The following is a 493,939-nucleotide window of genomic DNA, read 5'->3' on the forward strand; positions in this document are numbered from 1 at the left end:
TCAGCATAAACCTTTTTCTCATTTTTGTCATAGCTTTTGTCCTAAGACTGCAGCGTTGAGTTGTAATGCCTGTAATAACATACATATTACTGTTTTACATACTGGAAAGTTTTAACCTTGAAATATTATGATACATCACTATCTAGCAATGTTACTGTTCTCTTCCTGTAGGATGCTAAAGATGTAAAGCAAGAAAAATTAAAAGCCAACAAACCTGAACTGACATTTAGTATTGCTTTTATCCAGAGAAACAATTTTCAACCTTTTTTTTTTGTTAGTGGACACTTTAAAAGATTGGGGGCAGAATTTACATAGTGAATATAAAATTACTATAATTCTGAAAATTGTTCTGTTGTTCTTAATTTACCTTTCACAGCATACTCAGAACTAGCCTGTAGACACTCAAGGCTATGTGAGCTGCAGACCGAAAACAACTGTTGAATACAGCGCACTAAGAAAATAATTTCATGTCATCACTCTAACTAGCTTAAGAAGAAAAAAAAGCTGCATAAATAGGTCTTCAAATCCACAAGTATTAAGCAAAATAAAGGATTTTTTTCAGTCAATAAAATGTTCATTCTTACTCACAAATGACATTACATCAAGTCCAGCTGCCCCTTTGCCTCAGGAACTAAATCCAGTTCAGCAATACGTGTGTCAGGAGAGGCTTCCAAATTCCTCAGTAACATTTCTGGTCAAGAAAAAAGAGATACCGGTACCTTCCCCAACCTGAATTATGTCAAGGCATCAAGCATGACATTTTTACTTGCCTTGAATCTGTGCCTCCATTACTGAAGGCCAGGACTGTGATCCCTGAGTTTTTCCAGATGGAGTAACCTTCCCATGGGACACAAATTCCCACATCTGTGTGCACATCTGTGTCCTAAACATGGACTGGAACGGGATCCTGTCACATGTGGACACCCACGTACCAGCTCTTTGGCAGAGCAGGACTAGGGGACATGTTTTAGGGAATTCCCACTTTGTGGATACTGTTCACTTTCAGATTCTTTGAAGAGGCTTTGTTCCTCTAATAGGCATTGTTTGAAATGTTACAAAGGCCTTAGGCATAGAGAAACCACTGATTATCTCACAATGCATTTTACCTCCAAAATTTTTTATTCCTTCTTTTTGTGTTTCTTTCTGGCACAGAAGTTTTAGGAGGTCTTTTTCCTTTTTAATAACCTACTGAAATAAACCTTACTACTATGACACCAGTAGAGAAAACAAGGCCAGGGACTGAGACTCATTACCAAAAAATTACAATATGCTTCCTTCTCTTGAGGTCTCAATCAAAAGCAAATAAGAGGTATTAAGAGGGAAAAAAAGCAACTGAAAAAGTATCAGTGGAAATACTTAAAGCTGAACTTTATCTTTGGTCTTACTATCCTATTCCCAGGTTTGTCATAGATTGCAGAGAAATTCTGCCAGCTAATATTGCTGAAAAATGTTTTATAAACATTTATATTTATCTAATTCCCTCCCTATTCTTACCTCCTGCAACACAGCTGGAATAGTATGTTTCTTGTTCATAATTCATTTCTTCTTGTTTAACAAAATATGCTTAAAACATATCTGGGGAAAAAATACAATGGAGTACATAGATAAAATATTTACAAATCCATTATACACAGTGGCTTCAACCTCACAGGCTGACTTTGTTCACTGGCCAGCCATGCTGAAATTAGGAGGATGAATTGGCAGAAAGCATAAAGATTTCTTGCCTGGAGCTTACAGGGAAGTACTGGCGACCTGGCTGTGTTCTAGAGCAAGTTCTACAAAGATGGACTCTTCTCCTGAGACAATGAGTTGTCAAGTTCTCATGCAATTTTCTTTACGTATTTTTTTTCCTCACCAACTAAACCCTCAATTTTTCTCTTGCCCTGGTTTGCTTGTTTGTTTTTATTTTTTGTTTTTCTTTTTTTTCTGGTTATTGACAACAACTTCACCTTCCTACTCAGTCTTTCAGGCCTGTAGCATAGACATCACCTTCAGGTCAGATTTTTTCCTAGGTTTTCACATCCAGAAGGATATCTTTCTGCCAAACATCTCCAAGGTACTGGGGTTTTTTGTCTTTCTTTCCATATAAGATCTTATCTCGTAGCTGAAACATCTGCTTCTGTTCAACCTTACTCTGGCCATACTTGTTCAAAATGATGCCTGAAACATCAGTTTCCTGCTCTTATAGGCCTTGAAATTCTTGTTGAGTACTCTGACCATAGAGGATATTTTTAATTGGAAGAATCTCATGAACTATACTGATTTTGTAGGATACAGGAGATCCAAAGTCTAACTGCATGCCCTACATATGTTTTGACTGAATGGCAAGAGACAATTTTGGATGTATACAAATTGTGATTGGATTATGTCATTCTCCCTCTGCATTTCTCTGTGGGACTGGACTTGAAAGAATCAGACAGGATGGCAAGCACTGCTTCACTGTTGTTGTTAGAAGGGGACGTGCTGGAACTTGTAGGCCATAAACCTTGGGAAGCCTGATAAGGGGAATAGAGAAGTGCTGATGTGGGGGAGAATTACTGACCCGTGAGTCATACGGTGCAGGAGGCTCTGCAAAACAGCTTAGTTGTAAATAGTCCAATTGCTAAAGTTTAGTTAGCTACCAATCAACAAGCACTGATAAGAATTTGAAGCATAGCAACCAATCAATGTAAAACACGCATCTTCTGATTTCTTATATAAATGAATGTTTTCTGCAATAAACTGACTGACACTCTGCTTGCATCAAGCTGTGTCCCGTCTCTCAATTGTGGCATTTCTCCTCGTGGCTCTCTTCCGTTCCACCAAATCTCATGTCTGTTGTGTTCCACTAACCATGAAATATTAAGTTCTGTTCCCACTCCTTTATAGATGCAACAATTCTGCTTAACACATTTCCACAGTAGCACCTTTGTCCTACTCCCAGATTTCCACTTAGCTTCAGGAGGAGCTATCTATATGCACTTCTGAAAATTTCTCCTTCCAGTGTTTAAAAATATCCCCCCCTTACAACATTTACACAAATATTGGTGACTGTTAAATCTAGCAATTAGTAGCCCGAGCCACTGCCTATCACAACACGCAAAACCTGATGCTTTTGTTCCTTTTAACATCTATATACTAGAGCTACGTCTAGCTGATCTGTAAGTTCACTGTGAACAAAGCAGTGACTGTTTTATTTGATGTTTACAAAGAATTTTCTACAGAAGATTTCTGTCTCTGTGGCTTGGGGCTAAACTTAATATCGTCTCTTAGCTTTTAAAAATATCTATTTATTTATGCCAGACTTTAAAGATGGTATCTGGAGACAGAATATCATCTAAAGATAGATATTTTTTGAATCACTGATGATGGTTAGAATTAAGGAATTACAGTAAAATCTATCTTTAAATGATGTGAAACTTGTTCTACAATATCTGGTCTGAAAAGGAGAACCACCATGAAACATATGGTAAGTATTCAGCTAGAAGCTAGGCCCAAACCTAACTTCAATTGCCCAACAAGGTGGCAATGGCTTTTTCTGTCCTTGCAGATTCTGAGTTCTGATCATGTGAACAACCTCTTTTCATGTGTAAAATTAACTGAAAGTATGACTGAAGGGTCATTTTGGACTCAAGCCTATGTTATTTCTCATGTGTTCAAGGGGAACTTTGCTTGCCTGACATTTAGGAAAACAGGTGGATTTTTTTTTATTTATTTGTTTTTACTTTTAATTTAGATTTATCAATGCCTCCTTCCCATCTGGAGAAGAAAATCTTCTTTTCTCAGTAGTTACTACTCACTGTTAATAGATATTTTTAATAATCATGGTTTGCATTTGGTAACAAGTTCACCATTCACAACATACAGTAATACTATGTTTCCATGAAAATGCTAGAGATCCCAATATGTCATCTAAAATTCTAATTCCCAATAGGTTAATACACACATATCGATCACATATCTAAATAGAATCTCTGCCCTCCAATCTCCTGTGGATAGATCTTAATCCTAAAGAAAGCCAGTGGTCTTTGCAGACCACTGTATCTTTTGTAGTTTACTATGTTAATTCTGCTCCAAATAGCCTTTCACTATTGTTGAGCAACAAGATAGGTTGTCTTTTTAAAAGAACCACAGCAGTAACAATAATATTTGCCAATTTCTAAATTTTCAAGTTACATGAATTCCTTGCCCCACATTGCATAGTCTTTACCGAAAGTAATGACAGGAACAAAGATCTTCAAAAGACAGTACAAATTCAGCAACCATTTATCAAAAAAGATTTTTCAAACTACCTGAAAGAGCAACATTAGAAGTAAGGAGAATTCATTAGTTGTGTCTCTAGTCAATCATCTAGCTGAATATGAATGATCCACCTTATCAGAAAATTTGAAGATCTTATTTCTACTATTCCAGTCTAACAAGATCAGGACACGCTGCAGATCTTCTCCCTGTGTTTCAGCTTTTCAAACATTGAAAAGTCTGCTTCTTTTACTTGTGAGAACATCTGTTTCATCATCCAGTCATTATGCCAACACTGCTTCTAATCTAGTTTTAACTTTTTGTGCTCTGTGTGTGGGTCCAAATATTTGCTGACATCACTGTTAGTGCTTCTGTCACTTTGATTTTCAACATCATCACTGAATGCAATTAATAAAACCCACCAACAACCAATGTCATTTTTACAAAAAATTCTTTATGACTTTTGGGTTTATCTAAGTTTCCCTCCTAATTTGTTTCCAAGTTCCAGTGACCACTAGCAGTTTGCTTTATTATAGAATTCCTTCTTGAGAAACCTTTAATGGCAGTTTGTACTGAAATAATCTACTGGATTTTCCCATTCATCCAACTTTGTTTTGCAATGATTTGTGAAGACATTAACAAAGGTTGCTTCAGGGATACTACCTTTTTTATTCTTCAGCTGGTGTGCATCTGTGAGAATAAAGCCCAAGTGAAAAACAGCTCACATACCACAGGCTGTCACATGTCCGTGTAATCAGTCTCTGCTGCAGAGTGCAATGTAACTTTCTCTGTTTCTTCCATAAACTGTGCCAGAGAATGTAAATTTTTGTTCATCTTTTTGTATATATACCTAAGATAATTTCTTCTGCACTCCATCCTCAGCACGTGTTCCCTTCAGCATCACTGTTTTCTGCCTTTTCAGCATGGACCTAATTCTGAAGTGTCAGGTCCTTTCTCACTTTCCAGACTGCCACACCATGTCTTTCCTCTCTTCCCACTCTTATGGCAACATGTAGACTAAAGAAACTCTTGATATCAAAACTCATAATTTTTCTGCATTTTAGTTAGCTCTCTGTAGACTGCTGAAGCTCCTTCTTGCAACACTCCAGTTAGCTACAGCTAGGGAGGAAATAACTGATGCTTGTAGTGCTCCAACTGAGACGTCACAGAACTGAAGCTCCACATGAGATAGGTAAAACTAACAGGTCTGTCTCCTAACATAGTTTTCAGTTACACTGATCTCATCAGCTCAGCTCAACATGCAAAGGTCAGAGCAAGAATTCAGACTAATTTCCTATGATATAAATTCAAATATATAACAGATTCATTGCTATGAACATAACTTCTGTTATTCAGTACATATATGCAATACACACACCAAAGTCAATATCCATTAAAAAAAAAAAAAATAAATCCATAAGAATCCATTAGCAAATCCATGTATTAGACTCAGTTGTGTTTTGCTCTATAGTGCTCCCCAAGGTCCTTCCCATGACATGGTCAAAGGGATGGATGATTTTCCATTATCCTTCACTCAGCTGACACATTTCACTACAAGTCTTCATAATTCAATTTTTGGGGATTCTCAAACATTTGATCAGATGCACAATTTTTCACTAGCTTTTCTTGACTTCTCTTGAATGGAATGAATATGAGCAGTGCTCCACATTTGTTATTAATGGAGTTCAGCGAAACGCAAAAGAACAGGATATCTTCCACCACATTATCAATTTAAGGAATCTATTTATCTGACAGAAGATAACAAATTCCTGTCAAAAAAAAAGCATGAAGTTTTGGAAAAGAATGAATTTCACAATGATTCAGGTGCATATCTGGAGACAGAAGTAAACCAGGCAATGTGTGACACAATATCATACAGTTTAGGGTTCTTAAAGCCTTCCTTTTCCAGTAAAAGATGTTCAGAGCTCTAGGATGCAGTTAGAGAAGTTTTGGTTTCTTGATTGGGTTGCTGCTTTGCAATCACTGACATATCTTTTGCATAGGTTTCCTCTAAATTCTGTGAAGTTTTTGTCTGTCTTTTTAATACAATCTTACAGTTTCAGAGAAAGGCACAGTCTGATCTCATTTGCAGTTTAGATGAAGGAGAAATGGGGAAAAAGGCACTGTATCATTCATCATTATACTTGCTCTAAAGAGCCAGAAAATTCCCCTCTGGATGCCTGAGACTTCAAAAGTGCAGTTTTCCTCAGTGGGGAAGCAGGAAACTTGGCAAGTCCTTGCATTCTGTTCTCCTTAGTTTCTGGCTCCAATCTGTGCTCACTGCTCGGCTCCTCACCTTTTTCTACAATTGTCCTGATAGAATAAAAGCATACTAAATGACGCAAAAATAAGAAAAAAAAGAGAAAAAAATAATTTTGCAACATCTGGTATTATGCAAAAAAAAACCCAGGAGGGTTTTTTTTTTTAATCCTGGAGGATTATTTTTAATATTTCTATGCTTAATTTCTCCTTGTAAAACAGCAGGAAACATAAAAGCAACAAAACATTAAGGGAATATCTACAGAGTCAGGTTTGCTATATCTTCAGACAATCTTTTCTATTTTTAATTTTTTTAATGAACAAAAATGTGCCTGATTTTTAGCTTCCCAAGTTAACCAGTAAGTAAACAGACGACAAACCATACTTTAGACTAGAATATAGAAAGGCCAGCAGTTTCAACTGAAATGCTGAAGAATGCTCAAAGATCATAGCCTGGGGATGTACAGCCTTGCTAGGACTTTTTACACAACTCTCAAAGCCATTTTCTCGCAGGCTAGATGTACGAATGCAGGAATTGCTAGGTGAAGCCCAGAACAAAGTCCATGGGCAGGACTCAGCAGAACAAGTGATTACAAACAAATACAGTGCATAGCTAGAAACATGCTAATGGCAAGTATCTGAGTAGTGACCAGTTTGGTTCCTGATGTACTTGGTTCACCAGTACTCAATATGCTCAGATTTTATTTTTTTTTTTTAATTAAGGCACCATGACATGCCTTGGATTAACACGCTTGTGTGTCTTTAATGAGTTCTAGCCATGCTAGGGATTTTAATGCATACACAGCATGTGAAAGGCCTTCCTGTTATAGAAAATTTATTTAAGCCCCACTAGGAACTACTTGGAACATATGAGATAAGTAAATCCCTTTCGCCTCCCCTTGTTTTATTTCCATAACTTTCTAGGGTAGATTAGCTGTTAAAATTTTGAGATTTGGGGAAAATCCCAAAGAAAGGATTACTATGATATATACATTATCAAGGAAGTAATTTGCAGAAAAGAGAGACATTTACACACTCCTTTGCCAGCACCTGCGTTATTCAGTCACTCAGAGCATCTGACAGAGGTCTGCTTCAGTGTCTGGGTTTTATCTGCCTTAAAGCTCTGAGTAAAACACAGGCTGGTCCTAACTGATGCAAACCAGAGCCTCTTCAACATAGACTTCTGTAACACTCAGATGCTCAGTCTAATTCCCCCAGCGTACAACACAGCAACACTCAGACGCGACAAGCAACAGTATTCAGGACCACATTTAGACCATTGTAGAATCCCTCTCTCACATGATTGTCACACTCTTTGTTCAGTAATCAGGATTCTTTTCAAACTCCATAAAAACAGTCTTTCTTGCTCATATACTGAAGACTTTCAACCTAAGCTGTAATTTAACCATTTTTTTCCCATTTTTGAGTTGAGTACTTCCATGTGACTGATTTAAGCAGAATTCTCCTGTCCTCCCTATTTAATGAAAGTACATAAACTGTTATACCCCATCAGTCATACAGATTTCTCCTCTTCTTTTTTCATTTTTATCCCTGCTGTGGGAATGACACCTGCTCTTCTTCCAACAGCTGTTTCTTTTTCCAGACCCGCTCACCAGGATACAGTACATGAGGGTGCAGTATACGTGCTGTAGGGATGGTTGGAATTACATGACGGAAGTCTCATGAGAGAATAATTTGTTAGAAAAAAACCTTGTCAGGACTGTCTCAAAACTAAATCTGCACATTCTCTTGCTGACTGTCAAGAGGACCACAAATCTCTACAACGTGAAGAAGTCTATTAGTACAAAGATAGCTCCAGTTCTGTTGAACAATGGCAGTACCTCATTCATCTCTGAATTTATACCACTTAACAAACCAAAAGGGGAAAAAAAGAATTTACAAAAGCTTCTCTGTAATTATGCGACAGCTCAGCACATGTATCTAAATCTATTCCAGTCATGCCTGTCCCATTACAAGCTAGCCAAATTCTTGAATAAAAATGTTCATCTCAGACACCCTATCAGGTTTACTGACACTGAATGATTTCATCTAATCATATTGGATTTCACTGCAGTTACTACTTAAATGTATACAGTGTTTTCTCAAGAAAACTCCAAAACCCACATTAATGTACAGAGCCCAACAAGAACCAAAAGGTGGCCCTGCAGGGCTGCACCAGTGAGCCACCCTCCTTAGCTGTACCCACCTTGAGCACCCTGAGCCTGGGGCATAACAGATGGGACTGGCAGAGCTCATGGTGTCCATATAGCAACCAGCGCTCATACATAACTGGGTGGGTCTGGCCATTTAGCACTTGGCAGGCCCTTTGAAAGCTCTGAAGTCAGCTGTTCCTGGTCTAACCTACCTGTTTATTTGCAGTATAACTCTCCAGCCATCTAATCTGTCCTGCATGTGCAATCAAACCTGCTAAAATTGTATTTCCTCCTGAAGTACTAATTGTGCTCAATAGCAGCAGAAAAGGCATATTTGTCACCCTACCAAAAAAAATTAAAAAAAAAAAAAAGGAAAAGAAAACCCAACAAGTTATGCTTCTCAAGTTTGCAAAGAGCTGTGGGGCAGAGGTCTTCCCTCAATGTGAATAGAGTGCTTGGGCAGGAACATCTCAACTGCTTTGGCTGCAGTGGGGAGGTGAGCAGGACACCAGTCATCCCCACACCCAGGGCTTCAGCTGCCTGGGCTTGGGACCAGTGTTCAAACTGCACAGCTGGAGGGGTTAAAGAAAGCTGTAATAATGAAAGTTAGAGGCAGCTCCATCACAGGATGCCCCCCCTACAACTTTCTTGGGGGCCACTTGTAAGCAAAGGCTCTTACCCTCAGTTCCTGCCCAAGCTATGGTTCAGCAGCGTCTTGGCTGCATCTTGGCTGCAACAAGGTGGTCTAGGTCTGGACGTTGGCCTATGGACCAGATTCCCAGTCTAGCCTCAGACTTGCCTTGTCGCTACAATGTGGGCTCTCAACTGAGCCTGGCAGCCACCCCTAGGTCTGCAGGGTCAGGCCCCTGCCCTGATGGCTTCATGATTGCTCTTGGCTCCCCACTCCCCTCCTCTGGCAGAGCAGTCTGCTGTGCTACTTCTGGACAGCTGTCCTCAGATGCAAAAGAGTGCAGGAGAAAAGATAAGGGAAATTACAGGAGCTTTATATATTATTACTCATTTAAAACAAACAAAACAACAGCCAAATGCTTTTCTGCTGGCCAAAAATAAGGGAGACAACTTCTCTCTCTATTAGTCCGCTAATAAATGCTGCATACTGTTATTTATGGGGCCAGTGAGAACACATTTTATATACATTTACTTTTGGTGATAAAATCACCCATCAATATGCATGAATAATTCTCATGAACGTCATTGTAACCCCATATGTTCTCAGGTCTTAAAGGCGCCATGTGAATAGAGCCACTGGAAGCTCTTGACTGCTCATAAACAATTATGACCAAGAAGGTAATAATTCGGCACATAGACCAAGGTCTATTAAAAGAACTATTAGATCATCTACATCAGTGATTCAGCTGTGCTGAAACTGGACTTGGGCAAAATTCATACATGTGCGGTCCAACATGAGTGCTGTAATCCCTAAACAGTTGGCATTTAGCTGTCCTTTTCCTGCGGAGGCACCTTGACCTTGTCTAGAGGCTCTCCCAGAGCCAGAGCTCCATTTCTGGCTATGTGCAGCCTCTCTCCAAGCCCTTCGCACTTGATCACCCTTCACAAGCTTAATTAGGATCCAGAGCCTGGTTGCTCTTCTGCTTAGTACCCCAGGGGCTTGGTTCAGGCAACATTTGCAGATGACACTTGATGCATGCTGTCATAATCCAACATAATCCTAGTGAAAACAGAGATAGCGATAATCTGATAAAACATACCACTGAGCTCTTTATTAGTTTACCCTTTGAACACTAGGCAGAAGAGGGAAGGCAGATCAGCAGGTTATGAGGTGCAAACCTGTCAGTTAAATACTTAACAGGCCAGAGGCCCTCCTTGCTCCCTTGGTGCAAGATGAGGTGGGACAGAGGAAGGCATCATCGGTGTCACAAGCAGAGCAGCAAGCTTGGAGGGATGATGCCCGGTTTTACTCATGCTGCCAGCACTGCAGTCACAACCTGGAAGTCCAAATGCTGGATTTGTGCTGCTCTGTATTGGAAGCGCCTTATTAAATGCTGTTTTGAACTCTGCCGTCCTTTCTGCTGCAGGTCCTTTGGGGAGGATTTAGTTCGGTTCTCAATCATATTGACAGGGTTAAAGTGCCTTCCATTCTCTATAAATTTCAGTATGTACTGGGTGACTTCCTCTGCTTTTCATATTTTAATTGCTTTGCCAAAAAGAGTAATTCAGGGTCTTTCAGAAAACTCCCAGGGTGGTTTGACTGAAGTCCCAAACATGACCTCTTCTCCTCTCAGAGAATTGCAAGACTGACTTTTATCCTTACATCACTGAAACACTTGTACACTTCACCTTTTTTTTCATGTCTCTGGATGACTGCATGGATATTGCTTATGTTCTATTTCACCTAAGGAGGAAAAGGAAAGGTCAGTGTCTCAATCTGTATATCTCAACCTTTTATAAGCATTGAAATTCAAACCAAAGTATATTTTAAAAATAATATATTTCTGAAAGGGTGAATGAGAGCCAGCTAGTGCACTGATCCTTTTCCTTCAGTTTCAGGGATTTGAATTCAAATTATTCATTCTGTCACTGCTGTATCTAGACCTTGTCTAGATTAATGAAGCTGAATATAGAAAACTTTAAGCGAGATTATTAACTTTGTACTGAGTGTGAATCAAGTGCATGGTCCCACGTTGGACCTTGCCATCAGCACTAATGATAGTGCTTTATCTCCAGTCTTTCATTATTTAAAAATAGTTTGCCATCCAAATACATGTCAATGAATTTGACTGCAACACTTGACTCTATAAGACAGTGTGTATACCTAGCACTGCTTTAAGGAAATAAGGGTAAATTTATGACAGGATAATATTTCTTAAGAGATTTTGCTCTAGTCATTTGTACTACAGAGCAGCAATTGATGCTGTGTAGGATCATTGTTTCAATACATGTTCTTAATTGAGCAAGTGTTTCTTGCTTGATAGAAGTATCAGGCTATTAGGAAAGATTATTAAAAATCTGGTTTGGGCTACCCTTATAGAGCCTACTGAAGTGCTTTACAACTTTTTTCAACTTTTTCAACTTTCCTTCCAAGTCAGAGTATTATACTATAGCCATTGCCTAGTATTTCTTGAAAGTAGCTTTCGGATTTATTCTTTGCTTCCTGTACCATCCAACTTTCTTTTTTTTCTCTCTTCTTATTTAGTTCACTTGTAATGGCACATGTGTTTGTACTACTAAGCCTTTTAAATCTGCCTTAACAGGAGTTGAGGAGGTGGGGAATGAAATCCTGACCTCTGTGTACAGTGTGATTTTGCCATTCCCAGATTAGAATGCAAAACTCCACTTCGCATACTATTTTTCATTAACCAAGCTTAGAGGCTCATGGTATGCTCCTTCCCTTGAAAGCAAATGCAAAATGGATCATCAAGACTCCTTTGTGGCTCCTTATTACATGTTCCAAAACTAGACGGTGCCCAGCACGGTTTATTATTCAAAGGGCTAAAGCCACAGAGACAGTTTGTGTGTCTAGGCAAGTTAGTGACTGCTCAACAGCATGACAGGAAAGACGTTCTGTCTCTGACAAATATCCCATATCTATACCAAATTACAGCATAGAAACTGCCTCAGTGCATTTGTCTAATGCAGAATCACAGAGCAGAGCATCCGTCCTTATCTTGCCTAAACAAACAACCTTAACATTTCACTGTGGTTTAACAAACATTTTCACAGGTCTCTCTCTTGCACGTTCAGAGAAATAATAGCAAGTATATGCAACAACCCTGTGCCTAGAGCAGGGGATAAAGACTTTACCTCCTTGGCTTTAGAGGGTTTTTGGTCTTGACTCTTGCACCTCTCAGACAGATGCAAAGCTGCGTGCAGGATGGGTCTTGTCTCGGGAGCCTGGAGTATTTCATGTGAGACTCAACTCAAAGGTGCCTCTGCAAGACCACCAGGGCATTTTCCAGTTCAGTGTAGCTGCACCTTTTAGAGGTTTAGCCCTAAGTGTCTAAAGTAATACTTATTTTCCTGAATGTTATTGTTTTCTATGAGTAGTTACTCCTACTTCATGAATGAGAAGCAGACTGCCTTTCTGCCATTTCTTTTTCATTGTCCTTTAACATCTCTAACTGTATCATCTTCCAGTACCACACCAGCAATTGCTAAAATCCCCTCAGACCTTCCCCTAGACAAGAAATTTTCAAATTTTAGAATCTCTTTTGATCCTGTGCTCCAGTCTGGGATAAGTAAACATCCATTCGTGAGTAAACATGGTCTGCTGCTGGTAGCTAGTCTGCTTCCCTGCCATTTCCCACAGGCTCCTGCCAGTCTCTGATATCACCTTATCATCACCATTGTGTTATTCCCCGTGGCTTTCCCACCTGTGATTTAATTTCAAGTAGCCTGGACAGAATAATATAAAACAGAAAATAGAGGGACACTTGATGCTCATTAGGAAAACATGAATATTTAATTTATTCTCCTCAGTGCACCCTTATCACTTTTCTGAAAGTACAGCAGAAACTCGTGAAAGCTCATACCAGTTCTGTTCCAAGTACTGCCCAATCCATTTAACGTAAGATCTTAATGATTATCATTCCCTTTCTTTTTGCATACTGAAGAGTTTCATGTCTCTGATTCAATTTTCATTTAGTTGCCCCTGTATTTTATTTTTTTTTTTTCCTCTCCTCTGTTTAATTGACTGGCCTGTGTTTTTGACAGCTAGAGAACCGTTCATCTCCACCAGGGCAGACCTCTCCCCATACCCAACCCCCTTGACCCTTAAGGCATTTCTGTGGAAGCATCTGCCATGAAAGCAATTTGTTGTTGATCTGAGTCCAAGAAATAAACACTGTGTTCCATATATGCATATTCTGATCTATACTTTAAATGTCACATAATTTTAACTTTGTATATAACTGGAATGTTTCTCCCTGCAGCTTATATTTTTGCATTATGCATTTATGTAAAATGCATTTAACCAGGAGAAATCCTTTGAAATTCTCATATTTATTCCACAGGGGAAAATTATGGACTGGCTTCTACTTATAAAAATCCAGAAATAGTTGTCTGAGTTACTATATAATTTAATTCCTTAATTTGAATCTAAACTTAACACTACTTTCTTCCTTTGTCTGAAGTTTGATTGACTGGCATAAAATCATCCTGTAACTACTGTCTTTGATTAATACTTTTAGAGAATGTATTTCCATTTTGTCTTTTCATAATTGTTTTGTGAATACACTGTGATAATTTTAATCCTGGTTACTTCTTACAAGATGCTACAGAATTATTTTTTTTGTTCACAGTCTCATTCACTTCATTTCTAATTCCTTAAACACTCAACAGTTGTATTTGTTGCCACAGTTTCTCATTTATGGTGACACGTTTTCCTCTGCAGGAAATACTGTCCTGAACTTAACACTTATTCCATCTTTGTAAATCATGCAGCGTGCACTTTCACATAACTAGTTTGTTTGCATACTTCATTAACTAGCACACCAAACTGATAAGTGTGGCTGTAATCTACCTTTCAGATTTATAGAATATTTGATAAATAATTTCATGATATATTTAAATTTTCAGTCTTTGCAAATGTAGCAAAGCAAAATGGAGGTTTCATGGTTGTATATACCAGTAAAATATTTATTGTTGTATCTGATACTCATTTCACAAAGTGATTTTCTAATTTTTCTGTGCAGACAGTTTTTAGCAGGTTTATGTCTTTTGGTGGAAATATGTTAGAAAAAGTACTCATGAAACTTTGAGGACTTTTGCAAAACCAGCCCCAGGTATTCAAGTCAAGCCTGTGGGAAATAAAGACTGTAGACAGGATCAATGAAAACATTACTTTCATCATATGGTGTGGTAGAACTGGAGTTCAGAAAACCAAGAAAGAATTGGATTATTCTGGTTTTCAGCATAACATTCCTACCTTTTTCTTTCTACCTATCCATTCTTATCCACTTCATCCGCTGCTTATCCAGGTATCCCCTGCTATTCATGCACACTGCTTCATTTATACCAGCACAAGACATTTGCAGTATAGTAGCAATTTTTCCATAAACATATATATATATATATTTGAACCTGTTTATGTATGCTTTTACATATTTATATATAAAACCAAATATTGTCAAAGCATTTTTTCTAACATTCTTGATCCAAAGGTAATATTTCAATGTTACACTGACTTTCAATTACTGCTTTGGCTTCCAAAACTACAGTGGCTTCATGGCTCCCTAAGTCCATGTTCTGGCTCACAGTTTGGGTCCCTTGACTGGACAGGGGCTTACAGGATGCACTTGTTTGTGCAATTGTTATTGTTCTGCTCACAGTATGATCACCAGGAGCTCACATCAACACAGCACCAGGAAGATGGGCAGGAGAGAGGGGAACCCCACACCATTAACTGAAAACAATATTCTGAATTACCATGGTGTATTTCTATCAACAGTTATTACACTGAAAATTCAATAGCTTCTTATAAGAGGTGGATAACTCATGGTTTCCACCAGCAGTTTATACATCTAGTTGATCTAATTTTGCCACAGGAAATTATTGGATTTAATTATAGAACTGGTCAATCCCCCTACCCTCACTACCAAAAATACTTTTGGAGAAGTGCTATCCAGAGAAAGAAGATAAAAAAGCTTTCAGTAGACCCCCTTACACCTCCGATGGTTTCAGGGAATTTAAAGCTAAAGGGACAGTCAGACCATCTTGTCTGACCTTCCTATCTCAGGTATTAAGATATGTTACCCAGCCAATATGATGTATTTGAAGGTTATCGGTATCGTCACCCTCATGTTTACTTTCATTTCAGCCTTACTGATATGAGGAATTAAGAATAGCCTTTTATGGCATACACGATGTGGGATGGTCTGGTCTTAGTTATAGCACACATGTTCTGCATAAGCTGTAATGAGCAAGTGTTATAGTGAAAGCAGTTCTGCTATCCTGAGAGCAAATACAAGTGAGAAAAAAATCCATCTAACAAATCATCATGGTATCTATGACCCACAACATTATCTCTTCAAATCCCTGGCCTTTTTTCCTCCTTCCATTCCGTCAGCTGTTGTCACATCCTGCTCAGCTCCCTGTCTCACCCAGGACTCAGCTAAGCCTGCCCTCCCAGCCTACCATGCCCACTGACAGTCAATTTAAGCAGTGTGTAGGTGGCGGCAGCATTTGCTTTATTCTCCAGCTGCCTTGCAGATATTTTGGTGGACTTATGAAGGGGTAAAAGCTTACAAACAGGGGAAAGGTTGGGAGATGCAGTACAGCTCAATAAACCTAACCATCCAGAATATGTCAGGCTCAGGATAACAGGACAGAAAAGAGTAACAAAAAATATTCAACATTACTTTAAAAATTAATGGTCTTTTGCCCAAAGGTCAGTCCTCTGAACAAATGCTCTCTAGGGCTGCAGACAGCCCCTAATTTTTCCCTCCAAAGTAAATATCCACAACAGTTCCTAGCAACAGCTATTATGGCTTCAAGAGGTACAATCCCCTAAGGATATCCTCTTGCTTTCAGAAAAAATTAAACTACTTATTTTCACTCATGGCATTGTGCAGCTCATCAGTGTAACCTGCTCAGGAGGTAGGGTTGGTGACCTGTTTTATCCAAGTCTCCAGCCTAAATTTCAATTTCAATCCCACTGATCTGCTTTACCCTAAACTTCTCTTTCCATAGAACAGCACAACAGCAGTTGTGAATGACAGTTTTTATATCAAACTGTGCAGGCAATTCAAAGTAAGAAAACAACTTTAAATATTCCAGTTTCAAAAACTCCTCAGATGCTAAGGTCTGTGGTTATGTAGTCTTGTGGACTTAGTGGAACAGAAAGTTTTCTACAAACTCATCAGATACAGCACTCCATATACAAAATACACAAAACCTTCAACAAATTACATCCTTCTATATCTTCCATCTGTATAAGCTACAAAACAATGCTCACTTCCATTTACTAAATGAATATGGCTATGAAAATTCTTTTTGAAATGGTACATAGTTTGTTTTTATGTTATCAACGTGAGAAGTAGGTGTAATTTAATTGAAATTAAAACAGCAGTGACTTGCTATCTAGCAAAACGAATTGTGCAGCCCATTCCTTGCATACTGCTTATTAGTTTCCTTGGTAACTTGTAATCATTTGCCTTCCTAAAACAGATGAGATGTCAACAAATATGTACTGTAGTAGTGGTTTGATACATCAAAAAGAAAAGTGCTGTAATGACAGCATAATAAATCTTACCATGAAAACTTAATGGCCACATTAGTGACATACTAACTATAGTCTCAGATTCATGCTGCTCACCATTGCGTATTTTTATTTTGTAGCGTGGTTGTGACATGCAGTAAGTAGTATGTGAAGTACCTTCCAGCACACATTCTGAAATTAACTCCAGACTAAACATTTTAAAGCAATCATTTTATATACTAATAAAATCTCACAATTAAACGATGGCAGTTCTTCCTAGAGTGGTGCTACTAATTAGAGAAATCTTACTTCGATTCATTTTAGTTGTATACATTATGTCGACAACGACGAAATCTTTATATGCTGAAATATGTGTATTACCAAAGTCTGGCAACAAGTTCATTAATTTCTCTATACATTTCTGATATGGTTTCTTTTCAAGGACATTAGTAAAAAAACGAAACCAAAGCAAACAAAAAAACCCACCAGAGTTTCCAAATCAGGAATAATGAGGACAAAGGGAGTGTCATGTCAATTTGGGAGGAGATACTGGTCAGTGATTTCCAGATTTTGAAAACAGATTTCAACCAGCTGTCTGCATGAGGTACAATAACTTACGTTCAGCAGGTATTAAAAAAAAAAAAAAAAAAAAAAAAAAAGGGATAAAAAGGAAAAAGAGCTGTGAAGGAGCTGAAAGTAAGGGTGGATTTCTCTGGATTACAAATTTATTGCCTGAGCATGAGAGGGCGAAATCTGGCCAAGGTTGGAGCTGAAACTGGAAAGAGGTGTGAAGGACAACATGAGATGTTTCTGTAAGTATATCAGGAAAAAAAACAAAAAAACCAAAAAAAGACCAGGGAAAATGATCCACTGCTGAAAGTGACAAGAGACATGGAAAAGCTTGAGGTACTTTATGACTGCTTTGTATGATCTGTCTTCATGCCTTGCAGATCGCCTAAACCCAGTAGTAGAGTTTGGAGGCAGACTACCAGGTTGGTGAAGAACTGTCTGGACAGCCATGCCCTAAGACACTACTTCAAAAATCTAACCACCAGCTTGTTAGCAGTGGTGTTCCTTAGTTGTCAAATCTGAGACCAATACAGTTCAGCATCACCTTCATCACTGGTGTAGCTAACTGCACTTAAAGCAATCTCCTGAACCTTGATGGGTGGAAGAAGTGGCAATGACTAATAAGATGGAGGGCAAGGCTGTCCCACAGAAGGATTTTGAGAGATGAGAGAAATGGGTTGACAGGTACCCTGTGAAGTTCAGCAAAACCAAATGCAAAGTCATGCATATAGGAAGATGTAATAACCCCTGTACCAACTTGGGTTGGGGACAAATTGACTAGAAAGGAGCTTTGTGGAAGTACTTGGGATCTCAGTGGATGTCAAACTAAACATGAGTCAGCAGTACAAGCACAGCAACAAGGGCCAGCCATTGAAAAGACAATAGCCAGTAGATCAAGGGAAGTGATTTTTCTCCTTTATTTGGCACTTGTGTGACCATACCTAGAATACTGCATCCAGTTTGGGACCCCACTATGAAGGAAATATGGACACACCATAAGGAGTTCAGTGTAGGGCCATCTGGTTAGGGGTATAGAGTACACAACACACAAGGGAGTGAGTCTGCCTGGAGAAAAGAACAAGGAGAGGTCTAACTGCTGACCAGTTATATATGAGACAAGGTAGAGCAGGACTATTCCCAGAGGTGCATAATATAAGGTGAAGAGACAATATATTCTTGCAATAAGAGATTTTAATTAGACATAATTAAAAAAAAAAAAAATATCTCACAATATTTAATATCTGAACCGGGCTGCCTGGAGATGCTGTGGACTTTCCAACTCTGGAGATTTTGAAAACTCAGCTGGACAAAGCCCTGAACAACCTGAACTGACTTTGAGGGTAGCCTTGCTTTGAGTTTGGACCTGATGACCTCCAGTGGTCCAACCTAAATTATTCTATGATTTGATGACTGAATATTGGCAGCTGCAGCATAAATAGACTTTTGGCATCTTTAGGGTTAATTGGCAATTGAAGAGGGCTTTAAGATTTCAGTGGTTATGTTTATGGGGAAAAAGTATAACTACATTCTGCCTGAAGTCACAGTTTAGAGCTATGTTTCAGTTTCCAAATCGTTATGGGATAACTGCCGTTGTGCTGCCTTTTAAGTCTGCTCTGAAAACAGCTGCAGTAGACGGAGGTACCTGTAACTATGATGAGGACCATAGCAGGCTCTAACCTCTCTAAGTAAATATTTACTACATATTTATATCAAAAGTATCCTTAGAACTTGAAAAATCACACCCCACCATTTGAAAGCAGAAAAACATGAGGGGCTCTACAGACTAAATGCCTGACCAAATATCCAAATAGATTTCTCTTCCATGGTATTTCACTAAGTAAGGCAGTGCTAACCTAATGTTAGCAATGGACCAACTGTATTTTGCAGAAACATGTGGAACTAGGCAAGCTTCTGGCAACACAGCTAAACCAGTGAACAAAAATTGAACAGTGAAAAATAAATAATGAGGAAAGGAAACTAAGGAAATATATTAATTCCAGGGAGACCACCACCAATGTCTGATGTGGGTAAGAGAGGTCAGTATTGGGCAGAAACACATTCTTTTAAATAAATGGGGAAATAACAAGGCTAACTTTCCACAGCTACTATACATGTACTTTCTTGAGTTTGTTTCATCTGTATTAGATCATTTGCTATCTTGCTTATCTTGGCCTTAAATCTGGATTTTGCTAACAGTTAAATGATTTGTGAACCAAGCGGGATAAAAGCAAGAGTTCTCCAATTTTTCCTCTGCCCCTGCACACACTTGCAGTGGCAGAGATGAAGTACACATCCACGCTTGTCGATTCCTCTAGGCTCCTTTTTGAACACCCTTGCGAAGATCTGTGATCTCTCACACTGTGGTCACTCTCTCTGCTCTCGAATAGCACACGAAGAGCACAATGTGTACCACTGTCAAAGCCTCTGGAGATTTTAGCAGCTAGGCTGTAAGAGTGGGTTCCAAAAAAGGAGATACATTTTTAATGTGAGATTTGAGCAGAATTTTGGCAACCCTTAATTGAACATTTTGATGCACAGAATTTCTTCTCTGTAGCTCAGGAAATGCTTGAATCATACAAGTGCCTGCATTTCCCTCCTGTAAAGCATCATGCCCCATATACAACGTAAGTATTGACAATATTGATGCCTAATACTAATGTTAATCTATGTCTAATGTTTTTCCAGGTTTCAGAATGCCAATTTAAATCACTATAGGCTCAGTATGGTATAAAATACTTAAGTCAGAGCAGGAAGAAATTGTATCCATTCACTCTGTTAACTAACACCCATGAGACCTCCTAATAATTCACATATATGTTAGGGGCTTCTTGTTCATCAGCCTGGTCAGCTGCTGACCTTTCTACTGAATGACAAGAAAGGTGTTTTGCACAGGGAATTGACCTCCAATCCAAGCCACATGTCTACAAAATGCCTGTTATAATATCTAAATTTGAAAGCCTGGTGTGTGTCCTGGGAATCAGCAAGTGTATCCCAAATGACATCTCTCTGCAGAGAGGCTGCGTTTTTAGCCATTTTTCTCCAGGCAGGCTCTTAATTCCTACAGAGAAACATTTTCCCAGACCAAGGACAATACTGGCAAAGAAATTTATCCCAAGCAGTGTCTTCACCAGCACAGGTTCTTTAGCTCTGTGATTTTGGGAGAGGATAGATAAAGGCGGGAATACAAAGCTAGGAAATCTATCTTAGGAAGCTGGTGAGCAGTTGCAGGCACGGTCAGAAGACTGGGATAAATTCTTCAGTGGACAGGGAGATGTGTGATTATGAGTGTAAACATGTTCTTCCCATGTAATTTGTATGGGAAATAGTATTTTGGCAATACTACCATTTATATTGGACTGAGCATACTGCTCAGTGTATTATTTAATGCCAGTAACTGGTGGTCACTCATGATCCATGACAGTTCAATCACTAGATAGGATCTTAGACAGATCTTATCCTCTTGTAACCAAACATAGCACTTTAATAGCAGATGCCTCTCTTGAATAATTGCCCAAAACCAGGAATGGTCAGCATACAAAGCAATCTCCCAGCTGCCTTGACTAGACTGCAAGAAAACACCAAATAATCCAAAACCCAATATTTTTGCAAGAATTTTCTTCGATTTCTGCTCTGTTTCTTCAATACTGATTTCTCTGCCAGACCCTGTTGTCTGCATTAACCCACACCATAGCATGAAGTATAATAGAAATTGGAGCAAGGTGAAGGTAAGAGCACACAGATATAGCTCTTCAGCTCTTTGATAGCTATGAAAGGATGTTTATGCTACCAGAATAGTTTCTTGCTCAGCAGTCCTGGGACACACAAGTCTGTGCGTTGGCCACATGAAAATATTTAGGCTGTTAGTGTCCAGGTGGCTCTGGATGGGGAAGCTTTGATCCACCACACCTCAGCCAAGCAAAACCTGAGACAATCAGTACATTTTTTTTCCTATAAAATAGTAGTAAGCTATTTATAATTTCTGTGAAAATATCATGAAACTGCCAATAGTTTAATTGTTTAGGAAATAAGAGGATTTTGCCTGACTGAAGTATTTAATCTATAGTAGCTTAACATTAAAAAGAGAACAAATGGAAATAGCAGTTCTCATGGAAAATTTTTAGAGCTGTGATCTCTTTGGTAAAACAGATGATATTTACTGTGGAATATACCCATTTTTAACAGGCGTCATCTCCTGGATTATGGTTAGACAATAACACTTGTGTTCCAAACTATGTGCCAGATCTCAGACACAAAAAATTGCTATAGGCCTAGAAAAACGATGAGGCTATGCTGATTCAGATCAGTTAAGAAGCTAGCTTTAAACTTTCAAATCAAACAACCTCAGGCTTTATAGAAGGAAACCCCCTGTATAAAACAAAAACTTCATCTTTTCATCTAACAAACAGCTCTGTGCAGTGAAAACAAACACCTGATAAAGTGCTAAACAGTTGCGGTTTCTCAACTCGGGAATCTTTTTAAGAAGCTAACCAATAGGGTGAACTACATTTCCTAGAGTGGATTGAGTCATGTTGGAAGTAAGCAAGGCATACCACTGTTCTCAGGAAATTTTGTATTTTTTACACTTAAAAATAATTATTCCCTCTGTCCTCAATGAGCTTCTGCATTTGCTGCAGAATACAGCTTCTTTGACTTGGTATGATGAACCCACACTGTGAATACTGGTGTTTCACTGAAATGCTGGTTAGGGGTAGAAGGGCTCAACTGCCTTTGCTCCATCCTTCTTTCTGGTCATGCGTAAATCTCATTCCTTCCATTCCCTCTCCTCTTTGACAGAAATTTCTAGAGTCAAAATCATCTCTTCTACTCTTTATAGAGTATGTGGTAATATTGCCAGGGCTCTGTGCACACCCACAGGCGCTGCAGCCTCCTCCTTCCCCTCCCAGGGGTCCAGCTGCCTGGGCTGAAGGTCAGCTGTGACATGGCATGGCTGCGTAACCTGGGATCAGACTGCTGGAGAACAGATAATGTGAGAGAAGGAATTGAGAGACACCTTGTCTGGGGCCTCTGCCCCATGGCTTGGGAGCTGCACTTTATCTCTACTTGTGCCTGGCATTGCACCTTGCTTGTCCTGACTCAGTCTTGATGTCCCTGGCCTGGTACCTGCCTCATCACTACAGACTGGTCTGGATAGTCCCCGACACTCATTTTACATGGTCACTGCCATCAAACCTGCTCAACTCACAGGACCAACCCCTTGTTGTTGAGGCCCCTGCCCAGCCACCTTGCTGTCACCCTTGGCTTAGAGCTCCCCTGGCCCTGTGGAGAAGCCGTCTTGCTGCTATCTGAAAAGCATAGTGTTATAGTGTTTTCCTGAAGAGCTTCCAACATGTTAGTTTTTGCTTAAAAACAACCTCAAACACCCACCCCCACCACCCAACCAAACCAAACAACTCAAAACACCACCAAAAGAACCCTAATTCAAAACTGTTAAATTAACGTGCTTGATGATTTTCACTTGAAAAAAAATCTTCATTTCTAAGAATGAAACCAAAACTGCTAACAAGGATTTCTTAAACTTTTTTTTAAACACTCATCTTACACATGGAGACTCAGTTTTTTGAGTGTGTTCCACCACATGTTTGACTTCACCTTGGTTGTCCCACATCCTGAACTAAAGTGTAACTTGCTTGAATTGGATTTTTTTTTTGAACATCTAATATTTGCCAAATTTATCCATCAATTTTGAACACATACAGCACAGATGTCTACCTCTCATCCATCATCCAATGCTTCCTTTGCAGTCTGTGGAGAAAGTAAGAACTTTCAGGAGACGAGTCATGTCATTCTACAGTGGACTTTTAATTGAGAGCAGCAGTATCAGGTCCCTAAATCTGTGTTTAATGAAAGATATGTGTTGAGATGTAGGTACCTACACTACTGTGGATAGTAACAAAGGAATCGATCAACTCAGCTGATAAGCAGGAGATGGGGGAACTGCTTTAGTGTCTAGGAGCCTTACCTAGGTCCTGACACAAGTTCAGGTCTCCAGACAGAATAAGAACAAACAGAAGAACTTGAATCTCATATCCCAGATTCCCACTCTTCTCTCATGAAAAACTGCATAACAAAAACAACTTTTAGGACCTCTATTTTGTCAGAAAAATAAATTCTTATTTTGTGATCACAATCGGAGTCTTTAGGCACCAATATAGCAAAGATAAATAAAAAATGGCTAAAATATAGCAAAATGTCAAAATTATCAACTATGCTTTGCATAGCTCTGAAATTCAGATTTCCATTAAAAGATGGCATAATCTTTGACGACTTCGAATTTAACTGCTCTCATACTCAGGATGCTCAAATTAAAGATAAAACAATGGACTAAATAACTGCAAATCTACAAATGTTGCAATATTTATTTGATGAGAAACTCAGTCTAAACTGTATTTAACATTAATTAAGAAGCCAGAAATTAAAATTGTTTTGGCCTCAGTTGTAAGGAAAACAGAAGGCTTCCTTTTTAGCCAAAACATTTTGGATTATGTTTTTGTGCTGTAGTCATACAAAGCTTTTAATTCTGTAAAATGTTTTGGAACATACTTCGTATGGAAGACTACTCCAAATCAACTAATAACATACTGAGCTTTGACTCATAGGTTTGGGGTATTGGTGTTTTCTTTGGGGGGGGGGGGGCAGGTTGTTTAGTTGTTATGTTGGCTTTTTTTTTCCCCTTTTGCTTAATAGCAAAATATGGCATTGAATAGAGAGTAGGAATGTAGATGCATTGTGCCAGAACATGAAGTTTATATCCAGTCTCCCCTGAATGGGGTAAATCAGCGACTTCTGGAAGGAGAAAATTTAAAAACGTAAAGAGAAGCAGATGTCAAACGGCAATTTATTTACCTAATTATCCCTTAAAGCCTGAACTGAATGCTAAGTGCTAAGACTCAGACATCACATAACTAGTCCAGTAACTGCAAAAAGACCTATATTTTATTGCTGAACTTTAGGAACTCCACAGCTTAGCTGAATGGCTCCTTAACCAACTGTCACTGTCATAAAACATATAGGCACTCGTATAATGAAGAACTCGATTCACAGGATTCAGCAACCTCAGTGAGGAGTCTGAAATGAGAGAAGAACTAAGAAGCCTTGCACTTTGACTTCAGCCTCTTATTTTGTTGCAAGAATTCTGTCCCAGGTCTCTGTGTCCCTTTGGGATACTCAGCCATAAAGTCCCAAGTCAGTCCTCGTCCAAGATAAAAGACAAGCAACACTTAAGAGGTTTAGCTGTATTAAGTGTGGTTGCTGAACTCTACATATTTTCATTAATTTAGTGAACTAGAGACATCATTTTTGCTTTCAGTACTACTAAAATATTTTCACTCATCTGTCTGAATTCTTAAAAGCATGAACTATGCTTAGCAACTGATCATAATAGATATATTTTGACATGAGATTGTCTAGGAAAACTATATTGAATCCTACTTCAGCAAGAATGTGACAGGCTGTTCCAGCTGACATACAGTGTCCAAAAAACCACAACCAAACATATCTACCTACACGGAGATTTGGAACACTTAATTTTCTGACTGATTACTGTTGCATGAATAGATAGGCGAAACAGACCCAGGGCAAGAATCAGAAATCTTTTTTTTTTTTATGAAATGCTAACCCCTGTATTTCTTATATCTCTCTCCTTTACTCATCAAGTCATGAATTCAAGTCACTAACATCTTTTGGAATGACACACTAGATATGCATACAGAGAGAAAACAGCAGAGACCTGCAGACTGGCTCACCGTGCCCTGTTATGTGCTGCCACAGCAAATGCATCACAGAATTCCATTCATAACCAGGACAGAACCCACCTGAGGAGCAGTTTTTGCCTGCTCAGAACCTTTTTGACACTTTTTCTGTGTTTTCACACTTACAAATATCTAATTTCCAGCCAATTTTCACTGGTGAGTTTATAGACAAGTATTCATGTGCTTATGTTTGAACACTTTCTTAACTGGAATAGGTGCCTTCCTGACGACTACCACTGTTTCCATCCCAGGATGCATAGTGAGGGAAGATGCCTCTTTCCCTCAGCCTTCTGCTCCTTATTCTAAGCATATAAATGTTAGTTTCTCATCTACTAGGTTCTCTACTTTCCCTCAACTCTTCTCTAAAAAGACTTAATTGTTCTTGACTCACTGAAGTTATCAAAATATAGTTTTGATTCTGTGGTGGAATCATGTAGAATATACCTCAATGAACATTTTCACTGTGGGGTTTTTTTTTTTTTTAAACACCTGTATCAAATTTGTAACTCATTGTCACCAATGGTAATACCTGTGGCTTGTGCTCTTCAGTTATTTCCAGCATCTGAGTTCTTTGTTATTAGATTCTAAATACATGATTGTCCTTTTCTTTCCTATTGAGTTTCAGATCCTTTCTATTATATCAGTTCTCAAGGTCATTCTATTCATTCTGGAAAATATCATGTTCCTCTCTATGTTGATGATAGCTCCTAATATATGTTATCAAAGAATTTCAAGAGTGTGCTTTTTTCTGTGTGCAAAATCACTAGTGAAACCAGATATAATCTAAAATTGTTCCCTATGAACAGCCTTCTACCTTCTCTCCCCACCCTTGTATTTCTCCTTACACTATAATCCATGCAGCCTTCACTTCAATTAGTTTCTTTCAAAACTTTTGTATGAATCCTCATAGTACCAATTTAATAATTTTTATGGGTCATCATCTCAAATACTTAATCTAATCTGGAAAAATCTACCCTTACCTAATGAAGAAATTACAAAAATATTGATAATTTTGTCCCACCTAACTTACCTCTGGGAAGACACAGTTGTTTTCTAGCTCCCTGCCTTTTCCATGTGGTTAACTCTGACCTTTAAAAGGCATGTATCAGGGGGTTTAAATAACAAGGTATAATTGCCCCAGTCATCTCCCTCCACCCCTTTTAAATTCAAGATATTATATTGACTATTTATCAGTCAAAACTACTATTACAAACTACCAGACCATGAAATTTTACTCTTAGACTTATAAAAATGTCATCGAAATTTACAGTGCTTCTGAAGAATGAACAGATCAGGGCCAGTTTTTTGAAGCCTACAGTACTCCTGGTACCCACTAATTTAAATGTGCATCGTATCACTAAATGAAGACCTTATGCTGGTTATCAATAAAGCCTAGGAAGAATATTACATTATCCTGATAAATAACTTGGTTTCAGATTTGCGGTCTTTTACTACAATATTGGAGATTGTCCGTAGCTAGAAATATATTGTTCAGTGATACCAACAAACTTCTCCAGTTCTAATTGTTGCAGTGCACTCATTGGGGTTCAAATCATTCTCAGATTTGGGTTCAGAAGAAACTTCCCTACATTGAATTGCCTGAACCATTACCCTCTCTTGCGCTAATGTAATGCAGCTGTTGAACTCATCTGGATGTCCTCCTGCAGATCTTTGACACCACATCATGTAACATGTGCTCTTCATCTCCAGTGCTTTCAGTGGGCCCTAGCAGGTTTTGAGGCTTTTTTACTGAAGTTTAAGGTTTTTAGTGAGTTGGTGGCATAAATGATTTGCACACTGTTCTGGATTAAACGTCTGTTGCATGAAATAGTCATCCATTGCATCCTGTCTCATGGAGCAGAACTGAAGAGCTTCTAAAGTATTTACTGCAGCTGCAAAGTTCCTGACAGCTGAAATGTAGATACCAATAAAACATGAAAGGCCAGTTTATTTATTTTTTTTTCCTACTGCCTTTCATAGCTTTGTAAAGGAGTTGAAAACAGCTTTAGCTTTTCTTCCCAGGATTCACTTGCCATGCAAACCACCCCAGAGGAGAACAGAGTATTTTACACAGATAGGGAGAAGGCTTAACTGTAGCACAGCTGACAAGATTGGTTTCAGTGGTCACCATTTAAAGCAGCCAATACTGTAATGAGGGGCTCAGTGCAAAATTTCAGCCACATGCTTGGTTAGATTATACCACTGAAGGGAAAAAAGGGGTACTGTATTACATAACCACATTATACACCCATATACCATATTATACACCCTATAGGTGGGTGGGTTTTTTCCATTTTTAATGCTCCTTGCAGTATCCCATCCTGCTGGCAGCCACAAAATATGATTCAGGACAGGGATGGGAGGGAAATATGAGCCATGAGCCATTTACATAAGAGCCATTACAGAGTGGCAATTATCTGTGCAGATATTTGTCTTGCAGATACATGGAGGTTAGTGTGTGAACCATTGGATAAAGAGCTACAGCTGTTTCCATCCCCTTTCTAAAACTATAAAACCAGTAGAATAAACAGGCCTTTTCTCTTTGATTGACACCTACATTTTGGTAGGGTTTAGGAAACTGCAGGAAGTAAAAAACCACGTGACCCAACTTGAGATTCATTGCATTTTTATTTTTTGTCCTCAGGTGCTCCTTCTGGGTCCCAAAACTTACCTTCATGGTTTTATTCTGATGGACTAAACAGATTCAGGCAGCAGTTTGACTGGCAATAATGTCATGGACAAGACTACGCTGAAAATATGTCAGAAATAAAGACTACTTGGGGGGGGGGGCAATCATCTCCCAGACTGAAGCACTTGTAAAAAATCCTCCAATCAGAATTGTTTTCAGATTGACATCCTCTATGTTATAAATATGTCAGAATGACCACATTAAGAACCTGTGCAGGTGCTGCCTCTCCCCATCAAACCACCAGGCAGTTTTGAGGAGTTATAACAGGCTGTTATAAAGGCACAGCTTTGCCCATATGCTATCATCTCCCACATTGTTGTGCCCCAAAAGAATGTCTGCACTTGGCAGACTGTGTTTTGAGCAGACAATTTTCACCTGATACATATGTCAATGAAAACTGTTCCCATGGCAAATGTCAGCCACCAGCTGCAAGAGAAAAAGGGCTGAAGTTGTTAACAAATGCTGCAGGCATTTGTAGTGAGAACATGGTTTATGTTTTTTATCCTTTTTTCTATTGCCTTTGCACTCAGAAATACATAGCTATTATTACTGAACATAAGAAATAACATTTACATTTAATTAAACCTTTGAAGAATCCCAAAAGATAGACAGTTCAGGAAATTGAAAGACTAAAGAGCTATCTGTGTCATAAAACTCTGACTAGATTAGGTAAGAAAGAGCACTGTAGTGTACATGTGCTCTCTATTCATGATATATTACTATTACTATGGCACTGCTGCTTTAAAGTTTTTATTCACTTTATTGACTGATCAAATGATCCAAAAGGGGGCTTGATGAACACCAACTTCTTAAGTGCAAATTTAAACTTTAAAATTCTGTTAATTCATATGAGAGTTGGAACTATGAATAAAGAAACATAGAAGAAAAATCAAATAGTAATAAAAAACAAATAAAAAATAAGAACATCCTTTTTGGACACTCAGGTGTTGATGAGCTGCAGTGATATCTTGGTTGGTGTGAACAGACACGAATGCATGGATTTCCAAGGAGAATTCTTGTGTCCTGTAATGAAGTGTCCAATACCTATGCAATGAATACTAATATTTATACTTGTTTCTAATTATGGGTGTCAAATATTCAATTTCCGTTGTAAACAGCACAAATGTGTGTGCTGACTAGTGTGACTAATATGAAGACCATTGTTACAAAGTCACTGAAGTACCTAAGCCAGAGGAAGTCTTCTGGGTTCTTTCTCATCATCTTCCTCATCAAAATTATTTTTAAAGTTAAGATCTTATGAACTTCATGGTCCCTGTGTTTTATCCAGGAACTCTTGAATGTCCCAGCTTGTTAATGCCTCACAAGTTCCATATAAGAATATTGCACAAGGAAAAGGGATCAAATTAGTTTACCAGTTTCTTCACATTGACTTATTTGAATCTTTTTACTGCACCACCAAAGTATCATCCCAGGATGAAGATGATCACAGGAACTAGGCAGCCACTAATCATGTTTCAGGCTCAGCCAAGTTTCTTTATCAATATATCAATACTGAATCAGAGTTGAATAACACCTAATTGCAGTACACAGCATGACTGCAAAAGGCCTCAGGCACTGAGGGCAAAAAAAATGCCTCTACTGAAGTCCAAGATCCTTGCAACTGCTTTCAAAAGTCCCAGGGTTAACAGTATTTTCATAGTATTATTAATTTCAGTCTAGAGCACAGACTCTCAGCCCCTGACATTTTGGATCAGGCTATGTAATAATCATCCTCCAGATAGTTACATATACTTCTAAATGGTCCTGAATTTTAATAAACCTGTAGGTGTGAAGGGGCATAAAGCTCTTGTCCTTGGCTAAACCCTTAACTGTGTGTTTGAGATTTCAACTAGTTTCAGACAGGATTTATCAGTATTACTATTTCTTGCAGTCACGCACTGAATACCGGCACAGAAGTAATGGCGCTTTCAGATAAACAGTGAGAACAGGGGAAGATGTGATGTAAAAAAAATATGTAGTGTCTTACATAGCATAGGCTCACATTTTCACATGCATCTAGGTAAATAGGAACCCCAGTTATTTTCTTGAGAGGTTTAGGTGCCTAGAGCCCTGAAGCCTGAACTGCTGAAGTCAATTTTTAAAATGGAAATCCAGACACCAACGTTAATTAAACCACAGATTCGTTATAAAGTGGTTTAGGCTTCCAACTTCACATGTTTTCAAAGAAATTTGTGCAGCCAAACAATTTGGGTATCTGTGTTTTCATATTTAGCCACAAGAATGTTGTAATCATGAAACCTTTTCAGGTCTTGCTCCTCAGTTTTGGTCTGTGCTCATAAAATGACATTTATTTTCACCAAAATGAGAGATATTAAGATAGAAATTCTCCAAGAAGCTTTGAAGAGAGTCTGAAAACTATGTGTTTACTGGGAGCAGAAGGTGGAAGCAGGGGCTCCTAAGAAGCATGATTCAGCTTTCAGGGAATATCAAGCCAATACTCTACTGTATTTTGGGGGATTAGAAGTGACTAAGGACGGGTCTATTCAGTTATGGAATTCTTGGTATAACTGGAAGATAATGAGTGTGAGACATTAAATTTACCCACAGCATCCTTGCAATGATTTAGCACCTAAAGAGACTTCTCAACTTTTAAAATACAGAGCCAATTGTAACATTCCAGTACTAAAATGACAGATGTAACTCTTCTAGTTATATTAACTTTATTTAGCTATTCTTAATTTTATATAGCTTTCTCTTAAAATAAAGATGTATACTTTTCAAATACAACATTCCTTGACATGGCCAGTTCATTTTTTTTTCTTCCAGTTCATTTTAAATCATCATCCATTTGCTTACCAATCTCTCACATCAGCTTTTACAGCAGCTCTCAAGAAGGTAACTGATTTTATGGTTTAGAGCAATGATGATCCTTCAGAACAAAGGTTTGAAGCCAGAGATAGTTGGAAAAATGCAGATAGCATAAAAATATAAATATATATCCCTCCCACAAAATTACCATCTCTTCTGGTCAGAACAGAATAATAATTCTTTAACACTTTGTATAGAATTTAAGAAAACATCCCTGAACCTTTTTTTTTTTTTTTTTTTTTCCCCAAGTTCATACCCAGCCATTTCCCTGCAGGCTGATTTCACCCTGTTATTCCAGTGAGTGACAGTGTCTTCGATGAAATGAAAGGTGCTTTAAGCTTCCTTTTGGCTCTGGACTGTTACTGTAACATAAAATATGATGACACATTTTTCTTTTATAGGACTCTCCATAGTGGATATATTGACAAGTAGGTGTAAAGTGTCTTCTCTTTGCCAGCTCCTTTGTCAGCTGCTGTGGACATACCCTTGACTGGAAGCTCCCCTTGCCCAATCAGGTTGCTGTGCCAGTATTTTCCTTGACATATATATAAAACTGCTGTGCCGACATCCTGAGTACGTTGACTTGCTACTGACCAAGAGGGGGTGGAACAGCAAGGCACAGAAAATCCACTATACATTCTAACATTTAGGCTTTATCCTTTATTAGGTAGTGAGTAAGAGACATAAAAAGAATTGAGTTTGTTGTTTACAGCTGAAATTTAAGAGACTTGTGTGAACAAAACTTGTTCCATAGAGCACTGTGACAAAAGAGGTCCAAGAAAACTGAAGGTGTCATTGCAAATTAGCTGATGTAAGTAGTTGGACTGACACTCTTTTTATTTCTAGCAAAACTTGTATTAACTCTGCTCTTAGTACTGTGCCTCCATACATGCCACAGGACACATTTTGGCAAGGCTCAGCCTGTTGATTTTGATGGCACCACAACAACATGGCAGGATGTACAGCAGGTGTCCATGCACCAGAAAGCCGTGCATAAGAGCCTCCAGGATATTTGTGGGTCTCCCCTGTTTCCATCTGGGTGCTTTTTCATGGGGAAAAGATTGCCTTCCCAGACCTTCTTCCTTCCCAAAATGCTAGTCCTCCTCTGCTCGTTTAGCAAGCTCTTACTTAACACAGGCTATTACAAAAGGCTCTGGAGATAAATGGTGGTTCATGGAGCACAGCTTGAAAACCAGTGCCCTATTCAAGAAGGAATCTGAACACAGCTGGCAATGGCACTACAATTTCTGCACAAAGATGAAAGGTTGAAAGCAGGCTTAAAAGACCAAGGCCAAGTTTTTGCAAAGAGGAGTTGAACCTTACTACACTATATTTATGTACCCAAATAAAAGGAAACATTTTCTAAATTGAGTGTTAGGCGCAGGTTTTGAAGGCTGGACTGTTTACTGCCTCTTTACTGGGAGCTGTAGAGTAGGAAGCCCTTTTAAATGTCAGCCCCTAGTTATTTAGGTGCCTAAACTTGGCTTCGGGAACTTAATCATACTCTTCTTGCTTTGAAAATTGGGCCAAAGCAACCCAGCTAGTAACCAGCCCTGAAATCACTATCTGATCTTTTTCACAGCTACACAGGAATGAATTAAATATAAACAAAAGCCCATTTCATTTCAAGGCACAAACGTTTGCAAATAAACTGGATGAAATACAATTACATAATATAGAACTTATTTTAATACTTCTAGATAAATAAATGCATCTCTTTGGAATTCTTTGGACACAGACATCCATGGAACCTCTTCTTTCTCTCTTTTTATATAATTTTTTTATAAAATCTAAATGCAGAGAGGTTTAAAAAATGGCAAATACCAATGTATATGGAAGGCTCAATGATGAACTGCAAGTCAAAAGTGCTGTATATTCCCATCCTCTGTATCTCCCAATTGTCCATATTAACCACAGGCAGTATTATACAGCAACCACATGGTCAATATTTTGCATTACTACCTTTTAATAAAATCTTTCAAATCATTTCTCCATCTAAACTTAAATTATGTTTTTAAATTTTATTCCTCCTAAATGTATGGTAGGCATTTCACTTAGCTACACATCAGAGTGGTCGCATGTGACTCAGCAGCGCACTCCATAATATTAATACATACTTTTCGGCTCCCTATGGGAAAAAGCAGGCAGCAAGAATCAGATTCAAGAAGTCTATTTTTTCTCTGCTGTTTGTTACTTACCACTTAATGACCCACATGTGAAACTCAATGGTTATATAATTACTTTATATAGTAGATTTTCTGTTTATAAGTTATTTTTCTTACTCTAACATATATACAATATATCTATATATACCCCTGATAAATCTTACTTTAAAGGGACACAGTCAACCCCTTTAAGCCTCACAGTAAATACATAAGGCTTTAAGCTGTCCATATATAAAGGTCAGCCACAGAATTCAAGGGTCCCTTCAGATCCTAAAGGTTGTATTTGTTCCAAACCCATGATGTGCAGTTATCTCGTAATATGTATCTCATGTGTTGCTGTTTACATTTTATAGGTATATTAAGATATTTTATATCACATCAGTAGGAAATAAAACAAGAGAATAAATCTGTTTCTAAGACTAAGCCTATTGCAAAAGATGTTACCTGTACCTACAGACACTCCCACTGGTGTGATATAAAAGGAATATGTGCCATTCTTGGAATGAAATTCTGGCTACACTGCAGTCAGGAGGAACTTTATACTGACTTAAATGAGGCCAGGATTTCTGCCTGTTTTCATTTGCTAATTATGACTATGTGTAACCCATTTGTGTCTTCCCTCTGCTCAACACTAAGGTGTCAGACCTTTTTAATGACAAGAGTGTATTTTTTGCTGTCCACTGGCATGCCTTAGACATTGATCTACCCTGTATGTATTACACCTTTTCAATATACACACACTGTACACATGTTAAATAAATGTGTGACATATTCTGTGTACAGCATCTGGAATTTTTTCCCCCCACTAAAACTTCTTATTATTTACTTTGCCCTAACCATAGATTATATTCAGGCTCATTCTTCTATGGGTGAGGAAAACAACTTTTTGCTCACCAGGAACAGCTCCACATTGTCATCATTTTTGACTACTTACCAAAGTGACATAATTTATTCATTTTATCTTTTGCAACTCAGTTAGAAACCTAGTGGCATAGATAGAGACACAATACTACTGTTTTACAAGACATCTATTGTATCTACTTTTGTTCAGATAAATACCCAGTAACTGCTGAGTTGGCAGGAGGATTGTTAAGGGTACTACTATTCACAGTGTTTCTTTTTTTTTCCTTCTTTAATCTACAGAATAAAGTATTTTATGTACATTGGAACCAGTTAATGCCCTTTAGACAAATTTGTAAGTTGTTTCATAAAGCAGGAAAGACATTGCAGGGAAATATGTGCCAAAAAGCACAGTCAAAAGGCTTCATAAGTTTTATATGTCACTACAAGTCAATGCTGGAGATCAGTTCTAAAACGATCAATACTCAAGAGGAATGTTCTCATCTGGAGAAAATACTGCCCATTCCCCCTTTTAGAATTTGTTCAGTTCTCTATCAAAAGTCCTGGCTCTTCATATATACTTTAAACTATAAATAAACACTGCATAGTTCAATGTTCTTGATTTTCTTTTTTTTTTTTTTTTTTTTTGTTTTGATTTGATTTGAAAAATTATTGCAGTACAATTAATTCCTGTTTGGAGTTCAGTAAGGAGCAAACAGCACGGGAGTATGGGTGGTCCGTATAGGCCCTGGAGCTGGTCGTAGGAGTGCTGGAGGAAGTGCTGAAGTCTGGAAAAGGGTGGCTGCTGGGGCTGTGCGAAGACTGAAGGGGGAATTCACAGCCACAGCAGCAGCTGCTGCTGCAGCTGCTAGTGGATTTGGTAAGATTCGAGGAGCCATCGGCTTTGAAGGTTCCTTTGAAAATACTAATTTTACCTGTGGGGAAGAGAGAAAACAAACAAACAGAGAGACATCATTTGTTCATATGAGCTACACAACAGGGAGCTTGACTTAACATTATAAGTGCAAAATCAAGCAAGAGTGTCCTCGTAGTGGCTACTGACTCTGAGCTGCAGGCTTGTGACAGGAGAAATGATCTCACGCATTGGACGAGGGTGAGCAGGATTTGGTTGTGGACAAAGCCTTATTACTCAGATTTATCATTTGAGATTAGAAATCAAAGCAAACCCCAAACTGGGCTGGGCAATCTGCACCAAACTAAAGCTGCATGTACCCTGCAAGAATTAAATAAGAATTAGCCATCAATTAAAAGACCTCCACCTAGACAGCTTTATGATAGAGACCAGAGCAGAATGAAAGCATATCTTGTTCTCCAGTTTGACTAAGAAGGTACTTTTTTTTAATCATTAGGATGCAAGTTCTACTTCAAATTAAGATCTTCAGCTAGCCTTTTTTTATGAGATGCTGATTCTAAGAACGAGCAAATAAACAAACCTTATCTTGCACCAGTTATGAAAATCTCCTATGTTTCACGTATTCAGATAGATGATGACTTCTGTGGGTGCTGCCCTATGTAATTTTTCTGTGTCTTCAAATTTTCGCTAAGACACTGTTCATTCTTACAAGGACTGTGAAAAACTGGCAGATATTTTATAATGTTGTCATCATGAAAAAATGTTACCTGTTACCTTAGTATGGTGCCAAACCATGGTATTTTTGTTACTGTCACTGAGGCTTCTGCTTTAAAAATGTTTAAATCATTAGTCTTGTGCACAACCAAATACAATTTAGAAAACTCCTCATTTAGAGTTTCCAAATGAAAAAAAAAAAAACAAAACAAAACAAACCTGAAGATTTTCCCAGACTGATTGAAAGTACTCACAGAGGTCCATTATTATTTAAGAGAATTTACATTTGGTATGCATACAAATGAACATCAGAGTAGTCTATATAGATTTCTGCAGATTTCAGTGGGATTTCAAGTTTCTAATGAGATGCCAGAAGCCTGAATACTGTTGTTCTGGTTTTATAACGCTGAGATAAGAATAGAAACCTCATCCACTGACAAAGAAAAGTTCCCATTGGCTCTGATGGACTTTTGGTGGGTCTCTATCCTGGCATGACCTGAGGATCTTTGCAAAGAACATAAACCTGAATATGTGGTACTGAATATACAGAATATGAATATATATACCATGCTGTGGTACGTCTCCATGTATGGACATTTCTCACTCACAGGGAAACACATTTTCTAATCCTTGAATTGAAAGGGCCTTTCACGTAACTAACTTGCAGTATATCAGTCATTTATTTTCAATTCAATAGTACCTTGGTGAGTGAATAGTCAGAAGGTAAGGACAGGAGTACTCTGGCATGAACCGCTAGCGAGTTTCATAGTTACACTACCACCATATTCCAAAAAATCTGCTGGTTCTTTACCAACCAGCTGGACACAGGATATTTACTTATCCTAATACCCAGTGGCAACACTGCTGGCCTTAAGGTCCTTTAAAGCTCTGGGAGAGATACTCAGAGGGACCAGATTCTGTAATTCTCTTAATGGAGGACATAACAGATGCTAGACACAAGATTCCTCATGGTGCCTATGAAAAGCAATGATCTGATCTTTTCCTTGATCAGTGTTACACCCACTGATCCAGGCTTTCTTCCCTTCCTGAGCATTTGACGCTTTCCTCCTTCCTTACATTTTTTAGTAATGCTTTTTTCAGCCTTGTTTAGAACAAACAAGGAAAATAAGTCTCTAAAAAAAAAAAAAATCCTGAGTACGAAGTACAAAAAACCTCCAGCCAAAACCACGGTTCTGATTGTGGTCTAGAATTCTCAGTGAAGGATGTTTTTCATAAGAGCTATTTTGTTGCAGAAAGTTTGGACTATCAAACAACTGATAGCCTCTTTCTCTCTCTCTTTTATACAGGCTGGACATCTGTGGCTTAAAGAAATATCAAGTAAGACCCAACAGTGCAAGATTTCTTAAACTCTGAAATAGTACTGTGGGAATTCATAAAGCTTCTTTCTCTGAAGCACGCAAAACTAGACTAAACAAAGCCATACAAACGATATTGAAAACTTGCAGAGTTTTTGGTCTAGAAAAGCCATGAAAATGTAGTAAGTCCTTTTTTTAACTTCTGTAGAAAAAAAAATATATGGTAATGCTTGTATATTTTTTGTCATAAAGATCAACAGTCTTATGAGACTGTTTATATTAAAAGGCTAGGACTGTCTTGTCATTCTTGGAGGAAACAGGAATTTCTAATGAAGTCAGTTTTTCAGTTAATTTATCAACATGGTTCTGATTTCAAGATAGCTTCAAAACTAGTAATATTTAGCATATACAGTATCTGGCACCTTCATTTCAAACCTGTCTGCAAGTACTAATTGGCACACAGGTCAACATTAAGAGTAAGCTAGCCATTATTTGTTTCATTTCCAATAAAGTAAACTAAGGGACAGTAAATGACTTGAAAAATTAATGAGGAGTAAAGAAAAAGTCTAGAGCTCATAAAAACCATTCACATTCAAAATAAAATTAGCACGTCTTTGGCTTGTTGCTGTGCCATTCTGCATTTCAAGTGACAGCAATTTCGGTATTTTTTCTATTCAAAACCAAAAAGATTAAATGGGGAACTGCTCTCATCCTTTCTCAGCACAGCCTCCATTGTAGTACACATATCTGTTAATTTATTGCTGACTCATTCTCTCCTTATTAAATCCCCTTTGACTCTTTGCTCACCTCTGGCTTGACTTTATACTGCGAGCAATTGGGAGTGAGGGAGCAGGAAAAGGACACATTGCCTTTATTTGTCTATGCAGCAACCAAATGGCATTAATCTTTGGCTAGAGTTCTCAGAAATCACCATTACATAAATTGGGAAATAGAGAACTGTGCACAACAGCAACAGTAATGTAATAGTTATTTTCATCCCTTGGGAAACAACGAATTTCCTAAAGTAATAATAATCCTGTCAGAAAGGCTTTAGTGATTCCATACACTTCTTACCTCATTACATATTTTCTATTCCTTTCAGTATAGCTTATATGTATTGGAGACCTTGGTCTTCCTGGTGGATTACTGAAAAACCCTATGGGGCTATTTCCCTGCTAGTGGATCTACCAGAATAGTGCACTGCATTATGCTACAACATCCATGAAAGCTCCTACCCAGCTGAATCATGCATGAATATAGCACTCATGAGGGCTGCCCCAAGAAGGACATGCTTTCTGTTGCCAGGAAAAGAGCTTTAACTCAACTTAAAGAGAACTGGGTTTTCACAGAAAAAAAGCTCCATATTCTGCCTGCATTAGAGAAGATGGTCAAGGCGTAAGGGGTGAATCTCTATGAGGTCAATGAATCAACATCCTCCCTCTGCCAAAACCCTTACAAAACACCACAGCACATAAAACAATCATGCAGTTTAACTGATGGATGGAGATAAATATCAGATGTTTCACTATCCCATCCACAATATAAGCAGTTTCTTAACTAATGGCAAGATCCTAGAGGGATTTTTATTAAAAAGTACTTTTATTAAAAAGTAAACCTTTTTCTGAGCTTATGAAGCTACTAAGTACTGTGTTTCAGATAGTTTAGCCTGGCAGTAGAAAATGTAGCCAGACCATCCTGAAACTGAGTGGAATGAAATGAGAGATGGATTTTTTTGTTTCAATTGTTATCTGAATAAGTTTCTAAATAAGAATAGAATAAAGGTTTTGTGGTTTATGAAGTTTTATTTAGTCATTTCATCACTATTGTTCTTGGTGAAAACTGGAAAAATCCCATCTGAGACCTGGAATTTTCTTTAGGGTCTTGCTCTGTAATGACTCTTGAAACAAGCTTCTTTTCTGAGGTTATTCAGAGTAGCTACAAAAATGAGGACCCACAAGTTGTAGTCAAAACCTATCAGAGTATATAAAATGTACCTTGTGGGCTTCCATGGGCTCATTCGGACACTTGTATACTCCCATTGTTTACACTATTCCTCTCATTTTAATTTTTTTTTCCCACTTTTTCTTAAACACCACTCAGCAGGGTTAAAATGAAAGTAAAGCATAAAGGTGATTGGCTTACCCCTAGAGGATGCGTTCCCTTCTGGAGTTTGTTGTAAGGGCTGTATTTAGGTTTAGGTGGCTTCCCAGCAGCTCTGTCTTTGTGCCTTCTACTGCTTATGTGCTGTTAACATACATTTCGGTAGGAAAAAAAAAAAAAAAAAAAAAAGAAGAAGAGTGATAGTTCCTTAATAGATCATTTCAGGTTCTACTTTACACAAGGGTGCTCCGATATTAAAGGCTACTGCTCTTCACAACAGCATTACTTTGACTAAATTAACAACAAATGGCAATAGGATTTGTTCCAATCTGAATGATCCTTTGTGCATCATGCATTGGGACACTGACTTTTAGCAGTGCTCAGTTCAACTCTGCTTCCACTGTAGTCAATGATTTTATCACCTTTGTTAACTTCAGCAGACCTGAATCAGGTCAAAGACAGAAGCCTTTGAAAAATTCCTCCCTATCTGTATAAAGCACCCATCAAATTCAATCTACTGCTGATAGAAAGTTTTGAAAGAATATTAGATAGTAGAGCATCCTCTAGTTGGGGAAAGAAAAAAAAAAAGTCACAAAATTGTTTAAATTCCTAAGAAGCCTGGAGATACTTTGAAGATTTCAGCTGAAAGATAGTTACATATCAAACTAAGTGACAGTGAAAAAAAAGCCCAAAAAATCCATTATCTTATTCATAAAATCTATGGGATTTTACAAGAATCCTTCTACACAGACTTTATTGCAGTATTAGATGTAAGGATCTTTTTCAGAACTATATTTTTACTTTGATTTTCATTTTCAAGAGAGAGATCTCAAAAAAAGACAAAGAACTGGACTTTTTTTTTTTTTTCCTGAAAGCAGAAGACAAGTATTGCTATTGTCCATTACTGAATTTATCTTCATTCTTGTAAAGTTCCTTAACAAGTATTTAATTCCAAAAGGCATATGGAATTAAACTAAGTGTTTTTCAGAACAAAGGCTTTGTTCATTTGAAGAATGACTGAACATAACTTAGTGTAATTGCAATTTAGAGGTCATGCTTCTCAGCTACAGAATAACACTGATAAAAATATATTACAAATCCTCTCCATCCCGCATTTCTAAGCAGGTTATTCAATGTTCTGTGAAAGTACTGGCTGCACCCACCTCCAACATCTTTGTCAAGGCAAATATGCAGTACATAAAATGTCAGGGTTTACTAGCTAATGACAATTATAGTCATCTAAAGACAGTTGTAACATGTTGCAGCTTACAGCTTCTATAACTCTTTAAAAAAATATATATAAACAAGAGCTTTTGAGACAACATATTCTGTGCAAGGGAAAATTATATCCAAAACAAAACATACAGCATGACAGCCAAGTACAAAGGGCAAAATCTGTAAGTTCCATTTGGATGCAAACTGTAGACTGACTCATGCTGATTGTGTTGGTACTTTATCACCATGAAAACAAAGAATAAACAAGGATTCACACTCTGCAATCTAGCTGAGTACCTGTTTCAGTTGTGTCTCAGAGTTTACGTGCACATCACATATTTCACAGTGAAATGTTTTGTTCTGAAGGCCTGTGTTTCCTTTATTCACAGGTCCTTTGCCTTTTACGCCTGCCCGGGGAAAGGCTTTTATGGTTCCACTTCCATTCCGAGCTTCCAGCATAGTTTTGTGCTTAGTCCCTGGAGATATCAGAAATGGGAAACAGAAACAACTTTGGCAATCTGGTTACATTCATTGTTCTATTTTCTTTTTAGAAGAAAATCATATGAACCTCAGCTTGGTGCCATGTGCTATCCTTGGAATATGCCCATGTTTGTCTGTATCAGATTCATACCAATATAACAGTATTTCACATCTTATATTTAATGATTAAATTACTTATCTGTAGGTAATACACTAGAACAAAACAGCCCCACCAGTAAGTAGTGGCACAATCAGGTGTCCTGATGTGAAGTTAAATGGGTGTGACTTTTCTCATTAACTCCTGCTGCTAATAAGACCTGAATTGTAGTTGCAAAGGAAGAGTAATTTAGCTATTAAGATGTAGTTGGCTTTGATCTGTAGTCCTCCTGAATGGATTGATCAGCAATATGTATTAGGTAGTTTACACTTAAAGCTGTAATTAAGTAATTAGTCTCCAAATCAAAAAGGGGGAGTAATTCCTGGCAGCAACCTATGGATCCTTAAGGGCCTGGACAGAAACCAAAATGTGTGAGAAACATACATGTGAGAAAAATGTGCTTGCATTTTTTTATTAAAATAAAGATTGGATAGAAAACAATAGTGTCCTGTTGCTTTACTTTTATTCACACTAAACGATTTGACACACTGTTGACTTCCACACAGGTAGTCTGTGATGATAATGGACTACTACCATGTATGGAACTAGATTTCCACTGATAATTGCTATATGCATCCACATGTACACTTATACAGTCATGAATGTGTGTGAGCACACACATTTTATCAGCAGAGACAGCAAAAACCTGGAGGGTTGTGTTTAAATATTCAGAATAATGTTTTGGCTTTCATCTTTATCAGAAAAATATTTAGAGTCTAACCCTCATATGAAGTTAAATAGGTTAAATGGGTACGGCTTTATGAAGTCAAATTTTCACCGGTTGAATATCTTGCATACAGCAAACACAGCATTCAAAACTGATTAGGCCTTGTTTCTCACGAATACCAACAAATTATAATTTATTTTTTCATGTAAGTGGATTCTATAGACATGCCAGAGGGTTTGGGTTGTTTTTTGTTTTTGGTTTTTTTTTTATTACATCATAAAACCATTGATCATTTTGCTGCAGGTATAACGTCATTGTCTTCATGTTTCAAACTTAAGGTTCTTTGTCTGTCTCAACTCTGTTTATCCTGGTGGCAGGTAACTGTTGACATCCAAAATCAGGAGGTTTTCTGTAGGATGTTTATAGGTGGCCATTGCCACCACATTAAATCCGAAGATCTTTTAACCCCACTCAACACACTTCCAATCAATAAGATGCTTAAAGTAGTGACTGTGAATGATGGCTGGCTGCTACTGGAACTTATTGATGCTACTAGCTGTAATAACAAGAAAAGGTTTAAAAATTAAGAAAGATGGAGGTAAGCAATTACCCATTCAACTCTCATGCAGCAGTTGCTATCAGTTGATGAAAACAAAGGGAAAATATACATAATTTTAACAAGTTATTAACAGACAATATGGAGCTAAGAATTCTAACTCTCATCATTGAACTCTGACTGACTGACGCTCCCTCTTTCAGCCTTAATTTGTTAGATTTCAAACAAAACTAATGGCATTCATACTCAGTTTGCTAGCTGACACAAACAAAACTATGCAAACTCTGAACACCAAAGGTAATGAAGCATGAGCTGTCATTTAGCTCTGTAAGGTTTGGAGGCTGCAAAAGACAAAATGTAAGAAAATGGGCAACTTGCATGCAATAAAATTTCTTTCTTCCCCTGTTATGAAAGCCTTTTTGCCTGTCATTTTTATTCTTTAATACCTAATGAATTCCATGTAATTGCCACTTTTCTGCCACCTCTTTGTCCCCTGCTGCAAGAGATCTAATCTATTCAGGGGAAGATAATTGCAGAGCTCTTGAGACAGAAGGAAAAAAAGGAAGAAAGCAAGCACTGCTCCATCTCACCACTGTTGTGCGCCTCCAGCTGCGAGGCAGAGTTGACAGCGACTTTGCATAGTGAACAGTACAGCAGTCTTTTTGCCTTTTCTTCCTCAGTCTCAACAGAAGGGCATGTGGTGCTGCTAGTGGCTGTTGTGGGGATTTTCTCCACTTTAGAGGTGATCTCAGTTGTCATAACACTGCTCTTCCGGATTTCCACCGTTGTCGTCGTTGATATTGCTGGTGTCCCTGTGGTAACGTCTGCGGGCAAAGAGAGGAGATGGAAGGAAACAAAAAAAGAGGTTGTGATCTTTGGCATTTGCTTGTTGGCAGCCTAATGCTGTAACCGTACAGAGAGCCTGATAGTGCTGATGATGATTTGACTAATGGTAATGAACTAAATCTGACCTTATTGTTTGTATTTTGTGTGGTTACAAAATACAGTATTCCCATGTATGGAAATGCCATGTATTCTGTCTCCTGCATTCTGTTAACACCCAATAAATACAGAATTTCATAAACTGAAAAGACAGGTCATTAGGTCATTAGGACTGTACTGTACAGTTGTACAACTGAAAGATAATCCACTAAAAGAGGTCGTGTAAATTACCAGTACAATAGGCTGTTAAGGTTTATATGCAGCACTTCAGATGCATAAAGTGCCATAGTACAACATAACACTTGTTCTAATTGAGTAGCCAAGCCAAAGTTTTAACATTCTGTACTAATAAAACTAAAATGAAAATAATTGTATGTTCTTGATATCTGATAAAATAAAACATTGCATTGATACTTCACTTGATATTAAGCAAAACTAATATTAAATGAAGGTAATTATTAATACACAGTATACATTTATCGATGCATTGTTATTATCCATTATTCCACACTAACAATACATACTAATAATAGTAACAAAATAGACAACATCCTATATCTGAGACCTACACAGACACTAACAAGATTTCTGTGCTGTGTATCAGTGGTATGTTTGAAAAAACGGTAAGAATGTTATATAGCTAAATCTATTTGGAAACCTAGTGCTTGCATCTAAGAACTTGTGCTTTTTCTGTAGTTTTCAACTCCAAGAGAGAGAAAATATGCCATGATACTGTGGTTTGAATAATATATACATGACATTTGGATATGGCAGTATCATTTGGTAGTTAAGTACTTAACAGGGTAGAGGACAGTAATATCGAGCACTGAGCCAGTGAAGGAGACGGCAAGTAAGGGACAGGAGAAGGACAGAAGGAACAGGAGCTGTTCTGCTTTTGCAGTGTTGTATTTTGTCATATTAAGCCTACCGAGTAGCAGCTTTCCCCATAAGAAATCTTAGTTACTTTAACTGAGATATCCCTAGAATTGAGTACTTTCCAATGTAGACAGTTCATTTTATTTTCATACATCCCTTGGTGTTAGTGGTGCTCTTCATGTACTATGCTTTATTCGTTTCCATCTATTAGAACAGGCAAAATAGCAATTTTCACTTACAGACCTTAGTATGTGCTGTGATGCAGGGGGGAGACAAGTAACTGATGCCGCAGAGGTGTGTTTTAGACTAATACTGTTCAACAACTTAATTAATGAAGAACATGCTTAACAACATAGCAGATGATAGCAAACTGGAAACAAGTGCAAACACACTGAGAGACATGATTCAAAATAATTTTAATGTGTTGGAGAGACAGTCTAGAAAATTAGATGCTTTTCAGTAAAGACAATTGCAGGAATTCACACTCAGTGGGATTAATCTGATCTATTAAAACACGACGAAGAACAGCTCCAGTACTGCTTTTTGGGGATGTTTATTTGTTTGATTGATTCTGGGTTGTTTTGTTTGCTTGTTTTTCAGAAAAAGCTTGCAGTACAAGATAGCAAGATGAACACAGATGTCTCATCATCGTGTTATGGAATAGGTCCACACCACATGGAAAGAGCAAAGTGAAAGATTTATGAAGGAATTTTTCCTCCTCTAATCAGCACTGGAGGCCCTGTGTCCAGTCTTAAAAAATTAACAATTACTTGCTTTGTTGTTACTCCAGCAGCAATACAAACAAACAAGACAGGGGTTGTGAGGGAGGAAGTCAAAACAAATCAGAGGTTTGGAAAACATGGATGATGAAGCTTAAACGCTGACAACATTTTTCATATCTGTAGAAGGTAGCTAAAAATACGAGAATAAACTCATCTCCCTGATCCCTCTTAATAGGACGAGGACTATTGGATTACATCAAGAGAAATTTAGATTAGACATCAGGAAATTCTTTCTAATATTAAAGCTTGTAAAGCCTGAGAATAGCCTACCTACAGAGATCCAGAAATATTGCCTCCTGGAGGACTTAGAACTGGCCGAACAAGTATCTGCGGGAGCAACCCAGGTATGATCCCCTTTCAGTCAGGGGGAATAGGACTCTTCAAGCCCTATTAATTTCTATGTATTGTGTATTCTGTAACGTTTCTCCATATTCTCCCAGAGTGTTTTTAGAATTATTATTCATAAAACCATGAAAGCAGAGTTCGTCATGTGAATATTCTTACATATTGCCAGGCATTAAGCATATAGCAAAAATAATGTCCCACTCAAGGTCTAATCAAAGTATTTCTTGTTCCTGAGAGTGAGTCTGGAGGTGGTTATATCCTGAATGTACTGTGGATGTCAAATACTTGTCCAGAAGGAATGGTATTACCTTGCTGAACAGTCTGTTCTTATTTTTAATTTTTTACAGACCAAAAATAATGTATCAAAAGAAAAATACTTTTTTTAAGCTTTCTGTTGGGCAACCTATGAATAAATGAAGCTTTTATACATCTGTCCACAAAATGATACATTTAACTAGTCACTGCTTTCCTGTCGTAGAGAATTCATGTCAATGTTGTCTTTCCTTCAGTTGAAAGTTGCTGCAGTGAAATTATTTTCCTCAAAAGCGCACTCCCAGCAGTATATAACACTGCTTTTAAACCTTCAGTTTCTCCATCCTGGTACTACTTACTGTACAGTAGTAGGTCTAGCCAATGTACTTTCCTGGTGAAAAGGAAGGCAGAGGGCAGATGGCACCAGGGAGAGGGAAGGAAAAAGAAGACATTAACAATCTCTCAGGATTGATGGCAAGGTTGGTGCTTATTCTAATCTTGCAGGAAATTAGATATGTGCATCAATCACCATTACCAGCTTTGCAGTGCAAGGGTCAGTATTTTGCCCAAAGCAAAATATAGATCATAATTTATTTATTTTCCAAAGGATATTTCTTTATTTTCCAAAGGATAAAGAAAATATTTATTTCTTTTCCATAGGCAATGGATAAAAAATAAAAGCTTAAATAACTGCAGATTTTGTTCTGCTTCAGGTATCTGACCTCCTATAGATATGTTGATCTAATATTTCAGTATGTAATTATTTTAAAGTGAAAGAAAATACAATCCATTACATTAGTCCTTTTGAGGGTATTTGATATGCATGCGTGAAAGTAGCATTGCATATAAAAACTAAACTAAAGATGGTAAATCTCACCAACATATTGTTCCAATTAAAAAAATATCAAAGTTCAGTGCACATACTCTGCACTTTCAAAAGGTGCCCTATAGTAATACTTTGTATATTCCACTAATGAAAATGCATTAATGACATCAAAACATATACAAGAAAACCACACAAATTCAACACATTTAAAGATGTAAAGCTGTTCCTCCTCATCTAAAGTTTAGAATTATCTGTGGGAATTAAGGAGAAAACATTCTAAAAGCTGTCAAGTAAGCTTACAAAGAGGGAATTCAAATCCTCTTCTCACCAGAACTTCTAACCTAACCAGTATGTGCCTCTGAATATATTACAGTGTTGCTGCCTGTACACAGCTCAGTGCCCTAAATACACGGTACAGCATTAAAGGTATAAAGGGATTAATAAAAATACCCCACCAAAAAGAAGTAGGAAGGCATTTGAACTGATGCCTTGAAGACTGAATCAGCATTTCTTAACTTTATATTATGACAGTGCTTTAAGAACTATTTCAATAATAAATGATCTATCTAAAATTGAGCTAGAAACTCAGTCACAGTCAACTGGAAGATTTGTTTCTAGTGACGCAGGCTTGCAGCACTGTGCTATTTTCATACCAGTGGCCTGCAGCAAATATTCATTATTGCAACTGTCACTGCTTGGCTTTGGCATAGAAGCTGATTGCTAATATTGTATGGAACTGGACTCTAGCAGCAAAAAAAGCAAACAATTCAGGATTCACAACAATCCATCTGTGTTCCTGGTCTTAATAGAGCAACAGAATAAAAATTAAAAATACAAAAAAATTGCATTAAAATCTAATCTTCGTCACTGGCAAAATTAAAGATTTATTTTAACAAGAAGACAAAGCCAGATGAAAAACATTCTGTGATAACTGACTTTGGGTTCTACAGATACCATAGTTCAAGTGGAAACTGCAAGTGTGTGATTAAGGTCTTCCTAAGTAAGCAGGATTAATTTTATATCCCAGCTTCAATACTCATGAATTTCCTTTAGGCTGAAGAGACAGAAAATTACAACTCAGGTTTTTCTTCTGAGTATGTAAAAGTCTCACTCATCAGTTCCTGCTACTAAGCAGAAGAATTTCTTATCCTAAAACTATAAATAGACCCACAGAGAGAAAAGTCCTCTGACTTCAAACAAATCACAACTATTTATGAGCACGTTTTTTCTTCTGCAATCTCAAGTGGCATGCATTTAAAAATATCTGATTTAGCACATACCCAAGCATTCTGGTCTCATTTAAATCAAACTTTGCCTTTGACATAAAAGGATTGAGCATGTGGCCCATAACGCTGTCCAGGAAAAAAAATCAAAACAACAAACAACACCCCCCTGCCAAACTAGAAAGCACATTCTTTCTCATGACAAACAGAACTTGATATGAAATATTTCACTATACTGTAAAACCTCTTAGTATTTCAAAAAATATTGTCAGCTGGCTCACTTTATAGCAAGCCTGCATCAAGGAACAGAATGATCATGTATGGGCGCTTGATATTGGCATGCTCAAGAGAGTCTTGGCATATTATTTTCCTGTCTACTAAGAACCGTGTCCTCAGTTTCCTTGGGCTGCTTTGAACATCCTATGTTCTGTGTCCTCTGTAGTAATTACATTTGAAGATAAGACATAATTTCTTTTGAATCTATAAATATAACAGTGGAGTATATAAAAAACAAAGTACCATCCCAAAAATAACTGTGACTGACTTTTTCTCATGCTTGGCTGACTTTCTGTTCTCACATGCTAAAACATAAGCATGTGTGCTAGCACATTGGCTGGCTCTCGCACTTAAACAAAACACTTTGAGGAACGTTGACTCAAATGTATCGACTTCTCTATATGTGCAGAATACAGACCTCCGTATTTTGTGGTTGGTGGATATTTGGCCCATTACAAGATATTGTACAGAAAATTCTTTTAGTATAATATGAAAATTCCAGTCATTAGACTTAGTTTTATATTCAAAACCTGTATTCAATCTATTTTTTTATAGATATATCTTTCCTAGAAAGGATATCTTTTTCTTGGAGAGTCAGAAGTATATTTTTAGAACTTAGGAGGACCCATGTAATTTTTTGTAAGAAAAAACAAATTACAGCAGCATGTTTTAGATAGTTAAGTACTGTACATCACAGTTTTTTTGGTATAAAAGATCAAAATATCTGAATGACAGTTGTGTAATTAATTACTTTATGATAAAACCCCCTTCAGTGAAGCAACATGAAATACTGGAAATCATATTTACCTGATCTTTTACAGGACAGATACTAATTAATATGCTATAAGGAAAAACCCAAGAGCTCTGAAGTAATAAACAAAGCTGTGTATGACCAAACAGGAACAGAACTGGAAAATTTTTGATGAGCTGCCTTTTCTGAATTCACCCATTTTCTCTCCCTTCCCCTGTCACTGCCCTGTCTTGTCAGTCTCCTTCAAAATTCCTTGTTACTTTGCTTTGTCTACACGTCCATTGTGATTACTTCTGATATCCAGAAAGTGAAAGGCTGAACGTATCTAAGGTATTGATTAAGCCTTTGCTCAAATGTACAGAACAAGCACTACAGAGGAACTGAAGGGCTGCAGACTTTCCCAGGACCAGCATGGAAAAAAAAATACCAGGAATTTTCTTGGTTCGTAACTGGAGAAGCCATGAGCTCAGTATTTTGACAAGTGCCTGCTTTTTAACACTCAAATAAATCACATTATACACAGTGTTCATCACTCAGAAACAAATGATGAAGAAACAAGTGGCTCCACAACAAGTGGCTTCATTTTACTGCTGCCTCTATTCCATGCTTCCCTGTGACATACTTTGGTGGTGACTTGAGAATGAGACAGAAAACAGGACGTTTGGTGACAAAAGGTGTCCACAGAGAGAGAGTGAAGAGAAAGTAGCAAACTTCACATATTTGCTCTATGAATTTTTTTCTCCAGTTAAACCCAATTCTGCCAAGTCCTAAAATGACCTTCTTCATTAATTAGCAGTACACAATTTTCTAATGAAATTATATCTCATTTTTACTAGCAGTTCCCTTGGTTTAAAGCACAGTTCATTAATCCTGAACAGGATTAACCGCAGAGGGATGACTGCATTCCTGTTGAGGTTAATTGAACAGAGCTGGCAGCAACAGCAACAGCTGGGGGTAAAAGGCCAGTGGAAAGGGAAGGAGGAAGGTAGGGAAATGTCACGCTGCATCTGAGTTTTGGGTTCTTGGGCAAATGTAGCTCACAAAAAAGTGACTGGAAGGAAAGGAGGTGATGAGGAGAAATAATTTATTTTTCAAGTTATTTTAAGCAATTCTTGGTGATGACTGGGTTTGGGCACTGAGCTGTCCTTTCTATTGTATAGATTTCTCCTCAGCCAGGCAGAAGAAAAACAGCTTTCACCAGCTATGAGTGAAAGGCTCCCCATGCAAGGAGCTGCAGGGGGAAGAACAGGTCGCTGGCTGAAGCTACTCTTGCTGTTTAATTAATGAGACTTGTGTAGTGAAAAATTCAATTTGAAACCAGGACAAAGAGTTTGCTTAAAGGGTGGAGCTCACAGTCAAGTGCAAAGAGGATTTTTGCAGATCATGATCCCAGCAGCCCTGCTAAAATAACACATTTTCTATTTCAACTGTGATTTGAAGGTTACACATAAAGGAGGGTGTTAGATTTCATTTCAATAGTTACATTTTCATTTTGGAGGCTGCAATGTAAAACATTGCTTTTAATATAAGGAATAAAACATACACATGGTGGTTTGATTGCATATATAGAAGAAAAGCTGTATTATCCTATACATAGGCCTCCCATGCTTGGCAACATCAAAGACTTCACTGGCAAACTGCCACCAATTTTATACCTGCACATGCTTCACTATGCATCTCCAAACTTTTAAGTAAAAGCAAACATAATCAGAGTATATTTGTAGCTAGAAACTGATCATCAGTTGAGTTTACCACCAGTAAAACCCAAGAAATTGAAAACAATTCCTTAAAAGCTAAAAGCCCACTAAAGAAAAGGTTTTGTAAGATATACTACAGTAAAAAGAATTTGCCTTGAAGGTATCTTTCTGCAGCATGGAAGCCAATACTTACACAGCATTCCCCATCCTTATTATTAAACTCTCTTACCCTTCAAAACAGGTCAGCTGCACATGAACTATTTGTTGCTCTTTGGCTCGTATTGAACTCCACTCTGCCTAGGGATACCTGGGAGATTCAGCTTTGGACAGAAGTCATCCAGAGACAGCTACAGTAGTGGAAATGAATGGATGGTGGTATTCCCATGTCCAGGAACATCCTTGGCACTGTGTGAATCACAAGTGTAGACAGTAGTCCAAAACACTATTTAAAAATAGGCCCTGACTCACCACCAAGGTCTAGGTGATATGAATTATACCTAGTCAGTACTGCAGGCAGTACTTCCCCAAGGATGATGCAGGGAGCAACTTTTGTCTGTGTCACTAACAGCTTCAAAATATAACCTCCCTACCCAAACACCCATTACGGCTTTTATTCAAGCCACATACTTAGAAGAACAAACTGCTGTTACGGAGGCCAGTAAATAACCATGATTCTGTCTCTGCCTGCTACTCCTGCTGCCCCCACATGCCTACCCTGCAGACAGGGGAAAGGAAGTAGCAGCCAAGCTGTTCTGTTTCACCTTGCACTATCAGCTGTAGTGATGGAAGTGAGCTTTGAAAGGAGCTCTTCTAAACTCCCCTTCTCTTTAACAGAGACACAGAGCAGACACAGTCCAGGCAATACACTACCGGAGATGGAGAAGTGTTTTTCACAAAACAAGTAGGCTGGCAAAGCTTATTTAAAACTTGATATCAAAAACAATTTACGGTGGAATCTCTCCCCTAGCAATCTGCCACCAAAAACAAAGAAGTGCAGAGAAGTATTAATCATTGGCAGAAGGAAAGAAAATACATTGCTTTCATTAATCAAATGGAACAAGGAAAGAATGAGTGAACTGCACTGCAGATTGCATAGGATTGCTCTCCATTTTAAGCAGGGAATTGATTTTTTTTTTTTTCATTTTAAGCAAGTTGAATGTCCTCTTTAAAACCTCCATCTAAACTTTAAGTTTCAAAACAGATTTATAGTCCTAGAACCTCGAAGTAAATTAAAATAACTGGAATTGAACTCAGAATTTTTGAGAACTCTGACTTCTGACCGCCCTCGTAACTGTAATACCTCATGGCATTATCCTGTCTTGAATCCAGGAATAATTAAAGCTATTCCCTTTACAGCAGCTTACTTTCTTTACTGGAGAGCATTGAGCTAGGAAAACTGGTTTTGGCAATAAACTAATGTTATGTCTAATATAGGAATTGTCAGAAGCTGTACAAGCATCTGCTGTAACTGTAACTTTTTTCACTGGAGTGAAGGCAGGGAGAAGACACATATTCTTTCAGACATCTGTCTTGGAGTGCACTCTAAGTAGAGCCTGTACCAGATGCGTTCTGTAGACTGACCAGCAATGGCTCTCTTACAACCACCTGCTCTTCCATAAGCAGCTGAGATACCAACTGCCAAAATTTTGGAGGAACAAATTTCACTAGGAACTGATGAGACAACAGAACAGGATTTGGTAGTGTTATTATGCTTAATCTTTAGAGTAAAATAAGTGTTCTGACTTTTCTGATATCCCATTTAGATTTTTAGTAGACCTCTTCAGTCCAATGCTTTTTTTTAACATGGAATTTTTCTTTCGGCTGATCACATACTGTTGGTAACTTGTTTTATGAATTGACAGTCACATCCCAAGGGTAGCACCCAAGTAAGTGCCAGGGAAAGGAAATCTCTTGCGACTTCCAGAGTCTGTGAAAGGATCTTTTACTACTCACAGCTACTTACTATGACCATCTATTTAACTTGCTCTTACATCTCCAGCAGGTTCCATCATCTAAAATAAATGTTCCTACTATTGCCTGCAGCTCCTCTACTTCCCCTCTACAATCCATCACACATTTCACTTCTGGGCTAGGACGGAAACAAAGGGCTTATGAAACACCGTGTCATCTTTACAGTTAAAGATACTGAATGATGTTACAAAGAGTTGCACAGACAATCCAGACCAAACATTTCTAAATAACTTGCTGTCATCATAGTTTTGGCATGATTTGCAGGTTTTGTTTTGTTTTTTCTTAGTTTTTTTTTTTTTTTTAAATATTTTGCACAGCACTAGCAGTCTCCACTGGCTATCATGTGCCAGTCTTCCCTCTACCTTCAGGCAGCCTGCTACCAACTGAAATAGTAGTCTAATTATATTAACTGGCAGAAGAAACATGTTAAGTAAACCACAGTGAGGTTGAATGGATGGTCCTGGAATTAGGCAAAGAGCAAAAGAAACCTGTCTACTTCAGTAATTTAATGAGTTCCCTCTCATCAAATTTTGTCTTTGTTAGGAGCCTGAAAGAACTCTTTTCGTTTCTTATAGTGGTGCTCCGTGGCACCATCCACACACACCCAGCAGGAGGTTATCAGTGCTTTGCTATTTGGGATGTTTATTTAGCCAATACCATAATTTTATCAGGCAAGCTCTCCACAGAAGCAAAAAGGAGGAAGTGATGCTTTCCTAGCCCAAAGCTGTTCTGGTGAATTATAGAAAGCCTTCTACACACAAGGGAACAGTGAAAATCACAAATGTATTTCATAATGGCACTATTCATAGATATCACTCCTAGTTTCAAAGCTTATAGAATCAATTATGTGATTTAACCAGTTACACATAAAACAATGATGGGGTTTTATTTTAGGACACAAAGCTAGCAGAATAGACCTTAATAAGGAAATGACTGTTCTTAGTTTGCAGTGACAGAAGAGAGCAGCTGCATATTAATGAAAATTAACATCAAAATGGCAGTGCAAGACTAGCTTTACTGAACATTTGCAGGATCTCAGATGAGGAATTTAATTCTTGCTATGCTTTGGCCTTTTCTTACACATTCTCTTGTAAGGCTGATATTAAAGGCCTATGTTATCTGGAAAACTAAAAGTGACATACATTAATAGTCATAGCAACATGGTTAATTTTTTGGATGGTTTTGTCCAATACCTGCAAAGACAAAAATTCTGTCATGTTGAGTGAAGGTAGCTATGTTGTAAGTGGTGTGATTCTTAGGCAATTAGTCATAGGCAAAGTGAGAGCTACACTCTGTTCAGAAGAAATGTCATGGAGGGACATTTGAAGAAAACAGCCCTATGCAACAGGAGCAGTGCTGCTAATAATTGCAAACTGTTATGCTAGTCCTGTAATGGTTGATCATTTCGCATTTTGTTTTTCAGTAGGGGAGGATATTAATGAGCATAATCACAGTTTTTTATTAATTTCTTTGCCAAACTCAAATTGTCATTCTCTACATGTGCCACATTTTCGTTTGTATGCAGTTCTTTCCCTAACAACAACACAGTAGCAACAAAAGTGGTTTCAGCTTCCCTTCTAAATGTGGCTGCAAATACTACACCGCTTACAAGATCACACTAGCTCCCTCTTTTAAATTTTTTTCCTTTCTTGTACATGACAGTTATTCAGACATCACTAGATCTGACATCATTCAGACCCAGATTAGCTCTTAGAAAAGAGAGAAAAAAAGTTCTCTTTAGGAGCATAATATACTATACTACTGGTTCCTTAGTTTTCATTCTGTCATCTCTCTCTCTCATGTACAGAAAAATATATGAATAAGAGTTTATAAAAGCACCAATGCAAACCCAGATATTTGAAATTTGTCATTTGCAGCTCTTTCATTAATAACTGAATGTATTTTTCATATTCATGTTTACAGTGTCTAGGTGAATACGTGCAATTTGCCTGCCTCAAGAACCTTTCAGCCGTATAATTCTTTGTTAATGAACATGCAGGCTCGAAGTATCACACATCTGCACAATTAGATCACCATTGCATGGCCACACCTTCACTCAGCTTAGCATCAGTGGTTTGTCTTTAAAATCCATTTTTCCTTCATAAAAAGTAATATTTTTAGCAATTCTATAACGCCATCAGATCTTATCCCAACAATTCGAGTGCAAAGACCTACTCAGGAGCAGAATACACAGAGAACAGAGAAAAATAGTAGCAAATGGAGCATACCATTAAAACTAATAATTAATAAGTCTGTGTAAGGTCTGGGGGTTTGCTGGTGGACTGTTTTTTTTATGACGCAGAGTGTATTTTACCTCCTCTTATTCCTCCTTAATATCTAGCAAACACTAAAACCCATTACGATTAAGTTTTTCAATTTTTTGAGGGGAAATCTGCTGCACTTAAAAAAAAAATTATTTGGATGAAAAATATGGATTTAAGAGCTTAATTCTTGGTATTAGCTTTCAAAAATCTTTGAAAGCTGTTGCAGTATGACTGTATTAGTAGAATAACAGCAGCTGCAACAAGAAACTTCTGAACACCCTTCAGGTTCTGCAGCATCCAGTACAAGAACATTTAAACACCTCTTTAGCACCAATATATTATATTAGATGTGTTCTCAGGATCCTAAGGTTGCTACCATTCTATACAAACAAAATTACAAATGGATCACTTAGGATCACTTTGCATCAGACTGCACTTTAGAAAACTCAACTCAGGTTGTGAAAGATGACCAGCAGTACTCTTTCTGAAACAAAACTTCAAATACTCCAGTTCCTGAAATCGCAATACACGTTATGAAATGCAGGCTTTCACCTTTTAGATATTCTCAGTGTATTCATTTATGAAAACTAGAAATAATTAATTCATAATGTGAAGAATTTGGCCAACACTTGCACAAATAGTTTCCTTACACAACGCTTATGCATTAGCCATTGGGCAGGCATGTAGAGAGTTTGCTTAGCTCTCCTTCAGAAAATCTGCATCACAGAATCACAGAATCATCTGGGTTGGAAAAGACCTTGAAGATCATCCAGTCCAACCATTAACCTCACACTGACAGTTCCCAACTACACCATATCCCTCCGCGCTATGTCGACCCGACTCTTAAACACCTCCAGGGATGGGGACTCCACCACCTCCCTGGGCAGCCCATTCCAACGCCTAACAACCCCTTCTGGAAAGAAATGCTTCATAATATCTAGTCTAAACCTTCCCTGGTGCAACTTGAGGCCATTACCTCTTGTCCTATCGCTTGTTACTTGGTTCAAGAGACTCATCCCCAGCTCTCTGCAACCTCCTTTCAGGTAGCTGTAGAGGGTGATGAGGTCTCCCCTCAGCCTCCTCTTCTCCAGACTAAACCCCCCCAGTTCCCTCAGCCGCTCCCCATACGACCTGTGCTCCAGACCCTGCACCAGCTCCGTTGCCCTTCTCTGGACACACTTGAGTCATTCAATGTCCTTTTTGTAGTGAGGGGCCCAAAACTGAACACAGGAATCGAGGGGCGACCTCACCAGTGCCGAGTACAGGGGTAAGATCCCTTCCCTGTCCCTGCTGGCCACGCTATTGCTGACACAAGCCAGGATGCCATTGGCCTTCTTGGTCACCTGGGCACACTGCTGGCTCCTGTTCAGCCGGCTGTCAATCAACCCCCCCAGGTCCCTCTCTGACTGGCAGCTCTCCAGCCACTCCTCCCCAAGCCTGTAGCACTGCTGGGGGTTGTTGTGGCCCAAGGGCAGCCCCCGGCATTTGGCCCTATTGAAACTTCTACAGTTGGCCTTAGCCCAGTGATCCAGCCTGTCCATCAGTTGTGACCTTATAAGCCAACTGATTATAGTGGTATTTTAGCTACAGTTTTAGGAGATATATCTATATAGATGAATTTTTTTTTTAGTGAGTGGAAGATAAAGACTGTAAATTGACCAGAAACGGTAATACTGGTTCCTCTCTCTCAAAGCCTCTGAACTGTAGATCAAATGAACCTATAGGTCAGCAGATGTCTTGATCCATGACATGAGAAAAATGCATACACTTGTACAACTGTAAAATATTTTCACAGAACCACAGAATCATCTAGGTTGGAAAAGACCTTGAAGATCACCTAGTCCAACCATAAATTTTGGTGAAATGGAAAACAAGAAGGTGGGAAAAATGCCTGACGCAACAAAACCAGGCTTCCACTACCTTGAAACCATTAGCAAAAACCTTGCTGCTTCCTTCTTCTTCAAGGGGTTACACATTGTCTCTCCTCCCTCACAAATTAAAAAATGTGAAATTAGCATGAAAATAATTATACTAGTGCAACCCAAATATATCATATTTATAATATACAACACTAAAACAAATGTTTTACTAGCAATTTGGAAAATTGAAGGGGTTTTGAAGCATTTGGCTTCAAAATAACCCTTCCACCAGTTTTCCCAGAAGCTACTATACTGTGCTTCCCAAGTATATTTACTATATAGCACACAGATATCTTATCTCTTGCATGTCCATGTAAGAGTGAAAGTAAGATTTGTAACAGCTGTGCATTGTCCAAACATATATAGAGCAGAAAGCACTTCCATCTTTCATTTTTATGGCAGGAAGTCAAACTGGATAAACACTTGAATATCTACTTCTCATAAAATAATTGTGGTAACAAAAAATAGCTGAAGATCAGGGTAGACATGACCGAAGTTGTTCAATCTGGAAAGTGTGCTTTGTATTATCAGTAAAATTCTGCAGGAATTGAGAGTCCATAAGTCCATCATAAACATCACAACTCAGAGATCACAAGCTGTGCTCCAAAACTATGTTTTTATAAACCTGTTCTTAAAGCTTTGAGACATTTTTAATAAGAAACTAAGGTGAAGTTCCAGCAGGTAAGCAGTGTAATAATCTAAACACAATTTCCTTAGTCTACACTTGTTAGCAAACTATAGTAGAGATGATATACCAACACTTTAAATGCTACAGCTTGCAGTAGGAGAGGCAGCTTTGAGATGATGAAAGAACTCTTAGAAATACAGTAAAAAGAAGAATAGACTTCCCAGTTTTACATGACCAGGCTTAAAATTTATTGTGGTACAGTGGAGCCACCATTAGCCATGAGAGCAAAGCATTGGGTGTTTTTTTTAATATAAGCAGACCTCAAAGATATAACTGCTTCTTAAGCCCTTCACCTTTTAGGACTATATTTTAAATATTGTTTTAAGTTGCTAACCATCTATAGCACTTAAAAAGGCATCTTGAAATCAAGTAAGGGTAGAAAAGTCAAAAGAGAACTTTGAAAGCAAGCAACCAGCATGGCTTCCTATTTACTTTTCCTTCTTTCTAACTGGAATTACAAATTCTAGTGGTTGGGTTTTGGTTTTCCCCATAACATTTGTTATACATTTTTGTGTGCCCTTTTATGTCTTGTCTGTCTACTTTTCTTCTTATGGGAAAAGCCATTAAAAAGCTGCATATAATAAGCAAGCAACCAACCACTTAAAATCCACTTACTGTCCATTTCTATATGTAATCATCATCATCATCTTCATCAGGCTGTAACCTCTTATACTTCATTGACAATACAATTTAGTGGTGTCAGAAAAGATGGTCTGGATTAAAATGCCTTCTAGTCTTTGCTCCTTCGGGATCTAAAGACATAGCTCACAATAACTAACATTCCAGCCCCATATTAGGTAAGATTGTGACTGCAAATAGGATTTCTTCAAACACATTGTCTTAGGCAGAATCTCAGAGAATTTATGCAGCTTTGGAAAAACTGTGTATGCTGATTTCAACATTACAATTTCTTCTACAGCATAGTTTGCACCACAGTTTACATCTCTAGGTTGATGGCAAGCACATAAGCAAGGCTTTGTGAATGGATCTTTTCCCTCTGAAGAAACAGTCATAGCTTTAAGACATTCAGTGCATGAATTTGAGAGCTAGGAAGCAGGTTTTTCTAGTATGTTAATCACAACTTATTCAACTGATCAATGTATCTCTCTGCAGACTTAAGTTTTTCACTAATTCTACCAAAAAAAAAAAAAAAAAAAAAAAAAGTTTGAAAAAGATTGCACTGGAAAGCTTCCATGCTTGGTAACATCTTTCTTTTTGTGACTTCAGGCTGTAACAGCTGTTTCAAATGTCAGCAGATAGGGCAGAATTAAAAAAGACAGACAATGTGGGTAGGGGAATTGCAGATCTAACCTATCTTTGCCTAATGCCAAGAAAACTGCAGATGGATAGCTGATTATCAATTCTTTTATCTAAATTTATTAATACTTTTAATCAGTCCAAATGTGCAGCGGCCACAGTGCCAAATGAGATAAGTCCGATAAAGATCTCTGCTCTACGGGGATAGTGGAAAAATGCCACATAACAATTGACATCCCAGGAAAAGCAAGTTTTAGCAAAATATTAGGATAAACAGTGTTTTTTAAAAAATCTTTGAAATTAATCCTGCTGGGTTTTATAGAGCACATCCATTTAGAATTTTTCTCTCAAAGACATAGCTTATAAATAAAAAAGAGGCTTCTCATTCCATTGCACATAGGTGAAAGTCTCCTGCAAGCTGATTATACCATATCTCTGACTGCTAAGTTATCCTCTGAATGACTTCCATGACCTAAAACATTCCTTAATTCTTATCATCTGTAATCACTAAAACCAGAGAAGTACTTTGTATAATCTCACTTTTGCTGATTTAGAATGATAGGTTGCTGCTGGGATTCTGTTAAGTTTGCCACTGGTAATACTGGTCTAAGACATGACATAATCAAGTCCTCCCCAGAGCAATCACTAGGAGTGATTGCACTCCCCAATCACTATGGGTTGAATTTGCATTACCAGATTCCTGGTTACTCTGCTCACTTGTTCAAATGCAGGTTGAGACCACAAATCAAAATCTTTCTATATGTAGCGCCAAAAATGGAACAAGAGAAATTGTTCCTGAAACAGCAAAGTCTATGAAAAAGTCTCAAAAATGGGATATTGCAACAGATCCCTTCCACAAAAATAGTGTGGTTTTATCTTTCCATATATTTTTGTACGTCAGATTATAATTACTGGAAGTAACCAGTTGAATTTAAGGGAGGATGACAATACCTTCAGGCCTAAATTGTGACCTACCTTTTCTTAAATATAATTTCCCATACCTGTTAGCAAAGTCCATGTAGTTCTTTATATGTGTTTTTTCCAAAACAAATGCTTCAATGATGTTTTTTCTAAAAAAAGAAAATAAATAATGCCAGCATCCATACAATAACAAACCAATCTGCATGCATGATGGAGGGGAACAAATGGTAAATATTTTTTTTCTGTTTCAAGCTTCCAAGAGGTAATGTTTGCATCAGCAACAATAAATCAAATGATTTTGAAAATTATGAAAAAATATCTCAGCAATGTTCTTATAAACTGCAAATATATATTTAGCCCAAAAGTTTATCCACTAAGTCTTGGAAAAATTTCCATTAATCTTGTCCATATATACTGCTTTTTTTCCTTTGAACTTTAAGGTCTTTAATGCTTTTTCCTTTCAGATTCTCTTCTTTTTCCCCAGCCTAACAGCTCAGTAATTCACAGGCTGCTGCTTTATGACCAAAGTCTTAAACTGCACTGGCTTGTATCACCAGTATGAGCAGCTGCTGTTAAATCACCTGTCAAATTTGCAAAATTCTCACTCAATTTACCCTGAATGTTAGACTTGCACTTTTTTGTCCACGTTTCTGTTCATGTTGTTTACACAGAGTTCTGCTGGGACCAATGGGCAACTAGCTTCAGCTTCATGCACAGATGATCCTTTAATACCAACTGCTTCTCCACTAGGAAATGGGGAACAGAGCAAAATTCAAACGTAGGTTGATGTTTTATGTACCGGGTTGCATGAACCATTGATTCATGTATGAAGTAGACAGCTTTGCATCTGGAATATCTAACTGGAAAGCCAACAGTCCAACTTCGTGTGCAGATATCTCACAAATACATTAATTACTGTGCAATATACTTAATCTGTTTTGGAAACAATTTTATCACTTTGCATATGTGGAACATAAATCATCTTGAATGTGCAATATGCCAATTTCTATGAAAACACATTCATCAGTGTAGATCAGATAATGAGATAATAAAATCTTATAAACTGTGCTTACAAAATTTCAGCCCAAAATGATGGTCTTTAATGCAACATCTTCTACTCCAGACCAAAATGTCTAGAGGGTCAATAAGATCTTATTAAAAATATTCTCATCAGTTATGGTAGTTACATTAGGTCTCTTATCATTTTGGAACAGACCTCTACAATAATACAGGTATATGAACAGAAGGGATGCCTTGGGTCAGGGTTTTTTTAATCTGGATTATAAAAAGAGAATTATATAATCACTCATATCACGTAAACAAGAATGTTCCTCTTGGATGCCATGGCATTAACGAGGGACTGAAAACCCTTCAGCAGTTCATCAGTTCTTTCTCCCCCTCCCTGCAAACATGACTGGATTGAAATCTGAATCTGCCAGACTAAATCAATTCTAAGAAATCTGAGTTGAAAAGCCCCAGGTTTGGTCTCCAATTACTACTATGAGCTCTGAACATAAATCTGACAGAGAAGTTCACAGAAAAATTGATTAGCTACAATTTCACTTGAGTAAATCTCCATCACCAAGAGCTCTATATGTCCTTAGCACTGAGTCATTTCTTTTAAGAATGCCCACTCCAGTTGCACAGTCCGGGATGCTGCATTATTTGATACACAAACACATGTGCACACCCCCTCTTCCGATGTTTTAATATTATGAAAGTATCTTTACTGCCTCCTCAGTGCAGTTTGTTGTGTAAGGAAGACAGTTCTCAGCACTAACAGTGGTTTTCACCTCCTGTTAAGGTGCACTTTCAGCATTTTGAGCATGTACTGTTTTGATGGTACAACCTCTGTAATAAACTGTGATAGTGAGTAGTATGCAGCAGCTCCATTTGTGAATCTGTCTATCAAGGACACACCTCACTGCTTCCTCTGTAAAATATTAAATTGTTTGCCTGCATGAAGGAAATAACATTTGTTGTTGTTTTAAATAACTGCATTTTGGTCTGGTTTTATATTAATGGATCAGCTTGCCTGTTTTCCCCTCTAAATCACTGTCCTACTTTGAGCACTCCTGTCCACATACACACAGTAAGAGTTAACACTTATATATTTTAATACCTCTGACCTTTTGATCAAGTTTAGGACAAAGTTTCAAACTGCTCTAATAGCAGTAATAGTAATACCTACAATATTTATTTCCTGATTTTTCAGACTGAAGTATTGACCATGATATTGTAAACCACTCTTTTGACAAAAATAGCGCACAGGTATGGTGCAGTTTGGAACATCAGCCTCCTTCTGTACCAGACATTGAACAAAGTGGTTTGATTTTTTTTTTTTTTTTTTTTTTTTTTTTGTCCTAGTGTTCCAGAGGTAGTGAGCCATTTCAGCTCTTGGTGACAGAGGGATGTTCTTGCTCATTTTAAAGGACATACCGACTGAACTCTAAGCTTCTTGACAGAAATGTGTCAAGCCTACTTTCTGTAAGGTTTTCTTTTTTTGGTTTCATTGTTGAGAGTTGGTGGGCAATAGGAGGGTTTTTCACGGATGAACTACAAAGTCTGGGTTCTGCTTCTGTACCTATACCCAAATAATACAAAGTCTAAGGTTAAGAAAAGACAGCTTTTTTAACTCATAGACTTTCCTAGTATGTATACACGATCCAATCAGAATGACTAAAATACTAACAATTCACATCCCTGTACGTCTGCAGCATTGCGGAAAAAAACCCCAAACCATTGTTCTAACAAATTTAGATCTTAATTGGCACAACCTAGTTTATACTACCAAGCTTGTGTACAAGTCTTTGTTGGAAATATTAAGAAAATGTGGAAGTAGGTGTGCTGTGTGAGTATAGAGGAAAAAATCTGGAAGGCTATTTAATAGAAGCAGGCTTTATGGAGAGATTTTAAGAAGCAGAGAATATGGGGGTTATCTAGTACATATGAAGAGACAGCTGTTCCAAGAATAGAAGTTAAATAAAAAAGCAGACACCAAAATGGCACGGAACGAGACAAAGGAATCTCCTAGAAAGCAATCTGCAGAAAGCCCAGGGCTGCGAGTGTGCAACAGGGAAAGAAATGAAGACTAAAGAATAATTTTTTTTATTTTTGAGAGAATGCTTTTGATCACAGACTTGGAAAATACATACATTTGTATGACAGAAGATATTTGTGTCACATGTTTATCTTCATGGTTCAGGAAAGGAATATCACAAATGTCAGAGCCAAAAATGCTGCTCACTGTTGTGTACACTGACAAATGTAAAATACAAGAACTCCATTTTGAAAAAACATTAACATTAACCCCCACCAATCCTTTCCTCTACATTCATAAGTTTCAAACACAGAAGATATCATAAGTAACATTTTCACTTCCTTTTTGAGCAGTACTCAGATACAGTACTGACTATATTCTTGGATGATTCTATATTGACATGTATTTCATGTAGTGTAAGAATGATTTGTCTGACCAAGAAGATATCAATATCATTAAAAACCTTCACTTATGAATACACAGACATTTTTCTATAAAGAATTTTCATGGATAACATAAAGAAGTTGGTAAGTACTTGGTACTGAATATCAGGTACAGCATGATACTTTGCTTTCACAGTCAAAAGACCAGGTACATATTTCCTTACAAATTCACACAAAAATATGCCTACCATTTTGCAAAACCTGTTTTGGGTTTTTTTAATTAAGCTCTCAGATGATAATTTAAATCACTTATAAAGACAAAATAACAGGTGTTTCAAGCAATAACTGAACAAACCATCTTCTGTGAGATAAAAAATGCTGTAAAGACATTTTCAAATTAATCTATCACAGTTTTAGAAACTTCTGTCCTGCATCAGTACCAAAAAAAAAAAAAAAATCCAGAAGTGGTGTAATGGTCTATAAATATATTTCTCAGGTGTCTGAATGTAGAATAAAAAACAGTAATTAATGGATGATTAGAAAAAGAGAAGTTCTTTGACAGTAGCTACTGCCTGAAACAATTTTCCTTGAGATTACACTTCTTCCTCACTGAATAGATCAATTATCTATCTAGACAGCAAATTTGGCTTAATTACCGGTTCTCATCTCGAGCACTGATTTTCCTGTTTAGAATAGGGGAAAACTTTCTCCTTTGTTACCCAAGAAGCAACCTAGTGGACATGTTGACACAAACTTAATGCGCTGAAACAGAAAATTTTATACTCTGATTAGCCAAAAAGAAAATTTAAGACATTTTGGAATGAGATTCAAAAGATTTAAACAGTATCTTAATTGCAGAAAACTGCAAAGATAAAAATATTCACATAATTGTAATTCACAACAAGTGAAAACTGCTGACAGATTAATTTAGTCGCTCAAATAGAATTTGGCAATCCAGAGAAATGGGCTATCCTTTTATTTAAGCTATTCAATTTTGAAATTAGGTGAAAATCAAATCTACTTCAGTACAACGAGTATAGGGAATTCACCTAAGCAAGTATTATAAAAATACTGCAATAGTATTTCAGTAAATGAAAAGGACATACATTTGAGTAAGACTCAAAGTATATTTCTGACAAGGCAATTCAGCAGGTCTTTTAATTTAGCAAATAAGTTATGTTTATCCTGGGAAAGTAAAGATTAAGAGTTATTCTAGGATAATTAGAAACCCCCAAAATAAAATTCCAATTAAAATTGACAAATACAAAACTGTATATTGCATATGATTTTTTTTCTTGTCTCATAGGGTGATTTTTGTCACACTCATGAGGTAGATGTCACTAAACCTTTAAAAAGGAAGTAGAAATCAAGAAAAAAATGCACAAGAAGTTTTTAAACAGATCTCTCAATGCAAAGTTGGTTTTGGCTTTGTTTTGTTTTGTTTTGTTTTGTTTTGTTTTTTCCCAGTTTGCTTTAATCTGTCAAAAGGTTACTGTCTCTCACAATAGGGAACTTAATAACTTGGTTCCTTATTTACCTGGATGGCTCAAAAATGTCATGTTTTGGTTTTGGATTTGGTTTCAGAAGGATGGCCAATTAATATATCACTAATATCGCCAAAACTCCAGTCCCTTTGAGGCAGATATTCCAGTATCTTTTGGTAAAAGTGCTGTCCAACAGAAATCTTTACCTCATATCGTGCATGCAGCCCCAGATGCCCTCTCCATTTCCAGCTTAATGGATAACAGATGTCAAGCTCTTTTATACAAGTGCAACTCTTAAGATAGTGACTGTGCTTCTCCTCCAGGCCCAGTGAAGGCATTTCATGGATCATTCAAGAACACTATAAATAACAACTCACACATGCTGACTCACTTCTTATTGAATATATTCAAAAGGCCCATGAACAGTAGCCTCTTCAATCCAATACACTTACATAAATCATACTTTGACATTCATTATGGCCTTACAAACATCTGGACAAGAGAACATAAACTAATCGGTGGTCAAAGAGATTTAGAGCATGCTAATAATAATGAACATGTCTAATACATATTTGGAGCACATGCTTTTACTGAAGGCAATATGGGTTAACAAGGATAGCATCTCTTTTTTTATACCAGAAGGATTTACCAGTCACTTTCATCTCCTGGCAAAATGATTTTAACTTCAGAAGCAATAACAATATTTCATTAGTTTCAACCTATCTGCATTACTGATTGCCTGAAGTTACCAAGCCAACTCTAACGTTAAAAACCCGCTCTCTTCTAATCTCAACATTGTGTGTGATGTTACTTGGCCTACATTACCCACACATGGGTATTTCAATCACTCGCAGAGAGGTAAAGACATTGATTAAGTCTGTGCACTTTTGCAAGAGAGTGGTTGGATATTACACCGAGCCACAATAATTGCCAGTGGGTCTAAAATCAAATTGGCCCAATTTAAAATAAAAAATGCATTTAACTCCTGCATGTGTGTTAAAATATGGCTTGCTGGGCACAGGCTTTTGATGGTGGATGTAAAAATCCAAATGTTAATCTAGCACACATAATGAGGCAATGTTCTAGCCAGGAAGTGTTTGATTGAACGTTGTTGCACTTTCCAGCAGTCATGAATTACTGACTGGGAGAGAACTGAAGCCTTCCTTCATAAGGCTGTACTTTTTTTTCAGGGATTGCAATTGGACAATCATGGCTAAGGAGACTGAAACCGAGAAGCTAGGACAGTTTATATATACTTCTGTTATGTTAATACAAGTGATACAAAACAATATAAACTGATATAAAAATTAAAATGTCCATGAATCAAGAGAATTTCTTATTAAAAATACCTTTCTGAAAAATCTGGCAGTTTCCTACAAAAGTCTGTGAAATATCTGCTTTTATTACCTGTCCATACTATAACTGTTCCTATAATAAAACATATAGTATTGCAGAACTGTCTCTTCTATGCTAAAATGAGACTGTCTCAATAAGCATATCAAATCCAAACTATGTTTAAACCTTCTGAGATAACCTGTGTTGCCTGAAAGATTTATACAGTTCTGATACTGGTTATCTCATATTCCCAGCCGGATGTGTCTCACAGCTTGAGAATCAGCCGGGAATTTCGGCTCCATGATTTTTTTCATGTGGTTCTTAAACATTTGGGGTCTGAGGTGAGAAATAGGCCCTAACATAAATAAATAAGAAGGTTAAAGAGTATACTTTCTAAAATTAAAATGAAATTATTTAAATATTTACTTTATTTTGCTGCAAAGAAGGGTTACACTAAGCAAGTACACATTTAAATGAAAATGAAATAAATTTTGAGATATAATAAAATTTTTTCTCTGTGTATGTGTATATAGATAATTAATTCTCATCTCAGCAGTTTCGGAGTCCAAAATAATAGAAGCACAATGAACAGTCTTGGAAGACTTGGCATTATTTCCCATGAATTTTTCACTGCAAAGTCACCTATCATTTTGTCAAAATCACTTATATCATATTCTTTCTTTCCCACAATCAAAAAACCTGTTTTCAGACATCTCTGGAGGAGACATTTTTATTTATTCTAATTTGCTGGATGCACACACCACAGTTATGCTAGCAAACAGTCCTATTGCCTACAAAATTAAAACTGAGATATACCCTGTTTCTTCACTCCACCCAAACTGTGCAAATAAAAGATAATGTCAATATTGATAAAGAGCAAAGAGTAAGAGGGGCAAAGAGGTCAGTAGATAAATCTTTTCTTGACAAACTCTTCCAAAACTTCCTTTTGTATGGTGTCTATTTAGCAGTCAGCTTGCTATGACACACCAGTCCTTTCACTGTTTAAACAATTTGGTAACGAATGTAAAAGTTTGATCCTTTCTTGGAATGTTGTCCATAACCAACATACAAATGCTTCCAGCAGGTAGCAGGTCTACCATAAAGCAGTAATTTCATCGTGCCTTTTTGTTAAATAACAATGGAGCCCCCCTAAAGATATTAAGGATTCAAATGGTGGAGCCCTCTGGAAGGAAGGGAACACACACAAGGCAGTTGCTGCACCGCAAAGCAGCCAGCGCTGCTCAACACCAGCGCTCTGCTAATGTCACACAGTTGAGCTTCATTACGTCACTGAAATGCACAAGGGAGAATTTCACCATAAATGTTTTCAGCTGAGAGAAAAAGCACTCCCCAACATGTCCATTTTGACAGGGAAGAGGTTTAATGAACACCTCTTAAATAATTTTCATTTTCCTTTTGTTTTCGATACCAACAGCTTAACATTCATAATTCTTCACAGACACTCCTTATTTTCTAAGTGTCATGTTGGTATGGCATAATGGTGTTTTAAGCATTTTGAACTGCTAAATCACTGGATCTTTGGAGATACTAATACAATTAGTTCACTACCACAAACTTCTTATTGTTATGCTTATTGGTGCATTGTGGTTAAAAATTACTGTATAACTGAAACATGTTTACACACACACACCCCGTAGTATAATTTAATTGTTTTGAACGTACTGAACAACTGTAGGGAACTTTTTTCCCGGATTATTGTGCCTTCGCCTGTGTCCTGTTATTGCGCAGGTTTTTAATTTTGGATTAAAACTTCAGTAAAAATATATACTTAGCAAAATTGTACACTGAGCATCATCAGATGCATCACAGATAGGTAATGATTTTTTAAAATGTAGGCATTTATCTGAAGTGTTCAGAAAACACTCAGAAAATGTCTGTATAAAATAAGACGAAATGGCAAGTTACATTTGCCGAATAGATATTAAAAGCTGTAAATTCGGGTATGTAAATGTGCAAGGATATGAAGTAGATGAAAAAAGTCTTGCAATAGAGAAGTGAAATAAAAATAGACTTTTTAATACTTTGACATTGTTTCAAGTTTTAATACTTTAATACAGTTGTGATGGATACATTTGACCCTCAGCCATACTTCGCTTCAGGCTGACTAAGGAGCAACAGGCCTCATGACCTGTGGTGAAACTGTGAACTGGAAAGCTCTTTGTCTCACGTACAAGGGAGTGAAGGCACGTTGGAAAAATACTTTGAAAGGTGGTTTCAAAGGCCAAAAATGCAAGATAACCAAAGTACAGAACAAGATATCATAGCTAAACCAACCCCTTCTATCTTGTATATACTATTGACTAGCAGCCAATTACTTATCTCTATAAATATTACCATCAGGATGAGCCCAGTTTGCGCTCTCCCTCAATTGCAGATGGACTGCACAGCAGGTGACTCTCCCCTTGAGCATGGATACCTCTCAAGATTTGAGATCCTTTACCTGAGACTAAGAGATCCTCCCTTGCCCAAGGCAGAGAGATCCCTTACTTGTGACAGATCGACAAGTGGCTGAGAGCATGCTGAATTAATACTAATGAAACATTACTAATCCGTGTAGCTACTCAATATTATTATAAACTTTTTATAGATAATTCCATTCGACATAAACCACTGTCTGAGACTAAGATTGGACCTAGCTGCATCTAGGCTCCATAAGGAGTTTGGAAAGCAAGGGGGTCCACTCTGAACCTTGTGAATCAACAGGAGGGTCTTCCTTACCCTTTGCATCTCCAATCTCTGTGTGAATCATTCTAACTTCATTCTATCTCTATCTTCCTTTCTATGTTTCTTCCATGCAGTAATTAATAAGGTGAATCTTGCCATCAAACTTATTGAACCTTGATAAACGACTGTTAAACTTTGTTAAATTCCATCAAATTTATCAAACATTGTCAATTATTATTTTCCCTCAGTAAAACAAATTATTGCTTTTCTCTTCTGAGCGAGGTGCATTCTACTCATGTGCGTCAAATTGGCGTAGTCAGCAGCAGGATGGCAAGTATTATCACCGATTATTTATGGAGGCATGGAATAAACCTGAGTCCCAACTTTGCAGAAGAATGGGCTCATGATAACTGGCATGATTGGAAAGCTGTGGAAGAACAGCTAAAGGTGGCCAGGAGGCATATAAACGATGGAAAAGCAAACAGATTATTTGAAAAAATTGCTGGGTACCTGTTTAGAAGCTGCTTATCAAGATAGGAATAATAACAATAAAAGGGAACAGGATTTAAAAGAAGAAATAGAAGGCAGAAAGGCAGCTGAATTAATACTGTTTGAAAACTGAGTTGCAGCTGCAGAAACAGTTACAGGAAGAAAAGGAGAAAAAACAAAAGTTGGAAGAAAAGGTCAAGATGATGCTTATGCAGGCTCCCCTTGACATTGTACAGATTAGGAAATTAAGAGTATCCCCGGATGAATGGGATGGGAAAATATCGGGTGACCCTGATGATAGCAAACCCGTGGAAGATGGTTCTTTGTTTCCCTCAAACCCCCCTGAATATGAAGCCAGATCCATCATCAAAACAGTCTGAAGAACCTCAGGGTGGTGCTCTGCAATATGCTGTGTGAATCATTCTTTGGGATCTGTTACAATTGGCAAATTTACAAGAAAAATATGGCAGAAAGCCCCACAAAACTGAGAGTGGCGTCTGCCTAAATGGTGCTGATTGAATAATGCTGAGTGGAGATGAAGCAAATGGCTTCTGGGCTTAACCAGTTGTCTTAAATTTAGGACCCAACCTGGCAAATGGATCCCACCCATTCTATCATCAGCAGGGTAGCTTATTGGGCTGGGGGAATATATGCCATGGAGCAAGGTGAAGCTTTCATAATCCCCATAAAATCTCTTAATGAACTCTCTACAGCCATCACAAAAGCTGTCTGCATACAAGCCATACATAAAGAACAATCCAATGATATCCCAATATGTGCCATGATTGATTATGCGATACTAAACCCACTACTTAGAGAAGCTCCAGGAGTTCTTAAACCCTACTTAATTGCAAAATGGAATGAAATTAAGAGACACAGAACACATAGAACACAATGAGGAATTAGGAGATAACGATCCCCACAACCAACTCCCCACCTGGGCAGAATTAATGCATGACAATGTAAACCATGACCATGAAATGGGGTGGGATGATCCATTAGCCAAATCAGATAAGATCCAAGACCCCAAGCAGGAGATCATCAAGTGCGACCAGTAAAACAAACATGCCCACAGGGAACAGGAACTAGACCAAGGGAAAATATGCCTAAAGACCCGTGACCAGAGTCTCAGGAGTGATGAACTTTGAAGGAAAGCATTGGTACTAGTGTTTCCCAGAACCAGGACAGTGCACTGGCATTTTCCTGACTAATCCATGCACTTCAGAAACACGATGATGATGAAAGGAGAAAGCATACTCCAAATACTCCGGCACCATCGCCAGCTCCAAGAGAGAGTGATAACCCTTTCCTCCTCCTTAGGGATGGATTGCAAGTCATGAGGCCAAAAAATGAATAATGCCAGAACGGCAACTGGGCCTACCTGTCTGGCAACTGGAATTCTATCAATGGATATATAGTAAAGGCCCAGACATTGTGATTCTAGTCGATCCTCAACAACAATTGGTAAAATTCCGAATAGATATGGGAGTAGAGATTTCAATATTAACACAACAGGATGCCAGGATGCTGGGTGTATGACCTGAGTAGCAAAGAGTTAAAATCACCAGAATGAACAGAGCAAGTGCTATTTGCCAAATTGTGAAAGTTAATTTATGGGTTCTGGATGAGAAGTACATGTCATCTACTCTAGTCACTTTGCAGTTAAATAACACAGTGAAAATATTTTGAGTTTCAATGTTTTGAACAGCCAAACCTGGTGCCTGCCAGACGGCAGTGTGCGGGTCTTTGGCTCAAATGTTGACCCTAACCCTGGCAGATATTGGGAGGCTACAGGGAGTGTATCCCATGCAGTCCCTGCACTCCCTGATTCAAAGGCTACTGATTTACTGCAATACCTGATTCCTGCTGTGGCATGAAACAGTTTCTGAGGTAACAGCACACTTGGAAAGATGACACATTATTTCCAGAACCCACTGGATTATTATTACTGGAATATTACTACCAGAACCCCATACAATTCACTGGTCTGGGCCAGTCTGAAAACTGAATGGGAGATGGCATCTAACAATTGATTATTGGCACTTAAATGCCAACACAGCCCTGCTAATGGCTCAATATTGCAACTTTAACAGCCATGCTACAAGCAGTCGCACACCCATGGATGGCAGCACTAGATGTGAAAGATATGTCCTTTATGGTCCCTTTACAGGAAGAAGATAGAGACAAATTTGCTTTTACTTGGGAGAGGATACACCTTTAACAGACTCCCACAGGGATACCCAGGATTGCCCATGATGCACTTGCTGAACTTTTGCAGTCTCACTCCCTTAAGATGTGAAACTGTACAAATATATACATGATATTCTAATTGGAGGAACTTCCCCTGAAAAGGTGGGGAAATGGCAGCAACAGTGTGGCAAGCACAGCATAAATTAGATGTTGAGATCCCACCCAAGAAACGTCAGGGACCAAGATAGTGGGCAGTGAAGTGATTTCTTCAGATACCTTAAGAAAAATTACACAGCTACAAATGCCCCAATCTAGGAAAGAGTTACAACTGTTAATGGGAACTTTAGGATATTGGAGAAAGCATGTACCTGGATTCTCTGTCATTGCTCATCCAATATATTTACTTTTATGGAAGGGCAAACCCTGGGAGTGGAAATTAGAACATAAGGAGGTGATAAAAACTCTGATTGAAGAATTAAAAACGTATCAGTCATTAGGACCAGCACACGCTTATGACCCTATTACAGCTGAATGGCACTTAGTTGAACATGGTACTTGCAGTAACCTGTTCCAAACTGGCCCTGATGAACCAAAGAGACCTTTATTATTCAGCTCAACTGCATTTAAAGAGACAGAACAGAGATGCTCCGAATGGGAAATGGGCTTTTGACTTTAGTCTGAGCAGTGAAACAAGTTGAGAAAATACACCAGGGACAGCCTGTACAAACAAGAGGGCCATTTAATTTGCTAGAAGCAATCCTTAAGGGGACTCGTCCCCCAGAAGGAGTGGCACAAAAACCTATGGTCAGAAATTGGTATGCCTACTTGACAGGAATTGCAGAGGAAATCAAATTAACCAAAGGACATACTAAAGTTTCCAAATTATAGATGCCTGTAAATGCAGATTCATTAGTGTTACAACAATCTTTTAAACTCTCACCTATTTAAAATGTATGACTGAGTTTCCAAATACCTTTCCTGGAAGTTAGAAACTAGGAACTGAGAACTGGGCTGTTCTACATGTTCTCAATTAGATCAATACTGAAATGAAAAATCCCACAACTCATAAGAACCTTATTGTAAGAAATAAATACACTCACTCTGAAATAAACAGGAAATGGGTTATGAGAAAACTTTTAAGCTAATTACAATGGAGTTTACAGAGGAAGGCTAGTCCTGTAATTTGATCATTATGTGGGTTTTCCAGACAAGATAAAGAACACTACATGACTGGGGCCCATGTAATAAATGTCAAAACCAGGCATTTATCATGGACTTTTGATCATCTCATCCCTTTCTCTGTCTGCTTATCTCTCTCACCCAGATCTGTGTATACTATTCAAACCTCTTCAGATCTTCAAAGAGCAATGATTTGCTAAAGAATTCCCCAAAGAACCACAGCCAGAGATACCTACTTCCATTCTCTCAAATGCGAAATACCAAAATTTCTCCAAAAAAATACCCAGTCTAAAATACAGGACAATCAAGCCATAATGCATTTAATATCCTTGCGTCACTGCTGTGATATAAACACGAATTTTGTAACTCAAAAGGAACCTAGGTCAATATTCTGTCAGTAGCTGACACTATCAGCTTGAAAGGAAAACCAAACAAAAAAAACCTAAATCAAATCAAAACAAAGCAAACAACAAAGTAACCCCACACAAATCCCAAACTACCACCATTTCAGGAGGGAGTATCCCTAGGGAAGATCATGATATTCTGCCTAGAAGCTGGCTTATGTCCAAAGTTGTACGAAAAAAAGATACAGTTTTTGCTTTGAAACTAGCTAAATTTTTAGACAAACAGTTCTTAAAACATCAAACCTGTACTGTTTATAGCTCTTTCAAACAAGTCTGAGGTCTAGACACACCTTTACATTTTACTGTGGTTCCCTAAGGTTCAGCCAGTTCTATAAAGAAAAAGATTCTGCAGAAATATTTAAAAATGTTCAGATAAAAAAATTCCAATCACACAAACTCAATACTGTAGCTTTAAGCTAGTCAGAGCAGGTCAGAACTTGTTTTACATTCTTTAACACAGGGTTTTCATTTAGGACCACAGGCAGAAAATAGAGCAAGTAACCCTATCTGACATCACTAGCAAGATAAGAAAAGGCCATTAAACAGGGCAGCGTCCCGAAGTGTGGTTTTAAACCTGTCCTATACCAATGAAGAGTTGGCAGAATGCTATAATTTCAGGATGCGTAGGGAGGGTTGGAGTACTTGCAAGGAGCAAGGAGGGATGAGTATTGTAAATGAACAGAAACAAGAATGACCCTGTCTGGAATGGGAAAATCTCTTTGTACATCAAAATACTAAACAAATATTGACCAATGATCAAAGAATTCTTGCCTACATTTACTGCTTATTCCCCTTGCCTCCATTTACTGCTTATTCCTTTACATCTTATTTCAGATATTGCTGTTATGTTCCATTGCATCCTAATGTAAGGGCATTTTCCATCAGCTCAGTAAAAACTGTTGGATTGTAAAGACTGAGCAATAATAGTGTCACTGGATGTTCATCTCCTCTAATCCCAGAATGGATGAATTCCTGGGTCTGTGCGCATGACCTGATTTTACACCGAGGATGATCATGGTGAGATGGTGAAACTACTGGCTATAGAATTACACAGCAATGGGGCTGGCCACTGAAATTATAATTCAGCTGCAGTTTGGGCATCAAAGCAAGAAAACTACAAAAATCCTAACTCTTCCTGATAGACTTAAATTTGACTGCTAAAACTGTTTACAATAAGGAAGTTCTGGTATTACACATGCCAAGCAGGGTTGTCTTCTATGGTGGTGAGTCCATTCTTCTCTTACAGCCTTATGAAATGCTTGAATTTGGCATTTACGTCTCCAAATACAAATTCTGAGAGTCTTTTCAGAGATATGTGCTCAGAGCAGGCCTCGCTACACACCAAGAGCTCAGCCAAAAAGTCCTTTCAGCACTCCAGCTAGTATGAGAGGCTCCCACCTCAGAGTCCCATTGGGGATATCAGCATAGATCCCAAGTCCTGATACATGTTTCCTGAATGAAATTAGCTACTTCAACTCAGCACTGTCTCACGCACACATACCTGCTAAATATACTGCCGTAGTGGCATAAATTAGCAAATGCAGACTGGCATTTTCTATAAACTTTTCATGATGGTGACTCTTTCTGACTATGTGACTAGCCAGTGCTTAACTCACTGAATAATGATGGTCACCTCAACCAGTTTTCAGCTTTTTATGGAAAAAATAAATAATGAGATTTTTAGATGTATATACACATATACAAAAATTTGCACAATTTCTGAGAGCTTTTATATTTTTGGACCATTTTTCTCACCCAAAGCAAAAAGGAAAATAATTCATGCAGCTTTATAGTTGAAGTATTCTGCATGAAATAACTTGGAAACCAAGCCAAGCCATATTTACCACTATTTATAAAATTCTCATGGTTCAAGCTGACCAGGCATTACATTTTAACATTCATCATCTCTTCGTTACCGCTTTTACCATAACCCTATCACAAGCTTTAATGTGCATTGGTCCTCACTATCTGTAGCATCTTGGAAACCTGAAAAAAACCCCAACTTTGCCTAAGTTAAGTCTCAGTTTTGCCAGGCTTTCTGCATATGTGAGCCCTCTGAACATGACTCATTCTAGTTTGGCTTGCTGTGAACCTTTTAAATCTCTCTTTTTAAGGTCTCAGATTATACATGTGCTCAAAATTGCATACAGCTGTCCAAACACAATCTTAAAAGCCCCTCAGAGCATTAAAATAATTTTCCCTGCATTGCACTCTATCCTTCTCTTTAACACTAACAGTGTTCTGTTTGCTTTTTTATATTCACTTATGTGTAATACTGAGTTTGATTCCTTGATTGTCTACTGTCACAAGCAGATATTACTCCTCATCTGTGTTTAACAGGATGTGTCTCTTAGTGTATATCCTGACTATTCTAAATCTACTGCTCGAGATTCACAATGATCTGCTTGAAGACACACATTAAATTTGCCCACTACAGTTTCACAATCAAATGATTCTTCAAAATTAAATGTCATTCTTCTATATTAAAGGCCTGACATAAATTATTTTTAAATAAAAGGGGGTCTTTCTTTGATGTTATAGGGTTGTCCATAGCTACCTGGTATGTTTTATTTGCATGTTATGTGATGGCCCAAATTAAAGAGTTATTATTTCAGTACGCAACTAATCTAACAATCATCTTCCTAGAGCAGGTAACTGACTCATTCCCTCATGCTGCTAAAAATTATTTTGGGCTATGTAAGTGACCTAAGATTTGAGCAAACAAATGCAATGAGATCAATCAATGAAGGTTCAGAGAAAAAGTATTATTTTTTCCCTAAGTATAACTATGTAATTTTGCACTTAAAAAGGCAGAGGATGGACATAGATATGACTGGAGATTAGTTTTCAAAGCTGCTATGGGTTTAATTTTGGTGACAATGACATGTGGAACATAAACACGCCTATTTCATTTGAGGAATGAAAATTCTGGTACTTAAAAGGCTATTGTGCAAGACACTATCTATGCTCATCAGAATAAACACATTCTGTTATACAAAGCTTCATTTTAATTATCTGTTTAGTTTAAACAGAAGAGCTGAAAAAAGTATCAATGACAAATATTGCCTCATGTCAGACTGAAAAATGTACCTGCTTTTTCATGAAAGCACAGAGTAAATCACAGAACCATAGAACTTATTTATTGAAAAAGAATATTATATTAAGTAATACATTCCTCTTGCATGAGTACAATGACTTCCTTCTTCATAACTGTAAATGTGGATAATTTAATTCTTACTTTGATTTTCTTCGAAACATAAGTATGCAACCAGTAGAAGTCAAAACTTGTTACACACATAATATACATAGAATAAAAGACAGTTTATGAAAAGATATAACTGCAATTTTCTGTCTGGATACAGGTTTCTAAAGGCTTATGAAAGACTGTAGTGGATTTTGATTTGTGTCTTAAAAATAATTTCCCATATTTTCTATACTTAGCTTCTTAAAATTTCATTTGTAACTATACAGAGTTAAGATTGTGTTGCAGTTGAAGAGATCTGTCTCTGACTGACAGATTGAGGACAAGAAGAGGGCATGGCAGCAGGAAGAGCTGCAGCAGAGAATGCAAAATGGGGATAGGATGTAACACAGATGCTTTAGAGCACAATGAACAAAAGGTCTGATAGAAATGTTTCCTGTAGACCTTCTTTGACATCTCTGGCCAAAACCACCTTTAAAAGTAGGAGAGCGAAGCAGTGCTCACTGCCCTTTTGTTAAGTGGGACAGCTGAGATCAATGAATCCACAGTCAGCTATCATGATTAATATCCTTCTCCAGAAAGGATTTTCAATACTCCAGTGATAGCTAATGAAGTTACCATGATGCATATGAGACCCTAAGACATACTACCTATCCAGATAAAAGGGAGAACAGAAAGTAGAAGAGCAGGAAGATCCAAGCATCCTTTGAGTTGTCTCTGTACTGCAGACCCAATTCTAGTCAGTCAAGGGACTGAAATATGGTCCTGAATGAATGTTTCTCTTCTGTTTCTGGATTACTTCCTTCAGTGATGATAAATTCTAGGAATCCACACTACCCCTTTTTAACCATTTGCTCTCTTTCAAAACTGATTACTAGGACCTGTTGACTTGCCCTTGGGCTGTACATCATGTGTGGTATGTAGACACATTAAGACGACTTCATTCCTTCTATTCAAATTACTTGATTGAAAACTGCAAAAGACATCAGATTTTACTTTCTAGGACCTTTGCTCTCCAGTGCCTTGCCATTTTAAGAGATGTCGTGCTGTCAATGACTTCTAAGACTGCAGCTTTCACTAAAAAATAACTAACAAGGCTTGGTGTCCCTTGTGTTTCAGTGAAATAAATATTCATTTTTGCATCAGCTACCATAGGAGACAAGAGTTAATAAAATATTAAGAAATACAGTGTAAAATATGGTCCAGTTTTCCAACTTCTAGAACAAAATATTTACTTCAACAAAAGAGGCAAAGTCTAGCATTCAGTTTTACTAGGTGCACCTCTGTCAACGGGTCTTTTATGTGTAGATTCAGCTTCAGAAGGAAGTGATTTATTTTTGGGGGGTTCTTATGAGAAAAGCAGGAATCATAGGTCACCTTTATGAATATTTAATTAAAGAGAATGGACTTTTTTATAAAGGAATCTCATTCTAACCTTAGGCAGAGAGTATACAAGTGAGATGCTCAAATATGTGAAACAGCAAAGTGCAACTGGAAGAAAAATATCTTTTACTGTGCCCCTGGTAATAATTCAGAGACAAAAGACTATGCTAAATCTTATTTCTAGTACAACTGCTTTGGGTTTGTTTGGTTTGTGGGTTTGCTTCTTGATTTCCTCTCCAGGTGGTGGGTCATTAGAACTTCCTGGATAACCTCTATAAAAAAAATATGTATTTTCCTAATCTCTTTTGACCTTTAATGAATAATCTTCTAAATGGCTAGAGACCTCCCAAGAACTGTTGTTAGTTTTTGTTTCTTCTTTTTTCAGCATACAAGTTTAAACATCAAGAGCTTTAATTAACATTAGAAGAATTTTCCTCTTGTGGCCTAAAATCTACATGGTTAAATTTCCCCTCAGATTCCTTAGTCCTGGTGGAATTAACGAAATAACTTATCCTTGGCAATATTTACATGGTCTGCCAGGAAACTTTCAGCATGAAAATCATAGAGACAGAAGAATAATCAATTAGTACTTGCTAGGAATGCTCTTTCCCCCTTGGCTAGGAGATCAAAGCTGAATCGTTATTTGACCATATCCTAAATGCTATATTTACCAAATGCAAATGCACAGAGAGAATGTATTCAATTTGTCAAGTGATTTTTGTCCATTTTAGGAAAAAATCATTATGAATGTCATAACTACCCATTACTGATGACATTTTGAATTGTACTGTTCTTTGAATGAGCACTAAGAGTTTAGAATGTTAAAGCCAATATACACAGTTAAATGAAATAAATTCAAATGGAATGGAAAAGATAGCGCGTTAATGCATCTTGAGGAGAAAAACAAACCAAAAAAAGCTACAGGTCAACGGTACATGTTTTTCTTTCATTTAGAGGACTCTGGAACAAGAATATTGGTGTAAGAAGTGTATCTGTTCAAATGTCAACATTTCTATTTCTCTGTGTCTTTAGACAGGTAAGATCTGAAATGGATAAATTCACATTTCTATCTTTGTTTCATTTTCTTCATTCCTTTATACTGACTGTGTATATAAATTATACATCTGAATGAATATTAATGGAAGCCTCCATGGATTTGAGCAAACAAACACAGGATGACTTCTGAATTTAAGTGAAGAAGAGATACACAGAAGGTGGGTATTTTTAGCTGAGGAAATCACCGCCAAAACACTCTTCTGCAAAAGGAACAACATAGAGAGCAATGTGGGAGAAAACAGTGTTAATTTCACATATATGTTAGCAAACAATGGCTTGTTGTTGTTCTTAAGCAAGACTTAAGCCTGTTGAACATCTTAAATAAAACTTTGATAATTTCTGTTAGTAATCTATAGCAAAGTCAACACTTGATGGGAGCTGGCATGCAGGACTGTGAGATACTGTGGTCTCGCTCTGTTTTTACGATAAAACATAAATATGGCATCTCATTTACTACCCCATGGAAAACAGTTTTATGTCAATACAGTGAAAATTAAACACTGCATCGATATTTTCATTTTCAAGGAACTTTCACAACTTTCTATTTATTCTTTGATTTCTCTTGATGTTTTCTAAAATATTTTTGATTGCTGTATTGGATTACAGAATACTTAAATGGTGCACGCTGATTTCTGGAATGACTTTGGTGAAACATGCAACAGTTTATGGTCTTGAAAACTTATGCACAGGAAAATAAACATGCTCATTAAGAATACATTGGTAATACTCAGAAACAACAATAAACTGTTTCAGTTAATATCAACCCTGTAAGCAGTAATTAGGATAGTGCTGATGAATACACTTGTAGCAACAAAAGTCCTAAATCTTGGACCTGAGTGAACCAACTTATTTTACAAAGACAGGAAGACAGAAGTCAACATGTTTAGAGGTTTCTCATTTCATTGCAGTTTGCAAGGAAGCAACACTCATCTGAATTAAATATTACTCCCATTCCCCTGAGAGCATTTTGTTCAGAATCACTGAAGTAAATTAATCATTTCCTGATGGAAAAAAAAAAAAAAAAACAACCACAAAACAAACAAACACCAACACCCCCAAAAAAAGACTTAAACTCTCTGTGTCAGATGGATCATTTTAATATGTTTTTTTTTTCTTGAAATGTGCAATCAAAAGCAGTCAAAGAACATAAGAATACAGGATTCATTGTTAAAATAAGTTAAGGATACTCATAACGAAGAAAATGAAAATCAATACCAACAATAACTAGGAAATAAGAGTATATAAAAATGATTAAGAACTGAAGGGAATATCTTTAACATGGAAGAGTTAAAACAGTCATAGTTCCCATGGAACGACTCCAAGAGAAAAAAGGAAGGGGAGGAAAAAGAAAAGGAAAAAAGGTCCAGGAGTTTATTATTCATATATCTCACAGTAAAAGATTACTTTCTATTGTTGAACAACATATTAAAGTAACCTCTTTTCTCTGTAATCAACAGCATCCGTAATCACTTCCATAGCATATGAATAAGTCCAACTAATGCACAGATAAATTTTCAGTAAGACAATGAAGTTAATATGAGTTCTCAAGAAACAGCCACCTCCACTTGTATGTCCACACTCAAAGACACATACAAGATACAGAGACTTAAACCAAAGCTGTACATTCTGCCTATATGTTTATCTCTCATTCTTCTGTGATCTTTTTTCCCATAAAAAGTTATATAGTGAAAATCATAAACACCTTGTTGGCCCTGAGCGTGTTCCTCAAATTACTTACCTAATATGAAAACAATTATGGATTTCCACTTTTAACATTTTAAGCCGCCAAATGGTAAACAGGAACAGTATGAATAAGATTAAGAGCCTGAAAGTTCCTGCAGCTATTCAAAGATTACTCTTCTACAGACTCTGGAAGAAAAAAATGTTGCTTTTGGCTTAGCTGAGAGTTCCCCGTGTTTCTTATGTCAAGCTAAAGATAATAGACGAAACTGTTGCACATGTATATGAGTAACTTGGGAGGGAAACAGATGCTTTAAATTGGCCTCTGTGAAGCACTGAGAGCACAGATGGAATACGCTATTAAAACATGGCCATTATATTACTTTTACTATCTCTAGTCTGAAGGAAACAGAGGATGGTTGAGGACTACCTTGTTTGGAGGTTCACTTTGGGCAAACATTTGCACACCCTGTGTTAATAAAACATGTTTAGAAAGCATATTACAGTAATTTGTACTATGTAGCAAGCTGGAAATAGCCTATAACAGCTGTGAAGCATGAGAGACATAGCAGAGCCAGAACCCGGTGTCTTGACTGGCACTTCTATTCTAAACAGCGTGTTCTCTTCCCGAAAGCTACTGACAGGTAGAGAGTGTAGACATGTCGAATGCATTATGTATTTCAGGAATCAAAAAGAGGTGGGAATCATACAGACAGAGCTCAAATCTGGTTCTCATTCCTACCTGAGGGTAAAGTAACCTGGTTACTAAAGCCACAGTAACAGTGTAAGGTTGATTTAAACTAACAGATCGAAGAGTGTTTCAATGTCAATAATGTTCCTTCAAGTTAAAAAACAAAACAAACCCACAACTGGGAGATACATCTAGTCCATCTTCAGATATCTACACCTGAGCAATCCCCCCCTAGGCTCTGAAAACAGACAGAAGACTGACACAATCTCTTTTGGAGAATTGTATTAGAATGAGATCAAATGCTCTCTAGAAGAGCTGATTTCATTCCATTGACACTAAAAAGATATCTTTCCATAAAGGAGACTCTAATCACCTAATGCTAGGTGAGATGAATTCAAGACCAAGTATGAGACTCAATTGATTTATTTGTTTATTCTTTTTTTATTTTTCTCCTTCATTTGTTTTGGAAAAGTAGATCACTGAATTGCTACATAGATTGAAGAACTTTAAAAAGTAAGTTTCAACTTAGATGGACCTTAGCTGACCAGGACATCAACCATTGGCACTTGACCATTGTTTACCCTTCACTCCTTCTCCCACCTCCAGCCATAAAATTCAAATCATGTAGTTACTATTTAGGAAGCTTATCTCTCTCTCCAGTTATAAACTCTGCTCAGACACAAACAGCATTATCAACTTCTTTGATTCAAAGGACTAGTAAACTCACTTTCAGTGGAATCATTGAGTACTTGATGACATGTTGGGCAAAGAGCAGTTTAACGGAAATTATTTGCTTCACAGAACAGATATGGTTAATGCAATATACTGTAGTCCAAAAACATCCAAAAGATGTGACAATGCTTTCCTAAATTGCTAGTGAAACTCATGGATTTGCTGTTAATAATAGTTAGGTTTGTTCTTAAATAGAGTTAGATATTTAAAAGTTGAGAGAGTGGAATCTTACCTAGGAAATTCTGAACTACTTTTTCAAAATTTTTAGCTTGGCATTCCTCAGAGAAGTAAGAAAACAGCAGATGCACACCTACAGTTTTAAAATCTTGACACATCTATTCTCCCTCTTTTACTTTCTATTCTATAAAAACCTTTGAAAATTATTCAGAAGCAACATTTCCAACAACCATAACTACATAGAAGACCAAATTGTTATCCTTCTATTAACTTCCCTTTAAAATTTAAAAATATGTGGAAAACACAGTAAAAAACATTAAATCCTGACTTCACTGGAATCAGTAAAAATTTCTACAGGAATAAGCTTATGGCTTCTTCACTTCACTTACAGCTTTTTTTGTAAAAAAAAATAATCCAATTTGTGTCCCTGATTATGCTGAAGATCTATCTGCTGATGAAGGATTGAAAAATGCAAACAGCTCATTGTAAAAATATCCTATTTTTCAGATCTGTTCAGCTTTCAAATATATGTTCATATTTGAAAGGTAATAAATAGTACATGGACCAAGGTAATCTTGAAAAGTGAGTGACCTTTATTTGGGATTATAATGTGTAGATAAATTGAAACATTTGCACAGTCTGAAGCGGTTGTTAATTTATTTCCAAGCTGGCTATTTGACTGTTACACACTGATCATTATGTAAACGAAATACCAGATGCAATATAAAAGCATATATCAACATTAATTATAAGAGGTCTGAAGAATCCTTAATTACTTAATTCTGTGAAACAAGAGAAAGAGTGATTCTGGATATGTCAATGTGCTGAACTTAAATGCTAAATTCAGAGATGTGTCTGAAATGTAGATAAAAGAGCAAAAGCTTTAGGAGTGGTTAAATTCAGACTTAGCTGCTTAAATTCCACACTTCAAACATCTAAGATCTAAAATCCATTACATTATCAAATTCCATGGTACCTTTGCTCCACACTTGCTCATTTGGAAAACAGTTTACAGATTTGTTTCTATTCTGTGCTCCTCAAACATAGCACTATACAGAAACAAAATAGCACTACCCTTTCAAATCAATTAATAACATTTATCTTAAACAGAGATTTGTCAATTATTCTTTTTACTATAGAAGATGAATCAATAGCCATCAAAGCACAATAATGATGGCAAACAACAAAAATAACATGTGGCAACTGTTCTCAAAACTTAAAGAGTGTGATTTGGATCACCTATCAAAAGTAAATTAAAAAAACCCCTTTGTTTTTCAACTTAAAACGCTACAAAGAAGGAATGAGATTTTAGCTTCATTACACCTTACTTGAAACAGTCTTTGTAGTGATCATGTACTAATTAAAGTTCTGAACCAGTTTTTGGCATTAAGGAAAGAAGTTCCAGATAATAACTGCACATAACAATCACAATTTCACTGCAAAAGAATTTTCCTGTAAGGGTAACTAATGTTACTAGCTAGTTAATGCTAACAACAGCAAAAAAACACACCTCCAAAATAACAAAACCCAATATATTGGTAAAACTACGAAGCCTAACTTCATGCACATAATCCTTAATGTGCCAAACTCCTACTTTCATTTCCTAATCCAAAACAGCACATATCAAAATTGAGATCAATGCAAAAATCTTAACACAAATCCAGATGCGTACTTTTACAATGAAAGGCAAAAACAAAGGACTTAGAATAAAAACAAAACAAAACAAAAAACACCCCAAAAACCACAACACAAACAAATAACAAATAAAACGACCCAAATGGCGTTTTCAAATACTGTAACAAAATGGACAGCAAAAATTTGAATTAATGCATTTTATGTCTGGTGTAGGGGCTAATTCTTGTACTTATTCCTTAACCAGCCTAAAGTGTCATAGATGGCTGAATGGAAGATAAGTGTTCTGATGTGTGAGCAAGAATTTGAGAACTGTGCAGAAACTATAGCATAGTCGATAATTTGAGTGCATAGACTGTAAACTCATTTTCATGAATATGACTTTTAATTTAGAGCTAGATACATGAGCAAAGTACTTGAAAACCCGTATCAATGCTCAGCAGCTTGCAGACAACTACAAAGTGGCCTACCTTTTTATTAACATTATAGGAAGAAATTGATTTACAGTGAAAGACTACTTTGCTGTAGCAGTAAATATTACATTTACATGCCTCTATAAGTTACGTCACTTACAACTGTTTCTTATATTAATATTCATTATAAAAGTCCTCTTCTAATATTGTTTGATTTGACAGGAATGCATTAGCTATGACAAATGCTTTATAATGTGCTCAGACAATATTAATACAAGCAGAACCTTTGATAATTGCTGCTACTTAAATAAAAAGATTTTAATTTTTATTTGCATTTTCCCTTTCCTCTCTTCTTCCAGCCCTTCACTAATATAAGTTTTGATAATTATACATGTCAGAATCATTCCTAAGCTCAGCTTGGCTTGCTAGACCACATGAAAAAGTGAACCAATGCAGTCGTTTCAGAAATTTTAAGATATAAATTTTGTTCTGAAGTTTTCATTTGGGGTGGGATGTTTTAAGTAGAACTAAATCACTTTCCTTAGCTGTGATCCCTGTTTTATGCTACAGTAAACAAATTCTTCCTCCTTAGGAGATGACTCGTTAATGAAAGTTCCTTATCCATAAGTAATCTGAGATCAGTCAGAGTTTTTACAAGCATAGTACAGAATAAGCCTGACTGTCAGGTTTACTACAGCTCCACACAGTTGTAGTAAGACTCACCTGAAGCAACAGGGTCTGGAGTTTCAGAGGATACATAAGTAAGGTACTACCACAAATTATGTTCAAATTTTGCAACATAAATAGGCAATAAAATCAGTCTATGCAGAGTCATAATGCAAAAAGTCCCATAGACAAGGAGCCATTATAAAAAAATATGCACAGAACCCCAATGTACACAGGGTAGAATCCATGACTCAGCATTTAGTAGCCATAATATCATAACCATAGCTCAGCTTCACAAATATGTTAATTAATTCACTTGGAACAAAACACTGAAAAACAAGTTCCTGTAAAATGGGTGCTACCAATGTTTTTTGCTATATCTATGAGTCTATCTTGTCCTCAGGCAAACAGTTCCCCAAAATTGAACACCATGCATGCTATTATCATCTCTCTCAATTTCTTGTGTTTTCTAAGACATTATGAGATGCTAGAGTTCTCCAGAGAAATGTTTATCATGCTCATACTTAAAAAACAAGGCACAGTCTAGACTCTACTTTCTAGAAAGCCAGGCCCAAAGTCATCATTGCAACAAACATTCAGAGAAAGCATTTCTCATTCCTGATACCAATGGCAAGCAGGTAGTTAATTCAAACAATAAATCTATTTATAACTGCCTAGAGTTCAATATTTGAAATGCAGAAGATACAACTATGGTAGAAATAACATGTTCACGGTGCACAGGAAAGCATGTTCATAGCCTTATGCAAACTTACACATATAGACTGAATAGAGGGAAATAAGCATATTTTGTTAGCATCATTTTAAAGTAGATAATTCACTTTGTTATACTGTGCTACATCAGTTATATTTTTCTTGTAACACAGTTGCTGCTGTCAGGATCTGTGAGGGCTGGTGAGCTCACTTCCTCTATGGAGAGAGAAACACCCATGGCTTAGCAGAGGGTATGGCACAAAACAAGTGCCTCAGGTCCATTTTGAAATAGAACTTGTTGAGGAATATGCAAACCAGAGAAATATAAATACCAGATGGACAGGAAGTTACAATACTCTAGCTGAACCCTGAAGCTCTTTGTATGTTTTGTTTGATGGCTTCCAGGGCTCTGGGCAACACAGTTAACAGATATGCAACGCTGCATCTAACATGGACCTCTAACACATATCTGGAGCTTCAGGAATTCCTCCCTCAATTCCACTGGGTTTTATTCCCATTTTTTTATACTTAAAACTGTCCCAGCTTTATGGGATTTTTTCCTCCTTTGAGAATTCCAGTGCCAATGAATATAATAGTAACATAATTCATTGAGCTGAAATTGAATAATTCTTTCCTTAAGCCTGTAACCTACTTACTCCGTTCATAACACTATATCAACCAACAGTATATGGTAAATATAAATTTATAAAATATGCACTGAGGAAAAATATCTTCAAACCTCTCCCTGGTCATGTGCAAAATTCTATCAATGATAATCCAGACCTTTAGATGCGCTTAAACACATATGAACCATTCAGAAGATCTAGGTGAAATAAATTTAAGTAATAAGTCTTTAAGGAGTCTTTTTCAGGTTACATGATCTGTACATTTACAAAATTTTACAGACTATAAATAATGGTACTATGATATGATGAGTTTAAGCACTTTTTTAACGCTTGAAAATATGTGTCTGACAGCCATAAGAATGTCTGATCTGGAAAGCAGGCAAGTTTTTGCCATAATTAAAGTGGGAAAGCAATAAAAGAAGCTGTACATGACTGTACTGTTAATGAAGTCCTGTGCTTCTCTATCAGAATCATTCATTTCTTTAGACACCCAAAGGAGGAATCTTGTATAGATTGCACTGTTGCTTCATTAGCCTGTAGCCAAAGTTGGTTAAAGAAATGTTCCAAATAATAAATGTTATTTGAATGTTATTTCTTACGTGAAAATTTCCTTCTAAGTAAAAAAGACAATAGGTTGCCAAAGCACAGCTCTTTTACAAGAGCACATTTGTTCACACATGAAAGAACAATTTGGGATATCAGTTTCATTATTCTGACATAAGTCAACCGTTTGGTACCTTCCACATCTACTCTGTACACCTTCAAACCAAATTCAATTTCTAGAAGCATGGCCTCTTGGGTGATGATCACACTTGAAGTTAAATTAAGAACTGTCTTAAACAGGTTGTGAAATTAATAAAATATTTAAGTCTCCTAAGGCTTCTTCTAGTCAATTTATGAACTTTATTGCCAATACTTCAAATATTATCCTTCAGTACTTAAAATATTTAGGTCAGATGGCCAAAAAAAATCCATTAAAATAAATAATATTGAATTCTTCAAACCAGGACTTGAATTAACTATGAATACTGAAAATAAATATATGTCTTTGCTCAGTTTACATAATCAGAGATGTGTTTTAAAAAAGAAAACAACAACAACAATAACCAAACAAACAAAACCACAAAAAAAACAACCCACCACACCAAAAGTACCACAGAACCTCCTTACTTGGTAAAATATCAAATCTTGTCTCTTGATTCAGAGACTGCTCAAGTATGCAGTCTTGGCCTTGAAAAAGATAAGCATGTTATTCAAACTGGTACTAAAAGAGTCACTAAGATGGGCTCAGCCACTGGAAAGCACTCCCTGCCAACCGTAAAGCAAGTGTGCACACATGATGACACACTACCAAAGGAAGATAAATGCACTCCCAAATATGTAAGGCTGGAAATGTCAGCAATATATCTCATGAGTTCCATAATGACAGCCATCTTGATTAGATAGAGTGTCGACAGTATCTAAGGAAGAGAAAAACACTAAATTTAAAGTAGCACAGCTCTGTGAGAAAGCAGAAAAGAGAGAAACTGTTTTTCCAACTTTCTGGTTTTTGTGTTTGATTTTTGGGTTTGTTTGTTGTGGGTTGTTTTAGTTGGGTTTTTTCATAAACAGCAGCTGGTAACAAACTGAATAAAAGTAATACAGGTAGAGGTCCAAGATAATACAAAATATAACAACCTGTCCTGGATGAACCAGATTAGTATGCACAAGACATGGATTTTTAATTTTTTTTCCTCTCAGTGTTCTCATTTCAAGGATTTACTTTGAAGTGTCCTGGAAAGTAAAGTTTTTGATTTTTAAAAATCTCTTTAAAGTATTAGAAAGACTATTACCTGAAGGAAACAATGAGACAGATTTCCAGTCACAGATGGTTCTTCTGGAGTGATCGACAAAAATGTGGCACAAAGTGCGACAGTGTTGACAACCATTCTGTTAATGCTAATTAGTAGGAGTGGGCTAATTCAAAATTCCATTCATTTCCTTCCTTTGTTTAAAGTTAGGAATTGTTAAAAGCTTAAAACAAAATGCCAGCAGGAGATAGTCATGAAGCAAGCTTCACAGCTTTGATAGAAGAAAAACCAGCGACCTTGACTTGGAGCTAGACAAACCGTTGGATAATTGAAAGGCAGCCCAGTAACAACTCAGCATTTGTGAACAGCCATCACCGCGGACAGTTTGAAGAATCCCCCGGTGTAGGAAAAACAGAACTATAAATGAGAATCTAAAATTTTTGTGCAGTGAAACACGTGAAAAATTCCCAACAAAAAAAAGTGACCATTAATGGCTTAAATTTGCAGTAGCAGGCTGGGTAATATTCCTTTAAGTTTATCCAAACATTCTAGTTAAGTACCATTATGTACTGCGAATATTCAGAAGATTGTTATTTGCCTCTTAAACAATTCAGTGAGCCTTAGATGAGTGCCCTGACTTTGACTCAAGAAGGCATTCAGGTATTTGCTAAAAATGTGAAAAGAAGATGCAGCTGCTGTGCAAGTGGAGGTTGGCCCCCCAAATCTGGCAAGGCAGTGGTTTTGTCAGTATGAACTTTACATCTACTCCATTAGTTTCCATGATGCTCTTCCATTCATCATGGGCATAATTCACCTTCTCCTCTCAGTAATGCAGTTACTATGCTCACTGTTGATACCTGGAACAGGAGCTGCAGGACCCATGACACATGTCACACTACAGTGAGAAAACAGCAGGAGAAATGAAAGCCCTTTTAGTTCTCCTCTTCATCTTGGTTAATCCGTATCTGACCATCCGCTTATCCTGGTAAGGTGCATGAATTTATCTACATTTAAACAAAAACAGCAACCTGACTTGTAGTTCCAGAAAAAAAAATTATTGTAGATGGATTAGCGTGTGTAGATTTTCATGAGGGAAGTGTCAGTCATAAGTTTATTGCCACAAAGACAATTGTTATTGGGTTAAAAGATCCCAAATCTTAGCAGTTTCAATAAAAGAGCTGATTCACATTATGAGATGCTTCAATCCATGCTACTGATTCTGTACAGAAGCCTTCCCCAAGTAGCACATTCCCATGGGCTGTGAGCATTGCCAGTCCTGTGCACACACTAGACGTGTCCCCACTAATGATCTATTAAACTCTTCTGTTGAAGCTCACTTACACTAGTCACACTGTGAGAGAAGTAACACACTAACCCTTCCCCAAACGATTGCTCTTGCCCTGAGTCTGGTGATGTAACAAGGAACTCACAACTAGGAAGCATGTGCACAAAAAGCATGACAAGGCTGTTTGGCCAGATCTGCCAAAAAAAGTCAGGTTCCCTATGGATTGCCATCAACAGCTGCTGATACTTCTTTATACTTGAAAGCATGAAAAAAAATATGCATCTTTCCTTACCGGGAAATGTTGGTTTATTAAGGGTAACTATTGCAAGCAAATTCGACTACATGGCTGAAGTGGGTAATCTGTTGGTGCAACTTTCAGATGGAGCTGCTAAGATGATGCTCAAAACTTGCAGCTATTAAACCAGCAGAGCGGAAAATGAACCAGAAATAGTAAAAAGTAAAATGTAGCAAAGGAAGAGATTAAAATTGCATGGCAGCTGTCTCAGGACTCCTCTGATAAGGTGAATGAACTAAAGAGCTCATTTGAGTGTTCTAATGTAAGAAATGGCTATTTGGAAACAGAAATGAGATAATTTGAAAAGTGTGATAAAAAAATCTGATTTTTAAAATTTTCATTCTCTGTAATACCTAGCTGGAAACATGCCTTACTAAAAGTAATGCTACTACCTATGCTATAATCCATGCAGATATACTGGATTAAGTAAATTGATCTGAATCTCCTAAAATGTTTATTATAGGGCTTAAAACGAATCAAAGATGGAACAAGGAAGTGGAAACAGTACTAAATTCTGATTGAAAGAAGTAGGAAGAATGCTTGAAAGTATACAACTTGGGAATTAAAACATAAATTTTAATTCTCACTTATGTCAAATTCTAGTAATGACGGAAAAAGAAAATACTAAAAGTAGGTATAATAATAGAAAGAAATTAGTCTTCCAGAGAAATAAAACATCTTTAATTATCTTGAGTCAATTTTGTGACATAATTAGGACACTCAGACAGGGTACAGGCAGTTCTGTACAATAAAGCCTTTGTCTATCCAGACAAATCTATACCAGCAATTATAGTTTTCTAGTGTTTTCTTTAATCAAGGACTATTCACTTGTCTAGTCCTGTAAAAAACATAGAAAGAAAAAATATTATGACCTAGGTAGGACATACTTCAAGAATCAGTTCTTGAGCTTTGAAAATGCATGTTGTTTGACTGAGGTCAAATAAATTGGTCACATAAGTACTATTAAATCTGACACATAAAGAACTTCATTACAGAACACTTGATCTGCAGTCTCCAGGCATCAAAGATTTTTTTAATGGGAGGAGTCAGGAAGATAAATTTTATATTGAAAGCCAGAAAAAAATACGTATGTCCAGTTTTCTCTGGCATGCAACAGAACATTGTCCAAAGGACTTCCATTATTATTTCCTGAGTCAAACATATTAGCTTTGGTCAAATGATTATGAGAATCCCACATGAGATTCTGTATATGTTATAATCGTTCTTATTGTTAAAAATGTTTTGTCTCAGTTGTGAAATGAAGATATTTTTCACTTGCAGTCTTTGGATACTGCCACACCTCCCAACTGCTAGGAGCAATTTTATTATTATATTGTTGGGTTTATGCAAATTTTTATAGACTGCCATCTAAATACTGATTACATTCTCTTTGATGAAGTAAATACTGAAGTTGAATGCATCTATCTCTTCCACTATTAAACCATTCTTAAATAATTATATTAGATCTTCCCTAAGTTTTGACTCAATTCGATGATATTCTGTGGAAAAAAAAAATAGATAATATAGTTAATTTACAGGAATAAAAGGAAAAAAATCTTTATATTCCTACATTGTCCCCAGAAAAATGCTTTTTCACAAGGCTTTCCGGAACCATCTCTACACCAGTTCCAGTGTAGCCGATATTTAACCATGTACTCCCAAGTCATTTTCATCATCACATGAAGTCCCCCAACTTTTCAATAAATTCTTTATTATTCTTTCCTGAGAACAATACTTTTTGTTGTATTAAAAGCATTTGATTCACTGGATCTCCAGCTCATCTTTATTACTTGTCTAGAACTCTGATTTTTGTGACATTTGCAATTTGTAAAGGCTTTATAATTCCTTGTAGGTAACTGATGATGTAAGATTAGACTGGAGTTAAGACCCTATTCCGAAAGGATTTCACTGGAATATTTCTGCACCAACTCGTATTTCATGATTGCATTCCAAGGTCTATAATTATCAGGCTTAAATCCACTTAATATGTTCCACATTCATTCTGTATCATTCCAGTATTTTAGATAATTTTTAACCTCTGTACATTGTACAGCCATGCAATTACAAAGCATCAGCACACTTATCCTTTATCAATCCAATATGTAATCTCATAAAAACAATTTTAGGTAGGAAAGTCTAACTTTGTATCAATTATTTTTCATTGTCATTATACAGTTTATCTCATTTACTTCAGTACAAAGTCCCATGTCAGCTGTTGCTTTACTTTTACCAAGATTGGTGTCTGGCTGATAGACCTATAAATACTTGATTCATCCTGTTGCATCTTTTGTGAATACTGACACAACATTAACTTCCTTCTAGCCCTCTGGATTTTCTACAGTGTCTGCCACATACAGTTTATCCAGAAAGTTCTTTATCTGCTTCTTTTAAAATTTCCATTTGCAACTGATCTGTTGTCTTATTTATTACTGGTGGTTAGATACACTTAATGTTACCATTAGCATGGAAAACATTTAAACATCAACATTACCATCAAGTTTACATAAGCAAGCTGGGTTTTTTTCCCTTCTCAAATCAAATGTATCAGACACAGTTCCTGTTCCTGTTACTCTTAAAAATGCCTTTTCATTTCCCTTGATGAACCTATATTTATTCTTGTATCCATTTTTTTCCCCATAATAATACTCTGTAGTTCTTAATTTCTAATTTACATAAATGCTTCTAGCTTCTTTGATAGTAATTCTGCTATGGACATGCCATAAAATGAGAGTTTTAATACTGGGAGACTGCTATTTGAGGTATCATGTTGGGGTAAAGAATGCACAAAGATGAAATGAGAAATACAAAATAATTCATCAAGGTTTTTGAAACACTGTATGGGTTTTCAGAATAAGGGACTCTTAACATGCCTATTCTAAAGTTAGAGGTGTGTCCTGCCTGAATTATCTATAAGCAAACCATTTAGTAGATGGAAAACTACATTAAGTCTAAGCAGCACAGACTTCAGGTGCATGAAGACCAACTGTATGTTTACTTTCCTCCTCAAACAGATATTGCAGTCACAGCTATGCTTTGTCTCAAGATAACTTGATGTTTGCTGGTGCTAAGGATACCTTACTAAACTTAAGCTTAATTTAGGCTTATTTATATGATTTACAACTTCATTGCCAGCAAACCTTTAAATAACTAGATGTTAGACGAATTTTTTGTATTTTGCTATATATTCAATAATTCAAAACACAATAATTTTTTTTTTTTTTTTTTAGACATAAGGGAAGGGGATAATGGCAAGAGCTGAGAAAGTATTTGGTTCTGTCTGATACTTTGTTTTGTCTTTGTTTGAATGGAAACAAGTATAAAATGAATATTTGTAAATCTAACTCCATTAATACAGTAAGTGGAAGGTATATTTTAGCAAAGGAATGACATAGCACAGAAGAATTTCAACTATGAGACTTCTCCAGCTGAGTAAAGAAATCTGCTAATACTTTAAACAGCATTATTGAAATATGTGTAATACCAAATGGAAGACAATAAATATCATTGTTACAAAATAAAATTGTTCAACATTCTTACAGTTTTGAATAATACTCAGTTTTGGCTTATTTCTGAAAATGCCTACTATGTGTAAGTAGGATAATCTGTTTCTAGAAATAATTGCTTTTGCTGTGCTGCTTTCTTATAACATGAACGGCCAATGAAATCACAGAATCACAGAATCATTCAGGTTGGAAAAGACCCTTGGGATCATCGAGTCCAATCATCAGCCCTACTCTACAAAGTTCCCCCCTACACCATATCCCCCAACATCTCATCTAAACGACCCTTAAACACATCCAGGGATGGTGACTCCACCACCTCCCTGGGCAGCCTATTCCACTGTCTACAGACTAGGTAAAGCAGATTCCCTTATGTTTATTAATACAGACGTTCCAGCTCCAGGTGCCTTTAGATCATTCTGAATGGTGTTATAAGGGCATCATATAGCAATGGCTCTAAATATTTAGCACAGTACATTTACTCATATTCTTAACCACACTTTCCTCTTTTCTTGGTTTAGGCATAGCAAGAATATGACATGAACAACAAAAGAAAATAACCTAAGTATGCTCTAAAGCATCTTTGGAGATGAGGTCGCCTTTGCCTTAGAAATGTCCCTCACAAAACAAAACCAGTCCTCAAACAGATAACAACCAACTACTTCCTATTTCTACACTGTCCAGCCAATACGAAGTCAGCTTTAAAAAAATATGGATAACTTCAATGCAGACCTACCTACCCTTCTGTTGTCATCAAAGCAGATCCTTCTCATTTGAAAGATTCCAGACTCGCAAAAAACTGACCACCTGTCTGCGACCAATGGATCAAGGTTTCTGATCCATTCAAATTAGTCCATAAACAGACCAAACAAACAATTATGCAACAGTAACAGCCTTCTGAATCTGATGTTTTACCAAAAAAACTTGAAAGAGGATCTAGGACTGCAATATAATCATTTTGTTGATGTTCCAATAGCTAGAACTGCAGAGCCTTCAGATCCATCCCAATAGCAAGTGGCAACACCATTCCCAACATCATAACAAAACACACCATGAAGAATAAGTCATTAAGCAGATACATGCTATGTTGCTTGATCCAGTTTTTAGGACAATACTGATGAACAACTGATAAATGGATATCTGACAAACAGAAGATTATTCCCAAGATTTCTAGCAGTTACAACTATGAGCATGCAGCAACCAAGCTGACATCTCCCTGAGATAGTGTGAAAGATCCAATTTAGTATTTTAATAGAAAATGCTTTTCAGACCTACAAACAATACCATTGTTAGTTAGTATTGGACTTTTATACTGATTTAAGGGGCTGATACAGATGTTGAGACTGACAGCAGTTTCTATCTGCAGGATTATTCAAGCATAAAATTGTTGTCAAGGCAATCCCAATCAAAAGCAGCTGGGTCCACAAAAAACACATGGTGTTCATATGACAAAGCTCTCAGCATACGTAGATGCAAGCACAGAAGGATTTTATTGCACATTCATGATCAGTTGAGGCACACATAAATTACTGTAATTTTCATATCGCCATTTAGCTACACTCTGAAAGAAAGAAAAAGCCCTAGTTCTACACAGAGATCAAAAGAGAAGCTATTGTCTTCCAAATTACCATTGAGCTCTAATGCAAAATTGGTACAACAGTCTGTGGAATGCTGATAACATTTTGTGCTGCAGTTTGCCACAGATTGTCTGAAGTATGAAAAAGTCAAAGCATAGGTGATTTAAAGTGAAAGATGTAGCACGGTTAAATTTTACTGGTTTAAACTGAATTTTCCAAGCATGTGATTGAGAGAACTGATAGCTGTGAATCAGTAATCTCTAATTTCCAAACCAATGACAAGAGAACCAGAAAATAACATGTCTGTCAGACAATATGTTCTTTCAAAGATTTTTCATTCAAATAAAATTTAAAATGAAGTTGAACTTACAGAACAGGGTTATTGGGAAGTGGGCCATGGAGTCCTATAGCTGGCTCTGAAATCCATCTGTATTGTGCTAATCACCAAGCAGTTACTCCTCATTTATTATTTCACACTTGCATTTTGAAATGCTCCATCCAAAATATCTCAAACAAGTTAATGTGAAGTAAAAATCTTTACAGATTCAGGCTTTAGGTCATTGTTCTGTTTGGATGTATACTAAAACATTGGCTGTAAAAGAAATCAATTTACATCTAAAATCTCACAAGCCTGAACCCAGCATTAGCCTGTGAATTCTGCTGTGCCCTAAGCAATGCAAAGGTCAGGAGAAATCACTTGCCAAAACAAAAGCACACTTTATGATATGATAAAGCATATGGAAACAAAATAACAGCTAAGTTATTCAAACAGACTGCACTGAATTGTCTTCTTAGATTAAACATCCTTAATAATTATATATACAAAGGTATCCACAGCCCAAGCTGTACCAGAAAATTGCACACTGGAATCGTACACAGTAAACTGTTTCTGCATCCACCAGCAGATTTTGAATAGTATTAAATACTATTTTGAATTTTAAATACAGTTGACATTTGTATCATTATTAGAAATAGTATTTTTTATTGCAGAAGATTACAAGAAAATCTGCTGTCTATAAAAATGCTAATGAATAGGCAGAGGCACTTTTCATTAAATATATGTTGTCATAAATACAACAGTATGTCCTCCTTGGCTTTTTTAAGAAAGGAAGAGTTAAGGTGGTTTGCCATTAAGAACAAAGGTTTAAACAAATAACTCGAAGAATAAATGATAAAATAGGGTAGTTACACCAAGCAACACCAGAAAAAATCCAGTAATTCCTAATATATGGAAGCCCTCATAAACCTTATAGCCTGGCCATTACCAAAATGTATGTTTATAATACAAAAAAAAAAAAAAAAAAAAAAAAAGCTGTAAAGCTGAATGTAAGAGAGATAAAATGAAAGTGGAAATAAAGGGGAAGCAGAGATAAGAGGAAACAGGTTTTAATTTTCAAATGGGAGTTCCTTTCCATTACAGGTCCTGGAGTTGAACCAGGAACTGCACAAATACATCTATGTACAGAGCTAACATACACATGGCTTTGACTATCTAAGTGATAAAAGAAAGCAAGCAAGGTATGCTAATCCATGATATTGGAAGAAACAAGAGTTAATTATTTGTCTTGAACAGAGAATGGCAAATATTGCAAACATGCAGAACCATATTCATATAAATATATGCAAAGAACATTTCTTCATATTTTTAACTGAAACTGCTATAGTACTATTAAATTATATGTTATCCTTCTATACAGATTGATATGACCAAGATATAGGATATTCATTTGAGCACTACAGTTGAAAATGTTTTCCTACAGTTTAGAGCAGAAGTTTTGAATCTTAAATAAAGCAGCACCTACTAACAGCAAGAAGTCCCTTGACTCCTTTCTACAGACCAGAAGCAGACACAATGTTCTAATAGGACATGTTCACTAGGACACCTATGGTTGAATGTAACATGAGAAAGATGAAGTTAATATTTTAACACTAAACCATACATACTCTGGCAGTCTAACTTTATTAGGCAATAATTTTTTTTCCATGCCTGAAAACTTCAATGAGGAAAAGGTTAATTTTTTTTTTTTTAAACAAAACAAACCAAACCAACAAAAACCCAAACAAGAAACTCTCTTCTCATCAGTGGTTAATCTAAAAGCTATTCAAAAGCATATTAAAATTTCCACTTGACAGACAGAAATAGGGGCATTTGTTACATGACCATTCAGAGTTAACTAACACAGATGAGATTTTGAACACTGAAAACCAAATTCTTACAGAGCTCTTCATGACTCAGTTAAAAAGAATCAAAACCTGCAATTTGATCACTGGGCTGGAATTAATCTCCACTAACTTTAGGTATCAGCATAGCAGTTTACATCTGACCTAGTCACCACAGGATTTTATATACTTTTTCTCAGGTCTTCACCATTCATCTTATTTATTATAGATGTTTACTATAGAGTAAGACGAACTGTGCCCTAGACTTCACTGACATGATTTCCTCTCACACTAAGAAGACAGTGCAATTAGCACTGTATGCCAATATGCATGTCTATAGTTGACGAAAGAAATTCCACATGGAGGTTCAATTAATATTATGTTTAATAACCTCTGCTCTTCTCTCCTTCTTATATTCAATAAAACCAAAAGTAGAGATGAACAGTCTAAGCAGTTCCATAGATTTCGTTCTGTTAAAACAGTCCTTGCATTTGAAGCTGAGTTCTCTATCTCAGTAATGGCATAAGACAACCTGCACACTGTGCAACACGTTATTGACACTCCCTACATATGTACAGACCATCTTCAGCTCCTGTGTAAGCTGATGTTAAGCCAACAGATCTGTGTTAGCTTTTACTCTCAGTAAAATCTGTTGAATCATCCCACAGAAACACAGTTAAAGGCTGCAAGGGTGACAAAAGGCACTATGGAATTATTAGAAGTCACACAAAGACAACACAGTGTATAACAGGGCATGAAGTACAGTTAAAAAGAATAAAACAGCTCTGAAAATAAAAATTCTTCATTTGTCATGTATTTCAATGGAAAGAGATAAAGAAACAGTTTAAAATACAAGAGAAAGCTTTGCACTTCAGTCAGGTCCCATCAATGATCTTTTTTAAAAATTTTATTTGCATGTAAAATACATTTTATAACAGTAATGCATATTACATAAATTCAGCGTGATTTGCCTGATGGGAAACTGGTGCAAACCTATTAAAGCCATGCATTAGTAGAATGTAGAGATTTGGATAAGTCCTACTCATTTCCATTTTAGTTCTGTTCTTTGAGTTTACTCTTAATCTTTTCTTGCACTTTCTTAGTTCTCATTTTTACATAAAGACAAAAATGATAATAGAAAAAATGCTGCATAAACTGCCAGACCAGAAAGTTGTGGTCAGCAACACAGTTGGGGGACAGTCACTCGTGCAGTCCTCCAGGAATTGATACTGGTGCCAATATTGTTTAAAGTCTTCACTAAGGACCCAGACTATGGGACAGAGTGCACCCTCAGCAAGTTGGCTGATGATCAAAAAACTGGGAGTGCCTGGTACATCAGATGGGTGTGTTGACAGTCAGAGGGACCTGGACAGGCTGGAGAAATGGGACAAACAGGAGTCCCTTGAAGTTCAGAAAAGGGAAATGCAAAGTCCAGCAAATGGGCAACAATGATCCCACACACGTGTCTGGGCTGGAGGCTGACCATCTGGAAGCAGCTTTCTGGAGAAGGACCTGGAATCCCAGTGGATACCACTTTAAATATAAGCCATCAGTGTGCCCATGCAGCAAAGAATGCCAATGGCATCCTTGGCTCTATTAGCAAGACTGCAGTCAGCAGGTGGAGGAAAGTGATCTTTCCCATGTACTCAGCACTGGTAAAATAGCAGTGTTGGAGGTCTGGTCTCTCCAGTACATAAGAGACAGGGACATACTGGAGTGAGTCCAGCAAAGAGCCACAAAGGTGATTAAGGGACTGGAGCACCTATTGTATGAGGAGAGGATGAGAGAGCTGGGACTGTTCAGCCTGAAGCAGAGAAGACTCAGGGGGAGACTATCAATGTGTATAAAAACCTGATGGGGTGAGAGACAGGGAGTAAAAAAGACAGAGCCAGAAACTCTTTCCAGTGGTGCCCAGTGACAGGACAAGGCACAAGAGGCACAAACTGAAATACAGGAGATTGGACTCAAATACAAGAAAAAACTTCTTTTAGTCTTTGCTCTGAGGGTGGTCAAACACTAGAACAGGTTGCCCAGCAAGGGTGTTAAGATATTCAAAACCCAGCTGGAAAACATACTGAGCAAGCTGCTCTAGCTGACCCTGCTCTGACCTGCAGGGGTGATCTAGTCAATCTCCTGATGTCCCTTTTGAGGTCTTTTCACAGAATCTCAAAATTTCTCTGATTCTGTGGTATTTGTAGCTATCACACACCAACATATCTTCCTGAAGCTCCATTTCATGTAATCTTCCTTTCTTCCCCCTTCACCCTGACTTATTGCATCATTTCTGATTTCTTTCTCCTTCCTGCCTTCCTTTTTTATGCCCAAGACCTTGCTAGGCTGGCTGCTCTCACCTACTCCACCTGCTCTCCATTTTAGAATTATACCAGCTGGTCTGAAATTGTTATTTCAGGAGCAGGTTTCATCTGCTGACCAGAAATATCCTATCACTTCTTAGATAAAAAGACAAAGAAAAAGAAAAAGACTGGAAAAATGTAGCTCAATTAAAATTTTCCCACATATAAGAATTTTTGTATGTGCCAGTGAAAGGAAAACAAGAGAATTTATGCTTTCTCATATGCTGTTAGCCACGCATACAGTCGGTATCTGGAAAAAAACCTCCTCCTTTTCTTTCTAATCCATCCTTCGATATTCTTATTTCTTGTGACACCTTTATCACTTCAACATGTTTATGCTACTGCTCTTTTAAAACACTTGCCTATTACATTAGCAGTGTCTGTCTCCTAAGTTGTCTCTCATCTTATGTGTAGACTGTAAGCTCTTTAGGACAGGTGCCAGTATTTTGTTCTCTGATAGCACAGGGGTCTCTTAGCTGTTAAGACTCTACTAATGATAGATGATTTTGTCTGTGCCTTGCCCCAGATAGACATTTTTTCTGTTCATCACATTTTTCCCTGGTTTTAAGAGCTGTTCATCACATTTAAGTACATGGTATTTAAGACATAATGTATAACATTCGAAAGCAACATTAAAGACTTTGCCATAGTGATGGTTCCTAATGACATGTTTTCCCCCCTTAGAAAGGTCTATTCCTTCTCCAATGATAACAAATGATCTAAATCATGCTGAATTCTCTGCTGAATAAATAAATAAATAAAAATAGCTCAAATCTTCAAAACAAAATTTGTGATAATGTGGTCATGGAGAGTCCTTTTTAAATTCAAATAGCTTTGGAAAAGATCCATGTTTAGACATATGCAACAACTATGGGGCTATCATTTTACATGGATATAATTTTGGACACTCACTCTAGATTAAAAATTTTATGACTTTACTGGACAGGATATGTAGTTAGGATGATAGAACACAGTCTATCTAAATAGAGTCTGAAGGGTATTCCTAAAGTATCTGTCCTTACAGCCAAAATGAATGTGTGAAGCATCTTTATGAGGAAAATATACCTTGGCAGAAAGGAGGGTCAATTTTTAAAGCTATCAAGGACATTTAACAACTTTATGTCAGGGAACATGTATGCATATATATTAATATATGGTGAAAATATTAATTTTTATTTAAATTGGAGAATCAAGAAATTCTGAAACCTGCCTTGTATACTACCACAAAGTGGACTTCTCTTTGTAATCGTCACACTTTCTGTTTTTCTGTTCTGAGTGACTACAGGTATCACATCATAAATAGTAAATAGAGATGAAATATGGATGTTAAATAATAGAACTGGTAACAAAGCTCTCACAGGTTGGGAATGGGGTTCTCCATTATGTGCCTGCCAACATAACTCTTCATGATATTTAATTCCTGCAGAGATGTCTTAAGTTCAAGCCTTCTAATAATTCTAGAACTTGTTTAAGGGATTAAAAAAAATAGCAGCTTTCACAGAATGAGCAAAATGACCCCACATACTATGTTTTCTCCTTAACACATAGTTTAGCCACCAGGAATCACTTATGAAAGGTTTTAAGGAGTTTGCTTACATTGTGGGTTTCACAGTCTCCATTTTTTATTGCAATAGCACATGCTGGTACCACATCTGACAAAATAGTTCTAGAATAAGCAACATAAAAAATTGCTGCTTTATCTCTTGATTCAGTTTGTATACTGTGTGGTCTTTTTCATAATCTTCATTGTATAGCACTGCAGATTTCCTGATGACATTTTGTTTGCTGAAGCTGCTAAGGGTGCTCAGAACCACTGAACTGAAGTCCTGAGCAATGTGCTGTGACTGACATGTAATTCACCATTTAACCACTGCTGTACATGATATATAGGAGATGATATGAACATGACCCTATCCTGAGTGTATTTGGGATCAAGTAATCTTCAGCATAGAGCTTTAAAAAACTGTAGAAAAAGCTTTTGTTCTGAATGAAGTGCAGGGACTTAGTAACGGAACTTATTTCTAGTTATGAAAGATTAATTAATGAATTATAACCAGTAGTACAACTATTCCCTCAGAACTGTATATCAGAATCTGTTACTTTTAAGGAGAACATTTACACAGTGCAGTATATTCTGATATTATTCTGGCTTTTAGAAATAATTTTGCCCTTAGAAGTTCTATCAAGCAAATATAAGAAAAACTGGAAAGGAAATGAAATCTGGTTTATTAGATTTTTAACTTGTATGTTTAGCAGAAAAATTCATCCTTTTGGGTACCCAAAATTTTCTTTTTTCCCCACTTTTTTTTTTCTCCTGTTATGCATACATGCTTGATTCTACAAAGGATAATTTACACCAAGGATGCTATTCTACTGCCAGTCACATCACTGCTGACCTGTAATAACTGTATTTGCATTTGGAAAGAACTGGCTCCCTTCCTTGAATGCCACCAGCTGAATAGGGCTTTTGCCAGCAGTTGAATATGACTCTCAGTTTTTTGTGAAATTGTCAGATTTTAGGATGTTTGTCAATTAACATCAATATGTGTGTTTTGGAATGCCATTAAGGTCAATACTTCTAATATAGAATACATGTAACATACATATATGTATACACACATTCTCTGAAATTAATCCAGGAAGTCACAAACAACGTGTAATGCTGAGGAAACTCCTGTCATTGCTTTTGCATGCAGCTAGGTTTCTTATGTTTTCTTACTTATGCCAATATAAAAACTGTTTGTACTACTGACCTTGGATACAAGACAGTTCATATATCTTGTCAGGGTTCTAATTCAAAGCCTGATGGAAAGACTCAGAAAGGATTTAAGGCACCTTGGAAAATCCTTCAAACTTACACAGCAAAAGATAAAAGCTTTTGAATAATACATTTTAAAGCTTAAAAAGATTTCGCTTTTCTTTCAATTATTTTCTCCAATCACTACATCATATTTTGTAAACAATAAATCACTCCTTCCACGCAACATCCCCCTTTCTGTTCTGAACATGCCAACAGGTAACAGGAAAAACTTTTAAATGTATTTGTATGTTTAGAAACACATATATTTTAGTAAATAGCTTTTGACTTTGTTCCTATTCTCCCATGCTTCATTTCTTTCATCATAGAAACAAAAGTACTCAGAATATTTTCTTTCTTTCTTTCTTTCTTTTGTAACAAACATGAAAATAATGTAACAATTGTTTTTTAAAGCACTCCCATTATAAATAGGATATAAATTTCCATAAAAACATATGCTGTCTATAATAAAAGTCTGTAAGAAAGATATATAGATATAGATATATATATATATATATAGAGAGAGAGAGAGAGAGAGATAGGTATCTGTTTATAACAAATATAGCAAAGATATATCTTAAGTACTACACAGGTCTGCAAGGTGCTTTTTTGTTATACTATAACTGGTTAGTGCATATCCATTTACAATTCTAAACTTACTGCATCAGAAGTGGTTCCAAATGAGCAGTTTTCAGCATCAGTAGAAAGGTCTCTGTTGTTTCACAGTTTTAGCTTTTTTGCCATGGCTGGTTTTGTCTTGTTTGGGGAAGTGGGGTTGATTATGACTAAATATGCAAACTGTATCCCTTCATATGCAGGAGCAGTCATACCTTGTGAGATACTAGACTGCCCTTCAGTGAAATTTCCAGTACAATAGCCAAATGCTAAATCAAATCCAGTTGACTTTTATCAAATATTCACATAGATTTTATTTGCAAAGGAATACCTTTTACCTGCACAATAATTTAAAGGATATTATTTCAGTCTGTAGACTCATTTAAGCAGAATAATTGGCATCAATAGCACTTACCTGATTGTGTGGAATAGAGGTTATACAGCTACTTTCCAGCTCAAAACCATGCAATAGCCATTTTAAAAAAATAATGCAATGTTTGAAATTTATGAAAATTAGGTTTTTACTAACGATGCGTTTGTAAGAGGCTTCTAGACACAAGCAGCATAATTAGCTACATTGTTTGTGGTTAAAAGAAATGTGCCATATGTAATTTATAGAGAGATACTGAATATAGACTAGGAAGTTTAGATCAGTTGATATGTAATAGCTTAACCACTATAAAAATTAATCAAGTCATGAGTATTGCATTCTGTTCTAAACAAATGACAAGCCTCTTTTCACTAAGAGAACTCAGTTACATGACTATCATACTCCAGGAGCCTACTGAAAGGACTAAAAGAAATCAATATCACACAGAGAGATGGATTGAGCATGAATCAATGTGGCAAGCACATAACCAAACAGACATGGAATTAAACAAGGAAAAAAAAAAAAACACAAAAAACCCAAAACAAAACCACAAACGAAACCAACAAAGATTGTCGCTTAACCTGTTTTGTCAGAGCTGGTATTGATGGTATTGGTAGTGATGGAAGTGAAGGTAGTCTTTGCGCTGTCCTTGGTAGTAACAGATTTCTGCTTATTTTTCATGGCTTCCAGTGCTTTGAGCTTCTTGGCATGTTTAGTGCCTTTGTAGTGGGCCGCAGCCTGGCTCTACAAAGGAGAACAAAATGAACCATGCAATCAGGCTCATTTCTAAACTAGCATTCTCTGTATTAGTACAAATACAGACTACCTTTCAATAATGGGTACCATTCACATTATCTAAGCAGTGACCAAACAGAAACTGTATTTCGAATGATGCTTGGAAAACAATGGAAAAAGTACTGAAGCAACCCCAATTCAATAAATATGGTATATTACTCTATAACAGTATGTTACTTTCAGACTAAAATAAGGTTGGTTTAGTCTACTGTGCTACCATTAGTTTTTCTATCAAGACTTTTTTTGCTTTTGCATAAAAAAAATATTTAATGCTCAGGCAACAGGGAGGAAAGGCACTCTCCTCCCAGTAGCTTTGCACTTTTTCAGTTCCTATTTCAAACCAGATATTTTGTCAAAGCTTCCTTCAAAGAACAGTTTACTATTAATAGTGGTATCAGAAACTTCTCAGTGAAGAGTGACAGTAAAATAAAAAACAAATCAAAAGAATCCCAAACCAAAACCAAAGCCCAAACAAAAGAAAGCAAAACACAAAACACTTTCTTCAAAGCCCATCACCAAAGATTTAACTGAATGTGAGGCAGACATGCAATTAGCTGGCTTTCTTAAAAAAAAAAAAAAAGAAAAAAAGGATTACTTTTGTCCACCTGCTACAAAAGGTAGTGTTTGAAATTCAAAGCCAGGAGCATCCTTTCAAAGGAGAAAGCTCACACAAATCCTGTCACCGTTCCAAATATATTTTGGCTACTTGATACTGTTAAGCTGAAATAGATTTTTATGTGCATTGCTGTAAGGATTTATGTATTACACTGAAAGTATCTTTATTATTCTGAGTTAATACTAACTTTTCTTCATTTAATTTATGTTGCCAATATATTTTAAGAATATTATTTGAAGTATAAGATTAAACCTTATACAAAACCCACTCTAATTACTATGAATATTCAGTTTATTTCTCCAATTATTTAAAGACTTATAAGAAAGTCTTCCAGTTCATAAATTAACAACCTGAAAAATTCCTTATTTTTTTTATTGCTGAACTTCAAGCTTTACTGAAAGCAACTCCTTTCTTACTTGAAAGAGAAATCATTAAGACTCCAGTAAAAATTTAGCTACTACAGAATTGAACAAATGAAAAGCAACTATGCTGAGTCAGCGCAAGGACCCACAAAGGTCAACATTTTGTTTCTGGTATGAAACAATAGCAGTGACTTTTAGAACATAAAAGAAAGGCAAACTTTTTCTATTGTGCAGTCAGAAGAAGTAGAAAACGCGTATGTATTTAATTTAGTGGCTACAAACTCAAAGGATCAAAGGGATAAAATGACACAGTTACTTGTCTCACTAAGCCACTCGTGCAGGTAGAGGAATCCTGAATTACCTGGCATCTGTTAGTCATTAGGCCTTTATTTAATGTTATCTAATGTGCTGAATTTTAGGGAGAGAGGAAGTTCTAGTGGATATTGCAGTAAGAGTGTATATTAATTAATCTCAAGATTTTTGACTCAGCTTTCATGAAAAGTCATGATTCCTTCCAGATGCCTGAGATCTGAGCTCAAGGTGAGCAGGAAAGAAGTGTGAGACCTTGTCTAAACCAATAAACACATATATGTGTATGTGTATACATGCACAGATATACACACATGCATATGCTCTTGTTGTATATTGAGATGCATCATTCTGTTTGGTTGAAAAGCCAGTTTCTCTACACCTAAAATAATGTAAATATTGTATTAGGTACCCTTATTGAAAGAACACTGGACAGTGAAGTTATTAATTAGAAACGACTTGAACAGAAACAGCACAATCATGCATCTTTTACAATTCCCAACACATAACATTGAGACATACTGTAAGCCAAATACAAACAATCAAGAGATGTTAATTATTGTTAAACTGAAAGGTCAGTGTCAAGTTACGATGATGCATTAAAAAGTATATTATACAGTACCATCCTCATATCACTATCACATCAACTATTTTTACAGTTTTTAGTCAAATTTAATTATCAGTTAGCTCCAGATTCTGACTGCACTTGTTTTCCCTAACTAATATTGTCATTCTTCAAATATCAGAAAGGTAGCTAGAACATGGTCCTTAATACTGAAGTATGAATGTCGATATTAGTTTGATACACGGCTCAACATTCTTCACAGAATTGTTGGTGGAGCATCCCAGGTTTGTTTCCTGCATGTATAGTTTTCTTCCCTCCAAATTCTGACAGCCAAAACACCACAAAGCTAAACTTAAGCAGGGTGTTGGATGCATAAGGAATATACAATGAATGCCTATGTAGAAATCGGTGACCTTTTCAGTGTTCTGAAATATATTAATGAAATTCCTCCAAATCAGAAACACGTTACTCAAATTTACAAGTATGATGGCTGCTATGCAGAGTTGTCCATTACTCACTTCCCACATAGTGCTGTCAGTTTACCCAGCCTCTACTTAAGGAAGATCTTTATGCCTTTTTTATTTCAACATTTAAATCGCCATCCTCTGTGGGAACATGAAGCCATCTGAGCTTGTTTCAATATAACTGTAGCTGGCATGCTAATGGTTGTTCTATGAGAGAGCAGACAGATTGCTCCTAAGTGTTTAACCAGCTTCAAATTAGCTTATGCTGAACTTTAACAAGAGAACTGTAACCTTAAAAAAAAAAGTCTGTCATTATCTTTCCTTGCAAGAGTAAGATGTAGGAAATGGAAAAATATCCATAAATATCTTTTTCAGCACAGCACCATAAAATATGGTACCTCACTGAATCATTTCTTGCAGCCATAAAAGAACTAAAATAATCCTCACTGCTTAAATGGCATTTACTTGTATCTTATAAAACTCATTCCTGAAATGGTATTTACTGGTAGGTTAAATACAAAAATAAGATAGATCATAAAATGCAATTATTCCCAACTTTCATGCAAAATTAAGAAATATTGAGAAAGAGCAGAAGAGTGAAAGACAAATTAGTCATACTTTTTGGTGCCAACCATGTTGCTTAACTGAGTGAAGAGACTACCCCTTCAGAGAAGGGGTTGTCTCCTGGAACACTTCAGAGTTCAACAGTTGCAAAAACCAAGAAGATAATATATACATGTTTATATGTTACCTTATCAAGTTGTGCTAGAAGTTGTGCTCAGACAAGTTATGAACAGAGTTTACAGGTGAAACCCTACATTGACAGAAGCTGATGGGAATTAAGGGAGGATTTCCCTTTACAGGTTTTGTAAAGGGGTAGTGACTTTTGTAATTGCTTAACTTGATGGACGCCAGTCCCCTTTGAGAAATAACTGATCTAAAAATCAGATGTTTTCTCAAATGGAAGAGATTCAGGACAATCCTAAAGGAAAAATTCCCTATTACTACAGAATACTTTGTAATCACAGTCAATCAGCTATCGTAAAAACCCTCTAATATTAAATTTTTCCTTTCATGATAACAACACATTATAAGAATACCTTAAAAAAGAGTTTACTTTCTTCTTTCATCATAGTTTCCATGTTTGCTTCTCACATCGTAGCTTCCATGTTTTATACACAGAATTAACCCTAGCGCTGTGAAGACAAGTCACTATCAGCTAACATGTGACCCAGTCAGTGATGAAGCATGAGAAATATGTTAATATTGCTGGTGTAACATTACCGTGAACTTTAAGAAACTATATCCATTCTTGAAAAAGATGTCTAACAAGAAAATAAAAGGTAGATTATTACATTGTGTCTGAAGCTGAAAATTAAAGGATCCTTTATTAAATTTTGAGGGCTCTGATCCTGCAAATTACATGTAGACAAACTTTGGTCTATGGGAATTACTTCAAGGAAATGGCAATATGCCTAAATAGCAAATCACTTTCCAAGGTTATTTGTAGTGAAGTCCTGCCTATTGAGGAGTACAAGTCAGTTTAAGCATCTCTTTTGCAAAACAAATTCCTCTGGTTCCATGTATCTATCTTGAACAATAAAGGACCTTCCTAATCCTTACATTTTGTAATCTTCCCAAATTCTTAGAATATAATTTTTTTTTCTATATAAGGATTTATTGTGTGTGTATATATATGTTATAAACAAACAGGCATGCACATACCATAAAAGGATAAAAAATTCTATATGCAGGTGTGAGCAGTTAGAAATAACAGCCATAGTGTCAAAACTCGGCTGTATTTTCTTTGCTTAAGTACAATATTGTACCACAATTACCATAAGGACATCCTATTACCAAGGAAATTGCAATATGTAAAATACGATGAGAAAGATGAAATATTTTAAACAATCCAGACAGTATTCTCTTAAAATTACAGTCATCATATGTACATGGAAGTTTTCAAAATAAGTTTGTCTGCCTGACTAAGGTACGTCAGTGAATCTTCTCACTTATGTTCTTTAGGCATTAGTCCAACAAAAACATTGTGCTTAATCTTGTGCATTGAGACAAAAAAGTATCATCTCCTATACTCAGAGAGTTTTTCAACTTAGCGGTACTGCATCTTCTATCCGTTTTATATCCCTCCTGGTCCACCTTATATTACCAATCTTTTTACAAATTGTCTTCCTGTCTCAGTCATTCCTTCCAGGCAATACCTTCATAATAAAAGCCAGTTCAAAGAAAAGAACTTTTTTTAAAAAGTGTAGTGAATATGTTCCATTGATTCTTCCTCACAAAAATTCAGTCCAACTATCCTCCATTATGTCTTTCTCATTTCACAATGAATTTTGAAAAATGTCCATTGTGGAGAGTGCTCTGCTCCATGATGTCATCTGGCCAATTAGTAGCAAAGCTGCAGTACCGTCTGCACTCTTAGAAAGCCCCAAACAAGGGCTGAGAGTGCTGGAAAGTCCTATTTGTCTGTCTGAGATTTCAGTAGATCGTGTTATGTCTTTGTTTTTACCAGCTACTGGATGCTACTATCACCTCTGCTGTTATTCCCAGTACAATAGTAGCAATTTTGGCTAATACATTAACAACCAATGTCAGGATCCTCCAGAGTAAAAACCTCTAAAACCAAAAAATGAGTTTCCTGGTTCAAACTAATACTGTCAGTGAGCTGGGCACACATGGAAAGCAATAATACACAACTGCATGAGGCAACAGAACTTCTGTCCTGGGTGAAGTGAGGGAAATTGTTTATGAGATGCCTATGCTACACGTTGTCTTAAACTCTGAGTACAGATTTTTTTCCTAATGTTGGGCTGTCGATAAATACTTAAAATATAACTTCACAAATGTTTTAAGCATACAAGAAAGTGATAAAAATCAAAGGTCCTTTTTATTTTTAGAACAAGCTTCATATTTTTTTCTTATGATTCCAAAAGCCTGGCCAGTCAGTGATGACAGCACTTCTCAGAGAAGGTTGCAGTATGCAGCTGAGACATCTGTAAACTACCAGGCATGTGCTATTTACATAACCCAAGCTGATTGCTACAGAACTTCTCCAGTAAGTAAACTGGAGAAATTTACAGAGAGAAAGTCCAACAGCCTTGAGATGCCCAATAGCTGGTTCTGCCTAGGGCAGGGCTTTTACTGTGAGCCACACCTGATAAAATGAGAAGAGGATTGTACAAGTCTTTTGCACCTAGATATATTTACTCTATTTAGTAGGTAAGCTTTTATTTGAGGCTATTTTAAATTTTCAAAAATCATTTCTTACAAGGCCTACGGTTTGGTTTGCCCCACGAGTACATGCAGGAAATTCAGGACTACTCACAAGTCCTATGCTTACTTTCTAGAAAACAGAGGAACTGCATGGATTTCAGCTGAGCTTCAACAGATTCACAGTACAAGAGACAAACAAGCTAAGTACCTGTGCAAACCTTTGCAGAATAGATTAAATGAAGACACATAATGTAATTTTTAAAGGTGAAGTCAACATGATGACAAGTTTCATATTGAACAAGAAGACTATCCTGATTTCTGCCTGATACATACAAACTTAATCTGCAGTCAATTATAGTGTAGATAAATGTTGCCTGTCGTCATTTCTTCCTTCTGTTAAGCCTACCTTTATCTTCTGAGTTGTGTCATTTCAATTTTTTGTGCACTCCATCATCAACACCACTTGTAATACAGAGCCAGAGATCTAATTACATTATGCTCTCAGATGTAACTGTCGTATAAAACACCAAGGACGTGTGTAATATGACTTCTTTCAGATGTGCTCCGAGAGAAGACTTTTGCCCCTTAAACTATAACTGATCATTTTGCCCCTTTCCCTAGAGCCAAATATATAATTACAGAGCAAGTACCAAATAGGACCTTTCTGTAGAAAAGAAAACATTTCTCCATTATTATGGCAGAATAAAATAAATGTCTCAGCATGTTAATTCCCAGGTATTTAATTTTCTCTTTCCATGGAAAGAAAAACTTTCTGTTCCCTCTTCTTCTTCATAAAGCATTTATTCAATACGCTAATGAATGTACCCTGAGACTCAAGGATCAGAGCCAATGGGTGCTTCCTGAGCTCATTAGCTCCTTTGCATTAACAAAACTGCTCCATCCCACTCCCCGTGCTTGGGCTCCTTCCAGAGCCATTTATATAATGGTAAGAGATTGCACCTGGCAAGGGTTTGCATCACTTTGTGAGAGATTGGCATCAACCCCATTCGTATGGTAAAATCATCCATCCTATAGTAAAATCAAATATTTTCATTATGGAAAGGAAAAAGCTATTTTACCTTGGTCAGATACAGGTCAGGATTTCCTACTTAATATCGCTTGTCCTACAGAAAAGTATCTTTATAATCAGGCATCTGCTTGGTTATAAGCTATGGCCAGGTTTCCGTTGAGAGTGGGCATTACCTGAAACTATCCAAGAAAGATTACAAAAAACTGCCTAGATATGACACGCTTCACAGTGCATTCCAAGTAGACATACAGAGCATCAAAATATATATACTGAAAGGAAGATACCTCAAGTAATCAATCTCTTTCCATACCTGTTGTTGGAAGTGTGAGAAAAGCAAAACAGCAAAAAATCTCCAAAACACACATTTCCTTAACACATGGTGCCCAGAACAAACACAGGACACGATGGAGATCCAGTGATTTCTGTTGCCGTAACACCAAGGAGGAATGTGAAATGAGGTGGAGTCTGCACGGTCCAGTTCTTCCACTTTTCTCATGGAACATCTGACATGACTTTGCAGATCTATCTCCTGCTCTTCCCCTTCCCTCAAGAACTGTTTTGCAGTGCTCTACAGACCTTATCTCTCATTCTACCTCTTCACACAAAAACAGCACACACCTTGCACCAAGGAATGTGCTGTGTCGCTACTCCACCCACTCACACAAACATACTTAGATAAACATTACCCTGAGTTTGTATCTAACTTGGAGGGACAATAATCTGATACCAAATTGGAGGGACAGATTGACGGGTTTGTGCTCCTCGCCCCCTCCCAGAAGGGATGCCTTTTGGTAAAATTTGGGTCGTCAGCTACACCGAGTGATTACCCAGGAAATAAGTGTGTGTGATTGCAATTGGGTTTTTTGTGTGTAGTGCTATATAGCCAACCTGCAGTATGTGCATCTACCATAGGCAATCTCAAAGAATCTGTAGATGTTGCATAAGAATAAACCATACTATTTGTGAACCTGACTGCTTCTCTTGAATGCAACTGAACCTACAGCATACGGGCTGTTCATGCATCTCTGGTGTCAGAGATAAGTCCAGCTGCCCCTAGCCCCTCTAATGTCTGAGGACCAGCTAAAACACAAGGGGATTCATCTCTTACCAAATTAATTAATTACCTTAAATGCACATCTGTAATTTTTCTTCTAAGGACACCAGTACTTTATGCAGCACAACATAAATTCATTGCATGTTGAAATTCAATAAGCAGACTATTTGCTTTACTATTTTATCCTTTTTATTGTTAAGGCAGATCAGTTTTTAACTAATTCTGACAAGGTTATCAAGTTCACATTTCTGGAATTTTTTAACATACTGGCTTCCACAGTAATAATGGTTGCTTTTCTGGGAGCTTGTTTGATAGGGAGACGAAACATGTTCTTTTCAGAACTGGTATAATAATGACATTAATGGTAGCATTTAATCTCATCTTCATTGTATTAATTGGCAGCATCATTTATTTTCACCATGGTAAATTTTACTGTAGTTAAGAATTTCAAGAGAATATTAAAGTCGTTTGTTTTTTTTTTTTTTTCATTCAGGTGATTAATCTCAAAATTAATCTTAGAATGAGATGGTTAATCCATACATACTGCTATGTGTTACGCATGTGATAAAATAAACCATGTATTAATTCAGCTTAGTAAATATAACATATATACTTCCACTTCTGAATTTGGAACTGACATATTTGGAACTGAGAAACTGAGCAAATGATATATGCCATTAGAATTTTGTAGAAATGTACCCCAGCTTCCCTCCACTAGCAGTAGACACACCCACACATCTTTTATTCATTGTGTTAATTAGCACCTTTTGAATAGTATGTCAATAATGACAGTCCTAAAAGTGGAAGCTGACATACAATCTATCTATGAAACAACAAAGAAAATAAGCTCAATGTGGTTGTGATTTACTTAATAATGATTTAATAATGTAAACATAATTCAATGTTCAGTTTATACACAAATCATGTTTACTTAAAAACAACGGATGGTGTTGAATTTAAAATAACTTATTTAAAACAGTAATTTTCTGAATAATGTTGAAAAGTGAGTCTTTTCTGGTGTCATGTGAAAAAGAATGACAGTGGTGGATATATAGCCAACACCTTTTTGAATCTCAGCTTGCCACATTTCACAACAGCTAATTGGAATTAGGGGTGTACACCTACATTTACCTGCCCAGCACCTCGGTTCATTTAGAAACTACACTGACTGAACATAAAACACTTGATTCCCTCTGGGCCCAGCTTGGGAACTGATCACTAAAGAAAGTTGAGTGGGTGGGTGTGGCGTAGCTCATTTGAGTGTTTTCACCTGGTTTCTGTTGCCAAGGAAACCACTTTTGTCTGTTTACATTCATAATAGCAATTGCATTGAATTCTGAGTTTCAGATTTTTTTGACTGAATCAAAGCATCAGGGAAGAATAGTGATAAGTGAGACACAAAGATACCACAAGAAAATTTACAGAAAGCAGAAAAAGCTTAAAAAGTGCATATTTAAATTCGTATTAACTCAGTACTATTTGAACTTTATATTTGAAATTACAAAGAAGTTAATACAACTTCTATGTACAAAACCACAAGAGGGTACATGGAGAAATTTTCATTGTGCTCTAAAGAACAGTCTTAATACTTTTACTGGAATTACTGTTTTTAATACTATAGTTATTATAGTTATTAGAAGTTTTCCAAATTTCAAGTTTGTCTTCAGAAAAATGTTGATTTGACTTTCTGATTCTTTTACTTGAATATAGTTACACATTTTTTTTTCATAAACTTTCAATTTATATTTCAATAGTTATTTTTATATAAACCTTTCCCGTGTCCTTTAGATTAGCTCCTATTCATATGTAGAAGTTCAAAACCCACAAATAAAAACCATAAATGCTCAGATTTCCCTATTTCAGCTCTGTTTTGTGTAGACTTGGCTGTAGTTAGGTGCTTCCCTGGTTAAATCTCTAACCTTCTTGTAGAAGGCTATAAGTATATGTAAAATATGTGAACTTTTCCACTGTGAAAAGTTTTCACAGCTGCACAAAGATTGGTAATTTAAGGCTAGGACTAATACAGAAGAATTTACAGATTATTTCATTCTCCTCATATTCCAAAAGAAATCCAAGCCTTCTAGGTGCAGAAACATCCAAGAAGAGCAATGTGTTTTCTTGGAATAAAAGAACTCTCAGCCCACTAGTTCCTGGCACATTTAGACAAATTGTGTATCTCTAAAAGAGTCCTATGACAGAGTCTTGCTTAAAAAGCCCTACTGTAGGTTTACCCACTGGACTTCTCTCTTTGGGAAGAAATATATGTGACATGAAAAAGAAAGAAGAAACAAAGTAAAATTAATAAACACTATTTCCTACTTAAAAAAAAAAAAAAAGTAGTAAATTATATTTTATATAAGGAACTAATACTAATAGAAAATAAATGCCTGCATGCTGATAAAGACTAGTGGTATACCATGGAAGCAAATCTGCATTAGAAACTAGTTTTATCTAAATGATTAGCCAGGAAGATATTATTTTGAGAAAAACAATCAAAATATTCGGAATGAACAAAAGTTTGTGAGACACATGAAAACTTGAAGATCAGTCAGTTTACAATAGAGTTACATTTATTCCTTTACATAATGCTGTTCCTTTTGCCTTGTTTTCAGTCAGTCTTGGGCTACTCTGTGAACACATTCAGAGCCTCAGTGAAGTCCATGAGATGCTGTGTATACCTATAAGGTTTGCCAGAACACAAGTCCTACCAACTATTGCAGGGTCAGAGCCTCAGTACTTTGAATAACCTCCTTCATTCATACATAGTGCACACAGACCTGCTGGCAATGCCAGTTAGTTATAAAATCATTTGTTCTTAAAGTAATGCATAAACGTGGATAGATTAAGTCATTCCAGAAGTTGTGCAGACTGAAAAATGGGGTTTATTTACTAACACAAGTGAGTTGTTACACTTTCATCAATTCAGAACAGGCAACAATATCTTCCAGTATAAAGCTGACAGGTCACCATCTTTCACTTTAAGCTGTCTGTTTGGTTTTATATAAAAAACATGGCTGGGGATACAAAGCAGTACACAAAACAATGAGAATGTTCTGACATTACTTACTGTTTACACTGCAGTTATATTTTGTCTCCTTCCTACAAACCTTTGTTACCTCTACCTCACATTACACTGAAATCTAAAAATCTTTTTTTTTTCCACTGACCAAAACCAAGTATTTGCTGAAGCTACATGAAACTGGTTGCAATTCTACAAACCTAACTGGATAAGAGTAGCCCCTCTGAATTCAACGAGACATTTTATATGTTGAAGTGTTATAGGACATCTGCCTAAGAGATGCTCTATATTTCAGGTTCAGTCCCATTGACTTTTACGTTTCTCATCTCCTTTAGTCAAGCACAGGTTATCAGGTTCAAAACTGGAACAGCTATATGAAATTGTATGGTGTGTAATATAAAAAAGGTCAACCCAGACAGGTATAGAGCCCTGTCTGATTTTAAAACCTAAGACATCATTTCATGATTTAGATTTCTTTGGGCAGAGATTATTGACAGAGTGAAATTGCCAAATGGTACTGAAATTTAATGCTGAGACTCCAAAGTCTTTGGAGCTGGCAAATCCCTTCATACCTGTTCACAATATTTTTTAACATATTTATACTTATTTATTGCTTTTTATTGTTTTTATGCTGTTCTTCCTTTTGTTATTTCTCAGTGTTGATTCCCATCAGTCTATAATAACTGTAACTGAAATGAGAGGAAAAAACCCCAAAACTTCCCACATCTTAGAATTAAAACAACAGAGATCTGATATATGTAAATTAGTACAAATAAGTCAGTACCATTTAACAGTTTTCCATCCATGTTCACCAAATGTTGGAATGCTCCTAAAGTGAATAAGAAGCTCCGTCATTAAGAGAAGGTTAATTTAGCCTTGCAGGCATGACCTTAACACCTGAAGAAATGCTGACTTAATTCACACAACGCTTGTGTAAAATGAAAGACTTTTTCCTTTTATTTCCTTTTTACAAAATTTTATCCATGGACACTTGATAACATCAGTAATCAAGAAGAGATTATACTACCAGAACTACCGAGGTATTAAAATACCTCAATGAATACTGAAGAATATTCAAGATTCCTCTTCCTTCTATCCTTTTAAGAATAGCATTTAACAGTTGCCAATTCCACAAGCAGATGTATAAAAGCATACTGTTGTTAAAGAATAGACAAGCTGGTTTCAAAGTTTTGTACTGAGATGCAATCCTTTCTAGACTTCTGAAGGAAAATAAAATGTCAGGGGAGAAACACTGCAAGTTTGCACATAGCATTTGTGGTAAAAAGGATCTCCTGAAAAAGTCAGCACATGAGGCATGCAAATACATCACAATGAGACCAAGCAGGGCTAAGGAAAACCCAACATGTCTAGCCTGGTCCCTACAAAATTACATCTGGAAAACTGGTTTCTGTAAAAAGTTGTAGAGATTTCTGAATCCTCTTTGAATAAAACAAAAATAAGTAACTTCACCTCCAAACCTCCCAGTTTACAACTGATATCTCACTGCCGTGATAATTCTTAATATTCCTTTATGACTTGCAGCACCCCAAACTTATGTGATGGAGAACATCCAACTGAAAACTTCTAGGTAAATGAAGACAGAACTCTCACTAATGAAATCCCCTAGTAGCTTTCTAAACTGGTGGTGTACATTTGGGGTGTATGGACAGTTTGACACTGATTTGGGCACAGTGAGCTTCAGGATGCTTTCTGGAGTTTCAACCTTCACTAAGTACAGGTGAAGCAGCAATATGGGACAGCTATGCTTTTAATGTTCATATCCTTATGACTCTTAAAATTGAATCCTAAAAAAATTTCTTTAATATATTATGCTTAACTCTACGATTAAATTGCATAAACCAGTAAGTGCATTTTCCCTTGGGTATGTATTAACAATTTACTTTTTGCAGACAAGTGCACAAATATGATTAGCTTTTGCAAATTGCTCCTTATTCTGTTACTGGTAAGTAATTTTTATATTATTGCAATGTACACAGATGCTATTTTCCACTACATATTCAGCAGTAATGAGCTAATTCAATGTGCTAAAAACAACAAAAGATCTTCAAGAATGAGCTATTTGCTTCAGTAGTCCAAGCTCCATTGAAATGTATGTTAAAATCATCCATGATAGGAAGTTAGCAACTTGTTCTAAAAGGCCTATTGCAAAAGAACTTTCTTTAGTTCATTTATTCAAATCCTGAATGTGTTCTGCTACCTTCCTAACATGCATACTATTGATCGACATCTCACATATTGATTTGGAAGTTATTTTTTGAGTGTGGCTAATACACTTCATTACTTGTCTTAAAAAACCCCAACATTTTGGCAGGAGCTTTACAACTGTTTCAATATTCACTCTCTGAATTCATTATACACAACAAAATCTAGAAACAATGAATCATGCTGTTTTCATTGCCCTTTGAAAATTGCAAGGACCTCCTTGCTGAGAGGAAAAAGAAAAAAAAAAAAAAAAAAAAGTAACAAGCATGTTAAGTTTAGATTGTGTGGGTGAAATCCTGGAACTACTAAAGTCAACAGAAATGACATTTATTTCACCCTGGACTGGTGATTGAAAGCCAGTGCAATGCTCCACCTGGATCCAGTGGAAAGAATTTAAAGATGGATGGACAGCCTTTGACTGAGCCAACAAAACAAAATGTACTGAATCACAGAAACACATTGGTTCAGCAAAAAATCCCATGCTTTCACCACAAAAATGTCTTATATGCAACTTGGAATATGCTACTTGTTTACCCTCACTATAGCATTTGTTTGGCTAACTCTGCATCATCTTGACTGGTGCTACATATTCTTTCTCAGCTGCTACTGGTATGTTGTACATACATACAGTCTACAAAATACTGACAAAATGAAAATTGAGAACACCCAGTTCAATATTACTCAAATGGAAATGACTTGATTTGTTTCCCTGCTCTTTCTTTACTAGTTACTTAACACTGCTGGAGAAAACCACACCACTTGAGTGATCTGCACAGGAATATTTTCCTGTTTCTTTTATATTGCATCAAACCTGTTTGTGAAAGGTATGTGAATATATATATATATATATATATACACACACATATACATGTGTATATATATATGTATATTTATTCCTCCAAGCTCAGGAAGTTAGGTAAGAATGTCAGGAGGCCTGCGTGGATGAACAAGGAACCCCTAGACAAACTCAAACACAAAAAGGAAGCCTACAGAGGGCAGAAGCAAGGACTGGTAGCCTGGGAGCAATACGGAGAAACTATCCAAGCAGCCAGCTGTCAGGTTAGGAAAGCCAAAGCCCTGATGGGAATAAATCTGGCCAGGGACACCAAGGGCAACAAGAAAAGCTTCTACAGGTACATCAGTGATAAAAGAAAGACTAGGGAAAATGTGAGCCCTCTCCAGAAGGAAACAGGAGACTTGGTTACCCAGAATATGGAGAAGGCTGAGGTACCAAACAACTTTTTTGTCTCAGTCTTCACCAGCAAGTGCTTCAGCCACACAACCCAACACAGAAAGAAAAGGCAGGGACTGAGGGAATGAAGAACTACCCACGGTAGGAAAAGAACAGGTTCAAGACCATCTAAGGAACCTGAAGGTGCATAAGTCCATGGGACCTGATGAGCTGCATCCATGCGTCCTGAGGGAACTGGTGGATGAAGTAGCTCAGCCACTATCCATGATATTTGAGAAGTTGTGGCAGTCCGGTGAAGTTCCTGCTGACTTGGAAAAGGGAAAACATAGCCTCCATTTTTAAAAACAGAAAAAAGGAAGACCCAGGGAACTACAGGCCAGTCAGTCTTACCTCTGTGCCCAGAAAGATCATGAAGTGAATCCTCTTGGGAAATACACTAGGGCACATGGAAAATAAGGAGGTGATTGGTGAGAGCCCACATGGCTGTACTAAGGACAAATCATACCTGACAAATTTGGTGGTCTTCTACGATGGGGTTACAATGTTGGTAGATAAGGGAAGAGCAACGTCATCTACCTGGACTTGTACAAAGCATTTGACACTGTCCTGCATGACATCCTTGTCTCTAAATTGGAGAGACATGGATTTGATGAATGGGCCATGTGCTGGGTTTGCGTGTGGCTGCGGGGTTTGGTAGCAGGGGAGGGGGCTACAGTGGTGGCTCCTGTGAGAAGTTGCTTGAAGCTCCCCTGGCTCCAAGTCAGGCCTGTCTCTGCAAAAAGACTGAACCAATTAGTGATGGTGGCTGTGTCTCTGTGATAACGTATTTGAGAAGAGGAACCTGGGAGGAAAAGTTGGAGTTGTGAGGAGGAGTTGCAAGAAGGACACCTATGAAACTCAAGATCAGTAGAAGAAAGGAGAAAGAAGGGGTAGAGGTGTGCCAGAGCAGACACACACCCCCTGTAGCCTGCGGTGAGAGGGCAGGCTGTGACCTTGCCACCCATGGAAGTTGCTGGTGGAATAGATCCATGTTGGAGACATGGACAGTGGGATTGAGGGCACCCTCAGCAAGTTTGCCAACACCAAGCTGTGTGGTGCAGTCGACACGCTGGAGGGAAGGGATGTGCCATCCAGAGGGACCTGGACAGGCTGGAGAGGGGGGACTGTGCAAACCTCATGAAGCTCAACAAGGCCAAGTGCAAGGTCCTGCACATGGGTCAGGGCAATCCCAATCACAAATACAGGCTGAGCAATGAGTGAATTGAGAGCAGCCCTGCAGAAAAGGACTTGGGGGTATGGGTGGATGAAAAACTGACTGTGAGCCATCAATATGCACTCACAGCCCAGAAAGCCAGCTGTGTCCTGGGCTGCATCAAGAGAAGTGTGGCCAGCAAGTCAAAGGAGGTGATTCTCCCACTCTGCTCCACTCTCGTGAGACCCCACCTACAGTGCTGTCTCCAGCTCTGGGGCCCCCAGGCATAAGGACATAGACCTGCTCAAGCAGGTCCAGAGGAGTCCATGAAGATGATCAGGGGCTGGAGCACCTCCCCTGTGAGGACAGGCTGAGAGAGTTGGGGTTGTTCAGCCTGGAGAAGAGAAGACTCTGGGGAGACCTTATAGCAGCCTTAAGTAATAGTAGTTAAAGAGACCTACAGGAAAGATGGGGAGGGACTTTTTATCAGGGAGTGTAGTGATAGGATGAGGGGTAATGGTTTTAAACAGAAAAGGGTAGATTGAGATTAGATATAAGGAAGAAATTCTTTCCTGTGAGGGTGGTGAGACAATGGAACAGGTTGTCTCCCCCCTGATTGTGTTCAAGGCCAGGTTGGATGGAGATTTGAGCAACCTGGAAGTGGAAGGTTGGGGTGGAACCCCATGGCAGGGCGGGTGGAAATAGTTGATCTTTAAGGTCCCTTCCAATCCAAATCATTCTATGATTTTATATATATATATATATATATATATACACATACACACTCAAACAACAGGCAACCTGCCACCTCACCAGAAATATTATATTAGATGGAAAGGTTTCCAGTGTTGAGTACACTTGATATATATATCCAGCAGACATCCAGCTATAAAGCTAACAAAGACTCTCACATTTTTGTCAGAGAGATATAATCCGTTGCCCTGCTTTTTTTACTGCCTTGCAAATAATCTGTACAGCAGTTTATGGATGGATATAAAGCCACAGCATATATCAGAAACACTACATAATGATATCTAAGGAATAAAACATCAGAAGGGGGCAGATAACCTTTAGAACTCTCAGTCTCAACTGAATCTGTGTGACTATCTATCCATTTTAGAGTAATTTCCTATTTTTGATCCTGGAGACAAATTACATCCGAGTCCATTCCATAATAAAAATACAACCAAAATACAAGAAAAATAAATAGAATAACTCAATTTAGCTCCTAAATACAGTGCTTTACACTATAAATCATCTCAAGAATGACAGTTATTCCTATATGAATGAATTTTAGACAGACCAATAAACCAAGGAACCAACCTTAAAAGAACATTAAGGGAGCAAGTTCAAACAGTGGATATGGAAGGGTAAATAGCAGACAGCAAACATTGTGAATGCAAAAGCAAGTACTTGGAGGTGTAGGTTGTTATGATCTATCAGATTATGATGCATATTGACAGTGACTCATGTAAGTCTGCCTGAGACAAGTTAACTTTCCCAAGGCATCTTCCTGGCTTTCAGAGTTCAGGCTGGCCCTAATGGCTGGAACCATGTCACACCTGTGCACTTATGTTCCATTTTCCACAGAGCCTTGTGAGGCCCCGACTCCCAGCGCTGGCTGAAGTGCCCCTGTGTGCCATCTACTCCACCAGACAAATCATAACTGCAGAAAGGATCACCCCTTAATGATGCACACATTTACCAAGTAATAAGAATTTTGAACTGTACAGCACTGTGACTGTAACCCAAAGAAGGGGTGAGAGTAGGATCTCAAGTACTATCTAGAGTCTTATTAGTGACAGTGAACTTCGAGAAGTCACACTCTCCAAACAAGATCCTAAAGGTCCTCAGGACAGATGCACAAATGTCCTGTGAAGTGTGTAACATCTTACAGCTTGCAGGACTGTTGCCATTTACAGAGGAATATGACAACTAGGCCAAGCTTAGGATAACTGGCTTTAGCACCCAGCATCTCACCAAGTCCATAAATGATTTAACTTCTAATACTTTCCAATACTTTCTCTTTATAGAGAGATGATGCTTTAATCTTTAATTCAGTGATTCTTCAGTTTCACCTTACAGATATTCATGCCCTTCAGTCTCTTAAAAAATACATTTTAGTGCATTCCAAATACAAAACAGATATTACTTCCAGCTGAGAGTTTTAAGATGTATTAGCACCTTCAGGCTCATACACAGTAAATCTAACAGGTTTCTTCAGGCAGACAACTGGCCAAAAATATAATTGGGAACTTTCAGGATAGGCCAAAGGGTTTACTATTCCAAATATGGTAGGAGGACAACCAGTTGTCTGCTAAATATGGATTAAATCTATCGTCAAACCGTTTATTCAGACGTGTGCAAACACAGCTTTCAGTTAGTCAAATATAAGCCTATGACATCTGCAAGTTCAGAAATATGGGACTGAAACCCCCTGATATTTGATAGGAGAGAGCCCCTACCTTCTTGACCTGATCACACAGACCACATCATAGCCCTGGTGGTCTTTTGACTGCACAGCTTATTACTACAGAAGCCAGGAACTTAATTTATTGTCTACGTGAATCTTTGCTCCACATGGCTGTACAGTCTCCTCTCCTTCTCCTCATTTAAACCACTCCATTCCTAAAAGTTGTGGGCGTCCACTACTGTTCATTAAACAAACAGAAATTAAGGATTACCTTGTCACACAAAATTGGCAGTTTTAATAAATAGGTCTGAATAAGTGGTTATTTACAGTGCAAAAATTTCAGAAAATTACTCGAGATTTGATCCTAATGATATGATCATCATCCTGTTTATTTATCTTTTGTGGTGTGGATAAAAGAGAATTACGAAAACTATGCTTCACCCCAGCCAAAGGGCCTCAAGGGCCAACCCATCACTTACCAGTTCAAAAATGCACCTCTGTACACACCTCACCATCTTGCAGTGAAATACTAAAGGCCCCCACCTTGTCCTAAATGCAATTCATGTTTGTATAAACAGCATACTGAAATATGAGGTTAGCCCCCTAAACAAGCAAAATCCTGGCTTCTTAGCTAGAGTTCAAACCAATCAGCTTGTTATGAATATACATACTCAATTAAAAATGCATGTTTAGTATTGGTGGGACCTCTTTTTATAAAAAAAGGAGTCATGCCTGCAAAACACAGATTCTTGTGAATTCAACAATGAACAATTTCAATACTTGAATTAAAATTCATAGTCCAATTACTGTAAGTGTCTATACCTCCTCACTGTGAATCAATCTCTTATTACTCTGTTACCTGTTTCATGTGAGGAGCAGCCATAATAAATCACCAAGCTGATTTCGTGAGGATATTGGTGGCAACGGAAGGCAGCACATGGAAGGGAAAAGTAGCTAAATATTTTTCAGCCTTCATTTTCCTGTTCAGGCAGTACAGAAATCAGCATCTTTTGCATACAAGTAGATTTTCTGAGAGAGATAAGACATAAACTCTGTTCATTTTAAAAATTCAGATTTAAAGCAGTTATCCATTAAAGCTATTCTAGAAGTGCTTCCGTCATTATTCCTTACCGCAAATACCAGAAAAGAGCTAATTGATAGACCAGGCACTTTAACTTTTGTATGGGCTTAAGTAGTGAGGGGGGAAAAAAAAATTAAGGCCGACTTCAGAGAACATCTGAATCCTAAGTAACCCCAGCTGGAGAATGTCTGGATGACAAACTTCCTGCCAGTTGAAAAAGAAGATTTGCACATCTTGCAAGACTCGTAAGGCCAGACAAATGTATTTCAGGATTTTATCTCCAAGGCTTTCTACTCTCTGGACTTGGACACGCTCTCTTTGGAAGGACTTTTCCTTTGCTTTCAACCAATATCTTTATGGTTATTCAGCATGAATAGCTTCTGGATGGTTCTAATTTTTCTCCTACTGCTTATTCTGCCACCTGTAATTTTCCATTTCTCAAATCACCTCTTTTCTGTCACTATATCCCAAATGTTAATCACGAACTATGACAGAGTCAGGGTCTCCTTTCTTTTTGCATATTGATCTCCTACTCTGCATCATCACACCTGTTAATCAATGTTTGCCTCTTCTCTTACATAGCTCCTTCTCCCTCTCACATGCCTTAGAACAACACACCTACCCCAACCATTTATTTCATAAACTACAAATTCTTAAAATACATTTATTCTCATTTACCCTCAGACATTTTTTACAGGCTTGACTTCAACATTCTAACACGTTATCTAATCAGTTGAATCATATTTCTACTGGTTGTCAAACCCTCTCTCTTTCAAGAAAAAAATGTGTTTCAAAAAGTATTTTTCCATTAATTCATTTGCCAACCCCCTGCTGCTCTCCCTACCTTATATTTTTGTTTCATCTCTGATTTATTAGAAAATAAGCTCTCTAGAAAAAAAGATCTCATCTTACACATCTGTAAAGCGCTGTATACTACGCAGATATTTAGCTGTAGGGCCCTTGTATAAACGACACATAGTATTCTCCAGGTTCTAAGTAAATTTCCGATTAAAAAGTACCTCTACTATTTTTAAGATCATTACTGCAGAATAATTCAGACCATACCAGTAACATATTTCCCAAGAAAGGATTTCCAGGGTATCTTGTGGCTAATGGTTGTTTATCTATATCAATGGACACAGCAAGAAACATGACAAAAATGCTGAGCCCATTTTCTCTTGGGACTTTGCCTTTGGTTCTGTCTGAAGTAGCATGAACTGATGTCTGCAACTAGAGCAGACATCATAGCCACAACTGAATTAATCCTCAAAATGGTTACAGGTGATACAAATGGCAGTTAATAAGAGTCATCAGAGCAAACGTCTGCTTTGTCTTAGTGTTAACTTTTTTAAAAGATCGTTTTGTCCTGGATTAATTTCAGTCATTTTCTATGGGATTTGGAGAGAGAATAAACCAATTCAGAACTTGCTTTCATAGTTTAGGCAAGATGCTTTTCAACAAGGAATTTTGCTTTTAATTATTAGGCTACCAGTACTGGCAATTCAAAGATTGTGCAGCACTTGTGAAATTCACACAAAAATCAGCTTCCCACCACCAGAACTACGTTTCTTTTCCACCTCTAAACAGCAGACTTTGTCACACACACCAGTGGGAACTCTGCATTGGCTTACTCTTATTATGTGAGTCAAAGAAATCATCTTTCTCATCTTATTAGCCTAGACCACATTGTAACAAAATTATCTCAAGTGTGAAGTGTAAATCTTCCACTACATAGGAATTCCTCTTCCTTTAAAATTCCTTCTGTTGGTGCAGAACATGCATAATAAATAATTAGATCCTTCTTCGAAGGATGACAGAACTTGTGCCTTGGGTTGAAACATGCCTTAAATACTGAATCCCTCCTTGGGCAAATGCAAATAATCCTACAAGAGAAATATCTAGGTGGTGACCATTAATACAACCCCATTTATTTTAGCCAAAAGTCTACAGAAGAATCCTTTTTTTTCTTGCTCCAGTCCCTACTCCTCGGGATCCCTGCTGCCAAATGTCATTGCATCTTCTCCTGAGTATCTGTTCTCTCCTCACATCTTGCCAATTGTTTTGGTGGTGGCACCACCTCCAACAGTACTAATTTAGCACAGGACAAGCTAATAAATCTACAAAGATTGCAGGCTTTTCTCTGATTCTCATGTCCTGTTGGTTTGCCTTGCTAGTAAGGCCTGTCTCGCCAAGTGAGACATGGGGCTCAAGCTCTAGAAGAATAGCCAAAATGGTGCGCACCAATTTTAGTGTATTTTATTAAAAATTCTTCCATTCTGTAACGACATGATGTACATTTTCTTAGCTCTTCTGTTATGGAATTTTCATTCTTACAGTCTTTTCAAGCACTAAAGAGATACAAATTAATCATGTAATATAATTTAGAAAAAAAAATCTTAGCCACTGGGAATTATATAGAATAAAATACTATTGAATGCAGTAAAAACCTTAATTCCCCCTGTGTCCAAGGTGTTAATTATTTCCATATACTCCATGTTTTCTGACATCTTCAGACATTGTTACTCACTTACTGCTGCTTCTCAGAATGTGTTTACCTTTAGAAATTGACTTTACTGTAACTGTTTATCACTATATAAGATTCTGGCATGAAAATCATGTTAGAGAATAAATTGACAAGCAATGACAGGTACTTGCGGTAGGCCATTTAACTAGAATTGTGTTAGTGAAGAACCATCAGATATAGAATAACAAAGGAAAATTTTCTGTTATGTCATTACAATAATTGGTGAGAGTCTTTGGAAAGGTAATGCAGATTGATGTACCCTGTAAAATAAAAATTATGCAATATAATCACATTAATTACTAAATTATAAAAATAGGCAAGTTGTCTCTTTGGAAGAACAATTTTATACAAGTGATGAAATTCTGTATTTGGCAAACAAGGTATTCAAGCAGACAGAACATAAGCAGTGAGCATGTTTGAATGATTTATTTGATTTGCAATTTAGTGTTTTTATCACCAATTTAAAGAGAAAAAAAAACAAAACATCTGAGTGAATATCCCATAGTTTTAAAATTACTGTATATATCACTGGCCTATTAAATTATGACATTTGGACATGTTTTGAATTGCTGTGTAGACTGAGGTGAGAGATAATAATGCTGAAGTGTCTTCATCTAATGAAAACATAACACCTTCTATTTGGTGGCATGGCTCACTGCAAAAAAGCAATATATCACTGTCCTGAAAATGGCTGGCAGGAATAGGAAAATGAGCTACTGCTAATTAAACGTTTTATGTAAAAACATGATTGCTAATCAAATCTTTATTACCCTTTACTCTCACATTCTACTTTCTTCTTCATTTACACTTCATCCTGTCGCCCTTGAAGTATCAGGTTTACAGTCTTCTCATATGTTGTGTTTTTTCGATATTGTGAAAGACTAAACTTGTAACAATGATAATTTTAAAAGATACCTAAAATTAAAAAGTGACTATGAGAGAAAAAAGAATGGTACAATTAAATTACATCTGGTTATTCTGATAGCTAATTAAAAGTCATATTTAAGTAATTACCCAAATATAAAGTATTTACTCAGGCTGAAGTTTCCTCATTCTTGTGACAATTGAAAAACACCTTTATTATAAGAAAGGCAAAATGCTTGGCTTTAGATACTTAGAATGCCCCTATTCTCAGAAGTGTGTTATTCGGTAATGACAATAAAGCCATATTTCCCTTAAAGAAAGATGCCTTTAATTTTTACTGATTTTATTGCTATGAAGTTTGTTACACAGCTACTTCATATAAATTGAATACTAAAGATAAATATTACCCTAACCAAGTATCTGATTAAAAGCCAATGAAAAAGCTTTTGCAAAAATTGTGGGATAGCATATACTAAGTTTCTCCTAGTGAAGTACCACATAGCTATTTAATTTTTAATTTATATGGTGGTAATTATTGCAATATTTGTACAATGAAGTGAAAAAGTTATAAGATGTTATTTGAAATAGAAAAGAACACCTTTTCTAATGATGTAGGGAAAGATCAACTGAACTTATTATTTTTGTCAAAGAAATAATAAAATCAAAGCAAGCACTGACAATTGCAACAAGAGTCTAAATGTAAATTAAAATACTTCAGACAAAAGATTTGAAGGCAAGTGATTCCCCAATCGAAGGATGATTTTCACTTGTCTCCAGGTGTAACATTATGTGCACTGATGGGCTGATCAACAGAACAGAACTTCTCCCCAGCTGTAATCAGAAGTGATTGATGGTTGGGACAAAAAAGTTGATTATCATGACAAGTCCACTGATGCAGAGAAAATAGGCTATGCTGGGGAAAGGATAAAACCTGTTCAGAGACTACCTTCTAAAATCTCCTTTCTAAAGAATAAAAAGAAACATTTATGCCCATCCAAAAAGAGCTAACATAAATGAATTCGGTACATTTACTATGCATCTGTATCTACACCATGACACAATGAGACCTATATAAACCCCAAACAGAATAAGGCCTTGTATTTTTTAAACCACAGTTAGAGATGAACTCATCAAACAATTATATATATGAAAGTACCTGTATAGTCTACCAGTAAAGCACTGCCTCAGTTTGAATACATGTTTTGAATTTATAATCAAGCTTTTAAGGGCCATGGGGGAGTTAGGTGTAAGTGACATATTGGATTATTTCCTGAAAAGAAGTCAGTCCCCTTTGGCCATTTTAAACCTTTAAAGACTTCATTTTCAACTGAGATTTTAAAAAGTGCACGAGTGGGGACAATACTCCCTCAAAGGTATAGAACAAATATGTGGGGTTTTTATTCCAATATAAAGTTTTAAAAGCAGATATTGGGTTGCACTTCCACTCCTTCAGAGGATCAGACTCCCAGCTGTTAGCTGTGATGTAAGTCCACAGAATAGCAATATATCCAGAGACTTTAAAAGACATGCAAGGACTGATAAAAAAACCAAGGAGCTGAAAAAGTCAGGCCTGGAGGTACTGAAATGGAATTTGTTTACATCAGGGGCAGTTATGTTTAATAGTAATTCTCACAAAAGAAAATATGATATTTGCTACAAGAGGTGGCTGCACAGATACAGTGAAGAAGATTATATCACAGGTACCCGAGGGAGTACAATTTTACTCACCATAAAGGGGAAAAAATAAATAAATAAATATTGTCCAGACTTAGGATAATATTACTTGATAAGATTTTATGTCGGTTGGAATAGAGTATAATCAACCAAAGCCAGGTAAAAGAGTGAATTCACTTCTAATGCATTTTTAGAAGAAATTAGGAATTTAATTTTTTTTTTTTTGAGAAAAAATACAACTTACATCATTTAACTCTTTTTGATGACAATCTTTCTACATCACACAGAACTGCACATTTTCTTCACAATGTGCTCTTTCTGTGGACCAGACTTTGACACAACCCTGCCTGTTCCTCTTCTCCCAGTTCTTCTTTATGTCCTTATCAGTGCCTAAGAAAGTGAGCCAAGAGTCACTGATTGGTGACAGAAAGCAGACAATATTTTGCCATTTTTATAGTGAAATTTGTTATCTGCACCTCTTATTAATAATCCAGAATCTCGGATTCTCTAGTGTATAAATTCTCATTTTTTTAAAATAAATCTATAAGGAAGAAGTCACAACAGACCAAACAAAGCTAGATAAAGACTGCACAGTAAAGAGTTTACAGTTTATCTTTCCTTTTAGGTGATGATTTGCTTGTGGAAAGTTGTTTCTGCAGAGTCCTCATCAGAGTTGGTCATAAATTTCAATTGTTTATTAGAGTTGACTGATTTACTTCCTACACTGACTGAAGAACCTCATAGAAAAAAATGTCTCAAATACAAATAAATGTATGGCAAAAAGTGATAAAGCAGAGGTTTCTCTCCTTGCAGTTGAAATGGGCAGTCTCTTCCATGAATGGAACATGAGAGAACTGGAAGAGAAACTTCTTTTCCCTCCTTTTATATTGTCTATATCTTTCATACTGTCTATATTTTTCCCTGTCTATACTAATTCACTTGTGTATAAAATGGCATTTTTCAATGTACAGTTCAGAAATATAAGTGTTGTCTTCATTACCACAATTTCAGCCAAAGACTTCAAAGAAACTCCATTTAGCGACTACCTGCCTAACTTTAGCATTTGAATTCCATTTTCATGTTCCCCCACCCTGCTCCAGGAACGAAACCTTTCTGACACTATTGTAACCCAAAGAATATGCCTACAGGACTCAATTCATTGAAAGCATATGGAAATACATATGTAATTTGCCTGGAAGTAATCTTAGTGAGTGACAGATAATCCACATTAAGCACTCTCCTGACACTGAAAGAAGATTTTGGAAAATCTAGGGCCTATCGGACCACTTAGGTCTACTTCCCATTATCTTGTTTTCTGGTACATTCTTATATTCTAATTTAATAATTTCTAAGAGAAGGAAAATTTCTGACAGCAACAATCATGGATGTGTTCAAACACAAGATGGAGGTTGCTTTTGTTTCAAACTTTCTCTCCTGTTAACAAGTCTCACTTCTGCCTTTCTCTCCTTCTTCTGTTCTTTTCAGTTCTGAGACCATCTACTGTCAAGGATAAGTTAGAAGTTGGCCCCAATAGGACAAATACTGAAATCATTTACTTCCATACCAGAAGCAGAAACCTTTTAAACCAATTTGTCTCCATATTCCACAGTCAAAATTCTGGTTATTAGTCTTTTGCCAATTATAAACAGGACTATCAGAGAGTGCCATTGCCTACTCACAGATCATTTCTAGCAAACTCAAGTAATTTTCAAGAAATGTCAATCCTTCTTCACAATTGACTTTTTTTTTTTTTTAAAAAAAAAAAAAAAAAAAAAGGGGAGTGCTCTGAAAATGAAATTACCTGGTAGGATAAGCAGAGGTAGGAAGCAAGAGTTCACAAAGGTGAATACAGAAAGTTTAAGTTTTACATAATCTTTACGTCCTAACATAGGAACAGCTGCTGATCAGCTGAATGTTTTAATCTCTCCAAGATCATGTTCCTATACTGATTCTGATGTTCAGTGGACATAGATGTCAGACATTCCCCGATAAACTCTGCTTGTGCAGGGACCAGGGAAGCGTTAGACTTTGCTTTCTCCTTGATATATAGAATAGAATCATTTAGGCTGGAAATACCCTTAAGATCACTGAGTCCAACCGTTAACTAACACTACCAAGTCCACCACTAAACCATGTTCCCCGGTGCTACATCTACATATCTTTTAAATACCTGCCTGTGCAGCCTGTTTCAGTGCTTGATTTAGACACTCTTTCTTCAACTGCCACTGCTGAATGTGGCTGGAGAGAGAATTTTGAGAGGAAAGTGTAAGTCTTGTAGTATGAATACAGTAGACACCAGGGCGCTCCATCTCTCCACACCAGCAACAGACTAACCAGCTGACATTAAGAGCATGCTTTCTTAAAGATCAATAACTTAAAACCTTCCTTCTTTCCTACTGTCTTCTTGTCCTCAGGCAATGCCTCTGTGAGCCTGATACCTCTGGGCTGGTCCATGTTCTGCAACAGTAGATTTTCTAGACAGAATAAATTACTTTCACTACAAGAAAGGAGATAGGTACAAGGATTAGTGAAGAGTTCATGCAGAGAGCTCCATAGCTTGTAGACCACTGAGACCACTTACAGCAGTTACTGAGGATCACCCAAAACATTTAGTTTGTAAGCAATGCTTAAGAGGCAAGAAAATATCCATGTCCTTAAACTATTAGTCCGGGGACTCAGTTCAACACCTCCAAAAGTACTCCTAGGCTAAACAACAAGGTACTGTGGCAGATATGAATAATTTTTGCTTCTATGTTGTATAGGTGCATAAAAAGTACTCTATAGAAGGTAAAAACTATGGAAAAAAGTACTTTACACAGCAAACCAAAATTATACTTTCTATTAAGCATTTTAGAAATGCTTTAAGAAACTGCAGGTTATGTGAAAATTCATTACTATTGTTCAACAGGATAATTTGGATTTCACAATTTATAAATTAATTTCCTACATGAACAAAGGTTACTCACAACCATCTCAGAATGAAACAGCATCTACCAGAATTAAAATAAAAAAAAAAAAAATTATGTCAAAATACAATACACAGTCAAAAAAAAAAAAAAATTAATTCTCTAGTATGAAAAACAGCAGACCCGCACAGGACCTGACTGCAATTCATATTGCAGCCTGTGGTCTAGGAAAGAGGAGGTAATGCTTCTAAAATGTGCAGGCTAGGCCTATAAAAACAGACTCCACTGAACTGGGAGAAAAAAACCCCAAACCTAGGTTGTTTTCACATTTGTCATGTATGCAACATAAGTGCAAAATATTCTGTGCTATTTGATTAGACTTTTAGTATGCCAAAAATTCACATACCTTGAATTATTTCTTTTAAAAATTCTTTAGGGTTTCCATAATGTGTTGACACAAATGCCAGACATCCCATGGAAATCTCTGCACTAATCACTTTCTATGATTACTTGCTACTTTTTCCAGTGAATACTATAAACCAATATCTCTGGAAAAGTGTCGACCTATGAATGTATTTCCATTCTGACTCACATTCTGATCTCAAATGAATGGCATGTGCAATTCCACAACTGAAATCAGCATTTGTTTCTCCTTACACTGAACTCCATAGTACAGAAAAGATGGTGCATCATTAGAAGGAAGTATCTCATATATATATCCATCTACACAGAATTCTATAAACTATATATATCATCTATATATAATTTTTAAAAACATATATAAATAAGTTAATTCTGGTTGAAGTTTTATTCTTGGAGAGGTACAAGTGCTGCAATTAATACTATCATATAGTAACATTGACTTTAAGGGGAGGATGAGCATCTCTAGAAGTTGCACAAGAGAATCTCCTTAAAGAATCAGGCTGATGACTTCACAGACTGCAGATGCATTGGTTTGGAAAGACCAGAAGTAAGATTGCCCTGAGATAATAGATAAATGTGTTTGATGGCTGGCAATGTCTGCAACAACAGACTTTGATTAAGGAAGCTGTGCATTACAATTCAAGCAGAAATTGTTGGGTTTATATCAAAGCAGGTTTCTAAATCTAAAGGTTAATTGAAAATCCAAATCTAAATCTAAGCCATAATTGAAGGCACAACAAAACATGCAAAGAATAAGAACATGGTTATAGCCACACACAGTGACTGAGGCGAAGAGCATGCATGGCTTCAAAAATCATTTAAGCAGATCTCTGAAAGTTGAAAAATAGATTTCAAATCAGAAGGGTGAAACACTAAATAACTTCAAGAAGTTAGCTATATCAGCCTTTCCTGGATCTTAATGGCCCCAGCTTTTGAAAGTTCCTCTCTCTTTGCAAACAGAGAAAGCAGGCCAGGTGTGACCATGGCTTGGCACAGACAAGAAATGAAATTTCTATTACCTCTTCCAAACCACAGAAACAGGTTTGGAAGTTAGTCAAGCAGGAGGTCATATAATCTTTCTCTCTCACATCTGGGATTACACTCAGTGTTTCCTGTCCATCCTCAGAAACAGATGTCTAACATGTTAAGACCCTCTGCTGCCAGAGAGCCCACAATTGTCCTTATGTGTTTCCTTCCAGAACTTCACTACCGTTATAGCTAGAATTGTTTTACCAAATATTCCAACAAAAAAAATCTTGAATCGAATTAAGCTGAATAATAAATCAAATTTATTCTTCTATCAAAACCATGGAACACAAAGATCAGTTGGTCACTGTTCTCTTATTATCCTTCTTTCATACACTGAAAACCTACTATATCTTCTGTGTCTTTTTCACTGTACATCTATCCAGTACTTTCTACTTTCCCTAGGCAAGTAAAGTTTTTTAACACCTTGTCATACTAGTGGATGTCTTCTAAATTCTGCAACTAATTATGCTTTTCTTAAAGTGTGATGATCACTGCTGTAAATAATTCTCCACCCAAGCCATTGCCAATTTCAAATACTGTAGAATACTTACCTGTCTATTGATAAATGGAACAGTCTTGGGGGGAAAAAAAAAAAATCATAGGATTAATTGGGTGGGTTTATTTTTCTTTTTTTTCTCCATTACCAATTGTTAATGTATATTTGGATTGTGGTTCACTATAATTCATTTTTGCCCATTAAGCCAGACATTTCTCATTTTACTACTTGTGCATTTAATTTTTCCAATCTAAGCCCAATAGCTTGTGCTTTTATTTACTGCACTTGTCGGAATTCCAGACTATTTTCTTCAACTGCTGAAGATAATTTTGGACTGCAATCCTGAACTCGTCACCTGCCATCAAGCGCCTGCCATCCTCCATCTAGGCGTCATCCACAAACCTGATACATGTACTCTCTATTCTGTCAGGCACATTGCTAATGAAAATTTAGAGTAGCAGCAAGCATGGAACAGACTCCTGCAGATCCTGACTTGTAGTGATCTTTTGTTTTGATAGGAAACCATCAGCAACCACTCTCAGTACAGTTTTTCAATCTGTTGTGCAACCAACTTTTAACAATTTCACCTGAACCATATTCCCCTACTTACTTTACAAGACTGTCACACAGGACTGTATCAACCCTTATTAAAGCCAAAATACATCACATCTATTTATTCCCTATTATCCATTAGACCAATTACCCTGTCAAAGGAGAAAATTAGATTGGTTTGACATGATTTGTTCTTGACAAATTCATGTTGGCTGTTTCTTATCACCTTATTATCCCTTAGGTGCTTACAAATTGATACTTTAATCATTTGTTCTCGATACCAAGCATAACCTAAATAGGTTATAAGTCCTCTGGTCTTGCTTCTTTCCCCATGAAAGTTAGAACCATAGTAAAAGACTGTGGAGCTATATTGCCTCCTTATCCTCAAAAAAATCCTTCACTATTCTTTTACCGAAACAGGACTTTTTGAATCCTGACAACTTCATACAGTTGAACTATATATCAATTCAGTGCCTTTGCTTTATAGACATGGAAAAAAACAAGGTAAAAACCAACAAATAAGGAATCCATGACAAGCATTCAGCTCATGATTTTCAGGAGAGTATTACTACTCTTGCTACTTAAGTCAAACAATAATTTCTGACTAACATATTTGGAAATATTTTTACAGTGTATCATAATGAAATTCAAGTCCTGTGAGTACATAAAACCGCTGTCCAACCTCTCTCTAAAGGCAAGCTGGATTATCACTCAGACATCTGCATTAAATGAAAGGGAAGAAAAAGAGAGAATCCCTTTGCAAGAATTGACCTTGTTAACAGACACTGTCACTACCTTGATCAAATGATGAAATTAGAAATGTAGGCAAAGGAAGATCAAATAGTCAAGACAGCTGATCAAAAAATGAGGTAAATTTAGTAAGGTCTTTTTTTCCAAGCTATGGGGAAATTGGTGGGGGGTTTGTTTGGGTTTTTGTTTGGTTTTGGTTTTTGTTGGGTTTTGGTTGGTTTGTTGTTTTTTTAGTGATCACTTATATTAGCAGAGAATGTACTCCTACCTGTAAGCACATGAGTCGTCTTACTGAAGTCAGCTGGACTTCATTTTACAGGGTACTTTAGCAGATGGTTAACGTTTACCACAAACCATTCATTTAACAGTTCTTCTGAACTGGTGCAATAGCTCTCAGCATCTGCCAAAATCTAAATGGCAACACACTCACTTGCAGCTAAGCACATACTTAAATGTTTTGCCTTGTTATTGGATGCACCATGTGAATGTAAATGTTATATATAGATCTCTCTCACTGAAAAAAAAAAAAAAATAAAAATCACTGCTTGAAACTGACTCCACAGAACCTACCTCTGCTGTTCTAATGTTTTTTCTCAGCATGGAGAGACTTTGGTTGCTTGTTCATTCCTCCCTTCCCTAGTATGAGAAGATTTATTTTAAAAAGAAATACTGAACACACAGCTGTCATGAAGATTTATAGATAACTCCTTTAGAAAGAAGCTAAACGATTTTAGACTATTGTACTGCCTTTTCTCATTTTTCTTTGAAATGTAATTTTGATACTATGTAACTAGAAAAAAGCTCTTCTGCTCTGAAAGAAATTTGTATCAAAGGGGAAAAAATTCTGTATTCTCTGCAAAAATGAAAAATCTCACAGACCAGTTTTATTGTAAACATTTTCATAATACTGTCATGCAGTAGGTAAATGGAATTTCTATTCATTACTGTACGATAAATTCTATCTCTAGCATCTAAAAATAAAGGCATATTGGTAGAACAGCCACAATGCCCTAGATTTCTGAAAAGAAAAGCTATTTATTGTTGTTATCATTTTAAATCATATTCACCAAAATACGATGAAAATGAAAGTTAGGAATATTCAGTAAATTAAAACTTTTTCATAATAAGAGAAAAAATTATAATGTGTGTACTTGCCATTCATATAGTAAATTTATCAAAAAACTGGTAGCTAATAGATCTTTTTCTTCACAGCAATCTTTCCTTTAAGTCTCAATAATAAATCTTCAGTTTAGCACATTTTTGCTTCAAAACCTGGTGGACATTCAGAATTACCCAAGCAACAGAGGAACTTAGCTCTGCCTATTCCCCTCATGTTGCAGACAAGCATATTTCTAAACTGCAATGGAACTCCAACTAATTATTATTTCTTGGAAAGTCTCAGCAGAGCACTTTGTGATTTTGAGCAGTAATAACTATATGCACTGGAATGAGAAGAGACCATCATAAAGATATCCACAAATCTCTTCTGTGTGATAGGTCAAAGGGGGAGAGATATTGTCTCAGGTTAATCAACAGGCAGCTCTGGGATTGTAATCTCTCCATCAATCAGCAACACTGGTTATTTAAAAATTAGGTGAATATTACAAGTGGAAAGTGAAAGATACCCACCTGAAAGGTCTCCCCATTCCATAAAGTTAATGATATTGATCTACTTTGAGAGAGGGGGAGCATTAGGACAACCTTGTACTGAACACTGTTGGCAAATTGGAGTTTAAGCCTCTATCACTTGAAGGTGTGAAGTAACAACTAAATATCCACTTAACAGCTTTTCATCCAACAGTTTGCTGTGAACAGTCTAAATGAATAGATTTCTTCTGAAAACAGTTTTTTGGACACTATAGATGACTCTAAAAATGGCCACTGCTTCTTCCTCCCTGCTCCTTTGAAACCTTTTTAAGAACAGCAGAAAAGGAACAGTATGGGAGCATACCAGTCCTCTGAGTAAGAAGTAAGAGTTTCCACTGATATTCTTTGCATCTGTGTAGAAGAATTTTTATTTCAAACATTTTTTTCTGGAAAATGCCTAGCTCCTGTCAGCTGGAAAATTTTCCGCTTCATGTTTCAATCTGAGTTGTGTATCTGCTAATGACTAAGTCATTTTAATGATGTGTTCATCCTCTCTTTTGTCTGGATCTTTCTGCAGACTAACAAATGGACTACCCTCTTAGAAAGGAGGTGTTTCACTTCAGTATGTAACACCAAAGAGTTTGATGTCTCTTGCAGCTATATACTATGTGTGTTTCAGTGGATATGTTTTTTCCTGAGACAAAGCTGAAAATTATGAGTGATGAGTTAGGCTGCTCAGTCAGTGGGATCCACTGTAGCCCAGAAGTCTCCATTGTTCCCTTCCTGTGAATGGCTCGGTATCTACAGTCTTAATTCTAGCATCTGTCTCCTAAATGGAAGAGACTAATTTGACTCTTATATTTTCATCTGTGAGGGAGATGACAGCTCCAGAGAATGTATTACCTTTCCTTGCACCACTGTTTGAGAATTATGTCCATGGTATAAGAGGAAAGTGTCCATTCAGCCTATGAACTACAAAACCTGGAGTCACCAGTGAAAGTAAGTACATGATGCTGCCAGGTCTGGAAATTCTGACTGAGATCTCATTAAAATTATTTCTAAGCAATAAAAAACTGAGGGGAATGAAGAGAGCTACATTATTTTCATCCCTTGGTGGTCAATCCTTAAAAGGAGTCTTCAAGGTTCAATTAAAGTTTTTGACAAGTTCATGACTTTGATAAATAAGTGATAAACTGAAAATAGGTACAAACTGTACATAAATAGCTGCCTACAAAGAAGCAGCAGCACACAAGAATTATTTCATTTCTTCATATGATTAGCATGAGGAAGGAACCTCATGGCCATTTTTGAGTTAGACCTCACTCTAACTTCAAGCATTTTTATTCTGACAGAAGTAACTTCCATATTTAAATTAGTAAAACGAGTAGCAAATGAAAGACATTTGGTAGGGGAAGATAAGTATCCACCAGCAATGCACTGTCAAGAAACTTCCTGGAGAGACTACAATAGCAGAAGAAAATACATTGTATCTGTCAGGGTTTGTCTGCACACACGATGATCCCGGAGATGGAAATAAACGAATCAAATTCTAAGTGGCTTTTCTGTGACAGAACAAGTATTCCTCGGCAAGGAGCACGACAGCACAGCTTCTGTGGGTAATTATGGGGGATGGGTTTCCTCTGTTTATTAGAGACCATCTCCAGTTCAGCTCGCTACTACTTGATTGCTGGAGGAGTGAGAGGATGTAAGGTAGGAACCGATTGACAAAAATATAATCTGCTTGCTTTTTTTCTTTTTTTTTCCCCCCCTCTTTAAAAGCTTGTACTGGCAGAACAGGAACATTCTGGCTTGACACAGATACTGTAACGATAGAAAAAGGAAGGTAGATCCAAAAGGACAAGTGTATCTGAATAACTTCTAACATTTACAGGTTGAAAAGGAAGGCAAACATAACTAGGACTAGTAGAAGAATTAGGATTCAGCAAGTATTTCAGCCTTATTAGCAATAATGGATCAATCCATTTTCTTATTTATACTCTGTGCAGCACAACTGAAGTTGATGACCTTGCAAGGATATATCTACAGGGAAAATCTGGCCGGGTGTATAAACACTACCAAATAATTGTGTTTATTTGAAGCATCCTACAGCCTTTTCATCTGCTGAGCCACAAACTGAAATCACAACGTTTCATTTAGGTTCAATTTATGCAAATTATGGCACATCGTAGAAGATAAGTACGTATTTCTAATCTGATACAAAATGATCAACTTACATCAGAATTAAATCTCAGCTGGCAAATGTTGCATGATATGATTTGCTTTCTTCGATGAGGAAGAGGAACCCCAAACGTATGATTTATTACAGCTTTTTGAATTGGGTCCATCTGTAAAGAGAAAAGAAAAAGAAAAGCTTTTGCTGTTCCACTGTAAATTATGTTATCTATAATCTCAGAACAGATTGTGCAACATGCCATATCATACACCACACTACAGAAAACTACTATTTTTCTTTGAAAATTAATATTTCTTCTTCACACAGCTTTATTAAGAGGTAATACAGAGAGGGACAAAGAAATGTGTCATTAGCTATCTTGAAATACATACCCTTAGTTCAATTCTATATGCACCAATCTACTGAAGAAAGCAAAAAGCTGAACAAGTTTACCTATCAAAACACCAATTTATGGTTTTTATATCATAGAAAAGCTAGCTCACCAAATGGAACAAGAATATTTTAAACAAAATTACTAAGAAAAGGATCAATGGAAATGTGAAAGAATATTATATACAAATAATTCCAGAATAACATACAATATCTCAGTACTCTGAAAAAAAAAAAAAAAATTTCCAGGAACCAATAAATTAATATTTTCCATAAAACAAATTCTACACAATCTATGAAAATCCAAACCCACTAAAGATTGTTTTCACAGTCATTTAGAAGAAACTATTTTGAATAAACCTTACTTTAATTTTTACTTTCATGAAAAACATTATTCTGAACTAACCTCTACCAGAACACTGATCTGGTAGTGTCTGGAAGTCACAGTCCCATAAAAAAATGTACCGTTTTGGCAGAGAATTTATCAAAAGCTATTCAAGATATAGGGAGGAGTGAAATCCACTTCCTCAAATTCATTGTTCAAAATTAATATTTCTTTTTCACAAGAAGCATTTGACAGCTATTTTTAAAATCTAGTAATAGCTTTACAGTAACTTGGTAAAACCACTGATAGTTGTTATCTTTAAATTGTATTGTTAAAAATTCACAGATGCAAATACAATTAATTGCCTAACTCTGATGCTAACCAGTATTCACAAAGCATAATGTGTATGTGTCTTGAGAAAAACAACCTTTTTCTATGTTCATGTCCCCATGATTCACTTTTTTCTAGTCTGTCAGCAAAGAGTTATTTGATAAATAAAGAATCAGAGCTTTTCCTTAGGGTAATCAATTATTCATGGAAGCTGTAATGGTAGACAGTCATGGCCTCTATTGCAGTGAATCCAGAACAGATCACTACAGAAATTTTGCATCACCTGACAGCTGTTCAGTGTCAGATATGAAATAGGCCATTAAACTAATTCCTGTTGAAAAGAAATTCAGAACGGTCAAAGAAAGGAACAAGGAAAATGGCAGAGCTTTATAGAAAGGTTTGGAAGACATGCTCAGTTTGATCATCCTTTTCAATTAGGTGTGAAAGTGAAATACCTCATACAGTTGTGCAGCCACCAGCATAAAAGAACACCGATCCCACATAGAAACTAGGGACATAACATAACCCCAAAATAACACCGATGGCTAAGGTCAGAGTATATCAAGCTCTGAAACACTACAGTATGCTGTGTAAGACTTTCTGCAGTGATCAAACCATGTGTTAGGGGCACTCAGTAACACAATATTGAAAGAGTCCACGGTCCAAAAATACTGTTGTATAGACCAGAAAGAACACCACCACACGGGAAAGGAAATAGTAACAGCTCTTCTTTGTCCACCTGCTCCACTACTCAAGAAGTGACTTCTTATGCTAGCAGAACCAATAGACCTGTATCCTGTGATTTTCAACACTCAGACATGACCTGGTCTTACTCAGTGCTATTTCACTGCTGCTGAAGTTTGGAGAAATCTAGCCCAAATTTCTAAAGAAATTTAGGCACTGTTCCCTTCGCTACTGCAGGTCTAAAATACTTAGGGAAACCAGAAGCCCAGGTATAGAAATAAGCCAGCACACGGTAACAAAAAAAATGTTCATTCTTTGATCCAGTGTAACTGTTGTCACATTAACCACAGCTGAGAGACAATATTAGTTTATAACATGTTAAACTCTGACATTATCTCACAAGTGCCATAAGTGAAGAAAGACAACAAATAAGCTCTCTAAGGGTTATATAAAAGGTACCCCCATGGTTCCTAAAAAGGAACAAGTAATTTTTTTCAGTTGGATTTACTTATCTTCACACTAAGAATTCTAACTCCAAATGAGGTTGCATTTCTGGGGGAACTGATGCTTACATATTGAGAATGAGACAAACAATTTTTCAAAATTGACAAGAATCATGAATGTGTGGAATAGTTGGTTTGGTTTTTGTATTAAATTTTATTTTGGTCTCATGGAAAAATGTGGTGTTTCTCTCCTAATCACTCCACAGATTTTCTCTTGTTTATGTGCTGATACAGAAATCCATCTGCACACTTCTCTTTCTCTTTCGAAAGATGCAGGCTCCTAGATATACTGTTACATGGCCTTATTGTGAACTGGATGATTTGTGTTTGTTGCTCTAAATGAAGAAGTGTTCTGGATAGCCTCCAAGTTGATTAAGAAAAGCTGTTTCAAAGTAAGAAACCTTTCTCTGCCAATTGCTCTTTGATATTGCAAAGCAGAATTAAACTTCAAAACTTAGCCCCAGATTCTAATAAAGTTGGGGCAGAATGCTGTAGTGGTATTTGATGTTATTATCTTTTCCTGGAGATTTCATTCGTGAAACACCACCAATCCATAAATTTCAAATAAACATCCAAAAGCACCAGATATGCCTCCAGAACTTTTATGCAGGAAATTTGAGAGACGTAATGGGATACCTAGGTGCAGATGATAAGCACTCAGATCTCACAGACGCTGGAAGACAGAGAGGAGCCCTGCTGAGAGTCAGAGGAACAAAGAGACGCAGCTGATTGCCAGAAAATAGAGAGCAACGATTGCAGGAAAGTATAAAGAGGGAAATAATATCATGTGGCTGAAGTAATCAGCAAGTGGCGAGATACTTAGCCGAATTTCCAAGCTCACTGAATGTTACTAATTGCACAGATAAATTGTATTACAACTTACGTAAGTAATATTTGCTTTCAAAATACAAGTTATCATGATAAACTTTGATAAAATACGCTTTTTACTCATTACTAGTGCTATATTATAATTGCTGGGTTTTTATTTTATTTCTTAGATGCAACTGATTTAATTTACTCTCATTTATAGCGAAGGACAGAGAGGTCTGCAATTCACATGAAAGATTATGATTCAGCTGTCAGAGCTGTGCAGGAGAGCAAACTTTGCAACATGTCCCTTTACTTCGTCTCACCAATGTATTTGCACTGTAAGTTACAACAAAAAGAGGGTGAGCTGCCCTGTGTTTGCTTGTTCTCTACCTTTTGCTTTTCTACTACCCAGTACTAGGTATATCTTACTATGTAATGCAGACTGTGTCACAGTTTTGCTTGTGGTCAGTCTAGGGATAGCACTGTCACATCCCACTCAGACGAGGGGGACAAGTGATTCAGATTCACAAATCCCCAATTGGAGCAGACAACAAGTCTCCAAGTCCAAGCATTTATTAACTACCCACAACGTACTAATTGAACACATGATAATTGGCTAAGTATAGAGCAAGTTGTGGTGAGCAATATAATATGCCTTGCATTTCTTAATGGAAAAAGGAAAAGAGGGAGATAGAGGGAATGGGGGAACACAGATCACCGGTCTGGGTTCCTGCGCTGATCCCACCGGCAAGGGTTCCAGGAGGCAGCTGTCTTTTTTGCTGGCATCGGCTGTCTTCACTTCACTGCTCTCTCCAGGCGGCCGGGGGGGCAGAGGGGGGGCAGAGACAGAGAGAGGGGGCCCTTTCTTCTCCCCTTTGATTTATACCCATTTTCCTTGGGTCCGTCCCCTAGGTCGACCCACATAGCTACACATCCCATGCACAGGGAGGGGTAAGGTGTTTCATGGGATGATGTAATTAGCATGATCATGTCAGCCCTCATTAGCATATTGAGGGGTGTTAACTTTAATATGCATTTCATGGATAATGAAGCAAAATTCATTCACCGGACACATGGCCCTTGAAATTTGCCCAGGTGCCCCAGAGGAGAGCCGTCCTGTCTCCACAGGGCTCTCTCCCCCAGCTACATCGGGCAGCGTTATCAGCTTCGGCCTCCACAGAATGCACCCTGGGACTCAGAGTTTTGTCTTGCGAGTGTTTGAGGCATTTCTTCAACCGGCCTCAACTTTTGCTTTCCCAGGTTGTTTGTCTTAGTTTCTCACAGGCCTGGTTTCTCGTCTCTCACAAGCACATTGCTCAAGGTTCACTGCAGACAACAATGTAACTGTTATTTTGAGGAATGAAGATAAATATGAAAGGCTTTAATTTGGTTAATTTTTGCTTTCGATACATAAAATGCACAGCAATAATATAATCTATGTTTTAATTATTCAAGCTGAAATCTGTGGTAACATGATATTATTTACTTTCTTTGATCAAATACTGTATTCCCTTCCCAAGATCTTCAGGGGCTTGCCCCTTCAGCAAAATCCAGGCTTAAACCAAGGGCATTGGCAGAAGGTGGCCCCTTACTCCACTTTCTTAGCTTTGACCTTACTGTAGCTGCATTCTTCTTTGTTCTTGTGCTTACAACAGAGCACAAAAGAGCTCTTTATTTTGTGGACTTTGGATTAAAGGACCAGCCGTTGCATTAACTTTTCTGGATGAAACATCTACCATAAAATCACCAAGAAGTTGACCCAGGACATCCTCTGTTATCCTACCCATCTGGACAATTTTTCCAGAATCACCAATCACCATAGCAGCTATCCTTGAAGACCTTCTGTAGTGAAGTCTCCATCTCATGAAATTTCATTAGGTATCTCCAGAAGGCAGAACCTGGGCTGGTAAATTTTACCTACAGAGAATTTTGATCTTTTGGAAACATAAATTTTACATAATTTCTACAAATAATTACTAAGTGTTGTTCTCTTTTTTTTTTTTTTTTTTTTTTTGGTAAAGAATTTTTTTTTTATGCTGCAACTGAAATTCAAATACATTGCTCTTACTGAATTCCACCAAATTTTTAATACATATATTTTTAATTAGTTCTTTTTATGTGACTTCTTATCCCAGAGGTGTAAGAGTATGCCTAAGTTAAAAACAACAAACCAATAGAAAAGGAAAGCATGCAAGTTTGATCCACAGAGGCTCAAGTCACAAAAGGGTATAAACTAAAGGTAGCTATTTTTATTTTTTTAGTTCTGCATTAAAAGCAAGGGGCATGACATGAGCATTTCAAATGCTTGAGGTTGACAGTAAACTAATGGAATTGAACTGCTGTCTATAAATAAAAGCATCCAGGTCAAAGGATGAAGATAATGTCGATGCTCAGAAAATATGGTAGTCCTAAAACAATTAAATAAGTAAGAAAGTATTTTTACCTCAAAGCCAAAGAAATTAGCTGCAAAAGATTGACTCAAATCACTATGGTCCTATACTAAGAGAGCAGAAAAACACATCAGGTCATTGAAGCTCTCAGGAAAAAATTGCTGTAGAACATTTTAGTGGTAATTTACAAAAAAATTGCCCACCAAAAGACTGACCTCCATTACTTGACTATGTAAGTGAATTCAGTGACACAGCCACCAACACCTCTCAGAAATTCTTAAAATCCAGATGCTAATACAATACAATGTTACAATGAAAATAACATTAAAGGAATGATATTCTGAGTGTGGTTTTATATGGTAGGTCTGTATTTCTACAAACACATTCAATTTTAAGTATAAAAATTAAGTCAAACAAGCACGCTGTAATATTATTATACTTGCAGACAAGGTATTAATAATTCCACATATAAATGGAATGTGAACATCTTAATTGTAAAGTTGATAAGAAATAAAGATAACTCATTGGCGACTCCTTTCATTCATTCTCTTATGTTCCAACAAATGGTGAAATCCGAGCATTGGAAACAGTGTAAATCCTCTACCAAACACATACACAATGCCTTACCAAGCAAAAAAGAACAAAATATTATTATCTTATCCTCCACAGTTTGTAGTTACTGTGAACTTAATCCATTTTTAAAACTTCATGATGGATAGTTTTAACACCAAGCAGTTCAAACATAAAACTGCCTACTGCATTATAATTGTGACATACTAGTAGAAACACAGAAGATCGGTTACTAAAGCTATAGGAAGCTCCTCAATCATGCAAAGCCACTGCCATTTACAGTTGGGGGACTTTTCCAACCAGAAATTTTCTCAGGGCATAATTTCACAATTTCCAATTAAGAATTGAGCAGTTCCTCTCTGATCTCAGTAGCATTAAGAATTCACAACCATTTCCCCTGCAATCATGCTGGTTAATTGTACAAATGCAGCAATATGATATGATATGATAACATTAAATGATTATATTATTACTTATGCAGAAGCTCTGATGTTTTATAGAACTGCTGGGCATTCAGCTTTACACTGCCCATATAGAGTGCCCATATTATGAGCACTGTTCAGCTCAGTGGTAGCTCCTTCTCCAGGAGATACTTGGCATCTACTGCAGCTGCACATTCAAGCTGGACAAAGCATGTGCAATAGGTCTAAAACTTCCAGGAAGTATTGGACCTACTAGGTGTCAAACACTGCAGTTCATTTCTGTGTGTGCACATCCATCTCAAACCTCCTGAAAATATTAACTGTGCATGTTAAAAAAAATAAATTTGTGCAGCACATGTAGTAGGTGTAATGTTTTCCAGAACTGTCAGACCTATAACTTACAATCTACCTGACACATTCTTAATATACTGGTGTCCAGGTCAGAAATAGAATAATTCAACAACAGCTCAGTGATTTGATCCTAAGTTTATTTGACATTCTGTATTTCCATAAGAAATACGTCCCATTGTTAGGGCTAGCAGTCGGCAGTCCTGTTTTTTTCACATCACACTAATCTGTGAATAAGAATCTTATAAACAAGCCAAAGAACACAACTCAAAAGGAATGATGGGAAGAGATTAGTAAGCATAATTAAACTCAAGAAAATGAATGTTCAATAATATTTTGGTTTCAGGTACAGGTAGAACAGTAGGATGTCAGATGCGTAAAATACATGTTCTAGATGTGCTACCATGCATGGTTTATCCTTTCACATTTACTTTATTCAGTATTGCCCTAGTAATTATGGTGAATAATTATGCAATGAATTGAACTCAGCATTACACCTTTCTTAGTGTCTACCATTTCTGCTCTTATCAATGAAACAGGGTAGAACTAACCTGATGCTTTTCATGTACATAAAGCAGAAATATTACTCAACCTAGTTAAATACAAAATACCTGCAACAACTACAGTAATGTACAATATTTACAGAAGAACTACTTTTCTCTAAAAAGTGGTATCTATCAAAAAGAAAACTGTAGTCACTTCCCAAACAATGTAACTGGTTTATGTAATATGAATAGTACTTCAGAATGAATTCCCAAAGTAAACTTTTTATTCTCTTATTGAAATCTTATGAGAGTAAGGATTTTTTTTTTTTTTTAAATAGAGTTATTTAACCATAGCTTTGTCTAGTCACCTTTCTGATGTGACTGTAGTATTTCTCTATTGCTTTCTTATCTGTTATTTTTTTCTTGTAGATTTTTAAACTTGGCAATGAGATGCTGAGGCAGCAGCAGTATTTCTGGCAAACTGCTTGAATATACAGAAACCAGTCAGAGCAAAAGGATTTGCATTCACACTGGTACTGCACACAAATACTATAACCACACAGAGATTATGCAAATCCTTATACTCTGATTGTCTAATAATGGTTGTCAGTCAAAAGACAAGAATTTGCATATGCTAAGGCTGGTGAGAAATAATCACACAGTGATTATGCTAATCACACACACTAAACAACATGTGAAGGACTGTCAAACTGGAACAAATCTGTGTATGTATGTGTACGTATGCTAAATACAGAAACCTACAGTTCTAAAAGAACATTAAGATTGCAGATCATGCCCTTAAAAATGTGAAATGCCTATAAGCCTTAATTTAACACCTTTACGAATTTAAATTTTTCAAGTATGTTTATGTATTTTTTGTGAAAGATTCTGGCCTTCTCTGTTCAGGAGATGGACAACATTCACTTAATGAGCAACTGTTCAATGCTGTGTTTTGTTCAAGGGGTTGAGTGAATCACCCTGGACCTCATTTACTGTATAAAGCTGAAACCTCTCTTCCAATGGGAATTATCTGCCTATTCATTGGCTCTCCTAGAGTCTTCCCTGACACAGCATGCGAGTACTTCACAAGTATAACTTATTTTAAAAATTTCTTTGTTAGATAAAAGATAATATTTTCTCAGAAATTAAGAATAAAAGCATACACTAGTTCCAGTTACCCAATTTAATATACCTAATAGTACTTACTAATATGTTGCTTTTCATATGTTCACCACACAGCTTCTGACTTCAGATTCACCTGTGAAGCTGCTACACAGGCTAAATGCAGCTTTACAGCTGCAAGCTGGACTCACAATCCATAAAGTTGTCTGAAAAAAGTTTGGGTTAAATGACTTGCCTTGCATCTCTCAAAAACTCTCCAGGGTAGTACTCAACTGGCTGTCTGGAATGGGATGGCCCTTTCTTCTTCTTCACTCCCATCTCATTCAAAACATTTTTCCAGTTTCTTCAACAAACAGAGCAAGAATACCATGCTGGGCTCAAACCATGACACAGAGATAATAATCTTCCAAATTACAAAACAATGATTGTTCTCCAGTGCTGTTCCAAAGGACAACACAAAATCTACCAGACCTAAAAGATCCTCCCAGAGGAGAGAAGATGAAAGGCATGTTTGTCATACTGCTCAATTATCCAGTGGACAACGCTCAATACAACAATTGCAGCATAAGAACACACTAACGTGAAACAGACCACCTTGAAAGCGGGAGAATTAGTCACTACACTTCTAGTAGGTATTACCATAGTGCTGTAGAAAGGGGGTGGATTGTTTCTTTTCAGCTGCTCGCTTAAATAAGCAGTGGCAGACAGTAAAAATATGATTAAACCCGAAACAATTGCTTAAAACAGAAAGAGATAAATGTTATATCTCTCTAAAGATATCTCAAAAGATAGCAATAAAGACAAAAACCTAAGGTTCACAGATGCCATTTGTTTTCTCAGCCTCAACCAAGAACAAAGCAAAAATAAAATCATGAGAAAAAGAACACGTTAAAAAAAGCTAAGGGCATTTTCATGTTTTGTGCTTAAGAAAATTGCTCGGAACAAAAGGTTGGCAGGCATAATGAGGGTTACACAACAAATTCCCAATAGCATCATTCATATGTGAATGAATTTCAGAAAACTGGACCAAATGTTATAATTGGTATTTAATAATAGCGGGTCTTTCTAATCACAACAACAATAAAAGCAGGATGTATGCCAGACAGAAAACTGGCAGAGAGGCACTTGATTCACTCTTACAAGTGAATTGCTCACATGTATGAGAGTCCAAAGCAGTCTCTGAAAACTACTACACATTTTTCAGAGAAGTGACTGCGTACGTATGTATTTAAGGAGTAGGAAAATAATGCTGCAATGCAACCTTCCTGATCATGCTGCTATGCTTTTTTAGCCTATTTTTAAAATTCTTCTTATTTACCATTATTATTCCGGTGACTCCAAAGAAACCATTAAGAACTAAGGTGCAGAGTATAATTAGAACGTTTAAAAAAATACATTCTTACCTGAAAAAGTCCAAGGGATGCTTCAGACATTATTAAAATCTCTATCAAATCTACACCTTCATAACATTTCAACACATTTAAAAATCTGTCTTAGTTAAAATTTAACACTGGAAGAAGTTACAATTTCTAAGCCATACTTGCAGAACCAGATAAAAAGAGACTAAAAGGGACCCCAAGACATCATTTAATCAATACCAAGTTGAATCTTGGAGAGACAGAAATTTTTCAGATTCTCATTTTATAACTTTTTCAGAGTAAAACACTTCAACATTTCAGTTGAAACATTTACTAAAGCTGGTCTGCTTGTTCAGCCACCAGGTCTCAGACAACCCTTTACAACAATTAGAAAATTATTGAAGATCTCTCCTGGTCCGTAAATGGATGTCTGTCTGTCTTTAAAAATCTTGTAGAAGCATTTCACTTCAGGTGCAAATGTAGACATTTTCTTGTAGAATTATTTGACCACAGGTGCTTTTTTTCTCTCTGTTTTGTTTGTTGGTTTTGTTTTTTTTTTTAGGTCAGTGCTGAAAAAAAGCACATATCCACTCCCTTCTCTCGGAATAAACGTTCTACTGTTCTTCTTAAGAAAATTCAAGCATATAAAACTATGTGACCAACTGTCATCATATTGCCTCACATCTTGAGATTCAAGACAATTTTATTTAAATTAATTTCATCACCAACAGTCAACACAGAAAAATAGTGTTCCCCAGACTCTTCACATATGGAAACTGAAGGTGCTATAGTTTGCACATGCATCTCAATACACCCTTAGAACAGAAAATAGTTAAATATTAGGATAAATAATATCTATATCATATATACCATATATAATATTTGCATATAATTATATCTAAAATGTATTATTTATATAAAATGATTAATACTTATATTCATAGACCCCATACAGATCACTACGAGCATTATAACTCCTTGCATGCGAAAAAGATTTTACCTTTGCTCAACTCATAGATTATGGTCCATAGCAGAAGTCATTAACCTGCTTACTTCCTCCGTAACATTATTTGCTCTAAAATCTGCCTGAATTTATGAACTAGGATGAGACTATGTGTTCAGGAAACTCACTTCCACTAAGAGAGACAGAAATACGAAATTAGAAAATGAAAAAAAAAAAAAAAAATTATTATGATCTAGTTTGAGAGTTTACATAATAACGAAAATAAAACTTGCTGTGCTTCACAACTACATATACATAAACAACATTAGAATTTGGTACTAAGCTGAGCAAGATCCCAGGAAGATGAGAGAAATAGGTGGTCTGCATTTTAATAAGGTATTTGTAAATACAAAATTAAGACCAGCCTGATTTTTGCTTCAGACTCTTTAGGATGCAGAAAGTAGAAAAAGAAAATAAATAATTTAGAACAAAAGGAGATTATTACATTACTAACCAGACTTCCCACCAGTTGAAACATCTCACATTTTCCTCATGGTACAAACCCAAAATTATATTGCTTTTTGATGAAAAGAACATCCTTATACCTGTACTGGAAACCCACATCGTGACTGTACTTTCTGAGTAATTCTCTACAGATTGCCACTGAGATTCATTCCAAGTCTTCTGTCAGTCTTAATGACTGAATCATTAGTGTGATCCTGAGTGCACTGAACAGCTGTGGAGAATATAGGTATGGCTCATTCACTACTTGAAGTGCTTTAATCCCTTCCTACCCATCTCTGAAATGTGATGTATTAAATAATTCTCAGCGTGTTTTTATATCATTTGGAAAAAGATGAAAAGTTAACAGTGTATGTTTCTGTGCAATTTCATCCTTGAAGTTCTTATCTGAATGATCTATCAAAATTAAAATTTAGAAAAAAATATTGCCAGGGAAGTACCATTCTGACCCTGACTTGTGAGCTTTTTATAGATCAAACCAGAACTAAATGAAACAAAGGACGCAAAGAAAACCCGTGTACATATAGAAATACTAGCCCAAAAGTTCAAGATATCTCAAAATAGGCTTAAAACAGCAATCTCCACTCCTACCAAGAGTCCACTTCCATAAATAAATATTAATATATCTACAAAGTAAAAAATGTGGAGTTAGTAGGGGCCTTCAGTTTCTGCGACTACTTCAGTTTCTTTTTTTTTTTTTTTTTTTTTCTGTTGTGTAAGGACAATAGGAGAAGAGGGAAATCATTCACTTCATCACAGCTGATTGTGACATGGTTTCTTTCTATACCAGTGATTTGGTTTGGACCTTGTTAACTTATTTTCTTGAATTCTCTGATTGTTTAAAGTTATTCCATGTTGATTTTGGTCTCTCCACAGTTTTAGGTAGAGCAAACTCAAACTGGATGTCCTTATCCCAAATCAGCTCCAGTTATATTGGTGATGTATAGACTCTGAGACACACAAGGTAGGTAGAGGTTCATTGATCAGGTGAGGACTGTGGTGCAGGCTACAGTCCAGTGGGGCAAAAAGGAAGGAATGAAGCAGCTAGATACGGAGCTACTGCAGGCAAGTGGCCTTGAGAGGTCTTCCATCTCCTCAGCTGACCCCCTGCCAAAAGGCCAGTATCGCTTAACATTCAGTGAAGCTAGGGTGCCCTTGAGTATTTTGAATTAATCAGATTGAAAAGGATTTCATGTATATTATGAACTTAAACACAATAGCAAGTCTCATCTGAGTATTTCACAGTGCCTTACAAAGACCACTTACAGACAGGTAATTAACATATGAAAACTGAGCTGTACTAGAACTTTTGGCACTTGTTCTCATTCACAGCTTCATGCCTTAGCACTAGACAGCACAGACATAATTGATTCAAAATCATCTATGTCTGGAGTATCTCACACAAGTACCTATGGATGTAAAGACAGGCAATTTTATTGCCTGTAAACTGTCTTGTTGTTGCCTGTAAGTCAAGTAAGTACTTAAAGACATCTACACTGCTAATGTATCTTTTCAGAAAAGAAACTCCAGAATGCACAGACTGCTGTGGTTATTTTGAAGGATTCATTTTTTATGTATAATTTGATGTCTGTGGATACCATATAGGTGCATTCTCTCTGCTTTTATAGTAAAAGCTCTGCCCTGGAGATATCTACAATGGGTAAGAGGGACCTGATAAGATGTCAGCAACTAATGAAAGAATTTTGATAAAATGAAGAAGACACCAGAAGTGCAGTGCAAACCCCAGAGGATTTGCTGCTGTCTCCTTAGATGCCTGCAGGACTCTCAGCTTTTAGACTGGTTTTCTTTTCTGCCCATTTAATGATCTGTGATTATAAAAATATCATCACCAATTAAAATATCATTCCTCCCGCTACTATAAAGCTCTTTTAGCTTTATACTGAAGTTACATTAGAGATGAACCCTATCCACCAGGACTTATTCCTGCTTATCTTGACATTCTGATGGAACGAGTTCAAACCAAGATTTGACCTTGGATCTCAGCTTTGACAATTATGTCCAGATCTTAACACTTACATAACTGCACACAGTCATGTGCCAGGATTAATCATTAATGACCAGGATCTTTGTGTCGCACTTAGAAGGCCAGGAAATATTATCCTCGTCTTTCAGATAGGAATTGAGAGTAAGTAATGGTTCAAGGTCACAGCGGAGGTCTGTGCCTGAATGCAGAGTTTCCTTCACCAACTCCTTCTTCATAGATCAGAGCCATGCCCTTGATGAACCCCTCACCACACTGTATGTGGCTCTTGGTTCTTGTTTCAAAAGACAGGCTGACCTAGCAGGAGGGAAGCTTTTACAGGAACAGCTGCGGGCACAAACATTCTGCTACGGGATAAGATAATTTAAAAAATACTTTTCTTTCAGGAGCAGCTGCAAACTTCAGTGGTCCAAACCTCCACCCTTCTTCTTTTCCTGTGTCTTCTTAAAAGTGCTGCTGCCTTTTCAGGCACTACTGAGAAAACTGTATTTATTGCAATCTCCTTGTAATTTGCATAGCAGATTGCCTCTGCAATGTGGTTGTGCCTACAGCTTGAAAGAAGAGGATGCCAGAAAACTCAAATACAAAACTGAAAACAACAATGTAGTTTGTTATATTGAAATGGACTTGTCTGCTTAGATCCATCCACACATGAGAAATCCATGCTATTAAAGGCGGCACCTGTGTAATCACCAATTTCAATTTATCACTGGAAAGTTTTTCTTCTTTTGCCATTCAAAAAAATCTGTGGTTCACACTCTATGTGAGAGGCCACAGAGCACATTCACAGCATGCAGCAGTGTAGACTGATCCTGAAAAATCCAGTATGTTCTTGAGAACCATCCATTAACTGTTTACAAATGGCATTTCTGAAACCATCATTCAAGTAACTGTTTTTAGTTTTCTTTTCAAAATTATGATTATTGAAATGGCATTACCACTGTAAATTCTCTCGTTCTTTCTTTCAGTCACTTCTTGTCTTTCTCATTATTAACTGCAACTGGAAGTTTAACACTTTAAGTAGCATTTATGCACTTATGAGGGTGGGGATTTGTCACTTCAGTGTTATATTGATAAGACAATACCACACCAAAGGCACACAATCAGTGTAGTGTTACATGGCCTTTTGTTGATAAAAACCAAAGAAAAACCAAAAACCCCACGCGGCAAAGGCTTTTATGATACCATTTTTTATGTTTTCCAACTGGAAACATGAACTCGAGTAAAACATGCCATTTCCTGGCTGCTCTCTGGAAGACCAGCACTTCATCAAACCTGCTCCTCTCTGCAGCTGGTATCTGAATTTGTACTCGTTTGGCCCAACACGGTGTCTGTCAGCCTTCTAACCAAGGCATTCATGATGACTATAATGTGAGAAACACAACGACATCTTCTGGCAGTAAATTTCTCCTCCATGGAGCCCCCACATAAATCAGACACAGACTACATGTGCTTTCCTTAATACTCTGAGCAGAGTGAACACTTTGCTAATGGTGGTCAATTACTATGCAAATATCCAGTAATTGCACCAGTCAAAAACAAAACATGTTATGAAAGGCACTTAAAAAAACCCAACAAACCACAAACAAAATAAAACCTCAAAAAAACTAATAGCAGAAATGAGAAATGACTAGCGCAAGCCACGAGTTAATAAGAAAGGGAGAAAAACTTTCCCAGTCTGAATTTTCAAAACCTATGTTGTTTACAATGATGTAAACATAAAAGAGCAAAGCTACAACTTTAAGCTGGCACATTGCAAGTCCTATGTTTCTATAATTATGCTTTTGCTGTCTAAGATTAATCAGGGTAGTTAATGATGCAAAAAATTACATTTATAATCCAGTCTGAATACAGCTGTACTGCAAGCTAAGATCTAAGTGCCATTAAGGTAAATGGAATTAATGGGCTGTCCCTGGCAATCTTTATATCTATCAGTTACTAATTAACATTCTTCTGCAAAGAATAATTTATGGGGGAAAAATACATACAGAAGCAATAATGTTAAAACTTGCAACACGCTGTGGTCACAGGGTAGTTGTGCAGCTGTAATAGACAATGTGTTGTGCTCATTTCAACAGAGAACAAGAAAGTGCCAACTGGCACTGCAATCAGTAAAATCTTTTATGTTAAGTCATTTATTTTATATGGCAGCAAATTATTACTACCAAGGATGAACTTTTGTGGGAAATGTCGACTTCAGCTAATAATGGAAGGACTGAGCAGAAGCAGCAATAAAAACCTGGTAGTTAAATTAGCTACTAAGAAAAATGAACACCACTGTGTATTATCTTTGTAGATAATGTAGCACATTTGCTGCTTCCAACATATGACTCCCAACTTGATTACTGATTTTATGCATTCAATACTTGCATTAGTTTGAAAAGTGTTCCTGCCAAACTTTTACCACAATCTTAATTTGGGTCTCTTTTGTTTTTGACTTTATAACATAAAAAGCACTGCATATTTCTTTAGGGTCTTTCCTGAAATCCTCCTTATCTACTTGCCTGTGTACTTATGCACCATCACTTCACATACTAGGAACTAATACCAGGGAATAAATCATAACAGTGAACACCAGAGCTTCAGAGGATATTATATGCCTCACTTCTTTTTGGAAAACAAAACAAACATTCCACTCCACCCCCTAACAAAAACCCACTGCAACCCCCTCAAAACACACTTCACCACCTGCAAAAACATGGGTAGGAACAAACACACACACAAGTAAGTTGTGGCATGAATCAAAATCAAACAATGACTGTTGCATCTGAAGAATATTCCTCTCACTAAAGGCAGTTGTAGTTAGTGGTTTTAAACCAATACCAGGATATTTGGGTTTACTCACAGCATGAGAACAAAAATGTTAATAATAATTACTGATAACAGTATTATTCCAAGTAAACATCATAGAATTAGGATGATTTTAATCTTCCCAGACCCTGACCAAAAATGGTATATAACTACAACATGCTATATTATTGACAAACATGGTAATAATAATATTACTGATATTTATATAAGTGAGATCCATTAAACAATAATGGCATTTCCTAAATTTCATACTTATTCTCTATGTCAATCATAACGAATTTTAAGTTTATAACACAGACATGACGACATCAATCACAATTTAATGCCTTGCAATTAAAGTTGTAAAGCAACATTTAGGATAGTTGCACATTTTTCTAACAATCAGGAAGATGTCAGTGATTAAAAAAAAAAATCCTAACTTTAGAACTTACATGAAGAGCTATTTTGCACACACTGTAGATAATTAACAGATAAGATTTTTAATTAACTCACAAAGACTTAGCATAATTTACCACATAGGGAAAAAAGCCCCTGACCCCTTGAGAAAATTAATTATTCTGCTATAAAAATATGTTGTACATTGGTAAGAATTCCATTCTAGTGATATTGAAATAAGCACTAAGTATTCTCACAAGCTGTGTTGTGAGTATCATCTCCTCCCTTTGTCACTCCACCAGAACCTCCCAAAAGAAAATACAGTCACATTCAGAATTACCTATCTAGACTGTAGAATTTTAGCAGTAGGGTAAGAGAAGTTTGTTAGAAATAAATACTGATTTACAAATATTGATAAGGTTGCAGAGAAAAGAAGGAAAAGTCTATAAATCCAGCATCAAAAAATGTAACAGACCTAGTGAATTTGCTGCATCAAGAGCACAAAGAGAAATACATAATTTCATTTTTTCTGAGGGAATTGAATGAGGTAACAGATAAACCTTATCAGGATGGATCTGACTGCAATGCAGAAAAGGCTAAAGTAGGTGTCCAATATTTCTATTACACAGTATGGCACATTTGCAAAATATCTAAAAATGCCACATATCATTTCTATTCAAATCAATGCTTTTAAAATATTTTTTTAATGCTTCTGATTATAAAGCATCTAGAGTTTAAAAAAAAAAAAAGACAACACATATTAGAGCTTTTCTCTGGTCTCTGTATGCTAGTATATCAGACGTTATTGCAGGGCCTAGAAGTGCTTCTGTACTGAAGGTTTTGACAGGCTTCCCCACTGTAACCTCTCTGTGTAGCAATTTCTAAACATCTAACATGAATGATACGCTTTTGTTCCTAACTTTATAGAAAGGAAAAGAAGCTCTTTTCTAGGAAGGGTATTTCTTGACCTAAAATCAAAACCAAATGGAAACACCATGTAAAGTTGTCTTCAAACACCATGTCAAAGACAAATATTTTTGCAATGCAAAAGGAAGAGAAGACAATTAGATGATAATATGACTCAATCTCTTTGGTTATTTGCTTTTAATAATGAACATTATGTTAGCAAGAGAGCTGGACTGACCATTCTGCACAGTGTTCTGCCTTTTAGTAATCTGTGAAGCAATGTGGTAATTCATCAGAAGTTGCTGGGTAGCAGGTCGTCCTGCATACCTTTGATGTGCAAATTCATGCTTAAATGCTTTGAAGAATTAGTGCCTAAAGTCCATACTGGATTCACAGCAATATAACATCCTATCCTTTGGTGCTTTATCTGAATGCTATCTGTTACAGAGAACTCTACCAAGAGCTGGACAAGGTGGTGTTGATTTTGTAATATGTTTAAGTGTGAAACGTAATTTTTTAAGTAGCTGATATGCTAAAAGCGGTCTTCGTCATTCTTATAGTATGTGTTTGTTGCCACATTTTGCTGCCTAAAAACACCCACTATTCCTTCTATCTTGTTTGTAAGCCAATTTTCAACCAATGTGAAACAGTGAAAGTATGACACTTGCAAAGATTTCATGGTCCTACAAATGTTATAATAAACATTTAATGTTTAAACACTAATCTTAGGCAAGGCATTACCAATCTGCATAATATATTGCAATAAACTATCATTTTACAGCTAACCTGCATTTGTCAAAATAAATGAGCAAAGTTCATTGTATGATGGTACAAAAATATGGATGTAATTGAAGAAGCTGAATGATTCCACTAACGCTGATTTCATAATTCAATAATGAATCTGCTGAATAAACAACTTCATTATGTTAGGCCAGTAACTCAAGGTTGTGGAAGCTAAGTACTAGAACAGATGGCTCCAAGGACTCCCTACAGTCAACAAGCCCAAAGAAAGTCCTGTAAAGGAAGCAGTTCCTCAGGTGACATAAAGGAGGTTTAATCTCAGACCTACTACTTATCCACTTATCCATCTTTGCCTCAGTTTTCCTGTTACAGAAGCAGGGAAGCTGTTTATGTTATGAAGGTTCTCCTATAAGTTTGCCTCTTTTAAAAGCAGTCTAAAACAGTCTAAAAAAGTATTTCCACAATACACGTTAACAGCCAATGCAGCGGCTTGTGACCTGTCCCCCAGTCTCTTAGTAAGAGATTTTCACAGGAGCTAAGACTCCTCTTGTTTCCTGCAGTTCGCTCCACCTCAGAACCACCTTTCTCACTCACTGCCTGGGGACAGTTACAATTATCCTCCCACCATAAATACACCTCTGAGGTGACAAGTGCCTCGATTTGCACTTTTCTCTGGGTAGGTACCAATGGCCCAGCCAAACAAACTGAATCTCATTGCTTTTGTTGCTGTTACACTACAGCTATAGAAGTTGACTATCTCTAGAAAGTTCTTTCAGGTGCCCATGACAGGCTCTGATATTGGGCCTCAAACAGTTCCTCACAGGCAGAGGGACACCTTTTGCCAAAAGGTGCCACAAGTAATGAGAAAGCTTAAGCCTACCCAAGGTCTGCAGATTCAGCTTTTAAATTTATTTCAGCACTTCCTGAGAACTCAGTTACCTGTTTGGAAGTGACATCTAAACCTGAGCCAGCAGAAAAGAGCCTTCCTTCTACACTTTCCCAGTCAATGTGTCCAAGTACTGGCTCTCTGGTTACTCACTTATTCTCTATAGGCAGGAATTTTTAACGGCTTAAATATTTTTTTTTTCTCTTAAACTCTGGCCTGCAAAACATAAGCCTGTTAACTGAGATGGCAACAGGAACATCAATATTTTCTGGTGACAAGCTCGTAATTTTTTCTGTAAGGAGACTCAATATTCTTTCTAGAGATAAGATGTATATCCTTCATTGTTTTCTTCAATATATATTCCTTCCTTGAAGCCTTGTTTCATTTCATTATTGAGACAGAATAATACCAAGCAGGTAATCTCATGCAAATATAATATTCATACAAAACAACAGCTTCTCTACAGCCATGTATATAATACTTGTCCCACAGCATTTGTGATTAATTTCTGGTGATGCCTTTTCTTCTTCCCCTTCTCTCTTTTTTTTTTTTTCTTTTTTTTTTTTAAGCATTTTTTCATAAACAGGGAATAGTTCTTAACCATGTTTAAGTAACAACAGATCAAATTTAATTTACCAATGCTACTATTATCATTGAGGGTCACTTAGAAAGCAGTGGCAACAACATACTGTCCACTGTGTTTAAAATCTGTTTTAAAGTCACATTTCCTGCTCACATAGTTGATAGTTGCTCACATCCAGTGTTTATACTGCTGAATGTTTTGCTACCATGGGAGACCAATCATTCCTACAAAAATTGATGCAAGCACTTCTATTCTTCAGCAGCAGGTAGCACTTTAGGCCATGGATTTACACAGAAAATGTGACTGAAGAGCTCCAGGGTATGTCAGTACAAACACACAAAACCATTTTGAGAGGTGTGGCATTCTCCCTATCCCTTCTGACTCTCCACTAGTAATAACTTGAAATTCATTCTTAGGATTCATCTCTCTTCCTCCTACTTGTCAACTAGGATACCAAAATCAGTCAGAATTCAGGGGACTTTACATATCCTGAACTTGTCCTTACTAGACACAGCATTTTATTTACACAGAGAGTGGGACAGTGGCACTGTCACATAATTGGAACTGGTGAGGAAGAGTATTGAAGATGAGGAACTCATCTGGAAAATGATGAATTGAATGATGGCATATGATGACATACTCATAGTTAGTACGAAGGAAAATGGGCATTCTACTGTGAGATCCATAAGCAGGAAGGTGTAATACCAGAGCTTATAAACTACTACATGAACAGGGGATACCAGTAGCTCAGAGGTACAATATCTCATATGCACAGTAACAAATGCACAGGTTGATAGAAGACACTTAAGGTTTTCCTTTTAATGTTCTTGGAGAAAGTGGAACAGTTGCCTTAGGGTCAGAACTGCCTGTTTCTTCATTCTTCTGTCTGCTTTGTCTAGTTTACTCATAATGAAAAATTTAAGAGATGCACATTACCCCATCCTTTCTCACTTAGGTGACCTGATTAGAAACGGGAGACCTCAGCGATAATTCACATGTTGTTCTGTCATCCAGCAATACCTGCATTTATTTCTATACAGAGGGAGTTGAGGAATTTTTTAAAAAGAAAAGAAAAATGGATATAAAATAAATCAAGCTACATAAATCTTAGATCAGAATTTGTTCTGTATGAGCTGCTTGACAATATGTCTGCGTTAAAGACAGGAAGCCATCAAACTTTTTGGGTCTGGTAGGTTTATGTTCCAACTCATGTTCTCTAAAGACAGTAGATGTATCCAGCCATTTCATATTACAAAGATGTGATACTTGCCTCAGTGACTAGCATGATACATCAGATGCATAATGGTAGTTCAAATGCGAAATACATTTGCTGAAGGTACCATTTCAGAACAATACAAAGCTAAAATACCTATTTCATTACTTTTTTATACTAGTAATGAAAGATTTTTCATGTAATAAGTGTATTTTATTAAAAGAATTGAGTTTGAGACTCACCTAGAATGTCTGCCTAAGTGATGATACCCTGAACTAAAACTCCAATAATATTTTGGAGTTGGAAAAGCGAACTAGTTCTTACAGAATTTATTCACTACCTCTAGGAGAAAACACGGATTGATAAGCAATTTGACTACTTCACTTTCAGTCTATCCTTGCTTGACATAGCCATTAACAGCATTTAAAGCCTTCTTTTAGAAAAGACATATGATTTCTATTCGAGGCTGCAGCAATACTAAGCTGTAATGGACACACGTAAAGTCCTATAAAGTTATAGCCAATACAGATTAAAGCAAATATGTGCAGTGACATATGATATCATATCCTCCTTTAGTCCCCTTCCCACAAGAGTTCTCATAAACATACTATTTGTTAATAGATTCTGCTAATATTATAAACTAAAAATACATCAAGCAGAATATTAGTTACAGCCAACATTACTACTTGGAAATAACTCAGAAAGACATAGTTCACATGTTAAACCACTAAGCCATTTCCAAACTGTGTAAGAAACGTTGGTGTCTCTGAGCAATGGAGATAACCAGTTTAAATAATCTTGAAATAATGGGTGCTACATTTGAGGGTCTGACAATGGTCCGTTTTCAGATCTCCATATCACAGTCTTGTGCGTAAAAGGAAATGACAGCTACCTCATCAGGCTGCAGAGATGAGTCTGCAGTAAGTGATTTTCACAGACACTACACAGTTTAGAAGAATTCAGGTCAATCTCTTGCTCATCCACTTATCTCCTGTAGGATCTGAAGTAAATACCAGTATCTTTGCACCTCAATTAACCCATGAAAGAGAAAATGACGTATACAGGTTGTTAAAGGATAAAATCATTGAAGGCTGAGATGTCCAGCAACTAGGATCTACTCTTGCTTACAACAAATTAGTTTTGCAGACCAGCATGGAGACATTTATCCCATCTCTTTGCAGAACATAATATTACGAGAATGTGATAGTCCTGGAGTCTTTGGCTATTTCTACCTGTCATCATACTTGGGAAGAAAAAGAAGAGTAAATTTCTCAACTGGAAATCTATCTATCGGAAGACCGAACAGTTTGTTGCTTGAATTTATATGGCCATGCCAAACACACCATGATAAATTTGAATTTTCTTGTACGTATGGATATCTGAAAAAGGAGTATCTATGCAGTGCCCACTGCAGTGGCTTCTACTCCCTGCTCCTGTGCATTAGTCTTGAAGCAACCCAGTACTAAGAGGACTGCTAGGATTAGCACATTAAAAACATGGCAGCCCTTTACAATGAATAGGTAACATTTTCAGACAGGAACAGTTTATCACTGGTCAGAACCACATCTTGATTTTACTGCTGAAGGAAAATAAAAAGAGTGCATGCCCATACACGTACATACATCCAAACCTCCTGAATTTCAAAAGTAATGTTATTAAACTGCAGGAAAAAGTTAATCAAAGGAATTTAATTTCTCACAATGTCAAAAGAAGACATTGTTTTGCAGCAGATGTTTTGGCAAGCAGAATGCTGCCTGAACTCTAAGATCTAATTGTGAGCTTCTCCCTCACAGTGTGAATTTCCCAAACTGAACATCTCACTGTCTAATTGAAGCACTCAACCAGCATATGTTCTGCTCAAGCAACTGTGTGAAGTTTAAAATACTGTATGTAAGCAGTATTAACTTCTTTTTCTTTCAAGGCACCAAACACTTGGAAATTACTATTCCTTAATTTAATGCTGAAATGTAACTTCAATTACTAAGAAGTGGCCTCCTCTTGATGAAAAGACAATTTGTAAATATCCAGTAGGACATGATGTCACAGTTTAATAAAAAAAAACAAATTCCATCCATACTTCATTGCTCTCTTGTTCTATCACCATACAGAGACACCAAAAAGTTTTTAATATTCTCCATCACTAAGCCACACACACAACCAAGTCTGAACAGAATCTAGTCACTGTTTTTACATCTTGGTCCTAAGACTCATAACTTTATTTGAGAGCCATCCTTTGGACAGGAGGCAGTATAGTCTGTCACAGTTCAACCCCTATGTCTGATATCTTTCTTTACCCCTACTCCCTATTCTCCCACATTCATTTATAAACAGTTAGCCAGAGATCTAAAATAATTTAGCTCTCTGGAGTAAAATAGCATTAATGCAATGACCACAAACTTACGAAAATCATGTCTTAATGAAAGATTAATCTAATAACATCACATAATACCTTTCATATGCCTTCTCTACTTCTAATCTCATCTTTCTGTTTGATTCCTGTATTCCAGAAAGAGCTAAAGGAAAAAAAAAAAAAAAAAAAAGAAAAAAAAAGACAGAAAGAAACTCTGCACTTGAAACTAGCTTGCTGATCTAACACAATATATTACTTCTCTCCGTCCGCCTTTCATTGCTTGAACTGCAGTATTCAGCAGCAGTTCAGGCTGGACAGAATACTTCCTGCTTTGTTTCTTCACCACCTCCCTTTCATGGCTTCTTATCTCCTCTAAACACAATAGTCTTAGTCTCTCTGCTTTGCTGGAGTCCTTTAGATCTCACAGAATGGTTTAGTTTGAGAAAACACTTCTGCATGTCATCTGCTCCAGTTCTCATGCAGCACTAACTTGCTGCCTTGTTCAGGCCCTCACAGAGGGTTTTGTCCAGTGAAGTTTTGAGTATCTCCTGGGATGAAGAGTCCAGAGCTTCCCTGGGAAAACCAGTATGGTGTTTGACCCCACACACTGTGAAAATAAGTGTTCCTATGATACAACTAGAATTTCCTGTGTCAGCTGGCTACCTCAGGTATAGCATTTCAAGACAGCACAGTCAGTACAGGATTTATTGCAGATAAGTTCTTCCTGTAGGTGATTAATGCCATCTCAGGTAAGCATCTCCAATGGGATAAGTTGCTTTCTGTGGCTATCCATCTTTCCACAATGACTCTGGAAGGGGCTGAATGGTCGGCTCAAATTGGACACTTGGCTTTTACACATCAATTCATGTCAGATATGTCTCATCCACACTAACTTAAATTTCTGCAAGAAAGATCATAGTATGATTTGGTTATATACTCCTACACTAGGGGTTTAGGGGCATACTTTGACACATGCTTGAATTGTCAAGAGGTGAGAGAGTCAAAAGCCAGATTTTTTTTCTTTATATTGGAATGGCCTCGAGGTAAATTTGTCAGATCTTACTAAGATATTTAAATATACTAATCTCCAGCACTGATCTCTTAACTGGCATTATCATTATTGCGAATAAGTTTATTTAATGACTGTAAGTTTCTAACTTAAAGAAAATATTTATTTTCCCCACTCCGCACCAAAACTCTATTTTTATAAGTAAAAGCCAGAAAAGTCTATGGCAGTCTAATTGCTTGTGCCTTCTACCATTAAGTTTATGGAGGTCTACCAACCTTCCTTTTTAAATCATTACATGAATATGAATTTGAGGTCTCATACAAAATCGGATTAAGCCATTTGTCTTCATAGATCAAATACACTCATTTGCGTTCTTTGTTTAAATCTGTTCTTTAGGATTGATTAGAAGGTCATATCTGAATATATTCAAAGTAGTTCATTTAATTAACCATCTACCTAAGGAAGGCCTAGCAGACAGTGATGGCAATAAAAATCAGATATCAATACTAAGTTAAGAAAAGCTCAATAGTTAGAGCCATATGCTACTGAAGAAGATACTGTAGTAGAAGTGAAAGGTTTAGGAAAGGGGGAGAAATATTCAACATCAGTAGAAAGACCTGTAGATTGCTGCAGCAAATCATTCCATACAAATTTTTCAACAACCTAAAAATGTTTATTTTATGCACTATTTTCATGTTCTTATCTACAGATGGACCAATGAGGTAGTCCCAGTACAGATTAAACAACAGTAGGATTTATCTCTTTTTTTTTTTTTTTTTTAATCTGGATGCAGCAATGCAAAAATTCTTTTAGGCATTAAGGCATAATTTTGCCTTAAGCATAGCTGTGATAGCTATTCACATGAAAACAGAAATTAGGTGATGATATCAAGCAGTCATCACTGACAAACCCTGATAACCCAACTGATAAACATTTTGTGGAGTTTAAGGCAGGAAGGGATCAGTGGGTTGTAACTCAAAAAGCACATATGATAGAAGCATAAAAACTTTTATAGGGCAGATATCTGTAAACTTTTATCACTTGTAGGACTCTTCAGGCATATTACATTTGCCAAGTTTTCTGTGAGTATTCTTTTCAAAACACCAACAAGAGCATGAAAACAGAGCCTGGAGGGCATGAATGCACTATCATTCCCTGTTACAGAAATGAGAAGTAAATCAAAGCACTAAAAGGGAGAAATTACTTTCCCAAAGTCAGAAGCTTGACTAGGCCCTGGGAACTGTCATTAGCTAATGGGGATGAGCAATCTGCAAAACCAGTCAAGACCCATTTTGTTGAAGTTACTGATCTCTGCCAACCTACTTAGATTGTCCACGCCAAAGGATGCAGAATCATGCTAAACTTGCTCCAAACAAGGGACTCAAATGAAAATTAAACGAATGACAAATAGCCACAGACCAAGTCAGTAATCTGTTTAGAATTAAAATTTAAGAAGTTACTGGATCAAAACCACAGTCTAAACATACTGTCTCATGTTGCCATGAATGGAAGGTAACCTACTGATATTTTAGCAATATTTATTTTATAAAATTTTTCATAGGGATTTAAAAGAAAGCTCAGATAGCAGCCATTTGAATGAGCAAAAGTAAAAGTAGGGCTGGTAGTGATTACACTGTAACAAAACAGATGGATGGTAAAGCCAAATTAAAGTTACTCAGAACTGACATCTCTTGTGTAAAATTAACAATGGATAAATGAGATTAAATAAAGTAAGGCCTAAGGATGTGTTTTAAAAGACTATCATTTCAACTTGAACCTTTGAGGTTCAAACTCATTAGACTAACATAAACAGATTTTCTTTTGTTCTGCGTGCTTCAGTGTTACTGGCTTGAGGAAGAAATACATCAAAGAGGCTACTTCAGGCTCAGACAACATGAGGAGAAAAAAAACCAACAGTGCATGGCTAGCTTATCATTTAGAGTTTGGATGCTGTTTGTAGCCAGCCCAAAATTAATTCCCAAGCTTGCAATGAGTCCCTAAATCTCATGTTACCATACAGAACTTCCCTAACTTCAAAAACTACCTGAATGGTGCTATCTGTAAAACTGGCAATTTTATTGAATAAAAGTTGCCAATCCCTTTAAAAATAATCTCTATCAGCAAGAATGTGCTTCCTCAACTCAATTTTGTTAGACTTAAGGTTTCTATCTCATTCTGTACTATGAACAACCAAGAACAACTAACTGAAATCAATGACTTTTTTTTATACTATTATGTGACAAAAACCTAGCAAGACAATCATTTCTTAGCATAGCTCAGAAGCCTGGAATAATGCATGCTTATCATCAGCTGTAGCCGTCTACAAAATCTGCTGATTATATAATCATATTAAATCCCTGCGTAGGTTGACGACTTAAACGTCGTTAGTGATAGCTAAAGACCAAAGCAGATGATTGTTAAACCTCCTCTTATTTAAGAGAAGCTATACTCTAAATAATGCATTATTGCAGTATTAACTGGCTTTTTGCTTTATTGTTTAATCTTGTGTTTTACTGAAAAGCTTAACAAATGTTTAAGATGTTCAGTTACTAAACTTGAAGTTGTCTCCACAACCTTCCTCCTGGTGTGTTCTGGTTCACAGAAATGTTGTTTTAAGAAACACAGATAAAATATTGCAGTGTTTTACTGTGAGTCCAACTAGTATGAAGCAAAGATATTAATCAAATACTGAGATTTCTTCGATTCATCTTTTGAATTTGAATCAAATTCAAAAGAACTGAGTAACTGATTTTATACATTGTGTGTTCTGTATTTTTGACTTCTGAGTAGGTTATGTTCTGCCTTCTTCTAATTAAACTAGAAGACATGAAAGTTTTAATTCTACCAAAACTAACACTTTCTTCTCTTACATGTTTACATTCAAAATTAATAATTTCCTTGTATTAGTACAAATGCTGATGCCTACAGAATTTTGCTTGTCTGTAGTTTCACCAGAGCTGCTCAAGTGACACTAAATTTAGGATCTCACAGAGGGAACTATTTACCATCAGGATCAGCATCATTTTATGTAACAAATCTCTTGCTGTATCACAGAAGCTTCTAAAAAAGAAATTGAAGGACTTTTGAAAATGTTGTAGTGGTTTGTGAAGAAACAGCTCAAGAAAGTAATTCTAAATGAAATACAACTTCTCCCAATCAACTGAATGTTGGCATCCTAACAAATAAAATAAAAACTAATTTTCAGATCCATAGTTTCTGTGCAAATTAGTGTCTTTTGAAGTGGACATTTCTTCATGCTATAGAAACTTGGCCTGTTTGAAGAGATAAGAAAAATTTTTTTAGGATGCTACAGAGGAGACATGCATACACACTATTTGCTGAGGTAGACCTTACCTTAATTTATTGCTTTGCTTAATGGAAAAGAAAGGCACTTAAGACCAAAATACATGCTATCCTCTTTGTGCACAGAAACTGAAGAACAATTCCCCTTCATCAGGGAATCCTTACTGAGGAACAGAGAGTGAACAGCTGTGGAGCTATGACATCTTATAGTATCTGAGGGTTTATTCTTAAAGAAGGAGTTTCTCTGATTTCAGAAGCACACCTTTTTTTTTATTTTGTACTTGGTTTAGTTCAGTTTGAGACATATTTTCCATAAATATTGAGGTAATTTCTCTCTTTTCTTTCAAATCTAGAATGAAAAACATAATTAGGTTTCAAGCAGACATAGCTCCCCTAAAATGAAATAAATAAGATAGATTTAGAGAGAACAAACTTGCTTCAGAAAGTTCCAGGAGATATTAATTTCCTGGGAAAAGCATATAACTAAAAAGGAAAGGAACTGTTCCTGCCAGGAACAAAGATGTAAGTACTCTAAGTGGAAACTGGATACTTTAACTCGCTTTGCAATGTTTCCACCTTTTTTGTGTGCATGTGTATGAAGCAAATGCATTTTTCAAATACCTGTTCTGAGATATTTCTAAGACCCTCTTCTTGAAAACCTTGTGCTCTTCCTCCCACCTCTGTTCCAAACCCAACACCATACATGCAGCATCTTCCAGTCCTTTCACTGGCAGTCTCCACGCTGCCGCTCCTCTCCCAGACACTACTACTCTCTCATGTTACTTCCTAATGCCAACAATAGCTTTTGCTTTTTCCCAGAGCTGACAGTGCTGTTTGGGAGGGCACTGTTATAATTAATTCTGGCATCACCCCTGTGATTTATCTTTGTCATCTGAGTCCTAGCAACACCAATAATGTAATGGATTGGATCCATTAGCAAATCAGTACATTTCAAACAAAAAAAATCAGTAAGGTGATGGGACATTTCTTCATCCACTTCCAGCTCCCACAAGCATAGCACCTTAAAAATCATCCTTATAATTCTACTGTTTATAGCAAGTTCATATACTCCCATCTCTTCCTTCTACTTATGTTGCCCAAGAAAACATTCCTACGTATCTCCCTGCCCAGATCTATTAGGCACCATCTGAAGAAGGGAATGAGGAAACTCAAATTACCTCATTAGAAGTTAAAATAAACAAACTCTTCCGCTGATTCCATCCAGTTCAGCATGTTACCTCATGGAGGGCTATCACATGCCAGGACAACACATTTGGCTCAAGAACTTCTTAAAATATACCTCATTGGAGGCATTGCCTGGCAAGTGTTGCTATTATGTGTTCTCCGTTTTTCTGCTCTTCCTTAAGTTGCCAAAGAAAGGCTATAGGAACAGGTAATGCTTTGGCCTGGTCCTGGCTTTTGTTACCTTGTTATAATACCATTGCACCACCCTCAGGTACCACAGCTGCCCTACCTTTTAAAACTAAGGATGCATAGGTACATCAGATCAGCTACTTGACTCTTATGACACTGGAGGGCTGATTAACTCAAGAACAAAAAAACCCTGATAATTGGCCTATGCTATTTTCAGCATCCCAAACTGATACCTTTGTAAGGTAGACATAGTTCCCTGGATTTTTAACAAAGCATGAAAGTGATAGACTACAGATAAGCCTAGTGAAAACTGCGCAGGAACAAAGGAAGTAAAGGCTTCAGGTTTATACCTCTTCTGGTTTCTTGTCAAATGTCCCAGGAATAACTTAAAGTAACACCAGTCCCCTAAAATTTTCTTTAAATGTTTCCTTCACAGGGTCTTTTTATCAGCTACAGGAACTCTTGCATGGCTTCCATTCCTTAGGATTGCTCACTCTCTCTACCATGCAAACATCCTAGCAATTTCACAGCCGCAAACTACTGAAAGAAACTTCTGCTGGTCAGCTTTCCAGTAGGCTTTACACCACCTCTAATTGTAATTAAGAATGTACCTTCCCTATATATCTTTTTATCTTTTTATCTTTAATTTTCCTTCAGTTATAGGCTATTCAGTCTTCTGTTGTGAGTTGTCAGCTTTTGCAAAGCATTGTAAACATGATAGCTTTTGTTGTGTAAGGAAATGACATATTTTTTATCAGAAAGAATTAAAATTTTTGAATAAATTAATATATAAGTGTAATACTTAAAATTTTTATCCATGACATCACAAAGTATTTAATTCTGGACAAAATATAACATTGGACAGAAAAACGTTGATTTGCATTTTTTTAAATAGTAAGAATTTGATACTAATCTCTTTTATATAAAACAATGTATTTAGAAGAGAAACACCAATTTCCTGAGAGATACAAGCTTTTGTACTATTTTTTTATGAATTATTTTGATTACTAATTTAATCTGCATGGGTATTTACATTGTATTACTTTAAGCATTCAGCAGAGCCACAGGAAAGATGCCAGGAAAAACAGTAGTTGCATGAGAATCTGGAGTTCTATATCCAATTTTACTGTACAAGTCCAACATATAACCTTTGGGGATTTCTTCCCTTATCAAAAAATTTTTAGGATAAAATAAATTAGGCAGGACATGGACATTACAGAACTATTCCATCAAACAGTGCATCATAGAATGACTCCAGATAAAAGAGTTATTCAGCATGTGCCATTTGCCAGTCCAAACTACTGTGACTAAAAAGAGTGGGAAAGGAAGAGCCCCAAATCTTTTCATTATAAAGGATAAAAGTGAGTGTGTTTTAGGAGAAGTTCTTGAATAACAGCGATACTGTTATTGGATGCTATGAATAAGCAATTAACAAGGTAACTGTGCTTAGGAATGTATTTACTGTGTGTAAAATTACCTGTCATGAAAAGACATGCTTTTTTCAACACTTATCTTTGAAATTCCTAAAAAGAACAAACTGCAGGTTGTACAAAAAAACCCCAGTAAATAGTTATTCAGCTAGGTTAGCAACACAAACAAGCCTAAGGCTACGAAAAATTCATGCTTTATTTTAAATCTTTCCAAATGTCTATCTCATCAACAGAAATAATACTGGTTTTAGAATTTTATCACTCTTTTTCCTCCTCAGACTACTGTAATCAAATCATTGCTTTAAGTAATTCCTTCTCACTTTAATTGCAGCTTTTTTAAAACAGGTTAATAACCATCCATATTTAAACTGTAGATTTTATGAGTTATACTTACTATGCAACCCATTAAAGTTTTATAGTCTTTGCAGAATAAAATAATCATCGATCTTTTTCATCTGAGTGCTATTAAGACAAAGGGTGTAAACATCAACTGATTAAAACATTATTTAAAATGCTTTGCAAAATGCTTTATAAAATTTAGTTTTAAGTAATTCCACTCATCAAGACTTGACAAATCTGAAGAGTACTTCATTTAATTTCCTTTACAAGAATGTTTTGCATGCAGAGCAAAAGCCTGAGGGACCGTCAGTCCCCAACAAAGGCTGTGCTCTTGCCTTTGCCTTGGATACTATGACTGTCCAACAGCAAGTTATCCATCAGCACACTGTGCAGTGCTCTCCAGCAAATGTGTAAGGCAGGGTGAGATAACGCAGAAAGTCTGTTCTTTTGCTATTACTAATCATCAGTTAAACAAACAAGCAAGCGAGATATTTAGATCCTACTGATTGTTTTAACAATAACAAGAAACCACTTAAGTAAATAAATAAAAAGATACAAAGCTTGCTGCATGTCATTTTTAGGTATGCAAAGCCCTTTGTCCAGAAATCATTTCCAGCCTACAACACTGCTCATGAAAATGCCTTCAAGTTTATACTCTATAAACTACTATATGGACATTTACCTAATGGTGTAGCCATGAGCTTACACAAGCAGGGTGCTTCTGACTCAGACCTTTTCAGTTAATTATGGACATGAGAATTGGGGGAGACTAGTTAGAATTCCACCCAGTCTTATATGGCAAAAAGGAGCAGCACAAACATCTGTTCTTCAGCCACAAGGTGCTGAGTGATTGGAAAGTGATATACTGTCAGAAGAATCCTGAAGAAACTGTGAGATATCAAACAGATGGTTGGAAGCGCATGTGCTACATACTCAGCCTGCATGAAGAACATCCTACCCGCATCCACAAAGTAAATACAATCTGCAGGCAGCAACTGTCAAATGACCACCAGCATTGGAGAAATCCATAAAGACCTTGGATGAGGCCAGAGAGCTGAATGCCAACAGAGATGGTAGCTGGAGAAGACCAAACACAGGTGATGCTATTGTAGACATACTGGATAAATCAAAACAGATTTACCAAATGCACATATTACACTCAAAAAACTAGACAGCAACCAGGAAACAAGTATGGTCAGATAAATTACATCCACATTACAGTTACAGAGATGAATTCAAGGATAGGTATTATAATGTTCAGCAAGGTGAAATGACACAAACTTAAGCTATTTTAAGGTAATCTTAACATCTACTTCCCCAGGAGAACACGCATCCTAGAAACCTGAATTTCTACTGAAAGCAATCACAGAAGGTTGGAGCACCCTTGATACAAATTTAATTTAAATGAAAATAAAACTTTTAAATGGATTTTTTTAATGGTATTGTACATGTACCCATGAGCAAAATCCTCTAAGCTCTCACAACTACTGTATTCTATGTGGCAAGAGTTGACAGCTGCTCATCATAAGCATAGGAGACTGCTAATTCCCTAATTGGAACATAATCCCAGAATTGTTCAAATAAATTGTGAGGAATCAGAGAATGGGTTGAGTTGGAAGAACCATTCAGGATCATGAAGTCCAACCCACCTGCCACTGCCAAGCACATGTACTAAATCAGGTTGTTCAGAGCCCCGACCAATCCAACCTTGAACACCTTCAGTGATGGGGCATCTACAACTTCTCTGGACAACCTATTCCAGTGTCTCACCACCCCCATAGTAAAAAATTTATTTCTTCCAATCTAAACCTACCATTTTTCAGTTTAAAAACACTAGGTTTTGTCCTGTCACTACAGGACACACTAACAAAAATTATCTTTCTTAGAAGCCCCCTTTAAGTACTGAATGCCCACAATAAGGTCTCTCCAGAGCCTTCTCTGCTCCAGGCTGACTAACCCCAACTCTCTCAGCCTTTCTTCATAAGAGAGGTGTTCCACTCCTCTAATAATTTTCACGGCCTCCTCTGGACCCACTCTAACAGGTCCATGTCTTTCTTTTATTGGGAACCGCAGAACTGGATGCCATACTCCAGGTGGGGTCTCATGAGAGTGCAGTAGAGGGGGAGAATCACTTTCTTCATTCTGTTGGCCATGCTGCTTTTTATGCAGCACAGGATATGATTGGCTTTCAGGGCTACAAGTGCACATTGCCAGCTCATTTCCAACTTTTCATCCACCAGTACCCCCAAGTCCTTCTCCACAGGGCTGCTCTCAATCTGTTCGTCACCCAGTCTGTACTGATATTGTGGATTGTGCCAACCCAGGTGCAGGACCTTGCACTTGACCTTGTTGAACTTCATAAGGTTCTCATGGGCCCATAGAAAACAATTCCAAAAACAGGGCCAGGAGTGCTGCTAAAATTAAGGTAACGCTAAAAGAAGGATAACAATAAGACTTTTGTTGATGCCTTGGTTGAAACTTGTGGGAGTCCCAGCTACAAGTTGCAAGCAGATGACAAAAATTTTTAGAGGAAGTTGCAAAGGGATTAAGGCTAGATTTAGTAGGATGTTCCTTAACAATGCATCAAGTCCAAAGAAAATAATAGCAATCATTATGGAGACAACTGCTAGGGAGATGAGACACTACTCCCCAGCAGCTCTGAAGTGCAAAGAAAAATAACAGCCATGGGAAGGTTACCTGAGGGTTGCAGAAACACTCATTTATACAAAGTCAGAATATGAGCTCTGTTCCCTATCCGTGGCATAGAGCATAGACCATACCTAAGAACAGGCAGACAGAGTATTCCTAGAGATCTGGATCCACCCTAAACTGACTCAAAACTGGAAAAAGACGAAGACCTTAATTTCACCATGTCTCCTGAGCTGTGAATTTCCTCTGCATCAGAGAATCAGAGCTTTACTGTTATTTCAAACAGAGCCCAGGGTGTAGATTAAGGATTTAAATGTACAGCAAACAAATCTGGCCAATTCAAATAATAGAATATTTCATACTGATGTTGATTCATTCCTGTTTCGCAAGCACCAGATAAAAACATCTGAATTGCCAGGATATTCTCGTGTTTGCTCATTCTCTAATCCCTCTTCTTCCCCTGCAGACTTCTTAATTAAATGTCCTGGCCAGTGATGAAAATGTTATTATAATAAAGAATTCCTGAACCAAATATCATTTCTGCAATATTCCATATTTTGAAAAATATTCAGCTAAACAGTAATAAAGATACAGACCATAGAGAAGAGCATAACCATCTCACAGCTCAATTGCAATGCTATGGAAAGGAAAAGAGCAAGCCAAACCCCCTGTTTCTAGACACCTGTAAATGAGCAGCCATGCAAGGAATATCCTCAGAAGCAATAATCTCCTCTTTTTGTCTGACCAATCAACAATTTTGTGCAGTACAGTTTTCCACCTGATAAAGGTCCTTCTCATGGAAATAACATTAAAAATCAGCACAGACTATATTTTTACTGCCAAGTTAATATAGTATATTATAGGCAGTATTCTATTTTGATTCACATGAAACTGAGGCCATTGTGTTGTTCCCTGACTATCCTCTTCTGGAAACAAAGCATTCTGACAGCATGTCGTCACTACTGAACTTTAAAAGATTTTATATGATGAGGAAAAATAGTCTCGTTATGCTCTTCTGCTCAACTAAGTCAGAAAATATAAACCAAAACTATTATGTAGAGACATATAAAAACCCCTGGGTTTATTTTGTAAATTTCAGGCTGCTAATATTTAGAAAAACTAACATGTATTTCAGATTCCTCCTCCACTCTTCACTATCAAAAGCTACATCTTATTCATAACATCCAGAAAATTGGCACATCATTTCTGCAGCACATATCTCTCTTCTAGATAAAAAACTATCTGGGACAAAAGCCTAAGGAAAAGATTTTTAAAATGTCTTCTGGCATCTTTCTGACAGGTTTTCTTTACATTTCCTGGCATAAGCCTTCCCAGAAATACTTGTCAACATACAGGTTTTCTATTTTGTCCGTTTCTATCAGTTGTCTGGCCACAACAGGACAAGACTGCATCTCCCAAACAAGCACGAAGCTACACTCTGTATGAGCTAACTTGGTGGTTATCAGCAGGCCAGACAGAGCCCTACAGCAAGCCCAGAGCAGGGAGAAAAGCATCTCCCAATGAAACAAGCCAGCCATAATTGCCCACTACTGAGACCTACAAACACAAGCTTCATCTCTATAAATAGAGAGTGCAGCCTTTGTGCTGCCCTGGAAGCTGCTAGATGTTGCACAGGCTGTTTTTCAGGAAGCAAGGAGCATCCCATTGGCACCTTAACCCAAGCTGCTGCCAGAGCCCTAACCTATGGGCAGTGGCCACTGTTACCTCCTCCTCCTCCTCCTCCTCCTTTCCCATATGGCAAATCTCTACCAGGGGAAGGTGAAACATGAAGCCCTTAATCCTGCACCTGGGGCTATTGGCACAGAACAAGCAAACAGGAAAAAATGAGGGGACTGAACAAGGGTTACTACAAATGGATCATGAGGAAGAGATGTCTGTAGAATAATCGTTCATTTTCCACCCATGTTTAGTACAGTTCTGACATTACCACTGCTCTTCCAAGTCATACATTTCTAGTCAAAACTGTAATCAAGTTTCTTTCCAAAGGATGATTCTTTGGAAAACTCTCCACTGGCAACAAGGGGAGATCAGGCTGTAATTTGGAGTTGGGATAGAGCTTTTCAAGCAACACCCTTATTTCTGCTTACAAGCATTTACTCAGATTGTCTACATTGTGGACCTCTTCCACTACAGATTATGCTCATCCTACAGTCTAAATCCTGTATCCTAAAGTGTGATATAATATTTTTTAGAATCTTTTCAGGAAAATGGTCAGCATATCCTTAAAAAAATAAACAAACAAGGAGTGCAATGCATTGTCTGATTTTCCACCTAGCAATGGCAATTGTCCTACATTTGTAAAATTTAAATTCTGCCTCTCAAGAGTCTGAAATATATAATTCTGAGAGGTTCAGAAATAAGTTTCTGATGCCTCTGTGCTTTGAGGATGATGGACTTTGGAGACTATAAAAAGATCTGAGACTTTTTCTGTGGGAGGGCCATTTAGGGCTGATGCTGATGTCTAGCAAAACAAAGCATTTCCTCTTAATCTAGGAACTCATATCAGTATTTTCCTACAAGTTAATTAACTTCTAGACTTTGATGCTTTGTGAAATTTCTTTGCAAACAACCATTGTCTCATGAACAGAAACACTACATATCCACATTCACATACACTCACGGACCAGTGTGTATTCAATACAACTGCTAAAGCTTTAAGTCTCGAAGAACTAGTTCTTAGGAGCACACAGACTTAAAGCTTCTCAACTCTGCAGATGAAAACACAGAACTGCACCAAATATTTGCTAAATGATCTCAAAGATTTTTCAGAATAGACAATGTAATTATTTTTCTATTACTCTGACAATCTTCAAATCATGTTTTAAAAAGCTACATAAGCATTGTTTATAGTCAGTTTCTTTCACTCATAAAATTTAGCCATTTAAATCCCATACACTTGATCAGTCTTTTTATATCAGATAAACTTGCAGTGAACTTGTGATTTTTCAGGGTCTGTACCAGTGGGCTATTTTCAGTTTAAACGGCTGTCTTAAAATTTCTTTTTACATAGGACTTGAGGCTACCCATTTGCTTCGCAATTAAGGGCATAGCACCTACAAATGCTCAGCTAACCAGATTGTTAATTGGTATGTTTGCTTTACGATTTCTTGTATAAATAGAAAATGTTTCTCCGGAAACTGCAGGGTTCAAAGGTTCACATGTTATCTCCCCTGCATTTCTCAGTTTACTAACTTTTTATATTTCTCTCTCCTCGGTGTTCAGAGATATTACTGATAAAGTTTGCACACCTCGTGTTATCTCTTCTATTCTCTGCTCCCATGAAAGCTTTTGCCTTCATAGAAAGCAGTGTTTTCCTCAGAGGTGGACATCAAAAGCTGGGCTAGCTTTAGACCAAAATCTTCAGGAACAATGACGGTAATTTTATGCTTGCAGTAAATTGAAATAGAGTGAAAAAAGGTATAAAACACAAGACCTTACTATTATTATTTGTGGTATTTAAGATCAGTATTTGGTTTTGTTAGTTCTTATGTATGTGCCTGAGATTATCCATTGGTAAATTAACTTTCACCTCTCCTAATATTTCTATCCAGTTCATCTGAATCCTCAAATTTCCTTAAGACTGTCTTTAGATAAAATTAGAAGCATAACTGCTTGATAAATGGGACCATTCCTCTGTAAACATAAAATACAATGTCAGCACTTCTGTCATCTGATTTTTGAGTGGAATTTAATATATCAGCTGTGAATAGCTTATGACCTGTCCCATAATGTGGGACTCATCTAACCAAATGTAGATGCAGCTGAGCCAGACTCTCATTATAGTCAGCAGAGATTAATAGGAACTTCTAGGGTTTTCTTCACCTCATGCCAAAACAGACATAGAGGATGTTTGCACACTGCAACCTACTTCTCTGTATTTTTCTCCACTTACTTTTCTCCATTATCTGGAGATCTCAGCTCAGAGATCTCAGATTAGAGAAACTAATCTGATTAGCTGAGATGCCTATGCCTATCACAACCAAACTCCTGAGTTGGTATTACCATAACCAGAGATCACTTCTTTTCCCTGAACATGACTGAATTTTTACTCAATTTTCTCCTTGATCATCCTCTTCTCAAGTGAAGGCTGTTGAAAAGTATCCAGTAAATGGCCAAAACTCTGGAATTCATTCTAGCCTCTTGGGAATCAGCACAGACATGCTGCCAAACTCATTAGCTTCTGTGGAATTGTGTGAGGGTCAAGATCTTTAGAAATCCATTTCCTAAGACAATCTATGACATTGATGTCACAATCAAGGGTAAAGCTAATTTATCAACAGCAAGAGAAGAATATCCAGTTCAGGTGTTCAGAGTTCTGGGTCTTTTACTGACCACCTGCTTGATCTTGGTTTAGCAAAGAACGTAAATGCTTCTCTGCTGACACTGTGTAGGATTGTGAATGAAGTCAATGACTATAAAGCATTATCAACAGCTCAAATCATTCATGAACATGCATATTTACAAAGAACATTTATTGGTCAAATACTTGTTTTCACATACTTAAAGCCCTTGTCAGACATCCCATTTAAAGTCTAATATGACCTGTGGGTTACCTTCTCCTTAGGCTTGATAATGCTCAGCAGCAGCTGGTGTGTCCCCAAAAGATTTGTCAACTTGTAATGAATTTCTGAAAATATGCAGAACTTCTCAGCTAGCCTACACGTTTGGAGGATGCCATTAACTAACTCTGGCATATCGACTACACATAACAGCATTCAATAACATACTGTTCAGAATGAAAATGGGAACATGAGGATGATGCTACATGTCAGCACACATGATGAAAAGGCAAAGGTCATGTTGCAAGGCAAAGATGATGGAGCAGCAAGGCAGGTGACAGCAGCTCTGATAACAGCATCCTAATACTCAGGACTGACATATTCAGCAACCGTAGATTTGGCAGATGGCCACACATCACAGGAAGCAGTACTTCGCACGGGAACAAACTTCAGAGTGGTGTTAAAAAGGGCTGCTAGTCTCACTCTTGAAACCTAGGCTCAGTTTACTGAAAAACTGAAAAGATGAGGAGTCTGTAAAGTCCAACTACAGTGCTTGTATCAAACAATATACTACTAAGATGATGTTTGGGAATCACAGGGTTTTGATAGGAGTCTATTTTTCCTTTCTTCCAAATTAATATAAGTACATCTGCCTCCACCTCTCCCTCAAGATAATTAGAGTATAAAAATAAGTCTTTGTAAAAAGAAACTGCAAATCTATGGAACAACACAAGATTAACAATTATTTCGTAAAATTCATCATTAAAATTGTATTTGAATTAAATGGAGTTAAACAATTAGCAAAACGATTTGAAGACTCTGAACTATGGAAAATCCTGGAAAAACAGAAAGTCTAACAGATAATTTCTAAAAATTCAGCTGGCCGACTGTATTAAATATAATGATCACAAAGCAAAACTGGTAAGAAAAAAAAGCTGAAGCATACCAAACAAGTCTAATTGTTTATCCATTTCAAGCTATCAGCAACTTGGTTAACACCAGCCCTTTTAAAATATTGCTGCATATCTATATATATTTTAAAATTTGAAAAAGTGTCTTAATAATGATAATTCTTTGACATATTGTTTCTGAGCATTTTAAGACTTGCAGCTTATAGCTTCCCTGATCTCTATCAATACTGTGAATTGCTTAAATTTAAGACTGCATAAATAAATATCATTGACAATTAATTCATTTTAATTGTTTTAAAGCAAAATGAACATCTATAAAAGGTAAATAAATGAACACTTTATTATAGAAATTTGATATTGATTACTACAAATTGCTTCTAGAATGGGCATGTTCTTCTACTACTCTTAATTACTGTAATTAAGATTTTTGTATCTAATTGTTTTGGCATGGCACTATTCACCCCTCTGTGTGTCACAAAGGTAAGTACACACATTCTTTTTTTTTTTTTTCCAATATCTAGTATATGTAAATAAGGAAGAGAACTTCCCAGAGCACATCCAAATTAAAAAGTGACATAATTCTATAAACTCAAAATTAACATAAAACGAATTTAGACTTTTTTTTTTCTTTTAGAGCATTAAATATCTCAGCGAGAAACAGAAAAATTGAAACATTCATGATATATGTCAGTAAAACAATGAAAATATCTCAGAAGGAATAAGATTTCTATAGTCACAGATAATATAAGTACCAAAAAAAAAAAAAAAAAAGATAAATCTAACCTTGTTTTAACCTAAAGTGTGAGAAATAAAATACCCTAACCTGAAAAAAATACACTGGATTGTTTGTCAGTGAATAGCTCATATACCAGCTAAAGCTGTTCTTACTCTTACTTTAATTTCCTGACAGTTTTATCTTTTGTAGCCCCTCCAATTCATAAATTTTAAGTATTTCTCAGGAAGTCTGTTGGAGATGGTGTGTAGAATGCTATCGTTCTGAGACTTTCTGAGAGTTGCAACAAACTGTAAGATAGTGAAACTTTGCACGTCAAATTAGTGGGAAACTCACAAGCCCTGAGACTGAATATGGCCTGCAACTTTATTGCATGTCACTTGGGATCATATAATTTTTTCCTTCTACATTACTTCTGGCTAATGCTCAGCTAGGCTTTAATTTATGGCATACCAGTGTGTCTGAAAGAGCTATTTGGCCCTCAGAAAGGGAGAGGATATTCCAGGTTTAATTGAGTACATAAAATTCTACTTTGTGCCCTCTTGAGTCTTCCATGGAAACTGTGGCTCACTGAGGTGGACAGTAACTGTTAGGAGTGTACTTACTGCATTGAAGTTAGGGAAGAGATTGACTGCTGCGGCAGTGTCCAGAGGAAACGGAAGAAATGGTTTAATATCCAGCGACGGCTGCAAAGGTGGAGCAGGAGGACGCACTAGGGCTGGAAGAGCAGGGCTCTGGCATGTACCACCTAGGTATAAAAAGAAGGCATTCAGCAAGTACTGTGACTAGGAAGAAAAAAAAAAAAAGCCAACACAAAAAAGCAACAATAAAAAGCCAATATTGGATTCAATAATAATAATAAATACATTTTTATTTGTCCACAAATTACTGCATTACTAAAAAAGAGTACAGCTGACTCAGTGAGTGTTGGTTATATTTCTTTGCTAGTAATTGCTTGATATCAATCTATCATTATTTAAAATTAGCTAATAAACCATTAATCTCCCTGGATTATCCGGAACAATATTTCAGCGTATGTCTGATTTAGGTTTAAAACTTCAGCTAGTCTCATTCTGCCATAATTTCAGTGTTTCATCCCAACCCTGTGGCCCACCCCTCCACAGGCACACTGCTCCAGAAAAAAAACTAGATGTTCGGCTCAGCAAAAGTTATGTCGTTTGCAGACTTTTGATTTTTTTAATTAAATGCTCACTCATGGAGTTTACAGCTTCAGAGTCAACATAAACCTCACAAACACAACATACCTTGCTTCCTCAAGAGTTGATCAATACAAACTAGACTAAGACCAATTTCAGCAGCCACCAAAATTCTGTTAATGGGAAATTACTGACGAACACTTTCTGCTCTTGCAAGGGGTGGAGCTGATTCAGACAGGGTGCAGCAGAAAGCTCTTCCTGGCTAACGCCACCAACCACCACCATGTGGGAACACAATGCAAATGAAGAAAGAAATCCCCTTGCATATCAATAAGGTGCTACCTGTTTGCAGTGGACCCTATTTTACTTATTTGTTTGTCCCTTGCCACAGCCAGATAAAAGCTGGAAGGATCCAAGCCTGTTCTCTGCTTCCAATGTCTTCCATGTTTTGGTTGCACTCCAAAACATCAATTCCCTGTTAATTAAAGACTATTTGGATCCTAGGAAACTGTTAAAATATGCCAGTGTTCTTCTAATCTGAGAGGCAGGCAACAGACTGTAAAAACCTGCTGGTAAGAGTCCAGGAAACATTTTAAAAAAACGTTAAGGGGAGTTTTACCCCACTCATTGAACGGAGACAGACCAACAGAGGGAGAGATCCGAAATCTGTTTCTTCTCTTCCTCTCGTACATACAGACACTTCATTAGACAAGCTGCATACATTCTTTAAGAGCCCAAATATAAAGTAGTCAAAATGATATATGGAATCTCTCCATATTTGGCCAGCAAATCTGCTAACAAGGTTTGTAATTTAATGCGCCTAATTGAGGACCAACAACACAGGACTTAATTAACTAGTTGTAGTAGATCATTCACAGTTCTGCTTCTAGGTATAAAATCAGATGGAGCCAAATTTTCAAAAACAGTATTTTTTTGCCAACTTTCAGCATCTCTGTGAAGAATTTCACTAAGAATAGTTGAAAGAAAAACATTACTTGCTAGTAAACCAAAGGGATTGAATTAGGGTTCACTCTGATCTCACGCTAGTTTTTGCCCTAGAGTTACTGCCATTTTTGGAGTAATTCCTACATTTACCTCAGTGTAAGAGTGTACTAAATCACCCTTTGAATACAGCAGCTAAGGATATGGAACACAGAAAAGCAAAGGGCAAGCAGCTCTGCTTTTCATAGCTCACCAGCATAGAAACATCAAGTATTTTATGATTGCCATTGGTTTGGCAATTGCTACATTCCCATGGAATTATTACAAAAACAGTGTAAAAATAAATTTAACAGGTCAGAATGATGATAAGGTAGTGTTGAATGGGCTAATCTTACTCCCTCTGAATAGGAAAAACCATAAAAACATTTTTTTTAGATGCTGGAATGACTTAATTTTTCTCATGTAAAGCTTTTACAGACTGGGAAAGGAAAAAGTCACTCTTAGTAATAAAAAACCTTACTAAGAAGTCTCCAGGTTGCACCTGAGATTGTACAGAATCATACAGAGTGCCAAGGTGAGCATCTGCCTGACAATAGCAAATAATTTGAAGCTGACGAAACATCCTACAACTCACACATGCAAATACAAACTGGACTGAGAAATATCACCTGTGCTTGGGGACCAGCTAGTCGAGTTTATTATCTCAGTGCTATGGAGGAGAGCCTCGCAGGATGGGATTACCTAAAGGAAAACATTGCTCTCCCACACTCTTCTAGGATACCATGCCACGAAGGATGAAATATTTCTATCCTGTGATCCTTTCCTGTGGCATGACTAGGCACCCACCCACCTGTTACTGCCAGACAGTGATGCACAAAGTCATCCGGGGACAAGAACATGCTTTAAAAGGAAAAATTCAGCCAGCTCTGTAGGACCTTGGCTAGGACTCAGAGGCTCTGGAACAGAGTTTAAAATCTACCACAGTCCTGGCTACAGTGGCACAGAAAATGAGTATGTTCAGGAGCACAGCTGCTCTCTGTTTTTGCAATAGTGTCAGACATGTCTCTTAATGATGGAGCATGTGATAGGTATCATGAAATTTGAGCTTTTGCTTGAAAGAAATTTGCTAATGTTTATGGCTGCAAAAATTACCTTCTATTTCCATTTTACATGTGCAGAACTGTAGTCTAGAATCAGCAACAGAAAACCTGAAGCAATGGCAACCATTTTTGTGACTCAGCTTTAATGAAAAACCTTTGGATAAACATTTGGGAATGTCAATGTTAACTATTTCCCACCTAATCCACTAGCAAAGGGATGGAGAGGGGTAGAAGCCCACTGGGAAGAATTCTTGAAGAGCACCTGTAAATAAGTTATTGTGAAGAAGGCAATATCAAGGGCAGAAATGGTGACAGAAGGAAAACATGAGAACCAAGAAAGCTAAACTGAAGGCAAAGAAAGGGAGATGCACTAAAACTCATAAAGCAGACCTTATTTTGTAAATAAGTGGTGCTATTTGTGATAACAGCACATTTAGAAAATTATTACAGCAATACATAGGTCCTTTTTAGTTGTCCAGTATTACTGCAGTGTTACTGAACACTGGACAACTAAAAAGGAGACATAAAGTTTGTTTATGACTGATTTATTGTTCTGTATGATAAGATTCCACAGAAAGACCTCCATAGCTTTCCCTGTGCAGATGCAACACTGCTGATCAACACAAAACAAAGGCTCAATGTCAGCCCTTCCACAGACTTCCTACCAGCAAGGTTTGCAGTTCCACTTTGACCAGTAAAGCTAGGATAACATCTCAAGCCACTAGACAGGCTTTGTCCACATCCTGTGCTGGATGCTCTGTATTATTACCTGAAGTTCATATAGACATTTTTTGCCAAAAAACAGGTGCATGCATGGCCTGACTTCAGAGACATAATAGTCCCCCCAAAATGTAGGGCAGTACAGGTCTAAAGTTACATTTCATGAGTAGCATGCTACAATTTCTTAAAATAGGAGGATACTAATGTATTTACTAATTCCAGCGTTACAAGTTTGTGATGTTATAGTCTAATGTCTTTCTAAAGAGGAAGAGACTTTCCAGCCCATTCAGGTACTAAATGGGAGATTAATACTCTAGACATTTGGGAAATTCATGTCAATGTTTTTATCTTAATTTTTATTGTAATAGGAAGCACAGGAAAAATAAAACCTGGAAGCTTAATTAGCTAGCATTTTAATCAAGATTGAAGTAATCATTCATTTCTTCAATTTTCAGGCAATTTGAAACATAGGCAAGATAATCTCTTGGCCAGAAGCAGTGGCAATACATCCAAGGTAAGCATGAGCAAACATGTTTGAAGGAAAGCTTGCCACAAATCTTTGCCCCTTCCTCTATCGCACTGAGACAGTTTTTGAGAACTCCACCAGTAGCAATCAAGGTGTACATTTTTAAACCTGGATGTACTTTTGTGTCTCCAGCTGGGACTAGACATTTTGGCCTACCACTAGGTAATCCATTTGGCAATACAGCCTTATGCTCTGAGCACAGACAGCCTAGGTGGTAAAAAGCCACGTATGCAACATGAGGTTCATACTCTTTGTGGCATAACCCAATCAAACAGTTCTTCAAAAACCTCTGGTGACATGAGCTTTATTGCTACCTTTCTGGCCTGTGCCCAGAAGCAAGGGAAAACAAAAGAAACATTCAGATGAAGAGATGATTCCTGCAGGTTCAGCTGCAAAGTGTCCATTCCACCAGGAATTGTCACATTTTATTTGAGTTGGAACCTGAGTAAATATTACAGAATCACAGAATCGTCTAGGTTGGAAAAGACCTTGAAGATCATCCAGTCCAACCATTAACCTCACACTGACAGTTCCCAACTACACGATATCCCTCAGTGCTGTGTCGACCCGACTCTTAAACACCTCCAGAGATGGGGACTCCACCACCTCCCTGGGCAGCCCATTCCAACCCCTAACAACCCCTTCCGGAAAGAAATGCTTCCTGATATCCAGTCTAAACCTTCTCTGGTGCAACTTGAGGCCATTACCTCTTGTCCTATCGCTTGTTACTTGGTTCAAGAGACTCATCCCCAGCTCTCTGCAACCTCCTTTCAGGTAGCTGTAGAGCTGTATCTCTGTTTTCAGGGTAGCTGTAGAGGACTCCCCTCAGCCTCCTCTTCTACAGACAACACCCCCAGTTCCCTCAGCCGCTCCCCATACGACCTGTGCTCCAGACCCTGCACCAGCTTCACTGCCCTTCTCTGGACACGCTCAAGTCATTCAATGTCCTTTTTGTAGTGAGGGGCCCAAAACTGAACACAGGAATCGAGGGGTGGCCTCACCAGTGCCGAGTACAGGGGTAAGATCCCTTCCCTGTCCCTGCTGGCCATGCTGTTTCTGACACAAGCCAGGATGCCATTGGCCTTCTTGGCCACCTGGGCACACTGCTGGCTCATGTTCAGCTGGCTGTCAATCACCCCCCCCAGGTCCCTCTCTGACTGGCAGTTCTCCATCCACTCCTCCCCAAGCCTGTAGCGCTGCTGGGGGTTGTTGTGGCCCAAGGGCAGCCCCCGGCATTTGGCCTTATTGAAACTCCTCCAGTTGGGCTCAGCCCATGGCTCCAACCTGTCCAGGTCTCTCTGCAGAGCCTCCCTACCCTCGAGCAGACCAACACTCCCACCAACATGGTGTCATCTGTAAACTGACTGAGGGTGCACTCGATCCCCTCATCTAGATCATCAAAAAAGATATTAAACAGGAGTGGCCCCAAAACTGAGCCCTGGAGGGCACCACTCGTGACCGGCTGCCAACTGGACTAACTGGATTTAACTCCGTTCACCACAACTCTTTGGGCCCGGCCATCCAGCCAGTTTTTTACCAGCAAAGCGTGTGCCCATCCAAGCCACGAGAAGCCAGTTTCACCAAGAGAATGCTGTAGGAAACGGTGTCAAAGGCCTTACTGAAGTCAAGGTAAACAACATCCACAGTGTTTCCCTCATCCAAAAAGTGGGTTGCCCTGTCGTAGAAGGAGATCAGGTTTGTCAGGCAGGACCTGCCTTTCATAAACCCATGCTGACTGGGCCTGAGCATCTGGTTGTCCCACATGTGTTTTATGATGGTACTCAGGACGAGCTGTTCCATCAGCTTCCTGAGCACTGAAGTCAAGCTGACAGGCCTGTAATTTCTCGGATCATCCTGCTAACCCTTCTTATAGATGGGCGTCACATTGGCCAATTTCCAATCAGTTGGGACCTCCACGGTTAGCCAGGACTGCTTGTAAATGATAGAAAGTGGCTTGGCGAGCACCCCAGCCAGCTCCTTCAGCATCCTCGGGTGTATCCCATCTGGTCCCATAGACTTGTGTGTGTCTATGTGATGCAGCGGGTCACTGACTGTCTCCTCCTGGATTGCAGGGGGTTCGGTCTCCCAGTCTCTGGCTTCTGGCTGAGGAGGCTGGATTCCCTCAGTATAACTGGTCTTGCTATTAAAGACTGAGGCAAAGGCAGCATTAAGAACCTCAGCCTTTTCCTCATCACTTGTTACCGTGTCTCCTCCTGTGTCCAACAGGGGATGGAGGCTCTCTCTAGTCTTTCTTTTGCTGCTCCTATACTTATAGGAACATTTCTTGCTATCCTTGATTGTTGAAGCCAGATTAATTTCTAGCTGGTCTTTAGCCCTCCTGATTTCTGCCCTGCATAGCCTCACAGCATCTTTGTAATCATTGTAAGTCACTAGCCCCTTCTTCAAAGGCTGTAAACTCTCCTTTTCTCCCTGACTTGCAGCCAAAGCTCCCTGTTCAGCCAGGGTAGTCTTCTCTGTCGCCAGCTTCTCTTACAGCACCTGGGTACTGCCTGCTCCTGAGCCATTAAGACTTTCTACTTAAAGAGTGCCCAGACTTCCTGGACCCCTATACCCTCCAGGACCGTCTCCCAAGGGATTCTGTCAAGCAGGTGCCCAAACAAGACAAAGTCAGCCCTTTGGAAGTCCAGGATGTCAGCTCTGCTGCTCCCTCTCCAAGAATAGAGAACTCTATTATTTCATGATCACTGTGCCCTAGTCGGCCTCCAACTACCACATCATCCACCAGTCCTTCTCTGTTCACAAAGAGGAGATCCAGCAGGGCACCTTCTCTGGTTGGTTCACTCACCAGCTGCATCAGGAAGTTATCTGCCACACATTCCAGGAATCTCTGGGACTGGTCCCGCTCTGCTGTGTTGTATTTCCAGCAGATGTCTGGGAAGTTAAAGTCTCCCACAGGAATAATGGCAAGTGATCGGGAGATTTTACCTAAATGTCTATAGAATATTTCATCCATTTCTCTGTCCTGGTTGGGTGGCCTATAGTAGACTCCTACTGCAACATCTGCACTGTTGGCCTTCCCACTGATTCTAACGCAAAGACACTCCACCCTGTCTTCACTACACTTGTACTCAAAGTAATTTTAACAGTCTCTAACATACAGCACCACCCCACCACCTCTCCATCCTTGTCTGTCCCTCCTAAAGAGCTTGTAGCCATCAATTGGCACACTCCAGTCATGGGAGACATCCCACCATGTTTCTGTAATAGCCACAACATCATAATTTTCTTGTTTCATCATGGCTTCAAGTTCCTCCTGTTTGTTACCCATGCTGTGTGCATTGGTATACATGCACTTCAGTCATGGTGTTTTGCCCCCTTCCCCCTTCAAATCTAGTTTAAAGCTCTGTCAATGAGCCCAGCTAACTCCTGCCCCAAGATCCTCTTCCCCCTCTGGACAGGTGCATCTCATCTAATGCCAAAAGGTCTGGTGCCCTGTATACCAACCCATGATTGAAAAATCCGAAGCCCTGACGGTAGCACCAGTCTTGGAGCCACAGGTTCATCTGTTGAATTATCCTGTAATCTTCTTCATCTATCCCCACAACTGAAGGGATGGAGGAGAATATAATTTGTGCCCCCGACTCCTTAATCAGTTTCCCCAAGGCCCTGAAATCTCTCTTCATTGCTTTAGGACTTCTTCTGGTTAATATCATCACTACCTACCTGAAAAACCAAGAGAGGGTAGTAGCCCTTGGGTCTCACTAGACTCTCACTAGAGTGGGAAGTTTTGCCATGAAGTCCTTGACCCGGGCCCCAGGGAGGCAGCAGACTTCACTATGAAGTGGGTCTGGTCTGCATATTGGTCCTTCAACACCCCTCAGAATGGATTTTCCTGCCTCCCTGAGCAGGGACCTATTTCCAGCCTCCCCCATCTCTTAGCACCCTTCCTTCTGCCTGGTAGCAAGAGGATGAGGGATGGCCTGCCTCGTTTGGAGCCTCCATTTGCTCCTGTTGCTTCAGGGGTGCTAGGGTGTTACTCCACCAATCAATTATCCTTTCACACTCCCTAATACTTCTTAATCTTTCAACCTCTTCTTTGAGTTCTACCATCAGGCTGAGCAGGTCACCCAGCTGATCGCAGCGCAGACAGGTGTTGTTACTGCTGCCCTCCGGCAGGACTGACAGGCTCAGGCACTCCCTGCAGCCCGGGACCTGGACCACTGCATGTTTGCCTTGCAGCTCTGTCTGGGTCACCACGTTCTTTCTGGTGGTGGTTTTGACGGGAGTGGAGACCATAGCTCAGTCTCCTCATGGAGGATGATAAGATGACACTAGCTCAGATAAGTTCTAGACCCAGGAGATGGACTGTGCCCCATCAGCTCGCCCTGCCTGCACAAACTGAGGTGCCACAACCTTCTGACGTGCCATGCCCTGTTTGCCACACTCCACTTTGTTTTTTTTTCCCCTAGTTTTGACTTTAGAGACCGTATTTCACTGTGGAATTAAAACCAGCTTTTAAGATGAGAAGTCATTCCTAAAAGAAGAAACCATATTTCTTTAAAAATGCTGAAGTCTTCACCTTATCATAAATACATTTTGTCACAATTCTTTACAAAATTTTAGGAAATTTTTCCTTCCAATGAAATAGCATTTTCTGATAAGAAAGTTTCCCATGCAAATTTTTGTGCCCATTTTACCTGAAATATCCCTCAGATCAGTGCTAGGTAAAGAATATAAATGGCTGTAAGTAGTGTGCCTAAAACGGATTGAGAGAAGCACACAGATTGAATATGCACAAAGGGGGAAAAAAAAAAAAAAAAAAAAGGAAATAGACATGATAAAGCAGGGTGCTTTTGATATACAGGATAATAAATAACAAGTTTCCTTAATGTTTGTGGAGGAGGTCAAGATCCCTGTCCCTCAGGTCCCCTAACAAACAGCTCAACAATTTGACAACCACATATTGCTATATGATGTGATTTGGCTATAGAGAAAGATATGGTACATCTTCCCCTGCATAGCCTTTCCTTATGCATACTCTCATTCCCTGTCCTTTAAACTCAACTTCAGATTTAGTTTCCAGAAATCACCAAATCTATTATCAAGTAGCTTCTCCTAAGGAAATATCCAGCTCAAATTTTGCAGATACAAACAATGTAGATAATTTTTAGCAATGCATTTGGAACTTGGAGTTATATAAACTGGGCAGGAACTCTGAACTAATACCCCATTAATCTAAATCTTTTGCAGTTCTTCCATCACTATTACCATCATAAATAGCGAGTGAAAAAATAAATCTCTGCAGAATTCCTTTTTCAGTCCTTCATTACTTTAAAAGTCTTTCCTTCTGCCCATGTGTACAGACATTTTCAGTACATCGGACACCCTAAACTAACGTTCAGTTTCTCTTCCTTCCTCAAGTTTGTTTTCAGGATCATAATTTGGTTTCTACAAGATGTGGATACTCCCAAGTTTTCCACTCCATCTCACACCTCTCCCAATATTTCCAATGATAGCTTGTTTGAGGTCAAAACAATACACACATTCTGCCTTGGCAGAAGCTCAGAGAACATTTCAGCTGGTGTGGCTCAGTAGAGTAGCTGGGAATGCACCACTAGTTTCCCACTTAAAAGTTAACTTCTAGGTAACTTAAAAAAAATATAATTAATATTATTTATATAGGATCCTAATATCTGACAGTTCACACCCACTAAGCATTACAGTATATCCTAGAGAGCCTGAGCCAAAAAAAGGAATTTTCTTTTTCCTAGAAAATTTTCAAGAAAACTAATTCAGGCTATTTTGAAGTATAAAAGAGAAGGGATATGTGGGGAGCTCATGTTCTATCTTATAAATGCTAAGAAACTTGCATTTGGGTAACTCAATATCAGCTAAAATTTTTAATTCATTATGAATCTTGTTTGCCAGTGGGCCAAAAAAAAATGGTATATTTGAAAGAATTGTCTTCAAAAAGATAATAAAGACACAGGCAGTTAAAAACAATAGGGTAGCCATAATGAATAAAGAACTTTATCTAAAATATTAGATATCACATTTAGGTCTTCAGAGAATCTGATAAAATGAGAAGTTTAAAAACATCCAAAGAGAAAAGAATAATCTTCACTGGGATATAACAGAGAAAATGCAACATGAATTGTAGATCTGTCTTTTAGGAATTAACTTAACGTAATCTGTCATGACCTATAATCACTGGGATGCTCCCTTTTACCACTGTATGATAGCCTTCATTTTTGCAACAGACAGTTTTCTTAAAAACTGCTGGATTGTCGCTTTAAAGGTAACTTCAGTTCCATAATAAGTAGTACCAGTGATCTAACCTGACATGGCAAAATAGGCTTCACCTAATCACCAGACTACTTACTAGTGGTTGTTATACTACTCAAGGGATTGAAATACGACCTCAGCATACAGAAAGTTAGCTAACATGTAACCTGTACCTTTTATATGCATAAATGGATACACTTTTAATTTTAAATATTTAATATTAATAGGCTACATATTATTCCACACAGGCTGAAAGGATGTGTGAACAAATAACATGATGCCTGTTGAGAATTTACTGCTCAGAAAATCAGTTTTCTGACTATTTACAGAGTTAGAACTCAGTTCCTTGTAAGGATTTTTTGCTGTTGTTGTTTGGGGGGTGTGTGTGTGTATTTTTTGTGGGATTTTTTTAGAAGGGGAAATAAGGACATTAAAGCAAAGTGCTTTTGGCCCCTGCACTGTTCACAGAATTTTTTTGGAGAGTGCTTTCATGCTTTCATTATATAATGATCTCAAGAATATTTTAAAAATTAGGATATCCACATTTAAACACAATATTTTTTTCATATAAACTCCCTTTAGATACAGAAAAGAAGAGAAAAACCCAACTGTACTAAATATCTGACATCCACTAGAGAAGAACCACTGTTAAAATGGGGCTCCAACCTCACCAGCCTCGATCCTGCTGACTCTCCTGAGACAGCTTGAGGATCAAGTACACTCTGTGGCAATACAAGCTTTCCTTTCATAGGTTTTGCTGTTAATAATGTTAACAGTGGCTAGTCACTTTGACGAGGATGAATGCAACACTGTCTCAGCTGTGGCGATCTGAGAGTAATTGATTTTTCAGTTCACTGGGTAAACCAAAAAAAAAAAGAAAAAAAAAAAAAGACAATTAGAGGGAAAAAAAAATAAAATCATTGTGTCAGCTGAAACATTTCTTTCACCCAAAATGAAATTCTATAGCTTGTACTTGGATACCTAACCATTTTTCTTATGTAAATATTGGCAAATTTAAAACATCCAAAGCCAATCAATTCAAAACTACTCATTATAAAAACATTTTCAAATATTTTCTAATCTCTTTCCCTCCTTCCCTTTTTTTTTTTTTAAAAAAAAAAAAAAAAAAGTAAACCTCTTCCAGTTTGGCACAAATCAGTACCCACTATTTATTTATAAAGTGCATTTTTCAGCACATACACTATTCACCTGGAAAGTTTGAATCAGCTCTGGTCATTTGCTGCTATACTAAGTATTATTTTGTCTAGAGACAATATTTATTCTGTGATTCCTGCAAAGTGAGCTAGTTCAGAAAAAGAATTCTTTTTATTATGATTATAGTTTTAGAAGCCTGAAGCTATGCATCATACTGCTTTTTTTTTTTTTTTAAAGTCTTTTCTTTCACACTTACTAGCATTTTGAAAAATAATTAAACATATATCCTGATACCCCTCTGTACACCTAAAGGAGTAGATTTCTCTTTTCGTTGTGTAGAATACTGTGAAACTACTATTATGATGCTGGACTAGAAAAATGCAGAGAAATCTTTGCATGAATACTCTTATCTGTTATCTCCTTTCATTATTGTCCTTACTTAGGTTCCTGCTGCCTTTTTGTTACCTTCTTCCCTCCTGTTCCTCTGCCATTATCCACCTGTGTTACCATACAGGCGGGCCCAAGTTACAGATAATTCAGACACTCCAGCCTGCCTGAATAGGATCAATAGTGCACAGCACGGTGCAGACTCTACCCGCCTTAGGTCACAAGGACACTAATATCAGAGCCTCCATGAACCTCACAAAGCATCACCCTTTTTCCCCCATATCTAGAATCTGCTATGGCCCATGGCAAACACTTTACCAATTAATTTAATTTTTTTTAATTAAATAAAATCTACTGAAAAACCATGATATGAACTTCAGTACTTAACACTGTCTAGCATGAATTCCACTAACTCACTATGGGCAACATCTTCTATGGATTATAAATTGCACAAGGACAGCAACTAAGCCGTTTATTTTAGCAACATGACCTACCTAATTGAGCTCTTCAGAATCCTTTGAGGTTTTATTCCAGTTGGTCAGACAAATTTGGATGACTTTTTTTTTCCCTATTGGAAGCTTTTGGATCACTGAAAATTAAATGATCCAAAATGAATGTTCCACTTTCTATAAAGTTCTGGTTGTTTCTAGAGGAAACAAGAAGAAATTGTCTAGTTTGGCCATCTTGCTTGTTACCAGCTGCCCATACCAAGTATCAACCATGCCAGTTACCAGAAAATCAGAAATCCCAAGACTGCCAGCATCACGGATTGGGAGAAAACAAACAAGCAAAATGCCCATGAACATTAGCTTTCCTCCCTCTTGAGAATGGAGGAGCTTTTCATTTCTGTTTGCCTTGCAAAACAAAATCAAACGTTACACACCCAGCATTTTTATTTTTCTCCATGCAATTCTGGTATTAATTATCAGGACAGTTCTACATGGCAAGAGATCATCCCCATTTTTCACCCAGAAACCTAGGACGGACAGCATAAGTCACCTGCTCACAGCTCATAAAGGAATCTGTGGCAGGTCAAGGAACTGAGCCCTGGGTCCCTAAATTTAGTGCTCTGAGCACTGCAACATCCTTTCCTGGTTTTAGTCTAGTAATGACCTGAATGCACTTTCACTTAGACTTGAGTGATCTCATGATAGGAAAGAAAATGCTAAAACCTGTTCTCCCTTCCCAGTCATAAATGCTAGAGGGAAGATGAGTGGACTGATGAGTCCACATCTGCACTAATAATTCTCTTTACTTTTGGCAAACTATATATTCCCAGCTCTATTCTGCAGTTCTTTCCCCTACTGCTCATATTTTATACAACTTTCTACTTTCTTTAATAAGAAAGTGAATCGAAGGAAGTGAAAACCTTGCCTTGCCTAGAGTAATCTAGAAACATATATAGACATTTCTACCACCAAGCAGTAATGCCAGGCCAGAAAAGTTTGTCCAGATATCAAAGGAAAAACAGTTTTCCTTTTCTTCTCATGACCATAAGGTCTTCAATCTTGGCTAGCTATTCCCACATAAAGCAGCTACCCACATCATGATCTCCAACCTGCAGTAGAAGGATTCAGACTCAAGCTAAGGTGCCTCTTGAGGTGTGTGAGAAGCGTGGGTGTTTTCAGAGGAGCACTGCAATCTGACGGCATTAGAGGAAGGGCACAATGTTACAGATGTTTATTTCCCCAAAACTGCAGGTACAGTACAGGTACAGCTTCCAGCAGATAGAGAAATTTTCTGACAGTGCTAGACTGACCGCACCATTACCAAGTAGTGCATCATGGAGGGCTCCTAACCAGCAGTTCAGAGTATATGGTTAGTAGCCTCTACAGGAGGGCTACTAGATAGTACCAGATCTAATGAACTACAGACCCAGCAAAAATGCTGTCACAAACTAAATGGACCTAAGTATTGGATGACAGGGAAGAAGTTGCTGAAGGGCATTAAGATTTATTCCAAAGTGTCCTCCCTTGGGATCAGTCTCCTAATCACAAAGACTCAAAAAGCCCCCCACCATAAATAAACACATAAAATAAGGCGAAAATACAAGCATCAGACAAGTATTATAAAAAGCACGTTAATTTTAAAGTTTTACACTTTTTAACATTTAAAATCTTGACCTGGCATATTCTGCAGTTGGATTTTTCTGATGTTTTTAAAAAGGTCATGTTTATGGTATAATGAGTACGGATTTCCAAGGGTTATTAATCAGAAGAACACTGTATTGCAAATAGATTTTCAAAGAATTTTTCATTTTTATGATGAATATATTAGCAATTTTAAAAGTACCATTTTTCAAAAGCATGCTTGGGAAAGAAATAACGATTAGCTTCTGATGTCTTTACTTTAAATGAAACAAGCATATAACTGAGACAAATACATAACTAATGTTATGAAATGGACACACTCCACTAGTAAACTCTCTGAAGATAGTGCTCTGCAGCAATGCGTCTTCCATTTAGCACTGGGAAAGCTCAACTTCACCAAGTTTTATTACTAATTCACTGGAAACAGTTTTTACACATTTTTAACTGCATAATGCAAGAGTAAGTGGAACTTAATGCCAACAGTTACTGCGTGTTTCCAGAGCACCACTTTGCTCTTCTGCTAGCTGTCAAATCTCTGCTCTTTTACTGAGTAATAGACAGATTGACCTGGGAAGTGATTGAGTTAGGCGAAGGATGGCAGAATCCAAGTCAAAAGAGCAAAGTCTGCCCAAGTCAAAGCTAGTTCCACAGAGAGAGACAAAGGGAAGGACAGAGAGAGGTGCATAGAGAAAAGAGTGATGGAAAGTCTATGATTACATAGATCCACTTGGCTGTTGGTCTTACAGGTAGCACAAAACAATGGACATGAAAAAATACCTCTATGAATCTATGCCAGTGTTGCACAGACTGGACCAAGTTTCACCCCTGAATTAACCTTGCAGTCTTTGCATACATTGGACTGCCTGTGTATATGTACATAACAAAAATGCATACTTATTGAAACAAAATCACATTTTTCATTTTTTTTCCCATGCATAAAGACATAAATGCTTACACATCAGAAACTTACAGTCCCAGAATTTTTGATTCACAAAAACAGTCCACAATATTTGCCATGGTTTGAGCAAGCAGAGGGAAACTGACCACCATGCACCTGCTTGCTCACCCTTTTCCCCTCAGGTATAGGATGGAGGAATAAAGCAAAAGACCTGAGAACCAAGATAAGGATATGGAGGGATAACTCACCCATTATGGTCACCGGCAAAAGACAGACTTGTTATGGGAAAAAAAAGAACATCAATTTAATTCAAACACTAACAACAACATCACAACAGAGTATGACAATGAGAAGCATTACTACATCTTAAAAACACCCTACCCCACCCCTCTCTTCTTCCCTGGCATAGCCTTGCTTCTGCTTTCTCCACCTCATCCCTGCAAGCTGTGCTGACGGGGGTGGGCAGAGAACAGGGGGGTATGGTCAGTCCCCTTGCTCCTTCCTCCTCAGGGGAAGGACTCCTTGCATTCTTCCTCTGCTCCAGTATGATGTCCCTCTCACAGGAGACAGTGCTTCACTAACTTTCTCCACTGTGAGATCTTCCCATGGGATGCAACTCTACCTGAGGTGCTCCAGCATGGGTCCCCACCATGTGTCGCAGAGTCCTCCCTGTGCCAAACTACAACAGCAGGGGCTTCTTCTCACGGAGTCGTGGCCTTCTTCAGGCATGGCTACCCGCTCCAGTGTGGGGTCCTCCATGGGCTGCAGGTAGGCATCTGCTCCACCATGGACCTTCACAGACTGCAAGGGCACAGCCTGCCCTCTCACCTCGGGCTGCAGGAGAGTCTCTGCTCCAGCACTCCTCCTCACCCTCCCCCTTTCTTCCACTGACTTTGGAGTTTTCACAGGTGTCCTCATCACAACTCTTCTTCACAAGTCCCAACTCCTCCTCCGTGGTTTGCCTTCTTAAGTACACTATCACAGAGGTGCAGCCACCTTCTCTAATTGGCTCAGCCTTGGCCAGAACCAGGGAAGCTTCAAGAAGCTTCTCACAGGGAGCCACCGCTGTAGCCCCCTTCCCTGCTACCAAAAACCCCCAATACACACACAGACCCAACACAATGTTTAAAATTATTATGTTTATGGACTTTCATAGGTAGGCAAAAGAGTAAGTGGTATTATTTCTTACTGAACATTAATAAGGAGAAAAACTAGAGGGGAATCAAACACAAAGGGATAGTGAGCACAGGCACACTAGACAGAAGTGAGTTTTAAAGGACAGGCTCCTGGACATGAAGCACTATTTAGTTCATGGTGGCTTGAAAGATACTTGTTAAGAGAAATTATACATCATATCATCATTTTTCCTATATGCATTCCTAAATTAAAAATACTTCAAGTTATTTGACTCAGGAACTTTTCCCACCATGAAATACATGAGTCCATACTCTGAATGAAACATCTGAAGTTCTTAAAGAAAAGTAAACCAAACCAGCAAAGATTAATATCTTCCATACCATTCTTTCTCAGGATGTAAACATAGAAAAAAACTATTAGACCACGTGGCCTGATTCTCTCTAAACCCCAACCCATTACTTTTTATAAAAATTCTACTATACTTTAATGAAACTAAACCAGTTCAGCCCTCAGAAGATAGAGCTGTTTGTGGAAAAAAAAAACAACAAACAAACAAACAAAAAACAACCAACAAACACAAGACCCTGAGGCTCTATCTCTGACCAAGACTTTCTGGAAAAAGAAGCTGATGAAAAACTGAAGTTATCCTATCAGGCAACCCATGCTTTGTATTGAGAAACAAAGGAAAAAAAAAAACAAAACAAAACAGTTCCTAGCTGCCTGCTGCCCCCACAGACAAGTTAAGAGAGGTATAAAATGTTTGGTTAACTCTTCAGTTTGAGCCTTACTAGAACAGAATTTTATGCCACCTCAAAGCACACATGCACTGTGTCCAGCAATGACTTATCTCTGGATTTTCATCAGCAGGCAGTTACAAAAGAAATAAAAAGCACCAATTGCACTCTGGGGAGAGAAAAATCTTCCCATCTTCTGTAAGTACCACCTGAATATTTGAAGATTATATTAGAGTAATTCCCTTCAGCATTAAGCAGTTGAGGTCAGCTTATATCACACTGTGTTATGGAGATGTGAAATCAGATGTTGCTTTGTTGCCCCATTGCCCAAAATTGAAGGTTAACTACAGTGGCTGCAATAAAGCAAGTTGGGCACTCACATAAGACAAAAGCATGCACACTAAAAAGATACCAGCCTTCAAGCATGAAGAGATGAGTCTTTAATTCACCAGAAATTTGCAGATTGTCACCAACTTTCTTATAACCTTTGTTTGCTATACTGATCAGCACATCAGCCATTCTTCATTTGTCTGACAAAGACTAGGGATGCAAATAATTAGCAGTTCTGGACCACAGTACAGAGTTTTGATTTCAGCAAGGGGTCAATCATGAAAGGAAAGCAGCTGTTGATAAAGCATAAAATCCTCAAGATCATACTAAGAGTAAGGCGTTTGCATCAAATTTGGGAGGGGGATAAGTGGAGAGGAAAGGGAAGCTAAGGGAAAGGAAGAAGGCAGCGGGCAGAACAAGAATGGAAATAAAAGAATGGGATGTTGGAAATCAGTGGGAGAAATTTGAACCTTGGCCAGAATCAATTAAAACAGATGTTTTATGGAAATTCTATATCCAGTCACAGATTTAGTTTTAAAGAAGTTTAAATAGGACACGTTATAATGTACTTAAAAAAGTAATAGTTGTCTAACTGTATTGTATCTAAAAAATACTAACATCATTGCCAAAAACTATTTATTGCAATCACACACAGATCTTGTGCAATTCAAATGATTTTTCTTTTTTTTTTTTTTTTTAAACAGAGATAAATATGTGTCATATGATATGCTGGAAAACAGTTTTTATGTTTTAATTCACAGTACATTGTGATGAATAAATGTTTTTATTTCCTTCAAAAACTGGGACTGTGCTTCCATAAACACAGTTAAAAATAAAATAGTTATTCCATAAAACAGTATAAGCAAAAAACCACATCATGATGCAATATAACAGATAAAGATACATAAGAAAGTTTTATTAGGACTAGTGAAGAAAACATTGGTTTTCCTATCTATGACAAAGATCACATGAATATATAGTGTTCTGTAAGAGCATTGGCTCATATATATTAATGCTTTGGAGTTGAAGTTGAATCCAACTCCCTACAAATCAGAGCAGGGAAGACTGTTAAAGCTGCCAGTGGAAGGTGGTCCTGCAAATATTTTGTGGCACAATGAGTTCCTTATGGTGCCTATGGTGGCAGACTCAAGCATCAGAGCTCAGAACCATCAAAATCCGGTTCTTAGTCAGACTCCACGAAAATTCACATTTGAGTAACACTCTGAGATGCCAAAAAAAAAAAAAAAAAAAAGTACAAATTCCAAAGGCATGAGGTCTTCAAATAACAGAGTTTGACTAACCCTCTGAACATCTAAATGCTCCACTGCACAAGCAGGCTACCACCATTCTCACTAACAGATCCCAGCCATGACTCTTCTGCAGCAGAAAAAACCATGACAAATCAGACTATCTCAAATTCATTTTTATAAAGCTGTCTCTTTGTTCTGTTATGGAAGACCAGTTTGAAACCATGTTTTATGCCAGTAAGCAATAAGAATCCCATCTCCCTTGAATCAGGCTTTGGTGTTGCACATGCCCCTGCAATCACAAAGTTATGGATAACTAATCATAACTATTCTTCTATGACATTTTAGCTGATATTTTGATTCAAGATGTCACTGCTTGTGAATAGGAGACTGAGAGAAAACACCATCAAACTTAACTTTTTTCTGTTACAAAGTTTCATCAGAATTTGTCTTTTCAGATCTACATGTAAACTACACTCTCAAATCTAATTATTATGGAAGAAAATCCTTATAAAAGTTTCAAAAATTGAAAGAAATTAAGGTCTGTATTTTAACCAAAGGCCCATATTGAAGCCTGTTCTGTAAATCCCCAGTGCCCCAGGGGAATGTCCCAATAGTTGGGCTGTTGACTAACTGGGAATACTTGCACAATAATCTCTTTTTGAAGCAGTTTAGATTTGTGTAAATGTGTATTAACTTCACAAAGGAATTTAGCTTGTGTTTCCATCAGCCCACAAAAATCCCTTGACCACAGGGCTAGTGTCTTTCTGGGAAAGTGAATACATTCTTTTTCAGTAGAGAAGTTCTAACATAATGACTATTTATAAAGAAGGGCTGTGGAAACTTCAATTCTCACAAACTTAACACCTGATGGAGCTCACTTAGGCAAATGGTTTGAGAACTGCAATACATGGCAGTAAGTAGGTTGACTGTCCTCTTGATACTTGTGAAAATGTTGGCAGGTCCATTTTTTTATATCTCTATGTAAAACATGCCTAAATTTTAGAAAAAAAGTTTTCAAGCAAGGAAAATTATCTGCTGTCATTCTCTGTAGGTAGGGGGAAAGCACAACTGCTTTTGCCAACAAGACACAAAGGACAAAAGAAATTTTTGTCCTATTTTCCAGAAACACAGGCATGTCAGACCCAATTTATCTAATCCATGACATGTTGGATGCTCCAGGCTGCATCCACAGAAATAGATAAAGGCCTGTCCTCCACAGATTTAATGAATGGGAATCCCTGCCCCTGGCTAATATAAATTGTTCTTGTTGGTGGGTAATTCTATTGATTACAATCCAGTTACATTTACGCATAACAGTTTTCAGTAAAGCAGCATAAACTATTGGCCAAAAAATACAAACCTAACCCAACAATATGTTCATATTTCTTTAAGCTATATGAAATCAGTTATGATTTTTTAGCTTTTCTGTGATCCTATCCAGATGTTCCTTAAGAGCATTTTACCATCATGCAACATAAAATTATTCCATTATAAATCTACATGTTATTATTCAATGTATTCAGAACTTTTTCCTCACAGAAAAAGCAAAGACATTTTTATAGGTTCTGACACAGATTTTGTCAAAAGGTTTCCTGAGTTGACCACACAGCCTGTAGCAGTAAAGAAAAAGCTGCAGAAGATTATCTTGTGTGTCTTTGGTTACCATTTTATATGGGAGATTTTCTAAAAGAAAAAACAAAATAAACCCAAACCCCAAATACCTCAGTGCTATAAAAGGTGGCAAGGAATGGTCTGCATACCAATGTGCAGATTTCACTGCTGGCTAGAGATGGAAAGGCATGGTGGAAAGGACAAATACTATTCATCTGCATTTTTACATAGGTCAGGAACAGCCTGAAACCCTCTCTAAAGAAAAAGATGGTAATAGCTAGGTAATCTAGGTAACAGATATGGTAAGAGCTCAAGTAATAGTACCTTTCCTTGCCTGCTCTTTAGTCAGCCTACCTATGTTCTGCTCCTCTGTCAAGGGATCTTAAAATGTTATAGTCCCTGTTCCAGGAACTAAACATCAGGGAGAGAGATAAAACATTTAAATAACATTTTTGGGAGCTCCCTTCTTGCTCATGCATTCACTCTGCTCAGAATATTTACTTATCGCCCTACATAGCTATTAAAATTTCATTTTGGGTGCATCACAAACTCAGATTAGACATTCACCAGATTTGCTTTCACAGTTATTCATGGTCTAGATTTCAGCATTTCTTGAACTAACTGTAAATATATCTAGAAACAGGCCTAGCATAAAAACAACCCACCTCAGACTTTTCCATTCATTCCATTCAAAGACTATCTTTCATCTACCTTGTTACTAAGGTGCCCAAAAAAATCAAGCCTTGGGCAAAACACACTAAAACTGTCACTCCACAATAAAAAAAGGTCTTAGTTGACATGTTTTGGTTTATTTTATTTTTAAGCCTCTCTCTGCCAGAAAGACCAAACAAAACAGAAGAACTAACTTTGGTTTCTGCTACGTAACAGTTATTTGAGAAATACTAAAGCAAATGCGGTTTTTGAAAGGCATTGCTACCAGGCCTTGTAACCATGATACAGTAGAATACAATAGAATACAAAGAGGAGAAAAATTCATGTGCAGACCTTTCTGATAATCCATGTAGATCAGAAGGATCAGAATCATACAGCTTCATAATGTTAAGTCTAGCTATTATAATTCCCGATGTTATTGAGTATGTTATATATGCAAGTATTTGCTCTGATCCACGTAAGTCATTGCATTGCTTTGCTTTTACTATTTGGAGTGAAGTTATAATGATCATTTGACTTCTCTGCATCACATTACTTTACATGTTCCTAATATTTTTAGTACTTTTTCACATTAAAATAGAAAAGTAATGCCCTCAAATTAGGCAACAGATATTTAATTAATTGAATTGTATCTCAAATAATTCAAGTGATTTCTCAATATGTTTTTATTACTGGAGATGAAGAAGTCACCCCCCTCCAAAACCTACCAACTTTGAATTTTAATAAATTTGGTCTCTTAATCTGATCAAAAGAACCTTACAATAGCTGAGAAGCTAAAAGGGCAAGGCAAGTGCTAAGAGCCTTCAATGGAGCCATGTGTTGACAAGTTGGATCCCTCCCCCCATCCTCCTGCTCAACTGTTAAGGAGTGGAGGAAGCCTCACATACTGTAATCATCTTTGCATTTCATAAGAGGTAATCTTACAGTACATTTCCAAGAAAATGAAATTATATTAAACCACTGAAGTGAGCCAACCAATTGTCAGATTGCTATAGAAATGCAAGGATTTGCTAAACCAGAGACAAACCTCAGTCCTGCAAATAGTTCTGCATATATTTAACTATTCCAATTCTCACATCAGTGGAATGACATCAGAAAAGTTAATTCCTTTTTAATTCATGCATGCAGAAGTAGGTTCTATCTGTTATTTGCATGACTATCTGACTAAACATTCAAAATGTTCCATAACAATGAGTTTTAAACAATGATAATTGCTATTCTGCTAAAAAGGAATTAAAATTTTACCAAAGGTGTGCAATTTGAAGGATGAATCAAAACCCTGAATACTTGACCCACATCACCATATACAGGAGAGAATTTGTTTGCATAATTCAGACTTTGGTACTACTTTATTTGAAAACAAAACAAGCCCACAAAACACCAAGATGCACCACATAAGAAGAGAAACACATCACGAAACTGTAAACATAAGATGAAAATGAAGATACTCAAAGCATATTGCCAAAGACGCACTAAGACATCTATCGCTTCTTTATGACATCACATCTTTGAAAAAGAATAGGATCATTCCAGAGACAAGAACATACTTCTTGGATCTAGAAACAGCATTTAAAAAGCCCCATTAACTTACTGAAAAACACAGTGTGTTGAGAAAAAGAGGCCTATCTCTCCTATCTCTCCATAATTCCAGTTACTTAACGAGAGTTACATTGGATATTAATTTGAACTGTAATACTAAAGGACAACTATTGCAGTGCATTGAATCTGTTTAATTAAAGGTATCAATTCAAGCAATGAGGCAGTTTTGCATGCAAGCCTCTAAGAAACCTGAAACCAAACACAGCTTGCCTGTATAAGGGTTGCATTCCAAAGCCTATGCTCAAGCCAATTTTACAGATCTGGAGTTGCAACTAAACATAAATCACCTGGTTCACAGCAAAGCGTTTTGGGTGTGTTAACCTGAAACGCTGAGAAAATTTCAGTGGATATTGGCCAAGCCATGACAAAATTTAAGATCTGCACACCGTTCTTCAGCCCCAAACCACCAATGCTGGCACACTTCTTGTATCTAAGTCTCTGCATCAGGCTGGGACCTTACACTTTCTGCTCTTTTAAGTCTGACACTGGTTATCTGTAGCTTCACAGATCTGTTGTCTTTGTTTATGCATTACAGAAAGATTTGATTTAACATCTGAGAAAAAGACTCTGCAAACCTGTACTTCTGACTATTCTGTTTCACTTGGACTTGGGCAGAATATGTAGTAATCTTGTCCAGACAAAGATATAAGTTAAATGGGGAGTGTTAGGATTTCTTTATTACACTCTTCAGACAGCTAAATTATACTTAAAATAGGTTAAGAAGACTTAGAGCACACACAGCTGTTTGTTGTTGCTATGTAGATTCTGTTGCTACCACATGTGAAAAAAATTCCAGATTTTATTTCTCACTTAACCTAACATTTAAGTTCATAGAAAGCATCAAATGACTCAGGTGTTCATCTAAATGACTATTTGCAGTTACAAAAGTTGTAAAACTGGATCTCTGTGTCTGAAGTCAAGCATCAGTCATATTAACAGAACTATTACGAAGTGCTTACAGTTGCGTGTAAATAACATTGCAGCATGGACATAAAAGAATGCAAGGAAGAGTTCACATTTAGGTTGCCCCAATGTGCACTGTTTGACACTGACTTTTATAGAGCATTACCAAGGCCAAATCTGGTCATGTTACTAAACTGGTAGACTCAGACTACAAAGACTGGTGGAGACCCAAAAACGATAAAAAGAGATTGAGAAAGTCAGTATAATTCAGCGTTGTTAGCTTGAAGTGAATAAGCCACTTGCTCTTTCAAGCATAAGCTGAGAACTTTGTTTCCACCAGAACATCTCTTTCTTACATCAATAAGACCCTCCAGTGTTTCCCTACAACTTCCTCTGCAGATGTGAGGTGGTCTTTACCTTTTCTTTTTTTTCTTTTTTTTTTTTTTTTAAAAAAAAAAAAAAAAGAGGCTCAAAAGGCTACCTCCAGAAAACCCCTTGGTGTTAACTTTGCCACCTCACGTGATTTCAGGATTCATTCTCTTCATTGAAAGATAGGAAAAGGTGGCATGAGCTATTTCTTAGAGGGCTATTGCACATTGAAAAAAACATGTAAGGCAGTGGATGCATGTACACACCTGAGGGGACTAGAAATGTTTTAATTTTTTTTCCATGGAAATCTATTTCTAATAATATTTTCTTAAGTTATTGCTCTTACTTTAACTACATGAGCAATGATCTCCTACCAGACAAGATTAAGTACAAGATTTTATCTCTTTTCCCCTAAAATTCACTATAAATAAATAGTGAATTTGAAATTATAACAATATAATGTTATTTGGCCTTTCCAATATGACACAATCAAAAGTCAACATTCTAATAACAAATTAAAGTTTCCTTGTCACTAGAAATTCTTACCCATATACAATTTTAATACATGTCCATCCAACAGCTCCAGGCACACAATTGGAAATGTTAAAATCTGACAGACTAGAAATGAGCTTCTCCCACATGCAGCTATTTCTGGCTGGGCTACAAACCCACAGAAATGATAGCCTGGTATGATTTGTGGTCATAAACTTCAACAGAGCTGTGTGAGACTATGCTTTAAGAAAAATGTTAAGCCTCCTCTGCTTGTGGCGGGAAGAATGAACCTCAGCTTTTCCTTACCACTGCTGTTCTGCTTAACTAGTGTAGTGTCTGTTAATTGGAGGAGAATCACCATAAACTACTATTCATTGAATTGTCCTGATTTCTTTAATGATATTGCCAATAATGTGCCTTAATGAGATAAAAGAGATATTCCAGTTCAATGAATCACTTGGGAGGGTGCCCCCTTGAAACAGAATATAATTTAGACAGGACTACTGTGAATTAAGAGATACTCTGTATAACTCGTACATATCAGGAAAGCTTTCAAGCCCCCATTCTATCCACACAGATTAACTCCTTGCAAATATAGCCTAAAAAGGACAGTCATGGTAGCTTTAAGTTTTCTTGGTGTTTTTTTTTGGTTTGGTTTAGTTTTTTTAAAAAATGAGAATGGGAAGTGTTATGGATAGCTGAGAGCTGCTTGATAGCTTCTGGAAAAGAGATCGGTGCTTTTAAACCACTTCCTGAAAAACAAAAAAAATCAACATCGCTTTCCTTGCCTGTTAATTCCTGACCCTTTCTATGGAAACCATCACAGCTCAGGTGGACAAGGGAACTGGTGGAGTCTTCCCCCGCAGGTGTGCAGAGCTCCTCTAGCATGGGGAGACCCGCAGCAGATGCATCTTCCCATCACTGGGGCTCCTCATTCAAGGGCAATGCAATTCAACTTATCCAACTGTCCAGGCTCATGCTTCCATCACATTCAGCGCCTCTTGTGGCAAAGAGACGGGGAACGACTGTTTAAGCAGGAACTGAAATGTAAGCAGATACATCCTTCCTCCTGTACTTTCAGGCTGGTGCTGGGTGAGGAAGAAACGCATTGTGGCCATGCTGCTGGGCATGCCAACACCCTCCAGCCTCAGACCTGCTGGCCAAGTGGCTGACAAAGTTTGATTACACTGCTGATGATCAATTTAAGATTTTAAAGAGCACTTAATTCGCATCTGAAATTATTTGAGATATTAAACATAACTGTTACAAATTATTTGACAGTTACCTTAATTAGACTAGGTCTGATTTAATATTTCCAGCACAGTTGAAACTCTTACTTTACTAGGGGCCATGGAAGTTTCTCAGCATGTTAGGTCCAGTAAATGAAATTGAGTTCAAGCAAATCTATTAACACAGTCCAACACTTTTCACAGTTCATTACAAATAATAATTACTTTCTGAAAACTTCCTCCTTCACTATGAAGAACAGATCTGACTCAGTAAAAACAATATCAATGAAGAAAGCTCAATTTTTGCTGAAAGATTCTTGAACTTGCAAGAGCTTTTTTTTGTACCTGCTAGCAGTTGCCATACATATATTGATAGATTTCAAAAACTGTCCAACTTCTTTCAGACAAACCATCAATATTACCTCAACCAATATACTATCAAAATCATCCCCCTACACTATTTACTAGAACTGAAGTTGGCTACATCAACAGAAGAACCTGCAAAACTGGAGATCTGCCCACCACAGGTACCTTGGGAAGATTTCTTAGAAGATTAACTTATCTATTATTTTAAACATTCTTGAACAATATTAGCCATCTATCACTGAGTGACTTCTAGAAAGGACTAATAATTTAGAACAAACATTATTTCTTCTTAGCTTTGTGATTTGGAAGACATTAGCTCAGCTGAGGTCTCTCAAACTGATATTTGATATAAAACATTCATAATTCATTTGACTATATACTGAGGTCACATGGCACTATTTCTGTTTCCAGATGAATCTAAAGTTAGCTTTGTATTGCTGAAAACGTTCTGGCATAGCTTTTAACATAAAACCTCCTTTACTAAATTACAATAAAGTATCATGCAATTGTTATCTTTGTGAATATTCCCATGAAGAAATCTTCCTACTAGTAATGCACAAAAAACTTATACAAATCACATGAACATTGTTAAAATAAACTGAGAGATATTTTAGGAGTATTAATTGTTAATGTTTTTTCAATGCTAAGTATCATCAAAAACCACCTACCTGAGATAGTTCCATGCTGCTTTTCCTCACTACATTGATTCTTTTGGATATATTTACTTAGAAAAAAAAAAATGAGGGAATAGGAGAATAGGCAATAAAAATAAATTAAATGTTCTACACATCTTTATTATCTTCCCAAAATCTGTAGAGTTGCCAGAATGTCCACAGTGACACATAGCATCATCGTTCATTGCCTTCACAAGGTTAATTTCAGGCTATTTAAATAAATTTTCTTCCCCGTGTGCTGATGATACTATATGATGACAATTTTTCTTCAAGTTACTCACTATCGGCAAAACAGAGCAGTTTCATTCAGTCATCTTGGGGTGCTTGTGCAGGGTGGTGCTGCCAATATCATTTTGCTGCGCCGCAGAGCTTTACCTGCTGCCTGCCTGTCTTTCTCTGCCAGCAGAGTTTATATACATTTCACACATTTTCTAAGGCTTTCTGAAATCATATTTTGATTGTATCTACACTGTTAGTGAGATTTCAAATGTTGCTTTGATTTATTTTTTTAAGGTATTTTCAGCCTTTCAGTCTTTGTTTATTACAATCAGTAAATTCATTCATGTAAAGGAGTATATCTCTGTGGGCTATTCATGTGTCGTGATGGACCTCTTTAAGGACACTGATGCTTTCCACCTTGAAAATGTGCATGTGTAGCAAAGGTAAACTATTGCACACACTGTTAAAGTGTGTAGAGATAAATGCTACTATGAAGGATATTCACCTCACATATATGGATCTGACCATAGATCGGTATTTCTGCAAGGCACTGTTTTTTCTATACAGCATATCCAAATAGATGTCAGAGGTCCATCTGCTACTGAACCCAGAGGAACCCAAATGGTGGGCTGCTAATTAGCATTGAGTAAGTTTGTCAGCAGTACCTATGGAAGAAGATATCTTTTATGTTCTATAAAAATACTACAGATTTAAAAAAAAAAAAAAAAAAAAAAAAAAAAAGGAAACAGGGAAAAATACTGGGAATCTATAAATGTATTGAAAATTTTTACTTCAACCCGATTGAAAAGAAAAATAGTTCAGAACCTTTCTTAGTAAAGAAAGGGGAAAGAAAAATCATACCAAGTGGACCAGTGCAATTTCTGAGTATTCAGTGCTACTAAGATTTAAACCAACAGAAACTAGATGTGTTATTAGGAGGTTAGTGTGACTGCCCTAGCACTGTATGCGGAGAGGAGGACTAAATAACCAGTTTTACAAGGTAGACAGACTGTGGTCAGGACTGGCGAGACAAATGTTTGTAAATGATTACATCACGTCTTGAGCACTAAAATTGTGTAAGGATACTAGAAATAACACACTACAATGGCTTTACAGCACCCATATTCATGCATCTGACATGCCCTCAGACAGAGAGGGAGACAAAAAAGGAAATGATTTAAATATATCTTTACATATGCAGACACAACATTTTATAGCCTGTTTGACTTGTCAGAATTTGTCCTTTACTTACAAATACAGGAATTGCAAAGTTAAATAGGAGAGTAGGTCATTTTATGTATGCCTGTTTGCTTTTTCTTCTTAAAGAAATAAAAATGGCTACCGAAAATAACAGCTGCTGCATGAAGAGTTGAAGCAAAGATATTATTTTTTTCTGTGCTATCTAAAAGCAGACAAGCTCATGCAACTTCCACTGTTGAAAAATTTGCTGCTCACAGCAGCAAAACTTACCAGTAATAATAGAAAAACAAAGGAGCGGTGTGCTTGCTATATAATAGTCACATATCTGGCAAACTAGATGCTCCTGATACATGGCTGGTTTTGACAGGAGGTGAGTGGATTTGCTATCACAGGTAAATACCAGCAAACAAAAACTAATTTGCTAAACATTGCACTGTAGAGACAGCAGACCCTCAGGTTGCTACTGAAAAATGACTTGGCTTAGCAAGAAGAGCACTGATATTGCCTGCGGTGCCAAGACTGGCTTCCTCCTCACCTCCTCCTTTCTTGTGCATTCACAATTGCAGATCTTGCCAAGGGTCTATGTTTTTTGACTTTTTTTCTTTCGCTTTTTTTTTTTTTCTTTTCTTTTGCATTCGATATTGATCCCTAGCGCAACGATGAGTAACTGTATTGGAAAACACAGCCATTATCTCCCTCTGTCTACATAACTTACTACACTTCATAGTAAACAAACTGAGCAAACAAGGTCAACAAGAACAAAACAAGCTCAGAAAATTTTCATGGCTTTCATTTGAATGAACTGTACCGTCCATCTGCTTTTTCAATTACAATATAAAAGTAAATAAATAAGAGAACCACTGTGAAGTAATAATCAAAGAGTAAATTAAGCCTGTTTTTTTTTTTCTTTGTTCTTAAGAAAGCAGTTTTAATATTCAGAGACAATTTTCTAACATAAACCCAGTTTTTAGGCTCTATCTTGTTTTCTGAAGGAGAGAATCGGTGAAGAGACTGTTGGTTTGCATTCTAAGAAAGAACACAGAAACAATACACAGTATTAAAATTATTAGTATGAGCCAGAGTCCTCTGAGATCCTAAGTATATGCTAAAATTTCAAATGGCCATACCAGTTAGCAGACACTCCCAGTCAATCTCATTTCTGTATCTCCTCTAACTGCTTCAGAGATGAAGATACTATACATTACTAAACCCCAGGAGCTTTTCAAGCTTTACTTGAAAAGCAAGTGATACATTACAGTTTTAAATTCTGAAATCTGCAGGGACTATAAAACAGAGTAAATTAGTTGGCTGGGTAATAGAGCCAGGACCTGATCCCATAGTGATGAAAGAATTTCCCATGATTTCCAAGCAACTGGTTCAGCCAGCTAGCTGAGGTATTAAAAAAAGAAATAATTGATCTAACCCCAACTTTTTAAAATAGTTGTGACCTTTGCCAAAGCAGAAATAAGGAAAAAAATTAAAAAGAAAAAAAAAATAGAGAGAGAACAAGTGCTTTTGTTTAAATGCTCTAGATAAGCACTCAAGATGTCTTACCTTTTTTCAAACCTAAAGAAGTTTTAAATTGATATAATTTTAAGCATCAAAAGAGACAGAACTGCATTATCATAGATGTTAACAAGAGACAAGGGTGTATAATAATTGAACTTTCATAAAAGCCTCCATTACAATTCCAATTTCAAATTACAGCTGCATTTTCTTATTTCACATTTGATCCAGACCCTTGTCAACTTCTTGAAGCTGTCAAGCCATGCTTATGATTGGAGTAACTCTTTATGGTGCATATGTACACAGAAAAAAAAAATAAAAATATTTGAGAGGAACATGTTCATGAGCATCAGACTGATAAACTCAGAGAAGTGGTCAACAAAATGGACAGAGGTCTAACTATATGAGCATGCCAATAATGAAGCTTCATGTATTAAGGTTTTTCACCACTAAACAGACTTTGCAGAAATGTTTGCTAAAATCACTGAGAATACAGGATGAGCTGCAGAATGTGGCTTTGCCATATGACGACTTAGCCCTACAACAGAGCAAATCTTCTTCCCACTTTCAAACCCAGCAATTTGATTCAAGTACAATCTTAGACACTTCAGGCTTTGGTATTTCTAGCCAACTACTTTTGCTGCATTTTCTCTGAATGTTACCAATCATCTATGCAATTTCAGCTGCAAAACTAATCTTTGCAGTATATTACATGTAATGACCTCTTTTTAAAGCTGAAGCCCTTATGACCTCTATTGTATTTCAAGAACTTTTCATGATCTAATACCAAATTGAAATATTTCCTTTATCAAGTCCAAATATATTTCTTTTTCAAGTACCACCATCTTCTTTAGTGCAATGAGAGGCAAAAGCTTTGAAAGGATTCCCGTAACCCGATTAACATTTTTGTAATTGCAAGGATTTCTAGAACTGCCACCAGGTTATAAAACAAAATCAAAATAATATGGAAGGATATTTGCACACAGGCACAGAGAGGTAGAAGCCATATGACTCTGAGATAATTCTGCACCCAAAGGTTCTCACTATTTTAAAATATGTTATAAAAATTATTTATATTAATTTTCTTTTAGGAAAAAAAGATGGAAAAGGACAGAGGCATGACATCATAATGAAAATTTTTTAAATCCAGTTTCTAGTTAACATTGCATTTCTTAACAGAAGCAAGACATTTGTTAAGAAGGGATGCAGGATTAGATTCCACAGTCATTCCAGTTAAAATATGTACAGACACACATTCACGTGCATGCATGCACGCACGTGCACACACACACACTTTCTGTTAAAGGACCTTCAGTAGAAGCAACTGTGATCTCATCTTCTCTAATGAAGCAAGAAACCATTAATTCTGATTTTGGTTTTGGAGCAATTCTGCCACCCACAAGAAGGGTAACACTGGAAATGACTCTGTGAAATGGTGAAATCACCCTTTATTTATGGCAACATACTGGATATCTTTAGATGTCTTTAAATTAACAGTTTCTGTAACAGAATCTAAAATGCTACAATGTAGCACAGAGCAGTTTCTGTAACTTCAAACAGATTTTTTTTTTTAGTATTATGTATACATGCATTAATGATTATTCAGTACTTCCAGATATGAACTTCACTGCCCAGGAGGCTGTAATGTTCCAAGTATAAACATCAGGCTCCTACAGATTTCAAGTTCCTATACACTGGCTTGCTCAGCTGAATTCTTCTGTCACATACAGTATCCATTACATATTAACTACACTTTGTTACTGCAGATGACTGGTGATAAAATACAGTTAATAATCCAGTATCTGTGTTTCTCAAAACATTTCAAATGCACAGCCTTATTATCACTGGCTCATCCTGCCTTAAATGAAGACAAACAGAAGTGCTTTGAAAGGCCTCCACGCTCTCTAACCTAGAAGGAAATACAACTTCCTAAAAACAAACGGGTGACAGTTAAATATTTTCACTGAAGCTGCTGAAACAGGTTTTGTTGGTTGGTTGGTTTGTACAATTTCTTTAAAGAGGTGGTGAGATTTGGGGTGTGAGGGGAGTATTTTTTCTTCCATGACTCATCCAGCATGAATCTCTTCTACAAGAAAGTGTTCCAGAAATAAAAAGTGATACTCAGAACAGTAGTATGTATGCAGATGAATTACTACTCTACAACACTGACTGAAAAAACCCCACTGAAAACAGCCAACATGCAAGCAGAAATGCGATGGCATTTTCAGGTAAAAATTGTTTTTTCCCCTTAACAGTTCTATTATTTTATCCTACAGGATATTCATTTTCACCCCAATATATTAGATTTCCTGTACAATGTGGATGAAAATTCTGACAACAGAAGTTACTTAAACCAGTAATAGGTTCATAGGGGGCAGGGGAGGAAGGGGAAAAAAAGAAAAAAAAAAAAAAGGAAAAAAAAAAAAAGGAAAGGTAAAAGGCTCTTTTTTTTTTTTTTTATTTTTTCTGTCTTTGTAAATTTTAATTTTAGTTCTTGTTTTGGTTGTGCTTCTTCAGTAAGGTCAAAGGGAGTAATTTTTTTGACAGTGGGGTTGGAGGATTGGCATCCCTCTCAATTCCAGTCAGGGTTTACCGAGCCCTCGGGACCAGTTCTCACTGTCCCATAACTGCGATATCACTGCAGCATTTCCTCTGGTTTGACAACCATCACCTATGGCGCTAGTGCACAGCACACAAACAAAATTCTCCCCCTTCCCCTCCCAAAAGGCGAAGAGCGCTTTCCACCTGACCCCAACAGACTGGCCGCCCAGCCCAAGGGGTGGCCACGGGGCCCTCCGCGCTCGCAGGACGAAACAGATCCTGCAAGCCACCTGCACTGCCAGGCCGAGGAAGGCACAGTGTTGGCGAAGTGGCCGAGCCAAGGCAGCAGCGGCTGGCAGGACCTTTTAAGGTAGAGGTGGCAGTGTCCAGCTATGACCACTGGCCACAGCAGAGCCCTCGTCTTGAGCAGGACTAGAGGAGGTCCCCTGTTATCAGTGTTCAACATCAGAGCTGTGGCACTGACAGCCACCCACCGCTTCTCCTCTCGGAGCTGCTGAGAGTGGTCACAACATCTTATACTAAATTATTAACTTGATGATAACTGCAACCAAAACTCGCTTTGGGGTAGATACGTATGTTTTTTATGTGCAAAATATCTACCTATTAAAACAGTTAACAGAAATTTATTTTCATTGGCTTTTGGCTTACTCTATAAACTCACTACATCATTTTGTAGGATTTTTATTATTATTATTATTATAATTCCATATTTCTGTTCAACTTGAAGTGATGAATGCAAAATCAATACAATAAGTAACAAATGTATCCACGGTGACTAAACAACAAACTCTAAAGCACAGCACAGTGAATGACAATTAGCAGTTATTGAAACTACTCCATCAAAATTCTGTTGTAATGTAAAAGAAAGGCTCATGCAATTAGAAGGGTCACAAAAAGTTTAATTATTTGAATGCTCAGCTCAAATAGTAGCATATACATAGTAGAATGTAGTAGAATATTTCAGCTCAAAATCTTGGAGGCTACAGCTTTGAAGAGAGCAACAAACACTATGACCGATTCCTGAATTTAGCAACTTTTCTCTCTGATGGTTAAGATGGTTAAGAAACTCACTTCACCTATTAATACTTGCTCTATAAGAATAATACTTTCAGAAGGTTAAAGTCTTATTTTCTACAGTAATTATTTCAGTATTTATTTCAACCTTAACGCTGTACATATGTGTTCCCACTATGCCACCTTATATCATCAACAATTAGACAAGAAGGCCCAGAAAAGCAAGCCAGATGCATACAAACATACAGAAATGCTTTTTCTACCCTTCCTATTCTTTGGGTGGCCCAATAGCAGCATGCACAGACAAAAAAAATACCACAGAATTCTTTACTAATATTAAAAGGAAATTCTTTTTTTTCTTCAGAAAATATAAAATTCCGGTATTATCTATATGACGGCTATAGCAATTTTAAGTCAAAGTATGTGTGCAATGTATGCAGTCAAGCTTTCATCCAGCTCTGTGCATCACTGCTTTGTGCAGTAAGTGTTACAACAGGGACAGGTGAGATTACAAACATTCTGGCTTCTCACAGACAGAGCAGGAAAACACCCAGAACTGCCACAGGTAAACATTATCCTCATTAAATCATGCTTTGTTATGCAAAAGACAGAAACAAGAACATTCATTTATAACTTAATATTAAAGGAAGTTTCAGACTGAACAAAGCAGACCGAGAACCTGCCTAACAGAAACTTTCAGCTCTGCTCTCAGAAGTGAAATTTCCTACAAAGCAGACAGAAAGCACAATCCAGTTTGTTTCAGTTAAAAACTTGTGTTGCACCGGAAAAAAAAATAAGCATGTGAAACAGCGGTTTGTATTTCTCCAAAAGAAGTGACACCAAGATAATTTTGATCAACATTACGTGTTTCTGAAAATTATTGACAGAAAAAAATGCTAAAATTAAGTACCGTACAGATAACGTACTTAATACCCTAACTCATATAACTTCAGGAAGCCACAACTTCTAATCCTAGTCACACAGGCAATTGTTGCAAACCTGACTGTAACAAAAGAAAACCCAACTCATGCTTGCAGTGATATTAAAGGTAGAAAAATAACACAAAAGAAATGAGCAAAAGATTAGCTGAATGCCACGTTTTTAATGGTGAAGAGACTTAATCCAAATTACTCAAACCTAAAACCATAATGCTTGTCTATTATTCCTCAGTCTTTGGAAAAAGTAGTAAAGCTAAAACACTGCAAATTTGTCTTTGAAAGGAACTCTGAACTGTTCTGACAACTGAGCCAATTTATATTTTTTCTGTTAGGACAGTTTACGTCAAAATCAATCTTCTTTCATAATTGATGGGTTTCACTGTTAAAGTCAACAATCTCCTCACTAATATTTTTAATTTTACAAAAATAAGAAAATAATGCTCAGCATGTCATAAAGCATAGTACTTCTGTGACTGGGCTCAGAATATTACGAAAGTTCTTCTCTTCGAGCTCGAAGTGAACTCCTGATTCAATATTTAATGACACTGAGAAAGCTGCTGAATGTCCCAGAAGCCCTCCAACTCTCCGCTCTGTGTTCATTCTAAGTATTATGCAGCTATAAATTAACACTGAAGACAGATGAGATTTCAAGTAGCCAGGAATAGTATTTTTCCATCACACCACCAAATTTCCTATTTTATTTTTTTGCTATTTAGCAGCTCTAACTTGCAGCAGTATATTGCAATAGTACATCCCAGCCCAGTACTGCAGCACTACACTGCTTAGACATAGCTCTACGCTCCAGCATGTTTTTAGGGTATGCAGCCAGCTCAGCTGTAAGCCGAAGGAAGATTTCCATCAAGCAGCAAAACTAAACGCTGCACAAATATTTAACAGCTCTGAGACCTCTAAAGGCTTAAAATAATATGCATTTTGTGGTATGCTAGGAGCCAACCCCACACCAGTGATCTGCATAATGCAGAGTACTCAGCAAACACACTACTGCAAATAAAGCATTGTTTCACCTTTGTATCTTTGAATTCTTTAAACTAAAAGCTGAATGAAATTCTAAGGTTTACTGTGTCTTCTCACCACAGTGCAGGAGCAGCTCGTCCATTACATTAAGTTCGTCTAAAACTTCCCATGCCTCACAACCATTTCTCATCTCCTCTCGCAGATGAAACACAAGTTCATATAAAGCAAACCTAGGATGAGTTCGAGTTCATCCTATCTAGCTTATTTTTCAAGCTGCTAAAACTACGCGGTAGCCCACTCAAACAGAAAATTTCGCAGACAATGGAATCCTTTCAAACTGCACAGCCGACAGGATTCCCCAGTTGTCAGTTTTAGGTGCGTGCCAGCACAAAATGTTCTTGAATCCAAAATTTATAATAATCACTCCTATTGATAATGTGAGCAGAAGCAAAATTACATCACAGTTAACACTTACCAAAATACATTATGTTTCTCATTAATCATGCAGTCAGGATCCCACCGCTGTGTATTCAGCATTAGCTCCCGCACAGGGCTGACATGTAAAACAGAGCTCTTTCATTCTACATTATGTGGAAATTTCCCAGCACAAGAAGCATGAGTGAGCAGTGTGCCTCCTCAGGATGAGCGCTTTGCAGGCAGTCTTATCCCTGATACAATCCCTGTCTGATTTAGCATTTACTCCGGCTGCATGCTGCACTGCCCATTCTTACTGTAATCTGACTCCTCCTTCTGATGTCCTTGCTGTGCCTGTGACATCAGGACTAAGAGTACTACAAACAGATCTTTTCTTTAACGGGCTGACAACAACATGCTCTAATATTCTGGGTAACCAAACTCTGGATTGGGGAAAAAAAAAAAAAATAAAAAGCCCTTCTAAAATCATACATAATTATTTTCTTTTTTTTTTTCTTTTTTTTTTTTTTTGGCAGCAAACGCGTTCAAGTGACATAACATGCTCAATTACATAATCGATGGGAAAGACAAAGCGTATTTTGTTAACATATTTTTTGTGGAAGGACAGGCTCCAGGAGAAGCCCCAAGTGCCCTGATTTTCCAACTTCAGTAGAACATAAAAGATGCTTGGCACTTTGCAAGATCATGTCCCCCTAGGACTTTTTTTTTTTTTTTTTGTTTAAATCGATAGTTCAATCTCAATAAATGATTTTAATCTGAATGTTGGATAAAGTTCAGTCTGTTTCAATTTTTAAAAAGCAATTGACAAATAGGTAGTTCAATTTCAAAAGAGCTGAACTGATTTTTTAAAACTATGATTTCTTCGCATGAATAACAAAGCGTAAGGATGGGAGATATATGACAACGAGGATTTGTAATGGAGTTTACAACCTTTCACCCTTCAGGTCTCTGGTTCTTTTCCAGCCCAGGTTGGTAAGTCATTAGCAGCTGGTAGCTATTTTATTGTTCTGTGACAAATGGAGTTGTCCTAACTTTGCTGTAAATAGGTCCCCACACAGTCCCTGCTGCTATATGAACTAGTAGCGGCTTCAGAGGAAGAACAACCAAAGAAATGCTGAACTACTCTCCACCACCTACACGTCATGCCTCGGGATGGATCTGACACACACTGTTGTGGCAGCGTGGTGAAGACTATGCAGTCTGTATTTGTGCACACATTATGTCTCTTCTGTGAATCAACAGAGGACATCGGTCTCCTGCTGTCAGTCTGGCATGTATCACTGGTAATACACTTAAATTAAATAAAGGTAAAAAAATGGATAGTATGCTGAAGTGTTTATTTCATTATAATAGGACCTAACAAATGAATGTTTTCATTCTACAGGAAAGAAGATGACAGGTATAATTCATTCTTATTTGTAAAAGCTCCACACTTTCCTATTTCATGAGGTCCAATCACTTAGGACAAAATTATCCCACCAGCACAGCAGCCAAGGAACGCTCCAATTACAGCAGAAGAGTTAAGAACCCTGGTGTACATTGCCACTACGCATCTCTCAGTAGGAGTCCTCCGCAGCATTGCTCTCACAAGCATGCAAGTCACCTGTGCGCAAGTCACCGAGATAAAAACTGCACGGGGGAACTGGGGCATGAATTTAAGTCCTGTCTCTCACTGGCAGTCCCACGGTTCTCCGTTTCTGTCGCCTAGCCCTTTCTTATTGCAACTGCCCCTAGGAAAATGCATGCCTGAAGTGAGGGATACACAGTACACAGACAGACTCCAACTCCAAAATAAATTTGGCTTCACAATTAAAAAGTACATAGTGCATGAGAGAGGAAGATCAAGACTTCTTGTGTGGTTCAAACTGACCAACAGCAACTTAAATTAAGCTAATCCTAAATTAAAGTGAAGAAACATTATCTGGAAACCCCTGAGAAAAAAGAAGCTGTCTAGAAACCATGGCCTGTATTTTAACTAGAGGGTTTGGACAGCAAGTAACAGAGGATATTCAAGGCACCTTCCTTTCCTCTGTTTCACCATTACAATGCTCATTCACTTCTACTGTAAAAGGAAGGACACCTCGCTCTAGGAGAAAACACCACCCTCAAAGACTGGTTTAAAACATCTCAGCTGAGCCACTCTAATGCCCTCTGAGCAGCAGGTATAAGCTACTATTAGGACCCTTCTGCAGCACAAGCATTCCCTCCCCTCCCTTCACTGAGGGTAAAAGCTCACAGAATCAATTTGCTGTGAAATCCTTCAGCTCCTTTGCCAGCACCAAAGTGCTTTTGCAGAGGCACTGCATGATGTCCTTTAGGACAGTCTGCACTCAGGCGCAGCATTTGCCTGTTAGGCTGCGTTTACCTTATCGCAGAAAAGCTCAGGCTCATTCTGACAGGAGTCAGACTCCAGGAGATGTAGACTACCTCCAGTCTCGACGTTCCTCCAAGCTGATACTGCTTGCTGATTTGTGCCATCAGCTGGCCAGCTGAGAGCACGGGTACAGATGACTCATGTCTGTGTAGATGTACCATTAGCGGTCAGGCAGCAACTATGCTGCCTTTAAACATCCCTTCTTGAGCTAGCTGGTCTGTTACAATACCAGTTTGGTGGAGCCTGATGGCAGGTCAGCTCCTCAGGAATCAGAAGCTGCAAAGCACCACATAGACGCACATATTCTTCACCACTTGGTTCTGAATGCTACCTCCACTTCTGTTTTGCACTTTAGGATGCAAAACAATCAGCACCATCTCCCCCCTTATTGCATCTTATTTGTGTTCTTAAAATAAGCAAACAATCAAACTAGACAATGAAGAACTAAACCAAGAAGTTTTCTTTAATTTCTTTGCATTTCAACTATGCAAGAGAGGAGGGAAAATCACTGGTGGTCTCTCCTGGAAAGCTTTCACAACCCAAATTCACATACTCCATGCCAAACTCTGCTTTCATTTACACACATACAACATTAATAAACTGCAAAAAGAAATAGAGTTCCAAGCAAGGGACAAAGAATAAATTTTATTCCCAGATATTGTCACTGTCGGTGAAAGCAAGGATTGGTTTAGCAATTGCAATCCCGAATGGCTGGTGTTTTAACTCAAGCACTGTGGACTTTGCCGAACACAACAGGGGGGAAGCGCAGTCAGGAGTAGCAAACATTTGTGTGCGTCTGGAGATTTGAGTAGTCCCAGTCTGGGCATGCAGGATCATGTAGAATGAATGAGCAAATTACCCACGATGTCAGCCCACAGCACAAACTCCCAGTCATCAACAAGTCAGCACAGGCTAACCAGCATTTAGCTTTGCTACAGATGCAGGTCAACTGCAAAATTACCATATTTTCATGCATGGTTCGCCTATAAAAACAAAACCCCCAAACCCTCATGATTCAGCAATAGCATAAACATAACACGAAAAAATGTACCTTCTGCTAAAACGGCTGTTCCACAACCTTATTTCTAATAATAGAAGTAGTTTCTACTCCCTGAAATCCTCTTTCCCAGAAATCTGCTTCTTTTTTTTTCCTAATAGCATCTCCACCTTCATTTCTTCTGCCCTTCCTCACCTTGACAACCTCAGTTTGGTAAAGGGTTTGCCACAAAAGGCAGATTTTCAAAACGCAGACTACCCCACAAGACATTACCTCCTTGGAATAAACAAAAAGCAAGCTGAGAAATACACATGTCCAAGAAGTACAGCACATACCCTACATTTCTGCAGAGCTGGGAAAGCTACAGCTTACCCCCCATGCTTGACTTCACATAGAGCCAAAGGCCACTTTGTGAACCAGCTGTGCTATCTATGCTTTCTACTGATTTTTATCTATCCACCTATTTACACGATGCCTCCACAGTAAGTGTTAAAACCACTTACAAGCATGTCTGTTGCAGAGACCAATTAATATTTAATATTAATGCACCTAGTTAATTCCCTAGGATTCCTGGAAAACTCTCTTCCAGTCTTGAACTCTCCCAGGAGTCAACTAATATTAGATTTATACCCAGACTCTTACCAGTTGGCTTTGATGAATTTCAATTAGTGAGGCTGACCACAAACCTTTACTTGAAAATGCAGAAGCATATCGAGGGATTCTGCTGGCAGAAATTTAATAGTAGGCAACAAAATACACTAGTGACACAACATTTTAAGTTTATGTATCATGTGTAGTAGGTTAAAAGATCTCATACACTTGAAAGGTTTCCAGCTTTTCCTAAAATAAATTTTATCTACTGTACAGAGGCAGCTATTAAGAATAAAAATGCATTGTCCAAACATTCATTTATGAAAATAAAGTGGGAGAAGCAATCCAAATCACACTTGACCTACTAATTCACCAAAAGCACCCCAAAAACCAAAAGATTCTTGAAGGTGAAGTAGGTCTAGAACTTCTATGTAATCTGGAAAATTATGTATTGTAGATATTTCATTCCTGTTAGTACTACAGTATATAGAAATAAAAAACAGCAAACAAGCCACAGTTTTGTAAGGCTCCAAAAGTAGTTGAAAGTCTTTCCAAGTGCACATATTTTCATGCCTCAAATCAAATATACTTAGTACATCAGCTAGAAATCTGGTTTGTTTTTATTTTGAAGCCATCTGGAGTAGTTTAAGACATACTACACAGTAATGATGATTTTGTGATTCGTTACTAATCTCTTGAAGTTATGCTAAAGGATAAGAAGGGAAGGACCAAGTTATGTTTGTATATTTTAACTAGCCATAGAGGCTTGTCTTTGGTTTTGCACATACTCCACTGGCTAAAACTACCAAATGTGTTTTTTACCCTTGACTCAGAAGTGTCGTTTCTGGAGATCTGCAATATTTGTCACCATGAATACCATTTAACTGCAACAGTACCCAGAGGAACTCTACTGCCACACGTGAATACAACTGGAGGAACTTAATTAATCTTCCTGTCACTTCCATGATGCTTTTCATTAGTTTAGCTGCTATCTGATCAACTGCTCCATTCTCTATTGGAAATGGCTAACCAGAACCTCCTATAAAAGTGTTTTCAAGAGGTAAACAAAGACTCACCTTTGATTCTGAGAGCCTTTACAAATCTTTGCCATGCAGACTTTATCAGTTCAATAACAGTACTCGCAGCACTGTTCTTTTTAAGCAACTGGGATTTTCCACATGCAAGGCTAAGAAATATAAATAGCAACAATATACGTTTTTGTAAGCTTAAAGCTAGTACGTCTAGTATTTTATAGTTTGAACACAGATAGCATATGGCAATTGAAAGGTCATATTCTTCTGAATTTCCTTCCAATGAATATGGATAGTTATTACACAAACAGAATGCCGCCAACATAAAACCAAACCGACATTTTAAGCACTATGTTTTACTAAAAGCCCACTCCTGTAATTTTTAGCTCCTAAGCATGTGACAAGATTTAGGATAATGAATGCAAATTAATATACAACTGGTTCAGAAGCTTCTTTGACTACGTATATTAATAATCATTTTAAAGGGAAAGATGGTCTTAAAAGCAAACAACAGACCGAGAAGTTTGTCTGAGTCCGTGTCAAAGATATTTTTTCACACACAGAAAAAACAGATCTTTTCCAGTCAAAGAATGAAAACTGGAATTGGTGATAACATCAACTCCAACATGCATAGTCTTTCCATTCTCCCTCTTTCCCTTGTAATTTTATTTCCATACCACATTCAGTAAAATTTGTCTAATATTGTGGGTTTTGAGTACATCACACGTAGACAATGCATCACTACCCTTTGTGAGGTGAACAAATTAGCGTTTCATTTTTTTCTGCCCATCTTTCCAACACCCTCTACAATTTTGCAACATATGTTTTAAGATTCATCACCAAATCCAGGCATTGTATTCTCACAATTAATACATTTATAATATATACATTTAAATTTATAAATCCAGATGCTGCACTGAGAATTTCTGTACAGCTTTTGCACTCTAAATTGGTTTTATTTTTCATTCTGATTTACAGGATGCTATACGTATGTTCGTAAGTACAACCTGCATTTTGCATTTCTGATTGTACCATCATGAACTAGTTAAATTTGGTATGTAGAGGATCTGTCAATTAACCCCTTCTTAATCAGATGTGTACATGCCTTACGCTGTATAGTGCATTTTTTTAAAAGGAAATGTGGTCAAAACTATGCACGTTTATTATTTCTAAAATAAACTTTATCAGTCAAATGATGTCTCAAGTAACAAAACCAGATATTACATAGTGAAATGATCTGTTTATGCTGCCTGTTTTAACTGTTTATATTCTGTTAAACTAAAATATCTAACATTTATTGTTTTAATAATTAGAGACTTTTTCATTTTGCTGAGGAATGATAGCAATGCAGTTATTGCATGGGTATCGGTTACATTTCAATACCAGCAAATCATTTGCACTCCTGTACTTCCCTGTGGTTTCACGTGGGTGGTTTAGGATTTCTTTGGGGGGAGGTGAGGGTAGGGTGCAGGGGGTGTTGGATTTTTTTGAGGTTTTTTTGATCAGTTGTTGTGTTGCTTGGTTTTAGTTTGGTTTTCTCCCCTTCAAAAAGGGTGCATCAATGAAATGGGGATCTCCTCAACAAATCTTTTAGGACTCTTGTGCAAAAGTTATCCAGGCCTCTTGATTTTAAATAGTCTTTAGTCCAAGTGGCTGCTTCTTGACATCTTCCTTTCTTTCTTCTAAGAAAGAAGTGCCTCAGCACATTCATGACATGAGGACAGTATCAAGCATTTTTCAAAATACAGAATGAAAATATTTATTTAACACTTATGGTTCTTTCAAATCACTCATAACAATCTTACTATCTCCATCTAGTGGCTTTTATAGTATAAGGATTTTTGCTCTTAATACACTAAAAACTTTTTATTGTCCTTTGCCTTGCCAACCACAGATTTTTCATTTCCTGTTTTTGACCTTCCCTATAAATTTTCCATACTTTTTCTAATTCATATCCATTAGTATCCATTTCCTCTTTCATCATTTTGTTCCAAGTTGCTTTTTAATTTCTAGTTGCTGTCCTTATTTTGTGGCTGAACCAGAACAGACTTTTAGCCAAAGTTTTTAATTTTCTGAACATGAAATGACTTTTTTTCATCATCTGGTAACCTCTAGATATTTAAGGAAGTGTCAGTTTCCTTTCCAAGTCTTTCTATGTTTTTCTTCCCAAACAGTTCTGCTCCTAATTTTCATTTAAGAAATAAAATATTATGAAGCCCAAAATATGCAAAAGATTTTATCTGTATTTTGTTTGCTCCTGTAGAATGTAATCAAATCAATTTCCATACCCTTAAGTCCCTGAATGGAACAATTTCAAAATATGGGCATGAAACAATACTCCTTCATTTTCTTGCTGTACAGAGCTGTTCAAAAATTAAAAGAAAAAAAAAGTAGCAATGCAGTATGATTTTTCTGTTTCCCAGTGATTATGAAGCACTGAGCTGTGATTTCAATATATAACTACAAGACAAAAATGCCAGCAGATGCAGTCCCAATGTGGGTGCTGAGCAGCTTGGTTTTTATACTGGGTCAATTGACGGAAGCAAGGCTGCAGCGTAGACCTACAGCCAGGAAGGGACAGGAGCACTGCCAGCTGCACAGCACTACAACTTCTCTCCTGCTCTGGATATCTGAGATACTTTCCAACAGCACTTGAAGCATCGGCACTGCATTTGGAACTAAGAACAGGCAGGAGCTAAAAGCACATCCAGCTTTAACTACCCAAAACAAGGCATCTCAACTAAACTAGCCAGTGCTACAGGTGCCTCCTGGGGCAACTCATACCATTGTAAATTGTATCTGAGAGGAAGACCAGTCGTTCTCTGCAGGTGCTTCTCTCGTTCCACTCACAGACAAGTATCAACATTTGATTTAGGTTAGATGATGAACTTTTAGCCAGCTACAGTTAGGCAGGAAAAATTTCATCTCCAATAACTATAAAATAGTTTAATCTCACAGAAAACACACATGATATGTTTGATTTCCTCTTTAATATCCAAGGAAAAATTATTTTGGCCAACAAATTGCTATCAGAGGAAATGCTAGTCAAAGGCAAGTTGCAAGCTGTCAGAAACTGCCATGCAAAAAGGGGAGGAGGACAAAATGGCAGCAGACAAGGCGCTAATTTGAAGGTATAAAAAGATGCAAGTTATAGCATAGTGTTCAACTTTTTATGAGATAGTTTTGAAAAAATTATGCTGTTTTCATTCACACCAGCACTGAATTTGATTTGCATGTCCATTTGTAAGCATTTCTCAGTTCCACACATGAAGCTTCATAACAGAGCATAAGAAATGAATCATTATGAGGTGAAAATACCACGGATATTTATTTTTTCCACAGTAGATCTCACTAGAGGTGGGATTTGACTCAGAGGCTGACATCTAAGTTTTTAGGTATATATGTGGGTATCTACCTGCGAGCCGGATGTCTAATTTCCCATCACAGTCAATGGAGATAACATTGATGCAGTCAACGAAGTCAGAAGTTATTTATCACATCCAGAAGCAGGCACCAACTTGGTTGGTCAAAGTAGCTCTCCAGGCTCCATTAACTATATTGACTAGAATTTCACCAATCAAAACGGGAGCTTAAACACCTAATTCGCTTGTAGATACCTATCTAACACATCTAACTATACATATTCTGAGAAATTGGAGCTGAACCTCAGCCAAAGCATCCAGAGCTCTTAAAAGATCTAGGACCCCTGCAGATAACTTATACCCATTGAAATTCAGCTCCATCTGGGATCATCACTGCAACTACCAACTGTGCTCAGCAACACTAAGCAGCAATTTAGAACAGAACATGAAGAACACCTGCAAGTGAAACCAGCATGAAATTTATACAAGAAGAATTGAATTATCTCCTAAGGAATTAACTATAACATTAGTTTCCACAGTGCTTGAGGAAGTTTCCTGGGTTTTTAAATGACCCCACAGTGAAAAAAAAAAAAAAAAAAAGATCAAAACTGTCTGTCTCAAAATTGTCTGGCACATAGGGAAGTACCACTCTTGAATGACCAAGCTGGCATCCTACAATAACCATGTTCCACTAAAATCCCTGTGGATTAATTTATGCTATTCAAGCTTACATTTAAGAAAAAAATGGGAACATGTCACAAGGTAGCTGTTAGATGATATAGCCATTTAGTGTTAATAGTGAAAAGAAAATAAAAAATGTTTAAATCGCCCAGAAACTTATTTCCTTTAAAGTTCAAATGCTCCAGTACACTTCTCCCAGAAGAAGGGGGGGTGGGGGGGGTGGGGGTGGGGAAGCTACTGCTTTTTATCTCTCTGCCAATAGTGTTCAAATACATTCCTACCTGGTTTATAATCATTAACAGTAAAAGGAGAGTTTTCATATCTGTTTCCACCTTTTGATCTTATTGACAGAACCTCCTTGCCATTCTAATTCAGAACGACATGTTCAGCAAAAAACTCCTGTCTGTATCTGTTCCTGACTTTCTTGTTACATCTTTTTCCTGTACAGTTTCCTTTTGATCTTCCATACCTCTGAATTTATTTATGAGGTTTGAAAACACCCTGACATAATAGCAGCCTATAAGTGATTCTGTTTGTTTCCCACAGCTGAACAAAAAGACTGTATCCCAAAGCCAAACTCTTGCTTCAGTATGCACTTTCCAGAGTCCACCTCAAAACAAATACTTTGCAATGGTATTTATGCCAAAATAATTAGGAGATTAATAATTTTGATAGCCTAAATAGAGTACTGTTGCTATTTTTAGATAATTGAATTACTTGATTTTTTAGTCAGTTTGCCACTCAGTACCTCTAAAAATAAGCCTAGTTAACCTAGGTGCCTAAATATGGATGTAGAGACAGAAAATACCAGACTAAGTCCTTACCTCACAGAATTTTTTCTTCTCTGCGCTATTTAGATGAATAGTATACCACAGATGAAGGTGCACATTATAGCTTAACCTCATATTCCTACAAAGCATTAACAACTGAAAGTATTCCAGCTAGGTTTTAAAGCCCTAGCCATATCTCTCCAGACTCTGTAGATATAACTGTTCCAACAACACTGACTGTCTATGAATTCATCTTGGACAGAAGAACCATGTTACGCCAACGCCATGTCAGCTTGTGTGGTGTTAGAAGAGGCAAAGCTGGCTATAGAGTTGTAGGGGTCTGTATCCTCAGCCCAGCACCGAGGAATGGTCTGCAGATAGCAAAACAGAAGATGAGCTTTTAACAAAGATGCATGATGGTATGCTGGACTGCTATGCTCACCTCATCTGCAGATCCTCTGCTTTCTCTGTAAAAAAAAGTGATTGTCATTTCATGAACATTTATGTTCTGACTGCTCACAGCTGACTGCAATGTAAAAGTGACTTCTGCCTCATCTGGGGTGCAGTGATTTGGCAGCTGAGTTCTGTGCAGTAGAAAACTGCATCACTGACAGAAAAACTTTCACGGAAAATAGTATAAGAAATAGAAGGCCTCAGTAAAACCATTTCATGCAAAAGTCTGCAGTCCCTGTTTTATCCTGCTAAAGATAATTTATCATATTCTATAAGCTGTTGATTCTTTTTGTACTGATCCACTTTTCATTACTTACCTACCACTTCCTTGATCACTGTACACCAGAGCATTTAATCAAGTAGTTATTTTTAGCAAGAGTAACTGTCTATACATTAAAATCCACTGGGCCATGTTTCATCTTTATGCCCCTTAAAACCAACAACTTTAAGACCAAATCAAGAGTACTGTGCACAAATACTGCAATGTTGCATAAAGCATGTATACACGCTCATACACACACATATTTATATTCAGTCATGTGCACACACATATGCATGCAGTGTAACATGACAATGCTTATTTAACACGCTGCACAGGTAAATAGCAACATTAAGATTCCTGTTTCCCCTTCTTTCTTTCTCATTCCTGCTCAACAAGATGATCTTTTTTTCATCATTAGATACGAGGCAAATCAAATTTTAGAAGTAGAGTGATAAAATTTGCACTCTATTATTTTTTACTTTCTATTCAGTACTCCAGAGACACTTGATTAGACTGAGGAAGAAGTTAAATTAGAATGGACAAAACTCTAGCAGGTTATAGCAGGATTACTGTTAGGAACTGTCCTCAGTAAAGTCCTAGTGTGTTCCTGCTCATTACTCCCAGGCTCAAAAATTTGTCATGACACCTCTGTCTTCTGGGCCTCATAACTGTTCTAGCCAGTTTAGAAACCTCTTTTTTGCCCACCTTTGTTGAATATCCCAACCAATGCATAGGGGAAGAACAAGAATGCACAATGGTTTTAGTCAAGGTCCTTGGAGAGGGTCTTCCACTGAGTAGAAGTCCATTGGAGCCACCTGAAAGATTAGTCCCAGCTAGAGGTTAACCAGCAATCCTGCAGGCTACCCAGGGGTCATCCCCCTTGTGTGAGGATTAATATCCACAGTTCCGTAATAAATGCTTTACCTCCCATCACCTGTCCTCATCCATTCATTACAGGAATTTGGACTTTTGTCTCCTAGACACCTGGTGAGTGCTTTAAAAAACTTGTAATATTATCAACTTCAGTCTGACCTATGAATGTTTAGATCTACAAGTAAAGACTCCAGTAGGACAAATGATAAAAGACCATCTTCAGCATAGCTCTCTTGTGTCAATGGGTCACCAAGGACAGCGAAGACCAAATGGAAATGCCTTGGTCTGAATCAAGACAAACAAGTAATTAAAACTGTCCCAAATATCCAGATAACCTACTTATTAGGCTACTGGTTTTATTCCTGGAATAAAAATGCAAGCACACTGTTAAAAGGATAGATTCCTGCTGATAGGCATTTTTCTGATAAATAACCAAATGGGGTGCGCAAATTATTCTTTGGTGACAGGATGGGTGCAGGGGAGGGAGGCAAAATACGTTTTTACTTTTAAAAATAGTATTATTTATTGACTTTTTTCATTGGAGTTAGATAATTTTTAATTAAAAAAAACCAGAAAATTAAATAGATTCAGATACGATTAAAGAAACAACAACCAGAGAAAAGCAGTTTAGAGGCTTTCAGGTAGTATTTTATGATTAATACTTTCAGGGTTTCTTTAGATGAAAGTTACATAAAGTACCATTTAGCGATATAAAAATAGCAAATTTAAAGAAACAGATTGCTCTTTACATATTATGTGACTACTTTAATCTGATTTTTCAGTTGAAAAGTAGATGAACTGGTTGTTTGGTCCTGCTGTTGCACATACCACATATTTCACAGGTTTTCTGCTACAGTCTTTTGCCCTCTTATACAGAGTAATTTTAAACTTTTCATAGAATATTTTCTAAGGGAAGGTCAGATCTGAGAGGCTACTAATGGATTAGCCTTTGATCTTTTTCCTTGACTTACATGCATTCAAGTCTGCTAGAAGATTTTGTAAAATGACAAATGCAAGAGTGACTGAACAAGAAACACCTATTACTTTGAAAGGGGACACCACAGCATGTACAACAGTTTTTACCTAAAACTTACAAAAGATTTAATTTATGGAACTTTAAGAAAGGCAGATGTTAAGTACTACTAGTATACAGATGTACATATTTTTAAATGTATCAGAGATACCAAATTGTGAGATGATGAGAGCATATTACATGAGTCATCAAAGCATGTACATTCCAAGGGAGGCATAATTACTCATTTTTGATGACTGGCTAAATACTATAAATACCACTTCACTGTCAATCAGGGGTCATGCCACGAAGCTAAGGAACAAATAGATCCTTTCAAGAGGGGCAGTTTGACTGTAAAGCTTCTCCAGTAGGAAGTATTGCTATCCAAATAGTTCTCTCCCTTTTTAATCCTAGTCAAAGACCCTTTCAACTCAGGAAGCTAAATGACTCTCAGTCATCAACAGCAGAACATTGGCACCTTTTGAGATGTCCCCCCACCAGCGCCAAGAGACGCTTCACAGAATTAATCTTTCTGGACTCTGATTGATGAAATCCTAATTTACCAGACTTGAGGCACTCATAATACAAAAGGATCAAAGGACATTAACATTTATGATATAATATTAATATTTTTGTAAGCGCTGTTGCATTTTTAACAAGCTGATCCTACAAGATGGGAAATACTATCTCCCTGTTTTGCAGATGAAATGTGGGTTTAAAATATAATTAGAGAGATTAATTAGAAAAAAAGAATGAACCCCTGGAGCTCTTGACTCTAGGGTAACATTCAGATCACACTATCCCCCATCACATAAACAATAAAACCGACTGCAAGAAAGCAGTGTACACAAAACCTGTACTCATCTCTCATACTGCTGAAGGAATATAAACAAATATGTTGTAAGAAAACACTGATTCACATTGTCCTTATATTGTGTTCATGTACGTGTTTGGCATTTTTTTTCACAAGACAAGAAAGGGTCATTTTCTCCTGCTATAGCTTCAGTGCGACCACGTAAGTTACATTGGGGTGAACTTGACCCAAATTGTGTCAGAAGGAGGTTGTGCTTGCTAATAATGGAAAAGGTCTCCTGTTCATTATGTCACTATTGAGTAGCTTTCAAAAAAATGCTTGCAAACAATTGTTGTCAGCTTTCAAATGTAATTTTGTAATACTCTTGTGGCCTTCAAACATGCTACATTTTCATCCTTATCACCACATTAAATCACATTGCCAATAATGTCTTTGGGACGAATTTGAATTCTTCAGGCTTGAATTTAATTACATTATGCAAACTAGAAAATGTCTTCAGTATGCTTTGAGGGAATAGCTTATCTTGGCAATTGTTAAATTCTGTTATGTTTAAAATATTTGCATTTTGATAACTTCATTCTGCTGCACACAGCATTTATTGATCTTTCTCAGGAATCCATTTTCAATATAGTGCATTGCATTTATTTTCAGTAAACCCTCAACTGGAGCATGTTCTTACACAGCATTTAAGGAAAAAATAAATTATCAGGTTTTTGAGAGCATCAATACTTTGTTTTATAGCAATTATAAGATAGGGAAATGCATCCCTATGCATTTTTTTCCTCTGGACATGATATTTTAGTGTACACCCTGGAATGTAGCAATATTACCTTAGACCAAATTTTTCACAGCAGAAAAACAGTTATGTGGCATGTTATCTGTGTATGGACATTTTTTTCTTTCTATATTACGACTCATTTACTACTAAATTTGATTCATTCAGTATATGTTTTGTTCTTCTAGAGTTTGTTTGTTTGTTTGTTTTGTAGTGTTTTTTTAAAGTATTTTCTGGAGCTCTCTTTGTCCCTCATCTCATGATTTCTCTCTCTTTTGAATCTTTCCCTTTCCCATCATTCTCCCTTTTCTCTTACACTCACAGCAGTGATAACTGCATTTTCAGACACAATCAAAGGATTTTTTTTCTTTCATATTTATTTCACAGAACACATTAAATGTGAAAGCATTTTACAGTCAATCAAGCCAAGTCTGCCTTCCACCTGCACTTGAATGAAGCTCTTGAAATGCACGAAAGACCAATTCTAATTAGGAGGATCATAAGCAAATATTACATGGATTTTCATCATCTATCTAATGAAAAAATATATACATCTAACAAAGGCATGCAGATTTTCACATCCTTTCTCATTCTTACACTTCAGGAAACCAGATCAGTATGTGAAAAATCTCACTTCACAGCTTGATGTTAGCAAATGAGACAGTGTTTCCAGCATGCAGTATCCACGGCCAACCATTCTGTAAACATCCAGCAAGCCTAAGCAAAAACACTGTGATGAAAAGTCTTTCTTAATAACACCACCACTTATGAAGGTCTGGCGCAAAAATGTGTTATTGCAAGTAACAGCATCCTGCTAATGTCTTAGCTATTCTAAAGATAATAAACGTCCCCTTCAATACTCATGCTAAATCCCCCTACAGATTCACTGGTAGGGTGGATCTCAGATAAACAAGAGAAATGAAAGATTATTGCAGTCACAGTGTGGAAATTTTGATCAGCTGGATGTTCCCATGCAGTAAATAGTGTTCAGCTGCACACACATCTGCTCTGGCACAGACATGTCCAAAAAGGGATATGGGTTTGGCCAAAGAGGGCACTTTTTACACAGTTTTGGATTCTACTATGTTTCCAACAGTTAAAGTATAGGCCAGACAGTTTTGGAAGCTTTTTCAGATGTGGAATATACAGATGTGCAAACATATCTTCATGTTTATTAACAGATCTCATTGCAAATATTGACATTCAAGTATTCTATATGTTTTTGGGATTTGAATTCTTTCATGAAGTGCTTGATACTTTAAAAAGATAATCCCTGCTTCCACAAGTTCCAAGAAATTTATAGGACAACTGGATCTTTTACCACTGTCTTCAGTTTCTACAGCATAAAACAAGAAGTCATACAAAACAGTTTCAAAAAAAAAAACCCTTGGCATTTAGTTTTTTTGTTTGTTTTTTTTTTTTCTTAAGTTTTGTACTTATTAATTATATTAAAACCTGGATTATATTTTTTTTTGCTGCATTAGGTCATTTTACAGAAGACATGCCATAGAGTAAACAACAGAAATGCTATTATTTGAAAAAGATGGAAGAATTTCACAGTTTGCTGTCAGAATGTGCTATAAAGAAACAAGCCACAGGCTTGCTTTTGGGCAACTCTCTGTCTAAAAGTGTTCTCAACAATAAGCAGAGATATATAATTTTAAGAGTACATAACATGTAAGCACACATGAAGGCATGAAACTAGTGTTCATGCTCCCACTTTCTTCAGTAACTTGACCACTTAATTTTTGTTAAGAGCCAGAAAAAATGCCCAGGTGGCTTTTATCTGCTGAGCAACTCTCTTTGCACCTAGATAGCTGCCATCTAAATAAAAATAACATTTTTAGCAGCGTTTCCCTCAGTCCTTATTTGTAATCTGTACAGAGGGAGCTGATGGCAAACATAAAATGACATATAACATTTAAGTTACATGTTTCGGTTGAATACCTCACATATTTGGAAACTAGTCATTACACTGAGTTACAGATTTTCATCCATGACCAAACTCTTTATTTAAGTGTGGTTCATATAACTTCAGCAAAATATTCTTTATAAATCTGGATCAGAAACAAAACCCACTAAAAAACACCTGCTGCCTCTGTTGAATCATCTCCTTTCAGGTACTACAACTCACCATTAGAGTGGTTACTTAGGCTGACATGTGGACTGCATGAGTTCCAATAACGATATGAAAAATAAGCTTCTCACAAACTTCTTTGAACTAAAAGAAAGTACTCCAGAGAAGACAAAAAGTTGCCAGATTTGGAACACCTCATACAATAATCCCTATTTTGTTATTCAATGTTACCTATAAAACAACAGACCACAAAATGAAAAGACACAGCTGTTGAGAGTGCATATAGCCTTCTTTCAAAGCAATGTAATAATTTCATTTTCGGGAAGCACACCTTACATGTGAACGTAGGAAAGGCTACATCTGCAAATTCATGAAGTCCAGAGAGTACATTAAAACAGCAATGGCCAGCCTTGGGTGTGAACACTGTTCTCATCTGAGCTAGCTAGACTTCCTTTACTAGCCAATAGAGATAACAGGCACTCCTAACAACTCTATCAGCTCTGATTACAGTAGATTCTAAAATAGGTCTGAAGAATCATTCCTTGGAAGTGTCTAGTTTGATTTTGTTCCCCCTCCTGTGTTAAAGAAAGAATAAACAATTAAGTTGTGTGTAATTCTGAAATGTAGAAGCCTAAATTTCCTTACAAATTATCTTGCCCCTCCTGTGAATATTGGGCCAGTGCATGAAAATCTGCCTTCAAGCCAAATTTACGCAAACAAGTCCTTCACTTAAACTTGCTCAAATGCACAGATTAAGTCAACTGCTATGGATTTTTTCCATCTACCCCCTCCAGCTATCTCTGTGGACAAACATTTTTGGCATCTTCTATCAAAAGGGAACCAGAAATGCAAAGATTGTTCATCTTCTCTGTCACTGGATATATAAATTCTCTAAAAAACAGCAGTTAATTATACATTTTTATTGTGCTCCCAATGGTGAAGAGAGAAACAGCTCGCCTGCTGCCTTTTAAAATTTCCAGAACAGCTGAAGTCATGCCATTGCATGATCTCTGCCTCTACTTCACAAGTACTTCTCCAAAAGCATGGTGTAAAAAAATAATTTCAGGTATGTAACAAACAACAGAATGGAGCATAACCTGGAGTCAAAAAGTTCTCAGAAATAATTGCTCAAATAAGTCAGGAAGGCTCACATAGATGGACTTATCCTGATTCTCTAAATAAAACAAAAGTTGATTAAGTTGAACTTGGTATAGTAGTGCATGTATCAAGTAGCTACAAAATTGCTGTTAGCACCGGCAAGTAACTTGTGCAAAAGATACGGAAAAGTTTATAGTGATAAACTCTGCAATATGGATCCAAACATAGTGTACTTGAAAGCAAACAGCAAAATCAACAATTACAAGGCGTGACTGTTTAGACATGGCCACTGAGTGGAATTAACGTCCACCACAGTCTTCTGCTTTGTGCAGAACATGGGGAGCCAACAGAGCAATCCACACGATTTGCTTTGCAATAGGATCAGACAAAGGGAAACAAACCTGGAAAAAAACCCCACAAAACACTTTTAATATTGTTTTGGAAGACACAGAGAAGACAACAATTTATTAAATACAAGCACATATGAGAAAGCCTCCACAGACCTGATTTATAATAATTACTACCTCTACTGGCACCTCCTTGCCTTTTAAACTTTGAAGAAAAGGATGTAGGAGAAGGTCATGCACAAGAAAACATTTGTCATCCTAAAGGCTCTCCTCCATTGCTATGATAAAATAATTTCTCTTATAACACATTGCGAAGCAGTGGACTTCAGTTCCCAAATTATGCTCTGTTAACAAGAATCATACTGGAAAAGTGTACTCTCATTTTCCCCCCTTTCAGGTCATTAACCATTGTTTCTTCAACTTTTTCATTTATGTTAATTTTTTTTTTTGTCTTTAGGTGAAAAAAAAAATCAAAACCAAAAAAATAAATAACTGGGGACAAGAAAGTGAAATACTGTACAGGAAAACTGAACAGCCTCTTTCTGTCATGCTTGCTTCCTATTGCAAGCTATTTGGTAGGATCCAGTCAAGACTGCACTGGCCACTTGATGCTATTAGTTTGATTTTTTTTTTTTTTTTTTTTTTTCTGTCCTTTAGCCTTCTGCCTCAGGAAAGGTGTCTCCCAGGGAAAGTGTCTCACAAAATATTCCTATATGTTCAATTTACCATGCATAAATTACACTCAGGTAGACAAAAGCAACACTCGCTCTAGGAGGCCAATTTAAAATTTCTTGGGTTTACTTTCCATTCCCAATGCAACAGTGATGCTGATGCTACATCACATTCCACTGTGCTGGATGCAGTCCTTGTAAAAACATCCATTTTAAATTGGCAGAAACTAAATTATTTATATAGTATTAACTGCAAAGAAGTTTGCAAGTAGCAAGTTGCCAAGCCATTGGTTGCCATACCTTATCAACGGTAAGCTCTCCAACAGATTCATTTGATGCCTCACACACATAAACTACCTCATACATTCTTAAACAAGATTTAATGTATATTCTTCAGACAGAACAAGTTCCTGAGGATAAAATATTTGGCCATCATAAGAAATATTTTTTTTCCTATGCTGGAATTTCTCATGAAAGTATATAATCACTTGTATTCTGCTACATAATGGCACATTGAGAGTTCATTAGCTTTATATGTAATGTTCTTCTATTCAAAGAACCATGCAAGAATTCAATATAAACACAGTTTATGTGTAAGTCTAAGCCATCTGTAACCCATCTTGAATTTAAAAATCACCTTTGTATTCCTGTGTGATGTCGCTGAGCCAAAGTATGCACTTTATAGCAGCCTTAGGAATGTGTCTTAAACATGTGATAACGATTAAAAAATATAATCCAAAGTGGCTGCAGCATTATGAGCCACAGTAATTTCTGGCAGCTCCTCTGTTGCTGCTTATACACAATCACCATTAGTTTTAAACATGATCTTTCTTTAGAAAGAAACAGTAAAAATAAAAAATAAGAAAAAGAAGGATTAGAGCAACACTTTTTAAAATTCATTTCCAATCTAGAACCACTGTAAAAGCCCCAGCCAGCATTAAAGCCTTAACCTGGGAAGCATCATCTTTTACCCTACTGGAAGTTAGATTTGGGGATATGGATTTGAAGGAAATTTTCAAGGCCATTTTCTCTATCTGAGAAGCTAAAGCCAGTCCTGAAATAATTTGATTGACATGCACAGACTGAAAATATAGATTGTAGGCAAGTCTTACAGAATACATTTTTGCCCCTATCAGACATTATAGACCTCACTATGGATTTATCAGGATTACCAGACTAATTTAGCTGACAATCTATATTTTTTGTAAAGGTGCTTATCAGTCTGGCATAAGTATATTATGACTTAGTACAGTAGTACAGTTTGGGTATTAACAGCTAGCAGCTCTTTATAGTGTATTTTTCTAGTACTAGGTTTGGGGTGGGGGGTGTGTGTGTATTTTAAGAAAAGACAACAAGCATCACTCATAGAGCAAATTGCTCAACTATAAAGTTGCCACTAAGACCCCCTGAATCAATGAGAATGGCAATTATTTTCAAAATTGTTTCTCCAGTTTCTGCTTTTTATCTGATACACTCACAGTGATTAAAATAAAATTTCAAGCCTGACATGCAAAGCTAAAACAAAGTTAACAGTGGATTTCTTAGTGCATTATTTAGCCAGGTTTAAGCATTTCCTTGTGGAGTCATTAATAATCAACGTTGCTGCCAATGTATTGATATTTATCTCTGCTGTCTGATATTAATTTCTACACTGCGTGTCATGAGTTTCTCTGGAGAACAGGGAGAGATTAATTTAAATTTATGAGAAATGCTCGAAGTGCAACACATCTTACAGCCATGTGACTCCTACTACTGGTACCTGTTGGTGACATCCAGCTGAGTTCTTACAAATTAAGGTAAGAGCCCAAATGCCTGCTTCCTTATTTAAGTTTTTTTATAGCTGCAACTCCATTGGTTTCCATCACCAATGGAACTATACTTTTATATATGTATATATACACATCTATTCATAGATGCGAGCAAGTGAAAATTATCTCCAGCATGGAGGTAGCACATTTTGGTCTGACCACTTTTATTATCCATTAAAATGACTTGACTAATCTTCCACTGGTGCTGCATTAGCTTATGAATCAAAAGTCTTACTTCAAAAAGCATAGTGTCTGCCCATTAGAGACATCTTAATGCTTTAATGTGAAAGTCTGCACTTCACCAGATGTCTTAAAATCATACATCCACTTTCAGTCAGTATATTATCTCAGAATCTAGCTAGGTACACTGGTGGGGGGAAAACCAGCCACCCTTTAAAATGCCTCCTATTGTGCAATAGTGTTCTGGAACAGAACTGCACTAGCTGCAACAGAATAATAATAAGGCTATGTATATCCTCAGTGCTTGATAACTCATAAAACTAAGTTACATCTAAGTAATTTGGGGGGCATTAAAGCTTTTTAGTGTCTGAAGAATAAAAGTATGCTAATGAGCTAAACAATTTTTTGTATATATAAATGAACGTTATCTTTCAAACCAGAACCAAATTCCCTAGCTAAATCTCTGAATATAATTTCCTGAGTTTGTGTGAAGTACTCCTTTATGTATGATTATTATTTTAGTAGCTCTGTTAAAAAAGTAAATCTCTTACATTCATTAAAAACTAATAGTTGCCTTTTAAGCACATTAGTGCAAATATATTTATCCCTATCACAAGGAATCAGGCTATGCTTTGCTGACTTTCTTTATCAGAAAATAGTCTCATTTGTCTTTTTTTCCAAATGTTTTGTTTACTCAGTTATTTTTTAAAAATTAAAGCTAAGAGCAACTGTAAAACATAAATTAAACACCATGTACTATTACCCATGAATCTACAACAACCAAAGCTTTTAACCAAGTTTTGCATTTATTACTTTTTAAAGGGGAAAAAAAAAAAAAAAAAAAAAAAAGTGGTTATTCTCTGCAAATACCTGTGACTTATGAACAAAATGTTCATTAGATTAAACTAACAAATACTATGATCTCCAGCATTTGGACAAATTTCTTTCTTGACTTTTACCTTCTCCAGCTGCCTGACAATTAACAACAGACCCAAAACAGCAAAATACCTCAATGCTTCAAGAACATCAGGAATGGGTTTAATACAACTCTATGAAACAAGAAAATAAAGCACACACAGATCACAAACTATCCTCCACTACAGTGATATTTCACATATGAACAGAGAGAAAATATATAATATAAATTCATTGCTAAAGTAATCCACCTATATGAAAGAGTCAGCTTGAATTAAAAATACTGATTTGGATATTTTGATCCACAGTTACCAGCTATGGTAAGTTGTTGTCATGACTGCCTGAGTTGCACTTGAAACTGCTGCATTCCAGACATTCAGGAGGAGTTTTCCTTGGATATTATTACTTACAATAACTGAAAGTTGACAGTTTTCTCACCTCTATACAGACTTTTTTTTTAAAAAAAAAAAAACAAAACACTAAATTCTGCCATGCTACCGAGATTTGAACTATGTGAACAGACCTACTGTGTTAGCCCTCATGATTAAAGACACAAGGCAAGGGGAGTAATGGCATGAGAAACTGGCCCCTTAGTTTAGAAACATCAGTGATTTATATGGATGTATACATGTATGCAACTAAAAAAATTATGGAGTTAAAACTTACAGTTAATGCCAAGTTTTATGCCTGGATTATTCATACCCTGCCTGATTTCTATGAAAACCTGTGGACATGGTAGAGATTGTAAAATTAAGAGAACAGTTGTACAGTCAATACTCTTATTGATTTTAGAAGACTGATAGGAGTCTTGGAAAGTTGACAAAGGGGAAGGCACTGAAGCCAGAGAAATGGAGTAAGGAGGCACAGTGATAACCTGAGAGAAGTTGGCAAAAGGGAAGAGCTGTGCATCCTCTGGTCTGAAGCATGAGACAGGTTACAAGTGCCAAAATTTGAAGGCAGGGGTGCTCCCATCCCTAATAAATTGACAGAAAATTCTCACTATGACTGCTGCTCACAGCAGCCTGGACAAGGTGAGCACCTCCCTTCCACAATGGGCCTCGGGCTCCCACTGTAAGGTTTAGCATCCTGCAAAGGGGTGCTAGCAACTGAATTGCCCCCCTTGGACTAAGGCCAAAATTTACCTCAGTAATCCTAAGCAACACAAAAGAAATTATTTCACCTCTAATAAACACTAAGGCTATACTGATTATTTTACTTCCTCGTGTTGCAGCTTTTTTCCAGATTTGTCAATCAAGACTGTAAACTTCTGCTTTGCCTGAATTCGCAGTATATGCTTTTTTAACCTATAAAAGTTGATTAGTGTGAAAAATGAATGCTACTCAGCTGATAAATACAAGATACATTAACTGGGTCCACTGTTTCTTGAGAAGCAGAGTGCTGTGGACAGACAAACCCATAAGAGCCTGCAAATGCGTCCAAAAGTCTCAGGAACTACAGTATGCTTCCCATCAAGGTGCAAGAATTAGTTTGATGATGAATTTATCAAGCCCTGAGGAAAGTCTCCCCTACCAGGTGTAGCTCCATCCCTTTGATAACTTTAAAATGAGATGAACCAGACATGCCACATAAAAAACTTCCAATGAGAGGACCTGTAACACAGTTACTTTACTTTCTTTGCTCAGGAGGGAAGAGATCCAGGATTTGCTACAGTTCCTTCCCAAATATATATATGCTGTATTTCTTGTCCCAGCTAACCTCTCCTTATGTCCCCTGTTGCTCTTCCCTAAACTGTACATTAGAGATAACACACTGGACATGCTGTGCTTTAACATTACCTCTAGCTTTGATGAGTGCAGAAAAAACCTACAATGATTCAAGGCATGATGAAAGGGACTTGACTTACCCTCTGTGGTGGGTTGACCCTGGCTGGACACCAGATGCCCATGAAAGCCTCTCTATCACTCCCTCTCCTCAGCCGAACAGGGGAGAGAAAATATAACAAAAGGCTTGTGGGTGGAGATAAGGACAGGGAGGGATCATTCACCAACTACTGTCATGAGCAAAACAGACATGGCTTAGGGAAATTAATTTATTACTAATCAAATCAGAGTGGAATAATGAGAAATAAAAACTAAATCTTAGAACACCTTCCCCCCACCCCTCCCTTCTTCCCAGCTCAACTTCACTCCCGATTTTCTCTACCTCTTCCCTCTGCAGCTGTGCAGGGGGATGTGGGGAAAGAGCGTTGTGGTCAGTTCATCACAGGTTGTCTCTGCTGCCCCTTGCTCCTCAGGGGGAGGACTCCTCACACTCTTCCCCTGCTCCAGCATGGGGTCCCTCCCACAGGAGGCAGTCCTCCCCAAACTACTCCAGTGTGAATCCTTCCCACAGGCTGCAGTTTCTCATGAACTGCTCCAGTGTGGGTCCCCAGGTGTCACAAGTGCTGCCAGCAAACCTGCCCCAGCATGGGCTCCTCTCTCCGCGGGTCCACAGGTCCTGCCAGGAGCCTGCTCCAGCGTGGGCTTCCCAGGGCTCACAGCCTCCTTTGGGGCTGCTCCAGCGTGGGGTCCTCCCCGGGGTGCAGGTGGAGATCTGCTCCACCGTTACCCTCCCTGGGTGCAGGGCACAGCTGCCTCACCAGGGGCTGCACCACGGGCTGCAGGGGAACCTCTGCTCTGGCGCCTGGAGCAGCTCCTGCCCCTCCTCTTCACTGACCTTGGTGTCTGCAGGGCTGTTTCTCTCACATATTCTCACTCCTCTCTCTGGCTGCAGTTGCTCTGGCCCAGTTTTTTGGGGTTTTCTTCCCCATCTTAAATATGTTATCACAGAGGCACTACCACCATCACTGCTGGGCTAAGTTTTGGGCAGTGGTGGGTCTGTCTTGGAGCCAGGTGGCATTGGCTCTGTTGGAAACAGGGGAAGCTTCTAGCAACTTCTCACAGAAGCCATCCTTCTACCCACCCCACCCCCCCCCGCCAAAACTTTGCCATGCAAACCTCATTTTTGGGTTTGCAGCTAGCCACTTCGTAGAGGAGAAATTGCTACTTTCAGGCAGCAGCACTGAGAACCTCAAGTGCAAGCTGACTTTCAATAGGTCAAATGAATTTATTTTGTTTTTTTAAATTCCCATCTCCACAAAAGGCCAAAGGACATTTAAATCTTGCTACTACTTATTATTTTGGGGTCTGATCATTTGGTTTGTACAAGGACATTTTTGTATTTCATGCACTGAATCAACTAACATGACAACCACCTGCTCTGAGCCTCATTTAGGTTAATCATAGGAATGCAGAGTTTTAAATATGCATTTCTCCAATGTTAGCTGGAGACAGTATTCCCATAGGGTACTCAAATCATCCCAAAGGCTTTAACTATCATTAAGAGGAGGAAAGGACGAAGAAAGGACGAAGAAAGGACAAAAGAGTCAATAAACAGATAGACTAACAAGTCTTATATAAATTACTTCTTACATAATACTAGCCAGTTGGGAGGGAAACTTTTTTTTATTTAGGCCATAAAATAGTCATCAGCGTGTGTTGTCTAGGACCCTGACAATTAGATTCCAGAGGTTGTTTATAGCTTTCTTTCCATTTGCTTCCCCCTCTTTCAGCAACTTGTCACCTGCCTTTAGACTTGTATGGAATTTTTCTTAGTGTTAAAAAAAGAAACAATAGTCTGCCTATATTTGGTGTGTTATAACAAAACTGTAACTTGCTCTTCTCTGTCAGATTATCAGCTATTAGGAGCAGCAACTATCATCTGTACAAAAGAACCACTAAAATAAAATATCAAGGACATTTTAAGGTGCTGTGGAAATAATTTTTTAAAAAGGGAAAAATACTATAGTACTCTCAAATTTATCCTGTGACCCTGAGCCTATTTTAACAGAGAATAACAGGAAGGTACCTGTCAATCTAAATGAGAATAGAACAGGACCCCAGGGAAGATTCTAAATTCTATGTGGTTTTTATATTGAATCAATGTGAAGTCTTCCATTTTTTTAGTAAAATACACATTACAGTTTTCAAATAGTGTTACATATCATATGCATATATACTGGAGATAAGAAACCAAACAAAAGTTATTAATTCAAAAGTGAATGTATGTATACCTCAAAGTGTAATCAAAGTAAAATCTCCACTCCCAACCCTGACTCAGCCCAGTGACATTTTTCCACCTGAATTTTGTAACTACGTCATGTTTGCACTATAAAATTTGGTTTTAAAAAGTCATGAAAAGTTACTGGACTTGAATTATGCTAAACCATGGATTTGGAACAAAATGGCTTCATTATCATATTCCCACATTCTAGGTAAAATAATACTTGAAATACAGCTAGTATAATTGCTGAATAATTATTTAGATTGCATATTCAAGGAAACCCTGCCGGTAATCTAATGTCAGCACTCTCATAACACTGAAGTCTTCCAGAACAAAACCTGTAATAAAGATTTCTTTCACTGACATAACTACTTAAAAGAAATGGGCAACCTTAAACAGAAGATAGTGCCTAAACTTTTAATCCTGCTCAGATATGAGTCCTCATCCTTTCTCAGGCTTTACTCCTATGACATTTAATCTAATATTTTCAACAATACCGCACTCAAAAATTATTTACTCATAAATTACCACACTATTGTTTTCTCCTACTTCTTCCCCTCCACCTCGCATTTGTGATCAACTTGGTATTTCTAGAACTTTTGGTTTGCTATATTTATGTGTTAAAAAACAGTTCAATGCACTAATAAAAAAATACTCAGAAATTGCTACCTTTATCTTGTGTATGTGTTTACTGATAATTTCTCTTTAAAAAAAAATTAAGATGTATTCTGTTTTATTTTACAAAGAACCATATTTATCCCATAGACTGTCATAAAATAAATATAGAAAGCTGAAGACTTGTGCAATTTTAAAGGGTTGTCCCTTTCTAACATTCTGCTTTGGAAGAAGTCACCTTATTTCTAGAGCATAATGATTTTTTTCTTTTGCTAGGATTAAGAGTTTATTTTTCAAGATGATATGACTTTTGAATGACAGAAACCATTTCAAAATGGCAAAAAAACCCCACAATTTTTTATGAGCACTGCAAATAGCTTTAAAAACATCAAAATAAATTACTACTCTTGAGTTAAAAAACATTCTGACGCTTTCAAAACAAAATATTTAGCCTTTCCATTATAAAACAAGTAGAAAGGCTTTCCAAGCATTTTTAAAGACAATTCCTGTAAATTGACTTTCTCAGCCTATCATTATTTTCTGTTTTACTGATTCAAACTAAGAAATTCTGTAGAAAAGACAACATGCTCCAGTTTTCTTGTAGATTCTAAAGCCCATATCTTCTATGATTAAGGATCATGACTTTTCTTCTGAAATGGCCTCAGTGAAATATTGAGACCATTGCAACAAATTTTACTCATTGTGAGGAAAAGTATGCTTAATCCTGTGCTTGTAGAAGTATTGACCACTATGAGATTTCAGTAAAACTCAGACTCTAGGAATTTTAGGGAAACATTTTTGGAAGTAATATTTCACATATCCTACTCTAGGGTAGTGGCTTTGTCCAGCTAATGTAGAGTTTGAATGGTAGTGGTATGCAGGATTTGCAGAATCAGGAACCACCAGCAGACATTCCCCTTACTATCAGGAGAGCTCAGTGCAGGAACCAGAGAGGAACTGCCTGAAGACTTCTGGTGTCTCTGCAGTTCTTGGCATTCTGTCAGGGCTCCTTAGGAAATTTAATACTAAGTATAAATCCCACTAAAATAAACTTGTAGGATCTTCAAGGCTTTTGAAATCTCAATGGGTCTGCTGGAGCTTCATTAGATAACATGGAATAATCTATATTAGATGTTCAAGACTATTTTATCCAGAATAGAGAATCGTGTGTTTTGAATTATTAGTATTAGCTGTTAATCCTTTTCTTACGAGTCTTTTAGATTGCCTAAACAACCAAAGATGGCATAATCATGTTACGTGCTCACTGTATAAATGGCAGTGATGAGAAATGAAAGTCAAAGCACAGACAGCAATGCAACCATTTGTTTAGAAGATTCAATTACCACTTTCATACAGAACTTGATTCACTACCATTTCTGACACTGTTTCCTATTGTTGCAGCTCAAAATTTATGGGAAGGAGCTTTTGCTTTTCGCTAAATGGATCCAAACCGGTAGACTTCCTGTCACTTAAAAAGCATGCAGTCAAAGGCAATGTTTAAGCAACAGACACTTTCAAATAAATAATGCAAAGCACTTGAAGCTACCAGTGTACTTGGCAGAGACAATGTACTGTTTATATATCCTGTCTGGCTTGACTCAGCGAACATATTAGACTTCATATGCAGTACAGACAAATAAGGCACACAAGAAATTACAGTCATACCTCATGAAAGTTACTCTTATGGAAATAAACATAATATTTTGCAATATTTATCACTGTGTAGTTACATGCAATACCTCATTAAACAATGAAGGCAAAATAAAGTTAACATTGAATTAGTTAAGCTTATGGCAATGATTAGCTAAGCTGATACCACTGCCTCTCTCAAGACTGCTCTCTTAACCAAATCACAAGATGTCTCTAAAATGAAATAAAACATAGTATAAACACCACTTTTATAATGAAACTGTTGTAATTTTGAGGTACTGCAATGATTACCAATAGAAGCTTAATCACTTTTAAGAAAATACAGCAGAATCTGTTTGATTAGTGCTTAACATGATATTCTGACAGAGAAGCAGGTTATACAATCAATGCAGAAGCCCCACACTTATCATCTTCTTGCCTGCAAATACTATCAGTAAGCTCTTTTTAAAACTCACTTGTGCCTTCAATCTTACATGCTTTTTGTTCATAAAGCTAAGACAAATGAATCTGCAAATACAGAAGGATGAAGTAACACAAGTAATATACAGGCTTGAGATTCATGCCATTGTAGATAATATTCTAACATCGTATTTAGTGTTACTCACATCTTAATCTTTTTAAATTGATGAGTAAAAAAATAGTACCTAACCATAAAGGTTTTTCGCCTGTGGTCAATTCAAGTTAATTTCACGTTAATGTGTATCCTATTAGATCCAATACAGTTTGCCCTTTTTTATTCTATGGGACTGAAATGTGGAAGAAAAACTAAAACCAGTAAGTAAACATTGACTAGTCACCAGTGAGCAACAATGGTGTGACAGACTAGAAGTGTAAGTAGCATGTGAATTATTCCACATCAAAAATGTACATGCAGTAAAAGGTGGCATAACATCTTGCTAATTGCCCAGGAGGCATAAGTTCCAATTTTCTCTAGACAATACATAAATTTGGTTGAGTCAACAAAAGTTATGCATGCAGGATAGCACATTTAAATTTAGATTTCTTGCTCCATAATTCAAAAGTGAAAAGGAATAACTATTCTTTTGCCTATAGCCAAGCTTTCTTCCTGCATTTCTAACCCTTGTGAGGCTCAAAACTATCCCTCTGGATGTCACAGATCAGAGTTTCCCCAACATTTAATTAAATTAGGGAAGAATATGCCTGTGTAGGAATAGAAGCAGAGGGAAAGCAAGTGCATTTCCTACATCGTAGCTTTCCCGGTGTCATAAGTGTGACTGTGGTGTGGATGTAACACCAGATGATCAGAAAAGCCACTTTGTAGGACTGGAATCATGCCACAGGGCATAACTTGGAGGAAAGTGATTATAGTTCTGTTAATATTAAGTGAAGAGAGTAAGCATTAATGCAAACTCTATGCCACAGTCTTCCTAAAGGCAGAAAAAACCTGCCTTTCCACTTTGCGGATATTCATGTCATAGCTGAACAGGGTAATTACTTCTCTGGAAGCAGTGCTGGTATGGAAAAATAACATGAAGTCTAATCTAATCAAATCTATTTCCTGCAAAGCTTTGGGATGATTCTGGTCTAAGTAGCTGTTTATCCTCAGTAACCTTTTATTGCCCTGATGGTGAGAGAGATCAGGTCAAAGGCATGTTGCCATAGAAGGTAGACTCAACAGAACCGACCACAGTTCTGCATAGAAATCCTTAACCTTCATTATCTCAGTTCATGGAAGTACCAAAAAGATCAAAGTTCACTTAGATTTGAATTGAGATAAACCCTTGGAGTATGTTTCAACCACTTAACTCCTACTGACAGCAAGAGAACAGATTCCAGTGAGAAATGGTACAAAAATACAATGAAATCATAATATAGTAGACTATGATCAACATGAGTTACTTTTTGATGGCAGGTGCCCACAATTCACACTTTTGCCTGCATTAGCAGCAAGGTGGCACTCCCCTTTCTGTTGGGACTTAGGCTGCTTCCAACTTACATGAGGATGCAACCACATGCTAGAAGTTACTACCCTGCTCCTGAAAACTCCTTCAGATTCATCCCACAACTCAATGTCTCATTCAGTTTCAGCACAAGATTGAATGCCTCCCTTAGTTGAGAAAAACAAATACGCATATAAATATGTGCGGTGTCCATCCTTGGAGGTTCTCAAGGACTGAATAAAGCTCTGAGCAACCTAGTCAGATCTCACAGCTGAACTTACTTAGGACCTAGAGATCTCCTGAGGTCCCTTCCAACCTAAATTATCCTTAAAAATGAATAGATACAATGGATTTTTTTCCAGTCAAATATCATCATCTTGATATTATTTATCTTGAAATAAGAAAATAATTAAAAATTAATATGGCATAAGTTCTTGGAAATGAACCATTTTTTAGATGAAACAGAATCATGATGGCAACTACAACTGCTCTTTCTACTCTTTATTCTCATCATGTCTTGCTTAAAAGGATTGTAATTGCCTGTGGTAGAAAATTTGCCCTAGTACATGCATGCTAGTCAAATCCATCAGAAACTCCTCTGTACAGCAGATGAATATTTATCATGAATGTATTTATGATGAGACTGTTCACAAATATTTGTTTCCCAAGGTGAGTTACAAACACACACCCCCTGCCGCACACACACTAACGTTGTGAAATATCTCTGCTTCAAGACTTGCTTGTATTGAACTGCTTGTTCAGGCAGTGGCAAGACCTCCCTCCATAGAGGAGCTATTACAAAATACTGTTAATTCCTTTCAGCACATAATAACTTTTGTTCCAACCCTGTTCCACATGCAGTATGCCTGTCTGCAGCTTAATCTTTGCTCACTTTTAAAAAGCAGTACTGGGTGGGCATCCTCAGAGTGTATTTCTGAAGTTTCACAAGGGCCTTCCTCCTATCTAAGCATCAGTGCTAACTTGTGCGATCCCCAAGCACTCCTCTCTCCCAGTTTTCAACTCCTCTGGCAGACCCTGAGAGCAAAACGCCACAGGAGGTGTAGGCTCCTGAGTGAGAAGCAGTGCCCTTCTGCACCTGAGATAAAAAAAACTAGATGCTTAATCAATCAGAGCTGAGATGCAGCTCCTTCCAGCTCAGGCAGAAGCTTTTGATTTACTAATTTAGCCTTGAAAATAACAAATCAGGAAGCTCAAAGTGAGACCTTGGTCCACAACCTTACACAGGGGTACATTACCTGAAAGTTTTTGACATAAAAAGTAGTGATATTCTACTAAAAAATAATAACCATGAATAGCAAAAGTCTTGGGATAAGTTCCATGGATAAATGATTAATCATTCTCCTTTAAGGAACCATCAACCACAGAGCATTTTGGATGTGTTTGTAGAAACACTCTCTGGTCTTTCATCCTTCCTTGTTAGCACTGATCATTTTACATTCCTTGACACCCATTAAATCTATTCTGATTCTTCATGGAGTTTGGTTTAATAGTTCGATACCACAGCTGAAAAGCTAAGGGGATTTCACATTAGCTCACCTAAAAGCCAAAATTCAAGCTTTTATGAAGAAAGGGGAGCTATTGCAGAGTGAAATGTTAGCCCAGTAACACAGAAAAATAAATAATGAATTCCACATTATACATTTACTCTACAATGAAAGTAATACAATAGCAGCAAGATGGGAGACAACACATTTGTGCCATAAGCATTATATATCATTCTGTCTTCTGTAAGCCATTTATTCATGTACATTATTCACAGCTATTCCTCTCCATGAATTTTTAATTGTTTTGTTTACATGATAAAAAATGTGACTTCCAGCTTGAACTAAAGTAGTTCACAAAAGTAAATCTTGATATAAGCCATAATTAAAACAAGCAAAATTTGTGGCAATGACAGCTATCAGTGAAGCGTAATAGTCAGTGGAAAAATCAATCAGGTGAAAAATTAACTAGCTATTAAAAATAAGTAACTTAGCGCTATCGGTAAATTCAAAGTAGCAGCTGAAGTTTTCTTTGCAACCAAAGGAAGAATAAGTAGGATATTTTCCTATAGTATTCATCAAAGACATTTCATTTTGTTTTGATACCTGCTCCCTGACTACCACACCAAGTGCAAGTCTTTCTATTTTTAATTTACTCAGTTGACAAACTGACAGAGCCTTATGACATTAACCACACAAATGATAAAACTAAAAAAAAAAGGATAACTTTAGACTTACTTCACACAATTTTGTATTTGCTCTAAAACTTTCAAGTCTGACCTGTACAAATGAAAATGATTACTGTATATTAGAGACCTCATAGATTACCTTTATATAGCTGCTCTGAAAGCACAGATCAGAGCATGGTTTCCATACTGAGAATTCTTAATCTTTCAAGGTAAGCCTCCAGACCCACTATTGAACTATGGCCTGAACTCTGATCTTTTTTGTCTTATCCATTGGAGAAGAAAATGTATCTATATTCACAAAAGCTGTCTGGAACTTTTAATGCAAAGTGGGAAAAAAAAGAAATTTCTACGAAGCCATCATTTTCAGTAGGATAAGTCTCATTTCATGATGAAACTTACAGTCCAACTATCTCCTACTCAGATAGGAGGCTCCTGTCAATGTAGTAGTTGTACAGCCTGCAAAAAAATAGAATACATCTTCTCTTGTAGACAAGTTACCAAGAAGCTCTAACTGAGGTAGGAGTCAATAAGGCGGCAGGCTGTCCCACCTCTTTTCTTCCTTGGTCTTCCACTGCATGTGAAATAAGCTTATGTGCAGGTCAGAAGATCAAAGAAATTATACAGAAACTGTCGAGTGCTGAAAACCTAAAAATAAATAAATAAGTAAAAATTCCAGTACCAACCTAGTAAGAGAAAAAAAAAAAAAAATCGATTTTAATTATCCTTTTTTTTTTTCTGATAATCTTTTTATGTTGGAGAAAACATATTTGTCATTTTTGGATAAATTTGCAAAAAAAGCCAAAACCAAATGCCACATTTTCAACAGAGCTGGTTTTATTCTCTGGGTGGTAACAATACTCATATTTTCAGACCTTTCTACAGCATTTAGCAACAAGAATCACCAGTAGCCCTGTGTGGCTTCCCTAGAGTCCATCCAAATGGATAGAAAATGACTGTATAGGCCTTTTCACTCACATGAAACCCAGAAGTCTATTACTGCCACTTCTCCACCCCTTCAGCTGTCAACTGAGAAGCACCAGAAAGTTCAGTTCTCTCTCCCTTGTTATTCAGTCCCTAGCAGAGGTGGCTGAAAAAGCTGATGAGAAAACACAAACTGGAAAACCGGCGGATTAGAGATAATACCTAGTGTTATCCATTACACAAAAGAATTTACTCAGTGCCTGGCAAAATCAGAAGTTCAAGGAGTCTTGAAAAAAAACCCAAAAACTGTTTACCAGTAAAATGAGAGTCACTTAAAGAGAATCTCATGCCCGAGGGTATTCCCCAACAAAAAGGAGTATCTCCTCTCAGAATAGGAAGACAATCCATAGCTTAGGAGGATTTTTACGTTTTTGTTTCTTTGAACTCACACCGCCATTGGTTTGGCACATAATTATAGGTCAAACAAATTTCTGTTTTTGTCTGGGGTGATCAGATGGTTTTACCCCTTTTTATAAAACTGGCACTGGCAAGCAATGCTGGCAACCATTACTTTCACATTTAATTATTGCAACTCATCTAGGAATGCAGCCACAGAGCTTGAAAACGTTCCAACTGGTACAAAAGCCTGTCTGCTTAGCAACAGGGATACAATGAACTAGATCATCTGAGTGCTTCTCTTGCTGCGCTTGCTCTCTACTGAATTAAGGATCCAGTCTGCTTATTTGTGCAAAGACACCCCAGAGACAGTAACTGCCACGAGAGCTGGACCCACACAATTCTTTCTCACAAGACAAAGCTGCTTACAAATTTACTATCTACCTAACCCCAATATTATTTAAATTAACCTTCATTATGTACTTTATTTATATAAACAAAATATGCCCATCTATAAGTCAACAAAGATAGAAGCAGAAATATCCAAAGCATATTTATGAACTGCTTCTATTACAGAAGGAAAATACAATAATTTTATTATGAAGTATATACCACTGTGTAGGAACTAACACACACCTGTATGTTGATGAAGTCATATTATCAACTACAAACAGTAAAAATAATATCCAAGTCAAAAAAAATCCCTTACCTTTTTTTTTTTTTTGTATCTCCTGATGTATTATGTTGTTTTTCACTGACAATAATTTGTTTGTATTTATTTCATGTGGTAAGTTCACTTCATTTATACATAGCTGTCTCACAGACTTTCTTGTAATTTGTGCAATATCGTAACATGGCATGAGACTTCGTGGTATTAGTCATATCTGATTACAGCAAAGTGTGAAATTGCTGTAATCAGTTATGAAATTCTTCCATCACTTTTATCCACACCTTACTCACTTCCCCAAAAAGCTGTCTGCAAGCCAATTAAGAGTAATTACCTCATCAAAACCAGATTAGGTGTTTTTTTCCCCCAGATTCTCCATTTATTTAATTCAGGTGTGTAACTCCCAGCTCCTCTTTGCACATGCTGGCAATCTACTTTTAAATTCTAGGGGAAATACTGGGGAAAAAAAAAATAATCAAATATAGTTCATCACCATTAAGGTCTGAAGAGCTTTTTGTCTTTGCTTTGTAAAGCACTGTGTACAATCCAGGAAACTTAACACACATCTTCATCTGATTTGACACCTTCCAGTCATGAATATGAAAGTCTTCTGCCCTATTCAGTAGGAAATATGATCATAAGGCAATAATTTACAAGACATGAAAGTAGATCATTGGAGGTTATTTATATTCTCCTAACAGTAAAGTCTAACTGGCAAAGTTACTGTGAAGCGAAGGACCAGAAAGAGTCTACAGTCACCTCAAGACTGTGATTGCAGAGAAGGGAGACATTACCACACAACCCATTTTTTTCCAATTTACAATCATTTCGCCATTCCATTCCTTAGAAAACTCCCCTATGTTGCCATTTCTAATGTCATAAAAGCTTATATGTTCTTTCTCTTCATATATTTTCCTGTTTTTAGTTTTCAGTTCCTGGCCAATTTTAACTGTCAGTTGGACAACAAGCAATAATCCTTTACAAAAACAGGATAATAGTGGCAGCAGCCTTTGGATAGTGATTTGTTAGAGCAAACCACTTAAATTATGACTAAAAATAATAGGTTTATCATTCATTCTCTCCTCTCTGTAACTTCTCCAACCATTGCCAGTCCTCATATAAAGAAATTTTTGGGGAATAATATACCTTCTTTTTCTTTAATAGGACCACACGGTACTTTCATCATCTCATATCTCTTCTAACCCAGTCATCACTGTTTCTTTTAACAACTGCAAAAACACAAAACTGATGCTAATCTAGACAGAATGACTGTGAAACCTACAGGTTTATTCATTCCATCATGTGTAAAAGGCACCCACATCAACCCATAAACAATACTTGTAAAACAAAAAAAAAATTCTGGGGTGGGGGTAGAAAAGCTCCCCACAGACTTCAGTTTAGCATAAGAATCTCCTTCCTAAATAATTTTTGTTTTCTAGTTGAACAGTGTTTATCAAAATACTGATTAATATTTGATCCCAAATTATTAAATAGTTACTGCTAGCAATGGGCTTGCCTGAAATGCTTCTCAAAGGCAGTTTTCAGGTATTTTGAAGACATGTTTTCTGAGTCTTAAATAAAATTCCAGGACTGTCACATTCTTGTTTAAACTTCAGGTCAAGGAAGCTGCTTGGCTTTAACTTAACATCTCTCTGAACAATGTCAAGAACACCACAAAGTGCCAAACCAACTAGAGCTGCATGAAGCTGATAAGAGAGAGATATGACATTCATATAAAAATCAAGCTGGAAATCAATAGGGGAGCCTGGATTTAAACAGAAAGTCATTTTTATAGCTCAGCTGTTAATATCAGCAGGAGCCTGGAAGCTTACTGCCATGTGCTTACTTGGGATAAGCTCTCAGACTCATTTCTTGCATGCTTTCACCATCTTCTCCTGGCTTGCACTCAAGAATGGAGATTATAACTGTTTGCTTGAACATGGGACCAAGTTTTCTCCCACACCTACAGTTGCTTTGCTCTAGCTGAAGGCACCAACCATAGCATCCATAGCTTTGGCAGCAGCTAAGTGGAAACTCCTCAGGCATGAAAGACTAACAGAGCTCCTTCTCCCACCACCATCCCACAATGGCACCCAGCAGATAAGGACTCACATATTTGTCCTGCACAGCAGGTGCCAAGCAGCAAGGAACCACACCCAGACAATACAATTTAAGGCACCCCTGAGTCTGCTCTGAACCATATAAGGGGTAAAGGTAGAAGAAATAAATATATTTAATCTGTTCCTTCCCTGCATCCTTGCCACCTGGTCCTGGTAGATATAGGGCACAAGTAAGAATAAGATTCATTTCATATTCTGATTTCCATTATACTATTCATAATTAATCCTGTTATTTCACTAGCTCTTCACAATATATCACCTTGAAGTTAGCTGTAGATTGCAAATAATTTGAAATTCTCATCTCAGGGTTGTAATGAAGTAGTTGGGTACTTATATAAGCATGTCTGATGCTTTGGGCAGTTTAAACATTTAGCTCAAGGACACTCACACCTGCAAAGAGCTTCATAGCATCCCTATATCTTCCATTTATACAAACCAGCAAAGGTTATCTTACAGTGTAAAGTCATATCCCTCTTTCTACATCAACATACATGACTAGCAAATACTTTTACAGCACTAAAACTAAAATGATTAGACAGGTTCAAAGCCATTATTGATACAATTATAGTTTCCAATGGAGTAGCGATGATTTGGGTTTTCTCTGCAGATCTTTAGTGTATTCATATATATGTTTTCTTTGAAATAAATTAATGGACTCTTAGGAATTCAAAATAAGTGCTGAATCAAATTTATTCAAGACAGTTTGAGGTACTTACTATATGCTCTCTTTTAATTTATTACTTTTGATGGAATTGAATCTTACTGGGTCAATCATTATTAAACTTTTTTTAATAGAATGTTCCTTTAATTTATAAGTTTTTCAGGTAAAAAAGATAAAAGAACATGTATATCCTACATGTCAGATGAGTATTCTAGAAGACAGCCTGTCCATGATAATCAATAACAATGGCCTTACAAGTCTGTTGTAGAACCATCTCTAGGTAAAGATGATCAAAATTAACATAACAGGAACCATAAATACAATTTTAATAATTTCTAAAATATAAATTACCTAGAGAAAGAAAGATATATGTTATAATAAATTCTCTGGCTCTATTCCTGTATTTTATATGTTGAGTTTGTCAGTAGGCACTTTATTTTCATCCACTTGCTTTTGCAAGAGGCCTTCTCCAGAGATCAGCTCAAGTGTTCCTGTACAAAGATGAATTTTCTGGCCCAAGAAGATCAGTTTGCACTGTCAATAACAATATCCCAGAGGTGAACCAGAAGACTCTACATATGAAACCAAATTCAATAACAGTACCACAACAGAAAGCTCCAAATCCACAGATGGCTCCTTTCCAAAGACTATGCTGAAAAATGCAGATGAAGCAAATAATACCTATATATGATCTAAAGCAGATTATCTCACTATGTTGCCCAAAGTTGCAACAGAAATCAGTCTTGTCGGTCCCCTAAGGGACACTGTTGCTTTCACTTACTGAAAGCCCATTTACACAAATAGACTGAAGAGAGCTCTACATCAAACCAAGAGTGAACTTGTCATTCTATTGTGCAATCATTAATTACTTAAATACCTAATGATGCCTGGCACAAAAAAATGACATTTTAGCTGAGCATTGACTCTAGATATTGCACCCCAGTCATCATCACATGGCATCTTTTCTACTCTTACAGTACATCTGTGCAAATCATAAAGTGGTAAGTCAATGATAAATGGTGACTAGTTAAATTCAGCTATGTTACTATATTGCCGCAGAACCCCCTTCTGACACTTGAGATTTATCTGCACTCCAAATTAAGGCTTAAGATGACTAGATCCAAAATAATTTCCCAAAACAATACAACTATCAAAGTTAAGTAGCTGTTAACATTAAATTGACCTAAAGAATGATCATGTTAGGAATCACAATAAAAAGGTGAAGTTTACCGATATTATTACTGTTATTTCTGTTACAAAAATGTTTAAAGACACCACAGTAGACTAGGCAGTTGTTAAAACACAGACAGAATGAGTTCCTCATACTAGACCCCACAGTGCTAAAGTTCAGGATTACTTTAAAAATTGCCTGGATGCTTACAGCAAGCAGCTGCAATTGTTTGGAGACAGATGACATGACACAACAAAGGAGGATGAAATACTGTATTTTTTTATATGGGTAATGAACTGGATGAGAATGGAACAGATTCTAGGTTACTGCTGAGATATATATATACCGATGATACCAGAGATAGGAGTTACCTGCCTAATGTCACCTGGGAAACGTGCATTAGATTCATTATACACGCAAGAATATATTCTTATCATGTTATTTATAGAACTGGGAATTTTACATTAAGGGAAAAGTTAAATCTCTCCCACTGCACAGATTTACCTCACAAAGCTGTATCTGACACTCCATCTGTTTTTCATAATGTATGCTACCTGGCTGTTCTTCTCACTTCTTTCAGTCTGATAAGGAAAACACATTAGCAAGCTGATTAATGGCTTTGATCCCTTTCGTTTTCCAGTTCCCATGTATTTGCACAATAAATAAATGGCTGAGTTACAAAACACTATAGCAATGCATGCAATTCAAAGTAATCCCTCCATTTTATTTCTGTGAGCTTTTATGATAAAAAAAAAAAAAGTCTAAAACTTTATTCTGCTTAACATTGTAAATACTTACTTCTTTGTCAATAATCATATTGCAGCATTACATTGTTTCCGTTGGTTGTTATACTCATTGCGATGATAAACATGGGAAATGTAGAGTCAAGTAATACTTTTCTGGGCTGTCTGTTAGCTGCTGCAAAGTGTAAATGCTTGTGCTCCTGAACCACTGAGATTGAGCCCATGCCTGGAGCATCCCTCTAGGTAAGGTACTTGGATTTCCTTCTCATGGGAACCACAGCAGGTAGAATGGACACTAATGTGTGTTCATGTTCCAGTAAATGAGGAGTCAGAAGACAGCGTCTGCCCACAGCAGAAGCCAAGAGCTGGAAGCACTTCTGGTCTTTCCAGTTGGACTAATACTGTAACACTGCTGCTTAAAATGTCAGCTTTCCCAAGTAAGGGTTTCTATGACCGTGCTACTACCCTCTTTGTGTTGTTTCCTCAGTGTGTCAGAACAATTCCTTGAAATAAATTAATTTGTCTCTTTCAAATACATGCAAATCCGTGCTTTTGAAATTTTCTCCACAAAGATTAAGATTTGAGTTCTGTGACACTTGGCCAGTCTCCTACTTTCAGTTCATCAACAGAATGTGATCTCTTTTGCTTAGGTGTGCATATGCGTGTGTTAATGAGAATTAATAATTTGGAGCTTTATACTGTCTTTAATGTACTGCCAAGGCAGATAAAACTTATTATCCCTATTTAGAAATGTGGAAAATGAGACAGGGGAATAATATGATTCATTTAAATTATGATTGCAGACCCAAAAATAGAACCCATGTCCTTTTACCATATTATGTATGAATTGGCCTAGGAAGGGATTAGAAAACTGGTTTAAATAAAACTAGGAATTCTTTAGGTATTCTGCCCTAAATATGATCTTCACAGTACCTCAGTGTTTTTTTAGCTTTTATCTTTTAAATTAATAACTTTTTTTTCCTAATTACTTTCTCCTATATTCTGAATTGTTAATGACTGATACAGATATATAGTAGCTAAATTAAGAAGTGCTGGAAATTTACTGAAAAAAATCATCACTTTTTTTTTTCTTGGATTTAAAACTAAATTGTTCAAAGCAAGGACCAAATGGTAATTATCATCCAGGTAATCTTTACTGAACCGGAAGCTTGGAAATCTTTTTGATTAACCAGTTACTAGTTATTCACCATGCACAGGCAATTGTATCTAATTGCATGTGTGTATGTACTGATGTTATATTTATATACATTTATGCATATGCATATATTGATATATCTTTTTTTGTTCTCTAGAAGCTTGTGATATTTATCTAGAGGATTATTTCCCTGTCTGATAATATATCTTTCATCTGTTAATCTGTATAATTTACCAAGTAAAAAAGCCAAATTTATTTTAAATAAATTTTCTGGAAAAATGTTGGAAATCGCTGCTGCAATCACTTTCACAAAATCTGCACTGTTCTTGTCATGGATTAAATGTCTGGTCCTCCTGAGTAGAAAACATTAGCTATTCAACTATTAATATGACCTTCAGGTCAGCTATGTTGATCTACCATTACACCACTTAGACAAAAATCCCTGATTTTTCTTGTTTGAATTTCACTCACACTTGTAAAATTCATTATTTATAAATGGGCTGGTCAAATTATTAATAGTCAGTATTTGCTTGAGTTCCCAACTTTTTTTCCTACTCCACTGTTCTCAACAGCTTAGCTAAGTTCTGGCAAACACTGTGCTATGGCATCTATTATCAGAGAACAGGAATGTCCTTTTCAGATTTTATGAAGGTATTTCCTCTCCTCCCTTAACCTCCACCCCCCTCTAAAGACATTTCTATCATTCCAGGATTTCTGCTTCCAAGCTTCAAAGAAACTCTGTGTTCTGTCTAAGCTAGTTACAAAAATACCCACGTTTACCTTTGGAGGATCTGCACCAAATGTATCTTTAATATAAAACTCAGTAACTGATAAATCTTTTTAACTAACTAGATTAGTATTACATATTAATAAAATATTAACTAAGCAAAGTTCCCTGAGATTAACTCTGATGATACAAACAAGTTTGTGTAGTTTAAAAAGAAAATTCAAGTGGGCATGAAATACTGGGAGGATTTTTGCTTTTTTTTTAAAGCTGTATTGAAGAAAATACAGTAATGAACATCAGGAATATAATTTTTCATAATTATTTGAATATATCAGTATTTAATATCTGTGAAATTAATGGCAGGGTTTGGGGCTTTTTTTCTTTATTGTGCAGAAAACTGGTCCAGATCAGCCATTATGTTAATGCGTTAAAATATTCAAAGAAAAGTGTTTGTGTCTTTCTGACAGAACATATTCAGGAGAAAAAAAGAAAAATAAAGAAAAAGAAGCAGAAAGTGCAGAAAATTGAATCTTTTAAACAATTCCATTTTGACTGAATTGCAGCATGCAATACTGAACACAGGGAAGGCACTTTCCAAAAATATAAGCTCATTTAACTAAACTATTTTTAAAATAAAAAACATTTTGAGATGCCTTTTTCCTTGTCTGAATAAAAAGCTAGAACCTCATTTTTTGTTTTTCTTTCTTTATTCTATAGTAAATACAAAGTGTGGAGAAAAAGAAATAATTGGACCTCTAAGGAGACTATAGGAAATTGAACAGCTAAGAAACTTATTTTAAGATGAAGTCTCTTCTTTGAACAGTGATCTGGACAATAGCAAGATACAACTTCTCCAGGTCCTTTCTCACTTCATTAGGAAATCTTTGATGCACACTATAGTAAAGCTGGATTTTCTTCACAGCTTTGGGAGTTTTTTCTGCTGGCATACTATCAAGTTTCCGAGGAAAATGCATGCATTAGGAAGGACTCGGTGTGTGTTGCTGTGATATAATACAGGTGAGGTCTTACTCCAGTGCTGGGATTTTGCTTACTCTTATTCCCCAAATACACTCTCTCTAGACAGAGAAGCATAGGCTCCCAGTTCTCTTCCTACTGCAACAAAAGGGGGCTTTTTACCACTAAAGAAATTACAGATCTTCAAAACATACAACTTTCCAAATGAAGACCTGTTTAGTCTAACAAGGAGAATTTCTAACAAGGAGAATATCCTATTAGGCAGGACATGGAGTAGAGACTCAATAGTAACAAGGACTAAAATATCAAACATACACAAATAAGCTTAATGATGCAGGTAAACAGGAACATTAAATCACATATCCACTTTTCAGCACAGCATCTTCTTATCTCTTTCCAAAAACAATTTTAAAAAGTGCAAACTTTACTACGTTATTTAACATACTGCAGTATATCATATTTTGTGACCCATAATTTTTAATAAATATATGTTCTTAAAAACACATGTAGCTATTTTATGCGTGTGTGTACGTATAAAATCAATAGTAAAGAAACCCTATCTGAAATTTAATATTCAAAGAGTAAACAAAAACTGACTGATTAAATTTGTTAACAAGAGTGGGAAATAGCTGGCTTGATAGGGCTGTGGACATGCTTCAGGGAAAAGCTTTCCAGTTGCTTGTACTTCCCATGGAGAATTTCACATAATTACTGTATTAAGTAGCTAGGATATAAAAATAGTCCTTTCCAAGCCCAGTATGAATTAGTTCCCTTCACCTTTGGGTAAGTGTGGAATAGAGTCCTTCTCCAATGTAAATCTGAAAGTAATATGATTACTTTTCCAGACAAGAAGTAACACTGATTATCACTCACACATTTTTCTTACATCAGTATGATCCCTATCTAAAATGAAGACTGACAAGTTTAACAGAAGCATAGCACTAATTATTCACATGGCTGCAGCATCTGTTGACAGTACACCCATGTTTAAGTGATTCATGCATTAGAGCATTTTAATACTGGAACACCTGTAGACTTTATTAGACACCAATACATTTCCCTGTGATATCCTGAACACTGCTCAGAATTATCTATATATAGGTATCTATGGATGTGGACGTATGTATTTTTGCATACACACGCACAAAAGATGCTTACTGTACCACCAAGCAGCTGTTGACCACTTTTGTCAGACACAAAATTTATATTAGTTTTTTCCCTATTATCATCCAAAATGGTAAAGATTTGTTCATAAGTTTAAAAAAAACAATCCTCAGCAAAAACTCCAGGTTATTTAAGTTAAACAAATCCAAGCTGACTATTTAAAAAAATAGAAGCGCTACAACTATAGATTGGTAGAAATCTCCAACTGTTTTTCAAAATACTTCAACAAGATGTAAAAAAGTCCATACTTGCTACTGTTTTCATTGCACTAAAAATGCTGTAGGTAGGAACACCGTATATCAGTTAAAATATTGACTCTAATCTACAAATCAAAAGCTGTGGGAAAGGAATCCGTGTCTTTCAATACACCACAAAAAGCAATGGGCAGAAAAGCAAGTAACAAAAAATTATGGTTTTGTTGCACAATCTGAGGCACTGTGCCCTAAAAATTTTATAACTATAAAGTATGAGGTCTTACAGGTGAGAACTAACTTTGTTTACAACAAGATATGGATTCCTTACAATTTTTCACAATGAAGAGAGTGATCATGTGAAACCAGTGATACTCTCAGGTCCATGCATCCTTGGAGATATATTATATTAGTGGCCATGTAACTCCTCAAAAATTTATCATGAAAATTGCCAGCCCAGTTGGCAATTTCAGAGAAAAATAAAGTAGTATATCGATAAGAAAGATAAACTCTTTTCCTTGACTATGAAGATCAAACTCCTAATCAGGACTAAGGTTTACTGCCTGCTCAGCATATTGATCACTAGTACATTTTGCAAATATTAAGTATATAGAAAAAATAATATCATAAAGTCTTCTATTTCAAGTTGTAACATCTTACTTCAGTGTCATTTTCCCTCATGGAAAGAGGATTAATTTTTTTTCAAAGCCATGGCAGAACTCTGTGGTGACTTCTATAACTTCATTTTAATACATTTTATATGAGGATATTGAGGCAGAAATCCCAAATCTTCCATTTAGATAGTCACTTTTTGCAACAAAAGTTGCTCTTTTTTTTTGTAATTTTACTTTGAAAGATTACATAATTATCTTGAAATAACCATGGAGTTGACTGTTCAAAGTCTGAAAACTTTTAACTAATACCTTCCTAAAGGCCCTAATTGTTAAATATGATCACTTAATAAAAGTTATCTTAAAGTGTATCAGATATCTTCTGATCTTGCCTTATACGTGTTAATATTTTCCCTTAGCATATAATAATCTCTAATCCAGTAAGGTTACTCACATAAAAGGTATATGCTGACCTGAACAATAAAACACAGCTACATATTTACTGTTTGGTTAACTTTGGGGGAATTCTAGATATTGCGTTTCTTTGGCTGGAAAAGTTTCTAACTGAAATACAATTTAGCTGTCTGTGATGAAAAATAAGTGTGCAGAGATTTAAGCTGTGCCTGACAGACTTTTTACATAAAGATACTACTTCTTGTGTAATGGACAATAATAAGCGTAATTGTTCTGATGTGACATGAACTCAGACATAAAAGCCCCAAATACACTGTATCTCATACTAGGGCTATTATTTTATTTTATTTTTTTAATTTAAAAATGGTTCTTTCAGCTCAAAAATCCACTCTCTAATGGATAGGGTCCCTACTAAGCAAATGTAAGTTGGTATGGTATTGGGATCACATTGTAATAAAATGGAATGAACAAAGATACATGTGCCACATCAGAGTTTTATGTCTGCCTTTCAATGCATATATATGCATTAAAAAGATAGGTAAATGACCCGAGCCACTGAACATCATGCTCATATCAAGTTACTGAACAGGAAAAATGTGAAAATCTTTGATAATAAAGAGGATTTTTCTTCTTTTCCGAGACGTGAACTCTTTGCTAATTCTTCTAGTTCAGATGAATGTTAGTGGCTAAAGCACACAACTGACCAGGATTCAGGTCTACTGGGTAATAATAAATCCTGGCTTAACTACAAATTTAGCAGATTTGTGCCTCAGTTTATCATCTCTTCCATGGTTGTACAGTATGGCATTTGTTAGCTGCCTCACAGCAGTGTGGCAGGGATTAATTAGTCAGTGTTTTAAATTATTCCAATGCTTAAAATCTCTACTGAGTACAAGTGGCAACTGCAACTACTAATTATCCCTGCAAACATGCACTGATTTAACAGTTCACCTGAAAATTGCTCAGCTTCAGTAAACTGACAGTTTGTTCTCGTTCAGAAAGTATATTCCAATAAACCTGTAGAACCCTGTAAATATAATGTATTATAACTGTAAAGAAAGAAAGGAAAAAAGCAATCCTCTAACATTACAGTACATAATACCTAGTATACAAATTTCACTGTCATCTTTATATATTTGATGCTGAAGACAATGATGAAAAAACTCCCCAAAATAACAATAACCACACCCACCTTAAACCCTCTAGCAAACAAAGAAAACCCAATATTTATTTTAGAGGTCAAAATTGAAATAAGAAATATAGCATATTTGACTATGAAAGGTGGAATATGTGTAGGGGTTTTTTTCACCCAGCCACACTTCAATATGGTTTAGTATGGTATAAACATGTAACTGGTGGAACATTTCTCGATCTGAGTATATTTAAACATCTCTTTGCCCCAAGACACTAAGAATATCAAAAATCCTGTTGATTTCTCAATCTTGTCCTGAAGTCATGAAATTATGGCACAAGTAAAAGCCATGTCAGATCCTGACAGCAGTTTTCTAAAATGAAACATGAACATTATCATTTCATACAAAAGCATTCCTCAAGAGAAAACAACTTTACCAAAGTGAAGATAATCCCTTGGAAATGCTGAAGAGAATCAAAGCTAGCCAGTGGCCTAGAATTTTTTTGGCATAAATTATCGGAATCTATACTGTCCGTACACACCAAAGTTTTGTTAAGATGTGTTGTGTGTACATTGTGTTAGTGGTCACATTTGCACAGGCATATGTTTAAGCAATTGGATGCAAGAGCTGGCCTGTCTGATGCAAGAAACACACATCTTTTGATCTTTTATGCCTCTTTGGGTAAGGGTGCTATTCTATTGTTAGCATTGCGAAACCCTTCCCTTTCCTGTCTCCTAAAACGTACAAATACACAAAAATATTCATACATACTAAAGAGATACTTAAATATAAGCCTCTACAAAAAGCACAGACCTACAGGGTAGAAAACAAATTGGGCAGGCATTAAATTGTGCTTCTTGCAAGCACAGTTTTCTCATTCCCTGTGCCATTTCAGGGCTTCTGCAGTGGGGCAGAAAATGGAGGTAACAGTGCAAATCTTACTAGGAAATATTTTTACTGGCTGGAACATACAGAACATCAGAAGCTGTATCTAGAATACAAGTGTGCTTATCTGTATGTTTGATGAGTCTTTATTTAATTAGCATAGCAATACTAACAGCTTGATCTTACAGGCCTACACACACATCAGCAGTCCATCAAAATAATGACATAAGGCTATTCACTTAAATGTAGTTTTTCAAAACATGCTTGCTGATCACAAACATAAATAATTTCCTTTCACCTGGGACAGAATAAGTAGATTGGGTCTCAATTATTTATGTGCTTCTGGATTTATTATATTTTCATCTTAATAATTTATCAGATTTCCATCAAATTTATATTTATCTGTTTTAACTATACTTTATAATGAATGAGTCCCTCATCTATTTCTAAATCTCTAATTTCTCTCTCTCCTAGATATTAATCTGTTTTACTAATGAAAACTGGGATGCTCAAAGCGAATTTGAGTAATTTCAGGTATAAAACCCATACCATGGTTCAGTTACAACACAGCAAGGCAAAGTGTGCAATTTCTTTGCTTTTCTACATGGATATTACATGTCAGTTCTTTTTTATCTAAACATTTATGGAAACAGGGGTTTGGGGATCATGTTTTTTGTGCCCTACTAAATCTTAAATGTATTTGTAGTTCTCAGACAACCTTCTCTTAGGAATGGGTGCCTCCAAGATAATCACATTCATCCCCATCTCCATAATTACCTTTAGACCTTTCTGTTTTAGCAGAAATATTTTTCATGTTTTCCTCTTGGGGAATAGATTATTCTAATCATCTTTCTCTCGCATTTCTCCAAGCAGTTTTCATGGCACTTCAGTGTTTAATCACACAAATAAAACTGATGGAGTCTACTTATGGCAAATCTGCCATGATCTTATGTTTAAATCAATGTGAATAATGCAGGACAAAGTAATATAAATTTAAAACTTCCATACTTTCAAAGTATTTGCTTGCTCCTTTATGTGTAAAGATTCATCCATAAGAAGAGCATTTCCATTGCTTTAACAGGCACTGGATTTTGTTCTTCCTATCAATAACCTATAAAAGAGGTTAATCTAAGAACTTTATCCTATTTTACTGCTCTAGAAGAAGAAAAAATGTCATGCATTTCAAAGCTTTCAAAATCTATGGCTTAAGAAAAACATTTTTAAGATACAATAGTGCCTACCTGCAACTCTACTTACATTAGTGTAAACAATAAAAATAGCGTAACAGCACTATCATGTCTCTACACTTGCAAGTTCACACTGAATAAACCGCAACACCAACATATACAACAGAGTTACTAAGGATTTTGCTACAGAGAAACAAGGAGATTTGAGTTCACAAATGGTTTAGCTGACTCCTGAAGGTAAACAAGCTTTACAACAGGAAAGGAAACGGGAACAATTCCTATTGCATCAAAAGCTGCATAAAGGTTTTGGCATACACATTCTGTAACACCAAAAGAAAAAAAATGACATTCAGAAGAAAGATAGCCTAAACAGCACATCGGTGATCTGGCCAGAAAAAACAACCACAATCCCATTAGTAGAGTAATGTATAGAGTTTTGCAGCATTTGCTGAGGCTGCAGCTGAAGCACTGTACTTGTCAGCTTTGCGTCTGGAAGCTTTTCTGGCTTCCTTCTGTGTAGCTATAGGTGCTGACCCTACAGCTGGAAGAAGTAGATAAGCCAAATGTTTTAGTCCATACATTAACTATTGAAATTCATACTGTAGACAAATATTTTAGGAAACTAAGTTGTTCCAAATAGATTTTTTTTTTTTTTCCCTCTCCCCTGTTACACCATTTGAAGCAGTGTGCAATTGTGTATTGTTTCTAATGCAAGGGAACTTTTTAAAGCGAAACTCATGCATTATGCATAGATACTACAGTGGAACACCGCATAGTTACACTTCATGTGCCATCAAGATGGGAGAATAATTCCATATAGAGCTGCAGAACAGAAAAGCAAACACACTTTTTCCAGAAAGACATTTGTAAATGACAATTGTAAATGACATCTGTACTTTCAGTTTATCTGCATCTTCTTTTGCCTTTCCCCAAGGGAAACTGAGGAACTAATAATAAAAGAAAATGAAATGGTGGTAGTGAAAAGTATGTTAAATACACATTATAAACATCAGTTGTGGCCAGCCAACATCACAACAGCATATCTAGACCCCAAGTAGCTTTTCAAGGAGCAAAGAAAAAAACATGATGACTATGTTTTGCCACTAAGAAAAGGGCTCTAGGGTGTCCCAGTGCCAATGATAGAAAGATGTTTACAAACCAGAGATTTTCAATCTAGTTCTCTATCCTTCAAAGAATATCGAGTGAGGATATTATATTCCCAAGACAAATTTGTCATATCCTGAAGTAATTCCTCTTTATATTTGTTCCTTCCACAAACTTATTTCCAGGTAAAATGTATCAAAAAGACATTTCCAAAAAAGCCTCATGGGGTGGAAATATTGTCTCAAGCATTACTGAAAATGAAGGGAGTGAGGCAACAGATTTATTATGGTTGCTCCTATGTTTCTGTAGGAAATGGATACTTTTCAGCTATACAAGGAGCATTTGCATGGAAGTCTAGATGTCTTCACACATTTAAAAGCTTTGGAAAAAATGCAAAAAACAGATCTAGTCTTACTTGAAATACTAAGATGATAGAAATACAACCTTTCAGTAGTGATGACCTCCCTCTCTCTCAGATGTCTGTGGAGCAGTACTTAATTCCTCATTAGTGTGCAGTGACTTCAAACTCCTGGTGTGCCCCAGGTATCCATGCTCCAGATCTTCTTCTCTTTTGATTAGTACATGGTCACATGGAGCAACATTTAACCCACTGTTTGATCGTTCTCCACTGAAGCTTTTCCCCACATCCTTATTGTTGCGTGGCTGTGTTCCAGAGCTTTCTCACTTTCTTCTCCACTCCTCTTTCTCTTCTCCAGTTGGCCATGCCCCAGCTCGGATCCCATGCAACTCAGATTAAGCACTTCATTCCTGCCCTTTGTGTCTTCCCTCCAAGATGAGCATAATCCAATACTTCATCTGCCCTCCTTTACATATCAAGGATCAAGAGTCTGGATCTCCTCTCAGTTTCACCAGAGGACATTACTAATAACATCACTGTATCTCACTGGAATGAGATCTGAAGTCGGGCCTATCTCTCAGAAGCAACAGTATAACATAAGTATCAGACCCTGGCAATTAGTCCTAAAGAGTCTTTCTGTCTTGGGAGAGCTCCTGTCTATTTAACTGTGTGTATATTAAATGTTAGCTTACAAGATCCACAGTGGCAGGTTGTAGACTAATTTATGTTTAACTAATAGAGGTTTCAACAGTATAGAGTTAATAAATTTTTGAGAATTAGAAACCAACATTTCCTGCTTCCATACTGCTAATCCTCAAATTATTCAAAATACCCAAAGTACCTGCAGGAATGTACGCTGTCAATTCATCAAAGAGTGACAGCAGTGATCACAGTCAAAAAATTGGGGGTAATTTGTTTGTCAAGAAGGAAAAAAAGTCAAAATACAAAGCTTACCAAGATCTTTGGAGTTAAATTAGTAGAAAATTAATTTTGGCAAGAAAACAGAGGAATTACAGAGCCATGAGACAGGTTAAAAAAGCAAGATATCCTTTTTATTTACCATGCAATGCTTGTCAGCTCAGCTTTGTTCCCATCTCCCATGAAGAACCTATTTTACAATCTAGTCTTTAGGACTGTACTAACAATTCTCATCATTCTAAAAAGAGAAGTGAATGCAGCTAGTCCAGGCAACCTGCATGTAGGTGTGCTGACAGGGAAAAAAAACCAATACAATTTTACTCAACAAAGTTCCATACAAACAGCATGATATCTATTCAGGCATGTATCTAGCAAAGCTACAGAGCACTAACTCTCTTCTCCATTTTTCCATGCACTATTATCACAGCATCTTGCATGTATTTAAAAGTTGAAGCTTAAACAACTGTTTTTCCATGAACCCTTTGCCAAAAGAATGATTCAGCCCAGCAACAGAACCCTTTACCATTCTTATCTGAACTTAAGAATGGCTGGTCAGATGAAAGTACTTTGTATTAAGTTTCCAAGCCAGGCAAGAGTATTAAAACAAAGGAAAACACAACACAGTATGAAAAATTTTATGGCTACTAAAAAGGGAAGATCATTAATGTCTCAAGATGCTATGCAAGTTACAGGAAGATAGCAAGTAAAATGAATTTAAACTACGTTGTAATATGATGTTCCTGTGGCTCCATCCTACTTTAACTGTTTCTGCCATAGAAGGAAAATGTGATCCATCTGTTGGATAGATACTTAAGGAAAATGACTCCTTGCAGGAATCAGAGACTATTTGTGTGGTTGGTATTTAAGGTCCTACAGCTTTCACTGAGTATGTTGACACAAAATGACATTAAAAGGAGTAATATCAGCCCAGCAGGAGTTACATAAAAACAAAATATACTTTATCTTTTTATCTCTGTTTCAGTATGCACTAAAAAAAATTAAACAGTTATTTTTAGTACCTTTTGTGTGATGCATAACAATGAAGGAAGAAGATTTATGCAAACTCATAAGGGCAAGATTAAGGCAACAGAAAGAGATTATCCCATTTAATTTAAAGATCGCTGTTTGTGGGTAAGTCCATTTCTACAATGACTAGGGTCAGTGCAAAAAATAGTAATGCACACAGATAGCTTCAGACAGCCTTCATCAGCCCTGTTCTGAAATAAGTTCCAACAATTTAAAACATATCAACCACAAAATAGCTTTTGAATATCATGGTTTCTTATCTGCAAGATCCTCCTAGAAATGCTTTCACACACCATGAAATCCTAAATTGCTTGAACATATACAAAATAGGTAGGCACGCGTTCTCAGGAAGCAGATCATTTACAGTACATGATAGCCAATTCAGATAGTTTGCCAAATTTGTTTAGAAAATGTGAAGTAATTTATTTTTGAAATAAATAGAATTAGCTTCAAGAAGCTCAAAGCAATCTCACACACCTACCCTAACTCATTTCTGTTGGCTTTGGGTTTTGGTGGTTTTTTAAGTAATGATTCCTGCCTCTAAAAAAGTCATCTCTCTCTCATTTCCCCACATGCAAAACATCAACATTTTCCCATCTCCCGCCTCTCTTTTGTCTATGAGACTCTGAACTTGCAGGGATTTAAATACATGTTCAAGCTGTATAGGCAGAGACCTGCTGCACTCAACTCAAGCCTCACTTTGATGAGTGCTTTGTACTGTACACAGCTAAATACCCTCCACCATTAAACAGAACCTAATTAATCAATATTGTTAAAATAAGCATGGTGCCATTTTAAAACAGGAAGACAACTACTTTTTTAATGAAGCATTTAAAATGTTCAACAGCCACACAGGTTTGTGTAGCATCCCAGGTCGTATTAAAACTAAAGGAAAATGAGGATTTGTGCCAGTCTGTACTTCATAAATTAATTTAAAATATTAAGTACTAGGCCAGACACAAAAGAGCACTCCTTTTTTGAAAATATTTCAAAATGTATTTTTTCTGTAAAACTCTCAGTTAAGAAAAACTAAATCCAAATTCTGAAGTGTTATGTGACTTGGGACAAACTTGTTCAAAACCTTCCAAACTCAAATCGTTGTTAGGTTCCTGTTACAAATCAAAGCAGCAATAAAAGTGTGACTTCTTAAAATGTAAGTAAAAGAAAAGCAGATTGGAGACCTAATGTAGCAGAGACCTAACGAATTTTAAGGGAACTGATCCAAAATTGTTGTTTCAGTCAAGGACATCAGAGGAAAATTAGTCTCTTTACCAGCTTCAAGAGAAACTGAAACATATGATTTAAAAAAATGTATATTTTTAGATTTTAAACTGATCCTTCTTCTTGTCTGTTTCCACAGAGCAGTGGTCCCAGTGTGACCTCCAAAAATCTCACCAGCAATGCCTGACTCACCTTTACAACCATCCCACTCTCTGCCAGATTTATATAGCAAATCTGCTCTCCTTACCATCCTAATGACTACCTATTTATTTATTCAGCAGGCTGCTTCGTCTTGGCTTCTTCTTTAGACTAATAAAAACATTCTTGGGTGCAACCTTATCTCCCAGGTTTTGCTCCAGACTGAGACAGAGACAGCCCTGAAGTTTCCCCTGCAGATTCCCACTCTTCCCTTCCATAACTAATTCATAAGCTTAAAAACCTGGTTAAAAACATGAAACTCACAGAGATGAGTGCTTGCCAATTCCAGTAGTTAACAATATGCAGACATCCATTTAACACACACAAACACACACACATACCTTTATACTTTAAAGCAAAGTATTTAAAAATATTTTCCTCTTTTATCCACTTGCCAACTTTTGCCTCTTGAAAAAGTTATTAATATCATAGACATCTAGGGAAAAGTTTAATTCCATCAACAACTTCAGGTTTTATACTATTGAAGAAACACAAAACTTTCCAGGTCTTGCATCTTAACAGATTGCATTCTGCTTTTAAGTCCACTTTTTTGATGAATTGAAAGGAGCCCTCTGCATAAGCAGAAATCTAACTTCACAGATACTGTGGCCATATCTGATTACAGACACAGATTATTTCTTTTGGCAATTTATCATAAAGGCACTGATGGCAGTCTCATATTTAAGGTCATGTTGAGGCTTATATATTTCTTTTTCAAACTTTGAAGAATGAATTTTGTTTTAATATTTAACATGATACTTTTAGAACACAGATCAATCTATAATATTTGCTTATTAAGGTCTTTCCTTTCATGCTTAGGAAATGCATTAAGATCAAATCTACAAATTCCAGACAGCCAGACAAATATTTTCAGGCAGAGGACTCTTGCAAATTTTAAAACGCAGAGAAGGCTTCATTTTCTAAAGGGAAGCTGAATAAACTACCCAATTATTTCCATCATTTGATGCTGCCTTCTCAGCTTCAAAGCTCTTATGCCAGGTTTTTGACCTTAGATGCTTTTTTGTCCTCTGCTTATCCAAATCTCAGCAGTGTTTCTCCAGATGAACCAGCAAAGGAATATTAAAATGATGCTGGGGTGAAAGCTGCTCAGGAGCAGAGCTGCAAGAAGGTTCCCTGCAATCACTCACGTATCTTCGCTGCCAGCTTTTCCTTCCTAATTAGAGTTTTTCTATCCATTACAGACTTTGCTTATTTCCACATTTAAAGTTTGCATCAGAAGATGTTGGAAATATGAGGTGAATGAGGGGCTGTGAACGGAAGATGGTGATGAAGGTAGAGATATGCAGGGCAAGCACAGGCAGCTACAGGAGACTGTTTTTTTTCCAGACAACAAGCTTTCTGGTGGTAAAGGGAGATTTGGAAAAATCGCAGAACAGATCTATTCAATAGCAGTACGGCAATCTAAGCAACACAGGAACAGAATGCGGCTGATGTATGACAGCCAGGGAGGCAGGGAAGGAAGACAGATATACGTGAGGCACAGTGATAGTGTAAGAATAATAAAACTACAAAGAACATCCTACAGAAATAAAAATGGCATTATCCAAACTTAAACAGCAAAATCCATGGCAGGCTTGACTTCCTTAGTCTCCTTCACCTAACACTTCCACTGACATGTTTAGCAATCTCTGTGGCTCCTCAGCCAACCTGCAGTTTGAAAATAAGAGCTACCCCCACCAAAGTCACACCCGAATAACTACCCTTTCTTTCTACCTTCCCATTTTCTGAAACACTTTCACACAAGTACCTTTGTGCTGATCCTGAATCCTCATTTCTAGTCCCAAAGTACAAGCATACAATTATTTTTAATAGAACTTGTCATTAACTCTATTGAACAGAAAACCTCTCAAGAACCAGCAATGTGTTCTCTGCTAAAGAACATATAATCACGTAAGGCCAACTGTAGACCTGATTGCCTTTTATGGTTGTTGATGTTCAGAAAATGCTTGTTTAGAAACAAAGAGTTTGTTTGCAGCAGAGCCATCTCTACTGTTAATTAATATTACACTCCCTCCTGCATCCCGAATATCACACACAATTTTGCAATGAGATTTATAACATAAGAAAAAATATAACATAGAGCATGTAATTGCTGAATGTTCTCTTTTAGTCAGAATATTTCCAGGTGTAAGAGCTGTCTTGGAAAGGACTATTCTTGTGCAGCTTTCCAAACTCGCAAAAAGCATTTGCAAAGCCATCCTCATCAGTTGCCTCTCTCAACGACAGCACCACACCTCTGCTAAATCCAGCACAGCTCTAGAGGCAGCTGGAGGGGTGGGAAACTGGCAGCTGCCTGCCTCCAGCTGGCAGGGAATCAGAGAGCTGCTGAAACCATTTTCCCGCAATTTCGATGAAAAAGTACTGCAGTGTAGCTTTTCCCTCAACTAGTAAATATTGGGGAAAAAAAAATATTTACAGACCAAAAGGAGAAGCAAAGAAAAAGCAAAGCAAACAAAAAAAATCCAGATCCAGTATTTGTCCTGCATATGTTGTGGATACCTCAATATTGTAAAAAATTGTAGAACTTAATACACAGTACCTGAACAAAAACAATAAATATCTTTCAATATTGAGTGAACACATCTTTCATTGCACTTCCTTAGTCAAAGAAACCTGCAGAGAGAAAAGTAAGTAAATCCTAATCTCACTCACTCATGATTACCAACAACCTTCTGACATGTCTTCCAAGATGGTGTTCAAACCTTTTGTCTTTCTACCACTTTAATTAAAACCCTTTGCCATAAATACAATTTGGCAAATGTCCGCATTATTTTTTTTTCTGCCTTTTGACTCTTTCGACCCACAATATATGCAACTATGCATATTATATGTCTGGTCCCTTCACTGTGCCATCAAAAGGAACGTTAGTTCCACTTCAACAATTTAGTAAATGTTTTTGGGGTACAAACATGATGAAACTACTGCAACGGTTCAATTCAGCAACTTTCCCTAAAGTGTTTGATTAAACGTCATTGCTCCTTCCTCAGAAAACAAAAATAATAAAAGCTCCATGTAGGTCTCTATTAAAATTAGTTCTTCATGTTTATAATGAATCCTTAAAAGAGTTCTTATGCAATAAATTGTTGTACCAGTGCGAAAAGCAAATTGCAGGACATGAACATGCTAGTCATCACTCTGACCACTAAAAAAAACCCCTCCATCTGAAAGTGAGATGTGATTCATAACACAAACTTGCAAGGCATATCCTGAGAGAACTCAAGATGTCCTGCTAATGGTATAAAGTGATTGCAGCCCATTATGGAGAACCTTTGCTAATATTAAAGCTTTGATCTGCAAGATGTTAATTCACTGAAAATACCTTTTAGCACTGCCAGGACAGCAGAATGCCCGACAACTGCATCAGCAAGATGTGTTAAAGATTACATATGATAAGTACAACGGAGGCAGAGAGAGTGGTACTAAATGGCTTCTATTAGCATTAATTTGGGATAACAACCTCCTCTGCCTCTAATAGCTAACAGCTGAATGTATACTGCGGCATCTGATCAGAAACTTCAGCAAGGCTTCAGTATCCTACACCATAAGCATACTCAAGCTAAGGAAACAAAGTTTACCGACCACTTACACAAGATCAAGGCAAAAGCTGTAAAATTAAACTGCCCTGAAAGGTTAATTACCAGTGACAATCATATACAAAGGATGTGTCAAGACAGTTCCCACTGGGAAACTTCACCAAGGGAATAAGGAGATAGATACCTTCACAGTGTCAACAAGCTTCTAATCAGGAGAAACTGCAACCTCTCCTGTAGGATAGGTATCTGGAGAATAAAGTCAAAATTCCAAATGATTTTGGCAAGTTGAAGACATGTTCTGAAATCAAGAAAGCATTCAGCAAAAGTTTGGCTGAGGACAGCAATAAATCTGAAGACACATGCACATGTATCAGGTAGGAAAAACTCATTAGTCGTTGCAGTTTCACAGTGAGCAATATGTGAATGCAAATCAGTAATGCAACGCTGCTCCAAAAAAGGCAAACCTTATTCTTGGATTTATTAACAGGGGTGCAATTCATGATGACTGGAATGAAATCTGTCCACTTTGCTTGCTAATGATGGGCTTATTCATCCAAAAAAGGATATACAAGTAGATCTCCTGGGAGAAGTTCAAGGAATTAAGATTTTTTAAATTTCCAAACAAACAAATGATTTTGGAAAGACATGGCCGTTTATCTCCTTATCATAAAATCTTAAGAGAAATGTCATCAGGTCTTTCCCCATGTCACAGTTATTTCCCCATGTAAGTCTACGGAAGCAGGAGAATCATTTTAGTCTGTGGCAAAAAGACCTAGGGTTAATACCAAGAAAATCTTTCTAATGATTATGGTATTGAACCACTGAAATATGGCAAAACTACAGGAATCTACTCAGACATAGGTTCTCAAGAACAGTACAGTGAGCTCTTGAGACAGATAGTCTCATTATACTTCCTTCAGCCTGAGTGCAATGGGTTAAACTAGATGATCCCCGTGTCCATTCCAAATCTGGACTCTCAGTCCTGCAGGCCAGCCTGGAAAACAGACTTTTGACACATGCCTGAGGTTAGATAAATTCCTGAGGTTCTTTTATTGCATCAGACACAGATAGACTAGAAAGTTTCCAGTGAGACCATACAGGTTTTATACTTGGCTAACACTATTCATAGATGTGCTCACTATGAATAATGAAACTAGCTCTTAGTGAACTTTTTATATTCTGCCAACAGTTATTTATTTTTACAAACATAAACACACAGCAGATGAAAACACACAAATGAGAGTTAAAGTGATATGCCTAGGATGCAGATTTTATTGATATAAGTGTGTGTGAGCCTCTTTCTTTCTTTCCAAGACAACATAAAAACTAAGAGAGAACTCTTCACTGATATGTAGATCTGGATATTTCCAATCAGCTACTACATTTTTATGTTTAATTTTTTTAGGAAAAAAAGGAAATGTAATATTACATAATAAACGATGTTATATTGTGTATAACAAGGTAATCGTTATACTCTTCAAAACACAGCATAAACTGAAATCTCACAATGTCAAAAAAACCTAGTTTTTGTCTGCTTCTCTTTAAAAAAAGTGAAGAGACTAGTTAGCCTCTGCACAGTCATTTCTGCTGTCATTCCCAACTGCATTTAGATACGCCATCAATACACTCTGAAAATTCATGTGCCAGGTTTTCATTCTTCCTGGAAGACACCAATTTTTCTCCCCCCCCCACCTTTCTTTCCTTTTAAATACAAATATATCAGAGTTTTAAAACATGTCAAAACCTTCACATTTGGCTCATCAAAAGTGACACTAACAAGACAGTCATCTGATGAGATAATTTGCTCCTTACCAGATTCAATAAAAAGCATCAGATATATTAAAAAAACCACATTTTCCTGTCTGCCAAGCCCTATCACTTCAATGAATACAGTCCTCTTGACACTGAATAGTTTATTTTCATAAATTATTCCTGACTGAATGTAGAGTTATCTAAGTGACAGAATGTATACTCATGAGAAAACACAAGGGATCAATTTATTGCTCTTTGTGATTATATTGCTAGCTCTCTGCTACCTTTGCAGCTGCTGTCTTCAAAGTTAATATAGCTGTTTTGCATTGAAAACCATGTATTAACATAGTACGAAGCTGAAAAGAGGGCGCTGCTTTTTATTCTTATTTAATACTCAAGAATCTTGAGTAGTTAGTCACAACACCATTACATAAATGAGTTAATGTTATATAGTCATTATATAGGATTTATTGGTGATATAAAAAGCTCCCAGATTTTACCAACTTAAAACATACTACAGTAGTCATTACTGCAATGCAGCACTGCTTTAATTTTAAAAAGGCCATCATTATATAAGAAAATCTTATCTATTTTTTCAAGTTTTGTTTTATATAAGAAACTTTGTGACAACCACACCAAGTGCTAAAAAGTACCAAACCTAATAAACTGTTTCTTGACACGATCAGTCTTCAGTCCTGATAAGAGACTATTACTTCATGCAACTCTTCAGGTAAAACAGGATTTCTCAGTCTCACAAGAATTACTGCAAGGAAGAGTCTCTTCCCCCTCAGATCATCTCACTAGTCTGCTTTCATAATATTTAGAGCTGTAATAAAGGAGTGATTGCCCAAATATATTGTACTATACACTCACTCTATTAAGAAAACACTGTATGGCAGTGGTTCAATTAAAAATTTAAGATGTACAAACCAGTGTAAAACCAACTGCAGCAGGAACATCAAGGGGCATACCACAACATGTGGTGCATTAACCACTTTAAAATACAAAAAAGGAAATTGTACCACACCAAAAGTTATGCACAAATTAGCAGCTTTCATTGCCAAGAAGTCATACTTGTAAGCCATTTAAGCGGTCATATTTTTCAAATATGTTAATATGAACATTTGCTTATATTTGATGTGTGAATTCATTATCAATAACTCTTTATTATTCAGATGTGCATTCTTCCACTGATCTGCAGAAATTCCAGACATGGATTTTTCTGATATGTGAAGACTAAGGACAAGACATGAGGAAAAAGACTTGAATAATAGATAGCAAGAAGGCTCTTCTTACAATAGTTGCCTTTGGTTTTTTTTCTTCATTGGACTTTCATCATTCAGGTCAGGCAGTTGTACACAATTTTCTATTAAAAATTATCCTCATTAAAATAGCATTTTGAAAACCTTATTGAAGGTAATCTGGAAATGAGTGATGAGTTCTTCATCTCCTACCATATTAAAGAAATCACAACAGAACACACTATGTATCATCAGCAGATTAGACTCTAAGTAGATAAGGATGACTTCCTAATCCATATGGTTAGATTTATGTGACTGATTTGAAAGTATAAAATGTGTTTCCTGCAAAAATTCCATTATTTATTGCTTAATGACATGACACTGCAAAGACTGGGTTATGCGAAAAGATACTGAATTACTTTTAAATCCTCTGATGCTTCTTAATGAAGACACATTTTTTTGCATTTTAAAAAATGACATATTTTGTGGTTTCATTCTTCCTTCCACTCCAAAAATACAGAGAAACTATAGAAAGATATGTTGCTCCTTCCAGCAGAATAAATCATCTGATTCCTAAAAGCAAGGCAGTTTGAACTGCTTGCAATGAAAAGAGCTCACGTGTGTGTGTCTTAATGTTGTTTCAGTTTTGGTTAAACTTCTATCAATTTTGCTACAAATGGACCATTATTGCAGTGAAAGTAAATCCACCTTACAATCAGCTTCTTTAGTTCTTTTAAATAAATGCTAGAGAAAAAAAAAAAAAAAAGTTTTTCCACCGCTTTCTTTAACTTTCTGTACTTACCCTCTCTGCTCTGGTTCTAGGCAAAGCAGTCACTTTAATTTAATAAAAATTCTCATTTCTGTAAAACAAGGTAATCTCACTTGCCCATTTCCTAACCTCCCCACTCAGTACTAGCCCCTACTGTCTCCCTTGTTCTGGTGCTCACATTCTTCACATCTATCACCAAGATGAATTACTGAATTTATAAAACTGGAAACTTAAAAAAAATCTGTTCATTTTCTACCAAATCAGTTCCCTGATCCAGCTCACCACAGGACTACACATAATCTGATGATAGTATACAATAGCTAGTGGGAATAAATAAGCAAAAGGAAGGTGGCACCATATCTGTCCATAGCAGAATTATTTCTTATACAATGTGCTACTCTATGGAATGGACTAAGTCTAGTGGTACCCAGATCATCAAGCACTGTAATAGAAATGAAGTCTCCAAACTGAGTAGACATTCTAAAGATGTCATAAAACCAAGTCCTTGGTATCCTTGTATGATGTGATAAATGCTTTATATTAGCCACATAATTAAATCATGCACAGTAAAATAGCAATATTGACTCTTTCTAGCCACAAACCATATTTCTGCTCTCTAATGAAATATTCTTAAAAACTAACTAAGTGCTGTTAAAATGAAACTTATATCTTGAGTGAGTCTGAGGACAAAAGGCTGGGATTGACTTCTGCTCCTATCCTTCTGTATTGCTTCTGTAGGGCACAGATTACAGAAACCTGCAGAACTCCCCTGTCTGGGTGAAAGGATGAGATGGTGCCCCCAGACACTAAAAGACAGCTCTTCAGTGATAACTGAAACCCCTTTTGTTTCAATGTTCCTTTAGTGGTTTTTTGGTGCTTTTTATGAAGATGTCAGGAAACAGAATTTTTTTATTAAAAAGATTTTGCGTTGCAGTATCAAAGCAATGAATAAACAGATAATCTGTGATGGAAGGGAAAGGGTCCGTTAGTCTGCTAATAAGGCAGCCTTATAGCTGTCATTTAAACCACAGTCCTTTTAAAGACACATGATTAAAAGTTTCTATTATCTTATTGCTATTTTGAAATAGGCTTATTTTCATGAAGTTAGATATCTAACACCTTAATTTCACTCTTTAATTTGCTTGCTTTCTTTAAAATAGAAAGCTGTATTAATTTCCTTTATACAATACTTACTTCATTGTCACAAAGAACAGCTCATATAACTTCCGAAATCTCTAATCCACATTGACTTTGTTTTGTTTCATCATCCAGATACCAAAGCCACAGCCATTCCTTGCCACTTAATAAGGCCAGCTTGTAAATGACAGTTGGCTTTCTAATGATTCAAAATCTATAAAAATAGTTCAGTGATAGTCATTAAAACATGTCCTGCAGATAGCTGCATAATTTGGGTTTCCATTTTGTTTTGTTACATAATGTTTAATTTGTTTACTTTCTTTCCCTCTTGCAATTTAAAAACCAAATCAACACATTCTCAATATTAAACAGCTACATTTTCACATAATTTATTTTAATGTTTTATATTTTTAGAAACAGTTCAGTTACAAGACTTCAATACATTTCCAAATACTAATTTAGCTCAATCTGTGAATTAGGTAGTTATAATAATTTTACAAAACTCAAAGAGGTTATGACTTGCCTGTTTATGGCTTACTGGTACAGCCAGCAACAAAAGCAAAGAATCTTTTAATCATAATTTCAAGAAAATTTCCTGCCACTTACATAGTCTATTCAATAATCTCAGGCCATTTAGATATCCTCCCAAATAAACGACCTCATGCACCTCTTTTTCAAATTTGCTTTTGAGATCTGCTCGACACAGCACATCATTTTGTACAGGGCCTAAGCAATTTTTTAAAAATACACATTATGTTCAAATTAGGACAATTAATTTATACTTTTCCTGTAACTAGCTTTTCTAATTGCTCAAAAAAAAGTGTCAAAAACATACTGGGCTCACGTCTGAATTTTATGTCACATACAAAGTGTTGCAATTCACAACGAGCCAAAGCTTTCATGTGCACTGGTAATCTTGTGTCAGGCACATTTTAGGAGACAAAAAACCCAGCAGCTTACATCTCAGCAGTGTAGACCATTAGACCCCACAGATGACTAGGGTTCATAAAGTCAATGCAACACAATAGTGGGTGAATTTTGAAAAATGCATTCTTCTCTCTTTCCTTATGCAGCCAAAATTGACCTTGCTTAATCTGTGCCCAAGTGCAAACGAGTGGATTGTTATGACATGTGCATAAATTCCTAGTTTTAATATGAAAATCTGGGTGGCTTTGTGATTTTTTTTTTAATGTAATCTCTTTAACATTTGGGGCTACGAATAAGTTTCCCATGTTTCTAATTATAAGTGTCCAGCACTTTGTTTTTTTGAATGCTATCAGTATACTTGCAAACTAGAGACAACAGAAACAAAAGTGAAACACAGAACTATCTTGAGCACAGGGGAAGAATATCTTTCTGGCTTAGACTTTTATCTTCAAAGAATGTCTGGGACCAGCAAAAAATTTCTGAGCCTAGAAGAAAGCACTAGTTGGTAGATAAAAACCTATTGAAGAAAAGTCTTTGTTCATTTGCAATATGTAAGAGATCACAATTTCTCAAGGATGTATCAACTGTAAAGACAAATATGGAAGTAAATTTGTTCTTTTGGAATAGGACAGAAATTTGTAGAGTCTTTCTGTTCAGGTGACTTAGTTAATTAGTAAGTATCTACTGTGATTTCATTGTATTTGGGATATACAATCCCCTCATCTGGCTTTCCTGATCCCCTGCACTGGAAAATTTCATCAATTCAACCTGATTTTCTTTCTTTTTTTTTTTTTTTTTTTCAGCTTTTCTCCTGCTTCTGCTCAGAAAATGAAAGCTCAGTTTTGCACCACATGAAGAGCAGAGCAAGGATTTTGTTTGGTTGGGTTTTTTTAAATACCCCGTGAATTAGAAATAATCTTTTGGTATGGGCTTTCTTTTAAAATGTCATGGGCAATTCTTCTCCTTGCTCTACCCCAAAAGTTATTCTAGAAAACAGAGATTTTTATATCAAATTTCTGGAAAGAGAGATGGTCATTAGCTCCATCAGGAAAAAACCCTGGAACACCTACTTTGGGGTCAAGGTCACAGAGGCCTCTCCTGTAACTCCTACCTGCCTCATCCATTTTTCTGATTTGGAACTGATCTTTTGATAAAATACTTGGGAAGCAGTGATAGAAGCAATACTGAAAACACTGCCAATACTAATTTCCTATACATCCACTAAGGAAGGATGACCAAAACCACTATTAAGATGAAGGAGTAACACAGATTTGCTTTAATGAAAGAAAAGAGGGTTTAGAGATATGAAGCACCAGCAGCATTAAGCAGGTTTATCCTGTGATTTTCCTCAGTGTGTGAGGATGCAGAGATGGTGACCAAGATATGAAGGCAATGAACTAAGTTGGACGAGGATTCTGGAAATACTAGTTTTGATTTGGGCTTTCTTCAGCTCTACAACTCAGTTTCTCCATCTGGTCCTAATGAAAATAAACTCTTTGGTTGAACTATTTGAAAAGTCTACATCAAAAGAACACTACAGAAGCCAAGTACTCTATTTACTTCACTTTAAGTTTCATTGAAGAGCTGTTCTGAGGGTAAATGTACCTGATAGTAAGAAGGGTCAGAAAGCTGTTTGAAAACGGAATTCCTTCATGTTTAATAGCAAAGCTGCTAACTGTGCAAACAAAAAAAGAACCACTCTGAAACCATTGTTTACCTCAAACCCAGTGAAACATTCAGAAACTCTCCATTGCAATGAAACTGTCAGAAACTCTCCATTATACTAACTTCTTTCAGTTTTAATGAAGGCACAGTTTATTTTTCTTTATCTGCTATTTTGCTGATTTTCTTCATTAAAATTTGCAGGTATTCATCTCGGTATATGTTTTGCGGAACAAGCTAGAAAGAATGAATGAAATGATTTGCCTATGACTTGTCAGAATAAATTTTTCAAGAAAAAAACCCTCAGTAATAATAAATTTCTAAAACAGTACAAAATGATAAATTTCTAAAACACATATCTCTGAGCTCAGTTCAAGATGGCTTTACAAGATAATAATTCCTCTTTGATCTTTTTGATATACTAAATTCTACCTTCATTTTCATTGAATTTGCTTTGCTACTTTATCTTTCATGTAAATACAGATTTTCTTGGAGCACATTCAGAAAGATACAAAATGCAAGCTAAATTCAGTTACCAATGTGCAATAGACACATGCAAAGCCACAAACCCTAACTCTAGCAAGGCTATGTTGCACTTACATAATAATAAGAACAAACTGAGTAGGAATATTCCATTTCAAATCTCAAGCTGAGAAATACCACAGAATTCATTGAAAATGCAAAATATTTGAACTAAATGCTGAAAAAAATAGGTAGGAAATGAGCTTTTCCTTTTATAAACTAGTGTTAGTGTCTATGGTCTCCCTGCTAAAAGCAAGGATATTCTAGGTTGTCCCACGTTCACAGAAAAAGATTCTTTAAAATATTCAGCAAATCAGTATCAATTTAATTATGGAAACTTGAAACTCTTTCAGCCATATGCAATTTACTTTTAAAATTTCTGCTGTGATCAATATAGCCCATTGCATGTCTTTCTTCCGACCTACTTTAAATATTTGAAACAAAATCTACCTGCCAAAGTAAATCTAAATTCTTAAAATGTGTTGAGTGAACATCTTGTAATTCAACCATCTCCCTAAGCCTCAGTTCAGCTGAATTGTCTGTAAAAACATTAAATAAAAATAGCAGAAGCAACTTCACTATGACCCCACATCTTCTTCTAATGTATATAAAAAGAGGACATGTTTATGTTTCTTCATCCACCAAAGTCTTTGTGATAAAAGATCTCATTTCATCATGTTATCTGAATTATAGCATTATCTCTCCCTGCTGGGCCTCTTGTGTGGAATAACAATGTCAGCATGAACTCTTTACTGAATTTAGCTTTCTGGTCATGTTATCACAAATTGCTTTGAGTACACAGGCTGCAAAAATGGAGAATGACAAATCAAATAACCCACAAGGGAGAAGAAAGCTTTAATAGCTTCTTGCCTGTCAACTGGTTATTATAAGATGATGACAAACAGCATTACACTGGTAACTTTTCTAGACATTTGAACCATGCTTTAGAACAGATTAACTCAAGATCATATCTAAAAAGTCAGAGGTCTCAAAAGATGAAAAATCATACTAGCAAATGCACCTAGATTAGAAGATTATTATTGTTATGAAAAATGAAACTTAATTATAATCAAAGAAGTAAAAAACAAGTCGAAGACTCTGAACACCCTGGAACTATACTCATCTAGTGGTCTAGTGCTGTACCTATTTATTCCAGTGTTAATACTAAAGTAATAATGAATTTTTTACAAAGTATGTCTTTTTGGAAAAAAGCTATATCCCAAGCAGGCAACTCTGGTTTTCTGACTTCTGAACTTTGACTTCTACATTACGTGGAAGGAATAAAAATGTTCAGTATAGTAATTATATCAGAAATTCTACATACATGCAAAGTCAGCACAAGGAAAAATATATTATGTTGTAAAAGTGCACTTTTTTTCCCTTTTAAAATTATAATTCTTTTTTTATACATCATTTATGGAATATGGGCTCCCTCCAGTGGTAAAATTAACATTCATAGGTCTTCAGACAGGTGCTTAATTGTATGGCCTAATAAACAAAATAACAACCACACACATTGAAGGATGGGAGTTCCATTCCCTTTTGGGATGAGATTTTAATTATACTTTTTAAAAATTTCTAATTATAACAGATATAGACAGCATCTTTAATCACTTCACTAAATGCCACACTAAATCTACAGGTTCCAAACAAAACATTTCAACATTTTAAGTTTCAAAACAAATTATTCCCTCCAAAGACCTTATTTTTTTTTAAGTCAAGCTAGACCATTGTGAGAAAAGAATATGTGATTTGATAAATTTATGCACACTATATTTCACCAGTTACTTTAAAAAAAAATAAATCTACATAGTGTCAAAGCCTACAGAGTATGGTTGGTATCTCAGAAGGGTACATTACAAACTGATAAAATTAATTCTTTAGGGAAGACATATCTTTCAATTTTGGCCCAGATTTGCTCTGTTCCTGCCCATCTCAGAATGCAAGGTATGCTTTCATATGCTTTCTTAGACTAGATATTATGAAGCATTTCTTTCCAGAAGGGGTTGTTAGGCTTTGGAATGGGCTGCCCAGGGATGTGGTGGAGTCCCCATCCCTGGAGGTGTTTAAGAGTCGGGTCGACACAGCGCTGAGGGATATGGTGTAGTTGGGAACTGTCAGTGTGAGGTCAATGGTTGGACTGGATGATCTTCAAGGTCTTTTCCAAACTAGACGATACTGTTTCTGTGATTCTTAGAGCCATATCAATTCAAGAAATTGTGATTAATTTACACGAGTGTTCTTGGCTTCGTCTAATTCCAGAGACAATGCTTACAAGAAAGCTCCTAACTTTGTTATGGCTACTTTTACCTCCTGATTTTCTCACTATGAAATACTTCTATTTACCACCTTCACTGCAGCATAGTTACATTTTGCTTTGCATTTTATTCAATGCTGCTTACTGCTCTCTCTATACCCAGCAAAGACAGTGACTGAGATAAGACATCTTGGTGAACATCTGACTGCTTGGAACCACAAAGTAGTTAAGCCACAAGCTAGCAAATCACTTATATGTATACGTAATTTTAAACACATTGTTTAGCTTGCTTCTGTGGAACTGCTTTCTGCCTGGAGATAACCTCTGCTCAGAACTACTAGATTTTGATCCTCACTATTGAAGGTTGGACTAGATGACCATTAAAGGTCCTTTCCAACACAAACTATTCTATGATCCTATGATTATACAAAGTAAAGGAGTGGAACAAATAGTCATTAAAACTCATGGTAAGACTTCAATATAAGTGAAATCATTAGGTCAGAAAAAGTAATCCTAGCTTGTCACAATTATGTTGGGTCTCCAGGGAGTTCTCTCCTTTGAGAGGACATCACATGGAGGTTTTACTTTTTATACAAGGAATTGGGAAGCTTGAACACACGACTTTAATTTTATAGTCTATAATATGCCTACCATGAAGCAGAATGCTGATTCAGGTATCAGCGTTCCAGATAAAAAGATCTGAAATGACCCAATGGAAGAAGCAATTACACTTAACCACAGTTTTATTTTTGTTTTGGTTTGGTTTGGTTTTTTACTGTAAAAGCAATAAGTAACATAATTCAACATAATTTTAACTTCTGTTCTGAAAAAAAAAAAAAAAAAGGCAATTTAATTTCTATTCTCCCCATCAAACCACCATCTTGGGGGGAAAAAAAAAAAACAAAAAAAACCCAAACAACAAGGGCGTACTGGCATGGTGCAATATCTGTAGAAGAGATTAGTGAGAAGATAATAAACTAAATATAGGCAAGTGAAGCAAGACACAAGTAGAGCTAATCTGGCTGAAATCTCAGGATTCATAAATTCAAGCATTCCAGTGTTCCTTGGGGAATAATGTCACCTCATTTACGACTTGTTTCACTGGATTGTTTGAAACAATTAAGCTATTTTCAAAGGGAAAAGGACATAAATTAGCATTTGCTGCTTATAAAAAAACCATGTGCATTTTATCTCTGCAGTTGCCCCAGTTTTATAAATAGGTATGCACAAGGAAACAATGTAAATATTAGATATTTCAATACAAACTAGTACATTAAGTTCTCTATCACCATATGATGCATATTGTGACATAGAACAGAACCTCTCATTTATTCTCAACCCCCATTTCCTATCAGTTACTTTCACAAGATTATACTTTCATACCTTCAGCATCACTCCCAAAAAGTTTTTTTACTTTAATACTCAGATATAGAAGATGACTCACAGAGATGAATTCATGGCCATCCTAACAGAGAACACAAAACCACACATGGATCCAAAGGATCCCAGAGGCCCTGTAACCACTGTTTCATTGACCTTAAATTGGTATGTGTGACTTGGGAGTGTTAGCAGTTTGCTAACAGGCATCTGAGTCACAGAAACAGCTGTTTTAAGCTAGCCACATGTATTGAATGAATGTACAAGCATCCAGCAGGGTTCACTAGGATTTCTTCTTGGCCTTTGACCAGCAGGGTATGTCCAGTAGCCAACTCATTATCCTTTGAAGTCAATGCTCGAATATCACTGACTTCAACAAGAAAAAAGACAGATACAAGAGCTGGCATTTATTGGACTATCCTCTCAAACTTTGTTGCAAAGGCACAACTGACCCCAGACACCAATAATGGCAAATAAACAGCTGAATAATCCCTCCCATACAAAGTAAGATTTCAAAATGTTTTTAAGAGAGTGCTCCAAGTTACCAGCTGCATGATGCACAATCAAGTAGAAAGATGAAGGTCCTCAGAAACTTTGGGAATTGACTGAGATAAGCTACTAGGAGTGTAGGTTGTTTTCCACCTTTCTTTAGAACAAGCAGGTAGAAGCTTCTGCAAGCCTTGGGAGAAAAAGTCTGATACCAGGAACTAACAGAAGATGCACAGTGATGTTCCTCCTGCATATCACAGACAAGGCACATGGCCCTCAAGAACACAAACATGAGACAGAGGAAGAATACTAGAAAATAAAGGCACAGGATGATACTGGAGGTCCCTAGACTACAAATCAGAAATGGTCCACTATGGATCACTGAAGGAATGAAACCTTGGCAGTTGGCTAGAACTGGTTTTAGGACAGTGCAAAGAGAACAAGGAATTTGTATGACATGTAAAATATCCCACACGCTGTGAAAATAAGAATATATAAGATGGTCACAGACCATACAAGAATAAAGACAAAGGAAGAACAAAAAGGGAGGAATGGCTCCAACCATATTTCCTCCAGTAAAAACACCATGCTTGATTTATCTGCACCTGTCTTCCCTCACCTTCAGCAGAGGACATACTCTACTTTGTTATTTGCCATTTACCACACACTATCACTGCAGCTCTATGTCATCATTAAACTACACTTTTTGCTATAGTGTTGGGTTAAGTAAATAAGAACTTCAAAAAACAGTGCATATGCATGTCTATATTTTGCTGCAGTCTTCCCACATGATACACTGATTGATTTCCCAATATCAAGTCACACTAAACTTCAATACAATAAAAGATTTAATAAGAGCACAAATGCATTAATTCACTTGTGAAATACCTGGTGATAACATTAGACTTTTCCTTGTTTCCTTATCTTTCTTTGCTAGACACCACCCATCACTTTAAATCTCTGTCCACTGCTGGGACTCCATTAACATGCCCTTGAATGAAGGACCAGTGTAAAGGGGACTTGTATTTAGAAAATAATTTCCTGTAAGTCCACTTTCAATTTCTTTGTAATATGGCCTGAATGCTTAGTGCTTTATGGGCTCAGGACATGGAGTGCTGCAATGGGATTATGTTTCCTGTAATTTTCTATTACTTTCCTACAGCTTGATCAGAAAGCTTAACCAGGAAGAAAGCAGTGATGATATAGAGCTGTAGCAGATACTGACTTCCCATGGCCAGAAAAAAAAAAAATCACCTGGTTAATTCACTGCTACAGAAAATCAGTGAGTCCAGTAATATAAAATTTTAAAAGGCTACAGCACTTTATGACTTCTAACATTATTTGCTGTATGTAATGAAATAACAATAAATGCACAATCTATACTTCAGAACAGAATGCATTATTTCATTTGAGCAAATCCTGTATCATGGCTTTTTCTTTAGGTTTGTTTTTGAGGGTTTTTTGCAATGAATGCCAAAATGGATGAACTCTGTGCCAAATATATGAAGTATCCTCATTAATTTGTATTGAATTCTTGAACTGCTTCAGTTATTCCCCAGAATACAGTGAACAAGAACTTGGATACCTAGCTGCTACCTAGCATAGTGATGGCTGAAGTAATCCTCTAAGAAGCAGAAGACTACATTTCCTCCTCAGCAGGAGCACAGTGCATAAATACTCAAACCAACAGGTTAGAATAAGGCTTGGTGTACAGTAACGATAACTGTCAACCTCAATAAGCTTTACTGAGGTTGTAACTTTTTTTCATTCATGAATTAAAATCCAAAATGAAAAACTTCTTCCTATGTCATAGAAGCATTGAAAGAAATCCAAAGTATTGCAAACTGTATTGATTTTTGGTTGTGCAAGTAAAATATTGAAAGTTGAAATACAATTTTTTACTTCTTTCTTCACATAATAACAACTGAAATATTGTATTAATACTCTGCCTGCTGGATCAGAGAGACCAGGACTCTCTATAGACCAGTGATTACTGTTATCACTGAGGGAAATCTGAGTCGAGTCAAATGAGCAAGCATCATATACATAGTGGATTGTCTTTAGAACTGGGAGCACAGGTGCTCTATTACAATAGTGCCCTGTATTTAAAAGACATAAAACATATTATATCAGGCCTTGCAGGGGTAAAAGCAGAGAAACTCTTAGATGGTGAATTCTCAGTGCATATAGGTGAAATAGGTAGCTATGTTCTCTGTGGCTGTGGGCACTTATGGAACAGTGTAGAGAAGCCGTGTACATGAATTTATTCTGCTTGTGCTCTAGTCAGAAGAAGCTATGTGGCCACATTAGCACCTGACTCATCACATCTCGCCTGTTACCTTGGTCTTTACTTTTATGCAAATTATGGCTATGTGACTTCTGGTTGACTCTAAAAATAGGCAGAACAATTTTCTATCTGCATTCACAAACGTCACAGAGGCATTCCACTTGGCACCTAAAGCTCTGAGAACTCAGCACTTCATACAAGGAGGCTGCTTTTAGTCTCACTGCAGCCAAGAAAGAGCCTGACAATCTGAAGAAACTTCAGTGTCTTTCAGTACATGGCACAGAACAAATCCACATTAATATTAATGTAGCAGTCCATAAATAAAGAGTAAGATGATATGAAGGGATAGCATTTAAAGAAAGAATATAGGTCACTGATCTTACTGTGTTTTTATCATCTCATGGTTATTATCCCTTAACTAGTTATGACATAAAATTTTACAGCTCACAAATCTCTTAGGCACTCATTAAATGGTGTTTATTTTTCTGTAATAAAATTTGACTGAACAAAAGACATACAACTTTAAGTAGACAAGAAATATTATGAAACAGTTTTAATAACAGGTTCTGTAGGTCTAAGAAATCCAGATAATTAAGTCAATGCTCTTACTATTCTTAATTTCAAATGTTATAATCTTGAAACTGCAGAAAACTAATCAGTCCTAATAGTTACCATAGGTTACATTTTGACAGTTTATGATCTATCTACTGAAGTGTGTACCACATCACATATTCCATCTTTGAATGTAAATCAATAGGTGTTCATATTTTTAATTTTTTAAAAATGCAATGGGCATTGGTATTCCATGAAAGACGCCTATCAATCCAAGTTAAAACCTCAAATATTTGCCTTTCTGCCCAGAGATTAGAACTCTTACTTCATGGGGATTAGTAATTCAGGTTTTTTTCTTTGATCACAATGTAAATTCATTGTAGACTCATACCTCACGAGAAGCATTTGTTAAGTTTTTCTCTTCAGTAGCTGTTAAAATTAGGAGAGGATTTGTTGGGGGGGTATTTTTATTCACAACCACATTAATGCAAGTCCTAAACTAATCAATTTGCATTATGTACCCTTTCATGCAGTTTGCACAGATTTACAGCTTGGTTGCTTTATCTAGTCTCAAGCCTGTGAGACAGCTGTTAGGCATTTAGCTAATCTAATTCTAGTCCCCAGGAGGGTTCTGGTCTGTCCATTGAAAGGTAGATGCGTGGGCCACAATTTACCATCTGAAGTATCTTATGTCACTCCTATTTATTTTTTTTCTTTATGATTCTGGATCCAACATTTTTGTGAAAAGGCTCATTAGAACTGTCTGAATAATCTAACAGCTATTGGCTACAGTTTGTTTCTAATTTTAATTTTCCCATGGGTATGTTTAACATCTCTTGTATCTTTTAAGCCTATCACACTTAGGGGTAGTAAGCAAATATTTTTTTTAATATATTCAATCTACATAAAGCTATAAAGCATTTTCTGTACAGCGGTTTTGTTTCTTCTACTACTTAAATTTTTCTCTTATCTTTTTTATGATACTTAAAGAAATAAGGGGAAAAGAAGAGATTAAACCTCTACTTGTTTGATTGTGTTCCTGCCAACAGATCATATCTGCAAAAGACCATTCAGCTTTCTCATTAAAATTCACAGTCCCTAGACAACTAAACTTAATTGGCGAGAAGTCAAGGAACATAATTGTTTAAATTATGAACATTTCTAAAAACAGTGCATTATGATGAAAGTCATCTATTTATATTGTGCCATTTCATTATGATTGTACTTTCAATGGCTATTTTATCTTGCTCTTAAAAAGGTAGTAAAGTGAAAGCCTGACAAAAATGAAACAGCTTAATCTGCTGAATACTAACAATCTTCAAACCAAATTTATTTTCACATAGGAAGCGAATTTAGTTTTTTAAAAGTTAGATGCATTTTTTCCTAATGCTATTTATATACTTGAGTGCATGGCTGCTTGACAGCTAATAAACAAGCTTATATTCAAACACGAAGTCAAGATAAAGTACTAGCTATATAATAATCGATAGAAATTCTGCCTCTGAGCTTCAACAAACAGCTTACTTTAATAATGAAATCACAAAGTATAAATGATAAAGATTACAGGCTGGCAGAAGATTGTGCTCCCACTTAAATTAATGGCAAAACTGTCCAGACCATCTCTTGCCACATCTAGCTAGGCCATATCCCGGCCTTAATCAAATCACAATCTTATGAAACAGCTGGACTGAGCTGATCTCCCACATCTTTCCTTTGTAATCTAATGTGCCTAGTGAAAGTTGGTATTAGTCTCTCACTAACCCTCTCTATACACCCTAGCTAAGACTTGTTCACCTTTGGGCATGAATTTACGGGTGAGTGGGTAGAGAGAGCCAATGTGCCATTAGTGTAGGTGAGTCACGTCTGTGTTGTGGCATGATGCTGAGCATCCACTGTCACCCAGCTGCTGGGGGACTGCAATGCATCTGTGCTGATCTGACCCTTGGAAAAAGGTTTAAGAGGATGGGGAAAAAGCAGGGACTGAACCAGGAAGAGTGAGCACCAGCTTCATCCTTCACCTCCCTGCAGAGACATGTTTTTCCTCTTTATTTTCAGTTCCAATTTGTCAGGGAACCAGATTCCCTGATGCAGCAGGCAGCAGCAGCCTAGAACAAAGTTTGCCTTTCACAGTCTAACCCAAGTTTTTTCTTCTACCAAACCAAACAAAGCTTTCTTCCTACTTCAAGTCCAGGTCAGAAAAATAATTGACCTTAAGTTAGTTAATATTCTGGATGCACTCACTGTTCACAAGATGAATTCAGAAATCATACTCTGCATATATTACATATATCAGCCTCAGAGATCAACAGATGCCTGGGATTTTGACAGGACTGTTAAATTTTCCTATAGGTGCCTTCACTATCAGTAAGAATTTCTTACACCTATAAAGATCTTCACTGTCCCTGCAACACTGGATGTATGTATCCCTGGACTACATCAGCCTAATGTGTTTCCTGGCGATGCAGGGCCAGCTAAGCAACATATGTTTCTTCTGTCCTACTAGTAGTATGTGCTAACCAGATGGTATTCAAAGAATTGAAGTCAGTGATGTTCTCTGTTCACTCATCTGTCCTGAAATCCTCACACCTTAAAACAAATACGCTTTCCATCTCTAAATATTAGGATTCAGTGAAATACAATGTGGCTGTGGCAAAATAACAGGAAAGTCAGGTATACACTGCATAAGCAAGAACTCACACAGAGAAGTAAAAAAAGTTTCCTATCCTAGTCGATTAATTTCCTTGCAATTTGCAGTATGGCTGCTTTACAGCCTAACTTAGCGTTCTGAGATCAGCTGGGTATTGTCTGTACTAGATTGCTATTTACCAGTTTATTCTGCTGAATTTATTCAGGCGAAGACCAAATGAAGGAAAGCTACCAAGATTACTTTCTAAGTAGGCCACCATGAGTATTATTTCAATCACTTAAAACTTTTAATCTTAGTTTTAGTCCCCCTTTTATACGGCTTAAAATCTTGAATTAGGAGAAAGCCAGGGATATCAATGTAAAAAGTTTAATTTTATTTTCATAAATGGACACATGGATGTCATTCAGATAAGTTTTGATATCTGACCTTTAAATCTGTTAAACAGTACAGAAAATATATACTTTTCCCAAGGACAGTATCTTCCAAAAAAGTTTAGCTAATTCAGATTTGGATTTATAATTAAAATTATTTATTTATATTAAAATTATTTCAATCAATCGGATTTGTAACTCAATAGCTAAGGAAGGGCAGAGATCTCCACATAACAGCTGATTAACTGCTTTTGCTTTGCAAGTGCCACAGTTCCTGATGCATGTTTGAGTTGACATCCAGTTAACAGTCCTATCTTATTTTTGTCTGCAGAGCTTGGATCTTAAATTATTTCAATGAAAAGATGGAGCTGTTCATCTTCCATTTCCAAAACTTAGATTTCTATTCCTTTCCCATCTTCCTTGGATCTGAAATAGATCTATGGTAAGAGAACCTAACGGATAAGTTATTGCTAAATCACTGCCTCAGCATTTTCTCTGAGCTCCATTTTTACTGATTCTGTTTCAAAACTCCATCAAATAAACTGGTTTTCCCAAAATTTTCAAGCTTTACTTACGCTTTAAGTCAATTTGATGAATTTTCAATGGTCAAAACAAACAAAATATCTAAATCTGTTTATTATACATAAGATATGTTCTGGTGCTTTTCACTTCATTTAGTTCTATAAAGGTTTTTTTCTCCCTTTTGTTTGGAAAGATGTGGCATACTATCCCCCAGGAACATCAACAGATGAAGGATAGGATTTATATCAGTTTGTCAGTGTGAGTACTACAACATCAAATAAATAATTTTAGGAAGAACAATTGAAAGAATTGCCTTATTTTTTCTTGAGTCTGCACAATTTGTGTTATTTAATGCAGGTGTGAAAATGCACCATCATAGCAGGGAAAAGATTTCATCCTTTGGCGTCTTCAGAAGGTCAGTGAAAGGTTTTACAAAATCCCTGAGAAATTAGATTTTTAGTAAATTATATTTTAAGAGTTACTGTACTTACACAAATATATCTAATCTCTATGCTGTTTTAAAAGTCAAATATTTCTTCTTTACCTTCTTTCTTATTTCCAACTACACTCACAAAGCTAATTTACTGGTTCTAATCTTTATTCTCTGACTAAACAAACACAGAGACAAAGACCTACGGAACTACATTTTCACACAAATAAGGTGCACTTCTCTCTTTATTCTCTCCTGTTCAGCTGATCTTGTAGTTCTTAGGAACTTTCATAAGAATAATAAAGGAAATTATGGAAAAATGAACATATCTTTTACTAGAAATTATAAACTCTCTGGTTTCTAAAATGTTTACAGATTGTCAATTAAGTTTTATTCAGTCAAAGGAAAAACTAGGAATGAAGATTACAGATGTTTAGCAGTATTTGAATAGCTACAATTAACATAGATGCGTAGATTTTTACATATAATTTTGTTACCAATGCTAAATACTATTACAGTGGTCTGTTGGACAGTCTTTTAACATTACAAAGTCTTTGCTATTTAACTACTGCTCAGTATTTCATAGGAAATTAATTTGATGGTTTCAGTTTGGGTATCCATTGGACAAGCAAGGACATTATCTTTAAACCAAATCAAATAACCCCCTGTAGCTAGCAGTAACTGGGAATAATTAAGAGATGCATACTGAATAGTTCACACTTCTAGTGACAGCTTTACCTGCTCTACAAAAATCTTACGAAAAGTTAGCACTGATCATTTCAAAATCATAAAATTCATTCAAAGGCACAAAGACAGTTCAAGTGCACAGAACCTTACATTTGGAGTACACTGGAGTACGCTTCGAGTCTGCAGCAAATGGAATACAATTTCCTGACAGTCAATGACTGTAACAGCGACCAGATTTTCAGACATTTTAGCAGGTCAGACAGGGGTTTCATACTGGGAGACTGAAACCAAAATTTTAAAAATGCATTTTAATTTTAATAGGTGCTCCAAAATGCAGATAAAGGCTTTGCACAATTACACAAAAGGAGCTAAGTTAGACGCCTAACACGACCTGAAAGTCAACTCCTTCCTCTGTTCCTGTCAAAGCAGCTAGGTGTCCTTTGGCATCCAAATACCTTCCAAAACCTGACTTTCAGTGCCTGGTACTCTCTCAGAAAATTAAGAAGTGTGCAATTTAGAAAGCTTTTTTTTTTTTTTTTTTCTTTTCCTGAGCTTGTGAGATATGAAGTTGACCTAACCTGAGAACTTAAATTCCTTGGGTACATGTTTCCCCCATTGCTGATTTAGCACAACCTTTTCTAAAGGATATTTATGTTCACAGGATACCTTTAGCTCTCGGTGTGGTATGAGGACACCCTTGTACTCTCTTCTCACAACAAAGAAAGCACATGGGTTGAACAAGTTAAGCACCAATACAAACTTAGCTTATTTATGATATAAGAAGCAAGTAAACTATTTTAATCCTTAAATGAGGTGGTCATGCCTTTGGAACATTCCATGGGGAGGTAGCTACCATATATTACATTTATATGTGCACAGTAAGTATACTACTGCTCAAGATGCTCCAGTGTCATTGCTAGAAGTGATAATGATATATGATGATGTATCTGGGATGACAGCTGAAGGGGAGAGACAAATACTCGTCTGTAAAATGCTCTGTGCATGCACAAGCTATGGCAATATATTATACGTCAAATGCTTTGGCCTGAGCTGAATTAAGTATGATCTACAGCTAGTATTTATGCTACCTGACAGTTCAGTAAATCTGTATTTTGGTCCTAAAAAGCTGAGAGCAGATTTGCTATTCATCAGGATCTTAAGAAAAAGGGTTATTCACTAGTGGTTAACATTAACCCTTAGGAAGGACTGTAAGTCATTTTAGAGTGCACTTGCTATTTTCAGAGAAAACCGTACAAGAAACTAACCACCAAGGACACCAAATCTTTCAACACTTTTACAAATAATTAACAGTTTGGAAGAGCCCCATTGTTTTGCCCTAACACAACTGTTCACAATATTTCCACCTAATGCTGAATGTAACAGGGGAGTGAGGATGAAGTATATATGGTAAAGGGAAGAAAAGAAAGTATGGATCAAATATCATATACTATGTCAATACTTAAATATTTATTTGCAGATATATTCGAAGTGGCTCACATATTTTTGTATATTTAAATAGATTTTGCCTTGATAGGGAAGGTGAGGGAAAGAGATTCAAGAACAATTTAAATCAGATGAAGATAGACATTAGATGAGAAGATTTTCAAAAACTATTTTAAGCTCATGTATACAACCCTCAATGTATTTGAATTTGAAATAAAAATACTTCAGTGATGCAACTAGTTTACATGATTATCTAAAGCTTATGCAAAATACACAGCTCTACTTGAGGATAAAAAATAAGCTGGAAAATGTCAAGAAGGCAGCCTCTGTCAGATAATTGTAGGTCTGTTGCTTAACCAGCAGAATATAAAATTCAGGGCACCAAATTAAAGCAAATCATATGCTTTCAAATTTGAAAAGCTATTTAAGTTTTTGATGTTATCACAAGAGTAAAAGAAACACTCATTTCATTGGCAAAGTATATATCTACCATTAATAACAATAGAAATATTAACCACATATTTCAAATATGCAATAAAAATATGGAAGCACAAAGCATTTTTTTCCATGAAAAGACAGACTATTTTCTAGTATATAAACTGTCCTTTTGTAGTGATATTCTCATGAAGAATGTTTCTACAGACATAAATACTGGGAGTGCCAAGACACTAATAAAATCCTATTTTACAAAACACAGTAAACAAGTTTGATTTTGAGAATCGGGTTTTTTTTTTCAATGAAAACCTCCTCTAAACTAGAATCGCTTTTTTCTTCCACAAATGTTGATCGGTTTCATAAAGTTGACATGAAGTATTATGTAAATTACTATTTTTTTAAAGATGTGAAATTCAGAGGTACAAGAACTGTACAAACAGTAATATCACAGTTCCACCAATACAATTTTCTTTATGAAATATGATACTTTCATAGTAGAGGAAGTGGCAAAGTGATTGACTCAACATGCATTCATAAAATATACAGGGAAATGTCCACACTTCATGTCATGTTCCAGAGAAACTGAAGATTTGATAGCATGGCATTTTTCATAGTGTTTGAACAGGGTTCTTCTAGTCAAGGCAAGAAACTACAGTTTTGAAAGGAAAAAAAAATGCAAAAAGAACCCCCACCCTCCTGTTTCTTGGATGACTTTCCTAAGCTTCCATAGCTTTAATTATGACTGCTTCTTGGTATTTTTAAGCTTTGTGGATTATTACCTTTTTTATTGAATAGAGTAATAGGATAATATCTATAAGTTGAAAGGCATGAGCTTAATATAAAGGGGCACATAATCAGATAAACTCAAAAAATTACACAAGAATCAGTGATTCACATTCAAAGAAAAAAAAAAATCACAGTAGTTCCGGGTCTGGGTGTCCTTATTGCAGCTACAAAAAGGGGATTTAAATTTTTAAATATTTTATTCAGAAGATAGTGATATTTTATTTATTCAGAGCAGCCTTACCCACCTTTTGTCAAGTTGATAATCAATTACAGTATTGTGAAAAGGAGGATATCAGGGCTGCTACTTTTCATCACCAGCATCCGATAATGTCAAGTCCTAGATGAACAAAGTATGTCACTACTTTCCACGGTTTTATAGTTTGCACCACAGAATGCAGTCAACAACCCTGCGATGACAAAGCTATATTGCATAAGACATTTTACCACTTCCCCAACTGTGCCAAGCCTGGATTGATCAAAACCAGTCACATTCTTTGGTGTTTGGATGAAAATGTATTTATTCAGGAACAAAAATATGCTTTTCAAGTACACTATGAATAGTATAAACCAATACCACATTCTGCCTTACTGAACTGATTAACTACCCCCCCAACCGAAGTAAAAAAATCTAATAACACCCTAAGTAAAACAATTTATCAAAATTAAGATTTATGGCATGTGAGTTCTTACATCACTCAGAAACCAAATAGTGATACTATTTTTTTGAGATGCTTTTTGTACAAACACAATTCCGTTGATGCTTTCAAGAATTCCAAATCATAATGTCTTATGATTAACATTAGGAAAGTTATACTGAATATTACTTTACCCCATATGTCTTATATATGGGCTCATTATAAATACATATGCTTGCTTATAAGAAACATCCTGTTGAAATGAGTGGGTTTACTCACAAAAGTAATAGTTACTGCTCAAATCATAGCTTTGCTGGATTAGAACCTTAATTTTTAAATATTGGATGAGGGGAAGTTCTGATTTTTTATCTTAAGGCAGTGCTTCTAAATACATCACATAAAATTAATTACAATCAATTTTAATATAAAAAGAAACATCACAAATGCTGTTTACAATTGTCAAACCTGTTTTAAATTATCTGCAATGATGATTCTAGTTATTATTGGTAGTATTAAACTGCCGTGCCTTAAATCACTTCATTGTATCGTCCATCATCATCACAAAGATCAACAATAATTAAATAATGATCTAAGAGTTCATTGTTATCTGTAATCTATATCAGCTGTAAATAGTAATTAGCCTGAGTACTTAAAAATAAAGTAGCTTGCTAATCATGGATATTTGACTGAATCCTATGACTTCTAAAGGCAGATTCAGATTGACAGCATCATCTCACAGCTAATTTCTGATGTAAATAACAGATCAGGTATATAAAGCAAAGTGTTCTGTTTGGAACTGCACAACAGGAAGATACTTGTGGCCAAAACATCACCTAAACTGCTAAGATGCATTATCACTGAAATAACAGATCAGGTATATAAAGCAAAGTATTCTGTTTGGAAATGAACAGGAAGATGCTTCTGGCTAAAACAACACCTAAACTGCAAAGATGCATGGAAAAAAAGAGACAGAAAAAAATATTTTAAAACTGTATTCATAATATAAAAGATTAGGCTTCTCAAAGCAATGTCAAGCAAATTTAATTTTTTTCTTTCTTTCTATGGCTTCAAAAGGAAATAAGGTATCATGGCTGAAAGAGAAGTCAGGCACAAAGAGACAACCATATATTTCAGAAACCAATGGGTGATTTCATCAGATAAGTTTGTCAGGGGTTAATTTCCAAGAGAAAGATTATCTTTCAGTAAACTAATTGCTAATCTTTGCAAGGGCATAACGAGAGTTCTCCTCAGACTACATTATCATTCCTCATGCAGATGATAATATGAGAGCCCTTTGTGAATTCCTCGTCTTATGAAAACTCAAAATATACAGCATACCTTCAAAAAGACAGACAAAGAAAACACACATCTGGATCAGAAACCAATATCTAATTTATTTTCTATAGCAAAATGGAACAATAAGTATTTAAATACAAGTCTTAATACTTGGGTGAATGTTTTTTCCTGAATTTATATAATCACCATTTGTTTCTTTTCTTATACTTCTACAGGTTTGGGCCTTAAAGCTTTGTAGTATAAAGATAATTCTTCTGTGTGAAAAATCATCAAATTAGTATTGTTGGTTTCTCTGTAATTAATAAAGAAAAAAGAAACCTATCAACCCCGGAGATGAAGACTTATTAAATTCTGAACGGTAGGAGCATCTGGAGGATTACTGAAGGAAGCCATATATTGACCCCTGTGCATAGCAGAAGCCAAGGAGATTCATGTATCTTGCAAGCAATGTAACTAAAAATTTGGGGGGGGACCTCAAAAATATTTCACCTGCTCTGACACATTACTCTTTTGGTATTGGTATGTTTCATATGACTTTACATTCAAGAAACAGCTCTTAAAATACAAAGTAATATGTATGTTAATGATGACACAGATTGGAGTTAAATACTTCATAAAAATCCGATATTTATGATGCAGAACATCTTTAATTATAGTCTCCTGTTCTGTCATCTGTTCTTAATATTCTCCATTTGTTGCAGTTTGATATTCAAAAGATATTACAGATATTTACTTGTTTAGTTATGCCACTGCAACTGAGTTCACCTATGGATCTATTTGACATAATACTAAAGACTTGTTTGTGTTACAAGCTTGAGTTTTTTTCCTGTATTTTTTAAAACTTGAGTGGACACTGTCACTCCTAGATCTAATCTATTAGGTGAAAGATCACTGGACTCATTGACAGCATAAAGCATCATACTTTCAGTATAAAGTGTTGTTTGTAGTATCTTTCATCTCCTTTTGATGTTTTTAATCAAGACTTATGCTGGCACAAATTAGTCACACAAATAGTGTCTGAAGATTTAGAAAAACCTTCAATTTTAAAAATACATGGAATTCTATCTTACCTGAAAGCAGAATAGGATGAAAGCTACCTAAACTGTTTACATTAAGGATATGTTTGCTTGTTTGTTCTCCCTAAAACAGAGATTTAAATATGTTTTCACACTTTTGAAGAGTATACATAGCATTAAGCATCTTCAGATGAAGCACCAGAATTTTCAGGAGAAACAATTATCCTTCTTCTAACCTGAAGAGCTCTGTCCCAGAGGTGAAGAGGATTAGGTCTGAAGAGATTTTCAATGCATACGGTCCCTACCAGTTTGTCAGATCATTCCTGACATCTGACCCAATGAACTTTAACAGTGGTGTCTGCATCAAAAAGAATGGGAGTTTCAAGCCATCATAAGAACATTTTTTTTCTGCCAAGGAGCTTGGACATGCATGACAGCTGGCTTTCGGCTAAACTCATGCCTTCTCAAAAAAGACAAATCACTAAGTTTGCCTCTACCAGCTAGAGGTAGAGGCAAGTATAATTTTTTTTTATTTTATAACACCTGCCAAGCGGCAAAATGCTGTTGGGCATATGTAGATGTGTAGTGCAGGTAAGGGTAAGGCACAGTGACTGGAAAATGCTAATCTCAGCTAGATAGGTGTGGTTTTGGCCCGTAAAGCCAGAGGAAGCATTCCAGAGGCTGTATTATGGGAATTGTGAAATATCTGAAAATTTAACATCCACAGCAAGGCTATGAGTGCTATAATGTATTAGTTCATTGTGAGAGACAAGAAACCAGGCCTGTGAGAAACTAAGACAAACAACCTGGGAAAGCAAAAGTTGAGGCTGATTGAAGAAATGCCTCAAACACTCGCAAGACAAAACTCTGAGTCACAGGGTGCATTCTGTGGAGGCCCAAGCTGATAACGCTGCCCGATGTAGCTGGGGGAGAGAGCCCTGTGGAGACAGGACGGCTCTGCCCTGGGGCACCTGGGCAAATTTCAAGGGCCATGTGTCCGGTGAATGAACTTTGCTTCATTATCCACAAAATGCATATTAAAGTTGACACCCCTCAATATGCTAACGAGGGCTGTCATGATCATGCTAATGACATCATCCCATGAAACACCTTACCCCTCCCTGTACATGGGATACGTAGCTATGTGGGTCGACCTAGGAGACGGACCCAAGGAAAATGGGTATAAATCAAAGGGGGGAAGAAAGGAGAAAGGGCTCTCTCTCTCTCTCTCTCTGCCCCTCTCCCTGCCCCCCCCCGACCGTCTGGAGAAAGCAGTGAAGCGAAGAAGACGAATGTCAGCGAAGTAGACAGCCGCCTCCTGGAACCCTCGCCGGCGGGATCAGCGCAGGAACCCAGACCGGTGATCTGTATTCCCCCATTCCCTCTATCTCCCTCTTTTCCTTTTTCTATTAAGAAATGCAAAGCATATTATATTGCTCACCACAACTTGCTCTGTACTTGGCCAATTATCATCTGTTGAATTAGTGCATTGTAGGTAGTTAATAAATGCTTGAACTTGGAGACTTGTTGTCCGCTCCAATTGGGGATTTGCGAATCTGAGTCACTTGCCCCCCTCATCGGAGCGGGACGTGACATTCATCCAGTGGGTGGCTCTCTGTTCATCACTCTTGGAACAATAAAGACTCTGGATTTTGCTGTGACGGCAAATATTGTCCCTTCCAAGCCAAGAATCTAGAATTTTGCAGCGCAAACGTGTATACAAGTACTGCGCACCCTGCTTATGCCAAGGAATTACTGAAGAGGTATATGTCAAGGAGGTCCAATGATGATTGGGCATGTCTTGAGGATATCGCAGTCATGGCCACGTGACTCAACAATATAAAGGCACTACAGTCAGGACAGGCAAGGAATTTGGCCCCAGAAGCATGGAGTACTCTCTTAAGTACGATTGGTATCTGCAAGTCTCCTGTCCACATTTGAAAGAGTTATCAGGGATGCAGTTTTTCTGGAGGGGACCTATCTAAGTATTGGGATGGAACATAAGACTATTATCTCAAAAGGAGGTAGAAGTGAAGTACTCATTTAGTCAGACAGAAAGAAGCTTTTGAGAGATTAGGTGCTGCAGGCAACCACGAGGAATGAAAAGCTGTAAGGAGCAAGCCTGAGGGAGTTGGTCCATGGATCAATCTGTTGTAATGCTTCATCTACTTTCACCTGTAGCAGCCATCTCACTTATTCATTAAGCAGGGCTTTCTGGTTTCAGCATCACAGAATTTCTAAACTACAGAATAACGTGCCAAGAACTCGGAGCTTCTGATCTCTACAGGAGTGCAAACTTTACTCATTTCCTTTCCTTCTTGACACTTTCTCCTATGGAGAAATAAGGTCTGCAACAGCACATTTTTACTCTTTTTCTTCCAAGAAAGTTATAAAGGACTTGAGAAGCACACATAAACTGTGCAGGCTTTCACACATGTAAATAATTGCACTTAATCTCTATGTGATTCTAACCCTATCCCAAACAGATAATAGCAAAAAGTATCAGCCCTTACAAAGGCAGAAATAAATGTTCTGTGATTTAAAGTACATAAACCCCAAAATAAAAATCACAACTTCATGTTTTCTAAGCACCTGTTCCAGTTTTTCTTAAAAAAAAAAAAAAAAATCCATAAGAGAAGGTGCTTTCAGGTAGTTACGATCAGTAAATTCCAGTTCCTTAAAATGAAATTGTTCCATAAGAAAGCATCAAAGTCATCTACAACATTAGTACTGGAAATCCATCTGACTTTTTATAGAATCACTTATTCCTTTTCATGCTTCCACAGTGATTGAATGCAAGGCTTGTGAGGAGTCTCCCCAAGCTGTTGAACAACTGTTAAGTCTCCCAGAATCAGCTTGTTCCCAAGCTCCCATCCACACAGATAGCTGGATCCCAGTTTACTTCAAAACATTTTGATTCAGAAAGCCACCAAGTATTACCACAACCCTATTACATACAGAATATCATGCATTTTCATATATAAAAAAGTGATATTTAGGCTACATAGATAACTAAGAACCAGATTGTTACTGATTGTAGTGTCTTAAAATACAATAAATTGGGCTGCATGGATTATAACCAGGACTAGGCAGTCCCAAAGTCGTGTCAGAATCCCAGGGAAGCAGTAGACCTTGTGGCACTTAGATAAAAAATGAGGACAAACAAGAGATCAAGCAGGCAAAATGTCTTGAAAATCCCCAATACTGTCATATTAGTTCATGCATTACAACCATACACTTTCCTGAAAATACCTGTACAGTTTGTACAAATTCATGATGAGAAAACTGATAAATTACTGCCAGCAACCATTTCCCAATAAAATTGTCAAGAGCCAGGAATAGAATCATTTGTTGTTTATTGAGGAGCTAGAAATTTAACAAGGGATGAGGAAAAAAATCACTCCTGTCTACATGATGGTAATTTGAACATATAAAAACCTATGGATCTATCTGCAGATGTACAACCCCTTCATATCCAGTACTAAAATTCTTGTTAATATATGTGTATCAAGTGATAGACAGGAACTAATGGATCTGCACTTTGAGAGTACATACTCCTCGGTAACACACAGGCAGTTCCAGCAGTAAGCACAACAGAAATCTTGAAGAAATAACTGAAGGTTTACAACTGCATAAAGACCATTAGAGGCTAGACAGAAATAAGCAGTGTAAGTACCAGTTCAGCCATTCAGTGGATGTATTGACCACAATGAATTGAGGTGAACTCAGAGATCAACATGAGGATGTTCTATCCAAGGGTAAGCACGCATCTAAATTTTCCTATTTTCACACTCTTCTGAAAATACTGATCCTAGAATATTTTGAAAATACACATTTGTCCAGAATTTCCAAACATCAGGTAACTTTGAAAAAATGATGCTGCAATCTGGCTACTGCATGACAGCCAGTCTTGGACATGACCACAGCACACATGACTAGGACCTTAGGGTGTATGACAAGTTTGCTGTATATACTGTACATGTACCTGATACATACACATTAATGACGATGCCAACACTTTCAAGTCTGCCTGTAATCCCAGGCAGATATGTGGGAGCCAGCCTCAGAGCAATAAAGATGGCAATAAGTCTGCAGAGTATTCAGTGAACAGCTTGATGCAATATATCCAGAGGTCTCCCTGTTTATGATCTGGATGAGTAACTGTCACCATTCTCCACTGATATGTATTGGTTTTGCTGGTAGTGTTGATCTGCTTGAGGGTAGGGAGGCTCTGCAGAGAGACCTGGACAGGCTGGAGCCATGGGCTGAGCCCAACTGGAGGAGTTTCAATAAGGTCAAATGCCGGGGGCTGCCCTTGGGCCACAACAACCCCCAGCAGCGCTACAGGCTTGGGGAGGAGTGGCTAGAGAGCTGCCAGTCAGAGAGGGACCTGGGGGGGTTGATTGACAGCCGGCTGAACAGAAGCCAGCAGTGTGCCCAGGTGGCCAAGAAGGCCAATGGCATCCTGGCTTGTGTCAGCAATAGCGTGGCCAGCAGGGACAGGGAAGGGATCTTACCCCTGTACTCGGCAGTGGTGAGGCCGCCCCTCGATTCCTGTGTTCAGTTTTGGGCCCCTCACTACAAAAAGGACATGGAATTACTCAAGCGTGTCCAGAGAAGGGCAACAGAGCTGGTGCAGGGTCTGGAGCACAGGTCGTACAGGGAGCGGCTGAGGGAACTGGGGGTGTTCAGTCTGGAGGAGGCTGAGGGGAGACCTCATCGCCCTCTACAGCTCCCTGAAAGGAGGTTGCAGAGAGCTGGGGATGAGCCTCTTGAACCGAGTAACAAGCGATAGGACAAGAGGTAATGGCCTCAAGTTGCACCAGGGAAGGTTTAGACTAGATATTAGGAAGCATTTCTTTCCAGAAGGGGTTGTTAGGCGTTGGAATGGGCTGCCCAGGGAGGTGGTGGAGTCCCCATCCCTGGAGGTGTTTAAGAGTAAGGTTGACTTAGTGCTGAGGGATCTGGTGTAGTTGGGAACTGTCAGTGTTAGGTTAATGGTTGTACTGGATGATCTTTAAGGTCTTTTCCAACCTAGACAGTTCTGTGTGATTCTGTGAAGACTTTGTAACTTTTCTGCTCTCAAAATTTCCCTCTGAATTAATCTATTTAGATGTGTAGCACAGCACCCTTATGACCACAGAAATTATTCGCAAGTTTGCAAACAGACATTTCAACTTCCCTTCCATTGCCACTTCCAAATGTCAGGCAATGAGACCATCTGGCACAAATTTTGTTAACAGTGACCAATGGCTTTCACTAACAGTAACTGCAGAAGCTCTGTGTCAGTTAAAAGAATAACTGCATAAGTTTACTTCAAGATCACTGGTTCTGAGAATGATTGAGAAACAATGTATCTTAGTAACATATCCCATTCAAGAGGTAGGCAGAAGGGGTTGAGATTTTTTTTTTTTTTTTTCCCATGATCTGAAATACTCACATTTGGGATGGTACTGTAACCAAGGCTCAGAAAATAACTTAATCACATGCCTTTGTTAGAAAATCAAACTAACAAAAGAGGAGATTGATTAAATTTTAGAAACTCTGTGGAAAATTAAGGCTATTCAAAGTAATTTGGACACAGAACTCTTGAGACAGCAAATGTCAGCTTAAGAAAAGTGTCTGTTGCTAGGAGACTGTAACAACAAGATGTCTATGTAGTATAAGTACTTCTGATATATCAAGAAGAAAATGGCTTGATTAAAGAATAAATGCATGCTAATTAATATACCTAACAGCTAATAAAAACAGATTCATTCAAGAGCAGTAACAGTGCCAGAAACTTGTCCTGATGGCAAACTAGCTGCTGTCAGATTCTCCAGCTGCCATTCCCACTCCCAGTGAGCCTACCACTTGCTCATATATAAAGTTCATCCTTCTCCCAGCCAAGAGTGTTCTCATATGATTTTTTTCAGGGGACTCTTTCATTCTTCAAAGTAAAACTTAGAAGACATATTAGAACATGCAAATGAATTCTTCTGGTCTCCTTTGTAACAGCTGCACAGTATTTTTGAACTTTATTTCAGAACCGTGAGAAGATAACAGCCTTCCCTACAACATTCCAGCCTTATCCTCTGTAGCTCCAAGGACCTCGGGCAGTGAAACAGTTTGACAGAAAACAAGTGATTCTTTCCTAGCACAGGTCACTGTTTAAAGCCAAGAAGTAAACTGTAAGAGGATTCAGTTCCTTGATGCTGACCTCGAATGCAGATCCAACTATTAGATACCTATTTTGCTGTGTAGGAAGATAGGTTATTAAGATGGCAGATCTTAAAAAATCCCTTTTCACCCTTGTCCAAATTTGCAAATGTTACTCAAGATGCTAAATTTTAATGTACAGTTTGGGTAAAGACATGCACATCACCATTTATTAAAGCTCAGCAATAACTAAGCCAGCCATAGGAATGATAGAAATTTTGATCATCTCCCATACCTTATGGACTTTTTCAGATCAGGTACAGCTACCTGGCTTTTAAAAGGCCAACCCACCATAATACAGCAAATTTGTGCTACCTCATGAAGCAGGTGAAACACTGGGTTTTTTTGTGTTGAAAAGTTAATGAAGAGAGAGTAGTTAAACCCAAGTAAACGTATATTAAAAACATGAATTGCAACATTGTTTGTTAACTGCTTGACTGGTCATAGACATTTACCAACCTCATGAACAGAAGCATTCTAAAGTGATTCCAGCACATTAATAATTTTTCATTTATTCTTATTGATTTAAAGGGTGCTTCTACAGAGGTTAAAAATTTATACAGTTGTTTCATCTAAGAAGTGGTGAACCAAGTCAGTCTAATGACAGGGAGCCTGAGATGACTTTTGTGTTAATGGATACCATTCCAGTTTTCTGCTAAAAAACAAAAACAAAAACAAAAAAAACCCACAACAGAAAACAAAAACAAACAAACAAACAAACAAAAAAAAAAAAAAAAAAAGAAAACCAACCAACCCATACCTCCAAACCTCTACATAACTATTTGAAAGATGGGCTTTGATGAAAAGGATATCAGTTCTAGTATGAACAGATATATAAAGCATGCCAACCGACCATAAAATGTACCCCTTCAGGGCTAGCCTGTGGAAACTTCACAAAAAAATAGGTCCATTATGTTACACGACTCTCAGACAGCATAAGTAAAAGTAGCATAGATTATACTATTCTACCACATTCTCTCTTTATAGGAGGAAAACTGATCAATGAACCACTTATCAAACCTGAACAATATAAATCTGCTGAGTTCAACAGAGCAGTTGTGAAAGATGCCTGAACAGGACAAATTACTTAGATAAAGATTCTCTGGCTGGTCACCAAGGACCTCCCATATCAGGAGCAATAAAGACTTATCACAGATAAACACCTTGCTAAAATCTTTTAAGTAAGCCTGTGAGAGCAGTGTCTGTTGATCTGGGAATGCAGCTAGAGCCGTAATGCAGCTCGACATAATATTGCTTTGAATTAAAGTTCTCAACAGTTCCCATGAAACCAACTATCAAGACTTGTCAGACCTAACTATATTGTTTTTTTACAAAGAAAAGTTCTCTATGGAACTTTATCCATGTAGGAACAGTTACTCTTAGCCAGTCATTGTTCCTGTTTAGTATGTATCTAAAAATGACATATTCTTTACATGATATATATATATATATACACACATACATATATAGCATCGTTCCTCTCATGTAAAAGTTCATGAGAGATATGTTTCATCTTTGATTCTGGTGCTGGTTAGCATTTCCTTTTTTTGAATCACGTATTAATCCTTTTCATTTCCATTTTTATTTGTACTGTTTCTGTCATGTGGTACAGCAAATATAAGAAGAGCCTGATGTCAAATGTTAAAAGTCTATAAACTATGTCTGTAAGTTATTTATTCTACCCACAGCATGTGGCAGTACCAGAGGAGAATGTGCAATGGCAACTGCTCTTGAATGCATCTGTAGAAGGAAAAGACGACAGGAGCAACTGGCTGGAGAATAACTGTTTGGGGAAGAATCAAGAAAGATGCATAGAGAAACAAAAAGAGATAAGCAGAATGTATGTAGAAAGAGCAGTCTCCAGCTGGACTTCAAAATAAATGCTGGAAAACATAAGCCTGTTCATGAAAGCTATAAACATTCTTTGTCTTAAACTACTGCTAGGAGTAGGGAGGAGAAGCTCTGAAACAGAAGCCTCGGTGCAGATCAAGAGCGGATTACGCCATTATGGGGAATAGCTGAAGTTACATAAAAAGGAGTTGTACAAAGAATTTTCTTATTCTCAAAGATGAAGCTAGCATCCCAATAATATGCTGGAGTAACTTCACTTTTTGCAGTATTCTCTTATCATCACAATGGGGCAAAATGCCCCAAAGTAAAGTGATACATCTGAAATAACTCTTTTCTCTTTAGTACAACCCTGTACAAGTCAACAAGCATCAGAGATGTAATGCCTTTAATTACAGAGGTTTCCACTATATCTCTCTCATATGGTGTGACAAATTTATTCCTCAGTGAAACTTCTCTCTATACATCAAAGTCCATTCATATATTTGACACCTCCAAAGGCAATGAAAAACAAATCCTATCCATTTATTAACTCTGTTTTTCAAGTTTTCTTAACCTACCAAATTTTATGGTTTTGAACAATGCAAATAAATTGTACTTTTAACTAGCATTCCTCCTCAGTTTCCTATCTATATATGTTTCAGCAACCCACACTGTCTCCTTATTAACAGAGCAATCATCTGATCACCTTTTATCATCGTCTCTTCCCTACAAGACAATTCCCTAATTGAATTATGCAAGTCAAGAAAGGCAGATCTTGCAAGAGTATACAGTAGATGGGTAGAAAGTTCTTGATAAAAGTTTGAAATCTGAACATGCTCATGTTGTAGTTGAAAATTTAAAGTCCCTGTTTTAATTGTGAATCACTTACTTTAATAGAAGATAAATAAGATTTCATCCTACAATAGATGAGTCCTGATATGAAGTAGAAAATCCCACATCGATATGATAATATCTTCTCTACATAAACAGAATTTATCTAAACTGTTATACAAAAAACCTTATCCAACTTCCTTTGAAAGCACTAACAGACTATGCTTCTCTTGCATACTTCAGCAATCTAGGCAGTTTTGTCTGCAGTTGTTTCAAAGAAACATCATAATGGACGAGGCTGTGCTCTGGTGATGTCCTAGACAATATAGGCAAAGTCTACCCTGCTGCATTTTCTCCAATCTGGCTTGTAAGAGCTCCAGCCCAGAACCTGTGTAGTCAATTTGTCATGGCATGACACAAAAAAGTTAGTTGATGACAGCACACACTAACATAGGCACATCACTTTCAGACTAATGATGGCCCACTCCAGATGCCTGGAGAGCAGAAGAAACTGGAATCCATCTTCATCCTTCTATTCTGTAGTATTCCCTAGTGGTGTAGATGGTCCTGCACATGCCTTCTGTGCCTTCAGCTGATACTATGGCTTAACAAGGAGTATTCAAATCACAGTATAAAACATCTTGGAGATTTTATAAAGTGGACCCAAACTTTCTCCTCCAACGTATTTGGATTCCTAGGTTCTACTCCAGATCCTTTTGAGCCAGCTCTTACCTCTGGGATACCCATTTCATATCTCTGGAAAGCCTTTCTCATATGTCATCTCCTCCTTTGGGCTATAATCTTACATGCTTTTCCTTTTTATTAATGGACTCCACAACCTATCTCCAATGCCTACCAGGATTCAGGCAAGCTTCCCAGCTCACATAGTCTTCCATCTCCCACAGTTCTCACTCTGTGTGTTCAAAACTCTTCAGCCTTCTCTCAAGACATACTGTGGTACATGCAAGTTTCTTTATTCCCTTTCTGGAGTTTCTGTGGCCCTCTAACTGTCCTCTCTTTGGGAGTTACTTGGGATTAACACAAGGAACACTAGGAAATCTTCCCCAAGCTGCTTGCTGATTTCTTGATCATTCTCTCAAAAGGTGTCATATTATATGACAAGACGACTAGCTCTTAGTTCTTTGTGTTATAACGAGGATCATGTTATAGGGAGAAGAGAAATGCTATACACAAATTTCAAAAATCTACAGTAGGATTCAATAGCAGGTATAACATAAGGAATTAATTTAACGTGATGTTAAGCAAAGTTAATTTCTTTTAATTATGTGAAGAGAGGCAGTGAAGCAACAATACTTCATTATTTGTTATGTAAAATTAAGGGTTTATACAGTGCAATGTAGCTGGGAGCCACACTGCCAAAATAACAAATAGCTTTAAAATAGATGCCATCTTTTTGGCACCCAAATACTGCATGAGAGTTTAGGCTTCTTCTGTTTGTAATAACTAGATTGTTAATTCCCCTATGAAAATATAGACTAGAAGATTTGCTTGCATTTGAATACATTCACTCTATTCAACATTCCTTACTGGTTCTTTCAATCATGAAGATGCCTATTGAACTCAATGGGAGTTTGAGTGAATAAAGAATGCTGATCAGAGTCCTTGGAGACTGTTAAAAATAGTCTCTACAAAAAAATTATTACAGGTTATATTCTTCTGAAAGGCTCTGCAAAAGATTTTTCTTCTGTAATTATAAAATGTGTTATAAAAACCTGCATGTAGGAAGGACCTTTAAAAAGAAAAAAGAAAAGCCCACATAAGTGCTTGCAGCAGCAGAAATACACCAATCCTATTTATTAGATTACAAATGACATTCTCAAGGTACTACACTGCATTTTTTAAAGTTAAATGCTCTCCAAAATATTTGAAAGGTAGAGGAAGGTGGAGTGAATCAGAATTACGCTGAGTTCTTTTTGAGTATAAGCACGTCTGTGTCACTGCCCACTTCTACAGGCTATGTCTCAAAAACATCAAGCTTGGAACACTGTAGCCATTTGCCCTCCTTCATCTGCCTTCCATACTGCAGTTGGAGTATCACATAAAGATAATACGGTGATAAATTGACTCTATTCAGGTGCTAAATGTTGATATTGATTTCAGTCATGCAAGAATTTTATCCCATGCTTGCCACAGGATAGAATATTAAATGAAGATAGATCAATGCACGCAGTGCAAGGAATTGGAAAAAGAAAAAGAAAGTCAATAGCTGTGACAACCCTAATGCACATTTCATAAGGAGGGCAGCAGATTAATCATATTAAATTTCCAAAACTGTGTTCATGTGTTACTTTTACGTATGTTTGCTCACACATGCTATCCAGAGATGTTCTGATCATTATTATGCCAGGGAACAAGATCTTGGGAGTTATCTGATAGAATCTGGTCAGAAAACTGTAACTGCCCCTGCACCATGACTGAGCAGACTGTCAGATTTGGCAGGAAGCTCTCTTTTCCAAATCATTATTGAGCTATTGTAGGTAACAAAAAGAAAATAAGAGTAAGATCAACTATGGGAAAAGGTGTACTTTCTGTAAAAAAAAAAAAAAAACACCAAAAAAAACCACCCAACAAACAAACAATTAAATTTCTGGACAAAATTATAATAAATTCCATCTGAGAGCCAAACATTTCTCTAAGAAATGAGCTTTACTTCCCTACACAACTTCTTATGAGTAAGGGCCATTTTTAGGCTATGATCTATGCTAGCTTCCAGTGAATCATGTCTCTGTCTGATTAAAACAACACAGATAGAATGCAAGTAAACTGTTGAGCACTGACTACAGTTGCTGAGGGCTGAATAACTGTGACAGGTAATTTGTAGTCATGTACATGCAAATTAAAATAAAACAGAGTTTAACTGGCTTCTTGATTAATGATATCACACACTGACAGTGCTTCTAGCTACAGTTGTTGGGCAACTGGGAATCAAAAGAGCAGAGTTGCTGACAAGTGTGGCTGGAGGTAATGCAATTTCTGTAAATACAAAATAGTGCTGAGTTACATCTATCAACAGCTATCTCTGCTTGAGTATTTCAAAATGTCAAAGAGTATACTAGTAACTGTCTGGAAAAAAAAAATAGAACTTGGCATTTAAAAAAACCCCACACTATCTGTATACATTTCACTAAGAATTGCTTTATAAGTACTGGTCTAATTGCTTGAAGTACTGGTCTACCATGCAGAGAACAGTTGTTGTGCTTACTGTCTTAAAAAAAAAAAAAAAAAAAAAAAAAGTAATTCCTACAGTATTGCTTCAGCTGAGTTACCAGCATTTTTCCTAAGTCATTACTGTATTCCTTATACCCCAGAAGAGAAGTTTTAAGTGTGTGTTGGGGGGCACAGGAAAAGACAACAAACATGTATAACACATCAGACAACAAAAATATTAAAGAAGATTACATTTGCTGCTGATGAGCAGCATGATTAAAAAGTTCAGAGAAGCAGCATCCAGTGATCCTTTAATGACTATTAACATCTATCATCAGGTTCATTCTTCTTAACACATATATGTCCTTCATGAGTTATCATCCATCAAACCATCAGATACAAATTTTAAACTGTATTACTTGTCCTCTAAAAGGATTATTCATAAGGCTAATTTATATTCATTACCTATTTTACATTGTTTGTAGCAAATTTTAGGACCCCAGAAATTTTGGGAAAATGTTAACAATACTGATGGCATGGTATTAATTTTTTTAAAAATATCCTGTGGATACATAGCATAGATTTACACATTAACTGTCGTAACACACAAAACTGACTACTGAAGTGCTTCTGTACAGAGTCAAATTTTACTCTGATGCAAATAGCAATTGTACTAAGGAAAGTATGAAACTTAACAAAAGTGCTCACTTTTCATTAGAGTAAACATTCATAATGAAATACAGAGTAAATCATTTAATGGTAATTTAAGTATAGAAGGTTAGTGCAATATAGTGGTCAAAGTAAGGCTCAAAGATTGATGCATTTTGTTGCATACAGAAATACAAAGAAATCATTAAATATTATTACATTTCATGACAGGAAGTATGATTGTGTTGAAAATCCAATCAGGTTTCTTTGTCAGTCTAATAACAAGAATTTTAACATGCTGCTGCCAAAAAACAGTGAAGCATAGTATTGCATTCAAGAAACAGGCTACAGCTAGATTCTAATTCTCTGTCTGAGAACAACCGAAAATACCAAAACTGTTACACATTATTTTTCTCTGCACCCCATATAGAATAAATCAAGAAAAATAATATTAAAAATTAAGTAATGAGAAAATACACCTTTTTTCCAAATTCTGTGCTTTTCTTTTTATAGTCTCACACATTAACTTACCCAACAGCATTGCACTCACTGCTAATGAAAAGAAAGCAGGCAGTACAAATCTTCTTAAGCCTCCTGTGGCAAGAAAACTATTAGAGAAATGAATAGAAGAAAGCCTCTGGAGCCTTTCCCTTGCCTGCTTGTTTTACAAAAGCCAGTAAGGATCACACTGAGAAGTGTCAAAGCTGAATAAACCACTAGCAATTGGGTTTATACCCTTTGGGTAGTTAGTCCTTCATAGATGATTCGATTTTGTCCAAAAAACAGTATGTGAGAAACAGTGCAGAATCTACCAGAGGCTGCAGACAAGCTTAAAACTGTAGACAAAGAAACAGTTTGCTTCTAAAGGTTTGCAAGGGAGGGCTTGTCACAGGACATTAATTCAAGCAAGCTGATGTTACATCAAACCAGTGCATCTAAATACAGTTAATCTGCAGCTTTTTATGAGGCGTTCGGCTGCAGCGTACTGGAGCCCCTGGGTTTAGTGTCGCTGAACAGGAGAGCTCTCCGATCTTCCCTTTCACATTAAAATGCACATTTAGCATCTAGAAAACCATGTGGCAAATGGTGCTTTTTTCCTCAAGCTGTATTATGAGCTACAATTGGCATCTAATATCGCACATTTGATTAGAATTACTCTCCTGCCTTTGTTGTAGGTAAACTTACATATAAAGGAGCTTTAAATTATAAAATACAGAGAATTTTCTTCTAAAGCTATCACAAACAGTAGGGGGAGAACGTGACAATAACTAGGCAACATTTGATAAGCAGGAAGAATGGTGGTAAATCTGTTTGGTTTTTCTTTTTTTTAATAAGCTTGTATTCACTGTAGACAGATGATGTAAAAAACCTGATACCTGGAACCAGCATTCGTCTTTGGCATTTAACTGCATAGAATTATTGAGCATTTTATGTTCTCTTGAACTATAAAATGACAATTTTGGGGGAAAGTTTAAACATTAACATGCAATGCATGAGGACTTCCTTTATGAATAACAGGACTTTACTTACTATTCATTCAAATAAAGGCTCTGTGTACTCAAAAAACAAAGTAGGTATGAATAACTAGGAATTAATGTACAGCCTATGTATTATTAACAAGTCTGAACTTGTTAATAATGAAGCCCATTCTACTCACTAACTTTCATTTTTCTTTTCAAAGGTACTTATATTTTTATTCTATTCCAACTTCTGAACCCATCCTTTAGCAATAAGGATATCTAACATTTCTAGTCCAACCAATTTCGTACTGGAAGGTTAATCAGAGCATATAGAAATTTGGGCTAACATGACATGAACTGAACCAAAGATGATATTAACATGAACAGTCCTTTTTTTCCTGCTAACTTACCATAAAACACACAGAAAAAGTATCCTAGTGTTACTCTAGACACTCACCCTTCCTACTAATGCTCCTTTCTCCTGCTGTGCATGACTCAGCTATTCCTCTAACACTGACATTCCTTTCTGTTGATTTTCATTGAATTTGTCTGTGCAAATATTCATGGCACTATTCACAATTTCAATTTCTGTTCATTCTTTGCCATTTCTACAGAACAGGCTTGTGCCTTTACCTGCCACACTGTCTTACCATGGTTTTATGAATACTTAGAGAAGGAGCAGGAGCTGAAATTGGGTCATGCAAGGATATTTTTTCTAATTTAGCACTGATCTCTCTGTAGGGTTCTTTACAGTAAGTATTGTATTGCAAAATTTTGATGTCATTCCTGAAATTTTTCATTTTCAGGCAATTATGTTATATATGACAAAACTCAGAAATAGAGAGAAATGAGTTTCTCCAGTGTGTAAAGGCAATGGCATTACCTAGTTGCTAACCAAGGTAAAAAAGGGGACTATTAGTCTGGCCCATAGGAATTCTGTGGCAAGTAGCAGCAGTAATACCCAAATATTGGTTAAAATACCAATTAGTGTAAGAGTATTTTATGATGACAACTGATGGACTACAAATAAGAAACCTTCCATCATAAATCATAGCCATTTGAGTGCCAGCCAAATGATAATTAAGTTTCAGTCATTGTTTAATGTCTTCATACTGAGTATGAATGGCAGAGCTCACAGCAAAGGAAGTTGAACTATGCTGTACTACAGCATAATGTGCTAGGGAGCAGATTCCAGCACCTTTGCACTGTTAAAATAGCAATTTACTTCAAGCTATCCCAGTCATTTAAGCCCTTCAAAGCAAGTCATTTGCAACCATATTTCCATGGCACTAAAATAACACAATTTGCCCTTTGTGTTACTTCTGCATTTCTCTTCGTGGTGAACAATCTATCTACAGAATGTGTATTGACTAGAGACATTCACTAACAAAAATGTTGAAAGGAATGTCGAAAATAAGTCAATCATGCTACGCTGATATGCTAAATGTAATTAAATCTACAACATACTGTACTCCAAATGTTTTTAAGTGAAAAAAACATCAATCTAAAATACAGAGAGAGAATATTTAAAAATGCAAATTCTGTCACCAATTTATGCCACTGAACTGGACTTAATCTGAATGCAGTTTGGGTTTGGAAATGAAGGAAGTTTTAGACCTTATTCTTCCCTTTTAGTGTAACCAACAGCAGTATGGGATATACAGGAAGGAGTGTGGAGTCCTGAGAATATTCCACCTGATGGAACAGGGCTTGAAAGAAAGATCAGAGGATCTTTTTACTAGGGCTAAAAAAAAAGCTATGAACTACAGGTTTCCTAACACAGTCCTGAAGACAGCCTGTCGAAAGGATAAACTAAGACACACAGCATTTCTGTGGAATATCCTGTAGGTAATTCATTCTGGCTGCTAGCTTCCCAAAAGTAGCACAGTGACACTCCAATAAAGACTCGTTCTTCCAAGCCTGGAGCTCCATGTGCCTAGCGCTCATGCTACTTCCCCCAACTCTTTGCAATAGGAACATTTAGAACGTTCTGTGAATGTTAGCACTGAACTCCAACTGTTCTGCTGTTTGAGAAAGGGCCCTGGGGGGAAGAAAAAAAAAGACAAAAAAGAGAATAGTAGAAAATAGTTAAAGTGCTTTCCATTTGCCTTCTTGGCAAATTGTATTCATCTTTTAAACCCTGTCTTTGCACATTGGAGACCTAAAATTCACTTTTTCAATACTCTTTTAGCTGTCATTCAAAGGTTACATTCCCAGAGTTCAGCACCTGGAGTTTAGCAAAGACAGTACACTTAGTGAGACTCAGAGCAAAGCAATGAGATAGTGAAAAGTAGTGCTGAAAGGACACAGTCTTCTGTACTTGATGTGCACTGATTCTCTTGGAGTGCCAACTACTGTGCCAGCAAATTCAGTGATGAGTTCTCAATATATCTAGAATCCTTATTTTGTGTGCTGGTTTTGACTGGGATACAGTTAATTTTCTCCATAGTAGCTAGTATGGGATTATGTTTTGGATTTGTGCTGAAAACAGGTTGATGATACAAGGGTGTTTTTGTTATTGCTGAGCAGCGCTTACACAGTGTCAAGGCCTTTTCTGCCTCTCACCCCACACCACCAGTGAGCAGGCTGGGCGTGCACAAGAAGTTTGGAGGGGACACAGTCAGGACAGCTGACCCCAACTGACCAAAGGGATATCTCATACCACGTGATGTCATGCTCAGCAATAAAAAGCTGAGGGAAGAAGAAGAAAGGGGGGCACATTTGGAGTTATGGTATTTTGTCTTCCCAAGTCACTGTTACGTGTGATGGAGCCCCGCTTTCCTGGAGATGGCTGAACACCTGCCTCCTGGCGGGAAGTGGTGAATGAATTCCCTGTTTTGCTTTGCTTGCACGTCGGGCCTTTGTTTTACCTATTAAACTGTCTTTATCTCAACCCACGAGTTTTATCACTTTTACTCTTCTGATTCTCTTCCCCATTTTGCTGAGGGGGAGTGAGTGAGCAGCTGTGTGGTGCTTAGTTGCCAGCTGGAGCTAAAACATGACAGTTTGCAAGATGTCTGCAGTATAGTGAAGGCTTACATATAATTAGCCTTTACCTGTATTTTTTTTGTACATCTATGGACATTATTTTAGTATAAACATGCAGAATTTATTTCACTTAATCCATATATATGAAATCAATTGTTCTACCCAACAGATGACATACCATATGCCTAGATTTATTCTTCAGATCTTTGAACTTTCAGACTAGTTATATAGTCTATAGGCTGTAACACTGAGGAGGAATGCAACTTACTTTAGCATTACATTAAAATTGGAATGAGATTCTGGAGTCTAAACATTGAAGCAGTCTTTTTCTACACAAGACTCTGGAAGGATATTAGGTCCAGCAGCTATATTCGGCACAGTGCAAACTATACTTGGAATAACGCATTTAGTAACATAGTGAGATACACGGTCTCTGTTATACACACGCGTAGGTCTCTATTATTCACCCATTATTTATATATTCAATTTTGGGCAAAATTTTATGGTTGACCTGTACCTCAGATACGAAAGTTAAACAAAATCATCAGATGGAAAAAGACACCTGGTGTTCAAATGGCCAAAGTGGGCCAGATGTTCAATTGATTCAAATAGGTGGAGAGTATCAAATCAGCAAAGCTGCTATTGTCTTTGAGCCCATTTATCCAAAGTAACACAAAACCCCCCTTCACGGCCAACACCACTAAACAGAAAGTTGATTGGACTTTAAAAACAGTCCTTTCCTGCTTAAAAAATAAATTTACCAGCAGTTAGAGCTGTAAGACTGTTTTCCAAGATGAAACTTATAGGGTATGAATTAAATAAATGCTTTTGTATGCGTAGAACAGTCAGTAATTTCATTTTCGGTATTTATTTAACAAAATTAAGGAAGAGTCCAAACAAGAAAGTGAGAGAGAAAGATCTGGGGATAAACTAACCTTGGCTCTCCTGTGAAGATTTCAAGAAAATAAGAAATTACATCCTTTTGCAATTTTAAATCACCTTCCATGTGAAAAACACAATATAAATAAAACCAGTTTCTAGTCAATGCCTGTATGGGCATTAACCTTCAAATTACATAAGTTTGACATACATTTCTTGGAATGAGCTTACTAATTGCACTTTTTTCATCTACATCTGTAAAATTCTTGAGAGAAACAGCCTGCCTTCTAGCAATAGATTAGATAATGAATTCCTCACAGTTTTTAGCAGCCTGCAACTACTCTAGAGTAGCTGTTAGGGTACCAAATTTCCTTGACCCACACAAAGCAAATGAACAAAAGTAGCAATATCAAATTAACCTTTAAAATATTTGTATATTGCTGAGCTACTCAAGTTGCTACCTGGACTTTTCGTCCCAGTTACAATTTCAGGAAAATATAAATTCAAAGTGTGTCCAGGCAAAGAAACAGAGAGACAAATGGAAATTTCTTCAGCATGAGAACATCCCACCACAAAATGTAATCTCAAAGCCCTTGAGTGTATGTCTTATATTCTGAATTAACAGTAAAACTAAAACCTGTTCTTTTGTTAAAGTGGCCATGTAGGTGGAGCTGGCAAAGATGGCATATCTTTTTCTAAATCCCCAAAACTCTTTGTGTAGAGTTTGGCCTAACATTTAGACTGCTTTCTCGTTCTTGGAAGCATTCTTGGAGACAGTATTACACATGCTTTCTCATTCTTTGAAGATGATTTTTTTTAGTTTCAGAAAAGACACACCAATCACTTCTGATCATAAGGGTTGTTACTTTACTGAAATAATTCTACTATTTCTTTTCTCAAAATTTATCTACTTCCTTGCATTCTGATTGACTATAGATGTTGGATTTGCACAAGTTAATTTTTAAATAACCACATAATGTGTCAATCCCTTTACTGTGATTGCCTGAAACCTATCATTAGCCAATCAAAGAGCAAGGATCTGCATAATCACTCTTGGTATTTTTCAGTAACTACTCTGTGAATATGTAATTTTCTTCCAGTATGCAAATTTCACAAACATATTAAGGGTCTGATTGGACCTGTTACTCAGATTTTTAAAGTTATCATCTATGGTGCCATCCAAACTTTCTTAGTCCTCGAAAATGTAAAAGCACTAGGACGAGAAAAATAGGAAAATAAATAGGAAAAAAATAACCCAGAACAACAGTATAAAAAGAGGGATTCCATGCTACAATATTACAAGAATCTATGGACAAGATCAGGGTCTCAGTTACAAAGGATAACCACTATGACGTCTGCACAATAGACATTAGTGCACATGAAAGAGCAGAACTTAGCTTAACCCTACCTTATGCTGACTCTTAACAGCAACAAGAAAAATAATTAAATCACTGTCTGTTACCAAAAGAAAGCAGAATCCTTAATATTCAAATGGAGCACGTCTAATGAATAAGAAAATGGCATTCTAAAATCTCTGTTCATAGAGAAACATACTTTTTAAATATCTGAGGTATCCTTCAGGTCCAAAATGTATGTAGGCTTTGCCGCCGATGACTTTAACAGAATTGTATCCTTTCTTTCACTTCCTTTACTCTCTGCAAATCAGCTACCTTGACTGGCCCAATGAAACAAATTATGGTAACTTACTATATATTTTTAGCAGAATATGTAAGACTGTGTAGTACCAATTTATAATACTTGTTATTTCTATCTAGTAGAAAGAATATCTTTAATGCTGTTCAGTCAAATGCTGCCAGTTAGTTCATGAACATGGATACTGACTGGAAGTTAAAAGCAACGTTATTTTGGTATTGGGTGGCTATATGAATTTAAGAAAAATCTCAAATTAAGTGCAACGAGTTTATTGAAGTATAAATGACATCAAATATTTATACAGCGTGTTTAGTTTGGCATTATACTAAACATACATTTAAATTATTAGACAGGTTGTTTGAGATAATGATGGAAGAAATAGATGGGAAATCCTGAACAGTAATGCCAGTGCTGATGTCCACAGAGAACAAGCTGATAAAACATCCAGATTAACAACTCCAAATCTCTTGGAAGTTTTATAACTGGTTCCTAGTATAGACAGTGACAAACACAACTTTAACAGTTGAATATGTGCGAAAGTGAGCATTTTCATATCAAGACATAAGCATTTAGAGCACTGTATATAGGGAAACGCCATGGCAACCTAGACTACTGAAGTAACTGTTTCCAAACACATGGTAACCATGTTATTTCACTGGAAGAACTTCCAAACAGGAAGAGTGATCTAAATAATACTACATTTGAGTTAAAACTAATGAAAAGCATATTCCCAGTTTTATGAGATACTCTGTTTTCAGAACTAAGAACAAGCACAGTCTATTATTCCCCAGAGCCATGAACACTGACAGGTGTGCAAGAGCTTTGGAACTTAATGTCACAACATATACTTGTATCCTAGCAGCAAAAAGTATGTCTGCTTACACTCATGATGAGCACTAAGTTCAGGTGAAATACTAACAAGAACTCTCAGCCTTGTCTAAATTGAGGAGAAAAGGGCCGAGCCTAAATTCAAAGTTTTCTGATTATGAATGCAAAGCTAGAAATTTCAGCTCAGCCTAAATATATGTCATCTTGGAAGAAGAGAGAGATGGTCCCAGCAGCATATTGTAGATAGGTTGATTATTCCAAACCAACCCTTTACAAATGTTATCATTTGAAAGAAGCTTTAGCAGCTTTGAAAGGAGGTATATTAAATAGCACTTAATAACCATCCCATATCCTACCATCCATTGAAACTGAAGGCAGAAGTTTCTAACCTATATGCAGAGTAGGACCATCAGAAGAAATGCTAGAACATTCAGAAGTTATTTGAGTTGGTTTCACAGGTAAGTATCTCTTCTCCAACTGAAACAATCCTAAAACTTAAGAGTACAGGGGAGTCAGCGTTCATCTGTTTTCTACAGAATGTATTTTGGACTCTAATTTCATTCTAATTTGGATCAAAAAATTTACATTCTGATTTTTTCTATGAAACATAATTTGTGTTCTTCATCCAGCTCTCAAATGGTTCTGCTTGTTTTAGGGATTGTCCAGAATAACGCTGTTCATTATGGAAGAGTGATGAGTCTGGAAGTCAAGTTAAACTGGCAGTCATGTGACTTAAGTACTTACATTTTTAACTTGCTGAAATAATCAAGTACTTATTGAAGTTAAAAATGCAAAAAAAAGTTTTGGGTTTGTTGGTTTGGTTTTTTTTCAGGAAATCTATTTAGCAGCTTCACTATACACCAGCTGCAGTTATAATTTGTCATGTTTTAAGTTTCTCTAACAAATTGGTTCTCAAAAAAGCAACTATTTGCCACGCTGGTTATTTATGCTTAAAACACCACTTTTGCGGAGCTGCTTCAAAATACAGTACACAGATGTGTCACTGTCATTTTGCTTGTACCACCAATGTTTTGGTATAAACATCTACCTGAAAACTAAATAATTTCAGACAAAAAGATCTGCTTATGCAGATAGAAGTTACGCAGACTACAAATGGGAAAAAACACCAAAACAAAACAAAAACATAAAACAAACCACCACAAACAAACCAACCAAAACAAAAACAAAACAAAAAAGTTAATACAAAACCAGAAAAAAGCAAAGGAAAATTTTTTACAAATACATGGAGAAAAAATACAACGTGGAACTCAAACAAAAAAAGTTGTCCAAGCCTTAGTTATCTGTTACAGTTGACTATAACATTCTGTCCAAATACTTCTATTATAAACTTTCCAAAAAATTTTCCACACTGAAAATATGAACCGTCAACTCTTTTGGAGCAACCTTCATAATTTTTTATTTTAGGGGTTGTGAAGTACAGGCATGTCACACTTTCAAGTTTCTCACTGCAATCACAAGGAATGGTTTTAAATGAACACATAGGCATCTATATTTTTTTTGTCCCAAGGTACCATCTAGTTGCTGCATCACAGGGACATAAGTCTCCTGTAGGTCCTGTGCCATATCTGGTGGCTCTGTAATGATATGTCATCTAACCAAGGGCACCTCTGAAATGACAGAAGATTATTATAGCATAGTTGCTCCATGGTTCTAATTGTAGCATATTTCAGCTATGCAACAACACACACTAACCCCCAAGTATAAAGAAACGTGCTGTTGGTGACTTTATATCTTAAGCTTTATCAAGTTTTCTAATGAAAATACGATTTAGCAGAGACTGTCTGATATTCAGCAGAAACAGAAGAAAATTTGTTTCCAATCTCTCACACCAGTTTTCACTAGATATCCTCCACATGTCATGTTACATAAGGAATAATCTCTCAGTAATAATTTTGAGCCTTACTGCTTAGAAAAGAAGGATTTGTATATTTGATTAGACTCTCTTTGGCATACAAGGTCAGAAGCTGAGTAATAGCACAGTTAAAGTAGTTTCACATACCAAAGAGCTACTCTGGTAAAAAACCCTTAGACAAGACAAAATCTGTTTGGAAAGATGATACTTATTAACACTTTAAAGAAGGAAGAAGTGAGAAAATTTCACAGTCTCGAAATCTTTCTGGGCAAAATCTTACTACTTGCTTTTGTAACTACACAAAAGGATAGAAAATAAGGCAATGCCAGCTTAGGAATCACACTGCAATGCATACACTGTGCCTATAGCAAAAACATTTAGACTGGTCAGTTACTTTCAAGTGGCTTTTCCTGATACTCATGACAAATTATGAGAAAAATAATGAAACATTATGTGGCACTAAAGCTGTTTGTAAGGCATGCCCTAGCTACATGTGACAACTTAGCCAGTGATGAGTGATACCTTTATTTCTTTATCTAAGTGCATGAAAGAGTTTTGCTTTCAATCACTGCAGGTGGGCAAGTTCCTGATTTACAAGGTAGAATATGTGATACCACATAATACAAGAATACAAATAACATTTGGGGCAAATGCAAATACAACTAAATATGATAAGGAAAATACTTCTTTTCGCTAATAAATGGTTGAAGTAAATTTTCTTCCTTTTAAAACCAGAGGAACAAGGCAGAGGAGGTGACCTCCTGTCCTGGCAATGACAATACACAGAATTACATGAGAGGTCCTTTCCTTTATATTATCTGTGGTCATCTTCACTGCTTCATAACCTCATCTGGTCCACAAGGTTAATGGCAGTCTATCTAATTCATCTCATTTCATCCTCCAGCCAGATTCAATCTGAACATGAGTCCACAACATGCAAAATTACTTTTATGTTTATAAGGTAAATGGAAAACTACCTATACTGGAGAGCAGGTACTCTCTAGGACTTGAATGTTAAACACAAACTGTGAATTTTGTCAGTAACACTAGTGGCATTCTATCACTTAATAAGCTAATGGAAACATTACGCCATCTTGTAGTTTTATCTCCTCCACTAGATGTGCTTATTTATAAAAGGTGTAATTTAATATTTTCTATGTTTTTATGTTGCTATGATTGTGCAAATCCTATTAAGACAAAACAAAAAGCCTACAACCGTCAAAAATAGCCTTACTAGATTTTAAAACTATTCGATCCTGAAGAATATTTAAGACACAATATATTGAGAATTTTCTCCTTCAAAAAAAATCTAATACTCTCTGCCAAGATGGCAAAAACATGTCATGAAGTCAGTGTTGCAAATTTATTGTAAATTAAAGTGCTTTCCTTCTTTTAGCTACGCTACATTGCCTTCAGTGTTACTGCTTAAATAACAACGAGTGCTTCTCCCTTTTCTGGCTCAGCAATTGTCACTTCTAGTCATGAAATCTGTCAAACTATTAAGCAGGAATTTGCTTTTCCTTTTGCTGTCACTGATACCAGGAAAAGCGTTTGCTGGTTTAGTTAGAACATCACAAATTACTTTTCAGGTATCTGATGAAAGTATCTTCAGATTTTTACCTTTTCATTTTCAGTTCTAATTCAAAATGATTTCTAGAGGTTAAGTACTGAAGCAATAACGAGATGCACTGTAATCTACCACTCTGCACTGTGCTGTAATTCTCTCTGCACATGACATCTGTTACCCTCTTCCCGTATTTTTTTCGTTTAAAGGTAAGCATTATCCTGCCCCCCCCACCCCCCAAGTGCTACAAAGATTCTAACACCTGTTATGCAAAAATCACTCCTACTTCAACATGCCAAGTCTATTACTATATGATTATCAGCCTTTCAAGTTTATCTGAAAAGGAAAATAAAAACAAGACTCTTCTCTATTGTGGTGAAAAGTTCTTCAAGGTGCAATCAGGAGTCCAATAGGCTGCAGAAAGCTCGTACTCTGGAGCTGGACTCTAATTTTTCCCAGCATACTTACTGCAAAGGAACTTGTCTCACAGCTCTCTCCAAACTCCCTTTCTCCTGATCCCACCTGATGGATTATTACTGCAATGTCTCAGGAGAAAATTAAAGCCCTGGACCAGAGGGTCTACAGGGCACCAGATCTAGTCTTTATCTTCTGTACCCCATTTTTGATGTGCAATGTCTTTGTAATAAGGTGAATACTTTTTCACACCATGCAGCGCTAGGCCACTGTGGACATTATCATATGCAAATAACAAAATTCCAAGTACCTGCCGACTACTGTGAGTTTGCTTTCAACAGGAACATTGCGACTTTCAGGCCAGTTAGTATCTCTTTCTCATTGCAACACTATTCGGTTTTAATATTCATCTAGATCTGTTTTTCTGTGTGTGATGCATGTTTATATTTAACAAATATTTGTAACCTAAGCTTAGGAAGCAAGCTGAGATTTATCAACTTTTCACCATGGGATCCACTTAATGAAATACAAGACAAGACCCTGAGGCCCCCTTTCAAAGCAGTATGTTGCATCCAGTAACATGAAACCATTTAACAGATAGTTTCATTTGATGGACTGGACTGAAATTAGCATATTAATTACTCCATCTAGGACAGCAGGTAGACTGTGAAAGACTTGATGGTCAAGAATTATGATACAGGCAAAAATTATTAAAACATCAGTAGTGCTATATTATTACAATTTTCAATTAAAAATGTAAAACATTCAGTGTAAACAAAGCCTGAGTAATTATGAAAATGTAGGTACATTCTGTGTTATAAGTTATACTAAGATTCACTTTCTTCTCCTTTGGTGCTTTATGCACATGTCCAGGGTAGGTATGGACTTTTCCATATAAGCATATTAGGCAAAGCAAAGTTTATAGAGAGTGCACTGTTTATTAGAGCTCATAGAGTTGTAAAAAATCATTAAACACTCTAGGATGTAGGATTCCAGCTTTCTATAAGTGACAGCACTGAGTTTTGGCAAAAACTATGGCAAATAAATCTAATTATATCAAAAGCACAGTAAATACAACTATAAATTGCTCCATGCGGTTCATTTCACAAGTCAGACTTAACCATCCCTAATTTTTACCATTGTGGTTACAATTACATCTTCAAGTGTTGTTTATGTTGGATGAAGATATTAATGTCTCTAACCTGTGACTATTTTAAAACATATATTAGCATGAAAATGTCAGCTGCCTCCTTTAGAATTTGAATTATCAGCCTTTGCACAAACTATTTAAAAGAGGAGTCTAAATTCTCAAAAAGCCATTCTTGAATTTGAGTGGGTACTTGGCAAACTTGTACTTACTTGCAGCTGTAAGGATGACTCAATTATTTGCAAAAGAGTGTTTATACATAGATTCCCAATTACTGTGCTATAAATAGTATCATATTAATGGGCTATTTTGCACTGCCTCCTCATTCATTCAAGGTAGTTGGTGGACAGCAGAACAGAGAAGTTCATGGAACACTTCGTTCTGCTGCTGAAATATTTTGGTTTAGGCAATACTTAAATTATAATACATTGTCATTAGAAGAAAAATTCAAAAATACCCCGATTTAGACCCACTTATGTGGCACATCTAAAAAGACTGATTCATTTCTTTACAATAACGAAACAAAGCGTCTTCCACTTCTGATAGTAGCAGTAGTGTTTCGTTACTCTGCACAAAGTATAACAGTAAAAAAGATCAGAAAAGTATGTCTAGAATAATGTGAAACAGAAAGGGGAAATTCGAGTAAATTACACCAGAGGCACTAAAGAAGGCAGACAGTTTAAACAGGAAAAAATAGTGAAGCTCTTCCGACAAAATAGGGCATCATATAATTCTGCTTTCTTTCTGCATTAACACACAGTTCACCTGACAAAAAAAAAAAAAAAAATCCCCCTTTTTTTTCTCAAGTGACAGATACTCTATTTCATTTCTGAGTATGGGCTTCTCAAGGTTTTAAATTATCAGCTGCTTTGTACCTAAGGGGTTTTTTTGAAGGAACAACACCATGCATTTCTTTTAATGATTGCATAACGGGACCTCCTTTGCCTTCCATTACTCAAATGGACTGTGTGATTTGAGGCTGTAAAAGGCTTCAACATCAATATCATTTTTAAAAATATTTCAAAGAACATTATTTACCAAGCCTATTTTTGCATGAAATTATTTCCCACACTTTAAAAGACATAAACTGCTGCATATATTAACTATTGATTTTTGTAGCTGATTAAATCTGTCATTCTAGTTACAATAAATATTATTTTTCACCCACCACAAAATGACAGTAAAAATGACTAATAATTTCAGTGGAAATACTTAGGTTTGCCTTTACAATGTAATTGTCAACATGACCATTGTAATACTATACTGCCATAAATTCTGAAACTGTCAGCATTCATGAGTGAACCAGCATTAGCCCATGTCACTAAGTGGTTTTAAACGTCTTTTGTTTGATGCAGTCTAATCTGTAGATTTCCCATATCCCCCTGAGGCTTTTTCATCCTGGAATATTCTATGCTGATTGCAACTCCTGATCTGCCTTGTTTACTAAAAATTTATTTGTATTACTAATTTTCCTCTTAAAAGAATTGCATGCAAAATAATTTTTGTATATTAGAGTAGGTTGTAACTTTTCAGAGCTAAACAAAACTGTCTCAGCCTTGCCAGATAATCATTCTCTCATGTCTAAAGCCTTCTATGAACAAGAAATTGCCAAGGATTTCTCATCTCTAGTTTTCTTCTTGTTCTATTTTCCTTCTATATTTTCCCCTTATTTTCTAAACGTGGGCCATAAATTTTAATGAGATCAGATCACAACCTCTTAAATGAAGAGGCAGAGCAAAAAAATAGCAAGTGATATTCTCCCTAAAGCAGCTGAAAAACACACCAGCTTAAAGAAATGTTAAACATTTTTCAGAGTTTTATCACACCATGGTGATGAATTAGGATCTCTTTCAGACTGTTTCTAAAAATAAATAATGCATTGACTTCACACTCTCAACTCATTTCTCCCCTTCCATCATATAGCTGGGGTTTGTTTTTTTTTTAAAGTTACACACCTTAAAAAGCAAATTCCACTTCCTAATCAGTACAGAGTTACAGTAATTGTGTGGTAACTTGATGATAAAAAAAGATCCTTTAGTTGGTGTGAATTATAATGACAGTAATCTTATTTTATGCATTTTAAATTGTAAAAGGAAGAAAATAAATTATCCCTAAATTACTCCTGAATGTCAGCCAGTTTAGAAAATAATTTTGGTGAACAAAGCACCCAGTTATTCCTACAAAATCATTTCATTTTAAAAATCATGCACTAGCCATAAGCAGAACTCCAGCTCCTCAGTTCAGCTTTTATGTCTGATCCAGCTCAGCTATCAGAAGGCATGCTATTGCACACACCTCAATAACTGAGGTAAAGCTTTTGCCAAAACAACATGCTAACATGGCTGCTCAGATCTTTCCTCATAAATAAAACTATAGTCTTTACCTTCTGTGAGAACATATTCTATCACTTCCTAATGTGCTTTAATGGGTGAACCTTCAAACACCAATTTATTGTTTTCTCCTTAAAATGTCTTAATGTTTTTTGAATCATGTTTATAGGGGGAATATAACTTACAAAAAAGCCTACAAGTGACCTCAACATACACAAAGCATATGATTTTCCCAAAATTCATAATCATGTTATTATGCAACTACTATTTTGACAAACAGCAAATCATTTTGATTAATGAAAGTTATCCTGAATGTTCGAGTCATTCATTTTACTCCACCCACTGGCTCCATGTCTTTTGGAAACAGCCTTAGTGTTTCACATCTCTGAAAAGTTATGAAAAACTTTCCAAAGGTGTCTGACTGTCAAGTCAGTGCAAAAATACACTGACTTCTGGAGCAAGCCTCAGGCTTTGCTTCAACATGAATCAGTCATGGCTTTCACACCAAATACTTTGTTACCCTTCATGGCTCATTGATCGCTCTTACATTACTTACTGACAACCCTCTATTCTTTCCAAGATCTGGACAGAAAACTAAGCTCGATTAAAGGGTAGTAAGATGTCTGGCACGGGACTGGTTGTAATTTTTGCCTCCCTTCTCCCACAGATCACGCTGTATCCCACAGCACTGGGCTGATGCAGACCAGGTTCAGCTTCACCAAATACCTCACTGAGCTTTTTGCCATGAGCCTGCCTGACTTCTCACAAGTGAAAACTCCATGTTATGCTTATCAAGGGCTTTCATGTTTCCTATATGTCAAATGCATTATAATGCAAACAAATCCTTATTTAAAAGAACACATTTTTATTAAAACTTCAATCATACACTACAAGTTCATTTTTTGGAGACTGCTTTGTCCTTTTTTAAAACATTATAGGTATTTTTAAGAGGTCATCATAGTAACTAGTGCACATAGGTGGTTGTGGGGGTTTTTTAACTTGGAAATATAAGCACAATAGTCCTCATTACATTATAGGAACAAAGTTTCAAGTTTTTAATTACAAAATGTGTACATAAAACTTGAGATGTGTAAATGTAAAGACACATGAATATGCCAAAAAATATGGTAAGTCACATACATCATATTATACAGTTTTTAAATAAGGTACTGACATCCTCATTTATACCACGCTTATTATGGGCCACCATTAAAAGAGCAAATATAAACACTTACAGATAGTAATTAATATGACAACATCTAAAACGTATGTAGCAATATGATCCAGAGAAACACAGTGTCCTATAGAAAGAGCTACTTCTTCAACGTTTTGTGTATCTGAATTGGGCATCTACAATTATTTCTGCACCCCTAACTGTGTAGCCTCTCTAAGGTAGTACCAGCAAAACAGGAAAGCAAACTTCTAGAATACAGTAAATGTTCTAAAGTATTAATATTTTTAAGCATAGGAATACTTGTTTAGTTTTTGCTTTAGATTTTTATAGGAAAATCACAGGAACTTTATTAAAAATAAGGCTGAAATAAATACGTATCTATGGATAATTCAATACAAACCCTGATTGAGGTAGGCATAATGGTGAAAATATGAAACCTGAAGTACCAGTATGAATGCTAATTAGTAGTGTGGAGGAAAAATATTTTATGTCTCCTTCTTATCCTGTATTTTACAGATAAGAAGTTTCCTCAGTGACGTATTACTATATTCTAGCTTGTTTCCTTTGTTTCCTGAGAAGACCTGCTCCAGTAGTATTGCCTGCTTAGCACTAAGAACATGCATATTTACCATTCTGAATTGCAACTAATGAAATTGTTCTCGCATGTAGCTCAAAAAGAGGAATAAAATCTTCACATTTCGATAAAAAGTTTCCTATTCAGGATCATACTTAAGCACATACCTTAAAGCAAGAATTCAATCATCATTCCAGTGGCATCAAAGCCATTTAATTAATCATTTCCTAGTCTTCCAAGTGCTTCATTTCACAACCTCAGTACTGCTCTTCATTATAGATATGTGTGTGTCATACGCCAAATCCTACATAGTTTCCTACTGTTTCCAAGAGCAGTAGTTTGATACGTACCAGCCCACATCTGACCTTTTGTCTCTGGAGAATAGAAACTGTATTAGAACTTCAAGATTGTAAGACTAAGACCTCCAGTGGAGGTAACAGCCAAGCACAGGAGGGAAGACAGCAAGTTAAAAACGCATTTCCTGGACACAATGCAAACATCAACAGATAAATAACTTGGGGTTTAACATATGGCATCTATTTCCAATGAATCATACTTTTTTTTTTTTTTTTAAGAGGAAAACATTTGTCTAGGGTGTGAGGGGAACCCTCTATAAAAGTTAAAAAGACACAGAAATACATTAAATAGAATATTTCTGTTCCCAACTCATACTAAGAAAGATTTAATCACCAGTGCAGTCATAATACTTTGTTTTCCACAGGTTTCAGCACTGAATCACATCCAAATTGTTCCCAGGAGCACACTGAATTATTTTTCAAGATTTGATTTATTCTCACTGGTAACTGCTATAATTTGTGACAGATTCCATTTTGTCTATCCATGCTTATAAAGCAAGCACACATAAGCAGAAAACATCTAACAAGACAGAGCATCACAGTGGGAAAACAATTTGGAAAAGGCAGTTATTTTATAATGGCTAAACTTTGCAGAGGAATGGATGAAACAATATTACAAGAAGTAAAAGAGATATGTAAGTATTACAGTTACTATTCAACTCCTCATTTTTGTCTTACTTTCATACGCTCTAGTGACACCAGTAGTGGAAATGTTCTTCAACTTGAAAGCCCAGTTGCTTTCAAGCAATTGCTTCAAATAAGTCATCAGTAAGAAGAGCTGTGGCCTGTTCTGGCCGTCCTCTGGGAGCTTCCACACCCCAAATAGCTCATGCTCTTGAACCCATTATCAAAGCACACTGCTATATCCTGTGAATGAGAGAGATGGTTTGTATCATGACAAGGTGTTCCCTACTTTAATAAAAGCAGGCATAAATAATGTTACCATAATAGCCAATACAGCAGGATAATTACAACAAATTCTATTGATGAGAAGGGTTTGTGATAAATTTTTCTAACATACCTACAAATATGGTGATTAGCATTTATGCTAGTGGAAATCTTCAAAAGCAGGAGATATGGGAACACTGAAATTCTGACAATTGGTTTACAATGGTAAAAGATAAGCAAGAAAACAAGTAAAGGCAGTGCAAGAAAGTCCACAGCAGAACTATCATCCTTTTAGGACCCATCACTTTTAAGATCTGTCTGCTTTCATGTAGATTAGACACTGAATCTTTTAAAATAAAGATGAAGCCTGAAGTGAGCATTGCAGAGGAATTGCAAGTTACCAGGTTGAGGTTCTCTCCAGCTTTAAAAGACGAGGCTCCTTGTTGAGCTATTGTACTTCTGTACTACCCAGATAATTCAATTTTTTAATTTCTGATGCAATTCAAATGAGAAAAGCCAGGTTTTGTTACAGCTGTGATCCTTCAGTTCTAAAAGATGACTATTGTTCATCTTTGCCTAAGCTCCTATAGCTCATTCCTTCAGATGACCTAATTAAAACTTTTTTGTGTAGATTTTAATTTGGCTATTAATGAGACTGCATTGATGCTGAATGTTTGTAATGAGAAAGTTCAGAGAAAAGGTACTTGACAGTAGTGATGCTCAGCTTAGACAGAGTGGTCTAGTGAAGAAACAATCTGAGCCAATGTCTCTCAACAAATTAATGTTGCACAGATTATAGTTTCTATAATAACAGAAGACTCTGCTGCTTCTGTAATCTGTATTTTATTAGTTTAAACCCTTGAATTACTTCAAAAATACTGTAAATATCCAAAAAGATGGCAAACTCATACTTTGAAGCTTCATTCCTGAATGATGTCTATTAAAATTACATATTTTTATCGCAGTTTGTCAGGTATTCTACAGGTAGTATCCTACAGAGCCTCAATATCACCCTGTGTAATAGCCTGAATTAAAAATTTCACTATTCAACAAATTACATGCAATTACATTTCCGTAATGCTCTTTTCCTAAATATTATAGTATATGAATGTATAAAATAACTTGAGGAAGACTTAGAAAAGAGGAATTTCATGGTCCAGTTTAGAAATTATCTTCAAATACATTAAAATTTATTGTGAAATACATTCAAACCTTCAGCTGAAAAAAAAAGTGTGGAAATATCAATTCACAGCAGAAGGCACATACACACCGAGTTTGTCAATCAACATGGGGTGTGACAAGAGGTCCTTAATGAAGTAGTTACTAAAGGAAAACTAGAATAATCTTAAATAATGTCTCCATTAAAAGTATTTTCTTTAAATCAGGCAGATAAAAAATACAGAAAGCAATTCAAAACTTCAGATGAAAGAAGTATAACCATTATCATATGGATTGTCTTTATTCTGCCAATGCATGAATGCATTCTCAGCTCAACACCATGTGTCATATATTCATGTGACTTGCACAAATGAAATCACACCTTCATATGTGACTGAAACAGAAGCTGTCTGACAGCAATTCATCCCGTGCAGCTCACCCTTCTTCCATACTAGTTCCATACTACTTGACAATGCAACTAACCCTATGGCAAAGATTGCCATTAACACCAGTCTCTCTCTATTCTTCCTGCTAACACGATGCTAGTAATTAACACAAACTTTAGGCAAATGCCTGTTCCACACCTGTGAGCACAGTGTGGCTAATGGCCAAAGCATAGGAGAGTTATCTACTGACTATACAAGACCCTTTCTGATATCCTCCAGGAAATGCCATCTGCCAGTTCACTTTCAGTTCTGACTTACCGGAGTATTGAACAACCAACTGAACATGGCCTTGAAAGGAGCACCAAAAGATGGAAGAAAATTGGCAGGGGAAAGTAATCGCTCCAGCAGGTCCCTGGGCTGCAGAGAAAATGCAAGGAACAAATCCAAGTGCACAAGTTGATCTGTCAATGAAGGAAAAATCTCCTTATCCAAAAATGCAGTTAGCACGATCTCCAACACTGAGCTGCTCAAAGCAGCTGGCTACCTCTCCAGTGCCAAATGGGCAGGAGAAGAAGGGGACAGTGCCCTCCACAGAAATCTTCTCCCAGTGTAGGAAAAAGTATTTTAATGGATGAAATAAAGTTTTCCACACTTTCTTTCCTGAGTATCAGTTACACTTCTCAGCCATCCAGAAAGCAAGAAATAAGAAAAGTTATGTTCAAGCTTTGGCAATCCTTTGTGTCCTGCATCATTATGGAACGATAAACTCAGAAGACAGAAAGACAAGAGAGAAAAAGGACAGTCAGAAAAGAGAAATCATCTGGGATATAAGGTCCATGATTTAATGTTCAAAAGATTCTGGAACTGATTTAGCCTCTTTCTGCCTTCATTTCTCTTGTAGAGTTATTCAGGTTTCACTAGGCCAGAGGGAGATAACCTATCATCTTCAGTGGTCTGAACACTTTCACTGTATCCTGTGGATCAGTGATGGTCCACAGATGAAGTTCCACAAGGAAAGCTGTCCTACCAGTTCACTTTTTTAAAACTTTAAAGTAAAGAAACATTGTTTGATTTTCAAGAGGATAAAGGCTAGATCAGAACCTCCACCTGGTATGCAGGTACATGTCAGTTCCAATTCAGGTAAGGAGATAGCAATGCTTTTGCCCTTTTCTCAACTTTACTGGAAGAAATTTTAAAAGTTTTCTGACAATAACATTCACTTGGCTAATAGGTGTGGAAAACAAGTCTTTAGGAAAAAAAGACTGGTTTTTAAAAACAGCTTTTATGACAGTCTGTAGAAAAGAGTCATAAAATTAATCTCTGTAAGAGATTATGAGAACAGCAAATTCATTGCATGGAGTTTGTATTTGGAAAAACACGAAAAAAATGGGTAAGATTTTCCTAGCTTCTGTAAATATGGGATAGCTCTTATTTGTACATATATGTATATAAATATAGTATGTATACACACACATTGAATATAGTTAGGTACTTTGTATACACACAGAGTAACTCAGTGAAAAAGAAACAATAGTTTTGAAATGTTTTGTATCTAAAAGAACAGAGGAAAAGTTTTTTTAATATTCAGTCATTCATCTTGACACATACACTGCCAGAGCACCTGACAGATTATAACAAGCACTGTATGATCCATTAGTGATGTTGAAGCCTGGTATTAGACACTCCACTGCAAGCAAACAGTCTGTATGAAATATACCATTCTTTCCTGATTCCTTTTTTTGGTCATTATAAAGTACCTTGTCCACAAAGACGTTGATTCTGATTATAAATAAAATGTTAAAATCTAAAGAAGCATTTTTCAAAAGTCCATTAAGATGACAAGATGCACTTTATATTTCCACCTGTTTCATTGTACTTTTTAGAATTTATTTTCTTTTGGTACTGTATCAGTTGATCATTGACACTGTTATCTGGGGAAAGACACAGACCCACAAACCTACTTGTGTCTTTCAAATTCATTGGCATGTATTTAAATTATCATAATATATTTTATTATAATTTTTTTTTTCTTGGTGATTTTTTTAACTTTCCTTTTAGGATTTTAATCACAACTTCAGTTCAGCTATGCTTTATTACACTGAAGATAAAACAATAGCTCTGAATCACTATCATACACTGCCTTTTTAACAAGAAATCATACAAACAGACTCACAAGATTTCCAGCAGTGTCAGTTTTCTCCTGTCCTTTCCCAAGAACTTAGAGTGATTTATTAGTAGGATTTTTACAAGGAGTATATTCAAAAGTCCTACACAGAAAAGTTATCTAGAATACATCAATATTTCTACTTTAGGAACAAATAAGTCTTTGTTTCGGGGGGGGGTGGGGGGGGGTGGGGGGGGGAAGTGAGATTCATTGTATCCCTTTTTATTCGGCAGGACTGATTTGAAGTAAACATTTCAAAAACATTCATTATAATCTTACAACTATACATCTGAACTCAGACTGAGGAATATCATGGCTGAATGGCCTAGAGTAATATCTCCTATCGAAGCCTTTTTGGTTTTCTTTCTAGCTTATGACAGAAACCTGTGGCATGACAAAAGGAGTAAATCAAGCACAACACTAATAATAGGATAAAAAATTCAAAAAGTGGAGGACCGGGGAGAAGATTCATTCATTAACCATTCAAATGGATATGGTAATCCAGGAAGGAGAACATACCAGAACGACAGAGGAATCACTGGCCAGCTAGAACCAAGTGCAGTGTATACATCTATTCAGCAATATGATAACACTAAGCTATTACAGTCCAATAATTTACCTAAGCAAGTTAAAAAAACACCCTTAGTTTTGTTTGTTGGTATATAAAGAGTTGACCAGAATATATGGGTTTTAAGTTATCTGGCAAAAATAAGAAAGACTCAGTCAATGTCAACCTAGAACACAAGTCCTTCCTACTTTCATCTTGGCAAGAAAAAAGCATTTCAAATCAGATTACTTATTTGACCTGGAATGTAACGTTTCATATTAGACACCTGTGTTAAGAGCAAAGGAAATAGAGAAATAAATTCACATTACTGCTAGAAGACAGACAACCCATCTCCTCTCCCTCTATGAAAAGATATACGGCAGGTTGCTCTGAATTTCTCCAGTTAAGGCTGTTCTGCCTCAGTTAAAAGTGTGGTCTCTGGAGCAACAGAAGACAGACCACCACTGTATATCACATTTTATCATTCCTCAAATCAGACCTATGAGAAGATCACACACTTTTATTTTAGGTAGGTTTCTCTCATGCCACAACAAAAATCTACCTATTTTTAAGTGGGTCTGAGGATGTGTGACTGATACTTTGAAAACTGCTTTTTTGTAGCTTTTTGCCACTATTTTTCACTAGCAAATCACAAAAGGTGCCTTTTATTCCAGATCCTTTTTAAGTAAAAAGATTAATAAAACTTGCTAAGAAACTGAATTGCAAATAATGATGTGCATGTCTATGACTCAACTTTCAATCATTTTTCTATCAAGTCACTGATAAATTGCATGCCAAAGATGGCACAAGCTGTAATGCAAAAGCAATACACAGATTACACTTTCAAAGACATTACATTCAATACTCAAGAAGGACTGAAATGAAATCAATGCACTATAGAAAACATATTTCCAAAGATCTAACTACATGAAAATTTATTTATTCACACTGCTGGCATGATTCACCTTTCCAAATATATGAAGCTTCAAGTGTTTCATAAAATAAACCAATGCATTGTCATAATAACAAAAAGCTTTGAGGGCCATCATGAAGCAGAGTGCTTCAAGCAGTCATCTTCCTCAGGGCTCTAGACTTGGATGAGCACATTCTCATTGTGTAACATGTATCTTCTATATAGTCTTGTATAAAATCCTCAGTGAAATAAATGGGGGTTGTGTGTAATTGCACAATATACATACTACAGTTACAAGTTATCTGTATACTGAGAAACATTTACTTAGTTACTTGTCTCTGATCCAACTATGTCCAAAGTAAATCGAACATGTTTTCTGCATTGTAAAGTAGATTGTTGAGATCCCAATAGTACTATATTACAAACAGTCTAATCAAAACATTTCAGGTTATCTTAATCCTCTACAATCTGCTTGCTATTTTCTTCTGTTGAAAGCCACTCAAGTTCAATCATTGCAAATGCTATAAAAAAACTTGCTGATTTATTTCCCTGCTGTGAAAGTCAATAAAACAACTTATGACTTGACATCTTACACATCACCCAGCCAAGAAACCAAAATCTTGACAACCACTCATTTCAGTCCTGAAGGTCTTTACTTTTAGAGATACCTGCTATATAACACTGTGCTTCTGGTCTTAATGTATTTAAAAATTAAATGCAAACACGAGGGGAAGGGGAGAGGGAGAGGGACTTCGACCACCTCTCCAGAAAGCCTGTTCCAGTTTTTGACCACCCACTCAGTAAAGAAATGCTTCCTAATGTCCAGTCTAAACCTCCCCTGACACAGTTTTGAACCCTTCCCACATGTCCTGTCACTGGATTCCAGGGAGATCATCACCTCCCTTTCCATAACCCCTCCTCAGGAAGCCACAGAGAGCAAAGCGGTCACCCCTCAGCCTCCTTCTCTCCAAACTAGACAAACCCAAAGCTGCTTCTCACAAGACATGCATTCTAGCCCTTTCACCAGCTTTGCTGCCCTCATCTGGAAACATTCAAGGACCTCCATATCTTCCTTAAATTTTGGGGCCCAAAACTGCACACAGTATTCAAGGTGAGGCCACACCAATGTTGAACACAGCAGGATATCCACCTCTTGACCGGCTGGTTGTGCTGTGTTTGATGTGGCCCAGGATGCGGTTTGCCCTCCTGGCTGCCAGAGCGCTGCTGACTCATGCTGAGCCTGCTGGAGCCCAGCACCCCCGGGTCCCTTTCTGCAGGGCTGCTCCCAGCCACTCCTCTTCCAACTTGTACTTGTGCCCAGTGTTACTCCTCCTAGGTGCAGAACCCAGCACTCTGATTTGTTAAATTTCATGCCATTAATGATTGCCCAATGTTCCAACCTATCTAGATCCCTCTGCAAGGCATCTTGTTCCTCATGAGAGTAAACAGCACCTCCCAGTTTGGTATCATCAACAAACTTGCTAACGGTACATTCAACTCCTGCATCTAGATTGCTGATAAATATTTTGAACAGAACTGGCACCAGAACTGAACCCTGAGAATCATATATGAATCCATATGAATATGGATTTGTATATTCATTTATAGGTATATGAATTGACATATGAAATATATGAAAATGAATTCATATATTCATTTTTCAATATCTGAAAATAGTGATGCTATCAAATTTAGATTCTAATGCTTACATCCTGGCCAGTCATTTTCACATGTAAAGACCATTCTACCCCTATAAAGAAGAGCATTTGTTTTCATTCTTTGTAACATCTGTCAAGTTCAGTCTGAAGTCTGAATAAAATAAGCATGTTCCTGGTTAGAACGCAACCAAAAACTGCTCAGGCCACACAAAATCTGGCTCTTCTGTCCATACCCAATACATAAGAACTCAGCACTTCATGTCATAAAGCTACTCAGCTCCTGAAAGACAGATATCTGTGCCGAACAAGGCTGTGCAGCCTCTGGAGTTAGGTGGAGATAACATGATTTACGATTTTGTGCATTTTAACTGGCCTATATCAAATAATTCATTTTTCTATTGTTGTATCTTAATTTTTAATAACATAAACAACTCAGAAATGTATACTTTAGACCTCAAACAGAAGTTAAATAAGATTAAGAGTTTTAATTTACCATGGATCCTGTTTCAACTTAGCAGCAATGTTAGCAACAAAAATAGTATTTGATAACTCATTATAAAAGACTTACAAAGAAACATGCTCATTATGTGGTACAAAAGAAAAAGCATATTTACGCATTTACACAAAAAATAAACATGGGTCTATCACTGCTTTGTTGGGACATGGGATAGATCACATTCAAATGCATTGTGGCACTGTTGCAGTGAAAGAATAAGAATTCAAGGTCCAGATTCGGGAAGGTAAAATCATATTTTCAGAGAGATGGGAATCATTTTTTTTACTCTTGCAATATTCTGGCCAATGTTTGGATTACTTCTATAATTTAGAGCTGAAAATTAGCCACCAGTTTGAACATTAAGTTCCATCACACCTCTCCCAAACAAGCAATGTCTAAAAATTGAAGATTTTCTCTGTAAGACATCCCTTCCAGTCTTACAGCAAAAGCTGCTCTTCAAGGTCACTTATCTATCACTGTTAAGTCAGTGAAAGGCTGAACTAAAGAATCTGAGAGAATAATTTGCTTTGAGTCAGTGTACAACAGGCAATTTTCTGGATTAAGAGTTGACATAAAATAGTTTCAGGTTGTATTAAATACTTCATCCAATTCGAAACCAAAACATTTTAACTTCTTTTTTCCTTCTATGCAGGCAACTAAGTTTAGGGGATGGGGGAAGCTTTCTTTTCCTGATTAATTATCCCTCCTTTATGGCTTCAATAACAGTATTCAAAATAAAACCCCAGAACTGTTCACTACTTTTCAGCCAGAGGTATACGTCAAATTCCATACAAATTCATAAACATACTTAATTAACCCGAAACAATATCTTTTTGCCACTAAATTATTTGTTTCAAAAATTTAAGTAGTCAGCTCTAGTCTTGATTATTGCAGCAATGTTTCCTCCAGCAGCCTTACTATTACCTCTTAGAATAATAAAGATCAGTTCTTAGGCTGGTTTTTGATCATCAGAGACCCACTTCCTACCATCCTTTTGTCCCTTTCTTCTATCACATTAAATGTTTACTACTTCTTTTTGTATGTTTATGGCTCTTCATATGTTAGAATTTTCCATTTAATGTTGAAGGATAAATACCTGCTCCCCTACACCAAGCAATGCCTGTTTCCTTCATCTACTGCTTTAAACTAGAAACATGCACCTTTGTCAGACCTAACGTGCTCACCTTTCAAATTCCTACCTGAACTCTGCTTTAATACCCAAACCAGGAAATTACTTGATCATAGGCAGGATGCTTGTCTGATGAGCCACAAACTGATCCTTACATTTTTCTTATGAGGAGGATTCTGCACTACTTTCTAGTGATGTTCCCTTTGTTCCTCAGCCTGTAGTGTAGCATGCTGTTAAAAGGGTCCTGGAGGTGTTCCCTGGGCCCAGCTGTGTTGCACTGAGCCCTCTGGCTGTGGAGGCAGTCAGAACTTGAAGGCTGAAAACAGCTGATTTTTGTCAAATGTTTTTTTGATCAGAATGCTCTGATGTACTATACAAAATCCAAAATTAACTTTGAATATTTTCCTCATTAAATATATATATATACACACACACACAGCTGAGAGCATATATATACAACTGTTATAATTTCCATCAGCTCCAAAAATGTGGAGGATAAGTAAAAAAACTTGAAACAAAAGCAGCAAGAGGTAGTCTTTTTCCAAACAGCTATTTCTGAAATTATGTTTTAAGTAGATTTTTGTTAACTCAGACATAGGAATCTAACTGAACTAAAATGTAAGAATGTACTTTGAATGCAGAAGCACTAAGGTCACATAAAAATTAAAAATAAAAATTATATGTTTTGAAGTGGAAATCAAAAAAAAAAAGGTGAAAAAGAATAGTCTTTGCCTAACCTATGATGGAAAATCCAATTTTGTAATTTTTCATACCTGTATTCTTAATTATAGACTAAATGGTGACTGATATTAGAACATTAAAAAAGCCACAGAAAGACCCAGAATTAGTCACTAGAGCTCATCAAAGAAGGTCAAATAGCCCACACTAAACATCCAGTACCGGAAAGTAGATAGTGCTGTGATATGGAAGTGAGAAGGACCGCTATAAAGGTTAAAATGCTTCTAGAAAGGGAAGTTGGACAAAAAGGTCACCTCATACTTAAAGTTGTGATCCATAGGATGGGTACTCAGTGAAGTGCCTCGTGCTGTGGAAAATTATACCAGCCAAAACAATTCCTAACATTATGAAAAAGAGATAAATGAGTTATATCTACTGCTAAGAAACTATGGACAAAAGATGACACCACCACCTTATACTCAAATTTATAGGAACAATAGGAACTCACAGGAACAATGAAAAATACAGTGATGACAGTCATTTAGTCCTATCAGCCTAGAAGCAAATGAGTTTTCATATTTATTTTAGTCACAGATATTCAAATCAATGTAATGATGTAAGCAGTAACATTTTAAAAAAAGAAAGCTATATGTAGTAGAGGGCAAATTGAATTTCTTCCTCAATAAAGGCATATGTGAACCAAGTATTTTAATAAATAACCAAATATAGACATAACTTGTCAGAGAACAAATCTCCCCTTTTTGCCAAACCTAGGAAGCAGTGTTTCATACAGAACAGGCACCCACAAAAATTTAATGTCAATATGCTTATATAAAGGAAACAGTTTTGTTCTTTTCAAACCCACTGAATGAAGTTTCATGTCTTTATCTGTAGGAAGCCCAGGTCAGCTAAATCCAAGTATGACTCAATGGCCATAGCCAACTGGGGTCTGGCAAGCAATATTTCTGTCACTCATTTCCTCTGACAACAGAAATGTTTTGGTTTTGGTTTTTTTTTCCCAATGTCAAGTCAAGTAAAAGAGTTTATTGCAACAATACAATACCAAAAAAATCCAAAAAAACCACCACCAAACAACAAAAAAAAAAACAAACACAAAAAAAACCATCTGAGGCAAAATAGGCAAGTTTGGTCTCTGTACCTTCCTACTTAACTTCCTACTTCCTCCCTGATTTAAGATTGTCTTCCAAAATGGCAATATAGAACACAATTTTCTTCCACTATTAGTTTTGCACAGGTTTCACTAAAATGTATATGACTGTCACCCTAGGTCTCTTCCATAGACAATGGATGATCTACATAGCTTATTAATCTGATTTATTTTAAACATGGTCTTTTAAAAGAGGTGAATTATACCTTTGACTTCACTGACTGTACTGATCAGGGCTCCACCTTCAAAAGGAGAATTGGAGCTTAAGGACACATTTCTTCACTGTCTATCTAGTCAGGAGAATCTCATCACATGCACCTGACAAAAGTTTCCAACAGCGAGCCACTCCTTAGTAGGCATAAGTTTAAATGGTTTGCGCTGAAGTGGACTTTTAGATATTTGTTCACAAGTACTCATCTTTCTCACCCTAAGGGACTCCTAGGAAATTCTACCAAAATATTAAAATTACTATAGAAAAAAATAAGTAGTCTCAGACCTGCATACTTTGTTAAACTACAGATCCACATTGACAGCACTCCCATTCATCTTCTAACACTTTCTTCTTAGAATCATAGAATAGTTTGGGTTAGAAAGAACTTCTAAAAGTCATCTAGTCCTACCACCTTGCAATAAGATAGTACTACCAAAGCTGTCCCTGGGGATTTGTCATTTCAGAGACAGACAGAACCAGCTTCTTCCCTCCAATGCATTATTTATGGGATCTACTACACTTCATTAAAATGGTTATCTCAATCCAGAGCAACACTGCTGCTGCTGACACTAATATTTCAGGAGAGATCTCCTACACACCATAGAATGGGAGGTTGAAGTGCTGCATTTTCAAATTCTGGTTTTCTATTCAAACATAGCAATACTAATTAGTAAAATTATATTGGAAAATGTCCCTCTCACAAGCAACTGAAATCAGCTATCTTATGTACTGTCTCAGCAATGTTTAACTGATCAGGCTGCTTGATCCTGAATGATGGCTGAATGACAGCCCATTTAGTTTGCCCAGGGATTGATAGTGTAGATCTTGAGAAGTCTGGTCTTCTCCCTATCTTTTGAGCTTTTAATTAATAATGAGCTTCACTAAAGTAATTTCACCACTTCTCCGTAAGTTTCTTGGGGCAAAGACTAACATAGTCCATAGCTATGTTCCCTAGTGGCTATCAAAGCAATAACCACCACTTGAGAATAATCTCTACGTACTAGGGCTCCTGGGCTCAGCCTAAAAGTCTCCTGCTGAGAGCCAAGAAAAGACAGAAGTAAGCAGTTCTGGCAGCACATAAGCAATGAAGCTACTAGTAACATGTAGAACATGATACTGAAGTGTACATGTAATTAAAATTCCTGCTCAATTTTTCTGTTTGCCTCATGCAACTGGGATAACAAGCTCAATTCAAAGTAGACAGTGAGTGGGCAAGCAACTGCACTTGCAAACTTCAGTTCAGCTCACCGCACTGTTAATCAAGGAAGATAGCAGGAAAGATAACTGTGATATGACTGAATTTTCATATCTTTAAACTCCAGGTGAGAACAAAGATAGTTTTCAGATCAGTTGCCTCCAGTGAAGAAAAATAATGAGGGAGGAGGCCTGAGTGGCTAAACATTATTGAGCTAGCACTTGTTACTAAAATAATTATCAGACTTGGCAGATAAAGCAGGGAAACCTGTGGCAGGGTCAGTGAGTCACCATCGCCGACAAAAAGTGTTGCAGAACAGGGATGAACAATTCTGATGAAAGCAGAAAAGTCAGTTAGATACCCTATGGAAGAAGCAGAGATTAAAATACACATAACAATTCAATATTCCAGTGAATGAAGTCATGAGTAATATTGTTGTGGGCAACAAGGAGTCCTTTTCTAACAAAGCTTACTTTTTTCTAATGAACATTTATTCTTCCTCACAGGGTTGCTCTGCTCTTGCTTTCTCTTTTTCTCAGAAGCCCTGCAGGAATCAACACTGAGGTCTATTTAAAACAAACTCTGATTTTACAAACTTTCTATTTCTACAATACCTGTTTGTCAGCACAGACCATTTACTGAAAAATTAACAAACCCTGCCCCACAATCAATATGTTGAACTGAATTTGCTCTACACAGGTTTAAGATATTCTTCAGTCACAATCAGTCATATTGCTACTGTATTCATGAAAATACATAGGAAGTCCAAAGCATTAATAACTACTAAATTTATCACTGATTTTGAATAATTTTATTATTCAAAAAGTGTTTCAGTTGCCATAAGACCAATAAAATAATTTTTGACTCACGTGTAGAGGGAAAGTAAACACCTTGCTAATAAAACCTAATCTTATACTCTTTGTCCTGAAAATTTACTGAATTTTTAATGAACAATAAATAGTGACAACAAACATGGCTTCACTAAGAGCAAATCATGCCTGACAAATTTGGTGGCTTTCTACAATGGAGTTACAGCATTGGTGAATAAGGGAAGAGCAACTGACATCATCTACCTGGACTTGTGCAAAGATTTTGACTCTGCTCTGCACAACATCCTTGTCTCTAAGCAGGAGAGACATGGATTTGATGGCTGGACCACTCAGTGGATAAGGAATTGGCTGGATGGTCTCACTCCAAGAGTTGTGGTCAACAGCTCAATATGCAAGGGGAGAGCAGTGACGAGTGTTGTTCCTCAGGGGTCCATATTGGGGCCGGCGCTGTTTAACATCTTTGTTGGTGACATGGACAGTGGGACTGAGGGCACCCTCAGTGAGTTTGCCGATGACACCAAGCTGTGTGGTGCACTGGACACGCTGGAGGGAAGGGATGTGCCATCCAGAGGGACCTGGACAGGCTGGAGAGGTGGGACTGTGCAAACCTCATGAAGTTCAATGAGGCCAAATGCAAGGTACTGCATAAGGGTCGGGGCCATCCCAAGCACAGACACAGGCTGTGAGATGAGGGGATTGAGAGCAGCCCTGAGGAGAAGGACTTGGGGGTATGGGTGGATGAAAAAGTGACTATGAGCCAGCAACACACACTCACAGCCCAGAAAGCCAACTGTATCCTGGGCTGCATCAAGAGAAGTGTGAGCAGCAGGTCAAGGGAGGAGATTCTCCTCCTCTGCTCCGCTCCCTAGAGTGCTGTGCTCAGCTCTGGGGCCCCCAGTGTAAGAAGGACATAGACCTGTTCAAATGAGTCCAGAAGAGGGCCAAGAAGTTGATCAGGAGGCTGGAGCACCTCCCTTATGAAGACAGGCTGAAAGAGTTGGGGTTGTTCAGCCTGGAGAAGAGAAGGCTCTGGGCAGAACTTATAGCGGCCTTCCAGTACTTAAAGAGGGCTACAGGAAAGATGGGGAGGGACTCTGTATCAGGGAGTGTCATGACAGGACAAGGAATAACAATAATAAACTGACAGAAGGTAGATTTAGGTTAGTTATAAGGAAGAAATATTTCACTGTGAGGGTGGTGAGACACTGGAACAGGTTGCCCGGAGAAGCTGTGGCTGCCCCCTCCCTGGCAGTGTTCAAGGCCAGGTTGGACGGGGCTTTGAGCAACCTGGGCTAGTGGAAGGTGTCCCTGCCCGTGGCAGGTGGCTTGGAACTAGATGACCTTTAAGATCCCCTCCAACTCAAACCATTCTATGATTCTATGATAATTGGCATCTATCTGTGTAGAATTCATGAAGGAAAATTACTGAAGACCAAACAAAACTACTATACACACTGAGTGTGTAAGAGTACTGGCTATTCATAATAAATATAAGTATAGCTAGATTTACATTTTATTATCAAACATTAACAACAAATAGGGCCAACACAAACCATCAGCTATCAGCAAATTATCAACAAATAACAACAGTTACTAACATTCAATATAGTACTCATAAAAATCAAATTGATTTAATTCACCAGAAAGATGGGTCAAAGATCTGAATGAGGATTTGGCCTACAGCAAAAGAAATTTAAAGTTTAGCACAAGCAATTATCTGAAGCTCAATAGCTTTATTATCCAATTACTGTATAGTGAATTTTTCTACACCTTTCCAAATAAGCAGCAGATGTTCCAGCAGCAGAAACTGCATACATTAGTAATGAAACACAACTCGTGACATATTGCACCCAAGGGCACAGAAGTCTTTTGATTAAGCAAGTATTTTCACAGCAGCTGTACAACAGGCAGACTAAAAGAGTCTTCACCAAATCACACAAAAATATCCTAATTTGCCATGGTTTAGAGGAAACCAATGACCTAGTAGTAAACTACTTTTCAAGGAAGCACATTATCAGAAGCTGTTATGAAACAAAGAAAACTAGTTTAGCAACAAACTGAAATTTGTTGTTAATGATAATCTTAGGAGAATTTATATTTAAAAAACTATTCTTGTACCACTCTAGTTATAGTCAATAATTTATTTGAGGTGAGACAGAATATGGAACAATTGTTAATCCCATGTAGTTTTTAGCTGGACCATTTTGAAAATGGTTAAGAAGAACTTTCAAACCGAGCTCCCCAATAAAAAAGTGTACCAAAATCAGTATTTACTATTTATTTACCAATGAAGAATGGTATAAACTGACCAAGTTAGTACCAATGAAGAATAGTACAAACTGACCAAGCTAGCGCTACATAACATTAACTGGGTAATCTCAAACTTATTCAGACCACAAATAGCTAGTAGCTAGGATATACACCTTAATTTCAATTTGTCTGATTAAAATAGAGATTGTTGGTTCCAAAATTGCACACAGACCATTGATGCAAGGATTTCTTTCAAGCTGCACAAATTCTCAGTGACAATTAAAAAAATGAAACAGATTTCTGTGCTTCTGACCTTTTGGGCTTACTAAGGCTGTTTGTCTTTTACACATACCTTTCAAAATCTATAATTAAAAATGTTTTAGGGGAGTGAAGTAGCTCATGGGAAGTCACCACATTCATATTAACAGCAGAGCAGGGGACAAAGCAGAAGCCCTGAAGACAAAAAGGAGCTATCAATACAAGGAAATCAAAAACATGGGCTGCATCGCTAAACCCAAGTCATATCTACAATGTTTCATCAAGATCGATTATGCCCATAATCAAAAATGTTCCATCCCCAATTGGCATCCTTATAACCTTAACATCCATCAAAGCAGTAAACACATTATGAAAGCAAAGATCGCATTCAGAGTCTGTGCCTAATGTTACTCTAAAGATGCATTTTTGTGCAGGGAATTACTTTTAATGTTTTTCCTTTCCAGTTTACTCTGATAGAAGCTGTTAAAGCAATGCAGACATGTTGGCATATAAAGAGACTTTTGGCAAGGAAGAATGTGTAAGTTTGGTTTATCTTACTCCCTCTTGCACTTAGATCATGATTTTAAAATTTATCTAATTCCTTCCTTTTATGATTTGGGACATTAATGCCATCCTGTCAGTGCTTTAAAAATAAGACCAGTAGCATTCAATAACTTCTGTAAACAATCTTTAATAAAGGTCTAGAGCTCAAGTGGATAGAAAGAAGGTAATAAAATGCCTAATACCTCTTATAGGTCAGGTAATACGACAGTTTATTTTAGCTCATCTGAGCAATGGTAAGGGACAGCTAATACCATTCTCTATCTCTTTAGTCATAGTTTTAGAATTTGTAACACTGTCAAAGTTGGTTTTCATACCTTCTTCTAAGACTTTACAAGACCAAACAGTCTTTTCTTTCTCCTTATATGCATATATGAAGTTCAAACAAGCCTTATAGGCTTAGTAAATTGATTTTAAGTTTAAAATCAGGCTTCACCATCAATATGTATTTTAGCTTTTCAAAGGACTTTAAACACTGCATGCTAGTGCTATGCACAGGAAAATGAGAAAAAGCACAGGGCTCAAGTATCTCAAATTAACCTTGTCTGAATTGCACATATCCCACACCAGAAGCCATACTAGCAAAGACAATGAAATGATGGGTACTTAACATGCTTGTTAGCAAAAGCATCTCTGTACAACTAAAAACCACACTGATTTGATAGACTACACAAGCACATATTGGGGTGTATTACATGGGCAAGGTAAGATATCCTTCAAAACTAGTTTTGACTGGCTGACGAGCTGCTCAGTGGCTATCAAAAGATGCCTGAGCCTTTCTGGTGCATTGTATAGAGAAGAATAATCATGTTTTAGTTACAATCAGGTTTTTACTAGAGAATTTAAAAGTAGAAACACCATGTTACGTGTTTCAGTTGAAAGATCTGCCCTAAAGAGCCAACACCGTGTTACGTTTCACAGTCTTGTCTGGAAACCTGCTAAATCTTAAAAAAGAAAAAACTTCAAATGAACAGAACTTTAGGAAACCTGCTGAAAGCTCACATTCATATTTTGTTCAAGGAATGAACAAAGGTTTGGGCTGAACCATCTAACCTCAAAGTACTATGTCACATATTTCTGCACAGTTGCACACCTGTTAATACATACTTCAACACCATAAAGAATTCCAAAATATATCAAGCATGAAAAAAACAATTTTCAAGAACCGCTAGTGATCCAGTACTTCAGTTTCTAGGTGTCTAGCATATGTCAACTAGAAAGAAACAGGTTTTTAGAAAACTTGTGGCACATACCTTCACAACTGGACAATTTTCCTTTAATAAACACTTTACATCAGAATAACATTTGTTAAATAGTTCAGATGGATACAAAGGTAAAAATGAATATCTGAAGTATAAGGGATTCATTTCACTTTATACAAAACATGAAATTCCAATGTTCTGGCATTGGTTTCATAGACTTAACTGCCAATCACCAGAACACAAGAGAAGAGAAATAATGCCCATACCTGGTATCTGGTGCTCAGACACATCTCTGAAAACTTAGGGCAGTGTCTGGGGATGCTCAGAAACATTAGTTCAAAGGAATCCTGATGTTGGATTGTCAGTCAAGACTGCCAGAAGAGTTCCATAACCAGTGAACTACATACAGTCCTTTGTAAAAGAGGCACTCCTCTCAATCCAGACCATTAAAACAACTTTGTTAAAATGATTTAAACATATAGTGATGGGAAGATAGGAGCAACTGACTTCACAGACAGGCTACAGAACTGTTCTCAGAGTTGTTCTCTGGACAAGTAAAATATTAAAGTGAGGTTGAAAAACCAGAAAGCTTCAAAATACTTTTAAGATGCTGTTTTGAACCAAATACAAGTTTTTCTACAACCTTACACATAAGCAAATAAATTGAAATTAGATAAAATATTCCAATATGATTTGATGATTATTCCTGTCAGGAAACTTTTTATATAGCTGAGAGAAGTTTGAAGCTTGAATTTATGAATCTGTTTAAAGAAACTAGTGTGGAATACACTGTAAATATATGAATTTTGAAATAATGTAGATGTGTGTGGTGGGTTGACCTCCTCTGGACACCAGATGCCCACCAAAGCCACTTTATCACTCCCCTTCCTCAGCTGGACAGGGGAGAGAAAATACGATGAAAGGCTCATGGGTCAAGATAACGACAGGGAGATCACTCAGCAATTACCATCATAAGCAAAACAGATTCAACTTCGAATTTAATTTATTGCCAATCAAATCAAAGTAAGGTAATGAGAAATAAAACAAAAATCTTAAAACACCTTCCACCCACCCCTCCCTTCTTCCCAGCCCCAACTTCACTCCTGACTTCCTCTACCTCCTCCCCTCCTCAGCGGTGCAGGGGGACATGGAATGGGGGTTGCGGTCAGTTCATCACAGGTTGTCTCTGCTGCTCCTTCCTCCTCAGGGGGAGGACTCCTCACACTCCTCCCCTGCTCCAGCGTGGGGTCCCTCCCACAGAAGACAGTCCTTCATGAACTTCTCCAGGGTGGGTTTTCCCACCGGCTGCAGTTCTTCACGAACTGCTCCAGCCTTCAGGAACAGACTGCTCCAGTGTGGGTCCCCCACGGGGTCACAAGTGCTGCCAGCAAACCTGCCCCAGCATGGGCTCCTCTCTCCGCGGGTCCACAGGTCCTGCCAGGAGCCTGCTCCAGCGTGGGCTTCCCAGGGGTCACAGCCGCCTTTGGGGCTGCTCCAGCGTAGGGTCCTCCCCGGGGTGCAGGTGGAGATCTGCTCCACCGTTACCCTCCCTGGGTGCAGGGCACAGCTGCCTCACCAGGGGCTGCACCACGGGCTGCAGGGGAACCTCTGCTCTGGTGCCTGGAGCAGCTCCTGCCCCTCCTCTTCACTGACCTTGGTGTCTGCAGGGCTGTTTCTTTCACATATTCTCACTCCTCTCTCCTGCTGAAGTTGCTCAGTTGTGCAGCAACTTTTTCTCCTCAAATATGTTATCTCAGAGGCACTACGACTATCACACTTGGGCTTGGCCTTGGCCAGTGGTGAGCCCTTCTTGGAGCATTGGCATTGCTCTGTCGGACACAGGGGAAGCTTCTAGCAGCTTCTCACAGAAGCCACCCCTGTATCTCCCCCCAATACCAAAACCTTGCCATGCAAACCCAATACAATGTGGCATTTAGGGACATGGTTTATTGGAGGACTTGTCAGTGTTCATTTTACGGTTGGGATTGATGATCTTAAAGGTCTTTTCTAACCTAAACAATTCTGTAATTCCATGAAAAGCAGAAGTTGTGTTTAAAACCCCACACATCTACTGCATTTTATGTGGTGGCTCAGCAGAGAAAGCCCTAGCAATTTCTTGTTCCCATGAAAGAAAAAAAAGACCTTCCACATGTTAATGGTCGTTGGCTATGGCAGAAAGATGTTATATCGAAATGATCATCCATAAAATTCAACTGTAGTGTCCTTACATACTGTTGAAAAATTAATATTATACAACACTCATGAACCTCAACAGAGAATGTGGCTGACATTTTGTTTCAGCAGCATACTCTGACAAATTACAGAAACTGAGTTTGAAAGACCAGTCACTGAGGCTGAAATGCCTTGGAGGGAGACAAGAAAAGTGTTCGTGGTATAGCTGTCAGAGGAAAATATCTCCTGATTTTTATGGCTTTAGACTGCCCAAGACCAAGGACACGATCAAATATCTAATGCTACATGCACACACAGAGAATTAAAATAGTTCAAATCCAGTTAAATAGTGTCCCTCTCAATGGTTTAACATTTATTAGAAAGTGTGACTTTTCTCTTCACAAAAATATACACTAAGAAGAATTAACTCCGACTATTTCCTAATTATTCCCCCCTCTGGAAGTCTTCATGAACCTTTTCATTTCTATGTCAAGAACATCCCTGCATGCATGAGGCAGTGCTTGTTCTACAGATTTAAATTGCTGTAGCTGCAGGGCTAGTTACTAAATTCTTCCTCTAATCTCTCAGTTAGAGATGTCTTTCTAATCTTAGAAAATTTATACTCTTCACCAATCTTCAAAACCATAGTGTCAGCTTTTGGGAGATAAATACTGAAATGCCTTTACTTTCAGACCTCCGCTTCCAGTATACTGCACTGCATATTATACTGGCTGTCTTTTCACAACAGTCTGAAATGGAAATGTATTTGCAGTTTTTCTTTTAAGGAGTCAGTGACCAGCAGCGCCACAGAAGCATAGAACAGACTTCTGAAAACTCAGTACCATTTAAAAATTATACTGATAATATAATGGTAGACAATTTTGAAAAGAAAACTACATATTTATCTTACTGAAACTTCTAGATGAGTCTAATCTAACAATTGTAACAGCCCCAAATACTGTTCCTTCTTTAAGTCTCTCATTGAACTGTCTTCCAGCCTCCCCTTTTGAAACTGCTCTTTTAACCCAGCACAACACTCACTTTTCCATTTGACAGCTTCTGCAGAAAGAAGAATAGAGCAGAAAAATAAAGCTCTTTTCTGCATATTTGGTACAATTTCAGTGTCCTGCCCCAGCCTGTACTATTTAGGAACTCTATGTGCTTTCTAAGCACTCTTCTCCAGTCTAGCCCGTGAAATCTTTCTCTTGGTTTCTGCTCTATGAGCTAGGATGATCTGAATCAATCCATTTGTAGCTAGCACCTAACCAAAACATCCAAGTTGAAGACACAGTTTAGCATTTTACTAAGGTACAAAAATTAGGAATCCACTATTCCTGGAGATAATTTCCTAATTATTCCTTTCCTACAAATTCTTAGTGTACCTCCTTTCTATGCTGAGAGTATCCTTGAATGCATGAGCAAGTTAAGCCTGGATTCATTCTACCTGGAGTAGCCATTTACCTATGCAACTGCAAAGAAGCCTTTCATGCCTCTTACATGTGAAACTTCTTTAGTATAACAGGATTTTCAAAACATTTATACAACAGTCAATATTCAGGCAAGGCCACTCAAAGACAATGTCTTCAAGAAGTGCTATTTTGAACTCATAACTTTATATATAAAAAATATAACTGTTTCTGCTAGGACTTGTATAAAAATGCAAGGCTTTTTAAAAACAGCCTATTTATTGCTTTTCTGCTCAAAATATAAAGCAGATGAGATGCTTACATTTAAAATACTTTCTTCAGAAACAAAACTCAAAACTAAGACTGGAAGGGGAATAGACAGCTGTGAGCAGCTAGCTGTAAAACAACCAAAGCTATCATACAATGTTAACTACAGCAGTTACGGTTGCTTCTACCGGAACATGATCAGCTTCCTCACCCATCAGGGACAGAAGGAAAATGACATATGCATAGCTACTCTCTACTGTGCATTTGAGGGGATTTGAAGTTTGAAAAGGATTAGTAGCTCAGGAGCACTGTGGCCCAGTTGCTGTTCCCCAACTGCTACTGCTCCCTGCCTAATGGCATTGTACTGAACAATTAGCAAGGAATAGGCAGCCTTTTGCCCCAGACATGAGGTGATGTCCTGGCCCTGCAGTAATGCCAGTGCACTTTCCCCAGCACACATGCTACGTGTTCCTCCCTCCCCTGTCAAGAGCACCTGGGAACCTCCAGATCCTTCTCTTGCTATTTCATGCCACAGTGGCCAGAAGGCCATCTTACGTGGGACTGCGTAGCAAGTCATGGTTCAAATGAGGAAGAGCATGGAGAAGTTCAATGAAGTATTGTGTCTGAATGCTCCTTATCTATTGTGGGGTACAGATGTTGCTTCAAGTATGCTGGGGGTGCCCTGAGAAAGCAGTCCTGAGGGCTACAAATGCAGGACTCAGTTTCCAGCTGGAACTGGATCCATGTTGTTCCTACAGAAGTCAACAAAAACCTGTTTCTCTACACAAGACATAGGATATTACGCTATTGCAGATGATACTCTGACATCCTAGAGGTGGGTATTCACTTTCTGCTGCGGTACAGAATACCTGTTCAACTTTCAGCATGATATTTTATGGCCAATTAAGACAGACAGTATTCAGAAAACCAAAATGAGAAAATTACAGAATTAGACAATTGTGTTCTTTTGACAGTCCTTTTGCATCATTATCTGTATCTCTAGGCATCTTAAAAATTGAGACACATCCCTTCTGTGCTTTACTTAATAGCACCTTAATTCATAGAGATATTGCAGGCATCTGTAATTATAAAGGATTAGGATATTTATCTCTCTCGCCATCCCAAGTATCCAAACTGCAACTTACAATACAGTATGAGGAAAGCTTGTCCTTCCTAAAATAGTGTGCTAGAAGTCTGGCTGTTCACTGCTGCTTCAAACACAAGTATTAGGATATTTCAAAGGAAGGAAACAGCAAGACTGAATGAAAGAAAATGGTTCCTCATACAACATGCAGTTAACCTGTTGAAATTCCTGGCCTAGAAATGTTGTGGATGCTTAAGGATTACATGAGTTCAAAGGGAGACTGAACAGACCAACAGGAAAAAAAAAATAATCCTCTGAAAGGTGCACACACACACAGAAACCACCTCTGGCTCCAACAGTCCTTGAGCTGGAAAGGGTTAGAAGGAAGAGTATATATGCTTGCTACATTTTCCTATGCATTTGTTTTCATTCAGACAAAGGAATACTTCAGTCCATGTACCAAAGCATCTCCTATACTCCTCTCCAATTCCTATATTCATTAACAAAATAACTAACATACATTAAGCATCTTTTTTTTGCTCAGAACAATTCATCTTCTCTGTTAAAGTTCTATTTCTATATGCCAAATAAAAATGTTTGACTCTTTTTATTATTTGGACAAATCTAAGGGCTGTTACATTCATTTCTTGGCATTACTGCAATAAACACACTAAAAATTAGGATACCGGATAAAATTAAGCACTTTGGCAATTGAAGTTGGATTATCTCAGCACTGAATTCATTGCCAGCAATGGACACAGCAGGAAAAAACAGTGTGAAATGCTTGCAATCGAGTTTACAAAAGTACAAGCAGCTGTCTGCACACAGGGCATCTTCTGTTTTGTCTCAAAATACAAGTAGAGTACCTTTACAGTGACAGCAGACAAATAAGCAAAGTGACAGAAAGAGGAGTATTAGGAGAAAAAGAGGAATATTAGGAAAATGCTGCAAAATTCTATCAACTCATACCAATACAAACCCATTTGTACAACTATTTTTTAAAACCATGAAAGATATCACTGAAAAAAAAAAGTTGAACTCAGGGAAAGGATACTAAACCATATTTGGTGGATTCATTTTGACAGCTTTAGTTTGATTTTAGTGATGATTCAGACACACATACATTAACATAAAAGTTACAGATTTGCAAAGGTCAGACAGGATTATCCTCTTTTTGTGGAGGCTTCCCTATGAAAATACTACTTATATTTTGTTACTTCTCCACAAATGATACTTGTATTTTGAAAATCAAGGGACTTCAAACAAAGCTGTTGCATAAGGGCTGTGACTAGTGGAAATTACCACATTTTTAAAACAGCTAAATAGAAGTCAGAAAGACTCTACTGTAGTGAAAAATGTGTAGATCTAATAGAGGAACACAATGGGAGGCTGAAGAGATAGGCCTGTATTGCTGTAATTATAAGTTATTGGCAACTATCCAAAAAATGACAAAAAAAGTATACAGAAGTACACAATAACCACATATAAATATATTTCATATCTGTTTTAGTATGAGTACTCTCAAGAGTTGAGATTCAGATGTATGAGGAACAAATGCATAGGAGAACCCAGAATTTCTGAGGTCCTAATCTGTATGGATGCTTTTCCAAAGCCCACTAAAAATAATGGGAAAAAAAGTTGTTTCAGAAATATTTTTTTAATCACTATTAAGTCACCATTGTTTCTCCAAGTTATTTAAACAAATTTTCTTATATTCTGTCTTTCAGACAAACTTTATTTTCAGAAAACACTATCTGAGTGTAACCCATCTCCAGTGGGTTACAATTCCTCTTTCAACACTTTGACTGCAAAACTCTCTTAGAAGAAGTTCCTCATTTCTGCTTTCAGGGCCAGATTATCCTTGTCATTCCTGAAGTGCAGCTGAGATGAATCCTCAGTCTGTTTCCTATGGGAAGACAAGAGCAGCAGAGAGAACTGGGAAATATGACCCTGTGGGTGAAATGGAGGTAAACATATGGGTTTGACGTTAAGCCAAAAGGAAGCATCACATCCTAATCTTAAAGTATTGGACACCTCTATAAAAGAAAATGAAATAGGGTCCCAGGGGTCTGGACCAGGACAGTCTCTGCATTTAACAATTCTGAAAGATGATCTTGCGTCCACCCTCTGCTGCTGGACTAAGATCTCTAATGAGAAGCTACAGCCATGTTCAGGAGTATTGCATTAAATAGCTTCCAACAGGACTGTTTCCATCCTTTTGCTTCTGCAAAATATAAACAATTTCTCAAGAATCCGTAAGCTCTAACTGATTCCAAAGAAGTGGGGTAGTTGAAAGAAAGCCAAAGCTGATAATTATACAAGCAGTTATTTATTTCCACACTTCTCATCCGTAGGCTCCATTAATGTCAGAAAACTTTTGTATTTTTGTCTGGTTCCTTTTTATTTTGTATTTCTTTTAAGAGAAATCAGCAATTTAATGCTATTAGTGATGTACCCTCCTAAGCATGTCACCTAGTGTGATGCCAATTTAGAGACTCAATTGCTTGGAGGATAAGTTGAAAAGAAAATAAGTGTTCTGAAGCTGTGGGAAACATAGTGTGCTATCCTGACCATGCTGCTTTTCAGTTTGATGCTGATTTGAGGCTCAGGGGAACCCTTGGAGGCTAACTTAAACACTGTGCTGAACTAAGCAGTCACTGGAAAGTGGCACAGTCTGGATTCACCTCCTGAACAGTTTCAGAACACTTTTGTCCTTTTCAACAGCTCAGTTGTACAGCATGCAAGCTTTGAAAAGAAAAATTGAACTATAAATCTGCACAGTGGTGTAACAGAGATCAGCACAGGCCAGGGCAAGATGACCGTAGTAAATACATGAGGAAAACGTACTTTTATAGGATTTGAAGTGCACCAAGTAAATCAAGAGCTATTTAGGCTCCAGTTAAATTTAGATCATTCCCTCTAGATTTTGAATCTCTTCACTGAAATTATAACAAAATTTTACTTTCATTTAAGATATAAATACACTACGGGCTAAAATAAGGCCCACACAAGTTTTAGGGCACTTCAGAACTTCAGCCCTGGCAAACATGAGGGCAGGCATGGAAAGTCATCCAAAGAAGTTGCGCATGTTTGTTGCTGCATTTCAGCAATATGCTGGATTTGGTGTTTGTATGTATTTCACAAACTAAAGGGTCGCTTTCAAGGATTTGTCTTGAGTGCTACTCTCCTCCTTTTCTCAGGATGCAAACCTACTATATCACAGATAACTGCTGCCAATCAATATTACTGAAAAGCAGTTCTTCAAGGATGCTAAAGGATAAAATTTGCATAATAGCTACCTAGACTACGTATCACAGCTGGGTCAAGGTGCCTTTGCACTAAAAATATATACACACACAACAAGACACGGTAGTGCATCCTTCAAGGAACTGACAGTCTAAATGACTGACCTAACAGATAGGTAAAGATGTGACAGACAACAGGATAAAGTACAAGATAGGTTACAGATGCAAGATAATGGGAGTAGCCCCATAATCCTAAGAGGGAACATGGATGCAAGAAATGCAAGATTTGCGTATGATGTCAGGAAGGAATGTCACACCTTTTTTTGCATTTGTTCACCAAACAAGTATTGGATGCAACCTCAATAAGACAAAGGCAAATATACTTTGACGGAATATTCCAAGGATAACGCACAGAGGAACCAGGCACATACGCGCTTGGGGGATAGAACAAAACATCAGCCTGACTGATTTGCTCTGAACCTGTTCATGCAGGTATCTATGAATAATTGTCCAACCATGTAAAAACAAAGTTCTAGACAGAATTTGATAACACCTGGATTTGTCTACCAGCACTGGGATTTGTTACCCATTAACCACTTTGATGCATTTATTTATTTATTGTGAGCAGATTATGCCCAGAGATATATGAAAATTACTTTTTCCATCACTGTGGTTTGTCTTTTCAGGCCATGCACTATTGCACACTTTTAAAAACACAGCTTATTCATGCTTTATACAAAAGCCGTTGAAGCCATTCCTTGCTACCATATGCATTTGTATGCTATTGAGAAATGCAATTATAAAATGCCCAAACCATTATGATGTATGTTGTCAGTGCCTACTTAGGGACTTTTTATGTATTATTAACACACTCATCAACATGTTTGCTACACGTAGTTTAAACTTGAATACTGAAAATGCTGATGCTATTTAGGATATTTTGATAGTCTACAAATTAAAAATTTTCTTGATAGAAAGAATTCTGGTTTTTCCCTACCAAGTTTCTGAAGGCATCAATAACTTCCATTATAGTCATCTTAACAATTAGTGCTTCCAGCATGCTAACTGTTTTCCATTAGTCATTGGTATCTCAGCTATCATATAAATGGCAGGATAACAATTATTATCTTCATGGTATAAGGCAGTCTACCTCTGAACAGGAAACAAAGCAATTCTGAACAAACTGAGAATCTGGGGATCTCTGTGACACTGATCTCTCATGACCGTACCATAGCTAGTATTAGCATACACAGAATTAATGTGTGTTTCTGCCTTAAGATTATATTCCTGAATGCTGCTACATGGCCTGAGCACCCTATGCCCTTGTGACACACTCAGACGCAGTTTGTGTTCTCACTGCCTCTCATCCTCTGAAACTGTAGAAAGGGAGAAGAGCTATAAAACAAACTTGAGAGTTGACCTAAAACTCTCGGGCAGAGGCATCTGCCAAGAAGGATCACTGCCATCCAGAGAAGAAACTGCCAGGGCTACTGGACTGCTTCTGCTTATTTTGGCTTCTGTTGCTATCATCACAGTAAAGGGTAAGGGAGATGAGGAATCCCACCATGCCAGGCCCAGGGTTCCCAATAACTGGAATGAGGAAGGGTCCATACAAGGCTTCCCCCTGGACACCTGTGCCATGCACAGAGATGGCATTTTCCCCACAGACCTTGCCACATTCCCTGAGCAGAACATGACTTGTGTGTAACCAGATCAAAAGCAGTGCAGTTAATCACAGTATGGAAAGGAGCTGACACCCTCTGAGAGAGAAGTCACTGGCTGAGCAAAGAAGAAAAACCATGTACAGCTGGACAATGAAAGGGGATAGCAAGAGTTCTGGAGATGGAGGAGCCTGCAGCAAGCATCTGAATTCTCAGGTGACTGCATGAAGTTCCATTTTCAACTTTGCTTTACTGTTAGCACCTTCTCTTTTATTTCTATTTAATTGTGTTGTTCAGCTTTCTGATTTCTTACATTTGCTGTTATAGAAATGACACAGCGCTCAAATAACCTTAATTCTTTTACGAAATAAGTTTTGACTGATACACAAATATAAAGACACAGTTTGCCTGACCTTGGAGCTACACATCATTACTTAAAAAATTGTTGTTCCCCACCCCCATAGTAAGGGATATTTGGTTACAGTCCAGTGATATTAGCAGGTTTCAGCATCCATTTTTCTGTTTCCTGGAATATCAGGGGCCAAATTATCCACTGGCATAATTTCAGCAAAGTCAGGCAGATGATTCCAACAGGGAATTAAGCCATGGGCAGCACTTCTTTCCATCACTGAGCCACAAAACAGTGTCGATCATTATGATGCTTCCCAAAAGTTTCTATGCAACTAATTCAGAATTTAAAGCAACAAAAACCAAACATAAAATAATCACTTCTACAGTGTTCAATCAGCCAAGAGATGAGGACTTCATTTTCTTGAACAGATAAGATGATTTGTGATTTGCTGTGTGTTCCTGTATATATCATTTGTTAGCAATCTTCAAGTGTTCTCCTTACTAACAGGGAATAATTAGCGATCATTATTTTAAGCAAATATAGGAGAATATATATGCATATATATCCTTCAGAGAATACATAGGCAACGAATGAGTGCAGAAAGATTCGTTTGAAAACATTTTAAATGTGCTAAGATTACTCCTGAGGTCTTCAAGTGGAAAAAAACCCACCCAAAACTAACAAACAAAATAAATCCCAAACAAACAAAAATGTAAAAACCAACAAGAAATTCTAACACGTTAAAAGGAATTGGAAATTGTTAGCAATATAGTCAGCTATGATTGCTCTAAATATATGTTGGACTGACAATGTAGTTTACTTGTAATTTATAAACAAAAAGTATGCAAGTCACCTGTTGTCTGAAATGTGAGTAGCCCTGAGAGAAAGCTCACAGCTCTGCCAAAAATATAAACAGCCTTTGAAAGCTGCTTGTTAAAAAAAGGGTAAAAGGACATTTGCAAATAAATCTTTATAGACAGACTTCTCCAGACAGCCATGTACAACTGTTGTAACATATTTATAGAAGGTTGCTTCATGGTCACAGAAATACTAAGTATATTAACCACTGGCAAAGCACTGCCCTGACGCTTAAGTCAAATGAACTCTGTCAAAGATGGGTCTGAAGTATTCAGACATACATACACTTTAGCTGAAAACTGTCAGTTCGATTACTGCGTTAGAATTAAAATAAACTTAAAAGGGAAACATGAAAGAGCTTCTTTCCCCTGCTCCCCCATATCCGCCCCACCCCCAACTACTTGTGCTAGAGATACCACTGAAGCCTCCTTTTTGTCTTTGCCTCTGAAAAAGATGAGACAAAAGAAAAATATTAAAACTTCCCTAGAAGAAAGGCAAGGCAGTAGTCAGGGAAATAGGTCAAGATTTAGAAGACTGAGGTTTGTAAGAGTAGTCAGCCACGGACCTCTTGTGAGTTCCACAGTAAGCCAGATGGACAGTTTCAGAAAGATATTTAAGTGCCTATCTCCCTAGGAAATCAATGGGACCTGGATAGCTGGATCCCTTTGAGGAGCTAGTTCTCAATTTCTTTGTGCCTTACTCCCCTACCTGTAAAAAGGAGGAGATAACACTTTCCTACCTCACTTGCATACTGCAAGTTTGAATATTTATGGACAGCTCAGATGTACTACATCAGATAATTCCAACCAAGCAGTTAATGTGCTGAACCAGATCTCTCTCCTTTCACAAGAAAAATAAACACATACTTAACAAATAGAGAAATCATTATTTAAGGAGAAATTGCACAAAACACTCCTAAGTATAAATGAACAATATTTAGTAACATTGGCCAGAAACAAAATGACGCTCAAAAAGTAAATGACGTTTACTTGGTACAAATGTCAGATTTTTGCGCAGTCAAATCATCCCCTCAAAAATGGCTGGGGGGGGGGAAAAAAAAAAGGCAATCACTTTCCCTTTTTTGCTTTGGAAAAGTGATTCATTTTTTTTCCCTGTTTATAAATTTGAGAAGGATGCCAGTTACAATGAGTTTTAGAAGATTTCAGTAAAAAAAACCCAAAACTCTTTAATGGCCTTTCAAAAACCTGTTAAAGTAACTGTTAAGACTACATTGGGTTTTTTTGTTCGGACACTGAATGATCTCACTCTTGACCTTATGCTATATAGACTAAATTTTCCTCCACTATTTCTGGAAGAGGGTGGGGAAAAATTACAGAGTTTTCTGAACTCCATTTTGCTTATTACTGTTCCAGTTTCATGTGGAGCTCAGATTCCTTCTCTAAGCAAAATGGTAATATCCAGGCTTCTCCAATGCAACATCCTTCTCCAGTGTAAACAGCCTGAGTATCTAGAGATGCTCATGGTTTTAATTCTCTTTATCTGGAGCAGTGGGTTTCTCCTCAAATACATTGAAACTAGCAGATAAACCCTTGGCACAAGGGTGGAAAAGTGAGCAGGTAAATTAGTACCACCCCAAAGTACCTGCCATTTCTTTGCTTTTTAAAGATGATGATGGTAGTTCAAGGTACTCTCCACTGCAATTATGCTTGCACTGGTTTCTTCCCCCAAGTATTTGCAGAATTCACCAAAAAGCAAAGTTGCATATAGTAAAAGTGAAACTGCAAGAGCTAGTGCTGTGTAGAGAGTTGTACCATTTTAACCGTGAGGTAGAATTTTTCCAATTAAACAGTGGAATATGATGAAAAAACTATTCATTGAACCACTTCAGATTGCTTCTCCTCACCAAGAACACTCTCTGAAAAATTTACTTTTCCTACCATGATTCTCCTACCATGGAATCATTAAAGTCTCAACAGTTATTTTTCTCTACTAGTTTGTTGCCCAAATTGCTCAAAAATTCTTCTTCAGGAAGACAGGGAACAATACAAATTTCAACATGAAATTTTTATATATGTAATTCTAATACATTACAAGCAATACTCATCTTTAACAATTTGTGCATTAAATTATGACAGTAAGTATGCTGCATTTATAACACTAAAAACGACAAAAAAAAACAGATAAAAAAACGAGGTAAGCCTGGATTCCATTCAACTTTGAATTTAACTAATAATCTTGTATTCACTCTTGCACTTATATTCAATTATGACTAGCAATGCTTTGACATATTCAGTGCAAAACACATGAAGAATGTATTTTGTGTTATTCTTTTAATTTTATATCATCATCTCTTGTATTTGCATATAAAACAGTAAATATATTTAGTCCCTTGTAGAATTAGAAAGGCTGTACAAATATTCCACATCCTGTTGGCTGTCGCCACTCAAGCTGTGCTAATGCTGACAAACCCTTTGAAGTTGCTATAGCTCTGGGAGAAACAGACGGTCTTTATAGAAAAGCCAGCATTTTGTGAGAGAAAAAAGAGAAAGGATTATTTTTTCTTGATTGGAACCAAATTACAAAACTAGTTTCTAATTTAAATCTGCTGGTTCTTCTCCATTTCCCCAAACACCAAGTTTTTAATACAGACAACCTGGGGTACTACTGCAGTGCTAGTAAGGCTCAGGTTGAAATGCCAAGGGTGCTGGGATGTGCTTGATGAGACTCTGTTCCAGTAGAAACTATCATTCATTTGAAATCCAACTAAGAAAATGCAAAATTAAATTTTATAAAACTCTCTTCACATATTAGATAAGTAGATCCAAGAAATAATAACTTATAAGCAGTATTCACCTATTCCATTCTGCCAAATTAAGATTAGTGCTTTAATATATTTTTCAGAGTTTTATCTAATCCTGTTCTAAACAGTATTTTCCAACAATTTCCTCTAGTACTATCACAGAACTAAATATATTTCAGCCCATCTGAGCTTTATCTGAAGTCCACATTATCTGCACATCTCAGTCATTCACAGTTAAAAGTATAATCTTAAAATAATCTTCTGAACTTTTTTCAAAATTTAGCTGCTCAGATAAAATCACTGATGGAAATGTTATTTTTTTCCTTCACTTTTCTGTATTATCCTGCTTGGATGGGATATAAAACTCAAAGCCACTCACTGCTCAGCTCCAGAATTAGCAGCAGGCTATGAAGAGGCACAGACTGCACAAAGTACAACTCCTGGGTTCTCCACAGACACCCATCAAGTCAAGATAATCTCTCAGCACTCTTTGAAAACAATCTTCATCTACAATAATGCTGACGGATCAGGAACCACCTATATCAAAGACTGCACCACTGCAATTCACGTTTACAGCGTACCACACTCAGGGGCTCTTGTGCTATCCAGGATAAAAGTGAACAAGGCGTACACCAGACTGAAGCTCAAAAGTGTGAGTAAAAACCATAATCCTGAAGTAAACCACTAGAAAACATACAAACAAGACAAAGATTCTAGGCCAAAATTGCTAAGCAATGACGTTAAAAATACACTAACTTAAGAAAGAGGATACACACATTCATTCACACCTACACATAATAATACAAATGCCTATTCTTAAAACCAAGGCAAATCCAACAAAAGTTGCAGTAAGCCATCTACAAGAGGATTTTTCCCTCCTCTCTACTAAAAGTATGAGTGTTGGCATGTGCAGGAAAATGATAGGAAACTCCTCTCCTTTATTCTGTTCCCCACGTGTTCTCCCTCAACATCCCCAAAAGCCTGATGATACTTCATAGGGAATCCCTCTGCAAATGAAAAGCCAAGTGGTCCATGTCTGCTTGAACTGGGGAAGGAGCGTGGTGTCAGGACGCAGGCACAGCTCCTGGACGATCTCTTACTCTGCTCCACAGTGAGCAACCATGTGCACAATAATAACCTGTGGCTCTTCCATCACACGAATTCAACACCTTTCACGGAGCTGTGCTTTCCCCCATGCAGTGCAACAGCTTGCTAACCTCTGCAGTGAAACTAAGTCTTCAATGGTTTGAGGACAAAATTGCATCCTTATATTCTGCACTGAATCCTACCAGGCTGAGTTTTTGGGGCAGTAAGAGAGATTTCAAACTCCTGCTGTCAGAAACATTCTCTTTCAGTAGATAAATAAGATTCCAGAGCTGTCAATCTGGCACTTCTTGCCAGCATGGAATTTATTTTTTGGAAAGTTGTAACAAGTGTAATGTGATCAGGTACTAAATCAATCATCCAGATTTTTGGTTCCTGTTGTTCACATGCTAAGCTGTTATCAGATAAACTGGTTATAACAGCTCCAAATGAGAACAACCTTACAGACACATGAGTAATCAGGCCTGAAGTGCAGTCTATTATACTGTACTTTTGCCAGTCTAATTCTACAAATTACATTTATTTTTCATATTTCTTACTAAGTGGAAAATGTAACCCATGGGAAATAACAAACACTAATTTCCTTGTAAAATTCTTCAGATTTGTTTTCAAAACGCCCTTAAATATTTTGCATTTTTTTATCCCCTTTCTGCCTCTTTCTCTTATCTCTGTACCACAAACCAGAACTGTCATGCTTTAAAGAAAATGCAGGGATACAAGACAGAGGAGGACAGTGGTGAACAGAAGTGAAGGAGAGGTTAGCAACTCCTAAATACGATGTACTTTATGGCCCCCTAGATACCACCCCTTCTTTAAGATTAATGCTGTTTACTAATAGAGGGCCATGTCCTATTAACAGCATGACAGATTGAAGCCAGTCAATGCAGGAGGGTAGACCAAAAGTAGCATCGAAACTAGGAGATCAGCAGAGACCAGTAATGAACATAAATGTTCCTGGAGCCTCCTCAGCTGCTCCAAGCTCTCTGTGGAAGAGCACCAGCTCTCAGAGCTTCCTGTGGTTTATTCACTGTAAACATGTGGGAAGGAATAAGCTGTCAGAGCCTCCAGGTCTTATGACCACCTCTACAGCCACACAAAAATGCAGTATGAGGTGCTATAAGCATGTAAATGTTCTCTGCTTGACCCATTCTGATTACTGCTGGTTCCTTCCATCTGCTCCTCAAGAAAAATCCACCATAAATCACCTCTTGACTTATCAACTGCAAGCAGAAATTGCAGCAAAGCTTACAGAAATCAACAGAATGGTATCTGGTGCCCAGTCAAGCCCATTATGACTTCCTCTTGGCATCTTTAATTTCTAAGCTAGATCTGGGTCTTAGTTAACACTAAAATAGCTTTGCTGTCATACTAGCTGAAAAATCATTGCATCAAAGATCCACTTAATATTTTTATACTGCAAATTGATGACAGTGAAATGTAATTTGTCCTTCAGAAGCGAATACAATGAACCGAGCCCATAATTCATAATTTCTTCATTCCTACTGTAAGCTTCCAGATACAACAAAATATATTATAGTACATGCTGAAATCAGTTAAAGGTAAAAACTAGATGTGCTTTGATCTTGATACTGTCATTAAGTTTAGACTTCAAAAATGCCTGATCTATATTGCTAAGCAGGTTAATTTTAAAACACTGTCATGTAAAAAGGGAAAAAATAGTAAGAGCTTTTAGTTCCTTTTTAAATCTGAGCACTATTTATTCTAATGCACTGAAGGAGGCAAAGGCCCTGTGGACAAACAGAACAAAACAGAACATGGGCTCATGAAATTAAGAGTTAGTGTCATACAGTGCATGCCAGTGAGGTACAAGGTACAAGCTGTCAGCAGCTGGCTTTTATGAACTTCTAAGGTTGACCTAGGAGCTCATACATGTTACAAATCTATTATTTTACAGCACACCAAAGCACTAGAAACAGTCAAAGCTTTAAACAGTGCCAAGTACTTCCTTCTACAATGACAGCATGAGCCACTCTGGAGAATGCCTGTATTAGCTTGCTTCCTACCCATCCTGCGTACACTTGCATTTTGTTCTTTTGACCAAAACCAGATACCTTTTTTACAGAGACTCATTGTAAAAGGGAGCTATTAATATTGTTGTAGCACTAGTTGTAAGTTATTCTTTTCTCTGCTTTACTACTAGCCCAGGAAGAAAAAAAAAAAAAAAAAAAAAAAAGGCAGCAAATTCAGGTATAAATAAGTGATAACTTTGGAGGTATTTTTAGAACAGATCAACTGCCACGGTTTTATATTGATTAACTCCCTGTGTTTATTGATTGACTCCATAGGTTTTTACATGATTAATAAGCTGAAATTAGTGTTTATGGACAGGCATACACTGAGTTAAAAAGAAACACTAGAACCAAATGTAAAATTAGACTTCGCAGAATTTATATCTGACTTAAGCTGGTCATTATTTCTGGTATTACAGTTAAGTGGAGAGCTAGCTACACTCTGACATGTCATTCTAAGCAATAAAAGCAGGCTTCAAACTAAGAATCTTACATACAGCAATCAAACTGGAAAAAAATACAGATCATTCTAAACATCCAATAAAAGAAGTAAACACTGAAATACTCTCTTTTAGGCTATTAGTCTTCCTGTTAAAGAGGATATTCCCTTATCACAGATTAAAGGGGATGAATATTTTCTGCCTACAGATAAGAATTTAGGGGTTTGTTCCACTCTAAATTATTCTTGTTTATCACATACTTGATTACAACAGTCCTTCCTAGCTGTATTCTACTTGGCAAATGTTAACACAAAGACCATAAAACAGAATCAAATACATTAGGAAGAACCACATATGATTTAAAAAAAAAAAAAAAAAAAAGGCAATTATATCCTTGAAAATCAGTTAAGGAATATTTTGTTCTCTCAAAAAAAAAACCCAAAATAGCAGTAAACAAAGTATTCTCCTGTATCATTGTTTGCCTGAGTTTGTGGGGTTATGTTCAGAACAGCTGAGAACATACTTAAGTCAATTCAGCTACTCTCTCACAGCAATGGCTTTTGTCCTCTGTATCACTTCAGCCGTTCGATTCAGCACTAGGTGATGGCAGGACCTCCAAACTCACAGCACACTACACTTCACTGGCAGTCTCACGGCTTCACTTCTGCCAGCAGTTTCAACTTGCTATTGCCACTAAACACCAGGGCTCTGTAGGATTGTTTGCATTAACACAGAGTCAAAGAACACTTAGGAAAAATGCCCTCAAATATGTTGACAGAGGTAGAATATTTCTGCTGAAAATCCATTTCACCACATTTTTCAGTTATTGAGGTTGGTTTATTTCCTTTTTTTTAAAAAAAATGAAATAACCATAAAACAACAAATAATGGTGTTGTGTTAAAGCTAATGGATAACAGTGATCTCAGACAAGCATCCCAGCACACCACAGAAGAGGAACACAACAGTACCATTGCAATCAGGTGACAGAGAAAAATGCAGACAATAGTTATAATTAGCAGAATACTGAACTAAAGATCTTACGATATCCAATAGCCTATAACTGGATCAAACAAAAAAATGAAACTATTAACATATAGATGAATAGTATATTATTATATTAATATAATCACTATTATATTATTATTAATTTTAATAAATAATTTATATTATTTATTAATAATAGCCTATAACTGGATCAAACAAAAAATGAAACTATTAACATATAGATGAATAGTATATTATTATATTAATATAATCACTATTATATTATTATTAATTTTAATAAATAATTTATATTATTTATTAATAATAGCCTATAACTGGATCAAACAAAAAATGAAACTATTAACATATAGAGGAATAGTCAAATTCAGGAAAGACCTACTGCACTCTAATCATGCTAAATCGACATGCTAATCTCATAAATCATGACACAGAATTACAGGTAAATTCAGACAGCATGGTGAGCATTGTCAACTTCCCCTTTCTATCAGAAGTGAAATGGAAATTTATTTCACTTGAATAAAAAGGGCTTTTGATACTTAGCATAAGCATGTAATTATTCCTCAAATTTAAAAAAATTAAGCAATTTGACAAGGGGAAAGGTGGGAAAACCCATACCACATTATTCTACAGCATTATTGTGGGAAAACATTTTCTCAAATTATTTTGCTAGAATACAAAGGAAAGGAAAGGTGCATGTTTGTCAGTTGTACTAAGAAATTCCTAAGCTTAATTAAATGGTTATCTCAGAAAAGCTGTTTTACTATATGTAAACTGTAGATGTAGAATAGGCACTCTGAAAGACTTCTCTAAATATAGAATCTAAATATCTAACATAGAAATAGAACTGTGACCAGACGTAAATATATTGTAGTACAGCAAAGCAGAAATTATGAGGATCATATAGGACAGGAAAGGATGAATATGGTGGATAGAAGAACTATCCCACACTACATTTAACATTCCAGTAATAGAGTCCACTATACATCAGATATCAGTGGTACAAGTAAGTAGGTCTAAATTATGTCATAGTTGGAACGTATCTCCTGAACTAGGACTCAGGAACTGAAAACCCTCCAGAGCCTTCTGACAGCAAGAAAAAACCCTGCTGAATGAAAGCCTTTCTGCCAGACACTCCGAATTGGTCAGAAGTTGGTGTTAACATTCAAGGTCTAGAAATCAAACTGGACTACTGTTCATAGGCACAAAGAACTTACATATCTGCCACAAAACCAGTGAAAAAGGGTTTAGCTGACATCTGTAAAAATAACATACTTACCCCGTCTAGACATGGGTGTAGGAATTCAAACTTGATTAACTAAAGTGAAATGTTGGTTAATGGAGATGTGATTTCATCCCTAGAGTTTTTTTCTTTTCCTTTTCATCAAAAATTTTATGAAGCCATTTAACTGGGGGAAATTAGTGATTTCATTATGTAGCATAACTGACTGGATATGATACTGAATCCAGGAAATTATTTTACCAATATCTCCTAACCATCAACTGCAACGAGGATGTACACAGCAGACTACGACATGTAAACAAGATTACTTATGTGAAATAAGGCTGTTGTATAATATTATGAAATATTTTTAGCTCAGCCAGCTGGAATTATACACAAACTATTTGAAATCTGGGTAGTATGATTCAGGGAGTCTGTAACTATAGACAAAATTGTTTCTAAACCAGGAAATGAAGTAATAATTTTTAAAGCAGCCATCATACTCTAAGGACAGTCAACACTTTATACAAATTTTTCAAGTACAAATCTGTAAAAAATGTATCTTGTATCTTTAAAAATACAAATTCTGTATTGTACAAGAATCTTGATGGCAGGCAAAGATGTGACCTTCCGCATAACATCCTTTTTGAAAACATAACTGCTTCCACAGACATGGTGTGAAGTGCTGCTTGTCACGATCTTGGTTTCAACACCATACCATAAATTCTCAATGTCCCATCAGGGGCACTCACTCCATTTTCTTTAAACCAGAATAAAGCAGTTATGACATTAAATCCCTTCATGCTTAAAATGAAAATAAACAAACAGAAAATATCCTTCACTTTTTTTTTTTTTTCCTCTCTGGCAAGTACTGCTAAGCCACATGGCTCTACACATGAACTGTTGTCAACAGGCTGCTCTGAAGCTGAAGTTCTGGATGACATGCTAGACAAAGTGATCCACGACAAGTATTGGGTACATACTGAATTCATCCTACTCCTCTTCCCTTAATTACTGACATGCTGGAATTGATAGCGTCATAAATAATTCCAATCTACTTTCTTAAGATGTATTAAACAGTGATGCAAAGTCTTCAAATATTTTTTTAAAATGCTGTGAATTGTGGAACTGCAGTCACATCTTTCCCTTTAAAAGAGTCCTTTGTATTCCCAAACCCCACAAAGAATAAGGCATCAAATTTAGAAGAACAGCTGAAAATGTCTTGTCTGATTTACTAAAGTTGTCATTGAAATTCGTCAGCATTCCTGAGAACACTGGCTTATAATTTAAAAAACCCTCCAGCAGCACTAACAAAACACTTCTTTGGTCTCCCTCCCCAACAGAGGTATACTGCAGGCTACACAGAAACCCAGCTCTTACAGCAAGCCAGTCACAGTCAACTGTTCCTCCATATTCCCAATGTAATAACAGTCCACAGAAATCAAAAGGAAAACTGACATGGGGACTCTATTTGGAGGAATAAAAACCAAAAAAAAAAAACCCACAAAATAAATGAAAACCCACCTCTCCAAGCCTCACTAAACTATACCTAAAATTAAGACAGAACAAACAAAAAGAAATTGTTCAAACCTACAAGAAGATGACTGAACAAAGCCCTGAGCATGCCTGCTCTGCACAGCAGGCATTAACCCACGCTGGGCTCCTCCAGCAGCTCCCACAGTGGTCTCCAGCCACCCATGCAGGGGAAGCCTGGAAGCAGCCCCATACCCTTCTGGGCACCACCCCAGCCTGAGTGTGTGTAGGGGGAGTTGTTCCCACCTGAGAGACACACACTGTGCCATGGACACTGTGCCGGGTGTAAAAGCAACTATCTTGCCCTGATCACTCCATATGGATTACAAAATCCCAGTTTCGAAATAATGCATGAAACTCCTTTGATTGGCATCATTTTAGATGCCTCTAAAACAGGCTGTGAATTTGTAGTCTCAGGGTCAGAAAAACAGAGCTAGAAGAATACATTTCCCAATGGCAGTTCACACAAATTAGCTGTTTTACAAAAAGGAGTACCAAAATAATATCCCATCACACTGATAGGCAGTAACACGATATTTCAGATTCTTCAGACAATTACCTGCAATACCTCCTTCTCTGCCCAAATTGGTGTGAGCACGTGCAGAAAATTAACTGGCTGTCTAGGTGCGTTGTGGAACAGTGCAAGTGACACTATGCACCTCTCGAGACTATAATGCCATTCTTGGCTTTCATGACAGTTTACTAAGTCTGCTAAAGAACTCTGAGTCTGAAGGTAGGGATAAGGTAACTTTATTACATTAAACTAATAGGAGTAATAACAGAATTTCCAGTATTTTTTACACAGATTTCAGTTTCATACCACAGTGTAGAGCAGAATGGGCAATATTGCAGCTCTAATAGGATTTATAAAAGCATATTAATAAATGCTACCCAAAACAGTAGGGTTAAATCCTGTAACTATTCAGCATCTACACTATCTCCCCAACAGAATTGTGGATTTCCTTATAGACAGTAAGAGCTCAGATCTATCTTCAAACTTTAAAAATCCATTACTGGTCCCCAGCGATAAATTGGTAATTGAAACAGTTGGGTTGGCGCACAAATAACACTGATGTTAGATAGTCTCCCAACTCCTGAAAACATGGAAGCCTTTAAGCTTCAGCACTTTAACATGCTCTCTGGAGAGCTGATATAGGAAATCACCAGGAAAAAATCCTGGTACTGGCTTCAATTGCATCTCAGCAGAACTCTTTCAAGCTCCACAGTATGGAAATTGCTTGTGCCTGGTGCTGCTATGGCAGCCTCTCAGGGGTTTGGGGGCATGTTATTAGGTTTAATTTGCCCATGTAGAAAAACTAGTTCTGCAGCTGCTACTATAATTTAAATTTACAGTGTCAGACTTACAGCTTTTGCATTTTAACACTTTCTGCCTGGATTCAGAAAGAACAAGGAAAAGTGAAAATCATTGTTTTATTCTGCCTGTCAGTGAGCTAAGCAAAAAAAAAACAAAAAAGGTGGAGCATTGGAGCATTTGGTACATTCATTTCATTCTCCTTCCGATAAATGTAAACCACTCCTAATCTCGACATGTTAAAATAAACTAGTTAAAAATATGTGCCTAAATAATTTCAGTGTCCAGCAATACAAAACAGGCAGTATTTCAAACCTGTATTATTTCCTTTTATTAATTGTTGCATAGTGTGTATTCATATTAAATTACTGTGAAGTTTCTGCATACTTAAACTTGTGCATATTTCTAAAGAAATAAAAATAGCTTGCTTTGGTTTTGAAATGTAATAGCAAAAGATATTTAGTAGATTTATCTTCAACTGTATCTTTAAAGACATGCTGCTTGTCAGCCTCTCCATGCATCTCTTCTCCACATCTGTAATAGAGTGCCCTCTCATGGATACTAAACACGTAACAGGAGAATGATGCTGCCAAACCTGTGCGATGACATAATTTCATCCAAGACATCACAGGTTAGTTAAAAAGCCAAGGGAAGATTTCATAACAGCAGCTGACTGCTAACTGACTCATCATTCAGTACTGTAAGTGTTCAACTTTGTATTCACAGTCATTACTGAACCCACAGAATTTTAGGTAAAGGCAGTGTTTGAAAACTCTTCTGGGTAGTGATCCATGGCCAGATCTTCCCCTCAGTTCAGTATCAAATTAATCACCACAACTTTCTGAAGCTATACTATCCTCTTCCAGGAGTGTCTTCAAATCAAGTCACAGCTATTCCACAGTCTCCTTCATTTCATACTCGCGGGTAGTGTAATACAACACAGCACACCCAGGCTGTGTTTTTTTGCTGGGAGACACTACAGTAACTCTTCCAGTTACAAGTTAAATAGCTACAGTTACTTTAGAGAAATAATTTTTTTTTTTTTTAAATTCAGCTTCTCAAAGTATTGAAAGGACAAAAAACCCCAATAGGAAAACAGATTACATTCATCAAAACTATGCAATCAGTTATGATGGACAAGCAACATATCCAGTTGCATAAATACTATTTCATTCAGAGAAGAAAATATATTCAGAAGAATTTTTTATATCTGTGTATGAAAAAATAAGAAATAATCTACAAATGACAAAACACAGCCAAAACATTCATGTAAAGGGCTAATGCCTTTAAATAAAATTTAAGATTTAATAGTAATTCTAGAACACAACAAAATTATACCTGTATAAAAGCTAGTAAACTTGAAGACAAACACTGGCTTGGCCCCTTCCCTAGTGTGCATACAACTGTACCTTTCACGAACCACCAGGAGATCAATAGAACAGGGTCACATCTTATAAACATCAAAAGTGTTTAATTGCAGTTTTCACTATAATGGAATAATAATTCTGTGTTTGGAAAAGGAGCATAGGACTTTGGAAGTACTCAGTTTCTACAAAAAAATAAATTTAGTTACAAAAATTAAAAAAAAAACCCTGAAGCATTTGACAAAACTAAGGGAAAGCACTAACGTAATTATACACTGAAAATCAAACAAAATGCTTTACGAACCAACTATTACAGATCTTGAGTAAAGTAATAAACCCTCAATAGGAGTACAAATGATAAAGCACTTTTCTGTAATTCATAATTATTCGTGTAATCTGTATTATTATAAAAACGTGAAGAACTGGGTGGCACAACAGGTTGAAAAAAGTGATCTGCTGCTGTTCAATTACAAGTCAGTTATTTGGATCATATTCTCAGTGCAGAATATTTAAAGCAACTCTCATTATACGCAGAACTGGAAATATTTTTAAAACTCTGTTTTGGTTCTTTTTTGAAATTAAAAGTTTCTGACTTGATAACAGAAATAGATCTAATTACTCCACAAAGACAGAGCATCTGGGATTGGACTGACTAAATTTAAGCCGTTTGAGCAGGATGTGAAAGGACAAACAGCTGCAAAGGTACAAGATATTTTGATCACAATTTAGACTACTGTCAGCATGTAACATGCAAATTCAGGTACAGTTATTCAGTTTGCTAATTTCCATGTTGTTTTGGAATATTATACGGTTAAAGCAACACGTATACAGATGTATTCTGCTTTTACATACATGTATGTATATGCATATGTGTGTGGATATGCATATAAAGTGTGAAATATTGCAGCACTTAGCAAAATGTATAAAAACCAGGAATATATTATTCACAGTTTGGACCAAAAGATCAATTGTCTTCATTCCTAGAAACAGTTAAAAACAGAGGGATAAATCTCACCTCTAAACCTCTTTTTCTCAAAGAGAGGAAGCTCTTGATGTTATGTTTCCTTTCAAGATATATTCTTCAAATTTATCAGAATAGGAAAACATGACTTTCTAGTAAAGAGTTCATATTAAAAATTGTGCTGTACAACAGTTTGAAGTATTATTATACTAAGGAAAAAAAAATAATGTTAGTAATTAATTTCTTGTCTCGAATTTAAGGTGGGGAAAATACAACTCAAGCATGAATATTTTTTTAAATATCTCTATGCATTGATGCTCTTATCTACAGTCAAATGCAAAAAGCCTACAGCAGACAGTTAAATATAAAATAAGTAAAAATTAGTGAAGTTAAAATGAAGACTTTAACTTAATTCATTATTCAGGAGCCAAAACCAGACTCAACATCAATTACAAGATATCTTTCTACCTTGCATGAAAAAAGTACACTAACAGTAGTCAGATTTAGCAGAAACTTTTCTAATTCGTTGAAAAAATATTAAGACAATTCTCTGCCATACACATGCTTCCAAGACAAAACACACTAGGCATAGATTTCCCATTCATATATCAAAAGTATCAAATGTTCATATGAAATCATGTAAAGCTCTGTAGGTTTAAATTAATTTCCACATACATAAAAACTCAGTACCTCCCTGAGCTTTCACTCATTTGATCTAAGGATGTGCAATTTGCTCTTCAAAAATAATTTGAGGAAGTCCCAATGAATTGCAAGAGGAACCCTATCAGATCTGGAAGACTGCAGAGTATGGGGGAACAGCTAGAAAAAAAACATAAAAAGGAGAGGGCAAAGAATGTATTATAGCCCAAGTAGGTATGAATTCTGCTCTTTAAGAATCTGCCACTTAAAGTATTTACTCAGAAGCAGCATTTACAGAGATCAGATTTCTAGCACTGGACAACAGATTGCAACTTGCAGCAGATATTGGAGCTCAGATGTTTTCCTTAGGAATTAGTGTTTTACGGAGAACCATTTCCCACAAACAAACAGGAAACTGCATCAGACATCAGATGTCTTGTAAGTGACATGTGGGTTCATTGTGTGGGAACAGAGTGCTAAAGTTATTACTCAGTCTTGCACCTGCATTTAATTAAATCTGGAGATGAAGCTAGAGAGAATGGTAAAATTTATATCAAATGTTGGTCAACCTGCACTTATTAAGTGTAAAACTTAGTTGAGAAACAGAAGTGGACTTTGATTCTAGGTCACAGAAAATTAGTCCAGTAGACTCAACAGGAGACTGCAAACAATTTGTACAACTCCCCAGGTTTTAATACAGATTCCCTTAATGTCTCTATGTTACTTCAAAACTGAATGTCACAGAAAAATATACTGCCCCAAAATTAACATCTTCATCAACTACTGGATGCACTCAACGTAAATGTTATGCTGTGGCATAAAGAATAACTTTGAAAACGCCTTCAAGTGCACAGAGCAAGTGATACTCCAGCAAAACCTTTCAAGTGTTCCATGGAAAGAAAGTATCAAGTGACTTCTCATAAACCATGACTTAGCCTTCACATGTTCTTCATACTGAAAATGTTCTGAAAAACAAACCAGGCAAGCCTGTTCAGCAGGGAGTTCCTCTTACCTTTCAAAATCAGAGTCCAAGTTCAAGCCTTTAGCCTGCTTCCTTTTCTGTAATGTATCTTACATGGATTGCTGTGGTAGATAATGAAATATTCTGGAAATGTTTGCAGATAACTAGTTTAAATTCCCCAAATAAGGAGCTTTTTTTGTTTTGGAGGGTGGGTTTTGTTTGGTTTGTTTTGTTTTTTAAACTAAGTGCTGCCTCTTGGAACTTTGACATGCACAATTCTATTAGCTACACACAAAAAAGAAATTCTTGAATGAATACTTTTGAGAAGGTAAATCCCAAATGTATTAATGGGGATATCAAAGCACAGCAAAAGCAAAGTCTTTTCTTAAAACAACAATGATTTAAGAATATTAACAAGAGGTTATATGTATATAGAAGGAACAACAAACTATAAACTGTGAGAGAATCCTCCCAGAAGATTAAAGTATGACAGTAGAGAGAAATTTTCGTATGTGTCTATGCATCTGTTTCCACAAACCTTACAGCAGCTGTCACGCAAAAGTCACTGCACTTCACCAACTGCAATATTTAGTCTTACATCATCACCGAAATTTGGTAACGCAAAGACAAAACGCACTCTGAAACCACGCAAGGCAGATTTTTTTGGAACAGTGCAAAAATGCATGGGATTCCCATGAACCTACCCACTCAGAACTGCTGGTAGAGATCACGGGTGACATGAGAAGACAGTAATCTCTGCCAAGGGCGGTTATTAGATTCCATTGTAATCAGGAGTAATCCTAGCCAGAAAGTATTAGCATAGGGGTCATCAAAGGCTGTCTTTGGAGGGAGGGGCTTAGCATTTTAGCTATGTAAAGCCGAAGCTAGCAAGGACAGTATTTTCAAGCTGCTATCTTTTAATCCAGAAATGCACCTCCTCTTCTACAATTAGGCTGCTGATGCAAGTATTGGAGCAAATTTATTCTGCTTGTTTGATATCTATAGATAAACAGCTATCAATTACTTAAGCACATTTAAATTCAAATAACATTTCAACTATCCTTCTTCTCTTCTGTATGGTCTGCACAAAAAAAATGGACTTCTCTCTTGTTTTGTCACAGAGTAGTTGGTTTTCAGTGGCATGATGTTATCCTTAAAGTGACATAGTGATAAATTACAGACTATCAAGCTTCTTTTGATCCTTTAAATTCATAGGACTAGAAAATAGAACCGTTGAGCACTTCACCTGTTTTAAAAAAAAAAAAAAAAAAAAAGGATAGACTTGTATTTCATTTTAATGTAGTCTGGGTGGTACCTTAATATAATACATCTGTAAATCTGCAAGAAATTCAGATCAAGCTAGAAGCAGCACTACAATTTAGCATCTCATACAAACAATGCTACAAAGTCATATTGAGAAAAACAACTCTTGCTTCAGTGGTGTCGTTCACTAGCTGTAACTATGATTATTATGGTAAGGAAAGGGGCAACATCTGATAGTACATTCAACAAGGTATCCTGCCACAATAGCTGATTTTCAGAGAGATACAAGGTCTCCTATGGTGAAAAAAGTACAGTTTCAGAGGAAGGACTTCCATTCTTTTCTCTCTTGATTGGTAATTTTTAAAAATGTAATTAATAAATCGAGAAGCTTTATTACCAATGGCAATGGAAAAGCAGCAGGAGCAGTTTCCTCAGCTGAAGCAGTACAATGCCTATTAGAGTCATGGCTGCATGCTACAAAAAACTGGCTGTAAAACACAGCATTCTCTTCCTCCCCAAACTCTGTAGTGCTGCCATTTAAACCAGTTAGTTACCAGAACATACAGCCCAGAGTATTAAGTTTTGAAATCACTGACCTATCACAGAAATGTCCTATTTGTTTGGAGGTTTTGGATTTGTACACCCACACCACTAAGACTGATTTAGAATTAATCTTACCCAGTGAGCACACTGAAGGCAGCAGAAGAGAAATCCAGCTGTCAAGATAAAATAGAAGCCTATAATGGGAAATGATCCCGGCAACACCATCATCAGGTACATTTTCAAAGAACACACCCTCAGTGTTATATTCTGCTCCCAAAACAGAATCTCCACTAAAGGTATCATATACTTAAAAGATAGTTTATCTCCAAATACAAGGTTTACCTTAGATGGCAGGCTAGAAGATGCACAGTCCTGCACTAAAGACAAACTTGTAACGTCTATTCAGGAAGTGATCTTGCCATATTTCTCACCTTTCCAGAGGAAGGCTTTTGAAAGCAGTGAACTACTTATAAATTCATGAATGCCAGAAGAAATATACTATGAATATCAGATAATCTGTAAATAATAGCCAGACCAAGTGGCAAGACATAAAGGAAGAAGGATCAACAACCTTATTGGCAGACTTGCCAAACCTCCTTACAGAACTGAGAAAAGACAGGATTCACTTTATCTCCTATTACTAAATGCTTCACTCACCATCAGCGTGGTTTGTTGGAATAATTGAAACTTTTGTGTTATTCCTTACTACAGTACAAATAGAAAATGCATTGATGGAACTATCTAAAGATATAACCTGGTAAAAGAGTATATAAAAGATCTTTGTAACTTCCTCGTGATGGTAACCAAGCACTCTTACATCCCCTAGAGCATGCAAATCCTGTTTCAGTCAAACAACAGGAATAACACTTGTGGAACTAAAATAGCTGCTGAAGAGATTTTTAGTATCCAGAGTCTTTTCCTTTCCTTGTGTACTGTGGCTCTAATGATTATAATGAAACCTATTTTCTCTCTTGTGGACTCCTACCTATAGTTAAAAGCTCATTGACACTGTACCACAATTGTCTGGAAAATCAGTCATTTTAAAGAAAATTACCAAAAGTAATTCTAGAATGTAAAAGGGGCGAATATAATCTATTGCTCCAAATATAAGTAGCATCAAGTAGCATCATTATTTTCAGTGAATTGTTTTCTAAAGAGGTCACTGATTTTTCCTGCATATCCCAAGCTTTAACAACATAAACTGAACATATTTCCTGCAGAACAGAAGTGGAATTCATATGAGGCAAAATATCTCCTTTTCTTCTCCATGGATGTATAATCTGCAGCAATAATGTCTAATTATTAAAAGATATATGTTTTAAGTTTGTGTAATCCATTTCATTTGAAGGCTTTTCTACTTCCTGGATATAACCATCACATATCAAACAGTAATCAAGGAGTAAGCACACTATATGACCATTGAAGGAATTCCTCAAAATACTTCTACAGTAAGTAATTTCTTTGATTTGCCAGAACACACTCACATATAGTTGAACAAGGGAGCTTTATAGCAACACCCAAACTTCTGTTAAGTTATTGCCAGAAATACCACTAAAATAAATTATGTTGATTTTAATTTACTGACAAAATTTATACTAAGTACTTTCTTTTTAAATTCAAATACCTCACTGGACATTTGAAAAGGCTTTTCTTAAAATTTTATGATTGATATTTTCTGACAGACAAATATTACCTAAAACAAACAAAAAAGGAAATGGTTCTGTAAAATTAGATAAAAAGGAAGTAAATCAAAAAAGGTTTTGCTCAAACAGCTGTTACCAAATGCTTGTCAATATGCACACCCTGAAGAATGATTATTAATAGTAGCGCAAATGGTTTTTAAATCCATCCATCTATTACAGTAAAATGACCCATGCAAAAGTGACGATATGAATAACCAACAAAAAGACACTGACAGTCACAGAAGCCTACATGCAACATCAGAAGATCCTCAGAGAGCAAAGCTCCATGTGGTTGATGGAAGCAAACAGAACAGCAGCTCATTGGCATGAGCCTGAGTATTTGACCATAATTTCTTGACATGTACAATACAGCATCTGATGAGTTCAACTATATTTCAGGGAGTAAAATAATTTATGTATTTGGCTGAATTTAGAAAACTTGTGTAACTTCCAGTTTATAATTCTGTATTTACATCTTTTAAATTAAACATTATGAGAAATGGCGTAGCTGTAAATTTCTATTCTTGTTCTCTATAGGCCTACTTGTTATTTTATATTATTATGCTTAACCCAATGTACACAGCGTAACATAACATTTATGTTGTAAATTAATCTGGTGTCCTAAAAGGATTAAAATAATTCATCTTCCCAGCTAAAAAAATGTCCTGAAGTTTGGGTTGGGTTTCGTTCGTTTTGTAGGGTTTTGTTTTTTGTTTTAGTAGCTTTTTGTTTCTTTTTTTTCTTGTTGGGTTTTTTTTACAAATGAGTAAGAAAATTCTGAAACTAAAATTCACAGGAAAATAAGCTTCAGCAGACATGCAGTTATTCTCATAAACCATTCCTGTGCCAAGATTTGAGGAAAAAAACGTAGCTGAATATTCCTTTTGCACTCCTAGAAATATATCAATATAAGCATAGTTCTCTTCAGAATGTTATGACAGCGGGTCTGCTAAGGTGGCAAAGTTTATACTATATTGCAAGCCAAAGAATCAGAAACTATTATCTGAGGGATTTTATTAAAGAACAAAAATCCTTGAACCAAAATAAGTTTTGCAATATTGCTTTTAAAAATATGACATTAAATATATATTTGACTCTGCTTAAGGAGTTGAGGATAAAGAGATGTACCACAGTTTTTGATGGAAATACAAAGCGAATTACCTGCCAGATTTGGACTGTGTCAGAAGAAAGGCAAGCCATGAAAACCAAAACATGAAGCAGATATCCTTCATTCTAGTATTGGTTGCCAGAAACTCATGGCAAGATTTTGGGCAAGCCAGGAAACATCCATGTCTCATATTCCACACCTGCATTTGGGCTGGCTGAGATATGTTATTTAGCTACTGAATTTCCTCATCATTATTACAAGTAGGTGAAAATGCCTGCTGGACTATGAGATAATTTGCCAGATGAGAAGCTGATATAAACAGATTCACACTGAGTACCTGTAGTCCATACTGCTACAGTGCTTTTCTATGAAAGGGGGTGAATAAACAGTTCATAAGCAAACAACTTAAAATGTACATAAGTTTGTAAGTGATTTAACTGTAATCATCAGTGTATTAAAAATGTCAAGACAGCCATAAATTGCCAGTAATTAACCATCAAGACAGGCCTCATTTAAATGCTGTTATTAAGTGTTGGGAAAATTAATTAAGCTCAAACGTCAAATATTAAAACTTAATCTCTAAGTGACAAACAGAAACTTGTGTTTCAATCTATAAGCTTTAAAATGAGAGACAGAATTCAGATTTTGAGATTTCAAATCCTGAAGAGCATGGCTATATCTTGCTTCCTTAAATGTACTTTGCAAAAATAAAAAAATAAAGAAAAGGCTTTAACATGCAGGGTCTTAAATAATGAAGAACAAATTCAGAAAGTTGAGGAGGAGAATTCTCAGGGCTCTGGTCCACATGATCATTAAATGTGCCATCAGTCAGCGTAACCCTCTATGACTTGCAAGTTGAATGCTATTTCAAACAAGCTTCTTTCATAGACAAGTTCGCTTTATTGCTATGGTCCACTCTGCTAAGGAATGTTACTCCTAACAAGCATGCATATTCATCAGTAATGAACAGCAATCTACAGCAAACAAGAACTTGGTGTGACCAAACAACTCAATGTTTTTGAAAATAAGCCACTAAACAATAATTTATTAAAGAACAGATTTCCAGATTCAGAAAGCTTCCTCTTTAAACTTAGCCAATTTTTAAACTATTTTTTCAGGTCTCCTCTTTATTTCACCTTGAACATTTTTTATTTTTAAAAAATTTTGGCTAGGAATCTGTAGTGCAAGTATAGGTTGTTGCACACGGGCCAATATAAGATCATCTTGTTTAAATAACATAGTAAGCGTACCGATCTTAAGTAATACTTCCCTAGTTACAAAAACCCCGTGCACTCTCTTACAAGAGTTTGCTTAACTCGGTAAGAAAGCGGAGTTAGACAAGCCACAATTTATTAATTCATTGAATCAGAGACACATTTAGAACTGCTGGCCAAAGCTTTGTTCCCTTAAGAAGGAAAAATAAATACATAAATAAAAAGCCAATTTCAGGCACATCACTATTCTCTTCCTAGCACCAGAGGGTTTTAGGCAAGTTTGCTCAAGCAACCATTTACTAAATAACTGGATAACACTTAATTAGATCATATTACTATCTGTTCTTTAGGTTATGCGTATCAATAAATTAAGAAGTCAAACATCAAAGTAGTACAAGTCAGCAACTACTTTCCAATTCCTTTTTTGTGCTACTGTGAGAAGCCAGGATACTGGTGTGAGTCCATCACTTCCACTCAAGGTACTCCTTGGCCCGAGCTCCTTAATCTAAACTGAAAGAGGTAAGCAGTATCTCACAAGATTTGACCCAAATTTTCTTCCTAATCTCCATCTATCCAGAAATTTACTCATGCTGTGAATAATGATCTGAGTTAGACTTTTCCAGCAGCAGGGAAGAGGGTCTAACTGAATTTGCCAAGGGTTTAATAAGCATCACAGTTTAATTAGCCCATTTATTTTTACTTATAGCTCTACATGAGACCAAGACATGCAATTTCAAAAGATATACAAAGATCTATCTTCTACTGAACAATTCATCATCGCTCTGTATGCTTCCTAGTAAGAATATTTTCAAAAGTAAAATCTCAAGTCAAACACATTTACCAGAAGATAATGTTAATAATATAAATATTAGATAAAATCTTTATACTACTAATATTTAAAGTATATCTAATATTATACGCAGGAAAGAAGAAATGCAGCTTGGTATTATTGACAGAAGGCTATTCAGTTGTCTTGTATGCTTATAAAGCCAAAACAACAAAGCAAAGCTGAATTAGCACAGAAGTCAGAAAATACAGTGCACAGAAAGTGGAAGGATTTGTATTCTGGGGAAAGGTTCACAGAATGGCAATAGAGAAGAGGAATAATGAAGACAACGATGCCAGAAAGGAAAATAGGATGGGAAGAAAACAACAGAATTACTGTTTAAAGGATTTATGTTCATTGCTAATATCACATATTTTTCCGGATACAATTTAAGATAGTTTTCAAATTTAGGTTATTGCATATAGGATGGAAATACAGATCTATAAATCTCTTCAGCACAGTTTCTTTCAATCTCCTTCATTTACCTATCCTAAGTACACTCTTAATGAAACTGAAACAAATTCTTTGATGCACAGGAGAGAAAATGCCAGAAGGTCCAGGTGCAGCTTCATTGTAACTACTTAAAAGAACACTGTGTTTCTGTTTTTTTCTTTCACATGATAATATAAATTTAATACTGTTTCTCTTACAAAAATGTGTCATTTAGCATATTAACTGCAAAGCATCTACAAATTAATGGGAAAATATGCTACTGTGAGCTACTGTGTATTTACAGGACAATGTGAAGTTATGACCAATTACATCTAAGAATCTGGTCTACAGTTTCTGTAAGAAACACAAAAAAAAGTGCTGAGGGCATTTGACAAAAATCCAGGATATGTTTCAAATCCTCACACCTAATTCTGCAGATACGTTCAACTGCGTCCCATTATGAACCTGAAAAACTGATATGCTGGTGTTCTCTCTAAAGCCAGAATAAATCCTTTATTGCGGATCCTTCCTGCCCTTCTCTCACCCCCAAATAATTGCTTTCTTTAATGCTCTCTTCACCAAGAATAAATAGAGACTCAGCTTAAGCTGAAATGGAAGCCAAATATGACTGGGCTTGAATCTATTTTTTTTTCCAGCTCATCCAGAGTTCCTGTGGCAGAGCCCATTAGGAGCGCATGAAAGCAGATAGCTCAAAGCCCACATAGTTACTGCTGGATTTAAATACAGATTGGAAATGAATGTCCTGTGGATAATGCCTGTGAAAAACCCAGAGGAGAATAAGTGCTTGGGAGATTAAGAGATTTACTGTAACCTCTGTGAAAGCTGAACATTTAAAGGGCAGGAATTCTTCATTTTTCAATCAGCAAATTTAAAGGGGCAGAGATTTATACATTATCTCAGCAACTAATTAAAAGCCCTCTGTACATGTATGCACACGCGCATACACATTTATTTTTATAAATCAGCAGATGTATATTACTAATAGATTATACAACTATTCTGGTCAGCAAAATTAATATAAATGTTAGATGTTGTAATTTTTTTTAAATGGCTCTTCAGCTACTTCATAGAACCATTTAGATTGGAAAAGACCTTTAAGATCATTGAGTTCAACAGTTCTCTGTATTACTCGAGAGCTCTTACTGAACTGAAGGCAAACAGTTCCTTCTTCTAACTAGAATAATACATCCTTAGTGAGAGAAACTTTATATACAATTTGATTTTGTAACTCTCCTCTTTTTCTGCTTGCTTCATCATTTTTACTACCTGTTACTCATGGGAAATGTAAACCTAGACATGTTGAGGAACTGCTGTAACAAATCTGCCAGATTTTACTTACCGCCTTCTTGCCCAATTCTGCCCTTAAAAGTAGGAAGATTGCAAGAACGCAGAAGTATTCATGCACACAACCAGCAAACATCTGTTTCACACCAAATGTCAAATATAATAGTCACATGCCTGAAGATCTTGCTCTCCAAACAAGCCCACACCACAATGGCATACACTGAGTCCATTTGTTGAGTTACTAATCCTGCTTATGCTTTGCTCTCTCTGAAATTATGAACATTCAGGAACTGTAATACACAAGCAAACATTTGAAATGGAAATTTAACTGAAGATTTTTGCACATTCACCTATTTTGCTTGAGTGCTATGTATCAGAAAGGGTATCCAGATCTAGAAGACTCTCACCATTCTCTATAGCCAGTCATCAGTTTGCCTACCCTTCATCTGTCCCTGTCCTACATTGCTCCCTTTCAAATGGTAGCCAAGGGCAATATTCTCATAAATATCTTTGATGCAGCAAATCCCTAAGGATTCTACCAGCGGTATTCATGTAAAAAATAAACACAATCACATTCTTACACATCTGATCTCGCCTCCCAAAGGCATTTAAAAATCTACAGAGCAAGCCCCCAAGCATTTACTCAGAACAAACCCTTCCAGAGTTTGGCAGTACCAGCTTCAGACACCAATGAATTGACAGATAAAAGAAATAATCCACCAGGGTGTTTTCTTCTAATTGTAAAAAGCCAAAGGTGATCTAATATACCTGTGGGAGTATTAGGTCTTATATGTTAATAACTGTTGAACAATAAAAACTTGTTTTCATCTTCACAAAGAAGAGAAAAGGAAAAAACACCTGTAAATTTCTGAGCAATTCTGTAAACATCATGAAAATGTGGCTGCCAACACTTTCAGTTTTAATAGGGGGAGTTAGGAATGAAGCTGAAAGTGACCTTCTTGGGGAATTATTTCTTTGCAATTTAACTTGTTAGAAGATAATGTCTGAATGGCAAGTATTGCCAATAAAGAAAGGAGAAAAGATAGCTGTATACTACAAGTATTTTTTTATTCCTTTATAATATTGTTTTTGTGTATACTGAAGTTAACAACATTGCCGCTCGCTTACAGAAGAACAGAGTCAGAATATAAAGGAGGTCATGTACTTTCACTTGCAGTAGGTGCTGTACAGGCAAAAAGGAAAGCTTGATACGCTTCTTCATTACAGAGCAACTATTTAATATTTGGGTTTAAAACAGTAAGATGCTTTAGAGATGTGGGGTAAAATCCCCCAAAAGATGTAAGAGCACTTCACAGTTGAATTACTGGTTTTGGAAGACAAAAAAAAAATCCCACCAAGAACCTGCCTGCTTTTTACTAATGCCACAGAAAGATTGTCCTAAATAAAGCTTTAATATTACCATACTATGTACTCATCAGTATCGCTAATATACAGATGCTTCTGTGATAAAGACATCATAAGAAACTCCACATAAATGTGTTCAGAAAAGGAGGGAGAAAAAGCCAAGGCCATCCCCATGAAACACTAAATTGACTTCCACAAAATGAAATTAATAATTTAGGCCAAAAAAACCACAACAAACATTCATTTTAATTTTTGATGCTTTTTATGCTACTGATACTTTGTGCTAGTATTATTCTAGGTCTTCACATTCTTTCTGCCTCACATAGTGATAAGGGTAACAGAATCCCCATCCTGAAGACCGCCAACATAGCAGATATAATATTATCGTATGGTATTAAATAATTCCACAGGTATCGTGACCTAATTAAACTAGTGGTAGAAGAACTACTGATGAAACTGCAACATAGCAAATATGCCATTGGCCTTTTCATAGTCCAAAAGAGTTTTCTTCTAGAAGAGTACAGAGTTAGGTATGCTTTACATTTCTATGAGGAAAGTTCCAAGGTTCACCCAATTTCATATGCAAGGAAACCTGCATGCCTCAGAAGAAATGTGTGATTCATTGCTCAGTACTTTAGTGCTCAAATGTTATCTAAATTGAGATAAATCCTTCTTGTGATTTTTTTTTTTTTTTTTTTTTTTTGCATTGTATCTTCTTACTAGTATTTATATGGGGTAAAAAGTGCAATGCAGAAGTGGATTTTCTCGAAACATACTTCCAGATCTTAAGAACTTTATTTTTGTTTCTAAGTTGTGTAGCATGGAAAAACTATTTTTAAACTCTGGATTAAAAACAAAGCAGAAAATCAAAGTATCATGTAGATTCAAAAAATTGAGAAAATCCACTGTTTAACTCTGAAGTCTTTTTTCTGCTCAAAATCAAGCAGTTCTCAGACAAGAATTTCACTTTTCTTCAGATAAGGATTATTTATTCTTTTCCTAGGTTTTCTTGAGGAAGGAGGAAGAAATGAGACAGTGGTAGGGATGGGAAGTGTATTGGGTTTTGCATATGTCTTTCACCTTGTCAGCTTGTAATGAAAGAACATTCTAACTTCCACTGGGTAATTTACACCAACCTGCCGGTGCCAGGCAGAAGGAGCCTACCATCTGAGTAGGAAATACAATACACCAGGCATTCAGGTGAAAGTGAAATATAAATTCTATGAAAATTTATTGTAACTTCCTTAATGACTTCAAGATGGTCAGGAAGCAAAAAACATTTTATGTTCTGTCAGGTTTTCAATTATTTCGACATACAAGACAAAGTTCCCTCTCCTATCCTGTAGTCTTCCCCACAGTTGCTCATCTACTCATTCTACTCATTTTCTACATTTGTATTTACATCTGCAAGTTAATCCCATCCTATAAAAATGAATTTTCATGTCTGATTTTCCCATCAAATCATGAAAAAGCACTGACCTAGCCCCATCTGAATCTGACTATCCCCTCATTATTCAGTCTCCTCATGCCGTGGCATTGATCCCCTTTTATGCTGCATACAAGCGAGTTTGTTCAGGGGTTTGTGCCACTGTTCACAGGGGGTTGATAAGCACATTTTACTACTAGAGAGGGAGCTTCTCCATGGGAACCAAGGCCTTCTAAAGTCTTCCATGAGATTAAACAGTATAAGTCTAACCTCACATTGTTACAGTAAAATGGTCTAGTAGGAAGCTGCTGTTGGCCTGATTGCTGCCCTCAGTATGTGTAATATCCTACTTTTCCCATAGGGCTTCTTTGGGTCCCAGTAGGTGATTTTGACCTTACACAATGTCAAGAGAAAAGGAGCCTTAAGCACCTCACTTTGTACACAAAATACACAAATGGAGCCCATTTCAAATTCCATGCTGTACTCTGTGTACATACTCCTGTCTGCTTTAGTCTTAAGAATGTTGTGAATTGTTTTATTATCAAAGGACTCTAAAGGATGAAGCAGGTATCATTTGATACCCTCTCCCCTTTGTCTTCAGAAACTGCACTAAAAACTCACCAGTCCTGCCATTTTGTGTTTGCACATGCTGCCTCAGCCACCACATTTTAGTGGCATCACGTCTATAGCAGCTGAACTGCAGAGCATGGAAAGCTCTGTCAGAACACATTAAGCAGAAATCCTCTGGGTATCCACAAACAGTAAGTCGTGGTGACAACTTCTCTTTCTGGGTAACTTAGAGAATCAGATGAGCTTGATTACTCAAGCTTTCTATGATGAGACTTAATAAAATATCCACAGTTAATTGGCAAAGAAGAAAGTAAATACTGTGAAGATCATTCTCCATAGAAATTAAACAAGTGCGGATATAGCAAGGGATATATGTTTTTACCAGAATATACCAGGGGTATCTTAATAGCACTGAAGAGTAATTATACCACTTTGTATTCCCAGTGGAAAAAAAAAAAATCTTGCATGAAGTTATGATGTTTCAGTAATCCTATCAACAGCTAGCATACCTCTTAGAGATCTGTCAAAAGTAACACCACCTATTCTTGTTAAGTATTATTTTACATCAGTCATAATGTCATATGAATACTAAAGTGCAAGAAGATTTCTTGAGTGTGTTGAATAGAAAAATATAAAGAATTAAGAAAGGGGAAAAAACCTTATGTAAGTTGTAAGAGCACATTTCCTAGTCTATAAAATCTGCAGCATCAGTGAATAAAACTGAACTAGAAGAAATGCAACTCAGCTTTCTAGAGTGAAAGGTTCGGGAAGTTTTATTCCTACTGATGTTCACTTGAAAATATCATCAATGTGACTTCTGATTTGACAAAATAATCACATACTATTTGGAAAATTCCTTTCAAAATAAATTATTGCAGCTCTTCAGCAAAAAAAATATCCACTACAATTTTCAAAGATTAAAAACTAACTAGCTGCTAACTACCATACAGGACTGACGCTGAGCAAATAGTGAGATGGTGCACAAGTGCTCTCCCTACAAAGCACAACACTGGAATTTTCTTTCAAACTACTCCAAGAGCCAACATATTTCTATGCGGACTAAGAATAAACTGTGCCATGATTTGTGTGTGTGTATGAATATATAATCGCTGTACTCACAGCACACATATTCAAATTTAACCTCACTATCTAGTACTCTATTAACGTGTCAATGGATTTTGTAGAATAGGCTGTGTGTGGTATCAGAGGAATCACAAATACAGCAAATTATTTCCCCCACAACAGATTTATGGGTATATAACAGATTAAATTAACCCACAGTCCAAATTTTCAGCCTGTACCAAAAAACAGAAGGTAATTTATGATTTTACACACACATCCAGTCCCACAGAGATAAAATTAAGAGAGTAAATCTGTTGAAATAAACTCTCCTGACCTGCAAAAAACCTAAAGTGTTTGTAAAATTAAAATGTTTCCTTGTTGTATAGTCCTGAGACTGCTATGCCAGCTATAAAGTTACTTGATTGTTCTTTGTTTACCTATAGCATTGTTTGTTTCCACAATCTTTTAACTTGGAGTGTTCATAAGACCAGAGAGGCTTTCCATTGTTCTTGAAACAATTTATTTCACAGTAGTAAGTCTTTAAATGCCAACACCGCAATTCTGAATAACATGTATTTTACAAAGTTTGGCAGTTCCAGGATCTTTTCTTTGGCTTTCTCAAGCATGTTTCAAATGTCTGTGACAAGGGTCACTGACACCAAGAGTCAGTGATAAAATCAACTAAAATACAGTGAATTACTATGACAATGTTTTTTTCTTAAAGATTCCAACAGTTCAAAACACTGGGAATACTCTGTTACTGATGTGTGGTGCTTTTGATAGCAGATTACAATGACAATTCTAAATAAATATCTATGTTTCCCTCAACACACAAAAATTACTTTTTCATTAAGTGCAATTTAATTTCATGATGAGGTTGATCTGTGAGAAAAATATACCTCACAAAACCAAAACCCAGCAAATATTCAACACAATCAAATGGAATTATTTTTTTTTAATGAGCTGTTTGATCACTCCAGTGTTTACACGGCATGGTCTACTGTTATCTTCAACAGTATTGTATTGATATGTTGATATCTTCAACATCATGTATTTTAAGAAAAATAAGTTTGAATGGCTATTAATATTGGCCTTCCATGAGGACAAGTCTGTCTTAATGGTATCTGTTGTTACTGCATCCTTTAGCATCCATTCTTTCCTCTGTCACCACTAAAAACAGAAGAAAGGTCTAAAAACAAGATCCATGTATCCATGATCCTAGATTTCCTCTTTTAAAGGACAAGAATTTTATTTTTATAATCTTTAACTAGATATATTGTAACATACATCACCAGTAGTTCTGACTATATGCTACAGGCAATTTGATGAAAAAAGAAAAATACTAACAAAGGCTTCAATAGTTTGTTGTACATCTCAAAGCCTTTCTAAGAATACAGATTTTGCTGTATTTGTTTTGCTTCTGCCAAATAACATCAGCAACGTGACATTCAGAGTTTCTTGGTGTTTTTTTTTTTTTTTTCTTTTTAAACACACAGCTATGAAGAAAAACCAGAGCCTTTGGCTGTATATAACTTGCTTCTGATGTAAATTAGAGAAGTAGGCCCCTGAATCTTTAAAACTGAAGTTCTCCTAGTATATTTTCTACAGAACCTTAGAATAATTCAGGTGGAAAGGGATCTCTGGAATTCACTTTACACAACTTCCTATTCGAAGCAGAACTAACTTCAAGGTTAGATCAGGTTGAGTTCTTAAAATCTTCAGAGAATAATTTCCACAGCCTCTCTGGGCAACTTATTCCAGTTTTTAGAGTGAGGTTCTGAGAGCTTTCTTCCATGTATCTAATCAGAATTTCCCTTGCTGCAACTTGTGACTACCCCCTCTTGCTCTTTCACTGTAGACATCCATCTTCTCTCTAAAATCCCTTGAGGAAGTTTTAAACTGCAACAGGATCCCCCATTAGCTTTTCTGTTCTTCACACAAAACAAAACCAGCTTTGTCAACTTCTCGTCATGAGTCATGTGCTCCAGCAATCTGCACATTTTAGCAATGCTCCTCCAGACTCACTCCCTTTTGTCGATGCCTTTCTTATACTGGGGGCCCAAAACTGGGCACAGTAATCCACATATGATCTAAAAAAGTACAGAGTGGATAGTAACCACTTTCCTCAAACTACTACTTATCTTTTTATAAATGCAGTCCAGTGTGCAGTTAAGACTTCATCTCTACGAAAGCTCACGAATCATGTTCAACTTGTTGCCCATGAGGACACCCAAGTCCTTTTTCACAAAGCTACTCTCCAGTCAGTCAGTCCCCAGACTATTCCTGTGTACGCATATTCACATTTTTGCATCTGTTGAACTTCATGAAGTTACTGCTGCACCACTCCTGCAGCTTGTTGAGGTTCCTGTGAACAGTAGCTTTACACTCTGTCATACTAATGTTGAGTGTCATTTCCAGATTTTGTAAGTGTGCACTCTATCCTATCACCAGAGTCACTAATGAAGATGTTAAACAGCACTGGCTCACTATCAATCCTTGGGGAGTGCCATAACCAGTCATCTCTCTGTTAGACTGTGAAAGTTAATCATTACACATTGGATCTGACAGCCTGAGCCAGCTTCTAATCTACTTTGTACTCGACTCATCCAGCCCCTATCTCACCAATTTGGCTATGACAATCCTGTGGGTGAAAGCCTTTCTTAAGTCAGAAAATTATATCTCCATGTTCACAAAGCCAGCCATTTCACCACAGAAGGCAACTGGGTTGGTCTTACAAAGTCTGCACATAAATCTGTGCTGGCTCTTCCAGTCACCTTCCTCTACTTCACGTGCCTGCAAATGGCTTTCATAAAGACATGCTCCATTAACTTCTTGACACTGATAACAGACTGACAGGTTGTCACCTTTTCTGAAGATGGGAGTAACATTCACCTCTTTCCAGACATCACTATGTTATATTCCTCTCATACAGACCCCTTTAAAATGTACTGTCCTGCTTGCCAGTGAAAACTTACCCAGTATACAATTTCAAAAGAAAAGCTCCTACAGCCTTGACCCTAATGCCCTATGGGTGTGAGGTCAGAAACTGCTCCAGAAATGCATCTTTTAATGACTTCTAATTTTTAATACATCACATAGAAAAGTCTCTTCAGAGTATCAGATATCACTACTGAGCTGAGGGACATCTCTGGTAGTATTTCAGTTTGAACTTAACTCCATTTGTCTCAACTACCTTTGATAAGAAGAATGCTCTCATTTTATCTGTAGGATTTTGCTACCTCTTCTAGGAAAAAAGAAACATTAAAGATAATATTTTTTCAACAACGAAAGGAGAAAAAGGTAGCACTGAAATTGAGAATGACTAGCCATGCATATGTATCCATCTGTGTTTTACTATATAAAAGTTCTATGACTAGTAACATGACTCTGAATCAAAAGTGAGGAAAATGTAGCTAAATCCAGTCAGAATTATGATCATTTAATCATTGGTTTTCTTCAGTCTGATGATCAAATAAAAACACATAATAAGAAAAAAACAAGATCAAGGAAAACAAAACAACACCCTAGGAAAAACTAGGACATATTATCAGAATAGTTAAAACTGAGGACCAAGACAAAATTCTACCATCCTTCAGCAGTAAAAAAACATTGAAAGCTGCCAAAGTTCAAACCTCTACTGAATTTGAGGACAGGAATGGAAGTAGAAGGAGGAATTTTTCATCTACTGTTTAATAATACTGCTATTTCTATCGGGATGGAATGAGAATTACTCAGAAAGTAGGAACGGGGTTCTTCTGTCAAAAAAGGGAACAGATGAATTAAGTGTTCCCAAGAATGATTACAAATAGAACAGGTTCAAAAGAAGAAAATCAATAATACTCCTTTTTCTGAATAATCTTTGACAAAACTGCTAACCAACTGCACTTAGAAATACCGAAGTGAGTAATTTTGACATTTCCAGTTTTGCTTTCATTGTACTTAGCTATGAATGAAATTGTTAAAGCTCACAAAATGTTTGATCACAAATTATTCTTCATTAACTTTCTTTTTTTGTTCTACAATATTGTGGAATCCAGCACAAAAGGAGACTATGTCTTGGTTTTGGTTCTAGTCTAATAGTCATTATGCTGCTAAAGCCTATAAGAAGAAATATTCAACATTACTTTCAGAGTCAAAAAGTCATGCACTCACTTTACATTCCATATAATAAATTATATACCATCCCCACTAGGAGGCTTGCATTTAAAGACATATTACCCTGATGTAAAGTATCTAAAGAAGAAGAATTTTAATTTTTATTATAGAACAAAAAATTAGTTTAGAAAGTGAGTTGCTTTGCTTACAATTACTGTATCTATCCAGCTCTCTAATCTCATATGTATGGAAAAAACAGGGAATTTGAATCTTGATTGTGTCTATTTCTACAATGCTGTCTGCATGGGGACTCCAGCAGGCTAATCTATAAACATTAATTTGAGAAACAAAGGAAAGACATAATATAGATTAACTCACTCCTACAGTAGCAGTGTGAACTATAGATTAGAATTGGTGCTTCCTCGAAAATGTAAACTGAACTGGCATAAATGTGTACTAACATTAAAGTTCCTCGATAGAGTAAGGAACTTGCCCTCCTTCTCTTTTGTTGGAGCTGATCTTAAAACTCTGATCTTGAGATATATTTCGCCCTACTGTGAAACATTGTCAGAAGATAAAAACTTAACTAAAGATTCCAGTGACATGACTATCAGGAAGACAGTGTAGTTTGAATCAGAGGAATAAAAAGCCATAAATAAGAAAAATTAGCACTACTGAAATGTGTGTCATATTTGATGATATCTGCTTTTTCTTCTCAGATACAGCCCAAAAATTCTGCTTTAATTCTGTGATATCCTAAAAATTAAAAAATTAATGCCACATGAGAGATACAAAGTTATCCTTCTACAGCCTCATTGAGGAATACAGACCTACATTTGGAGTAGCAAAAATAACTGAATATGGGAAAAGCTAGCTCTCAGGAAATTAATACCAGGAAATGTTGATAAACTTAGTGTGTTGTCATGACTCATAGAAGATTTGTTGCCTACCAGATGCCAGTGCAGAAAAAAAACCCCACACCATATTAGAAGAATACAAGTTACTGAGAAGGTCTGGAAGGAAGCCATGGTCATCATAATCTATATTGGACCCAGTGATATAAGCAGAACTAAATGGAGATACTGCAAAATAGGTTTCAACAGTTTGTTAGCTGTACATGCAAGTAGAGATTAAACACCAGAGCTCTCAGAAATGAGACTAGTGCCACACTCAGGGAGAAGCAAAGAATGGCAGACCAACATCTCAGCACAGTTCAGAAACAACACAGATGGACACAGATTGCTCCCAGAGTAACTGAACCTTCTATAGCTAATTTAGTATTGAGTATTGATATTCTTGTTACAGCATAAAACATTAAGACAACACTTACCTAAAACAGTATTAACTTTAAAATGGAGACACAAACCAGTTCAGGTAAATAGGGTGTATGGCAGGTTCTTGCCTGAAGCCATACGAGGGGGTGGGGGAGAAAAAACAACAAAAGAAAAGTGATTAAAAAGAGTCTATGTTGATGTTTAGCAGAGGTGCAAAGGGAACAAGATGACAGTTAGCTTTCCCACTTTTTGCATGCATATTTTAAGGGCAGTTATTTTTCAACATAGAAGGAAAAGTGCTGTACATCTAGGAGGAACATGAAGCCCTGAAGACATAAGGCCATAAATATATAAAAAAGACAAGCGAACTCCCGAGAATAACTTTTGGAACATACAGATTAAGAACTGTGAGTGTGGAGGAGGATTAAACGTAGCAACCAAGCACACAACGGGTTTCATCCTTTAACCTGTACATAACAGCAGCTTTTGTGTGCTGTTGAAGACACCTTTAAGTACTTCAGCCTCCACTGCCTTAGCACAGAAATCAGAAACCCCATCCAGGTTTGCTAAAAGGCAGCAAAGTAAGGACCAATTTCTGAACTTGTTTCAGCTGTTGTAGAATTTCTCATGGACAAACATCTGTATCCTTTGGTGGAGACAACTTGCTAAGCACCCTGCTTTGGAGATGGTACCCAAAAGGAGGGCACTCCATACAGATGGGGATATTAAAAGAGATCCTGTGCAGTTTTCAGGCAGAAAACTAGAATAAACCCAATTCTATATAAGTTTTTCAACCTACAGTTAGAGGCTTGTTTAGACCCTGGGCAGATGTTCTAGACAGTTGAGACTCTTCATATACCTTAAACAGTCTGATTCATAATAAACTGCCACAGCAGCTTTTATTTAGTTGTCACCTAAGATGGTAGAAAAGAAAGGAATTTGCCAGTTGAGACTGAAACCATACTTCAACAAAGGACATAATCACATTCTTAAGTACACTTGATGAAAAATAAGGAGCTTCAAAAATACTTTAAGCATATTTAGCAATAAATTTGTACTTATCCCCCAGGTTCTGAAGTATTAGTCATAATTAATAAACACAGTTTTCTTGGCTCCCTTTTTTTTTTTCCCCGTTCTGTCATGCTATTCAGTGGACCAATTACCAGATACACTACATGAAAAATTGTTTAACCACTATGAATTTCTCTTTTTCCAAATCTAAAAGAATGTTTTAGAGATTGCTAAAATATGTGTTACCTTTGTAACTGCATGGCATTATTGAAGTTATTCCAGGTTCACTCATTAACCTTCCCACAACTTGTTACAACACTAGGGTTTACATATGATTGGTCTGTATTAAAATTTAGTAATGTCCCTTCTTATTTATTTGTAATAGGTAGCAGTCAGCTAACTATAGGAAGTCTACAATGGATATTTGCACATATGTAAAGAGTTTGTCCACAATTACCATCCATCCATCCATCCATCATTTTCTGTATACTCACAAAGCCAAATGGATCCCATTGTGCTTATTAGGTGAAAAATGAACATCATGCATCTGGCTGGTGTGAGCTGGCTCTTTCTTAAGCTTAATTCACTCGATACACAAATTACCTTGTGATAAAATTTAGCGCTGAACAATGTCATATGGTGGTTATTACATTAATGACTCCAATAAAAAAAATAAATTCTGCAAACACAAGTACTGCTTTAGAAGCATATTTTGCTTGCAAAAGTGCCCTTTAAAGCAGAAACTATGTTACTAGTTCACTAACTGGAATAGGAACATGATGAAAACAGACAAGTGCTTTGGAATAAGAACGATTTACATCTGGGAGCAGTGGAAGTGACAACACACTGCCCTCAACCAGTCCTACTTGTCCAGAGATATCCAGCTTTGATGTTTGGGAGGTATTACACGATACCCAGAAGGAACCTGCTGTGCTTCTTTACAAATTATTGGCATCTATGACCCCCAGACTAAAGGCTTAAAACTAGAGGATAACTCATATTGGATTTCCTGTTAACTAGTCATAAGACTTCGCATCAGAACATGACATGAATTAAAAAAAAAAAATTTGCAAGAGACATGACTTCCAGAAACATCTCAAGCTGATCTGACAATACTTGTTTCCCAGGAAAATAACAGAAAATCCCCTCCTCTGAAGGAGAATATACTTTATCTAAAGATTTCCTCCATTCCTCAATGCCCTATCCAATCCTCTTTCTCTGGAGAAAATAATGAAATGAAAAGAGTAGGTGACACGTCTCTCTGAAAGCTGTAGCTTAGTAGTTTACCACCCTAAAGTAAGATTCTGTCTGCCTCAAAGCTGCCTGTTTTCATGACAAAAAAAATGTGACAGCAGGGGTGTAAAGCACAGTAGCAGCACAGAAATAGAAAAGAACTGGCAACAGAAGAGTGTAAAGAAGAAGAATCTCAAAGTGGTTTAGGTGAATCTTCTGGATTTCCTACCTACAGAACTGTAAAGTGGCAGGATTTAGATTTAAAAAAAAAAAGTTATAATAGATTAAATATTTTCTCTGACCAGTGTGCAAAAATTTGCTGCATAGATATTACGGAACTGTAATCTCAAGAGTTGTTGTGGGAAACTACATTCTACCACCAAATGTAGTTGAAAAAAAAAGTGAAACAAATTTTGATCATCATTTAGTGAATATTTCAGTATAACTGTAATAAGCAAATTGTTATTTATTCTTAAGTAATATCTGATGCTGAATTAAGAGGTTTGCTTTTTGCAGTTACCAAGGGATAAAATAGTATTTCTGATCTTTTCCCTTTCTTTTATACCCACGCACTCACTGTCCTTGTTCAGAGTACAATAAAATTTTACTAAGATGAAATTCCACTGAAAAAAAGATTGTAGGCAGGTTTAGGTTAAAAGAAAGTAAGTGAAACTTGCTAAATTTAACTGTTTGGTTGGAACTAGATGATCTTTAAGATCCCTTCCAACACAAACCATTCGGATTCTGTGATTCTAAGCTGGATAGTCTTTCGTCTCAGTTATGACTTCAGAGAGTTAGATAAAGAAACTACAGACAAATGCTTCACTGGCTCCAAGGTTTCAAAATAAGAATGTTTCAGAAATCCGTTTTTAAAGTGAAAGGAGTTCTAAGAATTTTGTGGCATATCTCATCTCCATTATTTTACCACTTGTAATCTAATGTATTGTAGAAAGTATTGCAGAGGAAAGTAGTTTTAGGTTTTGTCCTAACCATGCCTCATTCACTTATGATAATTCAGCAATTTACACAAAGGAAGAACATGGGAAATTCTGGTTTACATAAAATCTTAGGAATATCATCTTTCTCACGGGTACTGCTATATGTTTACATCTACAGTTATTTTTCCATTCTGTCAGTACAAACATGAGTCTTGCTCCTGCTGGTCAGAATAAATGATTTCCCACAAGAGGTCACCTCTTCCCACAGCATCCAGGCTGGTTTTGTGAGAAGTGGTACAATGTTGTCAGACCAGATAGGAAATACATTTTGCCCTCTTTTAAGGCAGAAACAAACTTACTGAAAATCCCCACTGACTTACTTGTGATCTTGCTACTGCATGCACGAGAACAGAATGGCAAAAAAAATCACCAGCAAAAAGAATGTATTATAGGGTGTAATGAAGAGAGTGTGAAAAGGGTTTTTAAAGACATAAAAGACTATTATTAGAAGGAAAGAACATGGAAACTTGTGTTAATCTCAAGCATGTACAGTTCAGTAACAGAAGTGCTGATGTCTTATTATGTCCTGTTAAGTCAACACAAATCACTGTACCAAGTAATGATACAAGAAACAATGGGTTCACATAATTTTTTGTGACTCTGCACAGTCTGCTGTTCTGCCCCAGAAAGGAACCACATGGGTATCATACAGTAAAGCTGCCAAGCCTACAGGTAAGCAGCTAGCAAAACTTTAGAGTTGGTGAGTTGTTCAAATTCAGTACAGATACCAATACAGCAGCACAGAAATGCTGCTTTTAACCCCACAATGCACATTATCTATTAATTGTATATTTGCAGAGGTTAATAGGCTTTGTGCTTAAGCAATTTACTTTATGAAATTATGCAGAGATATTCAATTATAGTAACATGCTCTGTTATTTACATCCAGCAGATAAAACCTACTTCACACAGTTTGAAGATGATGACTACAGCATGACAGCTTTAATTACACAGCCAAATGCTAATACAGCTGAACCCTACCTCTGTTCAGCAGTCCATTGCAAATTATTTAGGAACAACACATGGGCCGTTGCTTCATATAAATCAATCCTCCATTTCTATTACCCCTCATGATATAAAACACACAAACCCAACCTGCTTTGTGGGAATAATTCTGAGATAAATCAAAAGCAGAAGTCACAATTCCAATATTTTGCCCAGGCTTTCCATGTATGCTAGTTCTAAGTGAGCAGACAATTTTGCAGAGACATATACAACCCATAGTGCAGTCCATGAATCTCTGTATTTGGAAATGGTGTTTTCTTGTGCATAGTGCAAACACTACATTCAACATGAGACATAATGAATAACTAGTGATGATGAAGCCTGGGAAGACAATCTCATAAAGCAGAGCCATTATTTAGTTTTAATTCACAGCAAAATTTAGTCCCAAGAATTATTAGACCATTAACCTGGACACTGAGAAAAACAGCTGTCTTCTGTGACAATCAGACTTCTACACAAGAAATACCATTCTCATAAATAAAGCAACCTACTGACATACATTGAATAAACAGTACTGTGTACATTTAACAGTTTTTTCAGTTACATCAGTGACCTTCAAAAACGTCATTTGTGTGCACATAAGCTGAAAGGATCAAGACATAATTTCTTTTAGTCATGGACATATGCCACTTGAGCTTGATGGGGTCTCATCAACAAAACAATCAGTAATCCATAAAACATTGACCATATTTCAGATATACTCATTCTGACACAACCTATTATTTGTGGACGGTCTGTCACATTCCAACTTGTACTTGACTTAGAAAACTGATCTCAAACAGGGTCTCTGTTCAAAAGTGCAGGGAGGGTGGTTACTGAAATATTCAGTTTCAACTTCTAGCAAGAAATATTTAATATTCATCTCTATTTCACTCATAATGTTCAGTTTAAAAAACCTGAAATCTCAAAGTTTGGTGATATGGGAAAATCACTTCCTTATTCTCTTCCCTAAGTTACTCTCTCAGTGGAGTGCTACTTTTGATGATATTCAAAGATGTGACAGATTTGAAAAGCCTCGAGTTTCAGGCAACACCCCAAAATAACTGCACTTTGAAACAAAGAGCTAGACAGTCAGCTATTTTCTTACTACAAATGGATGAAGCTACAAATGACATAGGGATTCTTTTAAGGAGGAAATAAGAAACATGTCACTATACTATTACTTTGATCCTCTCTAGAAGATCAATGCTGAAGCATGATTGAAGCCCTTTGACACTAATTTCAGCATTGCTTAATTACCAATTCTTTCATTACTATGGATTAACGCAGAAAAATGAACTGCAGAAACACGCTTTCTATCATTAGCAAAACTGTTGTGCTAATAACAGCAACCCAATTTTACCTTAATTGAAGATATCAATAACATTAGACTGTGCTTATTTTTAGAAAGAATGCATTTGTGGATAGCCATATTACATCTTTAATCAATTAGGAAATCAATCTTTCTTTACACATTTTCATAACTCCTACTAACAGTAGTGGTATTCTTCCTAAGCCTGAACTATGAGCAGTGTCAAAAGTTATAGTCCTACCACTTAAAGATAAAACTGTGTTCAGTGTTACGGGTTTTTGGGTTTTTTATTGTTTTGTTTTAAGGAAATGAGCAACACTTTGTACGTAGAAAAGCACTCACATCCAACACACTTCTGCAACATACCCATATTATTCCCAACTCTTAAAGCCAGGACAAAGCACAGATTATTAAAATACCTCTTAAATCCCATCTAAGGATTAGTGTTCTACATGTCCTTCTGCAAGTGGTGCAGGAAGCAACTCATGGCACAAAATAATAAGTTATGTGTGTATTCTGAAGACAGAAAGTCTGAAAGTCCTAAGTACACCACATTAAAGACCATCATTTCTTTGACACTGTGAACAGAAGCAAATAGAAAAATACAGTAGAACTCTACCTATAGTATAACAAATTTGGATACTATCTGTTATGAAATTGAGAAAACTATAACATAGTAATATGATTTTACTTGTCAGGGATCACTGTTTGTCTCTAATGTCTGATCTACTTTTGTACATAAATCCATAAACATGTTTTTCATTGAAGCGTACAACTCACTCTGATGATAGGAAAACATGCCACCTACTACAAAATGGTTTTCTCAAAGCTGTCAATGAAGTCAGCTAAAATCAAAATAACTTCCGTTCCATCTCTGACTTCAGTCATGATCTTTAAACAGACTTATGCTAGCTATGGGTTGAACCCTGAATAAGTAAACTAAAGTGTAATGAGTTTGGAAATGTATTTGTTCTGTGTAATGTATTTGTTTCAATTTATTTTGCAACTGTCTTACATTCATTAAAAGTAAACATACCCCTAACAAGTATAAACTTTCTAGTAGACCGTGAAATATGGAATATCACTGATTATGCCGAAAACCATCAAAATGCAAATAGAATGAGAAAGAATCTGAATCAACACCATCATGTAAACAAAATATAAAATGAAAACACTTGTAATAACACAGATGGTATATCCTTATCTATTTGCCAGATTCTCATGCTAGGGATGACCCTAAGCACTCTGAAGTCATCAAGAGCCTTTGCCTTAACTTCAAAGAATTTGTTGGTTGAATAAAAAAAAAGTTTAGACTCATATATATTGACATTAATGAACATTGCTGCAATTCTCACATCAAAACATGGCAAAAGGTATATATATTTTAATGCTTACCGTTATCACTTTTGAGATTTCCATTGCTGAGCTGTTTTAATCTCTTCTGATGGGATTTGCCATTGTAGTGGATTTGTGCCTGAGCAGCAGAGTTCAGCTGAATGTTACAAACATTACACAAAGTGAAATTGGTGTGTTTCTTTTCTCTCTCCTTTTTTTCTTCAGTGCCATCAGGTGCTAATTCTTTCTCACTTTCCCTTTCTGGGACAGATGTGAAATCTGAATTGTATGATTGGTTATCAACTGGTAAATCAGGGCTCCAGGGCTTCTTCATATTTTCTGGGGGGAAGAAAAAACATAAGGAAAATTTATGAGTAATATAAAATAATATACACAAGATCTCTACATCTGCAAACCAGTAAAAGGCAAAAAATCATCTTTGTATTGTCATATTTCAACACTGTATTTCCACTCATGTATTTTGCTTTCTCTTCATATTTTTTAGTTCTGCTATGTAACTTATTTCACAGCCACTCAAATGAATGTCTTTACATGTTCAGGGGTACTATTAGTCTATCACTGGAGTCAACCGGTCAATTTTTAATTTTTTTTTTTATTATTTCTATCTTTACCGTTGGTTAGTTTAATTATTTAACAATTATACTATGAAAAGCAACCTTACAAATGCCAAGTCTCAGCAAAGTCTGGATGAAGCTCATGCCAACTGTCATCTTCTGTGGGAAACCGTATTGGGTGCAAGTGTCCAGGTGCTGGCAGTGGGGGCTGGAGGCAGCCTTTTTGAGTCAAGGCCAGGGGCTGTCCCATGCTGCTCCAAAACTGACCCATCAGTGCCCAAACCTGAGCCCATCAGCCACAGGTGTGGCACCTCTGTGATAACATATTTAAGAAAGACTAAAAGCACTGTGCAGAAGCTGAAAAAAATGCAAAGAGAAACAGTCCTGTACACAGTGGAAAAGAAGGGGGAGGGATTGCTCGAGGCACTGGAGCAGAGATTCCCCTGCAGCTCGTGGAGGACCATGGTGACATGGAGGCCATGGTGACACAGGTTTACTCCCTGCAGCCCATGGAGGAGCACAGTAGAGCAGAAATCCACCCTGCAGCCCGTGGAGGACCCCATGCCAAAGCTGGTGGCCATGCCCTGGAGGAAGCTGCAGCCCATGGAGAGCCCATGCATGAGCAGGCTCCCGTCAGGGCCTGCGGTCTGTGGAGAGGCGTCCAGGCTGAAGTTTTCTGGCAAGACTTGTGATCCTGCAGGGGATCCACATTGGAGCAGTCCTTTCCTGAAGGACTGCATGCCATGGAAAGGACCCATGCTGGAGCAGTTTTACAAGAATTGCAGTCCATGGGAAGGACCCTCACTGGAACTGTATTCCGTGGGAGGGTGCCCATGCTGGAGCAGAAGAACAGCATAAGGAGGAAGGTGCAGCAGAGATGAAGTGATATGGACTGACCACAACCCCTAATCCCCATCCTCCTGCACCACTCGGGCGTGGGGGAGTAGGACAGAAGAGTCAGGAGAGAAGTTAATCCCAGGAAGAAAGGGGGGTACAGAGGGGCAAAGTGTTCCCCAGGTTGAATCTCTTCTGCCCGTGATGGCAACTGCTCCCTGTCTTCACCTCAACCCATGAGCTTTTCTATCTTATTTCCTCCCTCTGTGCCCTGGTGTGGAAAGGGAGTGAAAGATCAGCTGGGTGTGGTCTGGCAGCCAACCAGGTCAGTCCACCACAGAAATACACGTAGTTATTGCAGCAGAAATATTTTAGAATCCTCTCTACGATTAAATCCATAAATTTCACATTTTTTTTATATAAACTATACAATAAATAGGTCAGTTAAGCTACACAGACACACTCCTACATGCAAATACTTCACGTGACTAATAGCTACAAATCTGTAGCTGTTTTAGCACTTAGAAATGTAAAACACATTTTTCGAGTTGGAAAAAAAAAAAGAAGGGGGGAGGATTAGTCTCTGTTTCACATATTTATATATTTTGGTGTACTGTAATTAAGAAAAAAATAAATCCCCTATATTTTAGTCAGCTAAACTTAAATGCATAGACCTCACTCCTGAGCTTATTAATTAGGTATTTAGCAACCCCTGGTTATCCCCTCTTCACTTTCTGTGAATGCTTTCAAGCCCAAGTGTAATCATTTTATAACCTGTCTGGTTTAAAATAGTTCAAAGACAAATAATAAGCATGTTCTATTAGTTTCTTATTTAAACCTCCCAAGATTATGATTCAAGGATAGTTAATTTAGATTCAGTTAATACCAAATTGTAGCAACTACAGAAATGAGAAGATAATCCCATCTGCAGAACTTCAAGTGAAATCAGTGTAAACATGAGCTTCTGCTATTAAAGGTGAGCAGAAATGGCACAGGTGAAGAAGTGTCTGTGCATAGCAAACCTCATTTACTGTTCAAGGAGTGCAAAATGTTATACCAACTTAATATCTTGATGAGACCTTTATATAGTATATAAATCTTTAAACTGCTTTTTCTCCCAGATTTAGTGAATAAATGAAGGTCTAGCCAAAGAATCTAATCTGTGTGACGAAATTACTGCAGCCTTAAATACGACGATACTATTTGGTCTCTAACTGACAAATCGGACAACCTCAAGACAAAAAATACGATTGCAGCAACACAAGAAAATGGACTACAGATGCCTTTAATCCCAGATCCAGACAAGGTTCAGTATCTAAAAATAAGTCTAAACAAGCATTGATTTGGGTCCTGTTGCACCAAAATACTGCAAATCATTCTTGAGAAAACTTAAAATATCATAAATTTCATCAGGTAAATGTTTTGCCAGCCATCCCAAGGATTTAAACACATTTAGTGTTTCCCAATTAAATCATAAAGATGAATTTATCTAAAGATGCAAATCTAAAACCTATCAATTGTTCAAAACAGTTTCAATCTCAGTTTTTAGATGCTTGATATCTAATTACACTGTGTTCTTTGATGCTAACTAAACACTATTTCATTTAAGAAAGCACAGACCGGTTCTGAGAGGAGCTCTGCACTTGCTGTAAATTAAAACCTCACTCAACTAGTTCAGTCAGTATTATGATTTCAGCTTTTGTGTATAGTCAACTCTTATCTAGGATTTTAGCTGTCCAAAGCAAGACATGAGAAAGCAGACTAAACAATTCATTCCAAAGTAAAATTAAAGAGAAAAAAGAAGGAAATTAAATATTCATTAAACTCAAACCTATTATACCAACAGTGTTGATAGAAACATTTATAGATAAATCACAACCATTCCATAAGATATTATGAAACTGTGGAAGCTTAGGAGAAAACCTGCAGTTTTTCTAAAGCAGATCTATAGCATATTTCTCCTGATGGAAGGAGGAAGTTTCTCCTGAGGAAGCAGCAGCAATCCATCAACCTCTCAGTCTTTTGGAGTTTGCTGGAGATATTCTTCACTCCAAAGAGAGCTATATTCATCTATCTAAAATACTTTTAAATTAAGAAGGTCAGTCTTAAAGCATTACAAGGATTAAAATGCTAACCTGATAACACTAGTTTTACTGAATTGCTCTAGACGACAGTAACTTTTCAGAAATCCCAGTTTATATACCTGCTGTACATTAATATATATATATATTTTGTATTGAAAGCATTCCCCACTAGAGAGCAGTATGAATTTAAATTTACAGATTCAATATATCGCTAGACCTATAGTGCTAGTCATATAGGCATAAGATTACTATAATAAAACAGATCATCTAACCAAGATGTAAGACTTTGTAAGCAAATATAATCTTGTAAATTAAACAAACATTGTACACTATGTGTACACATGTCTAATTCCTTTTGAAACATTTACACAGGTAAGCTGGCAGCCTAATAAACTGCATTAGCATGTTATTACACCCTTCTAATATTCCAGTCAACAAAGCCTAATCTATGCGAGTCTTATTTTTGGCATATATATTACTTCTGTCTTGCATTCTAATATTATTTCAGAAAATAAATTATAAAATGCACACTAGATAAAGGCACAGTAAAATAATAAGGGAAATTCCACCTTGGAAATAAATGATTCAAACATCTACCATTTGATTTGTGCTTTCATTAGAAAGCTGTGATGGCATTAGAGCTGCAATACATTTCTTGCCTACTGCTATGTCTCTCTTAAATCTGGAAGAAGGGGATAATTTATAAGTGCGTAGTAGGTGACAATTAGGAAAACAGAAGTCTCAGGATACATAGTACAGTCTGTCACCATTTCCTTTACAGATACACAGAGATTTCTGAATATGTAATGGCATTACTGAAGGACTCAGGTGAAATATTACATACCTGTGCAAACCACTTGAGCCGATGCTGTAAACCAGCATCACATTGCAATAGTCAGTATGTTGACTGGACACAAATGGTTTGAGAAAAAAAAACATTCCAAATACGAAGACAAAATTTTTGTAAAAACAAGAGCAGTTTAGGATTAAAACACAGGATTAAAAACTTCTTAAAGATAGCAAAGGGTAAAGAAGAGGGAGATATCCAACTGAGTATAACTAGCTCAGATACTTTTAAAATATAATTTACCACTCCAACCAGTATTTTAAAAGAAAATTTAAAAAATAATAAAGTTTGTGAAATCTTGTAAAGATCCATCACTGTTTAAACTAACACAGATGAAGACTAATTCTTGCAAAACAGCAGATTTTCTGTTCATGTCTGCATCACTGCATACTTCAATTTTCGGGAGTGAAACGTTTAGACAGCAATTTTGATTGATGGGGGTAAGGAAAAGAATGCTTAGTTTATTATTTTGGGGCATTACATAGAATATGATTAGAAGAAAACATTATAATCTTAATATTAAAAGCAATTTTTAATTGCTATCAATGTCTTACTGGTTTGAACTGCTGATCCCATGTGGAAATGGATAGGCATTAAACGAACACCCTCTTTTCCTGCCATCATATTACAGAGTTCGTCTTGACTGTACCAGTTACATTATCTTATAAAGTTATCAGTTTTGCAAATTACTTCCCCCCCCCCTTAAAAGAAGCTAAATTCTCAACCTTTAGGAGCTCTAATAAAGACTGCAGTGAACTAGAAATGAATGAGGAAGGCAACCAAGAACTCAAAATTTCAAGCCAATTCAAATAGCACTGTGGATAAATACTTACATCTATTTTCCCCGGGGCTCTGAACTCAATTTTGGCTCAATGATGCTTACCAGTAAAATGAACTTTGCATGACATTATAGCTTTGTAAAGTAGAAAACTGTCCCATGTGGAAAACCAGCACAACTACAATTTGTGGTGTTTGCTGACTTAGCTAACATAGCTACCGCCTGGGGATTTCTCAGCTGAAATGTGCTTGACTGTAAGGGATTAGAAATTACATCCTTCCCATGAAACCATCCTTACCTTCTTAGCTGCAAGAAAATAACATGCTTTCTGTTCAAGGAAATCAAAAGGAAACTCTGCTCATTTGTGTTACAATTAATTGTTCTGTTTCCAGACTGTCCTGTCAGCATAGAACTATCCCAGTCACTGTGACTTTCACCCTGTGTACATAACAGTCAAGTATGTTGGGTACACTTAAGAGGTAAATGGAGTATGAGAATCCCAGAGTAAGAGACTGCTATGCAAGTAAGTCAGTTGTATTTGATGCAGACCACTTGCCACTGATGAATGACAAAGTGTATCTTAAAGAATAGCTCCCTGTCTTCTTCCCAACAGGTCACTACAACAAATACATTCCTGTAATAGCTGAAGGACAGAAAATACAGACAGGGCATTAAGGACAAAAGTCCACTAATTACCATATTCAAGGATTTCTAATATTTAATTCTAAAACTCTGAAAGACATTTAAGTGACAATTAAAGATGCAGATGCTTGCATCTCAGTCAGTCACCCCAAGACTGCACTCACTATACATCTCACCAACAGGGCCTATGGAAAGAGTCATCTCATTGCAAAATAGACGACACAGTCAGGTGTTTTGTTCTTAGAAACATGTATGCCTCTTCTTTTGCAGATGTCTATGCTGTAGATCTCAAGTTAGATGGGAGGAATCTCACTCTGCCTGCCATAACAGTCTCCTCGAATGTTAAGAGAACTGAACTTTTGCAGGAAATAATAAAATGCAATTTTCAGATCTCAGCAGATATCAGCTGCTTCCAAAGAAACTGTTGCTACCACAATGTTTACAAAAAAAAAAAAAAAAATCGCTTATCAAGATCCTATCTTTAATTATCACCTTGTCAGTTTTTATGCTTTGAGGGAATGTTACCAACATGCTACGCAAAAATACCCTCTGATATTAACTGGAATCTTAAAATCTTTTCAAACTTCATAAATTGATGCTATGTCTTTCAGGTGATAGGACGTTACTGGTTGATGACAGCCATCATAGCAGGATGACCTTTGCATCAGCCTTTTAAGAATCTCTTCCACACTGTGAGCCAATGTACGTGACAGGACCTATCCCAAACCCAGTACCTGTATGTGTTACTCAAAAATACCTGCTGTACTCGTGATGCCTTTACTAAGAAGCCAGTGACAGTTAACTTGCCTTTGCAACCTCTAGATTGACCTTATTGAATAAAATGTCGGCTCTAGGAATTTGTTCCTGGGAGAAGCTTAAAGCGAATGTATTGCCATCTATTTCATACGTGGATGGAGGGCACAGGACAGACTAGAAGAAGGATCAGGAATAAAAATAAAATAGGTTTTCCTTCTTCCAGCCCCTATTATCACTGGATGATGTAGTCCTGACACTGTAGCCTTCTGGTTTTGATCAGGGTTGCACCTGCTCCTGGTTTTGAGCCCAGAACAATTTAGGTCATGAATGTTCTATTTTACACATTGCTGTATTTTACATGTTACTGCTGTGGCAGTTACAAACATACAGTGACAAACAATGGGAAAATGGTGAAAGGGCACTCACGGTGAAAGCACTGCATCTCTGAAATGCAGCTCCCTCCCAAATGACCTGGGTAACCTTCAGGATATGGTTCAGGATTCATCTGTTTTCTCTGGATTGAAGAATGAACATCATTTCAGTGGAAGAGCTACTGGAGAATGGAAACCTACTGGGAGTGAAAAGGCTTTTTTAAAAAAAAAAAAATAATATTTTTGAGGACCTCCTTTGTTCGGAGTCTTTCAGATTTTGCTGTCTTTCAGATGAAATGAAATACAAAATAGTTTATAATACAATAAATGCTGACATGGAAATCTGAAAAATACATGCATTAAGTATTTTTACACTATTGATAGGTTTTTCTACTAAGAGTTTTAGGACTGCAAGAATAACCATCACTTGCTTTTAAAAAGCAAGGAAGAGTTTGTCAGGTCATACACCCAAGAGCTAAATTACTAGTCAGTATTTCTTGTTGCTGTGTGCCTCATATAGTGCACACTACATCACATTTGAAGCAACTATTTATCAAATTTTCTCTTAAAAAAATCCACACAAAATACAGTATAAGAGGTAGCTTAGGAGAAAAAAAGTTAAATCAGGGAGACAAACATCTTGTTTTCCTGTTTATTGTTTTTCTGCATCCTTCCACCTCCTCCCAGTTTGATCACTGCTGCTAGCTGTGATACCACTTCAGTCATCCATGTGAATAATAAGAAAATCATAATCATCATCATCTCAGGTGATTTTTGTGAAGTTTAAGAGGAAAATAATCTCTCGAATGAAAATTGCATCAAGTGAAAAATAAAGGCAGGTTCTCCCCACGTTTATTGTTGGGGAGGGGGGATGAGGCGGAAGGAGACCAAGGTTATTTGGGGTTGGAGGACTTTATAACTTTATGTCTATGTTCTGGGCGTCCTCCCAGGAAATACATCTCTGCAAACTGAACCCTGTAGGAGTAGATTTTTATCCATTTGAAATAGGCTTATTGTATATTCATATACCTTGAGCAATAGCACAGAAAATAAAAGCCTGGGCTTTTGTTTTGTTTTGCCTGGAGAGCATTTAAATCTATCAGGAAAGGCTGCATTTCAATACTGCAGCAAATGAACATACTAAAGCCTATCTCTCATCACAGCCACATGCACCACGAGTTCCTAAAGGAACTTATAGATGAACTAAACAGAAAAAGTTCATCATTTCTTGGTTCAGCAGATCCCTTTTGTCAGAAGCAACCAACAGACATCTCATAGTCTCAAAATATACTGCAGTCATTTTTATAATTGAGATCTATAAAAAGAGCTAAGCACTAATCAACACCATATGTTATTCAATTAGCTAGTAATACATATCTATTTCTCAAGCCTGTACTAACATAATGGAGCATTTTGGGTGGCTTGGAACTGTTTAAAGGCCAAGTAATTCATTTGCAAACATGAGCTTCTAAAATCTGAGAAGTACTACTGTAGTGACTTACAGCCAGAGCCAAGCCATGAAAACACCCCTATTTGTTTTTTATTCAATCCATTTTCAGAGATGGTCATTGTGAAGACACAAGATTTCTCCCTAAAGTAAGAGCCAAATGAAAACACAGGTTTAGCTATGTGTCTGGTACCCAGGCTCTGAGGGATGCTCTTCCCATGCAGGTAAAGCAAGCTGTTTGCCTCACCTCCCTCTTCACCAGCGGTATCTTGTTGTACAGACCTTGTACAGAAGGGAGTATTTAAAACAGCTAAAGACAGAGCTAGCAAAGCTGTGAAGGCTCGGCCTACCAAGAAATGTACCCTGAAGCACATGAATTTTTTCCACAGTCTTAAATTTCCACATTTGGGAATTCCACTCACAGCCTCAGAACTCCTGCCAAACAGCACTCTGAGTTGGCAGGACTCAAAAAGAAGGGACGGAAGAGTCCAATCGCAATCCAGACCACCTCTCCTAGACAAAACCTTAGGTTCAGCACTGTTTCTGAGAAGGCAATCAGTCAGTACAGTTTTTAAAGGTCAGGAAGAAAATTACAGATTTTTCAAGTTATTAACTCTGAGCAAAATATGAATTAGACCATTTAGCAGGTTCCGGAGATAGGTGTAAAGAAAAAAGGATGTGTAAAGGGAAAAGAAGACAACCGACCTTTTTTGACAGAACTACTGAAATTTTGTAGGTATTGGAATTCAAATCATAGGCTTACAGAATAATTTAGGTTAGAAAAGAACTTTAAAATCATTGAGTCCAATCATTATCCTGACATTGCCAAGTCCACCACTAAACCATATCCCTCAATGCCATGTCTACACATCTCAAATACAGCCAGGAATGGTGACTCCACCAGTTCCCTGGGCAGCCTTTTCCAGCACCTGACAACGCTTTTAGTGAAGAAATTTTTCCTTATCCAATCTAAACCACCTCTGGCACAATTTGAATCTGTTTCCTCTCATCCTATTGCTTGTTAGTTGGGAAAAGAGACCAATACCCACCTCACTACAACCTCCTTTCAGGTAGTTGTAGAGAGCAATAAGGTCTCCCCCTCAGCTTCTTTTTCTCCAGGCTAAACAACCCCAGTTCCCTCAGCCACTCTTCATAAGACTTGTGCTCTAGACCCTTCACCAGCTTCACTGCCCTTTTTGGATGCATTCCAGCACCTCAATGTCTGTCTTGTAGGAAGGGGACCAAAACTAAACATAGCATTCAAGTTGCAGCCTCACCAGTGCAGAGTAATGGGGGATGATCACTGCCCTAGTCCTGCTGGCCACACTATTTCTGATCTAAGAATATAACTTTTGATTTCATAGATAAAAAACATTTCTTTCAGTCTCTTTTGATCAATTCCTTGATGCAAAAATCAACCTACAAATTGTCACCCAGATATCCTATAAGTGGAATATTCCACCTTAAAGATCTTTACTTTTCCTAGTACCTAAATATCCAGTCAAATCTTTATATCTCAGCAGAAAGCAAGAGCATGAACAGTTGTTTGAGCATAATGAGCAACTCATTTTTGCAGACAAGTTCTGTTCTTAACATTATAATACAACCACTATCTACCAAGTAGGTAATTTCAAAAATTAAGTTTCAATTAGTATTCGTTTCTATTTCGTTGATAGGTTATCTCTTTAGAAACAGTCACTTTTTTTTTAGTTTTGTGGTTAAGTATTTTGCCAATATGCTGATGAAAATACATCTACAAAATGAAACAAATAATTAAAAGGCACATGAATTAACTCTGTGGGAATTCTGCTTAAAAAAACCCACCACTACACCCAAAAACCCCATTTTTAAATATTATTTCAGAATAAAGAATGGTAATTTTGAGATAGATAGTTCATCCCCTGCAATGTTACGCACATAGAATGCAGCCATCAGACACTGAATAAAATAAAATAAAACTGTCAGTAAATGTTGTCGTGGTGGGTAAGAAGAAATAAAGGCCACAAGCAAAGGACTACTAAAATTCAGAATTATTTTTTCTTCTTTTCAGTTCAGGAGGAATGTCAGAAGTTTGTGTTTTGTAATTTTTCTTTCATATAAGCAATTTCAAAAATTATTACTTTCTTGCAGTTTGCAAGATGATTTCTCAAGATTGCCAAAGTTCTATGATTTGAATTCTCGAACCTTCTCAGGCCATAGGCTAGAGCAATGCTTACCACATATAAAAACAGCTAAAACTTAGAAGTCAATCTCCCCTCTCTTTTTGTTATAGTTTTGTCTTAGGGAGATGCTGTGTGGATATTTTTTAAACAAAAAGCCTTTAAAACAAAAGAACCATAGAAAAGCAAAAGAGCAATTTTAATGCTTCAATCAGTTACCCTTTGGAAGAGATTTACAGATCAAACAAGAAGGTGTACATTCTGTCTCCCTGTAAATGCACTTTTACAACCACCAGCGTTAAAAAAAGCTTGCAGGATTAGGGTTTATATTTGAATATTATCATTCACACTTTCACAAAAGTAATGATTTTTTCAGATTGTCTGCTCATTATAAAATACTCAGGTAGCTCTGGCAGCATTTACAAATGTAGGGATTTTATTATTATTATTTTATTGCTTCATTACACCCACTGGGCTATTTAATATTGAATTTAATGGAGAGCAGATCATCTTCCAAGCAATGCAAACACATCAAGGCGGAAGTCTGTTGTGCTTGGAAAGGTTAGCAGATGTTTTTTGCAAGCGTATGTGCAAGTTATTGTCATTTATCTTACTCCCGCACCTTTGAATTGCATTCTCTTTTGCAAAGAGCATGCATTTAGTACAGCATTCATGGCAATAGGAACATAACTTCTGTTAGTTTACAGCATGTGCTTTTTGGGGTATACTGTGCAGTTTTAATTGAGAAGTATAAATACACTGTATATAACTTTGTCATGTTTTGACAGCCAACATCTTTGTTACTGTATCTGAGGTCGATATAATTTTCTTTCATGTCAACTACAAATTTACCTCAATCTCTTCATCAATATTAGGGATTTAGAGATAAATGTCTAGCAAACTAGACTCTCCTTGACATGTATCAGTAAAAAAATCTGAAAGACAAATTGGGAGATCTGGACCTTTTCACGTTTCCTCAGGATGACACAGTACCCTACAGCAGCAACTGAAGTCTTTTGTTACAGTCACACAAGGCCAACATAGGGCTTCACTTACGCAGCTGGGGAATTATTTTAACACAAAGCCTATCTGTCTGTGTCACATTTCTAATAACCTTTTCATCACAGTACCCAGATGTAATGATTTATAGAAATGCTTATGCTTTAAAAATAAAAATGTGCAAAAGGAACCTATTCACTGAAAATACAAACTGGGATGATTTATTTTTTTTATTTAGGATAAATTCAGGTGATTCCCTATTAGTGAATGCAAACATATTTTCAAGCTATGATTGCTATAAACCCACAGGGTGAGTGTATGTCCTGGTAACGGGTCACAGAATACCAGGACCTCAGAGGACCTACTGGGCAATGAGATATTTATTGCAGTAACTTATTCCTTGCATTACTTTCCCACAAGTACAATTCACTCCTTTATTGACTCTTGTGTGGAAAATTAGGGTAGGGGACATTGAGGAGAATTTGCTTATATTTTTCACGAGTTAGACACATGAAAATATCTTTTAGGGCAAGCATAAGGGGAGGGTTTGAAATTATTTCTGTAAGTCTTTCTTGATCCAAGATCTCTGAAATATGTTACCTATTTACTATTTGGATATGTAGAGCTCAATAATAAAAATATGGAAATACAGGAAAACATGGACAAACAAGAGACTTCAAGCCCATACCTGCCCCCAGCACGAGGACTGCTGCTTCATTTTGGTTGCAAAAATCAGCCCCTGTTAGAAATTGCTGATTTTACAAGATATTCCAGCAATATCTTCCAAAAATCTAAAAAATTACCAGAGGCGCCCAGGAGCTTACTGGACATATTAATCAATGATGGTGCCTTAATACTGCTAAAATACAAAACAGGCTTCTAAAATAAACATTTTTCAGTTTTGCAGAAATATATATATATTCATATATGTTTTCTGTGCAAAGTTGTCTTGAACCATCACCTTCAGGATTCCACCATCATATTTTTTGCTAGACTTTATACAGCATACGTTGCTATTAACTAAAAGGCATCGGTGCTTATTTCTGAAACACCCTCACACGACTGGAAGTCACTTTTTGTCCTTAAAAAATGTATTTCTGAAAAAGAATAATGAAAAGTATACACACACAGAGGAAGTAGAATAGCTGATGCCTTCCAGCCTTCTGCGGAAGACCTTCACAGCAGTATTTCTCCTGTTGCACTTTGCGGCAAATGCTCACAGAGCAAGCCCAAAACTGCTGCTCCTGGGAAGCCTGAGCACTTTGCTCAGCCACTGTGATCTGTAAAAACTGTTGCTGCTGACTCTGTAAAATATTTCCAGCTCTGTTAGCCATCTGCAATCTCTCTCGACCTGTCAGGGTATACTCAAGCTGTTGAAAACCTCTGAGAAGTCATCCATGGCAGAATTTAAAGCTCTGTAAAACCTATGAAGTTTCTTGCTTCAGCCATGCTGATTCAGATGAAGCAGCATATAAACTCTATCAAATATAGGACAAGTTTTAAAATCCCTGAGACTTAACCAACTACTTAATTTTGCAGAATTACAGTTCCACTATGCATTAAAATATCTGTTAGCATTAAAGGTCATTCAAGGCTACCAAATAAAATATATATGAAATTTTCAGAATTAACTCAGTTTGAATCATAATTTTATGACAAAAGGTTAGAAAACTTCACAAAATTTTAAATGGCCCAGTATTTCAAGGCTTTTTATCTCAGAATTACCTTCTCTGACTTCATCATCTAAAACATTGCACCTCACTGGACATGTATAAGACTTCAATCTAAATGAAATTTTTTGGAGAACTTAAAGAAGTGTTAAACACAAGGATAGCAGTGACCCTTAGCTATTGACAGACCTTTACAATACGGTGCTCCTTCCACTAAAAAAACAGACATTTATCTGAATCCCTTTTCCTAAAATGGCAAGATAAACATACCCCTATACAAGTGCAAGTCAGTAGCATTACTCTGGCACAAAAACAGTGCAAGAAAAGCAGAATCAGGTCCCCATTTTCCTCTACCTAGAAATTCACACAGTGATTTCAGCATCTTGGGGCAGTCACCATAATTTGTACTGTTCTTGATATGCACTACAAAAACTGTCACTTTTAAAATTTATGGTATCTTTTACAGCTTGTGTTAAAGCACACTTAAAGTACTTTCAGTGTTTGATATACCTTTACCCTAGAAATAGAATTTATTATTATTTAATAATATTAAATAATATAATAATATTTTTATTATTATTATTATTATTAATTTAGACCCAGACTACCAGACTATTCACACTCAGGGAACTTTAATGGGATTACCTGCATGCGTAAGAACTTCTTATATGACAAAAGCTTTGCAGGACTGCAAAGCTTTTCTAATCAGAGTAAGATTAACATTTAATGATTAAAAAGTACCAAGATTACAACAGGTAAAACGTCCTTGTTAACTTATTACTCAAGACTGCAAAATATTCACTATTCATTTAATGAGTATCTGCTCAATCAGCTGGTTGTAGTTTCTTGAGAAGACCTGTAAGGTAATAAAAAAATCCAACAGTGTCAAATTACTATTATTATTGTAAACATTGATATTGTCAGGTTTGTTTCTTCCCCAGAAAATGTAGTCTTTAACAGAAGAAAACTATGGACAATCAAGGTAAAAAAAATACACTTCTCAATACACATACATTCACTTTTGTTTCATTTTGATGGAAATCCATTTGAAATCTTTGTCACATTTTCATTTTGTTTGTCAGAGGCATATGAAGAGTAAACACTGCATGTAAACAAACCCATCAAAAGCACAACCTAAAACCAAACTGAGTAAGTGACCTTCCCCTAAGCCACTGTACACAAGAGACTACTCCACCCTACCTCTCATTTCCCTCATTTAGACAAAATCATCATTCTTTTACTTATCATTGCTTAATTCTGGCACAATAATATAATTTGCATACAACACTCACTGTCAGGAAGCAAATGGAAATGCCTTACCTTGCAGTATAACATTGCTACCCACTTCAGCATGCCTTGCTCCTACAGTACATACACATCTGGAGCCAACACATACTCACTGTCATCAACTGCTTTTCACAAATCACTTGGTTATTGATCACTATACTTATCGTCCTTCGTTGACTGAGCCTCATTCCACATTACTGCTCTCCTGCTGCTTCAGCAGACTGAAACTTTATTACAAGGAGAATTCTCTCCAAACCAGGGCAGTGATCCTTTACACTAGATACTTACTACACCAAGAATATTTGCAGTCATATGCACTTATTTAAGAAAAAATAACTTGTTCATCGCAGTTGCAGTCTTTACCCAGAAGCAAGAGGGGGTGTTTTTACCCTCTTGTAGTGCACTATGATTTATATCTTTACTATAACAGACATGTTTTTTTCAGTACTGAAGAATTCAAAGATCTATAACACACAAATAACTAACCACATGGCTTAGGAAGGTAATTGTCTGAATGGCCATCAAGCACCTGGGAGACTACAAGGACTTTTTTCCAAATTTCGTCTGCCACTAATCATAATTCTTTCTGTCCTGCCAGCTAACTTCAACCCTTGTGTGGGATGAATAACTTCAAAGAACGCAAAGTTTCATTTATTGCACATACTCATGTATATTTAAAGCATATATATATATATGTATACACATACAGTTTTTATATACACATACAGTTATACATATCCAAGGCTTTTTAAAAGAGATCTCATATGGTCATTTGAGCAAATCATTTGGTGTCAAAACCATGGGGAGTTTGCTCTCAAAGTACTTGTTTAAAGTTAAGATTTTTCACACAAATAGGGTGACACTGTTTATTCAACTTTCCCTGAAAGAAGAGCAAAAGCTTCTGGTTCCTCTGGACCAAGAAAAAACAAGTCATTATGTTTCAAATTTTGTTCTGTATAAGAATGTGCTCATTTTACAGCTAATTAGTGCAGCCAGTATCACAATTATCTATTAACAGGTGTCCAACACTGTTATGGATTTAAGACAGGAGACAAAGCAGCAACAACTCTTTCTGCTGTCACCTTTTCAACCATCAAAAGAGGTACCAGAAAGTGGGTGGATTTTCTCTGAGAGCAAGCCTACCAGAAGCACGAGTGCTCCAGTGTCAAAGTATGAAATGAAAGAAAGCAGCCAACAGCCTACATATGGGTAAGTTTCACAGCGACACAATATTTTGTCACACCTGTGAACATAGCTCAGGATTTTCTTCTACTGAGTGAGCATTTTGTCAACAAAGGGATTAGCACTGACAAATGGTGACTCAAGATCCTTTTATTTCTGCCTGCAGGAGTCTTTTGCTCACCTTAGAGATGAAAAACAGCAGCCTTGACAAATGTACAATCAAACATGGTAAATTCTGGGATAAAACAATGTAATGAAACCAAGCCATTCCATCCCTGAGCTTTCCTCTTGCACCGACTTTGTAGAGTTCACCCTTCAGATCTCAACTTTTGGGCTCAACCAATTTGCAGGAGTAAGAAAAAAGCAGAGGACCCTAGATGCAGCCAGATAATGTAGACTACCTCCATAACCAGTCACATTTCTGAGCATGCATGCAAGGACTTTCTGTTTTCACCATTGGAACAAGAACCCACTCTAACAGTTTCATCAGTGAAGACAAAGGAAAAAAAAAAGAAAAGGTGTGTGTACATATATATATATATATATATATATAACACAACTTGAGGAAATCCACTTTGCTATTATAGATGTTACCTTGGTAAGGTTTGGTATCCACTTTAATTACAGTAGCTCTGTAAACTGTGGAACACTCAGATCTTAGAATTGCATTTCAGGATGATGCCAAGGAACAGAGGGAGAGCACAACAAGGCTGACCTTTAGGAAACTCATGAAGTCAAAACTCATATTTTCTCAACAGTCCCATGGGCTGTCTCCTTGCAGATACTGAATTTGATTCTGATTTATTCTTTATAAGCAATTAAACTTGGCCAGAACATGCAATCCATGTTTTTAACAAATGTAATGTCCTTGGCTACGTGACACACCAAAGCTCATTAGTTTTTCATGTTTGTTTATACACTCACTCTCACATTTGTTCCTCACTCTACTCTTAACTTATTTTCACAAAGATGATTTGTTTGCCCCGACTCAGTGTTGCTAATCACTCACATAAGCGTCCCCAAAAAATACTGCAGACAGCCTTATTTTTGGAGCACTTATATTTTATACTTCCTCCCAGTTCCTCATATCATATAGCTGCATCTGGAGCCGACCATTTACATTAGGCTGCAGAACAGTCCTGTCCCACCTCGCTTCAAATTACTTAAACAGCCCCAACTGCTTCCATACTGTGAAATACAATCCCCCTTTTCCAAAGTGGATTCATTATACAGAACTCTTTGTCACAGAAACTCTTCATCCCACAAAACAAGTACTTCCTTTAGAGAATAACAGTCTTAAGACATACTCATAAGTTTTTTAATCTTCTATCAGCATGAAAGCCACAGTTTAGAAGCAGAAAAAGAACATGCAGTCTAGAATTACATTATTCAAAGCCCAAGGATTTCTCATTGTCATTGCTAAAGGTATTATTTCCTCAAAGCATACTGAAGGAAACACGTACCATCTAAAAAGAAATAAATGGGTCAGAGAGAGTTCCTACAGGGACATAACAGGCACAAAACCTTTCTGAACTCACAAATATAGCAGAAGTGTCTTTAAATGCATTATTAGAATAAGACTAAGAGCAGATAACTTTATGAAGTACTAAAATATTTTAGCACTGGAAATAGCTGTGAAGTTGGGAAAATTAGATACATGCACTATCACATTTTCTTCATTGTAGGAGCTTGAGGAAAATACTTACAGAACAACACTCAGTGCTGCCAGCAGTGACCTTGTTGAAAGCTTTTTACTGTATCTGTAAACCTTGTACAATTCCTATCTGCATCCAGACAAAAACCCTCCAGTCAGTCATGGAATTGCCAAGTGCAGTAGGAGGTGAAACTTAAATTCATGCTTTCCAGGCTCCTAACTTAGCACAGTTTCTAACACTAATGGACAATTTCTCTACTTTCCTTTCAACCCCCCTCTGCTCTGCTCTCTTCCTTTTCTATCCAACTTTATTTTTCAAAGATTATTGTGCTTTTAAGGAAAACTGACAAATAACTTTTCTCATTTGAATGTCAGAGTATTTTTTGCTAGCACGACAGTATGACTAGCATGAAGAGTAGTTCAACAGAATGTTTCATAGCCCCCTGTTCCCTTTCATTTGCTATTTAAAGGGAAAATACATTACAAGACTATTCAATTTTCTGCCACTTGGGAATTCAGTAGGAAAAAACACCACAAATTCCCCACACAAATAGCAGGTAAATTCATGATCATTGTGATCTAGTACTTTCTATCTAGGCAGAACAACAAATCCTAGGAATGCCTCAAACACAAGAGGCATAGGTAAGAGCTGATGTTTGTATTCTGGATATATACTTTAGAAACTGAATGTACACCACAGGAGAAAACTATTTTGTCTGAAAAGATGATTTACTCTTCAATTTCAGTGGTCTTCCCCAGGAAACTGCTGAATAATTGCTATGATTAGGATTATTCAGTACGGTGTCTGTATTTGCTGAAGTACAGTTTTTTAGGCCACTAATAAAGCTTTGACAGGATAGTTGTATTTTTTGTACTATCTATTCTTAAGGGATAAGATTTTCAAAGTTATGCCCAAACTGAGCCTAAAAACAAAACAAACCAGAAAACCTGCAATTAGTACACTCTGTTGATTGTTTTAGTCTAAGTTATATGGGTATTTCCTCCATTTCTTAAAAAACAATCACTATATAAGAGCTAAAAGACCATTTAATTTTTAAAAATTACATTACATAAGGGAAACATGCAAATAGTTCTCTGTAGTCACATGGACTTTAAAAAAATTACATTGTATTTGGCCATTTTGTGACATAAAGTTTTGAGTGACTATAAATGTGAAATTACCAGATTAAGACACTTAACCAAATGTATTCACCAAACGACAGTACAGTGTGTCTCCTAAATCTGTTAAAGAGATTTGGAATCCATTTATTGGTACTGTAATGCGTGCTAAGCACATTCTTCTGCATTACTAGAAGAATACTTTGTTCTTTAATTTAACAAATATTAGCTGATTAATTGATGGAGTGCTTCAAACATGCAACAATCTCCAGAACAGCTGAGTGCTGTTACCAAAACAGTGTGGAAAGGACTTTTGTAGACTGCAGTAGATGAGTCTTTTTAGACATTTAAGGATTATCCAGCAATGGAGAAGTTAGTTGTAGGTGAGCAATAGGGTATAGGCACTTGACAGGAAACATTTTTTCATGAGAATTATGGACCAAAATTCAAAAACTATTAGAAAACTAATATATTTGTTTCTTCTACACTGTTTCCCTGAATTTTGTTTCACTGGTTAAATTAGGTAAAATATTGTATCATCTCTTTTGAATGGACTTAACTAAATTCTTACAACATGCCTCAACCCAATTGAGGGACAACTATACCCTTCTTGTGAAAACACAGAAATTTTGACTGACTGGCCTTTACAGGAACCCAAGTTAAGATCAGAATTTTGTAGGCTCAGGCAGCCCCACAAAGACGAAGGCATTGCTAATATTTGAAAACTAAAACCAATGCACACAGGGACTAACCAAAACTGCTGCTGGAACAAAGAGGTGACTAGCCACACAAAAGGATCTATGGTGCCCATGCATTTCATGCCTTACCTGCCATGCACCATGCTGCCTCAGGGTGGGCAGCTACGAGTGGACGGGCTGGCGGATGAATCATTCCCTGACCTCCTCTCACTCAATTATATCATAGAGTAAACTCTGCTCAGTCTTGTCAATACCATCTGCCAAAGACCAACATACATCCCACACATATACAGAGCAAACAAATCTTGTCCTAGTAATAACACCACTATCGGGAGTTCCTCCAGTCTGAATTACTTTAGGCCTTCAATAGAAATAAAGTTATTTTTATAAATGACTGTTTATTGTTTCTACTGTAGTGAAGAATTTGAATTAAGCTCATCTTAATTGTATTTGCATGCAGTATTTCTAGTGTGTGTTATCTGAACTCTGCATAAATCAATACCACTGTTGTGCTTAGCATCATCTTCTACAGAAATAGAAACTCTGCTTGCTTCTAGAGAGACCGTTTCAAATGCAGTTACTTGACAGAAGAGGATGACATAGAGGTTTCCCAAGACAGGCATGAAGTCCAAATCTCCTGGGGAAGGGTGAGAAGACAGACATGGAGCAGTATCAGGAACAAATAATCTGAGACACCAGTTTCCTAACTCTGTTTTTTTGTAACAGAAATACAGGTCAGAGACAAAGATTGAGGTGGAAGAGCACTCAAACAGCTCACTCTGAAAGTTTATTTGGTTCTTCACCTAGAATTCAGTATCAAATTTTACTGAATATGTGAAAATCTCCAAATCAGTGGGGAAAACCCCAGAAGTGGTGAACACCAACCTCCTTCAGAAACTGAAACTCAGGAGTCTGGGATCCAGACTACATTTAGCTTTAATTTCGCTTGTTTCACATCTTCATAGTTATGACATGATTCAGGAATTCTTTCCAAATCAAAAACATGAAAAAAAACAGAGTGAAAGTATATTAAATCCAGTTCAGATTCATAAACCTTAGCAGACTTGGGCTTGGCTTCTTTCATATTGAAACAAAACTCAATTAGTCTAGCATTTCATTATAAAGTCTTTAAAGAGCTTGCTCTGAATGCAGTAATTTGATTTAAAATACATTACACATCCACACCAGAAGCTGACAAAAAGGATCAAAAGAAATTTAAGTCACATTATTCAAATTTTAGAGACATTCAATATAACCCAGTAAATATCAGTTTTTTAATGTCAGCACTTAACAATTTTAACACTTGTTTTATGAACACACACAATATTCTAGCAGGAAGTTTCAAGGACAGGCATTTCATTCTCTGCCTTGGTGTTATAGACTAAAACATCCCAAAGAGTAAAGGGCTTTTTTTTGCCTTTTCAGAATACATTTCCACTAATTATTTACCAATCAAAAAACCATGAAGGGTTATTCCCACAAATCATAAATTCTGATAATATCATATTAAATCTGTGACAAAAGAAAGCTATAAAATAAGAGAAAATGAGTAAGCTTTAGACATATTTAACTGTACACTGCAATACGGTCTTGCAGATACAGCTGTGATATGAGTTCTCCTGCAACCACAGATTTGGTTGGATATTTCGTTCCTCAAGTTCTTTCTTATTTTACTGAAAATACAGTCCCTTAAGACACAGGTTTGGGTTGCAGTGTTCCTTTTTCTGGCAACTATTTATTGTTCTTCCTCTTTTTGAGAGGATCTGAAGCAACATTAAAGTGTGAATAGTGATGCAGAGAGTACAATATTAGCCATGTTCCCAAAAAACACGCTCACATAAGGAGTATAATGTTTGTACTAGCACAAAGCCTTTTGAAGTGTGTTACACTCCATACATTTTTGGTAAAACCAATGATTGCATGTAACATTTAATCAAAGATCCACTCTACTGTAAAAGAGTAATTTCTCTTCAATTTTCCACTTAGCAATTCAAAAACACTTTTGAATGTCAACTGCTGGCAATTTTTGTCCTGGCTACAACTTGGTCAGAATAAAAAAAAAATCATTAACATATTAATAACTTTGTGTCTCCAAGGGGTAGTTAGTTGATCCTACATCAGAAGAAGCAGCTTCTTTTTCAGCTCTATTCTTAATTGTAAAGTGATTACCCCAATTTTCTAGTTTCCTGCATTTTAGTTTGTGAAGAAGGATTTCTCAACAGGTAGTGTGCTGTCCTGTCACAATTCCAATGACAACAGCTCACTGAGAAACTTTCACATCCATTAAATGTAGAAAGAAAAGCAAAGAACTTACACATGCAAATAATAAAGAGGACAGTCTCTAAACAAAAATTCAGGAGGAAGTTGCATAGGCAAAATTCGGTTGCCTGTATTAAAATACAGGCAAGTACCTGGGAGTAGCTTTCTACACTTTATAATATTATCAAATCAGCTTATACATCAGATTTCACGCAGTATCTTGATCCTTTTTTAATCTTTGCAGTGTAAATGGTTTAAGATATGAAAAAAAGTTATGTCCACATCCTTATACAATACGGTTATTGTTCATATATACAATCTCACACATGCCACTTGTCCACAAGGAAATGAAAGGCAAGTTCACAATAAAGGTTTTGTTATTACAGGTATTTGTTATTTTATACTATTAAGAATTGGATACAAAGATTACATGTAATAGAAGAATGTGGATATTTAGGATAGACATTGAAAACACCATTAGGTATTGTTTTCCTTGAAGGAACTACATATAAATGCAGTTTTGGACAAAACTTCTAACAAGACATTTTAACGTGTTCTGTTTCTTTTTTTTTTATCATTCAAAAGGAATTTTCAGTAATCTACAGGTCTACTGCATTTGTACATGTATTTTTTGGACAGAAGCAAGGTACTTAAAGGAGACTTTCAAAGGCATAGACAACATTCAACCTGTCACTATGAATAGCAACAGTACAGTGCACCTGCTTCAGTAGAGTATTCATAAATTCATCTAATATGTGGAGAACACTAAGATGCTCGCTGCTATGGCCCATGCTTCGCCATGGCCTCACCCAATGGCATGTTCCTGTATTCATATAATTTGCACAGTTTACCTAACAAAATGCACCAGTCATGGAGTTTTGACTCACCTTAGTATCTTACCTTTATCTTACAAGAAAATAAACTGCTTCTTGTGAACTTGCTGACAAGGAAAAATTTAAATCCTAAGCATAAACATATACCATCTTTTGCAGAAACTAATAAAAACGGAATTGAAAAAGAGAAATGGCCAGAAAGGAAGAGTTATGGTACTACACTGAAAAAGTGTCTCCAGTTAAACAAACACTCTGCTCATTTTCTTTAATAATCGATCTAATTTGCGTGGAAAAAATAACAACTGGAAAGAAAGGAATTACCTAACATGCTTTGCAACCTGAATTTTATGTGTCCTTCTGTACAGTGGGACATTCGAATAGGACTCTGGAAACAGCAGACCTTGTTCCCAGAGCATAGAAAGCAGGCTATGAAGCCTATGATGGGACAGGGCTTTGTGAAACAGATTCTAGTCTGAAGCAAGGAATAATTTCCAGATAAGAAAGACAGCCCAGGCACAGCAAAAACTTACAGGTATACAGTGCAGAGGTGCTCAGATCAGTTTATATACTGATACTAGTTTGCTTATAACACTTGTATCACTTGCTCCAAGCACTCAATGTTCAGAAAGGACTGCAGAGCTCAGACAAGCCACCACTTCTCCCTGGAGGATTTTCAACACATTCTTTCACCAACCACCAAGGCAGGCTTGAAAGGAAATTAAATAGACCTGTGGGAATTTCTCCATAGTGATTTGCATTGCCATGACACAGGAGGCACAAATAAGCTTTAATCAGCCTCAGTCTATGGAGAGAATACTTATACAGTAAAAAATATAATTACTAATGTTCATAACACCACTGTGTCTGTGCCTTGATTTGAGAACTCCTTGTTAGCAAGAGCACAACAAAATGCTCCTTCACTTACTGAATGACTATGAAAGATTTGTCAGAGGCTGAGCTCTGAAAACCAGACACTAACTCTTGACTTAAAGTCATTTGACACCATTTTCCATTATTTTTCACAGTGATGAAGTTTTCAGTTATGAAAACACTTTAAGTGAAACATCTATGAGATTAATACTAAAGTTATGAGAAAAGAGTGACCAAGTTGCAACTGTCAACAATTTCTCCAAATGAGAAAGATGTATTAGCAGGCTCTTCTGGGATGTGTTCTCTGTCCAATATTACTCATTAATTTCATTAATAACTAGATGATAGAATGCAGTATATACTTATTAAACTGGTAGATTACATCAAGGACAAAGAGATGGAAAGCACATCAGAGGCAAAGATTAAATTAAATTGACAAAGTGGAGAAAAGCCCTATTAAGAAGCAGATCCTGTAAGACAGGAATGGAAATCACCCCCACAGATACAAGGGGAAAAGCTAGTTAAGCTGAAGTTTTAGAGTAAAGAATATGAAAGTTAGAATAGATCACAAGCTGAACATGCAATTAGCACACTAAATGAATGGTACTGTCTGAAAGACTATCTTATGATGAAAGGCTAAACCATAGCCAAGTAAGAAACATATTTTTGACATCTGCTAAGAAAAAGTATTTCCTTCTCTGGGGACAGAAAATATATTTGTAGGAATTCCTCACATCACAGTGTAAAGGCTTTTTCTTCTATTTCTGTTCCAGCTCGGGGTCACTTAAGCCTCCTTTCTTCATACTTCTGTCAGCATTGGAACTAGGTTGTACTATGTGCTATCTTGAATACACATGGTTTTCCTGCCATACTATTAGAGCAGTGCATTCATTCTCTATTTGCGTAACAAATTTACCGCCCTTTTGTCTTGACGCTTACTTAACAGATGTGACATCACCTATCAGAAATCCCTCCTGTTTCCCTGTTACATTTTTGTGAAAAATGAGGTTAACATTGCACTGAAAACAGACAGAATTTGGAAAACAAGAACTCATTCACAGAGTGCATGAATGTCATATCTCTCCCAACACATATTCAACTTAGGACTGTGACACTGAAACAGACTCCTGAAGATAAATTTGACAGTGAAAGTCAAATGTAAAAAAAAAAAAAAAAACCAAAAAACACCACAACACAAAACCCCCCCACCCAAATAAAATGTTGTTGATGACTGCAAAAAGGTATTTCTTTTTGTATAATGTTTCTGTTTTTTCAATGGTTTGCCCCAGCAAGGAAGCCTCACCTTTCTTCTGTATCTTAATAGCACATGTTTTCACCACAGCTGGGTACAAAAATTATACACAGGTATTCAACAGCGATAAAGGTTTTGGAAAACATTAAGTCTCTGCATGACAACTCCAGAATCAGGATAGGATGGGATGAAAAACAGAGGAGAAAATAACAAATAAAAAAATCAATGCAAAACGTGAGTGACAAGTACTGTGGGGTGCTGCATCAGCCATGGAGAACACCATTTTCCCCACTGCGTGTTACAGTACTCTGTGCAAGAAGCACCGTGTTTGAACTACACGAAAGGATGTGAGAGTGATAACCAGGGATTATGGTTCAATTTAAATTGACAGCCAAGTTATTGGTTTATTGTTTTAAAATTTAACACTTTTTTTTTTTGGACATACTTGTAGATTTTCTGCAAGTCACCTTGTTTAGTGACTATCTGTATACTTGCTCAGAAGTATTAAATATGAAAGACAAAGAAGTTGGAAACTAAAGGATATTTAGGCTTTTGTTTACCTGAGACGAGTTTTCCAGTGGAAATTCCAAGCCATGAAAAAAAAAATTCAAAATATTATTTCACATTCTGAATCTGAGGAGGAAAACCGTGCAAAAATAAATTAAACACATTTTCACAGGAATTCATTAGTAAAAGTCTGGTGTAAAATACACATACATGCTTGATTATACAGATGTTTTAACAGATAAGCCATGCAGCACCTATGCTGTAAATTCTATGAACTGAAGTTGCATTGGACTTAACTTGCTCATGTTGCACAGAACAGTGAGTGCAGAGGAAAACAGAGAGGAACACATGCAGCACATGAGTAAATCAGCTACTCCTCATCAGGGTAGTGAATCCAATATGAATGGGACTCAACTTAGATGACACGTAAAGTCAGCTCTTACAGGTATTTAGTCTTGAGTTTCTCTAGACGGCAACAACTCTGATCAGCTATGTCATGTACAAGCATCCCTGGACAAATGGTCAGCTGGTGGAATGAAAATTCATTTGCAAAAATAAAAAATTATAGACTACTGAAAAAATTACTATAGCTGGCAGATATGTAGATCTTACCAACTTGTGTAAGGAAGCAGTACTAAAGCAGTGCATGAAGCTAAAATACAAATTATCATGTATTTTGCTTTATCTAGAGATTCATAATGTACTTGCTATAGTATAATTACAGTTTTAGTTGTTGACAGATTCTCCAAGGCAAGAACTATATTCATACATCTCTGCAGGACTAATTACAGTGCCTCCAAAAGGGCTGAGGAGTCATCATGCTTGAGCACACTAGTGGAAGTTTAAGGTCTCTTCCAAAGAAGCTCCAATGAATCAAAAGCACAAGCAAGAATAACGACTCTTGAGCATTACAGAGTTCATACTCACTAGCTCTTGCTATTCCTTTTTTAACAACATTACGTACCATTCCCTGTCTTTTTCCCCCTCTCAGTCTCCAACACTTGCCAGTATTTTTAAAGCTGAGACCTTGAAACTACTCCTGGTGCTTTGGTAATGCAGGCAGTTATGCATCCTTTGCATGCAAGAAATAAATGTCCATTTTATTACTGCTTTTGCTTCCTGTATGGACAAATTCTAAGTCTGGAGAATGGGTTTCTGATGAATAAGTAGTACAAATCTGAATTACATTTGATCTTCTCAAAAATAACTGGTAAGATATCTTTCTCTTAGGCATTGATCATATTTTTTCACTTCAAACCTTTTAAACTCAGAGAGTGATCTAATGGACCCCAACAGGAAATAGACAGGGCTTCCACTGATCTGGTAATTTTAAGGAAACCCATCACATGGCTCATACAGTATCATTCATATAAATACAACAGAAATACAGTTAGTGTTCTTTAATCCTTACAGAAGTAAAGCTCAAGCCCTGACAGCTAGACAACTCCTTTTTTTTTTTTCTTTTTTCCAGTTAGAACAATTTCAGCATTTTTACCCATGTTGTCACTATTCATCAATCTACGTGTAAAGGAACCTGAATGTGTTGTCATCTATCAATTCAGGATTTCAGTTTACATGATATGTCCCATAAGAAAGTTTCCAAAAATATCCCTTGAGATCTCCACATATAAGGGACCAAAGTGTAACTGTAAGAAAAGTGGTCACAGATGAACAAATAGGGGAACACAAAGTAAACTTGCAAGAGAAGGCTCGGGGAATCTCAGTTTGTGTAAATACCTGATAGGGGTGGCATTGGAGGAACCTTCCAAGCTCAGGCATCCTGTGACTCTGAACTCAGAACATTTTGCAGGTATATAGCTGTATGTTTGATTGTCAGGATTTGAATCAATATAACTGAAACCCATACAGTTTTTCAAAACTATGTTATTCTGCTCCTACTCTGTTTTTATGAAGGACTTACCACAGAGAAATTACTCTTATTAAAGACAAGTAGGAAATAAGATACTTTGGAAATGTAGTAAAATGTACTTTCAAACCTGCTTTTAGTCACTGGTACATTTTAATAAATCACATCACAGAAGACACGTGGAATACATAAAGCACTTATATTAAAACCAGATACAGAAACTACAAGTATCCTAGCTGTTAAGAAGGATACATTTGCAGTGACATTTTCACAGGCAAGTTCAGAAGATTTAATGCAGGCAGATGTTCTACAATGAGAATGATAAACAACCACGGAGTAGAATTCCTGTCAAAATGTTTCTCTGACCAGCTAGATCAGTTTAAACTAAAATGCCTAAAACATTAATTCTCTTCAGATTAAATGAACACAGTAAGAAGTGTTCATTGAAAATATTTATTTTACATTTGCACCTCATTCTCGTTTTCTTATAGAAAAGCTAATACTGATCAGCTTGCATTGACCAAAACATTGGTTTGTAGCTAAATAAAACTATTATATTAAATCTATAATTTGCTTTTCATTATGAACCTGCAATATATGTCTTTTTTCCTTAAAAAGATAAAAATGTTTATATAGAGATTCTCAGTTTGCAAATGTTATATTAGAATATTCTGAGTGTTCCATTTTCTCATTAGAAGAATATTAACGACCGCTGTCACCCTTCACTTCTATGCAAACTAGAATGATTGAATATCTCAAGTTGGAAGGGACCCATAAGAATCATCAAGCCCAACTCCTTGCTCCTCCCATGACTACCTAAAACTAAACCAAATTACCAAGAAAATTGTTCAGATGCTCCTTGAACTCTGACGGGCTTGGTAGCATGACCACTTCCCTGTGGAACCTGTTCCAGTGACCGACCACTCTCTCCCTGAAGAACCTTTTCCTAATGTCCAACCTGAACTTTCCCTAATGCAGCTTCATTCCATTTCCTCATGTCCTGCAGAGAGGAGATCAGCACCTCCCGCTTTACAACTTCCTCACAGGGGGAGCAGTGAACTGAGATGAGGACACCTTCTCTTCTCCACGCTGAACAAGCCAAGTAATAACTCAGTCCAAATAGCTGAATTACAGGGTCTGTTGCAGAAGATAAGCATCAATATCAGTTCACCTTCATTTTATATAAAGCACGGAATGTAGTATTAAAAGAGCAACTATTGGTTTTGGAAAAATCTCCATAATTATAATAGCAGAAGAGCTGGCAAGAAACAGTTACACAGTTCACAGATTTATGATAAAAAACAAATTAGTATCCATGGTATCATCCTGTTTTACACATCTTCGGTGGAACTAATGAGTAAAAAAAAAAGGCAAATTATTTATGAATTCCTTAAGATCTCTGCATAAAGAGATAAGAAAAAGAGATAAGAAAAATCATTATATTTGAAGTTTGGTCGGGTTGGGGGTTTCTGTGTTTTGGTTTTTTTTCTTTTTAAGAAAATTATTAAGCAAATCCCATCAGTTTGGTGGACAAATGTCACAATCTCTGCAAGAGATTTGTCCAACACGATGCTCATGGTACACTGCTCCAATATTATGTTCATGCAAAAATAAACTAATTAAATTCTAACAAGGTAAAATTAATATATCCAAGAATCAAGCCCAGTCTTTAAAAGGTTAGTCTTTGTACTTATTTCTTCAGGGTTTGGGGAGTTGATGGGATAAGTACAGCAAAGTGGTCATGACACAGCTTGCAAGAACAGCATGTGTTAGGCATTTATTCTTTCTCTAGCCAACGATACGAACTTTCTGTCTTACAAAATACCAATAGCAGCAGATATACTGTATGTGAAATTTTCAAACTGTACACATATTGGGAAGTCCGAAGAGCAATTAGGAAGATTATTTTGTGTTGAGAACACCAAGACAGATTTTTGTGATAAACTACTATAGTTTCCAAAGGCAAACAGTGGGAACATCAAAAAGTAAGTCTAGTAAATAAAACTGAATCACATCAAACCTTTTAGATCTTGGTGAAAAATCATTAAAGTTTTATTTTAAAATAAACTCTCAAATATCTGTGCTTCCTAGAGATATGTCCACATTGAGTAACTTTCCAACGGATTGTTTTCCTGCAAAAATCTGCACTCAGAAATAAAGAATACCTGAAAGTAAGCTAAAGAGAAAGATATAATACAAAATAAGTATTTTTCTTTTTCCATTTTTCTATTGTTAATGAAAAATATATAGCTGTATTTGAAAGTGCATCCTTGCTAAATCAATTACATCCCTTCACTCACAAACCACTTGAGTGAAACAGGTAGGTAAAGGACATCTCCAAGTACAATACTGCCTTACTTAGTGAACAAACTGAAGAGCCAACTGTATTATCTCACAACAGTAACCATTCCAGACCAACAGAATGTCACTTACTCTCTTTATCCTAAAAGATATCAAGGGGGCAGGGGAAAGAAGATAAAAAGAGTTTATTAATGCACCTTCACTATCGTCTATTAACTAATAAAATCACTTATGCAATTTCGTCAAATTTTCAAAGCAAGTTTGAAATCCCCTTTATGCCTGAGCTGAAGGCTGTATCCAGTTCTCCTCTCCACATGAAACTGCCAAGTGTGGTCATGCAAAGGCCACAAATTACCGCTCTGAGGGAAAAGCAACACCACCAAAACAAGAGCAGAAACAGATAAGTATTACTCCCTTACACAGCATGAGCTCATGCTTCATTTATCTTATTTTAAGAACTGAGCTACAGAAATTGATGCAGTTTTCAGCCTGACCCTTTTCCTCATCTTCCTAATCCTACTGCAAATAATCATGATTTCAAAGATTCAGAATGACTATGTCATCCCTCAGTGGTCACCGACCCCAAAGCTGGCATGAAGCGGAACCAGCACAGATGTTAAGTACAGCTGCTTCAAAGGCACCACCTTGAATCAGTCTCCCCTAAAATATGCCTATATATATGTCTCCATCACCATTTTCCAGTAAAGGCCAATACTTGCAAAGGAATATATGCTTTCTTCATATATAACACCATTCATTTAAAAAAAGAAAATCAAACCCACGCAACAGTATTGCTCCAGTGCACTGTATTTGAACTCACAGTACAGGGTTTGTGCAGGGGGACAGGAGGGGAAGGAGAGGAAAACAGGAGTGGGTGTATATATACATGAAAATTTATTTTTTAACCGCTGTGCATTTTAACCAGTCAATGTGTGTCTGTGCCCCACATTTCCTTCCTTTGTCTAAACCATGTATTGTCCATTAGATACAAAAGGAAACTTTCTAAGGTAGCTAGTATTGCAGTACCTTAATTTCAGAATGGATGGAATATTTAACTCTCCTTTAAAGGAAATTAATCTTTGGAAAGTCACTGTGTGGATATTTATAAATCAATACATCCAGAAATCTGTTTTCCCAAATATTAACTAAACAAGACACAGCTATTAAAAATTTTAGTCAGTAGAAGATTCATGTCTGCAATAAGAGCTGGAGAACAATTCAGCACAGAAATACAGAGAACTTCATGAACACCACATATCTGGTTTGTCAGTGTTTAGTAAGCAATATGTCAAAATTTATAAAAAATTATAAATGCCCGATAAAAGTCTTTCTACCCTCTTAAGACTCTCCCTCCGCCCATCATCTTTGTATCTACCACTTCTTGATAATAGTTCGGTAACACTTAAAGAGCTTTAAATATAAAACCAGAAGTGTTACTTCTGAAACTTTCAGCAGAAAGGTTTCAGCCTTTCCTTTCCCTCTATCAAAACTGGCAGAGATCATTCATATGTAGACATATAGATGGAAAATATGAAAATGGAAAAAAAAAATCAAGATTTACTGAATATCCGATATTCAGCTGACACTAGTCTAAAAGCCTGAATCACCTCCCTGCTACTCATTCACACAGAAACTTCAGGGTAAAAAAAAAAAAGATCATAAAAACTACAGACAGTACAAATGACAATATGTACAGAAAAGAGAGATGGAAAAAAAAGACAGCATTAATGTGACCTTTAAAATGATGTAAAAATAAGGAATTCTACATTATTCAACAAGAACAGTGGAAGAATTAAAATGGTTTTCTTTTTCATCCTAATACAATAAGCAGAATCTCAATCATGTATCTCTGAATGTATCAATGCAGTTACCTGGAGAAACAGTGCCAAACAGGAATTTGAAAAAAGTCAAAACCAAGGAATTGGTAAAATGGGGGCATAGAAATGCAGCATTAATGTTGATCTATTAAAAAAAAAAAAAAAAAGAAAAAAGAAAAAAATCGAGTCTTTCCTGAAGAAGGCATCCAATATGCACAGGATGGATGACTACCATTCCTAATTCTATACGCTGCACATTAGAACTTGCATACAACTGTTAAAACACAAAACATACACTGCAACCTCAAGAGGCAGAAAATGGGAAATTCCAAGAGAAGACAGTAGCCAGCTATGGTTTTCCAGAAATCTTCCTCTCCACCCCATGGGATGGGATATGTACACAAGCCCAAGTCAACATGCCAGATGGTTAGCCTCAGGAAGCCCTGTTGGCTCTCCTCCCTCATGCAGGGATTCATGGACAAGATAGCTCCTGTGCCAGATCTCCTCCTAGTGATGTGACACAGCCCCAGCAGCCTCCTCACTTAATGTTTTTGCAAGTTGTAGATCCATGCAGGTATATACTAGAGAAAATCTTTTCTGACATGCCCTTCCAGTTACCAGCTTTCCAAGATTAAAAGAAGGCAAACTCATGAATTATCCAAACTGGAGTTAGCTAAACCACACCAAACAATATGAAACTCTCAATAAATCTTACTAAACAAGAACTGGTAGTTAAGCGTGTTGATAACGTAGATGGAAGTGTGATTACTACATGGTCACTTTTCAAGATTCTAAATTAATGGCAACTGCTCACAAAAGAAACCTGAAGAGAAACACCTGGAAATTAGAATTCCTACTCTATACAAAGTCCTGAAATTTAAAAACAATCTTCACATATAATCCGCAAATTAGATTCTTCTTTTATTTACATTCATTGATTCATCATAATGTTATTAATTTTATTAATTTTATGAAAGTACAGTGAGGAAAAAAAAATGTATTTACTTCAAACTGAATGCACCTTCCTGCGTTCATATCATACCAGTAAACCCTCTCTCTATTTTTGTGTTAAAAATAGTAAAATATCTATTTTGAACCCCAAAATTAGATTATCTTTTCAGAAAGGACACAAATTCAGCGAAGGGTTGAAGCCTGATCTTTCAGGGCAAACAATACAGATGATCTAGTGGAAGAGCTTACAGTAAGAAGAGGCAAAGCTGGCAAAAAGCGAGTCAGACCTGTCTTCTGTCATCTACAAATCCAAGCACAATGTACTCTGAGCATGGCACAGGAACTCATTATTGCTGTGATTATAGGTTTAAAAGTGAAACATACTTCTAATTTCAGTACAGCGAATTCAGAATTACCTAGTATTTGCTACAATCAGCTCTTCTGTTTATAATCAATAGGATGAATATCCAACTCAGTCATACTACACTTTTGATGCATTTAAAATTTCATTATTACAGAATGCCTATTTATATTTAAATGAGCTTGTGACACACACAACAGATTTGACACACATAACAGTCTACCTTATGAAAACAGAAGGTGAAAAGGGTATTTAACTTTTAGCTGCTTAGTGCTATTGCATTAGATGGACACATTTGCAGAGCTACTCTGAGGGATTTTGTTACAGCTTGTAAAGGGAGATTACCAAACTGTTCTTTCCAATTTATGTGAAAAACACTCAGTTGCACACCAAAATCCATCAGCATGATAAGCTCTGACTCCGACACATATAGGGCCAATTCATGATTGAAACTGACACAGAGAACTACTTTAATCAACTAATAATCACGCAAAATTACCTCCAGGAAAATCCCTGTAGCTTCAGTATTTAGATTAAGTGTCAAGGCTGTTTGAACTTCTTATGAAAGAGGCAGCTTCTCTTACAACAAATCTCTGTTAAGTTGACAAGAGTTAATGTACCTGGCAGCTCCTCAGCAGATGGCAGGTTTAGGTGCAGAATGCTGATGACACTGGAGCTTTGTGCCACCAACAGAAGTCATGAAGGTGAAGAACTTGGACATGAATCACTTCCATAAATTATTAAAAGAAAATCACTCTTAGGAAAAAATTTCATAGCTCAAGAATGAATTTACTTGGAGGATGCTTGATAAAGCTCCTTTTGTTTGTTTCCAACATATGTGAAATGCATTATAGAGCATTAATTACCATGCACTAGATTATTTTTTTACAAATCTTTGTACACAGATGACTCCAAATACACACTGTGAAACAAGAAGCTTTACATTGGTTTTGGCTAGCTCTCAGCCAGATTGAATGCCTGGCCAGTTAGCAATTTGATTAATTGAGCAAACTTTTGACTTCAAGTGCATACACATAAACCTACATTTATCGATAGATATTAAAAAACAAACAAAGCAATGAAGAATGCCTAGTTTCAAACAGGAAATTAAAACATTTCTTTGCCAGCTGACCTGCAGAGATGCCACCTTGAAGGGGAAGAGCAGCCTAAATACTGCAGGGTGTAGGGCTAAACTATACAACTGGCACCAGGTTTGTGGGCATCCATTGTAACAATTCACCTGCGGACACTTGCTGACTGCCTGACAATCCTGCCCTCTGCTACTGGCTAAAAGACTTGCTAATAATAGCCCTACAGGATTTTTTGTCCTGTGGGGCCTGCTCTTAAAACGACATTCTTATTACGGAGCCACACTGTGTCCTTCGTGAATCTGAAGGATGTTTCTTTATGAAATAAAGCACACAAAGTCTCCAAGAGTGCAAATACACCATGTTTCTTGCTTTTAAAGCATTTTTTGTTTTAATTTGGCCAAGTAAGTAAAAACATATTATACCTAAGATGCTGTTTCTGCAGTCACTCACTCCATGCTGATTATATCCTACTTCGAAAGGGTTCACATTGTTTTGGGAAAGTTTCAGATATGCCGATACCTAACTTTCCAAACCTGCAGTTCTCTCTCAAGCAAGCTAAGTATATACTCCTACCATCATTTCCAAGATTTTATAGTAACCCTGGCTGAAAAGATTTCTGATACAGATTTTCTGAGAAAAAGATTCATACCCTCCTGCCAACATAGATAATCTGGAACAACTGTTCATTTAGATTCAACTAAATTAACTCTAGAGCATTTGTGTGTTGTGCTAATAGATCTCACCTAAGAAAATAATGTCACTGTGCCAACAGAAAACCTGTTACTGGAATATGCTGCAACAGCCTAACACTGTGGAGCTGCAGAATATCTATAGCAGACATTTTATAATTATATAAAGGTGAATTACGTCAAGTCAAAATATGCCCTGAGGATTAAAAAACCAAAGTAACTTCATTCTGCTTAGTTTGCACTGAAGGTCTGATAAGTGACCCTCTCTTAGTCAGGACTCCTGCACAATTTCAACACCTGACACTGTCCCCATTCAGATTAAAATAATCTTTGAGGAGAGAGATTTCAGACTGAAGGTATTGGTTTCCCACCGTACTTATTGCAGCAACATTAAACTACTGCTGAGGAAATTGTAACACAATTACAACCTCAGCAAAATCCAAAGCAGTATATTAGAGAGGCAGTGGTCCAACCAGAGAAACAACATCAAGTGTTTAACATGACACAAATGTTTACAGAGGGTAACAGAAAATAGTACAAGAAAGAGGACAAGTTATGATAGTTACAGGAATCATTATTCTGAGTTTCCTGACTTTACATGTGTAAATTTCAGCAATAAAGTCACATTAATGTAGTTATTTGCATTTAACACACTCATGTTGATAAAAAAAGTCACAGAATCCTCTAGGTTGGAAAGGACCCTGGAGATCATCTAGTCCAACCGTTCACCTAGCACAGTTCCCACCTACAGCATATCCTTAAGCTCTAAATCAACCCTACTCTTGAACACCTCCAGGGATGGGGACTCCACCACATCCCTGGGCAGCCCATTCCAACGCCCAACAACCCCTTCTGGAAAGAAATGCTTCATAATATCTAGTCTAAGCCTTCCCTGGTGCAACTTGAGGCCATTCCCTCTTGTCCTATCACTTATTACTTGGTTAAGGAGGCTCATCCCCAGCTCTCTGCACCCTCCTTTCAAGTAGCTGTAGAGGGCGATGAGGTCTCCCCTCAGCCTCCTCTTCTCTAGACTAAACACCCCCAGTTCCCTCAGCCGCTCCTCGTACGACCTGTGCTCCAGACCCTGCACCAGCTTTGTAGCCCTTCTCTGGACATGCTCGAGTCATTCAATGTCCTTTTTGTAGTGAGGGGCCCAAAACTGTACACAGTAATCAAGGTGCAGCCTCACCAGTGCCAAGTACAGGGGCAAGATCCCTTCCCTGTCCCTGCTGGCCACACTAATCCTGATACAAGCCAGGATGCCATTGGCCTTCTTGGCCGCCTGAGCCACCACAATGACAAACCATTCTCTGAGATTCAATCTGGGTAAGTAAATGTCAAGCAGCAGGAGAAATTAAAGTTACACAATATCATCACAGGCATGCGCTATAAGTGAATTTTTTTTTTTCTTCCTTTGAGTTGTACCATGCAAAAGCCTCTTGGGAAGGAATTGGTCCTTTTTATAGCAAAGATGATTTCTATGTGCATAGCTCAAGACACTCAGTAGGAGTCTATAAATAACTAAAACACAAAAGCAGGACCCACCAACAAATTTTCATCTTAAACTATAAAAAAATACTGTTCTTTTTTTAAAAAAATTTGCAAGGGTGATTTAGATAAACTGTTTCAGTATATCATGCAGGATTCTAATGCTTTTCACAGGCAAAGTACACAATGCCTTCACATCCTTTTATTATCACTAGAAGGTGACTGGGAGACTCTCTTTTGCACAACCTGCTAGGCTGCCTACCTGATAAATAGTCCTTGCACTGGAGCTCTGCAAATAGGTAGGTTTCAACAACTCCTTGAATTGTGTTGCTCACACCTGCACATGTGCAGCACTGCCAGAATGGTTTTCTAATCATCTCCCTTAAAAAAAACATCCATGAGATGTTTAGGGCTTCTTTGCTACATGCCTGTATGACTTTTCTGAGTGAAACTGAGAGACAAGGCTTTCTTTTTCCCAGTAACAATCTAAGTGCTACTAAAGAAATTTCTTTAATATATAAAGTGTCAGAGTATGCCAGAAAAAGAAAATAAAAAGACACTATTAAACTCTTCCACCAAGTGTTAAAGGCAGGGGTAATACAAAAAATGGAATAGGTGGAACCACTCCGTGTTCTCAAAACACATATGCTCTTTGAGATGTATTTGCTATGTACCACCAAATTTATAGTTTTTACTCCAAAATATATACATAAAAAAATTAAACTGTGAAGCTTTAAAAGAAATGCTATAAAGCCAAAAACAGATTTCTATATATCTTCATGAGTAGTGAGAATTTTATCACTGCTACCAGTGCAGAATTTGGGAAACCAGCTTCCTATCCTAGCACACTACTTTGAGCTGCATTAGTTGTGTTGGACATATTTTTAGGTATCTTTAGACATGTATATACACAAACACTTCACAAAGTGTTATTTTAAGATAAAGCATACGGAAAAATAACTTTATGCTAATCCGCTGGTAGACCACAAGAGTATCATAGATAACACAAGTCCATCTAGCATATCTACAACAGCAAAGGTTGATTGGAGGTGTGGAGGAGCTTCAAAACAGAGCAAGTGTCTAGCACACATGCCTAGAATATTCTCCCTGTCTCTAATGGTCTGGATTTCCAAGACCAAAATGTTAGGGGTTTCTTTAGAAGATTTATTGTTTGCTTCATTGTTTGGCCACTTTGTGTGGGCTTTGTTTTTGTTTTGAAAGAGTGCGTCATGGATTTCTTTCCTTTGAAGTTCTCCAATCATACCTTAAACCTGTGTCAGCTTTTATTATCTACAGCTTCCTGCACTGGAGTTTATGAACTGAACTTCTTTTTGTTTGCTTTAAGGCAGCTCTTGCAAGTTTCATGTACTTCTTCTTGTTCTTTTCTTAGATGAGACAGCGAACATTTCTTCCTTATTCATTTTCTCCATGCCACTTACAATTTTATAGCATTCTAAAATAAGCTCCCTCTTTTTCAGGATAAAGAGTCCTAGCCAATTTAGTCCCTCTTTGCGCAGAAGTCATTGCATACCCTTGATCATACTCGCTGCCCTTTTTAGAATCTACCCCATTTCTACTACATGTTTTTTGAGAGATGAAGACCAGAACCGGCCCAAATACTGAACACGCAGGCACACCATAGAATCATTCAGTGTCATATTGATGTTCTGTTCTATTTTCTGCTTCTTTCTAATAATTCCAAATATTGCACTGGCTTTTAAAATTAAAAAAAAAAAAAAAAACAAAAAACAGGACATTCATCTCCAAAAGGATGAGATACTTTGCAGCTCTAAGGAACATCACAAAAATGTACCTTTATGGTTCTGGAAGAAGATACTAAAATCTGACAGCTGAATGTCACTTTCTTATGGAGTAACACAGGTTAAATATTCTCTTTTCTCATTCATATGAATAATCTTGATTGGGGGTGTTAGCGAACAGAAAACTGACTACGAGCCAGCAACATGTGCTCACAGCCCAGAAAGCCAACTGTATCCTGGGCTGCATCAAGAGAAGTGTGGCCAGCAGGTCGAGGGAGGGGATTCTCCCCCTTGATTTCGCTCTCCTGAGACTCCATCTGGAGCACTGTGTACAGCTCTAGGGCCCCCAGCATAAGGAGGACATAGAGCTGCTGGAGCGAGTCTAGAGGAGGGCCACAAAGATGATCGGGGCAGCCGGAGCACCTCCCCTATGAGGACAGGCTGAGAGTTGGGGTTGTTCAGCCTGGAGAAGGCTCCCGGGGAGGCCTTATAGCGGCCTTCCAGTACTTAAAGGGGGCTACAGGAAAGGTGGGGAGGGACTCTGTATCAGGGCGTGTAGTGATATCATGAGGGGTAATGGTTTTAAACTCACAGAAGGTTGACTTAGATTAGATATAGGGAAGAAATTCTTTCCTGTGAAGGTGGTGAGACCCTGGAACAGGCTGCCCAGAGAAGCTGTGGATGTTCCTTCCCTGGAAGCATTCAAGGCCAGGTTGGACGGGGCTTTGAGCAACCTGGTCAGACATTGGAAGGTGTGGAAGGTGTCCCTGCCCATGACAGGGGGGTTGGAACTACCTTCCAATCCAAACCATTCTATGATTCTAAGATTTTTATGACGATATTTCTGATCAAAACTTGCAGAATTTCTTACTGGCAGAATTTCATGGAATAATACAGTATATACCACCAATGAACAGGTTATAGGAGATGTTTTGTACAAAGATAACACAATACCCCAAAGATGTTTTCTTGAAAAGCATAATGGTTAAAGTTTTGAGAGACAATGAAGATACTTTTCTGTAAGAATTAAGTGTGGGGGGGGCGGGGGGGGGGGGGGCATATGCCGAGTCTCAAAAAATACATAAGGACAAAGCATTACGATATAAAATCTCTCTGATTCACGTTCCAGTAACACTATCTAAACACACAACATCCTGGCAGCATGAATGTAAAAAGACTGAAGGGATGCTGTTACATACCTGTCAATTAAGGAAGTTCCATGCACTACTTGTATCAATGATATGTAAATAATATATTACTGAAAAAAAAAATTTTGCGCTGTAGCTTACTGTATCTGTATTCTCAACAGTTAAATTAGTACTATACAGAAGGATGTTTTCAGCAGAAGAGCTAAGAACAAAAAATGGGTAAGGATGACTGCAGAGCAAGTTTTTAACACAACAACAGCACTTCAGAACAATGGGTAGACAATCAGGGGACTCAATGATACCATGCCATGTAGGAACCTGAGAGTGCCACTATAATCAATATAGGCTCAGCTGTATTTCATGGACAGTTAAACCTAATTCCCAAAACAAATTTTATTTCTTGACTGCTGTTCTTATCATTGTTGTTCTCCAAATTTACAGCATCATTCTCCTTTCTAGTTTATTTTCATGGAATTAAAATATTTATATTTAATAAATACAAAGACAAAACTACTGTCTCACCTTTTATCTGATTTAATATCTAGCATTTTTCCTGGATGTAGCACTGAAAAAGATAACAAAAAAAGTATTGAATAGGGGAAGTCCTGAGCAAAGCAGGTCATATTGTATTACTTAAGAGGGAAAAAACAAATATATATGGATATATAATTTTTCTTGCTATCCAAACAAAATGAATGTCTCAAGATGAGAAGGTCTGAATAGTAACTATCTGATTCATTTCAAAAATATTCCTCTGCTATTTGATATGCTGTTAAAAGTAATTTTAAAAGTCTACCTTGTTAAATATATATAAATCTACATCTATACCTATAGAAGTAGTAAATATATGATTTTTTTTTAGAAGTTGTTAAGATACATATTTATATACATATTTTACATGCAAGATGTATGTATAGAAAGATAAGAAAGTCCTGGAATTTTTCTCAAAAGGTACCAATGCTTATGTACATATGTCAAGGCTTTGAAAAGGGTCTGTCTTTGGGAGCTAGTATTCCACAGAAATATGGATCAGAACAGCTGAGAAACAAAATGTAAAGCCACAAGTAAATAAAAGCTATTTCCCCTTTGGAAAACTTTAAAAGCCCTGTATGGACATTTGCAAGACTTTGGTTTTACAAAACACAGGAAAGTTTGTAATTTTCCAATGAGATAGGAATAATAATAAAAAATAGGCAGACAATTTTTAAGACAAGTGATCACAAGAGTATCTATATGGTTAAGCACATTTTTCTGGGATGTAAAGTTAAATCTTAGTCTCTTGTAATATGGTAGAAGCTATACTCTCCAGAATGAGCCACAGGTCAGAAGGCAATTTGAAACTAGAATTTCCCCCCCCCATTTATCTGTAATTATTGTGAGGGTGGTATTTTTCCTCAAAGATTAGCTATTAAAAAAAACCCCACACCTCACATAAATGTTTATTAGCTGTATTTCTCACTACAAATTGAAGTTTCAGCAAGCTTACAACTGTTTTCCACTCAATTGTTACATAACATTCAACATGTATTAAAGGATACTTCCCAGAAATTTTCCATTACAAAATTAACAACAAAAAAAATGTTTTCCCTCATTTTATTAAAACAGATGTAGCCTACAATTCTTTTCTTCACACTAACTCCAACTACAAAGCAGTCCTTGGTTTCTCTTAATTCTCCCAGAATCAGATATTACTGTAGCCAGATGCTTTTTACCCCTATATATATTTCCCATCCCATTATGATGCGTTAAGTATATTCCATCTAGCATTGGGGGGGGGGAAGAAGTCATTTTTCTCTAACACTCTTATCTACCTTTCTTCAGTTACCTTCTACAATATACTCTCTGCCACTTATTTACAAAGAAAAAAATGATGTGATGATAAAAACACTGTAGATTTTTTAAATTAATTTATATTTACCTACCTTCATTTCATTTTTCCTACATAACTTATTTTTGGGGGGTAAAACTCAAAGGCACTTCAGCTTCCATTATTACATGCAATATTTTGCCAGGAAAATAAAACACATACATACCATCAAATAGTCATTAAAATAGCCCACATAATCAGCTTGCCTGAAGCATGCTAACATTTTCTTAATTTAATTAGCAAAGATTTGTCACTTTCACCACAGCTGCTGACTAAATTTGGGATATGATGAGAACATGGAGTTTAAAAATGTCAGGTTTGTTAACAGGCACATAAAATTTACATTTTCTTAACTGTTACAATTAACAGTTGTAAATCTGACATTATTTGTCTAAAAGCCCCAAATCAGAATTGAAGATGAAATTATATGAGGTGCTGTTCATGAACAACACTAAAGATTAGACATCTTCCAGAGAACCGATTATGCAAATCCATACATGCACTTTAAAAATAATTCAGTTTTACCAGATGAACCAAAAAATCTCTTGAAACAGCTACATCCAAGACGTCTGAGGAAGCTTTCAGAGAATTTTAAGTGCAGAAACAAACATAATGGAGCTAAAAAGGAAAACACTGATAGCAGTTCTAGGCACACATACTCAAATAGCAGAGAAACAAGTGCAAGTCTTGTCATAAAACTTAATTACGGACTTAAAAAAAACCACCCAAACCTGAACATTTACAAATGCCAGGAAAAGTTTTTTCTAATCAAATATAAAGAAAGTCAAAGCCCATTTAATAAAGTCAGTCAAAATGAAACCTGGGGATAACTAATGGCAGAGTCATTTAATGAAATTACCAGAAAATCTCAGGAAGCATCCCAAAGGCATCTTGATGAAATGTATTTAAAAATGACTGAAATCTCAGCTGCCCAAAGATGGTATTGGAGCAGAAAACAGCTGAAATATTGAAAGAGACTAAATCTTTACCATAATAATCTTGCTTCAAGCCATAGTTCAAGAACACTCACAGCCTTCCTTTTTTAGGGTGCCCTTGAACAGACAAGAAGAAACACATTACGTGAGCAATGCTCTCCCATTCCCAAGCAAGAACTAGAGAGAGCACTCTGGAAGATGCCGTCTGTCATTTCTCATCTTCAGTCTCCAGTTTTCATCAGACCTTTTAAGTTTACCTCCTGCAGCAATGCACCACAGTGGAGCACAGCAGGCAATAGGCTGAAGGCAGATATAAGAGGGTACATGCTAGCTGAATGGCCATGGACGCGGGTGGCAGCTTGATGCAAACCTCCAGCAGCACCCAGCTCCCTCAGCCTCTCCCCAAGTTGATATGGGCCTCCAGAGGGGACGCTGCAGTACCCAGCCAGAGAGAAGAGCCATTCAGTCCCCCCCTCACAGACATAACTGTCTGTTGCTGTATCTCCAAGCTCTTATCTCACTTGGAAGGGAGAACCACCCAGTCTGACACAGGTTGAGTGAGCCCAACTGAGACAGGAATCAGGCTGCACTGGCAAGATCGTCCTGTGGGCTGCCCTGGACACCTCTGAATCCCTTGCTACAACCAAGCTGCATGGCCAGAAAACACCATTCAAGAGTGAGAAAGCCCTGTAGTAGGCCTGTGCAACCTTTTTGTCCAGTCAGAACTAAATAAGCAACAGTAAATCTGCCACATAACTGTGACCATATTTTCATTATAGGCACAGGCAAGAAAACAGAGCAAACATACGGAAGTACCAGAATTTTCAAATGCAAATTTACCTGGAAATATGTTGCAAATATATCCACTGCATTTATTAGTGATTCAAACCCATATAGATATCCCTAATTACTCTGACATCACCTGAAACCAAGCTCCAGACCTAGAAGTTTGAAGGATTCATCTTCATGTGGCAGGTTGAGAGATCTGACATGCACGTTAAGAGCTCTGTCTTGACCTGGTTCCAGTTGCACTATCACAAAACACCAATAGCTAGAACTTTATGTAGATTTGGGAGGGGGGAAAAAAGTTCAAGAATACATTAGCCTAAGAAATAATTTTATTCCTCTCACCTTTTAGCACCAGCCTTCAAATGACAACAGCACAGAAATGCAGAATAGCAGAAGCTTACAAGAGGCACTAAACACTCACATTTCTATTTCTACATACTTCTATTATTTGACAGTATTTATAAAAAAAGCTTTTTTTGTGTTATTATTTGTAATAACATCTCCTTTTTGCCATTTATCTCGATTCCTGTGTTTCATTTTTTTTCCTAGTAGTCAAACAATTGAAAAAAAATCAATCCACATACAGCTAGATGATCCTAGATCCACATGGTACACCATGCAGTGGCATTTAAGAGATAATACTCTCCAGCCAGAGAAGGCAACTGGTCATGACTTCGTACAATATAGCCATTACCCATGGTACAGCCTGTGATAAATGCTGCCATCTTTCTGTACCTCTAGAGGCAGGTGTTGGTTGCTGAGGGCTTCTATACTGTTAGTCTCCACTTCAGCCTAGGCAGAAAGCTCAAAGCTACTGAAAGGAAAAGCTTTGAAGAAGGCCACTATATAGAAGTCAATCTTTTTGATAGATCCTTGGCTTTTAGCAGAGTATCATGGATAAAATTCATAATTATATTCAAAACTTAGGTCTGTTTTCAGAATTCAGTTTCTCAGGTTACTCAAGATCTCAGTAATTTAGCTCCCTGTTCCACTTCCTTAGAGGGGTTTAACACCTTTGGTGTAAGTCAACATCAATGCTATAACTCTATTCACTACATGTTGAAATCTAATGCACTTTATTTGCTCCAATTATGAAGTCATTACTAGCATGCAGAAAAGCATGCAATCGATTAGAAACAACATACTTGCCCATAAATAACATACTTGAGAGGCATATCTTAGATGGTAACCCAGTAACATGCTATTTAAAAAAAGTTTATTAGTCCATGAATGCCTGTCTCGGAAAAAACACAAATTCATGGTGTTAAATGGTTACAACTCAAGAAGTCAAAATATCTAAAGCAATAAATTCCAATTATTCTGTGCAAGGAAATATTTATCAATGCATAATTTAGCTGTAATAAACAGCAACCCTTTTCAGGTCTTCCTGGCTTTTGCTGAAGATCAGACTGACAAGGCCGAACTATTTCAATCCTGTGAATTGCATACCATCAGCAAGTCCACAATTCCAAGTCAGCAATAACATGCAGCCTCACCACAGAGGACCAAACTTAAGTAAATTGTTTCTTATATTTATTTCATAGGAAATTAAGTTTTCTAGGGTTTTTAATGGGGAAAAAAAAAAAAACTTCCTTGCCCCACACCTACCAAGTATTGTCACTGACTGGTGAAGCAACAGTGCGACAGACCTCAGGCTCTCCCAGTTTTTCTCTACATGGCTGCCTTGTCCCCATGGAGAACAGCTCCAGGTCTTCACTCCATGCTGACGGTCACAGTCTGAGGATAATCTATCTTCCTTATTTCCCTAAATGTGACTCTCTTGAAAAGCATGTCAATCTCAGGCTAACCAGTTAAAAGAGAGGTTCGATTGCCACGATGATACAGGTGCCTGACCCATGTTGTGCTTTCCCTTTCCTCTGTGTTACACTAAAATGACATCTCTTTCCAGAAACACCCAGGAGCTTTCTGAAGTCTGCCTGCTTGCTAATGGAGCATCTTAAGGATGAATGCAGCTGAAGACAATTGTACATAATTTAATAGGAAATGTTAATAATCTAATTACTGTGAATCACAGTTCAGGGATAGATTCAAATTGTGGTTGAATCTACCATCTCTCTTATATGCACTTGCCTCAGAATGAGACACTCCAAATTAATATCCAAAACCAAAACATTCAGCTTGGCAACCTTTACAACCTGATTTGCACCCACTTGTCGCTGTAAACAGTATTTTAATGCTGCAGTTCATTTTGTTAACAATTAGCAAATGCACATTAAATCTTTTCTCCCCAATATGAAACTTCCCATGAATGAAATTCAACTTTGAAAGTCTTAACAGAAAAATCACAGAAACATTATTCCAAGTGTAAATTTTAAGCATCAACAATATAGTGGTTATCAAAGGAAGCATTTATAATTACTGTCATTCTTCTCATCTGTTTTACATTAGATTGCCTCAGAAAGATAAAAGCATTCTCATTACCTCTCCCAAAGGAAAACAGAGCAACCAATGCTGCATATTAAGGCACCCAGGAACAAAAAAGGTCTCTCTAAACAACAACAAAAAAAAAGGCAGTTCATTTAGACTAGAACTAAGCAGCATACAAAACATTCATGTAGGCCTTGCCTCAACTTTTAAGAGCTATCCACTCGGCCACAACAGGCAGCTGGGCTGCAGGTGGGACCTGTAGCCTAGACACTGAGTGCACACAGCAGAGCCTACACAATGCTACCATAAAGATCATGTTAATTCATCTCAAAAAAGCCACTACCAGTCTGACTCCTGTTTAAATAGAAGGAGCTTCATCTGGAGAGAAATTATCGCTGGCAGCTGCTTCAGGCACAAACTCCTGCAGCTTTAGCCTGAGCTGGGTAATAAACTCCCAGACTTTCAAGCAGCTCTGTCAAGATGCACTTTACAAATCAATAAGAGCCCCCACTACCTATCTATTAGTCTGAGAGGACCTATCTGAGCACGCAGCATCCTGCTTCTTCTATCCCAGCCTGTGAACACCAGTAATCACTGAAACCTGAAGTATCAGAAAGACAGGGGTGTAGTTTTTGTACATTTTTCCACATTTATCTTTCTCCACTGATGAACCATCTCAGCCTTTTTTTGTTCAGTTTCTTCTTTCTACAAAAACATAATTAGCCCCCCCATTTATCTACCATCAGTCTATGTGCTGAAGAAAGGCTGCAGGTGACTGCAGCAGCTCTCAGTCCCACCCAGGCAGTACATATTCCCACTCTGAGGTCCCTGTGCAGACCACTGTGTATGCCTAGATCAGACAAACCAGATGAGCTGATTCAGGAGCCCCAGATTTAAGATCTTCCCCACTCTCAGAGGACTAAGATCTACAGCTAACCCCAAAGAAGTTTGAAGGATTCATCTTCTTGTGGTAGGTTGAGAGGTTTGACATGCACGTTAAGACTTCTGTCTTGACCTGGTCCTTTGAACCACAGGAAATATCTGTCTTATTCTACATAGCCAGGAGCATGTTAGTATTATTAAAAGCTACCCCTTTATTAAGAAGGCCTGATAGTTTTTTGGTTTTTGTTTGTTTTTTTTTTAATGCTGCTTTTCTTCTCTCTCTTTCTTGCCTGAAAGTCAAATGCAAAAATTACTATAAAGCAAAAGCCGTAACACAGATCAAGGATTTCACAGAATGGTTAAAGTTGAAAGGGGCCTCTGGATGTCATCTGGTCCTAACCTCCTGCTCAAGCAGGGCCACCTACAGCCTGTTGCCCAGGACAACATCCAGATGACTTAAATATCTTAAGGATGGAGACTCCACAACCTCCCTGTGCAACCTGTGTCAGTGCTCAGTTACTCTCACAGGAAAAAAAAAAAAAAAAAAAAGTATTTCCTGGTGTTCAAAGGGCCTCCTGTGTTTCAGTTTGTACCCACTGCCTCTTGTCTTGTCTCTGGGCACCACTGAAAAGAGCCTGTCTCCATCTTCTCTACACCCTTTAGGTATTTATACACTTTGATAAGATCCCCCTTGAGTCTTCTCTTCCCCAGACTGAACAGTTCCAGCTCTCCCAAACCTTCCCTCATAGGAGATGCTTGTCAGCCAGCAAAATGCCCTGTGTCTGAGAAAAGTGCCTGAAAAAAGTGACCTTGTACTATCCCGTTTAATACATAGTGTGGCATCAATGTTTGACAATGCAGGACTATGATACTGGGTCAACAAGAAAAGCTCTGCAATTCTGGTGCTACCAGTGTTGGCTTAGATGAACCAAACCACAGAGATGTAAAAATAAAATTTTTTAAAAAGAGCCATATGGTGTAAATTAGGAATAGCGTTTCCCACTGAGGGAGTTTGTTAAAGATAAACATTATCCTTTACTCAGTACAGTCATCTTCAGGATTTGCCAGAGCCACACTACAGACATCTCTGCAGCATTGTTTCCATTGGACAATAAGGTGTCTGGAGTGCCCTCAACAGTCCAGCAAAGGACAGGTGAGGAGGGAGGGTGTCCCAATAGGGCCAGGTTTCTTATAGCCCCTAGGAGCCCCACCAGTCACATTCAGCTCTTTCAGAAGCACACAGGCTCAAAGATGACAACTACGCTCATAGAGCAGGGCTCACATCACTGCCTATAAACCTTCACCATATTTTATCTTTAGTTCCACACAACCAATGCTGCATTTTAAAGCTATGTAAAAATCAATCCACAAAGATTTGTAATTAATTGATTTTTTTTTCAATTTACTGAATGAGGAATTTGACACAGCCTTCACTGTGTATGTTCAATTAATAAAAACAGCCACAGGAGTTCCATACCTAAGGACCCAGGAAAGTGTTTTCGTATTCATACATTCCTTTCTGCATAAAAAGGTGATATCTTTGATGGAATATTGTTAAATATTGCATGCCGGAGTCCTTAATGTTTAAAACCAGTACCTTATTTATATTTCATTTTCATTTAAAGACTTCAAATAATGTTAGCAGTTGAAATAATGCAAACAGACCATCCTCTTGGAGTCATTTTCCTTTCTGTGTTCCCATATTCCCTCTAAGTAAGAAACTCAACAACAGACAAGTCATATGTAAATTTATTTTGCAGTTTGGGATTGTTCTAAATAATTACTAACAAAAATGTATTATTTAGCTCCAGGCTATGTCGCCGCATTAGAATTAAATGGCAACTATTTGCTCTTTCAGTGGTGGCAAGAACCACTGGGCTGATGTCAGCATCATTTTGAATGCCATTATCACAGTCTCTGGCTCTTTAGGAGCAGGCAGATTTATTTACAACCTAGTGAAAGTCTCACATTTCTTTGAGCCACAGGAAATATCTCTTATTCTACATAACCAGGAGTATGTATACTATTATTAAAAGCTACCCCTTTATTAAGAAGGCTGCTATGACATTCCCATTTCTCTGGGTAAATTCATTATCACATACCATTTGAGCACCAGTAGGCAATTGTGCATATTTATTGTGAGGGAAATGCTAGAAAACAGAATACTCTTTTGAGTGCTTGCCAGAGAGCCATGTGACACATGCCCAGATCTGGTGTTAAGGGTTGCGGGGTTTTGTTTTTTGTTTTGGTTTTTTTTTTCCCTCCAGAAATACTAATGAAAGAGTAACAGGAGACTGAACAAGTCTGAATCCCAGCTGTTACACTCTTTGGAAAGATACCAGAAACGTCAGCACTCTATACTTTTACTGACAGGCAAAATAAGCTGAAGAAATAAGAGGACTGAACCACAGGATTGTTTATTTTTCATGGTTAGGGACACTGCAGTTAAAGTATGGGAGTTACCACACAGCAGGCACTACCGAATCACAGTGGGAATATCCTGTCCACATCTTTCCTTCCAAGGAAAAAGTGCTTGCAGCCTCATCCATTTGGGCAGAATCTTTCCACAATACCTTATCCCATCTGTGTGTATCAGTGCCACAATCTTGCCATAAATTAGTAGTTTCTAAGACTAATTGAGTATATATAGTCACACACTGCCCTGTCTGTCTTAACTGATACCATCCTCTTTTTTCTGTCTTTGTTAATGGAGATATTTCAGATGCAAATATTGTAACAATACATTCAAAACACATTTCAAACTAAATATTCATGAAGTTAAACAAATACCCCCAGAGGAATATCCTCTTATGGATTCACAACAAAGATGGGTTTGCTTTCATGCTTGGCAATACTTTTTCCACAAGCAAAACACCGCTCAGCCAGTCCTTGATGCAGCCTTGGCCCTAGCCACAGGCTCACTCCCCTCTTTCCTTAGGTTTGTGTTGACACAGACAGATCCTGAAAACCCTTTGGCCTAACCCTGTCATAAAACCAAATCATCCAAACTTTGCTCTAACATAAGAATGTAATCCTTTGTGGATATTGAGGCAAAAAAATAATCAAAGTTCATGAATCTGAGCAAAGTCTCCCTCAATTACAGAGCAGAACAAGATCAGGCTGCTTCTGGAAATTTCATTAATAGTTTTGTCATGCATTTCTACCTCTGCCCTCTTCAACTTGGGAGAGTCATCCAACTCTAAAGCAGAGAATGAAATACAAATACTCCCAGACTTCTTAAATCTCAGTTCAAGGTAAAATTTAGACTCACTCTTCTATCTAGACACATAATCTCAAAAGACGGGAAAAAAACTGAGGGCTGTTCAATGACCATCAAATATTTATTAAAATGTATCCTTGTATTCTGCATGCCCACACCCTAGAGAAGGCCTGCAAACAATGTAATATTTAACTTAAACTACTTCAGGCAGAGGCAGCTGAGGACTACCATTACTTCAGGATTGATCTTCCTACATTTTAAAATTGCATTTTTCTGTCATCCACAGTCCAAACACATACTGCCCTTTAGAAGGCTACATACAAAAAAAAAAAAATATTTATCATTCAGTTCCCAAGCTTTTTACTATTTTGATAAATAAATGGTGAGCATGTGTTGGGTTTTAGTCAAGTACAAATTAAATGCAGATTTTTTGCTACTGCTAATATTAAATCTACTTGAAGCAGATGGGGATACATGCATTCCCCTACTCATTATATACAGATAAACAAAGGAAACACATTCAAGGGGCTAGATATCACTACCATCCTGATTATGCCTTCAGCCTCCAACTACAAACACCCTCTTCTTACTTGGGCCAATATTAAGCCAGTTACCACTGCAAATATTGCCAGGCAATGGACAAGTGAAGAGATGGAGCCATCTAAGAGGTGAAGGCACAAAACTGTTTAACAGTAAACTCAATATTGATTAGATAATAATTAAAATGCTATTTTATGTTGTTAAAATTGAACAAAAAAACCCCCACAATATTAAATTCTCTATTTTAACAAGTCCTCTGACAAAGGCATACTCTTTGGTCTTTTATATTCGCAACAGATGGCTCATCTGACTGGTTTCATTAATGTATACAACATTATGAATGGGAAGCATATAGACAGTATAGCTTGCTCCCTAGTTTATCCCCCTGTCTGGGTTTAAATACAACCATCATGGTCTAGCAGAGAGATTCTTATAGATTTGTAAGACAGAGAAAGCATTACTAATGAATAAAGCTGCATATAAGCACCTAATTCTAACTTTCAGTATCACAGAATCATAGCATGGTTTGGGTTGGAAGGCACCTTAAAAATCATAGATCCATAGTTTCAACCCCTGCCATGGGCAGGGACACCTTCCACTATCCCACGTTGCTCAAAGCCCCGTCCAACCTGGCCTTGAACACTGCCAGGGAGGGGGCAGCCACAGCTTCTCTGGGAAACCTGTGCCAGTGTCTCATCACCCTCACAGGAAAGAATTTCTTCCTTATATCTAATCTAAGTCAACCTTCTGTGAGTTTAAAACCGTTACCCCTCATCCTATCACAACACTCCCTGATACAGAGTCCCTCCCCATCTCTCCTGTAGCCCCCTTTAAGCACTGGAAGGCCGCTGTAAGGTCTCCCCGGAGCCTTCTCTTCTCCAGGCTGAACAACCCCAACTCTCTCAGCCTTGCACTTGGCCTTGTTGAACTTCATGAGGTTTGCACAGTCCCACCTCTCCAGCCTGTCCAGATCCCTCTGGATGGCACATCCCTTCCCTCTGGCGTGTCAACCACAATGCACAGCTTGGTGTCATCAGCAAGCTTGCTGAAGGTGCCCTCAATCCCACTGTCGAACAAAGATGTTAAACAGCACCAGCCTCAGTATGGACACACAAGGAACGCCACTCGTCGCTGCTCTCCCCTTGGACATTGAGCTGTTGACCACAACTCTTAGAGTGAGACCATCCAGCCAAATTTTTATCCACTGAGTGGTCCAGCCATCAAATCCATGTCTCTCCTGCTTAGAGACAAGGATGTTGTGCAGAGCAGAGTCAGAAGCTTTGCACAAGTCCAGGTAGATTATGTCAGTTGCTCTTCCCTTATTTACCAATGCTGTACCTCCTTATTTTCCATGTGCCCTAGCATACATTCCAGGAGGATCCACTCCGTTATCATGCTGGGCACATATGCTTATAAAGGCTCAAGTACAACTCCTCTTGCTATCCATTTTAATGGAGTCCAGTCTCAACAACACATCTTGAGCATCAGCAAATGAGAAAACATAAGTGAAACAACTTCTGTATAATGAAAGTAGTGGCAAAACACTGTCCACTTCTCATCAGGAGAAGGACAAACAAAGAAAAAACGTCAAAACTTGCTTTGTGTGTTAATTTCATTAGGAGAGAGTGTTTTATAACCTACAGAAAAAGGAAACACAAGATGGCCAGCAAATGCTTCTCCTGTGAAGACAACAGAAACAGTCCCATTGCTCCAAGTAGCAGTGTCTGTCAACAGTGCAAAGAAAAAGCCCTACACCACTCGTGGCACTATTTCACATATTGTCACCTTCTCAGTGAGACCTGTCATGAAGCAAAATGAAACATTAAAAATAAGGTTTTCCATAGTCAAGATATGTTTTTTTTTTAAAAAAAAAAACAAAAAAAACAACCACTACAGAAAGGGAAATCCCACTGAAATCCCAAGAGTGAGAACAGAAGTAATCAGCTGAGCAATGAGGACATTGCTTTCTCACTTTCACTCTTGACTAGCTAAAGAAGCTCTTGACTAGGAAAAGCAGCAGGCACCAGGGACACAAGTTCAAGTGCATCCTGTAACAAGAAGTCCTGCAGCATCTGCTTCTGAGCTTTTTCTCCTCTCTGGTACACTTGGAGAGGCTACAGCTGCCTCAGACTTAAAGCCGCATCAAACTGGTAGTACTAAGTGGATCCACCTACCTGCCCACCCTCAAAGATGATTGTAACTAAGTCAAAAACCTTAAACATATGTCACATTTTATTTTCTTAAGTGATTAATCAAATTGAGAAGCTGATTAGCAAATTGAATATCTGATTAGCTCCTTCCATGATGCAAAGAATTAGATCTTAATCAAAGCTTGTAGAAGATAAGCACCACCACCCTCACACTCAAACCAAGCACCTGCATTTCACAAGGGGAAAAATAATGATTATTAAACCCAATGAATTGTAGCTCTTTGATTAGTTCCAAGCACTTTTTTCTCATCTAATCAAGGTAATTATACAATAACTTTTTGAAAAATATATTCTGTACATAACAAAGCAGGCCTGACACATTGGTGCTCAACAAAGATCGCTCCCTCACTGTTCCTCCAGCTAGCTAATACCCTGATCTGTAAGATGACCTACTACAACAAAATTCCATTCTAGCAGCTGCAGACTGCTTTACTGGTTTTAACATAAGTCACTTGTGCCATCATACCAACACCAAGTTTGTTCCACAGATAACAGAAGACAGTTAATAAGGTTTTCAGTGGCTTAAAATGTTTTGGGTTTGGTTTTTTTTTTTTTTTTTAAAAAAAAAAAAAGGGGGAAAAAAAAGCATCTGCTGGTGTCAAGACAATTTCTTGGCAGAACTCAGCAAGACGACAGCTTTCAGCTGATTAGCTGTGCCCGCATAATTAGAGAGTCATCACAGTCACTGGGAATTCCTTCATGCTGGTTTACAAGTTAGACTTATCAATAACAAACTTAAAATACATTCCACCCAGAGTGATCCCAGTGCAGGGCTAGATTGTGTATGTCTAATTGTTTTGGGTTATTTTTTAATTTAAACCTCAGAAGTAAGCACCTGTCTCCTTAAACCTTTGTATTTCTACAGTATTTTTATCCTACTAATGTTCAAAAAACAATAAACAAAGAATTCAGCTTTTTGTTTCTTAAATGCTTCAAGTAAGCATACTCCAACAGTTTCCTGCTTGTCATATGATTTTTCAAAGAAAATTATGGTTAACTTTAACCATGCTATAAATTCCAAGGTATAAATTCTCACTCAGATGACAATTAAAAAATCTTAATTAATTCTTCTCTGCCTACAGCCAGGAAATCTATTTCAACCAGCTTTATCATCCCCTGCATCAGCTATTGGATAAAACACATTAGCCATTGCCCAACTGCTGTATCTCTCCTGCCAAGGAGATCCAAAGGAATCCATTTAGGTCTCACTTAATAAGCTGAGCTATCCAAAAAACCAAATGTTAGTCCTCAAACTTGACCTTCAATTGCCATCAATACTGAATTCTCTGCCATTACACCATTTTCTTTTCCAGTTTCTCTCTATTCTTTTGTACTTGTGGTGCTAGGAAAACCCAAACCCATTAAACTGTGATCACTCATCAATTTTCCCATATTGTCAGAAGTGAATTCGTTTCTGAATGGCTCAAAGCATTACTGTGAGAATCTTTAGAAAATATATCTTGACTCTATTAGATCAAGTGGTACAATCCTTTCCATCCTGAACAAACAAAAGAGAAAGAAAGATTCACTAGGAAGTGTCCACCTAATACCATAACAAAAATCACCATATTTGTATTCAACCATGACAATAACATAAATAATTGAACACAAATATGTTGACTTGCAAAAGATATAATATAGAGGGTCAGTAATTATGTTTCATACACAATTTTATACACAAGGAAGATGAAAATTTCAGTCAAGATCACTGTCAAATTATCAGAACAGCAAACTTCTACATAGTCTTTGGGTGTTTCAAAAGGAAAATGTAATAATTTGGTGCCTAGTGAAAGAGAAACAGAAGTTTGAAAGCCTGTTTAAAAAAAAAAAAAGAAAGCAGAAAAAAAGAACAAAGTGCCATCCAAGTGGTGTCTATCAGTTTTTAAACATGTTACATATGTGATATCAAAATCTATAGCTAGCTATACACACCCCGAACAGTGCCTCAGGGAAAGGAATCCACAGTTTTCAGTTCCAAAATACAGAAATCTTCACTACTAGGACAGAGTAAATAGCTCATCATCCACCAGTGAAGAACAAGAATGCATACATGTAATTAATATATTTGTCATAGAAAATACACTGTTACATAGGGATACAAATCTGGAACTCTTCAAATACAGTTATTATCAGAAACATTTCTATATAACCAGACTGCAGCAGCTTTTGTATTCTGCCTTCCAAAATTTGCCTGGATTAGTTTCACTCCTAAAGCAAAATGCTGTGGGAGTGCTGCACGTAACAATTCTGAAGCAAATTGAAACAGTTGGTGAGATACTGCAATTCAAATTGACTGGAGGCATTAATAAAGTTCATAGGAAGCAGCAAATGCAAAATTTCTCCACTATCTTGTGCTATTACACAACAGCCAAACAGAATTTCAGTATCTGCACTCATAAAACACAAGGATATCTCCACTTAGTGCCACAGAGCAGAAAACATTTTACACTCTCTAAGAGGGTCCACAGCAGGTTACACGCTTACTGATACTTCCCCAACCACTTAATGTACTTGGCCCAGTTTTGATGCAGTACCTCTCAGATGTCCTGTTAAAAAAACCTGTGAACTTAAGCATCCTTAAACCAGCTGCCCCTACTGTGTAAAGTAGCCCAAATGTGGTTCCCATTCAAAACTGTGTCTTTTTTTGCTGTCGAACAGACTTCAGTGTATTATATAGCCTGCATTGTGTTGAGATGAAGGATGCTCAAGGAACACTGGATATCCCATTGGGACTCCCAAGAAAACAAGTTTCCCACCTCAGGAGGCTACTCCTTAGAGATTTCAAATACATCTCAAAATTATGTCACATCTGTGCAAGTACCTTAACACTATAAACAAACTGGAAGACCAGAGAAGGCTTACAGGAGCAAAGCCTTGTTATCCAACTGTTATGTGAAAAGCAGGCTTTTGCTGTACTCTTCCCCTGGCTTTTTGGAGTTCATACACTTAATACTACACATTTAATGGTCTTTTGGGAGCCTTAGCTTATGTTATTTTAAGCTACTGTAAGAAAATATCAATACAAAAATAGAACACAACTAGCATGCCTCCTGATAGCAATTTGAACTTTGTAGAGTTTCTACTTGGTAATCTTGAACACCACATTTTTTAGGTAAGGTACAATTTTGCCCTCCACTCCCTTTTTGCCAATGGAGAGAGCAACACACCTGTGGGAAGGAGATGCACCATCCTACTGCCTCATTTTTCTCCTCTAATAAGCAAAAACTGTTAAACTTCTAGCAGTTTGAACAGCCAGTCTGGATACCTTCTGGAACTTACAGGATACGTCCCAACAAGCACCAAGGTCCATTTCTGATGGACCACACAGCCTCAAGTCATCTTCCTAGATATTTAATGAAGGGATGTGGGTGACAGGAAGGGGGGGGGGGGGGGGGAAGAAAAAAAAAATACAAAGTTGATTAAAACATCATTAACTCTTTACCCAACAAACACTCTGAAATTCACTTCATTCAGAGAAACACTATCAGGTGTCATTCCTACAGCCATTCTCTTGTCACTCCTTGAGACCTGGATTTTGCTTTGCTACCCAGTCCTCATTGCTCTGCTGCTTTTTCATTTATTTATTTCCTAGAAAAATAGAGCTAGGTTTCTAACCCCCGTGCTTGGAAGTAAAACCAGTGCAACATAGTATAACTCAGTCCTCAGAGCATTGGGAAAACCTGCAACATGGTATGAATTGCTTCAATTGTTTCAGTGTCTTAGTCTAACACCTAAAGACAACAATGTAAAATTTCGGCACTGTTAACTATAACTGCCCATCATCTCTGCAGAAACATCCAGCTAATAGGCTTATTCTAACACTCCCAAACCTTTCCAAAACTTCCTATGTACCAGAAACTCTTACTGTTTTCTTCCAAAAGCTCCAAGTTCACTATTGTTAGTATCTAGGATGCACTTAGGTATTGTCAACAGAAAAACTATCAAAAATTCCAAGCCTGAAAATGAATGGGGAACATAAAATAGGATTCATTATCAAAATACACAACAGCCTTAGTGCCTGGCTTTATTCTCATTTTGCCTATTTAATTAAAAGCCTACAATTAAAAATAAAAAAATAAAGCTGCAGCAACGGAGTTTCCACTCTGTGAAAAAATATGCCGCACACCAAAGTTTTGCCACATACCTTAGATCAGTTGCTCACCTTCATAAAGTTTCAGCTACACCAAGAGAACTGAAGTACCAAATTATCAAAATAACTGTTTGTTTTATTTTAATATAATTTAACAAGAAATTAATACTTGGATAGAAGAGAGAGACCTAACTGGAGCCTCCACTGAATGAAAGGTTGCAGACTGATATCAACTATTGTCTGCTCTTACTGGTGCAACTGCCAGGACCTGAAGTGCACCTGCATATGCAGTAACTGCCCTGAACAGCCCCACCTGGCATGCTCATCCACCCCATTCCTCCCTCAGGATGAAGATAAGCCTAGCAAATGAAGCTCTCAAATACAGAACAGCTGTAAATTCTTTCAGTTTCTGCAGCCATGAATCAAAGATTAAAGAAGCCTTTGTTTAGACAAAAAGGTATAGAAAATAGTAATGCTTTTTTCCCTTTAATTATCTGTGCAAGCAACATTTCTAAGGAAAAATATTTCTTCTAAAGCATGCTACTTGCAAATGCAAGATTTAAAATTACACAGATTCAAATACTAACACTTTGATTACATGCACCTACAATGCATCTTTTCTCTAGGTAGAGATACACAATGTGTTTAGATGCATCAGGATTCCAGAATAGAAACCCTATTTAATACTAAAGAATTGTACTAAAGAATATCAAGATCACTGCACTGGGAAAAGTCTAGGTTATTTGCAAACTCATACATTCACTGTGTATCAGAATATCATAAACCCCGCTGACTACAAGTGATATTTTATATTAGGAAAAATGCATAACAGGGTGGATGTCCAGTGTCTGAAACAGGTTTCCTAAACAGCTCTGGCTTGCTTTTCATCCTTCCTCGACCAACAACATGCCTACATGATGAGACAGAGAGAAAAGGCAATGGGTAAGGGAATGCTCCTAAATGTTGTTTTATTCCCTACCAGAAGGGCTAAGTATTAATGATGCATAAATGTTTCCAGAAAAAAAAATCTTAAAAGCTTGGAGGCCATATGTTATCATCACAGCTACACTATGGAACAGAAATATGTCTTGATTTGTGTTTTTACAGGAGTAACAGCAGACTCCACACCTAATTAAGGTTTTATTAGTATCTTCTCAAACTACAAAATCTGTATACTTCTCCTATGCCTAAGCCTCTCAGCTGAAGTATAGTACCTCTCTGTGTCCATATACCCCTGTTTATCACCAGCATAACTACAAATATATGTACCTACTATTTTCTGGCACCAAGAAAACTTCAAATTCTGTCTTAAGTGTCACAGCTTGAAACTACAATGTTCGTGACAGAGAAAGCTCAAGTAGTCTCTTCATGTGATTAGCCCCCAACTGTTAGTGAGTGAAGTAATAATTCATCCCAAAGCCCAAAGCGGGCTGAGAGAAAAGACAATAAAGAAGAGGAAAGACTTCAGTGGGAGCACAAACTCCAGACACCCCCTGTTCAACTACCAGCTTTATTTCAGATTTGAATCTGACCGCTTATCAATGAGCTTTAACAATCCTAAAAGAAAAGGAAAACATCAAATCGGTCACAAAATAAAATTAACTGTATCTGCCTAAAAATAAAGCATAAAGAACCCCAGTCCTTTTTATTGTATTCAATTAACTCGAACTAAAAAACCAAAACAAAACAAAACCACACTCTAAAATAAAGATACAGTAGACATCAGTCTGTTCATTCAGGGGAAATGGAACTCTCGTAAATTATGAAAGTTCTGACTACATCACAAGTTCTGCAATATTTAATATTTACTTAAAATCCATTTTTCATCATATTTTCTTAAAATCACTGAAATCTGCAACTCTTGGATAAATTAAACATACCCAGGTCACTGGACATGATTGCAAGTGTAGCCTTGTTCACAGAACTTGAAGTTTGAAGTTCACAGTGTATAGATCCTGAAGTATTACCCAAGAAAATGGTTAGGTTATATTGTTTATCGGCTTCACTACATGTTACTGAAATTTGTTTGGTTGTTTTCAAGCTAGTGAATAAAGTTTAGTTTATTAAGATGTTATTGATTTTAAAAAGTGTTTGAGAAGGGAGAAGGAACAACATTATTTTCTTCTTCCCCAAGTAACTGTCATGCCCAAACGGCATCCATACATTCATGCAATCTGACGAGTGATGGTACTGTCAAAACCTTCTGGTAGAGTAAGCTCTCACACACTAACAGACACCAAGTAGCAGAGAATGTCTGTGTGCCCACTGGCAGGAACACACACAGCGACCTCATCCAGAAACAAAAGCCTACGGTCCACAGAAGCACAAAGAGCTATGTGACGGCCTTGGAGAGCTCCAACTTTCCAAAGAACTCAGCTAGCATCACCTGGAAACCCACAGTGCAGCCTCACTGTACTACAGCAGGCTGCCAGTAAAACTGGTCTGAGATGAACAAAATACAGAAGAGAAAGAACACTCTTTGAACTCTTGGTATATAAAAACAAAATTGAGAAAAATGTTCCAAGATAAAATTAAGAAATTAAATAATCAGTTATGATACATGAAACAGCACTAGGCAGACTTATTTATCCCTTTAAAATACCATGGGATGCAGTGAAATCAGAGTAGCGCTATGCCAAGAGGAAATAAGCAGCGCGAGATGTTCACGTCACATGCTCAGTGGGCCATGTGCCACAGAGAGGCAACACTCTGTGTGTGTGTGTGCACGAATGTATGCAAAAATTTGGTCCACAATCACCTACAGCAGACATCTGGCACATATGCAATTTTCTCTGTGCATGGACATGAAAGGAAAATCTCTCTCCTCTTCTCTGGTCCATAGTATTGCCACAGAGACATTAGTAACCTTAATTAGTCATCTAGCTTGCACGTCATTTGAAATAAACTTTTTAAACTTACAAGTGTTTTAGAATCACAGAATCATTCAGGTTGGAAAAGACCCTTGGGATCATCGAGTCCAACCATCAGCCCTACTCTACAAAGTTCTCCCCTACACCATATCCCCCAACATCTCATCTAAACGACCCTTGTTTTATAACAAAGCCTCTGATCTAATAACCCAAATAAAGCCTGGCTATTAATTCAAGGCCACATTATATAAGTCATGACAACTAAACTGTGACAAAGGATTTGAGTGCTTATCTAAATGTTTCCATTTTTGTGCTTTCCACAAATGCTAACAAAATGCATATAGACAATACAGTACAATAGAACATCACAGAACACTGGAATTGTGAGCAGCACAAGTTGCCCTGCTAATTGACTTGGAAAATGTTTCAAGAGAGGTAAGCAAGTACTGTATTACTTCCAGGTTTCTCCAGCGCACATCCAAAGCCCATTGTACAAAGGGAATTTTTCTTTTGACTTCAGTGATCTTTAGATCTGGTTACTCTTCATTGCTCAGTCACACTCAGTCAAAAGACTATAGAGACCATTCAAATTTTTTGACTCGAGTGCCAAAAAGTAATCTTTGATTAATTTTCTGCAATCAATCAATCAATCAATCAGAAAATAATTTCTCTAATCATTTATTAAAATCCTATCATAAAACACCTATTTGCAATTATTATTATTATTATTTTTACAGGATGGAGGGAGACAACACTAATTCACAAATGCAATGAACAAAACCCTTGCTCACAAAGAGGTAATGAAAGCAGCAAGTGTGCAGCCCAAAAAATAGCTTGGCCTTAACTGAGAGTTTCATGGGCCTTGAAGTTGTCCCAATGGACCAAGTTACCTTCACTTTGCTAACCAACTGCCGAGGCATAAACATGCAAAATCTTAGCTGTGGATCTTTGAATGCATTCTTAGTCACTGCAGAACTAACTAAATATCAAAACGAATACATGGCCAACTGCCCAGTTACCATGAAATACTTTTATACAGGGTGTAGAATTTTAATAAATTTAAACACAGATATGTTGAACAGAGAGGCATGTCACCAAACTAACCCCTTTCCAGTGTGTTTACTGACTCAGCGATAGTTCATCTTGCTTGACCTTCCTGGAGGAGGTAAATAAATAACAAACATAAATGGAAGGACAGTTTTAAAGAATCACACGCTATGCTGTCTAGGAACACCGTATCTCAAACACAATTATTTTCTACTTCATTTAATCTAAATGTTATGACTAGTAATAGACAATCTAAACCATTTACTTTTTATTTCAATGAAAGAGTGAATATGAGACCATAAGATTTAAATCCCTCCCTCTCAAGAATTTCTATAAAATAACAGTAATTCAAACTGTAACACCTTTTTACACTGGCATATAAAAGAAGCAGATAAACAAGCACTTTCACGACAAGATCTTCCTATCTCCCAAATCAGATATAAAACAAAACCCAACAGTTTTTCAAGACAAATATGCAAGTCCAATATAAGACATCACTGTAAATCAGAGAAAAAAATATGCTGAACACAGTGTTAATAACCCTAAATTAAATTGTAGAGTCACAGGAAATAGAATTTTTAATCTTGCATTCTATCAACTTACAAATACAACAGCTCTGAAGTTTCCAAAATGTTATCAGCTAAAAGCATATACATAAGGTTATCAGTTAAATCTTTTCTACCTCTTACCAAGAATACAAGAAAATTTGCAGCTTTCTAAATTACATAGATGGGACTAAATTTGCAGATCAACTTATACCATCAATCAGGTCCATATTATGTACGAATTGCATAGTGCATACACAGTTAGGATGTGTGTTTGTAGGCCAAAACATTTAATTTCTGTACTTGAAAAATTTCTGTACTTGAAAGTGTATGAATTTAAAGGTATTCAAAACAATTTCATAGTTATATGTAGCTCAGCTGTAACGTTTAGAAAAGATATAATAGTTTTATGGCACTCTTAGAACTTCTAATATTTACTTGCTAAGATTACTTGCAATTGCTACTGCCTCTTAGTACTACTTTGTGGATGGACTTGCATTATTAGGAAAGCAAGCCTCGAAATTGAATAATTTGAAACTAAAATATCTCAATTCCCTGCAGCATTTCAGAAAGTACATCATATTTAGTTTGATTTACTGTCCTGTCTTTCTTTCTGTGATAGTACTCAACTACCACATCTTTAGTTTCTGCTTTGTTATTACAAGAAAGTCCATTCCAACAATAACCAGGAAAACAGGCACTTTTTTTTTTTTTTCCAGTAAAAACACACAGCTTAGATGCACAGCATTCACAAACAGATGTTAATGCACAGTATAGGAAGTTCAGCAAACATTGGTAAATCTTAACATGTATATTTTATTATATTCTTTCTTTCCGTTGAAAATTAATTTATTCAATTTTTAATCTCCACAAGTGTATTCTTGAGGCTCCAGGTAAAAACATCATATGCAGGGAGGAACGAACAGGTCTCTCTTTGAAACCTGTTAAAACAGAGCTTTAGTTCATTTAATGGAGTTTAGAAACTAGAGATACCCTGGACTACTGCATTTGCAAAAAATCTGTCTACCACAATAATTACCAAATACATTCCAAATTGTGTAAAAGTTCTTTGAACTTCACTTTAATGTTAGTATCAAAATATGGTTGTGTTTTATTTAGAAAGAAAAAGAGAACTGCCACATTTAAATGTCAGACTAAGAAGAGGTTAGTTAAAATACTCCACTACAGAAATTGAAATGTAATTCAGTTTTGGAAAGCATACAAAAGTCTCAAAAGATTAATAATGGGAGGTTAAGTGCACCATTTTTCACTCAAAATTATATGTCAGCCACATAAAGCAAATAATATTAGTATGTGAAGTCCACTGTAATAGAGTATTAAAGAGTCAGATACAAAGTGCAATTCAGACAGTAAAATTGCTCTTTTAATGGCATTTTGTTCTGCATAGAGATTATCAAATATCAGCATCCTAAATCCTTGAGAATAATTAGTTCTCTATCACCTCTTTCCTATACTTAAATTTCCTCACCTGAACAGCATCATAGAAATCAGTGGGCCTTCCCCTTATTATGGTTTTGTTAAACTATCAGGTCCTGGCTGTATCCTGGAGATCTGGGAATAAACACACCTCCAGAAACAGACTTTTTTCAAGGGAAAAGTGGGAACAGCAACTAGGTGGATTTTGACAAGGTTAAAGCTTTGGTTTTCTTCTTCCACTTTGTTCCTGTTTTCCTACAATAGGGTAAGTAATAAAAGAACTTAATTATCTTTTACTTGTGCCTATTTCTCTACTGCAGAGAAAGCTTTGTTGGCTAATTCAACCCACATGCTAAAATTTTAACCACATCAAGGGTGGATGAAATTAAAACTCTCCCTAACTCATCTGTCTTTACAACCTTTAAAAACTTTACAACCTCCAACTACTGACCAGGTGAGACAAGGACAAGCAATAACAGTGTGTTAAGAACAGCTGAAGTAGCATTTGCAGAGATAGTATCTTTTTCTTACATCAGCAGATAAAGAGATACTGAAGGAAACAAAAGCTTTTTGACACTCAGAGCCTTTATCAGACTTGAAAAAATAGAGCAAACATTGAGCTAAGTAAAAATCTGAAAATACTTAGCTTATATAATTAATTTAGACCCAGAACAATTAGTCAATCTTTAGAAAAAGGGAGCTAGACATCTATAGTGCAGAAAAAACTTCTGGCAGGTCTAGGAGCACTAACTCAAAATATATTTCCCAAGCATGAGGAATAAATACTTAGTACCTAGAGAACGGCTGGGAGTAAGGAACTGTTACTCAGGAGAAATTATAATCTGCCATAACACCAATGTCTCTATTGCACTTAGCATCTAATGAGATTTTACTTTTAGCACTGACATTCATTTTTAAAGGTTTTCAGCAGTTTCTCTTGAAGATCAAGACTCTGAAATCAGAGAGGCTTCTTTTTTTCTTTTTTTTTTTTTTTTTAATGAAAGAAAGTGTTAATTTTCTCAGTTATTTTGTCCATTACTCACTGACTGTGTAAATTTATTCTGGTATACATAGTACTAACTTTTTGATTTTGACCACTCCAATAACATTTAATGCACTGGATAAAGCACCATATGCTGAAATTTGCACATAAATAATTGTCAGAAAACAAGGACTCCATGCAAGATTGCAGATGCAGAGACATCTCACAGCTGTTAGTTCAAAGAAAGTTTTCATTTTTGGACCAGTTTGCAGATGTTAGGGAACAGGAGGTTGAGTAAAGACTGATGGAAATAAAGTGAGGGAAAGTGAGGAAAGGAATTTGGGAAGTGTTTTTGAAGAAACAATCTCTGTTAGCAGAAGACCAAGTAGCCTACGATATGTTGTGTGTATAATATAGCATGTAACAATATCTGGGGAAAAAGAAAAAAAAAAAAAAGCCAACAAAAAAATACTTATACTGGGTTGTTTCTTTCTTGTATCCATAGTAGATACACTGATCACATTACTCTTTTGAAGACAGAGCCTTTGTTTGCTGAGGGCCATCCTTAGACCAGTAAGGTAAATGTTGTGTCTCCTCAGATCACATACATATAAATTTGAGTCTTCATTTGAGCTTTCTAATGGCTTGAATATGTGTAATAAAATAAATCAGAAAATGCAACTGATACAAAAGCCCTCAAAGCTAAATCCAAAAGGTATCATCACATTCTGTGGAAATTATACTACATACAGCCAGAACAAGCTTGATAGCACGTCATGTAAAATTAGATCAGTAAGTGACAATTACCTTCTGTTCATATATATCAAAAACAGTGGATGTCAAGCATCTATCACAGAAAACAAAAATATTCTGAGCTTGTATTTTCTTTTTCTCTTTTTATAGGAACTGCAATTTTAGTAATATTTCATTCAGAAAGATATGAATTCAATAGCTGTCAATTTAGAAGTAGTAGTAAAACAGCAAGAAGAATTATTGTACATTAATACTATCTTTTAGATTTTTGGTATTTTCAATTACTACTATAAAGTCCTTTGATTCAATGTAGAAAATATTACAGATATGAAAGATATTTCTCTTTTTAAAAAATCTCCTTGGGATATATACTACTTCAATAGTAGATACAAGTGTTTTGGCAGTTATTCATAATTATTTTCATGAAGACAACCCTACTGTTTCATTGCTGAGAAACTCATGGGGTAAAACATGGTGCTAACTTCCTAACCCCATCCGAGCAAATGTCTTGCCAAGTCACAGATTCTCCAAAACAGATAAATATTATGCAATGTCCAATGTCACACATATACATTACATCTGAAACCAAATCTAACAACACTACAGATGAGTTGCAAGAAAAAATTAGTATCTAAGCTCTTCACAGAATTCAGAATGAAGTAGCACAGTCCCCCCTGCAAGAATCTTAACTCAGATATTCGTTGTTTCAGCATTTCCAACTTAACAAACTATTCTCCTGCTTCTCAAATCAAAAAGTGTGGCATTTATTGCATGGAAGATATAAACAGACAGGCTGTGAACCCACAATCTTTCCACAGAGTTACATGCCTAATGGCCTCTTCTTGTGACTGACAGCTCTGATAGACTCAGCTGAAGGCTGATTTTAATGAAACCCCATTTTCCAAAGGGAGACCATTGTGCTAGAATTTTTTTTGTCCTAATCATAACTTTCAGCACAAAAAGGTCTCTCCTTTTCTCCTCCATCCTCAATATAATTTTAAATTGAAATACCAAACCTTTTTTTACACAATTTAGTCTACTGAATTTCAGTCAGCTTTGCAAAAAAGTATTTTCTTAAGCTTATATAAAGCCAGAACGATAGCTCATTTGAACAAAATAGGCCTTGGACAATTTATATAATAGACTGCTCTGTTCAGATGAATAGAATATGTCAGTCAGAAGACCAGCAGTCTAGAAGTATTTGACTCAGTCCATGGGACCCAAACAGACATTCAAATTCCAGTAAATCCCAGTTTTCCTCTTTAGAGTGAAGATAAAATTTAGAATATGACTGCTTAGAAAACAAACTCAAAAAGCTTTTTAAACCTGCATGAAGTGTTAATCAAGGGGGTATTCCATTTCTGAGCCTTCAGACAGCAATTTGAACCAACACTACTGAGCTCACACCTATACACTAAAAAGCCCAGCATCAGCTAGTTGAGTCCTGAGCTCTTTAGATGATGCAGCTATAATACATCTGTCAAGATTTAGGTGGGAAACAAAGGAAGAGCTGTGTATCTGGAGTGAGGAAACTGGACACATACCCATGCTGAAGTTCCAGATTAGAGAGACCAGATGACCACCAGCTACTGGGGGGGTGAGAACTCATGCAAGAGAGTGCTCGCTCCCAGGCGCTCAGGCTTTCTGCTGCCTCTGCTCACCGAAAAACTATTTCATCCCAGTGAGCTAAATGACTATTTCAGCAACATGGCAAATAATATATTAAAATTCATCAAAGGAAGAATAAAGGCACAATGTGTGCAGCGGCTTGAGGTAAATGAGCTTGCTGCTCACCTCTCAGAAGTAATCTTGAAGGACTCCACAAGAAATTACAGCTGTCTCTTGTTATTTAAGGTGAAAGATGACTCCAACGTCAATGAAACACAAGGACTAAGACACACAACTAAGCTTTAAGAAACTATTTACAAAGTCTTGTTTCTTTATTTCCTACTCATCAAATAGCCCTCCTTGAAGTTAACCATTTCCTCCAAATCCTTATGAAATCCAGTACTGCAGGTCCAAGTCTGTCTGTGCACTGCTTTCTGCAGAGTAAAACTTTAAAACAAAAGTGGAAAAATCTGCACTATAGCTGCATATTGGGCACCAACAGAATTTTGGTGGTACGGGGCTTTCGCAGTGTCCTGTGAAGGAGGCAGCCCTGAGCCAGTCACAGCCGGTTCCAGCCAGCTTTGAAACCAGCACAAACAGCCTGTCACCCTCAAAAACCTCAAGCGGGTTTGAGAGGTTTAAGAGAGCCAGTGGCAGCCGCAAGGAGCAGGAGACATGGTGCTGGACATGCGGCTGGAGACATGCTCCAGGCAGAAGGTGCTCCATGCAAAACGGAGCCGCCCTGAGGGACTGCAGCCATGGGTGACCCACAGAGGGGCAGGGACACCCCTGAGACACTGCAGCTGTGGGCAACCCATGCTGAGCCAACACCCCCAAGGGACTGCAGCTGTGGAGAACCCATACCAGGGCAGGGACACCCCCAAGGGGACTCTGGCCTGCAGATGTCACTCTAAAGCAGGCACATTGAGAATGGCAGGAAAAACAATAAACCAAAGAAAAGCACAAATATACCATTATGGCATATGAAACCATCTTCTGCCCTTCTCTTCACTTCATCAAAGGAGCTGGGGCATACTGAACCTCACCTGCAGTGAAAATAGGGAAAGCAAAGATTAGGAAGGGTTTAGGATAGGTGTTTGGGTTAAGCTGAGCCTAGGGAAGGGAAAGGAAAGGAGTTGACTGCTTTGATTGTTTATGTTCTTTCTTTTTTCTTCCCGCTCAATCCCTAAATCCATGATGAGAAGTTTCTGTTATTTTGTAAATAATTAAATTCAACAAAGGTTCCCACATCAGTGATAAAAGGAAGCCTAGGGAAAATGTGGGTCCTCTCCGAAAGGAAACGGGAGACCTGGTTACCCAGACAAGGAGAAGGCTGAGGTACTCAATGACTTTTTTGCCTCAGTCTTCAGTGGGAAGTGACCCAGCCACACAATCCAAGACGCAGGAGGCAAAGCTAGGGACTCAGAGAAGATCAGGTTTGAGGCCATCTAAGGAACCTGAAGGCGCACAAGACCATGGGACCTGAAGACATGCATCTGCAGGTCCTGAGGGAAATGGTGGATGAAGTGGGTGGCCACTATCCATCATATCTGAGAAGTTGTGGCAGTCCAGTTAAGTTCCTGCTGGGAACTGGGAAAGGGAAAAAATAACCCCCATTTTTAAAAAGGGATAAAAAGAAGACCCAGGGAACTACAGGCCAGTCAGTCTCACCTTTGTATCCCACAAGATCATGGACCTGATCCTCCTGGAAAATACGCTAGAGCACATGGAAAATAAGGAGGTGATGGGTGACAGCCAACATGGCTTCACTAAGGGCAAATTGTACCCGATGAATTTGGCACAATTTGCCCTTAGTGACACATTTGTGGCCTTCTGTGACAGGGTTACAGCATTGGTGGATAAGGGAAGAGCAACTGACATCATCTACCTGGACTTGTGCAAAACTTTTGACTCTGCTCTGCACAACATCCTTGTCTCTAAGCAGGAGAGACATGGATTTGATGGCTGGACCACTCAGTGGATAAGGAATTGGCTGGATGGTCTCACTCTAAGAGTTGTGGTCAACAGCTCAACGTCCAAGGGGAGAGCAGTGACGAGTGGCATTCCTCACGGGTCCATACTGAGGCTGGTGCTGTTTAACATCTTTCTTGGTGACACGGACAGTGGGATTGAGGGCACCCTCAGCAAGTCTGCTGATGACACCAAGCTGTGTATTGTGGTCAACACACTGGAGGGAAGGGATGTGCCATCCAGAGGGACCTGGACAGGCTGGAGAGGTTGGACCGTGCAAACATCATGAAGTTCAACAAGGCCAAGTGCAAGGTCCTGCACATGAGTTGGGGCAGTACCAAGCACAAATACAGGCTGGGAGATGAGTGGACTGAGAGCAGCCCTGCGGAGAAGGGCTTGGGGGTATGGGTGGATGAAAAACCTGACTGTGAGCCAGTAATGTGCACTCGTAGCTCAGAAAGCCAACCGTATCCTCCGCTGCATCAAGAGAAGTGTGGCCAGCAGGTCAAAGGAAGTGATTCTTTCCCTCTACTCTGCTCTCCTGAGACCCCACCTGGAGTGCTGTGTCCAGCTCTGGGGCCCCAGGCATAAGGACATGAACCTGCTCAAGTGGACCCACAGGAAGCCAAGAAGATGATCAGGGGGCTGGAGCACCTTCTCTATGAGAACAGGCTGAGAGAGTTGGGGTTGTTCAGCCTGGAGAAGAGAAGGCTCCAAGGAGACCTTATAGCGGCCTTCCAGTACTTAAAGGGGACTACAGCAAAGGTAGGGAGGGACTCTGTATCAGGGATTGTTGTGATAGGACAAGGGGTAATGGTTTTAAATGAAAGATGGTAAATTTGATTAGACATTAGGAAGAAATTCTTCCCTGTGAGGGTGGTGAGACACTGGAACAAGTTACCCAGAAATGTTGTGGATGCCTCATCCCTGGCAGTCTTCAAGGCCAGGCTGGATGGGACTTTAAGCAATTTTGTCTAGAGGAAGGTATCCCTGCCTGTGACAAGGGGGTTGGAACTAGATGATTTTTAAGGTGCCTTCCAACCCAAACAATTCTATGATTCTAGAGTCAAGACTGTTTTGCTCAAAACAAACCACAATACCTAGGTGACATAGATTATTTATTTATGCTTCATACTAAGTAGAAAAAGAATAGGTCTTAGCCTTTTTCAGTGCTTGGTCAGGGTTTTTTTATGCCATCATTGGTATAATTATCGCAGCAGTGTATTCAATAGCTTGGGGAAATACAGATTGCAGTATCATCCCATTAGGTTATCTTTCAACATACGTCTGAGCTAAACAGGGTTGAAAGGAACTTCATCAAAATAGATTTCTCCAGACTTATCAGAAATAGGTCCATATTGTTACCCTCCTTAGGAAACACTGACATTATAATCACTTAAGGCTCCCAGCTGGCACAAATCACATTATTTCATTTCAGATGGTCTCAGACATTAACTTTGTTTTCTTCTCAGTTAGACTGTGTCATGAACATGTGAATCATGTCATTTACAACAGGAAAGCAAACAGTGATTTCTACCTCATGATCCTGAAGAGGTCTGGCAATTCCTAACTGAGAGAGATTTACTTTAAGGTTCAAATCATGTTTCAGTTGACGGTGAACTGAACCTGTAATTCTTTGTTTTCTGTTCAATAACCTCATTCTACTTCACAGATGTTTCATATTTTTTGGTAATAACTAGCATACTCTTTGGTAGATACTAAATACTGATAGAATTAAGTCCAAGAAGTTGTAGTTCTTAGTTTTCTAAATAGGTCAAACAACCTGAAAGAGTTTAGTGCATTTCACTTTTTTTATATTTTCAAGTTTTGCCACAAAGAGATTATTGCTTTTTTGTTTTGAAAACAAACAAAAAAAAAACAACAAAGAAGCCCAAATAAATCTTGCATTATGAACTCTCTAAGGAAAATTCCAGATATGTTGGTCTTAATCAGACACATAGATCACATTTATTCATTAACTTAAGGGTTATAACTAGCAAAGTCAGCTGTAATGCACAAAATATGCAAAGTTACAATTTAAAATTATTTTCCTCTGAATTTTATCCAGTTTTTATTCAAAGGAGCTAAATCTCTGACAATTTGTGACAGTAAACCCATACACTAGATTTTTGAAAAAGCAAACAGACAATTACTGCACATTCATTTAAAATTTAGAAAGACAAGTTTATTTTAAAAGTTACATATATAGACATGTATCTCAGGTACATAGCAAAAAAATACAAAAGGAGCTTAAGAGAATTAATTTGTGTTAAGATATTCAGTGACACAGGTTATATATCAGATATCTAACAGACCGCACTTTTTCTTACCACATAGACTTCTTCAAAATTAACAGATTACTGTACACCAACTTTCAAGACAGCCTATAAGACATGAAAGCCTTTTGACACGTTAGTACGGTGCTCACATGAAATTCTGAGACTTGGAATGAAACTGAAGATTTAAGCATGGTATTCAACTAATAATCTCAATTTTTTGTAAAGTAATACCATTGCAAAGTACCTCCCAATGTTGACCATCATTAGGCAGTAAATTAGTTTCTGTTCTTCACTGTTATGCAGTTACATTGTATTTCATGAACTAGGAAATTATTACAAGAAGGAACGTGTATTTTCCAGAACTTTTCCTAGACCAGCTTCATCAGTCATCAATACTTTGAGGCTTGATAACTAGAAAGGGTTTGTTGGTCAAATTAACATTCTAAAGCTGTGACTGCCCATGGTAACATAAAACCTCCTGTGGAAAGTTTGAAATGATTCAGTGCTACTCCATCAACATGAGAGCTGTTTCTTAACTTTGTGCTAAGCTTCGTCATTGCCATCTCGAAATTCACCATTTCAATTCCTATTGATATGCAGCTAACTAGTTTTGTTCTGACACATCAATTCATGTAGCCCATCTCACAAAGGCAACAGCCACCTGCTGGCAATTTCCAGTTTTGTTTGAACACTAAGAGCATTCATCAGCTTGTTCCATGATCTTCTTAAGCCAGCAAGAGAAATGAGGTCTTGGTCTTCCCCAGAGCACTCCACAGACTAGCTAAATACCATGTATTAAGATGGAAGGGGGCACTAAGGTCATTTAGGCCAGGCTCTTTGGAAACTCAGCTCTGTTTATTCCAATGACAGAGAACTAGTTACTTTTAAGACTGAAGTAACCACTAATGTGTAAGACAAAGTAAACTGGAGGTGACAGGACTGGATGCTTGTGAGCAATAGCTGTGTCCGTCATACATGTCTGCTTTGTTTTGCTCATCATCTGTGCAGTTATATCCGAGAACCCTTTTAATGGATTGGGGGGAAAGAGCTTTTATGGATGCTACAAACAAGGAAAAAGGGTATTTCTAAAAGGTAGTCCAGATGGTAGGTAAATGTGGGTCAGCTGCATCATATGCTCCCACCTGAAATCTAGAGGATAGAAGGCAGAAAAAATTATTCCTTACTGTAAGAAAGAATATGAATGCTCTGTCTTTGCATAAACAAGTTATTAGGAATTGATGTTATTAGAAGGAAGCTGCATACAGAGAGATAGTTTTGACATTTTTCACAATAAAAAAATGTTTATTAATTGAATATAAGCAACAAAATGTAAAACCGCACAAGAGCTGTAGTAGAACATGCCTGGCTGCTTATATGTTAGCGTCAACAGGTTATATATCATGAAGGTAAGTCCTCCCTTTCCTAGGTAGTAAAATGCTACAGGACAGATGTGGGAGTTTAGTGGTCTCCGATTGGCCTCCTGTCCTCATCACAGCACACAGTGCTTGGTTTTCTAGGAATTCATTATCAACACATTATCAAGAGTACAGTCTCCTGAAGAGCTGCTTATTTCTGTGTTTGTCCACATGCCCTTCCTGCATGACCTTGCCTTTTCCAGGTGCTTTACCAAGCTAATCAGCTTTCTTGGCCTTCTGCTGGCATTTACTCTACAGATCAAACCCATACGTTCTCTGCCCTCTTTCACTCTTTACAGAGATGTCTCAGATCCTCAGCAGCTATTTAAGGCTTTTCTCCATAATGGCTATGCTACCCTGACCTCTTTTGAAGACACTCTACACAAGACTATCGTTTCACTACAAGCCTCCATACCAACATCAGCAAAATGTGCATGTATTCTTCTTCCTTTTGGTACCTGACATTCCCATCTTACATTACTAGCACTTGGGTGATCATACAAAGCTCTTGTACAATAACTGGTACATTCTGGATTGGAAGAGTGGATAATAGAGCCAGTAATACAACGTACAACTCCGCAGACTATCAGCACATTGCCCTGAGGCATGCCTTCAAGAAGCTTAAATATCAATGGAGTAAAACAAAGTGATCTGGTGGCAGGGGAAGGAAAGCATGGCCTAAACACTGCCTAGTGCTGTTTCCCTGTTTGCAGCTACAGGAGAGTGATTTTCACCTAATGTTGTACACCTAAAGCAGCTTGACTGAGTCCAACAGCTGGATACTGATCCTGAATTTTCTTCTCAACCATGCACTCCCATACCCTCCATGGCACACATCTGACCGTGGCATGAACCATTTCAGACTGCCAGACCAGCAGAAAAACAGGACACCCAAGACACCTTACTTCCTAAGAGTCCTTTTTCATCTACAATTTCAGTTATTCTCCACTCAGCCTCTGTGAAAGCTCTCCAGTGCTAGGGGTGGGGTGTCACAGTACTGGCCCAGCTTACCTTGGTGCCCATTTTCAGTTTTGTTCCCACATGCTCCAAACTTTGTAAATTATCCCAGCCCAGGCTACTGTTTCAGTCATTCCTGGAAAACTTCACTCTACTTTTTAATGAAAGTGCATGGAACATAATAACAGGGAACAAATTCTAAGCTTGCTCTCCTCCATGCCTGTGGACTAGGGACGCCCACTCACCCCACCATCTTTATAAGAATGCCTTAGAACAGTGACAGATATTATGCATAACAGGTATGTTTGAGCTCCTTCCAGCGGCACATCTAGCACCAAGCAATGGGAAGTGAAGATGCTTGACCCAAATCTGCCTTTAGAACACAATGGGCTTGCTGCATCCGACACACAGATGTTTCAGGGCAGCGTAGAAACATGGCACATTCATCACATCAGCCTGCTTTTAGCCCTGCACTTCATCAAATGTCATAGGCACTGAGGCAGCTTGTATTCCTACAGTCTTCCCAAGGCACTTGCTTTGCTTGCTCCCTTGATTGATTGTTTTGAAGCAGCTCTGGTCCTGTTCTGCATTTCTCCATTCATGCTTCCAGATATGCCAGGAATTTTGCATTTCAGCATTCACACTGCTGGGACACATTTCCTCACTCCGAAGAGAGTGTAGGACCCCTGGACTACTGTAGATGTAAACCTGGGTAAAACAGAGTAACAAAGCGTAGCAATTTAAAAATTGTGTGATTCCAGCTGCATTAACTTCACACGAATAGCAAGGGGACAAAACTGGCTGTGTACAAGAACTGAAATGGTGAATGACATCAGGAGAAATAAAGGGCACACACACAAACTACTTCAGATGCAAAGCTATCTCAGTCTGGGGGAAGAGCAAGGCTGCCTGAAGTGGGAGACTTGTTCTGGATATAAACTTTCCACTGAAAATAGGAACTACTTCTAGAAGACAGTTATTCTACTCTCAGGCATGATTAGTTTGAAATAAAAAGGCAAATGTAATATATATTAATTTTTTTCCAAGTCCAATTGTGTATGGAATTGAAATACCTTATACAATAAAAAGCTATTCAGAGAAAATACTGTTTTTTAAAGAAGGTCTTAAGAAAATTTATTTCATTCAGTTAAAGACAGGGGTCCAAATAAGACCATAAAATACGACTTCTTCAATTCACTGCTGATTTTCTCTGCAATTGATTTTAATCCGGGTAAAAAAGAAAATTTAATGCATGTTGCATTCTTTTTTCAAGTTACACAATGTGGCAATTGAATTTTTTTTAATTAATACTGCACAAGATCTTCACAAATCCCACAAAGCACTATCAAACACACAATACATTAAAGACAAAAAATAATGCACTTACTCCTTCAGTCATGGTATCCTTGACTGCTACATCTAAGAACATTAGCCAACACTGTCAGACAGAGGTATATTTTTAATTCCCATCTAACTTCATAAGTCCCTTTCAAATGCCTCCTATTACTCTGAGGTGTGAATGTTAGGCATAATTTGTTCTGTCAAACTTTTGACAATTTTTTTTAGTCAATCTATATGTGAAAAACTGTAATTACAGGGAGAAATGATAGCATTGCACATTAACATGGCCATCACTTGCTATCAGGAAGACCCTATTTTCAGTTGCTTTGTCAAACTTTAATTGCAGTAGCATTTTTATTGTTCAATGTCTGTCCCAAGTGGAATTTTGGGGGGAACATGGCTAAAGACTTTTTGGGAAAATTAGGCTTGGGAAACATACTGTTTGCCCATAAAACTGGAAAAGATTACTGGATGTGAATGGTTTAGAAAACAGAGGTGAGAGCTAAGAAAAGACAGGGGGCAACTGAGTGTGTTAAGGAGCCTGGGACTGCCTGGAGAAGGAAATTTGTACCGGGAACCAGGAAAAGCAGAACAAAAGAGGTCGAGACATAGGCATAGAAGACTGGAAGACTGGAATTACTTCCTTCCATGCCCCAAGGAGTTGCTACCACCCAATATCACAGAATTCTATTGCCTCTTCCCTGACATTTCTTTTCCTTGCAACAAGAACATTACCAGCAACAATTTCAACATCTAAAAGTTCCCCTCATGCCTGGTTTTGTTTCATCTGAAACATCCCAAACACCAGGCTAACTCCAAAGATGGTCTTATTTAGTGGTATCTTCTGACAAATAACAAAAAGTTCTAGGTCCAGTCCAACTGTATGTGCTCTGGATTCATATTTCTGGACTCACAGGGGTAAAAGAGGGAAAAACCAAACAAATAAAACCCACACAAACAAACCCCACACACAGCTCTTTCAGCCTGGAATGATTGGTTGCTATATGCTCGATCTTTGATGAGAACTGGGACTCACTATCCATTCACTACTAGCTCTTTGTTAACTGGTTTACTGAAAGATGCAGATCTTCTAAGATTTTCTGTCTTCTTATAGACGTTACTAAAACAAGTAGCTCATCTAGTTATTCCAATAGCTTACCTAGTGATTTGATCTTTACACAGGAAAGCTGCGTTCACTGTTTTCCTCAAGAAAAGAAAACAAACAAAAAAAAAAAAATCAGACAAATTCCATAGACATATAAACTGCAACAGTTTCACTGTATGAATTATGTATCTCACAAATATATTTCTACTTGGAGAACTGTAAGTTTCCATAGGCGAGGCACAGATACCAGAAGACTTTCAGTTCAGGATTCATGTTTGCTCCCTGGCTCCAATTAAGAGAAAATTAAAACAGCATCTCTGTACTGGTTTATTCTGTTTATTATTAGGACATTTGTCAAACACCCTGTTCAGATGTTGAACTGATCATTATTGCTGACCACTGTATACCATACTGCTCTTTGCTTTCTTTAACCAGTTAAATACTTCTACACACTTTTCTTTATATCCTCTATATTCACCTCTGTGCAAGCTCAGTTGTAGAATGCCCTTTATCTGGAAATAAAGCCTTCCATGTGAGGCTTTACTGTCCTGCTTCTATTATTCTATCTCCTCCTTAATCATACTCTTTGCTATTGCCCTCCTTACCACTGCTATAATATTTCATCATTCAAAAATATTCCACACTTGTAAAATTAAATTGTTTACTCAAGAAGCTATTGATGAGCAATTTTGCAAAGTGCCAACAACATTCAAGCTCTATGCATGCAGATTTGGCCAGATGCTAGCTTTTCCCAGTAAATGCATCTTTCTCCACACTCAAAAAACTACAAAATTGCCTGAGTAAATTCTGCGGATACCTGTTCCCATTTCTCAAATGCAAACAGCCGCTGTGCGGACAGTTCCTATACACCCCTATAGGTTCAGGTCATTAAATACAGCTCCTCACTCAAGGCCAGGAAACCACCTATAACCGGTTGAAAGAGTCTGGCAAAGCTGTGTCCTTCTCATACGGAGTTTTGCATATTCTTTTCCACAACAGGCACTCTATTCTTATATATCAATATATAACTTAATACGTTGATATAACATATGTTAAATATAAATAACATATAGAGAATTCATGTTTTGATAGGAATGTTTTGGTTTCATTAATCAGTAAAAAAATCAATTAATTGTTTTCAGTAATAATCACTCCAAAAACATCAGGTGATTTTATTTCAGTTCACAGAATCTTTATCATCTTTCACCTAAAGTTGCAAACTTTATAATTCTAATTAAAGGCCAACTTACATGCTGGCACAAACAACAATGGTTATCACTTTTGACTAAATGTTGTATTATTTGCAACTTGTTCCCATTTGTTGAACTCTCTATCAGCTTTGTTGTGCCCATACACATTGCAATTACCTCCTACCAGTAGGTTCTCTTCTGGCTCATGGTCAGTTGGACACTACTGTGTGCTGGTAGGACCAACTCAGGCCAAGTATTTAACTTCAGTGACTGCCATATGCAGTGTTTTACTCCTACTTCAAATAACTTGGCTGCCAAGGCATACAAAATTCATTCTAAGTGCAAGAGAAGAAATACACTCTCTGAAGTTGAAAAGCTTGCCAAAGGGAAAAGTAGCATTAATAAGGAAATTGTAATGCTCATTTACTGCATGCAGTTTTTCAGTATCTTTCTCAAAGTTCTGTAATAGCATATCCAGTGAGAACACAAAAGGCAGGTGGATGAAACAGTCAGAAACACCCAACAAAGAAGATTTTTACCATTTGCCAATAACAAGAACTAATGCAGTCATTCACCCTCTCTTCACAGTCTGCAGACACCTCCCAAATCAGATTCTCCCTTTGTATCACCAATTTCCAGAGAGCTCTGTAAGTCACACGTACTCAAACACCAAAAAGACATTTTCACACAGTCACATCAGTGAAAACAGCAGCTTCCAAAGAGAACAATCATCACTAGCACTTGTCTGTACATCTCATGATTTGAGTTTGGTTCTGATGTGCATAGTTAGGAGAACGGTTTACTCAGAAGAGTACTTCTGTTCTGTCTGTAAAGCTATACCTAAAAAAGTTTACTATGTTTGATCTTCCTGAAGTTATTGGCACAAAACCAACAGAAATTAAAATTACGGTGCTGATAAATGTGTGGAGCTGTGGATCTTGGGGCTTATTGGGCTGACAATCTGGACTCATTACAATTGTGAAGAAAAAAACCTGAAGAATTTCACACACACTGAAAACTCCACAAATTTCTTTAAGAAAACCAAATTAAGGGCTATATATTAGCAGCAGATAATTTACATTTATCTACCAGAAGAGTCTGTAGTGTACCAGATGGAAATCTGAATAGGCAGGTGGCAGGAACACCAAATTCTAAAAATTAAAGGCAAGAAGTTAAGCCAGAGGGGAAACCACATTTAAATTTTTGCCTTTGATAACAAAGCCTGGATTTAACTGAGGTTATGGGGATTAAGTAAAGGAGAGAAGAATTTTTGGAACAGAAAAGGCATGGAAATTAGCGTATCATGAAATGTGAGAGAAAGAGAGAAAATATGGTAATGTATTTAGAGTCTTTTCCCTCCCAAGACTTGGTAACAGAAAGGTTTGTGGCAGACAGTCTGTGGGATATGCCAGAAGTATAAATAATATAAAAAGGGGAGACACAACTAGGTAAAAATATTCAAGAAAAGAACCGCTTTATTAAACTGGAAAAGGACTGTTAACGTCTTATAGTTTGGACAAAACTGTGTTATTCCATAGGCACAGGTTACACTTAACATAGCCTGGCTATATGCTTAACTATGTGCCCCAACCTTACATACTTTGAATATTCTTACTGTATTAATTTGTGGCAAAACCTGAGTTTTAAGATTATGCAGAGGATGGCTTAAAAACCAAAGAGGAAGAATTTTTCCATTTTGATGGAAAGCAAAATAGATGCAAAAATATGCACGTAACATATGTATACAAAACAGTGGGGAAACAAACCAAAACAAAAACCCCATGAACAGAGTTTTACTAAGTACAGCTATTAAACATATTTTCATTCACTTAACTTGTAAGGGTTTTATTGACAGTGTGAAAGCAATGGCTTTAATTCAGGAATGGTGTTATTCAGAAATCAAAATGATTATGCACATGTCAAATATCTATTATTACAGGTCTTGCTTGAAATCAGCATGTTATCAAACTCTGGGACAACAGAATACTTAATCAATCTGACATAAAAATACTTTCCAAAACATTCAGAGGCAAGTCAATAAAGAGGTTTTTTTCTTGCCTCTTACAGAGAAAAAAACATAAAAACAACAAAAAAGGCTTACTTGTAAACAGATGCACCTGAAAATGGCCTGAAACCAATAAGCTTTAAGCTTCAAAGTTATTCACACTTCACAAATAAAATTCTACCTCACCAGAGGAGTGAGGAGACAAATAACAGTTCTATCTTGTTATAGACTTTCACATCAAGATATTTACCGCCTTCCTATCTCTGTCAAATCTGATTATAAACCAGGGATCAGCAAGCAGAAGATTGAAGACTCATCTAAGAAGATGGAACAAATGAAATTGATGAAAACTGCACATACTGTGTCAGTTTTACAGAAACAGTCATCCAGACAGAGGGACTATTACAGGTATGAGCGTTCTCAGTCTCTCTGACTTTGAAATGTAAATGAAAACTGCTGAAATTGTAGAACAGAAAGTGATAACTTATATATATATATTGTGGGAGTCTCCTCCCATTAACAAGCTTTGTGGAGCACAGGATCAGCATTATATTAAATGGAGATCCTTGCTGATCTTTGGGCTTTCTCTGTTCTTATTGGAGAATTTTTTCTCCATAAGCATTATATGCATTCAGTCTCTATTCTGTAAGAAAAGGAAGTACTTTTGTACTTTTGCGGGGGGGGGGGGGGGGGGGGGGGGGGGGGGGGAGTTGCCTTTCCCACTGCCACCCAACTACACAAATGACAGTCCACTCTTTCAGTTGCCACAATGTGATTTCCATTTGCCAGTTACTTTTTACTGATTTAACACTTTAGCACACAACTGTTTTGAACATGAGATGATACAAGTTGAAAATGGGTATCCTTCAATTGCCTGATGCTCTTAAAACCATGTTTTTTTCCTGAGCATCTATAAATAGATTACAGAATGGCAAGTAGTCACAACCTCTATAAGCAAACAAAGTGATACATTTGAAGTCTCCCCTTCCAAGAGCGACACATCAGGGAGGAGGCAGACACACACACCGGCACTCCACACAGTACCTAATTCTAATTTGGGAGCTACGTGGGCCCAAATCCATGCCTCTTCCTTCATGCAGCAGAGCAGGTGCAAGCACATTCAGGGCACTGCCTCCTATAGCACGTAAGAGTCTCTCCCAGAAATGTGCTGGGTGTAGGAGTAGTGGATCATCAGGACAGAGCAAGTTTAATTTCATTCTCTGTGAACTGCAAATGCAATTTCTCTTGCTGCATCCTGGGAAAAGTACATCAGCAAAACTATCCTCCCACAGTGGATTTACTAAAGTGATTTTTTAAAAATGAATGGAAAGAGAGAAGAAGAAATCCTATGCAGAATAAAACTCCCCTGCTTATACATTTTTTCAATTATACTGTCTAAAATGGAAGTTCCACTCTGACATTTTAAAAGAATTTATTTTCTTTCAGCTATCAGTAAAGGTAAAAAAAAAAAGTTGAGAGAAAAAAAAAAAATCACCACACAGTCAGAATAATCACTCTCCCTTCCTTCCCATCCTCCCACAATTTCCTTTATGCATTTTTCTGCTTTTACTGCCTACATTCTTCACCTGAAGTCAAACCCTCTGTTTATGGCATCACAGAGGTTGCTGTGAAGGTGATTACAATGTACAAAGCCAAAAGTGATGAGTTCAAATTTGGAATGAGCAGTAGTATCTCATGAAATCCATCTAAAGTAGTAGGCCATTTAAAAAAAAATAAATTAAAAAGAACACGTATATTGAAAACAAATAAATTAACTTCTTAAACGACTGTTTGCCATCACTTTCATTATCACAACTGTTTTCAGATACGTTACTCCAATGGTTGGAGACGAAGTGCTAACCTATACATATGGGAACAAGCACACATGAACAGACAGTGCTAACACAGATGGCAGCAGAGTTCCTAGCCATGCTCCTTAGCAGTGCCTCCTGTGACTGCTATCTTTTTCTGTAGCAAAAACATATAAACAACGCAACGTGGCAACACAGACACGCACTATGCAGTGCTGCTCTGACAATGAAAGTACTTCATGTCACCCTTCATACAGCATATTTCTCTACACCAGATTCAAGACTCAGTAAATTCTTACCAGAGAACACAAATTCCTGAAAAAGCTATTAGTTCATCGTAATTCCTTCTGCTACACGGATTGGTTTCATATGCACCTTCTCGCACATAGACACATTTAAAAATACAACTGTTGAAGTATGAGTGCTAATTCTCAAGAAACGTGTTAAAGAATGCAAACAGGAGAAATCTATCTTGCTATTTGCCTCACAAAGTCAGCCACTCCCAAACTTTCACAACTTTTGATAGCAGATACAGTCCTTAATTTCTCCTTACATTAAGAAAATCATATATGACTTAAATTAACTGAATTAGTTTTCAAACCATGTGTTGCCTCTAACTTTGACACCTGAAGTATTACTAGGCATGTAAGGTCTGAGGAAGAACATTGAACAAAAATTTCTGAATCAGACCTGTACTGACAGAAATCCTTACCCATCTACTCTAAAAGCAACACCTGCAAAGAGCAGTGAGACAAGGATAAAATCAGATATCAAAATTTAAAAAAGAAAAAAACAAGCAACAGTCGCAGAAAACGCAAGCAAAAGAAAAATTTCAAAACTGAGTCTTTAACGCCCACAGAACTCAATGAAAGATCTTATTAAAATATTATTAAGCAAAGCAAGTGATTCCCTAAACAATCTTTTAATGTGAGTGCCCTGAAAGTGTCCATGGCTCAATTAACCTATTAGATGATCGCAGAAGCATTAACAAATTAATCATACCAAATAGCTGAATTTATTAGGATATGCAAGACAATGGCTGTTAATACCAAAAATTATAAAGTGCTTCCTTGGAAGGAAAAACAGTACAACCAGCAAGGTTGTACTACTACACAAACTGTGTTGCATGACAATTTCGTACACAGGAATGTAACTGGAAAGCAATGAAATTGACTGGTAGGCTTGTACACAGGAAGATACCATGACTTAAAGATGAAATGGAGCTGCAGCTTCTTCAGCAGATTCCTGAAGGCAGACACAGGGGACACCCAGAGAAACCCACCCGCCCTGCTGCAGGGTGGCGTCTGGAGGCTCAGAGCAGGCAGCCATGCTACTACCCCAAAGCTGGGACCCAGAGAGCCCTGGGAGCCCAGACCCAGTAGGACCAAGAGGGTTCCAGGCTCCTTGCTAAATAAGCCAGAGACAGGCCCTAGAAAGTTTGTGAAAGGTTCCTGATGTTCACAAATGTGTTCAGTGAACGCTGGGCCTGCAGCTACAGGGCTGCAACTTGGTTACAGCTTCCTTGCTCTTGGCTGCAGAGTTCCAGAAGTGCAGTTAGAGTTCACTGAAATGCAGAATCTTCGGTCCATGGAGAATCTTTTTTATTTTTTTTTAATCTGATTTGGACTAGAGGAGTGGATGATTCATAGGAATACACTGAGCTTGTATTTACTTCTGCAGATTTGTGGGCAACTACCCAGCAAGTCCAGGGCCAAGAAGGCACACAAGCTTTCTACTAACAGAACCTAGGGAAATGGCCTCTTGCTACAGAGCACAGCACAGGAATCCAAACAGAAAACACAAACAGATCCAAATTAGTTCTCTTCCTTCAACACTGTTGAAGAGAGGTACAGCAGAGACTGGTGGTGTCACTCCAGAAGAGAGTAAAAGGTAGACATGCATATTGAGTCTGGACATCTAAATCAACTCCAATGTATACAGAATAAAAAGCACATTTAAGGAAGACAGAAAGCAGATCAGAGTATTCTGAAGACTGAAGCCCTCAACCCTGTGAAAAACAAATGAACCAAACAACAAACCAAAAAAACCCCCACCAAAACACAGAGCAAAGCATCATCTTTCAGATTCTTTCCACAATGACCAGAAACCTCTGCTACAACTACACTGGAACATTTAAATTATTCAAGTTGCCAAGACCCTTACTGTCACGAAGTCTTACCTGCACTTCTGATTTATTCAATGGATAGTTGTAGGGCCAGAAACCTGGCATAGTCTTCTGTGTTTCTCAAAAAGTTACTGTTTCCAGGTATATGCAGTCCCTTATCTATGTTTCTGATAAGGGACTGCAAGCCTAGGAATAGTTACCACTTTTTATTCAGAGCACCATGCAAATAAGCAAATAATTAGCTTTCCGTAGTATCTTTTCTAGAATATCCTAGGATGAGGTAGTTTACATTATGTTTTGCAAGTGATACTTAAAGATAATCAGTGGAATCATTTTAGCACCGCTTAATCTTGGCCTGATTTCTAGAAAGATGGGGCCATTATCTAGAACTCCCTCTTTTCCAAAATTTTCAGGATTGATTTTGAATTTGTGAAATGTGAACTTGTGAAAAAGTAATTAGTTGCCAGGTTTTGTGCATTCTCCTTCCTTGGATGTTTTCAAGACTGGAAAGACTGGACTGAAGAAAGCCCTGAGCAACCTGATCTGATCTCACAGCTGACACAGAGCAGGAGACTGGACTAGATATACCTTCCTTAGGACCCTTCCAACCTGAATTACCCTATGCCTTCCTCAGGTTTCCACTAGATATGCTGAATATAATCAGGACTTAATGGATCTAAATATTTTAACTTCATTTAACAGGAAAAAAAAAAAAGTTCTGCATTATTGCCATACCATACCAGTAAAAGGTTTTGCAACTTTACTACTTTCTCAGTATAAAAAGAGGAGAGTTTCAGTTTGCAGAATACAAAAGCCATTGGCTAAAAAGGTCCACCTACCATCAAATCGGCATCATGGTGTTACTGGAATAAGATAGGGAAGAAAAGCTAGACATGATCTAGGATGCATCTTCAGATTTACCTTCCCTGCAATGGAATAACTTCTCAAAGTTCTTAAGAACTCTGAAAAACTCTCAGGTGGCACCTAATAATCACTTCTGTAAGATCATTTGTCTGCTTCAGTCCCTGCAACAAATGGCAAAACAGAATTCAAAAAGCCTAGAAAATAAGCTGAGTGATATGGTACATCCAGCAAGCAGCTACCTCCTACAAGATCAAGTCATTCCGAGATCAGAATCTCACTCCAGTTTCTGCAAGGTGATCCTTCTCCCACCTTTACATTTGTAATATAGCCCTCTACCAAAAAATACAGTAACTGAGCTGGGACTACCTTCTCAGACTGGATTTCAAGAAAACAAAGACTACACACACAAAACCAACCCAAAACATGCTCCTATTCTGATCAGACTGTTACCACTTCTCAGTGAAAAATAACACGATGTCCTCCCCGTTGCACAATGAATAAAACCATCAATAAGTTCTTTTTTGCTTCATTAGAATTTGCCTTTGTAGGCTAAAGGCTGGAAGCAATTTAGGCTGCACCCAGCTGTACCATTAGCACAAAAAAATGACCATCCCTTAGGCTACTTCAGTGTTAACTGAAATCAATACCTGGACTGGGAGCAGCCTGCCATAGAGAATCTACAGAAGTCCAACGTCATCCAGACTGGAAAAGACCGTGTTTCCCTAAAGCGTTTCTGGTGTTCTAAAGACCACTGTTGTCTAGTTTTAAAATGGATTTGCAGACCTGAATATCTCTTGGAATTCCAAATAGCGAGACAGCCAAAAATTCACACCTCTAGCTTATATAAAAATTGGAAGACTGTGTTCCCTTTCCCTCTAATTCAGGCTTGAACATTATAAGCCATATAGTAATGATGTCAAGACTTGATTATCAGGATGACTTATATTTAAAAGTCATGCAAAAGCCATTCTCCCCAGCACAGAGCACAGCATCTCATTCGTTTTGTGATCCTGGCTGATGTGAATGCATCACAAGGGTCCCTTGATCTTTCTGCATACAGCTTATTACAGAACCTCCTCTCACTTACCTCCTAAAAAAATTTTACTTACGCCCACTTCTTGTCTAGCAGGAACCATGACCTCCCACATGAAACCACAGTGACTATCAGCCAAAAAGATGAAACTGGTGAGGACTCCTGGTCATACTACGCAAATCTACCCCATCCAACTTCTGGAGAAAGAGTATCTCTTCTCAACCTCCCATTCCTCCCCCTCACTACAAATGCCAGCAGTTTAGACAGCTCTGTAGTTTCAGAGCTTCAGAGTGAGAAGTACTGAACAAAAAACTGGAAGCGTTTGTACAGCAAAGCTCAATGCAGTCATTGACAATAACAACTCTTTTTTCTCACTTCTTTCCACAGGCTTTTGGGTTCGTTATCACAAACTAACAGTTCTACTTTAATCTGCCTTCAGGAGAAGGTTCTACCCACTAATTCCTACTCCTCATTTCTTCTTTTTTGATACTTTCCACAGAAACATGGTATCAACAACTCTTAATAAAAATTGGTCATAGAGAGCACAGAAAAATATTCTTAGACATGACAGTGCACAGGACAAGATCACAAAGCCATCTTTAAAAGGACACATTTTACACAACATTTTAGTTTTATTTATTAAGCAGATCCTTCAGTATTCACCTTCAAAATGCAACAAAGGTGGATTTTTTGCATGGAAGTATCATTTCAGTGATACTACCACAAAGTAAGTTAAGGCTAAATGCTATTATATGAGTCAAGGTATAGCCAGTGTAATACCTTTTTTAACAAAAGAACATTTATTTGCAAAACCTTCTGCTTAACTATCAACCAGAGTGCAATCTGCAAGCCCACTCACACGGCAAGAGGTGTGAATTTGCATCTGCTGGCACAGCCTCCCTGACACGTGGCCCTTTCATTTGCACCCTGTTACTTGTCTGCTCTATTAACATTATTAAACTAACCAAAGAATAACACTATAGTTTTGTTTCACTTATTTAATGTTTCAATATTTTAGAGAGCACTAATTTAAAATCCATCAACAAAACAGAACATACCAAAGCAAACCTACAATAACAACATTCATGGTTTAACTGTTATACTTGTATGTGTATTGCAACTGTTATGTTTTCATATGATGGGAAATACTACAGCCTCTACCCGACTTCATATACATGGAGACAGAATATGAAAATGCTACCCTACAGTTTCATGAGAAAGAGAGGTTGAATCCTGAGAGGATAAAGATATTCCAGGTTTTGGGATAGCTTATCCTTCTGCTGTTCAGAACAGCACTGGGTAAAGTCCAGCCCAAATACATATGGGAAAGCAGTCAGAGTTGCCACGGTTCCAATCAATTATTATGGCGACATGATGAAACAAATTCAGTGCATAAACAGACATTCCAACTTTATTTAATGGACAAGATGATTCATTGTTATAACATGGCAAGGCAAAGTGGAAATACAAAGGCAGAGACACTAGGCTGAATACTAAGACTGGAAACTTCCAGATGTGAGTATAAAATGCCCTTGAGCCAGGGTTACTCAAAATATAAAATACTTCAGAATGTACTAAAATGAGATAGTTTCTATAGTTCTGTCAGAGTAATCATTTCACCTAGCTTCACAATTTTTAACAGCGAGAGCCAAATGATTAGGAAAGTGATTTTTTTTTTTCCCCTTTTAAAGCACACCTTGCATTTCCCAAAGTGATTCATGACCTCTGTGTGATTAAAACTCTCCAAATCTGTAAAAAAAACCAAAAAAAGTCAGAAAAATTAATCTGGTTATGGAATGAAGGGGAAGTCTTTGGTTTCTTAACTACATTTCTGTGCCAAAATTAGATTTAAATGAATATCATAAAACTATTTGGAGTCTGCTTCTACAATCTAGATGGTGCGTTTGTAATTCTGTTGTAAATTCAAATTCAGAATAATCCATGGATTTGTAGCTTGGATTACTTCTTAATTGTGCAAGTTGTAATGCTAGTTTTTATCAGTATCATAAATAACCTCTTCCATGAACTAGGGGTGAAAAAGGCACATATCTGGCCATGAAGGTATTACCTTTTATACGGTAACACTATTGTGAATTTGGAAAAAAAAAAACAAACAAACAAACAAAAAAAACCACACCACACAACACACCACACCACACACAAAAAAAACCAAAAACATACACAAAATGGAACTTAACTCCTAAATCATAGAAGCTGTTCCCTATTATGTCTGATTAAGATAAGTAAAGAGGTATCAGCTGGCACTCACATAAAGGAAAAGGCTAAGCAAGTTAAAATGTGTTTGGTAAATCAACCTTTCTTGTTCTCCAGGTCAAACCCTTTACCCATCCATTTGTTGTGAAAGCCATGCCTTCACACCAAGGTCTGCGTTACATGGCAAACAGACACTCACTGACTAGTGGGACACCAAAAGTGGTCAAGGCATCAAAGCACTAGTAGATCTACACATAGGAACATACAGGCTAGACAAATGTTTTCAGATTTGAAGTCTACCTTCAGATTATTCCAGCAGATAACAGAAAAGAGGTTAACTTGCTTCAAGAAGATAACTTCTTTTATATTAAGCTGATTTTTTTTATATATATATATAGATAAATATATATATATATATAAAAACTACACCTACATGAATTTCAGACATTTACTTTTACAAACACTACAATAAGCCACACGTAAAAAGTGAGGCATAGAGAACTACGCCTCCAGCAAAACAGAAGATTTGGTTATGACTGCCTCAGTATGACCAAGAACATTATTTCCCAGGAGACAGAGAAGGAAAAAAGGAACAAGACAACAGAAAATACTAAAGCATGTTCTTGAATATTTCAAGAAGGAATGTGCGAATATGAGAACACCTGAAACTGGAAAACTCAAGCACAACTTAATTTCCCTAGTATCAACTGTGGAATTAGTCCAGTCGCAGCCAGGATGTGCAAACATCTAAGCTTATAGCAGAGGAAAACAGTGGACAGGTTTGTAGGGTTTTTTCCTCTCTCCTCAATCTTCCATCAGTTCAACACAATTAGAGGAGTCCACTTCTTTGGAGTGATAATATGCTGACTTGTACCCTTACTGCACTACAACCTTTCTGTTACATTCAGATGGAATAAACACTAAACAGAAATGCAGACAACAGTTTTTGTCTTGTCCTGTGACAGCTTTAGACAGGTGAAGACTAAAATTAGTTAGCGAGGCCAGGTGAAAAAGAGGTCTGTGTTGCTACAGCTCACATTTATTTATCCAGCCTACCTGGGCATGATCCAACATATTGGCACAATACCAACTGATTTCACTGTGCTGACTGAAGCAGAGAGAACTTCCACTCCCCTGCCTAAATTTGACACATTTTTTAAGCAGTTAAAAAAAAAAAAAAAAAAAGTAGTAATAATTTTCTGTCTAAAATATCACCAATGTGTCCACACACACACTCCTACATATACATCCAGCACTATTTACTTGTTCTTCTTTCCCCTGAGAATTGTTTTAAGACTAAGGATGCAGAGCTACTTTTTCACCGCAAAACTTTCACATAGCTTTAAAAAGGAATATAAAATATTGCTTTCTCTCCAGAAGGTATTTCTAGTGGTGTCAAGTAACTTAAAACATCTTTCTGTTTCACAACTAGTCACAAACTTCCATATCTACTCCTCAAGTGAAGAGATTTTTTCATACAAACATTTCAGTTTTCTTAAGCAGTACAGTAAAATCCTACTTGATTTACACTGTAGTTTTCATTAGGCTCCTCCTTAACATCTTCTGCTTAGAGACTATCTGTAATAGAATTCTGGCAGTAGCCACTCATCTAGGTTTTCAAGCTCTTGGGAGATTTTACAGGTAAGGTGCCAATGCTAACCCAACATTAAATCATTTAAAAATTGGCGTTTTACAAGATGATTAATATTCATCATCTTAACAGGATCCTGAACTTTTTGCTGGAGTCTTGACAAAGACTTTGTTCACTGTCTAGACCACAATAGGTGGAAACTCTAATTCTACTCTACATTGATTTACATGGTATGGAATTACAAAAAGTGTAAAATAAGAACTTCTGCACGTGAGACAGGAAAAATTTCATATTCGCATTTTTTAATATTTGAAAAGCATAGCGAAATCTCCATAATTGCTCATATAAAAGGTGAGATGAATGTCAAAACTGGCAAATACTTGTAACTTGACTCAGTTAAGCAGCAGGTTTGCTCAGGTGTTCACAATTCAATATGCACCCTGACAGTTTTGACCCTTAACTGATGCACAAATAAAAGTATCTTAATCCAAACATACACCGAAATATTGTGCTTAGTCTTCAGCTGGTGTCAATAATAACAGCACCACAGAGATGCATAGAGCTATGTCACCTTTTGGGAACACAGGCTGGTGGCCCATGGAAATGGTTTTGCAGCAAAAAGAGAATAGGAAACAACAACATTACTTCCCAGTTCTCTTGGGAGTAGCTCTCACTTCACTTTGATAATTGCATGCATACACGTATGAATGAATCAAACCTGTAAGTGTGTTTGCCAGTTAAAAATTGCTGACAGCTCACATACTTAAAAATAAAATGGTATATCTTACTTATAACCCCTCTAATGCTTTAGTTTAAACATTTTAAGTAAAATTTCCACTCCTGCATGAAGTGGTCAATACTATCTACAAAAGCCATAATTTACTTCCATTCTTGGAGAACAGAGAATTTCTATAACTTTGAAAATTTAAGCAACATACTAAAGTAATACTACGCTTCTTTTTCCTCCTCAAAAATCTCCCTGTTGCACACAACCAGTATTAGGGACATACAAATTAGGTCTAATTTTGTTTTTACCTTACATGTGGAGCTGTTAAAGGATAGTAAATGACCTGGTAAATAAGTCCAGTGCACCCTGCAAAGACAGTACAGCGAGAAGAGTGATTATCCTTAAAGTACAAATGAAAATTAATTAGGATGCAAACTGTATGTGCTGCGGTGTAATTTAGTGTTCCATGTTGTTACAGCAATTACTTAAATGAGAATTTAGTGCCATATGATACTTTACAAAACATTTATAAGAAGCAACTCTGAAGGTGTGCTGTGTTTCAGTCTTTTTTTGTTAAGCTAAATTAGAACCAACTTATAAAATATCTTCCTAAATTAACTAATTTATGGTAGTGCTACTTTGATAATATTTTAAACACAGCGGCATACTGCAGCATTATAAACTTTGCCACAGTTGCACAGCTGTATCACTCGAAGGTTTTCAGTTTGCCCGACACCTTATACCATGCAGTCTGTGGGTTCAGTTCTGGCTCTTCTCAGGTCAGTGGCAAAATTCCCACTGACTTCACTACATCCAGGATTTTGGTCTATGTGCTTAGCTACTGTATAACATCCACCTACGTTATACATGTTACCGTATAACAAGTATATAATTTAAAGGGATGCCACCAACTCTCCTTTTTAATGTGAGTTATTGTCCACTACCAGCCTTAAACTCAAAATTAATAGGATAAATATTTGCAACTATTTTTTAAACAACCGCTTTTATTCTCTAACTGGATAAGACTTCTTTATCTGCAGAGTCATTTACTTTAGAGGTTTTTTGATAACCACTGACAAAACCTTCACTCGGACTTTTTGTCTGTTTCCTCTTTGCCCTGTGAAAGGGGCATAAACAAGCATAAAAGGAGGTGTGGCTGCAAAAGCACTCCAGCTCAGAAATACCCAGGTGACAGTCGGTGGGAGAAGCAACTTCTAGATTTCTTTCATTTCAGACCTGCACCTGGGGGTATTATTTTCATAGCAAGCACCTTCTTCAGAATGTCGTCACCTAAGACACCAGGCTCCCCATCACCCCAACATCTTTGTCGCCAAGATTACCGCGTGCGCTACAGTTGCTCTGTGTACTTGTGAAGAGTACAAATTACTCTTTCAGCCAAATTATTTTCTCGGAAAAAGGCACAAAGTTACTTTGGGGACTAACGTATCCAACAATAAGCAAGCACAAATTAAAGCAGAACTCAAACGCAATTTAAACTGTTACTATATCCTTGAGAGATTAGATTCGAGACTTCTGCAAACCCACTTACCCAAAGAGTGGGTTTAAAACTCACGGGAAACGCACAGCTGAAACAAATTCTAGTGAGATTTCCAGACACTGCAACCGTATCCACAGGCAGTTGGGTTTGTTCATCAAAGCAGACAACGGCGACAGCCAAGTGGTTACAGCAAGGAAACCGTACATGGCAGATGTGGCTCTGGGCGACCACGTTCACCGTGCAGCACACAGCGGGTCACGAACCCGACACTTGTTTTCAGTAGTTCGTGCAACACCATTCCCTTCTGTGTTTCCAAAGTCAGGACCTGATTTTGGAAGAACTCTTTGCGTGCTGCTTCGGCTTGGAAGAGAGCATCTAGCTCCCCGAAAGAAGTAGCGGGGAGACAAGAGCACCCAGGGCAAGTAATTTTAATAGTGCTGTAAGGGCACTAAGACCGGACAGATGCAAGCCAAAAGCGATCTCGAGGACTCTTCCCCAGAGTCGCTGGCGTTTGCCAGGTTGCAAATGCTTTCTGCAACAATCAAAGAATCCGCTATCAGAGCAGGATGCCAAAACGCACGCGAGGACGATTCCTCTGCCCTAGCCCCGGTGAGCGGTAACTAAAAAGCATGAGGGGCGCAGCTCGGCGGAGTTCGGGCGGGGGGAGCTCCCCTCCCTCGGCACCCGCCGGCGGAGCAAGGCAAAGAGGGTCCCCCCGCCCCCCAGCAGCCGGGCGGCTGCACCAAGTCACGGGCAAGTTGGCCCCGGGGGTGCCCCGCGCGGACCTCGGAGCTCCCCGTCCCACCGCGGCGGCGGCAGCGGCGGCCGCCCCCACCCTCCCCTTACCGTGCCGCGGCTGGGGCTTGCCGCCCGCCGGCTTCTCCTTCCTGCCGCCCGCCGCGCTCCGCATCCGCCAGCACGCCGCCCCCCTGCCCAGCGAGCCGGCCATGCCGCCGGCCGGCCCCGCGCAGCAGCGCCCGGCCGGGCGGGGAGAGCGCGGCGGCGACGGGGCGCGGGACCCGCTGCCCGGCGGCGGCGGCGGCGGGCGGGAGCTGCGCGGTCCCGGCGGTCCCGCCTCCGCCCGGCCCGGTGTCAATCAGCGCGGGCGGGCGGGAGCGTGGGGGGGCCGCAGCGCGGAGCCCCGGGCAGCGCCGCCCCGCGCCCCCCCCCCGCCCCGTTCAGCCGCGGAACGGCGCCTGGGCCCCTGCCCGGCCGGGGGGTCGCAGATCGGCGGCAGCCCCCTGGTCGTACCGTGGGGAAGGAGAACATCAGAGGAGGTGGTGATGAGCTCCCGGGACCAGAAGGCTTCCTTCCACACTTGGGGAATGACAGTCCCCGACATAAACCTCCTCCTGCCCGCCGGCAAGTCCTCCTACAGCACCTTCACTGACAAACATGTGTACGTTACCTCCTGCCATCAACATCGTCGGTTCTGCACACTCCTGACTCCATAACGATGAGTAACTCAACCTGAGATTCCCACTTCCCACAAGCCCATGTGTGGTGAGACAGCAGCCTCCCTCCCTCCCGCACCCCGCGGAGCCCCCTCTTCCTCGCTAGAGTGCTGGGGACTCCACCCCGCCGTCCTGTTCTCCCCCCTTGCTTTAGCATGGGGCCTCCAAAATTGCTGTAAAACACAACGTTCACTGAAATTTGCTGTCCTCTTAAAATCAGATTTAGTGATTAAAAAGTTACAGGCGCAGAGAGATGGAATATTAGCAGTTTTCAGGGGAAAAAAAATAGTCCAAAATGCAGTTGTAGTCCCAAGGACGTGGCAGAGCAGGATGCTTCTTAAGTACAAATAATGCCCATAACTTTTGTCTGTAATCTTGATAATAAATCCACCTGTATGTCAAATTATAGCAGTCACTGCAACAGCCATGAAAAGGTATTCCGCAGCTGATTTTTTCATTTCTCATACACATAAATATCTATATGTCATCAGCACTTCCCACGAGGTGTATCCTTCATTCTATCTGGACACTTTGAAATACAGACAAAATGTGTGCAGAGCTTGCACTGATCGAAAGAAAAAAAAAAAAAAAAAAGGAGAAAAAGGAAAATAAAACCTCCTTCCTGTGCCATTATATTCTATCTCTGTTCCCTTGACTTCAAGAAGTTTGTGGAGAAAGATAATTAGGATTCATTGTTATCATAACTTTAAAACTTGTTTCTTGGAAACTGAGTCAGAACCAGGTAGCACTTAAAAAATTTTAAAAATCAGTTTTGTTTCTGAGAGGCTTTCTTTGGCTTTGAAACTCAAACAGCCAAGCTGTCAAGGAGCCATAGCCTATGATGTAACAGCACTGTTTTGTCCCCCAGTTAATAGTTATCCACCTTGTTTTTTTCAGTTCTGATCTCCTCCAACAGCCTCTGCTAATCCATTATCCATCCTAAGCCCTGAATTCCCCCCAGCCGTTCTGCCTCACCTGTGAATTCTGGCTCGAAGAAGTGAGTCAGTCCAATGTTGTTGTCTCCTGAAGCTGTTGGTGTTTGAACACGCTGCGTCAGGGGTGCTTTTCATCAACACTGAGAATGATTCATGTGAACAAGGATCACTGACCTTGACCCGACATGTACAGGTACACCCTGTGGTGATGAATGTAATAGAATAAACAGTTAGATATGAGTGCTTATTCCCTCTTGTAGTGTTGTTCTTGCCTAACTCTATTGCACTGTAATACAAATAATGACTCATTTGCTTACCCTCGTAATACCACATTTAAAAACCTGCTATTCATCTCCTCTTGAAGGATCTTGAATAAATACACTCCCAAAATGACTGATCTAAATCACATATATTTCTATCACTTGATCCCGTTTCCCTTGTTATTGGTAGACTACACAAGTGGGTGTGTGGTGTATCATGTCACTGCTGTTCTACATGAGGATATTTTTTATAGTCAATAGTCATCTTCTTTTGGTAAATGTACTTTTATAGTAGTATTTACACAGGGGAAGAGGAGGAAAGAAAAATGAAAGAAAATACATCTGGAGTTATATCTCCTTTTGCAAAGAATGTGAAACTCCTACAGCAAATAGTTGGAATGCAAATGAAAAACAGGGTATGAAAAGTTTTGTAGAGAGTAATATTTTTAAATTACATAAAAGTATATAGCATCTAAAACAAGGGATTAGTGAGAAGTAGGAAAATCCAACAATAGTTGTATGTAGAATTAATATTCCAGAACAGATTTAATAAATAGAAAAAAAGCAAAAAATACTTATCTTACATACTTGTGTCTTTGTGCAAAGAGGTATTTTTTCAGAAAATTTAATAGCTAAAAAAACAGATGTGCAACCTCTTCTTGAAAGATTAATTTTTCCATTATCAACATTTAATAACTTTTTTTTTTTTTTAATTTTTATTTTTAAGGAGTGAAAGACACAACACTTCTTAAATACCGTTGTACATTGTAGTACCTGTAATTTAGAGGACCATCACACTTATACTCCAACAAAAGGTGTAATGGAGAACATGAGCAGCCTCTGTGGAAAATAAAAGATACAGATATCATAAAATGACAATACTGGAATGTTATACAATACCTCTATATATCATACTGTCATTCCTTTAGCATAGCATCATAAGTTGCAAGCTAATTTTTGTTTGTTCTTGTTTATGTTTCCTGCTCATTTAATGTTGAAGATGTACAACTGTTTTCATGTATTAACTTGAGGCTGTTTTTCCACTGGTGAAGGAGTGTTTGGATGTCACATCTCCCTCTTTAACATGTTCTTTGCATAGACGCAGCACTAAACAGACTGGTGATTTGAATATGTGTTCTAAATTTTGCTTATGCTGAACCGACTTCTTCAGACCTTCACAAATAGGAGTGTTGCCATACTTCCTTTTTTTGCTTAGGCATCTGTTGTTTTACCTGAGAATAATAGGGAAGAATCTCTAATAGTACCATTTCTCAGTGCTGAAATGATTATACTTGGTTGACTTGGAAAGAGAAGTACACAGTACTTTCTGCCTTGTCAGTCTATCTGAGGACAGGACCTCAAATTTGTAAGGCTTCAGCTCAGTCCATGGTAGCAATCCAGCTCTATTCTAGAAGCTCCAAGGCAGTTCTGCCCATCTCATCTTCTGGTCCAAAACTTGCTGGCAACATCCTCATAATTTAACATTGACAAGAATTTTCTCTTGGTGTCTTTTGGTACTGAAGACACCTACCTTCTCCTAACCTGGCCAACGAGAGGAAAGCTAAATGAGGTAGAAAAGCAGTTCACAAAATTACTCTGATTCCTTGCAGAGCACCACTTCACATTCCACATGGGAATCTGTGCCCCTCCAGAAGATGCCTCCAGGTTATAATGCATTATGTAAATATGCAAGTGATTTTGTACAAACCAGACAAAAGCCAAATAACCACAAGCATCTTTTTTTTTGAGCTAACTTACCTGCCTGCAGCTGCCCTCCTCTACTCTGTGCAGGTGCAAAACTGTGATAAAGCAGCTAAACTGACACCTGTACCCCAGCTTGCCCTTTCACAGCAACCTCAGCTATATTCATGCATTGCTTTGGAGCAGCCTGTGTGTGGTCCTCTTAAACTTCTGGAGGAACTGAAAAAACAAGAGGGCAGCTTTGGTACCAGCTACAAGACAAGGCACAGGACAGGAGTCAGGCTGTGCTGGCTCTTGCCTTGGCAATAGCAGCATCCACCCCCATCACAACTTTATAATCCTCAGTACAATCTGTCTGAGTCTTCTTTCTCTCATGTTCTCCGGAGCAGCTATGCACACCCTGGCACCAAGTCCAGTGAAGATACTGCACCTGGATGGCAGGCAGCAGCTTAAACCTGTGAGAGCACTCCTGGCCAAGGAAAACTTCAAGGCCAACCTTAAACAAGTCATATTCTTTGCTTCCTGTACTCATAATTGTTTCTAAGATCTGGGGATAGGTTTAGAGAACTACATATTCATCATAAAAAGTAACGTGCAATGGAGTCAGAACTCAGTACTGAAAGTCTGACAAAAAGGACAGCCACTGTATTTTTACATTGCATAAAGAAGGAGTAGCGACTTATCTTTGTATCAACAAAGTTTCATTTTCAGGTTACATATTCCCAAAATTCAATATATATTTGACGTCCCAGAATCTTTCTTTTAAGTGTAAAGAACTAGGGAAAAGAGTGGATAACCGTGAAACAAGGTTACTCTGGAAAGCAACATTTCTATTCTCTATGCCCTTGTCGGTGTTTCTTTCAGTGCATCTTTCTTCCCTCAGTTATTATGCCTAACAGCAGAAAACTTGTTTTCCATCAAGTGGATGTGAAGGGGTTCCTTTCCAAAGGGTAGAACAGAAGACACAATTCATAAACTGTGCCTACCCTTTTCATGCCACACAGAGTTTGATCCAGTTGACTGCAAAAAGCAATTGAGGGTTTGCCCAAAGAATTGGGGGTGCTGGGTGGGTGCACTGCAGATGATAAACATGGAAATTTACAAGGCCCACAGGACACAGCTTTGACCTTAGAGCATTTCAGTTACTATTTTAGAAGCTCATCTTTTAAATGATCCTATTACATATTGAATGTCCTGTCAAAAGTCCATTTTACACAAACTTTTACTCAAATCTCATCAGACGGAGAATCTTGAATCACAATCCTGTCTCTGAGATATTGTTGTGGCACACAGTTGTCTGCACATTTTTGTCTTTTCATCCAATATACAGAAGAACTACAATATTTGTAATCTCATGTTCATTTATCCTATATTGAAGTTTAAGATATATCACTACGTAACTTAGTGCAGGCTGAGGAAACCAAGCACATCACTAACCCCATGAGCAAACATTTAGATACAAGTACATAATTCCAGGCACTACCATTTAATAGCTCACAAACTGGGAGGTTTCTGAATGAAATAATAGTTGTAAAAGCAAGTATAAAGAAAAACTGAATATTTACTGCTGCTTCAGGTCAGTCGAGTTTTAGTGACTGAAAAACAGAAATTATGTAAAAGAAATTTCTGGTTTCAAAGCTACGGAATTATTGCAGAGGTGCCTCTTGGTCCCTCATATAATTTAATGAAATGGAAATGATGCTGAAGAGCTGGATCAGAAGACAGATAATCTTCAGGATGTGCAAGAGATGGGAACCCAAGATGGCACACTGCTTCCAGGTATTTACTAGTCCTCCTGCTCTGGATACACTGAGGAATGGGATTTTAGATAAATGTAGAGCAAAAGTACGCCCAGGGATCTTTGAGAGAAGAGTTAGAAGGTCAGCCATAAAAGGCTAAACACAGTTTATAATTACCACAGTCACAGAATTTAAGAAAGAAATAGCTATGGTACGAAAGTTTAAAGAGATCTTCCTTTCTACTTTCCAAAACAAAATACAATTTTCCCTGAATTTTCTGGATTCCTTAGCAAGTAAATTTAGTAGTTTGAGACAAAATTCCCATTTCTTCCTTTTTGACACACATTTTGTGTGATCTGCAACTCCTATGTTATTTCCTGTGTTGGTTATCAGTCTGTCTCGGTGTTCAACGTGGTCCCTGTTATAACTATGCTTCCCTGTCACTAGGTCAGAAATATATTTGCTGTGCTTTACCTTACAAAAATAGTAGTAATATAAATTGAAGTCAATTTAACATAATATAACTGATGATAGAATATGGATTAAGAAATTAGTTCTTACAGACATAAGCAGAAACATACGTTTCATATCCTAACTAGAATAAAACCACGGAACTCACTCTGGAAAAAAAAAAAAAAGAAGGAGCCAACTCTTTTTCACCTGTCACCTCCTTAAAGGTTCAGTGAGTCAGACAGAGCCTTAGTTTCTATTTGCAGCTCTGTAGGAAACTGCAGAAAACCTATTGCCAGGGGCTGAAAGAGGAACATACTGAATGAAACATTATTTCTCCTGACTGTGCATCTTCTCTGCCAAAGCCACAACATCTGTAGCATCCCTCCAGCATACAGTAGGTTGCAGGAGCTTGCAGAAAACCTCATGCAGGTTTTATGGTACTAACAACTGTGAATTATTTGTTTGTTCTTTGTTTCTGTGACCATAATTCAGGGTTTCACTCTCTATTCTACTGGAGTCATGCTTGAATATGGCATCTGGGATTGGGCCCTAACTGCAGTGGCTAAAAGCACACCAGACACAAGCTATGCTACATCCTTACTGAGTAACGTGTTGATGTAACTAAACTCACAGAGTTATGGAGGTCCAATCACCCATTAAATCCACTACAACTACATTATATGGCTTTTCCCTGGGTTTCAGTCAAAAACTTTTGCTTTAGGTGGTTTTGGCAAAGAGAATGCTCTAGCGTGAAGAAAGACATCTGCAATTTTTAAACACATGTCTCAAAATTGCATGTAATTTGGTCTGTTTTCCCTTACTTCAGTAACCACCTAGTTATTGAAAGAACTGCTACGTGAATGTTTCAAGTAAGTATAAATAGGTATCTAACAACCACACTAATGTAACTTTAAGAAAACATTGTGTGCATCTATGTAACATCAGTGAAGAATATGGAACCAAAATAAGGAAATTCTTTTGGAATTAGGTGTACAGGAGATCCCTGATCACTAGCATTACTTCTTTTTCCTTTGGCTGGTTCCCCACTATTCACCATACAAAAACATTTCTTTAAATTTCCAATTGCCTTCATCCTTCTTGAAGTTTCTTTGGTGCTTTCACTGGCCCCTAACGGAACCATGTCTGTTCAGGGTTTATTCTCTATTCCTTTTAGTTTTGGACTCATGCAGCATTCAGGAATCATTCAGAGTTGAGGGGATGGCCACAGCTGTCACTTTCAGCAGCTGAATTCCAGGACGTTGACATAGATGACCTGACCATCTAGCAGAACGTGCTGACGGGTTCGTAGGTTATTGCAATATTACTGCATGACACCTTTGTCTCACTGCTTCCTCCTTCTTTGATGTTCTATAAAGAGAATTAACACAATACTATGTCATGCACTACTTAACCTCTTGAAAACCTATTTGCCCTAAATAATAGAATTTTTGCAATTTTGCTCTTCTGGCCAGCAGAGGAAAGAGTTCAGAGGTGGAAGGGTGACATTTAGACCATCAGCAGGAGGCTAACCGGTGCATCCCTTTTCCCTTCTATACACACACCAGGAAAATAATCTCATCCTGGAGTGAGAAGCAGATGCTGGTAATGTTGACAGTTACGATGCATGTCAGGTCATGTGCTGTATGGTTGATTGGTGCATCTCACAGCTGGCAGAGACCAGAACTGTGTGAAATGCAAGGTGGGAGTTGTTCTCAGTACTTCTTCACTGCTACATCTGCAACAGCAGGTGCTTTACCACCAGGCACCGTTCTGATGGATGCATTTTGGCCTTACCTGTGTGATCTTTCAGTATTGGTCAAAATAAACATTTCCACACCACTGCATGACTAGAGAAAAAGAAAACCGCATTTGTGACCCATGTAGGAAATGGGAAGAGGAGACAAAAGCAGCTTCTATTTTAGCCAGTGCACATCTGAGCTGTGTAACACACTGCTCCCAGAAGCCAGCGCTGTGTTCCTGACCACAGGAAAGCAGCATTCCTCTTCAGGGTTGCTTCAGCCTGTCACAACCAGACTCTACCTTTCCTATAGACTAGAGATAAAAATACAGTTTAATGTTTGACATCTCTTGAGTTTCCAACAAATTTTTTCAAGTCGAGCTTTAATAGCCATAGGACTAAGGGATATGGAAATACATGACATGTATCAGATACACACCATGCAACCACCTGACTTTTAAAAAGTGACAAACTACAAATAGAGTTGTTAATAATGATGAGTGCCTTTCTATATTTTCTGTCTAGCTACAGTAAAAACAAAAAGCACTACACACATATAACTGCTTAAAATCTGCCTCTGCTATTTCTATTTCCAATTCTATATTTTTCAACATGAATACATGGAATCTTCCAGGATTTCATAATCTTATTACTCTCAGAGGCATTCTCTATATAGATAGAGTTATATACATCACATGTAACTTACTTGTTTCTTAAATAGTTTGTAGTTCATCTCCACTTCAGTCATTCTTTGCCTCATGCTAATATAAAACAAGCAACAATTCCTATCAGTAATCAGAGAGTTAAAATTTGTAAGACAGTTGGTCTTAACAGGGTATTTTTATCCCATGGAACACCTGTGGCATGAGTTTGGTTTAATGGCAGAAAAGATGATTCTAGGTCACTCCAGTCTTCAAAGCACAGGAATAAAATTCTAGGTTTGCCAAAACCAAAGATGTACAGCACATATACTAGATTTTATTTCTGAATACAAGGCTATAAATTTGTTTTCAGAACTCAAATATAACACAGCTGTACACACAAAAAGGAAAGAAATATTGATAATTCACATCTACGCACCTAGAGTTCCTCTTCACTTCTAGAAGCACTCTGCACAGCACTGCTCTAAGAGACCAGAGACAAAAAGACTGAATATTAAAAGCTGCAGCAGTTTAACAGAACAATGCAACACCCTCTTAGACATCTGGCACTACAGTCAGACCTTCCACTCATTCTTAACCAGCAATATCAAGTATTCATTCACACAGAAGGAAACATTTTTCCAAAAGGTATCATATTTTGTTCTAAAACTACCTAATTTGCAATAGAAAAAAGAAGATATGTAAAACTCTGCACTTGATAAAGTCAATTGTCCTCAGAGGGCTTGGGACTGTAACCAGAATTTTGAAAAATATTTTTGACAATGTAATACTGAGATTAGGGCAACATTAGATGAAAGTCTGAAAACAGCTGGCCTGATTCTGTAAAATTTTAATCTTAAATGACAATACTGATCTTAGTAAATCTTCCTGTGCAAACTGCAGGATTGAGCATATGTGGATGTTGAATAATGCATAGCTAGAAGTATTATTTATTCTGATAAGATGGAAGTTCATCAAATTGATCTACAAACACTGGAATTAAATTTAATGATGTTTCAGGGAACAGAACCTTCCTACCATGCATACTATAATTATATTCTCTAAATCACATGTGGTTGAAATTTTAGGTACAATAAATGAAAAGAGATTAGTAAGAATATGACAAACCCAAGACACATGAAATATTAGGTAGTATTCCCATGTTTTGGAGCAAGTTAATACTTTCTATATCCAAATATCAAAGGAAGAGAAACTCAGTTTCAATCAAAGCTCAGCTTAGTTTATTTAATTTCTATTCCTAGGTCTGCCAGTAGGAAACTTGCCTCAGTAAAGACAAAGGATGAAATCTAATATCTAGCACATACCTAACACATAGCACAATCACCTAAAATGAGGGAATACAAAGACTGAATTATAAATATTTCACTCCCAAAAGGGAATAAGTAATGTTGTGCTATGTCTGTGGGAAGGTCTGGATTCAAAGGGAACTCTACTGAGAATCAGAAAACTGGTACTTCACAAAGCTATTTAGAGACTGCTAAAATACAAAAATACTCCAAGGACCACAAGTAAAAATTCCCACAGGTCTTCCTAATGATGTTATGCTGACTCTTGTTTCTTGTATGACATAAACATGTCAATTATTTATCATATAAGAATTTATATATCTTATAATAATTATGACCCACAATCAGATGAAACAATGAAAATATGCTCCTTCCTTAGAAGACTCTTTAGGGCCAATAGCTAATGTCCACTCCTAAAAGAGATACAGATTTAACTCTGAAAAGAGAGAATATGGATTTGAACCAGAATTTGCCACTTTCTAGGTAAGTATTTCAACCACTAGGCTATCAACTAAAAGGGAGATTTCCTTTTTCAGCCATATTTTAATATGAAATTAAATTTTAAAGAGTAGCCCAAGCTACATTTGTGAGGCAGCCACCTCTGTTACTCATTAGGCACACTCTTAAGAGTTCCTGCTAAATTGTTTTTCTCAGGGGTTTTTAAGCAGACATACTGACTGGATCTGGATCCTGACTGAGCTTAGATATGATCCAGGTGCCAAGCTGGGTGCCTGCACTCTAAGTCCCTAATTTAGCCTGGCTTCTAGTGAATATTCAGAAAGAACTTCAGGATTTTCAGCTCGGTCCTGTAAGTACTTATTCTTGCAAGCAAGGGATTTGCAGGAACAGTCCCTTAACTTTTCATGTTCCAAGCCTCGCATGCCAGAAAAATTTAATAGACCATTCTGTGGTTTTGAAATCATGCTGAATGCAGACTTAGTGCCAGCAGTTTTTAAATAATTTCCTTCACTATTAGACATAACAGTGTGGTGGAAGTTTGAACTAAAACTTTCTTCCTTGATTAAATATTATTCCCTTGCCATTCTGACCTACAACCTATAAAGAAAGCTCTGGAGTATATGCTTAAGCATGCATATAGTCCCATTAACTTCAGCAAGCATAACGAGAAAACCAAATGAGAGTTTATGTTTAAGTTGTTATTATAACATTGTTCAGAAGGAGTGAGCAATTAAATGTTTCTTTGGAGAGATACGTTGAAGATATTGTGCTCAATCACATGTTTTTTTTCAGCAGAGGAAGATTCTGTTTGCTTAATTGCAAATTCTGGATTTTCACAGATACTGAAATTGATCAAATTACATGGATTTATAAAAAGCTGTGGAGGGTCTGAGAAAGCTGAAATATTAAAAAGCTATATGTGGACATACGAACAACTTCAAATTTCATTTTTCACTTTTTTTTACTATTAAAAATCCTCTTTGTTATTTGGGAGCATTTGAACAACTGAGAAGACTGAAAAAAGTTTGTGGTCCTAAGTAATTGATAGTATCTATTATTTTAAGTCTGGCTTCTTTTTTTTCACCCTAGGAAAAAAAAACCTCAGCTATCCCTTTGCAAAGGAATATGGCATCACAGGATCATTCCCCTACCCCATCCCAAAAACCCGTGTGTAGCAGAAGTCCTTCATCTAATTACTTAGAAATATTACATATGCCTGCCAAAGATAATGAGATGTATACCAGTGATAGAAAAGGAAATATTACAAATTTAGGTTTTGACATATAACATTGTACCAGCTTGTAATTTTTTAATTATTGTGCAGAATTTCATTCAGGAGTTCTACATTTGACCATATGCTAATGATACAGCTTTCAAAAATCTAGGATTAAATGCATCTTTTTAAACCACTTGGTCTTTCATTTACTGAAAAGACCATAAAAGAACAAATCAAAAATTCATACTGTTATTCTTAGTCATTAAGAAGTAACAAAAGATCGAGTTGCTGTCAGTTTTCAGAAGATTTGGTTTGTGGACAAAGGAAGTAAAATTTTTTTTTCAAAAAAATTCAAGCTGGTAATTTGCACTGCACATGTTATACTTAATGACAAAGATAGTCCTTTCTGTATTATACAACTAGCTGTAGATAAAACCCCATTTTTTATTATATACTCTAGAACTCTCTCCAGTCAAAGCATTTTTTGTGTCCAACTGACAAACCTAGGTGTATATGTTGCAACTAGACAAATAATGAATCATTATGCAACTTAAAGTGAATTTCTTTGAACTATTGATACTGACAAATTAGCTGTTTAGCAGTAGGAAAAATGTCTTAGAACTCATTTTAAACAAAATGGTTGTCTTATTTAAATAGGACTATCCTCCCCTCACCAGCTCACTTTAGCTTAGGAATCTTAGGCTGTTCCTGCCAATTTTGCCTCAGTGACTCATTCTAACTAAGCTTTTTGGATTTGGGTGTTTATGTTGGTTTTATGTTCCATGGTACTGTGCCATTTTGAGAGAAGAGATTGTATTTTTATTAATAAAATAGGATGTAGAGAGTCATTCAGTCATATAGAATTAGTCAGTGCCTCTCTTGTCTTATCCAAAAACCTAAAAAGACATGTTAAAAAAGGGAGGGTGGATCAAGAAAGCAATTAAATTGGGTTAATTGACACGATTCTGGACTCAAAAGTGTTCACTTGGCTCTAAGTCCTACGTTTAATGAAGTATTTGTTTGCACAATCCATCTGTGTGTAAGTGCTTGAGGAAAAAAAATAGACAGAAAGTATAAACAAAGCTTTTAATAGATCCATTAACAAATAGATAAGTTGACATTTATCTTTGATATGTCAACTACAGATGAATCTCATTACTACATTAACACATTTCCCCATAAATTTCCCTTGAGCACACAAGGTGCTTTTACAGCACTTGTCTTAGACCCAACCTATCATTAACTGTACACTTTCCAGCCAGGGAAATAGCAATTCCTACAGCTTTCTCTAAGAAAAAGAAAGTTTTCCCTCCTCCTCTCATGTCCATTGATAGGATGTCCTAACGTTGTTGCAAAAGCGATGACGTCTGTGTGGAAGAACATCCCTATGGACGTCTGTATGGAAGGAACAAACTCCCTCCTTAGCCAAAAAAATGTATCCTTCATCTTTTCAGTTGTGTGGTACAAATATACTCTGCTTCTGCATTCTGCCACATCCATGCACAGACAAGACCTATATAGTGTCCTTGCAGTATATACATTTATGCGGAACACGCAAAAGACATCCTGGAGTGCACATTTTCTGCATTGTCACAGTACCTCACGATAGCAGGCTTTTACTAGCCCTTTCAATTTCCAACATCTTTCTCTACTTTGCATGCCATGTCACCTGGGATTCCTGCGGTAGCATCCTCAAAGAGCTGGTGAGGGAATCTAGATAAAGTTAACAATTTATAAATTCACCTCTACTGTTCCTCATTTTCAAAAATCATGTGCCCTTTTATACCACTGAAACACATACATTCATTGCAAAGTGGAACTGAGGCTACTTTCACACAGTGCTTCTCACATAACTTTTTGGTTGCAAAGCTGATGTGCACATTTTACCTTCAGGTGGTTACTCCAGACATAAATTTCAATATTAGCCATTCTTCCCAGGCATTGTGCCCCAGAGCTAGGGATTTTGCCATCCTCTTGGTTCATGATGTGTGTCAAGCAAATCTTTAAAATTCCTGCCCAGCAATGTTACCTGTTGTAATACCTCTATCCTTTTCCTTACGATAGCCTTTATCTTACCTTGTATGGTTTTCCACAGTGTATATAACTTAATGCACTCTTCTGTGATCCAAAGTGGAGCTCTGCAAGCCTTTTGCCTAGTAATTGGGATTCACTTTTTTGTAAGAGTACTGTTCACTCTCCACAGTCTGGGTCACTTCCCTTCACTCACAAATACCAGTCATTTTTACACTGGCTTAATATCGAGTCACCTAGGAGCGTGTTTTGCCCAAGATCCCAAGCAAGGTCTTTTCCTTGTCAGGCATTCAAGAAACACTCACCTGTAAATTGTGAGATTTCCATCCAAAATCCTCGGTGGGTACCATGTCAAAAACATTTGTGTAGCTGAGCATCAAGTACAGACACATCCCTCCGAACAACAACTCACCCAACTCTTTTAGAATATTCCTACAATGGGTAACCAGCCTTGGCTTAAATAAGGCTATATTAATCTTTTTGTTGACAAGGCAGCTCCAGTGAACCCTGACTCAGCTAACTTCATGCTTTGCCATTCTCTTCAAGCCAAAGCATGTTTTTCAGCAAAGACAAACCTCCTTCCTGATACACTGGTAGAGACAGAGAATCTTTTTATGAATAGATTTAGAGGAATGTCTCTGATTTAAAGTGTTTATAGGTTTATGTAAGGCCTATATGTCATGAATGTGTTTTTAAATATATTATTCTGCACAGTGAAGTTAGTTCAGGTGTTCTGCAAAAATAATTTTGCTGTGGAATATGGAAGATTTATAACTGAGATGGCTTTGTTCCACAAAAAATGAGATTTTATATGGTTTCAGTCGCTTCCTACTTTTTACATATATTCTGCGTAGGTAGATGAGCTACAGCTGAGCTGAGCTGGCTTCGCATACACTAGCCAGCAGCAGTAAGGAATGTGAGACCCAGCCTAGCAGCGCATGAAGCTGGATCAAGGCTGGATGTGGTACAGCAGTGCTGTGCAAACAGCTTTTGTGCCAGTAAGTATGCTGGTAAAATGCTGCACTGTACATCTTTATCTATTCAAATTCACATCGACTCAAGGAGATCTGCACCAGACTCCAGTGCTCAGAGCTGACATATCTTTACAGAACACAGAGATAATTTAATCTGTTCTCCCACTGCTTGTAAAATAAAAGTGAAAGCAGTACAAATCATAGGACCAGAGCAAAATGGGTTGAGTAGAGAGAGAAAAAT

General features: G+C 37.1%; 1 protein-coding gene across 2 annotated transcripts; it reads right to left on the reverse strand.

Annotated features, from left to right (window-relative positions):
- Positions 1-28,927: 28,927 nt before the first annotated feature.
- ZNF385D (zinc finger protein 385D) lies at positions 28,928-480,229 on the reverse strand. Of its 2 annotated transcripts, none has more exons than XM_074900515.1 (9): positions 479,637-479,772; positions 390,266-390,544; positions 176,105-176,247; positions 136,224-136,334; positions 102,220-102,382; positions 42,338-42,571; positions 40,185-40,363; positions 38,715-38,816; positions 28,928-34,603 (listed from the first exon to the last, which is right to left on the reverse strand). In XM_074900515.1, exons 1-9 carry the CDS (start codon positions 479,737-479,739, stop codon positions 34,370-34,372), a joined length of 1,548 nt encoding a protein of 515 aa, XP_074756616.1. In that variant the 5' UTR covers positions 479,740-479,772; the 3' UTR covers positions 28,928-34,369. The 2 variants fall into 2 exon arrangements, with proteins under 2 accessions (XP_074756616.1, XP_074756617.1); XM_074900516.1 differs by lacking the exon at positions 479,637-479,772 and adding an exon at positions 480,199-480,229 and having other exon boundaries at positions 28,929-34,603.
- Between the last annotated feature and the right edge of the window lie 13,710 nt (positions 480,230-493,939).

The sequence above is a fragment of the Athene noctua genome, chromosome 2 (genome assembly GCF_965140245.1).
Source record: "Athene noctua chromosome 2, bAthNoc1.hap1.1, whole genome shotgun sequence".
Classification (NCBI taxonomy): domain Eukaryota; kingdom Metazoa; phylum Chordata; class Aves; order Strigiformes; family Strigidae; genus Athene; species Athene noctua.

Excerpts from the sequence above, each read along its gene's own strand:
- ZNF385D (XM_074900515.1), bottom strand. The coding sequence starts at position 479,739 with ATGGCCGGCTCGCTGGGCAGGGGGGCGGCGTGCTGGCGGATGCGGAGC. Across the intron at positions 176,248-390,265 it reads AAATCTCAAAAGTGATAACG|GTGGTACATGCCAGAGCCCT; the intron begins GTAAGCATTAAA and ends TTTTATACCTAG. Across the intron at positions 40,364-42,337 it reads GCTGGAGGCGCACAACAGTG|GGACTAAGCACAAAACTATG; the intron begins GTGAGATGGAGC and ends TGATATCTCCAG.